Here is a 406,968-nt window from a genome sequence, read left to right as displayed (position 1 = left end):
AGGGGGACACTCCACCTTCCATGCACAGCCACCCCAGGCTGCTGAGTGAAGAGCACAGGAGGAGGGCTGGGACCTGTTCCTGCTGAGCTGAGCTCAGGGACACGGGGCTTGTGTGGCTGTGACTGCCATGCCTGCCACATCACCCCCTCACAGGCATATGCTTGCCTTTGTGCTATGTCAGAATATGCTTTAAAGCCCATTGCAGCAGCAAGCTCACTTAGTTTCCTTGCCAGGAAATGTTAATTACTGTGGTGCAGTCTTCTGTTTTCTGTGGCACAATAACAATTAATTTACACCATTGGAGATACACTTACACTTTTTTTATTAAAAATCAATAAAAACAAATCAATACAGCATAAAGTATACAATATCAAAATGAAAAGCTCTTGTTTTTATACTTAAGCATCCCTAATAAAATTCCACTGTTGATTCAGGCATCTTGTCTATTCTAATCTAATGAGAAGCTGTCAAGTTTCTTTTTAGCATTTTGGAAATGACTAAAAATGGCTGTCCCAGTACTTGGCAAAAGAATGCAATAATTAACCCCTGAGTTGTAAGTCAATATGATGATGCAAATGCTGCTGCATTCATCTCTCTGCATTGCATCACCTATGCACCTGGCAGTCCATGGAATCCATTTTGAATCAGGATGGAGGTTAGCTTTTATTTATAGCTGTAATTAGAAAAACACTAGCACTAATGGAGACTGCTCTGTTGCTTGAACATGTCACACAGAGTAAATTCCACGGCAATTTTTGCGTTTTATCAGGTCAAAGAGTAAAACAAATTAATTGCTTCATCCTGGGACAACCTGTTTATTCTTCAGCATCTGATGATTTACTGGAATATTGATTTCAAAGCTTTTCAGGGAAAATTCCCTCTGTTGTTTTTCTACCAGTGCTCCAACTACACGAGATGCTGCAGAATCTGGCAGGCAGCTCACGCCACTCATGTCATGGTTCCTGTGCTTCCCCGCAGCAAGGGCCAGGCTACACCAGCGTTTCCTGGGGCAGGAGTCCCACCACGGAGGGGACAGAAGCTCTGGGTTTTGCTCAGCAGTGCCCCAGCCCAGAGTGGGACATGCCAGGCACAGCACTGAGGAGCACTCTGCCCTTTGCAGCACAAGCTCCTGCTGTGCTTTGCACATTTCTGAGCACATCCACAACCGTCACAGCTGGTTTTTAGGAGCTAGCCAGAACAGAAAGGAACAAGGTGACTTTAATCCTTGTTGGATGGGCAGATCACCATTTCCTTTCCACAGACAGAACCACCATGGGTTTGAGTTTGATGTGTTTTTTTAACAGTGAATTGATAGATGGTCCTTTTAAATGTGTGAAGTGATCCAGCGATGACAGTAGGTTTTTCAAAGCCATTAGACAACTCAGGTAGCCATGGCAGTGGGCTGGGAGGACAAGTGTCACCGAGATGAAAATGCATTAACTAGACTAATTTAAAAGGGATAGAGAACTCACACAAAACCACCAGAAACTCCTACTTTGTTACAGTGGTAGTGGGAATCTAGATATGATAACTAACGTAACTAACACAAAAAACAAAGAGACTTAAAATCAGAGTTTTGCAGATTGGGATATTTGGCTTGAATTGCCTTTAGAAATTCCTAAGTGTGTCAATATGCTACTGAAATACTGAAAAACACTTCAATCTGTTGTGTGTACCTGGCACCTGTGTGTGCACCAGTGTTCCCTGCTGCAGCAGGAGCTGTGGTGTAAGCACCATTTTGTTACCATGATGAATGAGTTTACTACAAAAATATACATTAGTCCATCCTGGATTCTGTGTGTGGTGTTAAATGTTTTTTAAGTTCTCTGTGTGGTAAAACATAAGTACTCCTGAATGACTTTCTGATGCCTGTTCCAAGCTAAGACAAGCCCTGCAAAGGTAGGGTGATTATTTGCATTATATATCTTTCAGACTTTTGAAATATGGGTCTTAAACATATTATTAACTTCAGACACATTAGTAAGTCCCACCAGAGTAAAAAGGATGTGCTTGAGGGCATTGATGACTATCAGCCAAGAAAAAAGCTGAGAGATCTTGTTTCCTTCCCAAGGATAATTGATTACTTGTGGAATAACTTCTCTCAGAAACTATCACTTGATCTGTATTTGAAATGTATAGGGAGTGTGCTGTATGTTAGTAATCTCCTCCTATGCAGAATTGATGAGTTTCAATAACACTCCAGTATTTTCACATAGAAACAGGTGTTCTGTTGGACATCCCACAACAGAAAATCAATAGTAGGTGAGCCATAGGCAGTCCTTCCCTCTGAGAGGGCTCCATGGTGACAGCAGTGCAGGGATGGACTAGCACAGGCACAGTAGGACTAGAATTTTTTGGGGTAGGCTTATCATAGCCCCACTATTTGGAAATCAAGTAAATGAGATGCTTTGTGTGCCCTCCAGAGGAGCAGTTCTCCACCCAGAGGTGAAGCAGGCTGCCTTTCAGCCATTAGCATGTACCTGCACTGCATTTCTGCATGGATGAACCAGGCAGAAGTGTGGTAGGAGAGGCTCTGAAGGCACACATGATAAGATAGTAACTACACCAAAGATCTGAGTATTTACCTCAGCCTGACAAAGGATGGCTAGGGTAAGAGGCAGAAATAAAGCAGTAATTTTGCTTTTACTCAGAAGTTTATGTAGAATAAGAAGTAGAAATAATGGTTTTTCAAATGTTATAAGCGCATTTAAAAATCTTCTGGAATAGAAGATGCTTTTGAGGCTTTAAGTATTTCACTGGTCCTCTTGTTCAGGTAACATAGCATGGTACCATGTGAATGTGTAAAAGGAATTTTCCAGTGAAACTCCTTACTTTCTTTTAATGGATGTCATGACACAGAGAGAAATATTAGAGGCAAGCAAGCCCTATGGTTTTGATTGTGGTTAGTCTGACGGTTCTGGTTTGCCTTAAGTGGAAGCTGATGAACAATGGTTTAAAAGGAGAAAGGAAAACAGCCTCAGCACTGAGGTCAGCCAGCCACTTCCTACACCCAGCTGTTTCAGTTTATTTTTTTAATTAAGTTTGGCTTAAATTAATGATGACAGTTTAAAAAGAACTCTTTCACCTATTTAGCTTACTTTACATCTGAAACCAAGTCCCTTCTGTCCAATTGCATTTTGTTACAAGATTTGCAGTTAGGTTCCTAAGAGTCCCTGGTTTCTCCCCACTTTATTTTGTCATCTCTCTGCTCAGCCATTGCCCTCTGCCCTTTTGTGCCCTTTCAAAGGAGGGCTAAAGCTATTGCTGCTGCGGTATGGAAACAAAGTGCCTCCTAATTGATCGTTAATACTGCTGGAGTGTGAGGATGTTGGGAATTGCTAGATCAAGCCCATTTACTCCAGCTTCTGGGTCAGCCCTTCAGATGCCATAAATCAGAATCCCTTCCTGCCTCCTTCACAGCTCAGTGTAGGTTTGCACCACGGAGGAGCTGGGTCAGGGGCTCTGCTCTGCACGAGCACCAGATCTCTGCTTCAGAATAGTGGTAGTTTATTTCCAGAAGCCTGAGAATTAGCAACTCTAGTACTGCTATAATTATCAGCAATTTAGGTGATGGGGGAGAGAAACAGAAGGCTTAATTTTTCAGAAAGAATACAGCTTAAAACAAGTTTTCTAATCCTGTGAGATGCCACAGAGTTACATGAGTGGGTACAGTCCCAATGGTTTTTCTAGCCCTTATAGGTCCTGCTTTTTTAACAGAATATCATCTCCTATGGGGGTTTGGGCTTCATTAAGGTGGGGATTACTTAAGCCCCTCACAACTATCACTTTAAACCTTCTCTCCAGGCTTGGCTACTTTTCTTTCACGATTGGAGCAATTTTTTTTTTTTTTGACTGGGAGACCTCGCCCTAGTATTTAAGGTGAGAGCTGATGACTCATAACCAAAATAAGAAATGAAGTGCCACTCCTTATACCTCTCCCCATTTGCTAAGAAAGCAGTAGGAATTGCATCACCACTCATTGCAGAGAGAAGCGTGATCTCTATGGGGGGCAGCCCTCTAAATAGTGAAAACCTTGAGGAGTTCTTAAATTAAAAATAATCCCATGGCCTGAGTGGTACCGGGTTTGGCATTTCATACAGGACTACCCAGGGACCTGCAGCCTTGAGGAGGCTGGCAAAACCAGACAGACTTGTGGTGGTTTGGTCATTCGTGGGTTAGAACCAGATTGTGTCTCATCCACCTCGCCCTTCCCAGTGAAAGTGAGCAGAGGGAGGGCTGCACGTAGGAATCAGATAATGACAGGACAGTCCACACCCAACCCAAATCCCTGACAGAAATCAGCCTGTGCTGGGAAGAATGACAGAGGATGCTCTTTTGGGTGAGTCTTTCACTTTTTTGCAGTATAGTTCCTAAGTTACAACTCGGTAATGGTGACGAATGTTTTGTGATACTTAATTGTAAGAATGTTGTACATCTTTGCCATCACACATGTTCTTCCTGAAATTACTATATGGCAGGTCTGAGATCAAGAGCAGTCTGTAGATATTTGATGAAACCTATAGAAGTTTCTGGGCCGAATTCAGTTAAGATCAATAGCTATGTATTGACATACAAAACTGTCAGAAATTGAGATTAATAGCAAAGAAATCTGGTACTTTATATGCATAAAAGTCATGGGTCTAAAAACAAAAGCAGTTGAGAAAATGTCCCTATCTCTGCTCTCCTCCAAAGTACCTAAACCATCTGGTTTACTTGGGATATCTTTTTCCTCCTTCATTATTAAAATATTTAACTCAAGTTTTAGACAAAAATAGAAGCATGTGAAGAATGTAATCACATGTTGTTTTCTTCCAAGAAAATCTGCAGAACCTATTTCACTGAACTTTGCACAAATTCACAACTAAGTTTGATTGACATTGAACAATTTTTTTTAAATGTTCCTCTGTGAAGAAAGTCTCTTCACTTGAAAAAATTATCCAGCTGTATTTCTGGTCTTTGTCTAAGGTGTTAACAGCCAGACACTAACACCTTGTTTTCAATTTTTCCTGTCTTAGAGACACTACTTACATTTAGGCTTTTCTTCTACTAGTGGTAGGTACAATGGTCTGGGCTTTAATCACCAGCAGCTGTAGAAATGAGAATGGGATTGGAAAAGTAAACGTCCCCTTGAAGATCAGTTCAATTCACATCTGCATGTGCATTTTTTTCCTAGTATTACACGCCAGTTTAGGAAGGTTTTGTATACCTTGGGAGCTCATTCTTGGCTCTCTTCCCACCTTTGAGTTAAAATCATGTGTAAAATACTTATTGTGCAGGGAATGGTGATATGAACTGGGAAGAATACCTTTTGTCTGGCTTATTTCAAAGTAAAATTATACAGAATTTAGCTTATTGTTTTGCAGAGCCATAAACCTCCACAAAACTCCTTCTGAAATTAGCCAGACTAGTTGTGCTAGCCAAGCCAAGCGGATGCAAGAGTCTAACAAAATTCCAGCTTGATGTGATATTTAATATACAGCTTTTCATGCTGTAGCTCAATGGTACAACACAGAGGGGATTTGCAGGCTCTGGACCACGGAAAAATCTATCACTTCCTGATGTCCATCCCACCCTTCTGGCAGAAGTTACTGGAGCAGGGTGACAGAAGGGATGGTTTCCCTGCTCTTGGGCCACCCCAGTTCACAGCACGTGGTGTATTCATTCCAACGTCTATTGATTTCAATTTATGTTAACATGCTGGGCTGTGAGCTGCAGCAGGAGGGATCTCTGGTTCATGACTCCTGTTGGGTTCAGAAGAGCTGAGGTTATCACCTCAGAGGTAACCTCTTTAGCTACCAAAGTTGAAGCTGATTCAATCATGAATCAGTGCCCTTAATTAATTCTCCTTTATAAAAGCCCAAAGCAATCATATTGATGTCAATGAAAAAAGTCCCAGATGAGAATTTGATTGTTTCCTCAATATAAATAAAAAAAAGTAGTTAAAAAGCTAAAAACCAAATGGCTCCTTAGGGGAATGGATTGGGTCATTAGTATATCACACACATATGTCAAAAATCTTGTATTAACAATCTAACCTCACAGCTTCTAAGGACAAAAATAATTACTAGTCTGAAAGAATGACTTACCTTCTCAGTATTCCTTTAAACCAAATTGCATTAGTTGAAATGTAAGAATGCATTTTAAGTAAGAAAAATTGTACCCCCAATGAGTTCAACTACACTCCCATATTTTTATGCATTGGGGTTTCCCTGCTCTAAAATAAAACAGCAAACAACAATTCACCTCACAAGCTGGAGATAAATAACTCATAAACACCGCTGCTACCTACCAACTCTCCCCAGTTTACAACTAAATAAAGAAATCTGTGTTTTCTGTAGGTCTATGTATAGAATAATCTTTCTTACTATCTGCAAGTAGATCTCTCCACTTGACATAGTCTTTTTTTATTCTCAGTCCTGCATACTGAGACCTGTGAAGGGATATGCAAACTCTAAAGGACTGTATAAAGTTTTGGTAGAGACTAAATTCTGAAGCGTGCTGTGGTTAGGTTAATATTGTTTTACTGTTCCGTGCAGCCATATTGAAAGAGGTTGTAAAGGAGAAGTGCTATTCCAGGAAAAAATCTTACTTTGGTCCTTGGATGTCCTTACATCCCCCTGGCCTTGTTAGAATATGTCTGCAAACACAGTTTCAGTGTGCAAGGGCTGCTGGAGGTATGAGCTGGAAGATTGATCACAATGAACAGGAAAAAGCTCTCACCCCAACCCATCCCAAGGGACCAGAGCAGAGAGGGAAGCCAGGACCACAGGTCAGTGGGTTCACACTGAATCGTGTCTACAGTGCTCTGGACTCGAGTCCTTCAAAGGGCATTGGCTTTGTCAAGATACATCATTGTGGGCCTCCCCAGTGTGTCCAGTGACACCAGTGCCCTCACCACACACATATAAACTGGTGTTCAAAGTGCCCACAGGGATAAGGGTGCACAGAGAGCCACCAGCATGGCACAGAAGGCACAGCCTGCTTCCTCAGGGAATGCTGTGGGGCATGAGGAGCTGTGGAGGCACTGGAGAGCACAAACCCCAGTGAGGTTCTGATGCCCAGCCTCAGGTTGGGGAACAAACTTTGATGTAACCCAAGTTCTCTTGTCTCTGCTGTGGTGCCTGGAAGTGAAGCTGTCCACTCTGTATGGGCTTGATGTCCATGAACGAATGCAGTAGCCAGAGTGTCTAAGGCTGGGGGCAACTGGAGAAATCAAGCCCAGGATCACAACAGAGACAAGCAGGTGCATGGATCAGATGCACACTCACTCAGAGAGAGCAGCTTCACTGCTGTGGGTTGATTCCCACAGATATCTATAGGATCCCTGGCACACAGCAAGTGATGGCAAAGCAAATTAACTGCTGTTTGAATTCTGATTTGTAGCTTTTTTTCTTTCTTTCTCTCTTTGTTTAATAACTGGGCTTCACTATGGCACCTGGGAATATTTGTCTTGGTGATGTTAGGGAATAAAACCTCTGGCAGCAGGATTCTGCAAAAGGAGATGAGGGCAACCCAGTTCTCATGCAGCAGCCTCACAAGCCTGGGTTTCATATAGCATAGCTGGATGTTAGAGTGAAAGCAAAATAATTCTTCAAGTTCAAACTAGGGCATATTTAATCTTCTTTGGAAGTAACAACAAAAAATAAGCCAGTGTGCTTTTAAAGAGAAATCTAATAGAAGTAGATGAGCACATGCCAGCCAGCCCTGCTGAACCTGGCCACTGCTGTGCTCCACAAACACATTTTGTCCTGGGAGAGTGGCTGGGAGCACGGCTGTGCCTGTTAGCTGTGAGCAGAGCCCCTGCTGAGACACAGCCAACAGGTTGTGGCAAACAGAGCTAACATGGAAAAGGTTTAACAGTGCTCAGACTGGGAGGGGAAAAGTCTCTTGTGAAACAGCCTCAGCCAGGTCCACCTGTAATAAATGAGTGGGTTCATCAGCAGGGCTGTCCCACAGAGGCAGGGCACTGGGTGCTGTCAGTGCCACTCTCCTGTGCTGGATTTTCACCATTTTATAGAAGCCAAACTGACACATTTTTGGCTGTCAGCCTGGCACAGGGCTGGGAGCTGCCAGGGACAGGGTAACCCCGAGCCTGGGGCAGACCCTGCCCAGTGTACAGCTGTGGGGCAGCGATGGTCTGGGGACACCTACCAGAACACACGGGGAACCAGCAGGGGTGGCATTAGCAATTGGAAAAGCAATGATTGGGGTATTTTCCATTATTTAAATACAAGCTGTTAGAATCTGGCAGGTTTTTTACAGAATGTTGTTGCATGCACTTAGGTGACAACTGCATTTTAAGCCTCTGCTTTCCTTGCAGTAAAGCCACCACTGAAAACCTGAGCCCAGAGCCAGTAGAGAGGGACAGTGCCTTTACCCACCAGTGCTGAGCAGGCACAGGGGAGGTTGGGCTGCCAGGGAGCAGCTGAGAAAATCCCTCTGCAGAACCTCTGCCGTGTCCCCATGTGAGAGGTGGGACACTGGGGAGCAGCCACAGCTTTGGCACAGCTCAGCTGAGATGCTGAGCTTGGAGCAGCCAGTGTCCAGGTCTAGGGATAGGGAATGAAGTGAGAAGCTTGAGAGCAGGATGGTGTCCCAGCCATCCAAAGGGCATCCATGGACTTTGCCAGGGTTCCACCACTTTGCACATGGGGAGCCTAGGCTGTGAGCTGCTTTCCAGGAATAGCAGCCTCTGGCAGCAGCTGCTCCCCAAGGATGTGTGTGTGCACGTTCTGGTGGGTGGGTTTGGGCACCTTGGCTTCCGAGGGCCACTGGTCACATAAGGACAGTCAATAGCAGAGAGCTTTTATTAAACTATTTACAAAAAGGGCAGGTGCAGACTGTGTAAGGCATGGGTGAAATGCTACTCCAGAAAAGCTTCTTTCTCAAGGGAAGAGTAGAGGCAGACATTTGTAAAGTGAGCCCTGCTAAGCTCCATCTAAGAGAGAAATCATCATGCGAGCCAGGCAACGCAGACAGGATGCCAGTTTCCTTTTTTTCATGGGTTAAAATGGAGTCAGTTGCAGCAAACAACGCTGTAGATTTATTCAGCTGCAGATCTGGCACACAGCAAGTGCCTTGGAGGGACAGAGGGAAGGAGCAGAGAAAAAATGAAAAAGGCTGATGAGAGTGAGCAGCCTGGGAGAAACCTCTGGAAGGTTTGGGCATGCAGGCGGCTGCACTCATGCTTTATGTCACTGCAGAACATTAAATGAGCACTTAAAAAGATAATTAGCACCTTTTCATTGGACCAGAAATCAAAGGTGTAATTTACCAGAAGTCAGTGAACAATGTAAGAGATCTAATTTAATCACATTGTGTAGCATAGCCAGGGTGAGGAATCAGAAGCCCATCCTGGCTGAACAGCTGCACGTACAGCAAATGTGCCCCCAACAGGACAGTGCCACCAGCAGCAGAGCCACAGCTGGGGCAGCTGGTGAGGCCGTGCCGGGTATTTGTGCTATTTGAATTCTACTGCATCATTTCCATTATTTCACAGTAAAAGCAGAAGGTATGCATTATATAGAAGAAAATGCTCTTGTCTAGAAGAGGAGGAAATTTGTAGCCGAGGTTGGCATGACAGTTCAGGTGTTCTCTTCCACAGCCTCTACACAGGCTGACAACATCAGCCACTCCAAAGTTCAGGAAGATGAGGAGGAAATTGAGGTTTTGTTTTAGCTTCATAGATGAAAGGTGATCTTTCAATATTCAGATTTCAGTTTAGATCTGGACTGCTCAGTCTTGCCTTAAGGCTTTGGAACGGGTGATTCAGCTTCCTTCTACTTTTGGTATCAAATGAAGTGTTCAAAAGATCAATAAAAGAAAAAAAACACAATTAAATTTTAAGTGCCATATAAAGAAACTCGGCTTTAACTCAGTTATTTTTCAAGCCATAGCTACAGCACAAGGCATATTACCTTTATTGGGATTTCTTAAATAAAAATGTTAACTGTATATGCACGGAGTTGTAAAATCAAGCTGTTAGCTGACTAACAAAGCTGCAGTACAACAAATCATATTCAACATTACACCACTTAATGAGGATTAAACTTTGTCCCCTGAACACTATTGCCTTCCCCAGATTTCTGTCTTTTTTTCTTTCTTTTTTTCTTTTTTTTTTTTTTCCTTCCTTTTTATTTTTTCCCTTGGTAAATCTTTATATGTGTTTCCATGGCAGCATGGAAAACCTGGAAGTCCTGAGCACGGTGGCCAGGACTCTAGATTGAAATGGCTAATCATACTGTCCACCTTTTGATAAACATCATCCTCCCCAGGGTTCACAGATGCATCTGCAAAGGAGCTGCAAGGCAAGGCAGGGTTGTTTGTATCCATGTGCAGTTCCTCTGCCAGTGATCACAGTGAGGCCAGCAGAAGGTAACAAACCTGAAAGGGATGTGGCCTCCACTGAACATGTCAAGAGAGCAGCTTCTGCTGATTTAAATGATAGCCCTGACAGGAAGACCTGACCTCACTTTCTTAGAGATATAACCTCAAAAGAAGCCACATGTGTAACAACCATAACATAACGGGACTACACAACCCAAAATTTCAAATTCTCAACTTCTATTTTATCTATGATTTAGCACCAGTGGAAGTGTAGGTGACTGAGAATAGTCCAGACAAACAGTAATCATTGCAATTCAAGAAAACTGAAAAAGCAGTAATCAAAGTAGTAAGCTGGCAATCCCTAGGAAATATAATTTGCTTAAGGAAAATTCAAGCAAGAAAAGTATGTGTCTTTACTGCAAAACATTCACTCAAGTCAAATAATATATTACCTGGCTCCTAATTATTATATCTAATTATAGATTGGCCTAAGCACATTGGCAAGGGAAATATGTTGTAAAATGTATGTTGAAATATTACGGTGCTATTGTTGAGTCAGCTCCTGGGATATGAGACATTAAATATCAGAATCTCTGGCTGATTTCAGTGTTTTTATGTTGCCTAACCACACTGTTAAGATGTACTGTTGCAAACTTCTCCTTGCTGGTTAAATTTAGCTTCTCTGTTCTCCAGGTGCAACCTGATAACTCCTAGAGAACTCTCTTCCCCCTTCTTGCACTTCTCCTCTACCAGACGTTTGTTTCCCCAACTGGCCTTATATTTTTTTTATTTTTTTTTAATCTATACTATAAACATTGATAGTTTCAAGTTTCACCATAAAACTGCTTATGTTGCTTCTTGCTCTGTACTGCAGCCTGGTATCAGTGTCCTGCAACTCCTACTATTCCTGTGTGTGTTTTGTACTCTTTGTCAGTGCATGTGATGCACTGTCCCCTATATTGTAGATTGTCACTGAACAATATCCTACAAAACACTTGAGAGACATGGACCTTGAAGTTGAGTGAATTAGGATATTGTGCCACAGAGAAAAGATATTTGGATATAAAGTACAGAAAAGAAAGCCCTGGAATGACAGAATTATTTTTGCTGTATCTGTCCATGTGCTGGTAACAGGAGAAAGTCTGACACAGGCACTGTGTTTCAGCAACCACATAAAACATATGATGGCCTTTTTAAAAAAAAGTTAATTAAAAAGTGATTAAATGTTAAAATTAGTGTTTTAGGATTTTGTTAATAAAATGGAGGAAGGGCCCCTAAATCATTGCATTTATTAATTTGTGACCACTATTTTTTAAAGTAATGCACTTAAATCTCCTCTGAAATTAGTAGCCTCAGAGAGAGTTTAAAGTAATTACACAAAAAAATTACTTAAAATAACCATTTTACAGTCATATGGTGACTTGCAATGCAATTTCTGTTTCTTTTTCTCTCAATTATGATCACATACTGCACTTGATGACTGTACCAGAATGTACAGTGGGCTGTTCTCCCAGAAAAGCCTTATACTATGAAGGGTTGGGTAAGGATGAGCCAGCAGGCCACAGATGTGATTGACATGACCAGTTCTTTAATATAAACCTTTTAAAGTAAGTAACAGGCTGAATTTTTACCAAAAAACCATAAGTACACTTTCATATGGAAGAATAGCATAAATGGAACAAGCAGATTACAGTACTATTGACATCCCCAGTCTTGGGACATACACAGAATAGAGGTTTTTTATTATTAAAAATGTAAGAAAACACCTTGATTTTGCTGTTTACACAAACCACACAGATCTGCACAGCATGGCTGCTGGTTTAAGTGAAAAGAGAAAGGAAAGTCTCAATTAAATTCAGGTTGTTTAGTCTGAACCCAGTGCAAAAATCTGAGGGAGTACGTTCTGTCCTTGGAAAGTCTGCTTTTATCTCTTTATGAAAACACTGGATCTCTCCATTATAAAGGACCCTGATGGTGTTTTCTCCTGCCTCAGCTTCATACTAAAATGTCTTGAAGTTCAAATACTCTGTGATGGACTTTAATTGATTTCCAGTCAAGACTTCTTAAATCATGGTTCTGAAAGATCCACTTATTATTGGCAGGCTCTTTCCCCCATTTTGACTAGTCTGTGGTTCTTCAGTTCTACAGAACAGGAAGCAAAATATATTTACATGCCAAAGTTACCTGAGGCAAAAGAAACCAGAGGACAAAGCCAGTTTCAGTGGGGCCAGCACACTATGGCTGTGATCTCTGAAGTGCTGCAGCCAAAGAGGCTGGCAGGTGCCTCTAAATATAGACACAGATATTAAAATGTTAAAATACAATACACAGAAAGCAAAGAGAGGAAAATTACAAGTTTCAAAGAGCGCCTTTCTCTTTTTCCCTTGTACATGCCACAGCCACAGCAGTCTGGCCACAGGCCTATTTGATATTTATAAAGCTCAATTCGGTCACACACCACAGAAACACTGAAGACAAAAACCCCCACACAAAACCTGTTCAAATGGTCTGCTGTGTGGTACTTAAGGCTGATGAGCATTGCATGTAATGATGGCTTTGGGTCTTCTCCTGGGGACCTGGGTCAGACCTCTCCTTACATTAAAGAAGAACATTGTCCCCAAGTTCATGGTCTGTGAATTGGACCCTTAGATGTCAGTGCAGTTAAATTTTTCAAAGGGAAAGGACTCTAGGGAGAAGAGCATTTATTAAACCTCTTCAGTTCTTCATTCTGATAAAGAACAAATCTTCAATGTAATAAAAAATAGTTCAATCTTTTGAAAATATATACCAGCACAATCTCACTCAGAAGTTCAACATATTAGCTGCTAAAATGGATTCCAGCAGCCCTCCATACATTTGTCTAAAATGTCTAAAACTTGCCTGCCCAAGCACCAAGTTAAGCTCTATACTGAGGAAATGTTAATATGCTGTTACACTTTTCTAAGCTGCCAGCAAAAGTTTGTAAACCTAGTTTCCAGAGCAAACCCCTGCACAGAGAATGCTGTGTCCCTTTCAAAAAAGGCACATATTGCCTTCTCCTTAACAGAGAAAATTTGGAAATGGACATGACTTACAGCAAATCTCTTAATCTGTTTAACCATATTTTTCAGGAGGACTTCAAGGTGATAGCACAGCTCCAGCCCTGCCTGAGAGTGAGGACTTGGGCAGTGAGGAAAGCCCTCATTGATCCCAGCTCCTCCAGGCAGTGTGGTCCAGGCAGTGCTGCTGCCTCGGGTGCCCAGCTGTGTGCCCCACAGCACATCACAGTGCTGATACTCAGGCTGTTCAGGAGTCTTTGCACAGCTCCTGGAGCAGTGCAGAGCTAGCAGGGATGTGGGGAAAGCTTCCATGCTGCAACTGTACAGGCAGGAGGAGGAAAGGAACTGCTAGGAATGATGATAAAGTGGGATAAGAATTAGAGGGTGGAGGTGGATGCTGTTCTCAGAGAGCAAGTAGTCCTGAGCTTTGGTTTGTGTGGGGCAGTCGTTTCTGGGAGGTTCTCCCTTGCAAACAGGGAACACTGAGCATTTGGGTATTTCAGAAGTGCTCTACATTAGCTTAAATCTAGCACTGACTCTGCAAGGAGTATAAAACTGACATTGATTTCCAATTGATGTCATTAATATTTTATCAGAACGTGGCCAAGCATCTCCTCACAGCCTGGCTTGCTCATTGCACCTAGGGAGATTTATTTTTTAAAAGCAGGACCCTGCAGAGCAGAGACCACAGCTGCTCTATGAACAGAGATGGCAGCACACATATGGGGAGTGCTCCAGAACACAGCCACTAAATCTCAGGGAAGCTCCCCTTCATGGCAAAGACACTCAGGAGACCTCATGCATGACTGGAGAATACATGGAAGAACACAAACTATCACAGTATAAACCAAGATTTCTTCTGCAATAGTGTCTTAGAGGGAATTACGAGGTCATATTGCACTCACGTTGCTTAGAGAAAACCTTTTGATCCCAGGATAGATACTGATAAAACTGAGGGGCACTGCCTGCAGCAGCTAATGAGTGTACTGTAGTCTCATGATTGTAACACACTTTGGGAGTCCTAGAAATGCTGGTCCAAAATAAACAGAAAATAAAGAAAATGAGAACAGGACCATCTCTGTTAAAGAAAAAGTAGAGCCTTTTCCCAAGCAGGAAATGATGTCCTTACATGAGCCCCAGCCAGAATGAAACTGCAGAATGAAGGTCTTATTTTGCAGATTTTACTTTTTTTTTCTTTTTTTACACCTTTCCAAAGACACCAGATCTTTAAAAAGGCAATCTAAAATTTTCAAAATCTTCTTCCTCGCTATCATTTCTCAGCATCTCAACTAACCTAAAATACAACAGTACTTCTGTGAAAGATGTATTATGTGATTTTTTTCTTTAATTAAATATTTTTCAGTGAAATACAGTGAAAGCTGATTAAATGCAATAGTAAAATGTACATATTAGAGTATTAAGTATTAAGTATATTTCATTTAGGTATCCTAATTTCATTTAAAAATCAGTATTGGTAGTTCTATTTTATTAAAAAAAAAAAGTCAACTGTTTCCTAAACTATGTTTGTTTCCTAAAAGTACAGACAAATGCTGTGCTAGAACTCCTTAACACTGAAATGAAAGCTGTCAGAGGAGACAAACTATCTTGAAATCACAAAATAACTTTTCTTATCTTATCAGACACCACCACACAGAGACTGTTTGAATTTCATAGCGCTGTACTGCTGACAGTTTCCACAACTGTAGATCTTATGAGTGACAAGTGCAGAGTTAGGCCAAAATTACAAAGGTAGCTGGAGACAGACCTTAATGCCTGGTAGCATTTAAAGAAATAAATGGTTTTGGTGTCTAGCTCCCAGTGAGTTGATTTGTCATTTAAAGCAGGGAAGGAGGAAGGGACATGTTAGAAGCTAGCAATCCACTAATCTTTCTGTGATGACAGAATGGACTTGAACAAACCATCATAAAAATGTTACAGGTGAAATACAGGATTTTTCCCAGCAGAATGTCCTGGGCAGCAAGGAGAGAGAGGACCAGATTTCTTTCTTGAATTGGAAAGCACCAGGTCCCAGTGAAAATGAAGTTTTTGCCAGTTTTTCTGCTTGTATTTCAGAGACTTTTGTTATGCAGTCTCTATCTCACACAGGTACTAACCTTGGTGTGAAGACAATGTAAAGATGCACCATAAAATAATTCAGTAGGTTCATCCCAGCACCACAGCTGTTTATGATATGATCAACTTCTCCATGCACAAAAGGTCACGCATAGTGACATGCTAAAAGAAGGTGATTACCCTAAGTGATTTAAAATAAATCATAGGTCAAGTGGACTTAGAGAACACAGCAGAAAAATACCCTGGTTTCATGGTTCATATATATGCAGCTCATTCATGTATTATTTGAGGTTAGATTGGAGTCATTAAGTCAGATCCATACATTTTTGTTTCTGTTCTAAATTTGACCCAAATATATTTAAATACTAAAAATCAAATATTATGATTGCCAATATTTTCAGGAAATGTAACCTTGTAAGCGCAGGTAGAAGACTAAAAGGAGAAGAAATCACTTGAACAATGCCAGCCACTTGATTCCCTCAACAGCTGAAAGAAAAGGTAATGGCAATGAAAACATCTGGAACAATAACTAGGAAGGGAAAAATTATGCATATTTCCTTTGCTCCATTTGGTCAAGATTGGAGTAAACTTGGGAAATGAAAGTGTTGTAATGCCTGGGGACAGTATATACCAGGATGGCTTTGCACATAGCATGCACAAAGCATAATATGCAGAGAACTAACCAGAAGGGCTATTTATTTAAAATGAAATAGAGAAAATTAACCTATCCATTAATCATTGCAAGCACCGTGACTGTACAGGCTAAGTACCATGCTAAATGACTGTTTGCCTGCCTACAAGTGCAACCACCATAATTTTAGCCCTGGTAGGATGCTGGAAGAGTGCATACTTCTTGCTTTCTTCTTGGAAAAGAGCTCTTATAATCTGCATTGGTTGCACTTTCCTACTTTGTAAATAACAGTGGCTCCAAAGGCTTTACAGCAGATGTACTTGAAAGGTATTCAGAGAGAGCTTGAAATTGCAGTTTGCTTTAGAGCAGAAAAAAATTGCCTTCCTTCCTGCCCTTAAACAAGCAGGAGCTTTTTCTACATTTCTGTTCTTCCAACCTCAAAGGTGGGAGACTGACCCTCGTCCCTGCAGACCCTGCTCAGTCACTGTCACGGGGAGCTGGTGACTGCTGCTCCCCAAAAGACTCTGGATCACGGTGCAAGGGAAAAAAACCGCTGAGCTATTGATGTTATTGTTCTGCTTCTGTGTTCTTCTAATGGCTTAGAAAGCAGAACTAGAAGCACGTGTTTATTTTTATCTATCTGTTGTGAAAGGCAGAAGCAGCCATAAGGAGTGATAGGAACTGTGATACACTGGATGAAAGGGCGTATCAGAAATGGGGACTCTCTAACTTCTTTTTTTGATAAGTGAACTGTGTGACTCTCCAAGTAAAGGTATTTTTTGGGGTGTGGGAGGATTGGGAAGTGAAGACTGAGAACTTATACCTTTCTCAAAATGCTCTACAAAACTCACTCTTTCTCCTTTATAAAAGAAAGAGAGAATTAGAACTGATTAGAGCAGGATAAGTTGCGGGGGGAAAATCCCTACAAGTTTTTGGATTAACTTTCTACAGTAACTTCACTCTTCTACTCCTAAAATCACTAAGAGTTTCACAGGGCATTGAAATCCCTCTATATTTTTAATACCTACATTAATTAAATATTTTAAATTAGTATTTTCTGGTAAAAGACAGACAAGATCAGCTAAAAATTACCCACAAAGTTTTAAGTGTCTCCATTCCTCCCTTCAGCTGTTCAAGTCTGCTCTGCATCTTCCTTGGCAAAAGGCTTATTCCCATTTTCCTCACAGCCTGCCTGTGACACAGCAAATGTTCCACCGAGGAAAAATAACCGTGCACAGTGGTGGCTGTTCTGGTGCACAGGGCCAGTGTGCTACAAAAACATTTCTGTTACAGCCTAAGATTTGTCATGTGAGCATAAACCTTTGTGTGGAGAACTTTATCTGTGCTTAGTGTGAGCATGTAAAGCAGACATAAGTAAATTAACCGGCACAAGACAAATGTCAGTGAAGTTAGTTTAAGAAATTTAAGCTGATCCAAAATGAAACAAGCTCCCTTTGGACTTGCCTACTGTAGGATATTTGTGCAGCAGATTTGCATCTTAATTTTAAAACCAAACTTAAATGTTACTTCCTATTTGGTTTTTCCTTTTACCACGGCCTTCAGCAGGCGGCAGGGGAGCCCCAGCAGCCGTGACTGCGCCTTGCCCAGGCAGCTGAAGGGTTTGCCTGTGCCAGGGGCTTTGCCAGGCACTGCCACGGCCACTGAACTCCTCTTGCTGTGTCTTGTACACCGAGTGTTTTATCTGCCAGGAAACAGGGAAGCTGGTCACTCTCAGTGTGGTCCATAATGATAATGACAAAAGATATAAATCAAATGAGCTTCATTTGAGTTGCAGGGAAAGGGTTATAGTTTTGCTATAGAAGTTTATTCATGTTGAGGCGTTCTTGAGGATTACTCTGCCATAAGGGGGTTTACTTTATTTATGGAACTATACCAGGAGGCTAGAAATAAAGATTGGAACTGTGACTTTGCTCCAAAGCCTCAGTATGGGTACTTGACTGCAATAGAGTAGGAGGAAAACAGAACACCTTGGAAAACTCAAAGGAGAAGTATGTGGAAGAAAAAATTTTCTCTACACTTATACCTGTTTAAAAAGTCAGATGCCTCCTTCTCTCTGCTTAATCATCTCAGCTGCTCTGAGCAGGAAATTTGGGAACTACAATGACATGTAAAACCCCTCCCTTTAGCCAACCCGCCTGCCCGAGTCTTACATCCTCATCTGCTTCTCACAAACTCATATTCTGACAAGTAGCAGGGAACATGCCTGCATGCCAGCTGCCCATGCACAGCATCCACCACCACAGAACATCAGAGATGCTCCATGGAGCAGTTAACTTTCTGCAGAGGATACACAGGAGGTTCTTTTCTGCACAAGGCAGCATGTTCCAGCGCTCATGTTTGCTCACTATATCCTGTATATTTCTGCTAGAATAAAGTTCCTCTTCATTCCAGGCAGTGCTATGAAAGGCCTCATGGTCAATAAAGTCCTTCACAACCTGTGGCACGGCCACCACCGTTACAAGGTGCCTGAGGGACTGATCTGTCATAGTTTCAGTTAAAAAGGAAAAAAACATACCCTTCATGTAATGATGTTATAAAAGATCCCCCTTTGATGTACATGGCTTGATGAATTAAGGCTTTTCTTCCCAGAGTTATGCAGTTTAATGAATGTTTTCCTGTGTAGCAATAGCAGCAGTGTTAGGTTAAGTGCTGTTAGCTGCCTTTACAGGCTCAGAAGTAAGAGAATGGCATAAAACTTGATGCACTACACCACAGATTTTCTCCTCTCCCAGCATGCTAACTATTGAATTATTAAAGACATGATGGGATTTATTGTTCACATTCCATTATGAAATGCCATGTGCTGAAATAGGGCTGACCTTGAGGTCCCTTTGCCAGTTCCAGATCCGGTTTCTTCTGGTTGTCCTCTGCCAGAGAAGTTATTAAAGTTGTCAGTGGTGCCTCAGAGGGCAGGTCTGGTCCTTTCCTTCAGAAAGGATGTGTGTTTATGACAGGAGCCTTCTGACTCTGTAGAGCAGCAGTAGGCAAGAGGGGCTTGAAGCCTCCAGAAGCCCTGGCCAGGCACAGGCGACTCTGGGCAATGGGAACAGGAGCACTCTCTGTGCTGGATGGAATTTCCTTTTACAGGAGTTGCAGCTGGCACTCTGGGCCTCCCAAAGATGACTGCAATGAAGTCCTTTTTCCAGACTAAATAATCATGCTAATGTAAGCAGCTCTCTCAGAGGCTTCAATATTTTTAACAAGATTCTCTTCATTTAAATCAAACAGGTCTCTTACCTCTGGCTCTTCCAGAAGCACAAAAAGGCTTGTGGGACTTTCAGGAAAGCAGTAAGAGGAGAGACTGCTATTTCTCTCTCCCCTGTCCTCATTCACAAACGTCTTTACCATTTTCTCTGGGTTTGGATGAACCTTCCTGCAAGCTCATCAGTTTCCAAAAAATCCTCACCTGCTATGTGAAGGCGACTATCCCATAGAATTGAGCAAGTTTTGAATCAAGTCTCATGCATTTTTAAGAGGCCAGTTCCTTACCAACAAGCTTCACAAGCTGTGTTTAACATTTTCCACAGTCTATCAAGGTTTCCTTGCAAAAAATTGACAAGTACAGGAACCTCTTGAGTAAATTCAGGTCTACTTAAAGGAAAGTAACTTGAAATAAACTACACAAGTGGATATTATGATATAGTTTTGTACCTGAATTACATGATTTCAGGATCTTCCTCAAGCTGATAAAGACTCAGAAATGCCTCTTCTAAGCTCTTTCCTGTAGGACCATCTGTGGACACGGCTGTCCTGTTTCAGCACAGGAACCTGTGCACTATGTGAAGAGAGGCACAGAGCAGTTACATATTCCAAATTCTTCAGGTGAGCTGTGAAGCCCTGGCCACTGTGGGCACTAATTAAGCAAACCACCTCTCATTAGCAAAGTACTTTAAAAGTTTTCAAAGTCTGGCAACTGCTGGAGTGCTCAGCATCTTAAGAGGGATTGATATGAACTGCCAGGTTGGGTATAAAAGATGTATGTAACCATCTTGGTAGCTGACGACCTAAATGTTGCACAGAAATAGTCATAGGACTAAAGCTTTTATTCTCAAATGTTAAAAGTATAAACTGGGCTCTTACCATCTCAAATTCCTGAAGCATTCTCCAGCACTGATTTTTTTTCACACCTCTACTGATAATGTGGTTATGTATGTGCTGCACTGCAGTAAAAGGTAAAGCAATTATCATATAGTGTTTATCCTTCTGTTTTGGAGTACTATGAAACTCAATTGAAGGGTAATCTAAATGCATGAAAGACTACTGACATACAAAATCTTGTTATTACTTTCAGGACAGAAGAAGGACAAAAGGCACAGTAGTACATCATTTGCTAAACACTCTGGCTTCCATGAAATCTCATAATCTTATATCTAGAATTTCTGATAAGCCATTCCTTAAATCCAATCCATTTAGCAGTTTTGCTTGCATCCCTGTATGTTTGCTTCTGTAGTTTCTGAAAGAGGCAAGTCTGCACTAACTATGGAAATTTCCTCTTAGCCCTTATCATCAGAACCAAAAAAAATGATAGAGAGCCTTTTCGATTCCCTATCCCCAACAGATGTTAAACAGCATTTCTATGTATTTTGAGTGATGTTAGTGCTGATACTTGGTTTCAGAAGATGAATGCTCACCCAAACACAGGATTCAATTAACATTCTTTTTATGACTGCATCCATATTATTCTTAACGAGCAGACTCCTTGGTGAGAGTGAATATTTACCTCATGGCATTAAATCCACAGTTTTCTACCACAGTCATTAATGGTCATATAGCAAATGATCATCCCAACACCCTGGCTACATTCCAGTTCAAGTAATTATATTCTGCCTCTCTTAATTTCCTTTAGAGAGTAATTGGACATGATAACAGTCTTCACTTGTTATCCTAAACTGCTCTGCAGCCCGACCACATCTCAAAGCTTCAAGGACTTAATCATAGCTCCCAATAGGTGAAATACTGATAGATGATTTCTCTGCTCACCCCATCTTTTTATCACTTACAAATCCATTAATTATTGTAACACCATCTAACAAATTCAGCTCTGCAGGTACTGTAGACTGCACGATCTGTATATTGCTGGCTGCCTGAAGACATAAGTCAGGAGCTTAAATGATCTCAGAAACTTATGAACTCATTGATTTTAGGAATGATGATATAAAACTGCTGTCCCTTTTATGTGCCTCTGACTTTGCCTACATTAGTGAGCCATTAGGCACAGTAAGAGCAGCACAGTAGGACAGTGCAGCTGGCTGTGAGGGCTCACAGTCACGTTTAGAGTGCATGTGACTTGGCATTTTACTTCAGACTGCATTTAGTTTGATTTACTGGACTGGACATCCCAAATCCATGTGGTTTAAGTGTAGGCCATGGATCTCTTTTCTCTCTAAAGGGATTGAAGCACCATTGGCAGGTACCTCAAGTAGAACTTCTGGTTTAGTTCCCCTCACAAGGAATATGATCCATATGCACTAAAACAGCAAATGGAACCAGCCCAGGATAAATGGGAATGATGGAGAGATTTGCTGCAGAGCTGCTCTGCTCTCCTAAATGTCAGCATGGCTGGGGATCCACTGTAGCCTGGAATGGATTGTCATCTGTTCAAGCACTGCTAAAGGACAACAAACGGACTTTGACAGACGACAGTCCTCTGATCAACCATGAGACCAGACAATAATAAGGAAACGTATAACTGACTCTTAATAGTCAAAAGGAAGTTTTTGGGGAGGGGAGAGGAAGAGACAAGCATTCTTCAGGAGCCTGGTGGGGGGTGGTCTTCAGGAAAAAACTCTGGAGCCCTAAGGAAACTGTTCCAGATGGCGAAGAATCTGAGAGACAAAACATGTAGGGTTCATCTGATATGTGCTGGTTTATTTTTGAGTGATTCCAAAGAGACCAAGCAAAGACACAGTGCTTTTGCCCATTTATATTGCAAAGCAGTTAGAACATGGAAGAAATCTCAATATGGTATGAACTGCCACAGCTGTGACAGCGGATGGGGGCTCCAGAGCCACTCTGTGGGGTGACTCAACAACCCAAATTACTGGAGCGTGGTCATATGGAGAATATTTAACATCAGGAGAAGGCAGTGAGAAAAGGTCTTGCATTTCTGATTTAGTTAAATTTCAGATCCAGATTTACTTTAAAGTTATTTAAGCTTAAAATATTTCTGAAAATGTTTAATTTTAGCAAATTTCTACCAGAAAAGAAACAGAAAGCAAAGAGAGGGTGTTGCCATGTTTTTTTTCTTTCTCTTTGTGGAGAAAAAACCCAGAAAAATCATCTGTATCTTCCTTTCCTACTCAGAAAATGAAAAATGTCTATGCAGAGATTGATCCAGTCTGGCTTTTTAGTTGAAATGTACCCAACAGTTCTCTGCATGCCCCATATATCTCAGCAATTTATTACATGATGTGAAAGTCAGTCTCTCAGAAAATAAATACCTTAGAGCCAGCAGTAGCCAGAAGCTGAGATGTCTTAAAATTAATATTAATCTAGAAGGAAAAGGGTGACTAGCTGGAAACTTAAGAGCTGTGTTGCAGAGATGTGTGTGGTTCCTGGGGAAGCTCACACTCAAATTCTTGTGAAGCACACCATTCAGCATTCGCTGCTCTCCAGTCACATTCTTTCACTTCACTGTTTATATTTACTCACCTTTTTCTGCCTTCTGATCTTTGCCATAGCTTTATTTTATTTTCAGTTTGCTTCACTAACATTAAGTGCAAACAATGTGAGACCAAACGTGACATGGTCAGGAAAATGACAAGGAACATGGTGTCCGAGGCCAGGCATTATCCTGAGGAGCCAGGCAAGATTTCGATTTTTTCAATTGCCTTCTCTATGTCCCTGTGGTGTCCCTCACTGAAGATGACGAGGGTGAGGTGAGGCCTTTCTCTGTTACCATGTTACCAGATAGGAAACATCTCCCCTACCTGGGGATATGGGACTGCAAGGGGACACCCAAGTCATCCAAAGTGACTCCTGCAATGGTGTGGGAGATATTTAATAACAGAAGGCTCCTCAGCATGATGACTCCACATCCTCCACCATGGAAATGCTTCCTCATGCTACTCAGGATAAATAAGGCTATAGTTAAAAAAATAAATAAATAAAAGAAGGCCAGGGATATATGAAGACAGACAAGAAAGGCATCAGAGTACTGTGAATACCCTGTTACTGCAGTAACAGAGGACTTACTGAATTAAACTTCTCAGCCATTACAGACACCAACTGTTTTCTGTTCCATGTTACAGAAAAAGCAAAGGAAAATCCAGCTTTAAACAGAACAAAATTTCTTATTAACACTGAGGATATGAGTAGGACACATTGCCCAGAAAACTTGTAGAATGTAATGTCAGCCACATCTTGGACTAAGTAACTTCTCCTCTGATCCACATATATCTGCTACCAGAGAAGAGCAAGGGCAAGCTGTCCCATGTGGTATGAAATACCTGTCCCTTCCCTCAAGAAAGGGAATGTGAAACAGGGTAACCATGTAATGAAATGGTGCTCCATCTGCCTGTCTTTTGTCCTGCAGTGCAAAGATGTCATTACTCCATCAAAATTAGAAAACAAAAGTCTGTGTGGCAGTTGCATTAAAAATACGCTTCTCTCACGAATTATAGGTTGCAGATAACCATGGGAAGTGGCTGCAGTGCTTAATAAGAGTCTTTAGCTCTGTCAAAGACACCTATGATGAAGCAACTGTAGCTGCCCATTATCCTCTAAGAGCTGTTGAAGTCCTGTCTGTATTTACAGGCTCTCAGTAACAAAACTGTGCCCTGTGGATGGGGCTCAGCTGCTCACTCAGGGCACATAAGGCTCTACAGGGTGCTGGGGGTTGTGACTGGTCCTCTCTGTCACCCTTCTGAGCAGGGGTCAAGCTGTTGCCCAATTGCCACATTTCTTCCCAAAACACATGGATGAACAGACAAGGGTGAACGCGGTGTTTTGTAAGTCCCACACTGATTATTTTAACCACCGTGGGCCCTTCTGGAAACCTTGTGGGGGTTACAGAACATCACACATGTGACAGGAGCCCAGCAGCTGACTAAAAGCAGTCCTGGGGGACCCACTTATTCATGGACAGATGCATATGCTAACAAAAGACATCCCATCATCCTTACTGCCATCACCAGTTGTAACTATGAGGACCCAGGTAAACCTCAGCAGTATTTAGCCATAATTCCCAGTCAATGGGAATTGTCCTGATTAAACTAAGAGTGCAGCTCATCGAGTATTTGAAACTCCACTTAAAAGTAAATATTGACACAGTTTAAAGGGATTAACTAAGATGACTGGATTCTTGTTAAAAACTTTTTGCATGTAAAAAGAGCCTTTTACAAAGTCTTCACAGTGTTTTGAGATGTCATTTCCTGTGATAAAATGGAAAAAGGGGAAAACTTGCTTTAAAAGTATATGAAAAGTTCATGTTCCTAAACACTTATCTTTAAATGACCAACTCTTAAAATGATAGCTCTCATAAAACTACACATCAAGTAGCTCTGTGTGTGACTTATTAAAGGATGGTGATGATGCCACACTGGCAGCATAGAGGTAAATAGGTTAAATTTCCCAACTCCGTATTCTTTACTGTATGTAAGCAACATGAAGGGGTCGTTCTGGAATTTTGCCTACTTTTATTTCTCCTAAGTGCAGAACATTTTGCTTCTCTTCATCAGTCACCCTGTGTATACAATTAGAATAATACCTGTAACATCTGCTATGGAAGAGATTTATAGGGATGGATGGAGGGACAGGGGGATGGAGGGACGGAAGGATGGAGGAAGGAAGCAAAGAGTAGGACTTTGCCCCACGTGCCTGCTCTCCAGCAGGAAGACTGAGTGGTCACCCCAGAGCCCATGACTAAACCAAAGCCAGAGAGGGAGCCTTTCCTCCTGCTTTGTGGTGGGATAACCCCCATGGCAGCTCTGTGCCTGACCCCGTGCTTATCTCCCGATGGAACTGGAGCCTGCAGTTTCCCCAGAGGCGCTATCAGCGTCTCCCAGGCGATGTGAGTGAGCCACAGCAGGGGAGAAAGAGCGACCCTTGCACTGCCTCCCCTCAGCAGCAGCCCTGCACAGCCGGGGCCATGCCAGCCCAGCCAGCCCCAGATGTGCACACAATAAACCACAGCATAGGCTGCTGGCTGGAGCCTGGGCTGTTAAAGACAGGAAATAGAGATAGTAGATAGACACCAATATTACAACAGGCTTTGAAATCAAAACAAACCTCAAAAAGATCTCCCAGTTTTCTTTCAGCAAAAATCATTGAATTAAATCTTTGACTTAGTAAATTCTTTCTTTTAGAAAAGCAAATTTAAAAATGCCACAGTGATGAACAATGTAATAAAAAAAGCCATCATATTATTCTTGAATGAGGTTTAATAAAAATCAAATAAAAGCAATTATCTGAATTTTCAAGAGGATCACTTCTTCCTTCCCTGAGGTACAAAAGGGAATGAATTCAGGAAATCATTAGAATCAGAAACTGGTGCTGCACAACAGAGCCAATGTTTGCTGTACAAAGACAAACAGAAATCTCCTCCCAGGCTGACAGGCTCCTTGCTAAAGCTGTTGGAGTGGAAATTCCACCTATAGGTGAAGAAGGGTAATTAGAGGCACAAGAATTTCTTTGTAGTAGGGCTGGCTTTTCTACTCCAGCACAGGCTTCAGCTTTTCAAGTATTCATATTCTTCTTTACTCACACAGAAAGAAATTGGACACATCACAATGTTCAGAGCTGCCCACAGATCCCTCTAAGCAGGTACATGTGAATTAACACCCACCAGCACACACCACACAGCACTTGCCTGCTCTTTCTTACTCCTGTGTAAATCTAGACAGCCCAGTTTATCCTCTCCTTCTGCCTCTTTCACATCTCACCTGATGGAGAATGTACAACATACACTTCTCTTCAGTTGGAAAGGGAAATCCAAATCTTTTGTGAGAATGTGGTGATTTCAATGACATTCTCAAAGGCAGAGAGCAGAAATGCATTATTTCAATATTCTAATTTATTTTGATAAGAGGAAAACATTTCATGCTGACTCATTTCAATTTCTTTGGATTCCAACATTATGGTATACTAAGTATTGCAATATTGATATTACTGTTGAATATTTTGATGACAAGCATGGTTTTTTTAAATATGCATGAGAAATCTTCAATGTGCCAACTGTTTTCTATTCACACTTTGAATGAAAACAAATCCTGAAGAAGAAATCCTACCATCAAACTAAAACGTACAGAACTAGATTAGACATAGACCACTTGGCAGTCAGACTCAAAGGAGCTCCACTGACTTCAGAGGAGCAGCTTTATCTCGCAGTATTGTTCCAGGAGAGCAGAAGTCTGTCCTCTGTGTTACCAAGCACCACTTGTGAATGGTTAAAGACCATTTAAAAGAGGAGATCTTGCCCTGCTTGACTGATATGCATGAATGCTCTGATTTCTGATGAAGGGGGACAGCTGAAGCTGGATGCTACATTTTCCTGTGAATGTCCCTTGGTTTTGCTGTACTTTTAGGTCATTTAGGACTTAACTCAGTCTTGAAGAAATGGGTCCTTACATATCTCATAAACCATTATCACTTTTTCTACAAGCCTGCATCTTGCTGTGAAGTCAAACTCTTGATTGCTGATTTTTGGCAGCCAAACAATTAAAGAAGTCGACACCAATTTAAAATGTACCAAGAAAAACACAACAACAGAAATATAAAATTGAAGGAGAGTGACAGGGAGCAAAGAGCCCCTGATTCTAATCTTGCAACAAATTGTATGTAAATGTCCCTCAGAGAAGGCACTGGGCTGTATGAGTTTCCCTGTTGAGCATTTTGTATAACTTGGGTCTTAACTTCATATCATAAAAGCAGAATAAAACCACTGAAATGGAGGGAAGTTTGACTCTGCTCCCATCAATGCCCGGTGGGATTCATTGTTCAGCTTCCTTGAAAAGAAAGCAACAGCCTTCTTGTTACATATGTTTTATAATACTTGGAATTTAAGTACTGTTGGGCCAGACTGCCAGGTTTTTTCGCATATATTTTCCCCAGAGAAATAACTACCTTCTTCAGTAGTCTCAACAGCAAAAAAGACTGAGAAGCACAGGGTTTTCAAATTAAAACATGAAAAATAATCTCACTACAAATGTCTAAATATTTCATGAATTACATGAATTCAGCTCTGGCAAGATGTGTCTTCCACATTCCTATAAAACAGCAAAAAGATTGTTCATATATTTTAAAAGATCAGTCACTCCTCTCTATCCTTTCCTCCAGCTCAATTTAAAACAAGAGAGAATGGATGTTTCATATCAGGCTAAGGGATTTTTTTATCCCTTTTTAACTGTTTCCCATCTCCATCATTTGTGACAGAGATGAATGGTTGTTCTGCTTGTCTCTTCCCTGCTCCATAGGGCCAGACAAAGTCTCCCTTTAGTCCCCAAGGACTGATTCTAAAATATCACTCAAAGAAGCAACACTGAAGAGAGGATGGGCTGCACTAGAAAGGATTGCCCATAACTGGGATTTCTCTCACCTGTGGAAATGATGAAGCAGTACAGGCAGCATGAGAATTCATGCTGCTTTCTTCTCACTAAGATTTCCTTTAGCAAAGGTGCCTTGTGATTTCAGGACTTTGATGAGGGTACCTTGTACTCACTGATCTCATCTTCAAGTCCTACTAAGCCATTGTAGAACATAAGGCTGGAGGTGCCACTCATAACCTCTGCTGTTCCCATCACATGAAATTATGGAGTGTGAATTGAAATAACTTTGGTTCCTTGTTTCCATCCACAAGTTTGATTCACTAAACAAAACCCATAGTAGCAGCCATACAACGTATGCTATAGGTGCTTCCAAGTTTTGGAAATATTTCAGGTTTTAAAAAATGTAGTAAGAAGTGGTCTTAAAGCCACTCTACACCTTGGAACTATTTTGCTAGGGTATCACTGCTGCATACCAGCTACCAAATGAGAAGAAATACAGAAAAGTAGTATTCACAAATAGAATTTCATCAAAAGTCAGGAAGCCATTAATTTAAGTCAAACTTGCTGCATGAGCCACTGTTTAAGATAAAACACCCACAGAAAATGTAGAATCACTAACAAGAAATCAAATGACTGCTGTTTCAGTGTGTATACCGGAAAATGTGTATGTATAGAGATTAAATGAAATAAAACCCCACAGCTAAACAAATGATTACTTAAATGATTACTCTTCTATTTTCAAATTTTCAAGGGGAAGAGAAAGTGGAACAAGTGTAATTTTGCTTGGAACAGTAGTGTTATTATTCTTCCTTAAAAGAACAAGCACAGCAAACAAAGTAGTGCTAGTACGCTTCCCTTTGTCGCCATATATTGTGATCCAGCAACAAGAAAATAACTGCCCAGCTTTGGCTCACACCAGGAATGGATTTCTGGGGCTGTGCCTGCCCTGCAAGGGAAAAGCTCCACAGCTGTTTGTAGGAGGTTGGTAAGGACGACATACTTAGGTGGTTTGAGTTCCACTTAAATGACGATGACTCAACACAGCGATTTAAAACATGCAGACACTGTTGCCGACTTGTTGGAACAAGGCACTTGACAATGCAGTTTCCCTTTCTGAAACAGGTTCAGCTGCAGGTTCTGGTCAAGCATCTGCCACTGATTTTTTAATAAATCCTGATGCCTGAATTTGTGAGATTATCTTCTGCTGCTGGGTTCTTGGGTTGCAAATATCCTGTGAAGGGCAGCTTGGCTGTGGACAGGTTAGAAACAGAACATGGTTTGTACATTCCAACAGTCCCTGCCAATAACCTGCTGTGTCAGCGTTTCTGGGGGAGGATCTCAGAGCAACCAGTTCATTTCACAACCACCACCTGTGAGGCCCATTGATATGCATATATTTGTATTTACTCGATCTACTTGTATTTAACAATGTTTATTCATATTTTTCAGGCAGGCCAAAAGAATCACACAGATGTTTAATTTCTAAATAAACTGTTTGCTAACTGCAGATATTCTCGTGTCCAAGCTATCAATTTGAGACACTGTGAAAATGATTTTCAGATGAGTAGAGTGTAAGTTTTCTTGCTAAGGAATGTGAATGTCGGTTGTACCATCAAACTGCTTTTGCTAATCTGATTAACCAAAACTGTTTTCATAAATTAGGCACTGACCAGAGAGATGCTTTACAAAAAAAGAAAAAAAGTGCTTGCACCAAAGCAGTAGAGTGAATAGGACTAGCACTAAAATATCTACATTGCCTCCGTCTGTTGGTTTTCTAAGTGACATTTCATTTTTTGAGTCATTTCGCCTTTTGATGATACACCTGTAAAATGGAGATGCTGGTACTGACCTTGATGGTAAAAAGATCTTTGAAACATATTGGAAAAGCAACAGTGACATTTAGGCAATACAAAGAGAAGAGCTCTGTGTTTGCACCAGGCCTGGAATCACCAGTGCTGCAGCTCACAGCTGGAGTATAAGATATCAAAAGGACATATGTGGATAATATTAGCAGATATCATAAATGCCTTCAATTCACTAGGTCTTAAAAAAATCCCTCGAGCCCAGGCAAATTAATTTTTCTCCTTGTGAAATGTAAATCTTCCCCACACAGAGACACGAGGTTTTTCCTGTCTATGCAAATATATTTGGGCAGCATTGGGTCCAGGGGACCTTACTGGATTGCAGGCTTACTCAGCTGGGGTAGTCCTTTTGCTGGAAGCAAGTGTTTATCATACAAATTGCCACTAGACATAAACATCCAAAAGACCTTTGGTCCTGCGTTAGCACAAGTTAAAGCTCTAACCTAACCTGGCAATGGTGCTGTACAACAAAGACAAGCTGAAATAAATTCCCTACAGACACACAGAAAATGTGCTCCAGCTGTAACCCACCTCGTCTGCTTTCCATTCATGCCCTCAAACCCCATATTCCATGGTTTTAGACATCCATCATCCATTATCTGAAGAACAGATGAATTTACTGAAAAATTAAAGCAAATTAATACAGCAGATCACTGTTTTAGCAGTGGTTCTTTTTTTTTCAGAAAGACTGCATTTGTGTGAAATCTTCTGCTCCTGAAAAATTCTCACTTAATTATAAAACATTACTGCAAATTGAAAATTTTAAAATGATACCTTACCATCTTTAATTCCCATCAAGCATAAGTATAGGAATTTTTATTAATATAGGGGAAAAAAACCTCTAAGATATGTCTATTGTTAGAAACAAAGTTGAAATTACTCTGTCCCCAACAGCTTTTCTTGTTGCATTGAACCCCACCAATTAAAATCTGCGTTTAACTTGTTAAAATTAGATTTGACCCAATGTTATCACGTAGCTACATTTATTCTTTAATTTTGGCTTTAAAAATGAAAGAGTATCAGGAAAAGTGTACTATTTTGATTCAAATGTAGTTCTGGTAATTATTTTCTTTTATGCTAAATAAGTGCAGAAACATTTATTAGTCCACTCTCAGAAATATGACTGGGGCATCTGCAGGGAGAAGGGGTTGTTTGAATTAGATTGCTTTTTGTGTTTTTGGCTTTTCTTTTTTTTTTTTTTTTGTTTGTTTGTTTGGTTTTTGTTTGCTTTTTGGTTTTTGTTTTGTTTTTGTTTGTTTGTTTGGTTTTTTTAAGCAGAAAACAATTGACAGATTGACCATTCAAAAATAAGCTTTTTTTAAAAACAAGTGTTCCTGACAACTCCTCCAGCCAGGAAGTATTAAAGAGAGAGCTCATTATTGCCCCAGCTGTGGCTGAGGAGCCAATTTGAAACAGCTGTACTAAAAGCCCTCCTGAAATTAGCAGCTGGGTACACCCCAGGGAGCCTTGGAGGAAGGTTTGGAGTGCAGTTTTACAAGTGTCTCAAGGCTGTAGGCTATGGTTTGGGATCTCCTGTTACCCTAGGGGCCTGTCCTCAGTGCTCCAGGTAAGGAGTGCAGCTTGCATTGTGCTGGGCACAGGAATGGGAGGAGATGTGAACAGAGAGCTTTTTGACCCTTCTGTATGGGGTTAGATTTAAATAAGTAGCAACGCCTGGGTTTGAGTCTGATAAATCTTCTCATAGCTTTGTTGCAAATCCTGAGGAAGCTCTCTTTTGTGCCTTGGCTTAAATTCTCAAGTTTTAGTGGCTTAAAACTCTTGTACTGATTCTCTGTGGAGGTGTCCATGAGTGAAGGTGGGCAGCTGTGTATATGACCCAGTGAGACTGCTGCTGTGCTGTGGGGACCAACATGCACACCCACAATCAAATGGGGGATGATGACATACAGATTATTTCTGCATTAAGTGCAATCAGGTTGATGCTTTATAAGTGGTCTAAGTCTTATGAATGTCGACAATTTTCAGTGGCTAAAAACCCCAGCACTTGACTTAAGTGATTAAGATCTCAACCACTGTGATTTGAAAGGAAAGGCTTTTTAGTGTGAAATGCTTAGTAGTGCTCTGACTTCATAGTACCTTATGTTACCTTGCTGTGTCTCTTGAACAGTCCCTTGTGGTCTTGGCATAAGGATAATGGGATTGTTCTGGGGAGCTGCTCAGGTTTGCTGCAGAGGTGATTAAAAACAGCTAAACAGCTGGAACACGCACATCCCGCTTTGCTGGTTTTGTAGGAGATGTACCCTGTGTGTTTCCACAGCTGCATTTCCTTTGTATGCCTGAAGTCATTAATGCGTAGTTAGCTCTCCCAGAGCCGAAAGATCCGTGGGGCATGGCAGCAAAGGCTCAGCCGGGGGCTGCAGCATGGGCTGGTGGGGACAGACAGGCAGCTCCTGCTGCTGCCCAGGGAAGTGCTTGCAGGAGGGTCTGGGTGCTCCCCAGAGCAAACCTGCAAGTTTGTCTCTGAAGATTTGAGAGTGAGGAGAATGCCTGAAGTCTTAAGGGAGAGCATAAAAGGGGGAAGCCCCAAACCAAAAGCAACTTGAAATTCCAGTGTATGACTCTTGTGCTAAGGCAGCACACCATGCTGGGAAATCGATCCAAAACCAAGCAGTGCCGAGATATTTCCACTGACGTGCTCAGTGGAGTGTGATAAGGCCCGTGGGAGAAGGAGAAAACTGGTAATATTAGGAAGTGATCACAACAACAGCAAAAAGAGCACAAATTCATTTCTGCCTTTCACTGGTTAAATGAAAAGGGTGAGATGTTAGGTGGGTAAAGTGGGGGTGTACTTGATCTTTAGATTTAACCTTCATGTGTTTTGGGGGTTTTTTTCTAGGTTTTATTTTTCAAGTCTGATAAAAGACTCTGTAAAAAACTGTGCCTAGGTGTGACAATTGTGTTTCATGATAGAGTGTTCTCTATCCACTTATGTATAAATAGCTGCATTTTATTTAAGAACTATGTTCTCTTGAACTTCTTCCTCCTCCCTTTTCCCACTAGGTTACATGACTGACACTTTTGCCATGACAAATCCATGAGTGTCTTAAAAATTTACCATGAAAACCCTGGAGCTTTAATTATTGTGCATTTACATAATTAGTGCAAATACATGCAATTACCATGTGTACCTACACAATTACCAGCTACAATGATGTACTAACAATCCTTATTAAACTTTAGTGGGGGAGGGATGCACTGATTGTATGCACAAGCAACATCTGCACTACAGTCTTTCTTTTTCTTACACTTATTCGAAATAGCCCCGAGTGTTTGAGGAAGGGGGGGGTTAATATGCTGAAAGCAGTGATATACAGAAAGTAGGTCAATAAGCTGTCCAAATTAGAGTTCTAGTGAGATGAAAATACAAGACATGCTTCCAGTTTTCAGGATGCCATAGCTTCTGCGGTTGGCGCAACACTGACAATTCTTGATTACCGATAGGTTAATTGTAGCTCTATCTTCTATCAAATCTGGCGTTCACCTGAATAGAATTTCCAAATTTCTCTTGTATCTGCACTCTTCCGCAGTTACAAGTGTCAGCATGACTGGAGTCCTCATGACATGCCCCTTGGCTGCTATGTCAAGCTGAATGTCTACTACCAGAGGAAAAAAAAGTGTTTCCAAATTACCTAATTATATTATTTATCTTAATTAATCTTTGAATTATGATGAGGGGAATTTCAGCTCATGAATGCTTTTTCTTGTAAAACACATGCTTCCTTTATTATAGAAAGTATTTAACATAAATATCCCAAGCATTAAAAAGCCTGCTAATGCCTTAGTTCTCTGGGCTCTTCTGTTCTCTAGGAATTTCAGTGGCCTTCTACTTTTCTTGGCTCGTATACAATAAAATACAGCAAATGATGCATTAGGGACCACACCTCTTCCTGTTGTGTTCAGTTTTGCACTTATTCTCCTATTCAGCTGTAAGGAATTTGTTGCCTGTGGTATTTCAGCGAGAGTGCATTATTACAAAATTCTTCACTGTTCCTTCTGCCCTAAGTAGTCCTGCAGAATAGGAAAGAAAATGATCTGCTGCTTTTTTGTTTTGTTTTGTTTCCTTCACTTCATGAACCACAGATGAAGCCTTCATAGCCTTTTGTGCCACTTGCACATAGCTATGCCTCTGGAGAGTACAGCCACATGAAGAGAGTGGGGTTTGGTTTGGTTTTCCAACTCTTCTTAGACAGTAGAAAACCATACTCTTTGTTAGTGAAAAATTGAGAGGCTAATTGTTGCTGCAAAATGCAGTATAGTAACACTTTGGGCTCTCAGGCATGTTTTATGACCAATATGGCAGTGAGTGAATAAAATCCCATGTTCCAGAACACTTATATATGTAAACAACTTATAGTTACTTATTCATATTTTATGAATTTATGTTTTCTCTTTTGGAAATGGTATTAACTATCCCTTGTGGTAATAAATAGAGCTGGTTAGGGAAAAAATAGATTATGCTGCTTGCTAAGTTGGAGGATCCATTGAGAATCCAGTCCTAAAGTTTTAAGTGTTTAAGGCTACATTTTATTTAGCATGACTAGCTGTGTTACAAAGCATTATAGTGTCCTGGCAAGCTCTGTCTGATAGGAAGCCCTTCTCACTGTCTTGAGAGTAACATCTTATTGTACTGCTGTTTGCTCTCCTTTCACATTGTCAGCCTAGGCAGTTTAGACTAAAATCTCTCACAGACACTCAGACCAGAGCTGAACCCAAGTTCTCTGCTTGGAGTTGGTGGGGTTTTTTGTCATCTCTGTCTGCCTTGACTGCAATACACAAAAACTGAAAACAAGGGGAAAAACAGAAGTCAAACTTCGACTGCAATATTCATGTTTTACACATGGTTTAATTTGTTGTTCTTTAAATCTCATTAACTTTCTGCATTAAAATTTAGTGAGGTTAAAAGAAGACCTGCTTCCTGACAAAATCTGTCAGTAGGTAGTCAGATGATAGAAAGATGGAGTAGTATTTCCTCTGTTTTCTATGAAATGGAGATCCATACCATGGACACCTCAGTTAACACACCAAGGGAAGTGCTCTCAAGGTAGCTACAGGCATGTCTGGGGTTACATAAGGTTATCTGATGGCTTTATGTGGAGCAGATTAAAAATAAGGTCCTGTTGGTTGTGGTCATTCAAAATCCTTGGTTTGGTTTTTTTTGTTATGATGTTGCACATTTTATGCTGGCCATCTTCCAGCTTTGCTAATTATATTCTGCTTGAATACATTCCCCTGAGTTTCAACTTGGATAAGGTTTTGTTTTCCTTTTCACTTTTCCTCCTGAAACTGTAACAGTGTAGTTTGAAAAGCATTTAATAACAACAGAAGTGACTACAGTCCCTACTTACCAATCTAAGCTGGGTTGCCTAGAAATTATTTGCTTTAAGGGCAAGGTTTGGATGAGTCAGCCCAGACCAAATTTTTATTTGAGATTTCTCAAAGTGGAGATGCGCTTGTTTCTTGGATTTGGCTCTAACAGGGCAGAGTCTTTATCTTCGTAAGAAGGTTAGCTTGCATGCTCAGGGGTATCCAATGTTTATATCCCCATAAAAGCATCCTTTTGGCACTATATAAACAGTATGTTTATGATGCTCCATTTCCTCAGCTCACGTACATTAAGTTCTGTTTCAGTATGTTATGCCTTCTTACCTTCTCTTCCTATCCTTTCTTTCCCTTCTTTTTTGTTTTTAAGCTGTGATTTTGCCTCTTGGAGGCATACATCCTGGTGTTCAGTATTATCTTTCTATCCAATTTTTAGTGGCTTTAATCACTTTGTCAAACTAATCAAATCCCCCGTTCAATCCAGCATGGTGTGTGTGTGAGAGCTGAGGAACACACTATAAACTCTACCTCTGATCCTTCTCAGAGTACACCCCATGCATAACTGAGGCATGGGTGCAAAGCTGCTCAGCAGTCAGTTACCTGAGGCTGTGCTTGCAAGACTGGAGGCTTGTTGAGTGTCTGTGTTGCCTAACTGTGGCACCCTATAGAGCTCCTAGTGAGTTTTGGGCTTGGAGTACAGAGAACTGTTTGCAGAAGACTGGTGTGAGGAGTGGCCTGGTTTAGAAAGAATGACTGTAAAGAGACTGTGTCAATGTAAATTCCCATAAAAGACGTGTATCCTTAGTGACCAAAAAATGTCTCACTGATGCTCTTGTCTAGCCTGTTACATGAAAGCTCCTTTGGAGGAATCCTGTCCCTCATCTGAGTCACAAATGACTCTGTGACTTAGGCAGCACAGGTTGACAAGGACTAAAGCATGAAATTTAAGACAATATGCAAATGTTTTCAGGCCTCAAAAGGAAAAAGAGAAGAGAAAAAAGAAAGTCCAAACCTCCAGCTGCTTCCCTCTTCATGTCTTGTAATTGTTTTCAATTTGTTTTTCTCAGTAAAATTGTTTACTTTTTCCTCTAGGAAAAAGTAACTGCAGATTTGTGTAACTGCAAATTTCCTTAATGTCTTTGCATAGTAATTCCATCTCTAATTTATGAATCCAAAAAAACTCTGTTTTCTTTCCCCATACTATTAACGAAAAGACAAAAATGGACATAGTGTCAGTTTCTCATGTGTGCAGAGTCATGTGCACAGCCTGACTGCAGTCTCACTGAAAGCCAATCTCACTTTCACATACGTTTAATTTTACTGCACCCAGTAGTGTTCCTGGCATCCTTTGCTGTTGCTATATCAGGAAAAGACTTGCTAAACTTCAACACAACTATTGATCAGAGTAGGCATTTGCTTAAGCTAAACCCATGGGTTATGCCAGAGGAGCAGATCAGAGACTTGTGCTGATGGATGAGCAGTTCCATGAGGGCTCAGAAGACTTCTAAACGTGTGTACCTGGGGAGCATCAGCTGGTGTGGTGCCAGGGGTGTGAGTGTAGCAAACAGCTGCCAGAAAAGCAATGCTGATGTCAGCTCATTACGACATCAGCACTGATCCCAGGCAGTTTTTTGAGCATACTGTACACCTGCAGTCCCTATTGGGCTTACTTGAGTGAGCCCTTAACCTAGGGAGCCTAGTTACTCGTGGCTGTAGCACCCAATAGCTCAGTGTGGACTTGGGATCAAAGCCTGTACTCTGTACCTTTGGCATCTGTGGTCTGTGCTGAATCCTATTCTCCAAAAAAAGCTGCATTGATAGCAGCTACCTGATAAAATTTGTATACACAAGTAACCTGGGTATGTCTAGACGCAATGTCTACATGCCATCTCAATCAATTCCATTTTCATTATGGTACAGGATGAATTATGACAGCAGCAAAACCTAATTTGAACTGCAGCTGAAGAGAGCTAGGGGGGAGGTGATATTCTGGTTTACCATACAATCCTCTGGAGAAAAGAGTTCAGATCTGTCTTAGGTTATATAACAGAAATGAGGTTAGCAGATTTGGTCTAATCCCTCGTGGACAGGCCCACCACAGAGCATGGAATAATGTGGATAACTGTCTGTCTGCATGCTTGCTGACAGCTTTGCTACTGCAGCAGCAGAATGCTGCTAAGCCAGGATCCCAGATCAGGCACTGAGGCTTGTGCAGCCTCTGTTTTAAAATCTGTTCCAAGGTCTCTTGGTCTCAGAATTGTTGAGAACACGAAGAGCAGCCTGGTCTCTTAGAACAAACAAAAAGGGCCCAATCCTTTGTCATTTTGTGAATACTGTTTTTGCTTTGCTCTGACATTGCAACTGAATTGGATAATTAGGCTGATTGGCCTAATTGAAGACTTTATTTAGAGGGGTGTTCTTGGGGCAACACTGAATACCCTCAGCCAATCTGGCCATACATGTAAACTCCTAACTCTTTTTCTCAGTCCAACTGACCAGTCCACCCTTTATGCCACAGCAGGCAATTGGCAGTGAATTGGAGCAGCTATAAAAGTTCTTTGTTCTTTGTAGTGGATTAGCCTGGTTCCTGGATGGAAAAAAGCACATCAACATGCATTAGTGGCATCTTTCTCAATTCACAAACCATATCAGCACAGGTTGGAGAAAACTAAGAGTGTCCTAATCCTCAAGGTATTAATTTAATTTACAAAGAAACTGATAAATACATTGACTGCTGCAGCCACTTTTGGGGCAAAACTTCACAGATGACCAACACATCCTACCGAGGAAAGAGGAAATGTCTTCTGTGACTGTAGAAGTGAAGGGCTCTGTGTGGGCAGGTGTAGCAGTTGGGATCTGGCTGTGACACCACTTAACACTGCTGTCACTGCAATGCTGCCTGAGCTCGAATGCCTGCAAGTGGCAAAGGCTGCTAGGGTTGCACATCCCCTGTGGACAGGTAGCACTTCCAACCCCTTCGGTGCTTCTGAACAGTGTGTGGCAAAGCCAAATTTAGTAGAAGCAGATTCAGAGGGCACAATGGCACCTGCTAAATCACTACAATGATCTCCTGCAAGACCTTTATTTTCCTAGCCACGTACTCTATTGATCAGGCAACTTGGTTGCTGAAAGAGACAGGGTGATGCAGCTGGTAAATCCTGCATGATGTGCTCATGTGGAACACAGTCCGCAGGAAAACTACAAAAAGCTTGAAAAAGTAAATGTGCTTTTACCAATTTGTTTTCAGCCTGCATGGTATCAGTAGAAGTTGTGCTTAAATACAGTGGACCGGCCTTGTAACTTTGTAATGGGGCTGCTGCACAAAGATCTAATTTTCTAATCTTCTATTTCTGTAAGATAGTTTCAAGCAACAAAGCATCAAAACTGACTGCTTTGACTTTGCCCATGTCTAAGACAGAAGATTTGACACCTTAAAAAATATTAAATTTCATGCCTTAAAAAGATTATTAATTGCAAATTAATTCTTAAGGTATGATTTCCTGACGTCTGTGTGATTATCGGGAGATTACTGTATTGTTACAGTGCCCTTTCTGGTTAACTAAAAGACTGGGCTTTTTCTGTGCCTGCTTCAATCAGACATCTAATGCCGTGCAGGAGTGAAAAGGGCTGCACTGACTGGCCAGTATCCGCTGTTTAAGCCTGCAGTTCACAATCAGGGGGCCGGTGTGGCTCGGGGAGGAGGGCAGCGCGCCGTGACAGGGAAAGGCTCACTGCGGCAGCAGAAGCCGAACTGGCTGGAAGCGCTCGAGTCCCGGCCCCCGAGATGCCGGACCTTTGGCGAGAACCCTCCCTTGGCGGCTCACGGGGCCCTTAGGCCGCGCGGCCCGCCCGGCCCCACAGCGCGGGGAGCTGCGGCCCGGGCCGGCGGGGCCCGAGCGCTCCCGCCCCGGCGGCCGCCGCGTCTTCCGGGCAGCTGAAGGCAGCGATTCGGGCGGCGGAGGCCGCGCGGGGCACGGCGCGGGAGGGACGGAGGGAGCCGTGAGACAGAGTCTCCTCCGCTCCCCGTCCGGGCGGGCAGTGCCAGAAGGCCCCGCCGGCGGCCGGGGGGGGTGCAGGGCGGGGGGCGCAGTGCAGGCACCCCCTCCCTTCCATCCCCGGGCCGACGGCGGGGGCCCCTGGCAGCGCCCCGTGCGCCTTTAAGGGGCGGCGGGCGGGCGGGCTGGCAGCGGCATTGTTCCCTGACGTCACCGCAGCCTGTGCGGCGGCGGCGGCGGCGGCTGCTCTCAAACTTGCCTTTGTTATTCGGCGCTCCCCGGCTGACACCGCGGCCGCTCGCAAAACGCGGAGCCGGAGCGCGCCGGAGCGGCGGGACGCGCCGCCCGCCACCGGCTGGCCACCCCCGCCGGGGCACTGCCCGCCCGGGGCTCCCCCCGCGGCGCTGCCGGGGCGGGCGCCGCCGCTGTCGCCGCGCTGGGGGCGGCCGCCGGCACAGCGTCCGCAGGACCCCCCCGCGCCCCGCGGCGATCGGGGGGCGGCCGGAGGCACAGGGAGAAGGGCAGGAACAGGGGTCTTTTTTCTGGGGAAGCCACGAAGGCGTAAACGAGCGGGGCGGGAGCCGTGCCGGGGGCACTGCCCTCCGGGGGCGGTGTAGCCCCGCTGCCGCCCCGCGCAGATCAGCGCGTCCAGCGGCGGCGGACGGGGACAGCCCTGTGGGGGAGCGGCGGGGACAGCGGCGGTAGCGCTCCGTTCCGCCTGCACGCAGATGAAAAAAATTTAGAAAAAAAAAAAAAAAAATCAGACAATCTTCCCCCTTCCCCGAGCGACCCGACATCCCTTTACAGTCCCGATCGTTCTCCTCCTCCAACAAGAAGACGAATGTGACCAGCGAGAAGCTACACAGTGCTGTTTAAATTGCTTATCTTAATTGCATAATCTAACAAGCCCCGTTGGAGCAGGGATGAATATATTAGGCTTATTAACAACTCATCATAAAATATTGATTGTCCTGGAAATGTTTTATCAAGGGGAAGAGAAGTCGAGGGAGATGTTTTTTAGCAGATTGGTGCTCGTCAGACAAGGACGGTTTCTTCTTATTTTCTCCCTGGAAATCGGGCTGGATTTCCTACGGAGCACAGGGGAAGAGAAAAACAGCACAAAAACACGCCCTATTGTTAGCGCCGGGGGCCGCGCTCCGGGCGGCGGGGGGGCCCCGGCCCCTGGCCGCCCCCCCCCCCGCGGCGGGGCCGCCTCCCGGGCCCGCCCCGCCGGGCACCGCCGCCCGCACGGCTTCCCCGGCTGAGCGGGGACCCCCGGGACAACCCCGCTCCTACCTGGGTGGCGGGAGCTCCGGGCTCTGAAAATAACAGCGGCCCCGAGGGTGGCGGTGGTGGCAATAAATGCAGGGGGGTGGGGGCTAAAGTGCAATAAGGGAGCAGCAGGATGTCTCGGCGTTCCCGAGTAATCCCCCTGCCCGCCCGGTAGTTCCTTCCATGCCCGTAAAAATTCTGTCGTGAAGACGACAGACACGGAGACACCTCATGCTTGAGAGTGTGTTTGGTCCAGGGTGGTTTTCCCCTATTTAATAATACAAAAACACCGAAGGGAGTATACATATTCTCCAGCTTTCAGTTTCCAGAGTGGAAGGGTTTCCGAGTGCTTGGTATTCAGGAAGACTAAAACGAGAATCCCCGCCTTAAAAGAGACTGTAAGACAATATTTGTATTTTAACTCGTATCTAAGATTTTTAACTTCGTGTGATTTTTGGGGGTGTGTGTGTGTGTGTTGCGGGGGGAGAGGGGAAGGGAGAGGGCGAAGGGAAGAACATCCCTGTAGGAGGCAGCTCCCTTTCAGATAGGAATCTGGGACAGATTTTGCCAGCAGCCACAAAGCATGGCCCTTTGGTAATAGAATAGCCAATGTAATTTGACACTTCAACTTGCTGTGCTCTCTGCTAGTTGATTCACTTACTCACCCACTAACATTGAGCTCCTTTTCACTGTCTGTGGGCAAGGGGAAAAAAAAGGGGGGGGAGAAGGAAGAAAAAAGAAAGCAGGGGGAGAAGGAAGAAAGGAAGGGAATAAACAAAATTATATATTTAAAAATACCCGAGTAGAGCTGCAAATCAGTTGGGGAAAGAGGATTTTGCCTGCCTTCTTCCTTATTATTTTGCTGCTGCAAGGCTGCTTTGCAATCCGTAGGTAAGTTTCGCGTCTATTTGCGCTCCCTGCTCGCACCTCCCCGTTCGCGGCCGGGCAGGGGTTGCGTCTCGGCGGAGCAGAAACAATGGAGCGGCCACGCTGGGGAAATAGGTGTACAGGGAGAAAAAAAAAAAAAAAAGAAAACAACAACATATTTATTCTGCAAGGGGAGAAAATGTGTGGAGACTTCTTAAAGGGGCAGCCTGTCCCCGCTGAGGGCGCGGGGCGAGGGCGGGCGAGCAGCCGCGGAGCCGGGCCCGGCGGCGGGGAAGCGGCTCTCCCCGGGCAATGCCCTTCCCGGGCCGGCCGCGGGGTCGCGGAGGGACCCGGCCCGGGGCGAACTTGGAGCAGCCGCGCCGTGAGGCGGGCGGGCGTCGGAGCCGCCGCAAGCACAAAGGGGGCTGCGGGGACCGGGGCGGCGGCTGCCCCCGGCCGGGGCGAGCGCCGTCGGGGCGGGTTGGAGCCCCGCGGCGGGGCCGGGGCTGCGGCTCGGGGCGTGCTTGCCCGGCCGGCCGTGTGTGCGTGCCCGGCCGCCCGTGCGGGGCTCGGGGGACGCGTGGGGAAGCTTGCGCCTGTTTTCGGGGCTCCGGGAAGCTTGCCTGGGTGTACATTCCTTGTGTCTGGGTTTTGAGAGCCAGTTGGGACCTGGGCCTCTCTAGCCAGGCAGGAGGAAGGAGCAGCCCCCCTCCCTCCCCCCGTGCATCTGTCCAGGAAGCCGCCGGGCGGAGGGGAGGGGGCGCGGGGGCAGAGGGCCGGGGGTGCCCTGCCCTGCCCTGCCCGGCCCGACCCGGCCGGAGCTCGGCCGCCTTTGTGCGAGGGGAGCGGGGGAAGCGCTTCCAGGGGCGGCCGGCGGAGCTGCTCGCGGGGAGAGGGGGAATGGCAGCCAGTTAAAAGACACTTCAGGAATGTAAACATAAAAATAGGAGCCATCCAGCCACGCTCTTGTGTCCCCCCCCCCCACCCCCCCGCGGGGCCCGGGATAGCATTCTGGGCTGGCGCGGTAGCGGGGAAGGAGTACGGCAGCCTGAGACGGGGAGGAAGTTGTTACTATAATCGGGGTTTTAGACTGTAAACTTTGTTTTGCACGTGTAAAGTTTAATTTCGGTGCCGCCTCGGAGGCTGCGATGGGAGGCACGGGGCGGCGCCTCGGGGGTGCCCCTTGGAGCGCAGCCCCCATCGCCGACTTTGCCCGAGGTGGAGCTGCCCGGCCGTGGCAGCGGGACCCCCGCATCGCCGCTTTTGTCTGGGGTTGCCGGCGGTCCCGCTCACCAGCCCGGCAGCTGCACGAGTTGGTGCAAATTGCGGCTGCATCGTCAGTTTATCGAGACCGAAGCAAACTTAAGGCATAGCTCTGCTGTGTCGTCCGATGGTGCGCCGTGTGTATTTTTGTGCTTCAGTTAGTAATCTGCAAACGGCTTAATGGCTCTGTAGTGCCAGAGGAATTGGTTTTCTCCATTTACTTCAGCAGGCCTGAGTGAAGCTGGTGTTCTGACTGCTTTTTTCAATGCATTGACAAGAGAGAAGAGGATTTAACTTGGCAGCCTGAACAAATGCTCTATCAAAGGTTTCCTAAGAGACAGTAGGAGTGCTGGGGTGATGAATGACCTGGGGTAGTTTTAGGGTGCTACCTATGCAAGCTTTCTTTTAAATATGAAATGGCCATTTAGGGCTCTGAATAAAACTGCGCGCATAAGAAAGGCGACAGGCTTATAAAATTTAAAAGGGCAAAAGCCCATTAATGCTGTGGCAAAGCTTTGGCTCCCAGCTCTGGTTGAGTAGTTCCAACTGCCGTGAAGTGCCAAAGCTTTTAAGGAATCTTTAGCAACAGCTTCTCTCTAGCTGTGGAACGGACCTTGGCCTTGCACACTGGAAGTTTAATGGTGCAGCCTCTCTTCCCCAGGCAGGGGAGGGAAGGCGAGGGCAGCAGGCAGGTGTGAGGGCACTGGGGATAACCTAGGGGTGAAGCAAAATCAGGAGGGGAATTAAAAAAAAAAAAGCTGTATGCTGGAATGTATGGCTAAAACAACTTACTGGTGGGAATATGTTCAGGTTACGATACTGGGGCAGTAACATGGCACAGTGGGTAACTCAAAAAATATTACTAGGGCCAGCAGAAAAGTTTCACAAAGGAATGTAGCAAAACTAAACACCTTTGGGAAGGGAATTCCTCTGATGAACATACTTGGTCGTGGATTCAGAGCTCCACTTCCTTCTCTTGACTGGGGAAAATGTACTATGGCATCAATCTTCTCTTGGCGGGGCCTGGTGCAGGTTTGTGAATGCCAGAAGACTCGCTCTGACCTTTTTCTGTTCCAAGCTGAGGATGTTGAAACACCAGCCATCAAACAAAAGGGACATTGAAAGCAAGATCTGCAATGGAGCACGTGTGACTTTGAGGCTAGCTGAGTGCATTTGGTGGCCGTTTTCCTCAGTTTGGGGTGGGGAGGAGGAGAAGGAAAAGGTCACTTATTTTTATAATGAGGCTATGGAAAAGCTGACTTGAAATCCCCTAAATATCCCATAGTCAAGTACTTTTAAATCTTTTTAAGTGTTGTCTCAAAGTGCGTTGATTTCTGCTCTTTTTACATATGTATCTGTAATTGCTACGTTACAAGAGGAGGATTATTTTTCCCCATGGTTGCAAGGAGGACTAGGAATTTTGCAGAATCCACTGCATTAAAGAAAGAAAGAAGCTTTTAAAAAATAAAAAGTCTTTAGGGTTATGTTTTAAATCAATGAAGAATTTCCTGGGATTAAATTGACAGATTGCGATTTTTATCTACAAAAGATAACACTACCTCGAAAAGTGGCTGATTTCAAGATTATTCTGTAAATTGTAATTTAAATTTACTTTGGGCTTTCTGAATTTAAGGAGAACGCCTTTGGGACCAGTTGATATAGGTGTCTAACCTGCCAGTTACATTCATGTCAACATGGACAGATGCTTTTATTGTTTGCATTGTTTACAGTTCACAATACCTTAAATAAACGTTGATCATGATTAGAAACAATAATTGAGTCTGTGGCAAAGGATCAATGAAAACTTTGTTTCAGGAAAGAAGTGAGTTGCTGTGTATATGTACAGAGAATGTTTTGTGCTCTCTGAGATGAAATAAATCTGCGACCTTAGTATGGCGTACAATTCTGGTTTTAGAACATTTTAAGAAACCCACAAAAGATAATGGATCAGTTTTTGCAACATCTGAATGATTTCTCCTGTACAAGGAGTGGAAAGGCAAGGCTCTGTAGCATAGATCCATTCATAACTTTTCTTGGGAGTTGCTTGCCCTTTGCCCCAAATCTCTTCCACTTTTATGGGCTCCAAAGGTTTTCTGTTGGAAAAGAAAAAAGCCAAACCAGAACCAAGCCAACACCCCAAACCCTCATGGATGGCAGTTACATCACTGATACTATAGTTGGAGACAATGTTGGCTGGCTTTTAGCAACTTGATGTTTGTACTAGCAGCCTGGAAAGCCTGGTTTCTCTCCTGAAAAGGAAGAAAAATCAGTTTGGGAAAGGAAAAAGAGTTGGAATTCTTTTTGCCTTCCCCAGTGTTGTTGATAGGTTTCAGAACAACAGGGATCCAGCCTTTTTCCAGTCACACAGAAGATAATGTGACTATGAGAAATGGAGGTAGTGGCTGGCCAGGAACTCGTGGTGCCTGCTGTGCTGCTCTAACAACGTGGGTGATCGAATGCTGCGGGAGGCGTGAGCTGGGGTTGTTAGGGCTTTACCTGGGAAGCCTGTTTCTCATAAATAAGTAGGACTGCACTTAATGCCTGTGGTAGCAAATTTGACCACTATGCAATTGGCTAATTTGTTCGCTCCTAGTTAGACCAATTTTTGTGAAATTCTATCCTGTATTACACCAAAGCGGCGAGAATATTGCCAGAGAGTTTATGTTGGTTTATGCTTGTTCCTGTCAACTGCCTGTTGTGGGACAAGCAACACAAGCCCTCTTTATCCATTTAGGTGTGTTTTATGGGAAAACACAGTTAACAACACATCATATAGAACCACCACAGATACACCTCCTGCTCAGATATTGTATGTTTTCCTTACACTCAGTTCACATCTTCACTCCAAGTGTATATAAGCCTTCCACCTGATGACAAGTTGAAGCTGTCAGTAGTATTAGAAATAATTTCTGCTTTAAAATGCTGTCTTTGGCTTGAAAGGTTGTTTTGCTGTATTGATTTCCTCCTCTCCCTTCTTAATATGAAGCAGAAAACTCTTTTGTAGCAATTTTAAATTCTTACCTTCCATTGGGTTTCGTGTGATCATTAACATTCAGCTTGGCTAATGTTAGAATATTTTAAAGAGAATATAGGCTGCTAGGGAAATGTCCAGGCAATGAGTTGTAATGGATCTCCACAGCTAGACTGTTGGAGGCAGTAGTGTATTATGAGAGTAGGAGATGGCCTTACACTTGTTATATGTTATTTTTGGTTCTAATAGTTTAAGATACACTGAAGTCTACATTGCCTGCAAAGATGAAGTTTCCTGGCTTCACTACAGTGCCTCTGCCCTTCCCTTTATGGAGCAGGGCAGATTTCTATGGGTATTAGGTATCCAGTAAAAAAGCAAAGTTGTTCTTAGACAGACAAAATCACTTTCAACCTAATTTCTCCTGTAAGTGTCAATAGAAATTAAGTTACTCCACAGGGAATGACTCATTTTAAAAGAACTTGCCCTTCTGAAGGCTCATATAGGTGATCACTCATTCTAGAATACCTATAGTTCCTTTCAGTTGCTTATACATTTTAGTTCTGTAGCAGAGGACAAGGGAGTAATTTTTACTCCTGTGGTGAATGGTATAACATCCAAGAAATCCTTTCCAGTCGGTGATGGTTGATGCATTTTTAAATAAGGTTTAGGATCGAGGATCTAAGCTTGAAAAGGGACTTCTATCCTTTACACAGATATTTCTATAGATCAAACTTTGTATTTTGTCTAGTGTACTAATATTGGGGTAGTCACATACAGCCGATCACAGTAACATTCTATTAACTTAAATGTGGGAAGCGTATCCTCTGGTTGGTAATCCAGGGTTTGTTTTGACTCTGCAGACCAGCTTTGACTTGATTCCCAAAGTGAAGCTGGAAGGCTCCTGGCTCAATACCAAGCAGGGGGAGGGAGGAAAAGAAATTGCTCAAAACTCATTGATATGCACAGTACTACAAACCTGTGCAGATTTCATAAAAGCGTGAGTTTGTATTGCCTCTACTGCTCATTGTTAGTCTATATAAGAGGTTACTTATTAATTTTTTGTTTGCGTGTTTGTCCTGGCTTATGTCAGTGGATGGTGGAGACCTGATTTATAACTCAGGTCCTCATGCTAAGACATCCATCCTCCTTCAGTCCTATGAAGCCTACCCAGGCGATCATCCAGCTGCCTGATCCATAGCCAGTTGTGTTACTCTCTCCCTGTAGGGCTGTGTGCCAGATTTTTGGTACTCAGTGTTGGCTGCGGGCACAGAGGGACTCTGGTTGCTCTAAGCCTTTTTTATTTCTAGGGAAAAGCAGCAGTGCTGTGGGCCTGACTTCAGAAAGGGGAACAACTGTAACATATAGATAATACATATGTGTTGTCAAAGATAGCAGGAGAATGAAAGCCACAGAAGTGATGCATCTGATAATGTCACGCAAAACTAGTATGGAGATTGTTTGTTGTCTGTATTTGGTGTTCTTCAAATCTTACTTGTTCTCATGTTCTCAACTCTTTGCCTGGTAACTGGTAAACTCTTCTGGTGATTTAGTCTAGTAGTCAGCTTGGTCCAGATAGCCATAACTAGAGAATACTGATTGCTTGACCCAATCCAGAAATGTGGGGAAACTGCCTCGTTCATATGGCAGCTCTTTGTGCTGTGAAATACCGTTTGACATCCTTGCTGATGAGGTAAAAACACGTTTGATGAATAAGAGAAAAAGCAATACCTTGACAACAAGTTTGTGTTGTTTTTTGGATTCACGTAGTTTTTCATTCCTTTGAGACTTCAGGGCTCTGATGACTGACTGGCTGGCACAGTGAACGGTATCTGTCTTAGAGATTTCGAGATAGTCTCAAAACTAATCAGAAGGCATTATTTATTGGGACTGCAGTGACATAGATACATGACAGAATAGTAGGGGCTTCAATTGGCCATTTAGTAGCAAAAACAGTTCCCTTGATGTGTATCTGCTTGTTTCTTGGCTACATTCCTGATTCCCTCTGAGAACAGTGGAGTCTTTTAGGCTGTTCTGAAATAGACACCTCTATATCTCCATCAGTAAATTCTGCACTGCAGGTTTCTCTTCTTGTGTTTTTGAACACCCATTCTGAAAACAGATGAACTGATCTAATACTGGTTTACTGTGTAAATAAGGGCACTATGGGATGAGAAAGAAGTGCTGGACAGTGTCGAGGCTGACACTGCAGGGCAGTTGGTGCTTGAAAAGGTTTGAAATGAGATTTCCCTGGAAATTGTCTGGTCTCACCCCAAGGAGGTTTCAGAGTCTACCTCACCAAAATCAGACATCATCATAACCTTGTAAGGTGTTCTTATGACTTTGATTTTGTGTGAAACTCAGACCCTTCCCTGTGCTCTTCTCTTGGACATGAGTGTTGTCCAACAGCCACCTGCTAAACGGGCATTCTCTAGCTCAAAGGTTACCATCTGCTCTTGGTTATTTTAGAGGTGTGAGAGTGTGATGCATGAAGGGAAAAAATCCACCACAAGAGAGTTCAATGACAGGGAGGAGAGGCTTGAGCCTGAGTTGCAAGACCTCCATCCCTCCAACTACAGCCACTTTCTTGAGGAAATGAGAAATTCATCAATTGCTGTGCTGCTGTGTCTGTGCCCAGTTTGAACAGCACTTCTGTTTGTGCAGCCTGAAGGTGGGATGCCCCCATAGATAATGTGAAAATAAGAAATACCTTACATACCATTGCTTTCACATAAGCCTTAGTTTTCCTTTGTATTGCACATCTCTAAGATATTGGCTGTTCTAAGTGACAAAAAAAAGCCTTATAAACATGAAAATTTTCATAGAAAATGCATTTGTTTAAAATACGTTGCAAAATGCAAGTTCTTGCAGCTAAACTATTTTGACAATAAGCACTTGTATGCTTCAGTTTTAAAACCATGATATATTTTTAAGTGAATGGAAGAGCTATTTGATTATCTTCCCCTGTCCTGCCAAAGTGCACCAATCCTAATTCCCCCTAAAAAAAAAAAAAAAAAAAAAAGGGCAAGAAAATGCTTTAAAAAGCAGATTTAGAGACTACATTGACACTGAATTCTTGGAAGAGCAGTTTGTTTATACATCTACCCACAGATGAAAGAGAAAAGAGTTTATTATCTTGCAGGTTTACAGGAGAAAAGAAGAATGATATGGTTGTCAGGCAGTCTATACAGTCTCTTAGTGTCCTTCTTGTAAATTCTGTGTTTGTTTAATGCTTATAACTCTTTTCCCAGCAGTGGGATCACTTCTTTACAGCTGTTACATACATAGCTTATGCTTAGGTCTCCCGTACAGCAACCCAAGGCTTTCCCCAAGGCTTTTCAAGTAAAGCTTCCCTTCTCCACTTAGCACAGATTGATGCACTTTACAGTTAAACTTTTTCTTTTCTTAAACTGGAATTCTTGTTATAAAGGGTGTCAGGCCAGTGAACTGTCATCCTGTACGTGCTTTCGTGATCCTGACTATCTGCACGCTCAGTTCACTGTCCTTTAGGTGCTTGACAAAACCTTACTTTTCTGTTTCACAGAAAAACAAGATACTGAGTTGCAGTGGGCACTTATGTGCAAATGTGGATGGTAGTTGTGTGACTGAAAAGGTGAATTCAATGTTTGTTGTGCTGTCAAGGCTGTTTCTTTACAAACTAGTGTTCAAATTGACATTCACCAGTCCCTTTTAGATTCTGAGATACCCACTCTGATATGTCTCACCTGGTAAGACTTAGAGCAGCTGTCAGTCCTGCTTTTAGATGTTTGTTTCAGGAACCGTACTTAGGTCTTTGCTTGTTGTCTCAAGTGTGAGATTTCTCCAAAAATCTACATCACTGTTTTAAAAAGGATTGGGTTGCAATCCGGCTGGAGTTAGATACCATTAGAGATGGGAGCCTACCAGCTTTCCAAATGAATGCGTAGCTTTGGCTTTTGGCACTGTGATACTCTGACATCTCTCACATTAAAATCATAACAGTATTATGTAAGGAGAAGTTATTTTGGGTCACTAGCAGAGCCCTCTCAGACTTCGTTAAATCAGCCTTGCAAGTTAAAAAACTTGGGCTCCCATCTTCTTCCTGCAGCTTTTTGGCAATAAAAATGTGTGGGTGCTATGTCCTTTCTCAGTAATTTGCCCTCTGCTCTGCTCGGGCTGCATCCCTGGCTCTGAACCTGCTTCTGCCACAATTCGTGTGGCTGTGGGGAGCCCTCGGAGAGGAAGGGCTTGCTCAGCACTGCCTTTCACTGGCCAGCCCCGGCTGCTCTGAGGTGGGATGGAAGGGAGGAGAAACAGGGGGCTCTGTGATCCTGCTGCTCCAGGCTGGATACCCAGGAGGGCTTCAAACTCCATTAAACAAAATTTCACCTCTGCAGTGGGCACTTGGTTGTTTACGTGTAACTCAGGAGTCACTGTTTCATTTGGCCTTGTTATTCTTTAGCAAAGGACAAGTGAAACACCAGCTGTTGGTGACCAGCAAGAAACAGAGTGCAGAATGAATCCACGGGAACCTTTGCAATGTTTGTTGATAACAAAGACTTAACCCTGGTATTTAGCAAAGGTACAGTTTCGATGTGAAAGATGCCATAGTTGGACTGGTGTGAGCATTACAAATGCTTCCTTTGGAGACCAGTCCTTGCATTCCGAGTGATCCTTGGGTATGAATTACACATAAAGAGATGGCCATTCGGAGATGGTTTACACTTCAGAAGGAATCAGCAACAGGACAGAACATAAATATTTTAAAACATCCACATGAAATTGCTTAGTGTCCCCAAAGTGTGTGTGGCAGAGAGAGCAGAGCTGCTGGATTCTGCTGCCGGTGGCACTGGCTGGAGCTGTGCAGGTTGGGAGAGTGGAAAGGGCCCTTGGGGCACAGAGCAGATGGTGCTCGGTGCTGCACAGGCTTGGGTGAGGCAGTGGTTCTGTCTGCAAAGGGCAGTGCTGTGGATGGTTACTGCTTCAGAGCTTTTTTGATTCAAATGGGTTCTGAAAATATTTGCAATCATTTTTATTCGACCCGTATTCATGGCAGATTGCTCTTTTGTAAAGGAATTGAAAAGCACCTGAGAGGTGTAGGGTCTGCAGGGAAGAGATGGACAAGGTTGAGATGGTGGCAGTGGCTGCTGCTGGAGGGTTCAGAGTGGAACTGGCTGGGGGTGAAACAAATGAGTGCCTTGAATTCAGGATGGTGCTGCTTGTCTTATCCTTAAGCAAGGTTGTTTTATCCCCAAATAAATACAAAAAATACTGAAAATTTAGGATTCATCTGTTGATGTTTCTTTTGTTAACTAACTGGTACTTGGAACATCTATTTTTAAGACTTTGGCGTGTTTCCTCGTAGCTACCCTAGAGCATAGCTGCTCCCACAGAGTGGTGGTTGGTATGCTGCATTTAAGGCAGTGTTTTGTAACCTTTGGATATCTGCCTTTAGCTCTCTGACAGGCTGTGATGGGTCCTTGTAAGCCCCGTGCCACTGGAGTGGTTTACCCAAGACAGCTGAGTGTGTGTGCCCAGAGCTGGGAGCCCCAGGCACACACAGGTAAACACATTAGCGAGCTGAAAGGAGGATAAAGTTGATGATAGTCAGGCTGCTATTGTGTGGTGCCCAGGCTGTGCCATGGTGACTAAGACGCTGTGATAGTTTCCTTATTGGCCACCATCTGTCTGCTCCTGGCTGGAGCTTCTTGGCTGGCACTGTGCCTTCGGAGAGGGCCCAGCGCTGCCTCGGCACAGCACCCAGTGCAGCTAGCCTGGGGTGGGCAGGGAGGGGACCGTGGATGCCCAGCAGGAATCTGGGTATGGCTGTGTGAGACACTTGTTTAATCACTTTGGAAAAAAACCAAACCCAAACTTCTGAGACAGCGTTTTCAGTGTATTCTTAAAGGATTTGCATCCTAAATGCATGTATAAATCACGCAATGCATAAACTTTTTTGAAACACCTTTTGTGAAAGAAAATCTGGTACCGATGCCTAATTTTAGAATATTAGTGTTTTGAAAATTTGAATGAAACTTCACCTGTTTCTAGCAGTTTTATGGTGTCATACAATTTGAAATTCAGATTTAAACATTTGAATTTGGTCACCCAAAAAGAAACAGCATGTCAGTGTGGAGTCTTACTCCTTTTTCTGAAATTGCAGCTATGGCCCTCATATCTCTTTCTCAATAAAGAAAAATGTAAATCAAAAATATTTGCAATGTTGCCAGCATCTTGTCCTAGCAATGTCCCAGGATATTAAATCATAAAATAGAGAAATAATACATATCTCCTGCTGTATGAAAAATAAAAATATATTTTAAAGTATATATTTGCTCTAGTCATGATCCTCCTCAGCATTCATGAATTTATTTTGCTGTAGAAACTGGCAGCCAACATTACCTGTAAAACTGTTTATACAAGAAATGAAATAATGGGGAGTCAAGCTGCGTTTTTACCTGTTGCATCCAGTTCAGGAATATTTTATAGTAAATGAAAGGTGAATACATATACACCAACCTCTCTTTGCTTTCCTTCATTGTTTAATAAGGCTAAACTCCCCAAAAGGAACACTGAAGAGGAAGGGATTCTTTGGCACTTGATCTATTTGTGTTTTTAACGTAGAATATTTTTAGCCTGAGAGGTAAAAATATGTACTTTTGTATTGAAAGAGACTGTTGTTTCCTTTTATTTTAAACCCTGGATGAGAAACAAGATGTCAGACCTATTATAGTGCAGCCCAGTAATTAACATATGTTGGTCTGCCTCTGCCAAGGCTTTCTTATGAGTAATGCAAGTTGCACAAGTAGAGGAGTCAGGTGGTTTGTCAGTGAAGAATCATACACATGCTTGAGTGATCAGATCCTAGAGACACCATCTGAGGATAGGACGTGTATCTGTGTTTGAATCTAAGAACAATTATAGTTTAAATGACCTCTCAGCTGCCTTAAGTTTAAAAATATAGGTAAAGTCAGCTTTTTCATGGTGAAATTTTTTTTTCCCTAATGAGGCATATATGACCATTCTGATCTGTTTTCCTAATAAATGTTATGGGAAACAAATGGTATATTGTGGATTTAAATAACTAAAGAATTCCTGAACTCTGAAATGTGCTACAATTAATGTTCTTTCTACAAGGAGATTTTGTTCCTTAACCTGAAAGGAGACTGTTGCACACCAATTCATGCTTTAATGTGGGCTCACAATTAGAGAGTACATTTTCTGCACAACTCTCTCAATGTGACTCCGTCATCTTGGCTGAAGGGACCTAGAGCATGGGGATGTAATAGGATCAGTCAATATCTGCATGTATTGCAAGTATTAACAACTTAAAAACACCAGAGCTTCTTTGGTAGTTTATCATCATAGTGTAAAACCACTTTTTTCTACTTAGAGTTGTGTTTAATTTGTAGTTTGTATTTTGATATTATCTGTTCAGCTATAAATCAAGTTTGACTGTGACAGTGATGGCCTTCAGGCTACCTTCTGGTTGTAAATTCACAATTGTTTTTGCCTTGAGTGCCATTTTCAAGCTAAGCAGAGTGGATAGTCTTGAATAAAAGAACTTTCAATACAGGAAGTGGATTTTGGTGCTTAAACTAATGATTAGACTAATTTAAGATTGCCAGCCTTAAAATATTCAGCCATTAGAATCCAGACATATCAAATAATTTTAAATAATAATAGACTTGAATTCTTTTGCAAAATCTGCCTTTAGTACCCTCTTTAGGGTTCATATTTTCAGATTTTGTTTTGGCTCACAAGCACTAGAAACTCATTAAATGGACAGAGATGCTGTTATAATTGGTTCACTTAAGGAGTTGGAGCTTTAGAGTGCACATGAAAGTGCTATTAGGCTTAGCTCCAGGATTTGTTTCTCACTTTCTGCTTTGTTTTCAAGCCATGTTAGGTTGTGGTAGGTCCAATTCACCCATGGAGGGTGTTTGCCACCTTTCTCAAAACAGGGTAGTGCAATTGGTAGTTACACAGTAACACTGCTAGCCTGTTTTTCAAATCGTTGAGCAACCTGTGCCTTCCAAAAAAGTTAACTAAGGACTGCAATGGGTCAGAACTTCTCATTTACAAAATTTTAATGTCTAGAAAATGCTGAGACCTCTAAAAGTGAAATTTTTGTATGTAAAATTTTTTTTCTTTCCCCTTCCACTGTCATTATTCTAAACTGGGCAGATTCAGCAGCTTTTGAGGAGATGCTGGAAAACCCAACTACTTTAAGGGGGAAATTCAGCAGCTTTTGAGGAGATGCTGGAAAACCCAACTACTTTAAGGGGGAAATAGCTGGCTGAGAAAAATACATGGTGAGAAAGATGTAGCTGCATTTACTGCCATAGTGACATTTTGGCCATAGAAAGTGAAATTGCTGAACTTGTGTTAATATTTATTGTGCATTCAAATACCTGTCGTAAGGCTTTGTGATCTATGGGTACTATTTTTATCTTCATTTACAAATCAGCAGGTGTTCACAGGCCTGTTGGACATCCATCCTTTTGAGGCATTTATGAGCAAACGTTTCTGGCTGTCATAATTTTGGTTGGTCAAGTTCACATTAATTGCTGCACTCTGTGCAGTTGTTCTAACGTTTAAATACTGCCTGTGAGTAGGTTTGATTAAAATTACGTCTCTAGGTGCACACTAAATACCTTTGATACCTCACCTACAAACAACTGTAGAATTGTTGGTGAGAATGACAGCTGCAGGCAATAAACGAGGACAGTAATAGAAGTCTCAGTGCTGGAGAGAGCATCATAAATCATGAGGTGAGAGCAGCGTGTGTGCTGACAAATCGGTGAGCAGCTGCAAACAGCATTTTCCAGGTAAGAATTATTGCACTCGCTCCTGATAACTGCTCAGAAACCACCTCTTCCTTGTATGTGGGTGACTTTGCCCCTGCACAGGTACTCACAGCAGTGTAAGCTGTTGAGCTCTAGTATTTTGCCTGGGAATGATGTTTTGTGTGGTGTAAGCTACATATTGTACATTGGACCTTGGTTTTCATCCAAGGTGTATTCAAGTGCGAGCTTTCCCTTTCAGGGAGGAAAATCCCCATGCTTATTGCAGCAGATGAGTTATTTGATTTAGTTTCCTCAGAGACTTTGGAGAAGTGTTCTTGACAGGTGGAGAGAAGGAGATGTATTTGGCTGGTTTTAACAAGCTTGCTTTGTTAGCCCATGCTGGGTGGAGTTTGGAGGAGGTGCATACGCCTCTTCAAAAAATAAATGAAAAAAATATTGGAATGAGGCTGTTTAAGGGAGGTGATAATCTAGTCACATGGAAAACAGTCTTGCTCTTCTACTATAAGGGAGATGAAAACTATTTTAATGAAATAATGATGGGAAACAGATGGCAAAGAGCTAGCAACTGAAATATTTTTTGAACACTAGAAAATAAGTGTCAAACACATGTCCTATAATGTAATTATTGCTAAAAGCATAACAAGTCAGAATATGTTTTAAGATGTTCAAATCTTTTTATACATAATTTAACCTTAGTCTCTTGGGTTTTGGTTAATAGACTTTAATCTTGATAAATTAATGGCTTAGAAGTTTTGATGACCAGACGTTAGTGCCACTTTGTTTAGATAAGTGAATGTGACACCAGTGCCCTGCTCAGAAAGGTACACAGCTGGCAGACATTCGTAGCTTTAGTATGCAGTCCTGCCAGACTGCCCTTTTGAGTTCATACACTCTCAGTTTGTTGTCCATGATGGGAGAAGTTGCTAACACACACGGGCATGTTGGGACTGCAGTGTGGGCAGGGCAGCCCCAGCTGTGGGTGCTGGGTGTCTGGCTCAGGTGTGAAGTTCCCCTGGCTTGGGCTTTGGGGAGCACACAGAATGCAGCACACTGGTGACTACCAGGAGCCCTAACAAGCCCTGCCCCAGTGCTGCTGCAGGTGTGACCACGGTGCCTGGCAGTGGTGTCCTGCCCCCACTGTGACAGTAGTACTTGGGTACCTGCAAGGAGCTCTTACAGTTTTGCTGCACTGTGCTTATGGTTAGAACGTAGTTGTTTTTCTGTTGCACTTGAAACTGTTTACATAAATCATACAAATAAAACCTTCATTAGAAATGGTCCTTTGACTAGAATCATTTCAATATGAGATGATTGTGTCCCAATTTGCACCCCACCCCTTCCTCCCTGCTGGGCAGCAGGATTTGATCACTGGATTGAGAGAAGGCTTTTGCGTTTTTTGGAATGTTTTTATTGTGGCTGGTTTTGTTTGTTTGTTTTCTTGTTGAGGTTCATTTTCAGCTGACTTAGCTATGATTGGTGCCATTGTCCATGACTGCCTGGTTTCCACATCAATGAAAGGAACATTAGGAGCACCCCAACTAAGCAGATGGAGGGCCAGGACCTCCCTTTGAGCTCAGCTCAACACAGCCTGTGACACTTTTCTCAAGAGTGTCCGGCACCTTGCAGTTCCTCCAAAAAACAAAGAGTATTTTCATACACCTTAGAACAGTGCAACAACCTGGTTCTCTAGAAACACTTTTTTTTCTTCTATAGGATATTCTTTTGACATTGACAAGTGTACAAGAGAAGCTATTTTTGTGAGTTTTTATATTTATGTAACATAGCCAGTGTGTTCAGACACCTTCATGTGCATTTTTTTTCCCCCCTCTAAGTCCCATTGAACTGAATACCTCTTACCAGGCTCGCCTGATTTCATACTGAGCTTGCTGAAGGGTACCATTCATTGGCTGGTGGCATGGTGACTTTTGGAAAATAAGCTGCAGAATGTGCAAGTGTGCAAGCTTTGCTGCTAGCAACACAGGGCTTTGGTGTCCCTGGCACGGCCACATTCCTTCCCTTTCCCCCATCCTCTGTGCTACCAGGAATAACAGAGGGGAAGGTGTGTAGGTGTGCTGGGTCCCATCTGTGCCTCTTCTCACTGTCTCTCAAAGGAACAGATAAGTTGTGTCCTGGAGGTGGTGCTGACTGTGTGCCACTAACACAGGGCTGATGGCACCAGGAAAGGTAGGGTGGCATGGAAGCAAGGGACCATCACTGCACCAGGGTGGGTGGCTTGTATATGGGTCAACATCTTTTATGGTTTTCTTCATTCACTTCTCCTGGACAGGAATAAGTGATGCCATTAATACTGAGGGGAGCTGTACCATGATGTCCAGTGTGAACATGCTGCTCTGTGAGAAAGGTGGACAGTCCCTCTTTCCATGCTGTAGTTTTGTGCTGTCAGGAATACTTAAGCCTCTCAGTTCCCTGCTGCATGTTATTCCCATCCTTACGCTGTGTTAGCATAAATATTTGTGCAGGTGGACAATGAATCAGACTGCTGAACTGATGGGGATGAAAACAAAAAAACCCCTTTTGTGTTTCTTACACGTTTTTCCCTAGTCTGTTTCCCTGAGTGCCTGCACCAATCCCCATGAGCAGCAGAGGATTCGGAAGCAGAGCTGTGTGGCAGGCATGGAGGCAGGAAAGATTGCTTTAACTGGCCCTCCTGTCTAGGAAAATAAGACAGATCCACAGCCTTACAACTAGCAGAAAATAGTAAGCCCAGCTTGTAAATAGATTGGATCAAGTGATTAAAACCACAATATTTTGATTTGCATAAACTTGTTTTCCTATTAGTACAAGAGCATCTGTTGCTGGGGGCAGGTAGGTTTTCACTAAATTAAATTGCACATAACCTTCCCTACATTGGGCACCACTTGTTGTCTGTTAGAGCAGCCTCTGGAACTAGTCAAGAGTCCTGAAAGCAAGACCCAAAACAAAGGGAGTTTAGTTCTGCAGGACCATGCCCATGCAGGTTCCTGCCTGAAGCCCTTCAACCATGGTATGATCTTGGCAGGCTGGAGGCCTCTCCCATCTCCAGCTACATGGCCTGGAGAAGTGAAAAGATGCTGGAAGGGCTCAGTCTGCTGCTGGTCTGTGGTTGAGGGCACTGGGGAAGTGTGACAGGGCCAGGGCTACCCATCACACCTGTAGTGTCCCTGAAGCCTTGTTCCTCCCCGTGCTGCCTGGTGCTGTCCCGGGGATGGGATGGGTATCTTGGCATCGCTGGAGAACACGAGCCTTTTAAAACACCTTTGTATGTCCTGTGAGGTAGGAGGTAGTGTGTGAACTGCCACCGAAACCAACTGTGCTGCATCCTGCTGGTTAGTTCTTCCATTTAGGACCAAGTACCCCCAGTTCTGAGGCTTCTGTTTTGCACTCTGGTTTCCACAGACTAAAAGCCCGAATTTTTTTTTTTTTTTCTCCCTTTGAACTACCTGTGTTTCAACTGAAATGGATTATTTCCTTTTCTGTCAAACCAGGTCGTGGGAACTTTACACTGTACAATCAGGGAGGAGGTGTCACGGAGCTTGAAGCCCATCCTCCCCTGTGGTTGGTGTGGCAACAGGATACTTCTATCACACTTATCCCTGGCAGAAAAGGCAGCTGTGTATTGTCACAAAGTGTGCAGTAAGATCGAAAGCTAAAACCTGGGAGGGAGAGCCAAGCTCCAGTTTGCAGGCCTAAAGTATTCCTGCTAGCATCTGCTCTTCCCACCCTTCCTGGAGGGAGCCAGTAGCTGGTGGGCGACCTCCTGTTGGTGCCCGCGCGGGGCAGGCGGTCCAGCGCAGGCGGCTCCTTTCCGGGAGCCGTGGCCTCCACCGAGGCCAGCTGGCAGCAGCCCCTGGCTCTGTGCCTCTCCTGCTCCCTGCTCAATTTTTGCAGCTTTAAAGCCTCGTTTGGGGGCTGAAGTGCTGCAGAAGAAGCTGTGCTAAAAGGGTGCCTTTTGCATGGTGTGCAGTCCTGCTGCGGTGGGAGACTTGATTGGTGGCTGGAGCTCCTGGGCACCATGATAATAAAAATAACCCTTATTATTAAACTAAGCCTGTTGTCTAAATGCTAGTTGTGATTTTGAATTTTTTTTTTGTTGTGTTTCCTAAAGCCTATGGCACACTGTGTTCCTTTGATCTGTATTTTTAGAGGTGTTCTGTTACTCCGAGCGCGGGGGCTGGAGCTCATGGATCAGACCACAAGTGGCCGTGTCCCCTTGGGAGTGTGGAATAAGTCACTCTGGCTGGCTTGTGGGTGTAGATGTGTTACATCTGTGGGGTGCCTCCTGCTCCTGTGGAATTAAATGTTCTCTGTTTATTTTGCATGGGTTAGTTATTCAGGGATGCTATCACTTTTCATGCCTTACACAAATGAAGTTCCAGAGCCCCCGTTGAACAGAAATGCATAAACCAGTCATCATCATGTATTGGAGAAAATTCCCTGAACAAAAAAACAAGTCAGAACCTTAAACTGGCCAGTATTTGTGTGTATTTTACTGTGGGCGCTTCAAGCAATCTCAGTGAAGTATTCTACTCGACCATTCATAATACCCGAAATTAACAAGTATATATGTACACAGGTGACCTTGATCTAGACTTTGTCCTGATGTTGTGAACAGTTTTTGAGTAGATGGCTGTTTGGGGTGCCACATAAAGATTTTAATGAAGAAATTCATGTTCAAATCGGAATAGAGCTGATGGCTTCATACACAGATGTTTTGTACATCAACCTTTATTGTAAAAATAGCTTTTAATAGCTCCAGTTAATCTTTAATTTTTTTTTTTACTCAAACTTATTCTCAGATCTCAGGGAAAAAATAAGATGACTTATGGTTGAAAACAGAAATTGTCAATACCTTTATGCCTCATGTTAATTTTTGTTTCCAAATTTTGTTTTTAATAAAAATAGAATTCTTGAAAAATGCTGATTTTTCTTAAGGCAACTGATAAAGTTAAGTGCCTGAAACACGTCCCTGTTCTAGTGCATGCAATTTCTGAAAATTTGGTGTTTTCAAATAACATGAAGTGAGACTTCCGAACATCTCCAAATTCATTGAAGTTTTTCAAGTTTATAGAATATTTCTAGAAATCAAGGGCACAGATTCGTTTTTGCAGGGCTTTTGGTTTTTCTTTTTGTGATTGGTTCTTTTAATTATATTCCAAACAAATTACCATAGTGAAATCTTTGTGTGTCAGAATATCAAGAAGTGTAAGCCTCTGCCATTAATATTCATTGTGATATTTCATAACTGTATCTGTTGAGCAGCACTGATTGAATTTAGAGAAATTGTATTGTTTAAAATCCTTTTCATTAATATATTAAACTCTCAAAGCATATTATTGAAATCAGTTTGTACACAGACATTTGATTTTGCATCTCTAGCCTTACCCAAGTTAAGAGACTGTTTGCATCCATTAATGTCATGTTAGGGAAATTTGCACTCAAATTTGATGGGATGCTGTGTTCTGGCAGCTGTAAGAACTGTACAGGTTTCAGAAATTATTGGTCTTAAGTGCATTACAAATTAATAAAAAGTTACAGACTATATTATTTATACTGAAGTACAAAATAAATACTGGATTTTCTTTTAAAGAGAAAATGGTTTGGGGGTTTTTGACTGTTAATCACTCTGCCAGGCTTAGTGGTTTTAAAGAAAAATGCGTGCACTTGAAGCATTTAATTGTTTTCTGTCCTATTTCACTATCAGAGACTCTACACAAACAGAGGAAACAGGCAGATGAGCTGGTCTTTGGGACGAAATAGTTAGAAGTAGTGAAGCTTAAGTGCTATCAAACACATAAACAAACTTCTAAAAGTAACGTTCATACTAACAACTTACTGGTTTTAAATATTTCTTGTGACTGATGCCAGAGAAGGAAGAGGTGAGTATTCTGTTTAAACTGATTGAGTTGCAATACTGGAAATTAAGTTGCATGCAGCATTTTTTTTTTTCTTTTCTTTCTTTTTTTTCCCATCTGTATGCTATGGGGAAGGTGAAGAGCAGGCTAAACGCTGCTTCCTGGGAGACAAAAGGGAGTGCTGTTGCTCATACCCATAGAACTCCTTTCATATCTTTCCAAATTTTAATCATTGTGAATAAAATCTGGATTCAACTAGTAAAAGTTTTGCGTTTTCATTTTGATGTTTTTGTTTTTAATCCTGAAGCTTCTGAAATGCCCGTCTGTAGAGGTCACAGGCTTATTTGTGTGCACACCACTGAGGCCACATGAGCTGCCTCATTACTGACTCCCATGTGAGTAACTCCAATGTAAGTTTTTGCAGGAAGAGAGCAAAATGGGTTTACAGCATCCCTGTAGTACCCATTCAAATTAATCTGCATGAGGTTTCAGAATATGTATGGTTGAATATTCAAGTTTCAGTCTAGCTCTTTGACAGTGTTTTTGCAGAACACTAACCACTTAAAAGCAGGTTGAGGTTTTAGGTTTTGGATTTCCCCGTTGTTCCTCCTCTGTTAGCAAGCCAGGCAACCCAGGATAGGGATAATGCATGACAGAGAAAGTAGCTCGCTTCTTTGACCCCAGCCACTCAAGAACCAGGTGATGTACTGAGGACAGGGGAGGGAAATCAAAGTCACAATCCTGTAAATATTTACATACATAGCTAAGGTTAGACAAGAAAATGGTTTTTTTTAAACTTAGTCAAACTCCTTGCACATAAAGTTAAGAATGTATGTAAATATTTGTAGTCTGGAACCTATTTTAGGTTTTTAAAATATTTAAAGTCCTTTCAAAAATACTTTATTTTTAATACTGCAGGGCCTTATTCTGCAGTATTAAAGATGCATTCAGAGAACGCAAACCCAGACACATGGGTAACTCCTGGCAGCAGCAGGCAAAGTAAGAGCTCACGGATGTGTGAGATGCTTTTGTCTACATGTTCAGGCTCTCTCTGGCAAGAGTTAAGTGCTCAGTTAGAGGGCAGGAGGCTTGGCTTTGGGTCACTGAACTCCAGGCTGTGGTTGTCTGATTCAGCTAATTCTTCCTCTCCAAACTTCTAGAGTAACTTCGAAAAGATTTCTTAGACTTCAAGTGCCTGGGCGTCCCAGTGATAAAACAGGTGTGCAGGTTTTGCATTAATTGATTTGTGGTGAAGAGGAAAAAGTCAGCACACAGGGTTAATTATGCAATCTTCTATCTCTTGCCTGGACTTCCCTAGTTGGTGTGCAGAAGCTACTTTTACAGTGCTACTGTAAGATAAATAATTTGCAAGGTCCCTAGTAGTACAGAAGTGCAGCTACCTGGAACTGGGAAGGATTGCATTTTCGTAGGCTCCCAAAATCTTAGCATGTATCAGTCTTTGTCTTGAGAGCTGTGTTTTTTAGTTATTTTATTAGCTCTTGGTGTGAAGGAAGTGATGTTATCCTAGCAACCTCCTTGTCTTCATTTGGCCTTCAGCGTTTTTCTCTGTGTGTGTGTGTATACGTATATATTTTCTTAGTAGTGAGTGACTGAAAACATGTGCAAGCCAGCCATGTGCTGATGTTGCACTGACTCCAGCTCTCACCCATCCGCCCACTTTCCTTCCTTCCTTCCTTGGAGAGCTGGCAAACAAATTACAGCCTGAACGTGTGTGCTGCTCAGGCAACGGCCCCGCTGGGGAAATGCATGGGGGAGAACATTTGGATGCCAGATCAGTGTCTCATTAGGCATTTCTTAGTGTATTTTACAAGTCTGCAGACAAACAGTAGTTAAGACTCAGATGGAGAAAAATTTATATGCTCCCTGCAGGAAAGGGGGAAGGCTGTGGAGTCTGCTGGGGATTGCAGGGCAGTTGCTGCTGCACCCAGGCAAGTCCCACATGGCCATGGTAATATTCAGCAATGTGCCCTAAAAGCTGATGGGCGGGAGGAGATTGGTGGCCCTCCTGATGACAGGTTTCGAAACATCACATTAGTTTGTTGCTTTCTGCTTTGAGATAAGGTTCAACAGATCCTGCACAAAATGTTGGGGTACATGTGTGGTACAAGTGTGAAACTGGGCTGAATCCAGCCCAGACCTGCTCAGTGAATGGTAATTTGCAAAGTCATGTGGCTGAATCAGATGACTTCAAGTGTGTTTTTAAGTGAGGGTTAAAGGAAACATTAAGCTTATGTTTCCTTGTTGCTGTCATTGCTGTTTTACTGTATTAGAGTCTTAATGGTAATGTTTTCCTTTCTTTTTCACAAACAAGATGACCTTGGCAGTTAATGACCTGCTTACAGTCTTTGGCATGGCTCTGCCAGGGAGGGGGCATTTGTCATATTTATTCAGTAATTTCACATTACAGAAGATGCTCTGCACTGGCTGTGAGGAGGCAGTGAGTGAAGCGTATAAAGGGACATAGCATTTAGGAGAAGGAGAGTGGCCCCATTTCAGGGGAGAGGTTCCCCTTCAGTATGGATGCAGAAGGATCCAGATTGCAGCAGAAGCTGGAGTTGTGAGCTGGTGTGGGGTGGGTCTGCATGTGGACAGCAACAGCCCAGCTGCCTGGTGCTGTGGAGGCAGGGAGAGCAGCTGGTCCCTCCCCGGCACACTTGGGTGCGTTTGCCGGGCAGCTGGGAGCTGAATGGCTTTGCTTGAGCAGAGGAAAACTTGTCCCGCAGCACCTGCGTAACTGGGCTGTGCAGACCCCAGCACAGCAACGGGGGCCTGATGGTGGGGAGGGCACAGGAGCCATCAGCCCTGCTGCTGCCTCCTCTGCCCTTCAGCAGAGAAATGTGTAAGTGGGGCTGTATGTCATCCATATTTTAAAAGAGCCATAAGGAAATGGTACCAGGACTTCCTGACGCACGTCTCGCTTGCTGCTGGAGAAATGCTGAGTGTGTTTGGTCTCCACATGCTTGGTGCTGTGTTCTGGCCCCCTGTATTACAGCCACACTGCTCTAGTTGGAAACTTAATGAATAAAACTAAAGCTCAAAACTCTTGGGTCTAAGTTTTATGGAGCTGTTTTTTTCTTTGTGAGGAGAGAGGGATAAAAAGTTGTCTTTTTCTTTGTTTTGTTTTTAAATCTAGATTAACCTTACAAAGAAATGTTACCAGTGAACTGCACTGGCAAGAGTAAGCTGCTGGTGCTTTGGAAAGAATTTCTGACTTTGGAGCAAATAATTTGCTTTTCAAGTTGCTCTGTTGTTTTTTTCCTTGGCTTTGCCTGTGAGGGAGGCCTGGGTGGTGAAGGGCTCCTGTTATGGCCCACTGAGGGGGCAGTGGGGAGGCTGCCACCATGGGAGCAGTGATTTTATTTATGTTGGTCTCCTTTCAAACTGTCACAGTAAATCTATTTTCCTTGTCATTTCGTAAATCATTATATAGGATTAGGCCTTTTACCAGCATTTGAGAATTCTGCAGTCATTTTAAGGACTCTCTCCCTCCCTGGCTCAGCCTAGCGATTCCTATTCTTGCTGGTATTCCTCGCTATTTAAATAATGCCGGGCCTGATTAGGAGGAAATGGTCTCTGGAAGGCAACCGACATTTTCAAAAGCGCTGTTCCACAAAGGAGACTTTGAACTGTGCTAAGGCTTTAAAAGTTAAATAATATTTTGAATGTTAGAGTTCTAATGTTTTCCTATTGTCATGGGAGACTTGGATCGAGTCCCAGGATTGTGGTTAACTTTGCCTCCAAGCTTAGGCCTTATTTATTACCACTGAGGAGATGAACTTAAGCTACTTCACCTCTTTTTTTCCTTTTTTTTTTTTTTTTTGTTAACTCTTAAAATTGAGACATCTTTTTATTTTTTTTTTATTATGTTTATTTCAAAAAGGGCTTTAAGTTTGCTTATTTTTTTAATGGAGGCCTGAGGAGGATGAGTGGTATCTTGGGGGCGGTGGCAGGGTTGCTGGTGCCCTGGGCACCCCGTGTCCCCTCTGTGTTCTGTGGACGGAGTGTCAGGCTCCCTGCAGCACCTCTGCAGTGAAAGCAGTGGAGGCGACTAGAAAAAGTCGTGAGGAAGGATCCTGAGGAGGGAGAGCCGTGCGAGGTGCAGGCAGGAGGGCTGAGGCAGGTCCCTGCGGCCTGCGGAATTCCAGGGCGGCCACCCCACCCCGGCCTGCCCCAGCTCCCCCTTGGGCCTGCCCCAGCACCCCCGGGCTTGCCCCAGCCCCCCCAGCCCCCCGGGCCTGCCCCAGCCCCCCGGCTGCCCCAGCCCTGCGTTCCCCTCTGGAAGGGAAGCAGCGGAAAGGCCCCTTCCGACCTAAACTATTCCGCTCGAATGTGAAGCCTCGGCAAGGGCGGCCGAGGGGCCTCCAACGGGATGCAACTCACAAATGAGTTCGTTTTCATACAGCAGCCTGCTGGAGCCACAGTTCAAGGAGTGGTTGTGATGGAACAAGATTGTTTTAGGAAATAAAGTTAATACTTTAAGGACGTTTATGCATTTACTAAGACCACAGAAAGCTGCATGAACTATGGTAATAAAATTTGCTGTACGGGTCAAATCATGGCCTTCATTGTTAGGCATGGGTTTTTCCTGTCGTCATTCTTCCCTGGGGATTTATTTGGCATGAGGTATAATTTATTTGGCATCACGTAATCTGTGCACGGTAGTCATGAACCCTTGCTTTGAGGATGCGGGGTTCAGGGCTGCTGTTGGTCAGTGCAGTCTCTGAGGGCCCATCTTCCATTACTGTGTACTTCCTGCCCATTCCCAGGAGCCTAATTATTAATATAATAATATGTAATAATGGCTTATCAGAACAGATTACGTTAGTGTGACTTGCTTTTACCATAAGTCAGTGTACGCTAAAAGCATTTGTTGGTTTAAGTTGAAAGCTGGGTATGTTTTTCTGCTGAGTAAATGTTCCTTTCCAGCTTCCAAAAGGAAATAAATACCTTTATATTTAGCAACATTCAGTGTCTTCTAAAAGCAAAAGAATGGTGGTTTTGTAGTTGCATATTTTGGCCCAGGTGAAGAATGTAATAAATGAAGCACAAGGCAGAGGAAAGGGAAGAACCTAATCAGATACTAAAGAGACTTCATGAATATTAAGCATTTTCCACTTAAGCAGTCTTTTTAATAATCTGAAACATTAATAGCAGTATGACTGCCTGCATCTACACCAGCTGTATAAGAGAGATAAAAGTCCCAGTTAAACGTGATTTTTATCAGCTTACTCATGCTAGTGTTCAACCACAGAAGTTGTCACTTTGCATGGTGAAAAACAGCTTTCTAACAACAGGAGTGACCGTGTGCACAAATAAACAGTTTAAGTTTGCTTCTTGATCTTGGAAATCGTGGAGTAACTGATGGTAGTTTAAATACTTCAGGGTTTTTGTTCCCTTCCCCCTTCCAAGGTATTCAGCTTTTGTGCCTAGAGTTGTACTTAGTGATTCAAGAATAAACCTGGAAATGCATGCTGAATATTTTCTGGTAACTAATTATAAGAACAGTTTGTTCCCAAGTTAATGAATTCCCTATTAGTTCCCTGTATTCAGTTTGTTACGTGTATTACAAAATAATTGCAATGTTTTGGGGTTTTCTTAATGTTTGTGTTTAAATGTAAGCTGTTCCAGTAAAGTAAAAAGGTTTGCTTTTGACTGTCCTCTAAACTGTCTGTGGATATTTAAACCTGTGCTCATTGCAGTCAGGAAGATACGTGGAAAGTTCTGCTTTCTCAAACAATTCTATCTTCCTGAGTGGTTTGCTTCTTCTTTTGGATACCTCAAAAGGTAGTGCTAAGAAAGTATCTGCTGCACTTGATGCCAGATAAAAGTATGGGTGAAAGTTTATACATATATAAGTGGATAATTAGGTAGCACTTGAAAAAACAAAAGCTAAACAACAAAAAGCCCAACGCACACTAAATCTCCTGCTTTGGACTTGTCTGTTCAATTTCCTGCTCAGAAGGGCTGGTCTGCTCTGCCCCTTCCGACGTTTCATCTTCTGTCTGGGAGCTGCTGAACTGTTTGTGCTGAAGTGAACGAGGACCCATTTCATTTGCCCTTGGCTTTGCAGGCTGTGATCAGTAAGGTGTTAATCACAGCCGAACTCTCCCCTCTGGCTGGTGGCAGGTGGGCAGTGTGGAGCCCATCTAAATTTGTCTAAACTTGTGAATCTGAGCGCAGTTAAGACTGGGATCCGTTTTAGGTGATCCCATAATTAATATAGGTAATGCTTATGTCCGGATATGTTTGCTCTTTGCTTGGGGAGTAGAGCCTGGGAGAAGGATGCAGGCTGACTTTGTGCCTGTTCCTCACAGGTGAATACATTGCATGTCCCTTAAAGAGTGGACTGCAGGAAAACAAGAAAGAAAAACGGAACAAGCGTTTCATACCACTTACTTGTGTAAGGTCTGGGTTGTGTTAAACATCTGGAAGCAGCTTGCTACTCTCTGTGCATTTGCAAGTGATTAGCTTTTTTTTCTGTAGTGCTTCTAATTTGAGATCTTGCTATGGAGTTAGGGAGGAGTTTCTGTAGAAGCAGATACAGTCCTTTCTTTTGTAGCAGGTTTTTTAAAGCACTCGTATTGATCCGTTTGAAGGTCTATCTCCTCTAATAACTCAAATTCATTTCTTAAAAAACTCACCATCACTGAATTGCTGTTGTCAAGTTAAAAAAGGTAAATGTGAAAGGATCTCATTCTACTTCGGCAGCAGTTCTTGTTCCATCTGATGTATTTCTCTTGTCACTATGCTGCAGACCTTGTCTATCCCAGGAAGTGAGTAAACCACTGTTAATACAAGTGCTTAAAAATATTTTGTTCATGACCTTTGGAAAAGTTGAACTTAAGAGATTAAAAATAGAGAAGGAAAACTGTATTTCTCTCTTGCTAACCCCCCCTTCTTCCCCAGAGATATGGAACCTTGAAGCTATGACAGCATTTATGTGTTCTCTTTCAGACTTTAAAAAGTGACAGGAAACATTCTCTGCTAGGTGTTGTAGCCAGGCTTGTAAAAAAACCAAAAAAAACCCAGAAAGACACAGTAACTTTGGGGGCTGCTGGAAACAAATGCTGGGTATTTCACAGAGATCCTTTTCTAACTGATGCTTGGAATTTCAAGTTATGGATATGTTTCAAATATTTGATCATGATTCATAAAAGCCCCTATAAGCTTGATATATTGTGTTGCATCTTTTTAGTATCTGTAATTGTTACTTGTTTAAGTGAAGACAGCTTTCTAGGATGAAAAGGACAGACTAAAGTGAGCTATTTGCTACAAAGAAGATACGTTCTCTTTATGGTACCTGTGGAAACAATTTCAGTCTGCATGGAAATATCTTGAAAGTTATCTCTGGCTGCTGCCCTGCCTGCCAGTGCCCTGAGGAATTTAATTTTTTTTGAGTGTCAAGAGCAGGGATTTAGAAGACTTCGAGAAAACGACTTTTTTTGGGTGCTGATGACATCATGTGTCTGTTTGTAGCTTTCTTGGGCAAATCAGTGAATATTAGTGCTGCACTGTTTATCACCCTATAATGTGTAAGCCCTTTTAGCTATGGACCAATAACTCATGGGTTACACAGTGGTGTCTGAGTGATTTGGAGCTCTCCTGGAGGGAGAATGGAGTGGCATGAAGCTGTGGTAACCATCTTTCGCCCTAGCATTTTGTGCATCAGCTGTGTAGCATTTTTAGTTATTGCTAAAATTTGTGGTAGGAAGCTGCCTGAAATGAAATGTGAGGAACTCTGTATAATAATAAAATCAATTGGACTGTTTCCCCAGTAATTCTGGAGACTGATGCATCATTAATGTTGGTAATACAGTAGCTGTCAGATCACAAACTTCTCAATAAATGTGCAGCTGGCAGGCTTTGATGGAAATTGGAGGCAAGCAGAGAATGAGATTTAGGGCTTTGATATATGGGGTGTCAGCCATGTGATGAAGTTTTTATCAATTTCTGTCACTTCTGTCTCTTATGTTCACTACATATGTGGTCTTCCTTGCAGTTTCTGGTGGTGACTGAAATGATAGCTGCACCTTTTTAATGTTTAGTAATAGAGATAGAGGTTAAAAGAAGAGGCAAGTTCACTTTTAAATACATTGTTCTGGATATGGTGGCATCACATCAGAAATGTAATGCAGTGATCGCCTTTTACACATTTAGTGATTTATTAGTGATTATAATAACTTCAGATGGAAACTGGAAGCAGAACTAATCAAGGAACTTGCCTGAATACAATAGGAAGGCAGTTGTTCAGTATCTTGATTAACTACCTGTACCAGGGAGGTATCAGGGGAACCGGATGAGTGGCTTTTCCAGTCCTTCTTTTTTTTTGTCAGGTTTTTGTTTTAAACTGCTTAGTAAATCAGGAATTCTCTGTATCTTCAGAATAACTAATTTGAAAGACTTCCTAGATCAGTTACTTAAAAAAATCAAATGGGGATGTTGCAAATTGCCATCAGCCCTGATTTAGATCAGGATTACATAAACAGCTGGAAAGTGACACAAATATCTGCAGCAGAAAGGAAAAATAAACTAACTAGTTTGCTAAGAGTAAATACTGATAAGGACATTTGAATCTGAACACTTTGCACTTAGGCATTGTGGGGAACAAGTTTTCATTATGGGCCACTCTGATTTATATGCTCATAAAGTTGGGATATGAGTTTTCCTCTCTTCACGCTCCTAAAACAAAATTAGATCGCTAGAAATACAGAACAAATCCTTGCCCATTTTAAGGATATGTTTCTGACTGCATCACACTTGCAATAGCTTTGGGTGGGCCAAAGTTGGCTGAGAGAGTTGAAGCTGCTTGCAAGTAGTGTAGGACCAGGGTGTACACTTTGGGCTGCTCTTGCAGGAGAGGGCATGATTCCTTGTACAGAGTTGTTGTTAATTTGTGATCTCAGCAAACTTTGAGGGAAACTATTTTTCTTGTTTGGATTTTTGACATGAACAAAGTGAGTGTGCAAATGCTTTATAGATAAACCTTGAAAGCATAATGATTTGTCCCTTGTTGTAACTCCACAGATTCTTACAGGGAGGATGTAATTGGTGCTTCTCCTGTGTGAAATCCCATGGAAATTATTAGTAATGTAACTCTGCATAAAATGTATTACAGGAGTTTAGTTAAAAGAAATGCCCTTTAAAAATTTGATAGGCTGATTCTCTGTGGGCAGATATCAGAGGAATTTTTTTTCAGCATAGCCCAGTGCTTTTTCAGTAGTTTGGATTTGGCTAATGCCTTTTCCACACTCCTGTATTTGCTGCCATTTTAGCTACAATTCTGGGAGTTGCAGTCAACTAACAAAAGTTTGAGCAAAAGTTTTTGGCCCATTTTGCCCCTTGGGATTTTTTGTATCTTTACAAAAACAGTTTTTCATATCGAATACCTGCAGAGAAGTGTCAAGTGCAAAAGAATTGGAGCAAAACGTTTTAATTTTCATCTCTTCTGTATTTTGAAATGTGTAATATGCAGAAAAGAATTCTGAAGCGGTATTTTCAGGGAAGATTTTACTTCCCATTGTAAGTAGTAGTTCAGTCAATGTATCTATGACTTCTCCTGAGGTCCTAAACTTATCTGTTCATCTCTCGTCTGTTCCCACTTTCCTTGAAGCCTTGGAACTGGAAGCTGTGTTTAGAAAGCAAGCTGCAGTGCTTGCAAATACATGCATGTGGCCACTGTGTTGCTACTCTTTCTTACCGTTGCTGGCTCACATGTAGGTGCCTCCCCTTGTCCTACTCATTGGTAACTATCTATTTATTTCCTTAATTAATGATAACTGCACACATGTATAGAGGTGTTGTGTATATAGGATTTCTAGATATTTATATTCTATATACTGTATATTGTTCTATTTATTAGGTACTTGATTTTCTTAAAATGATGCTGTCAGAGGCTTTTTGATATGGTATAATTTTAATTTTTTTTTTTGTGTGTGAGTTTTCAGGAATTAAAATTGAAGGGGTTTTTTTGGTGTTGAAAGCCAAGCTTGCCTTTTATGGGTTAGACAGTGTTGTTTGTATGGATAGACGGTATTCATTTTAGTAAAAAGGCTCTGCATCTGGCTTGTAGTCTCATAGGCAGATGAAATCATGAGGAATAGCTGGTAATGTCAAGTAGAATACATGATAAAATTATTAAATTATGTAGCATTGTCTAATCTGCTCACACAGCTTTGCCTGTTACAAGTGACAAACTAATATGCCATCAGACTTGACAGCCCTCTTAGTTTATTGTAGACACTCGACACAAACTGTCGTTCATGTGCTCTAGAAGTGATGTGTTTCAGATAACAGGAAATACATTCCTCTGGCACCTTATAAAACTGTACAGTTGGCTGAGTGTTATGTGAAAGAAAGCATGGAGTCCAGTTCATAATAGCAAATTCAGCTTAAGACTGAGTGCATGTGCTTGTCCACTTGCTTTCCTTTTGAAGGAATTTGTGAAACCATTCTTTTAAAGTTAATGATTTTGTTAGAAGATATGCAGAAAGACGTTGCATGCAGTCTGCCATAGAGATGTGGAGCCAGAGTATGTGAAGTTATACCTCAGCATGGCATGAAAATTTCAGTGGAATTAAAATATGTCAGTCAAATTTCTGGCCTGAACAATACTTCAGGTGGATGTTTTCATGGGGTTCAGGGCATGCCAGAGCAGCAAACAGGAGCTCAGGTTTCAACCCCCTGTTGGAATGGTTATAGGTTTCAGTTTCTCAGTGCATGGTACCGAGGAAAATTGGCAGATGACACCAAGCTGGTGGGGAAGTGTCGATCTGCTGGAGGGCAGGAGAGATCTGCAGAGGCACCTGAACAGGCTGGAAGGATAGGCTGAATACAATGATACGAGGTTTAACAAGGCTAAGTGCTGGGTCCTGCACTTTGGCCACAACAACCCCCTGCAGTGCTACAGGCTGGGGCAGAGCAGCTGGACAGTGGCCAGGAAGAAAGGGACCTGGGGTACTGATTAATGGCAGGCTGAACGTGAGCCAGCAGTGTGCCGGCTTGACCACTGGCCAGTGGCATCCTGGCCCGGCCCAGCAATAGTGTGGCCAGCAGGACCTGGCAAGGGATCATCCCCCTGTGCTTGGCACTGGTGAGGCCACACCTCGAGTGCCGTGTCCAGTTCTGGGCCCCTCCGTTTAGGAAGGATGTTGAGCTGCTGGGATGTGTCCAGGGGAGGGCAGCAAGGCTGGCCAAGGGTCTGCACTAACACAAGCACTGTGAGGAGCAGCTGAGGCAGCTGGGGCTGGTTAGCCTGGAGACGAGGAGATTCGGAGGAAACCTTTATCAGTCTCCACACCGACCTGAAAGGAGGTTGCAGCCAGCTGGGAATTGGTCTCTATTCCTAATGGCAGGACAAGGGGACACAGTTTTAAAGTGCACCAGGGGAGCTTTAGGTGGGACATCAGGAAAAATTTTTTCACACAAAGGGTGATTAGACATTAGAATGGGCTGCCTCGGGAGGTGGTGGAGTCACCATCCCTGGTGATGTTCAAGAAAAGACTGGGTGTGGCAGTGCCACAGTCTGGGTGACAAGGTGGTGTTCAGTCATAGGTTGGACTTGAAGATCTCAGAGGTCTTTTCCAACCTAACTGATTCTGTGATTCTTTGAATTGACCATCATCCCTTTGAGGTAAGTCTAATGAGGGGTGATGTAGAACATATATCTCTACTGCCTTGGCCTATGTTAATTTGTCTGGTTTCTTCTATCCATATTAATATACATCTGGCTTTTTTCTGAAAATAGTGAATGTTGTGCCAAGCCTTGTGATGGTTTGGACTGATTAACATATGCCTGATCAGCTGGCTTGGACTAGTCACATCTTGGAAAGAAACTTCTCTTGAGAGGCAAAGTGGTTTGAGACTGCACTCACCTACTGCTGCACTGAGATAGTACCAATCAGTTGAGAACATCTTTACATCTTAAAATGTGCCCAAGTCTAATGGCTCAGACTAGAGTAAATTTGAAGCTGTACATGCTGTTGATGGAAGATGAGAGTATATAATGGGAGTATGAAATTTTGCATTTCCTTGGGTTCAGTGTATTCACTATCAGTGAGACAGCCCCAACAAATAGACCCATCGTGTTAAAACCAAACTTGCTCCATCACAACATGTATTTCATTCTCTTTTAATCTACCTGGGCTATTCTGTAGACTGCAATTGACTCGAAGCCAGTTATAAGAATACAGAGGATCTCTCTTCTATTTTACTTGTAGTTGTCAAGTGCAGCATCTAAGAAAAGTGGTTAGAGTGAACAGTTTTGAATTGATATATATTTCTCTCCCTTTCTTAAGGTCAAAGGGCAGCCTGACATAGAATTTTGGAAGGGGATTGTCTTCCCTAATTCTCTTTTGGAAAGAAAACTATATCCCTTGAATCAACTGAGCTGCTTTATTTTCACATTTGCTTTCTGGTGCATTGTTACAAGATCTGATACTTGAAATTTCTCCATAGTACTCTAATCATAGTAAAATTTTGCCAAAAGTGCTGATCCAGATTAGCAAGAACATGACACATCGGTGAAGTATCAGACATTATAAAAATTAGTTTTAACACATAGGATCAGAGCCTTTAAGATTCCAAACTAATTAGAGACTGAATTAGCCTTGAATTACAACTGATTTTCGTATCTTTTTTGAGATGGAAAGACAAAGTTGTAACAAGCAAAGAGATGAAGCTTTTAAAAGTTCAGATTTCTCCAAGAAGGAAAATAGCTGGAGTAAGATGAAGTTGCCTTTGTCTTGTTTCTCTTTGAAAATATATTATGTAATTATTGGTCTTGAAACTTAGCTTTAGTTTTCTCTATGTGTTACAGGAATGAAAAATACCGTTAAATTATCATCATTGATGAGCAGAAGATAACATTTGTCTAAATTGTTTCACTGAGCTTACTGACACTGTACAAAAATGCTGTTGTCCTCAAGCCACTGTGTGCTACCATACACTGTATTAAAAATTAAAAAAAAAAAACGGGTGTGCATACTGTATTTTTAGATGTCTTGAGGCATGAATTCAGGGTGTTTCAGTTACAGGCTTCAGAACTGGGTAAGAGTTTATTAGTTATACCTTTAATTAGATTAACTGTGATATGAAATGAGTAAAGCTTATCCTAAAACTGCCTAGAATAATTTAGTTGGTTGATTAGATTTGTTTCTTGTGGAAGAAACTTGTCACAAATTGCTTCTTTGTTTAGGTGGGAAGACTAAAGTGAGTATTGTCTTAAAGCCATTTACTTTGACTAAATCCTCAATATCACATTTTCGGGGCTAGTGTGTTCTTCTCTTCTAATGTATTTGTGTGTTAAATCAGTAGGGGCACTTGGTGAATGTTGATGGTAACCTCTAAAAAGAGAAGGTAGAGTGTTTTGTACTCTAAAACTAAGGATGTAGAAAGAGCCAGAGTATATTCAGGTCTGTTTTGTGTGGCTGTTAATTCAGCCAATTTTGAGTTAAATTTCAAGTCTGTTTGAGCTCAAGTTCAGTCAAGCACATGTTAAGTTTGTCCTTACTCAGAAAAGTGCTTACATTGACCATATGCTTAAATATCATCAGCTGCTGAATTAAACTGGAAAACCTCAGGTGTTCTGCTGGCTTGCTTTTATCACAGCCTCTGTGCCTCCTAACAGGAAGTGAGTGTAGGAATATCTTTGGTGCCATAAGAATTTTAGGAGTAGAGCAGGAATTCATAAATATATCATGCTGTCTCGTTTTGGGCTTGAGGGAAACCAGTGAACTTGGTCTGTGGCTCTACATTCTTCATGTAGTGACATAACTGCTGGTGAAAATATCAGACCACTGTACAATTTAATATTGAAGTTTTCAGAAGCTCTATAAAAATCTGTTCTTTCTTTCTAAAGGTATCACTTGCTATAGTTTTTCTCAGATATTTACCCAAATGTATTTTTGGAAGATCCAAATGTTTACATTATAATTGAAAGTTCTTTCTGAATTTGTTGCATTTTTAAAAACACCCAGTGCGTTTTACACTGCAAGTGCTTTTTTTTCCTCTGATCTGTGCAAGTTCTACATGTTAGTAATGACTTATTATTCATATTTTTAACTTGACACAGTTTTACCTTGAAGCTTAAGAGAAGAGAAAGGAAGCTAGAATATTAATTTTGTTAACTTAGCCAAATATAAGAAAGCTAAGTGCAAACAGCTGCTGACTATGACAAGGAGTACTTGGTGTATGTTGTATTGCTATTAAAGTTAGAAAATATGTTAATTAATATCTTGAGTAAGATTAATTTATATAACTTGTAACTTGGAAGAGGGCTTGAGATTTATGTCAAATAAATATTGATGGTTTGTAACTGAGTTTGTTGTGCACATAAATGCCATCTGACTATTATTGTCAAGCTTGCTTTAACCTTCAGAGAAGTTTTTTTGAGAGAAGCATACTGCAAAAGCTGTCTGGCAAAAAGTCAAGAATTGAAATCTGATGGTCTACTTACAAATGGTACTTGTAGTGAAAGAGATGGGCAGTGTGGGGTGGAGGGGTTTATTTGTTTGAGTTGGGTTTTTTTGGGTTTTTAAAATTTAATATATATAATTATTTAGCTGTTGTTCCACCCAGCAAAGCATTTCAGAATTAATTGAATGCTTAATTCTTCAGCTACTCCTTAATTTCAGGGTATACCATTGTAGCAGAACACCTTCCTGGATTCTTTATCCAGAGTCATCTGAAATCATACATAGTGATTCTGTTTGAATAAGCTAGCTTTGTTTTGGGACTCACAGTCTGCTCACTGGTGCTTAAGTGCTGTACCATGAGATTCATAGAAGTTTCTGTGAGAGCTTAAAAATATTTTGAAAAGTATTCTTTAATGTTTTACAATGCTGACTTGAATTTAGGCCAGGGACAAAGGCCCATATTAAACAGAGTGCAGGGATCACACAGATGATAAACAAGGGAGTTTATTCTGAAGCACCCTTCTTTGTCCTGCAAGATCTGCTGCTACTGTGTTCTGCCTTCCTTAGCCCTGACTCACTTATGTGATTTCGAGGATCTGCTTGCAGGAAAATCTACAAAGCAGTGGAAGTTAGCCGAGTTATGGGTTCTGTGCATCAGAATGCCCATTATTTACATCCAAGAGACGATTGCATTCCGTGTGGGAGCGAGCAGAAGTAGCACAGGAGTGTGGCACTGCGCTGTGCCATTGACAGCACACACACGAGCAGTGTGAGGGAAGCTCCGAGTGTGTGCTTCCTTTGTCACCGACTGCTGGGGCAGCTTGCAAGGTGTCATCATTTAGTCTCTGCTTCTCTTCCGTGCCTCTCCTTCGAAAGATGGAAATCTCTTCAAGAAAAACATAGCTGCTTGATAGGTTATGGAATACTGTGAATCGAGGTTTTTATAAAATGAGCATGTAACCTGCTTTCATTCAATGGTACCTCACCTTTTCCAGAAAGTGTTTTTAGATTTGACCATTAGATTAACATTTAAGTGTCTGTGTACTCAACTACGTCACCAGAGTTTCCTTATGTGGAAAAGAAAGCTCATTTGCATCACCAGGTACTAAACTGCTTTTAATAAAAACATTTCTCAGGACCATAAAGTTTTTATCATGTGAATGGAAAATGCTTTAGACTAGCAGTGATGAGATATTAGAATTGGGGAAACATGATAAAGGTTCCAAGTACTTATTTATTATTTGGTTTACATTTTCAAAATTATAAATTCTGAAATCAGTGTTTCAGGTTGCTAGTCCAATTACATTTTGATTTTGCTCATTTTTTTGGGTGTGTGGCTATGGAGAAGCTGAGATTTGTTTTTTTACCATTCTTGCAGTAAGATGCTGACAGTGTTATGAGCTTGGTTTTTCTTTGTCATATGTGAGGATCTTAGATTAAAAAGAGTAAATAACTGATCTGCATGTCAATTTTTTAATGTTTTCTTTAAGTGGAAGGGAAGGACCTAGGAGTTGCAAGAAAGAATCCATTTCCTTTATTCTAACTGACCTAATGTTTGCAGAACCTGGTTAGGAACTCTTGATTACTATAATTACATACAAAACTAAAGTCCTTTGGAAAAACCCAAGGCAATTTCCAGTGGTGTTTGTGGATGGATTAATTATTTTAATACATTTGGAGTAATGCCTCCTAGCTCTTTCTTTTTCCCCCCCTTCAGCATTACAGTAAACAGAAAACTTGCCTTGCAAAGGATTTAATTGGCTGTAATTTGTTGGCTAGATAGAAGCTGTCAGGAAATGGACAACACAGCTCTGTTGGATACAAGTTCTGTGTGGTTTTGATTTATTTAGGCTTTTTGGGCTTTCTTCCAGGGTGTTGCTGAAGTTTCAACTTCTGAAAATTTGATCAAGGACCATCTTGTGTCTGACTTCAAAATAATATTAGTAATAAAAAGGGTGGAGCAAGACCACTGCTCCTAGGGGATTGAAAACAGTTTTAGTGATGTGATCCTTCAGAGAGCTCCTGTGCTTCCTCTCCACACAGCTGGAGTTGCAGGGAGGAGAAGCAGTGTATGGGGCCTCAAAACTGATTGATTAATAAATAGCTGTTAGCTTTTGGGGGACCATGAGCTGGCATAAATTAAAAATGTTGTTGACTTTCTATTACTAGGTTATTACTTCTAGAAATTTCAGTTGCAAGTTCCCCTTTTTCTTTTTTCTCCATTCCAGAACAAAAACTTAACTTGCTGATAACTCATTTACTTGATATAGTGGTTTTTCAGGCTGACATTGGTGTTGTTAGAATGAGTGAAAAGACCTCTTTTTTTCATTCTTTTTATTTTAATAATTGGAGACAACATATTGGAATATGCATACACTCAGGGTCACTGTATTCATAATATGATGACACCTGTTACATCTTACTAAATCAATACATTTCTGTGCTTTTCATCACTCTTTGGGTTCTTTGTCCTATAGTCTTTGAACCTTAGATTTTGTGCTTGAAGGCCTTAAGAAATGGCCAAATACAAAGCTAAAACACAAAAAAATAACAGCTGTGTGATTATAAAAATGCTTTGATGGCAATAGGAGGGAGGATGCCAGCTTGAAGCAGTGTGTCGTGTCAGCAGTTTGAATACTCTCCTAAACAAGGTCATTTTAAGGTAAAAGTAACATGTTCTGCTAGAACTGGAGGCTGAGGACCTGTGGGAGATTGAAAAAAAAAAAAAAAAGTTAAAGCCTGGGTATCAGCAAAATTCGTCTTGTGTGTATTAACATAGAAACAAAACTTTTGACTTCATTAGCCATAGAATTAGTGTATTGCCATAAAGCAGATTGGCAATGTCATGGCAGTTTTTGGAAGAAAAAGTTGCCTGAGTTTAGTAGTATCCAGTTTAACCTCCTATCCATTTTAGTTATCTGCAAGTGTACTTGTTTTAACCCCCCCACCCCAAGCAAAACTATATCCACGTTTGCCAGAATGTTCTTGTGCCATTCAGGCAAGTTCATACAACTCTCTGCAACTCTGCTTTTTTGGCAGAGTTGTGGTTGTAGTTCAGGTAATTGCACAGTAAACTCAAAAAAACCTAGAATGTGTGAACCCATTTGTACCTTCAAAAAAAAAAAAAAAAAAAAAAAAAAGCTGGTGTGACCCAAATTTGGCCCAGCTCCAGTCGTTACCTGTTGCTCATCAGCTCTAACCTGTGTGTAGCAGCTCCTTTCCTATCTTCTCATGAGCTTAAACTTGGATCATCGGGGGAATGTGTTCCATTTGAGATCAGAAGGCTTCCAGAGACTTCTTTGGCAGAGCTGCTGGTGTGAAAAGGCTCGTGGTCTGTGTCTAGAGGGCAGCCAGTTTAAATGTGGGTACAGGGACTGCTTTGTTTGCATTCTTTTTCCATCATTGCTGATCCAGAAGTTATTTTATTTAGTGATTTGGGAAGATAAAAGCTGATGGGAGAATGGGCTGTGTGCAGACAAGGGTCATGAAAATGCTGAGGACGTGCATGGATGGCTTTGACAAAAGGGCCAAAGTGTAGACAAGCTGCTGCTGTGAGACAGCAGCAGTTGCACTTGTGGAAGCAAGCACAGCCTTCCCAGCACCTGTGAGTGGTGAATAAAGCTAAAGAGCTGGAGAGTGGGGCTGCCTTCTGAGAAGTGATTGGCAGGGCTGGAAGATAACTCATTACAGAATCAGCAGAAGACTGGGAAACATTCATTTATGCCAATTCAAATTGCTCTGGTCTCTAGAGACTTGGCAGTGTGATTCACCACTATGAAATATTCAGGTTTTAATCATCATTGCCTAGTGCAAAAACTGTAACTTGGTCATTTCTAAAATGTTGAGCTTTTATTCTGCATAAACAAGTGTGAATTTATATAGCGAATGCATGTAAATAGGTACAAAGTATAGCTATATATTAAACTTCTAAAAACATGAATGTATCTATAATGTATACACATTTATATTTACTTGTTTGCAATCTTAAAAGGGCTGTAGAAGAAATGATTTGTCTGCTGGGAGCAATTTGTGTATGTTCTGGTGAATGAAGAGTAGGGCAGAGAACTGAGCATTGGGTGCTGGCAGATTAGCAGTGGCTCAGCACAGAGCATCTGGTCATGTATTTTTCACAGTAACTTAAACACATGTCTGAATTGTTCTTAAAGCTTTACTTAAGATACAAAAATCCAGGTTTTGCTGGTGTGTCAAACTCTGCTGAGTCTGAAGGTGAATTTCTGAGAAAAGCTGGTATTTTTGTTTCAGATTTGCCCAGCTGTTCCTCATTGCCAGACTTATTGCTGCAGAACAGTCCAGCTACAAGTCATTCCTTTTCTTCAGCTGTTTTCTAGGAATCCCAAACCCCCAGTACTTTTCCTTCTGATTCTGACTACTCTTACAGCTTGAAGTCATTATGCTTCCTGTTGTCCAAGCAAGCTGTCCCTGATAAACACAGACAAGCCATTCTGTTCTACCAGATCATTGCATTGTCTGGTTTCTGCCCTATCGTCCAAGTGTGTGGCACTCCTGGAAACAATGTGTTCCCAACTCCCCCCTCCACCTAGTCCACATGGCCTGCCTGCCAATTCATTCTCTTTGAATGTAGGTTCGGTCATTTTCATGCAGCCCTGCCAAGGATTACTGAGTAATTGCAGTGGGATTTGGAGTGACCATATAATGGAGAGGAAAACAGATTTGTGTACTTTCTGCTTTTTAAAGACAGATGAGCAAGGGCTCACAGGTTTTTTAAAACACAACTCAAATACTGGGCCTTAACAGCTGCCAAAGGCCCTCTGGTTTGCTTGATGATCTGAAGGCTTCTGTTTTAATATGCTATCAAAGGAAATAGAAGTGCATGAAACATGGGCTTTAACTGAACAGAAGGGGTATTTGAAAACCTAGTCTAAATCCCTTTTGTGAGGGTTTTTGTTTGGGTGGTTTTTGTTTGTTTTGTTTTCCTAAGGACCCAAAGGTGCTGGGATTTTTTATAAGTTCTTATTAAAGTTTTGACACTCAGCTTTTTCCATGCATACTTTCATCGCTATGTCATTTGTGTCTCTTAATAATTCCTCCTGAAATATATGAATAATATGAAAAAGCAAAATTCCTGATGTTATTAATGCAGAAATGGTGTATGAAGATGGCCTGTGTTTTGCTCAAAAATGTATTCTCTTTTTACCTGGTCCCTTGTGCTCATTTTAAAGTCTTTTCTGCACAGCTGAAGTGCAAAGTAATAAATAGACAATATTAGACCCAAGTTGTATGTATGTATTTTTCTTTTCAGAATTTCATTGAAAAGGTGAGCTTTTGCGTTTTGGCATTTGGAAAGAAGCATGGGGTATATTTTGAACCCCAGGTAAAATTAATTTTTCAAAATTGCAGTGGCTGAGGAGGTGTCTGTGTTGGACCATAAGGCCTCAGAGCCCTGCTTGCTGCAACAGGAAGGATTCAGATTCTGTCTGATTTTTCTTACAAGGCTTTAGCTTGCTGATTAGTATTGATTGCTGAAGGAATTGGCCACTTGACTAGATGCTGAATCAAATAATCCCCTCAGTTCTTGCTTTGCAAATCCATTGTCATGGAACAAGTTGCTGAGAAGCTTTGCATGCGTGCCACAGTATGATGGGAAATTCTCTCACAGTCCGACTGGTAAAAATTGCACCTTTGCTCCACTTCATAATGTCCTATTGACAAGTGATATTTGTGCATGAATTTTAGCGTAAAAGAGAATAACAAGAAAAGGCCAGATGTAGCTTTTCAATACATCTAAGTGATCCACAGTGAGATTGAGCCTTCTAAATCACATAGGTAGTGTTGAAAAATTTCCCCATCTCCTTCTGTCTAAACATTCTCTACTGACTCAGCTCTTGACACACAGCATAAACAAGAGGACTTGTAGCTAATGAAGCTTTTAAATTTTGTGTTCTAAACTGATCTCCAAGATGTTGGTAACAAGCCCATCAACTGTCCCTGTCCCAGCTCTCAAGACCTTTGCGGTAGTGCAGGATGCTGCATGACAGGTACACAGGGATGCTGACTGGGGAAGCAGGGAGCAGGTGGTACCACTGAAAATAGCCAGGGATTGTGTGTGCAAGTTTCAGGGAGATGCAATGGTTCTGGTCCGTGTTACTTGGGATTCCTAGAATATAAACTGCTGCTGTTATTTCTAAGACATTACTGCTGATGTGTGAAAGTAAGGATCAAGCAAAGGGGAGATGCAGGATCAGCCATGTACACCTTGTTTTTGCTAACTGCCTTGTACAAAGCCCAGGAAAGTCAAGTGATTCCTACCATGGTGCTGTTTGCAGCCTTGGAGCCTCTGGCTGAAAGATGATTGATTACCTGTTGGTCATTTTGGTGGCTGGCTGCTGTGTCAGTTGCCTCTTTTCTCAGTCCTGAATGTCCTCTCTTGACTACTGCATTTTTTTTTCACAGAAGTTCAGCTGAAGCCTTCTTATAGGAGTTCTAGTTCTGTATTTCACATTAGCTATAACTACAGTTACTATAAAAATACTTGGCTTTAGTTGATAAATTAGATAACCAATTAATAAATACTTCTTGCTCAACTAACTTCTGTTCTATTTGAAAGTATTTCAGATTATTTGATGAGAGGAGGAAATAATTCACATATGAAATATGAGCTATGGAAAAGCCTCTGATCCTGGAGCATAAGGAATATATAGTTTTAAGTCATGAATTGTATCATACTGTATCAGGCATCCATATACTACAGCTGTACTTTTTTTTAGGAGAATCAGAATTGTCAGTAATAAGAGTTTCATTCAGGAGATTATCCTTGTAAAGAGTCCTTTGGAGACATTTGTTTTGCTCCTCTGCTTTGGTTGCTGATTAAATTCCTGAGGCTGAATTTCTTGTAATGAGAAATTAACTCTTAGATGAATTTCCAGAGGAAAAGTATTGACTAAGGGATATTTGTGACCATCTGAGCTTCAGGACAAGGAAATGTGCTAGAAGTAGAAAATAGAGCCTGCTATATATACATACCCAGATCATGGTTCACTGATTTCTTTTTTTTCCTCCTCTGGGAGGCTAATACTCAGTCTCATTCATTGACCACTGGTAGCAGAAGTCTGTGACAAAGAAAGAAACATCAGAACTTGTGAACAGAGTAAGAGAATTCATTTTATTAAGATGCAAAGAAAATATCAGAAGTTGTTTAAAGGTAGGTTATTGTTACAAAATAATAGGAAGTATTAATGTAATAAATACCTGAAAATGTGTGTAGTGTAGTAATAATGATGTTCTTAGTATTGTCTTTGAACAAGAGACATGAAAAAGTTTCAGTAGCAGAGGAATGTCTTCCTTATTTTGGGTTCATTATCTGAACACTTGGAGTCATTAGCAAATCTTTTGGAAATTTTTGAAATTACTTTCCTAGCAAATGTGGCAAGTTAGTACCTACCACTAATATTCTGTTACCTTGCTCATGTCCACTGTGTGCTGGTTCCAGAAGTAGACAACCAAGCAACTGAAGCAGAACTGGTTATCTTTTGATGATTTTGCAAGCCTAGAGCTAATGCATTTGGTTTAAAGAGCTCTTCTGTCCTGCATTTGCAATGCATTGAAACCATGGTGCCCCTGCACAGGTCTTTACTAGCAGCGATATGGTTGCCAAATGATCTCTGCATATTGATAGTGAATTTTCTCTGTGACGCGTGTAACTTTCCCTGGGGTGGTGTGAAACTAGATCACCAAAATGATTTATGAAATGGAAACCTGTTTGAAGGCTCGTATTAGTGGTAGTTTGACAGTTGTTTGGCTTTGTTATTTTAAATGACTTTTATAATGGAATCAGTTTATTAAAACAAAGAGGGGTGGGTGGTGAGTATGCACAGAGACTGCTGTATCAAACCCAACAATCCAATACAGAAAGGCCCTGTATCTGAAACTGTTGGAACTCGAATAGTTAAGCCTTGAGTGTGGATTTGTGATGGTACAGTTAAACATGTAATTCTGAACTAAAGATGCATCTCTCTTCTCTGATAACGTATTCCTTACAAATCCTAAGGAGATTTTGAAAGGCTTTAACTATTAGTTCAGAGTTGCTTTTCATTTAGACTTAGCTGCAGTTGTCAGGAGACTTCTGTTTGGGGATTTGAGTTTATTTTGTAGCCTTTGCTTATGTTGTCATATACAAGCCTTGCATTGGTTAGGAAGGGGAAATGCTAGGGAATTGTGTGCTTCTACCACATCTCTTAGCTAGAGATCCAGATTGTGGCTTCAAAATAAAACTTCCAGATACTACATTGGAAGACTAATGTGCTTTACCGGGCAGGCAAAACTTAATAGCAGTTGTAGCTGCTTGAAATGAGCATTCTCAGTGGAGTGTAGGAAGGAGATAGGAACTTGAGTGGTCTTAAAAACAAAAAAAAAAAAAAAAAAGAAAAAAAAGAAAAAGGTTTGGCAAGGAGGATGTGTTACAAGCAGTGAATACTTTTGCATGCACACAGACACCCACCTAGACTAGACCCTTTTCCTTGTCTCACCTCAGAGGCCATGGCAGTGGGGAGGGGGCATCAGCCCTGGCAAAGCTGGATGCTCATCCTGTGCTTCCTTCAGCTGCAGCAGCAGCTTCGTGCAGGCAGCTGTGGAACCGGCCCAAGCATCTCCTGTCAATGATTTCCATTTTCCTTATCTTGGCAGGTAGCATGGTGGTACACTGCTTATGGCCTGAAGGATAAGTGGGCATCTCTCTGAGCTTGATCCTGGTTTCTGGACCAGTGTGAAAGCTGCTAGTGGTTGTGTGCTGCATTAATAATACTAATGGGCTATTACTCTTACAGTTCTGTATATAGATAAGGATTAATATTATATTGAAATTTATTGTGAATTACTTAGTTTTTTGATATATGATGAAGTCAATTCTGTGGTGTAATAGCTTTCATAGTATTACTTTAAATACTGTGCTACCTTCCCTGAGACTCAGGGTAATGACATGTGTCTTAATTGACTATTTTTTTTAACATGATGTAGATTTGCGCTAATGATGGTTGGAAATAAATATTTTTGTATTTTATAACGTAGTTGCCTGTAAACAGCCAGGCTAGAAAATGTTTTCCAGTGACTGCAGCTTTTCCTGGCTGCTTTTGTATCAACATTTGGCATTATCTAGTTGCTCGACTCAGTGCATTCTTGAATCGTTTTCAGGAAAAAATACTAACCTCCATAGACTTAGGTTTTGGTTACAGACAATGATTCTTTTTGTACTTTTTCCTTATCTCTAACATCCATTTTTTCTGTGTGGACAGAAATGGTTTTTTGAAGGGATTGAAGCTGTCATTGGGAGTGGAACATTTGGATTATGACAAGTTTTTCCTGCTAGTAGTTTCTAAGTGGGCTCTGGGTGTGGGCACACATTTCTCGAGCAGTCCTCAGCATTGTGTTTAGCTCTTGGATGTGTCTGCACTTTGCTTCAGAGCTATTATTACAGCTCATTTAAACAGACACAAGGTAGTTTAAAACAAATTAATTTGGGTTCCAGTAGCAGGCCTGCTGCAGGGCTAAGGTTTCACTGTCTGAATATCTAGCTAGAGCTGGGGTTTGTGTGTTTTGCATTGATATTTTTATGGTTATGGCTCACCTACAGTTGGTGCTGTAGAGGTACATCAGGTCAGTCCTTGCATGCTGCAATCATACCTGACTTGTCGCCGTGGATTGTGTTCTCTCTGTGTTGCATTTTAAGGTAGTGAATTTCAATAAATTGCCAGGGATGAAAGGTAAGAGAGCAGCTCTTGTAAGGCAGGTTTTCAGTCCATGCATAAGATGGGCAAAAAAATGGGATGTTGATGAAAATCTCTTTGCTGGTACCTGGCCTATTGCTGCCGGGCAAGGTGCCACCAACTGGCATCTCTCTCCAGATTCCCTATATTGACATGAGTCATTCAGACCTGCTGAAAGCATTAAGTCAAGTTATGACTTGCCCCAGTAAAGGTTCAGAACAGCTTCAAGAGACTATCCCAGTCTCTGTCATTTTTCTGAGCTCAGGCAGTCAGTGTGACAAGTTGGGGTTTTCTGTGCATTATCAGTTTTACTGGCTCACGAGCTGGTGAGCAGCTTGGGGTGAAATCTTCATCTTGCTCAAGTTGCTGGATGCTTTACTGTTCACCTCAATGCTCCTTGTTTTCCCCATATGCCATTGAATTAACATGTATTTCAAATAGGAATCAAATTTGTAAACACTGTTGAGCTGGCTGTAACTGCTGCCCAGTGTTGGAGGTGATTGATGTCGTTGTTACTGGCCCTTACAGAAGTGCATGAGCTTTGGTGCCTCAAATTGCTGCTCTCTCCTATTGCTCCCTGTTTACTGCAAAATACAGAAGCCTCCTTTCAACCATTCTGCTTAATGTTTTAGCCTCTCTCCTGCTGCCAAGAATATTTTTACTCTGCATCAAGAGAAAATGAATTCATGCCTTCAGGATTTGTACTCTTTGCTCTGTGCTATACGATAGCAACCCAGTGAGATGTGCAAGTGGAAACTGCATTAATGATTGATAAAAGCTGAGAGCTGTTTAAATTTTTTTTTCCTGTTTAATGACTATCAATAATTTAATGCATTTACTGTATGTTTTTAAGAAGTGACACCCATATTACAGGCTTGGGTTTAATAGGCTAAATGTTTCAAGCTTCAAAAAATACCTATTTCCAACATGAAGTGTGTCTTCTTTTTAATTAAGAATAAGATAGAAAAATACAAAATCAGCCTTGTAAAATAGAGGTAGTTGCTGCAAAAAAAAAAAAAAAATCTTCTGCATGCCTCCTTCCCACCCCCCTTATCCCTGGGGCTGTAGGTAAGTCAGCACTAGCCCACTGACAGCAGCACACAGGCTAGCAGGGAGCAGCAGTGGTTCCCCCCAGCAGGATGCTGCTTTCCCAGATGTGGCCATGCACCTGACTCTCCTGTCCCTTATGCCCTGGGCCCCACTCCACCAGTTATTTTAGCTGCTCTGTCAGCATCCTGTCACCTAATCACTTGGGGGAAGTTGGGGGGCAAGGCTTTTAGACAGATACTGCTTCCTTCTAGATCTGGCTTAAAAGGGAGAAATAAATGTTCGACAAAATTATTCCCACCCTGTTTCTTTGGAAGGGACCAAATTTTTCAAGTGATGAGCATCTTTCATTGTGCTTCAGTGCACCGAGTTTGGTCCTCAAGGTTTGCATATAAAATACAGGGTATCAATCTTACTTGTGCTCTGTATGTACCTTTTTCGGTGATTCAGAGAATTTTTTTCTTTTTTTTCATTCTTGGTGGGGTCATTGCAGTTAGACTGGTAGATAAATGTCATACAGAGGTTGGTATGCTTTAATAGGCATGTTTCCTAAATGCATCCATATGAATAGTGCTTCAGAAAGCTCAGATGTTTCACATGGACAAATGTCATTTTGGGAAGAGCTTTTTTCAGGATCAGGTGGGAAATAACATTAAAGCCATAGAAAACAATTGTGTGAACACCTGTATATAAAGATATAGAAATAAAATACACTTGGCATTTGAATTAAATGTTGTTCAAATTTATAAAATTATACTGCTTGTTTAGAAAATATATTTCATTTAAGTAAAATCTAGTCTTTTATTTAGACATCTGTTGGTGGTGGATCCCATGAGTTCACTAAGGCAAATGAAAGGAAAATTTGTTTAGGAGATCTGTGTTTTCATTGACTCTTAAAATGTTTTTATGCTTTGTCTGTACTTCTGCAACAATGTTTTGGTTCCTTTTTCTTGACTTTTTGTAATAGATATTTGAGAAGAGCTTTGAGAAGAGCTTCCTGTCTTTGTGCAGATACAGTTCTGGGAAAATAGTACTTATTTATTTTTGAAGAAGCTTCTTTCTTCACAAATGTCTCCAGTACAGGTGTTTGTGGTGTTTTACCCTGTTGTATGTATGAGACACGTGCACACACACATATGCATGGATAATAGGGATAAATAAATAAATGAAAATTTGATGGTTTTTAGCTTGTTCTCTTTATGTTGCTGTAGGTAAATGTTATATTGTGTTTTCATGAAATGTTACATGAAACGTGCAAGTTCTATTTCATACTGATTTTGTGCCAGCTGTAGATACTAGAAAATAGCTTGGAGAAAGAACCTGATTCAGAAGCAGCAGAGATTCCTGGCTTCAAAACCCAAGGCTGAGAGGTTTTGTTCAGTTTCATCATGCTATTTAAGAGTAGGTATTTTAGTCTTTTTTTTTTTTCTTAGCTTGTTTGTTTTTTGCAATAAGAAATGGAGATTGCTACTTCCCTCAATACATGTTAAGGAAATAGTTGTTTTATTACCTCTCCTAGATCAAAAGGTTGAAAATCAACAGGAAAAAAAGAAAAGAACTTTTTACTGTGATGTAAACTTGACCTATATCTATTAATACACACTGAATGTACATATAATTCACCTGAAGAAAAGCAACTGCTAGTTAAATGCAGATTGAAGAACCTTGAGAACACTATTTGGTTTTATATGTAAATTTAAAGAGGTGTTGATGATGATGCCCACCTTGGTCTAATCCCTGAGTTGCCTCATGTTATGGACAAGATTTGGGGAGGGTTGTGTTGCATACAGCAGTGCTCTGATCTAATTCCTCAGTGTAATGAAATTAATAGCCATCATAGAGCTAGAAAATGCAATAAACCAGAATATCATCCAGGTTGGTTGTGTACAGTGGGGGCTTCTGTCGACACAGGAGTTCCTCTAAGAGCTGATGGGGGCTCCATGTAGGGTCAGACATTATAAGGTCAGCAGGCTCTTTGCCAGTCAAGCAGTGCAGATTGGAAGTGAGGGGCATTACTTTACCAAAATTTTATTTTCTGAATGTAAAAAGTCTCTGAATCACTTAAGACCTAGAACCTGCAAATGTCCTGCAGGATTTTTGCTTTTTTCTATAGGAAGTGGGCTACATTTGGGTAATGCCTAGAAAAAACACTACCTTTGTTGTGCAGCAGGAAGAATAAATCTGGCATCATAATTCAGAAAAGATTAGTCAAAATCACATTCCACTGTCCCTGCTCCATGTTAAAGTCTCCAGCTCAGATACTGTCCAGAATGAGCATGCATCGTGTGAGATTTAATGAGAACTCAGACCTAGCTGGAATAATTGAGGATTATTTTTATTAAACTTGATGTAGGAAAGCAACTCTGCTAAAATTCATTGCAAGGATTGACTCACACACCATCTTGAGGGTGTTTGACTCAACATATGCCCAGTCATTTATCTAATGTTGATGTCAATGATTTGTTGGGTTTTGATACAGTGTTTCCCAGTTTTCTGTTTGTTTCCTTCCTGTAGTGCCTGTATACCCAAAACATTTTGACATTTTTTTCATATGAATTATCTCTGGCACTGCCAGAAATTTAGTCAAGTCTTTTGGTATTGCAAGTCATTTTACACAGTTTCTCCACTTAGAATTTGACTTTCGGGTAATGCGTTATCTCACTTTTTTTTTTTTTCTTGCCTGAGGATTTGAGAACAGACCAATCTCACCTTCTTTGGAGCAAGTGATGTTGAGTCAAACCTATGTCTCTAAATGGTACTTGAGACAGATTTCTGTCTCCCTGAGAATGTTGTTAAAAAACGTCGGTTTTTTTGCACTCAGACTTCTTTTTTGCCACCTCTTGATTTTATGTTTGATTTTAAAATATGGTTTCTTGAAATCTTCCATGTCTGTTGTAAATGATTTCTCCTACTAGTTATAGGATGGAAGTGCAAAATGTTTAAGCACTTTAAATATAACCAGTATTTCAATTCTTAACAGGCTTTACGAGAGATCTGGGGAAATGGGGGGGTTGTCTTAGCAGGGAGAAAAATGCTGTCAAAAGTATTCTTTTGACTTGATAATGAAAAAGAAAAGCAAATGATTCATTTGATTTAGGAATACAAAACTAGTGTATGTTTGAGGGGGTGATACAGTTTCTTTTTTTCTTGCATTTTGCAACCTGATCTGTGCTGAGCTGCTCACTAAGTATTGATTTGCACATAGCCTCGGGATGTACACGTGTCAGGAGCAATTCACTAAGGGTCATTTCTTCTCCCGTCCCCACAGTGAGAGCTGTAGCACTGTTTTCCCTTTTTTTTTTTTTTTAAAAAAAAAAAAAAAGAGAAAGATTTGAGTTCTCCAGGTTTTGGCTTAAGTTGCTTTGCATCAATTAGTACAAGATGGTGAAAGCCGACAGAAAGCAGAAATGCAACTGATGAGGGGTGTAAGACATTGAGAAAGTGAAATGAAACACTGTGGGATGGTTTGCCTTCAGGCAGAAGGCTGAGGAGGCAGGTTTTTGAGTAGTTACATTTTTGTGTCAGGATCCATTCTTTCGCATTGTCAGATTATTGCTGCTCCTATTTATGGGTGCACATAACAAGGCAGAAGAGGTTTCGAATCACTGAGCTTGTTCTTTCTCTCCTTAGTGCACATTTTCTGCGTGTTGTCTTCTGTGATCTTTATTTAGTTTTTCATTGTTTATTTACACTGCCACTGTTACTTCATGAATTCTTTAAATCATTGCCTATCTAGAGGGGAATCTGGACAGAATTACTCTTGCAGCTTTAAGTCTTGCTGACAGGAGGAGAGAAAAAGAGAGCTTTTGTCCCCTAGAGAAATGCAGGAACTGTGGCCATTTAGAATTGGACAGACATGGTGGCTTTGAGGGAGATGCTGTAATAGAAGTGCTGCCTTTTATGTTGTTTCCTATCTGTTGGGGCCCCTTATTTAAATTCTCTTCCGGGAGACTAGGATCTGTGTGCTGTTAGCACATGGGTTAATTGTTGTTTTGAGAGATGGCAGAAGTGTGTGTGGAAATGTAAGGTAGAGTAGACTTTTTTCCTTATTTTGAGAATTTGTGTTCAGATTTTCCATGGGACAGAAAAGGGTAGAGCTTTTCTGTATGAATATAAGCCAACAAAGTGTGATGGAGAACAGACTGGACGTGTTTCCCTTTGTTCATTCCCCGTGGAAAACCTTGATTGCCATTTCCTCAAAGATGTTAATGTCTTGCATGCACACTTTAAAATAATTTTCCACTTGATTTTCCTGCCTTTCATCAGAGGCAGGTACTGGAGGTAGGGAGGGGCCCATTAAATCTCTGTGTCTGTAAGTTTCTTTAAAGTCATGTTAGGAGTAGGGCAGAGAGAGAGATGGTCTGAGGTGAGGAATTGTGGTTTTATGGGAGTGAAGCTTGATTTCTAAGTGGTACCTTTAGTCAAAAGGTTTTTTAGATCCCTTTCCCTTCATTCTGTTTTAAAAAAACCCCACACAAATACTTACTCTTGCCGTTACTGAAAGATTTTAAATAGCTGGCATAGATAGTCTTAAGAAAAAGAGAAGTCTTAAAAAGAAGCAGAATTTATGATTAGTTGCAAATACCTCATAATTGCAGGTATGATTCTCTCAGAACAGAGTACATAAGCACTTGAATGTCGGTATATACCTGTATGTTCAGTATGCATGTTGGAATTTGCCTTTTGCCAACTATTTTGATAGTAAATGTGGCTCATTTGAATTTTTACAGAAGTGGGTGTGAGCTTGGCTGAAGCATGTTTACTTAATAGAATAAATGCTCGAGAATATTTTTGAATCGGACTTTAACCCATTCTAGTATGGGACTTTATCCCATTCTGACAGGAATCTCTTTGCTTTCCTTAGTAGTGGTTGACTTGACATTCATATTCCCTATTTTGATAAGGTGACAATAGAGAAAATACGGGAAACCCTAAATTGGTATTTTAGAACTGCAGAAATAGTGGCAGTAGCTTTGCCAAGCAAGAGCTGTAATCACAGCCTCTTCGAAAATCATGAAAGCTAATGCTTATTTCCTTTTTTCTACTTTTTTTTTTCTCCTCCCCTCAGGAAATACTGTTGTGCTGAGGAAGAAAACAGCTCCCTCCTCCCCCTTTTTTTTTTTTTTTTTCCCCTTCCCTCCTTTATTCTTCTTGCCTGATTCAGAAGCTTCAGGAATGTGCTAATTGGCGGCGGCCTCTTCAGAAAGGTAAGGGGTAATTGTTATCTGCTTTTCAAGGTGTCTTGCCTGCTCTGCTCCTTCTGGAAGGGCAGGTGATGGCAGAAGAAGTTCGTCTACATGGAGTTTAGCCAATCTTCTGGTTCATGTGGATTGCCCTTTTAATACTGGAATGCCAAGAGAAGCTTTGTGCACTTCTTGCTCTCCTACTAAGTGTAGGATACTGTCCCTTGAGAAAATATAGAAGATGAGATATATTTTAAATGTTTGCAGAGGAAAAAAAGTAAAACTCTTGTATAGCAGACTGATTAACTAAATCTTTGCCTGAATATCAGTTTAGATGGAAAGACAGAGAGTTAAGTCTGGAGAAGAAAAGTTGAAGTGTTTCTTTTATTATTATCACACATGTCCAAAAAATATAGGTTGGTTTGGTTGTTGTTTGGTTAGTTTTTGAAACCTGATGTCTTCTCTGGTGTCTGTCCTGGTTTTGTGGCTGGTTGTATCACTGACGGATAAGGCAGGAGCTATGTGGAAGCCCAACTCCAGGTCTGAATGGTGAAACACATGGCAAGTCTTTAACTCTCTGGACTTTTGCAAGTTTTGGGCAGAAGTACAAAATGTGATGTGTGAGAGGAATTTAATTTTGCAGTTATCTAGTGATGGGAAAATCCATATCCATCTTTCTACTGCAAGACATTCAGTTTATGTGTCAGGGATATATAACCTCAAAAAAAATTAGTGCTGATTCATAGAGCATGGTGAGCTGCACGAGTAGACTCAAGTTTGTTGCTAGACAAATTGCATATGTATTTTAATATAAGAGATTTGTATTTGCTTAGGAGCTGCAGTGCTTTGAGATGTCATTTCCTCTTCCATCTTTGTGATAGATGTTCATGCTCTTTGTAGTGGAGGCAGTATCTTCTGTCTAGACCTCAGCTATTCTGGTTCAGACTTAACAACTTAATTGAGCACTGAGAAGGGCTTTATGCTAACTTGCTAGATTCTGAATTGGAGAGGCCAGTTCATGATACAAGTTTTCCTGCTGGATTGCTTGGTGGTGCTAACATTTGTGATGGGTTTTGAAAGACAGTGAGATTCAATAATGGCTTAAATTGCCCCAGCAAGATTTGTCAGAGTTCATTTGTCAGACCCCTCACACTGACTAGATACACTAACATATCAAGGATAAGCTCCAGACAGGTAATGTGCCTTGGGATGTTCTTTTTCTCATTCTCCATCTCACTCTTGCTGGTGCAGAGGCAAGCTAAGTCTTTATTGAACAGCCACTACCAGCTGTCTGGCTACTTTCTGCAATAAAGCTAATGATCTAATGGGCAAATGTTTCTTGGGGACCTTCAGCTGAAGCGGAGACAAGGAGAAACGTACAGACCAGCTAAAGGGTTCTCAAGGAGTTTGCAATTTCCCCAGGGCTCCTTCTATGTAATTACCTGTCTCTCTCTTTGTCTCCTATCTTTTAATGCAGGAGGAGTGTCAGACTCAAGGCCGCTAATCTTCGTTACTATGGAAAGGCTGGTTACACTCCTCTTCGTGCACTTCAAAAATGGCAATCGCTGGTCCCCAGCTGGTTCCCTGAATCTAACTTAAAATGGATGATAGCTTTCCTCCTTGGTGCCAGACTAAAGAATACAGCTGCCTGTGCTGTAGCAGACAGGCATTGCTTCTGCCACTGATGCTGAGAGGAGCCTGCAGGAGCTGCCTTGGCTTCTGAACCTGTTTTCTTCCAAACAAGCAAAGGCTCTAAAATTCCTTTGAAACACTAAATTTTGGGGCACACTGAGATGAGGCAGGCTTGGCTGAGGTGCACGTGTGGGGAAAAGATTCTGTGAGGATTCGTAGCTCCAGCTGAGTTTTTGTTCTGTTTCTGAATGCCTTCATACTCCCTGGGTTGGGGGCTGAGGGAAGCACAGGCTTCAGAGCTGTTTTGCAGGATTGTGAGCATCGCTTCTCGTCATTGTCTCCCTCCCAGCATATGTCATATGCAGTGATGTGCAGTGGAGCCAAGTGCCACTGCTCAGTTCAATAAGGTCAGCTGAGAGGCTGTGCACAGCCTGCTGCTGTTTCTCTCTGGCTGGATACATCTGTTTGTCCCTCTTGCACAGCACTGGAAATTTGGAGGGGAATCCCTGCCTGCTGCTCCCCTCCTCCTTTTCCTGCACATGCTTCCTGGGTTGCAACATGTGGGACAGATCGTTCCTCTGAAGCCATAGCTTGGGAACGGCTCCAGAACAAAGGCCTTGTCGCTGTGTGCTCCTTTTCATCCGACTGAGGAGAGGGAAACTGTCCCGTGTTGGACAGGGTCCCTTTCCAGGCTGCAGGCTTGCACGCCCAGGAAGTGTGTGTTGCTAAACCCCTTTACGGTACCTTTGTAAAACATGCTTTAACTGTCTGCAAATGTACCGTATGTAAGCAGCAGAGTCTGTATTATCAAATGCAGTCATGCAGACTGTAGTCCTCGGGGTGAAAAGCTCCGGGGGGAGAGGCTGGATGTGACAGTGAAATTTGAGAACCAAAGCAAGAGGAAATTCTTGCCCGTATGTTGGACTAGAGCAAATTCAGTAGAGGTGGAGCATGAGGAACATACACTCCTCAGTTTGGAAGTGTTGAATGAAGGGTCAGAAAGGAGAGGGAGAGGCAGGGTAGGGGCAAGGCAACTAAAGATCAGGCTATCCAGTGAGCCACAGTTTGCTGTGTTTTGGTTTTTTGCCTTTAATGCTGTACTTTTCTCTGCTTGTTCCTCTAAACTAAATTTAAGCAAAGATAATTTTCAGTTTTTTTGTTTGTTGAAAGAAGAACCCTACCTCCATTCACATTTTTTCAGAAGTTAGGTTTTGTATCAGTGCATCTAGAATGACAATTTTTCACTGATTTTTTACAAGAACTTTTATTTTCCTCATCATTTCCCTATTTTCCTTTTTTATTGGTATCAACCTGAGCCCTCTCCAAAGGAAAGGTGATAGTGCTGCTAGCTAACATTTCAGGTGGGTGACACTGTATGTTAAACACCATGTCTGTAATAACTTAGCTGTCAGTCAGAAGTTTGCCCTAATTGTTCATATTTTTCTTTTCATATATAAATCATGTTCACAGCTCTTGAGCGATTGTAAAGCATTTCAACAAGGTATTTGTTTCAGGTCTTGGATTTTTTTCTCCCTCAAATCCTTTGAGATCTTTGGGGTTAGGATTTCTCATTCAATAACTGTATTCAGTAAAATGATGTGCTTGTCAAAGCTGTATTGCACCTTAGGAGAGGATGACAGGTTCTTCCAGAGTTCTCAATTTGCAAAGCCTTAACCATCTCCCACTTTAAATCAGGACTTTGCCACTGCTTAACGTCTTTAAGTACTTCATTAATTTAACAATAAGCCTGCCCTCCCTTGCTTTTTAGTAAAACCTTTGATTTTTTTTCAGTTTCATTTCATGAATGTTACAGGTATTAATTCTTTATTCTGATATGGAGAAGACTTAATCTCATAAACTTGATTGGAGAAGGAAAAATAACTTCTATCCCAGCAGTGCATTTTTCAGGTAATTTTTATGTTTAGAATATGTTTACCATGTAGATTTTAGAAAGCTAAATGCTTGTTTTGTACCTCCAGAAAGATAGTTTAAACATATTTGGTGGTTTTAAGCATACATGAAGTGGAGAGTTCAGAGCTAAAATTAACTTGCTTGTAAATCTCTTTTTCCATAGACAAGGTCTAAATGGCAATAAGCAGAATGAAAATTTAGCATATCTAGGCACAGGAAGATAGGTTAAAGCTGTAGTACGAACCGTAATTCTGATTTTTTACCATTTTCAGTTGTCTGAGTCAGCCCTTCTCTGAGGGCAAACTTGACAGGTCCACAGACATGAGTGAGTAGAGTTTTAGGGAGATGAGGTGAGAATGTTGCCAGGGCTTGTCTTGGGGCATCTCTATGTGTATGGAGGGCTAGAAGGTACTGTCCTGTGGTGTGTGTGTGCCCCTGCCCAGTACTGTGGCTATGCCAATGACCATTTGTTGTCCCTCATTAAAACCTTGCAGTTCTTAGTGTTAGCAGAGTAACTCTGGATTGCTTGGCTTTCCCCAGTTTCAGCAGTTCTGCTCTGCCTGCCTCAGTTGTCCATAATGCAGTGGAGTTTTGGACATTCCTCCTCGTCATTGTGTTCCAGGTATATTTTACAACTGCTGACTACAGAACTGAGTTTGTTATTAGGAATAAGTGCTATATGGAGGAGCATGTTCCCTGGTGCTGAAGCCTCCTCTCATCCCCTCCCCTCTTTACCACTCTGATGAGCTGCAGTTGGGTCATTGGTTGACTCCTCTTTTCATCCACACCCAGGGATTGAAGGGATGTGTTTGGAGGCCAGCTGCCTGCTCACCATTACCCCTGGTGTATAGGTATTGCCCTGAGCATTGAGGTGACTTCCTGTGCTCTCTGGAGCTTTGGAGAGCTCCTAGGAGGAGCTCTCTGGCTTGAGTGGATTGCAGTGACTGCTGCAGAGCCCTGGCACTACCAACTGCCAGTCTACAGAAGGAGTTTCTGAGAGAGCCTGTTCTAATCCATAATGAATGGCTGAGAAGAACAAAATGTAATGCATAGGTATTAGTGTAGGTGGCAGGTTTTGGTATTTTCTTTGGTTTACACTCTCTGTTAATCCTTCAAAAAGAAAGCTGCAAGGCCTGAGTCAGCTATAAAGTCCTTGTTGAAATTAGCAGTGAAAAATGTTACCTTATTTCCTTAAAAGTGATAAACTGTCGTCTTCTGCTAGGAAATGACCCGTCTGGATGCATATTGCTCCCTCTTTCAGGTACACAAAGAAGCATGTGAATTATTTTTAAGTTACAAAAATTTGGTCATACATAAAAAATTAATAACGAACCCAAGCCAGCAGAATTTTTCATTCCTAAACTAAGTATTTAAAGTATGAATCCAAAATCACGAGTTGATATTTCAAAATCATCTTTTCCAGGTTTTTTTGTCTCTTCTACTGTTTTTGGCCTACACATGATTTTATGTGGTATTGCCTGGGGTATTGTCAGGACTGAGTACTGCTTGCAGCCCAGGCTGTGGTAGCAGAAATCATTCATCCTGTCTCATCACTTTTGGGCTTAGCCCACAGGAAGACTCCAGTTAGCCCAGTCATTATAGCAGAGCTGCACTAAATATCTTGCCAACTGCAGGACAGAAGATATTTCATCTTGGAAGCCTTGCCACAAAGAAATTTTGTCTAGAAAATTCTATACAGATTTCAACTGGCCAGGTAAACTTAGGCTGTGAAGTGCTTTGCAAAATGTGTCCTAAAACATTTTTATCTGGTGCTGATGGCCTTAAAAGCCAGCTGAAGTGCATCAGTGACTCATGGTCAGTTACTGCCCATGTGATGTAAACCAGATCCTGCTTTGGTGCCTTCTCACATACAGCCTTGTCTGGCTGGATGGTGAATTTCAAGCTTGTGCTTGTAGTCTGCAGTTCATACCCTAACCAAGCTATTCTCTTGAAAGAGATCTCTTAAATTGCTTGTAGCATAAATAGAAAGTTTCCAGTCACTTCCTTACTATTCTACTTACTATTCTTGATTAAACAGGAAATTAGATCCAAATGTTAGACTGACCCAGGAAGTTTTATTTCCCCTTCTCCTCACCTTCTTTCCTTCCATTCCTCCCTCAAAATACGGATTTGTTGCAGTTTTAGGCCTAATGATTTGTCAGTCTTCTGGTGGGCCTTGTTGTGAAAGAATGGATGCTTAACATTTTAAAGAAGGAAAAGGGAAAGTGTGTAGCTTTGAGTTTTCCTGGTTTATTTTTTAAAGTTTCCCAAATACATTTGGGCATTTCTGACAGTCATAATAAAATCAGTTGATCAGACAAGAAGATTAGGTATATGAAGCAAAGCAATGTTTTCCAGCAAAATGAGCAGCTAGGATGTATTTCAGTCTTCAGATGCTTGGCTAAATAATGGTAACATACGTTTTTTGCTGCTAGAAATTGAGATTTTGGCGGTCATATGCAACTGTGAAATCTGTAGGCATATACTGTAGCAGAAGCTGTCTTTATGCATATACAGCACATGGTATTTGGCTTGGGAGGAAGTTCTTCGCTCTCTAAGAAAGTCAGGTTTTTGATGGAACTGACTGCTGTTTGTGCTTCATGTTAAAATTATTTTATTCTGGAAGGACAAATAAGTTGTATGTATTAAAGGTACTGTTGTTTTGCCCCTGTTCCCAGTAACGCAGTCTATTTCCCTCTTTCTTCTTTCCAAGCTGTTTCTTTCCAAGCTTGTGATCATAATTGCAGTGAGAAGTAGATTACATACATCTGTGTATTCCAGCAGGAAAGCTAAGCCTTGGAAGAATTTTGGACTGTGGGACGTTTCCTTACTGACCTCTGTCTTAAAAGTGTTTTGAAATCCTCAAAGGGTTCTTGGAATGTCAATCTGAATGGCCTAATAAGACACTGGGTGTAGAGAGGATGAAGAGTAAAAGGAGAAGGATGGAAGAAGCATGCAAGTGGTGGTTCACCAGTGTCACATTAATAGAATCCTCGAATCAAGTGCTCATTCATTTTAACTAGAGGCTAATTAATCAGAGCAAGTAGATAAAATGATAAGCTGCTTTTAATGAAGTGAAGCAGCTTTATTAGCAGTAAGCAAAATGCAAAATATTTGGTCTCTGGCACATGTGGTTTTCATGGGGACTGTGGTTTGCCACCAGCTCTGGATTGTGCTAGCCTTTTTCTTGCTGCACTCTGCAGGCTGTGCTGTCTGTGCGTTTCAGCATGTGGCCAATTCAGAATTCAGGAAATAGAATCTAATCAGAAGCAGGTGTAACATTTTAAAACCAGAAGGAATGTTCCTTGCAGATCTTTTTCTATGCCAGAGTAGCATTTGCCAATTTTCAAACTTGGGATGCTGTTATTTTTCTTTGGAGATAGCAGGCTTTATGCTTCCAAGCAGGCAAGCAGACAAACAAAAAACTGTGTGGATTTACCAGAGTGCCACTGTTTGAAAGGCAGCGATATGATACTGCTTGGTAACTGCTAACATAGCCTGAAACCAATAAGTAATTATCTACCCGTTCTCAGCTTAAGAACAGAAACGCACCAGGCTTGTGCTACTTGTGCATATGATTAAGTAGAGGGCCAAAGCCAGCGTGCCACTGTTAAACTGGAGCAGGCTTGCATACTTTAGTTTCAGATGATTTTCTGCAGTGCATCTGTGCCATTGTGGTGTTCCCCAGTGTCTCTCTTGAAAAGCTGTAGAAGCCATTGGATGGACTATGATGTGCATGGTAATGCAAGGCTATAATAGGAGATACATAAATGAGTCATACATTAAGATAATGACGTAATTTACATTGGACCGAATTGCATTAAGTGCCCACATTTAGGCTCGAAATGAACTTCTCTTATGACTATATATATCCTTCTTGAAGTAAGCTAAAATTAGCAACTGATTCATAAAAGTCACCTTACAGTAAACTTATAAACTAGTGGTTCGATAAGGTCCCTGTAGTTATGTGAACTGGAGAAGTTGAGCTGGTAGATGTGTGATTTGCGAATAGGATGCTGGCAAGGAAATTGTCTTCCCCCCACCAGCCTTTCCTTAAAAGACTCTGCTTCCCAGCGCCATTCAAGTGTAAATCCTTGTGCAACAAAGGGGAGGCTGGCAGCTCCACCGGTTCAACAGTATAAGCGATCTCTCATGCTTCAGTTGAAAGGTTGAATCCCTGAAACGCAGAATGCTGCTATAGAGGGGAACTCTCAAAAGGCTGCTGAGAATGGCCGGGTGGGGGGAGCCCAGGGCTGGAAAGCTGTTGAGATCCTTGAAAGCCCAGTGACAATTTTTGTCTTTGCCGTAAAATGACCTGGAGGCAGCTGGACAAAGGGAAAGCTGCTGTTCAGGTGAAGTTGCAATCACCACTCTAGGAGCTAGATTTTACTTGTTCTCCCCCTTATGAACACAGCATGCTGCTCTACTTGCCAGCACTGTATGTGGTGCCAGTATTTTGTCTACATTGTGCATTGAGTCCCTCTTAGTTTTCCTGTTTGGATTATTCTTTCTAACGACTTTGTGTTACAAGTCTCAAAGCTTCAGAATTGTGACTTCTTGCTTTGCACAACAGAATATGAAATCGTGGACGTTGGGTTTTACACTGAAAGGATGAGGTTAATCTTGCACCTTCTGAAACCCTTGTAAATATTTGACTGGCTACTCGGCAACACAGCTGAACTGCCTGAGTTAATGCTTAATGTGAGAGTGGTCCTGAAGTGCATGGCTTTGGTGATGGGCCAAGGGTCACAGAGTGAGCAGTAGTTCCCCATGAAGACATCTGTGCTCCCTGTTCCTTATCTTCCAGGATTCCTCCCTTTCCCCCTCCACCACCCCAGATATGTGGGCAGGAGGAGGTGAGGTAGCTGAGTCCACTCCAGGCAGAGTCAGCCAGGTGTGTTCAGGTGGCAGTAAAATTGGTTTGGGCTGTCCTGCTGACTTTCTGTGCCCTGGTGCTTTTGCTGGTCCAAGCAGCAGTGTGGTAATCCCCAACTTCCAAGTGATTCCAAGGGTGAGGCTCTCCACAAGTACATCTGGGTTTGGAAGAAGGTTCTTATGCACATATAAATGGCACCAGTAGGCAGTTGCTAGTACCTGGTCACTGGGGAGGAGCAGCCTAGAGACCAGTGACAAATCTGAACCTGAGTATGTTAGAATTTAAATTGTAGGTTCTGATACCTGCCATGCCTTGATAATGTAAAAATACCCCCTTGTGTTCTGAATGAAATGCTCTCTGGTGTTGGAATGTCAACACAAAGACTACATGGGAAAATGTTTTCAGCTTTGTGAACCAGATGAATGAAAATCCTCTTTTTGTTTTACAGGAACTAACCTGTACAAGACACTGATTTGCTTTTCTGATGTTAAGATTGATCATTCATAATATTGTACCATATCAGTCCTTCCAAGTGGCAAGAACCTTAAATGTCAGTGCAAATGGGAGAAGATTGTTTCAGTGAACTTCAATATCATAACAGAGCCATAGCATCATGTAAAAAAACTACTTTTTAAAACTGATTGTTTAGGTGTGATGAATACTTGAGGATACCATGCAGCTATCAGGGACTACCCCAGAGACATGTATAGTGTATTCCAGTAAGTGGTGCCCTACCTACTGCACCATGAGACGGAAATGAGCAAAACTTTGATTATTGAAAAACTAAATTGTTACATGGTATTTAAAAAACTGTAGCAATTTCTACAGCTGTGTTTTTTAGCTATTGTTGTAAAAAATGTGTTAATTTCTGGCAGTAGTTTATTGTTTTGATTTATGGGGGGTTGTCTTTTTGTTTGGTTTGTTTTTGGTTGGTGGGTTTTTGTTTGTTTGGTTTGGGTTTTTTTGTTGGTATGCTAAGAAGTTAGTTTATATGCCCACTTGGAGTTTGGTAGTCTCCATTTTCTAGCCTGCATTTCTGTAGCAGAAACTTTTGATTCCTGAAGATCAATTTTGGAAGTAACCTATTTGATAAAAATGTCTCAGGAGAAAATGAGCATCCAAGAAAGAAGGCAATAGTGTGGGAAAAACACTGTTCATGCTGGTAAGGAGTTTTGACCTCAGACCAGGGACTCACTTGGGAAAGGTTCAATACATTTGACTCCAAAGCTCCTAATCCAAACAAGCCATACGGAAGAAGTTAGAAAAGATAAGGTTTGGGAAAACCTTTTGCTATATGATCAGAGCACCTCAAACATAGTTCCTACACCTTCCTCTTTTAAGATCTGCTAGTGGCCAGACACCTGTGTGAGCCCTGAGCATGGCCCCAGCTGGCAGGTGTTTTTATAGTAGAACACAGTGCTGGAAAAGAATATAATTCTTTACAACCTATTATCAGATGGGGAATGGAGATCTAGGCAGTGGTTCTTCTGAAGGACCGCGGCTTATCATGAACTCAGCCTAGATTTGAGTGAAGTCTAGCATGAGCTTCCTGAAAGTGTTCAGCAGGTGCCTCTGTGAAATGAGAGTCTGTTGGGCTGCTACAAACGCCAATCCTGTATTTCTAACTGAACACATGGATGCACAGAAAAGCAAAGTTATTTTCCTTCAGTTCCTTGGCAAGTGTATGACATAGCTGGGAATAGAATGGAGATTTCCTGATGTCCATTTCCCTCTTATAATTACCAAACAGTGCTGCTTTCTTCTTCATTGTAAACATGAATCGAGCCAAATGGCATGCACAATTAGGTTTTTTTCCTGCAAAGCTGGGGGGAAGGAGAGAAGGAGGAGGGGACTGGAGATATAAATGGGGTGGGGAGAGTCATTCAGGGACACTGTACCTGCTGGGGCACAATGTAATAACTGCTGGGGCAGCCTGGGCTGCAGATGCATTGTTATCTGCAGTCCCCAATCTGGGAGAGCTGCAAAAGGTTTAATGCAAATCTGAGACCTCTGCCATTGTGTGAGACAGATTAGGGCTCATTTGCATTCCTTCTCCTATAATAATTACCTAGCAAGGAGTGCCTGTTACCATTAGCTTCATTCTGTTTGCCTGTGATAACGCCATCAGCAATCTCTTCTCCACGGATTGTGGACACTGTGAGGAAGGGCAGTGGGCCAAAAAAATGATAATAAAAGAAATCTGTTGGGAAAGTAGTAGAAAAATTTGAATGCTGAAAAATTAAAATGCAGATAATTTTAGTAATAGCCATTAAATACAGCTGGAGAAATACTATGAGCTGAAGAGCAAAAGTCAATATTAATCCATAGTATTGATGAGTAGTATGGTTTCAAATATCAGTCAAGAAAAGCTAGCACAGGATTTTAACTGAGCTTTACCTATGGTGCTTCAATAGTTTTGTTCAGTTTTCAGAATTGATTCAGATTGTTCTAAAATTAGCACAACTATAGATCAGTATTACCGAGAGATAAATGTTAGCAGTCTAAAACTGATGATGCATCAGAAATTCAGGTAAAATTCTGCAAACTTAGTGCAGCTTTGGGACCTGGAACTGAATCAAAGAAATATTCCTGACTTATAAGTTAGCAGATATTTGGGGTTCTTTTATTGTGGGATTTGTTTGGTTTTGAGATGGGAGGAGTTAAATAGCAGAAAAGGAATGCAACTAAACATGGAAGAGTGAGGGTGCTAAAATCAGCTTGTTCCCTCTACACATTTATTACATATAAAAGGAACACAAAATTCTTTTGAGCAACATTGGCTGTTCTTGCCACTCTCCTTCCCTTGGTTTTTGTCCTTTTGCACTCTGACAAAGAAGCTGCTGGAGTCACCCCACCAGAGGCAGAGAGCCCTGAAATTCCCTGTTCAGCTTTGGCTCCTGTCTTGAATGTCCAGCTCTGTGTGCACACCACAGCAGAGTGCAGCTGCTGGGGATGGAGCCTGGGACCCATCTCAGGGCCTGGTTGTGTGTTGCCACAGAAGGTCTTCTTTGGATGCTCCTAGTGCAGGGTCTGAGGGGAACTCTGGAAGAAGATAGCATGTCAGATATTCTGTGTGCTCATCAGCATCAGGGAGGGAACAGTGTGTGCCTGGACCACCTCTGGTTTGCTACAGATTTCCCTGTTTTGGTGCAAGCTTTCCCCTGCCAGAATTTTCAGTGAATTCCATCTTTCACAGTGGAGGGGTGGTGAAGCAGGAAGACAAATCAAAGCAACCCTGGCTTTAATCTGCCAAGCAGCCACCTTACATGTATTTAAACAGATGTAGGCTGATTTCAGATCTGCAGCAGGCTGTCAGAATGACGAGTCTCATAGGTGGGTTGTTTTGGGTGCTTTTATGTTTTCAAGTGATATTTTGAGGACATGCTGCCACATTCACCTTATCAGTGTGGAAGCAGTAGAATGCCCAGGATGCTGCCTGAAAAGTCGGTGTGGTTCTGAGGGGACAGAGAGGTGGGAGGTTGCAAGGGGCTTTTCTGTAGGTGACCTGCCAGGAGAAAACTTCAGTTCCTGCAACTGGCATCATTTCTGGCTGTTAGGGTACTGTGTTCACATAATTCTGAAGAGTTAAGAGTTTAGAGATCCTCATGTGTGAACATCCTTAGTTTTCCAGAATTTTCCTCTTGCCATTGGTTTCATTTTCTTAAACTGCAGTAGTAAGAAAAGCAATTTGACAACACTTAATATCAAGGTACGTGAATAGGGCTAAGTGCTGCCTTCAATGATACCACTAGATATTTAACATTAACCACAAGTTATATTGCTGTAAAGGATTAGAGGGAATGGCAGAGGACAGGAAATGTTCATATTTCTTAAGTCTTATTTTTTCCCTCTTCATGTTTTTACCGCTATAATAATGTTAAAAATCACAAACCTGACAGTTACACAAATATAAAAGGAAAGTTTAAAAGAGTAATTTTAAAGAATATATTTCTTAAAGCAAATGAGTACTTTTAACTCTTAATACAAACTAAAGGATATAACTGTACTTTATTTAAAAGCAGCAGCATAAACCTTTTGTTCATCTTCAGACCTTTTTCTAGGAGGAGGAAATACAATTTGGTGCATAGCTAGTTCTATATATATCATTTACAAGTTATTCCATCATTACATTGGAATATAACTGCAGTTGATATAATTGGAAAGGTCTAATGTATGTAGTGAGTGGGGAAGGACAAGGAAGTTTTCAAGTGTATGGAGAATAATGATTATGTATATTTAAATGTAAGCTAAAACAGAGCAACATATGTTACTGTGTGAGTAATTGGAGATAATAAAAAAATCTTGACTACTTAGATACTGCAGTATGATATGTGAATCTGTATGTTTATGTGTATATACACACACAATCTGAAACTTTAAAAATCATGTAAAGATAACATAGCTTATTACAAGGCTTGTATTATTCCTGCAAATTATTTTTCTCCTATGGCCTTTCTTTAATAATTATTTTAGTCTAGTCACCATATGTATTTTCAGTCTTTTATTTTGATTCTGTTGCAGTGCATCACAAGTAATAAGTGTACTTAGCAGTATATAGCTTTTCTTCCTTTACCTACCATGTATGTTACTCATCCCAGGGCCTCTGTGATCTGAAAGAGGTGCATCAGAAATGAGTTTTTCAGTCCCCTTCCTTATTATTTGAAAAGCTGAACTTGGGCTTTAAAGCCCCGTGTTAAAGACCGATAAAGGCACTCGAACAGCTGAGGTTTTGTTTGTTGAAGGAAATGTCACCGTAAGTGAAGAGGTGCCAAAAGCTCTCCCCCGGCAGTGGCACTGGGGCTGCTGTTGCTCATCCTCCCTAATGGGAGGCATGGCCCGTCACACCCAGGAGCAAGGAGGTGTTCCTTTGCTCAGGCTTAGCTGCACAACCTAAGCTATACAAGCTGCTTCCAAGTTGTTTCTCAATACTGCTGCACTTGAAGGTAAATTTAAGCTGACCCTTTTGTTTTGTTGAAATGCGTGTCAGGTCCTCTGTCCCTCAACAGAAATTCAAATACTTGTTTGGAGAAAGGCTAAAGTTGTGGGCAGATAAGCCACTCTAGGAAGCAGACATCCCAGCTTGGTAACACACTGTATTTGAGACCAATGCATTTCCAAAAGAGTCACTGAAAAGAGAAAAAAAGTAGGGGGGCTTGTTTGTGCCGTTCACTGCATCAGCAAACGAAGGATTGTCAGTATGTTAAACTGACCTTCACACATAAATGAATCAGAGGAGCAGCTGGTTGTTCTCTGGTACCTTTAGGCTGTCCAAGAATGATCATCAGGCAGTCGTTTCTGTTGTAACCGAGTCAGATACGGGCTGCTTTACAGAAAATGCAAGAGAAGTTACTTCTCTAACACAGCAGTAGCAAGGCCACCCTGCTCCCTGCTCTACTTTCATGTCTCACCATGCCTCCTTCCCCTCTCTCTCTCCAGCCGGTTTCATAGCATGAGGTTACTAGCTGAAGAACTGGCTTTGCTGACTTTTACCTAACAAAAGGGTTTCACAAGCTTTACGCTATGTGGCATAGCGATACTTTTCTTAAATACTGAAAGAAAACATGCCCACAGAGAGGATAGATATCCATGAAAACACACTTAAACATACCTTTATGAAGTAATGCAGATAACTAAACTTTTATATAAGCATAACCATACACCCACACAACTTACAAGACTAGACTTATTTTCAGCTGCCTTATTATCAAAATTACAATTTATATAACATAAATTATGTGAGCCAAAGGAATTTATGAAGCAGAATTCTGGAATTGGTTTAACTCTCTTGATTCTACAGAATATTTCCATCTTAGTAACTGCAATAACTTTTTTTTTAAAATTTGGAGGGTGGAAGGAGGAGGGGAAAGTTGAGATAAAAATATTTTATGAAAACGGCTGAAACTTTGAAGCATTGCAGAAAGATCTGTTTTAACATTTATTGAAAAGCTAACTGCAAAATAATTTCTTTTAGACCCACTCTATTACAGTGTGGGTAGCAGTTGTCTACAAAGCAAACTATGGAGGTAAAACAAAGGATTTGCACACTGTTGTCCAGTGACACCCAAACTACTGTCTAGTGACAAAATCTGGGTACCCAAAGCAAAGCAGCAGTGTCGGAGGCACAGGGCTCTGCCCAAGGTAATCAGCTTTCCTGAGTTAAAAGAAGTCTGTTTTCTGGGTGGAGCACCGTGCAGGTTTGCCCAAAGACTGCCAGCATTAGTCTCTTCATGTGGTTTTGTGAACTTAGGTTTATTTCTTAATTTGTGTACAACTGTGTTGGGTAAAAACATGGTGTTGCTGCAGAGAGCTAATGCACGTGGGTGTACATGTTCTTGGCTCAGCCTCCTTGAGGAGGACTGACATGCAGGAGCTGGGACTTGTGGGATGTTTTTCTCAAACTCTCATCCTCTTTGGACTAACTACAATGGAAGATTTTTCAATTTCTTTTTTTTTATTTCCCCCCTGCTCATACATGACTAAGGAATTTGTGTTCAGTCCTTGTGACTGGAGTGTGGCTTTGGTCACAGGTCATGATCTTAAATTTGGATGGGTTACAATTCCAACTAAATAAAATATGCCATCTTCCCTTGTTCCAGCAGTGTGAAGTTAGCTGGGCATTTGAGTAGAAAGGAGTTCACCATTATAAAAGCAGGCAGTCTGAGGAGAATGAGGAAGCTGAGCACAAGCCTGCAAGCACAGCTTGTGTACATATTTGTTGAAAGCTAATTGGCAACGCAGTTGCCTTTCAGAGTTGTTCTTTCACCTATCAGTAGAGCACAACTCTGGTACTTAATGTACTGTAGATTACGTAAACGCTACCCTGAAATATTTGTACAGGCAATTAACTCTTGTTTTTATACTACTCTTGAGTTACAAATGGAAGCCTGCTGTAGAGCTTGGAATATTTATGCTATGAGAGATATTCCATAATTAGATTAAATAACGCTTTCAGCAAACTGGCTAGCATTAAGATCAGAAAAAAACAGGATATTGGCTATCCTGTGAGGAGCTGACAGTCTTTTAAAATTCGGTATCCAAGAAATACTGACGCTGTGTTTGTACCACATTGTTGAGGAGCAGCATTATTTACAAGGATTTTATCTAGAGCAAATGTATCTGGTTTTGGTTATTATATTTGAAGACTGTAAATACTTGTATCACTAACACTGGTCTGCATTTTTTGTGGCAAAACATGATTACTAGTGGAGTAACTTGAAGCATGTGTTGTTCTAGTGTGGTGTCACAGTTACCAGAACATCATCATCTAATGTGTCTGGGTGGCTCTAAAATACTTATGTAGATACATATTTATTTTTCTTCCTCTTGCTCCTTTCAAACTTATCTTACAAACATTTTGTCCCTGATGAAATTAAGTCACAGCTCTGCAATTTGATCTGGATAATAAATCTATTAAAATGCAACCAATTGGTAACAACGGTCTCAAAGCCAGACCTCCATCCTCTAGAGTTTATTCACAAGCACTTGACCTAATATGACCGTGAATTTGAATAAAATGTTAAGGGATTTTATTGCAATTCATGGTGTGACTTGCTGCTATGATAATAAAAAAACACTTATAACCTCAATGGCTGCAGCATTCTCGTGCTCATCAACATGTGCCTGCACTAACACAGGCGTAATGTGTTCCCCAGTGAAGTCAAGGGACTGCTTAAAGGGGTTCATTAATATTTTACATAGAATCAAACAGGCTAAAAGGAGTGGAAAATAAAACTGATGGAATCGAAGTCCTTCATACATTTCATATAACAAGACATCACAATAAGATCAGATTGTAGTTGATTAAAAAAACAGCTTCTTCAGAAAGAAGAAAGTGTAATTTATTGTACATTAGTGCAAAAATGTTATTAGTAATACTGAAACACACACATTGGCTGGGTATTGAGGCTGGGTTTTTTGTGGATAAGAACAGTTAAACTTGACTGGCACTTCTATTATGAAGTCAGAAGTCCATTTGTGGATTTTGGATTTGTTCTTTAAATGGTCCAAATCTACTGCTTCAGTGGCCAGATATTAATCTGTTTTCTCTTGCATTTCTTTTTCTTCCTCATAACAACCTCTTTCACACAGAGAATTCTTCATGCAGGATATTTCAAGCACTTTAACTGAGACTTGTCTTTTCTCAGTTGCTTGTAAATTGTTACAATAGGTTTTACTTGCCCAGTTCAGTAGCAAAATGTTCTTGCTTAAGAGTTCCTTCAGATTTATCCAACTCTCTCACGTGCATGGAGATGAGCTGTTTGCAGGGAAGAGGTAAATATGTGAAATGGTTCTTGAAATGTCTGATGTCATCCACAACCACTCTTCCCTATGTGACAGAAGATGTGAATGGTAAATATGGGGGAAACCAGAAGGCTGCTGCAATTGTTGATGATTTTCAGTAGTGTCTACAAGTTTGTCTTGGATTCCTTTAAAGTCCCCTGTGGCTATAGGAAATTAAGGATGTTTGAAGCCTTACCTACTTGCCAGATGAAAAGAGAAGGGGCTGTTGTAATGCCTCTATCCAGTTGCTGTCTTCTTTCGGGGACTACAGTTGTTCATTAATCTTAGCAAAAATGAGAAATAAATCACCTTAAGAAACAATTTTGGTTTGATGTTTCTCCACTTTAGAAATTTAAAACTAGTACTTAGTGTAAAAATGGAGAGGCAGAGGGATTTCTGTTTAATTGTCAGGACAAGATTTTTAGGTAGAGGGGTTTTAATTAGGTCTGACAGTGAAGTTAGAAAAATAATTTTTTTGTAGATGTGAACATTTCTTCAGAGTTACATTTAATGTTTTGATGGAGCAATAAAGTGTCATTCATTTCAGGCTGACAATCTAACTGGCCTCAAATTTCTTAATCCAAGGTCAGGAGTCATTGGTTCTTAATGAGTGTTGCAATGTGTGAAAAGACCAGGTAGTTTGTAATCTGATCTTCATGACTAATTAGAAACGAGATGTAACTTTGAAAGAAGTTGAAGCCTATTGAAAGAAATTATTTTTTATTAAACAAATGCAGTTGGACTGCAGCGGGAAATATGACATGTTTTTACATGTGTTTTAATTTGATGTATTATTTAATCATGGCTGCTTCTGAAGCTGATGGCTGTAGCTGCAGCTCTGGTTCTTCCTCTCTGTAGTATGCCTGTCCTTTCCTGGAGAGTGGGCACTGCCTACCCTAGTTTCAGGATTTTTTCCTAGTCTCTTTACTAGTCTGTGTTAGAGGCTTGGTGAACTACCATTATTTGGACTCATAAGACAAATTACATAAATTGATGTGAATGCACTGGAACGTTGGTGGTTTACAGTGGCTGTGGATCTGATCTGTATTTTATTGATTTGTGCTTTCCTTCAGTAGATTATACTGACCCTGAGCCTGAAGCAGCTTTTGCTGGTTTTTGTAATGACTGTAGGTAGGACTTAGTGCAATTTGGTGCAGTATTAATTCGTGCACCAAGGCAAATGACAGTAGCAAACAATCTTGCAAATTTCTCATTGCCTGGCTTCCTCTGTCACCGGTGTCAGTGATTCTCATGCTCTCATTTCCTGTGCTTGTCACAAACCATTTGAGCAAGCAGTGAAGCCTGTGAGGAGTACTGGCTGGGGGAGGAAAAAAAAAGACAAATAATTCTGGGTGGTGGGTTTTGACCCACACTTCTAACAAAGTGGTTGCAATAGTCTAAGCAGTATGCGTGGCAAGACCTGCATGTTTTATGCCCATTTGCTGTGCTATCACTGTGCTGAGGGACTTAGTTGTAATAATTAGCAGACTTTAGGTCAGAGGTGATCTGTTAATTATTCTTCTAGCTCTTCACAGACTATAACTTCCACTAAGCCATAGGAGTTGGATGGATTAATGTTTTTAGAGCTATGAATTCATTGTTGTTGTGCTAGTTTTCTTACTAATAATTTTGTTATACATACCTAGAAGTGAATTGTTAAAAGCTATACCTGAAAAAGATTTTTTTTCTTAATTTTTTCTATGACTACAAAATATCTAAAGCATGTAAATCTGTGTGTCTCACTTCAGGTATGTTGGATTTCAAAATCAGGTACACTGTAGGATTCTGTCACCCTTCCCTTTTCTCCACCCCCACATCCAGAGAAAGGAGTAACCTAGTATCTGAAGAATGCAAGTTATGCAGATGTTCAAAAGGCCAAATAAAACAAATAGATGGGCTGCAGCTGCTAGAGCAGCATAAAGCAAAGAACACTCACTGCTGTGATGAGAATGCTGTATTTCAGCAGGCCTCTAGCTTTTGCTGTGTGAGGAAAACAGCATGGTAAATTATTTTAACCAATTTTTAATCTTATTTTGATTGTAAATTGTGATTGCTTTCATAATTGTTGAGATGTCAAACCTCCAGATTTCTTGTTAATGAGGAAACAGAAGAATAAGAAATGGTAATGTCCTTTCATAGAAGGGAAAAAGGGAGTCCCACAGTAGTACAAGATTTGTTGCTAATCTTTTATTGAGAAATGACAGATTTTCAAGAAAATAAATTCGCCCAGTTGTCCTTCAATACAATGTCAAAATACTGTCAAAATATACCTTCTAATATCCTGAGATTATACAAGGAGACCAGACACTCTGCCGTGCATTAGAAGTTAACTTTCCATCAGAAATTTGGAGTTGAGGAAGCAGAAGGTTCACTGACCATTATACTCTTCCAAACTCAATGTCATCTGGAGATGAAAAAAAGGGTAAAAAACTGATAGTAGTCTTGTATGGGACCAAGACACTTCTCAGACTGAGTAAATCATTGACATTGCAGATTAACAAAACTGTTCAGCAGTTGATCTGCTATTTTAGGGCATTCCTGAGCAACACAATGGCGTGCCATAGAGGGATGCCCAAGCAAATACTACCCTCCTCTGGTATGTTCACATAGCACAACCTTTTTGCAGAAATATTTGTGTTATCCTGGGAATAGCATGGGCATGTCAGAGCAGTGTAACCACACACTGGAGGTCTACAGGAGGAGAACTTGGCTCTTGGCAGCATTTGGTATTGCTACTTCAGCTCTCACAGCGTGGATAAACACACTTGCTAAAGGGGTACCATGCATGAAGCTGGGCAGCTTACTCTTTGTTCATATGTTTTAAGAATGGTATATTGGACAACAAGTAAAGTGTGGTGCCTTTGTCCTCAGCCCTTGTAATCTGGTCCTACTGAACTGTTGGTTTGGACTGTGGAATCACATAGAGTTTGCCAGCTACCTCTCTCTTGGTCTACAGGTCTTGCTCAGGGCTTTCCATTTCCCTTATGCTGCACAATCCATTCTGACGAGTTTGACTTCTGAAATAAAGGCAAGGTCATGATTTCAAGCATTAGAGTTAATATTTTGGGCTTGTTACATACATGTGTAGCTACTACCTCATCCAAAAGAATTCCAGCCACTGTTCATTTGGCAGTTTGGTTCTATGATCAAGCTAGATTGCTATATATTATCTTTTTGGTTGGGAACCAAGAGGACACTGAATTACCCAGAGCTCGGAGTTGGATGTGCCTTGATCTTTTCCAAAGGTGAACTACTCCAAAAAAGCATAAAAGCTTTTAATTTCTGAAAGCAAGATTTTATTTTAATAAGTACTGGAATAATTTACTTTTTAAATAGAAAAAAATTACCAAGCATGTTAAATAAAAGAAGCAAAAATAAGAGTTTATGAGCAACTTGATCTTTTCTGCTCTGTTTCTGCAAGTGGGTCTTAACCTGAGAGCAGATTTTATCCAACTCAGTGAATTTCTGAATTGCCTAAAACTCTTTGCAGTCCTCTCTGTCCCTGAGAAACTCCTTCCATTTTCTCTGAGGCTCAGTTGTGTTTGCACTCTGTTCCTCATTACAGTCTATTCTTGAGCTGTAGACACCAAGCTGCTTGCTATAACTTCTACCTGCTGCACACTATTTAAACCTTCATAAGTTTGCTTAAAAGTTCTCCATGGAAATTAATTGTCTTCTTTCATAGGGGTCCCCTAATCCAGTCACTTCTGAAAGAAATGTAATGTGTAACACAGAAATTAAATACTATATTGCATGTCTGTAGCTTCTTTTGTTCCTGAATTTTGTGACCAAAAATTCTATATGATACATTTTGTGTATTTATAGATACGTTTATGTATTATGTGTTTTTGCTAATGAATATAGTCTGCAGAGACCAGAAATTCCTCTGCTGTTATGAAGAAATGTACCACAGTATGATTGTTTCAACAGGCCACTGATACCTGCTTGCAAATACATAAATCCTCTCACTAGAGTATAATTAATGTTTAAGAAGAAATTAGCAATGGGACATAACAGAACACTTCTGCCCACTTAAAATGGTGTTGAGTCATACCATTAAGGCTTTTAACTTGCTTATTTGCATTGCAAACTTGTTATGAAGTCTATCATTTTCTCTTGTGGAAGTGTCTCTTGGGGAAATTGAACTCCCTCCTTCACTTGATGACATTTGCACAATACATTCCTGATGTTTGAGGAGTGGTGGGCATGATCTTTGAGCTCTACTAGGATGGTAATAGGAGGGAAAGAATTACAGTCCATGTGATAATATCTACTCTTCTGGTTGTATTTTGTGCTTTTTCTCTAGGATTAAGTACAAATTGACCCAGAATGGATGGCAGCTGAGCAGGTTGAAAGCAAAGCAAACCATTTTGGTGGGCTTGGTCACTTTGTTCCTGAAATGTGTTGTGAATCTCCTTAATGGTAGTGGAGACAAAGCTTGTTTGATATGGTCATTTAATCTAATGAAACTGGATGGGTTTTGTATGTTTTGATCCTTTAAAAAAATTTATTTTTTAAGTGATAACAGTCATTATTTAACTGTTACACAGTATCTTAGTGTGTAGTAAAGTTTCTACTGGTTCAGGTTAGGATTTGCAGAGATTTAGTAATACAGTTAGTGGAAGAATAAAATGGATGTGTGATTGTTGTGTGATGTTGTGAGGGTTTTGTACCTGTAATCACACACGTGTCTGCACTTGTATTTGGTTGTTCCTGTGAGTCAGGCAGATGCCATTCAGATGCACATTGTATCTGTCAATCAGGTGCAGCACTGTGATGTGTGTACTGTCCTGCTTCCAAATGCTGGGACATGTCTGTGGTGTTACTTGGTGTCTGGTGTTTGATGTTACTGCAGATACTAAGCTGGAATTCTGGCATGTGTGTGCCATTTCCCTCAAAGAGCTGAGCACTTTCTGTAGGAAGGAGAAGCCACAGCTCCAAGTGCTTTAAATGACAAGATCCTCTTGTAGCTTTTTCATTACCATTGGTATTACAATAGTGATTAATCTTCACTGCACCCCCATCTTGCTCATTCAAAGCAACAGGCATTCTGTGCCCCAAAACTTCAGCATTTGAGTCAGCAGTTGGGAGTGCCTGTTTTTCCTTCCACAAGAGACATAATTTGTCACAAATCATGTTGAAAAGTGAAGTGTCAAGGACAGAAAACAGCTCTCAATTCCTGCTTCAGTTCTTTGTCTATTGTGTGGTGCATCTGCTGAACTGACCAAGGCAGTTAATTCAGGGTGGACTTATTTTGGTGCAAGCTTCTTAACTATTGGTTGTGGGTTAGAATGACAGCCAGCTGTTTGTATCACATTATGGCTTTCTCTTTTCCATATTCATATTAGACTTTCCATATTTAGTGTTTGAGATTTTATGGAAATACAGATAGTCAAGTGCTACACTTGTGAGGAGGTGAAATGAGGACAAAACACAGGGGACAGATCAGAATCTTTAATCTTTGCTGCTGCATGTAATTTATAAAATGTATTAATCTGGTTTCATTCATTTACTGAACTATTTTGCACTCCACATCTCTGCTGTTTTACTTTCATTTGAAAGTAATTCATTTGGTTCAAAGCTAATTTTGTTTAATAAGGAAGACTTAGCTTAGAAAGGAGGTTTAGCCCTCACACCTTTTTGTCTTAGTTCTTGAGTGTCTGCCCCCTAAAATTATGGGGAAGTGTAAGTAGTGGTGTTAGAGTTACACAAATCAATTTCATTGCAGAGCTTTCCCCGTCATAATGAGCAGTTTGCAGCACAAATCTCATTGATTTTTCACAGCCCTGTGGAAAAAATCCAAGCCCCAGAGTTGATGAATACAGCTGAGAGAGAGACTCAGAAGACACTAATTTTGTGATTGTTGGGAGTAGCTGTGGCTGTTCCCACCTTCCTTTCTGGGTTCTTTAAACCTTAAGCCTGGCCCAGGAGAAGCCTGGGAGTTGGGTGTGGTAGCCTGTGAGAGACAGTGACCTCTTGAGAGGACTGAGAAAGAGCAGCACTCACATCCACGAGTGATGGAGGGGATAATCTTGCTGAGGTCAGTGGTGCCCCATCAGCCAGGGTGTGATCCTTGCCAGAGCTGCCAGAGAGCCCTGCTGGCTGGGAAAGCAGGGCTGTCTGCTCTCCTGTCACAGCCTCATCCCACCACTCACCTTCTGTAAACATGCTCTGAATAATTGGTGCATCACATTGCCTTCTCTTTTCTTCTTTTTTCCTTTTCCTCCTTTTTTTCTTTTAATTTTTTAATCTGCTTCCTCTCCAGCTACAGGTTTTTATAACTCTTTACAGAGGCAGAAGGGGGGAAATGAACTAAAGGTTTTTAGAAAAGACAAAAAAATCCACATGGTGCTGGAAAAGTAAGAATTTTCTCCATAGTGGTGTGTAAATTGTACTTCACATTCAAGCTGCCTGCTTTATTTTTATATTCTGAGGCTGGCAGAGTATTGTCCCAGTACTGACCCCTTTTCATCTGCTATTATGCAAGGTATATTTAAATAGCTGGATTGTAAATCTCGTTCTGGAAAACTTCCCACCTCGCCTGCCATTCCCCTTGCTACTGCTATTCTTGTTTAGCCAATGTGGAGAGCTGCTGCAGCAGTGGTGGGGCAGCCATGTGCCTTCTGCCAGCAGCCTGGGCTGCTTTTGGCCATTGCTTTCTGTCTGCTGTCAATTATCCATGTATGTCAAACTTTTATCTGCTCGTGGGTTTTTCATGCACTAGATTTTCTGAGCCTGACTATATTTTTGTACCCATACTGGAAAGGTACAGGCAATCTGTCAGTGGCTACAACACATGTAATATTGTATGTTGTACAAGGAGAAGCTGTAATTGTGGTAGCATAGGAAGATTAACAGTGGACTATTGAAATTGTTCTCAACTAAACAGTTGTTGAAATACCACAGAATTTTCAAAATCATTGGATTGCCTGTTAGAATGCCACTTTTTATTATTTCAAATATTGGATTTTGAAAGAATTGGGTTTTTTCTGAGATTAAATGTGAAGAATTAGAAGAACAAGAATGAAAATGTTTTTCTGATTTTGTTCATTGGGAAGTTCAAATGCAAGAACACAAAAACATAGGAAAGTTTACAGAAAATCTGATATTTTTTTTGTCTGATTTTTGTTAATTTTTTTCTCCTGCCTTTGCTGTCTGCATGGTGTTCCCATGAGTAGGAGCTCGAGTGTACCCAGAGAAATCAGAATCTTGTAAGATTTAACACGAGGATATTGTAGGATATTTTTTTTTTCAGTCCTTCTTTTCAGTCTGTGTATTTAAGACTCTGTGATGATCTGCAAGACATGTGAAAAGCAAGTTTCTGGGCAGTTTGGTTAGGCTGTTATTTGGGAAACAGAAAGCATTGAAGAAGATAAAAGCTGGGATGTCAGCCATTTCAGCAAAGGAAATGGGCAGAACTTGACAGAGTTTAAGAACTCCAGGTCAAGAAATATCAGGTACAAAAAGGCTTTGGCTATTCCAGATGTGTTGTTCTACAGAGAGAGTTGAGAGGTTAACATAACTGCAAAATAATATATTAATGGTGGGAAAAATGTTGTGTGCTTTACTGTCAGTCTTTTTCAGTGACTAAAGATAGGGTACTACTGTGCAAGGAAAATATAAACACATTAGCTGATGTTCTAATAAATGTCTGTGCTTTGAGGAGAGGTGTAGGATGAACTGGATAAGGGAGCAGATCTCTGTAATTTTACTTCTTACTTATATTTTCAGTGGTGAAAGTATCTCAGGTCAGGTTAAAGGAAAGAGCTGTGGGATGGTTGTGATCTAGTATTTATCAGTGAAGTTGTGTAGGATAACTGAAGCCACCAACTAAGGGGAAGATTGATCTCCTGCTCCTGTGTTTGCACTGCGTCCCCTTGAGTAGGTCAGCTCTCCTAGTTGGGCAAGTATGTAACTGCCCACCATTCCATCTTCCTGAGTAGGTATTTAGCTTCATCAGCTCACTAAACTGCCCAAAGACATCCACTCTTCTGAGTCTTTGCTGAGCTCAAGTGAAAAGGTTTCTGGAGTCTGTCGAATGCCAGAGCCAACACAAGGCTGGCAGCAGAAGAGCGTGGCCAGGAGTTGAACCAGCTTTTAGGACAGCAGTGAGCCATTCGATTGTCTCATTAGCAAAAACCTCACTCCTTCAGCTTCATTTTACATGCAGTGTTAAGAACAGGAGCTTCACAGTATGTAGTCTACTTATTTCCCCATATGTGCTTTATGGTCTTCAGAGGAGTGGTTGGCCATAGCACAAAGTGAAGACTGCTTGAGAGTGAAACACAGATGAGGACGTGGAGGAACTTACTTTGCACAGCACTTTTCTTTTTGCATATCACCTTCCCCACAGCCTGCATGTGGCAAGAGTCCTCTAAAAGCTCCCAAATTTCTTCCAGAGGCAGGCAAGTTATTTTGAGCTGCTGGTTGAGTTCAGGTAATTTGTCTGATTTTGCATATCTGGCTCAGTACTTGCATTTTGTGTTCCCAGAGGAGGGTAGGGGGTGAGTGCTGGTCTCTAGATGATGCCTTGGACTGGCTGGGGGCAGCAGCGTGTCCCAGCAGTGGAGCTGAGCACGGCAGCTGAGCCCCGGGGGAGGCACACGCGGGGTTATTGGCACGCACGGTCAGGCCAGAGGCCACTCGGGGACGTTAGATGTCTGCTGAGTGTCTGAAGAGTTCTGGCTTGATTCTTTTGCACCTGCAGACTGGGAGCAGGTTTTGCCATCTGCCTGAGGCATGGAGAGACCTCCAGGAGCAGGATTACCCAGTCCAAACGTTTTGGAAGGCTCTTTCGCTTTCCCCCGGCGCAGTTCAAGGGAGAAGCCAAGTCGCATGCAGTCCGATGTGACACCTCCTCACCCTGTGAAGGAAACCCCCCTGCACGTTCCCAGCTGCCACACGGCTCCCCAGCAATGTGCTGGTGGTGTCTGTAAGAGAAGATGGATGCAGGGATCTAGGGGGGAGTGGTATTCCAGCCTTGCGAGGCTTTGTGTTGGCAGCTTGGAAAGGGCACTGAGCGGCTTCATGCTGAGGCCAGCGGGCAGAATGAAAAGCTGCCCCATGCAGGGACCTTTTCTGTCCATCTGCTCCAAGTCTGTGCTCTTCACTGGCTGTATTTGGGAATGAGCCCCTGTCACTGGAAGGGTCCATGTGCAGCCAGGTCCTAGAACAGCAGCTCCCCGGCCCTTTCTCTGGCACAGGAGTGGAGCTAGCCAGTGGTAAAAGACTATAGGTGTGTGCCCTCTGTGTGCATGCGTGACAGGATATATTTAGAAGTGAACTCGATTTACAAATGGAGGGCTTGGAATACAGTGTCTGGTTTGGCAAGGAGAATGTGAAAATGTGGTATTGATGTCTTAGCCTTTCGTAGGCTGGAACTAATTGCTGTAAAAACCCCTCGCAGGGACTCGGTCCGTTTAAAGAAAGAGCAAACATGTTAATCCGTGTTATTCTCGCATCTCTTTGATTGCTTTCTCCTGCTAAATGTAAAGGATTTGAAATATACCGTGAGGTACAGCTTTTGGAGACCTAAAAATTGTATGCATTTGTGATGGCTCTCTTTTGCAATTCAAGCATGCATTTCAAAGGATTATAAAAATCTAAGTCGATAATGCATTTCAGCAATGTTGCCTTGTCAAAAACCTTTCCAGTTCCTTGGTAATTATTAATTGTTGGATTTCAGATGGCAGGGATGTCTGAGCACCATATGGGATTGCATGTGGTAAGCTCTATTGCTGCTGGGGTGGGAGGATGTCAACCACTTTTGAAAAGCAATTCATACTTGGGAATGACTTTGCCACTTGAAAAGTTAAGAGAAGAGATTATGAATGTTCAGAATCAAATTTCTGGTCTCCCATTAAGTTGCTGTAGGAATTTTGCCACTGGCTTCAGTCCATCAGTGATTTCATTAGCAAATGTAACATCCAAAAGAAGATCCAGCCAGTGCCTCTGAGAAGTTGACAGGAGAGGTGTAAAAAATTGCTTAGTAAATGAGAAGAAGTAGATATTCCAGTTGTGTATGTATTTCACTTTTCTATAGCAAAAAGAAAACTTTGATCTAAATTCAGTCTGTGATTTATTTCTTTTGCAGTTTTCAGATTTTACATGCCTTTTGGGAAACCCTATAGTTTTAACATCATAATGGTAATAAAATGAGGATATTAAGAAATATGCTATGATATGAAATGTTGTTGAAAAAGTTCTTGAAGTTTAAATTATTCTTTTCAGTCTGTTCTAATATCCGGCAACACTGTTGTACAATTTGTAGTTGTAAAATGGTATTAAATAGAAATGATTTCCATTGAGGAATATTCTAATAAAATTTTATTAATATTATTTCTTCTGATCACCTGTGTGCATATTCAGATATCACACGTAATTCTAAAATATAATTCTGACATCATAAATAAGCATGTATCTTTTTACTGATAGATTTGGGTTTCATTAAGTAGCCATTAATGCAACATTTATGATAAAGAGGAACAGCAAAAATATAATAATTTGTCTTAAAACTTGTATTATTCTGGTTCAGGTCATTAACATCATGCTTAATACTGTGATTTGAAATTCAGGTCTGAATTTATGTTTAATTTATATATTAACTATATTACATTAAGTAAAATATGTTTACTTTATACCTTTTCAAATTGCTTCAAGTTAGAAATACACATTTTAGCCAGTCTCTCAGGCATTTTTGATGTAAACAATCCTAGGTTTACCACTGTGGTTTATATTCCAGCAGCTTCAAGATGTCTTTGTCATTTTAGGAGCCATAGTAGTACCCAGGAACAGGCTGCCTTTGCTGGAGTGTTTGCTATCAAAATAAGTTGGGAAAAATATCCAAGAATATCCTTTTTTGTGGGTAAATGCTGCAGGTGCAGAAGTGGACTGCAATTTATGTAGTAATGTATGGCAGAGCTAGACCCTGACATCCCCATTTCCTCCATCCAGACCGTTCATTGACTTAGCTTTAAAATTTAGAAAAACATCATTGAACCCTGAACATTTCAGTTGCATTGATCCACGTACCAAAACTGTTCTTCCTCTGCTTTAGCCCAGCACTTTTACATGGCTCTGCAATCCACAAATCAGCATGAGCCACTTGAGCAAAAATGTATATATCTTATTCCTCAGATAAATCAGTACCTTTAAAATGCAGTGCACAGCTGTAGGATATAAAGTTATGTGTCAGTTGTTGTTTTATGTCCCTAGATTAGAGTTCCAAAAATGCACTGGATTTTTGTAGAAGTTGTGTGGAGAAAATCTAATTTGAAATCTATAAGCAATCTGCTCTTACTTGATGAGAACTGAATCATATTTCTTCAGCCATAAACTTACTAAGACTGTTTCTGTATCCTCTAGTTGATACCTAAGATATTATCTATTACTAAAGTTTTAAAGTAAGATTATAATCTATCCTTAGTTGAGCTAGGCAGTCAGCTCCATGTGCCATGTTTTGTAAATACATATTGTCTGCATTGTTTGTGCCATGTCTTTTCTGTAAATATTGATGAAAACCTCTACTTACTACATCAGCATTTTGTCTTTCTGATCACATTTCAGTATGATGTTAAATAAACGGTAGCTGGCAGTCTTTTATTTTCAGTTAATATTGCTATTTAAATTTGCATCTAAGTGCTTTCTGTGTCAAGTGGAGGCAAAGAAGTTGGCTTTTATTAATAGCATGCTGCTTTTTTCCACATTTTAATCAAGTTCAGAATTAGTGCTTTTCAGTACTCTGAGTATTTGTGTGTAGAAGGGGTGTCAGTTGATTTTAGTCCCTATCCGTGTGAAACTGTTTTCAGCAATGGTATTAACTATGGAACAGTTATTGCTGCTGTAAATAGTGTTCTCTCTGTAGTCCACTAGGATGCATTCATGCTTACACTCAGCTTTATGCACTGTTTGGCAGATCCTCCTCAGAGACTTATGTTGAGTTGCACCTTTTCTGGTGCTTCAAGTCAGAGTTGTGTAATGCATGCAGTTCTTTGTGGGATTCTCTCTTTATAATAAATATTTTTTTCACTCCTCAAATGACACCATCTCCTCAGCTTGGTTATTCACTTAGGAAGAAGTCTACCAAGGTAACTGATTTTTTTTTTTTTTTGTCTCTGTTATATGTCTAAGCCCATAATTTAGTGCATTATAATGAAAATTTTGATTGGGACAGACTCTGTAATGCCTTCAAAAGTAGTACAGGATTGCATGTTGTGAATCAGTGCTGGTCAGAAAAAACAGCAGGGTTACTGTTTGCCTGTAGTCTGGTTTGGCCCTCTATCATGCAATAAATGCATATGGTGATACCATATAACCCTGCTTGGGGAATGGTGCTTATGTGCTGGGTCCAGGATGCACTCTGCTGCTCAGTTGTTGGGAACAGGCTGTACATGCCTTCCCTGGGGTGGGAATTGCTTTCAGTAATAGCAAGAGAAGCACCTCAGGAAATACCCAATTCTCTCTTTTGTCTAGTTCATGAAAAAAGCAGATGACCACGTAGCTCCATAGGTGAAATAGACTCTCCTTCCTACCTGCTCTCCTATTTGGGAGTGTTACTAAGTTTGATCAAAAAAAGAATATTTAAAATTTCCTCACCTGTTATCAAAAGTCAATATGACTATGCTGGCTTTTCCTCTTTTGCTTTTGAAATACGTAGCTACAAAAATCCAAGGTGCCATAATCATCTTAAATGCCTGTCCCTGCCTGTGGAAATAATTTGCCTATCCTGCTGTCACCTGCAGGGAGTGGAGGGTTTGGGAGTGGTAATGTCTCTAATTAATACTCTGATAGAAAATTTATGGAGAGCTGAAGAGCACTTACCTACCAGATTAATGCTGGTGCTGTTACCCTTGTTCATTCTTGCTTTAACAGCTGCTTGTACTGTATGTACCTCTGGAACCAGGACAAGGTTGGCAACAGCTATGCATGGAAATTGGTGAAAATTCATGAAAATTGCACAGGCTAAAGGTACATTTCTCAAGTTATTTGATTTCCCAATTAAACATAATTGGGTTATGAGGGGGAAAAAAAGCTGCTCCTTGTAGGGCTGTTGTGCATCACCTCCCGAGCAGCGCAGTTCACCCTGCAGGTCTGGGCAGCCGGTGGGGATGCGGTTTTGGCTGAGTTCTGCTCTCAGCAGGGCACGTGTGCCTGGAGGGATCAGGTGGTACCTGAAGCAGTTCTTTCTCTGCTTCCAAGTGCTGGCCAGACAGATCTTTAAATGCTGACAGCTGTTTTTGAAAGTGCAAGATTTTGGTGTTAGCAGGGGTCTAAGCAGAGCGAATGTTGCTGCAGTCTGCATTCTATTGGGCTTCAGGCAAAAGGGTGAGGGCAGAGGGAGCACACTGAAGTTAATTCCCAACTTGGTGCTGAGGGTCTTGCAAGGCTGCATAACCACCCTGAACTCTTGTGCTGTGTAGTGCCCCTGACAGATTTTTTATGGCCAGCAGGTTTCTGGTCTCCCACTGGGTCATTTAGTCCCTGTCTGAGCACTCCCAGAAGCTCAGGGAGGTTTTCCACTGAGGATCTGTCCTTTCCAGCCAGCAGGATCAGCAGAGCCTGTGAGCACCGCCCGTGCCAAGGCTGCCACCCTGCTGCTCGTCTCAGACAAGTGTGAGGGACAGCAGGTAAGGGTAGACAGACTTTGCTTGGTTTTTGCTGGTGGCTCTGGGTGCTGGTCTTTACAGAGTGACAGCTATAAAATTAGATAATCAGTTAATCACTGGGAAATTAGACTTGTGTCTTTGTGGAGAGCAAATACAGTATTTATGTAAAAGTTGTTAGGAGTTTTTTTAATTAGCAGAAATAGATCCAGAATGAATTATGATTAGGCAGCTGATGAATTCAGTAGTACAATTATGCCTAAAGCTATGCCCCAGTACTTAATGATGGATGCTTTGAGCAATCAAAGAAGCCTATTTATATAATTTATTTATTTTTAAAAGTTAGACAATAAGCAAGATATCTGTGTATATTACAAGTATATGAACTTCAGCATCTGAGAAAACCTTTCTAAAGTTTGGTAATATAAGTATTTTTAAAATTCTATCTGTAATTATTTATTTTAAATTAACTGTTACTGTAGTTGCTGTTAACTTTTGGGTTTATATGAAAGGCTGTTCTTTAGCCAATAGCTAGTGAAATCCTAAGCATTCCCTGGAAATGAGAACCACACAGGAATTGTACAGATTACTGTATTTTTCTTTCTCCTTTTGAGTAGTCGGAGACCAAGGAGTGGAGGAAATTACAGAGCCCTGGGTGTCTGCTGTGTGAGGCTTTAAGAAAATGCAAGTCATGATGAGCAGCTGCCTTGTATGCAGCCAGTTGGGAAGGCTAAACTGATTACTCTGTAAACACTAGGCGATGCTAAGTGTTGGTGTCAAAGGGACTGTGACAGTCATCAGATTGTGGTTTATCTCAGGCTGTCGTTTGAATGATGGCTCTCCCCCACAGAAGCAGTTTTATGGCTTTGCAGAGGTATAATCTGAGCCCAGCCTGATGGATCCAGAGCTGCCCATAGCAGCTTCCCAGTTCCCTGTTTTGTACTACCAACCCTGGGCTTTTCACAAACAAGACTGTTATTTTCTTTTCACCAACCAGGAATTACAAACATAAAATTTACTAGTCCTGACAGAGTGGAAATTGGCACTTGCCCATTTGCAGAAGAATATTAGACAGCAACAGAGAGTCCCTTGAGGACACAGCATGGGGGCTGCTCACAGCCGTAGCAAGTTTGCATTTTGCACTTTGTGCTCAGAGATGGTCACAGGAAAAGGTATTCCTGTAAATAGATGGACTTCTAACCTGCTGCAGGGCTGGGCAAGAGCATGAGGTGATCCCTTGTGCTGTAGCTCGGTGATGCCCTCGGGAGGGGATGGGAGGTGGGCAGTGAGCATGGCAGAGCTTGGTGGGTACGGTCACCTCTGTGCTGCGTTTGTGGCAGATGTTCTTCAGCAAGGCAGCTGAGGGCACACACAGCCGTGCATGCAGGAACTGCAGCTCATCTCTCATACAGGTTCAGCAGCTGCACTGCCTATGTGAAGTTGTAGATAAAACTCTCTCTTGGTTTGTTTCTTCAGTGCTGCAGACAGGAAAGAAGCTCCTATCTGCACTACATGTGGACTTCGTGGCTATTTTAAGTTTTAGGGTTATTTAGCACCCAGTCATAGGAACTTCTGCTAAAATGTAGTCCATGTCAATGGTAAAAAAAGGGGATTTACTTTCTCACATAGAGCAGAGAACCTCCTGCAGTCTCATGTGTCCCAGTAAAGGCTGCCATTTTTCAAAGAAGATACCCTCTATTCTGGGCGATGAGCAAGCCCTTCTTCCTAAAGATTTTCTGGAAGACCCTGAGGCACCATCACCTGGACAATAAATTTTTACTTCAGTAAGGGTCAGAAGGAGCAGTCTGAAGCTCTGAAAGCCAGCCACAGTGAAGCTCCTCCATACACCCCCCACAGCTACAGAGGAGTCAGGAGGGGGTCAGAAGAGTTGTTTCACAGATGCTGCCTGGTGGGAGATACATAATAGGAGGATAAACAGTAAATGGGGATAAGTAAGAGAAGGTGAAAAGACAGCTATTATCCCCTTTACAGTAGTGAACATTTTTAAACCAAGCAAAAGCAAAATTTGGAAGAATATGGAGGCTAGGGGCATATGCAGATGTTACCTTAAAACATTATTCCTGCTTTGGGAGGTTCTGTAGCAAAGAAGAAAAGAATTACAAAGAAAAACAAACAACAATTCAGAACAAGAATTTCTAGGGAGCTTGCCCTGAACTTTGGAGCAAAGGCTGGAGACTGGAATCTGGTTATTCAACAGAATGCTGATAGTGGAAGAAAGGAATTTGTGGAGATAGCAATGAGATACGTAGTGTATCATGAATCTTTTTTTTTAATGTTTTAATTACATGTATGGGTCTGTTCTGCTTTTCTTTTTACTCATGAAAGTTAAAAATTTGTTGTGTTTAAAACTGTTAGATAAATGTGCAACACCTTTCACATTTGGTAATTTCTGTATTATTTACATTTAGAATAGCAATTGTTGTTACTGTCCTATGAATTGTATGAGAGCATCTTTCCTTCCTTCCAATTCTCTTGAGAGTAAACCATCCCCAGCACATCCTGATGTGGCAATCCAAAATGCTCATATTCCTGGTAGGAACTGTTTCTTTAATGAGGGCCTGTAATGGTACCTCTGTACTTGCTCAATGGAAAAGCGTATTTTAAGACACAGGCTTTGATTTAAAAGCTGTTGGCAGCTGCCTTGCAATAGATGTATTTCTCTGCTTTCCTAGCTGAAGATTTGTATAAGATGTGACAATTAAGAAACCAGGTTTCCTGCTCTGGGTGCAGTGGGCAGCACTAGTTGATCTGCAAGCTGGAAAGACAGTGACATTGGTTACTAGTTTGCAAGGATAAGAGACTATTGATTTCTGGCAAATAGATTATGGTAAGGCAAACATTCATAAAAGCCATGCAGAGAGCATAATGATATTCAGCAGTGGAAATAAAAAATGCAATTGATTTACCATGCTGCTATAAAGCAGCACTCCTCCTCCCTCTACCCCAGTAACAGGCTCTTCCCTGCTGCTGCTGCACCTCTGTCCGGGCACCCACCAGGGAGCCGTGGGTGCCAGTGGCTCTAAATGCCTGGAATTTGGCAGCTGGAGGGGATGCCACTGCCTTGGCCTGCATTTATAGATTGCAGCTGCACTGTCCAGACCTGGCTCAGTGTGGTAAACCCATCTGGCTGGGGAAGGCCAAGGTCTTGCCATTCCTGCATGCCCCCTGCCATCCCAACCTCCCACGTCCGCTTGCCCCCAGCCCCATGCGCGTGTTCTGTGCCCTCCATTGCACAAATGCATCTTCTGCTGGGGCTTCTGTCTAGCTGTTGTGCACTTGATAAACATGAAATCAGGATTATTTGTTTTAGTTTTATTGTCCTGCATGAAAATTAAACCGTTGGTAGTGGTTGTTTGATGTATCATGGCTTTCTTAAAACTCAGTTCCATGACAGCTTCATAAGGCAGAGGTATGGCAGCATTGTGTCAGTGAGATGCTGTTTCAGATTGCTCTTTGTGTATCAGCTAGGTGACTTTCTCTTCTACTTCCAGAATGTTAGGATCAATGTTGCCTGATTTTGTGGATTTTGGATGCATTTTTCAAGTACTTTAAATATTTAAGTGCTAGGCCCAGTGGGAGAGCAGTGATGGGGTTTTTTTCCAGCCTGTCCATGAAAACACTGAAATGAATGGATCTGGGTGTGACTTTCTGAGCTCAGAGAGTCAAAGCTTGAAATGCTTGCACAGGAGAATCAGAAGCAATAGGTTTTTCCCGGTTTTGCTTTGAAGTAATCTTACATCCTTGCATCTCACAGTATTCCCCTACCTTTTAATAGTACAGGCTCTTTTTTTTTTTGGTATAAACAACGATGCCAAGATGTTCTTCCCTTTCTCATAGGCGGCTAGCCACCCTTTTCGGGTCTGTAGTAGTCACCCAATCTGCTTCATCTCGTGTGGCATTTCTGTCAGTTCTGGTTTGTCAGCCTGGCCTGCAGTTTAGAGGTAGGGAAGCCTGGATCATTATGGGATAAATATCCCCTTCTTCTGTCACACCCGTACTGAAACTTGAGGACATCTTACTAGATCATGGCAGTGCACTCTTGAGATACAATTGTTTAGTAGTTAATGCCTCTTAAGAAGTCTTTGGCTCAGCCTTGGTTTTTATGCAAACTGTCTGTTGTGGTACTGCTCTAAGCTGGCTGCATCACTGCTTTTCAACCTCAGTTACAGTTATTACTTCCTCTTCTCTCACAACTGGAAATTATTCAGCTTTTCAACTAAATTGCATTTATTTTGACTTAGAAAGAAGAAATTGTTAGGTTTAGAATTCAAGGGTTGGGTTTTTTTCTCTTTTTTAAATGGTATGGTCTAAAAATGGCTGAAGTGTGTGTGCACTAGCTGAAATACTGTATAGCTTCCAATACACCCTGTTAAAATCTGTGCAGTGTTGCTGTTTGCAGGTAATTAACCTTGTGTATTATTTCTTATGTTCAGGAAATTATTGCTGAAGTTTTAATCTGTTGAAATACAAAACTGTAGGGAATTTAATGCTGACCTTTGTATATGAAATTAAGCATAATTATTAGATTTGTAGAAGTCCTTTTAAATTAGCTAACATGTACTAACTCATGCTTTCACTTGCCATGGACTGCTGAATTGATGCTATTTCCAGTAAACTTGCTGGAAGTGGGAAGAGAGCATTTACCAGAGGTTTCTGTCTTGCCATTAACACATATTTTTATTTTATTTCAAAGTGTTGTGTAAAATAAATCCACACAATATACATGCACCCACGTGCATAGATGCACAAAGAGTATTGGTTTAAAAAATCAGAGCTGATTCATAGTAAGTAAAGAATTAATGGCAGGTCAGAGTATACTTTTGGAGGTGACTATAGACATGAGATGATTGCAAGGCTGGGCCATGGAGCAAGACAGAAATGCATTGTGTTAGTGCAGCACAGTCAGCAGAAAATACTGTTCTTTCTCTTTCCTACAACGTCTAGCAGCTTCAAACATGGCAGATTGCTTTTTGGTTTTCTTGTATAAAATCTGGCAAGTGAGTTTTCCTTCAGTTTGTAAAAAATTCTTACCTGTGCAACACATCAAATGAGTATATCAATTGTCTTTGCAGAAAGATTGTCTTCTGTAGGAGCAGTTTTTAGGTTTTGTCTCTTCTAACCCATAATTGAGGGGGTCTTAATAAAAATGATACCAATTTGCTACACTAGATCAGTTTGCCCTCATCTTGCCAACAGCATCCAGCAAGTGACTCTAAACCAACAACTGGTATATTTCTAAATGCTGTGTCTCTGAAAGCTAAAGCCATCTTCCTCCTCTTATGAAAAAATTACAAAATCTCTTGGTTTGTACTTCATGTATGTTCTGGTTTTTCACCTAAACTGTCTCTGTGGCTGCCGTGGCTGCCATGCCATTGAAGCAGCAGTGCTGAGCTCCTCTTGGATTACAAGGAAGAAGGAAGCATTTGCTCTGTTCCAGCCATGCCATGCTGAGCTGCCCCATGTTTCAGGTTAGTCCCTCTGTCTCATGGTGTAGTTCAGGAGCTTCTTTAGTCTAGATTCCCATTTCTGGTACACTTTTGGAAAGCTTACTTTTGTCTTGACACCTTGCACGTGTAGAGTTAGTTGCAAGTTGCTGTCTGCAGAGAACTTGGGTTGCCCAAAGAGCTGCTGCAGGGATGAGAAGCAGTTGTGTGAGCCATGGACAAGGTAAAGCAGGAACAGATGGGCACTGACACTGCTCAGGCTGGGCTCTGCAGAGGCCTGAGCAGTTCTTCTGAGGTCCTCTGGAGATTGGTGCTGAGAGGACTTTGCATGTGGCTGGAGATGCTCCCTATTTTGAGCTGAACTGAGTAAGAGAACAGCAGCAGTGTTCAGACTCGGGTAGAGCAGATGGCTTGGGCTGAGTTCTTCCCAATCACTGGATGAGCTGTTTGTTCATATTCCTTCCTGTCAATTCTGCTGTTTTCCCTAGAGACTTGCTGTAGTGGCTGTTGCTGTATGAAGGGGCTCTAGCTGCACTGGAGCCTTCTACAGGAGTTGTGCTCTCCCCATTTCAGACAGGACAGATTTAAGAGGAAAAAAAAAAGTATATGCTAGGAGTCTTCTCAGACGTCATAAATTTCCCAGGTCTCTTCTGCCACATGGCTTCCTCATGTGTCATGTGGAGGTTGCAGATATTCCAGGTTGTCAGATGTGCAAGGAGTTGTTAATGGCAGAAGGTAGGTGGAAGTTGTAGGACCTAGCCCAGCTTTTCCTTTTGTTAATTTGCTTCAGCAAGCAATTTTATAATTATTGCCACTTGTTACTCAATTCCACTTGGTGTGGATTTAGGTACCATGTGCTTAGTGTTCGTTGCTCAAATCTGGAAAACAAGATTTTACAATAGGACTGTCTAGAACATTTGATGCATGGGAAGACAGTGTCTGCTTCTGATTTTTTAATATCTTTGCAGATACAGCTGAGCTGGTTTGGTGTGAACAATTTGAGCTTTAGAAATAAAATGTACTGTGGTACAGACACAGCTGACTTGGCTCTCTCCAAGCTCGAGCCAGCAGGCAGTGTTGCTGCACCACAGTATCCTGGTTTCAGATCTGAGCAATGGCTTCACTGCAGTTACCTGCTGGCCAGCACAGCACACCCTTGGGAGAGGGAGCAGAGAATGGAGTTTCATTGTGGATAGGTGGGGGGTACAGCTGTTAGAGGTTTTGGGAGGTTTGCCTGCCCTGTCAGTTACTTACAGTCAGTAATCCTAAGAGCGTGTTGGAATATCCAGTTTCCCTCTCATCATTGGCTCTGTTTTTCCCAATATCCCTTTTCCTAACATATGTGCATAAAGTCACAGCTTTTTCCAGTTTCAAAAGGCAGATAGAAATAATTAATTTGATAGTTTTCATATAAAGAAAAATAAGAAGCTTGCAACAACTTTACAAAAACCCATTTTTTGGTATATTTCTGAGCATTTGTGTTTTTATATGTGGCTTAATAATACTATGGATCTTCTCTATTCATTGAATTACAAGCCTTTTGAAATACCTTTTCACGTTCATGGGTTTGCACAGTGCATAGCACAATGGACTTGCATTCTTGGCTGGATCTGTGGTTTTTACTGTAACACATTTTTTTAATATTTTTCATTCCCACTGCAAGCTCTAGTTAAGTCATTCTGCCCCAAAATCCAGCATCCCCTTTAGACTGCATATTGTCCTCAGGGTACAGAATAAGGCTAGCAGAGAAAAAGCTTTTAGAAACGTGTGCCTTCTCTATGTCCTCTGCGGTGAAAGTGCAGACTTTCCAACCTGGGTCGATACTGCATGTGAGCTGCATTCTCTTGTGTATAAATACACCGTGTTAAAAAAGGAAAAGCACTGAGTGCAGCCTGCTTTCTAGTGTGTCCATGCTCTTCTCGGAACTGATGGGGCAATTCCTTTCTCCTGAGCTCAGTGCTCCTGGGTGAGCCCGGGGACAATGTGCCTCCTCCTGCCCTGCTGGATTTGGAGAAATCCAGCCTTGGCACAAGCTTGGGAGGATCTGCTCTGCCAGGAAAGAGATTCTGGTGAGGTTTGTCATGTTACTCACTGTGCATCTTTCCTGACCTACCATCTCCTTAGAGAGATTTGTAAGTTGGCTGTCTCCTTTCTACTCCAAGAAAACCCATTTGTGGAGATGACATTGATATTCTTATGCTTAGGCAGGAGAGAGTGGTCTGGTTTGTTTTGCTTTTTGTTCTTTTTTTTTTTTTTTAAATCATATATGCATGCTTTAGAGAAAGAAATAATTCTAAAACTTGGGGGGGAGAGTTGGACAGGAAAAGTGAAACTGGCATGATGCACAAGTATTCAGCAAATGTTATCAATGAAACTTTTGACAAATGTCAGGAAATTAATCTCTATGTATATATTTTTAATGCAGTTCAGCAGCCAAAACAGGATGAAGCACCATTTGCTTGTTTTATTTCTTACTGACAAAAAACACAGAACAAATTCAATTTGATAAGAAAACATGTCTCAGGCACTTACAGTGTTTATGATTTATCTGTTTAATGGTATAAAAAACTAAAATATTGATTGCTAAAAGACAGACCCACAAACCTGGGGGTGTGCATGTAGACAGTCTCTCAGTGAGCTCAGTAGTCCAGCAGTAATCAGAAAACCTGTGATCCATTTCCATGTCTCAGAAGAGTTCCTTATTCTGCAGAGCATCTCCCTTGATTCCTGCTCTTAGGGCTTATGTTTGGGGCACTTTGGGAAATAAATCACTTGGCTTTCAGCCATTTCACTTAAGTCCTTTCATTTAGGTGAGAAACACATCAAACAAAGGAATCGAGTCTTATTCTGAATATGCTGGAGTGCATTTGAAGGTAGCATCCATTTCAACATTGTTTCACAGTATCCAGTGCCCCTTTTCACCTGCAGCTCTCTGATGTTTATCATGCCAAGACACAGAACAAATCTTGCTTTTGTAGGTTTTACTTTGTTTTACTAGATACTACTTCATAGTATCAGAGCACACAACAGTTATTTACAGGAAAAGTACAAAAATAGTTGGGTCAGGTCAAAAAGTGCCAGAAGAAGCTTTTATTCTTGTTAACAGCGATATTGATTAATTTTCTTTTCTTGGTTGATTATTTTTCTTTCAGTTACTCTTGCCTTGGTTGGACTTCCCTGAAGTGTTTTCAGTAGAGAAGAGCAGCAAGCTGCCTCTAAGTGTCAAAACCCCAATTCTAGTCAGAAGCTGTCAGTAATATCTACCTGCACCTGAAGGCAGCTTAATCCTTTTTAGAAATTGTAGACTTTGCCACTAGGCTTAAAAAGTAAAGATGTGGAAACAATAGTGATGTGAAGTACCCCACTGGTTTTGTGACATGGGTCTAAGATTGTGGTTGGGTGACCTTAGGAGACAACTGGATTATTTGTAAAAGGTGACAAGCAGGACTGTTGCCACAAGCCTGTTAAACTTTCAACAGAATTTGTGAAGAATCCGTGGCTTGAAAAAGACCAAAACATGTTTGACCGATACAAGCAAGAAGTGAGAAATCCTTAAGGGAATGGGATCTGGGATGAACTGTATTTATGTTCTTCATCATGGGTTGTAGGAAGTTGCCATCTTGGGATTTTACTAGTTCATTTCCTCTGTCTGTGTTTTGTCATTAGCATTTAAAGTGAATGCTACACCTTTGGGTAGTTTCTCTTTAATGTGCTTTTAGTTCTATTTTCAATATTATTATTTTACCAGTAATTTAGTATTATGTGACTTAGTTAATGACTGCAATGTGATTCTTCATTGCTATCACAAATAGTTTGTGTCTCTAAAGGAATGGGAATGAAATGTCATAGCAACAGATGTGTAGTTCTGAAAATGTAATCAATTTTTAAGACGGAAAACTTAAAGAAAAGCAAAAATCCTGGTCCTGCTAAAATTGGGCTGTGCCTCCACACCAAGTCAGGAGGCCCAGTATAAACGGGTAGCCCAGGGCTGTGTGCCAGCGTTTTTAAGGCAGTTAATTTATAACAAGAAGCTGTAAAGCACCAACCTGTGCTGGGTCTCAGGGCTACAATCCACACATGGTGTTGCCAAAGATTGTTTGTTTATGTGCAGAGATCTCCATGATAGCAGTGTCTCTTGGCAGCCATTGGAAACTGCTGATATTAAGAACTCTACATTTCTCATTAGAACAACTCTATTGTACATATTGTTTAAATATAGATTACTAATGAAATGCCTTTTTATTGCTTTCCCAGTGAATACTTTCAGCATAAAGTTAATTTGTAGTGTTATGTAAATTCTGTTTAACTTCAATCAAGTTTTTAATTATGTTTTTACCACAGTAATTCCCATTTGATTTGTCATCTCCTGTTAGGTATTTAACATTGCACAGGGTGGTTTTTTTCTTATTTTCTCTTTTTTTCCCCCTCCTGTTTCAGTCTTTGATGTCACCTGGAATAGAGCCTCACTCTAAAGCTGTGTAAGTTTGATTTCCTTTCATGCAAGTATGGTTTAATGAAGAATTACTACAGAAAACCAATATTGGAAATGCTTTATTGTTTTGGTATTGATTAGGAAAAATAAGATTAGACAGGACTACCACTGAGAAGACATCCAGCTGTTTCATTTGCTCCCTTCCCTTTACCTTTCTCTCAGTTGCTCCAGTTCAGTGAACCTTTGATGCTGACAGCCCCTGGATTCCATTTAAAATGTCAGTTGCTACTTAACACCTGATGACCACTCAGTCTGTGGCTGCCTTGCATAGATACCAATTGTTCTCACAAATGTTTGCTTGCCCACTGAGCAGATAAATGGACCCTCTTTTGGCAAATTGTCAGCACATTAATCACGCCTGAGATAGGACTTGTCAGGCAGCATCTCAGGTCTAGATAGTTATTTTCAGTTGTAGATACGTATTTTTTAATATATTTTTTTAAATTAAATTAAGTGGAAACAGTTGAAGTTAAGTCTGTCTTCAGATCAGAGGTCACAGCAGAAAAACTTCTTCCAAAAAATGTATGTTATTTAATGTATTTATGTAGAAATTTTCTCATACACATGTGGAAGGACAGGGATTATTTTTGTACAACAGTGGGGGGCCTTTTAATTAAAATATGCAGTCTTTTTTTTTTCTGAAATCAGGGCTTCCTTGAACTCAGTAGTGATTTTTGCTCAAAATTGTTCATGCTGTAGTAAAAACCGTGTAAAGGATTTATGACACATTCTGAAGTCAGGTACACTTGAAGTAGCTCAGTTGGATACTCAAAATTAGCAGCGGAATATGAAATATTTGCATTGGGAACATACTATTAGATATGAATTAATTGCTGTCTTAAATTACTTTAAGGACATTTTCATACTTGCAAATTTATTTCTAGAAGATTGAGATTATAAAGACCTTAACAATATGCTAACTGTCCTGCTTGAAAAGCTTATGCTTTATTTAAAAGTGCCTTTTGAGTTGTTTGCAAAATACTCTTCATAGTGTGCTTGTACACTTTACATCCTCAGTGTGTGCTGGTATTCCAGCATTCACTGGTAATACCATCAATTCCAGGTCTCCTGCAGAAATGAAAGATGGAGAAATGATCGACTCTCCCTCTTGAAAAATCACATTTCATATGTAACTATTACAATGTATTTGATTGAGATGGGAATTGTGTTACTGTCTCATGGGAGTTGTTTGAATTTCCACTGTTTAAAAATCAATTCAGTTTGATGAGTGGTGGATTCAAGCAGTGGAACCCATTAGGGTTATTTCATATCACCAGTTGCACCCTATTTAATCTTTCTGTTGGGAGATAATTAAGTTGAACTCATTAATTTGCACAGATGTTGAATGTTTCCATCGAACTTGTCTTTCTCCACCCTCACAGTCCTTCCTGCCCAGGTGCAGGGCACTGCCAGCAGTGGGCAATGCCCCATGGCCCTGACTGGGGCAATGCACAGGTGACTGTGGTACCTTTGCATGGGATATAAACTTTTCCTGCAGCTGAGGCCAAGTAGGAATCGTGGGCTCTGGCTTTTGTATTAGGCTGGCAGGCATAAAGATTGCTTTTCTTTTTCCTCTAAATGCCTGAGATAGAGTGGCTTCATCTTTAAGGGTCTACCTATATATGCAGTTCCCTTTTAAGCCACATACAAGGTAGTTTGGTTTGTTTTTTTTCAAAACAGAATCTGTAAATCCTCAACCTGCTATATTTCTATGGGCTCCAAGTGCATTTGGTGCTTTGTCAATATTCTGGCAAGGAAATGCTTGCTTTTGGGAAGGGATTTTCTGCGTTGCTTATGACATCTAGGTTTAATCTCCTTTGAAAGAATGGTATTTTCTGAAGAGAATTTAGAGCTATTTTAAAGCCCTCATATACAAGGGATGACCATCTCTTTTCTTTCATATCTACAAAAGTTGACTGGAGTCATTCCTCCCCACGCCCAAAATGGTACTGGTTGGGAGCAGATGCTTTCTGTTGGCCATGGTAGGCATTTTAGGACAAGGCACAGCATGGTTTGCTCTTTGGTGACTGATTGCCCTGAGTGTCTGATCACTGGTGCCTGTGGTGGGAGCTCTTCTGTTTATCGTGCACAGCAGAGTCCATCTGGCAGGTGACAGACCCAGAAAAGCCCTGTATTTCACTAGAAATATGCTAGCAAGGTACAGTAACTTCTGGTTTAGTATTCTTGTTGGCTAGTAAAAAAATGGTGTGTATTTTACTGTATTTAGCTGTTTTCTAATACTCTGGTGCCACAATCCAATCACAAATAAGCTTCTATTTTTTCTTGTCTTGGTCTATCTAAAATTTCTCTCCAGTTTAGAATCTGAAATAGAAGTCTAGGTCTAACTTCCTGTGATAGCATCTAGAATTTACAAAACGTGTATGCTCCCAAAACCTCCTAAAATTATGTGATCTGGATTTTTCTGCCGTAATGTCTTTTGTAGGGACACATAATCACTTAGAGAAGACTGACAGTTTTAGCTCCTGATATCTTATAGGTTGCATGGGTGCTTTGAAGAAGAAACTGAAGTTGCAGGGATGCTGCATCCAACATTATGCTGGGATTACAATGCAATTAGAGTATAAATCTCAAAATAAAAAACTGTTGGTTTCTTCCCTTGAAGTCAATGTAAGGTTTTAAAATTAAAGACATGACAGTGCCATGGGCATACATCTGTTGGACTGATGAATTACTGGGGATACTTCTAACTCGTGTTCTTGTGCTTGAAATTGTTCTAAGACATTTCAGACGTAAAAGCACACAAAATTCACACAGTACTTCACCATAAACTAGTTTATCCAATAAAATATGTTCTTAAGGAGATGACAAGTAAACATAAATTCCTCCTCTGATTTTTTCACAATATTGCATTGATTGTTAATGTATAGAAGATATAAATACTTTTATTTCCTACTACTTTTCCTTTGAAGAGGACCTCCATAAAGACGAATAAAAACCAAAAATTTGCCACCATTTCTTTAATACACCTGAAATAAGAGATACTTACGTAAGTTCTTGCCGTGTGATCCAAGCTTTTTTTTCCACTCTTTTCCAAAGGAGTGATATTTTAACCAGTTATGTGGCTATTTTTCCTATTTACTTAAATAAGTAGCTCAGTCTAGGTGGAGCTGGAAGGGCCTGAATTTTTTAATTCTTGCCTAAAGTGGAGAGAGGAGGCCAAGCAGAAGGGAATGCCATTAGCACACAGTGACAGTGGCAGCAGAGCTATTTAGACAGCTGCACGTGTCATATCATGTACTGGGGTCCCAGTCATGCTGCTATTTCTGTCTCGTTAGCACAAATCACAGCATCTCCTTCTGCGAGTCCCTGTTGCACCTTGGCTCATCTAGGGCCACTTCCTAATTTGAGTGAGTTTGAAAGGGATGGTGAAAATTCACAGTCTGGTAACAAGCTGTTCATTTCACTGCAGAGACAAGGCAGTGCCACCAAGGCCATGTCTGGCCAGGAATTGACACCTGGCCCCTCTGTAGACATTGGGAATGGTACTGGAGTGCTCACCTAGACTCAGAGAGGCAGCATTTCCTGCCAGACACTGTCACCATGTAAGATCTTTGTACAGAGCAAGTCAAGCTAATTCAAGGAAGGTATCTAGAGGAAAATCCTCTGTCTACTGCTTGTTACTGCTTTAATGGCCACATATTCGAGACACTGTCTTCTCAGATAGATAACCACCAAGACTCCAGGAGATATAAGCTTTGCTTTCAGTGAAGCTTGTGGTGAAGTCATACATTTGGTATGCTGACTCAAAACCAACTATGAACCAATATTCTCAATTAAGGTATTTTTTTAAAAGATAAAAACAGACTACTGCTTGTTGATACAGTATTTCTTTTTGTTATATTTTGGTGGGGTTTGTTTTTTAGTATTTGCTCATGCTAAGACATCTTGTTTCTTGCACTTTTTTTATTCTCACTGACTTGGACCAGATTTTTCATTGTTTTCTGAAAAGTTTCTGTTTTCCGTACAATAGGCATGTGTTGTATTTCAGAAAATAATGATGTAAAAGCATTAATACAATTTAGCTGTTGTTAACTTGCATTTTAAGAAGGCTTATGATCTGTTTATATGTCAATGTTCCATTTTTTATATGACACATTGGTTTCAAGAATTCCTAAATTCTGACCATTGTTACATTGTAACCACTAGGGCTGTCCTGTGTGTTAGACAGAGCTCTAACTACACCTGCAGTCATGTATGAGTGTACATATGGAGAAATTGGTCTTTTTGAAGTGAAAGTTCATGCTAGATGCTCAGAAATATATCCACAGGATTTCTTTACGCTGTTCACAAATGCAGTCTATTTCTTGGTTTTTAAGTTTGCTACGTTTACTGTTTGAAGAATAATGCACATATTTACTTGCTTCAATAGTAACACTTGATATCAACTTACAAGTTTAACAAAGTATGAGGCTCATAAACTGGCATAAGCCAAACACAGTATACTGATTTAATACTTCTCTTCATATGGACTTTCTCAAAATCTTTCACCTTGTTCAAAATGATGGAAATTAGAGTTAAGTTTGTCTGTCCTTAACTGTTTGTCTTATGTTCTGCAGGGACTTATGTCCTGGCTTTTTGTGGTTTAATTGTTTCAGCAATAAGGATGAGAAACAGAGAAAGAATTTTTTTGGTTTTGGATGAGACAAGATAGAACATGCCAGTGAGTGCCAGGAGAAGCCTTCCCAGGACAGCAGTTGATGTGCTACTGCAGATCTCTGAGCTTCAGCTGTCTGTAACACCGTGTGTGAGCAGTTGACATAAGAGAAGCTCCTATAAGTGCTGCCATGCTTTCAGGCTTTCCAGTTAACTGGTGCTGAAGGCAGCTATCTTGCTTTCTAGAAATATTTAATCATGATTTAATCTAGCAAATAAATATTCAGTAATAATGTTTCTTGGTGACATAGTCAAGTGATAACAGGCACCTTGAACCATGACTTCCTTAATTCAGTATTTGAAATTTTTCTTGCAGTAGCAGTACGAACTGAACCAAAGATGTGTGCAGCATGTGTTGTATTTGCAAAGGGAGCTACAGGGGAAAGATGGTATTGAAGAAATTCAGAATTTTTGATATGAGCTAGGCTGATGTCTTTTGATGTTGCTGCTTTTTGTTCCTTAACAGTGATGCCAGGCTGTAAATGCAAACTTCTCTCGCACAGTCCTGTGCTGATCAGAGGTAGATGAGGGGTGGTGGAGCAACAGTGTGGGAAGAAGCCTCTGAAAAGGAGGTGCAGAAGTCCAGTTATAGTGCATGTTATACAGAGTTGTGTACATGTGTCCTGGCTAGTGAGTCACTGGCAGCTTCAGCAGAAAGGGCAGTGGCCAGACTCGTTGAGCTCTGCTTATACCACTACATGTTTAATGGCACTAAACAGAAATCCAGTTGCTGTCCTCCTGCTCCTTCATCTGCAGATAAGTGGCACTGGTATCCATGCCTCATCCACAGGGAAGGGTAAGGGAAAGCCTCCTCCAAGCCTCCTGTGTAAGGGATGGAGTAGACTAAACCCACTTGATTTAAATAATCTGCAGAAGGACCCTTTCTACGGAAATGGTTGTTTTCACATTTTTGTCTTGGAAACTGCTGAAGCATCCCACAGGGTTTGGGTTTGTGTCTTGGTACTTGCTGTGCACGCAGGCATAAGAGCCAGGCTTAGCTCTAATCAGCTGTGATTCATTGTGCCTTTACCCCACAACATCTAATACTGAATAGATTTGAAACCGTTGATACATCTTCCTTTGTTGGTTTGTTTCCACAGTTCACTTCCATTAATTTCCAGGGCCTTGGGGATGTTTGTTGCTGCGTTGCTGATGCTGGCCATGCACACACAGGCAGACAGGCAGCTGGTTACGCCTCTGCCTGCCAGGCTTCGGGAGCGAATTCCTTCTGCACAAGCGCACAGCTCACTCAGCCCTCTCTCCACTCCCGTCTGGATTATGCTTTCATTAAGGTCTCATACATATGTGATATTTTAACTTAAATGGGATATAATAAATTTCATCTGAATAAGCAGTGCCTTTTATATGTCATAAATTTTGCCTTTTCCTGTCCCCACTAATACGCTTTCCCCCCTAACATTTCAGTTTTACACTGATAAACTCCTCGACATTTAAGCAGTACTGCGGCAGGCTCGAGGTGCAGAAGTGGGTCACGCCGAGCTATCAGGAGAGCCGTGACTTTTATAACTGGCTGAATAGGAAGCTCCCGGCTACTCGGATTTCTGCCAGCTTGACTGCCGTTGCTGAAAGGAGAGAAATAAAGTGTGCTTTCGTTCTAAAAGCACTTTGCACACATGATTCGGTATTTTCAGGGCTCTGGTGTGAGGTGGGTGAATGTTGTTGCTTCAGGTGGAGAAGCTGAGGCAGGAGGTTTGTGTGTGCTCCTCTCCTGAGTAGCTGACTGCAGGCTGTGCTTGGGCTCACACCACACCATGATGAGATACAAGCTTGGCCCTTTCCTGCCCTACTGTGGGTCTGACATCCTAATAGAATGACACTTCCAGTGTTGTTGCACAGTAACTGGAGCTGGAAAATGTCTATCTGCTGTCTCAAGGTACCCTGAGGTGGTTGGTTTGGCTTTTTTGCTTTTCTTCCTTTTCTTCCTCTTCTTCAGTTTTTGGCCCAAAATAGTTCCACTTGCTGAAGAAGAAGAAAAAAACAAAACAAAAACAAGCAAACAATTGATGAATTTTGTTTACAGTCCTACAATGAGAAGTCAGAATTCTTTTTGCCTGAAAAAGCAAATACTTTTATGTTGTAAAAAACAAAAATACTGTATTTTCTGATTTCATCTTAGTAGACTTCTAACTGCCTGTGGTGTATATATATATTTGTATCTGTAACAAGCTTTTAAAACGTGTTTATGTGCTATATAATCCAAGAGTGATCCAAGTGCACTGTAGCTCAGAGATCCCTGCAGTACTGAATAATTATTAGTGGGAGTGGAGAGATCAGCTTAGGAGATTGCTTTTATAATTTCTGGGGACCCTAAAATATGTGGAGATATTTTATGTTTATGCAGTTTGATACAAGATTTTTTGGAGCGTGTCTTCTGATGTCTGTTGAGTGTCTTAGTGGTTTGTGCAAACTCAGCTTCATTTCTTTAAAAAGAAGATATTTTTTCTGAAATAGTGTTACTTTAAAAGCACATATGATTATTAGATGACTTTCTTGCTTAATTTTGCGTGCTAAAGGAAAGCTATAAAGGTCATTTGGTGAGCAATTTTATCTGGGATTTTCTCCTAGTAGTTAAAACCACATGACGTTAATAACTATTTACATAATCCCTAAAAACTGGTAGGCAAATTGTGCATGTGGAAACATGAAAGGTAATGTAAACAGGCGAGTTGCTTTATCCTGAGATGTGTGTTTTGACTGTAAAGCTGTGTAACCAAAGATTGAGAAAAGGTACAATTCTAATTCATTCCTTTTGTCTTAAGGGGTTGGTGAATTGTGAGTCCTATTCTAGGAAATGGATTTTTGTTTTTCTGAGTGAATCTATAAAACCCCTTGAAATCACTGTCTTTGGGCAGTTAGCCAGGTAGTTCAGTAAACAAGCTGGATTGATTATCTGAAAGTTATTTTTTATGTTAATGTTGGACTTCAGATACATAGTGCCCCATAATTCACCTTCATGTCTTCTGAGTACCATGATGTAAGGTTTACTTAATCCTGTATCCACTTCTAAGGCCAAATATTTATTTTTTTTTAATATAGACAGAACAGTGTTACTTTATGGTAATGAATCCTGCTGGCATCCACAAACAGAAAATAAGCCTCGGTGCCTTCCATGAAAACTAAGTTTCCTCCAGCAGAGGTCTCGAAAATAAGCAACCAGCAAGCAAGCATCATGATTTGGGTTTTTTTTGTACAGATGCATGAGATGAGCAGGTACTGAATTGTTTGTTCATTGCTGAAAAGGAAAATGTGCTGTTCTAGCTTGTGCCTCACCAGAGGAAAGCCTGGCTGGAGCATCTGGCTGCTGAGCTTAGTTCTTGAGGTAAATCCTCTCCTTTTACCTCCCACCAAGTCTAAGATGTTTGGAGAGGATTCCTTTAAGGGTGATGAAAAATAACCTTTCTGCTTTTTGTTCAAGCAGAGAATTTAAGAAAAGAACGTTATCAAAGGATGGAAAAAATTCTCAACAGCATAAAGACAGTGGAGGGGGGAAAGTTTATCTAGTTAGCCACTGTGTTGATGTTTCTGTCTGTGGACCTGGCTGGAACTATCAATCTGTGTCTTAAAATGGCTTTGTGAATGTTTCCTGCTAATGAGAAGCAACTTCAATGCAGGGTTGTAATCTGTATAGCTCCTACTTTGATGGGCAGTGTGCACTGAAAATGGACTGAGCAATAGCAGTGGATCTGAAAATAATGCGGCATCAATTCCCCAACCTCGCTCTTGGCCTTGTGTTGATAATTGTATTTAAAATCTTGCTTTTGGAATCTGGTGATTGTTTAAACCAAGCTGATAGGATCTTTTTGCATTCCCAAAATTCCTAGCAGTGCTAAATCCATAAGAGATGGAAAATGTAAATCAAGTATTGCAGGAGAGTTTAAGGAACAAATAGTGTTATTTCATGATTATCATGGAAGTTTGGATGGTTGGTTGGTTATTGTTGATCATATTTGGCTTTCAACACAGAAATAGCTATTTACATTTGCCCAATTTTAATTTTGAGACCTTAAAAATAATAAAAAATGGCTACTGACACTTTCGCCATCTACCAGGGCATTTGTGGCCGCGTAACAACAAAAAAGATGGTGGTACTCTTTCTCATTTTATTATTTCCTGTATATACGTTATGTCATTTGTCTATTGCTGCCCTCTCTTTTCCACACATTTCATTTATAAGTCACTGTCTCTCTTCTGGCAGTAGCTGCCATTTTATTTTCTGGATGCTGCAGACAACAAGTAAGAATTGTACTTATTTTCAGGAATGATAAAACTATGGGTAGTCTCTTCCACTTGAGAAACTGTAGCAAAACTTCTAGTTCCTTTTTAATTAGAATACCTTATGGTTTGGTTTACTAACAAACAAACACCAAAATGATGAGAAAAAACCTTTAGGCCCCCAAACTCCAGGAAAAAAAAATCCCAAACCAACCTGCCAAAGGTGTTTACTGGGTGTGGTTTTTACAGTGACCTGAAAACAATGCACGCTTCAGCGCCGTAAGTTTTCATCCTGTACCTCCCAATTACACCCTACGGCTTTTGACAAATGACTCGACCTCTGCTGGCCAAGTTGGCCATTGGTGAGCATGAGGCTGAATCCTCCCAGGCCTGTGGAAGTGCATCAGGTTATTCCTTTAACTATTATTATTTAATTATTCTTTAACTGATTCCTGTAGGTAATATCTATTTCTCTCCATTTGCAAGATGGAGATGGTAATACTTTCTGCCTGCCTCTCAGTGGAGTCTGGGAGGATTAGTTCTGTCTCTACAGCAATGTGTAAGTGGTAGGGATGATTACAGAGAACAAGATGTGCAATTACACTGGAGGGGCAGCAAGCTGCGAGTGTTTCGTTACACTTACATAGCAGAGCAGCTGGCTGATGGGCTGTCCTGACCTCGCAGTCAAACCAGATTTCAGCACAGTTGGCTCGTTTGTGGGCTACTCTGATTTCTCATGTCAGGACCTCTGTTTTCTAAAGGTGCCATCAGATAGGGAAATACATATGACAGGTACCCACTGGAGCTGTGCATTTGTGTTTGGCTTGCCAGAGCAATTCCAGGCACTGTGGATGTGAGCACCTGCAGGAGACCATCTTTGCTCAGAAGGCTGTTCTCTCAGTAGTGTGATGCTTCTGGCATCACCTTCTGCACATGGGACATGCTTGCTTATAAGATTTTACCTTCCCTGCTTGTTTGGCTCAGATTCCACCTAACAACTCAATACTTCTTCAGTGTCAGCAAGAAGTCAGGCAGTAATAATAGTCCTATTTATTTTCTTTAATGCCCTTCCAGGTACACCCTGTTTATTTGATTTTGATTAGAATGTGAGCTCTTGGGTGGAGCCTTCCTGGGTCTTCTCTCCTGTGGGCTGCTGCTGTGTTGTCACTGTTGTAGAGGGTTAACCCCAGTTGGCACTGTGACAGCTCTATCTTGGGACACTTGGGAATTCATTTTTAGAATTTCCTTAAACTCGTTCAGTGAATTCAATAACAGGTGTATCTGAAAGGCAGGTTCTTTCATTTGTGTTCTGTGTGTGCTTTAAAGCCCTCGGAGCAGTTAAGTTACAGTGACTGCTGAAAGTAATGACAATGAGTGATAAGAAAAAGGATTTACTTGTATTTTCATTAGGATCTATTAAGACTAATGTAATCAAATGGGATCAAAATGTTGTCACCTTCTGAGGGTCACTGTCAGTAATTGTAACAATAAAGTGATTATTCTAGTGTCTTGCCTAAGGGAAAATTAAAATGACTGAAATTTAAAAAATTAGGAGGTGTGATGCAATGCATTTAGGTGTGGAACACTCATTTATTTGGAGTGGATGCTGAATAGTTTTAATCCATCTCTAAAAACTGCATTTGGTTTTCACTTTGATGAATTAACAGGAAACTATGGTGCAAATAAAGGGCTAATATTTCAGATAATAATTAATAGAGCAAGAGAAGATAATAAAAGGAAAAATTTCGATTGAATATACAGAAAAATAGGAACCTTCAGTTTTGGATTTGGGTGCTGATTTTTGAGTTTGCCAGTTTGCAGCTCTTAAAAAGCTTGACTTTCAAACAAGGTGCTGCCGACTTTCTGAAAGACAGACATGAATGGCATTTGAGGTATGTAATCAGTAGAGCCAACATAGTCTTCGGTGTAAATGGCCCTGTGGGATGTTTGTGGAATCAACCCTGCACATGCAAGCAGAGTGAAACAGATGGGAATCTAAACAGGTTACTGTCATGGCACAGTCAAGAGCAGTAGAATAAAGCATTCATTAAAATTACCTACTTCAGTAAAGGATCTCAGGTACGTTTTGTCCTTATTGTTGCTCTGTTTTGCCAGTGGCTCTCATAAACAAAACTATCAGTTAGTGCTGGCAGGATAAATCCCTAAGGATATTAGAACAGCATGATTTTTATCTCAGCTGCGTTCTGTTTGATGGGAGCTACAGCTTGTGCCTAAAATATTCTGCAACATTTCAACTTGATTCATGTTCCTCAAGTTTTGTGCTTAACATCCTGTGCCTAAATATCCCTCAGACTGAACTGGGAATATACCCCATAGTTATGGAAAAATAGCATATTGGAAATAAAGGTGCCAAACATTTATCTCCACTAATAAAGAGTAGACTTATTTAATCCATTTCAAAGCTGTGAATTATGGTATATGTCTGTTAAGGGAGAGTTAAACTATTTGTCCTGCCTTTTTTTTTTTTTTTGTGTACTTTAAATTGTATTTTTCTTTTGTTTTAAGCATTCTGCCGTATTTCAAGTAATACTTTTTAGAGTACAGATGTGCAAACATCTCATTTCACTTTCATGACAATAGGAGATGTTTTGGAATACTCATTCCTACAGAACTTAAGTACCTAAGTATTTTAAATGTGTAAATGACACAATAAAATAAATGCAAGTTCTTAAATTAATGAGCTATTTGGGAATAAACAATAAAAGCATGTGATTTCTGTGGCTTCTTACTTTCAACATGCAATTATGAAAAAAGACTTGAGCATGAAGGGCAGGGGAGGAAGTTTTACTAGTCTGCAAAACTTTGAAAATACGGTAAGATAACTGGTTTGTCATCCAGTGCTGCTCTAGAGATGGCAAAAGTTGTGTGGTAGTCTGCAGTGTATGGTAAAATTGGCTCTGAGTTTGCAAAGTCCTTTCTCGGCCATTAGGAGTGCCGTGCTGTTGTCTGTGCAGAATGTCCAGGCAGACCAAAGGTCGTTCCTTGCTATTTTGGGATCGGCTGAGTGCAAAACTGTCACACAAATAAGCTGAAAGGCACAGGGAAGTTGTAGTGCTGTGACCAGGGTACGACCCAATGCTGGCTAAAGCCAATGGGAATCTCTTTTACAACTTTAATGGCTGCTAAATCAGACTCTGTTTTAGCTCAGACCTTTTCATTTCTTGATCTGCAGCCATTTGAGGATGTGCTGTTATATATGTAATAAATAATGCTTCAGTCTGAAGACTCTCTCTTGCCCATGAGTAATTTTGGAAGCTCTGTGTTGTCACATAATTTTTCTGCTCGAATTTTTCGACTATTGCTTGTGTGGTTTTAGATTTACCTGATATATTAGATACATACATTAGGTATATTTATTGTTCTTTATATATTGTAATGAAAAATTATATTTGGCCTCTGACAGTCCCAAATCAAGATCAAGATAAGGTCTGTAACACTTTATGCTCCAAATCCCATGTGGGTTTTTTGGAACATTCAGTGGCAGTGCTCCTGTGTTTGTCAAGCAAGTTTCTCCATACATAAAATGGAAATTATTTTTTACCTTTTCCTAAAAGCGTTGTGGTATGATTAAAATGCAGGTTGCTTAGGACAGGAGTAGTCTTTGTTTCTATCAGAATAGTGCCAGACGTCTCTGGTGTATCGGAGAGGGAAGGAGCAGTAGCTGCAGCTGTTGTCATTAGGGTCCTTCCTTGTGTGCTGTGTCCACCGCTGCCTTCCGGCACCACGAGTCCTGGGCTGGCAGATCTGCAAGACCTTTCAGGTCTGTCAGGAGCCTAATCTAAAACATGCAAGTCAGTGTCTGATCCTCCCCATTTGCAAGGAGGCATTCCTGAGTTCTGACTGTTTGTTTGTTTGTTTGTTTTTTAATTTAAGCATACTTTGTTTCATGGGAGAGAATCAGGGTAATTCCCAGTCCAGGTTTGAGGCACAGGAAAGAGCATTTGCATCAATATCTCGATTGTGATAAGCATGTGACCCCTGAAAAAAATTGTATGATTATGGAAAAGTCTTCTGTTTACTCCTGGTTTCACTTGGCCCTTGCTGTTTTTCTGTTGATAGCTCAGGATACTACTGTCTCAGCCTCACTAAATGGAGACTGCTACAGGTGTCACAGAAACTGGTTAGTTATTATAAAGCACTTTGTAACTAATAAGCTGTAGTAGAAAAAATAATGAGAATATTGTTGAAGCACAATTAATTCTTCCAGTAAAACTACAAAGAATTAATTCACAAATTAAGAACTTGAAACTGGGGTTTTCTGTCTGTAGGATTCAAAAGAAATTTTTGTGGTCTTTCTTCGTTTTCAGTTTATGAAATAACTTATTTTCATGCTGCAAAATTACCTAGTATGCAAACTCTTGATTGAGTACTTGAAAACAAACATGGCTTTGTAGTAACTTGTTATTTTCCCTGAAGAATATGTGTGCCCTTTATTGCACTCAGCATTGTACTGCTTCATGTGGTTTTGTCTTTGGTATACAACCCACTGTGCTCCAGCTCCACACTTGATTAAATGGCATTATGAACTCTCTAATTATAATACCTTCACTTTATTACGCTCCAAAGGCTTGGCTCTGGTGGATGGTGGTACAGACAATGTGCAATGTGAATGCACTGGTTTGAGTTCCTTATTTGTGTTGTCATTATATGCATTGTGAGCTTGCCTTGTGGTCACTATCATGGAGGTAAATATGATTGTGGCACTGTGCATTACAAAGAGGTGATGTCTTTCACAAATACTTTACTATCCAAATAATAGTTTTTGCTTTCACTACAGTAGCAAATATTGAATATCTCTCACATTAATGCAATCTCCAAAACACAAAGATGTTTTCTTGAGGTGCTTTTGGGGTTTTGGGGTTTTTTTGAATGTGAAGCAAGTGGTAAGACATAACTTTTCAAGCAAGATTTTTCTAGGAAAGAAAAATAGATAATGAGGTGTTGTGTATGGTTTTTGTAGCTAATATGGAGTCTGGAACTATAATGACAAGGAAGTTTGGTATGATGTTGGAAGTCTGGTTTCCTTTCCCTATGACTTAATTAACCTCATGAACAGTAGCAGAGTTGCTGCACAGTCATTTGTATTTGTGGATTTGTCACTTACATACTCTTTCCTCAACAAGAAATTGCTGAGGTCCTCAATAAGGTTTCATTGATGCTAATGTTGAAGTCTGTAAAGCTGTTTACATGGTCTTCAGACAAGAGCTGTGTCATTTTAATAGTAAAATAGGAATGAGGAGAGTTAATGTCCTTATTGACTAAAAACTCGGTACAAAAAGTCCAGGGAATTTGATGGAAGAAGGGACAGAAAAAGGAATCTGCAGGGAGTAGTCTGGGTGTAAGAGTTTAGTTTGCATCTTAATAGTGGGAAATAAAGGAAAAATAACAGAAGGGCAACATTGCTGTGAGGACCTTACAGAAAATGAATTATAGTAATAGATCTTAGATGCAATAGGATGTAGGGGAAAAAAAGAAAGCAAGCATAAGTGGAAATATGAGCATATGCTCAGAGGAGTCATTGGACCTAAAAGCAAGTATCAGGGTGCAGGAGGAGCATGGCCTTGTCCCCCACTTGATGGTGGAGGCTCTCTTCCCCTTCACTCCAGGCTCAGCCCTTGCCTCCCTTTGAACTCTCTCTGTGAGCAGCCCGAGGCCAGGTTATATAATCCCTCCTAACACTGCTTTTAGCAAGTGGCCATGGAGCTAAGCTCTGCCAAGCCCAGTTGCCCTCCCTCCTTGCCAGAGATGCAGTCAGCTGAAATGGGATGTGCATCCCAGGTGTGCTGAGGCTGAGCCAGAGTTCTGGAACAGTCAGCCTGAGGTCACTACCTGCATCCACATACTATGGCATGAATGAAATGCTTTGGATTATCTCAAAATTGGCACAATGTCATTGAGGTACTGTAAAAGAAGCATCAGTAATTATTTCTGAGTGCTGCAATTTTTGTTTTACATATGAATGTTGGGGAGTGGGGGATTTGCAAACAAAAACCTAGTACCCTTAAAAAAAATTTAACCCCCTCTCATAAACAAAACTACAAAAAAAAAAAGACAAAACCCAACCCATTGAATTTATTTAGTGTCTTTCTGGCATGGTCATGGGGACGTTATCTTTACAGATATTTTGTGTCCTGCAAATCAGACCTGTGGGCTGCTGCTTTGTGTGTTTGCACCAGTGATTTTGCAGAAGGCTGACAAAGTCTCTGGGCTCAGCCCAAGTGCTGTGGGCTGGCAGATGTGGTGGGCAGTGTCTGTGCACGGTTGGGAATAAAGAGCCCTTGTGCCTGCTGAAAACGCATGAGATTATAAACGTGAAACTGCTGAAACCGTCCCTTGCATTTGAGTTCAAAGAAATTCAATTTGTTTTAAAAATAGGTCCAGTACGTAGGTTTCCTGCTTTAACACAGCTTCATGTATTTAGGATCTTGTAGAAGATGTGGAGGGGGGAGTTTTGGAGCTAAGCAAATCACTGGCAGATTTAGCATCATGTACGTGTGTGCCAAGTTATTCTTAGCATGAGTGGAGCCCAGTCAAAAGACTTCTGGTTTGTGTGCTATTCTGTTGTATTTTAAACTAATGTTGTGTATAATTGGCATTCATTAAGGGGAAAATGTAGTGCTGTTTGCTTACATCATGCAAAGTAAAATTAGCGACCAAATTAATAATAACTCATTTTTCAGGCATGGACTAGGAGCCGGTTGCATGGCAGTACTGTATGGGAAAGAAGCAGCCAGCTCAGTTTTTATATTGTGCTCATTAATACTGTCCTCCTCCTTCTATCCTTTATGTTGACATTAATGTTAATTACTAACTTGCAGCAACCAAAAAGTATTGATGAAAGCCCATGAACCCAATGTGCTTTTGTAAAATTAGTTTCCTGCTTAAGCAGATATTTCTGTAGTAATTGACACAAACCAGCCTCAGACAGAGAGGCAGAGGCAAGCTGGTTGTATGATTGATTCACCATATTCTGTGGTTATTTCATGTTTATAGTAAGGAGAAGACTGTAAGTACAGGGCTAGATGCTCCACCTGGGTCCTTATCTGAAGATGTGGCCTGAATAATTTATTACGGTGCTGTCCTTTACATTCTCTTCAGCTAGAAATCGTGTCATAAAAATCTCCAAAATTTCAAAACCTTTCTCTTGTTTTGCTTTGCCTTTTTTAAAATAGTGGAACACTATAGGCAATCTCAACAATCCCAATACTCATGCAGAATAAGAAACCGTATGTGCAAGTGCTACAGTGTTTATACTGCAATATGGGGAAAAAACCCCTGCCCATTTGTAACTGAATTCTCTCAAATGCCTAATAATTGTAGGTGTTAGAAAGGACTGGTTTAATGTTTTAATGGCGCATTAAAGTGGTTGATTGGGGTTTTTTCCTTAAAGATTAATAAATAGGCTCTTTTGTTATGCCACATTACCAGGAGATAAGAAAATTGCATCATATAAGATGTGATCCCAAATAACATTTTCTCTTTGTAGGGATGAGTACTTCCAACCTTGTGGCTTTAATGTGATCTCCCAAATAGCACAAAGCTTCTTACTTTAAATACTGACTTTCAAACAAGCAGCATTTTTTTCTGTCTTTCAGGACAGCTAATTGTCATTATTGTCACTTGTTTTGTTCTCTGACTTTCCTTTTTCGGTAGAAAAGTGTAAGTATTATAAAAGGTCAGGTGGTTTCTGTCCAAGTAATGGATTGCTTCAGGCTTTAAAAATGATGCCTGTTTATGGTCCTGCCATCTGCAGGAGCAGCAGCCTATCATAAAGTTACTGTATTGATCTGTCACTAGTACTGTCTTGTCTGCCAAATGAAAAATGGCTTAAACTCATAACCTGGGCCAGCAGTTTTCTTATTGTAAGCCAGACAAAAAATGCTATTGATCTTCTTTGCTGAAGTGTTCTTTTCACAGCTTGCCAGCATCAACATACTGTTGTCCTTAGTCGGGGCTAATTAGCTAATAATTTAATGCAACTGAGACAGCAGTCTCAGTTTGGTTTAGCAGCAAGGGAATATGTTGTAACTTCAGAAGTATGGCAGCTTTTTAAAGCACAGTCATGATTGCAGTGCTTGTCTCAACTTTTATACTCTCACTTCAAGTTTGATTTGCTCCACACTAAAGAATAACAGTCCACTTAGGTTGAGGTGTGCTGTCACTTCAGGATTTATAGGAAGCAAAGCCCAGATGCAGTGTTGGAGTCTGTGTTCTTGTACGGTGCTCTTGGTTATGCAGTTGCACTTCAGTTTTATGATCACTTCTTGAGTGAAACCGAATAGTTCATTGAATTAATCAGGGGATCCTTGTGGTTCAGGAGCTACACACCAGATGGATTCAATCACCTCTGAGAAACAGCCAAATATACCTTTTTTGACTGATTTGCTTGGTTTTGTTGGGGTTTTTTTGGTGAAACACCAACCAAATGAAAAATCCACTGCTGAATTGTTTTAGATCAAAGTTTATAAGATAGATCATTTATTCTAAGAAATATATTTTCTTAATCCTTTTACTGCTATGGAGGCCAGAAGGTTGCAGGGAAACTCAGTTGGGAAGCATGGGGAAGATCTCATCTGCTCACACATGTTGAAAACTCATAGGAATCTTCCACAAGTGTTACTCTTTTTAATTCAAATACTCAATCATGTGTATGAATGGAGTTTGCTTGCTTCCAGTCCTTAGCTGTGTATAGGAAACTTCAGCTGAGAATGGCTCAGTGTCTATCAGTCCGGGTTTAATTTTGTGGGTGGTTCTCCTGGCTTGTCACATGCTCTTGTGGTGGTGAAAGGTACACCTGGAGAATGTTCCTTTTAGAATAAACAGTAATAAAACCTTCTGAAATAGAATTATTAGTGTTCTGCTAAAAAAAGAAACAGGCATCATCTCCCAGTTTTTAGCTGTTAGACATTTTGTACAAGTTCTTGATCCAAAGCAGCTTCTTCTATAGTCTTGGCTCAGACAGTGTAGGCCATGTCTTAGTTTATATTTCAGAATCATGCATGATTCAAGTTGTATTTTTGTTTTCTGTTCCATATTGCTGAGCACAGTGTGAGGCAATGCACAGGAGGCGGAAGAAAACAGATGATCCCTGAGGGAAGTTATTCTTTACATTTCATACATTAGTTTCTCTGGAGTGTGGGTACATATGTTAATTTTGTACATGAAAAAGGAGTTTAATCTGTAAGGACACTTAAAATTTGCTTGAAGTAAGGCAACTTTTAATCTCTGAAAGCATCCCCAAAGTGCAATTAACTATTCTGATGTCCTGATGACTCAACAGATGCTTCTGTAAACTAGAACACATCTGTCAGATTGTAGAACTGATATGCTGCTATATGTGATTTACAAATGACTGCCCATAAATGGTTGTATTGGGATAAATATCAAATAGATGACAGGGGTGTCCAGCTTTGCAGTAGTCCTTTAAAAACATTTGACAATGCACTGTTCATTGTCACTCTCTGAAGCTGGCTACAGTCGCATGAAATGCCTGACTCTTCCTTCATATCCTTAAAACTTGTTTGGGTTTCTCTGTGTAGTGCCAGCTCCTTTCTAATGCATGCAGGCTATTGAGTGGTATTTTTAATAAAACAGTAGAACTAAAGATTTTTCTAAGCCTTTCTGAAGATTACCAGTAGCCAATTCAACTGATTTTAGACTGTGTTCCATCTGTCTAGCAAAGAAAGAAAATACATTAGTAGTCCACACATGAGTAGCTTATTAGTTCATTTGGTGTGGGCTCTACAGTGATTCAAGACTGATCTAAAATATTCATCCACAATTACTGGTGCAGCACAGTTCAAAGTGCTTCAAATCTGTGGGTTTGACTGAGAAATTTAAGGAAAATAGCTGCAAATTGATTCTGTATGTAATTAATGAAACATTTCATTCTTATGTAAATATTAAATGCCTGGCTATTTTTTCCTCTTTTTTTTTCCCCCTTTCCTCTTACTGAGCTCCCCCTCCCTGACCTCCATTATATATTTGTTTGTTTTGTAGGATGGTGGGTGGGCTGGCATGGGGGCATATTCTCTTGAGAGGAAGAATTAATAGCTGAGTCCTGTGACTCATTCACTGAACAAACAGCTGTTCTCCCTCTAATTCACCCTTGCTCGGATGTCCATCCCACCCCCGGAGAGGAGCTGCCAGAAGGCACTGTTTGCTTCTGCCTCAGTTGTTGAAACTTACTTAGTTCCCTTTCTTGTAAAAAAAGCACTTTCCTTGACCGAAGCACCCCACACCCTGTGAAGCAGAGGGGTGGTGGGAGCCTCGTTTCTCTGAGGGACACAGCAGACGGCTGTGACAGCCACATCCCCAAGGGGCTGGGCAAGATTTTCCAGGGCTGCCCTCTCACAGAGTAGTGGCTTTGGCACAGCAATGCCTGTTTGGAGCTGGGGCTGGATGACAGGGGATTCAATATGGGTTAAAAGCTTTTGGTTTGTTGCAGAGAAAGGGCTTTTAAGGACAGCAGAGAAACGAGTGGATATTTGTGCAGATACAAGGAGTGAAGTCAGCGAGGCAGGACTGGGGTTTTGTTTAGGGTCTCTCCCTCCCTCTTTCAATGTCATAGAAAATTAATTCTAGTTTTACAAATGCTATCAGTGGAAGATTTTAAGAACAGCCTGCAGTAAAACATGGAAGATCTTGAGGCAAACTGCATCTTGCTTTGAAATGACTGTCTTTCCAGCTCAGATGTCCGTGCAGAGCATGAATTGTGTAACACGGCCTCTCTGATGTTGTGGATGACCTCGAGTTTTAGCATGGGCAGCCTGGCAGGGCTTGGCATCGGGGAAGGCCCCTGCAGCCCTCCAGGGGACCAGAAAACCAGGATCCAGGGCTACCAGTTCGAGAGTACTTGTGTAATAGCTTGTGTGATGGACAGCAAGGAGCACTATCTGTTGAAACCAAATGACCTGAAGAGAAGATGTGGGGAAACTGCTCCTAAGCTGTTAAATCACAAGATACGACTCCTCCTCTGAGACATCTGTGCAATTATTCCTTTTGGGGCTTTTATTGCTGTGACATTAATTTGCATTACAGGCTTGGATATCTAAAATTGTGTTTGCCTGCATCTTATTTGGGTCATAGTGTTGCAGCTTTCCTGCCCTTCACTTCTCTGCCATGACAATACCACTCAGGCAGGCAAAGCAGGAATACCCCCCTGCTGCACCCTGTGCAGACATGGGGTTGGATATACATGGTGTTTGGTATTACAGAAGAGGCTGGTTAGGGTATTCACTGAGCTGATGTGAAGGCACTCAAGAAAATGGACTTGGCAGAGGATAGGTTTAAACTTCTGTGAAATGCCTACCTTTGCATTTAGAGAAATGGAATTTCACCCATAAGTCTTGGCACACCTGCTAGGGACAGTGGCTAAACCCCACAAAATAGATGTTCATCATTGAGTTGACTGGCAGCAGTATAGAATGTTAGATTACTTTTTTTTTCCTTCCACATACATGAGATTGTTTCCCTTAATATGGGTCTTCACATCACTTGAACTGTTTTCTGTTCAAATTGCTGTTCACTGGCGAGTTCCATTCTGATGTAACTAAAAATAGGGAAATAGCCTTCTCATCTCCACTCCCATGAGTAGGAGGTAAGGGCAGGAAAGGAAATTTGTATGTTGATCGAGTTTAAGAGATTATTAGGCAGAGATGGTAAAAAAAAACAACAAAACTGCTCCTGATTTTACGTTGCTGACCTTTTAACTTTCAAATTGGAGAATGTGGGAGAATGAAATGGTTTATATGTTTTCTTTAGATACTTTAGTAAGAGCTCTCAGATATTGTTCTTTGGTGTTGAAAACACTTAATTTTTAACTTTGTCTGTTTTAAGAAGGTTGAACTGGAGGGGTTTTCACTTTGATCTGCTAAGGTCAGAGCCCTCTTATCACTGTTGTTTGAGGTAAGTGGGCAAAAGAAAATTTTGGGGGTTTCAGCTAAGTTCTATAAAAGGCTTTTAGTAAATGGGGGATCCAGCTCAAAAATGCAGAAGTTGGGGTGTACCTTCTACAGGAAAACACCTGTTTAAGAAGAAATTTTTAGCTAAGAAAAAAAAAGAAGAGCTTTTCCTTGTAAAACCTAGGCACAAAGCTCTAGAAGTAGTCTAAAGCTTTGTGGGTTTCTGTTTGTTTTATTTTAAAGTTTTCTTAAAAACCAGCTTTCCTCACTTTGGTGCTCCATTTTTTGCATAGATGTTGCTGTTTAAACAACTCTGTTCCATACCTCATAGGGAGGAACATCTTCAGACCAAAACAAACCAAAACTTGTTTATTAACAGAAGATGTTCAGTGTAGTGAAACAAAGTGAAAAAGATAAAACACTACATTTTTATTGGTAGTGGTCTAAGTTTCCTTCACTCCAGTATTTTTTCACTATATGCAGGTTTTGGGTTCTTCCTCCCAGTAAAAATAATGCACACATGTTGCCTGTAGTTCTAAGACCTTTGCTCTGCTACTGTCCTTAAGTAGTAATGCTGTAAAGATTTGGAAATTATTCTACTGCCAAATATAAGACATTTGTTACTCTCAGAGATGATGGCTTAATTTTTAGTATTCCTTGGTGGTTTATATCTTGACATTTCTTATGACCTACAATTAAAATTACTTCAGCGAAGTTTCAACTTATATCCAGATTTCTGAGTGTGGTTGAGTGTCTCCAGGGAGAGCCTTGAACAGCTCACTAAATCAATTTGTTCTTTTCTCAAAACAGATTAAATATGTTATACCACTTTATATTAAAAAATAAATAACCCCAGATGACATAACTGCTGCATGTTAAATTAAAAAATGTGCTCTGCACATTTTGAAGGGTAGTAATTTTGATGCCAATGCTGTGCTGGTAGTATTGCACCAGAGAGAGCAAAGAACGGTTAAAAACAAGCATGTCTAATCCTGTCTGGCTGTTCTGCTAGTCTCGTTTGAGAATTAACTTGATGGCACTCTACTTGGGTGGGTGCTAACTGCTAGATGTGGCAGTAATCTTCTTTAGCAGAGCCTGAGACACTTTGCTTCCACTGCCTTGTCTCCCTGGAGTTAGATTTTTCTTCTTTTTTTTTTAATTTTACTCATGCCTATTGCTTAATTTTAAGGTCAGTCTTCTCCTTATTCCTTTAGCAAGATAGGCTGCAGATCTTGCTTGTGACTCACCTGCACCCTTACCTGATGCTGCAAGTATAATTTGGGTATAATTTGGGTAGACTCCTCATGTTTACTGTTTATTTTGTGTCCAGCACACGGGAGGAGCAGAGGGAAATCGGTAGCTGCTGGTGCTCTGCAGAGGCTATAGAGGCAGCTGTATGCAGGGAGAGTCAGATGCACTGGCTATGCCAGAAGCAGCTTTTGTTCCTTCAAGCCATTTCCATGGTTGTGCTTGAGTGGATTATTGTTTAAGGCTCTGTAAGTACAATGGGACTTAAGGAAAAGGAAAGGGGAAATTTTTTTCCAAAATAGAACAAAACACCTCAGAAAAGTTTCTACGGAAATAGATGGCAAATGGTGTCTAATAATGGGATTTTACAAGAGATGTCCAATCTCCAGAACAATGGTTCAGTTTAAGCCAAGATTAATGGTGCTTGTTATCCTAGGCCTGTGAGTTGGCAACTCAGTGCTCTGCTACAGACAGATGCAGTCTAATGTGCTGCTGCCTGCTGTGGCCTGGGGAGGAGCCCTGGCTGCCACGGTCACTTGTGAAATGATAAGGAATTGCAAACCTCGGTTGGTTTGGGTCCATCAGCCCCAGGCTGGCTCTGACTGTAGCTGGCTGGGTGCTGTTGATGTGGAGGAGGAGCTGCCTGGACTGCCTTGCACAGGGCAGCCACACCAAATCTTTCTTATTTCAGCTCGGGCCAAAGCCACCTCCATCAGATTATAGTTTTGCAAAGAAATGCTGAAATGCCTGTCCTCCTAGTCTTATTTCCCTGTTCCTGCTTAAAGCCCTGCTCTGTTCTACTGACTCACATGTAGCCCCTTACATCTGGGATGTGAGGCTGGAAGGGAGATGGAGTGCAGCACTGCCCCAGGGACTTCAGGGTTTTCAAGGCTGTGACTTGAGAGAGCAGAGACATGGACTACAGCAATCTTGGCTACTCATGCCCGTGTTTTTGGATGCACTGGACCCATCTTAGATACAGCCTGAAAAAGAGAACAGGATTGGAAAAGTGGTTCTTTCAGTAATTAGATTTTTGTGGAACAACTTGTGAGAAGAAAAGGATTTTGTTATTGTTGTTCTAAACTGGAGATCATGATGCTGCAAACAGCTGCTGTTAAGCCTTAAATGCGTAGGGTATGAAAACAAACTGGACCTTTCCTTTCCATCTCAAAATAAGGAAGTTGCAAATTCCTGGTTTTCTGCAGCTGAGAAAATGTGTACTTCAGTTATGTTTTATTTTTTTTGAAATAATGTGAAATAGAAGTTTGAGAAGGCTTTCATTTATGTTTATGCAGAGAAAAAAAAACTAAAGGTATTTGTTTTTTTTTGGTTTTTTGGTTTTTTAAATTGGGAAAACTAATTGAGAAAATGGTGACTAAATAAACAAAACTTGCTTCTACACACTGGTGAGAAAGACGATGGGAGAAAACACAAGCAAAATGTGCATACTTATTACAGTGATTCTTTCTTACTTTGCTGTCCCCCTGCAGCATTCTGTCTCACAGGGTGAGCTGGGGGAATCTCCTGGAAGCACTGGCTGCAGTAACGATGTGATACCGGAGCCACCGGTTTGACAGAGTGTCTGAGTGGCTGTGCTGTTCAATGCAGCAGTCCCCTACGAGAACCTGCTCCTTCTGTTTTGGGAACAATTGGTGTCAGAAGGAAATGGGGAAGTGCAGGAGTGCTGGCCCAGGCTTCTCCTGGGACTCTGCAGGGCATGAGGAGCCCTGCTGGGATGAAGGCGGGAGGCTGACTCCAGCGTTCTCTGAGACATGTGTTCGGTGCTGCCAGCTGAGGCACATGGCAGGTTCCACTGCAGCCTGGCCACTTTCTGTGGCTTTCTGCTACTTGTGTTTGGAAGGAGTGTGCATCCTGTCTGTTCCATCGAATAAATGTCTGTATTTTGCAGCCATGTGGCTGCTACGTTTTGGTGTGATGTGTTCCTGTGGTTTTTGGTCCTTGTTTTAATAAGGAGGACCAAGTCTAGATGTAGGCAAAGTTGAAAGTTGTCAGAAGCTGCAGTCCTGTTTCCCTCCACACAGATCTTCCCAGCTTTACTTTTCTCCCTTGTTCTGTCTCTGAGGGAACACACCAACCTACACTGGCATTAGTCTCTCTCTGTCTCTCTTCTTTCCTCTCCAAAACCCTCACCTATTTTGCATTACTTAGTTTAACAACATTTTTTGCTTTTCTCTTATTAAACTAGCAGGTTGTTTCTTTGTCAGTGTGAATGGCTTCTGATGCTTGTCAGACATACACTCACTGTTGATTTTGAGTTGCTTTAGAATTTCAAGGAACCCTAAGTTTCTAAAAAGTCCTGATAGAGGGCTATTGTACCGAATAAGGACTGCATATAATAGTTAAACTCCCTGTAGAAGTTTGTTAATGTTTTTGCATAGCAGAAGTATGCTTGCTGACCAGTAAGCTTATTTAGGAAGAGCAGCACTTCTTGTTCTTCACTTATGACCCAGTTACAGCTGTGGATAAATGAGAAGTTGGGATTGCTGACATGCTGTGGTTTTACAGGAATTTTGAGTTTGAACATGTTCTGCAGTTCAAGGAGAATAATGCTGGAACTTCAAAATAATTTGTGAAAGTAGGAAAATACCCTAAAATGCACCTGCCTTATGCATTTCCATAGAAAGATTGTACAAGATTCTTTAACTGTCTGTTCTAGCAGTATTTTTGTTTTTCAAGAATTTCCATCTGGGCGTTTTCTATTTGGTATCGCTTCATTTTTGTTTGGGTATGTGGAGTCCAAGTGATACTTTGTGTATGGAAACTGAAGGGTTTACTCTTGGTTACTTTTAGAGATTGATTTATTTACAGTTATTTAAGTCCAGCACAGGCTAAGTGCTGAGGTATAGACAGTGAGATACCCTGGGGCCACTCTTGTTTTCCGCAGAGGGTAAGGCTGAGGATGAGAAGCAGGATTCCAGGACTATCTGTGATAGTCCAGCCAGATCTATTATAACTTGTCTCTAAAATCTGGCAGCCACCAGGTGGGACCAGGATATGATGAAAAAGCAGGGAAAGTTCTTTGTGCTTGACCTGAGTCCATTGCAGTGATAGAGTTGGGATTGGGAGGTTTAAAGATGAACTCCTGGTTACTTCCCTATTGGATTTCCTCCAGTTCCCCCATAAAGTATTTTTTATATGCTTTAATTTTACGACTTGTAATGCACAGCTTGCTCTGGGTGTTTCCCTTATATATATATGTAGACCATTTCCATTAATTTTGGCAAAATCACTAAGAAACAGAGTACCATGTTAAAAGAAAAATGTTGAAACTATGTAGTATATTGGGCTAAAACTGGTGGGTTTGGGAGCAGGGGCTGCAGGGGTGAGGAGCAGTGCCTGGGCTGCCCTTCAGGAGTGCTCCAGGGTGCAGTGAGGGTCTGTGGCCACCAAAGCGAGGGCATCCTTGGGGGCGACCGGGCTGGGGAAGAGGAGTCCAGCCTGGGACAGGGGACATGGAGCCAAGGAACCAGGAGCAGCCTAAGGGTACATGAGGAGCGAGGAGGAGCAGACTGAGAGGCTGCACTGGGTGTGCTGGCCCGAGGGTCAGGCGTGGCACAGACCAGGGGACTTAGGCAGGAAAAGTGTCTGAGTGAAGCTGACCCTTGCGAAGCTGAAGGAACAGAATCCCCCTCAGTGGCTGCTGAACTGCTTAGTCTCCTTTTCTTTCCTCCTCAGTTTCTGAAACAATAATTAACTGTGTGTTAATTGTCAGTAAATAAAGTAAAATTACGTGAAATTCCCGGAGTTGCAATTCCTTTCGCCGTGATGTACTGACAACAGATTTGGGGGAGTGTTATATTGCTTTTGCTCTTTTTTAAATCTTTGGGGTTTATTTATACAGCTTTGGTTTTGAACTTTGGAAGCATAGAGATAAATACATACCCTAAAAAAAACAGAAAACAAAAAAAAAACCAACCAAAAAAAAAAAAAAAAAAAAAAAAAACACACAACCAACAAAAACCCCCAAAAACAACAACGACAAAAAAAACCAAGCAAAGAGCTGAAAGCTGGAATTTTTCTGTGATGATGAGACTTTGGAGAGCTGGCTTTAGGAAAAATTCCTAGTGCTGCAGGGGACACGATAAAATCGCTGGCGTTGCAGCCCTGCTGTGTAGCCTCTCCTTCCTCCCCCCGGCTCCTGCAGCTTTCCTGGCCTGTCCTGGTCGGCTCCTTACACTGAGTTGATTTTTACGGTGTGATCTACTCGGAGCAAGAGTTCTGCCGGTGCTGCACTCGTAACGCACCACATCCACATGACAGTAGGAGCAACAGCGTGTCCAGCACTGCGTGTCCAGCACTGCGTGTCCAGCACTGCGTGTCCAGCATTGCACTGCGTGTCCAGCACTGCGTGTCCAGCATTGCGTGTCCAGCATTGCACTGCGTGTCCAGCATTGCACTGCGTGTCCAGCATTGCGTGTCCAGCATTGCGTGTCCAGCACCGCGTGTCCAGCACTGCGTGTCCAGCATTGCATTGCGTGTCCAGCACTGCGTGTCCAGCACTGCGTGTCCAGCGGCTCGCAGCCAGGAAAGCGTTGGTGGCCAGGAGGGCCGCGCGTGTTTGTGCTCCCCCTGCTGGACGTGGAGGGGAGGCGCCCTCCCGGCCGGAGCGCCGCTGCCTCCCGTCCTTGCCCCGTTCCCACCCCGCGGCTCCCGGCCGGGCACCGGCGGCGTTTGCGGAGAGGACTCGGTGCTTCCCGGAGTCCGCTCCTGCAGCTGCCGTGACCCAGGCGTGAGCGGGGAAGGGCTGGGAGCTGTACAGCATCCACAATAACCACAGTCATTGTGCCACAGTAAGGCTTAGAACACACCTGGGAAGGGTGGCTGCGGCAAGCCAGGTGTAAGCGCTTTCCAGCTGACACTTCTCTACCTAATCTGTGCTCATTTTCAGCTGTAGCCCACCACCCCTGAACTTTTCCACAGATTCTCTTTCGGGGATCTTGCTAGAAACAGGATGGAAGGGACCAGACTTGAAGAAGCTAATTTTATTTTTAGAAGCTGATTGCTGTTCCCAGCAGGAGCCCGTGGAGTGTGTTGGCAGAGCTGGGGCTGGCAGGGGGCATGGAACAGGCTGGGCTGGTGAGGGGGACATTGTACGAGCCATGAGGAGGCTGTGAGGGGAAACCAGGGAGCAGATGCCTGTGGGGACACTGCCAGTGTCCTTAGAATCCGCTTGGACCTGCTTTATGAAAGGGGTGGGTGGCCACTAATGTGAATTCACAGAAACGTTAATGGATAGCCCTTTTATTTTAAGAGGTGCTTTATAAAAGAAAGTAGGAGCCGTGGTGCCAGTCTTACAGATGGGCAGAATAAAGCACAAAGGAGGAGGACAAAGCTTTGGGTTTGTGTGCTGCAGCAGTGCTGTTCAGGCTGGTTTAAGCAGCCTCTGATCCTGTCCTCTGCCGTGATGGCTGATCACTCCTGTCTTGGGCCTGCTCCCTGTGTTGTGTTGGCACAGCTGTTTATGAGACAACATGCTGAAGGAAATTAGTTCCCCCATTCCAGCTAACCGTGCAGCTGCACAAATGCAGTGTTAGAGTCCAGGAGAGAGGAGTGAGAGGCAAAATTCAAGTGTCCAGGTAAGTGCTATAGCCTGATCTGACAAAAGCCCAATCCGGTTACACCTGGAATGGTAACCAGATCTTGGGGCAGGCAGAAAAAAAGCTTTTCCTTTGGAGAAACAAACTAAAATAACTAATTGCAACTTCATTAAAGACCAGTCTACATTAGCTGAGAAAGTCATGTTAACACATACTAAATTTGAATCAATTAACATGTTTTTCCTGCCTTGCATAAGCAGAAGAAAAGCACTGGGGAAAACTTCTGGATGAGAATAAATCCGTTCTGGGCAAAAACATTCACAGTTCAATGAGGCCTTTAAGCCAACCATTCACACAGGGTCCTTGTCAATATGTAACTTCTCTATAATTGCCTTTTGTGAGACAAGAAAACCAGCAGCATCCCTGTATGAAGCAGACCGTCCCTTGGTGACAATGGGTGTGTTGGGGTGGGACGATTGTTTCTAAGAAGGTTTTCAATCATGTTTTTATTCTTTGTGAATTGCCAGTGAAAATGATAAATACAGCTGCAGAACAAACATTGAATGCAACTTACAAGTTGTTTGTAATAACTTGAGGCTTTTCTTCGGCATTTTTTAAAGTCACCTGTGACTTTTGCTTCATTTGAGTTGTCATGAAAGTGTCTACTCCCACAGCTGGTCGTTGGGGAGGAACCTGGACAGGTTGCAAATTGTGTGGGGTTTACTGTGTTGTTTTTTGGGTTTTTTTTATTTTTTCATGTTTAATGGAAACTTTTTTTTGTATGGAAGTTATTTGGAAGTCAGTCAAAAGAGAGGCAAAATGTAGTCACTGTGTTACTTTTCTCAATATTTGCTGAGTTTTGGAGCCTGGTAGTATAATGCTGTAAGGACACCTTGTCTGCCTGCTGAAACAGCATGTAACAAAATACAGACTACCCGTAAACATTCCCCCATCTCCCTTTGCAATCTTTCTTTATAATTAAAAAAACATTTCCTAGAAGTTGCTGTTCCGTGCCAGTGTAATCCATAAACTTGTTTTGTTTTGCCACAGAGAGGATGGTGGTTCTGAGGTATTTTGGTGTATTTTCTTAAGCGGTGTTTGGGGGTTAGTTTATCTTTTTTAATGGCACTTAGCTCACAACAGTCAGTGAGTACCCTTTATAAAGAGAATAAAAGAGACTTCAGTGTGACCTTTAACTGAAAAAAAATTACCATTTGGCTCAGGAAATTTTGATATAAACCTCAACAGAATTCTCATTATCTTTTCCTCATTTCATTGTTATAGGTATGCAAACCTGTAATACTTAAACTGCTGAATGAGTCTCAAAAGCTTGGGGGTGGCAAGAGCTGGGCTGGACCCCCAGCCCAGCCTCAGATCTGGTCCTCTGGCTTGGTTGATGGACTCCTAAATGCTCTTAATTCATTTCAGGTCTTTTCACTGAGCTGATTCAAATGCTGCTGTGTTCTGCAGGAGAATGGAAGCATGATGTGTCTGTATTTTTATTGCAGGAAAATGGATCTTGTTGTGTGAGGGCATTGAGGAAAGTGTCCCTAGCTACTGAGAGGAAGAAGGGCCAGTGGGAAATACTCAGGTAGGAAAGCTGTGTGTATCATCAAGCAGTAAAAACACTTGTGGGCCTTCATTCTTTTGCCAGACACTGTGTCGTGTTTGATGCTTGAATGGCTGATCTGGTCACTATCATAGTTTATTTGTTGTTTTAAGAAGCAGCACTGTTTGGTCAATTGATTGCAACAACAAAACACTGCAAGCAAAGCCCTGAGCATAAACATTCCTCAGGCTATCCCTGGTACACTATTGATCCTGATACAGAATACAAACAAATTGCTCTTTGCATGAGCCATTCGAGCTATAAAACACAGCAATAATATGTTCTACTTGCTGCCAATAAATGTGCATTTATAATAAACTAAGCAGAAATCCCTGAGTAGAAGTGAACAGCAGTTTCAATAATGTGTTCAATATCTTATGTCTAGCTGTTTTACAGAATTTTTAAAAAAGCACAGTGGGCACTCCAGGATTTCTGTTTCCTCCTTCACTTAAGAAAAATAATCTTTGAAGATTTGTTCTGTTGCTGCTTTTCCTTTGCTTTGGGTTCTTTTTTAGATATTTTTAAGTACTTCATAAAGCCATAGGTAACCTCATCTCTGCCTTATTTTCAGTGTAGTTCAGTGCTCCTCAAGAATTTGGCCTACATCATAATTTTCTTGTGGACCAGCTGCCTCTCCTTACACTCATGTGTGGGTCATTTCCATTTGTGCTCGTTGTCATATCCCAGTGGCATTTCCATATATTGGGAAACAGCACTAAAGACATTTCTATGCATCTATAGTTGTTTTGAATGTACCTGAAATTAGGAGGGGAGTCAGTACCTTGTGACTGTCACCACTGGGGGTGCATAACTGAACCCATTTCCAAAAAGAAGAAATTTTACTGATCATCAGAACATAGATTTTTTTTTTTTAATCTGCTTTGCCATGCTCTTATAATCCACCTCATCCATATTTTCAGTGCTCTACTTTGATGAGTTACATACAGTGAACCTCAAGGCATTTCTGGATGAACATTTCTGTCTGCTCTCAGCCTTGAAAAACTCAACCTTTTCAAGAGCTGTATGGGAAAAAAATGTGTAAGACTAATATTTATAGCTGAAAGAGAAGGGAGAGGAAAGACTAAAGTGTAAAACTTGCTTCCAGTAGAAATGCCATCCCTCTTTTACCTCTGATAATTAGAAGCATTTCTGACATGGTTACAAAGCAAGTTAGTGGTAAGAGCCTGCCGTTTGCTGTGCATTTCTACTGCAGGACTATTTTCCTTCCCAATGCTTTCTTCTATGTTGTTTTCAGACAACCACAAATTTCTGATACTCACCTGTTACATTATGGTTCATCAATACTCCTAAATTTCAGTTACTTCCAAGTTTGTACATGATTGTAAAAGTGCAAGGTTGTGATTCAGGTTCAGATTTTAAATATTTTTAATTCATGATGTTTAGCAAAGCTCATTTGCATAAATCCTTTCATTAATAGTGCTAGCTGAAATAATCCTGAAAGACATGAAGGGGGAGAGGTTGTAAGTGCAATAATTTTTGCCAGGAAAAGATCATGGCTGTAGTAAGAAATACGGCAGTACTGATTTTAACTCTAGTAGAAGATATAGAGGACATTACAAGATAGTTTTTAGAGGTAACTTAAATGGTGCAATGTATCTAATGCTCCCTGAATATAGGTTTAAGATGCTGGTCTTAGATAATAAAAATAGTATGTGCAGGCATAAAAATGCAGCAAATAAATAACAAAAGGAAACACAGCACCAGACCCCACTACATAAAGAAACACTCTGTTTCTAGAACCATACTCTTGAAAATTTCCTGGAGATTTCCCTAGACTTGGATCTTAATTTTCAAAAATAAAAAAAAAAAAAAAAAACAAAACAACCAAATCACTTTTCTGTACCATAAGGAAACTTGGGAAAGAAGTTCCTTGCTGTGCCTTTGGGTCATGTGGCCTCGCTGCTGTAGAGCTGGAATGTTTGCCATGGTATTTCCGGAGGCTTCATAAACACACAGAAAAAACAGTGGGGGTTAGGAGGATTTTTTAAAAATTGCTGTGTTTTTGCCCCCAACCCTTTTTTTTTTCCTTTCTGACAGCCTAAATGCGTTGCACGTTAAATGTAGGGTTCTTTTAGGAATTCAGAAGAGTTTTTATTTGATTAGTCCAGTGAATTTTAAGAACTGAGTTAGAATATTTAATAATTTTTTAATTGCTGAACTTGTCTAGAATTATTTCTTACTAGATATAATACCTGGCAACCTACATATTAAGCATAGCTCGTATTTAGATAGTCTTAATGGTTTACTTTTGGCATGTGTCACTGTGAGTGGCATTCAGTAATCTGACTTGATAGCTGTCATCTTGCAAGGCAGAGTAATGCAAACAAAAGATGAGCACTCAGACAAGGTTACAGTGAAGAGCCATTTCCTAAGTCCTGCTGTGGTGGCGTAGAATCCCCAAGTCAAATCAGAAAAGCACAGAATTAGTTCTGGCTCCTGGGATATGAGGGATAAGATTATGCAAACCTCTTCCATCTAACTGTGGGAATAGTACGTGCTCCTTTTCAGACTTTGCAAACACCATCTTAAACTGGGATTACGAGGACCTCTGTGTGTCTCTAATGCCACGGATATGCTATGTCTTAGTGGCAAGGTGGGCTGAAGGGACCCTGCAGTCTCTCTTACAGCCTGAGCTGCCAGAGCTGCATCTTCTCCTCTTCCCTTCCCCTTCCAGCCGAGCTGCCTGTTGAACAAGGGCAGAGAACCTATCTGTTTAAAAATAACCTGGTGAAAACAGGGCGGGAGGGGCAGGATGAATGGACTGGTTTTGGCTTAACCAAGTCCGTTCTCTGCACAGCACGGTGGAGCTGTGCTGGCTCTCCCAGGAGGGGTGGGGCGAGGGCAGTGCAAGGGGAGCTGGTCACCAGTGGCCACAGATGGGAACGGCGTGTTCTGGATTGCCTTTGGGAAAAATCCCCGGCAGTGAGCCGGTGTCCTCCATGAGGATGTCAGGATGTGCTCAGGGGGAGGTGTATAGCCATATCGAGACAGGCTTGTTGCTGAATCTGACTATTTATTGCATCAGAAGTTACAAAAAGGCAGCATAGTTTGTCCTTCAGCTTCCCTTTTAAGTATGAGGCAGCAGACTTGGTTTTTTTCCCCAACTTCAGGCCCCAAACTGGCACTCTGAGGAGGAGCATGGGTAGATCTGGAATTGAGCAAGGTCTTGGATTCTGCACTTTGACAGGGCTTCTTCACTCCTTTCTCCTGTCCTCTACTGAACTTTCTGAATTCTCTCTCTGAAGTGTGACTAATTATTGAATTATATTCTCCTAGTGTTGAAATGGATGAAGCCTAGAATCATTCACGTTAGTAAAGTACGTCTTGTGTTTTGTTCCAATTAAATTTGTGATGTCTGATTGTCAGATTGTCACATTGTCTGACTCCTACTCTACTGGTCTTTCAGTTAGAGCAGTTGATTGAGAAGGGAATAGGATGAAGCTAAGAAGTTCTTCTGAAGTTACTGTAATTTGTAGGGAAAAACATAGTTTCAAATATTGACTTAAATGCTCTGGCATATATAAATCCTCTTTTGTAAAAGTAAGCCATTATTCCAAAGGCAAACTGGGTTTTAATTGGAGCTTATCTTCTTGTATAGGTGGGGATTTTTCCAGATGGACACATAGAAATGTGTATAGCTGAGTAAAATGTTGGTAACTTCTTGCTTGAGTTGTCTTCAGTGTTGTACTTTTAAGTAAACTGCTGTAGCACTCCCAAGTTTCAGGCGAAAAAGTCCACCTATTTAGGTAGCAGAAATAGTGTACAAGAGCTTACTTTTTTTTTCCCCTCTGAGATGTTGCAAAGTTCTGTCTCATTATATAGAATATTCCACTGGTTTGTCACTTAGTGCCTGTATGAGCCAGTGCAAAGATTTTTTTTGTTGTTTGTCATGATACTATGTATATCCAAATAATATTTTTCATGCCCTTTGGCTTTGCCCCTTCCCATCTAAGGATTCCCAAGCCTTCCTAAGGAAACTTTTGTTTAGGCAGGCCAACGGGAGTCATGGTTGAAACTTGATCTCAAAAGCTCTGTGTTCCTAATGGCCTTTGACAGTGGTTGGGAAAGCTGTCACTTCAACATAGTGGAAAGCAACCAAAGTAAATTATATTTTTAATGAAGGATTTTCTATCTGGATGAATTGATACTGGCAGGACAGTATTAGTTAAAAATAGAAGAACCTTCTGCAGGCACATTGCAATCTATCCTGGTTTTACTTTGTCTAAACAAAAAGCAATGTACACATAGTGAGTGTAGACAGGTCTTTTAGTCTGAGGTACTTCCTTTGGCAGATGGCTTCTGATTCTTTTCTCTTTTTTTTTTTTTTTTTTTTTAAGTATTGCTTTGAAGAGAGACCAAGTAAAATCAGTATTCAAGGATTCTGTTTATCATGTCACTGCATGGGAGATTGCTGTATCCTGTACTAGACCTACTTTGTGGTGGCATGTCCAAGATTGTTATGGCCTTATAAAGGATGCTAACTTGCATTCCTCTCTGCAAAGAAGTATTTCCAAAAGAAATAAGACGCAGATTGAGTATTTATTTTTGTTCAATACAAAAGTATTCGGAGTTAACTGGCAAATATTTTACTTCTCTACCCTCCCTTTCTCCCTTAATCGTGTTTATCTCCTCAGTGTTTTCTTCTGACTGTGAGAAATGTGTTCTTTTAAGGTATTTTAGTTCAGATTTTGAAGCCAAGATTTTTTATCTTTTCACTGAAGGTATGTGTAAGTAAAGGGTCTGAATGGTTATTTGACTTTTATATCCTGCACATATGTATACTGTATATTTTAGATTCATCAGATGTGTAAATTAAGATCCTGTTTCAGAACAGTTTTTGCTGTCTTAACAATGGTTGACGATTATATATGTATTTTTAAATGACTAAAAAATCTAAATAAGGTTAAATTAACCTGCAATAATCATACAGTTGTGTATTTTTAAATGTTTCATACCGAATAGTATTTAATTACATTTCTTTATTTCACCTTCTTGAAGTTAGTAAGTTCAAGGTACAGCTGATTTTTCACACATTTTATTAGGCCTTGATATTTCTGACAGCATAGCTTTCTTTTTCGGGCCTTCAAGTGGGAAAAGAGAGATAAAATTATTTCCTTCTCAAGACAAAAGATCAGCACAAGTGTAATCTCAGCTCTCAGTTTTTCTTTTGTCTATGTTTCTTAACCTGGTGTGATTAATTTGGTTTGATTTGGTCATGTTTTTAGAAGTTTATGAAAGAATAGGGAAAAGGGAAAAAACCCACTCCTTTGAAGCAAGTATCAGTGATTCGAATGCTGCCTTGAATCACGAAGATATATATGGCTGAGATCTGTGTTACTAGAGTGTGAGAAATCCTGTGTGAAATGCCAGCAGGTGTATAGCCCAAACTGATGATCAGGTAAGGGACAGGGACAGGTATATAAACTGCTTGTACTCTGCTGAAAATTTGCAGTCTTCACCACAGATCAAACTAAGCCTTCTCAAAGAAAATATTTTAAGCTAGCAAATCATGCAAAACCTCCATATACACAATGTAATCTAAAAATCTCAGAAGTCAAAATAAACCTAGTTAATCTGCAGAATCTGAATGTGTGGAGGAGTGTGTCTGCCACACCTTGTGGGGTCCCTTCTCCCTCTTGCTTATACCTGTCCCATACATCAGAAAGCTCAAACTGAAAGCTAAAAATACTCCTTTACAGTAGAGGGGGCGGAAAAAGAAAACAGCTATGAGCACCACCTTCCAAAGATACTGTTTGCTACAGAACAGTCTGTTGACAGAGAATGCAACAAAATAATTATGTGTTGAATAAGGTGTTTTCTTTGTTGCCTTTGATTGGGGCCCTTCAGTAGAATTTCCTCTTGCCCATGTGTTCTCTTACTGGGTGGGCAGAAGCTCACTGACTTGTATAGGTTGGTTTCTGCTAAATATAGTTTAGCAATGACCATTGTATTACTGTCCTTTTAAATGTAAACATTCCCAGTCTCTTCATGCACTCTTCTTAAAATATGCCTTTTCTTTCCCCTGGTGATTTCATTGCTACCCTTTGATTTTTGTCTCATTTTGCTCTGAATTTATAAGTTTCTCATACTACTGTTGCCAACCACTAGACTGTCACTGCTCATTTAATAAAAACTATGGCACCAGGGGAGCATTGGTTTCTTGGGTCCCAGTTTGATAACAAATTTCCTTCTCTGAGCACATTCTTCTTTTGGACTGTTCAAATGTCCACTAAAAATAGTGAATTCTTTGTTGGTGGGAGCGCCTGTGTAGAGCCATTTTAACATCTACAGTATGGTAATGGTTTTTGGTCATTATTTCTCTGGACCTGGTAGAAGCCAGAAGTGGAGTGTTCTTTATCAGTTTGTAGAGTCTTGCAGTGCTTTGCTCTGCCTTTCCCTCACCTTTCCCTTTGGCCTTTTTGGTGCCTGGTGCCTTTTTTCTTATACTGCCTCAGAAGTTCTCACCTGGAGTCCCCTGTTCCCTCCATCTGCTCACAGTGCTCAGTCAGGGTATTTTGGGAGCTCATGCAGAGGGAAAGCATAGTGCTTGCAGCAGAGGATACCCCAAGAGAAGATGTGCTTACACCATGTCTTGTGGGCAGATATGAGCTTGATGTGCTTGTGTTCAGCTGCCCACATTCTGCGTGGAGCCAAAGCAGAAGCCCCATTTCCATCGTCTGCATTGTGTTGAGCTCGAGCTAATAAGCTCGGTCTCTTGGCAGGATGTGTTAGATCAGGCTTACTGCTGTGCTAATTGTGCTTACACAGCTTCCAGTTTAGAGCTGGCTCATTTACAGCTGGCTTGGATGGTGGCCAAGAAGGCTCGCCTCTGCCTGCAGTATGCCATGTAGACATACACACATCCAGCACTTGAACATGTCTGTCAATAGCAGGAAATTATATTTGGAGGGAGGGGAAAATCTTTGGCCTGGCTGCAAGTGTAAACAAGGACAGTATTAATGAGTGAGGAAGTAGGTAACAGTTTTAATAAGGAGAAAGTTTGACTATTCCTAATTTAGACTCACTGCCACAAGTTGTTTTCAGCCTGTGTGTTTGGCCCTATCTTGTTCCTCATTTACCACCGTTTTTGATGGGGTTTTGGTGTGGGAGTTTTTTTCAATATATGTTGGGAATGCTTCCCAGATTTAAGAAACCTCATTGTAGAAGTGAGCAGCCTGGTATTTTAACTGAGAAACAGAAACTAATCTAAACACAATGTTAAAAAATGGGCAAACATTCAGAGGATAGAAACTTGCTTTTATGATTAGCCCATCCACTGTTTTTTGTCTTCCCTTACTTCATATGTTAGCTAGTTATTGTGTACACTGGCTCTAATGCAGTGTCAAGGATTGGCCCATCTTAGTGTTGAAGTTCTGTAGTTACCTAAAAGTACAGGATACTCACTAGTAACAGGAATTATTCAGGAAGAAGAAAGCCAGAGCTGTAAAAAGTTCAAGTTTGTTTATTTAGGTTTGAAAAGCTAGAGCTCAGAATGACTTGAAAGCCACATCCTCAGCTGGCAAAGATCATTTCCATCAGTTACCAGCAGTTGCATCATTCACTTCATCAAGAATATGTCCCCTCAATTATTATGAAATCTTCTGCCTGTGGAGGAGGGTGGTGGTGGATGGGAACATAGGAGTGTGTATGTATATAAATACAGAGAAAACTGAGCTAGTCTCTTATTTTATTGTTGAATAATAAAATGATTCATCAGCCACATTGCTATGAGCTCTCTTAATACTTGACCCCATTTTTTTCAAACTATTTTTTTAGTCGCAAACATCCATGCATCACTGCATTAACTTGCTTGACAGTTTAGAGGCCACTTCTCCTTTTGAGCAAGCCTTGAAGAGACAGTAACAACCTTCTAGTTCTAAAATCAGTGTTATTAAAACAACCAGGGGAATGTATCTCTGCAAAGACAGAGTTGAATAATGATTTAGCTCCCAGAATTAATTTGAAATTTCAGCAGCACAAAGTAGTATTTTAGTGGCAGTATAATCCTGTACATTACATATTTAAGTCTGCAGACTGCCCTGCCAGAGGAAGAACCCTGCAGTATTTAAGTGACACTGTAACACCATGGTATTATATTCAGGTCATTAGGGGGCATTTTACAGGATTGAAGTTATCTGGTGGAATGTCAAGGGTGAATCATATATTCTCCGTTTCTTTGCCACTCCAAATATGTAGATTAGGGGTTTAAAAAAAATAAATGGCATGTTGGTCACCAGTGTTCCTCCCCTGTCTCAGCCCAGTGTATCACCTGTGCACCACTTGCATAGTCAACAAACCGTGAGAGGGGAAGGGAAGTAATAGATAGAGATGGCTCAAATGGCTGGTGGGAGAGCACTGTACTGAGGGTTAGGGGAGTTTCTGTATGAATCACAGCAACTGATAGATAAGCATAAAGTCCAAGTATTTAGCTTTTGTGTAAGGTGTCAGCAGGTGTCCAGAATGATGGAAAGTTCTGAGCTCTAAAGTGGGTGTTTCCAGAGCAGATCCCTAACACTAAGAGGCAGGGGCACTCTTGTGGTTGAATATACTAAGGGAGATGAATGCCTCTCTCCCCTTTGTGCTTTAGAAATTCCTGCTAAATTCATGTGTGTGGCCCATCATAATGATTTTGATACCTCTTTTCAAATGTAGTCATCATTCAGACAGCTCTGGTTGAATTTAGAGAGTGTATTAGGCTGTGAAAAGCAATGTGTTCTCATTGCTGCCTCTGGCAGAAGTTGCTGCCATTCAGATCTGCTAGCTAGATAGTTCACATGATTATTTTGTGCACCATTAGAGACAAACTGGGCTGGGTTAGTTTAAACATGTAAATAGTAGCTTTGGATCATTCTTTCTGCAAGAAACAGATAATCATCACACAAGTAGCCTGGCTGTCTAATAGCAAATTTCACCACATCAGTCTTCCCTCAGCTTTCCTTCGCTTTGTTTAAACTACAGCTTTTGGGGTGATGGGAACATTTGTTAAAAATAAAAACAATTATAAAAAAGGATTACCGACAGCAAGTGAAGTTGAAATGATGTTTAACTTTTAATGGTGGGAATGTCAATGGTAACATGCTGATTCGTAAAGGGTTCATAACCTTTTTAGATAACAGAGTGGCCATCAAATGGGGTGCATGGCTGTGATCTTTCTGTGCTCCAAGTGGTTGAGGGGGGGATCTCCAACAACAGTTTGCTTATTTGAAGAGTTTTGTTTTCTCTAATTTAGAAGATGGGCCAATTTGTTATAAGGTAATACCTGTTTTCTTCTTGCTGCACTCCATGTGATGGGAAATCCTTAGCAAAAGTCTCATGGAAGAGGTGTGCCTGGCTGCTGCAAAAGGAGTGGTGAGGATACTGGACAAGTGGACATTATTTTTACAGGTCTTTCCTGTAAAAGATAAGTAAGATAGCATTGAAATCTTACTAGGGAGTGGTAGCAAGACTGGTATTTGTAGAGAAATGCTGGCTGTGCCAGTGGGAGAATTGCCTTCCGTGGCAGACCTGCTGCCGTGGGAGGTGGTGAAGGCAGAAGAGCAGGTTAAACTCGGCTGTGGGCCACGGCTCCATGGGCAGACATGAAGGGAGACACGGGCTCCCACTGCTGCCTCTCTGGGGGTGCTGGAGAGTAAAGGCAGTAAGCCAGACAATAGCTAGGCTCGTGTACCCTGCCTGCATAAGTATCTTGTGCTCAGAATACCCACTTAGAGGAAAGACTGGATTAACCCACAACAGAATGTTTTCTGTTCCTACTGCTTTCGTGTATGTAAAAATACTTCAAATATTCGCTGTAGTTTAGATTACTTCAATACGCTCTGCCTCTGCTTCCTTTTTTTTTTTTAATGAGAAAAGGTTAAACTTTTATTTCCAGATATATATATATATATATAGGCTATTTTCACAGAGGATAAAGTTTCGGTTTTGATTTTGAGGACTGTTCTCCCTTGATCTTGATTTTGCTTTGGTTGTCACCAGCTTTTGTTTTAAAATGTGTATTAGGAAGCCGGTTCTGTCCAACCATTTCTACTGGGTATTTTTTCAAGTTAAAGGCTATGGGCTTTCCTGAAAAATGTCCATAGACAAATCTTCCCAGGATGTGTCTCTAGTGATCTGTGCAGTTAGCAGTTAGTCCTGTGAGCTGTCATTTTACAGTAAAAATAGAAAATGTTAAATATTGATTACACATGCAAGTACAAGAAATGTACATCTGTATACTAGCTCTCCAGAAGCTTGTAGATAAAAATTGATTTCAGTCACCTTTTTCCTTTTAATATGCCACAAGAAGTGAATTTTGGTGTTGAGGAGGAAGTATGGGTGAAGCCATAAGGCTATAAGCTTGTGTAGAGAACTTTGTTCCAGCTATTTAGTTAAATGAATTAACATGGAAATATTCTGGGACTTCTTTTCCTAAGAAAGGAATATTATGGTTACCATGGTGGAGCAGTGAGCAATACCATAAAGTTTGGAACAGAAGAGATCTCTGTTGTTTATCAAATGCATGCTGTGTAGCAGGTATTGTAGTTTATGCATACTAGAAATACACAGTGGCCTGATGCTTGTGTTACTGTTCCACTTGTACTGCTTTTTCCATGTATTTGCTAATGCTGCAACACTTCTTGCACTAAGTTTTAGATAATTCAACATCTGCTTTTCTCAACTGAAATAATCCTGCTGCTCTCACTGGTGGTACATAGCTAAAGCCTGTTTTCCTGCCATCTCACTGGAGGCAAACATCTGGAAGACAGGCTTCAATGTCCTTGGCCCTTGAATCTGTTGTGACTTCTGTTGATTGCTATCAGTTTGAAGCATTGCCAGATACTGTTCTGATCCAGAAACTTGCCAAACCAACCTGTGCCTCTAGCTTCTTGTAAGGGCTGGTCATGGAAATAGGAAGATTGTAGAATAAGCCACATTATCTTATGAGATGATGTGTATACGATAAGTTCTAAATAATTACACATAGAGTAATCAGCTGGCAACCTGTTATGTTCTTCAGTAGGGAACCTCAATAATAAGGTCTGGAAAAAATAGAACTTTCCTTTTAGAAGCCTTGTCAAAGTGTTTTTAAGTATTGTCAAGGTTTATTTAAAGTTGAACTGATATCAGGTTCACTTTACAGTTCTTTGTAGAATGAAAATTCTTTGTTCCAAATGAATCCTAATTATGAATTGAAGGTATTTTAGAAATAGGGTTTGTGGTGAAGTTTCACCTCAGTGTTTATTCCCTTCATCCACAGTGTGGTGCAGGACTGTAGATATTAATCTCAAATTATATCTTATTAAAAAATTTGAGTAATAACCGCCTAGTTCTTTGATATTTTGGGTTTATACGTGAAACCAGGGAATCAACTACATTTGCTCATTTTGTTGCCAGAATGTAGCTTGACTTCTGCAAACAGTTTAATGGAGTGGATTCAGTTTTAATAGTGATATAAGAATATACACGTGATAACATCCAGAATTTTTGGGGAAGTTTTGCCTTTGTTCAGTAGCTGGAAATATTATTTTGGATATGAATACATCCAAACCCAATTTACTACTTGTAACATGAATATACAATACAAGCTACCAGAATATTTGTAGCTGTAATGCTCTCTGATAGAGAGGCTGTACTTTGCAGTATGCCTGCTTTCTTCCTTTTGTAAGCTTGCAGTTGATTCTTTTTTGGACAATGTGCATTCACACATACACACACAAAGTGCATTATCAGCCTGGAGCTTCAGACTAAATGTGTGAGCCCAGGTGTCATATTTCTAATGCCCTTTGCATAAAATGTGAAGTAATTGCCCAAGTGTAGAAGCTGTATGTATGTTTATGAAATGTGAAGTACAGGCACAGTCTGCGATTTCAAGTGTCTTACGGAAATGTGTGTGTGGTAAGGCCACGCTGTCTTCAAAACAAACTTCTTATGTTCTTGAACTTCAGACTTCTCAGTCTTGAAAAGTGAAGTGAATGACAGAATACCTTAAATACCTCCATATGTGTTTATATTTAGTAGGTCTAAAACCACTTATACTAAGGTAACTTACTGCCAAGGAGAAACATCTACTGACTTAATTTTCATGAAGTAGATGGCTGTCTTCAGTTTTTGTCTTGTGAGGCCTCCCAGCCAAGAGGGGAAGAAAGAAACAGGTATGGTGATCTGTTAAATAAATGAGACAAGTGGATTATGGGTAAATAAATATGAGTGACAAAGAGATGATGTAAGGAGAGCAAAAGGCATTCTTACACAAAGAACAGTGGATAGTGCCTACTCTCCATCATGATCCCAAATGCGAGAAAAATGAAAGGCTTTTTTCTTACTGGAGAGACTGAAAGAAGGTCAAGTTCAAAAATAGCTTTGGGTCAAAAAGGAGGGAGGAGAAAGAGACAGTATAGGCACTGAAATGAGTAACTTCAGATAACATTTGAGTGTCTGGATGTCATTGAGAGAACTGCTGCTGAGGAAGAAGCCTGCTGTAGCTAATATTTTCAGTATAGACACATATGATATCAGTACCAGAAATGGGCTGCTTCGGGTGCAGGTTGTCACTGTACCCTATTCTTGGTCTCTATTGATCCTCTATTTCCATGTGTGATGCTGGGACTTCTGAGGCCACATGCCCTGGTTGTCTTATGGCAATATTCCAAGCCATTCTATAAATCCTTCCTCATGAATTATGGAGGAAAATAACTGCCCTGTTCCTTAACTGGTTAAGACTTCTGGGAAAACAGTGAGGGCTTTTGTGTAGTTTAGCCCTTCTTGTCCTCAGCTGTTTACTCACTTACACAGCTATAAATTAAAATAAATGCTGGATGCATGTTCTAATCCTTATCATCACTGTTAAGACCTGGAAGTCGTGACTTCTGAAGCATTTGTAGCAGCAGAAACAGTTTAACATTGCTGAAACTTCTTTCCTATATGCATTAAAAATTCATATGGTGGCAGATTTAATCTGAGACTTGTGTACAAGTACTTTGACTAAATACTCTATATTTAGAAACAATGTAGGATCTAATATGCCAAGGAGGAAGGATTTATTTAATTTTATTCAAAAACTTCTAAACAGATTGAGTCCCTCATAATCTTAGCAGCTGATACCTGTAGTTAGATTTTGAGGAAGTAAGCGTCTTCTACTGGCATCTCAATATTTTAACTATAGTTTAAAAAAAAAAATTTTTTAAAAAGTAAGGCATAATACTATCGAATGAGATAAGAGTTTGAAAACCCCCGCTCAATAAGCTGATATGTTCTTCAGGAAATTGATGATATATCAAAAGCTGTTTCTTCAGATAGCAATCACTAGCTTAGCTTCCCAAAATGAATGTGAAATACAAACATTGAGAGAAGGCTGTGTCTGCTTATAGTGGTGCTGGTTTTATATACAGCGTTCTTGGCTTATCTTGAGAGGGGTTCTGACACACAACAAAACCAACACAAACTGTTTCAGCCACCAGGACTTTCCTCTGACCTTAAGTATTTCTTGGCTTATGTGTATGAGATCAATTGGAAGAAGTTATATTTTCTTTTCTCCTGTTTGTTTTCTATATTTTTCTCTTTGTTTTAATGACCAAATATACTGGATGAAAAGAGGTCCTCCAATTAAAATATAAGTTATATATTTGAAATTAAGCATGTTCTCCCATACAGAAATTAAACTATGAATATATGTCTGTTGAATCAGTCTTTCTAAACAGGGCAGAGAAAGCTACATCTATTGTGGTGGCAGTCGTGTTTGTTTCCTTTTGTCTTTTGGAACAGCTGAGTGTTTTCTTCAAATAATACCTTTTATGGCTGATATGGAAGTCTACCAGTGCTGTGAAAATGAAGTGGTGTCCACTGGACCAAGTAGTATCTTGCATTGAAGTCCCTCAGTAGAAGGAGAAGTTAGACACACAGGCCTGACCCATGTGTGGTTTGTGTGTAACAGATTATCTCTCTTGAAAAGGAGCATTCACAGGTCTCTTCTGTTTAAACTGGAGGTCACTGTTGTAAAGAGTGCTCTTCATTCTCAGGGAGTGAGGCGTGTTACTGTCCCACTCAGTGGGACCCCAGAGGTCAGCCTGAACCCAAGAGATCCACTGGGAAACATGAAAGGTTTGGGGTGCACTTCAGGTTTTCAGATGTGGGTGGATGTGGTTTGGTCAGTCAGTGTATTTGTGTTTTTCAACCCTGTTGAGATGAGCTTTATATTTAGTGTGCTGAGTAGCATAGATGGGCATTGCTTGCTCACACTGCTTAGGTGACCAAATATATAAGCAAGCAGATTTTTGCACTGAGGAGTTTAGGGTTTTTTTAATGGGCATAATTCCCACTAGTTCCACTTTGGAATCTGTCTAAAAATGAGTGATTGTTAGTGTTTTCACACTGATGATGTCTTGGAGTCATTAATTATTTATCTTCATGACTACGTGTGTGTGAGAAAGGATTTGGTTCCCCCTGTTTTCCGGGAGACAGGCAGGGCATGAATTGACTTGTAGACTGCCTGTGCTAATGTGGAGTGCTCCATGGAATGACTCCATTGCAAAACTACATGGAAGGGGTGTTGCTCATTGTACTGTGCTTTATTTTTAGAGGATTCAAGAGCAAACTGCTGCAAGCATCAGACTGGAAGGAATATTGCCTTTTCTCACTCTCTCTTAATTCTCTTCAAGTCCTTATCAAAAACTGGTAGTGTTTTCAAGTCTCATAATGGCTTAAGAGTCTTGTGTCTACTGAAGGAAGCCCAAACCAGTTCAGTTGTTTCTTCGAGGGCAAGGTGCACTGTGTTGTTTGTGCTGCCAGCCTTGGCAATGCCTTCCCTTCCCCAACTTCTTTGTCCCCCTTCTTCCCTTCCCCCGCCTCCCCAATTATTTTTCCAGAGACCTTGGCTTGCTGCTTCTGGGGCAGCAGCAGCAGCTGCTTGTGCTGTCCTGTAATTCTTCCATCTCAGTCACAGGGGACTGGAAGGGAAAAGACGGTCTGTCTCAGCAGCAGTCCACCAGCTGCCACTGCAATCTATAATGCGTAAATTTGCAAAATATAGCTTTTAATTTTGCTTTGCAGTCAGAATGAAAAACTAGAGTGCACCACCACTGCCATCATTGATTGATTAATAGAAATAAATGCTCCCCGCTCCCTGGTTCAGACTTGGACGAAAAGAACTTAGAAGTGGCTAAAAATAAAAGGTAAGAAACCTGACAGACTCTCCCACCAACACAGTAATTAAGAACACATTGTGTATGTGTGCTTGAGAACATGCTCTGGCTAGGTGAAAGCTGTTGAGTAATGCAAAAATATTAACTAAATCAGAGTATAAAATTTGGCTTAGGGTCATGATACTTTCTGAAGTAGGTGGATAAGCAGGGCTTCTTTGTTACAACGTTAATGACTGAGGGAATCCCACAGATTCTAGCCTAAGAGGTTTTTCTGGAATTGTGCATTGAGATGTATTTTTGGTTTTGAGGTTTTTCTTAAAGGAGAGAGAAGGGGAATTAAAGAAGAATAGGCAGTGTTCTTTCTCTGCCAGCAATGTAGTTGGAGTAGCAATAGTAAGTGCTTGTTTTGTGTCTAGTCATACACTTTGAGTAAGTAAATGGCCCATAGAAAAGGTAAGCACTCCCCAAATTTCCATTAGAAATGGATTTGTAATCTCTTCAGTGTGCATTTATGAATGGTGAATCTTTTAGTTGGACCACTCAAGAAGAACCAGCCATAACACGACCAAAATTTGTGAAATAACTTGTTTGAACTGAATAGTTAAACTGAGTGGTTTGTTCAGAAGACTTGAACTATAAAACATCATTCATAAAAAGAATTCATGTTGTTGTGGCACACATGATTGACAAAAGAAAAACTGTTATGTGTATAGCTGAGAGAAGTAATTTTATCACAAGTCAGTTTTGCAGTTGATTTGTCAGTATTTGGGAGAGAGCAGATCTAAACCTTACCTTTGCAGACACCCTAACTCTGTCAATAAATTACATTGTAACCTAGTACCTATCCCCAGAATTACCAGTCCTGATTTCTGTACATCTTACATGATACTGACATCAGCAGTTTTAAGTAAAAGCATAAGCAGCCCCTAATCTCGCAAGACATACTGCTTTGAATAGATATATTGTACAGGCATGTTGGCAGAAGTAAAGTAAATCTAGATGTGTCTTTGTGACTCCAAAGAAAACCAATTAAAGTAGTTGAAGGAATTAAAAAGAAAAACCTACTTCGTGCATGTGTGCGCACATATTATCTAAAATTTGTTGGAGTTTTTTAGCATGTAAAAAATACAGTCCCGAGTGTATACCATGCCTTCCATCTCCCGGGAAAACAGAGTAAGAAGAAATTATGTAGTTGACCCACTATTCAGGCACCTAGGAATTAAGAGAATGGAAGAGCAGTTTGTTTCTCTGAAGCTCTTCCTGATTATATATATATATATATATTTAAATAAACATGGTGTGCTCAAATATTTATATAAAAGCAGTGTTCAGTGGTATCACTTATCTGGGCAAAGAAGTAAAATTTAGTGAAGTGCAAACACTTCGTGTCAGGTGCAGTGTTTTGGGTGGCTACCTGCTCACTTTCAGGGAGAGGATAGAAATTAAATGACAGAAGCTTTTCATAGGTAAAAACCAGTAGAACTCTTGGAAATGCTGCTTTAGCCAGACTTTACAATATTGCATATTACTAGTCTTGTCAAAGTGTCAGAAATTACCTATTGAAAATTGTTTGTGTTTGACCTTTAAAGAAAGACTGCTGGAGTATGTTTTAAAACTGAAGTGATAGCAAGCTGGATTGAAGCTTGCAAACTTCTGACTAGGTGGCTACAAAGGCCTCCAGAACTCACAGTGAAGTTTCCAAGAAAGCAAGTTCCCCTTTCCAATACGTCTTTTCATTTGTCCTCCTGTAGTGGTAAAGGCATCTGTCTTCTGCCATTGTTTTCTGAGCCATGTACTGAAGTCTTTTGAAGATGATTGAATTTGCTTTTTATTGACTTTTCCTTCCCTTCAAAATTAATACCTTTATTTTAACATTCAAACTCTCGAGCACAGCTTCTTTCATACGGAGATTGTTACCTTGGCACTGCAGAAAAGGCCCTTACTAAATACTGATATGTACAGCACGGGCTGTTTTCCATCCGTTCTGCAAGGCCTGATTCCTAATGCAAGGAACAGCATTAAAGTGTCAGTGAGAACCAGCCTTTCCTCATTTCTGCCCCTGTGGGGATTCGAGCAGTCTCTGCAGCCTCCTGCATAGACACTGCATGCAGGGGACACCACTAGGGCATCCTGGGGCAGTGCTAGCCTGGGAATAGTTGAAGGCTGGAGTTTTGAAGGAGTACTCTGAACAGTAGCTGCATTCTCACTGGGTACTTCCTATCTAACTCTTTACATGGAAGTGGGAAGGTGGCTCTTACTGTTGTATCTTGCCTATTAAACTTGGGCTGTGGGCAGGAAGCCTGCAGTCTAATCAGTAGATCCATTCTGGTTCTTAGAATAAAGCATTTTGAGACAAGAATAGTCAGAAATAAATGTTAAAAGAAGACATTCCAGAGAAGGGACCTGAAAGTACACTGCAGTCTCCTTGAAAAAAATATGGTATCTAGACAATGGGCCACTTGATTTCTAAGTTCCTCAGCCACAAAATTTCTTGGTAGTCTTAAAAATCCATGTTCCCCAAAACCTTTTCGAGGGAGTGAAAAAGAAAGAGGGAGAGCAAAATGTAAGTTCTAAACTTGGCTAACATGTCACTTGGGATAACGTCACTTCTGTATGTTATAGTAAATACAATGCCAGATCAGGAGCCAGAGGATAACCTTGTGCTCTAAATTGTTTTCCTATAATATCTGGAGCTGCACACTGTAAAATCAGGAGTGGAGAAAAGCTGTCCCGAGTCTCTCTCTTTGCCTGCTGATACAAGCATGATTTCATTATACAAACATTTGCTCCATTAATTGTCATTATTCCTAATCCTCCATTTTGCTTAATGGCAAAACATTTCACTGCAGGGGAAAAAAAAATTAGATTAAAGTAAAGACTTTCAGACACTAAAGACTGCTAATTGAAACCTGCAAGGGATACCCCCATCATGGAAATTCAAAATTACAAAAGTTATTACTGATGTAACTGGAAAAGTGATACTTGAAAATCCTCAGGCGTACACTTTGCATTAAGTTTTTGTATGTTTTAAGTCAGGGTCGGATATTTTTCTTCCTCTGTAAATGTAAGAACATAGCTTTAGTAAATGGGTGCATTTACATGTGTGTTTGTACAACGTGCATTTTGTCTTCTGCTGGAAAGCAGAGGTTTTGATTATGCATGTGTGTCCATGTGGACCTCTAAAAGGAGATATATTGCAGACGGGGATGCTAGAATGTTCTGGTTCTGTTTCTCTCTGCTCCTTCCATGTGGTTTGTTTGGTTTTTTTTAGCACCTGTCTTCCCCTGCAGTAGAATTGTATTGAGGTCTTGGAATAAAATACTTTTGCCTGTGTAAAGCTCACATGTGTGTTTCTGTTTTTTCCTTTGCAGTCTGTGGTTTACAGCAATGCAGAAGTCTTATTTCTATTCTCTAGAGGCTGCTAATACTTTACCCAAAGGAAGACTGAGGCATAGGAAGGTTTCCCTACTCCTCCTCCCTCCTGCAGGAGGTGGAGAACAGGGAGCTGCTCCTGGAGCTCCTTTCCCATATGACAAACCCCCAGCTTGCAGGCACACAGATGGGGATTGTGTTGAATGCATAAAAATACAAATGCTGATACTTATCTGAGAAACACTGTGTGCCTTCACTGAGTGTACAGTGGTAGGACAGCACTTCATAAATGGATTTTAAGGTGGCACAGCATTTGTTAAGGAAAGGAATAAAAAGTATTTACTTTTGAAAGGAAGAAAGTAATATTCTAAAAGACATCTCTCAAATATTTCTTAAAATTTTTTGTTATTTTGAAGAACTACATAGTTCTGGGTTTTTGGGTTATTTTTTGGTTTCTTGATTTGGCACATTTTTGGATGCATAGTACAGTATGCTGGTTGTGCGTGTGTCGTGAAGGAACCTTAGTAAAATGTAAATTCATGGTTTGAAAATTACTTTTCCTGAGGTGATCTGTTCTCTGTGTGTTTTGTGTTCTGCATCTCCCTCCATTCCCCCATCTTCAGGTCCATTAGGTGTAAGTCGGATTAGCTCAGTGACTCTTATCAGGCATCTTTTTCCTGTTACCTCTAGATAAATTTATGTGACTTAAAGAGTGAACTCCAGGCACAACCTTATTCCTGCTGGGGACAGGAGCTGCATTTGCTGGAGCTCTGTCGTGGTGAATAGTACCCCACTGTGCTCTATATGGGAAAGTGTGTGGGTGGCAATTTACATGGTAAACAAAGGCAGGCAGGGAAGGAAGATAGTTATGCTTATGTTTTTAATGCTTCTCTTTAAAAAGTATCTGTTGAAAATTAGCAGCAACAAATATCACAAATATCAAAAGAAAATTGGTGTCGATTTTTCCATTTTTAAGAATCAATCTTTTAATAAAACGATTTTTACATACTTTTGCAGATGAATTTATTGATATGACTTGTACTGATTTTGTGGTAAAGGCAAATAAATACTGTGTACCTGCAACTATTCCATTTAAGGATAAATGGGAACCTTTTATTTAATCAGCAAAATAGGCTCAATACTCTTCTGAAGGATCACACACATCCCCTTCCTGCTACCCTAAATAGGTTGTTTGCTTGTTTGTCATAAAAGGTGTAGGAAGGCAATGTGAATTAAATGGCAAAAGCTGGAGAGAGTGTCAGGAAGCATTGACATTCTTATTTGTGGCATGTATCTACTATGTGACCTTGGACAAGTCCCTTCACCTATGCCATATCCTGTTATTAGATTATAAATCTCTGCTGGGAGAATGTTGTCGCAGTTTGCTTCTGTATCTGGCAGAGGGTCTTTTAGATATTCTTGTAAAACAAATAATAGAAATAAGGATAAAAGGTTTTTTTCTGGAACACTTGCCTTCGATGGAGATAGGGATTTCTTTTTAAGCTTGCTCTGGTGCCCACTCATCTACAAAAAAGTTTATTCACTGTGTCGCCTTCCAAGCAGCAAAAGCCTTCTAACATGAGATTTGTTATTTATTCGACTAAATAAATGTTGTGAGCGACTATGCCGTCCTTGGAAAGTTTTGCAAAGGCATTCTAAAACGCAAAAAACCTAACACATGGATATTTGCAGTATTTTCTTTTCGATTAAAGCAGAGGGCTTTCTGCGGCATTATTGTATAAACTGTGTGTTTTAATTGCGGTCGCAGCGTGTTTCCTTGGGGGAAGGCTTGTCACTCAGAGGCGGCTGATCAATGTGACCGCTGCTAACCCATGGACGCGCTAACGAGCACGGCTCACGCTGCTGCGGGAGCGGAGCTGCCCTATTCCATGTGATGAAACTCTTGTTCCAGTTCACCTCTCATTTTGCTCGGATACCCTTCATGCTGGCGCTGGCGCTGGGAAGGCAGCTCTCCTGGGAGGCTCTCCCTTCCAGATCGCTGACTCGCAGATGCTGCCGTGCGGAGCGGCTGCTGGTCCGGCGGCGGGAGAGCTGCGGGCACAGGGGCTTCGTGCCTCGCACCGAGCCCCTCCCGCCTGCCTCTGATCAGCTGAGCTCCGCCAATACAGCTCTGCCTTTTGCGGCCTTTACTGGTTGGAATTCCACGGGTTTGCATGTTAGTGGGAGAAAAGCTTTACCTGCTTCCGCTTGCAATGTAGAGGAGCAATTTTTTTTCCGCAGGTTTTTGGGTGTTTTTGCTTTTGGATTGTTTTGTTGTTTTTGAGGTTATCTCTTCTATGCCATTCAGGACAGAGCAAGTCTATTTTCCAAGTACTTTGCTACTAACACACTACCAAATTTTTAAAAGGTAGAGAAATTAAGATTTACAGGTGATAGTCTCTCAATTCTAGGACTTGACTCCTTAATTACAAAATAACACTTTCATTCAAAGTAACATAAGAAAGATTGCTTTTAAATTGTTTTATAATGTCAGAAAGGATAAATATGTAAGTCTAATCTGTGCTCCTGCATACAGCCAAGAGTCTCCTCTCCAATAATATTTCTGTCAAGCTGTTTAATTTGTTGTAGCTTTTGAAAGATGTCATATGATGTAGTAATTTAAAAAGTAAAAAATGAAGACAGTAAAAAGAGAACATACCTGACATGAATACAATATAATGTGCATGTGGTTCAACTTACTCTGGATAATATTCCTATGCTGTTCCTGTTTGTTCCTTGGGCGTGACTTTGCTAATAGCAGAGAGGCTATTGACTGAGGTCTTTGCTGATAATTACGTCCTAAATATAATTAAATAGGAAGGTGGTGCTAGCAAGATGCTAATTGGCTTACAAACAGTTTTGAAATTTTTCGCTTCTCCAGTGAATTTCACTAAATTAGAGCATGTGGTGCAGCAGTTCTGTCACAGAGAGGACAGCTGATGGAGTTGCTGAAGCAAGCAAAGCAGGGTGTCCTGGGGTGTCACATTGGGCATGGGGTCCAGCAAAGCAGGGTGTCCTGGGGTGTCACACTGGGGAATGGGGTCCAGCAAAGCAGGGTGTCCTGAGGTGTCACGTTGGGAATGGGTCCTTTGTGCTTAAGACACAGACAAAATACTTCTTGGATAGCTGTGGGACTTCAGGGAAGCCATTTAGTCCTTCTGTCTTAAAGAGAGCAATACTTTGCTTCTTGTCTTTCTAGAATTTAAGCTTGGGGGGTGGTATACATTTATAGATAAGAGTTTTGTCATTAGCTTACAACATCACTGGAATTCAGGCAGGTTTAAAATGTGTTTGTCGTCATGGAACAAAACCATTGTGGGTTTTCTGCATTAGTGTGGATATGCCATATTGCAACTACACTGACTTTCAGCTGTCATCAGCTGTTTGGAAAGGCCCCAAATGTTGCTTAGACAACACACCTTATTCTTCCAAAAGCCGAGGCTTTCGCGGAAGCGCTGAGTGCAGTTTCCAAAGGCAGGCAGGCACGGGAGCGCTGGGATGTGGGAGACAAAAGGAGCCGGGGGCTGTAATGAGCGCCTTGGTGGCCGCGGGCCCGCAGCCGTGCCGTGCCGTGTGAGAGTGACTAATGGCCAGGAGTCACCGGCAGCCTGCCCGGGCTGCTGTCACCTCGAGCTGCCCGCTCCCTCTCTCGGAAGCTTGCTCCGCTCCAGTGCGGTTGGCAGAGCTGCTCACCAGGCAGCTGCTGGGCTGTGAATGATAGCCTGACACATGAAGGTAAACCAGAAGCAGGGCTGCTGGCAGCGTGGACCTTGTGGTAGTGGTCTGTCTGTGATACCTCTTATGTAAAGCCTCGAATGATGAGGCACTGGTGGTTTTCAGCAGAAACATATTTCAGCAAATGCTGAAACAAGTACAGCCTGATATGAAGTTTTTGTGGGCAGTTAAGGAAAAAAACAATACTGTGAGTCACTGGCAGCAAAAGCCTCTGTGTTGTTTTTGGTTGGTTGGAGGTTTCTTTTGTTTTTCTTTTTAAAGGAAGCTTATTTCTTGTTGAAATTTCATTTCTGTGAAATAGAGTTCTTGCATTATTGCTGTTTTTTTTGGAGGTCAGCAAAAGTTTAGGTTATCCTCAAATTTCTCAAATATGATGGATCTGTAGTTGAGGCCAAGCATGGAAACATGCATCTACTGAAATTAGTCATGATACAGTGATATTTTTTGACCTTGGAAGGTATTGTATCAAACATGATTCTAAATCTATTTAGAATTGCCTCACTTAGACCTTTGGGTTTATCCTGTGACTGCTCTAAAGAGCTGATTTTTATCCAAGTTTCATTATATAAATCTTTTTCAGTCTTGGAAGATAATGCATCCTTGTGTAAAACCTGCTTCTTGCTGGAATCGATGACAAGTAAGGCTCAGTTCCTTGCAGGGCAGTGTCACTGTTACAAGGTCATCAGAAGGTTAAAGGTACAAATCATCTGTTGGCTCCAGTAACTCTATGAGGGAAATATGGAAAAAGATAGATCTTTTTTTGTAAATGAGATAGAATAGTGTGTGATTCTGATCTTTGCTGTAAGAGGTACAAGCGCGACAACATTTAGATGTTCCCATTTGGGCTGTAAAAGAAGGTGAAGTTGCAGAGAGCATTCATAATGCTTGTCATGGATTACTGTTGTGTATCCTGCTTCAAAAAGCAAACCTTTATCCAAAACTTTGATCCTTTTTAGGTGATTAAGGAAAGCACAAGAGGCATTTTATAGCATTTACGTGCCTCTGAACTGATGTTTGGGGTTTTTTTGGAAGAGGAAAGAGAAATACCACAGCAAAAGGCTATTCTTTAAATATTTGTGACCGGTTTAAAACTGGGACGAATTGAAACTTTCCTGGGATTTCAAAGAGGTGCTGGTAAGTGTGTCAACTTCTTGAAGCTGGCCCGAAACTTCTGGAAGTTTGGAGGTTTGCACAATGCTAGTGGCAATTAGTGATGCCTGAAAAAAGATGCACGATTCAGGTTTTGAAAAAGGAGAACTTGCTGTGATAGATAAAGCATAATATATTTGAAATAATTTTGAGAGTTGAATAATGATTTTGGTGTCTTCTACCCTGACTTCCTCCCCCTCCCCATTTATATTTTTCAATAAATCTGCAGCACTGGAGTTATGAAAGTGATTTAGGAAGAGAAGACTAGGTGACAAGCTTCATAGGCAATGGCAGACATATTAAGCATTTGAAACAGTATTCTACTCTCTTATTTGAAGAAGCATTTCTTTTTACATTTAACCCCATTAGAACTTCAACATTGTAAATGATGGTAACATGTTTAAAACACGTTTTGGTTTTTCTCTTATGTGTTATCATCCCGTGTTTACAATGGAACACACTGTGAGTTTAAGACTTTGGAAATTCTTCATTTTGGAATTGAGAAATGTATGAGAAATAGGATTTTTCAGTCAGTCTGAATTTCCATCTCAAATTAATTGGAAATTCCATGTCTTCCACATTTTCTATTAAAAAAAAAAAAGAGCTTTAAAAAAAATTGCTTTACTTTGAAATTACTATCTCTTAAATGATGCAGGATGTTGTCATCTTCCAGTTTCTCTCATTAGCTTTGTGTACATCACCATTCTCATTCTGTAAACAAAAATATTAATGTACCTGCATTATAGCTTGAGCTGGGAGGGGATGCAGTGGGAGGGCAGTCCTGACTGAGACACTGGCTTATCTTAATCACTGACTCAAGAGCAAGTCCCAGTGCTAATAATTATTGGGCCTGTGACATTCTCAGTGTCTAAGACAGGAAGCCATAGTATTTAAAAACATTTCATGTTTAACCAGCATTTTGTAAAGAAATTTTTATTTCATCACGAAAGCCAGTGCAGTTCATTAATCCTGGGTCTGTATCCAACAAGGAGCTGCATGCAAGCAGGAACCTCTCTGTGTGGAATTTTCATGAAGGCTTGGTGCCTCTGATGAGTTTCTCAAAAGTATCTTCACAAGGTTAGAGCTAAAGCCATTCAGTTAAGGGTCCCTTAGGACTTTTCTAGCCATTCTGGAAACATCAGCATTGCTTGACACAACCTTGCTGTGAAAAGGCTTTCCATACAGGGGTGCTGCAGATCCCAGCAGGCAGGAGGAAAACAGGAACTCCCAAGAGTGTCATCCCTTACCACACTTTTCCTCTGAGGGGTTTCAAAGACAGGCAAGCTTGTTTGCTTTGGCAAAACTGATGAGCAATTGTTAATAAAAGTTTTGCTAGTAATTTACCGAAAGAAATGTTCTCAGTGTTATGTCGGGTTTTACTGTCACTTTTTGTTTGTTTATATTTAAACTCAAACTATTGAGAAAGGTATGTTTCTGCAAATTAGGTTGTTCTTCTGTGCGGTTTGCATTTGAAAACAGGCAATTCCCCAAAACATTACAACACAGGGAGAACAGGTGTATCTTCCCTTTTGTTCTGTCAGCATTTTTTCTGGTTTTAAGAGAGAGAATAAATGCAATTTTAGAAAATGCTGTTGTATCATACTCTGTGATAAAATGTGTGCAAGTTCTGGTCCCTTGTGCATTACCTACAGTTATGAAAATGGAAACATGCTCATATTTTTATAACAATAGCAAAATCAGTATCCTCTGTTTTTATATAAAAAAATAAAATTTTGCATTTAAATAATAGCACCTAAAACAGTAGGGATTAAAAGAGCCGTAAAGGTGTTGAGATTTTTGAGCTATAAAAATACTTACTTTTATATCAGTGTTGAGACCAGAGCTTAGTAAAGAACATGAACACATGTTTAACTTGAGTGTGATGTTATTTTGTGGAGTATTAAGTGTGATTTTGATTATTTATGGTAGTGCAGTCCTGACTTGGAGCTGTAATGTCGATCACGTCACCAAAAAAGAGCTAGTCATGACATGGAGATTAATCCATTTTCAGAACTCCAGGTTTTAGAGGCTCACAAGTCAGAGAATCTTGGCAAAACACTCTTTTATGACAAGAGTTAGAAGTAGGTATTTTTGTGATTGATTGGTCTGTTCTGACCAGGATGTGTTAGGTTCAGTTTTGGCTCAGTCAGACTCTCCTGTGTAGTTTTGGGGGAATAAGTGGAACTTTCTGTGATGTATTGTTTTTCCTGCCAACAAGAGGTAAAACTGTTTTACTTCTGCCACTTGACAATCTTGAAAATAAAGCTGGGGCCTGTAAAGACTTCAGGAGCAGATGGACTTGGATCTTTTACATATAAATCGGAGCATTATTCATGTGTGGTCTTCCAGCATTGTGTAATATAAGGAAGACTGTGTTAAATCTTTCTTGTATTTCAAAAAATGTTAGTTGCACTTGAAATATTCAGAAACGGGATTGATTCCCCTGATACCACCTATCATGTTGTTGGTTCTGGTGCTGTTTTGTCACAGCAGAAGAGCTGCCTGTGTAAGTGCTGGTCCCACAGGCTAGTGCTACACACCTTTTCTCTTCTAGCAGAAGATATTTCCTAACCATTGGTGTATTTTTAATTAAAAGGTTTCTTGATGTTTCCTTAAAAATGAAAACAAAACCACTGGGATATCCGAGTTGGAAAAGCTGCAATTTGTGGCACTGTTTTGTGTGCTTCTTAATCACACTGGGCAACATCCCAGGGGTGCCACTTTACTATTGCAGCCAGCCACTGACTTAATCTTAAGTAGGATTTTAATGAAGATCCTGGTGAGGATGTAGTAAAACATCCAATAGGGCTACTAAGTTTTACATCACTTTCAGTTCTTGTAAGGTAGGCAGTCCTTTTCCCAAATGGCAGTTTGGACAGCTAAGAATCACAGCTCCTGAGGTTTTTTCTTTCCATTTGTCCCTACTATTTTTTCTTAGGCTTAAGCTGAGTCTTGTTTTTGTTCTGCTGCTAGTCCAGACTCCCTGCTCACTCTGAGAACAGTTGCAGATGCTATCCATTAAGGTCAACTTCATTCATTTAGCCTTGGAAATGAAAAACTCCTACCCTTCCTCCCTGCAACGGTGATTACCTTCTGTAAATGTGCTTCAAAACTTCCTTGTGGTGAAGAACGTTGTGTGGGATGGAGGAGGGATGGGAGAAAATGCACTGGGGAGTGTAGCAGGGGAAAAGAGTCTGCTTATAGATACATTTCTCTAGATACTTACGAAGCTTTAGGTCTTTACAAGATTCCGCCCAACTGCCTTTGTTCTTTGTATAGCTCACTTGCAAACCTGGCATGTGGAATTGTTTTATTCAAACTTTACTGAATGACAGGATGTACCTTAGAATTAGAAATATGATGGGCTGTCTGCTGCTTGCCCAAATTCCATCAGATCTCTATAGTTCTTAATAAATGAACTGACAGCTTATTAACAAGGCGGTGCAACAGGAGCTTCATTCTGTTGTAAAATTTTAAATCATGTTGTTCTAACAGGCATGCAGTTTATCACCACCTCTTTTTCTTTGGAAATGAGAAATAAATAAGAAGTCAATCTCCCCCTACCACTCTGGTTACTGGCAATATTAATAAAGATTTTGAGCTAACTGTGAAGTTAAGAGTGGGTATCTGTTGGATCTCAAGAATCTGAAGTTTTTGAGCTTTCTGTGCTTCCTGGCACAGACCCCCTTGAAAACGCTGCACTGGACCTGAAACCTTGGAGAAGACTTGTAAATATGAATAATAAGTTAGAAATCACAAATGTGTAGTGGGTTAGATGTGTGTGTTTCCACTGGATGATGGGTTTTAAATTGGAGGTTTTTACAGTATAGTGGTAGTTAGGGGACCAGATGGAGAATTTTGGGTGGTGTCTTTTCTTCTTGTTCATCTTCTTCTGTTCCTTCTTCTTCATGGAACTTAGGTAGTTACTTTTAGATTGGTCAGTTGAAAGTCATTCTAAGGGTCATGGGAATCTATTATTGGGTCAAAAGTATAAATAATATAGGTGTTAAACTTTTATGGTCTGTTTAGCTTTAAAAGGCCTTGAAGCAGTCTCAGCTGTAGCCATTTTTCCTACTTCTAACAAGCAGCTAGAGGTAATGTTGTACTTTCTGTAAATTTTGATAAGATATAATAAACATCCAAGTCTGAACACGAGAAACTCGATCACCTTTCTAATAATCCTGGCTCTGAACAGAAACAGACGAGATTGATGACAAGCCACTAATTAGTGGTGCAAAGCCCAGTGCTCTCCCACAGGTATCCTGCAGAAATACTATCAGGCACTGAGAAATTAAGTTAATTTGGTGCCTAATTTGGGTTAAGTGAAAACTTGGAGCGTTATAGAAGTTTAACGCTTTTTTTGTTTAGTTTTGTGATTCCTGGTAAATAAACATTTTATCTAGCAGCAAAAAGAAAAATCTTAGAATTTAGTTAGGTAAGCTACTGGATCTTAGTTAAATAGAGGTCTTAGACTTCTTCATTGTTAGAGGATTCACTTGGTAAAATCAGTCTAAGTCAGTCACAAGTGAATGCTGTTGTTGCACAGTTATGCAAGATCATGGCTTTCTTCCTCAAGTTGTGCAATACTGTTAACATCATGGAAATACCACCAAGAATGATTCCTTTATTTAGTTTTTCACTTGGAAGGCCAGATACAAGTCAAGAGAATTAGGGACTGCAGTGGTTTATCAGGTCTGTAACCAGCTCCTGTACAGTAATTAAATAACACAGTGCAAGAAATGGTGCTTACAGCTGAAAACTCTCCACGTGATTTTCTGAGAATCAGATTGGAACAAACTGAGCTGGACTGAAAAGTGTATTAACTGCAACATTTCACTGAAGGTACTAATCTGTGCGACAGTCTGGGCACATCAAGGGGGAAATGAATCTCCTAAATACTGTTATTATTCTCTGTGAGAAGCCATGGAATACTTCATGAGTGAGATTGGAGCTCTGTTATGCCTGGTGGCCGCCAAACAAGGTTTCTGTTAGTAGGAGATAAGGAGTGCAGCCTGGTCAGAGCTGCTGTGCCCAGGCTGCTCTGGGCACTGCTGGGGGGGTCAGGGCTGGGCGCTCCCTCCCCTGGGCACCCTGGGGTCCAGCCAGGCCAGGGAGGTTCCCCAGCTCCCTGGCAGCCTTGCTGTGTGTGCCCTGTGCTGAGCTGCCGTGTGCTCCCTGTGCTGGCCCTCTGCAGAGGCCGTGCTGAGCTTCAGTACTCACAGTCACCAGCACAGTCTGAGTGAGTGCCTGTCATCTCAGACTCCGCTGAATCTTATGCTAAACTGTTCTTCAGGTGTTGGCAATATGTATTCCAAAATCTTCCCTGGCTGGTATACATGTGGCAAATTTTCTACCTTGCTGCTTTTTAAATAAGAACATTCTTTTCCTCAGTACTGCCTTTATCACAGGCTGGCTACTACTGAGAGCGAAGGTAACTTGCTTTGCTCTTTGATGCATGAGAAGCTGTCAGCTCCCTTCCAGCAAGAGCTGGCTCTAGCTGAGAAGGAAGCCATGCAGGAGCTGAAGTGCTGTAAGAGTATGTGTGAGTTTTGGTCTGGCTTTATTCTCTGGAGGTGTGTGCTGTAGTGCTGCTGTTTATTCCAAAAAGCGAGAGATAGGAAAAACTGTGTGTACTTCCATCAAGTAATTTTACAAATCGGGGTTAGTTTCTCTTACCTTGGTGTTTTAACCTCACAATTAGATTTATATTAGCATGAAGATGTTTTTAGGCACTTGCACTTTTTGAATGCTGAAATCTCATGCACACACTTAGGTGTTGTGTCCACGAGTTTCCTTTCAGGTGAGTGAGATGACTGTATTGGCATTTATCATTCCACCGTCCTGCCTTGGGGAAGCCTGCTGAGCCCCTGGTTGTCCATAGTGGCCATGCTGCCAACCAACTACCAAATGCACTTTGATATAGGGAGTGTGAGTTGGCTCAGAGAGACCCAGAAAGCTGCAAAATCGGATGTGATGCCTTCCTTGAAATTTGCTTGTTTTTCCTTTGTAGGGAACTGTTCAGTATGTGTCAGTTTCCTTGTAGATGCCACACTGGAGAATAATTAGAACTGACCTTGGGCAAATAATAGTGAACTAGATTAGTGATTTTTTAAATTTGACATATTTTTTACTTCCTTTTTTAAAGTAGTTGACTCCTTGTACAGTTGTTGATAAAGCTGAGTGTTAAGCAGATTACTTTAGGGTTGGGAGTTGCAACTGGTGGGAATCTCTGGATGCTGAGATGGAGGGGTTTTTGCTGTGGAGGAGTGCAAGTTAAGAATTTAAGACAGAGGAAGAACAAGACTTGTTTACCAGAATTAACTGATCCAGAATATTTTAGATTTCCTCTGCACAAAAATATTGCTTTCAAGAGAAATGTTGAGACTGTTTTGCCTTTAGAAAGTGAGGTTTTTAGCCTAAGCTCTCTCCCCTTACTCCCTTCAGAAATTTGTCATCAAGATATTAATTATTTCAGCATGTCAGTTAATAAATAGTTCTTGAGCCTGAGCTTGTGCTAATTTTGTGTCTCACTGAACATGGTAGTATGCTTTGCTATTTGATCCTTAGGAAGTTTCCTGTTGAAGTGCTGGTCACTTCAAGTAATGAATTCCGTGCATATAAATGTCTTCAAGAATCTTTGTAATGTTCTAATGAAATGCAAAATCCTAATTAAACAACCTTTCTTTCTAAAACTGCAATGTTTTATTTTTAATATGGTTGTAGAAATACCATTTTTAAAAGCAATTTCTGCAATCAGATCTTTGGGCTGTGTCTAACATCCTGGTCCTTTCATATGGTTCATGCATTTCTCAGAAAAAGCAGAGAAATTCAGTGTTGTTTTTTTCGCCCCCCCCCCCCTTTGTTAAGTTAGTGATTTCATTTATTATATATGGACACTCACAGATACCAAAATTTATATTTATGATGTAGATTCAGGGTAAAGGGTGGTTGGAGTAGGCAAATGGGGAGCACAAGAGAGAACACACAGTAGTCATTGTGTGTGGTGGGAAAAATTATTACAAATTTAAATATTTCATAAGCATACCTTTGAAAATGGAAATTAAAAGCTAATATAACTTTACCTTTTTAACCAGAGGGCAGTTGTTTTCTGTGTGTAATAAGTATGTCTTAATTGTGTGTAATAAGAATTTGCTGCCCTGGAAATTTTTTGGAAATTCTTCCTACGATAAAATTTTTTTTGTCCTTCTCCCCCTCATCATGTTGAGAAAGATAAATCCTGCACATGAAGTATAACTGTAGGCTGGTGGTTTTAATCAACACATACTTTCCTGATGGATTCTGCCAATGCTAAAAGATAAATGGTGCAACAGTTAGAGAAACATCCAACCTTCCTTTGAATTAGTCTTTTGTAACATAAGTAAATTATCTGGAAGGTACTCAACCACAGCACTTTGATAATACAGGTGTTTAAATGGTAATAGCTATTGGAATTGGAATGGGAGTGAAACAATAAAGTCATTAGGGTGTTACAACATGAAATTAAGCTATCGCTATTACTGAGCAATATTATTATCCTAAAGTCTGCAACTCACAGAGCAAATGAAAACAATGTAATACCCCTCTAACAGTAGTTTACATTAGGATTTAGTTTAGCCATGATGTTTGCTCATGTTATAATACCTTTATTAGACAGAAGTCGTGAGCTGGTGCACAGTATTGTAACCCAGAAGGAATAATACAGAGCTGCTGACCATCTACCCAAGTAAATCCCTCTCCCTACAAAAAAAATTATCTTTTGTTCAGAATTCTCATAGTGGTGACTCACATGTTAGGATTTTCAAGAATGTAGAATATTAATAACTTTAATATTTAAATTGCTTAATTACCTAATGAAGACTTAGATCCTGTTGACTTCTGTATGTATCTGTGTAATTTTAATGGAAATTTTTGTTTGGTTGAAAATCTCAGCTTTCAGTTTGGTCAGTAATTATTCCTGAGATAAGGAAAGATTTGCGAGTGAGAATGACATCTGTGTTTATGCGTATGATGGAAAAAAAAAAGTACTTCTAATGAATTTTACTGGAACATGTTCTATTCTGAGTGGATATTCAGTAGGACAGCGTTCTGTATTCATTGAGCAATCCATTCTAACAAAACCAGTGCTGGGTGAGCCCAGTCATTGAGGTGCTGAGCAGCTTGCCTACGGACAGTTGAAACATTCTAAATTAAAGCATTTTTCTTTGTCTGAATTTAAAAGTTTCCTGGAAATTTTTGCAAACAACATATTTTATAAACACTGAATCATCAAATTGCTGCTGCTTCTGTTCTTATTGTTGTTGCTATTTATTAGTGCATCAGTGAAAGGAACAAGTTTATTTCCCCTGTTCAAACTGGTTTTGCTGAAACAATTCTTTCAGTTGTTTATAACATTGCTAGGAAGTTCCTCCCCTATGACCTGACTGAAGTTTGCTAGGTAGTATGCATACCTAGATGATAAAAGGAAGAAAAATTTTTAAAATATAAAGGAAATGTTTTCTTTTTCAAGAACCTGCAGTATTTCAGTGCAGATTAAAAACCTTTGCTAATACCTTGGGAAAGATCCTAAACTGATATACATAAATCACGTTTTCATAGAAGTAGATGAAATGAGGGCAATCAACATTAGCTAGTACATTACTTCCTTTTGTTTCAATAAATAAGATTTTTCCAGTTTTAGTTTCGTTTGCATCACGAATTCCTAGAGTACCTTTGAGGTGATTACTGCCACTTTTCCTTCTAAGCAGCCTCCCATCTTCCCATGTTTTGCTCTGTGCTGGCCTCTGCTGTTGCCCTTGGCCTTGTGCTTGTTCCCATTGCGTTTCTGTCTCTTGGTCTCCCGCAGCCAGCCCGGGGCCGGCGCTTCCCCTCCGCGCTCCCGCCGTACGTGCACCCGTGCTGGGCCTTTTACAGAAACACCTTACTGCACAGAAACGCGCAAGCTTATGAGTTAGAAGGGGTAAAAAGAGTAAGGGATCTGAAATACCTCATAGAGCAGCTACCCTACTGTGCCCCATCTTCCAGTGATTCCCCTTCCTGTGCAGGTCATAAGCTAATGAGCCCAGAAGATGTTGCTGGCATTTGTTTCTCCTCCGCTCATCTGCTGACAGCGCGGCACGGGGAGCTGTGGCTGCTGCAGAAGCCTGACCTGCTGACTTTGGCTCGGCAGCTGTGCTGCACACCACGGGGTCCTTGGCTGCCAGAGGGAGGGGGGCTCTGCACACAGGGGCGTGTGCATTCATTTCGGCAGCTGACACCTACAGCAGCTCCTTTAGGGAATACAGTCCTGGCTGGAGGCTGGTGTCATCCCTGTGTTGTGAGGCTGGATGTGTACACGCTGCGTTACAGGCTGCAGAGCCACTCTATCCTCTCCCCCACCTTGCGTGCAAAGACTGAGATGGCTGAACCGTGGAGAATAATCCCTTGATGCCTGTGGGATTATTCACATTTACAGTCAGGCCCCTGCAGCACCTCCTGTGCTGGTGTGCTGGTCTGTGCCAAGAGCCTTGAGACGCCCGCGTGGTACAAACACTGACAAGTGATACTGAAGTACGCGGATTCGTTGCTGAATCTTGTTGAAATTGTGTTTGTTTCTGAGGAAGTATTGCTTACTGCTGCTGTCTTGTCTGTTTGGGTTAATCAGGACATTTGGATCTAGGAAAACCAGCAAAATTTTCCCTTCTGAACCCTCTGCTGTTGCACACTCTGCTATCCTGGTTTGTGTTGGGCACTTTTACAGCTCTGCCCTACTCACCACTGTTTCTGCAGTATTTTTGTCTACAGAAGAGAGATGAGGAAAGGAAACAAATTTATCTTTTAGTGAAAAGTTTGACCTGAATGTTGTTGTGTTTAATGCTTTAAAAGCTTCAATGTAACTTCATTTGCCAGTACAGGTACTCTGAAAGCTCTGCACTACAGTTCTTCAGTCAGACTTTGTGCCTGTTAAAAAGCTGGTTGTAGTTTTATATCTTACAGGTAATAGAGAAATTTCTGTAAGAACTGATGTTATTTCTTACAACATTGTTAGGAAACTTGGTGTTACTGAATTTAAACAAAACTACCCTTTGGTTGGACTGACACTACAAAATGGGTTTGTTTCATCTGGGGAATCATAGCCTTGAATCTTGACTTAGCTGACAGGAGCCAAAGAGCTATGTCTCAAGGTCTGAAGTGACAATTAATCTACATTCAAGTACCCTGGGTTTGTCTTGATTTATATTGCTGTCTTCCTTGCATAAATGATGGCTGTTTTTTGGTATGCTGGCAATAAGTGAGATCAGTGCAATAGCTGGTCTTCAGAAGTCAGGGTTAGTTGTTTGAAATCAAAAGAGGAAAGCGTGAGTGCATATACAACATGTTTGTAGCTATGCCTTAAAATCTGGTCTCTCCATGGAGCCTGGTCAGCTTTGGTGACTATATGCTTTTGATCAAGACCCAAAAAGTTAGCAATAACGATGGGGGTGTGAATGGGGGGAGACAAGGGGTGGAGGGGAGGAATGAGAAAGGGCATGCCAGCTAGTGCAGCTGCAGGTTTTGAGCTTTGTAGGAACTGAAGCAAGGCTGTAAGCTGTCAGCACAAGTGAAGAGCCAGAAAAGATCTGACAGACATAAACATGACTGCTTTCTTCAGCTGTAGAAGTGCAGAGGAACAAACACAGATCTTGACATATATCATCCACCTCCTTAGATAGTGTTACAAAATGTACGAGTAGTCACCAAGTTTTATAACCCATCAAAGCCCAGCACACCTGGATAACAGAGAAATATTAGTTGGCTCCACCTTACATAAGGGCAATATAAGGGGAAACCTTATATTTGACAGAAAATTAGAAGTCTCAGAAACTTACTGTGGGTATCAATATGGAAAAAACAGTTTTGTTTCAGGAATTAAAGCAATCTGGTGGCATAGATATTTGAAATTCTGGGGTGCTGTGCATGTTGCAGTGAGTGTGTGTGATTTCACAGATTGCTGTTATGCAAAGGCTGAAATCACCAAGAACACCCAAGATTTCTTGACTTTGATTCCACAGCCCTTCCGTGTATGAAAACATAATGTTTCCTATTTGAAGAATTTTAAAACATTGGATTTCATTTGAGTATGGAAAACTGGCTTTTCCTTCAGGAAGTGTTAGCTCCCTGCTGCTCTGCAAAAAACAGTGGAAAAGAGAAATCTTTTCAAGTCAATGTTTCCACTGTAAATAGAAAAAGAACCAGTTTCCATTTTCTTCTTTGTTGTTATTGCTGGGGATCTTAAGAACCCCTATTTTCTTTCCCTGAGTGAAGCCCACAAGGTAACCAGATAAAAATTTAGAAAAGGCTTGTGAGGAGAGCAAGAGAAACGGAAGGAGGAGGGGGAGAGAGAGAAAATGTCCGGACTTCATTAATCAAAAGAGTAAATAAGTTTCTGTGGTACGTTTTTTGGAAATGTTAGTATTTGTAAGAATCTCTTTAAAACACCCTCTTCAGTACCAATACATGGGGCATGGTGAGCCCCAGAGGGTGGGAGGAGCAGCCCTTCCCTGTGATCAGGAGCCCTTTCTGCTTCCTCCCTGCTAACACACACTTAATTACACCTGTTTTTAACATAACTGAGGTAGGTAGAAAAATGTGGGGCATAGATGTGAAAAGTGAATGCTATCTGTATTTAAAGAGCCATTTCTTTGATAACTGTGCTCCTTGTTTCTGTTTCTCTGTAGCCTGTGTGGCCAGGAGCTGGCAGATGAGAGGAGGCAGAGAAAGTTGTTGCATTAGTAATTCTGCCTGTCAGTGTTCATGAAAACTTGTTCTGAAAACAAGCACATAGCCACACATCTTGTGCTTGAAAAGTGCCCCTTTGGTTAAGGAGGCAAGGGGGGAGAGAGAAGGTTTTCAGTGTCTTATTAGCAGGGCAGTAGTGTCCAAATTGCCACTTTGCTAGGAAAAAGTATGAGCAAAACATCTATTTCTGAATTATTCTCAGTGGAGAAGGTCTTAAAGAGTAAAGAAGTGCAGTCACACTGTTGATTAATTTGCTCAGCACTGTAATTATTGTGAAATAGCAATGTAACTTTCTTTCTTTCTTTCCTTCCCTCTTTTAGTTGCACATGGTGGTTTTACTGGTACTACAGAAACCCTGATTATATTACCCTGGCATTCTCGGGGACTGTTAAGCAGGAGTCTTCTCTCTTTTGCTCTAAAACTCATCTAAATGGAAAACACATTGTCTTCATTATATGCCAGTGTTGAATGAACAGAGTTGCCATAGCAACAGCCATCTGAGGCCTTGCTGATTTCAGGCCAGTGAATGGGGTAGACAAACAAAGTACCTTCAAAACCAGAAGGGAACAATTGCTATTCATTCAAGCCAGGTTTAAGATCAGCAAATGTCTTTAGCAAAAGAAATGCAGATAAGAAAGTATCAGACATGGCCAGAGAAGAATAACAGAAAATTATCATAATCTTAAACTTTCCTGCCTGGTGGTATAGCATGAAAGATGATTCTTAAGGAAAAAAAAAATAATTAGAGCTGAAGAGCTGAACCACAGTCTGTCCTCAACCTGGGGTAGCAGTGTCAGTCTTAGGAGCGATGTGTGCTGTGTTTGCAGCACCAGCAGTCGTGGGAGCACCTGAAGGATGGGGCAGGACAGGGCAGGTTTGGCCAGAGTGGCCATGGGCCAGGGTGGCCATGCTCCCACTCAGGGACATGGAGTCTGGAGTGTCCGAGCTCAGTATCAAAGAGCCAAGTGACTTTGGTCACAGCCTCCACAGATTGTTCAGCAGCGCCTGGAGGTACTCAGGAGCCTCAGTCTGTTTGTTTCACCATTTTGTTGCTCCTGAAAGTCTGTGATAGACAGCTTTATGTATGACATGGTTGACATATTCAACATAAAGCTGGGTTTGACTTAATATATATTCACATAAAATGCCAAGAAACTGACTGTGAAATGTTTGCCTTGAATTAGAGATGAGGCGTGTGTATGTGTGTGTCTGGTATGTGTAATTGTATTTTCTTTCTCCTTAGTCCTACACAAAAATGTAAGTAATAATTTTCTGACTAAAGTGCCATTTCTGATCTCAGTGTTGTCTAACGTGTAGAGACATAAAGAGGCAGAGGCAAGAAAAGGAGCACACACAGATTGTATGTTGTGTTGGCAGTGGGCTTAGAAAGGTGTCTTTTGAGAGCAGTGGTGTGACAAAAACCTCTCTCCTGGCCCCCATGTTGGATTTGACAGGAGCCATCACAAGCAGGGGCCGTGTGGCAAAAAGCCCATGAAGCAATGGGAGGAAAAGGGCAGGAGTGGGTTTAGGACTGGGATTGCTTGTGGGAGGCTGTGTTGTCCTTTACTTCGGTGAGCACTCTGGGTTGGAGGCTCAAGTCATCAGCTGGATTGCTGAATCCTTCTCTGGAAGGTCCTGGAGACTGGAGAAATTATGTGTGTTTGGTTTTGTATGGTAGGTAGCTTAAAAAAAAAAAAAAAAGTAAGAATTTAGTTACAACGTAAGACCCACAGCATGCAACTGTCTGGGCACATTAATGGTGTGATAATGTAAACTGTGTGCTGTACCAGCTGGGGAGTGAGAGCCACGGTGCCCTTGTGAGAGAGAAAGCAAACTCCTCTCTCATAATAGGAAAATTGTTATCATGGGAAGCTGGTCGTGAAGATGGGAGTCTGTCAAACTTCACCTGTTTTCACTACTATGTTTTATATATCCTGTGTATGTAAGGAAGGTAGGGTTATAATAGTTAGTGATCAGTTGCAAATGTCAAGCAAACTCTTCACCAGCGGTATAATATTGGCAATATATATCACTGATAATATAGTGTATTTTCAGGCTGTTCACACAGGCATATTCTTATGTTAATCATTCTTACAAAACGAGAATGGTGTGACAAGGTGAGTTTCTCACCAATAAAGTTCTGTGAATAGGATGAATTTAAGGGTTATTTTTTATTTTCAAAGTGGAGAAAAGTACAAGGCTGTTTCATATAGAACTTCTGCGAATTTGGAGGAAATATTTGAAGTATAGTACTGAAATACCCAAAGATGAAACACAGGTCACCTCACCTTGAATAAAAACTTATTTTCTCTCTGATTATGAATAGACAGGATAGACAAGATTTAAATCCTGGCAGCAAAAGTCTTATTCGGGAGGAGGAAGAAAATTAAAGATTGACATACTGAGTTTAGAAGACAACTAAATGGGGAGAGGGGGGAGTAAGAAGTAGAGAATAGTATGGAGGTCAGTCATACATCTTTTAGTCTCTTTTCATAGTATAATAACAAAGATGCATTTGTTGAAACCGAAAGGCAAAAGGCGAACACATCTAACACATATAATGAACATAAAGAATGCTGTCTTTGCAAGGCCAAGATGGTAGGCAGACTCAGAAAACAGCAATTAGTTTTCTTTGTATGTGTATATGTGTGCTTATGTATTTTACATATACTCACCAGTTTAAGCTTTCACATTAGTTCTGTTAGATTTGTCTCCTTATTAATAAAATATGTGACATAATGAAGTTGTGTCTAAAGTAGATGACAAAAACTTCTGTAGATAGCAAAAAATCACTTTTACAATGGAGGCTATTGCCAGATTGTCAGCTGTAGCCTTTGATAGCTGTGGCTCTAATTGCTCTGAAGACAGAATGCTGTGAGACCTTCCTTTCTGAATTTGTTTATGAAAGTTTCCAAGAGACACACATAAATGAAGGGTTTTGTTTTCTTGTTGGTGTTATTGTTATTATTCTGTGAAAGCACAATGTGTTCTAGGGCTTTGGATCCCCTTTTATCTAATGTCACAGAGAGCAATCTGCAGCTATCTGTGCAGCTTTACAAACAGACCAGGATTTGCCCTCTTTCTACAATGTTATCAATTAGCAGTCGGCTGAGCACTGGGCCTTGTGACACTTCTGAAGGACTATCAGTGGGCTGTTCACATGTACTTCCACTTACATTTTCTCAGAATTTTAAATGGATTTGATGTGTTTATCAAAAACCATAGGTGTGAAACAGATGTTTGTACATTTATCTTAAACTGTGATTAATAACATGTTTCTCTTCTATTTTCATGGAATTAAAAATTATTCTGAAAGAGCTGATTTTGTGTGTTACTAGCAGATTCTAGAGGCGAGGTATGTAATATAAATTGGTGCATACAGGATTATGGCCCAGTCTGTTTCGATTACTGGATTGGGGTTGTAGCTTTCAGATATTTCGGCATAACTGTGGGGTTTGTCTTGGGCCTCTCACCACACCATTTATACAAGTATTTATTTATACAAGTATTTATTTATACAAGTATTACTCTTATCACAAGGCTGTACTCAGATCCAGCCACACCTAATCCCTTTGACCATCATTTGCACATTCTGGAAGGAGTTACACATTTAGTCATGGAAGATAGGTGAGACCTGTGGATGGCTGTCCTGTGTTCTAGACCACACCATTGCTTGTGACGAGAACTTGCAAACTGGAAACATTTAAGGTACCTCAGCAGTGGTGCTTCCACAGCACAGTTAGAACCTGCTTTTCCCAAAACTTTTCTCTCTCTTCTGTACAACTGGTTAACAGGGTTGAGGTTGTGCTTCCTGTGTCTTCAGCAGTTCATGCTCCCTACTTGTATTTTGTGGTGTTAGTACATCAGTGAGATTAAGCATCATCTAATACAAAGGCAGAGTGCAAAGAAATAGTGTTGTAGGTTGAGCAGCTGGATAAGATGATGGATGTGTGCCTTGGAAGCAGTCGTTAGACAGATATTTCATTTTCCTGTGAGGCATCTTAGATGTGGAGCATATAATTCAGTAGCTTCACTGAAAAATTACTTCACTAAATATTAGTTATGGGCAGCTTTTGAATACTCTCCTTTTTTCAGTTTTTAACTGGTATTAGTTACCAGATTTTAGAATGTTTCAAATATTTTAATGCTGTAGGTAATGATCAGCAAGAATAGCAAAAAGAATAGTTCACTTGGAGCAGTTATAAATGGTAGAAGTCTCTCCTTTTGTTAAATATGACCTGGAGAATGAATTCAATTATTCTTTTTAGCAAAGTATGCAGAGGCATTTCAAGAGGCACAGCAGGGGAAACGATCCCAAGCATGGCAGTAAGATCAGTTCTATTTCCTTACTGCAGTAGCATCATCTCGTTCAGTTGCTTTACTGCCTCAGTAGGTTTCTGTAGTTTCCATGTTGCATTCCAGTGCACTCAACCCTGCAGGCACTCAGGAGGAGTGTCCAGAGAGAAACCCTTTCCCTCTGGAGACAGAGACACAAGGGGGGCCCTGCCTGAAGCATCGTCATCAAACTTCTTTCGTTGAAATGGGAGAAAGTTGCTCCTAACTCTTGAAAACAGGCTGCTGTATCCAGTTCCCAGGAACCTTGTAATAGGTAGGCATAATCAGGAATATTCAACCTAACCTAAAGGTTAGGTAGATGCAGAATTTATTTTCCAATATAGCAATTAGTAGAGAACTTCAGGATAAATTTTCTGTGTAGAGCATAAAATTTTGTGACCAGATTGTGTCTGATAGTCTTGAAAGACTGGATTGTTCTCCTCCCAAAGGGGCAGTCTGAATAAATGTATAGGAGTAACAGGAAAGAATTTTGCCAGGATTATATTGTAGCCAGGAGAAGAAGCTAAAAGTTTAATATATCCATTCTGCCATGGTGAATGGGAATAATTTGGAGGCCATTATTTGTTAAGAGGCTACTAGACACATGGATTGTATGAGAGACATGAAGGTAAAAGGATGGGACTTCTGCTCTCCTGGAAAAGAAGCCTTCCAGTAAGGAAAAACAATACTTGTGGTGGCCTAGGCGTAAATGACCACATGCAGTCATTCTGCTGTTGAATTGGTAGCTATCTGGACAAGCAATGAATAGAGGAATTAACCATTTTCTGGAATGGCCCTTTTCATGCTGGGGACTGTTTCACACTCTCACAGTAAAGATATTGCCCATTGCTGCTGTTTCTGAGTCTTTGGAATGTAAATAGTACTTGGAGATAAATACTTTATGAAATTATTTTATTTACTGAGACTTCTTCTAGCTTATTATACTGAGTCATACCTTCACCCTTGCAATGCATTTATGCAGGTTAGTGCCTTGCCAAGCCCAGGTATAATCTATGAGAGACAGTTACTTCCTACCAATTGTGTTGCTGCCTTCAAGTCTGAGGAAAGAAAGTAATTGGAGTAGGAATTGTTTTATTTCTATCTTAAGAAAATATAGTTCACTGGGGGGGGTGTCAGTGGAGAGTGAGAACTACATAAACTGCAATTTTATTGTGACTTTGTACAGATACTAACAGCAAGTTCCTGTGTCCTTTTCTTGGTTTTTTGTTTTTTTTCTTTTTCAAACAATGTTGTGAATAAGAATTTTTGCTTTGTTTCCTTGCTTTAAGTATTCATGTTAAATAATATTCATATTTATGATTTATGGAAAGCATCCAAAAAGTATGCTCTAAGTAAGATACCAGTGAGAAACAGTGGGAGTTGCAAGGTAGAAAAGAGCACTCCTGTGTTTCCCAAAGTGATGTTGAAAGTTGTTGTTGTGTACAATGGCAAGGAAAAAATATCTGATTTGAGAAAATATCTGATTCATGATAATTGTAATATAGGAATTGTTGGGCAAGTCAGACTTAGCTCCTCCTCCTTGGACAAACCTCATACTTCTGTTAATGTTCCCAAAGACACATATGCATATACATGCTTTAAATTGCATAGAGCCCTGATTATCTCTCCTGGCAGGGAGGAGAACAGAGTTACTATCTGTACAGAATTTTTCAAAGCTGATGCTTCAAGCTATCTTCTCTGCACATCTGACATATTCCTGCTTCGTTGTTGACTCTAGCACAACACTTACTGTGAGAATCAAAACAAAGTAATTATCATCAGATTTCAGTGGATCTAAGTAGAAGGGAAAAATATATATATGTGTACAGGGAAGAAAAACATTTCGAACTGAGTCTATAAAGCCTTAGCATTTTGAGACGCTGTTAGAACTACAGTTGTACATCAAGGAATTAAAAATAAGCAGCAGAGTTAAAACTAACACGAGTTTCTTAGTAGTATCAATATAAAGAGTTAAGGTAGTAGCTCTACTATCACTCTTTATTTGCAAACACCAAATTCTGCAAGAGAAAAAAATAGTTTTGTTTGTGTGTGATCTTATCAGTAAAACCCAGTGCATCCTTCCAGTGCTGTCACTACAGATCTCAGCACTTAAAAGCCCAGATGGGTTTTCAAGCCTGCTGCATGAAACCCACTCACACTATGTGAAATAGCCATGGTGTGGCTGTAGCCGTGTCTGCTACCTGTCAAGCTGGAGGACGTGAAATCCTTGGAACGTTCAGGATACTGATATTTAGCAGGGCTGTTGCATAAGCCTCAGATGTGCTTATGCTTCTGTGTAGCTCCAGCTGATACTAAAGAAAATGGAAACCAGTCTAATAGCTAAATTTAAATCAAATTATGAATCGTTTTATTCAATTCAATTTCCATTTAAAAATAATTTGGTTCCATGATAGGCATGTGACTGCAAGCCCTGAAGACTGAAATGCTCTTTATCTAGACACACAACTGCCTTGACCCTTATCTAGAGGGACTCTTTAATCTGCTAATTTAGTTTTTATGCCCATTCAGTTCTTGACCTCTCTGACTCAACTTCCAGTTAGTAACACTGGTGATGGTTGTTGCTGTGGTGGAGACACCTGCCCATTAACAATGGGACTGAGATGAACAACCTTTCTCTTCTTGTCTAGGCCTCTAAGCAGGCAGATGGTAACAACATTTGGTCACCACTGATTGGGCTTGCATTTGAACTCTTGACCTGAAGGTGAAGGCCACTGTATCCTATTAGGAATATGAGCCATCAAATTTCGTTTTGATACCTAGCCTGGGCTGTGTGTGAAGTCAAACATCTCACCAATATGTGAAGGAAAAGAAGACGTTTCTCCTCCATCTGTTCTTTCTTTTATTTTTCTGTGTTATAGTTAACTGTCAACTCTTTGTGTTAGCAGCCTCTTCTTTGAAGATCCTCATGTTAATAAAAAATAATTAACGAAACGACACTACAAGATCATATCTCAGGGATAGTTCTTGTTATTTTCTGTTGTAAAATGCAATCTTTCCCCTTCCCTATCTCTATTACATGCCCTTCATACTTGTTGCTGTCATTTTTTTCTTAGAGAATTAGCAAACAGTTTTTCTGGGAGACCTTTTTCCGATTAAACAGGGATTCCTGTGATTCTCTTGCTATGTACTATCTGACTTGCACACCTACAGTTTTCTTTGGTGGTGTTATACCTATTGATCTCTTCAAATTTAGTGTGTGTGTGTGTATCAATATACAGTACTGTGCCACTGCCTTCATTAATCTGTGGCCTCCTAATGCATAATTTTCTCTGTCCCTTTTCTCTTTGTAAAAGTCTCTATTTTTTGAGGGCAAAAAGTTAATGGTTTTACACTTCTTTCTTGAAAACCTCAGTCAGACAGGTTAGGGGGAAGTGGAAAGTGGTAGTGCTTCTGATTCATGACTTCTAAAGCATGACTGCATTTCTATTTAGATGTAGCAAAGATGGATATGCAAGTTATTTATCCCTACAAAGAACTGCCATCATGAGCTGACAAAAAGAGGTCTTAATAAGTTAGAAGATATCCTGAGGCTTACACTGCAAGCACTGCTGCCAGGCACACTGCAAGATTCACAGTTGCTTTGAGTTGCTGATGGATCAGCAGTTCTAGAGTATGAAACAACAGAGTTTCTCAGACTGCCTGTTTGATCACGTATACTTCATTTTATCTGCTTCGGTGGTGTCTGGATCTCTTCATTTAGGTATCACTTCCAGTTTAGTAATTTTAATATTCTAAAGGTGAACAACAGAACAAAGTAGGTTGTAAGATGAGAGGCAAGCATTTCAAAGCATATAATAAGAGGGCAGATACTGTTAGATGAGTTAGTGTTTGATGTGTGTTTATTAAACTCCTGCTTGTGTTAACTAAGGCTGTGTCTGAGGTGAGCAGAGCCTCCAGCTGGGTCTTTCAGCATTTCCCCAGCCAGCCATGCCAGCTCCATGCCAGCTCTGCACAAACCCACACAGTCTGCTCCTGCTTTCCCACACCTGATGTGCCATGATGGGAGGTAGGTTGCAGTAGTTACGCTCCCAGCTGAGTACACCACTGTGAAATGAAGTGCTTCCTGACAAATGTCTCACTAGGGGGGCACTCTTGGTTTCTAGCATTAAAAACTTCTCTTACTAACTTAATTTTCTTTGTTGGTACTGGGGCAAGTTACTTGAGGGGCTTTGGAGGCTCCACCATGAGTATGGAGACTGGTAAACCGTTGAAAGAAAATTGTCTCACAAACAAGGAGGTCTTGGGAGATGCTTTCATAGGAAGAAGAGAATTGATCCTTAAAAGATTGTAAGTATAGAGACATCTTGAACTGGAGGACTGAGATATGTTATTTTGCAGTCCATTTAAAAAAAAAATTGAGATCTAAAATTATTAGCTGTATTTGTGATAGAGAAGCCTATAGCAGAAGTGGTAAGGAAATTTTTGATGACTTTTCACACTGAGCATGCTATCTGAACTGTCACATTTGCACTGAGCAAGGACTCGGCATTCTTACTTCCTTGATAATTATTGCAGTTGGATGATAACAAGAGTAACCAAAACTTGGTCTTAGTGGGCAGAAATTCCATTTCATAAGGAATTTAATGCAATAATGAGAACAAGTTGGTGAATTCTGGGGGGAACAGACTCAGTTTTGTAGCTCATCTTAAAACATGACTAAGGAAAACCAGAAGACTTAGAGTGCCATTAGTGGATATTTGCATTTTGGGGGGGGCTTTCAGACTCACCAGGAACTGCTGTACAATGGAGTCTTTTTTGTTTAATAACACAGCTGGTGCAGATGTCAGCAATGAGGTAAAACAGTATCGTCCTGATGGCTGGCTGGTGGGTGATGGGTGCAGAGGCTTTGGGAGCAGCCGTTCCGGGCTGCAGCCGCCTGTGTGCGAGCGTCGGAACAGCCAAGGCGCACAAGGACAGCAGCAAATGAGAAATGCGAGCCTTGTGTTAGCAAAGGTGAGACAAGGTGGCGGCCTGTGCTGTTCCTGGGAATTCATTACATGCCTGCACGTCCTGAGAAGAGTGATAAGGAAGATATGTGCAAGACATTTGCAGTTCTGTTTACTTTCAAAGTTGTAAATCAGTAGCATTCTCTTCTTTTAGGGCTGTACCAGGGCAAACAAGAATGTGCTAATGGTCTTGCCTAAAGTGTCATGGTTTTGGGCTCTATTTAAAAATTTGCTCTAGAATAAATTCACTGATAAAGGCAAAGAGCCTAAGTAATCTCAGAGTTTTGTAATTTTTATATTTTTTTTAAATAATTAAAGGTGGTAATACATACTGGACTCCAGGCTTGTTTTCTTTCAGGCTATTTGTCTTAGGGAGCTTTTGTAATTTAACTTCATTGCATGACTGAGAGAGACGTATTTAATTTAAAGAAAACACTTGTATTGCAATATACTTCATCTAAATACTTTAATGTTACTTGTGTGATTGGGCTAATTGAGTAGTTGATAATTTTTATGGATCTATTCCCATAACACCCTGGGAAAGTGTATTGTTCCATAGCTGTTAAACAGCTGCATAGATCAACCTATGACTTTCCCAGACTTCCATGGGAGGAGTGACTGAGAAGTTGAATACACCTTCCCAGATCCCTTGTCTAGGATTCCAAACAATGGAAAATATTCTCCCTTTTTATTATGTATGAAACGTATGTGCAGTTGGGCATGTTAGTGTGTAGTGAATGAGACTTATATAAATTACTGACGATTTTACATAAATTATCTATGTTCTACAAAACTCAAACCTCTAGTAAGGTCTCTTCATATTTATTTTTAACGATTTTTGGAAGAGAGTGTACTTATATTTTACAAATGGGCAAGTAGACTATGCAGTACCATATTTACATACAATTTGCAATTAGATACACGTCTTATTAATTATGTAAGAAACACTTGCCATATTTCTGTAATGAGAAGCCAAGGATCATGTAACAATTAAGGATTCTGATTTCAGATATTTTTAGTTCTGCCCAAATTAAAATTAATGCATTTTGTAACATTGGCACGCAATTTCAGAAATGTCAAGGAAATAAGTTTTGTTTTCAAAAATGAGGCTGGGATTAAACTGCATCATCCTCAAAATCAGTGAAGACTCAGGCTTCTTAAGATATTACCTAGACTTGCTCTATAATCACTATAATCAGAAATAGGCATTTCCAGAGAGCAATTTGTGCCGCCCATTTTTGACATTTGTCTTAGCAAAGTACAAAGTGCCCTCAGAAAGTGCCCTGCTCTCTGTTGATGGAACCTGGATGGTTAGCCAGGGCTAAAAGCTCTCTTTGAGATGGCTACTGTTGAGAATGCAGACCAAAGTTATTGGTCCTTTTGCTAAAGTAGTAGAAAACCACTAACCAAAAGTTTGGGTTGCTTGGTTGGCTTGTTTGTTTTCTGTGCAGAAATCTCCAAGAAACCTAAAAGGATGAGTCAACCATATAACCATATTATATTGAAATTAAATAAAATTAATTGTCGTAATATTTTTGAAAGCTTTACGTGCTCTTAAAAGCTTTTTTTTACGCCACCATATAAAACAAGAAGGCTAATACTTCCTACCATGAGCTAACATGTTGAAGAGAATTTGAGCTGTGTTTGGGGTTTATTTTTATAATTGTTGTTGGATTTTGGATGTATCATCATACTTCAAGAAAAAAGGTGTTCTGGATCTGTCTGTACCCTTCACATTTTAACAACATGTGTTAGATACCTGCTCCGAAATAGAAGCCAAAGCTGATCATAGATCTGTGCATTCTGTAACCCAGTCCCTACAGACCCAAATTAATTACACAGCTCAGCAGGTCCAAGCTTTACTGACCGAGTGAGGTGTCTTGTGACTGATTCTTTTGGGTTGTTTTTTTAGCTGTGGTACTTGTGTGCAAGTTTGCAAATAAAATTGCTTTTTCCACTGATTAGGAATCCTAAAAATTCCTTTTGTATTAGACAGAATATTTATGGTTTATTCTAGTAATGCTTGACATTAATTTTTCAACTCCATTTCGTAGGAAATACAGAACCATACTGCTCAAAAAAAGAGAACTATTTATTTTTATCTGAGATGACAAAGTACATAGAGATTTTACTCAGATTTCAGATTTGTTTTTACAAAGGCACTGACACATGTGCATTCTCTCTCACTGATGTTTAAAAAAGTTTAAGTAACCAACTCCAGCCACATGTAATTATATATGTAGTATAAAAATTGCAGTAGCATGAAACGGTATGCTCTTTTGCTGTATTTAAATTTTCAGTAGCACTGTATTATTAATTCCATTTTTTTCCACTGGAACTTCAGTTACTCTTTGTGTATTTTGTTTATATTTTGAGGTCCCTATGATGTTTTCTGAACAACGGTTTTAGAATTTTAAGGAGTGAAAAGCTCTTAGTAATTTCACTGTCATAATCTGTCTGTAAAAATATGGATTCTGTATTTTTCCCAAGTGACTTCAAAGGGAAACTTGTTCAGCCGATGAGACAGAATTGTGGAGATGCTGCAAAGTCAGTCATGGATTTGGTAATCTTGATGTTTGGATAGTTAGGGCTTCTTTTCATTGATGCATTCCTGCCTGATAATAAAGATTGTGCAGTCAAAACACTGCCCAGAAATTGACTACTCTGTTCGTGCCATGTCTCGATTTTCTACAGACGTACCAATAGCTAAAGTAGCTTTTGCTTTTGTTTTAGTAAGTGAATATAGCTGCAATGTAGAGATGAAGTGTATGTGCTGAAAAACATAAACCCTTTGCATTGTAATCTTTCTATGTCTAATTTTAAGTGATTGAACTGCTTTTTATCATGGGTTTTATGGTGTTAGTTTTAGGAGGAGAAACTCCTTCTTCTGTTGATTTTTAAATATCAGACAAAGAGCATCATTTTGCATCACAGTGATAGCTATTAGAAGGAAAAAGGACTACAACTTCTCAAGAACTGGTGTTGGTTGAGGAAGAACAGTAATTGCTGGAATACTTTTGGAGGGGTGGGGGGGTGCCCTTGGGAGCAGAAGAGGAATTCTTCATGACTAAGAGCATCTTTGTGAAAATTAGGTCTTGTAGTTCTATTGATCAGAGTAAGCTGAATAGTTCCAGGGATAATTAAACCTGGGACAGAGACACAGCTTTGTGGTATTGTGCCCAGTTCATTTTCACCGAAAATCATTATATTAAAAATAAATACTTACATTTGTGTTCAGTACTTCTGTTAGGAAACATAGATGTGTAGTAACAGAGTTATTTTGAGACCTGTGCAACCAAGAATTGCATTTCCCTGCAGATTTTGAGCAGAAACCAGTAGTAAATTACCTGGTTAGAAGTACTTCATGCAAAGGGTCGGTAATGAAGCATCATAAAAGCCTGTAGCCAATACCTTCAACTGTGATTTATACTACTGGATGCATCATGGTTTAGGTTTTCAAGCTGAAACATCTTTAAAACACTGATTTGAGAAAGCAGAGAGCATGTCTTTTAAGGATGAGTCATGTTAAGTATCAAATTTGGATGCTTGAACTTGTCCAATATTTCTGATTTTTTACCCTCGTCTTAGCAACTGTGTACTTGGTTTTAGAGAAGATACTTCACCCTGCTTAGATTTCTGCAACTGTTTTAAGGAGGAAAAGTTCTAGCACAGTTGCTACTAGAATCACGATGAGCTGTTTTATCGGCTTCTTTAAGTGCAGACAATGTTTTCTGGTTAATATTTTGAATATTTGATGCAAAAAATGTAAATTACTAAAATACTCTGCATCAGGTCTTCCATTTAGCATTATCCTTTCGCACTGCAGAGTAAACTAATGAATTACAGCATGATTACATAGCACATAATTAACTTTGTAATTAATATGCAACTGCCACTTAAACTAAAGTACTGCTTATAAAGATGTACGGCAACAGTAAATCACAGGTCAGAAGTAGCACTTTGGAATTTTCAAAAGAATGAGAGTAAATGCAGAATCACTTACAGCAGCAAAGTAAGTTAATTAAAAAGCAGATTAATTGCGAATGTCCTGTTTAATTTTAAATACCTTTGCTATTTCTTTTCCCTGAAGAAAGAACAAATTTAAAGCCTAACTCATTCATTGTTTTCTTAGATGACATATTTAAAAATGAGCATTAACTGTCCTGGTTGAGATTAGAATTTGGTTAGTATTCCTTTCTCATCTTGCTGTATGAAAGGGTAGCGTGAAACCATTCTTGATTTATTTCCAGCTTTCTTTTTGGATTGTTTTTCTACATCAAGTCGGTGAAACAATGTTAGTCAAACCAACTAGATCCTTTGTTTTGCTGATTGTTTTGGTTTTTTGCAGGGAGGATGAGGGTTTGTACTGTGCTGTCGAAACCAGTGAAGATGAGGAACAGTCTAAGTTCATTTACTTCAGACAAACTGGTTTTTTGCAGCAGCTGTCCCCAGTTGCTGGTACCCCCAGCAGTGGTGCCATACTGGATGCCCTCATGCAGACACATCACATGCTTCACAGGCATGCAGAATGACACAGCAGTAAAATTGCATGTCTTGCTGCAGGTTACCAAAGTATTAGCTGTCCTTTCCTTTTCCTTTCCATCCATCTCCATGTGAAATGCTGTTGATAATGGCAGGGAAATTAAATCCCTGATGTAGATGTGCCGGTTCAGACTGTGCTTGATCAATGGAAAACACTATTGAAAATGGCACCAGAGTATGCCAAAGGTTTAGCGTTTTTTTCAGGTAGAAAAACATCACATTTTGGAGAGCTCTGTACCCAGAGGCCATGGGAAACTAAGTGTTACAGCTCTTTAACACCTTTCTGACCTTCTGAAGGTGATGCAGTAATGGGAACCAAACCCTGCAAGGGTATGGGATGCTGTTGATGTTATTCAGTACTTCGGAATGGGTTCCTTGATCTATAGGCTGTACTTGATGTCCTGTTGGATATATCCTGCTTAGTGTCTGGTTAAAAGAAATGGACACGATAGACGTCCCAATCAGTAGAAAATGGCTACTGTAAGCATGCAGTGCATCTTTTAAAGGAATTCGTATTTTTTGTTAATGTCTCTGCTGTAAACCAAACTAATTTTTCGTGTTGAGCAATACATGACAAACAGCTCTAACTTCAGAGCTTCAGCATTTCTGAAACCCTTTGATTTCTGTATTCAGTATTCATGGTGCTCACTATATTGTTGGTTACTTCATCCCATCCACGTGATGCTATTTTTTTCTTTCTAAATGGCTATCTGAAACTTCTGACCTGGAACAAAGAGTGATAGATACTTCACATTTGCTCTTCATTCTAGATAAATAATCATTCAGGCATAATTACGTGCATCTCTCAGTACTCATTAATATCTACTGCCTGCTTGAATAGCTGGGAGGGAATATACATTGCCCTTACAAATCCTTCAGAATAGGCTTCTGCTTGTATTGTATTTGGGAGGAAAAACAGGAAACAAGCAACACCACACACACACACACAAAAAAAAGGGAAAAAACCCTAAAAACCAACCAGAATACCACCCAGACAAAAAAATCAGAAACCAGGAATTTTTCATTTTCTGTTTGCTGGCTTTGTTTTACTTCAGTGATCGACACACTCAACAGGCTGATTACTGTGAAAATTGACATGTAAGAATAATCCTGAGATGTAAGAGTAACCCTGACTTGCTCTTCAAAAATAAAAAAAAAAATAAATACTGGAAGCAGGATGTGCACCGTAAGTAGAATCTAACCTAAAGGAACTTGGAAGGAGGTTTGTCATTTGAGTTTCATGTCACATAGTGGGTCATAATGTGAGAAACAGGTCAGTTTTATAATCATCAGATTTTTGCCTTAGTGGCTCAAAAGGGAAATGAAGTTTTTGGGAGGTGTCTTTTTCTGAAAATGATGTGTGCTATATTCTTGGAGGTTCAGTTCTAGGCATTATGAACAGATGCTTCTGAAATAATCTCAAATGTCACATTTCATGCATAAACCCTGGGGGATTAACAATATCAGGATTCCCTGAGAGTATTCTTGGAGGTTTAATTTAATACTCTCTCCCAGGGAAGTGTCCCACCTACTAACTTGATGAATGCTTCCAAGCCTTCCCAAAGGCCTTCTCTCTAACTCTGATCCAAATAATGCCGGGGAGAGGGGGCACATGCAAGATACTGCAAAGTAGTGGGGCTTTGAGGCAGCTAGTAAAAATCATGTGGTGTAGAAAAGTCACAGAGATCTCATCTCATCATACCATGACTCGATTTTACATTAAAATGGAGAGTCATCAACATCTAGATAGAGGAAAAATCACAGCTCCATAATTATGATTGAATTAGTTGTAATAGTTGGGAGAAATGCAGACAATTTAAAATATGAAAAAGCTAATCTCCTGTGTAGCAAATGCCCACTTTTCTATTTTAAATAGTGACTGTTCAGAAAAGCTTTTATTTTAAAGTACTAATAAGTAAAAAACTCACTGTTGTCTGGAAATAGAGGTGCTTGGGATGGATGCTTTGATAAACTCTTAAACTGTAGAGGAATTGACAACTATGATTTTAGCATATTAGCCAGCTTTTTTTCCCCTTGTAATATATATGTGGTATGCTAGTTTTGGATGAAAAAAAACCCCAAAACCCAGAGAAAATACTTCCTTAAGCCTCTGTTAGAATGAGTTCCTGTCTAAACAGAAGATAAGAGAGGGACTTTAGCTGCAGTTCTCTTCCATCTACGTGGATGTTTTTGTGATGAGCTTATAATATATGTTAACATTATGCTGACACGGACAGCTCTAGCCAATAGGTTAAAATTGTTAGGTAGTTTGTCTTTTTGACAGATCTCGTCTCCATGTCTAGCAATTCATATGACCTTCCAACTCTGATATTTTCCTTGCCAGTGTGTGTCCTAATCGGCTCCCTTCTACCTCTCGGTCCTGCCTCGTTCTCAGAGACTGACAAGGCAGTCTGTGCTTCACTGAACCTGTGAGGAGGCTGCTGGGTCACCCTCAGGGTTAAATGCTGCTTTATTCTGTTGAGTGTTAAATTGCTTGTTCAATTCTTGGACATGTTTTCTTAAATGAATGTTTTAAACTGATTTAGAAATTCAATTTCTTGCAGGTAGAACCATGGCAATATGATGTATCAAACAAAATGTACCACGTTTCCCTGTGTTTTCCCCTTACAATTTAGTACATGGGATGATTATAAAAACCTATGCTGAAGCTAGGCATGTTTTGCATCATAGATGAATTAAGCTGCAAAATAAAATCCCTGTTTCTGGGACAGATTTGCTGAGTATCACTTATGTGAGCTTTTCTCCCATGTTCTGTAACACTTAGGACTTGTTTGATCTTGCAAGAAAGTATTTACCTGAGTTTGTAATATAAATTCTTTCTTCCCCAGCATTTCATCCCATTCGGTGTGCACATGTATGCCTATGTCTGTATTTGCATGTGTTAGCTTAATCAAAGCCCTATAAATAGCAGATCAGTTGGCTTTCAAAAGGAAGGAGGCTTAGTAAAAAATTCTGTGCTGGTGAGGTGCTTTTCACAGGCCAGTCAGAAAGCTCTTGAGAACTTTGCTGCCAGCACCCATCAGAGGTTTTCTTCCCATAGCTGCATAATAGCACTGCAGTTGCTATGCAGTTCATTAGTAAGTCTTGACTCTATGACAGGTGTGATGTATTAAAAGCACTTGTATTACATAGCAATGTTTAAAAAGACTGGAATTACAGGTAATATAAACCAATCTTTTCTAAAGATTTGAGCAAGTCCTGAAGCAGAATCCAAGGCAAGAGGGGCAGCGAAGATGGCAACTCTGATAGCCTGAAGAGGTGGCAGCAATAGTCTAACTTTGGTCCTTAGCAGTGCTTAAGAGACTTGAATTAATCAGAGTCATCCCTTGAAACAGATATCTTAATTGGTTTTAACCATTTCAGAGAATGAATCTGTATTCCTAATGTCAGCCAGAAGTAAAATGGGGCAATCTATTAACATACTGAGCTTCTTGTGATAGGGAAGGAAGGATTTAGGACACTGTCTGGGGCTTAAGTGAAAGGTTCAAAATTGCCTGTGTTGACACTTTGGACAAATCACCTAGAGAACATGCAACTGAGTTCCTGCAATGTACTTCTGCTGTAGAAGAGACCAGAGTAAAAACTAGTAAAGCACAAGTTTGGCTCCCTAAAATAAGGCCAACCTTTGAGCAAAATACGTTTCCACTTATCATTTTTGAAAAGTGTATGATTTTGTTGCTCAGCAGTAGCAGTAAGTCACAATGTTGCTATATAATGTCATATGTATCCCTCTAAATTTTTTCAGGCTTATTGAAGGCAATAAAAAAAGAAATTCATGTGGAAACTTTCCCTTCTCATGGAAAGTAAAATGGGAAGAAGCTTGAAAGTGGACAAGCTTGGCAGTTTGTCCAATGGATTTATAACACTTGCAGGTGGCAGCATGTCATTCTGTAGAACCAAGGTCCACTGACTTTTGACTGTTATCATGGGATATTTTCAGGGACTGAATTGACCTTACAAGGAACTAATGCATAATATTTTTACAGTCATAGAACGGACATTTTAGGGTGTCCATTTGTTTCTTTCTCTTTTATTGTTAATGAGTGTATGATTGAATTCATGTAGGTGCTTAATAAACACTGATATTTTATTGCAAATCTTAGAAACATCATTGTAATGCTTTAATGATTGCAAAGGAAAGTGATTAATGTTGCTTAACTTAACACTCTGCAGACTTTGTGACAGAGTTGTTTGGTTTAGGGGGTTCTTTCATTGGTTGTTAATACAAATTGCTTTCAATCCATGTATTTTTATGTCTTCCTAGGCAGGCAGAGATCTCCAGTTCTTCAGGTTAGGGTTCTGTTTACACATAGCATAGCTTTCTTCTTCTTTGGCTTACAGCTTCCTTTCTGAACAACAATCTTGTGCAGTCCATAAGGGGTTCGTACTCTTGATTTTGTCCTGCCATGCAGGTGGTCATAATGCCTGGTATTATAGTAATAACTCTGCATTTGAGCTGGTAAGAGAAAGTTGTCAAATAATTCTTATTTTTCTAAAGAGAAGTAGTTGTTAAAAAGAGCTGGGAAGTCATACTTTGTTCTGTGGTGTTTCATAAAAATATTTTGTCATATCTTCTATTATAGCGATCTTATTTGCCTTCTATTAGAGCAATACCTCTCAAGTATTTGTGCTAACCTGTAAAAAGGTTGGTGTATTTTGTTCTGTTAGACTTTTATTTTAAAATTATTATTTCCTGCGTCTGACTTAAGGACTTGTTTTATTGTTGCAGCTTTGCTGTTTGCCAGTAGCCCAGAAGTCTGCCATAGGAGGAAGACAGTGTTTAGGCCAGTGTTGTCTGGCTTCTTATGCTTTGTACAGTCTAAACAGTGAAATGGCAAGCTGAGAAATGGATAGACAGAAGGTAGAGCTCTGCATTGTTTAGTCATTTGCTGTCTGCCATTTTGAATACTACCATCACCTTAGGAGGAAAACCTGCAAGTGCCTAGGTCTTAGCCAGCTGATAGACAGCATAGAAAGGTAAGAGAGTAGAAATTTCCTTATTCAGGACTGGTTAGTGTCTAAATGTATTATAAGGGACAGTGAAGCCAGGCTCAATACCTGACCTATGAGAAAGGTAGGAAAGTGTGGGTCGAAGAAGTCCTTAATCTGAAATAATTTAAGTTTGTGACATGGCTTTTTGATTGTGAAGGAAGAACTGCTGTTTGCTAAATAACTCCTTCTTCATGAACTGGGGTGTGTCAAGTGAAACAAAATCAGAAAAAATAAAAACTCTCACTTCTGGTATTGTTTGAATTGCTTCCCTTGTCTCAAATGGGACAGGAGCAAATGGGCTGCTCCTGGAACTTGACTTATTTCATGCCAACGTGCCCTTTTCTTTTCTATCCCTGCCTGGATCAGTCATGCAATAAGCAGGAACCTTTTTAATCCTGTAATATTAGGCAGCTAGGCTTTTCAAGCAATGAACCATCTTTCAAAATATATCCCTCCAAATTTCAGATCTAATGCACCTCAGTTACTCAGAAAAAAAAAAAAGTGCCAAAATGTAGCCACTCAATGATCACAAAAATCAAGGGCAAAAGACAAGGAGACATAGAAGAGAGAGTTTTATTCTCGGCAAGAGTTTGATATTGTCACAATAACATGTCTCTCCTTGAGTTCATCAGAACCTTTTCAGAGGGGATAGTTGTTTCCTTTTCAGGGGAGCCAAGTGTTGTTTGGAATGAGTCCTTACACCGACTCCTGCCTGCTAAAGGCTTTGCAGTGTGGCTGCTCTGCCAGCTTTGTATGCGTGTCACCAGCACATCACGTTTGATCGCAATGAAAGTCACTCCATAGTACATCTAATCAGGCAGGGCTTCAGAAAAACTTGAAGGCTCTAAAGCTGACCTCTGGAGTCTGTAGTGTTGCTGTTGGAAGCAAAGAAGAAAAGTGTGTAGCTTTCTGAGGTCTGTTCCACTGTGTTATAATAACCATTGAAACAAAGGAAAAATAAGAAAGGAAGCGTATCAGTAGAAGAAAATACTGTCTGGACTTGAACAGCTTTTATCCAGCTGTCACCTGGATGTACAGTCAAAGCTTATCAAGTTAATTCTGTATATGGAAGTCTGGCTGAATACTGGAAATTTTGTCTTGAAATTGCAGGAAGGGTAATATTAGATGTTTTATCCTTAACTTCTAGTAATACACTCATTAAATATTTTACACTATCACTTCATTGTTCATATTAAACTAGCATGTGGTAGCCCTAGTCAGAATTGTGATTTATGTTAGGCACTGTGTGTTTGGTAGAGATAGCATCTACCCAGAGCAGCATGGGATGAAATGGGAAAGCCAGAGGAGCTGAAGAAGTGAAGCCTTTGGTGGTGGAGAAGAGCTCAGGTCTCTGTTCACAAGGCTGGCTTTGTCTTGCAGTTATGGGAAAAAGCTTCTGGGCATATACTTTGTAGTAATGATGGTGGTATGAAAAATGCAAGACAGTCTAAGTGTCTTAATTTATGGACCACACTATAAATAATTCATTAGCAATAGTATTCCTGTTTACATTGTCTGTAATAAAAATGGGAAGTCTGTCTGCTTCAGTTTGTGAGGCAGTTGTCACTCATAACTCGTTAGGCTCGGTCCTGGCCTGTTCGAGTTGAAAGAGCAGTGAGGATGATGGGAACTGGGCTCTCCTCTTCTTTACAGTAGATACCACACTGGTTCCTGGTCTTTGCAGTCGAGGTAGCTCTTGTTCCAGCCAAATTCAGCATTTGTATAGTTGCTGCTTTCAAATACTTGAGAGGATTTTTAAAAACCTGCTTGAGATCTCTGTTGTGTTCTGCCAAATGTCATTTCAGCTTTGGTTGTGCTATCACCTGAGGGTGAGAGACCTAGTGGAGGTACAGCTAACAGAGATCTGTGCTCTCAGAAGGAATTCTACTGAAATCTGCTCCTGATTATCCCAAGAGGTTTGTTTGTGAACTGAGAGCACATGACAGATCTTTAACCATGGAATTCATAAACCTTTGAAAACGAAATTGTCTGTTATAAGATTCTTGGTAAAAAAGAAACTTGTTTCATGGTAAGTGTAAAATTCTCTTTATTTGCCTCTAAAGAAGGTTTGGGACACTGGTAATTCTCAGAGACCAGTTTCTAGATAAGAAGTTCCTCTCAAATGAAAGGTAGTGAGAAAACCAAATGGGGCAGAGGATCATGGATGTTTCAGTTAAAATCTTTCTTGAAGGCAGCAGGCTTTGTTGTGTAAAGCTCCTGCAGTATTTTGTCATTTAGGTCTGTAGAAGAATTTCTACCTTACTGGAATTATGGACACTTGGAAAGTGTGAATAGCAATGACTACAGATAGGCAAGTAGCAGGGATGTGTGCAAATTTGACTTTTTTTGTATTGAAGACATTGCAGCTGGAACTAGTAATAAAATATTTTTCAAAATATTTTTGTTGTTTTCAAAATCAACTCTAGGGTGTACACAGTATTTCTGGGCTTCTTGATAAAGTTTCAGTAGCAATGAATATGTCCCTTTGGTTGTGTTTCAGGTCCTTGAATACTAGCTGTTGGGACTAACATAAACAGCAGTCACATTTCAAGTCTTCCAGGATATTGTGTTCACACAATGTTTTATTATGTATGTACAGAAGAGTTTTCTATGAGGGATACCCAGTTGTTTGATTGGCTTGCCCAGTCCTGGCTCATTTTACCCACATTCTCAGTATGGTTTCTTAAAATTTAGGATTTGGTGGTGACTTAAAATACTGAATGTTTTTCCAGTTGTAGTGACAATTCAGTAAAACCAAATCCTTTGGGTTTTAGTGTATATTCTGCAGGTCCAGAAGTGTTAATATAGATGGCTGTCCAGTCAGCTGCCTTAAAATGAGGATGATAAAATAGATTATAGACATTACCAAAACTGTAGTCTTGTCTAGATTCCAAATATCTCTAGTTTAAGTTATTTAAAAGAAAGTAACCCCCTAGCACTAAATTGTCATAACTCAGAGCAAGTGGAGAGTTTGTGACAAGCCCCATTTGGATAGCACCTGAAAGCAGTGCAGGCAATGTAATTTGGCTGCCAGCAACTGCTCTGTTTCTCCAGATATAAAAGTTCACAGCCATCCAACATCAACTTTACTTGTGCAGGTATATTTAGTTTTTACAGGTTTTGCTGGTCCTCCTGTAATTTATATTGCTTCTTTTCTGGAGAGCTTGGTAAATATTTAAATTTCATCAGAATAGGCCAGAATAATGGCTGATGTCAAAACTGTTGGAGCTTGTGTCTAAAAGCAGCTATTCAGTTGCTCTGTAATCCAGAGACTTTGCTGATTGAGCTAATGTTTTTTCCATTCCTTCCCTCTCTCTGAGTGGTCTTCTCCAATGTAGTGATGCTTTCCCTGGTGGCTTATCAGAAATCATTGGTCTTAGGAGGACTTTCTTATCTCATAAAATGAAAGAAAAGATGAATAGATGTTACATTTATAGACAATAAAGAGAAATTACCATCTACTTGACTAGATGCCTTCTTCATGATGCTAAATAAACTTAGTGGGGAAAAAAAGGAGTCCAAATCTATCATCATTCCTTTACTTGGTGCAATATAGTTTGGGGATGGGGGATTGCTATATTCTTTGTGTTGCCACTCAGTAATGAGGAATAAAAGTTGTGATGGTACAGTATCATGAGAAGAAATCAGCAATTTCCTTCAAATGCTACAGTTCAACTTCCAAAACATGCCTGGTTTCATCAGATAAGTAAGAGGGCCTTCAGTGTCAGAATGCAAATCCTTCTCGTTTCTAATTCACAGTGGGCTTGAGATAGTTCTTGCTAAGAGCATTTCTTTGGGTTGACCCAAGAGATTTTGACCTCTCTTTATTATATAGCAGGCTATCTGCTGCAAGAGAGATGTTATCAGAGCATAGCAAACGCAGAGTAGCATCTTCACTTTTTGACAGGTAATTGTTAAAAATATTTGCTGCTAGTGCCATCTCTCCTCTGTCCTTTCCTCAGTCTTCTGAGACCATCTTTGACAGTTTGGTTAGGTCATTACTGTTTCCTCTAGACCTTTAGAAAATCCTTATATTAGGTTGTCTTCTGTAGCTCATCTTTCAGGTTTAAGTAAATAACTTAGGTGCTTATGTCCAAACCAGCTGGTTTTCTTTAGTAGCTGATAAATATCTAGCAAAAGCAGGAAAAAGTTTCCAGTTCATAGATGTTCTTTGTTGCAGCTGTATAGACTCAGCCCCCAGAAGTCGTGTAAGCCAGGTGATGTTAGCAATTCTGCATGCCTGTTTGCAAGATTTGGTAGGCAGACACAAAGAATTCTCAGCAAATACTTTGCATCTTAGCACAGAACCTCTGAAAGAACCAAACTTTCATTAGGCAAATGAGCAAGCGTTGCATGCCATAATGTAAACCTTTTTCTGTTCTTATGCTCACCTGACTTGTGCATTCCTCCTATCGAGCCCAGAAGGTGGGAAGAGGTGCTTGATTCTGTTTCAACTTAGAGACTGGCAATTTATCAGGAGAGATTTTTTACGGCATTGTTGTGTGAGTGATCAGGGACACTGGTTATTAAATTATTTGAGCACAACCCAGGGATGGCTCATTTGCTTGTAGCTGTCCCAGTGAGGATTACTATTTCTTACCTGCAAGCTACAGTACATATAGTAAAGCACTGGATCAGTGGGTTCTGCTGTGGAACTGTCAATGTTTGTTCTAGCAGAACTGTCTATATGGGAGTGTGCAATGCCTCTGAGAGCACTATAGCAGGGCTCTCAGCCCTGGCTCCCCAGTAGCACACTTCTACACACTTTTGCCTTTAATATTGTGTTATTATCTCTTGCTGTTTTGAACTGCAGTGTCCTTTTACCTCCTTGCTCTCCCTAAAGATAACAAGCTGACAGAGCTGATGACACTAGGAGCTGGGTGGAATGCAGGGAAACCAACCTTATAATACAAGCATGCAGCAGGGCAATTACCTGTGATCTGCAGATGCTGCTCTCGGTCTGAGGAAACCACTCATTTCAGCCAGCGGGCTGGAGGTGAAGACTGCCGGTGCAAAAGGCAGTTCATGTGCTTAATGGTTAGTGCTGGCTGGTGACCGACTTGTCCAGGCTCAAGGGAGCTCTCTCCTTAGCTCTCTCTTGTACAGTGTCTGAGTTTTTTTATATTTCTATGTCTGTACTTTAAGTATAGGTCATATCTCGGTGTTGTGTATGTGCTTCCAGCTAGCCTGACCACTTTTGCTTTTCTAATCAGGGTGCAGATGTGCTTCATGATTGAACAACAACTGCGCACCGCCGCTCCTCCTCCCAGAGGAGTCCAGCAGGCTTGCTTATGCAAGCTGTCATGCTGTCTTTTTTTTCAGAAGCATGTGTGGATTTGCTTTTGTGTGCAGCCGGCTGGCTGTTGGTGCCTGCATATAATGGGCTCTGTATATAAAAACGTTCCCAAGCACACGGCTGCGGAAACAGCTTCCTTAAACCCGACAAAATTGCCAGCCCTTGCAGCTCAAGCCACCATAAATTACAAAAACCTGCTCCCACCTCCCCGAAGCTGTGCCTGCCGGGCGCTGTGTGCGCACACACACTCGCTTTCCCTCTCTCGCAGTCAAAGATGATAGAAAGTCTTCTGGGGATTACTGCACATTTGTAGAGCAACAATGGAAAGCAGCACAGCACAAATATCTATTCTTCCTCACCCGGCATAACAAACGCTGCTTTGTCTCACATCTGGCCCTTTTTAATAGCTCAAAGCCAGCAGCAGTAACTATTTAACAGCTTATGGTAAATAAAGCTTTATTAAAACAACTTCCTTTTTCAAGTGTTTAATGATGAAAACAGCCTTTCACCTGACATTTTATACTATTTGTACCGTATCTAGTAGAAGAAATAAATTAGTTGTCATGGCTAGATATTAAACTTTTTCCAGCAGACGATCTTTGAAAACATCTTTCAAAATCCTCGCACTGAAAAGCGGGCTTAGAGCCTTTGAATGCAGCGTGAGCCATGTGCAGAGTGCAGACGTGCCGAGCTGCATTGTGCCCGCGCTGTGCGGGCTGCGCCGCGGGGCTGGGCTGTGCCGGGGCGGGCACTGGCCGGGGCTGAGCCGGAGAATCCGTGCAATTACACGCAATTAGCAGCGTTAACCTGTGTGTACACACGGAGGTGCGTTCTGATAGTTCAAGAAACAGCTTCTTACAATGTGTTTAATGGCAAGGGAAATGTCAAGTGGAATTAGATGGTTTTGCCTCCGGACCGTCACATTTTACCACCAGGACAGGGCGCTGAGAGAAGCGATGTTTCTTAAATCCATCACTGGAGGTGACAGACTCCCGCGAGGTGCTGGGCTGGTTCAGACCCGGCTCCTCGGGGGTCCGTGCTTCAGGCGACGGAACGCGGCTGTTCCGCCTCGGGCCTCCCCAGGGCCTCTCCCCCGGCCTGTCCTGGTCCCTTCTAGTCACTCCCGAGCTGTCCCTGGTCCCCTCATGTCCCCTCGGGCTGTTCCGGTCCCCGCCATGTCCCCCCTGGTCCCCCTCATGTCCCCCTGGGCTGTCCCGGTCCCCCGATGTCCCCCCAGGCTGTTCCGGTCCCCCTCATGTCCCCTCATGTCCCCTCATGTCCCCCTGTCTCCCCGCGGCGGGCGGTGGCGCGGCCCGGCGGCGCCCCCTGGCGGGCCGCGGTGGCACCCGCCCTTGCCCGGCCCCGGCCCCGGCCCCGGCCCCGGCCCCGGCCCCGGCCCCGCTCCGCCGTAGCCGCTGCCGCCCTCGCTCCCGCCTGGCTTGTTGCTTCGTCAAAGTCACTTCGTAGATACAGATTGTCTGACCTCTCGTAGGACCCTCAGCATGCTGAGACTTGAAGGAAATTATTAGTTTTTAGCTGATTGAATAAACAGCATTAACCAACTTGTGTGCTGTGGCGGCAGGGGGCAGGGATGTTTAGAGCTGCTGTGCTGAATCCCTACTTAAGGAACTGATGTTCATTTCCCCTTCTCACCTACTGTTACAATTTCTTAACCGATGTGTCTTTTTATTTATGGCCTTCTTAACCTGAGCGGTCCGAAGTGCCTCCAAATTAGATCTTGTGTGGTGCAGCCACCGCAGGGTGGCTGTTCCCTGTGGGAATGAATGGAGACCTGGCGTAGCGCGGTGCTCCTGGCCTGGAGCACCGCTCACAGCAGCCTCCCCTGCCTCCTGCGAAGGGCTGCCCTTCCTCCTCTGCCCTCACAAGGGATTTCTGGCGGAAAGATTCTTTGCTAAAAACTTGGTTTCTGGAGGATTGGCGCCCTGTTGCTGCGGCAAGGGGGAAGGTGGCAGTGCTCGGTCAGCAGCTGATGTTCTGGTGAGCTCTGCTCCAGCTCCATCTCTGCCCCGCAGTGAGGGAGGGAAGCCTGTGGGAACAAGAGCAGAAGGCGCCATGTGAAGTCTCCCTAAACTCAGGGAGAAGCTGGGCCTGTTTCCATGATGATTCAGATCCCCCTTGGCCACGGGGAGCAGATTTCCCAGATCCATTGGTCCTGCGGGGGCAGAGCTCTCGCTGTGGATGGCACTTGTGGCCATGAGGAGAGCTCACCCCAGAGCAGAATCCACCCCAGAACTGAATCCGCACCAACTTTCAAAACATTAAATGGTTTTAGACACGTTTGAGGCAGTGGTGAAATGTGTGGCTTAATTTTTTTTCCCTGTCTAGGTGGCTGCTCAGGCTGCCTTAGGAGCTGGTGGGGACCACACTTTACTAAGTTGTTTTCTTAATTGTGTTACTTGGAAGTTCAGTTTCTGATATAATTGCAGTCTCCTAATCTGAACTGTTACTCAACACAGAGTGCAGCAGAATCTCGTGAAATCCTCTTTTATAGAGCCAGTGAAAAATTTAATTCGTTTTTCAATATGGAAGAGAGGTTTGTAGTAATGGTTTAAAAGATTCAGCATGGTTAGGGTTAAAAAAAAAGGCTAACAGGTCGATACATCTGTTCCTTTAAAAAAAAAAATTCTCCATTTTTGAGACATCATAAATATGTAAATGAGGCCTCTTTAATTATTGCCTAGGGCTATAAACTCTCAATGCTAGAGGGGAGGGAAGAAGGAAGAATAATTCACATAATTTTAATTTTTTTTTTTAAGAGAGGGAAACTGGATCTTTGCCTCAGAAAATAAAGAAGAATGGGGCTTTTTATTGTTGAATTACCAGAAGGTGCTGGGAACACTTCTTCTTCTTTTGTTTATCCTTTTGGATGGAGTTAGCATATAAAGCAGTAGTGTACAACCTTTCTGGCTAATGTGTGCACCAAACAGAGGGGATTTGTTACAAAGCACCGGGAAAAATTCCCTTCTCTATCCTCCTCTGCCAGTACCCTTAATCCTGATCAGCAACATCCCCTGCTGTCTCTTGAGCTGCTCGCAGCCTGAATCTTAGCGTGCTGTCTAATGCAGGGACACCGCAGGCCAGCCAGGGACCCTGCAAAGTCGTTTTCACTTGTGACCTGATAAGTGCACAGCACTTAACCAAATAGAAGTCTGTTCGTATTCAGCCCTGACGGCCTTTCTGTGTCTTAAGTACTGTTATTTTCGACTAAGGTGATCTTGCTGCTACTTTTAAAATAGGATGAGATCGACAGAAAGGGCATTTTTTTAAATTTCAGGATGTGGATGTGCTTGTGGGGAATGAGGCCAGAGTACAGCAATACCCATGTAGTATGTATAGCTACTGGAAATTTAATTCTGCTGTTATTTTTCTTCCAGACAGAATGGTCTGGTGTCAAAATGCTTATTCTGCCATGGTGAAATTTCTGATCTCTATGATAATTTTCACTTTCTGTGTTTAATCTTTTAATTCTTGCTGAGGCCCATGAATGAGTAATTTCCAGATAATAATGGTTTCCCACTAATAAGCACTGCGTTTTTTATAGCAGAAATTACTTAGAGACAGTATGCTCACTGAAAAAAAATTACTCTATTTGATGCTCTTATGATGTGTCTGAGAGAAAGAGAAAGATGAGTCTCGTGGCAGTGAGGCAGGGCATTTCAAATACAAAGCCTTGTGTCATTGTATGTGATGAGGCTTCATGTGTACAATTTTGGCTGTTTGGTTCGTGCAACAAATGTTTACAGCCCTCTAACTGGGAGTGAGTGGGCTGAGGGCCTTCTCTTGACCACGAGAGAATAGATGAGATTGGGCTGTGAAAGTGTCAGCAGTAGAGGCTGGTGAGTGATCGATCCATGCCATGAGGGGAAGAGGGAGAGGGAGCCTGGCAGGGCAAAGACTCAGCCATAGCACTAATGGTGTGAGAGCCAGTGGAACTGAGCATGGAAATGAAAATTCTTCTAGCCACTAGGAGAAGGGTGAGAGTTAGAGAGTGCTTTTCTTTGACAGTCATTGGGCTTTAAAACCCAATTTAAAATTTTAACATTTTGGAGACTGAATTTGATCCTTTTATTACAGAATTTGTATACCCTGTCTGTGTAGGAGAGTAAGGGATTGCACTCCCAGTCCTGCCTCAAGAGCCTTGTCAGGTTCCTGCTCAGTTAGGTGAGTTACTTTTGTGTATTCTGCCCCTCTCCTTTTCCAGATGGGCTTTGAGAAGCTGTGCCATGTGGGAGAAATGGCAATTTGGACAAGTACTATAGTAAGCTGTGGGTCAGGTAGCTGATAGCAACCTTTAATTTTGTTTATGGTTAACTGTAGGGCAGCGAACTGGGGTGGTATTACATGTGTACCTATGAAATTGTATAGTTCAAAAATGTCATGACTTTCTTGGAAAAAAAATGGTGCTTCAGTTTGCATGTCTTAAAATTTTTCTAGCAACATCTATGTGCTTGTGTATGTATTTGTTTTCAATATGCCCTTCTCCATCTGTGCTGATGTTCAATTAAAATGCAGATAATGTGTCCTAGCTTGTAAGATGGATCACTGCTGAAGTAGTGTCATGTCTAGGCTAGCTTATCTCTTGATAAATACCTCTGCTGTCCACTGAGAGATTAAACTTCATGACTACTGAGATCCGTTTGGGGGTCCTACAGGCAGATAAGAATATGTAACTGGATTTTAATAAAATATATCAATTCACATTTTCTAAAGGACTTATGGATGGCATTTGCTATTGAGAAGGTGGCAGTGGCATAATCAAAAGATAATACTTGCCTGTGAAACTGGCTCTTCTGTTTCCTAAGTATTATAATTTATTGACAGGAATGCTTTATTGAACCCTCTTGTGTCTAGAGCATGGAGGTGAGGAGCTTGAGCTGCTGTTCTAAGACCTCATTTAGTTGTCTAGCAGAAAAGATTTCTGGCCCCAAGTGTAATGCAGCAGGAGCCATGAAAGAGCATTATCAGCTCGGTACAGAAATCTCCGGCGGTTTGGGTGTGTGGGATGTGCGCGGATCTGTGGTTTGGGGTCTGTCACATTGTGAGGGCTGTGTAATCAAGGCTCCCACCACAGGAAACACTCTTCCCCTCAAGGGGGTTGAGTATGGACAGTGCTGGAATTGTTTACCTGAAGAGATGTTGAGTCATGTACTAGATGTGGTGAATAGCCAGCTTCTCTAACCAAGCATGTATCTGAAAAAATTTCTCTCTCTTACATGTATGGAGGGAGTGGAAAACAGTTTTGTCATGAACAGTACTCTGAAAAATAAACCACTCAGTGCCACTGAAGAAGTTCATGAGGGAGATGTTTCTGTGCAAGACTGGGACCTTGCTTGTGCTACTATAAAGTTTGATGTAAATAGGGCATTTGAGTATATATCTCTGTGCCCACTCATTGTTCATGAACTCCAAACACTACTCTGGGCCTTAATTTTTATTTTCTTTTTTTTTTTTAAGTTGCAGGAAGGTTTTGCCTTCAATTACACCATTTGTTAAGAGATGGACCTAAAGACCTCAGGCCGTGTTTTTCCAGAAGTAACAAGTCGTTTGTTCAGCTATAGATACCTGAATGAACACAAATTTTCTAGAAGGCAGGAACTATGCAGCCATTTGTTCTGGAGATTAGGCCTGTTCCCTGTGTGCTAGGTTGTGCATCTGGACATTTGCCATTTGAGTTGTGGATCTCAGTCCTTCCTGCCCTGTCATCTTGGCCATTTCCAGGGCTCATGAAATAGATGTGCTAGTTGGAGGAGAGTCTAAAATGTACCTGTTGCTTTTATTTTCAATCTAGAAATCCACATTCTTCAGGACGCACATTTTATGCTATTTTTGGCCATGTAATACTCCGCTGTATCTGGTTCATTTAATATTTATGGGAGGCATTTTCTCTCAGAGGAAGATTAGGAAGAATCTCCATGCCCTTGTCCTTGCAAAAGCCAGGCTGTCATTGTTATTGGGATTATTATTATTTTATCTCACAGTGTGCTCAGGGGTTTCTTGCAAGCAGCTCTATTCAAGTTCAAGTGGTGGAAGTGTATGGACCATGTTCAGTGATCATTATTTGTCCTTTTTGCCTTGCAGATCGAGGGATTTTAATGGCTTTCAGGTAGAAGAAAGTGGAGACAATCAAAATGAATTCTATGGACAGGCACATACAGCAGACCAATGACCGGCTGCAGTGCATAAAACAGGTAAGCTGAAGGTGGAGGTCACTGCTGCTAAGTGAGGGTTGGGTGTTGTGTGGCAGGTCTTGCATATTTCATTTACCTGTTGCTTAATGAGTGTCCTTGCCCTTCAGAGGGAAGGAATGAGACACTCTAATCTCATTGAAGAGAGTATCTGCTGTGAGACCTGGTGTATTAACCTCAAAAGCCAAACTTCTGCTTACACCTTTCTAAGAAATCTTCAGCCTGGAGACTGAACCAATCTGTCTCAGCTGGAAGCAGAGTGGTGCTTGTCCTGCCAGCTCAGCCCCAGAGGGTCACAGCAGGCGGCCGTCATTCTAGTGCTCTGAGCACAGTAATCCACAATTCCAATGGGCCAGTTTTGATTTTAATCCAGTAGCTGACCTGAGACCTGCACTGCCTGGAGACTCAGAACTTGGATGGTTGGCATGCCTCCAAGTGCTCAGAGAGCTGCTTAATCAGTTTGCATGGAGATTGTAAAAACTTCTGATTGCGAGGTAAAATTTTCAGAAGCATCTGTTTGTGAAGATGAAGGGCTCTTCACATGCCACTGCCTTTCAGTGAATTATGTCTCATTTACAGATTTCCCCACTGTAACTGTGCTTGCAAATGCTTTTATAACCAAGTGAAAGGCTGGTTATAAAAGCATTTATACATAAATAACTACAACAGCAAGAGACCGTGTTTCCCTGCTTTACCCTTGTCAGTGAACTTTGTTCTCTAGGGTTGCAGGCAGTGTGTATTCTCCGCTCATGTATGTTCTTAGCCACATGCAACAATCCTAACAGAATTTTAATAGCAATGGTCCTTTTAGAGGAGATGAGCAAGAGAATGGTTTTTCGTGTTGATATTTCCTGTGTTTATCTTTAAATCAATGCATGCATGCACAAACAGGTGCATAAATGCAAGTTGCACACAGATATTTTGAAGATCCCATCTGGATGCAGGAGATGAGCTCCAAAGTTTCTCTTCAGACTGGTTGAAATTTTCTGAATTACATTGGAAAAACAGACATACGTTATTCCATGAAATAATGTTCCCAAATAATTTTTCACTGTTATCTGAACAGTTTTCTTTGCCAGATTGGGTCACAGCAGAGTCCTGCTGCTTTAGATTTTTATTTGTATTAGCTAAGTTAAAAACTTGCCTGCCTACTTGTGCCCTAGGACATATGCATATTGCTTCTTGAGGCAGCTCAGCATTTCTCTGTTCATAGATTTGTGTTGTAGACACAAGCACCCTAAATCAAAGGAACTGATAACAGATAAGCATGGGGGTGGTACTGGATGAGTAGCTCTGAATTTTTAAGTTTATTTCTTTAACTACAACTTCCTCAAGAGAAGCAGCCAAGGAGAAGTGCTGATCTCTCTCTGGTGAGCAGAAATAGGAAAATGCAGGAAAATGCAATGGCGCTGTTTCAGGGGAGGTTCAGACTGGGCATTAGGAAAAGGCTCTTCACTGAGAGGATGCTCAGTCACTGGAACAGGCTGCCTATGGAAGTGGTCACAGCACCAAGCCTGTCAGAGTACAAGGAACACCCAGCTTACAGTCATATGATTTTACTTTAGGTAGTCCTGTGAGGAGCAGGAAGTTGGACTTAATAATTGTTGAAGTTGGACTTAGAGGTCCCTTCCAACTTGATATATTCTTTTATTCTATAAGAATATGTTTCTCTTCTCTTAGTTTCATCAGTCTCCATCATAAGGTCATAGCTTTGCCTAGATATTAGTGGAAGTTAATATTTTCTAGAATGTGTTGTAATGCAGGAATATGTGGGTTTTTGCAAGTCTGGCCATGCTTTGGGTGATACAGAAAAGGATTGCAGCTCACACCTAAACCAGATGATTTTTCTCTCCATATTTCCTTTATAAGAGAGGGTTTCAGAATGAATCAAACAAAGCTAGTTCATAGGTCGAGGAGCAGAAATAGGAATCTTTTCCTGCAGAATTGCTGGTCGTAATCCAGCCTCACTCTGTGGTGACTCTCTCTTTCATCACTCTGCAGTGAAAGTTAACGCTTCTAATGGCCCTTCAGAGGCGTGAGGAAAATATGATTTTGAGAATTTCACCCCAGTTTCTTATGAGCAACTATCTGGTTCAGAAAAAATATGCCCTTTACTGGTACAAATTAGTGTCCTTTCTGGCCATCCTAGCCCATAGGATGAAGAATGAAGGTTAAATTGCAGAACAATTTAACCTTCTAGCTGTAAGAACAGACCTTTACATCAAGTGGAGACAAATGGAGGATGCTGCTCAGCTCCTTTTTCTAGAGCTGTCAGTTTCTGTACATAATTTATATTATTTTAATTAGATAAGAGAATATAAAATTACACTTCTTAAAGTTTTAAAGAGATAATTTTGCCTATGTAGTGGGTACTCTGTCAGTAAAACTACTAACTTCATTTATACATAGTGCTGTTTTACATATGTATCTTGGATATTTCTTCAGTGATGAAGGCCAGGGGGAAGGGAGGAAGGTCAGGCTGCCCAGAGTTTGTGTAGCACTCTCGGTTTTCTTTGATCCTGGAAAAAGCTTGGGATTTTCTGGTAGACCAGGAGCACGCTTGTGTCAGAGCTCAAAAGATGCCTGAAAAGGAGCTATCCTGCTTGGGGAGGCTTATGAGTTCATGGTTCCCCCATTCTGTTTAGGCCCAAAAAAAAGAAGAAAATAAGAAAACTTGTTTTCAACTCATGACAAATTGTAGTTAACTAAGACAGTGGCTGAACACCAAAAACATGTCTCAGAAAGCTTTTTTGGTGTGTGTGTGTGACTGGCACTACTTGTAGTTTTGTTGGAGAATAATGATGGACTTTTAAAATTTGTTTTGTTGAAGAAAGTAGCATCAAAACAGCTGTTTGTTTTTCCATAGTTCCAAAATCTTGTGCTGTTATCTTTGCCATAGTGGAGAAAGAGCCAGAAACTAGCTGCCTTTTTGGAAGACACTCAACTCTCTGTCACAGGGTCATAAATTTCCAGCCTTTACCTTGTTCTTTGAGACAGGTCGTTAGCTGGTTTATACTAGAAGGAGTGGTTTCCAGTTCACCCATTGAGAACTGGGCCACACACTGCTCTGTGCACGTTGAGTTTGGGAGCAAAGGACTACCTTGCATGACAATAGAAATGTATCTTCACCTGTTCTGGGGATTAACTGCAGGGTCAGCCAAAAATCTGTCTGCCTTTTCTCCCTGGTCTCGACTTATCCTCTTTTCCCAGACTGAACACACAGTGCTGCTGTTCTCCTGCTTTTGGGGTGGTTAACACAGCAGTGGTGTGGAAGGTGCGCTGCAGCAGGGGGAGGGAAACCATCCTTCCTTGGCGCCCAGCATCTGCAAGTTTTATAACCCTGCTGGCAGCCCGTGGCTCCTGCAGCCAGACTGAGAGCAGTCTGCCGCCCTCCTTGCCCCTCACTCCAGCCCCTGAGAAATGCTATAAATGGTAATCCATGTGCCTCTTTAACTAGATCAGGTTTCAGCACAGGGTCAGGACAGGCTTCTTTCTTCCCAGCTCTGTGACTTGTGAGACACCCACAGTATCCTTGCTGACTTCTGTTCCAGGATCAAGGTTATGTTTTACCTTCATCTTTTTTGGTGCTTTAAAGCTACAAACCCAAAACTTGTATATGATCAGCTAGTTAGGAAATGAAGTGTGTGTTAAGAAGTGTTTCAGAATAGATGAAAGGGCAAACTGAAGAGGTGGCTGTGTATTTATGTTTAAAAAAAACCCCAGACTTCTGTGGAAGGCTGGAACAGCTTGTGTGGTCTCTTTGTAGCTGATTCCCTCAGTATTTGTAAGTGTGTGTGCTTTAAAATCAAACACAGCTTTTTTGATGTACAGTGGAAAAAGCCAAAGTAACAGGCTTTCCTTAACACGTGCAATTAGTTTGTCATGACACAGGAGGCTCTTCAGGGTACACTGAAGGGAGCTGGATGTTCAGGGTGCAGGCTTTTTTCTTGAAGTCTTTGTCCATACAAACAAAACCACGAAATTACTTTTGTACAGAGCAGAGGTCTGATAGCCCCTGAGAATTCCCTGCCATATTTGAGGCTGCAGTAATAATCTGTTTATCTGCTGGGGCTCGTGGCTCAGGTGGCTCTGACACAATGTCCACGAAGCTGTGGGGCAGCAGGAGCTGGCTCAGGCAGGCATGGAGCTGAATTTGAGAGCTTCCTTGCTGCCTCCTGCCCGGGCACAGCCTTCTAGCGGAGCCAGCTTGGCTCCTGCTGCATAGAAAATCCCAGTAAAGAATTGACTGTGTGACTTAAAGCATTCTTCATGACAGTCCAGAGGTGTGGCTTTAACCAGACACTGCCCATTGCTTTTTTTAGGCGATAGAAACAAATGCCAGAGAAAAACAGTGGGCTAGGTAGCATCTCTCTACTCTTACTCTAATAGGTCTACTTGAAAAATTTGGAGCTATTTTAAATCTAGGGACTTCTACCTTTTGTGGCTCTGTTTCCTTTCAGTCAGTTTTGTAAGGTTTCTGTATGTTTCTTCTGAAATTCTTGCAAAGAAGTAGATGGAAAAATCCGTTTCTATATTTAAATTATGAGGAAGCTGTCCCTTTCAGCAAGGGTGTGTGATATCTTCCCACTGTGCTGAGTACAGTTGTTAGGCTCTGTACTAAAGCTGTGCTGAAATGTTAGTAACAGGTTAAGGAGAAGTGTGAAAAGGCACTCTGGTGACAAAAGTTTTAGATCATGGTGGGAACAGAGAGGGTTGTTTCTGCTGCTTGTGTCATGGTAGGTCAGAGCACATTGAGCAGTATCATCAAATGATGCTGGATCACCACGAAATTGGAGACACACGTCACACATCTGATTGCCAGAAACCGATTAGCATTTCTCCCCTCTTTCCTTCCAGAAGGCATGCTGAATTGCTGCCTAGCAATGCTTTTTAGTGCCTACCCAGCCATTCAGAGGGATATGCTGAAAGTTGTAATTGCTGTGTGTTTGTGTTGATATTTTCTTACTCAAATTGGAAACAAGCAAGCCCATTTCTTTCGTCATTCAGCAGCTAGGTTTTTGGTAGCTTGCAATTCAGGGGAAAATAGAATTCTTTGTATATTTACATAACTGTTTTTAAGTGCTGAAGTGTTTGAACTAATTCTTCTGCTCTTCAGTGTTATTGTTGCAGACTCATGTAAATGCTAAGCAGTCCTAAACATGTCATTTTTAGTATATTTTGGACTGGTTACCAAGGACTGGTATGAAATCACAGCTGAAAAGATTTTAATAAAAGGAAAAATGCTTCCCATACATTTTTTCATTTGCACGTGCTCACAAAACTGCCCACAGTAGTTTCATGAAAATTTCGTTTTTGAAGAACTTTGAAAATTAGAAATATTCTTATGGAGAGTGCATTTATTTAGATTATACTTTTTTGGTATTCTATGTAAGTGTTACAGGGGTTTTAGCAGCTAAATATGAAATAACAAGGCTAAAGGGGAAAAAAAGACTTTTTCCTTAAAAAGACATTTGATGGGCCTCAAGTGTTACAGTTTATTGGTTGAATGGTCCATCAATGTTGTGTTAGTAGCTACATTTTTTTCATATCTTTTTCCTGAGGCCTATAGCCACAAGTTCTTTATCTGCTTTTGTGCAAAGTCTGTTGGAATATTCCTCTGCTAGACTTAAGTATGTTTAGGAAAAGCTGACAGCAGACCAGCTTTCCTGGCTCCTCTAGTCCATTTAGAGACTTGTCAGTCAACATTCCTGCTCTGTTAGATCCTGCATCCTGGTAGGGAAGCTGCAAGGGAAAGAGCAGAGAGGCAATTTGCTAGAAGCACTTCTGGTGGGGAGGGGGAAGAGAGCACCTTCTTGTTTGCAGTATTTGGGTGTTTGCTTATCTAACAAGATCCCAGTGGGTGGAATATAACCCATCATGTTGTGAGGTGGACTGGTAAAATTGTGGCAGCTTCACTTTGCCCATTCCCAGTTCTGCTTTACTGCAGCACCTGTCCTCGAGGGCTGGGGTGTGATTGCTCTTAATATCATGTTAGTATCCTTAGTATTTCCATTTCAAAGTGGAAAATGCACGTTTTAAAATCACACAGAAAACCTCCAGTACCCATAGGATTTAGTATAATTTTATTCTTTTCTGTGCAACAAATCAATCTGGCCTGTCGTTTAAAATTGTCTTTGGTAAATAAGGATGCATATTTGAAAATTCTAGAAATCTGTAAGTTGAGTCCATAATATCACCTTGGTGTCAGATGAGCATAGGAAGTCCTTTTTGTCAGCAGCTGGGTCAAGCTCCACAGTGAAAATGTGACACAGCTGGTGACATCTCTGACTTGTGTCCTGCCATTTCTGGATCTTCCTTCTTACATATGCTCTTGATACTCGAGTTACTGCTATTGTGTGCAGCAGCAAATCCATGGAGGTATGGCTTAGAGTTTGCACATAAGGAGCATGTACCATTTTTACCATTTGTAAAAGCAGGTGTTTTCAAAACAGTTGTGGTGGCAAAAGTACTGTTAATACCAAGAGCCTTCAGCTGTTCAGACCTCTGCCATCATCTCCTGAAGGAAAAATCTCTTCACTGGTGGTGTTCACTCCTTCTTGCCTCTGTGCAGTAGCACATTGTACATGGGTAGGTCACACAGCAGGTGCTGTGGGCAGTTTTGTAATTGAAAAACTGTCTAGGGAAGCATTTTTCCTTTTGATTTTCAAATATCTAGTAATGCCTTGCTGTGAGAATAGGTCATGTGAATTTTACATCTTCCACAGTGGTATCAGTTTGTGTAGTCATCATTTTAAGTAGTCACCTTGAGATTTTACCTCTGCATAGATTAAGAGATTAAAATAATAAAGATTAAATCAGTTGATTAAAAATGCTATAAAAAGCTCAATAAGTAAGTTACTCAAATGAGTCAAAAAATTAATTGCAAAACAAAATATGTCCAACAAATGTACTGCTGTTCAACAGGATATACTGAAGACTATTGATTATTTTCATAATCAGTGGATTTGTTCTCCTGAAGTTTAGAAAATTAGTTTTAAAATTATATTTTAAGTTGATTCAGTACATATATCGAAGGAGTTGGTGCTTTTTTTTTCCCCCCTTGCTATCAACTCACTTTATACTCTTAGGTGGTGTTACTTCTTGTTAAAGAATACAGTATTGACAATAATCCTCCAGTAAGGGGATGATGTAATACTTCTTTAATGTCTTTGAAACACTTTGATATAGTAAGAACTGCATGAAGGAAAACCACTGACCCCAAACTTCTCATAATGCTATGATAGATACCTCAAGTTATGAAATACTTCACAACACAGAAATAGTTACGTAGACACCCCACTTTGCCTGAGTCCTTCACTTTATCTTCTACTAAAACACATTATGAAAGTAGATTTTTTAAAAATCAAGACAGCAGGTAAGCAAATCTAGAACAAATAAGCCTATTTTTATCAATAAAATCCATTATCAATGTATGTAAATATTATTGTAATAATGAAACAATATTCTGATAGTGCAGTGGTACTCTAACAGAAAGAGTATGGCCACTGCTTTAAGAAAATTAACTCCTTGATCTGTTGAGATATTTAGGACTGAAACTATTGACAGAAAATCACAAGGGCATTTGAGAAGAAAGCTGTATCACTGCAGAGCCTGTTGGAATGTTACAGCTGAAGAAGCCTCTCAGCATTGCTGCTGTGGTCACATAGAGAGACATCTCATGCTAGCATGATATAATAGGGAGATACTAATGGAAAATGGGTTGTTTCACTTGCCAAGAAGAGCAAGTGAACTGGTTAGGCAAACTGATTTCATAATTCTTTTGAGCTGTAATTGCAAATTTAGAGACTGGAGCCTTGCATGACTGAGCATGGCCCTGGAGAAAGAGCAAACAGTTGTACCTTTGTCTTTTGACTTTTATCCCATAAAATCAGTTTATGAGGGCTTAAGGAAAAATAATTCAGATCCTTCTGATTATGAGGAGTCTTTGTAAACCATACTGTTTCCACTGCTCTTAGCTCTTAGACATAATAGCAGTGCAGGTGCTGGGGCTTAAGGAAGGTACAAAGACTGCACCAACAATCAAGAGATGAACATAAAGACATACTGCCATTAGTCTGCCTCATTTCCATCTTCAGTCAGATCTGATCACAGTCTTTAGACCCCTAAGTCACAGTTTCCTCCTGGGCAGGGGTGGGTGGGGTGGAACAGCAGGTTATGGCTAAAGAGGTTTAATTTGCTGCATGTTCCCTTACTTAACATAAAAGTTTTATCAAAGGTATGATAAATACACTGCAGTTATAATCAGAGTTATGTAGATCAAAAGGAATGGAGCAGGAAGACAATGTTGCAGTTCTGATCAGCAGAGTTAAGGAATGATTCTTAGCTCTTCTGGCTTCTGTGTATAGTTCTTGATGATCAGATGTTAAATCAATTTCTTCCACTTTTGTAAAACTAATGGACAAGCCAAGGTTGCAGTATCTTTCCCTTTCTCCAGTACGTGCATATAGGTGTGCAGTCATCCTCACAAAACTCATGGTGTAGGAGATCCAGGCAGCAGAACAAGGCTGCTCAATTACCGGCATTCACCTTTTCTGAAATCAGTACTGAATTATACACACACTTTATACTAAAAGTGTATGAGCGAAACATCTCTGAAAATCTGCATTAATATAGATTTTGTTCCCTTACAGCTCGGGCTTTTTTCAGTTCAGGGATGCTCATATTTTTTATTTGTCCTTTTTTCTAATTTGTTTAGCATGTGATCTTGCCCAGTATCTTGATGTTAAAACACTTGATAAAGAGGTGCTGGTCATTGCTCAGTATTTGTTTTCTTTTGAAAAAGAAGCTGCAGTGGACAAAGGGGGCAAAGGTGACTCAGTTTACTCTGTTTTTCATAAGTAGAAATAGCTAACATGGTCTTAATCTCTCTTTTAGTATAACTAGTGCCTCTCAAAATGTGAGCCTAATAAATTATTTATAAAGCCTCCGATGGAATGAGCCATGTAAGTGCAAGATAATTCTATTAATTAGAGATCTCTCAATCTCACAAACACTAAATTGGGAGGGGGGATTATCTGAATACAAAGTGCACAGCTTGAGCCTTTTAATTTTTTGCTAAATAAAACAATCTTTGATATTGAAAGGGACTGTAGAGAATTGAACTATCTATACCTATATCCAGATAAACAAAAATCACACTCCCAAAAGACAGAAAAGAGCTCAATAATCTCCTCTATCCTCATGAAAAATACAATTTGTTTTGAATATTGATTGCAGATGAGTTTTTAATATACTGAGTATGGCTACTTGTGGATAGGGCAAGGTGTGCATAATCACAGTTGATTGTAAAAAAAAATGTAGAGAAACCACCTATTTCAGGTTATGTCATCTTCTATGTTTAAAGTGTATTCTTGGGTAGTGTTGTGATTTCTGTACCTGAGCTTTCTGGCAGCCAGTGGTGGATGGGAATCTGAAGCAGAGGCCTTTGCATGGGGGGAGGGAGACAGGCTCATGGTTGGGCTCACTCACAGAGCTTGCTCAGGGTTTAGAGTAATAAAGGCTCCATCAATGTATTAAAGCAAATGGCTCTTGCTGGTTTGCAGGTCTTATGGCACTGAGTGAGCTATCAAATTCAAGGTCTAGCAGCAGAGTACCTGTGCACTGACTAACACACAGAGACCAGCTTTGTCTCCCCTTGGTTATGCTCTGTCAAGGGTGTCTGACCAGGGATCCTATTTACATTCTTAAGAGAGGTGATTAGTTTGCATTTGGGAGCTGGCCGCCCTTTGCCCCACAGGAGCACAGTAATTCTGCTCCCAGGTTGTTTAAATTGAAGGGTTTGTAATGTCTGTCAGCTCTCTCTGCCCTTTCTCTGTCCAGGTTCCATTCTTCCCTACTCCCCTCTTTGCCCCCCTTCAGCACAGTAGTGCATTTTTGTTACATGTGACTGCAGGCATGTCTGGGTGAGCATTAAGATGGACAAAAAATAGTCTGAATTGCCTGGCAGAATCTGCCAAAGCACCTGGCCACCAAATCCCATCTCAAGAGTCAAAGTGAGATACACACCAGAGTTAGAAAAGTCCTGTAGGCATGGAGAATTGAGTCAGCTCCTTCACCAGCCATTATCAATCGGTTTAGCTCCAAAGGAATTATGGTTTCTGCATTTATAGTTTTGAGTATACTTACTTTTTTATATAAATTTTGATAGCTGCTTTTTGGTTTTTGTTATTAAATTCATAGATTTTACAAGCATATGAGAATTTTAATTTCCATTGCTGTCAAGAAAGGCTTGACAACCCGCATGCTTGCAGCTGAAAAAAGCAAGCAGATCATGTGAACCTAAGGGTTGTACACAGACATTTCAAATGCCACCACCTGTACACAAAGTTTGTGTCATGCAGACTATCTGGCTCATCATTTGGAAGAGAAAGGCTTTGTGGTGGGTTTTATAAACCTTGAAATTCTGGACCTCTTGGAAGGTCTTGAGATCATACAGATGAACCTGTTGTCTAAAATCAGCTGAAGTCTGAAGACTACCTCAAGAGTAAATATATACAGAATATATATACGTATATAAATATATACGTATCAGAACACTAAAAATCCGTGTATTTTCCTTTTGGCACCTTTCTTTGTATGCATTATGTTTTATGTAGACCAATAAGGGATGTTAATAAAACTATTTATCTGGCTTGAAATAATTGAAAGTACAGTTAGTTTCTAAAAAGGGAGGGTGTTGTGAGGCAGGAGGAGTATTTATGCTGTGAACTGAACTTTGTCATCCCTTTAAATTGATGATACAGCTCCACCTTTGGGAGAAGTTTTGCCATGCGTTTAATCCAAAGCCACTGCTGAGAGCAGAGTCCTGGTGCCTTCCCAGCCCTACCTTTTGTTTGCTGCCACTTTCTTTGAGTCAGGTCTGATGGTTGTGTGGTCACATGAGAGATCTGACTGTGAGCGGTGACAGTGAGACAGCGATGACAGGAAAGTCAGCATTTGGAAAGTTAGATCACAGTCAGAACAGAAAGTGTGGTCTGAGGCACTCAAAGTGCTGGAAGTACACGTTTGGGCAAAGATGGTCACAGAGATAACCTGCCTAAGACTAAGCATTACCAACAAAATGTATCTTAAGATTTAGGTCAGCTTTACACTAGTGTTGGAGTGGCTCACACTGCTGCGGTCTCCCCTGCTAGTGCTAAGGTTCAAGGACCTGCCCTGCCTGCCATCCTGGAGGGTCAGTGCACTCAAATTGTTAGTGTAGAATGGGCTAATTCAGCATGCAGGCAGGCATGTGTCCTCTTGTGCTGTGCAGGGGAGCAGGCAGGAGAAGGCAGAGGGAGGCAGGAGCCTTCTAGGGCTGGCAACCCCCAGTGCTTGTGCAACAGCAGCCCAGACTTTCTATCCTGCAGGAGAACAGCTATCTCCTGGATTCACTTTCCCCAACTGCTGGACCAGAATGTTTGCCAAGCATGCAGCCTTGCCACATGGTGTGTAGGAAGGGGTTAATTTCAGAGCAAAGAAAAGGCTACCTACATCTCTCTGTGTTTTCTTTTTCTGTGCACTGAAAAGCTCCCTGTGTTGCCAGTGTTTTGTGTCGCTGATGTAAAATTCCCAGACTCGTTGATTAGTGAAGCTAGACAGTAGACAGGGTCCAAGTGGCTAACCATGTGAGAAATTCAGTGACTGTAGGCTACTGTTAATTAACCTAGAATCTACAACATGGCATAATGTCTGCGTGATAAGTTATATTATCTTCAGCAGTTCAATTAAATCAAGGAGTGAGACACAGAGCAGACGTAACTCGGCAAAACAAACAGACAACTTGAGTCAGCCTTCATAATTTGCTGCGACATCACGTAAATAAATGCAATAACTTGTTTAGCATAGTTAAGCAGTTTGCTGCTCAAAAACTTATTTGCATGACATCTCATTTTGAATAGGTTAAGTTGTAGCAAATTAGGTATCTGCCTTCAGTCTGATGTATTCCACAGCAAAGAGGGGGAAAAAACCCTCCACCAGGGATGCAATTTGTAAATTGAATTTCAACATTTGCTTTCTATAGGAGCAAACTGGAGCATACAGATTCCATGTTTAAATGATTCACTTTCCATACCATTGCTGTCACGTTAGCATTTCTTGATGAGTGTGAGATAATATTAAGCCTCTGTAATTGTTCTTAATTTTAACTGATATTCTTGCATTGCTTACTAGACTGTTCTAAGGTAGATAAGTGTAGAAATGTGTTGCAGATTAATATATTTAGAGGAGATAAGGCCATTGTCCTTGCCGTGTTTCAGTGTGGATAATTGGTTTCAGTCTCCAAAATCATATTGAATCTTGGGTTGCAGGAAGTGGTTTTCATCCACTTTGGTGTTGGTGAGATGACGGAGAGTACTCAGCTGTGCTTCAGTATCCTTCTGAGTAATAAGATCTTTATTGTATATCCCTATTTAACTCATAGAGGCCTGAATTCATATGTGCAAAGAAGCTTATATTTTTGTGCCCATTGCAGAGTTTTTATTGTATATCAAGACTTTCTGACCACTGTTTGATTGGAAAGGAGTAACAATTTCAAGTGGTGGCTGTATTTTGAAATATTGGGACCAAAAATTGCCACATATCAGCTGTTGTGTGTAACTCTCATTAAGATTGTTGTTGCCCTTGCTCCAGGAAATGACAGAACAGTAAACCATGGACTAGGCACACACTTGTTACTGTGGAATCTGATGAACTTAGGTCCTAGTGTACCTGCATCCTCTGCCTGTATGCCCATGCAAATTTACAAAGATGGTCTGTTGTTTAGGTAAACAGTGTTTAAGCCAGACGTGGTCATGAGCAGCAGTAGATGTTCCCATCTTCTCTGGAATCCAGCCCAAATGTCAGCAGTCCTCAGAAAAGGGCTTTGCTGGTACAGTTCACTCTTCTTGGAGATAGTAAAATGGAGAGAAAAGTATTTTGCTGTTCTCTCTATTCCCCTACACCAGACTGTTAACTGAGTAGCTACAAAGAACAAGAGATTCTTTCCAAGACTAAATATAAGTGACTCAGACTCAGACTGTCTTTAGAGCATCACCTGATGATCCCTGCAGTAATGATATGCTCACATGCTTCAAGTATTTCTGTGATTTCTGTTCCATTCAGGCTAAGGGAATATTAGATTTGGGGAGTTATTAATGATTAGACTAAAAATTTTCTAAATTTTTTCAGCTGTAGAAATTGTCATGTTTCACTAATAGTCTTCTGAAATGCAAATGATAATGAAAGCAATCTGGTAAATAACTGCTTCATTCAGTTCATTGGCTTTGTTCATTTTTGCTTCAGATTTTATTCATACAAATCCTCTCCACTTGTTGAAAACATGCTTGCAAGCATGGTGTTGTTAGGTGTCCCTTCACTAACAGCGTTGAAGATACACCAAGATGTGTCATAATCAGATATGGTTCATTGTCACTTTTTTCTAAACCAGCTACTAATGAGGTGGATTTTTTCCCCATGTTTACAAGAAGCACAGTTTCAGACAAGACTCTTCAGGCACATGCCTTGCTTCTTCAAAATGCTGCCAGTAATTTCAGTTGAAGAGAATAGAGCCATGCATGGAAAATGCTTCACAACAAAGCTGATGGATGGATCTGGCATAAGCTTTGTTTTGTACTTCTGTTCTTGGATCGAGAACTGAGAATATCTCTTTAATTTCCTGTTCGATGAATATAGTAGATGTAATATTCTTCTCAGACATGCTTTTTGTTGTGAAGATGTGAATGACATTGGGGCTTTTTGCTTCATGTACAGTGTTCAAGTTGTTAATAAATAAAAATCACAGTAGACATTTGGAATGTTTTCTTATGTAACTGAGGGAAGGAGTTGCACCTGCCTTCATGCTTTGGTTCATGCTGGATCTTCTGTTTGTTTTCTACAAAAGTAGCATTGGCCTTTGTAATGTGAAAAAGAAAAACTGGAGGAGAACCTGAATTTAAAATTATTTAGGAAGTCAGAAAGCTGTGAGAAATATGTCCCAGAAAGAACTGTGTGTGACATTTGAAGAAGTGTCCTCTCGGAACTAGGTTTTATCTCACCCTGTAAACTACTCAAATCCACTCCACAGAGGCAGAACCCACTGGTATTCTGACTTTTTCCTGTGTTTTGTTGGGAGTTTTTTAGTCTATGATGCAACTAATAGAATTTCTTATCTTGCCCAGTGAGTTTCTAAGTAAGTTTCAGTCAGGCAGCTGCATTTAAGAAGTCGGGATTTCAGTGTCCCCTCTGTATTTAAGTGGGTTCTGATAGTGTCCTTCAGGGGTCAGTCCTGATGCAGTGAAATAACTTGCTGGAGGGTTACAGAACAAACAGTTAAAACCAAGTCATTGAGGTCACTCCTGCTTTGGCACAGGCAAGCAGAAGGAGCCTTTTCTTCCACAGGAAAGTGCCAGTTTAATGCGTGTTGAAACTTTAGAGAAAAATAATACTGTTTTTCGGTGGTGTTATGGTAAGTAGAAATTACCCTTACGTGGTGCTAAATTTAAAATTAAGCATATGGATAAGGGCATGCCTTGCTTTTTCTCTGTTAGCCTATATCTGTAGAAATTGTTCTCATTCAGGTATAGTGTCTGTTTCTCAATGGGGAAGTTTCATTGTAAGCTTTAGTAGATGATGTGTGTAGAGCTGGCAAGCAGCAACACTGGTGAGAATAAATATTATGTAGATCTTACTTAGGGCTTTTGATTTATGGATCTCAATTCATTTCCCTTTCCACAAAGAGGGAAGAGTTACTAAAATCTGTTTCACGTACAGAATTGCATAGCTTTCAGTGAATTTTTCCTTCTGTTGTTTCTGTGTGGAAGGGGTTTTTGGTTTGGGCTGGTTTTTTTTCCCTTCTGAGAGATCTGTGCCCTAAGTCCTATCAGTACAGTGGGTATTCAGTATGGTGCCATTTGTTCACCAGCTCATGTGCCTCTCTTGCCTTCTGAAAATAGTGTATTTGATATTAGCAGAGCTTACACATGCTGTTATAGAGGGGTTTGAAGCAACTTCTGTTTCTCCTGCAGATCAAAGTGGCCTGTGGAAGGAGCAGTATTCACTGAGAGATTTCGTGTCAGGCAGTCACTTCTCTGGAGGTTTAAGTGAAGAGTTCAAAAAGGCATCCTTTTCCCTTTTACTTGGAAGATTCATAACCCAAACTTCTGGCTCTCTTCATTGGATGTTTTTTTTTACATGAAGCCTTCAAATATGGCTCCTCACATGTACTTACTTAGATTCTTGCCTTTAATCTGGATACACATTCACTTGACATCTCCACCAATAATTATACAATGAGCCAGAGATGTAATTTTGATATGCAGCCTAGGAAAGCTCTCACTGGTTGGTAGTGGGAGCTGTACCCATGTTGGTAGAGCAGAGGTAGAAACCCACTTTGCACAATGCCCGTCTGCTTTTTCAAATTCTGCTATTGTTTTAAAAATCCATGCCCTGCATGTCAGTCATCTCTTGTTAAAACAAGGCCTCTGACCAAGAGCATTCATTGAATATGAATTATTTAATGTAACGTGATCCAAAAGCTCACAGACTGGGAACTCCTGAGAACCTGGCATGGGAGGAATTTTTTTTCTCTTCATTTGTCGTGAAGTTAATATATGCAGCTACTCAGGCATGAGGGGATGAAGGGAGAAAAAAATAGGTTGTGAACATTATAGTTCATCCAGATGCTTAGAAATGAGCAGTCACATTTTCCCAAATTATGCAACTGATTTAAAAGTAATTATATATTTTTAAAATTATGCCCCTGAGATTTGTGCCTCCCAGATAAAACACTCATATAATTTTCATATTTTTCTCAGCAATTCCAAGAATTATAAAACCACTTCTTTAAAAAGCCCAACAATTCCTAAGTATTCTATTTTCTTGCTGGTTTCTGGAGTTTTCACTGAAACATCTACCATCACCAGAACTGGAGAATTTAGTAGCAATATTACTTATATATATATATATATTTCTCACGTTTGCCTCATTGGCCAGCAGCAAAGATTGATCTTAGTTATTGGAAGGTGCTGTGCTGGCATGGCCCAACAGTGGGGCATAAGCACACTTCAAAGACATTGAACCCGAGACTAAAATTTCTCTTAACTTGGGCTCAGACAATTTTGATTTCCAAGTAGAATCCATTATGATTTGCAGGTGGGAGAGGTGATGTTGTGAAGGAAAGAGTTTGGGGAGCTCTGGTATTTCAGCTACAGCTTGTCTCTAACTAATGAAGTCATGTCAGAAAGCGGTGTAAGTATTAATAAGAATGAAGTAGCATTTTCTGCAGTCACTGTGCAATTTAAAGTCTTGCTTTTGAATTATATGATGTTCCTAGTTTCCAGAGTTTGCAATAATGTGATGTAGAAAGGAGTATGTCAGCCCTTGTGTACGTTATTTACCATGTTGCTTTGCCTTCCCTTTGCAGCACTTACAGAACCCAGCAAACTTCCATAATGCAGCAACAGAGCTCCTGGACTGGTGTGGAGACCCCAGAGCCTTCCAGAGACCATTTGAGCAGAGCCTGATGGGTTGTTTGACGGTATGTCCATCCTACTGTGACAGTGGCTCCAGTTCTCTTTTATACTGTGTTCACTCTCTTGTGGCCAAGGGAACTTGATTTTCAGAATCTGCATTTTAAGGGAATTTTTGTGATTTTACCTTAAATACATACAGCCAGATCTTAGGACCTGTTTATTTGACTCCATTGCTTAACAGGAAGCAAAGTGCAATTACAAGAAGTTAGAGCGTAAGAGGGCTAAATATTTTTAGTTAGATTACTTAAAAATGCACAGGCTAGATTATTTGTTACACATACAGTATTATTTCATGGTTTGAAATTGCTAAGCGAGCCATGTTCTTACAGACTAATGAACTTTCCAGGTATTTGTTTTCCTCTGGCATTTTTTGTAGGGCTGAAGGACTGCTTGCCTTTTATTCTAAGTATGCTTTGCTTCCAGCTAAACAGTGTTTCTGACATGCCTGTTCAGCTTTGTTACATGTATTGACTGCAGGTCTAATCCCAACATACTAATTCCAACAGTTTCATTGATTTCAGTGCTTTTCTTTTCATTCACTTTTCATTAAGACCACTGTAGTTCCTAAAATGACTTCATTATAACGCATTAAAATACATGTTTGTCTGTGCCTTTTTTGTTTTGAAAATTTTGTTTTCCAGCAGCAGTCCAGAACTGTTATGTGGAGTCAAGACTTTAGATAAATTAAAATCTGACTGAGCAGGAGGGTTAAAAGCCGCACTGCAATTTAGTTGATCTAAATAAATAGTCAAAAAAGAAACAGAAGTTCTGAAATTATTAATGAGGAGACTGTAATTTGTAATTTTATTTGTTGTGTAGCAGAAGTGCATGGATTATTTTCATGCACTGTGTATATTAAATGAGGCATTGAGACTGAGATTTAGTTGCCAGAAATCCAAATGTTAAGGAATGGCTCCATCTTAATGTGCTCCAGTGTATAACATCCCTCAGATTTGTATGTCAAAAAGTTAGAATAAATCCAATTATAATAGGAGATGCATATAATTCTTCCAGTCAGAGAAAAAAATAAAATAAAGGGAGTTAAAAATAGTAAAGTCCAAAGATAGAATATTTAATAATTCTGTTTGAAGTAAAAGTTATCGGTAGCATCAATTATGAGAAAATGCACATGGTGTCCAATGTGACCATAACTATATTTTATTTATACTTTTTTAAAACTTTGCTAGCATTTTTCAGGGTAGCTTTTGGGAAAGGAAACATTCACCTCAAGTATAATTGGACAGTCTGTGCACAGTATTTCTCTGCAGCCCCTGCTAGAACATTGTGGGTCTGACCTGCAACTTCCTTGCTGTTTAAATCTTTTCTTTCTACACGAGCAGATCTTCAGCCCTGCCCAAGTGGAGGGTCAAAATAAGGTCTGACTGCCAGTGAGTCATTCTCCTCACAAAGTGTACAGAAAGTGGGCAGGAAATGTTCCATGAAAACTGGTGAGGTAAAACACAATACATGTTTTTCAGTGTGTTGAAATGAAAATACTGTTTTTCTTCTGACAAGAATGAAAGAAAAAAAAAACAGTCTTGCTATCTAAGTACTGTTAATATTTCAGCCACATGTATTCCTTTGCTTCATACTTCTCCCTGAAATGTGAATGGGGTGTCATGTCCCCCCTTCCCAAGCTTGTTGTTGGAGAGAGCTGTCTGCACTGTAGGACTGACAGGCAGCAGCATCTTTATCACATGTTGTAATCTCATTATATTCCTGACAAGGAAATAACACAGGAACTTAACCAGGTGGCTTGTTCCGTGTTTGATAAATACACAGGATTTGCAGAATGTCTATAAACTGCAATGAATATGTTTCTTGGTTGTAATTTTAAAATCCCTCTAAGAAAGATATTCTTTAATTTCTCATTGTGTACATCCCTCTTCCTCTTCCTGCTTCCCATTAAACAGACTTAACAGCATGGTTGTATCCCAAGAGGTTTGTACTTCCTGTATCTTCTTAATACATTAGCACAGTTTAATAATTCTTAATACATTATACAGTGAACATGGTCTCTTTTTTTTTAATTTAAAAAAAATATTTTTCTCCTTGTATGTATTTTTTCCTATTTGAGCTTACCCATACATAATTTCTTTCTAATTAATGTCTTCTGATTCATAATTTAGCAAACATGGATTTTGAGGCTTGTCATTTCCTTACAGGAAAAGAGGTTTATCAACTTTTATTTAACAAACATGATAGAAAGTCAGTCTGTTTACAGAGAAACTATTCAGAACGTTACAAATAAGTGAAAAGTAGCTGAAATACTGAATATCATGAGTAAATTTAACCTCAGTTTGCATACCTGCATGTTCTGTACTATCAGGAGTCTATTTTTCTTAATGCTGACAAGGTTTACTAGTTGCCTTCTTTGTGAGGATTATGCTAAAAGAAAAATGAAAAATCAGTATGAAAGTCTGTTCAACCACTGAAACAGGATTACTGTTTTATTTTGCTAGCCTTTAAAATGACCTTCAAAATCAAATTCCCTTAAAAATCTCCATATTTTTGGATATTCTTTTTAAAGCAAGTAATCTCTACCATCATTGCAACATTTGAGCTGCATGATTCTTTAAGGCATTTAATTTGGAAATTCTACAAATACTAAAAATGCTCACTTGCTCATAAAGCTTCCCCTCTGTAGTATTGAGAATGATTTTTTTTATTTTTATGTCGTTCTGTTCTGTTAACTCTCTGACCAGGGAAAAAGTGGTATGCTAAACTGTTCAGGAGCCATCAAGGGATATGAAATGATCATGTCCTGTGAGTGGTAACACGATATATACTAACCCAAATTGAAATTTCTTAGGATGTCATGAATGCAGAAGGGCAGGCTCACTCAGGAATGTGCAAACCATTCATTGACACACTGCAAAGTTGAAAAGCATCAGATGTAATGACAAATGTAATGCTGTGGTATGAATAGCCAGCCTAATAGATTATCAGAGATGGGCATAACATAGGTAGAGTAGGTATAACATTCTTTGCATCATTTAAGTCTTATGTATCGTTTTTTGCAAAAATCAGCTTTCACAGTCTTGAAATAAGGCGTTAATTTAAGATGTGGTTCTTAGGAGGAGTTCTGTTTACCCCACACACCATCTTTGTGTTGGGACTGTCAGTAATGTCTTGGAACTTTACAACCACCTGTATCTTTTTATTCCTGCTGCCCCTCTTAGAAAGGACACAGAAGAATGATCTTAGAAATATTCTGCCTGGGCAATAGCAGAAGAGCTTCCAGCTTCCCTTATGGAATTTGATAATAATGGAATATATATATATAGAATAATATATAGGATAAACTGTTGTAAAGGGGTTTTTTAAATTGTAATACCAGCACTTAGAGAAATCTCGGTGGCTTGAAAATTTCATGAGTTTGCTAGACAACAGTTGTTGAGCAACAACATGTGTAACACATGTCTAGTATTTGTCTTTCCTTGGTGATTTTTTTTTAAGAATAATCTGTGCACAGTATACATACTGGCTATTATCAGTAGACAATTTTTCCATATCAGCAGTACTTTATAACCCTGGAGTTATATTTGCTACTGTGGGCTCCAGTGACATTGTATGCAACATAATAGGAATGGTTTTCTTATCTCAAGAAGAAGCTCAGGATTTGATACAACAGTAATTTTTGCCAGAGAGGTACCTAATAAGGTGTGTAAACTTCATTTCAGTAGTCAAATACTTTGCATTTGTTAAGTAAGGATACGTTAAATGATTACTCATTTAAATAATTTCCTTTTGTGATAAAGAAATTAGACTAATGCAGTCAAGGCCTATGAATAAAATTGGGGTATTTCTGTGCAGTGCAAACAGTTGAAGAGAAAAGGATACATGGGTAAACCAATGGTTTGTGCTGTAAATAGAAAATATTTTTTCATTAACTGAGCCCCAAAAGCTGTGCATCTTCTGACCAAAATGTGATGCATGTGCATCATGTTATGTTCAAACAGTTCTGGCAGACACTAATTCTAGGGCTTAACTTTTTGTGCTTGCCCATTACAGAAAATCACTAAAGTGAGTGGGTAATAAAAATATATAAAGATTACTCTTCAACAGATGAATAGCAAGTCAGGGATAAAGGGGTAAGCTTTTGTTTTATTTCTGTTTTAGATTGTAAGATTCTGTTTTATTTCTTGCAAGGTACAGGCTGTGGAAAGGTTCCCTTAAACAGCTTTTATGGAACTCATGCAAGCAAATTATGATCTCTCTCAGAGACAATAAAATTTCTTCTAACTTGCCAAGACAAGCTAGGCGTTATTTTTCAGCAGTAGTTATTTTCAAATTAAATAGACAGTCTGTAGGCCAGAAACTGAATTATAATTGAAATCATTGATTCTATTAATTATTGAAATGGCAATGGATATAGTTTTCTTTTGTATATAATACTACTTCTTCCATAGTGTTACGGGGAGCTGATGAAAACAGCCTCCACTTTCCACAAACCAGACATAGCTGTGTTTTTATTAGGATTGAAAAATTTCTTACTCTAACACTGGATTATATTATGGCAAGGCTGATAGTCTTGATAAATTTCAGAATGTAGTTCTCTAAAAGTGTACTGTATATGGCATTACCTTACAGTCTTCTGAAATAAACAGCTTCAGTTGCTACACAGCAGTTTCAAAAAATAACCCGGGTTTGGCCAAATCAGATACTAGTCCAAGCAAAGAAATCAAAGTACTTGAATCACTCACAGGTTAACTTTTCTCCTAACCATTTCCCAATCCATGTGGATACTAAAAGTCATGTTTAACAGTAATGTTGAGCAAAAGGCTACAAAGTAATTGAATAATATCTCTGTGTAGGGGAGGCAAAAGCAAAATATTGGTCAAAAGTTTTTCAGGAAAGAATGCTTCAAAGTAGACTGCAATGCAAATTACTTTCAGTCAGCATTTGGCCCAGGTTGTTTCATTCATTTCTGCCTCTTCTCAGGTCCAGTGTAGTCTCATCCCATGGGTCTGCTCTTGCCAAGCAGTTTAACATGTAAATGATCTTACTGAAGGCTTTAGCTAACGTTTGTGTTGGTGCTGCAGCAAAAATGGAAATGAGGAGACAGCTGAGAGCAAAATGGACAGATTTACAGACTTGTCTGCAGCAAAGGACCATAAAGGCACTGCCTTGTTCTCTTGCTGTGCTTCAGCTTTACAAGGCACCAAGTTTATCATTCTTTAGGGCTCTTCAGTGTGTTTGATCAAGAAATAAAAGAGTGAGAGAAGCAAAGCTTTGTGCAGTTACTCTCTAGCTGTACCTAGGGCGTTTAATTTAAGAAATTAAAATCCATCACTACAGTGGTTTTGGACAGTAGGAAGAATTTTGGTAAGTGAGCTGTGCTTACCTGAACTGCTGGTCAAATCACTGAATGCAAGAGAGCTTCTGTCGTGTGAAAGCTGTTGTCTCTAACCACTGGGGGTGGGATCTGAGTCTCTCTTTGCATCCAAAAGATACGAAGACTTCCTACCCCAGATCATCCACAAAAACTATGCTGAAATAGTCATTGAAATAGTAATTTAAAATGCCTTCCCCCTAAATCTTAATGTCCTAGATTGTCCTCTCCAAATACTGGGTCTGTCTCAGTCATCAGATATGGGAAACTTACCCATGTTTGTGAAAGAAATATTTCTCTTTAAATTAAAACAAGCAAACAAACAAAACACAAATCTCTAGTCCTAGCTGTACTTCGTGTAAAAGTTATTAATTTAAGTTTTCTGCTCTGCTTGTACTTCTTACTACATCTCTGTACTGCTGATGAGAGTTGCTGAAATAACAAGCATCAGTGATAAACTGATGGAAGTATCTGCTAAAAGTTCATGTTTCAATGATACTGATACAATAGTACAGTAATCTCCTGAATTGCATTTCTCTTCAGAAAATTCTGGAATTGAGACTGTTGAGATGATTTTAGATCATTTTGATGAGAAAAAACCTCTAACTGCTCTCAGTTTCATAATACAGGACTCTATTTTAGCTTGTCTGATATGTTATGAAGAGCATAATTGGTTAAAAAAACGACATACATGTTAAAAAAGAAAAAATACAAGAATGACATATCTGAATAATGTGGAGTTTCCATAACAGGATGCCTCAGACTGCAATGCAGCTGCTGCTGCATTGACTTCATGCTTGCCTGGATTCATTCTGCTTAATGCAGAAAAGTACATAATCAAAAATCAGCCTGTGACATTCCAAAAATCAGATTTCTAATCAGATTAGGATTTGAATGTTCTTAATTAGATGGAAGGGTTGGTTCAGCATATCTATACCCAGAAAATGGGAGGTTGCAGCTGCCCGTGAGAGCCCTAGAAATGTTACATTCACTGCTTGTATCCAAGACTTGCAGGGCAAAAAGTTCACGTGGAAGAAATTGTGCTCCCATCATCCTCTCCAGGCATGTGTTAAACACACAGCTTTGTGTTTGCAGAGCAGCACAGCACTCCGGGGCTGTGTACGTGCTGTACTGCCAGGGTACAGCCGGCAGGCACAGAACACTCTGCTCCAGAGCAGCTCTGAGCGCTACCAAATAACTCCGTGTCACTGCTTGTCCTTCCGCTTCCTGGTCTCCTAAAGCCCTTTCTACCGAAACTTTGTCAGTCCTGTCATGGCTTATTTAAAACTCTTCGAGATCTGCTGCTCTCCGAAGTGAAGTGCTTTTGGAATTCCCTTGTCACTTTCTTCGTATGACCCGTGTATGTTTGACGCAAATCACTGTTCAAAGTGTGCCAGGACTCAGGTGGCAACAATGTGGCAGTGACCCGGTGATCAGCTGGTTTAATTACAGCACAATCCCTGCCTCTTTTCCTCTGGGACAATCTTCAGTGGAGAGGGTTGAGTACGGTGACCTTCTGTTCGATGTTTGTGGTTGTTAGAGACATGCAGAGAGGAAGAGGATGTAAAGGAGGAGACACCCTTCTTCTGCATGATTTACGTCACCTTTGCAGGAAGCGTCAAGAACTACGTGGCAGGCATATTGGCTTGTTTTACTTTGAAAATATGGCCCTTGTCCGCCTTATAGAGTGGGAAATTATTTTTAAGAAAACTCTAATTTGAATGCTAGGATTCTGTAAAATCTCTTACCTTTGCAGAACCTACTTAATATCTGTTTTCAAGCATCAAAGGCAAGAAACTACTTAATGATATATATAACTTCCCTGACTTGCTTTGATTGTCTCTATTGTTGGGGCAGCCCTTCTGCAACTGGAGTGTAAGAGTCTCATCAGATCAGGACTTCAGATCACAGATTTCTTCCTCCTTTTCCTACCTTTTTTTTTCTTCTGTTTGAGGCAGATCACTATTCATGTTGCAAAATTCCTCAATTTGCTTCCTGTTTATCTGATCTTTGTGTGTTACTGAGGGGGAAAAATTACCATCTACATTGCAGAATTCTAATTACAAAATTTCTGCTGTAGTCTTCAAACTGCATTCAGATAATTTCAAGTATGCACAAGTGGCTGAACACGGAGCCGTCTGAACTAGCAATCAGCTGGCATTTTTAGTTTTGAGCAACCAGCAAATTGAATTGGTAAAATTCATTCTGATGCCAGCAGGGGGGAGTGCTCTTGACTGCTGCTAGTTAAGAGTTTCATTGAAAGTGCAACATAATGGGAAGGGAGTTTAGAAATAAGCAGTCATGTAGCTCTCTTGATTAACAGGGCTGTTAGGTTGAGAGCTGCATTGTTCCAGTACTTCGTGGGGTGATGACAAGCAGGGCAGGGAGTGAAGCTCCGTGGAGAAGCTCCTTAGCTTTGCAAAAGGAGAAAGGAGGTTGTGGGGAAGTACTGCAGGTAAATTCAGCAGAGAAAAGATGCTGGTAGCCATATTTGTCTGCTTTTCATGTAATTAAAACCTCACTCTCATCATTTTCTCCTCACTGTCAATGACCCTGAGAGTTCAGACATCTGGAACTCTGCAGAGCTGAGTCACAGACAGTGAATTCAATGTCTCCTTTTTGAATGCTGTTTATCTGAATTACTCAGATTAAAGATTTCAGAGGTTTAGAGTGATCAGATTTTCTTACTGGCAGGCAGTTGATGTTATAATAATATTTGTTTGCAGATAGGGTATATGCTCCTTTAAAGACAGCTTAAAATAGCTTTTAGTGCCATATCTAAATTTAAATAAAAGCTAGGTGTTGCACGTGTGTGTGGGAAGTGGGCTAGCTTTTATAAAGTCTAGGTGTCTGGAATGTTACTGTAAAATAACGTAGAGAAATACTAGGTGTTGAACCTTGAGCTGGTCAAGCACCTCTCACCAATGATATAAAGCATGATGATCTCAGTTTATGATTGTGGGACTGGCAACTATGTCTGTTTGGCTTTTTTTTTTTAATGCATTACTTTTCAATGGAATGCTATGTTATGTATGGTTAGGTCAAGTAAGGTAAGTTCTTACAGTATTGCAGAATGAAATCATGATTGGGCACATGGTGCCATCTACACGTTGTCTGAATTTTTGCTGATATGCTGGATTTGGATTTGTAGTTAGAGAAAGAGAATGTTTGCAAATGGTATCATACTCACTTAGCCATAACATTTAATGGATTGTTGAAATTGTTGCCTTGATCCCATCTGATCTACACTGGTACCTGAATAAGACTGAAATCACAGGAGGTTTCCAATGTGGTAGAATTCCTGGGACAGGGTTCAGACTGAGCTGGATGGCTCCAGTTGGCAGCAGGTGTCTGGAATTACTGAGGTTTGGCTTGGGACACACCTAAGGGACCATGCTGTCTACTCTTTTTCTCCAAGCCAGGATGTGATACAGATAAGATCTGGTCTACTATAAATCCCCTTACCCTCCAAAATCCAGAGAATGATAGGTAGGCCAGTGCCTGATGATTTTTAATACCTCAAACATTTTCCCAGTGAGTCACATATACACTGAAAACATGAATTTCTGTTCCTGATTTTTTATTTAGTAATTTAATTTTTCTTTCCAATCTGTAGTATTTCATGTGTGTCTTTGGTCTCATTTTTGCAACATTTTTCCCGGTTATGATGATAATTTTGAACTCTTCCCCTGTCCTGTTAAGTGTTTGCAGACTTTCTTGCCTGCAAGACCACCTAGAGGTTTTGCAGTTTACTCTGTCGTTGTCCAAGTCAGGACTAAATACATAGAAATTACCTATAACAAGCACAAGTTTTTATTTGACAAAGGACTAGTAATTAATAATTTGAGTAAAATTTATACTTCTGTCATCTGGGCTATATTCCTTTGTTACAATAGTGTTATATAAGGCAATGTCAAAAGACGTATTAAAGTTTGGATATGGTAACTTGTCAAAGAAGGAAATTGCTTGCTGCTGATGGATTCATGATGATGTTCTGTACTGCTCACCTAATATTTCTTTAATACTTTGTTTTGCTGTCTGTCTGGATATCTGTACTTTCTGAGAGTCACCTTTTACAGTCTTAAAATCAGATTTGGTATATCTCCAAGCTCTCTGTCTTGAATGAATTTCTGAAGATAATATTAGCAGTTACACTGTTTGTCCAGGCAAGTTCCTTTGAGACACTCAAAGGTAAATTTCATCAGGGTCTGCTGACCTGAATATATTAAACTTACCAAATGTCTTGTAGCTATTTCTTTGTGGTTTGTGGATCATGCTCCTATGATGCGTTTGTCATCTTGTTTCTGAGAATTCTCAGTGTCTATTTAAAAAGCCAGGGGGTCCCTTGCATACAGAGCAAAGTTTGACAAGTACCAAGTGAGCAATGTCTGACTTGAATTGTAGACAACCTGAAACAGGGTCTTGGGAGGAGGATGTATGATCTGTTCCATTGACCTTAATTTTGAAATAAGTCTTCAACCTGTCCCAGGTGAAAGGAAAACTTGAAATACTGTCAATACAAATACTTGTAAGCCTTGTTAAAAAATTCAGACAACATGCAGCTGGCACCATGTGTTCAACTATGAGTTCTTTCTGCAATGCTGTAAGCACTTATCATAGTTGACCTAGCTGTTCCTTGTAAAGGAAATAGATGTGCACTGCCCTATTCATGTTGACCAAGCTGAGGCAGAAGGGACCAGAGAAAGTCCTCTTGAGCACAAGCCCACCAGTTTGTTTAATAGACCCTCTTTCTGCATTTAATGGACGGCATACAAGAAGACTGTAGGTGGAAAATTACTCTCAGCAAAACAGAAATTTTATTAGGAATATCTGCTTTCTATTAAGTCTCTGTGGTTTTTATTGGTCTTTTGAGAGGAAGAAGGGACTTTTTGTGCAGTTTGTCCATGGAAGCACTTTCTTTGAAATTTAGATTTTTATTTTTTTTTTTCTAAAACAATTTTCCGTTTTGTTTTCCTTCACACTTTGCTTGAAGAAGTAAGTAATAGTTTGACTGGCTGACTTCTGCACACTATCAAGTTCAGATTCTGCCTTCTCGTGCTCAGTCCTCGGGTGATGTTTGCTGGGCACTGCCTCAGCCTCTGCCTGTGAGGTGGGTGCTGCCAGGCAGTGCTGTGCCCATCGGGGTGTGGTGTGGTGTGCTCAGCCTTGGGCTGCACACTCTGGCACCTGGAAAGCTCTGCTTTCCTCCCCTCTGAGCTTCATGGCACTGCTCCTCCGGCAGGGGAAATTAGGAAAAGGAAACTGGTGTGATGTGGGAGTGTAGAAAGTTAGGTGTCAGCCTGTGGTTAGGACTGCACTGACCAAGGCTTTGCAGTGTACTCAGTGAAGATAGTGCAAGCAGAACTTGGCTTTTGTGGGTTTTACAGTTCTCTCTGTTTCCTGAGTTACTTAGTAGAATTTTTCCATAATTAGCAAAATGTCAGTTGAGTGTAGTGATTTGGTCTCTTGCTAGGAGAGTCTCAGGATTTGTAGTTTCATGTTTTAAAATGAATTGAGCATATAAGCAGCCAGTGCAATTCCTGAGTTACCGTGTGCTCACTGATGAGCAGGTGTATCTGCAGTTCCACAATAAATGCTTTAATGATTATATGCTTTTTCAAAACAGAGAATGGGAGGGCCCTTTCTCCATTGTTTTACAGACCAGATTGTCACTCTGAAATGTGTTCCTCTGTAATGGTGGAATAGATGGCTAAAGGAGGTTAAATAATGTTTGTACATTAATGAGATGTTGTCCTCAGGAGCCTTTTGCAAGGTGTTTTGTGTTTCTTAGAATAGCTTTTGTCTGTTTTCTTCTCATCCTCCCCCAATACCTACTTTTGGGTAGCTGAAGCACAGTGATACTGGAAGTAGAAAAAGGAGACAGATTTCCAAGTGTTTAAGTATTTTCCAGATCTCATGGCAGCCTACCAGTCCTCACTCCTATTGCTAATTTAGCATGAAACATGACGTATCATATTCTGCTCTTGTTTTTCTGTTTTTGAATGGTTTCGTGGGTGGGTTTTTATTAATTTTATTATTATTAGTTTAATTTTTTTCTTATTTTTGCAAGTTTGGACCCAGAGTCTTAGCCAGGATACAACTGGACTTCTAAGTGTAAAGGATTAAAGGCTGGAAATGTTTTTTTGTTTATCAAAGATAATTGCATTATTTATTTTACTTTATTCCTTTTTAGTTTTCTATCTAAAAGTTGTAATTGTAAATAAATGTGGTAAAGCAGTAGGTATGTATTACTGTACTGATTATCCTCAATTTTTGTTTCTTTTCCCTGAAGGTCTCTTCTCAGTTTTGAGGTTGGAAGGGTTAAATTTTGGGAGGGAACACTCCCACTAATTAAGCCTTATGAATGTCTAATTTTTAAATTAATAGGAGCAACAGAACAAAAAAAATCTACCTGGGAACTTCGTTCGTGTTAATTCTTTTTTAAGAGATAAATTTGGTTTTTAATTGTTAATTAGGAAAAGTGGATATATTGCAAAAAGTATAGAATGCTGTTTGTAAGTTATCACATGTGTTAGTTCTTCACTCTGTTCTGTACTGTTGCATTTTGCAGTCCTGGACACAGATAATTGCAGTCTCATTCATTAAGAAAGAAGCTTTCAGATGAAGAAAGGGTGGGAAAATGATATTTTCTTGTACTGTAGCTATTAAAGATAGGGACTTTCTTTTGCCTCAGGAAGTGGTGTTCTGTTTCTTGTGCAATTCCTTCACCATTGTTTTAATGCAAAGAAGTAATGGCACTGTTAAGAATAATCTGTTTTATCTGTGCCTCTGAGTCTGAAGTCATCATGTGCCACTGGAAGGCAATTGAAAAGCTGTGCTGTGTATAACTTTAGCATCGTTTGGCAGAATGACTGTGGTATTGTGTTTGTACTATGCAGATTTTAAAGAGGATATGTTCTTGGCTGATAGCTGAATTGCTGGCTAGGAGAAACAGTTGACTGCTTATCGTCCTTAACTCCAGTCTTCAATTTGCCTGGTTTTGCTACTTCTTCTAGATCAGTCAACAACAACAACAGTCTTTCCCTGATTTAATGTTAGGCAAATGCTTCTTGCACAGGCCTGTTTATTCTAAAACGGCAGCTAATGTGCTTCCCAATACAGTATTGTTGAAATCCAGGAACTGTGACACTGAGCACAGTGTAGGACAACCCTGCCCAGCAGTGAGGAGCAGGCATTTTAACCTAAAGGACCCGGGCACTGCCCTTGGGAGCAGGGCCAGGAGCTGTACAACAGAGAGAGAGACGGAGGATTTGTCATCCTCACATCTCTAATACAGTAAGGTGTGTTCTGTACAATCTTTACATACATTGCTCTTAATCTTTACATACATTGCTCTTCCATTATTTCTTCTGGCTTTTGTCTCTCCAATTTTCATGGAACTACCAGGCCTTTCTTCTGACAGGTGGTCAAATCATTGGATCACTGGAATACTCCTATGTTCACTTTGCTGTGCTTGAGTTGGAAACTACTGGGGAGCACTGCCTCATACCATGTTTGCACCGTGCTGTTGCAGCAAATTCAGATGTCTAACATTAGTGCTGATAAGTAGGTTAATGTCACTTTGTCAAGAGCTCAAGTAACCCCTAATGAAGCTTTCTCTCTTTCCCTCTGCAGGTGGTTAGTCGAGTGGCAGCTCAGCAAGGATTTGACTTGGATCTTGGATACAGGCTACTGGCAGTATGTGCAGCCAACAGGGACAAATTTACTCCAAAATCAGCTGGTAGGAAAAGCCTTCTTTTGATGTATTGTTGATTCTCAGATGATCATATTCTGTAAAAAATGCTACCTAGGACTGTCTTTTGCATTCTGTAAAAAAACAAAACCAAAAGCAAACATGTATTTGGTGTTTCTAGTTCTGTTGCTTTTAGCATTTCAATAGCATGCTCTTCTGAGGATACATGACTTTGGAAATTTGTATTTTCCCCAGCTAGTGCTGTTTTTTGCCATGTTTTATCTCATGGATGAAATGCTGCTTCCAGAAGCGCAGATGTGTAGTAATTTCATGGTGGGAATGAACATGCTCAGACTTCTCTGTCTTGGTAAACCATTGATTTTCTGTCATGTGTCAACCTCTAAATCTTTCACATCCATTCTGCACTCCCTGGTATATCTATTGCAAAAGTTGTACTCCTTGACTTCATATGCCTGTACAAATAAGTACTATAGTTTCTTGTATATATAGTCCTTAGCATTAGAATTTTGGGCCAAGAGTAGGTACTAATTCTATTGCTGGAGTATGAAGTAGCCGTTTTTCCAGTATTTTATAGCAATAATCCGTTACAGGTCCCTGATCAAGTGGCAATATTTGATCATGATGTATTGCCATTGCTCCTTTTAGAGATGTAGAAAATGCACTTAAGGGTCTTCCTGTTTCTCACATGTTCGATTTAACTGGAGCATTTAATTCTGGTTCTCCTTTCTTAGCTGATGAATGTCAACATAATGTGCACTGGCTTGGAAAACAGGAAGATAATTGTTCCATTCCAGACTGAGTGTGGATAACTTTTCTGCTTAGTACTAAACTGGTATGCAGTCCCCATTTTGGAAACATCAGAAAAGGTTACCTTCTTCTAAAACAGTGACTTTTAGCCAACTGTGACTACGTGTTAATGTTTCTTTTCATGTTCCTTTTCAGTTTTTATCAGCCCCAAACTTTACTCATGGCTACTTTTTGTCCTAAGTGTTCTAAGCAGTTCCTCATGCAAGTGGCTTTCACATCAAAGCATGTTCACTGGACTTACTGTTTTATTTTTTTTGTATGGGAAGGGACCATTAATCTTACTAAATGTTGAATAAACTGTCTGATTTTTATCCAGGAAAACTGTGTGGAGGATAAAATGTTCCGTTGACCAAGCACAATGTCTCTTTTTTCTGACTTCCTATTAAGTTTATCCATTAGTTAGCTATCACATCTCTTCTTGGTTGTTTGTTTTATTTTTTTTAAAAAAGCTTATCAAGGGAGGCTTTCCAGCTATGACAGCATTACATTTTCTTCTAAAATATAGTTATTCCCCCTCTCTTACTAATTCTTCCTGATGTGACTCTCTATCAGTGTGTTACTAGAGGTGAGGTTGAGAGTCAGATATTACAGCCCTTTTCCTTTAGGGCTCACTGAGGGATGATGACTGGTCAGTCATCATGGTCTAGAAAAGCCCAATGTCGGTGTTTTATTTCTACCAGTAATTAGTTTTCTGAGGTATATATGTGAGGGTTTTTTTTTAATTTTAGCACTCAGTGCAGCGTTCAGTCTTTCCCCTTTTAATTGATAGAATACTGGGAAAGCTGGTAAATCACGTACTCTTCTCTCAGTATATTCTAAAACCTTCTCAGTCCTTTGCTTTGCTTCTTATTTCTCAGTTGTATATACAGATAATTTATTTTCAGTGATCTAATATATTTGGTTTCACAACTCCTTTAGCTTTACTATGTGTATAGTTGTTTCACCAGGTCTTCCCAGGGTTTCATCATGCCCATCTACACTGTTCTTTTTGTAGTCTTACTATCTATGTTAAATACTCATATTTTGGGGCATACCTTAATATATTTTGTGAAATGTCACATATAGCCCCTACTCTAAGGATGTCACATTCACATATGAGCTCTGAGAGCTACATCACTGAATAGGCAGTTTGAAAGACTGACAGACTGGGATTACAAATGTGAGGTCATTTCAGAACATACAGACTTTTTTTAAAGGATTATTTTCCACATCAGAGTGCATTAACATTTGCTGATTTCTAATACAGCAGTGTCTCTGCTCCTTCATTCAGTTTTTGTAAAAACGTTGAGATTGTCCTTTGCTTTTCTTGTAGAGAGTGTGCATCCTTAAAAGCTGCCTTTTGTGATTTGTTGAACTTGTTGTCAGGGATTCTTGCAGGTTGTTTTGAGAAACTCCTTCTGTTTTCTTTCACATCTATTGAAAGACACCTTCAACGCTTCTTCCAGTCACATTCCTGCAGAAATCCCCTGATGTAGATATCAAATGGCATTAATTTTAATGAATAAGAATTTGTTTTTCCCTCCCTCCAGGCTTAAGGGGAATTTACAATGGTTTGCATTCATTCCTCCAAGTATGAATTTAATGCTGCCAATGGGATTGCTCAGGAAACATTTTTAATCCATGTTGTTTAGTGTCTGACGTTCTTAAATGCTAGGAGAAATAAAGACTTTCTAATTAAAGCATATTTGAGTAGGTGAACATTGAGGAAAATAATTGCACCAAATGCTTTCAAAGGCCATCCGCTGTCAGTACGTCCTTACAGCTTGGGACAAGGCTTGTTGACTGATATCCTGCAGGCTGGGAGCTGGAGTGGCCTGGCACTGGTGGCTGGCAGGCTTTGCTGCTCTGCTCTGTGGAGCAGGTGGACCCCTCCAGCCCAGTGTCCCTCAGGTCTGCTGGTTTGCAGAGATGGCTGAACCCGTGCAATCAGTACTCCTGCTCCTGTTCTCCAGCAATTTCCACCCTAAGCTTGTTCAGGGATCTCTGTGGCAGAAGAGCTTTTGCTGGTATGGCTTCTTTTGTGTTTGACTGCTCCCTGAGCTGTGTCTCTGCGGGGCCCCAGGAGAGCCAGGGTCCCCATGGCAGAGCCTGGGCTGGAGCCTGAGGCCAGAGGCCAGAGCAGCCAGCTGCCAGATTGGCTCAACTCTATGGGAAAACCACCCCTTGGTTCTTGGAAATGGCCCCACGATGTTTCCCAGCTGGTTTAAGCTGTTGTGGTGGGGGCTCCCTGCTAAGCTGGAAAGGAGGTGCAGATGGCAGATCAGATTCCAGGCAGGGGGAAGCAGGGAGGGATAGGAGGCTGCAGCTTTTCAGGTGGCAAAGCCTCAGTTGGGGAAAGGCAGGGCACCCGACCAAGAGCTGTCAGTTCCTGGCTTCTCCATCCAGGATTGTTTGGTGTTGCCCAGACAGTGTTTGATGTGCTTTTTGGTGTTGTTTTACTTGGTCATTGAGATAGTTAGCAATTAGCTAATACAAATTGTTTTGGAGAATGCCTAGGGGGGAGGTTCATGCAGCATGAAAAGTATTAATAAGTTGCCATGTGTGTTTTTAAATAGAAATGACGATTTAATGACTGTGCCTTTTGTCTCTGCTTTCTGGTGTTTGTACCTGAAATAATAGCTGCTGCCTTCTATTCTTCTAGCCCATGCTGCTGCAACAGGGGAGCTGCCTCAGCAGGAGGTCAAACACAGCATTTCCCACCCTGAAGACAAATGACAAAACCTTTAAAAATATATGTGTCTCTTTTGGTGACAGCTGCTCCCCAGACCTTCCACTGCAAATTCCTTTGCCTTGTTGTGACACCTATAGGGAATGGCCCAGCAGGTTGGCTGCCTGCTCATTTGCTTCCAGACTGCAGTAACCTGAGTTGCTCTTAGTGAGTGCATAGGTGTTTATGCATTCCTTAAACCTGAAGCCTTTCTCGCTGAATAGTGTTTGCGTGGATTTTTTTCTGAACATATCTGATGCTTTTGTCCTTCCTGTAGAAGATTTTAAGTAATTTGGTAGCTTTATTTTAGCTGTTCAAATAAAGCAGAGCTCATCAATTAAAGTGTTTATTAAAAAAGAAAAAAAAAAGAGGGGGGTGGAGAGAAAGAGAAGGTCAATTTTCTGTTCTGAAATATTTTTTTAAGAAGATACTTTATCGAGCTACTGAACTTCATTGCTCTTGTAGCTACTTTTCTACTTTTGCTTTTGTCAGGAGGCCAAGCTGAGGCCAGACAAGGGGACGACAGGATGAGATCATACAGGGAGCTTTGTCAGAAAAGGACAGTGTTCAGTATCTCTGTAAAGAGAGAGAGGAAGAAAGAAGCCTGAGGGCAGAACTGTGCAGAAAAGGTACTTTAGCAGTCACTGAGCAGCTAGAGCAAACAAATGCTGTGATAGCTTGGATGAGGAGCTAAGTGTTGGCTGTTTGATAGCAGAAATGGCAACCTTTATTTGATATCACTTTGCTTTCAATCCCTTAGGCTGTGCTTGGTGTGCTTCTGATTTTACTTTTCAAGAGCAGTATTACTTAGTAAACTTAGTAATCTTATATGAACTATGGATTAAAACTTCATAGTATTTGAGAACTCCATATTGTGGGTTTTTTTTATTTCTTTAGCTTCAGTCATTGTGTTCAAACTGTGATATAATAGGGCTGTTCTTGTGAATAGGATGCCGAAGCTGTAAATAAATTGCGCCCTGGGTTAACAAAGGTATTTGCAGTGAGAGTGCTGGCAAATGGAGGTGTTAAAACGTTACTGGACAAGATACTGAGACCTAAGGTATGTCCTGAGCAGGAAACATTTTCAAAGCAATAGTAGAGATTGGGCAAAGAGTATTTTGGTGTATTATGAAATCAAACTTCCAGAAATTATATAAAAGGAGAGAAGAAATGATGCCACAATGTGAATTAATAAAAAGGTAGAAAGTAAGGATAACCTCTAGGTTATGGGGGACCATAGGGGTAGATTAACACTTCTACTAAGTTTCCAGTAATAATGCTCACATTATCTGTGGAGACAAGGCAAAACGAGGTGGCTAAAAGGATTACAAGCAGAGAATCGAAATTACTCCAGCCAAGGCTGATGGCATCCCTCCAGATTGAAGGGACCAAATGATTGACAGGCCTGTGTTAGGAAAGAAACAGCATATAAATTGTCACTCTCATGCCTCACACCAAAGATTTCAGCAAGTAAGTCAAAATAGTCTTATATGACAGGAGAAGAAATACAAGTGCTGCATCTGCACTTAGGAAAGTGGCTGATAAGAATAAGTAAGCAGCTTTATGAGAGCAGAGTAAAAGCTTGGGTTGTTTGTGAAATGAAAGCTGAGCAGAGTTATGAAATGTATGTAAATACTAACAAATGAAGAACTCAGAACAAGAAGAGCTATGGTGCTACAGTACAGTATTGATACAAAAACATATTTCTGTAAATTGAATAAAACACTGAAATAAGTGGGGAATTCAGAATTATTAGGGCAGTTGCATTTTAAAAATATTTTCAGCTAGAATGACAATGGAGAGGGATGGAGCAGAGTAAAGGAAAATGGAAAAGTGAAAGAGCCTTTTTAAAGATAAAATTCGGTGTATGAAATTGTGTAATGTGGTTCTTGATGTAGCTGGAAGCTGGTTAAGAACCTTTTATCTGTGTAGTCCCAAATTTCTACTACATTTCCATGCAGATATCTAATCCATTGGTAGTTAAAGTTGGTGTCCTAAAACTTGACAATCCTCATTAAAATAAAGATATTATTTTCTTTTAGCTGTTACGTTCTGAAACAGCTTTTGGTGCTGAGTACATTTTGGGTGATCTCTAACTTCATTTCCCTGCTCTTAGCACAGACTCTCATTGTGTGCCCTTGTGTGCTTTGCTCTCAGTTTTGTAGTTCTATATTTTTGAAGCAAGGATAATAGTATGCCTTCCATCTCACTTTTATTTATGTCATTTAATTAAATTCAGTATCACGCAGTACAGCATCTGCCTCTTCCCCTGTAGGTAGGTATAGAGTGCAGGAGAGCCATGGTTTCAGCTGGGACACTTTGTTTTCATACAGATAAAATAATTCTGCTCTAGTACATTTATTGGCATATAGATACACTTTTGTTGCAACTAAGTCTTTCTTTCCTAATGATTTATAGTATGGATGCTACAAATAAATGAGTAATTAATTCTTAATTAATTTAGATTATGAAGTTAGTTTTATTAGTTTCTCTTAATGAAGTTGGCAACTTCCCAGAAGGAAGCAGTCAGTAGTGCTGCATTAATTCATGTCTATAGTCTTTGACAGCCGTGTTTACATTGGCTGCAGAAGAGGCACAGTGGACTTCACCCATTTGTCTCACCCATGAGTTCATGCAGAACAAAACTCTGTAAGACCTGCAGTTTTGCAATTATATCCTATATCTTGAGCCTCTGTCGGGTTGGCTTGGCATATGGCAGACATGTCAGTAGTCTGCTCTCAAACATCTTGAGGTTAAGAAGAGCCTGCAGAATGAGAAGCTTTTCCCCACTGGGCCTTATTTGTTTGGGTTGTTCCTGTTCCCTTCCTCTGAGAGGTCTGCTCCTCATGCATTTGATCTGCCATCTGCTCGTAGGAAACACGATCATACTTGTGTCAGATTTTCATTATCCTCAGCTAGGCAACTCCTCTTCATTTTTACTGGGAGCTTGAGGACCTCATGGCATATCAATGTAGATAGATATTATTTTGGTGAAAATTCACTTCCTTTTTGGCATTCACTGTTCTGCTATACTCTTGAACACCTATGTTTATAAAGGAGGTTGTTGCTGCTTTATTCTGACTAGCCAAAATACCAGGTGGTGTATCTGGCCTGGTTTTTTTGACATTTCACTGGTCCTTGTTACCATGGTACCAATTCTGACTTTGAGAGATGTCACAGTAAAACTGTTGCCAGGTTGGAACATTTTTGCTCTAATGCCTTTACTATAGCACTTAAAGAAATTGTGGACACTCAACTACAGCAACAAGCTTGCTCTGCTGTTTTCTTAGTCTGTGCCTTGGATTTTCGTGAGGCTGGTACTGACGTGAATGCTCTCTCTGCAGCAGATTTGAATGTGTAGTGCATTAACTTACCATGCAGTTCCTGGGAAGAATCTTTTCCTAAAGCATGCAACACACTTTCACTTGGACTGGAACTGGCATTCCCCAGTGAAGATTTCTGTTGATCTCTATCAGTGTTTTCTGTCTTCTGCTTCAGGGATTCCATATGTTCTGAGAACAGCTGAAGATTTGGTGGTAGAGACAGCTTAGATCTTGTTCTAGGTGTGAATTTTGATTTTTCATTTTATGTTGTTTTGAGTAACTTCCCTGTGAAGATGAGGTAAGTCACAAAAGGCAAGTAAGAGGGGAGGCAGCTGTGAAAGCCTGCATATATTCATGGGAGAGAAGAAAGCAACCTCTTAGAATGGTATTTGCCCTTTACAAGTTACCTTTTCTCAGCTTTGCAGCAAGCAGTCCTGAACTTGTTCCCTTTTGAGCTGCAGTGCATCCAAATGTACCTCACTGCCAGTGCTCTCTTATTAGCCTGTGTATCTTGGAGGCATTCAGAGAAGTTCGGGAGGAGTCCAGCTAAGAGAACAGTAACATAGCAACTTCCATGGGGATTGGGAGCTTTTGTGCTGCTGGAGGGCTGAACCACGAAAGCATGAACTATGTGAACAGATCAGCTCATCAAGCACCAAGAACAGCAAGTTCATTTTCTAAATACAACTGAGATTCCACAGCTCACATTTTCAGATCCATCCCTAATTCCTCCAGGCTTGTCTGTAGCATGAAGTCAGCCTGTGAAAAAAAGTTCTTGCTCTGAGTACTCTAGACATGACACTCTGAGAAACACAATGATTAGTAGATAAGCTGTTATATGTAGTATTTCTCTTTAAAAAGAGACGTTTCCATACTGAGAAGTTTTGAAAAAATGCTTTTATTTCATCTTTTCTAATGCTCATATTTAAGCACACCTATTAAAGTGTGCTGATAGCACGGTATTTGCAAAGGTTCTGTGTGATACAATAAATTCATTTAAATATCGGTGAAGAATAAACAAAAAATCGTAAGGATTCATCATCACAGATAGTTCTAATTTGCATTAGTCTTTGTGCAACTTCATGTGAGGGAATTCAAGGAGAAAGACCACAGAATAAAGGAAAATTGTTTGGAAGAGAATCTTAAGCAATATGTTCCCAAAAAAAAGCATATTGTTTCTTACAATATGTACTGTTTTTCTGAGAAGTTCAGTCGAAGTCAATATGTTCATGTTTGATGAGGCTTTTGGATTGTTTCCTTTTTATAGATTGTTTTTGCCTATACCTACTTTTACTTCCAGTAAAACATATAAAGAAAACCATCAGATTTGCTTTCATCTGTGGGTTTTCTGGAAGCCAAGGTAAATAACTTCCTTTTTATTTTTTGGTATTCTGATGAAAATGCAACAATACATTCATTGTGAGACACTTCTGTGAGTATCCTGATAAATCCAGACTTTATTCCTGACACTTGCATGTAAGGTAAATCCTGCTTTGTAGGAGATATCAGTAACACCTGACTTGAGGAATAAATGGAAGAAATAAGATCTTCCTCTTTAAGTTTAGTAGCTTAACAATAATAAACTCTGAAAGGTGTGACTCTAACTAGAAAATTAAGTTGGTTTAAATCTCATTTCTATGACCTAAACCAGGCTTTTAGGAAAGTCTGGATGTCAAGCCCAACGAACAAATACATGATGATGAGTGTCTCTCTACTAAAAGACTTCCCTGTAGATGCAGTTGTTTTGGGGGCTGAAGCTCATATATAAGATTTCCTAATGTGCTGGAAGGATAAAATGATCAAGCATGGAAATGCCTGGATATTGTGCAGTCCTAAGGAAATCTCTTTGACTCTTATCTATCTGTCTAGTAGGTATCTCAGTTGTATCTGTGCTTTGCTGCTGTATTTCTTATGTGCACTGTTACAAAGAGCCGTTGTTTCTTTGCATTTTGTATCAACTGAATATTACTCAACTTCTGAAATTCCCTCTGAGCAAAACATAAAGCAGTAGCATTTCTTGCAGAACGTTGTCTCCTATGAAATATGTGATCAAACTAATTCAACCCTCTTCAATAATTCCTTGCTTCTTTGAGAAGTGCCTGCACTTAAGGTGTGCTGGAGCTACTAATTTCAGTGGATAGCAGAAGTTACAGATTTTTAGATCCTACCTGCCTGTGCTGTTGTTTCCCAAAGCCCTGCTTATGGCTCTGTAGATTCAAACCTGCAGACACAGACATCGATCCTTGGTTTCAGGTTCACAGAATGGTTTAAAATGTGCATCTTCTAAAGCAAGTTCTCTAGGGAAACATAAATTTAAACATTTTTAAAGGCAAGTATGACTGACTTGGCTCTGAACTCAATAATAGAAGGCTGAACAGGAGCTGCTCCTGAGGAAATAAATTGGACAGTGAACATCTGTGTACAAAGCAGGGTATTTGTTTCACGTGTGATAGTTTCCCTTATGACTGCCTAGTCAGACCCAAAAGACATTAATCTTGCTCACTCTGGAAGATACTGTCTTTCCATCACTGAAAAAACCAAAATGAAATTATTTAGTGTATTTACTACAGAAGCAATTTCAATTAAGGCAAAGAACCAGAGAGACCTCTAAGTTTTCAGTGTGAAAAATGAAGCACTGCTGGTCTAAAATAAGATTGTGAGAGGTTAATTGCCAGAAATTTATAACAGTTGCTGTCTCCCAGTAGGAATGTTGTAGTGGACCTAGTGGTCCTTGAAAAGCTACATACCACTGCAGGCTGTAAGGGAATTTTGCTTTGGAGGTTTTCTAGCATTACAATCAAATGTGTTTGAAATAGTAAGCAGTAGCTACAGTAACTGTTTTGACCAAAGCAAAAGCAGCAAGGTACTAAAATTGTGTCAATGTTGTGCTGTCTTGAGAGCAAAAGCAAAGACTTGGCTAGATATTTGTTAGAGCCAAAATTGTGCAAGCCTCCTTTCTCTGTTCTGTAGCAAAATCTAGCTTGCCTTACAGGATAGCAAATTGATTTAAATTCTGATTTAAAATTTTATGCAGTTTAGCTAATTACACATTCAATACCTAAGATGAGCTGGAGAAGAGCTAGACTGACATTTTGGTCTAGCAACTGTCAAAATGAAAGAAAAAAAATGTTCCAAAAGAGAGAGATACTTTTTACTTCTTTCAGAGTGTGGAAAACTTAATAGGTAAAGACAGAGTCTTTGATTGGAGGAAATTCTGTGTTCATTTGATCCTTTGCAGGCAATTATTGCTCCCAGCTTGCAGTGATCAAGAAGGCAGAAGCTCCTCAGCCAGGGCAGTGGCAGCACAGTGTCACAGCTGTCACTCAAAGAGCTCCTGCCTCTGAGCCACTGGCTTACAGCAGGACCATTGTGTGAAGCTGTGTGCTTGGTATGGGGTCTGGGCACTGATCTGCCATCTAGAGAATCTTGATAGAAGGGTGGAAGGAAGTGTTGTGTTCCTGTTCTGTGTAAGCAAGGTCAGCCCCATGCAGAATCATTCAGTGCCTGTAAAGGGACAGAAAGCTGGGATTAGAAACAAGAGTAATGTCTGAGAGCAAAGCTCTCAGGCCAGTAACACAAAGCTGGTGGATCATCACACCACTGCTGGAGGCTCAGTGGGATCCTTTGGTGATTAATTACTAATGATATTGTGAAGATATCTCTGACACACCAAAATTCAAAGTTTGTGACTTTACTGCTAATATGAGAACTCAAGCCATGTGTCAGGGCAGAGAAGTCAGCTGAGCAGACTTCAGGAGCCAGTCTTCCTGTGGAGTCCTTGCTGGGAGCTATGCTTCAAACAGACCTCAGTCCTTTTGAAGGACAGCAGAGTGATTTTCAGCATCCCTTTGGAACAGCTATGTCTGCAGAAGCATTTCAGCAATTTTTCCTTTCCTTTGATTACAATGTGTGTTGTAGCAAACACTGAAGGCAATGTTAGAAAAGCAGAGGGGAAATCCTAACTGCCATGTCTGCCTTGGCACAGTCCCTTTGGTTCAGTCAGCACTACAGACTGCTGTAGTGCTGTTACAGGCTTCTGCAGTTGAAAGCATCTTCTGTGTTCCTCATATTTTCTTGTTCTGGTGGAATTCACGTCTCCATGCATCAGTGACAAATGTAAGCTTTCACTCTGAGTGGAAGGGCCAGAATTTCCAACCCTGGGATGGGTTATGTTTTCAAATCTAGGAAGGAGGGGAAATGTATTTGCCTTACATTTAATTAAATCTTAAACTTTAATCACTCATATAATCCTAAACTCTCTAGAAGGATGGTGACCTCTAAGGTCTTCAAAAAGCTAACATTGATACATGGCTGACAAGTCTCAGTGTGATACCAATCATTCTGGAGGGGAGTTTTGTAGAGAAAAGCAGAAAACAAAACTAACTGAGGAAGTGGAAGGAATATGAGCATATATGTGTATCTGTTGTGAAGTAAGTATATTTGGACTGTGGTTTGAAAACATACTGGAAACTTGGATTAGTCAGATATGAATTAGATACATTTCCCCATGAAAGGAAACTATTCTGCAGGTGCCATTTAGTCTACAGAGGTGAAAACAAAAGTCTATACTGGATCGTTGTTCTGTTACTATGTTTATTTGCAATGGGTGACGTTTTTATCTGGCTTTCATCTTTCTGTCCAAAAACTCTACTTATCATGACGTCAATAAAGCTAAAAAGGTTGCAGAGAGATTGAAAAAATAAAACTATGCTTGTGTGCAAAAATAGCTGTCTTACATAGCAATGTTGGAGTTACTTTTTAAGGTTCCATGCTTAGAAAACTATTTGTTAGTGATGAACTCTAAGCCTGTTCCTGAGAAAAAGCCTGGATTGCTGTGTACAGGATGGTGAGACACCGTAGAGTCTGTTTTCAGTGTGCCCAGACCAAACATCATCTGTCCCACACAATAAATCGTGCCCATTATTTTGGCAGCTGTTTTTAAAGCAGTAGAAGAGTAGAGATGACAGAGCTGAAATAGTTTTATTGGTTTTACTGATGCAGCAAAAAGAAACAGAGCAAAGAAGGGTGAGGTCACACTTTAGGAGCAGAGGAAATGGACAGCAAATGCCTGTTCTGCCTGTAAATTAGAAGATTCTAGACAAATGAGTTACTGTGGGGGAGGCTGAACCTTAGGATAAAAATATAAATTATAGAATGAAAAAATCTAGTTGTATCCAGGGAAACCCAATCGTGCTAATTAAAAATCCAAAGTAATGGGATGGGATAGTGAAGTTTTATGATATCTGCAGGTTCTCCTTATAGCATGTGCAAATTAATAAGCAAATAATATCCCCAAAATTAAAACAACTAGAAGGAGTTTTTCTACTTCTCATTTAATCCCAATGTGTCACCCCATCTTAACAAACTAAAGAAATTGATAGTAGGTTTTAAAAGAACCTATAGTTGTCACTTAGCACATATTGCTTTAATAATCCAACTGGGACATTCTTTTCTATTCTCCAAATACACTCATGAAGTAAATACATAGTTGATTTATTTATATTGTCAGCTTTCTCTTCAGTTTTACTTTAAGGCTGGACCTTTTTAAACTGTCTTACAGTACTCTTTTGGCAGCAGAAATTTAGGTATGTGACAACAGATTTTGTGTAAATGAAGGATGAGCCATCTTGCTGCATGCATGTATTTGTGGGTAGTGTTTCTGAAAAATCATGAAATCAATGGGATTTCAAATAGATATTTTTCAAAGATTCATTGTTGTTTTAGCTGTGTAATTAATGCAAACAGCATAACAAATCCTTTGCCCTTGCAGTTTGGTGGCACAGTTCAGTGGCACAGGCACCTGCAGTGGTTCTGTTGGTGGTGTAGCGCAGTCATCCCACGCTGTGTTGTGGTACAGAGGATCAGGGAACCCTGCAGGGAGCTGTGTGGATCAGGACTGTGATGGACAGCAGTGTCTTCAGCACAACTACTCTTTGGGATTCCTTGTTTCAGTAACTCTTCCTGCAGTGTTTTTCATACTGAACTCAGTTCTTGGTTTTCCTTCTGTTTTGCTCTTCCCCCTGCGCTGCTGTATCCTTCTAAATCCACCTTTAATTGTAGAATCTGCAGTTAATAATGGCTGTCATGTATTCCAGCTTTTAAAAGGCCATAAACACAGAAGAATGGGCCGAAATAGCTAAGTTAAAAGGCTTGTTAAAGATGCTATCTGTGTGCTGTATCCAATTCATGGGCATGCTAAAAGACATCAGATTCTCCTCTAGAGGTGTTTAGCAGAAATGCCTGGCAGGAGCTGAAGCTTTTGATCTTGCGGTTTTGCTCTAGTGTGTGCTGTGGAGGTCCCTCATTGTCTTTTTACCTCAGAGTCTTGAAGTGTTATTTCTGATGACTTGGATCCCTGAGGTTCATGCTCTCTTCATTCTCCATGCAGTTTTGGTATTGGGTTTTTTTGTTTACTTTGATTTGGTTTTGTTTGTTTGTTTTGTTTTTAAAATTAATTGAATGCTTTACTGTTTTGTGACTGTTTTTACATGACCTTAAAATATCCCAGATTTTGGGACCTAAAGGCCATCATTCAAATGAACAAATAAGATATTTACAGCAGGCTCTTCCGTACTGCAAGAACTAACAGCATTGTGAAAGGATACCTATAAAGTTTAATTTCTCTGTGAAGTAGCTGCTTACTTGTAAATTTTCATTTATAGCGTGTGGAACACTACTTTTAGCTCTTAATGGAAATGGAAAAAAAAAATTCTATCTTGTAAAAAAAATCTGACTAACATAAGGTACCACATGTGGACCATCATGTGTTCTTCAACCATTAAACTATCATTATTTTGGAAAGCACTTAGGTCTATGCTTATTTTTTGAGATATGCTTAGCTTCTTTTTGTATGTTATGAGTGAAGATGAGTTGTTCAAGTGCATTCCTGAACCAGAACCTTAGCACTAATCCTTCAGTCACTGCAAAGAATAAATGAGGGGCAAAGACAAAAGGGCCAAATTAAAATCAACGAGATTCTATTCAGATGGGCTCTGCTTCAGCAAGCACATATCTAATTATAAGCACAGAAGTAGGCTCACTGACGTCAAAGTTAATTAAACTGCTTAAATTTAGGCACTTGCTTAAATTCTTTGCTGAGTCAGTATTTTTGAGCCGATGAATAATAGGGACAGCATTGCTGGTCCAAAGCATGATTTCTGTGGGTGGGAAGGAGTTTAAACTTCCCCTTTCCTCCATCGGTTCTTCTGAGGTCTGTCTGCTGGCATTTTATTTGAGTCCCAGTAGTGAAGGAATGTGCCAACATGCTGAAGTTTCTTAGAGTGTTTGCTCACATTACCCAAACCTGACAGTTAGATCTCTGGTATTTTTAAGGCATCTTTCCTCCATGTAGAGCATTCTGCAGTATGGCAGGACTGTGCCCAACACAGTAATCTTTCCAGCCTTTTTTGTGATGTCACTGCTATGAAATTAATCCCTTTGTCAAGTTTCTGAAAGGCAAATTACTAACTCATTTTCATAACAAAAAAAAATGAAGAAAACCTGTGGAAGTGTTAAGAGCGCCTGTCATACAGGAGCAGTTTTGATTTCATGGATTATTGTAGTTTATGATGTCATAAATAAATAAACTATTATTTGTTGGCCTTGGATCATTAATGGCCTAATAAGAATTTCCCCCGTAGGAATAAGAAGAACAACATGATACTTCTTACACATATGGGATTTTCAGCCACGTTGTGCAAATGAGCTGGGGCTGGTTGTGAGCTTTTAACTAAGGTCCCTGCCTAAGTAACACAGTAGAGTTGCCCTGATGTAGTAGCAAGGGATTAATCAAGGAGGTGCACTGCAGAAGATCAGATTTCTTCTACTTGGTAAAACTCACACCATGGGGACTTAGGGTCTGCAAAGGAAGCTAATTGAGTCATCAACAGGAATAAGTTTAAAAGAGAAAAGCAGGTAAGAGGGCTAAATAGACTGGTGTTTTAAAAGGTATTCAACATCTTGTTCATGTGTACATTATCTATTAATCACTTTTACCTGGTGCATGAGTCTAAAGCTTATATTTTATCATCTTTATTTAGATACCAGAAAATTACATGTATTCATTTACATATTCATATTTTTGTGGTTTAAAAAATAATTAAAAATCACCTTCCCTCCTAGTGACACTTGCATCAATTTTGCCAATAGTGACTGAAAGCCATTGCATTTGGAAAAGTGTTCTGTTAACTGTGGAGACAGCTCTGATGGAGAATGGGTGACTGTGTAGTCAGTATTTGTCTGTATGGTGTAACTCACTTCATGCCAGTTGGCAGCTGTATTCACAGTCTAGAGCACTGGGCTCACAGCTGTCTTGAGTCAAGTCAAAGCTTCAGTTTGACTTGGTTCCCCTTGCTAGGTGAGGTAGAGTCAGGAGAGAGGGAGCAGCTGTGAATGAGAGAGATGGGCTATTGTGAGTGACAAAGAATCAGCATTCCTCTATTGGTTCTCCCACATTATCCTTTTTTCCCCCCTAGCAGCTCATCATCCTGCCACAGGCCAGAGTATACAAACTGTAAAGAGCTGGAGCAGCTACTGCTCCTGCTGCTGATGTGTGTGTGGAGTTAGAGGAAGGAAGCAGCCCATCAAGCAAGCAGCCTTCTCACTGATGTAGTATAAATTGTCTTTCTTGCTGGACATCATCTCAGCCAGCAAAGTAGAAGGAAGGCTCAAGCCTGAATGGTGGATTTTTTGGACTATCTTTTTATGTACATTGTTAATTGATTACGTACAATGTGTCTCTCTAAGATGATGATATAATTAATTTAAACCAGTATATTTATTCACCAGTTTTCTTCGTTTTTTTCCCCATATCTTCATATTTTGGATACTAGCATGATGGAAGTGTCAAACTATATCTATTTATCATGCTAACAAGGATCAAAGTGGGGAAATGGTAATTTTATACATAGAAGTTACCTAAATGCATAACAGGTTACAGTAGAACATGTAAGAAAATCACCTAAGTGGGCAGATTTAATTATGATTAGATCATGTTACTGGAGGTCTTGAGTCACAGCTGGGGTTTCACTGAAGACTTGTTTTCTCTCTCCTACACAGCCCTCTATCTGGATTCCCATTCTCAGTTTCCCTAGGTGCTGTAGCAGGAGGCTGTTAGAGCCACGCTGCAGACTCTTGAAACACGAGGGATTTGAAACCTTTGTTTGGAAGCGTCTCAAATATCAGCATTGGAGATAGTTTAAAAACAATTTGTTGAAGAGAGAAAGCACTCATTTGCCAGCCACATGGAAGAGTTCCTTGAGGAGCAGTTGCCATGCTTCATTCTTTTCCTTCTATCTTTCTGTTTCTGGGTGGCATTAGGGGACAGTTCAATCTGTCTTTCATACTTGCATTGCAGAGAACAAGAGCAGAAAGCATCCTATGGACTCTAAGAAAGACTCCTGTCGTAAGGGGAAACAATTGTCCAAAGTGCACATATGTGCAGGGTGTGAGCAGTTTGAAGTCTTACCACTCTGGGTAAATAACTTTCAGATTCAAAAGGCAAATCACACATTCTTATTGGAGAAGCTGGAGTGGGGTATCTCCAGAAAGCATTGCTTTCTGACCTTTAAAGCTGTTACCTCCAGGGCAGAGTGAAGCAGGATATGTGCCTCACTATTGACTGTGACATTTCTGTCCTAAAAATAGAACACTACAATCCCTTTCTGGTTCAGACCGGCACTCTCTGTGGGTATATGATATTCACACAGGTCTTGATTTTTACAGGGTTTTACTAGCTGGATATCCAGATGGAATAAATGCTGAAGGCCTCAAATTGGGAAAACAAGGTGAAAAAAGAGGAAGGAAAGTACCTCACTGTGTTTTTGTTTGCTGTAGTATAGAACATGTTTCCTGTGGAAACCTACAGCTTAATCTGAGATCAGAGATGACTAATCCACCTAGAGGATCCTTCAGCAATGGAAAGTGGCTGCACAAATCTATGTAAACCAGGGGATCTTTTCTATCTCCCTGATTTATATAGTTAAGAGTTATTATAGTCTTAATTACAAGCATAGGGGTGTATTCTGCACCATAATAAATGCTTTATCATTTATACTCAAGGTAAACTTTTTTTTATTTTTGGGCATGTTTTGTCTATATGCAGAAATCAAGCATTTTTATTAATACATTCAGTTTCTTGCTAGTTTTGATGACTGTAAAAAGCAGTAAATGCGAATTTACACTGCACTGGTTGAAAGCTGATAAGGGAAATAAAAAATTGTGTAATGCATTTATTTTCCAGCCAACACTGTCAGTCATCCAAGGCCATGCAAAACAAATGTACCAGTCCTGTTTAGCTGATCTTATGCTGACCTTCATGTAGTTGAGTTGCTCTTTTAATATCAGTATAAGATGGTAGCATATGGGAGTTACTGATCATGGGAATACTAAGAATTAATTTTTACAACCCAAGAAACTTTTTCAATGGGAGGTTGACCTTGGGCAAGCTGACATGTTTAGGTGGGAGTTCAAGTTCCCTCTTAATAAGTCTGTTTGGCTACCTACATCTTAATCAAATCACAGGCTAAATCATTTTGGGTCTGGGTAAGTCTTACGGATGTTTTCAAGAAGACCACATTAGCTTTGCATGTTGGGAAGGACCCCTTCAGTGCCCTGAGAAGGAACTGACACTTCATTTCAACTGCAGCACAAAGAGCTGTGTCAGATCCCCTTCAAAACTACTAAGACAACACAGTGGAAGCAGAAACTGGAACATTACAGTTCCTTGGGGAAGATGCAAATGGTATAGGGCAATAGTCATTTGTGTAATTTGGGCAGGTAAACACAAATGCTCGTGTTAATCCACCAGTCACCTGCACAGAGGAGACTTTGAGCTGAAGATCTGTTCGAGTGTACTGTGAGACCAGACCTCTGTGTTTGCTTGTCACCTTGGAGAACCGCTTGCTCTTCTTTCAGGGATGGGGAGAGGGGACAAGAAATCCGTGTTACAGAGAAGACAGGCTCATCCCTTCTAACCCACCTACTGCTTCTACCCTGCTGACTTCTAGTGTTACAAGGAGGTCATTGTAAGTTTGGAACTTCTGAGCTGAGGAAACACATCCTTCACATTAACAAGCAGTTTCCCACAACAGATAGCAATGGGAACTTTTGGATTCTTCATTGGAAAGAATGATACTAATTGTTTTGCCATAATAAAGTGGCTAATGGGAGCTCCTTCCCCACATCCCTCTTTTTTCAGGTCAGTGTGGCACATTCCAATTTGCGTTTGCTTCGAGGCACAGGAGGAATCCCACATGGAGGGGGAGGGTGGTTTTATCACCCTCCAGCGTGCAACCCAGTAAACCTTTTACTTTCTTCATATACCCCAGTTTCAGGGTACTTGGGAGGATTCTGGATTTCTCCCCACATGCTGAAAAAATGCAGCATTCTTTGTTTTTCCATCACAAATGAACTGAAACCTGTAATCTCTGTACTGAGCAGAAGTGATTAAAATAGTGTGGAACAGATGGTTTAAAAGCTGCCAAAGACTGAATCTTTTGCTATTTTGTTTCTTGAAACTAGTAGATTAATTCCTGAGTCAGCTTTGAAAGTACCATCATAATTCATCTGAGACAAGAGAGCATGCTTGTTTCTCTGTCTTTGACTGCTAATTAATAGCAACTAATTAATTTCTTTTTTTAATAAAAAGATATACACCAAAAGTTAAGGTAGCATATTTTCATGTGGGACAAAAATGGAAGTTTTTCATGGAGCTTTTAACAATTCTTTTCTTGAAAATTTTGCTACTTGTATTAGGGTTCATTCCGTGGAGGGCAAAACCATGTTCCAGTTCTACTGGAATGAAGACACTGCACTGCTTCAAAATGGTATTTAGTTTTGCTACTCTGGGTGTGTGAGTTTGGTAATTTGAATACACTGATTTGTACAAAGAAATTTCCAGACAATCTTGTGATCCAGAAACCCCTCATAAAGCTGTCAGTGTCAGGTGTGCATTCCCTGCTGTACCCTCCCCAATGCATGTTGTGAAACAGCATCTTGCTCTTTTGAGCTGCCATTTTTTTTCCCATAAAGCCATAGTCTGTAGCTTAAGTAAAAGGAAGATTTTTTTACTGTCAAGCCGAAGCATGTCAGCTATATGAGTGAATGTGTGATGGCACAACACGCCATACTGGCCTCTTCCAAGTCTTTCACTTCTGCCATGGAGCTACTCCAGCAGTTTTATGAGCTGAGAATTGTGACAAGGTCTTTCAATATTCCTAGACACCATTGGTTTACTAATGCTACTTAGAGTGATTTTTATGTAGCAGTTCTCTTCTCCCAGGTCTGGCATCCACTTGAGGAAGATTTTTAGAGACTGATTTTGTCAATTTAGGCAAATACTTACTGGTCATATAATTTTTGTGAAACTTTGTGATTTTCCCCATGTTTTATAAACTGTGCTTGAGCTGAACCATTACCATTTTGTTGACTTGATCCTAATTAAATTTAAAGTTTTCAATCAGTAATCTTCCTAGCAAAGTAACATTTATTTTTACATAATTGATAGTGCAAAATCTCAACCTGTGTTCAGTACAATAGTAAATGACTTCTAGAAAGGAGAGGTAGCAAAACCAGGCTGAATTTATATTTTTATTTAAACATGTTTTTAATTTTGTTAAGGTTTGTGGTTTTAAATTAGAATTTCAGAAATGTAGTAACTGTCTGATTTCTGTAGATGATGCTGTGTTTAAGCAAAGCAGTTTTGAAAAACGGAAGTCCTGCTGAATGTTTGCTGAAACTGAATTTCATGGCCACCTCCACTCACAGTGATGGGAGCTGATGTTTGCTTCCCTCATTTTTTCCCAGTGTATCATCTTGCCAAGCAGAAAAACCTTAGCTGGATATTCTTTTTTTATCTAAGCTCTTCTTTGAAGAACCCAGCTTCTGAAAGATGTAACTAGAAATCAGGAGGCAGGCATTTGCTCAGGTCTGGCGGTGATCACCAGCAATGCCATTGCAAGCTGGAGAGTTGAATTGTGGTGTGTCTGTCCCCTGGCTCTTCTCTGTGGAAGATTTTGCTGTTGTATATGCTGCAGTGTAGTTCTAAACCTGAGTTGTTGCAGTACACCTGAGACCCATTAGAATGAGTAATCTTTTACATTTTAAATATTTACTCTGCTTTGCTTTGTTTCTCTAAGGGTTTAAAAGCTTGGTACTAAATTGGTGGGGTTTTCCCTGTTCTTTTTCCTTGAAGGAATGCAGTATCTCTTGTTGGTCAAACCTTGTTTAATGGACTTGATATCTCCTCAGGTACCAATTATTTTCTAAGGCACAAGGTAGGCAAGTGAGAGGAGAGGAAGGTTTTTGAAGGTTCTCTATTGAAGCTCCTTGTTTATTTGTTAAATTCTCCTAAATACTCATACTAGGAAATGACATAATTACATAGACTTTTAATTTCCTCAAGGCTCTGTGTGGTCTTCATCCATGTTCTCAGATGTTGGCTACAGATGTTCAAAATCACTTCCTCCCAATTAAACATCTGCTCCAAAGTGACAAAATGTAAGACCACATATGTCTGAAAGGCCAATGTATACACCAACAGTTTTTGTTAGTAGATATGATGGAAACATTTTCCCTTGCCTCAGCTTTTAATGCACAGACAGTGTGAAATCACTCTGCTTATTGAACTCCATGGGGGAGACTGCGTGCTGGTTTTAAGGACACATTTTAAAATACCCTACATCTTCTGTGTAAGTATTTTAGATGTCTTGTTCAAGGTTGTCACTTGCTCTACAAACCAAGGGTTATTTGCTGTCCACTTAGAGCCTTTTGAGATCAAAAGTAGTCATAAGAGCTGGTACGGTGACTTTACTATTTAATTAGAGGGAATATTTTAAAAAAGCTCTATTTTCATGTTATCTTATCTACTTGGTATAGTATGTGTGTGGTACGAAATGAGGATTAATACAGCCAGTCTCATTCTTTGATCAGTGCCTAGTAGTCTTTTCCTGGACTGGCTGCAGGGTAGATGTATGCCAGAGAAAAAGTGATTGTGAATAAATGATAATAACAGTACTGTAACTGGGAGATGAATGGAGAAAATAGTAGATTTTTTTTAATTGGTTTTCAGAGGTAGGATATTGAATATTGATGACATTAGGTAAAGGTAACAAAAGATTAAAAGAAGTTAATTTCTGATGATGTCAGAGAAAAATAATGGGTTTATGCCATGGGGGAGAAACCAATAAAAAGGCAGCAGTGGCAAAAAAATCCTTTGCTGATAGAAATTCAATTTACGGCTAAATTAAAACTTACATGGAAAATGAACTTAAAATACATGTAAAAGTTTGTATGGGCATGTTTTTGACCTACTCTGCAGTTAGGTAGTATCATTCTCTAGGTTGTTGCTCCTTTTGTTACATCTTACTCTGCAGACATGCAAGCAGGTGGTGGAAGAATGATGTGCTTTGCTGTGTCAGCATTGTGAAGTAGGTGTTTTCAAGGATTTTTTTTTTTTGAGAGGGGAGGGGGGCAGTGGAAAGTAAGTGAGAAACAACCCAAATTCCACATATGGGATAATGTTTCAGGAACGCAGCCTACTGACTAAGCATTAAATGACAAATATAAAGTGCAACATTCTCAAAAAATGTAACATTTTACAAAACAGAATCCCTACGCATGAAATTCTCTGAGTTCAAGTTGCCAAGTTTGGCCATGTGGGCATGAGAGCTGAGCTGTGACCAGTGTGCTCATTGTGTATGTGCTGCTGAGCAGCTCCTGATGGTGATGAGATGACCCAGGCCTTATCACAACCCAAACCATAGCAAAAGGTCACTGTGAACCAAGTGAACAGAGTTTGAAACTCAGCTGTTATAGTCACATCCTTGATTATAATGTCTTTTTAAAAGAAAGAAGTATATCTCTCAAAGCCTTCTTAAATGTATAATGTTACCTTCTTAAACAGCTTATTGAAAAACTTAGTTCTTGCCTTAATCTGTTTATTAGTGAGCTTAACATTTGTTACACTGACTACTGGCTGTAGTCAATGTACTCTCTGTCCTAAGGAGGTGACAACATCTGCTGCAGTCACCAAAGAAGAAAGTGCAGAGTTTTCAAAGGATGTAATCTGTGTTTTTTCTGGTGCCCTGATGCAGCACTGTTTGTTTGTAGTGCTGATGTTACTCACCGGTGCTCTCATATGTCCCATATGAGATCAGTGCCATTTGTGCTAAGAAACTCTGCAGACATTTTGAAGGTCCTTCCTATGAATAACTTTTACTGAGATAGATGGGAAAGAGAGTAAAGGAAGGCAAGGGTTGGAAAAGAAGAGGTGGGAACTGAGTTAACCCTGTCAGAGAATTGGGAACTGCTGTCTTGAATCTCTCCATGCCTTTCTGTTGGTGCCTTTTTTGAGAGAGAAGATAAAGAACTTACAGAGTTTACAGTCATGAAGCTTCCTCCTGGATGAGATTGTGTTCTTAAAAGTGAGGAACCTCCTGTGCAAATGGACAGTGTTAACTCGGTGTCCTGGGGTACAATGCAAAAATGTGTATTTTATCACCATCTGTTGAAATGTGGGAGGGGTGGTGATCCTTATCTCTGTGGGAGATATCCTCTGCTGATGTGCCATCTGATAAGATCGGGGGGGGGGGGGGGGGGGGGGGGGGGATGATCATCGTTATCTATTCACAACCCATCCTTCCTCCAGAAGATATATTCCGTTAATGGGCCATTAAGTCCTATTGTGTGACTGATAAGATTACATCATCCCATTGGGAGATGCCCCAGCCAGGGGCAGGAGCCAAGCCTTTCCTACCTAGATGAAAAAACTGGGGTTTGGGACGTGAAGGCAGACCTTTCTACTGGATCCCAGAGGAAAGTCGGACCTTTTCCACATCATCGCTGGATCTTTGGAGGAAAACTGCACCTTCTACAGGAGCACTGCTTCAACGGAGCCACATCTGTCATCCAGGAGGACTGCAGCCACCATTCATAGGGACTGCTACCAACACCCTGACTGACAGGGTGTCAGGTTGTATTTCTGACTGTGTTGGTGGTTGTTTCTTTTATATTATTGCATGTATTTTATTTTTTCTCTTTTCTCCTATTAAATTGTATTACTGACTTGGAGTCTTGCACTGGTTTTACTTTCAAACCAATACATTTATTGGCGCCCAACGTGGGGCACAAAGGGTACTGAGAAAAAGTATTACAATTTTGTTTTCACCATGATTCTCAACATACTTACATGGGTTTTATATCTTGCTCTCTATAGTTTTCCACACATGGGGAACTATCTGCCAGCTGTAATGCTCCTGTGTAGACCAGGGTATGGTATAAAAATTGCTTTATTGGCCTATTATGTCTACTGCATGATAACCTCTGAGGCAATGAACATAATCCAGAATATATACTCGACTTTGTTTGCTTGTCCTAGTCTAGGTTGCTACATCCGGGGTTTTAACAATCACACCCAGCCCTTGGCGAGAGGGGTAAAGGATGATTTTTTCCAATCTTTCCGGCCTGATAACAGTAGTTTTTGGAAATGTTGAGTTCCCGCTGGATGCTAAGGACAGCATAATATTGTTGTTAGTTCTGCTTTGTCTCCTCTGCACAGCCTTTACAGCCTACAACATGCTTAGAAACAAAACACTACATGGTGTATTGCTGCGTATTCTTGAGGAAGAGGAAAAAAGAAACAAATCAACTTCATCCACGTCTGCACAGAATGTCACAAAGAGGAGAAGAACCAAACAAAAAGCAACAGTGTCCGTGTCTATGCAGACTGCCACAAAGGAGGAAAAAGCCAAAAGCAAAGCAACAGTGTCCGTGTCTATGCAGACTGCCACAGAGGAGAAAAAAGCCAGAAGTACCATCAGCATCTCCACACAAACCATCACTGAGCCAGAACAGCCTAGACCAGTAGCAGTTGCCCCCGTTCAGAAGAAGAAATCAAAGAGCAAATCAGTTCGCATAGTGACTGATGAGGACGTGGCAGGACCTTCGCACCCAGCAGAAGTGACAGAGCCAGAAATCATCACTCGCTCTCTATCCCTGGGTGAGCTGCGTGACCTGCGGAGGGAATTCACCCGCCAGACAAATGAGTCCATCTTGACCTGGCTGCTCCGCATCTGGGACGCTGCAGCCAATGACACCATTCTGGATGGATGTGAGGCCAGGCAACTGGGATCTCTGTCCCGGGATGTGGTCATTGACCAGGGGATTGGGAGAACCCAAGAAGCTCTCAGCCTCTGGCGGCTACTGCTGACAAGTGTGAAGGACAGATACCTTTGTAAAGAAGATCTTCAGGTGCACCAAGGAAAATGGAGCACAATAGAACAAGGTATCCGATGCCTGAGGGAATTGGCTGTGCTGGAGATCATTTTCTCAGAAGATGAGAGATTTCCTAAGAGCCCAGACTGTGTCCGGTGCACGTCACAGATGTGGTTGAGATTCGCACGGCTTGGACCAGAGATGTATTCTCTGTTACTTGGCAACGCTGCAGTGGAGGGAAGGTGAGGACATGGTAGGCGTCTTGGCCAATAAACTAGGAATTTATGAGGACACTGTCACATCCCCATTTCATACCCATGTCTCATCCGTGGAAACAAGGCTGGTGGAGCAAGTCCGAAGCTTGATTGAAGAGGGCCATCAGAAACTAAAAAAAGAACTTAAGGAAAACAACTACCAGATCTCTCCCGAACCAACAAGAGTTTCTGCCATTAGGAGCTGGCGTTCCTCAGGCAGGGAGAGAGGACACACTCCACGAGGTAACCTCTGGTTTTTCCTTCAGGAGCATGGAGAAGACATGAGGAAGTGGGATGGAAAACCCACCTCCTCCTTAGCAGCCCGGGTACGTGAGCTGAAAAGAGGGACACCTACCCCAAGAAGCTCATCTAGAGTCAATGCTGCTCCAGTCTCTCGTGTACAGAACTCCAGACAGTATCAGAATGATGATATGACTGATCCTCTTGAAGGAACCTCAAGAACCTATTTACAGGGAGAGAGCAACGTGTACCAGGATCAGGAATAGAGGAGCCCTGCCTCTAGCCAGGTAGAGGAGAGGGATAATCGGATCTATTGGACTGTGTGGATTCGATGGCCTGGCACATCCGACCCACAAAAACAAGGCTTTGGTTGACACCGGCGCCCAGTGTACTCTGATGCCATCAAAGTATGTAGGAGAAGAATCCATCTCTATTTCTGGGGTAACAGGAGGATCCCAGCAGCTGACTGTAGTGGAGGCCGAAGTGAGTTTAACTGGGAACAGGTGGCAGAAACACCCCATCGTGACTGGCCCAGAGGCCCCATGCATCCTTGGCATAGACTATCTTAGAAATGGATACTTCAAAGACCCAAAAGGATATCGCTGGGCTTTCGGGATAGCTGCTGTAGAGACAGACGACATTAGAAAACTGAACACCTTGCCTGGTCTTGCAGATGACCCCTCTGCTGTGGGAATACCGAGAGTTGAAGAGCAACAGGTACCAATCGCCAGAACAACAGTACACCGTCAGCAATACCGTACTGACAGAGACTCAGTGATTCCCATCCATGAAATGATCCGTAAACTGGAGAGCCAAGGGGTGGTCAGCAAAACCCACTCACCCTTCAACAGCCCCATCTGGCCTGTGTGTAAATCAGAAGGAGAATGGAGATTGACCGTAGACTATCATGCACTGAATGAGGTGACTCCACCACTGAGCGCTGCTGTGCCAGACATGCTGGAACTCCAGTACAAGCTGGAGTCCAAGGCAGCAAAGTGGTACGCCACTATCGATATCACCAATGCATTTTTCTCCATTTCTCTGGCAGCAGAATGCAGGCCTAAGTTTGCTTTCACCTGGAGGGGCGTGCAGTACACCTGGAATCGTCTGCCCCAGGGGTGGAAACACAGTCCCACCATCTGTCATAGGCTGATCCAGGCTGCACTGGAAAAGGGTGAGGCCCCCGAACATCTACAGTATATCGATGACATCATTGTATGGGGCAGCACAGCAGGGGAAGTCTTCGAGAAAGGAGAGAAGATTATCCAAATTCTGCTGAAAGCTGGTTTTGCCATTAAGCAAAGTAAAGGGACCAGCTCAGGAAATTCAGTTTCTAGGAGTCAAGTGGCAAGATGGACATTGTCAGATCCCAACAGAAGTAATTAATAAGATCACAGCTATGTCTCCACCTACCAACAAGAAGGAAACACAAGCCTTCCTAGGTGCCATAGGCTTTTGGAGAATGCACATTCCTGAGTACAGCCAGATTGTGAGCCCTCTCTACCTGGTTACCCGCAAGAAGAACGATTTCCACTGGGGCCCTGAGCAGCAGCAAGCCTTCACCCAGATCAAGCAAGAGATCGCTCATGCAGTAGCCCTTGGCCCAATCAGGACGGGACCAGATGTGAAGAACGTGCTCTACTCTGCAGCCGGGAACCATGGTTTGTCTTGGAGCCTGTGGCAGAAGGTGCCTGGTGAGACTCGGGGTCGACCACTGGGATTCTGGAGCAGAAGCTACAAAGGATCTGAAGCCAACTACACTCCCACAGAGAAGGAGATCTTGGCCGCCTATGAAGGAGTTCAAGCTGCCTCAGAGGTGATTGGCACAGAAACACAACTCCTCCTGGCACCCCGACTACCAGTGCTGGGCTGGATGTTCAAGGGAAAGGTGCCTTCCACACATCACGCCACTGACACCACATGGAGCAAGTGGATTGCTCTCATCACTCAGCGCGCCCATATTGGGAATCCAAATCGCCCTGGGATTCTGGAAATAATTACAAACTGGCCTGAAGGTGAGACTTTTGGATTGTCTTCTGAAGAAGAAGAGAAGCAAGTGGCACGTGCTGAGATATAATGAGCTACCGGAGACTGAAAGACGATATGCCCTCTTCACTGACGGTTCCTGCCGAATTGTAGGCACTAACCGGAAATGGAAAGCTGCAGTATAGAGCCCCACACGACAAGTTGCACAAGCTACTGAGGGACAAGGTGGATCGAGTCAGGTCGCAGAGGTAAAAGCCGTCCAGTTGGCTTTGGATATTGCTGAACGAGAGAAGTGGCCAAGGCTCTATCTATACACTGACTCATGGATGGCAGCTAATGCTTTGTGGGGATGGCTGGATCGCTGGAAAAAGGCCAACTGGCAACGCAGAGGGAAACCCATATGGGCAGCTGAGATTTGGCAGGACATTGCTGCCCAAGTAGAGAAATTGACCATAAAGGTTCGACACGTGGATGCACATGTACCCAAAAGCCGGGCTAATGAAGAACATCACAACAACGAGCAGGTGGACCGAGCTGCCAAAGTGAAAGTATCACAGGTGGATCTAGACTGGCAGCACAAGGGAGAATCATTCCTAGCTCGTTGGGCCCATGATGCCTCTGGTCATCAGGAGAGAGATGCGACGTACCGATGGGCCCATGACCGAGGGGTGGACCTTACCATGGACAGCATCTCACTAGTCATCCACGACTGCGAGACCTGTGCTGCAATCAAACAGGCCAAGCGGGTGAAGCCTCTGTTGTATGGTGGACGATGGTCAAAGTAGAGGTATGGGGAAGCCTGGCAAATTGACTACATCACCCTTCCCCAAACCCGCCAGGGCAAACGCTATGTACTGACCATGGTGGAAGCAACCACAGGATGGTTAGAGACCTACCCTGTGCCTCATGCCACTGCCCGGAACACCATCTTGGGCCTAGAAAAACAAGTCCTTTGGAGGCATGGTACCCCTGAGAGAATTGAATCAGACAACGGAACCCATTTCAAGAACGGCCTTATCAACACCTGGGCCAAAGAACATGGTATTGAATGGATATATCATATTCCTTACCATGCGCCAGCTGCCGGGAAAGTTGAACGGTGTAATGGACTCCTTAAGACTACTTTGAAAGCACTTGGTGGTGGAACCTTCAGAAATTGGGAAATTAACTTGGCCAAAGCCACCTGGATGGTTAACACCCGAGGGTCCATCAATCGAGCCGGTCCTGCCCACTCTGAACCCCTGCACACAGTGGATGGGGACAAGGTCCCTGTGGTACCCATGAAAGGTATTTTAGGAAAGACTGTTTGGATTAATCCCACCACAGGCAAAGGCAAACCAATCCGTGGGATTGTTTTTGCTCAAGGACCTGGTTGAACCTGGTGGGTAATGCAGAAAGATGGGGAAACCCATTGTGTACCGCAAGGAGACCTAATTTTTAGTGAGAACTGTATGTAAGGTTTCATTTTGTATTATATATCTGTAAGAGGGTATTGGTTTGGGTGTGATGTAGATGGTAATAGAATAAGGGGTGGATTGTGTCCTGGGGTACAATGCAAAAATGTATATTCTATCACCATCTGTTAAAATGTGGGAGGGGTGGTGATCCTTATCTCTGTGGGAGATATCCTCTGCTGATGTGCCATCTGATAAGATCAGGGGGATGATCATCGTTATCTATTCACAACCCATCCCTCCTCCAGAAGATATATTCTGTTAATGGGCCATTAAGTCCTATTGTGTGACTGATAAGATTACATCATCCCATTGGGAGATGCCCCAGCCAGGGGCAGGAGCCAAGCCTTTCCTACCTAGATAAAAAAACTGGGGTTTGGGACGTGAAGGCAGACCTTTCTACTGGATCCCAGAGGAAAGTCGGACCTTTTCCACATCATCGCTGGATCTTTGGAGGAAAACTGCACCTTCTACAGGAGCACTGCTTCAACAGAACCACATCTGTCATCCAGGAGGACTGCAGCCACCATTCATAGGGACTGCTACCAACACCCTGACTGACAGGGTGTCAGGTTGTATTTCTGACTGTGTTGGTGGTTGTTTCTTTTATATTATTGCATGTATTTTATTTTTTCTCTTTTCTCCTATTAAATTGTATTACTGACTTGGAGTCTTGCACTGGTTTTACTTTCAAACCAATACACTCGGTTACAGGAGCTTTTAGACTAATTACAATTTGCCACTGTGAGGTCTTGTCTAAGAGAAGTCAGAAACCCAGTTTAACCAAGCATCTCAGTTTAGGGATCATGTTTTTATGAGACTGTTCAGGGCAATGCAGTCAGTGACAGAAGGGAGCCAGTCTTGCCACAGGGGACTGAGTGCTCTGTATCAGTACCTGACTCAGTGCCCCCCAGAGCACGGTGACCTCCTCACCCTCTGCCTATGGGATATACCAACAGTCCTCATCACTCAGCTATTCCCTGGACTGAGGGTAGCAGGCAGGCAGTGGATTTGCTGTTAAGCACTGCTGTAATCGATTATATTAATGTGTTGAATTCCTCCCAAGCAGGGCTCAAGTGGCGACACAGTGACTTCTTTCCTTTTTCACCTCTCTCTTTTTTTTGTAAATAAAACCAGTTGTACTTGGGGTTGGGTACTGCTTTTATTTTGTAAGATGCCGGGCAAAAATGCCTTCTTTTCTATGTCTCTGTCTTTTTTTTTTCATTTATAAATGCAGAAAGGAAAATGTGCCAGGTTGCTTGGGAGAATTTGGTCTAATTTGGAGGAATCCCCAGTGTGTGACTGCCTCCCCAAAGCACACATCGGTGTTGAAAGCTGTTCCTTGTCCTTGCTGCTGCCTCCCAGAAGGCAGTAACTGGGGTGGCTGCTCTCCCTTGTCTTGGCTGCTTCTCCCAAGGGCACCACTTGCTGCTCTGGTAGTTAAAAGAATGTATGGATTTTCCTTCAGATTTACACTCCATGTTTGAGCTTCCTTACTAGCTGGCATTGCAGCTGATTGGCACAGTCATCCTGAGTACTGTTGTGCACACTACAGAAGTGTTGTTTTCCCACAAATTTGTTTTCTTACCTTTGAATTTCTCTGTCTGCAGGATGAGTACCCTGAAAGAGCATTGTTGCTTAAATATCAGCTCTTTAAGCTGATGTAATTATTTAGAGAATGTTTTCATGTTTTCAAAGAAATAAGATATCTCAGTCGATACTTTGTCTGAAAGCAATATAAATATTTGATCAGAATCATGTAAATTATGTTACACATTTTAGTAGGTTTAAGGTGGTTACCTGCTTTCCTGTGGCATTCTGTAGGGATTCAGGCCCTTTTTTTTAATGCCCATGAAGTTTTCTTGCAGTTGTATAAGGCACTGTCAGAGTCTTAAGAATTTAGTTTTACTTTTAAAGCTAAAAGTTAGCAAACAGTCCTAATCATTTCTGTTATGATGCTATTCTAATCCTCTTTGTGTCTCTGGGCAGTAGTGTAACTCCAGTGATAAGTCATAAGAAAATTACTTGTATTGGACCCATACATTTTCAGTTTAGTTCATCTCTTCCTGTAGCACTGGTGATACTTAAAGCAAAATGTTGATTTGATCCATCGTTTGGTTTTCTTTATTTTTCATCATAAATTGACAGAATTTGCTTTTTTTTTCCCAGAGTATAGAAACTACTTGCATGGGTCTGCTACTTTTGCTTTTAAATACCTCCAGATTTAAAGATACATAGTTTGTTTGTTTTTTTTCCTAATGGCTCTATTACTTTCCTATAGAGGAATTGCTAGCAAAAGTGAAGTGAATCCTTGTTGTTTTCATACAGAACCCAAGAAAGAGTCTGTTTTCCTTGTGTGGAAAAATAAAATTTTACTGTAGACTTGAAATAGTTTGCTTATCATGTAGCAGGAGATGGTTTGCAGTCAGTGGCATGTATCTGAAATGGGAGTAGGAGCACAGAAGTGACATATTGAGGGTTATTGAGAAACTAGGGTTCTCGCTCTCCCATCTGCCCCTTTGCACCAGTGTAAAAAGGAAAAAAAAAAAAAGACAAAATTATTTTATCTTTACTTCTTTCTCCTGTCTAGTCTCAGGAGCATGACAAGATTTCCAAGAGTGTTAGAAGGCATATAAGTCTTTTCATCTTGCTGAAATAGTAATTTCTCTCTACTAAATGAGGAAGCTGTTGAGGAGTGGTATTGAAAGTTACTCGTTAACTTCTCCACTCTGGCTTTGTAAAACTGACTTCCATTTCCCCCTCTCTGACTTTGATACAGGAGTGTAAGGCAGACCCCCATGATTCTGATCTGATTGAAGTGAGGAGACTCAGGTCACTAAACTTGGCTCTTTCAGTAGAGATAAGAGCTACCATTAAATCCTAGAAAGATGTAGCTGATGAGAGTGCAGATAGTACTAGAACATAAACTCTAATTTTGTCAGGGCTGCAAATATTAAAATCATAGGCCTTCACCCAGAAGAATGTCTTCAGAGAGGTAAAGGTGATTCAAAGCAAGAGAAAGGCAATTTGAAGAGGACATCCTCTACATGAGAAAATAGAAATGGTTTTGATGAGATGTGAGGCATTGTAGAAGTTTCATCTTTCCTTCTGGAAAGTCCCTGCTCATGAAGGTTTGTAATTTCTAATACCTCATCACAGAAATCATGTTTAAGCAAAAGCAGAATCTTTTTTCCTATTAATGCTGACTTCTGAAAATATGTCTAAATATTGCCTTGACTAAAGTAAAGAGCAATGTAACTTTGATAACTTTATTTATCTTAACTTTGGTAAAAACAATTTGCTTTCACTCTACTAGCTTTTCTTTCTAGGTATGAAAGTCTCCTTTAAGAAAAAAATTTAATATGAGTTTAAATTGTAAAACCCATACAGCATTTTTCCAACAGCAAGTCCTCCAGGCCCATATAAGTGGCCTACAGAGTAACACTAAAGTGTGTTAAGCCTCACTTAAATAACCTGCCAAAGTGTTGATTATAAAGGTACAGTAGTCAGTAAATCGTTTGGAGAGTTGATATTGACTGTTTGGCCAAAAAGTTAAAAGCTGTGGTAATGACATGTGGTTTCTCAGTTCTTGAATGTGCTGAACTGAAAATCTATTAAAGATGCTTAACTTGTAGCAGCAGGAGATTTAGCACTTTTAGAAAAATCAGACCCAATTATGCTTTCTGAAGTTGAAGTACCCAAAATTTCATTTTCTCATCTTCTCGAGATTATACTCTCTCTTTTAAACTGGTCTCACTGCACCTGAACTTTCACTTCAGTTTTTGTAGTTAGAGGAGATACTTGAGTGTGTGTTCTCAAAGTACTTTAAGTAATTAAAAGAAATTAAGTGATTAAAATACAGTTGTCTGGTTAAGCTTCCAAAGAATATGTAAAAACTCTACTGTTTACTTAACAGTGGTTTAAATAGGAGAAAAAAAGTAAGCCACATTTATGGCCTAAGAAAACATGCAAAATTTTCCTGATTTTACTTTGAAGGCTTCATTAAAAATAGCTCACCATCAAACTTCCCATTTGAAAGCTTCTGCTGTGAAATATTTAATCCTTAACACTCAGTCTCTTGACTGTGGACAGAGAGGCTCAACTGATGCATATTGATTAAAAAGAGGGTAGTTCCTGTCATTCACAGGGGAAGGATTCTAGACTAGATCAGGCTATTTCAGAGCATCTCTTGGGACAAGATTCTGTTCTGGTGCCTGTACATCACAAAAGCACAACTTTTGTGAAACTTTCCATGTGATGTTGCAGGAGAGAAGTAAGAAACAGTGTTGAATACTGTTGGAAATTTTCCAGATTATGTATATTTTCATTGCTGTATTATTGCTTCATATTCTTTCAGAATGTAAATTATTTAACAGATGGATGTAGTTATTAGAAAATTTGAAGTGTGAACATTCCAAGGTGTAGATTTGCTCTTACACTCAAAGTAGGCTAAATCTATGCTAGAAATCCTCTAGTAAAATAGGATATGTTTATATGCATGCCAGAAGCCCTCTTTCAGTGGTATCACATAAACCCTCAACTGTAAATTTAATTTCAGTGAGAGCCCAGTAAGGGCAATGTAAGGCATAGCCTCTTGCCAGTATGAACTGTGTCTGTGCTTGGTAGGAGCTGGCAGCAGAGCTGTCTTCTGTGGTTGTACTGCTAAATATTTCTCAGGCCTAGAAGACTTTCAGCCTCCTTTAAAGAAATACATAGACTGCTTTAAAGAGAAATATACAGAAGATGGTAAGAAGAAAAATGAAAAATGTGAGTGTAGCTCTTTGGTAGGAATGTGCCAGGTATATATTGGTGATCTCAAAGTGAGTGGTGCTTTGGGTGGTAATAATATGTTTTGGGAACTTCATGTTCTACTGTACTCAGCTTATTTAACCCACAAGCTATGATGCTTTAAAATGAATCACAGTTTAAGAAGGATTGAATGTTCTTATTGGAATTCCTCTATATCTATATGTACGTATGTGGTTATTTATCTTACATGCCCTTGTATTTTGTTCTTAACTACTGTATTTTCATTCTTTTACTTGAGAAGATGCCATTATACCATCTATAGAATAAGGCACGTTCTTAAATCTAAGTAATAGGTAGTGAAGGGTTAAAAATCTAAGGTCCTAATAATGTAGAGAAATGCTGACACAAGTTCTTTGGTCCTTTTCCTGACAGAACACCCATCTTTAATTTGCTCCTCTCTTTACCCGTATAACATTGTACATCTGTCCTTGAAAACAGCTCCTGCAGCATGAGCCAGTGGAGTCAATTTAGCAAAGGTTGCTGTCTGTGTCCTAGCAGTGCAGGCAGACAGCCTGGAGCTATGACTTATAATCAGCTGAACAGGTATATGAATAATTACTAAAGATAGAAACCTGTGTTAATTGCTGGGTTTAATCCTGTTCTCATAAATTGTTACAGAATCACCCCCTCCATCAGTAACCATCACCCTCCTCCTAGCATTAACATGTCAAAATGAGTATTTTTCTCAGATAGTAAGTAATCTAGTAATCTATTTGAGAACTTTTTTAGTTCTAAGATTCTTGCTACTATTTAAGCATACCAATACTTTCTGAGTTTGAAAGTCTTTTATATCTGCTTTGAAGCTTTGAGGCCTTGAAGTATTTGGAGAAACTGAGAGCTGAGTTTGCCAGTTTCTGAAAGCAAAAACTGGTGTTAAGCTGCTGTTTCTCTTAAAATGATTGTCTACTAAGAGGTTTCTTTAACTCAGAGCAAAGCCACTTTCTTTTCAGACCATTCCATTTTTTCTTCAATCACTCTACGTTTTGATTATCAAAACTGAGAAAATGATCAAGAATTTTTCTCTGCCTCTAGTTCAATCCTGTTGCTAATACAGTAATCCTCAGTAAGTGGGAAAAATTAGGGATGCTCTTAGAAATTGATTAGAGTATGAGGGAAAGAGTGACAGTGACTGCATTTGGTCTTCACCAAGAGCATTTTGCCTTATTAGGCTACTTAGCAAGCTAAACTGTACTTCATCTCACAGTCCTCTAAAAATAACTCTGTATGGCTTTCTGGCAGATTGATATAAAAAGTGTATGATGATGGTACATGGGGTTGTTTAAATACAAAGCTAGAAGCATGAGCTGGCCTCCAAATGATGAATGTCTTTGTATTCCAGAATGGAAGCTTTCCAAGACAGTGATGCATAGCCACCAATTTGTAACTTTTCTTTTAATTTGTAACTTTGGACTTTTATCTCTTTGATTATTATATAACCCTTCATATGTTTGATATGGCATCCTGAAACATTTGAAAGCACTTTTGATGGTTTTCTACACTCCACAATTGATTTGAAGAAAGTGACATTCTGTGTTGTTTTCATAGAGTTTTTTTTCATTAAAAAAAAAACAAAACAGCACACTGGATCTCAGCTTTCTCATTTTAATGCTCTCACAGCTCACTCATAGCCTCACAGCACAGAGAATAAGTTCTATCATAAACTTTCCTGTGTGTAGAATGTAAGTCGTGAGGGTAATGAAGGACATATCTTCTCTTTACTTTTTTTCTTACTGCATTTATGTCCCACTCAGGATGTTGGTATTCACATATTCCTTCTCACAACTGACACCTTGTCCACAATATTAGTGGATAGGTTTTAAAAAGTAGTAATGGAAAAGATATAAACAAATAGCCTAGATTTCCTCTCAAACCCATTTGTGGAGTAGAGGCAACCCAGTGAAATGCAACCAAGAGGGGACTGCATGCAGAGGGGAAGACAACTCCAGTTGAGCCAGAAAACCAGAGCAGCAGCTCCTCACACTGCTGTGATGGGACTGGGATATGAAGTGTCAACCAGATATGAAGGCTTAGATGAAAAAGATAAAAGAAAATAGTCCCTGGGATTGACTAGTCATGGAGGGCTTATTCTTTTGAGATCTTAATGAGGAATATTCATGCAATTTATATTTCTGGAAAATAACTGGGAAGGATCAAAACAGTTCAGACTGGATTTACAATGCCAAGAAGTCTTCAGAAGCCCTAGCAGGGCTTCTACTTTTCAAGCTTCAGCTTCATTTACTGTTTTGCATGCCATTAGTTCTACATTGTCTCACAAGCTGCTGTTGTAATAGTTTTCTATCTTCTTTCAGTGAGACCTGATTAAGTTGCTGTCTTCAGAGATGCCTCCTTATCCCCTTGAACAATTAATCAGGGAGAGAGAAAGCTACCTCTAATTAACACATAGCTTACCAGATGTGGGGCTTCTGCTATATGCTCAATAAAACCTAATATTTTTAGGGAGAATATATTCTTAACCATCCTGAAAAGCAGCAGAGAAAATGTTTTATTGAAGTGCATACTAAAACTTTCTTAGAGAGGTAGTAGTCCTCATTGCATTTGAAAGTCTTGCTTTGTTTTAGCTAAGTTTTTAGTACTTTGCAGAACATAAGAATGCTGAAAGATTTGTTTTAAATCTAAAGAATGGTTCATTAGCTATTCCCCAAAGTGGTGCAAGGCTAAAAATGTCTAAGCTACATGAGGACAATCAAGCAGTTTGCAAGATGTAGTATAGCAATATTTTATCAAAACTTTGTGAGAAATATGGATGCTTTAGAAATCCACTTGATCATGCTGAAAAATTTGATGTTGAATGGAAGGGGCTTCAGTCAATTTTGATTTCTTTCTGATCTGCTAGAGATGTCATGAGCTCTAGCTTCAGGTGCCAAAAGAGGCACTGAAAGCCATTTGTGCTATGCTCCAGTTTACCAAGGAATTCCACTAGAAGCACCCAAAAGTTAGAAAAACAAAGCTCCCATATCATGAAAAGCAGATTTTAAAACATACATTAGCATTTGTAGCAAAATAGATACATTAAAATAAGGGCAGAGCTTCACAGGTGGGGTATGTTGCATCTGTCTTTAAATTTGCCTGATGAACAAGCTGGGCTGTGAGAGGGCAGCTGCAGGTGACATAGTGTTGGGGACAGCTCTGAGCTGATGCCATCCAGTACAGTGACACCTTAGGTCTGTAAAGCCTCTCTTCTGACTGCCACGCTACATTACGGGTGTAATTTTTCCTTGGTGTACTTTGTTCTTTATTTCTGCATGCTTTGGTTACTTTTGCTTCACGGTTTTCTGTAAAAGTGTAGCTGTGAAGAGAGCCAAAGGTACAAACAGAATGAACGACTTCACTGTGTATTTCTGAGTGGTTTTTTGCATTGTAATTTTATAGATAATCTTGTTTTTCTGCACATGGTAAAGACATTAAATCTAAAGAAAGAATGAAGGAAATATAGATTCGAAAATTGCAACATTATTTAGATAGACTTAAAGTAGATCTCCTTTTCCAAATATTTTGTGAATTGACAGAGGTGTTCATCAGAGTGCCTAAGGGTCTATCCTGAGTCTTTGCAGAGGCTTGAAGGAGTATTGTTTTGTAATGGGGTAACATGAGCATTTCCACAGTCTTGAAAGTTAAATAGGGCAGAAGTGTCTTTCAGAAGATTTTGAGTGTTTTGGTCCAATTTCTGTGTGCATCCAAAACAGCATTTGGTGTTTTCAGGTTCAGATCAGAGGGTTCATCAAAACACTTAGTTACCAAGGGCTACAAGCAGTGGTCATGGGCAACAGGAAAAAAAGCAGATGCTTTGTTATTACCTTTTGTAACTTCCCTACCTTTGTTTTATACAGCCTAATGCAGAAGGTGACCAAACGGTATGTACCTTAGTCATAGAATTATTTGCAATACAGTAATCTCTTACTTAAACAGGATAAGACTTAATCATGTGAAAGGATCTTTTTTTACTGTGTTTTTAAATACTGGGTTTTCCTTCCACACCTCTTTTTGGAAGGAGTTTATTTGATTATGTAAAAATGGGTTATGCATGAAAGACACTTGATGCAGAGGCAAAGGATTTTCATTTCTGTTTTTTCAAGTACATGGCTGTTTTTTCACTGGGATGCAGCCCTTAGATTTATAGCAGCTTCAACTGATTCAACCTACTGTGAAACATTAGGAAAAATCGACAAGGCCACTGATCCATGTATTCTGTGTATTTCAACTATGTAATTGTAAGTCTTCTAAAGAGTTTTCTGAATCCTTTGAATCAATAGTAAAATATATACATATCCAGGGAACTAATTCTTGGGCAAATAACCTGCTCTAGACAAATATTGTAAGGAACTACCCTGCTGTGTTCAGCAGTGCAGCAAAACTCAGATGAATAAAGATTGGCCCCTGAGATAAACCTTTAAATCTTTGGTCATAGAAAATTTGCATTGCTAAAGGATTATATTATGACTCAGTGGGCAATAACTGCTATTACAGCTACTTGAAGAGATTTTCTTACCCATTTATGCTTTCTTTCTCTGCTCTTTTCTCAGCATACATCTCACAATGATATTACAGTAGAACATGATGCTGTCCCTCCTCATACGGTCTGCTTGATACTGAAGTATCCAAACGGGTGATTTGTTCTCCACCCCTCTGCAGCCTCTCCTTTTTTTGCTGTTGGTGGTCTTCACCTTATTACAGGTGTGATCTATTTGATATAAGTTTTTGCAGTATCACCAAAGAGGGGCAAGGAAAGAGAGAAGAGAGAATTACCCCCAAAGGCTACCTCACTTGAAGTAGTTGAAGATAAGCATCATGCTGTTTGTGTTGAGCCATCAAAGGCACCTGAACATATGAATGTGTTCATATCGTTATCTTGTTTCACCATAGAAAGATTGGTGTTCCATGGGCATGTCTGTTGTGTCATGGCAACTTAAGGACGGGCTTCTGACTTCTTAAAAATGCAGTCCTTCAGAGAGGTGTCTTGGCTTGGAGAGCAAAGAGCAGTACCATAAGAACGTGGAAAGTTTGTCAGTAATATTGTTTTGCATTGGCAGTGTGCTAAACAGACAAACGTTGCCTCCTGCTTTGAGAAAAATAGGACTTCTCTGAAAATCTTGCAGCTCTTCTCCATAATCAGCTAGAGGTGGTCCAAGTAAGCATCTCCTCTTTTCCCCCCGCCCGTAGAACTCAAAGATGTCCTGACCCCTGTCTCCCCTCCCCTGTGGGGCTGAGCTGGGACAACAGCCAGCAGCAGGCACACTCCCAGACACTGGGATCCCTGGGGCCTCAACAGAGCCAAACAAAGCACAGCCAAAGAGCCTGCTCTCCCACCCCTGCATAAAAAAGGTGCTTCCCAGTACAGACCTGCTTCTCCCAGAAGTATGTGCCTTCAGTGAGTTGTGTTAATAGTTATCATTGCCTGAGATAACCTTCCTTGTGATGTAATTTGACATACTGCTGTCAGAGGGGCTTAAACATAGTAATCTTTAAAAATGATTGGGAATTTGCCCTAGAGAAAAAACTGTTATGATTAATTTCTACAAATGATAAACCACTCCTTCTTCAAAATACTGCATGCTATGAAGTGTGATTTAATCCATTTGACTACAGAGCCTGATGCTTCTGACAACTGTGACTCAAATGTCATCACAGAAAGTGATATTTCAAGTGGCAGGGTGGGATTAGAAACCTGCTGAAGATTTGTCAAAGGAGAAGTAAGTACATAATTTTTAGATAAGTGATTTGTCTACTCTAAACCACTTCCTCTGAAAAGACAGGCAGCTCTAAAAGAGAAACTTACACTGTTACACTAGAAAGAGCAATTTAATTGCAGAGAGATACTACTTATGATGGTAGGTAGAGAAAAAAAAACATAGGATATTGGGTAATGTGTTTTCTATACAGAAAAAATAAAATTACTTTTCACCTTCAGAAAATAACTTAATCAAAGCTTGTATGAGGAAGGAGCCAGTCTCAGTACCTGGGACCTTGCAACCACCTGATATGTTCTTGTTGCTGCTTTGTGTGGTTTTTCAAAATATGAAAAAACACCATGACAGCTTATGAATTGTGTGAAAACTCTGTAAATGCAGTAAAACCTGAAACAAGCACAGGAATGTTCATTCTATCAAGAATTTATGTAGCATTAGAGCAATGATCGATTTCATTCACATCCACCGAGTCTGAACTCAGTGCACTTACATTAGTAGGGCAATTTGGTACTTGTTTTGGATTATTGACATACTTCTTATTGCTTTGACAGTACCCTAAAACTTGTGCTTCCTATATCTATTCTGCCAGTCTAGCTGTATAATTTACACCTCCTTAAAGCATCTACCTACTCTGAAAGGCAATGAAAAAAATGTGCAAGGTTCTGTACTTTTCGTCCATGTGACTGAATCTGAAATTTGACCAACTGGAATGGAAACTACATTTAGTGTAAGAGTTTGTTACAGCAGCCCCATGTGTCCACGTGCATCTGTGAGGACCTAGCTGAAGGCTTGCCCAGGCTGTGCAGACTGTCTGCTAGGGATGCTGGCCCAGTGCTGAGTCCTGGACCACCTGTAGCAGCCGTGCTGTTGTGAAGTGTTCCTTCAGCCACACTTGTGCAGCTCTGAGATTGGACAAAGTGTGGAGGGTTTGGTTTGCAGTTCTGCTTGGTCTGATGGCTGTGGAGAGAAAGCAATAACCCTGACAGGCTGACCTTGAGATCCTACATCAGGAGGGGAAGTTAAGTGAGAGCGCACATAATTCTTACCTGTTCGTAGTGGATTCCCTAGGGGGAAAAAAAGAAAAAAAGAACATGAAATCTGACAATGCTTTTTTATGGAATCATTTTTCAGAGAAGAGCTGCTCTTTGATATCTGTGATAGTTTGCTGCTCCGATCTGTCATGTTGCCGACTCTGCTAAGGTGTTTGGGAAGCACATTTAAGTGACTGTAAGCATGGCAAGGGAAGCTAGGGCCATTTTTTCACTGAAAGGAATTTTTCTGGAGAGACAGTATTTTTTTATTGTTTGTATTTTGTGTGTTTGTCGCTGGAATCTGCCGGCTGCTTCACTGCGAGAGGGCCGGGTGCGCCTTTAAGAGGTGGAGGTGCCTTTGTGCAGGTTGTACGGGGAAGGAAGTGGCTCTGCACCGCGGAGGGTGGCAGGAAAAGGCTGGTGCTCGGCTGGCCACAACTTAAACTGCCAGTTTTCCCTTTGAGAGGCAGCACAGAATTGTCACATTAGCTTCCTGGGGGTCGATTGTTTGTTGCTTTTGTTTGTTTTTTTCCCCTTCCCAGCTGTCAGTTGAAACGCTGACCACCGCAGGCGCAGCTGGACATGTTTAAAACTCTTCCACGGGCAGCCCTGAACTGGCAGTGGCGTGGGAACGGGTGATGTGTTGGGAGCAGCGTGGGGCCGGCAAAGGCGAGGATCTGAACTGGCAAACACAGCCCAGGGAAGCTGCCCGAGCCAGGCTGTCCCGCAGGTGACAGCGGTTCCGGTGGCAGCCCGCAGCCCTCTCCCGCCTGCCTCAGTTTCCCCTGGCGAGGAGGGACGGCGCCCATGGCTCCGCCGAGCGGCAGCGCTGGGCCGCCCTGGGGCCCGCAGCCGGCGCCGCCGCTCCAGCGACCTCCCCCGCCGGCGCTCCCGGGCCCGGCCCGGCCCGGCCCGGCCCGGCCCGCCGGTACCTCCTGCCCGGCGCGGGGCGGCGGCCGGTCCGGAAGGAAACTCCCGGCCGCGGGGGCCGCCCGCCCCGGGCGCTGCTCCGCCGCCGAGGCTGCTCTGGACGCTAATTAGCATGACTAGTTTGATGGATTTAGTCAACAGCATTCAGCAAACAGGGTAGGGGGGAAGCAAGGGTACAAGATTTCCCAAATCTCAAGACTTTTCAGCCCCCGTGCCCTTAATGGTTTGTTACGCGGGCTCGAACAAGTGTTGCTTCCAATTAATTGATCGAGGGGATTTATTTTAGTATTTTGGCTGGGTGCCAGAGACAGAGGCTTTGTCCTAGCGTTTTAAGCACCACCCCTCCTTGCAAGTTTGAAATGTGAGCTGCCTGGGTGGTTTTTTTTTCCCTCCTCTCTTTCTCTCTCTTCCTTCTGGCAAAGTGGCTGTGGCTGCGCGTGTGTGTGTGCGTGTGCGTGCACGAGAATGAGAGAAGGACATACCTCTCTGTGTAATGGGAAAGCAAGACATGGATCACTAGAGACAGAAAAGAGAACCATCAATATCAGTAACATGCAGCTGAGGTGAGATTTTTCTGAGTGTTTGATTTTCTTAAAACCCTTTCGCAAGATTTACAGCAGCCTTCTGCCATGCTGTATGCCGAAGACGTACTCCTAAGCAATGTCATAGGGATGCTTACATGTCTATCGCCGTTTTAGGTCTTCGCGTACGTGTGAAGTTTTAAAGCTTAACCTGATTCTCTTTATTGTCTCTAGAGGGTTGTAGCTTGAGCACAAATAGCCTGTTGGCAAGTACGGCATGAGCCCATTAGCAAGACTCCATCTGTGATTGGTTTTGCCTGGAAACCGGGAGACAAGCAATGAATAATTGATGCGTGTTGTGCAGTAGCTGGACAGGCAAAGAGGAGAGAGAGAGGGAGAAACAGAGCAGGGTGCCCTCAGAGAGGGAGAGCGAACAAGCTTGAAAATAGCTACTGGCTGCCTTGTGCTGAGATGAAGGCAACCCCGGCTGTCTTTGTTCTGCACTGGCTGGTTTCTGCCTAGAAGTGTTTGCAGACATATGTGGCCTCTCTGCAGCAGCAGAGGCAGGCGCGCAGAGGAGGGGCGGCAGAGGAAGCCCAGCTTGTGAATGGGATGTAACTCGGGGGTGAGTTGGTTCCGGGGGCGGGGGCCGTGCGTGCGGGAGCGGGGCCGTGTGTCGGAGCGTGTTGGCCCCAGGAGAGCTGTGCCCGTGTGCATGCCCGTGTGTGAGTGTCTCGGCTGTGTGTGTGGGTGCGTTGTGGGAGCGGCCGCGGGGCCGGCAGGCAGCGATGGCAGCGGGCTCTGCCCTGCCCTGCCCGGCCCCGCGCCTCCCACCGCCCGCAGCCCGGGGCTCAGCCCGCGGCGTTCGCCAGCAAGCTCGCCGGCTGCATCTGCAGTCATAAAACCAAAAGGCAACACCAATTATCAGTGGCCTTTCCCGCAACTTTAGCCTGTCTGGCGCTGTCAGAACGTGACAAGCTGTTCTGCAAACAGCAGTGACAATACTGCTGCCACCATTTCATTTTTGCTGTCTTTATAAAGACCTTGCCATGCAGAACTCACATCTGTGGCAAGTGCTTTCATAGAAGATCTCAAAGTAGTGCTGGTATCAATGACAGTCTCGGGTATTCCAGCTGACAAGTTTTTTGCCCCTTATGTTGAGTAGTAACAAGTGTCTTGTTTAATCTTTTCCTGTGTAAAAACTAAAAAGGTTATTTAATTTGCATATGATTTAAGGAGTTTTCGGAAAGTTTCAAACTAGCGATACCCAACTGAAATTTGGGACTTTGATTTTATTGTTTTGTTTAGTTAGTTGGCTTAATGCAAATAGTATCTAAAAACGGAATAAAATAGCATGTATCAATGTATGCCAAAAACCAAATGCAAAGGATTTATACAGCCTCAGTGTTTGCAATTCAGATGTTGACAGCACGGTCTTCTGGGGGAAGAGAGGTTGCTGTTTTAGATAACAGCTCTTTGAATCAGCAAAATCGCTGTGTAAGGTAAAATAGACTTTGCATCAAGTAGCATGAGTGATTCTGGGTCCACTAAAGCCACTAAAGTTGTGACTTCAGTCATATAAGCTGCTTGTCCTAATTCAGGTGAGCCCATTATAAGATCTGGTTAAAAATCCCTTACTATCTGTCATCTTTTGATGAAATAAATGCTCTCTGTAGACATCTCATGGGGTGAACTGGTTAAATGGAACCCACATTTATGACAGCTTACCCTGGCTCATAATACTCTAGAAGATAATGTTCATTCTGCAAATCTGTTGATTTTAGAATGAAAAGTTACTGCGGAGGCATTCTCTTTCAAGAAGTTGTGTCTCAGGTTAAGCTAACCAGGTCATTAGGCTGGGGTGACCTAAGAAAAGCAATTAGCATGACTGAAACACTTCTTGGAAATGGAACTACATAAAACTAAGATCCAGCTAAAATTGCTCCACGTTGCCTAATACTTCCTGTAGTTTTTGTTCAAGTTAAAAGTTTATTACAGTTATATCAGTAATAAAGTAATTATCAGCATCTAATCATGCATAAAAGTGGAAGTCCTCTGAGTTGAGCAGAAGCATATCTCTCCATGCTGTCACCAATCTGCTTAGCAGTATTTTGTTCCTCTTTTTGTTTAGCATTTAAATTGACATGGCAGCTAAAGTGCAATAGAACATGTGAACAAAAGTTTGGGTTTATGTCAGTTTATTTCAGAACTCACTCAGAATGCTCCAGTTTCAGTGAACAGAAGAGTGAACCAAAGGCTCAGTATCAAATTTATGATCAAAATTTGATTTTAAAAATTACTTAACATAGATTCGATTCCCACCCACCCCACCTTTACCCCTTTCTGGAGGAGCCATCAGAAAATCCCTGGGGAAATAGGTCTGTAAATGCAGTGAAATTTCAGTAGTAAAGAAGTCATCTGAACGAGCAAGGTACAGTTTTATGTTAGCAATTGAAAATACTGATCATAAGAGAGGTTTGAAATGTAGTCATAAGCCTTTAATCTTGTGTAGATTGTAGTAGAATGGGTACAAATGTCAAAGCTGTGCGTGTCAATGTCTCTGTGATCCTGGCTGAAATGTTGCCGTGTTCATATTTCAGTGAAACACGTGCACTCTCTTGGTATTACTTGTGCTGAAAGTAGCGTTTAGTCCTGGGACCCTTATGATGGATGCACTCCAGGAACATCTAAGAAAGCTTGTCCATATATAGTGGACAGGCGACAGCTATTGAAGAAGCAGAACATGCAAACCAACAATGACAGAAAAATAGAGAATACTTAGGCTCAATGAATAAACAATCTGTTGTTGTAGTAACAGGTGCTGTATTAGTTACAATGGGATAGTTTAGAGAGAATAGTCTGGCAAAACAGGCTTGCTGTTGCCGTAAGAGTTAGTGCAGCAATTAGTTCAAGAGAGTCTCTGGATCCAATGCCCCCGCAATTACAAGATGTGTAACTAAGACAAGAGAATAGTGTTTTTCTATGTCATGAGGTAAGCTGAGGACACAGAAGTTCCCACGTTATCCTCAGTTGTCACTGGGACTGTGACAATGCAAGGCTGCTTTCTCATGACCATTACACCAGCAAAAGGGGTATTGTTGATCAACAGTGACCAAAAAAATCATTAGAGTGAAGCCATCAGGAAAGTGTCACTCTGTGGGATGGCATGATTGTAACTTTTTATTCTCATAACAAAATAATAGACTGTAGATTATATTAAAAATATCAAAAGAGCCAATTAGGAAAGGAGCTAACCAGCAGAAAACGAATAACCCAAAAACCTTATCATGTGAAAAACATTAATAAAATGACGTTCCAGAGATCTCAGTGAAGATGCTCTCTGGTTTGGTTCCTCTCAGTTGGAGAACAGAGAGTGCCACAGGAAATACCTTTCTCTGAGGCTGCTCTGGCAAGGGGAACTTCTGTTTTCTCTTGCATGGAACAAACAGAAGAAGCTGCTCCTAACAGACTGCCATGAAACTGCTTGTAAGCAGCTGGACAGCAAGGTTTTTGCTCAAGGAAAAAAAAAAAAATATGGGGAAAAGTGGTTTCCTCCCAGCTGCTCAGCTACTGCTGCATTGTAGTTCAGAGCTATGCAAGCTAGAGCTGGGTGATCTAATTGAAGTCTCAGAAGCCTTGCTGGGCATGTGGAGAGCTGTGCAGGCTGAGCTCACTGCTTCTCGTACCTTCCAGGATACAGCAGAGACATAGCCAGAGGGTTTTTTTTTTAAAATCATGTTACAAATGACCCCACTGCCTGTCCGCTAAATTTCCTAGAGTTTGTTTTCCTTCTACTGCCTTTCCAGAAGAAACCAGAAAGTTCTGTGAAAAAAACCAGTAGACATGACATCTGTTTCACTGTAGTGTGGTATTGCTGGTTGTTTCTTTGAAGTAAGCAAAACAAAAATAAAGTAATTGAAAATAACTTAAAGTTAACACACTTGAAAGAATATATTAAGTTAATATCATTTGGCTCTTCTAACAGCAAGATAGGAACCAAAATTCCACAGGGTATGCCTTCTTCTGAAATGCTGAAGCAAAGCAATGTTTTGGTATATAAAACAGTTGTTTCAGAAGTATCTAAAAACAATTTGAAGTTAGTGAACAAAGTCCTTTAAACCAGCATGTAAAATGATGAGCTAGCCTTCGAATGAAATGGCTGTTTCATAATTGTGAGAGATACACCAGTGTGGAGTAAAGCAAAGCAGTAATGGGGAAGAGTGTGCATCCATTCATCATCGGGGGAAAGCAGCCAGCCAGTCTGGCTTTCACTGACAATTCAGTAAGGAAACAAGAGAAACCCAGAAAGAACACAGACTGGTTTTTTATTTCTATTTTTAATTGGAAGTTGCTTGAAGAATTTTCTCCTTAAAATCAAGACAAAGTATAGTCATAAAGAAAAATGAGTGACATTAGGACAGTAATTACTTCAGTAGTGTGGAAGGCTGCCACTCAGCCCACCTCTAATAAATACTATACATTTCTTCTGTTCTTGACCTGGATCATTCTTAAATATTCTCTGGAGTGTGTTACTAATCCTGAGTCTTAGCTTGTTTGAGATCATTCTTTTGACAGTAATCCAGTGCAACCAATGACAGATTTACCTATTTAGTAAAAAAAAAAAAAAAAACAAAAAAAACAAACAACAAAAAAGTAAGTTAATTTTGTTCTCAATTGTCTTTATTAGTACCAATAAAATGTTTTGACAGCCAGCTAAGCTCCTAATTCTTTTTGTTTATTGTAACTGAAGTACAGCGCTCAACATTTTGATGAGTAACCTGTAATGTTTGTTTATAAACTTCTAATCCTCAAATTAAATTTTGTTGTTAATACGTGTTTGTTATATCTCCTCAGTGCCTCTTGCGCCTATTAAATGAAGTTTCAGGAGGTAGGCAAGCTGGACTCTCTGTTGACATCCTGGAAACAGACAAAATCCCACAATTGTTGTGGGATATACAATACAAGCTTGTTAGAATGCTATTTAGGTATAGTGTTATTATACCTGGAGAGGGTCATTCCTTCACGATCTTACCGTTAAAACTATGTACTGGATTTTCAAAATCGTTCTGACCTAACTTAGTTACAAATAAACTGAGTAGAAGCAGAACTAGGGCAGATAGGACGAACTGGGATTCTCATAAAAAGCACTCTTTTACTTATTCTTGACTACTTTTTTGTGGTCAACCCAAGAAGGTAACAGGGAGAACTAACAGGAGTTTGTCACAGGACTCCCTTCAGTTCTCAGTTAGCAATGTTAACCAGTTTTACTGACCTGTTGTTTGCTTTTGTGGTTTAATATATTTAACATTTATTAACAACCTTATTCCTGCATTAGAATGTAGTAGGAAAAGAAAAAATACTGGGGAGGGGATGTTGTGCCACAGTGCCACTTACTTATCTATACACCAGGCCAGACTTGAAAGAAGGGTGTTAACAGCACTTTTACTGTCTTATCTGCTGACACTATCCAACTGTTTTAGGGAGTTAAGGTTTTCAAGCATCAGCCTAACAGCATGGCTTTCAGAGGAGCCTGTCATGATTTACTTATTCATACAGATTGCAGTGGCTTATGTAGTCTTGATCCTGCTTGATCTGCCAGCAGTATTTGCTTCTATTGATCACAGGCTGTTATTTGACTGCCTTGAGCAGCTTGTAGGTCTCCCTGGTTCTGTTAACAGGGTCTGCTACGGATACTTCTCAGCCTTCTCATTTTACTGCTGTCAGTAGTTTTAACTACAGATTTCCTGCTCAGACAGATACTCTGCAGAATTGTGTCATGCTGGTTGTGTTTTTCAGTAAGTTTGGGAGCACCTTAGTGAGCTATGGTGCTGAACTGAGGTTCTGTCCTGATTTGGCTGTTAGCTCTGGTTTATAATGCATGTTTGGCAATATGCCTGGCTGTCACGTGAAGTCGTGTGTAAAAGCTCCTCCTATGCTAGGTGTAATAAAATACCATATGCTGGAAATAACCAGCAGTTCTTCATGTTCCTATAGACCTTTGCATTCCTACTGTATTTCTAGCAACAGGGCAATTGAGAGGTTACTCTGGAAGAAACCTAGAAACCGGTTGTCTTGCACATAGACAAGTACTGTTAAATTGTCCTGTTTCAGCCCACTTTCCAAATGGTTATATATGTTTTCTAACTATTCCTTGGAGTGGAAGTACTGTAATTTCTTAATTGGCTGATTTACCTGAAGGTCCTTGAAGTAATTTATGTCTGTCAAGAAGTACGCCTCATAGACCAAAGTTGCAGTAGAATGAGGTTAGAAACAAATGTTCATGTAAGTTTATACATGGTCTTAGTCCATTAGTAATGGAAGATTTTTTGTTTGTTTAATGACTTTACAATTTGTAGATATACTTTTAAGATCTTTGCAAAATAGAAGCATAGATGGTCCTTGTGTATTTTGTGTTTCTGGTTTTAGTACAAGACTGACCTTCTTTAGAACATGCAGTTAAGCTTCTGTCTGTTACTGTTTGTGACACCCTGTATAATTTTGATAGAAACACAGCCCTGCAGATGGCCTTTGAGCAGACAGAACAGTTATTCGCCTGCTAGCTTTTTGAAGAAGTACTTGAGGTGGAAAATTATGAGGACCAAGTGATTTTTATTTGTAAGGAATACATTTAATATATGCTGGCCCACTCTTTCCATCCTTCTACGTAGACTCATCTAGTAAAACTAGGATGTTGGCTGTCTGGCTTGCCTGACATTCAGCAAACTTCCTCTTTGCCTCTACATCTACAAAAGATACCAGGGAAATTAATTCTCTCACAGAGAGAGTCTGAGACTTTGGAGAGTTGATCATTAGTGTGCAATACCCCACAATCTTGGATTTTTTATTTTGTGATAAGCAGAACAGAATATATAGTTTACAATATTTGCTAAGTTAAGAGGAGGTTATAGGAGATGAAAAAAATGTAAGTTTTAAAGTCCCATCTTAAGTGCTGACTTTAAATTACTCACTTGAAGCACTCATGAATCATGTTGCAAAGGCAAAAATGTCCTTCGTGTTAAATGACTGTAATCTAAAATGTTATAGAGAGCTAAATGATTTATTGATGTCTATTTCTGAGGCGTTTACCTGCACCTGTAGCCAGCCCATTCAATTTATTTTGGCTTGCTGACAAATTAGCAGGCTATTTGTATGTCAGATTTGGTCAGTAGTCAGCTCCCGCCCCCTTACATATTGAACTACTTCTAATTTAATTGTTTGTGGTATTGATAATTTATTATCCAGATAGATGTCATTCAGGGGAGCTCTTTTGCATAGAGGAGAGAAAAAGCAGAAGATCTATTTGTGTATATTCTCACAGTGCCTTGTAGAAGGCAGAATGCAGAAGAGAGCAGCTTTTAAGCCTCTTGCATGCACACAGGCAATGATCTATGCATTACCTTCCTTTCCGCTCGTTTGGAATGTCAAATATTAGGTTTCATATTTAGTGGCTGAAATAAGATTAACTGTGTGATTATGGCCATTGTTGCTGTATCTAGGCACCCCTCAAGAGTGAGCAATCCAAATTATATATTGGAGTTTTAACTGCATGTATAAGTTGCATAAATACTCTCAGGAGGAGTTGAAGTGAGCGTTGCCACCTGCAGTGGTTACATTGCAGTGCTTGAGTAAGTTTTGTGAGGTATTGAAGGCAAAATTACTGTTTCTTGCTAAATTGTTTAAACTGCTGGCTTAGATCTTCATCGCGGTAAGAATCCGAGCTCTGCTTTACGAAGTCAGAGTGCTCCACTGTTACACAGAGGCAATTGCAGGTTGCCTGACCTTGGCTGCCAGGATGCCTCCAGCCCTGCTGCTCCTCTGTGGCATGGCAGCTGCTGCCAGCTGCAGCTGCTCACTGTGTTTGCCAGATGAAGAGGACTAGTGAAATCTGTTGTGTGGCTATGTTTTCTTCAGCTTTATTAATCTGATCTTGCACTTTGAGTTTTAAGTAAGATAGGAAATTTGGGCTTTGACACAGCCAAAAAATTTTTCATGTCATGGGAGCATGGCCTGTGCTGGCCATCCTGGCCATCTGATTCTGCTAGGGTTCCCTGGAACTGCAGGTGGGGGCAATCGTTGTTTTCTCCTCTCTAACAGCTCCATGGCTGCTAGTTAACATCACTGGCACTGTGCAGCTTGAAATGTTTTATGGTCTTACATCTACTTAACCTGTATTGTTTTCTGTCAACATCTATTATGACCTGGTGGCCTATGGTTAGTAAAATGTGCCCTTGCAGGCTGCCAGATACTGTAATGGAATTAAGCCTTTAAAATTATCAGACCTGTCAAAGGGGCTTATAATCCTTTGAGAGCTTTAAGTGGTTTCTTACCTTCGCTTCAACACACATTTGACCTGGTTGAAGTGGTTTTGCTTGATTGTTTTGTTTTTACTTCCTATTAATACTTCTAAAACTGGGGGAGGGCAAGTGGAGGAAAAAAATTCATTTCCTTGGCATCTTTATAAGGAGTCTCTTCAGTTCTGTCCCACATATAGTTTCTTTTTTATTATTTTCAATCTCTTGCACTTGTAGATTAAAGTCTGCAGATATTTCTGTGGGAACTTGTTCCTTTAAGTAAGGGGATAAGGATGCTTCATTATGTGCCTTAGTCAGTCAGTGTGCACTGAGGGCTGGCACAAGTTAGGAGGGAATGTCAAGCTTGCTTTGAGGGAAGTTGGACTCAATGAAGTGCTCACAGAAGGTGCTGAACCGACACCTCTGGAAATGAGTGTCCTCTGCAGAGAGTGTAGGAAGGACAGTAACACTGCAGTTCCTCTTATTTACCACCTTTGTGCTTTAATCTGAGCAGAGGATAGTAGGAGATTTTGAGGTGGCATACCTTTTGCTGGTTAGTTTTCAGTTGCCTGTGGAAATGCTGAAGGTAATTTTGTAGCATTTTAGTGGTGGCCCTGTAATTATAACACAGTGCCTAGTGGTCCTTAACATCACAAGTTAATTAGCAGAGAGATACTACATGTATCATGTCCAAAAATTGAAATATGCTGTAGAGGAAGCAGTTTGACCATGTCTCATGCAGCCTGTAGCCAAGTTTGGCAGGTCACCTTATCTGAGCCAGATTCCTGATCCTCATTTCATAGCAGTTTCCTGCCTTTGTGAAGTACTTGTATGTGAGCCATTTCTTTAAGTTACTGCACATTTTTAACACTGTTTTGTTTTTGAGGAGTGATGCAGCTTTGGCTTCTGAAGTAGTGCCATGCTAACTCAGTTTCTTACAACCAGCAGGGTGATGCAAGGTGAGGAAAGAGAATAAAGCTAATAAAATGCTATTCCAAAATAAAGAAAATAAAATGCTGACTTGTTTGAGACTTATCACGTAAGTGATAGAGGGAAACACACAGCAGCCATTTCTTTTGCAAGGAAAAGCCCTTTTATTGCAGCAGTTTTGGGGTTTTTTTGCATTTTTACTCCTCCCATATAGCATAATCAAGCAAGGTAAAAAAAAACGTGGTTCCTGCTGCTAAACTGCATGCAGGTATTAGCCCCATAAATAAAATTAATTTAAAAGAATAGTTTAGGTTTTTTTGAGGTGCCTTTAATTGGGATAGATGCTGGAATAAATTGGCCTCTTGGGTAAGGAGAACAAATAGACAAATACTCATCCCTCTCAAAAAGTAACTCCTGTTACAGTTCTTAGAGCAACTGCACTCAGTACTAAATCCTGAGATAGAATGATCTGAAATCCTGACCTTCCTACAGGTGTATTTCTCTTTTTCCTTTGTTTTTTGTACACTAATCTCAAGAACCTCCCAGGGCAGTCGATACTAAGCAGAAGAAATGGAGATGTAGGAATGAAACCTTTCATCAGGCAGCCCTAGTGAGTGTCATGAGATGGGCTGTCTGTTCTGATCCAAGAACTTCAGTATATTGATGGCTAATATTTTTACTTTGTTACAGTCCAGTGAATGATCTCATCAGTTGTTGCTAGCAGATGCAAAAATGATGCACTTGTGCTAGCAAGACAGGTATTTTTTCTGTGCTTGTCTTGGGATATGAGTGTCAGACATGAATGACTTTTCTTTCTGTATGTTATTGTCCCGCAGCATTTTGGAAAGGTGCAAAGTAGATTTCAATTGTTTCTTAGGGGAGGAAGGGGAGAAGAACCCATCTCAGACAGCAAATGCCTGTTCATGAAAATTTGGGATTCTTTCTGCCTCCTGGGAAATTAATGTTTTAAGGGTTGTCTAGCTGTTTTAAGAGGAAGTACCTCAACTGTTGCTATTTCTACTGTCTCGGCAAAGATGTGATAATAGTGTGAAAAGAATGAGGAGCAATGAATGTCTTCTTTCAGTACTTACTGTGGTTTATTTAGCTGGATTGCAAAGACATCAGGTGCCTATTTTAAAATAAATTTTTAGCAAACAACAAGGAAAACAGTTTGTGCGGTCAGACAAGCAGCTTTCCACAGTGGCCAGATTCACCAGTCCTGATTCTTGGCTGTGTTCTTGTTAGTGTCAAGTGAAGGAAAGCTGATGCACTGAAAAATAGGGGCTCTGTCGGTGTTTAGCTTATTTAATCCTCAGTTTGATTGCCAGTTGCAATGGTTTCTGTTACTGGTTTGTTTACTTTGAGCATCCGACTTCACAGTTGTGTGTCTCCTGTAGTCAGAGCACATGTGCCTGTGAACACTCAGACTTTGGCCAAGTCATCCAAAATAATGGGTAACAGACACTTCACTTGAAATAGGCATTTGGTTTTCCAGCCATCACATCAGTTTCAAGGGTGTACAGATTGCACAAGCCATCAGGGTGACCCAAGGCAGATTGAAATGAGGGAATTTGTTTGAATTAAGCAGAGGCTGATCATAAAACAGTAGCATAAGAGTTCAACATTTTTTGTTTCCTAAGTCCCAAGTAGTAGCCTGAGTATTCCCTCTGCAGCTCAGTTCTGCCTTCTTTCTTCTCTGTGTTTACATAATGGCACTTTGCCCTAACATTTTGCTTCTGTGCCTGTATTTGTGCAGTACTTTGACTGTCAAAATGTCTGTCTGACTGCAATATGGAAGTTAATGTCTTAGTGTGAAAGTAGTATTTATTATTCATTGTCTTTACGCTGAAATGTCTCTGTATTGTTGATCTTCACAAAGCATGTCAAACAGCTGATAATTTTTCAAAAATCTCACTCTAGATAGTGCTTGTTACCTTTAAACTGAAGGGTGATTGTGGCTCTCAGTTTTCTATTAATGGAACCACCATGAACCACCCTTCTAATTAATGCCATTTCAAGCTGTTGTACAGTTTCACTCATAGCATTTGGCAAATTTTTCAAAGTCTTCTTCAGAGGGCTTTAGATTGTTAACAGACTGAGGCATTTTAAAGAAATGTTACCAGTTGTCACCATCTAAAACTGGAGTCTACAGCTGAGTTTTCCCATATGTATTTTCATTGTTTTTGTAATCTGTTTTGAGATCGGTTTTGCATGAATCAAAGGATCCAAGGGAGGGAAAAAATATCTAAGTGGCTCTTTCCAGAAGCTTCTCTTGCAGATTTCATTGATGATCAAGATGTTTGTGGTCTGTCCTTAAGTCTCCTTTTTCTTCATAATTACACTAGAGATTAAAGATTGTGTTTCATACTGCATGAGTAGTAACATCTACATACAAGTAGTGACTCAAGCAGTGAAATCCATAATCAGATTTCCTCTAGTAATGGTAATTTCTCTCTTAAAAGCAGGAAGAAAACTATCTGTGTAGGAAATAGAACAGACTTGTGTTCTGATTTAACACACCTGTAAATAAGCAGGGAAAAGGGGAAAAAGCAGGGGAAGAAAAGGCTACCACATCAACAATTCTCTGATAGTTACAGAATTACATCATAAATTCAAGTTAAACTTTGACTGCTAGAAGTTAGCTATCAGACTGCTAACTTCTGCCTGTCTTACACTACTCCACCTTTTTCCACAGAACTGTGTACGCTTCCCTTTTATAGACTGAGCTCTGAAAATTTATCTGCTCTCCACTGAATTTCCGTTTTACATGATGTGAAAGGCACGTAGCTTTTGGGAGATAGTTTATTTATTGATTTCAGTGAATTCTCTGGAACCTGGAAGAAAGCCATTATGGTATAAATGATGGGGAGTTTTGTGGAGTGAGGATGAAATCACCTGGAGCAAGATCTTGTGTGTAAAACTTGCGTGTGCATGGAAATGCCATTAAGGACTGTGCTTATTTACAACACTCAATACAGGCAAAAATGCTAGAATAGCTATCCTTCTACAATAAAAATGGTGTTTTGCTGATGCTGCTTGTTCCACTCAAGAAATCAGTATAAGCTATAAACTAGCAAGATCACTTTTCTTTGCTGATACAAACCATATTTGCAATAGGCACATGCATCAAACTTTTTGAGGGGTCTTGTGCTGGCAGAATATCTATTGAAATGGTCCCAAGGAATGGAAGAGGCAAGAACTATACTCCTGGAAGTAACTCTCTTACTGCTTATTTGAACTTTCCAACATTTTCACTAGATGCTGTTTTCTGGACAATGCTCTGTTGCTATCTGGTACTGTGCATACCGACTGAGATTGTGTATTCTGTTAGTCATTGTAGTTACCATGAAAATAGAAACTTACAAGGTTTGTTAGGGTGTATGTTCTAATGAATTTACTTTCAAAGAGTTTCTCCTGGATGTCCTTCAGTGTACCTCTCTGAAACAGTCCCCTTGCCCATAGCATCATTTCTCTTTGTCATGGATCATCCATGAGTAATGGTAAATCTGCTTAGTCTACAAATTCTGTAGGGAGAAAGAAAGGCTGCTGTTAAAAGAACTGGTAATCATTTGAATTACACCAAAATGTTATTCACTCACTCAAGAGAGTCTTCTTAGCATTGTGGAAATACGTAAATACATCTTTACTCCTTGAGAGGGTTTTTTGGATCAGTCTGATGCAGACCTGTACGTAATTCACAGGCTTCAGTCCAGGAGGACTTGATCCTATCCTCAGTTTCATCTTGAGTTTCATGTTCAAGGGACTACCAAATAAATGATTAACTCAAATTTAAGTCGATTTGACTTTACTGGTAGCAACATCTTCCATATTCCCAGAATTTGTAGTTGCCCAAAACTGTTGACCAAAATGCATCCAACCCCTCTTGTTCTTTCAGCAACCTCAGCTGTGTTGCCTTTGATAATTTCCTGAAGAAGCAGTTTAGCCTGGTTTCAGTACAAAAATATTCAATTTTAGCTCTGAGTGAAAAGTGTTTTTCATGTATTCCCAAGGCTGCTTGGTTGGGGTTTTTTTTGTCCTTCTGTACAGTGACCTACCCTCTGGGAAAAAAAAGAAACTTGCCAGAGCAAGGCATATTTGCAACTTGAGCAACTCCTGTCTAAACCACATCTGTAAGCTTTTTTGTAAATGAATTAAAATACAGTTATGCCTTTGACACTAAAATTGATGTGGTCCATTTTCCCATCCAAATAGTCTTTAACTGTGTTTGAAAGATCTGTTCAAAGATGATATTGCTGCTGGTCTTCTTCTGTGTTGATTTGCTTCTGTAGAAATGTGTATGGTTTTTTGGTTGTTTTTCCTTTTCTTTATCTTTTAGGTTTTGACAAATAGTCCAGTATTTGGATCAAATGACAATAACATGAGACATCTCTCCATATTCTAGCACTTTAGGTGTGATAATTATTTCTTTCTAGCATTTGGTAATCACTTGTCTGGAGTTTCATGTTTAGCCTCTCTAAAAATCTTGTTAATCCAGCAGGAATTGACTGATGATGATACAGTTCAGTGAAACCTACGTGTTAGCCAAGGTGGGGCTAAAACTGGTTCCCATGTGGAGGCTGTTTGCAGAGCAGTGTCCTTTCCCTACCTGAGGAAGCCTGTGCTGAACTCAGAACTGTAACATGTCAGTTCTCACCTGTTCCTGTGTCCTGTGTGCATGCAGGCAGGAGGCCATATTACTCTGAGTACAGATTACTGTGATTATATTGCTGTAGGTAGTTTCTCCATTTGAAAATGAATCGTGTTTTCATCTGCATGCTGGTTTATTGAAATAACAATTTAGAGTAAAAACAATTCAGTAATTTGATTTGGTTTCAGTAATTGTAGAATTCAGCTGTTAATCACAAACTGAATTCTTTAATTTCTATTAATGACTATTAAAAGTTTCTATTTTCATGGGAACAGAGAAAGTGGGAGAATTTAAGTTCAGGCAAAACTTCAACAGCTGCAATCCTACAAAAAGCTCAGCTTGGATGAAGTACACTCAGGACTGGGACATGCTATTGCAAGTAACCAGCATAGTGATCCTGCTCCCTGCACACTACTTTACTGACACAACTCTCCCTGTACTCCTTCCCCCATAAATAGTGTGTTTTCCCTCTGCAGAAAGCAAGAAATATGATGTCTGCTCCTTCTGGGCTGCATAACTAAAGCTGCTGCTTGTAATCCAATTTCAGAATAAAGACAGCTGAATGAAGAATCATAACATCCAAAACATAATCAGGATAGCTGTAGTCCATCAGCATAGGAATAACAAAATGCCAGTAACCAACAGTGGCAGGCAACACACCTGAATCTGATGTTAGTCAAGCTGAGGAAGAACTCCTTAAGTTATAGAAGATATATGGTACAAGTGAGGGGAAAATTCAGTGTCTAGTAGTTCAGATGTGCTTTTTGCTTTACAATCTTATACTTGCCAAGAGTGTTTATGACTTACTTTGAAAAGTTCAGCTAACAAAACCTATGAAGTATTGATATACAAAGAGACACCAGCATTTTGTCTCAATTTTCAGAGCAGGTTTTCAAGATTTCTCTCCTGCTCAAGGAGGGGGTGGCCAATGTTCTGGTCGCTGTGTGTGCAAAGGCAGATGGGCGAATGTACCTGCCTGACTTTCCCGTGTGACAGCTGTACCCATTAGTCTGCATTTGCTATCTCAGTGTCTCTACTGCCATATGTTCTTTGTCTTTAAATAAACAGGTGTATAATAGTTAAGACAGATGTGAATAGCAAAAGGGCATAAGCAGAAGAATGATTTGGAACAAGACTCAAATGATTGATCCTGACATCAGTAGTCTTAACCAGTTTATGGTAGAACTGGATTAGTACGTGCCTTACAGTTGCTTTCACTGTTCCTGTCATTGGAAGGGTATCTTTAATCAACTTAAAATTTTAGTTTCTATCTGTCTTCTTATGACTCACTAGTGTTTGTAATTACATCCTTTTTGAGCTTAGCAGCTTGCCTGTTGCTTACTAATATACTTGAAGGGTGTTGCAGATTAGTTTTGTAGACAGCCTAGTCAGTGTCGACAGCAGAGAGTTTCATGCAACTGTTTTTGTTTTGTTTAATTTAATTTCATCGGTACAGACTCATTGAGGTAAATACTTTCTTGAAATGCCTTAGAAAACAATAGTATTAAAAGCATTAAATATAAACATGAAGGAATTAGCATTAAATTACAGAGAAATGGCAGGTGGAAATGTAATCATGTAGACAGATAGTTTATAGCAAGGTGTATTGTTGGTTGCGCATACTTCCTTCAAAAAGATATCAGGAGTATGTCAGTGGATGCAGTGGACAGATGTAGTTTCCCCTGTCAGGGAGGGGTTCTTTGTTTTCAATTTTTTCCTGAATTGTGAGGTCTAGAAAGTTATTGTTTTTTTAGAGAAGAGCATCTTTGAAAACAATGCCTGCTGTTATGTCTGATCATCTTCTTCCTTTTCCTTGGCACCAATCTACCACGTCTAGTTATGAACAAACATAGCTCTTAAACATGAATGAGATTCTCATTGTTTGCTACCTGCACCTGATTTCTTTCTTCCCCAGCCCTTGGTGTTAATGAACATTAGTTCACAATAGTTTCCTGTTCCCCTAATGTGTTTTAGAACAGTCAGTCTTAAGATTAAAGAGGATAAATGAGAAACCTTAAAAAAGCCTTTTTAGAGTTGCTTATCAGAGTTTGATTCCAACATTGATAGCATAAGCTAAGGATTTATGAATCAAACACCGTTCTGAACTGCATTCTCCAATACTGTTTTTAATCTGATTTGTTGCTGCTACTTGTGTATTTATATTTCTTCTTAAGGTATCAGGAGGAAGTAGTGTATCCTAAATAAGACATCAGAACCCAATTTAGCCTAAGCAAACCTTAGCATTTGTTGCTAGGAAGACAGAAAATACTAGTCCAATTCAACTTGATTTTGAAAGAGCAACCCCATGTAAGTTTGCTGGGAGAATACAGAGAAATCCCAGGTGAGCTGAGAAGACTCTATAGCAAATTTACTGCAGGATTCTCTCCTTTATAACCCATTCAGTTTTTCAGGGAAAAACACTGGAATGAGCTCTGCACTGGTATATCCTCCTTGATGATCTGCCGTGGTTGAGTGGCCCACTGGAGTTCTAATGCCCACCATGGGAAGTGTTTGCATGTGGGGCTGAAAGCCTGACACAAGTCTGGAACTTCCACTCTCCCCAGGAACCAAAGGGTTGTTGTTTTGTGATGGAGAGGGCAAGGTCAACATCCATGGCCCTAGAAAAGTAAACAGAATTTTTAACAGATAAAATCCTATCCTTACAGCAATTGATGTCTGTTTTGCCATTCTTCTGAGCACACTCAAGATTTCACCAGGGAATTTATTTTCTTGTACTTGTTTCTCCCATTCCCTAGAATATAGAAACTTGACTACACTCACTGCAATTCATGTGCCTTTTGGACATGGTAGCTGACAGCTCCTGGATATGCATTCTATAATTCAGCCTTTAGGTTTCAAATGCTGCCTTAGATGCAAATGTAAGGTAAGCATATTATCAATGTGACCTGCACATACTTGTTGTCTTTTCGCCATACGATCTCTATGCATCATCATGTTTCCTTCTTCACATTCTATTAATTTTTTATGAGCTTCATTAGAACTGTGAAGCACAAGCTGTTTTCATGTAGAGGGTTTTTATGGTGACTAAACATTGGAGAAAAGAAAACAAATAATTGTCCCACTATACATATTGCCTAGAATGAACAGATTGATTTAAAATGCACTGCTCCAGTGCTTTGTATAGGCACCAGGCTTGTATGATTCAGTTCTTACTTTCTGGCCTTCAGTTTGCTAATACTGATTTTCCAGTTTGTCACTTTTTTTAGCTGTTTCCTTTTTAACTAATAGATGATGTTTATGTGTGTTGCTTTCATTGGAGGAGTAAACATTGAATAAAATCATTAGGTAAGAATAAATGCTAGGTCTTTTTTGAAGTTAGTAACCTACATTTCAAAAAATTACTTCTTTTTCTTGCACTTTTGATCTTAGATGTCACATGTAACAAATGTATGAAACTTGCTGTACTTCTAAGAACAAAGCTAATGTTTAAGGTCCATTTATGTCATTTATATTTTCCAATGTCAGTGAGCATGTGTAAATATAAATGCTTTATTTTACTTTGAGTTCCACTCTATTCTTGGCTTCATAAATACTTTGTAATAGGGATTTCAATGCACTTGACTGTGTGAATGAAAAAACCGAGCAGTAATAAAAAAAATGTATTCTTTTCTGAATACTAGTAACATAATTTTGAAACCCTCCTGTCATATGTAACTTTTCCATGATGCCTGGTGTTTATCAATAATGCAATTTTTTACTCTTTACTCCATCAGGTGTCTTTGTGTTTCTTCAGTTGTGTTTGCTGATCTCTGAATCTTTTAGTTGTTTGCTTAGCTTTTTGAGACAGAGAAACCAAAACAATACTATTATTTCATTGAACAATGAGCCTTTGACTTAAGTAGCAGTAAAGTACTATTGTTGTTTTCTTCTTATGTCCCATATTTCTATTATATATTTCTATATATATGATAATAAAAATATATATTTCTATATATTTCTGTATATTTCTATTATCATAAATTGATGATTTTGTATAATTTTTACAGTGCTGTGCCCTTATCCTGAAAGACTGTACAGATTTAAAACCCAGTCACATTTTAACCTGACCACAAATGGTCATTTTCATCAAAACAAAATGTAGTATGGCATCTACTTGTCCATACCCTTTTATTTTTGTTCCCTATATTGTCTTTTTTTAAACCCAAAAATGTGCCATCTGCAACTCTGTCATGTTACTTTTAAATTCTTTCCAGAGACTGGATGAATGCATTAAACACCTTTCATTTTCGATGTGGTTTTGATCCCCCATGGCCTGGTAGTTGTTTGCTATATTCAGGGCTGCTGGTTCAGTTTGTGCTGAGCAGTTCTGAGGGGGTGACACTGCAGTTTGCTGCAGATCCCATCACCTCCAGGCTGCTGGAGTCTGTGGCCAGGGGGTTTGTCCAAGGCTCTTCACAAGGGCAGCTGAGTTACATGAACAAGTTTCACTTCAGGCCTGTCTTCACTGACACCTCCAAAGATCTGTGCTGGTTTGCTCTCGTATCAGTTCAATGTTTTCAGTGAACTGATCTGAAACCCTTTAAAGTGGGACTCTGCACACCTCAGGTGTTTCACTGTTCAAGAAAGCAATGGACTAAGCTCTGCACTAGAAGGACAGTACTTCTTGTTTCTGTTGCCAGTGCAGAGTGCAATTAACCCACATCCTCTTTAATTGCAAGGCACACGGTAAATAAAACTCATGGAGCTTCGGTCTGGTGCTGTAACTGCCGAAATTAACAGATATTAATTGGTCCACCTCTCCCTGAGCAAGCTTTTCAAATACCTTGTTCATAAGACTCAAATTTCATGTCAGCAATAAAAGCAGGGGTTTTGCTGACATTCTAGTGCAAGTCAGCTGTCTGCCCCTGCACTCTGTTTTTGTAAAGATGGTACTGAGGCTTCACAGCCAAGAAGGTCAGTTTGAGACAGCAGCTGAAGGAGACAGTATTTTCTGCCTGCTGGTTGCACTGGGCTGGATAGATGGACTCTGGTCATGTTGCCTGCGTGGATTTTTTTTTCTTTTTTTCTTCCTTATTTTGATTCATCATGCTCTACTGTAGTCATTTGCACAAAGGATGCTTTTAAAAGAGTAATGAGTGCTTTCCTGTTTGCCAGTTGGTTAAACTGAACTTTGTGTCCCAGTTCTTTACGATTCACTCACACAAGACCTAAAATATTCAAGACTGGTAGGGGGGCAAAAAGCTCTGTCTGGCTCATGCTGTTTCGAGAAAAAGGGAGCCTTGGGGTGGAGCGGGGGGAACCCTGCAAATACCTACAAATTATGCAGTGTTCTTGCTGTCCATGAATAGTTTCTCTTATGAGTGAGTGAAGCTGTATTTTTGGACTCACAGACCAAGCAACTTTGGTACAGCTGGCTTTTCTCCAAAGTTTTTGTGCTTAATCTATTTATTTTTATTATTTTAAAAATATATTGATCAATTGCTTGAAAGTAATCTGAGGGTTTGAGTCAAACATCCAGTGTCCAATTTGCCTTGTCTGTGATAGTACTGCAGATCATCTTCCTGGGCAGCAAGGCTCTATTGAGCATTCTAGCAGTGTGTCTGTGTTTTAGGAGAAATTTTATTCTCTGGTATTTCATCTTTCTACTGAGAACTGCCTCATGCTTGCAGAAGAAGTCAGAAGGTGAATCAAATTCAGATTTCAGACTGTTATTATTTACCTTTTGCTGCACCTTGTAAATAATGCCATGAAATTACAGTTTTATCCTTAAATAAGAGCATAAATATAATACACATGCACACTTCTGAGTATAGGGGCCTCTGTGACCTCAGGACCTATCCTTCAATTGGAAATATGGTAACTTCTACTTCTGAACCCAGTGGAGATGGAGTTTAGGTTACCTTGATCGGCTTCAATTGTGTTTCATCTTAGAACTTATTTCAGATGAGTTGGTACTTTTGTGGTTTAGCCTACCTGCCTTTCAGGCAGGTGAGAATAATCCAATTTTGTTGCAGGTTTTGAGAGAATTAGTAATTTTTTTACTTTAAAAACACATGTGCAGTAATGAGATGACAAAATTTATTGGCCATTATAAAAACCTTCTGATGTATTCTATTTTTAACTACAGGGTGTTCCAGTGGCTATTAGAACAAATGCATGTTACCAGCTTTCCTGATTGTTTCTCAAAACATCTGCATTGCAAAGATCAGTCTTCAGAGCTGTAAAAATGAAAAGATGTCTCATGAAAAACTATAGTATCTAGTTAAAAGTGAAAATTGCAGTTCAATAAGTTGAGGTGACTTTAAAAAAATGTGCTAAAATGAACAGATTCCTATTGCACTTGGTTTAAGGATTATCTCTTTGGTTTAAGAAGTGTCTCTTTGGTGGTATCACCAGCAAAAGTAAAGTAAAAAATCTCCTTTATGTCATACACTCTAACCAGTATTGTAGCACTAAACTTGTTTCAGCAGTTACAAAGATAATTTTACCACTAAGTCTTTGTGGAATTAAAGTGCTTGTCAGAGCATTTTTTAATTAATCCTACATGGATAGGTACATTGGAGCTGAATTTTAGGTATATTTCTAATAAAGGCAAGATTGTTAGGGCTCATGATTCTAATAATGAGACTGGTTTTGGGACTTAGCCTCTTGTTGGGTTTTAACAATTCAGGCTGAAATGTAGCAAAGTAGGCATCTAAAACTGAAGGGGAAAAAAAGAGGGAGGAAAGAAGGAATATGTGTATGTGTGTATTTAAAACTATATATGTACTTCAGAGGGCAGATTAGGACATAATTTATGAAGAGGAAAAACTATTGATCTTCTTCTTCTGGAGTAGAGTGTTTCCCAGTTGGGAAGATGGTGGCCTTTGAGTAGCAGTCATCAAGAAGATTCTTTTGTCATTTAAAAAAAAAATCTACCCAGTGTTGGCTAAGCTGATACACAGCTGAATAACTGTGGTTTGTAAGTACTCACAAGGGACCTCCTTGGCTTAAGAAGAGAAAATCTCAGAAGATCTCCTCATGTCTGCCCATGTTTGAACTGCTCCCAGCTTTGACTGCTAACCAGCGTGTTCAGGCGCCGGCTGGATTTACCAGCTGAGCAGGCAAAACCGGGCAGCAGCAGTGAGGCCAGACCTCTCTGGCAGCTGGTGAGAGTCACACAGACACAGAAATTGGTCATTTCATCAGTGTCTAGTCATAGAGCTTTAGATTTCAGCTGCATACTCTGTCTATCAGAAAAATCACAGCATTTACTCTGTTACATCCCTTGTCCTGTGCTTGTCGGGACGTTTGTGTGTTCTGCTATCAAAAGTATGTGATATTTCCCACCTGAAAACATATGGAAGCTGAGAGATTGTTAAAGTGGATAATTTTGAATATGTTACTGTTGAACTGATCTAATTTAAATTGACTGCAACTTATTTTACTGTATCTGTTCAAAATGGAATATTAATTTACAAATAGTGGAGTAATACACAGTTTAAATGTTCAGTTACATTATTTTTTTAAATTACTCTTCACAGTTCGTTTTTCTAGTAGGAGCAAGCTGTAAAACCTGAAATCATACTGTGAGCAATAGAAATGTTGGAATTCACTTGAATAACATGAAACATCATCTCAATTTTCTCTCTAAAGGTTAAATATTTGTAGTGTCATTTATTCCATCACCTCCCTGTCTGCTCCTTGAGCTACCTGGTTAGAGGTGTGCACACAGAGGGATGCACCCCCTCACATCCCTGCCTGAGGCTCTGGCTCCTGTGGTTACACAGGCAGTCAGGGTTAGCTCAGGTACACCTGTTCTGGCTTGACTTGCAGTTACTGAAGTGTCAATTAAATCTAAATGTGGTCCATCTGCTTTCTGAACTGCAGTGACTGCTTAGAGTAAGGGGAAGTGAGGCTTGTGCATCATTGCTTTTGGTCAAATATCCAAAGTGTTTTCATACATAAATTTTCTCAAGTTCAGTCATCTCAAGTTAGACTTGAATTTTTTTGGAACTGAACATTTGGGTTCATTATAAATCGTCTAAAAATCCCAATGTAATCACTCTTTGTACGAAGAAATCACCATGGTTAACTTCTGTGCATGTAAAAGTATCATGGGCTAATTAAAATAAAATCTTATGAGTTGGGCAGTTAGTGTTCTGAATTGTTTTCACTGCTGAGTCGACCCACATCTTTCTTCAGCCTGCAGCCTGCTGCAGGGGTTAGCAGGTCTGGGAATTTAGCATTAGCCAGTGCCTGTTGGGAGCTTATTTTTACCTGGTCCTTGGTAAACAGTTGTTCTTAAACTGGGACATGGCAGGTGTGCAAGGGAATAATGGGAGAGCTCATGAAACATGAGATTTGTTTCACTTCTCACTGCCCACACAAACTTCCCCCCCACCCCCAGTTTTCCTTCCCTTTTCTCCCGTTCTTTCCTGAGCTGTCTGCAGATCTCTCTTGTGTACTGTTTCCAAGCACAAGTTAAGCAGTGACCTCCTGCTTCTTGGGTCCATTCCTGTCGGGTCTTACTGCTTGGGAACTGCGCCCTCACATACTGAGTCCATCCTTTCTTCTGTTACTCTTTTGTTTCTTGCACATTGTTTTTTGTTAAGTCTTTGGGTTATCCACTTGTGTTTACCCTGTTTTAAGCAAGGTAACAAGCAGCTAATCTTTTTCTTGTAGCCATTGTCAGTAGTTGCTTATGCCTTGTACTGAGTGTACTATACTGTTACTAACCAAAACATTCCTTAATGTGGAGTTTTAAACTGAGCAAGGTAAACTCAAAACAGACAAGTCCCCATGGTGCAAGTCATGAGCCAGCACATGATAATATAATACTTTGATGGTTTTGATAATAATTTAGAATGCTAAATTATTTCACCAGATATAGATCTATGACTCTGTATTTCATTGGACCGTCTCTTGTATGATCCTCATTCTTTCCACCATTACTTTAATGCCAGGTACAGAAGAACTGTTTTATTGAGGTTAAAGTATTTGCTGTTATTGGTTATTACTATTTGGTTAGTGTTCATATCTAAATCAGAGTGCCTGTTGTGCTAAGCACTCTGCAAACATCTTTGAAGAGACAGTCTCTGCTCCAAAGAGTGGAGCAGATTAATACTTTAGTTTTTTCACCTTACTACTTAATGCTGCTTTTTTTGCACATTGGTTACATTTATCTAAGGGATATCTATGCCACTTGTTCATCTCTGTGGTAATAGTCATGATAATTAAGTAGCAAATTTTTGTCTGGATTAAATGGAGCTTCCTAAAGAATTGGAAAAAAAAGCCCAGTGTATCATCATATGTTGAAAGACTCATGTTCAGTGAGATGCTGCTGGGAGCTTGTGTCTTAAAAAGGAGTGTTTCCTGCTTTTTAAAGGTTTGGTTAGAATCAGGAGTTAATTATAACTTTCCTGCATGTGTCTTAGGATTCAGACTGCTGTGTTTTGAGTTCTACAAGTGTGCAAGATTATTATTTAAAATTTCTGAGCTGATGTTGACTGTCCAAACACTGGGGGGGGTCTTCTCTGACCCCTGTAAGGTGCATCTGATGAAGTAAGCATGTTGGAAATACTTTTTCTGTTGCCTTGGACAGGTGAAAATACACTGTGAACTCAAGAGATCATTGGTTTCATCCACTGTAGTTTCTCTTCTTTACTAGAAGAGGTCTTTAGTAAAGACCTTACAAATTCTGGTCATACAAGTCTGGAACACAGCAGTATCGGTTGTAAGAGATTACAGCTGTCTTTGTTAATTACTCTTTTGTTACTGCTCATTAGTGCAGTGCCCGCACTTCTCTCTACTCTTTCTCCCTCACCTTAGTCCACAGGGGTCCAGATTGTGGATTTTGCTGGTCGTTTTTTAATCAGTGTCTATCTGCAGAAACTTGTTAGTCAGGAACCTGTCTGACAGAAAGTTGTCATTTGTTTCATCATTGATACCTATAGTAATGTTTGCTGTAAATCGTGTAACATTCTTCCAGTCTTCTCTTAGGAAGTTTTTATGCCTTTTTTAACACATCCCTTTTATCTTACAAAGCTGTTCATTTTGGCTCACCCATGTTGTGTTCTGCTATCCTTTTTGATTCTAAGATTTTTCCAGGATGAAATACATTTTTGCTTTACAAGGCTTTCTTAAATGTACCTTCTCTACTAGTTTATTCCAGTCTGTAATAGCAGGGGCTTAGTCTGTACTCCATGAAAGCTTTGAGATACTACCTTTTATAAATACTGCAGTGAACTAGACTATTTCACTTTAAAGCTTTGATTGCTTGATGGTAGGTTTCAGCTTTGAATCCTCTTTCTCTATTTAATGATCTGGCTCGGGTTGTTGGACTGGTGCTGGAGCTGTCTCTGGTCATTGCTCTGGGTGTCAAATAGGCTGCAGAGTCGAACACTTTCCCAGAACATGCATGTGCATGGAAGGCCTCTTAAAAAGAAAGATTTTTAGCCTTTGCCATTTTGTTGTTATTTATTCTCCAGCGTTCAGTGGTGCATTTGCTTGGTCAAGAATTTGCAGTGAGTTTTTAGAATCTCTGTTTTATTTTATGCAACATGAATCTGTGCTTTTTTTCAGCTGCCTTGCAGGAACTCCTCCTGTCAGATTAGCATGGTCTAGTGGTCTGCATCCAGGCTAGGAAAAGAGCCTTTAATCCCTCATCTGATGTTGAGTGCATTGATCCTCTCCTTTTCAGTATGCTGTGAATGACTGTGAATGTATGTCCTTATTGACTGGCATTATCCTCCTCCAGGCAAGTTCCTCTCTCCATTCAAGACACACTGGTGTATAGATGTGAAAATCCTATTTCTATGTTGATGTCCAAACTCATACTCTCCTTCCTGGTCTTTTTGTCAACATTTGCCCCGAGAGGCTCCTTAGGGAGTGGGGATAGTCTTGGCAGCAGAAATGGGTCAGAAGGGGCAGAAATTTTCACATAGCCCTACCAGTCAGTACCTCAGTGTCCCTCACCAGTAACTAGTTTCCCTGGCATTCTAACCTGAGTATTTTCCCCAAAGGATTAGTTCACTGCCTTAGATTGTCCCTTAGTGAAGCTAGGATGATGTTCTCTTCACAGGATTAGGTGAGGATTAGCTAGTGTTTATCAGCGACTTGGAGATAAAAGAAGTGCTTTGTTTACATGCATCTTTCAGAATGCCTGGTCTGGATCACTTGGTAGTGCTCAACTCTGCATTAGAGAAACATCTGATTTAGGATACTGTTATACGATAGTTGCCAACATGTGCATATATATTTAGAAGTGAATCCTGCTTCTCGAAAACTGAAGCATTTTACGATTTGAAAATATTCAGTCCTGTTCTCTTTTTGTGTTGACACATAGAATTTTGTGGACATTCTGGAAATATCAACAGTATTTCTGGCCTAATGACTGTAAGTACTTCTAAAGGTAGAAAGAAACACATTGCCATCTTTCAAAAGTTACCTTCCTAGACAGACAGATAATGTCTGCTGTTACCTTTCCATACCAAATATCCCTAGTTCATGAATTATAGTAGCTGGAAGCTGAAATTCAGAGTGTTTCTTCTGCTTCTTTTATAATTTCTGAAAATAAAGGTTTTGCAGCAACTGGAATCAGCTAACAGTCTTGTTGAAAATACATCTTGTTCTTCTGTAGCGATGTTGGCTCTGTGGGGCTTTCTTAGTAACATGAACAGATATGACTCAGAAGACAGAGAGAGAACAACTATGTTGTGTAGGAAGTTAAGAAATGGGCCTTTTTACCATTTTGTTTTGGCCAACACCACAGTTAAGCTGCAATGCCTATCTTTTTTATTTTGCTTTTTTTTTGCTTCTTGACAGCCAGTAGAACTGGAGCTGGTATCCTGAATTGATCTTTACAATCCATGAGAAATCCAAGAGAGAACAAACGAGATGTTCTCAACAGTATGTGGTGTTTTGAAATGCTAAATTTCTAGTTTTCATAGCATCAAACTGCACATTGCTAATGCAGATTGTTTTATATTGCAATAGGAAAGATTAGAGATGGGTATTGCATAAAAATATTATTTTAATTGGGCCAAATTTAAATTATTTGGCTTTTGGAGGCCTTTCTTATATGGAAAACCTCTAATCAGGAAGAAAATGTAGTAGAAACTTTTCTGTAAGTAAAATACAGGGTGAAAAGTATGCAGCAAGAGGGGGGAAGGTGGGGGTACATGATAAAATTCCACCTTCTTGGATCCCATCTAATTATCTTCTCTCATTAAGTAGACACCACCCTCAGGTCTGGTCCTTGTTCCCTGAGTTTCTGTTATTCCCAAGGGTTCTCCTCATCTCTTCCTCCACCCTTATGTTTTCAAAATTACCACAGTCTATTCCCCTCAGAGAAAATGTTGTAATACTTGACTGCAAATTTGTTCTTTCATTCAACCAGCTCCTTTCAGAAAACGTTCCTGTGTTAATTTCCCTGAGAAATTTTTGCCCATGACATCTTGGTTTTGAAATTTTATTGCGTTTCTTTCAAGTTCCTTATGGAAGGAGTCAGTCCTTACGTGTTTGTGAAAGGCCATTTGTTTAGTCCCCAGACATTAAGTAGCCAGGCACAGTCTGTATATAGTAACATATCTATAACCTTTCAGAAACCTTATCTATAACATACTATCTTATCTTTTGCTCTAATTTATCTTGGGTTTTATCCTCTGTTCTATCCACTTTCCCACATTTCTTAGTTTACATCAGTAAAATTTAAAATATCATGTGCTGGACTAGCATGGAAGTACTTCTTAATGTATGAAGGAGAAGTTACACTTTGTATTGTACACTTGAAATTGTGTATTGAAGGAGAAACGATCATACTGGTAGTAAATGTAAGAGATTGAGCTTCAGACCACTAAAATTACTTAAAATATTTTCCACAAACTTCAGAAGCAGGAGCTAATCCAAAATTATTCTGGCCAAGAAGGTAGAATTTTATTTACCATCTGCTTGGATAGCATCTTAGTGTGTTTTACATTAATATTTGATGTCCTGATGTCCATTCTGATTTTGATTCTTCTTTCCAGATGTGCTGGGAACATGAAATATGGTTGCTGTTTCGATAGGGTGTTTGCTCAGTGCTTTTTTTACAGACTGCTGCTTTCCTACAGGCAGTGAAAATGAATCTCTGTCCCTGGGAAAAGCTCTGCAGAATTAACGGTGCTTGAAGTCTTGGGAAATACTCCGTGTCCCTTGCTGCCCTCTCTCTTCCTTTATCTTCTCTTCCTCAGTACATGCTCTCCTCAGTTTTAGCTTCCAAAGATGAAAATCTTACCCTGATAATGTCTTGTGGGTATTACAGCCTTGCTTAAACTGCAGGCTCTGTTGGTCATGTCAGGTTGTATTCCAGTCATTTTCCCAGAAAATGCCCCAAGGAGCTGCATACAACTCATTTGAAATGGTTTCCTATTTGTGTTTGTTACTACTGCCGTGGGATTGTTTAAGCATCCAAAAAACTTGGTTTGTTTTATTTTTAAAATCATACTTTTGCACTGTTCTGACAGATTTGCTGTAGAAAATCAGTGCTGAAATCTGGTTCCGAGTGTGATTAGGGGATGTGTTACTTCCTCTGCCTCCTCACCCCGGTCCGTTCCCAGGAGGGCAGGGCAGGCTCACGCTGCAGACGGGCTCAGCATCAGGAGCAGCTCCAGCGTGTGACATTCCTGCTGGGCTGGACCAGGAGCCTCTCCAGAGTGTGACATCCCTGCTGGGCTGGACCAGGAGCCTCTCCAGAGTGTGACATCCCTGCTGGGCTGGACCAGGAGCCTCTCCAGAGTGTGACATCCCTGCTGGGCTGGACTGGGAGCTTCTCCAGAGTATGGCATCCATGCTGGGCTGGATCAGGAGCTTCTCCAGCGTGTGACATCCCTGCTGGGCTGGACCAGGAGCCTCTCCAGAGTGTGGCATCCATGCTGGGCTGGACCAGGAGCCTCTCCAGAGTGTGGCATCCATGCTGGGCTGGACCAGGAGCTTCTCCAGAGTGTGACATCCATGCTGGGCTGGACAAAGAGCCTCTCCAGAGTGTGACATCCATGCTGGGCTGGACCAGGAGCCTCTCCAGCGTGTGACATCCCTGTTGGGCTGGATCAGGAGCTGCTCCAGTATGTGGCATCTCTGCTGGACTGGACCAGAAGCCTCTCCAGAGTGTGAGATCCATGCTGGGCTGGACCAGGAGCATCCCCAGCGTGTGGCATCCCTGCTGGGCTGGACCAGGAGCCTCTCCAGAGTGTGACATCCCTGCTGGGCTGGACCAGGAGCCTCTCCAGAGTGTGACATCCCTGCTGGGCTGGACCGGGAGCTTCTCCAGAGTATGGCATCCATGCTGGGCTGGATCAGGAGCTTCTCCAGCGTGTGACATCCCTGCTGGGCTGGACCAGAAGCCTCTCCAGAGTGTGAGATCCATGCTGGGCTGGACCAGGAGCGTCCCCAGCGTGTGGCATCCATGCTGGGCTGGACCAGGAGCCTCCCCAGCGTGTGACATCCCTGCTGGGCTGTCTGGCTGCCGTTCGCACCCGCCCACCCCTCCTGGCCGCCGCGCTCTGGCCCATGCGCCTTTTCAGGGGCTGAGAGAAGATGTCAATGAGAGGGGCGGGCGGGTTCGCTGAGCTGCCGGAGCAATTGATTGTTGTCTGCCTCTCTGAGCAGTCTGTCTGCGCAGCAGCACACGAGCCACTTTTGCACAATACCCTGCTAATGCCCTAGTCAGCAGCTTCCAAAGGAAGAACAGTATTTAAAAAAGAAATAATAGCAGTCCTCTGTGAGCCGCAGTGAGTGCATGGACCTGAGCTAAATTGGGAAAGCTAAAGCTTATTTCATGCAATATTATTAGAATTATTTGGGTTTCCAAAGGCACGATCACATATATGTATGTGTTGCTGGCCAGCTTTTCCACGTGACTCGGCTAGATCCAAATGCAGTTATTTATAGATGGCAGGAGCAGTGATGCCATTATCTTACAGCACTCCAGTCCTGGAATTACAGCACTTGTGTGCAGGGAGAGGCATCCAGGTGTCCTCTGTGAGAATTTAGGCAGGCTACTTTTCTGCAAATATCCATTATAAGAGGTAGTCACAAATTACCCTTTCCCTCTCCCCCAATTCTTTTTTATTTTCAGACAGAGAAAGGAAGAGTATTGAAAAATCAGTTTGGGCTGTGATTTCTACCGGCTTCTTCCCTAGATGCTTGTAAAAACAATTAGCCACGTTCATTTTTATACCTCTCCCCTCTTCCATAGATAACCTCTTTCTACCTATGTAAAATGATAAACATGCCCCTGAAGACAAGGAAACAGCAATTTCTAATCTGTCTAAAACTAATGTTCGTACTTAGGCTTTTAAATAAAAGTCTCTTGCTGCAGCCCTGTGTGTGCTTGTAGCTCGGCTAATTGCACTGAGGCTGCTCCGTGTGCACTCGAGCCCTGTCGGGGTAGCAGCTGCCTGGTCCCGCCTCTGCGGAGCGCTGGGGCCACACTCTGAGCCACGGCCGGGATTTCATGTGGCTCGGGGAAAGCCAAATTCATGTCCAGGAGAAAAAAAAAAAAAAAAAACATTTTAAGAAAGAGAAACAAGGAAAAAGAATATTTAAAAAAAATTTATTTTTAAAAAGCTGGTCGGGTTCACGGGGTGGTCACACAAAGAAATGCTGAAATGCTTCAGCACAGCTGGGAGTGTGCAGGCTACAGCAGAGCATGGGCACAGACGGCAGAAGATGATGGGGCTACCTCAAGGCAGTACTGCTGCTGAACACTTTGTATGGTGAAGCTACAACTAAAATAATCTGAAGGTCGGGGTAGGGTTGTTTAGTTGCTTCTTATTTTATGCCAGCTTGAGTTTTCTTTGTGGCCCTAATTGTAACACAGCATAGATGATTTGCTTCTTCTGATTTATTGGCAATAATTAAAATAAACATAGTGTATGTGGGGTCTTTTGGGGTATCAAAATGCATTTACACGAGCATCCATGGCTCACAAAGTCTGCTGCTGTAATACAACCATGCTTCAGGTGGGAGACGTCCATTAGCCCAGACGACACAGCTAGTAGACATGGAATTTTAAGGACACAGAAGCCCTTCTCTTGCTCGGATTAGTTACCAAGTTCCCAGTGCAGCTTGGGAACAATTATTTGGTATTTGACTTTGGTATATTAATTGAATGTTAATTAATTAGGCAGTTCTCAAGAAAAGGTGATTGGTACCAGAGGAGCAGAGCAGGTTGCTAGTAAAGGAAGATGACAAGGTTTGTGGGGTTGGTGGGACCAGAGGGAAAAAAGAGAAGTAATGACTCTGTTAGAAAACTACCTCATCAACTAGGCAGTGAGTTGGGAAGCACTGCTACCTTGAAACTGCAGTGCATGCACACGTCTGTCTGCCCTGTATTGTTCGAGCACAAATCAGGCTAAAAACTGCTGTAGGCTGAGTTTCTCTTTCCTGATGTCCTTAACTATTTTCATATTCAGCACTTAGAGATTATTTTACATAGTTGTAGTATTTCTTTCAGAATGAAGAGTGAGTGGAAGGATAGTGTTAGAGTACTTCTAGCTTAGTTCTGTTCAAGTACAAAGTTTGGATAGTATGAAAAACGGTCCTGCAACCCCCAACCTTGAAAGCAAGCATTTTTTTTCCTTCTGCAATTATAGAGAAGTTGGCAAAGTTTGTATTACACTAATCATACAAATAAAAAAAAATCTGAGGACACCTGATAAAACATTCTTTTCCTGTAAAAATATAAAATAATGTAAAGTTAAAGCAAAGAGCAAGACGGCAGAACCAAAAAGCAAAAGTTCCTAAAATAGCTTTTCTGAGTTCTGGCTGTGCAGTGTTAACTTTGGAAACACGTTTCTGCTATAAATTTTGGTAGTGTGGTTTTTGTAATTTTTTTCCCCTCCTTGAAAGCCTCTCCAGATGTTTTACAGTTGTTGTTTGAAAATGTTCCATGGCAGGCACAGAGACTGCGGGCACAGAGCAGTAACCCCTTGATGTGGTGGTTGTGGTTTTTCCTTGCGAAGAGAGGAAGGTGTACGATCCTCTCTGTTCTGTCACAAATGGTGTGACCTTCAGCACATCACCTGCTCTCAGTTTCTTTCATCTTTAAAACTTAGTCAGTAAGCCATGTGGCTGGATGGCCACTTCAGCAGTCTCTGCAGGAGCTCTCCACACTGTAGCTGAGATGTCTTTTTGGGATAATTGTGAATACAAGCCAGATTTAAATGTTTTCCCAATGCAGACTGATTGAATTTCCTCTGTTCACAAACATAGATTTCATTTGATTCTAGAAGACTTCAAAAAGTCATCTATGCCTTGCCTCTTTGGCTGAAGAATCCATTCTCCCTAGATCTATATCTGACCTTTCCTCTGCATCTCCATTTATGGAAATTCCTCATCTTACCCCTTAGGGTATTAAAGAGCATCCTAATATCTAACCTGTGTCTTTATCTCTATATATTGGTGTTTCTGTGGGTATAGTTAATGCTTTGTTACTCAGTAAATCAGAATACTGCTGTCAATCTTCCTTCTTGTAAAAAAAAAAAAAAAAAAGCTCAATCCAAACCCACCAAAAACACTTATCTATGTAGTAGTTTCCTGCGGGGTATATTGATAAGGCTTTTTTCTAATAATTCTGATTACTTTTCTCCCCCTACTGTGGCTGTACATTGTGGTGGGGTAGAGAGAAAGGAGAACTGTGCATCTCCCAGACTTGGGTCCCACTCATGCATCCGAGGAGGCTGGTTGGGTGTGCTTTGGCAGCATAGCACAGCTACTGCCTTCATTGGCCCTCTGAAGAATCTGATAATGCTCATTTCTGTTAGTGACTATTGGTTTAGTAGTTTGGTAAGCCTTAAGTTTCCTGCCATTTTGTGTTGGGTTCAGCTAGACCTAATTTCCCTTGCTTATTTATGAGAATGTCATGTTAAGCATGTTTAGCATGACTAAAATCAAACTAATCTACGGTCGAGGTGTCTGCTAGTGTAAAGAAAATACAGAGGGTAAAGCATGATTTGTTTCTGAAAAGTCAATTTTGGTTGTTATTAATTTTTACTTTCCCTTGGTCCTTTTGAATAATTTGGGTTTGGTTTCCATGATAGGAAGCTGAACCTCCAATTCTGTGGTTATTCCTTCCTTTCTTTTAATGACAGACACCAGATTCTCCCTCTTCCAGACTTCCATTGTTTTACTGATTGTGTATGGCTTCCTTGTGTACCAACTCTTCTTAAATTAATCTGTTGGGTTTTTTCCTAGCACTTTTAGATGTTAGTGGTGGTGTTAGCTCAGGAGTTGTTTACAGTAGTAATTGGAGGGCTGAGGATGGATTAAATGAAACTGAGCCTCTCACCTGTAGGTCACAGTTTTGTCTGTAGCCAAAGATGGGTTCAAGTGTGTCAGTCTCATTTTTCAGATGTCTGGATTATATGTGAAATCTGTTGATGACTAGAACTGGCATTACAAAACAAAAGTGTACAGCAGCAATGAAAGATGCTGTTGTTTGAAATCTAAGCAGTGAAACCAACAATTGGATGAGTAAGAAAACAAGCAGCCTAATGCTATTGGAGTGCATTTCCTTGGAAAGCCTTATCCAAGATTCACTTGCTGGTAGCCTATTCACCAGTATTGTCTTCTCTTTATATAATGGGCTGTGTTTTCAGATGTAGCAGCTTGGGTAGAGCTAAGCCTAAATGAGATGCTTACATATTTTATCTGGGTCTGTACAGAGTGTTTAGTGCTTGCCAAATTGAGCCATTGTTGCAATGTTTTGTAATGTATTACTTCAAAGTTAATGTAGTGAATCTGGTAAGATCCTATGCCAAGTTTTGGCAAGTGTAGAAGGAAATTAGGGAATCCCAGTTCCACTGAAGGCATGGGGTGAGGATAGCAGTATTCAAATCTGTGTCTCCAGCATGTACTACTCCATTTGGCAAGAGCCTTTGGGGAAGCTGACATATATATGTGTCTTGAGAGGTATTTGTGAAGAATTGAAGATATGCCAAGGCAAGCGGAACCCATATTCAAGACCAGATTTTGCACATGGTGTCAGTCTCGTTCAGCAGTCCTGCAACCACACGCTGAATAACTCTCAGGTTTGCAGTAAGGATTTTATTGAATAAAACCTCTGTTAATTAATGTGATACTACATTCAGTTTAATTAGGTGTTCCCTTCATTATCTGTTTTCCTACGAACCTGCATGATTTTTTGTATTTTAATTGTAATACATAATTGCATTACAGATCCTACTGGGGCAAAGCTGGATATTTCTGCAGGACACAGCTGTAGCTATAGTAATGAAGGAGGCATTCTTGATAAAGGACATTACTTAGATATTAGGGGTAGAAATGTGTGTCATGCCCTGTTCCACAACGTTGAACTGTGGCTGTCAACTTTGTGTTCTGTTGTCACTAACAGGGAAGTTCATGCCTCCCAAATGAGGGAGCCAGCTGCCCCCTTGCTCTGCTGGGGAATTCAGTTCCATGCAGTTTGCCATGCAGTTGCTGGGATGAGGACTTTTTAAATCTGTGTGCCTTTGGAGGGGGTTTTCTTCACTACAGTGGCCAGGTTTGTGTTGGTACTTTCTAGATAAAATCAGTCAGTTATGTGGACTCGTAAGCTAACATCACTGATTTTGCCTGATGGAGAAAAGCAGTCACAATCCTCGGGTGCTCCAGAAAAGCAGCCAGCTGGGGTGCAAGCAGACACCTGGGAATAAGCACTGGCTCTGTGCCTTGGGCTGCTGTGTACCAAGTGGGCATCTGCTAGCAGCCAGCGAGATAGGCCTGGGAGGAGGGATGGACTCCCTGGGAACTGCTTTTGGGTCCATGTTGAACAGCCAGACTGCTGAGAAATTAATACTTTTGCTCTGTAATTGGCTTTGCATGTACTCCTTTTGTGCTGTCAGAGTTGAGGCAGACACCGAGCAGAAGCTCGTGTAATGGCACAGTAGGGATAGGGCTGATCTGTCACAGGGTTAGGTCATGGGGCAGTGCCTTGAGAGAACTGCAGAGGGACAAACACAAATCTCTGCTAATGGGCTGTTACATCCTGGGTTTGTGGCCTTGCTTTGCTGCCCTGACCCACTGTCCGACAGGTGAGCCAGCCACTGCCAGGCTCTGCTGGAGTATGCAAGGAGGAGAGCTGAAGGAAAATCAATCCTTGAAATAGTTTGGCATGACTGGTTTCTCCCTCTCTCCTTTTCCTAGCTCTTTAAAAGCAAAATGGCTTTTAAAACACAAGGAAAACATCTGATTTTCAGTTTCACGAAATTTCAAAGATTCCATCCTTTTAATGCAATTGACCTTATTTTTCTAATACTGTCAGCACATTGAGATTTAGGTAGTTAACATTTTCAATGTATTTTTCCAAACGTGATACAGTCTCCATTTTTCTTTGTAGAAAGAATAATTCCTCTAAATAACCAAGACAATAGTTATTTCTACTCCTCTCATTCTCTCCTCATTGCTGCTCCCCTTCCCTCCCCACCAAATTACCTCACTGGATGTTTTATAAAAACTGTATTTAGATTGCAGTCTGTAGAGGAATGAGTAGAAAGCACTCAGTACCTCTGTATTCTACTTATCTGGAATTCTCCATGTGAAAAAAATACAAACTTGTTTCTAAAAGCAATATAAAATCAATGGATATGATTGGTGAAAAATGATGTATTTTCTTACTTATGCAGTGAATATCTTTTCAGCCAAATGCATTTCCTTCTGAGGCATGAAACCAATCTAGCAAGATGGTGCTGAGCAGATAGTTCTCCAAATCAAACTCCTCCTTTTTTCCTAATATTTTCATTGCAGCGAGGAAGAAATACGGGTCTGCCAGTCTGCCTATTGAACTATCTACTGCAGCTTAACTGCAGCAAGGAAGCAGTAATCCTATTGTGCTCTTCCAGCAGTCTCCCGGGAAGCAGAAGGCATTGAAATTACTGAGCTGTTGTCCTATCCCCTCCTCACCTGTCTTTGTGGCTGTAAATATAGTGTCTGCCTGTAAATAACAGTTTGCTGCACCTTTAAGCATGTTCCCTAACAAGAGGCAGCGATTTACTGAGGTGATAAGCTGTAACTAATACTAGGGTATCATAATAGGTAAATAGATTAGCGCTGTGCTTCTCTGTATTTTGCTTTCTAGGGAGCCGCGGGCTCATGCACTCGGAGGTGCTTACTGTGGCACTTGGCACGGTGCTGAGTACAAGCAGGCAGTGCAGGATTGCAGCTCCCCGTGCTGGGTGGGTGCAGCTGGTGAAATGCAGCAGTGCCTCTGGGGGTACCATTGACTGCCTGGTTTCTTTACTTTTTCTGTTCCCTGGCCCAAAAAGAGTTGTAATGGGCCGTACCAGTCTTCTGTGCTGTGGCTATAAATTGCTATCACATTTGAGCTGCGTCCATCACATAATATTTGCAGGTATGCCAGCATCGTTTGTTGTTAAGAAGTATTAAGTGGTACAAGCAGCCTGGGCATGGTCTGTGGCTTCACCCAGCTCAAGCTCCTTGATTTTCCTGATGGAAGGGCCCCAGCACTTATCAAGCAGTTGTGATGCTGCTGCTGGGTGATGAGCACTCATGACTATGAGGGATGGAAAGGTGCCACGGAGCAAGCAGTGGAGGCCTTTCTTTCTGTACTGCCTGGCAGGTTTTCGGCACAAAAGGGCCCTTACAGGAAAGGAACAGTACCAGGGGATGTGGCCGGTCCTAATAATTGTGTTGCAAATCTTGTGATATTTGGCATGTTCTTAAAGACTTGGCTCCTAGAGGCAGGGGATTAAATAACAATTGCTTCCTTTCTCTTTCAAGTAAGGCTTAGCTCTGTGGTTGCAGAGAAATGCTTAAAATGTGACTTGGGCTGACTGGGAAAAAAAAATTGCCTTCCAGCTTTCTTTCCCCTCCTTGTCCCCAGGATGCCAACACGGATGCATTGCCATGCCTTATGATTTTTTTCAATGAAAGAATTTAAAAGTAGTATGTTATGGACATAAAGTGTTGCCAGCTTTGGGTGTGTGGGAGTATTTATGAGTATTTTAAGTAGAGGTCCGTCACATTCTGTGCTGAGACACTTGCCATGTCTGGTCCTCTTCAAAGAATAGAAAAACAAAAATGGGACTGGGTAGCAGCAAGCTGAATATCTCTGAATTGATTTTTTTCTCTTGCTTCCTTAGGGAAACCCCTTGAGCTAGTTGTAATTGAAATCTCTCTTATTTTTAAATCTGTATTTCTGCTTTTCACAAATGTGAAAGCTGAGGCTGCTCATGTCTGTGTTGGTTTCTTAGCGCAGTCGTCATTAGCAAATCAGTATTGATTTATTCCTATGGAAATAGATCAGTGCTAAAAGTAAAATGCAATCCCATTAAGAATGATACAGATTTTGCAGATGGAGAAAAGTAGGTCAAATATTACACCAATCATCCCAGAGAGTGTCCCTTTAAGCCAAATAAATGTGTGAATACACTTTAACTGTCAGTACGTTATTTGATTGCCATTATTCTGCATCTTTTTGCATGAGCTAGCAGAGGCCTCTAGGACTGAATAGGGTTTGAAAGAAAATGTCAATTTTGGTGTATTAACCAGGTTGTATTTTACACCTGGGCTATGTGCAGGGCTTCTCGGGGGGATGTGTGCACATTCAAGGATTCTTCCTTTCCTCTCATTGCAACAGTTGAGTTCAAGTTAAGCAGGAAAGGCACATCATTGTATGCAAGGGACATTGTAGCAATGCAGCAGAGGAACACGATTTAAATCTGATCATTAAACTGCCGCAGCAAGGGGCTGCGAGAGACGGTGTGGATGGTCCATCTGCAAAATCTGTGCTCCTGTTGTACAAGGAGGAGGGGCGGAGGGGGAGAAAAAGCAGCTGCTTGGCTGTGCTAGGAGAGGGTGAGACTGACTGTTGGCACCATCTGTAGCTGTCCTTTGTGCTTGCTGCTTTATCTGTTCATTATAGTATGATACTGAAATTCTCGTGCTTTGAGTGTAAATGAGTTGAGATACGCCTAATACTGTCAGCATAAAAAGCAGTAACTAAGTACACTAAAGATGAATAGTGTAATCTGTAAATTCATTTTGAGTTTGTTTTATCTTGCTTGAATAGCCCAGGAAGTGATGTTCTCCAGAAGCCAGCTGTACCAGATGTGTGTTGGCAGGGTATATATTCGTCTTACCGAGCAAAGAGCAGAGCAGTGGAGGTGGATGGGGCTGGAGAGATGGGAGGCTGCCCTGTGTTTTCCTGCAGAAGAGAGCAGACTCCTTTAGAGGGAGGATAGAGCAGGTCGGAGGGGAGCTGGTAACTCCTAAGGTGGCTACACACAGCTTTGTTTTCATTCCATGCATAAGTACCAACACAGGGAAGAGAGTGATTATTATACACGGTACATGAGTTGAAATGTCCCGGGGGAGGAAAGGTTGAACCTCTCCATAATGAGTGCTGTGATAGGGATGAGTAAATTTGCTAGGTTTTTTACCTGCAGTCTCTTCGTTTCTAAAAACATGAATCCTTTCCAGATAACTTGTAGAATAAAACCATCCAGCTTATCTTGAGGACCTCTTTGTGCTTTGATGGTTTACATTTTCCCTTTATAAATCTGCGTACTGGATATTGGCAATAGTAATAATTCATTAAGATGTTTTCTTATGTTCACCTCACCAAAACAATGCTCTCATTGGCATATTCTTTTTCCACACTGCCTTTTTTTTTTTCCCCGAGCAGGTTTGGCTTTTGTTTGCAGATTCATGCCCTCAGATCCATTGGGCTGTTGCTTTTTATCTTACTTGTCAAGTGCACATAGGTGTGCAGAAGGAGCAACTCCCTTCTCCCATCATAGCCTCGTCTAAGATGGATGATTCTGTAGTAATTACACTGGGCTGTGAAAGTGCTCAGCATCCACTATTACTCATCCACTATTACTGTGTGATGGCTGCGTTAAGTGTTCGCAGAACACTCTGTTCGTGTTTCCCGAGCTCCAGCGGCTGTGGCGCAAGGGAAGGAACCCTGCGAGGCAGGAATTTGTGTCTCCAGGCGGCTGGAAAGGGGGAGGGGGGCCTTTGTCACTGGCACATTAGTAATGATATGCCAGGGATAAAAGGTGAGTATAATTTGATCAAATGCTTGTTGACAGATTCCTTGGCTAATAGAGAAGCAGCTTAGACTGACACTCGTTGCTGGAACATTTCACAGAGCTGGAGGGGATGCTTTTTGTAGGCTACATGTGAGGCTGACAATTTCCGAGTGACCATATTTAGTTACATAAAGAAACGATGTCCCTTTTTTGTCACAGCAGAGCTCTAAAATGCCTCCCTAAACACCGCTCTTGACCTGCTTGATAAATGCAATAAAATTACTACCTCTTCTTTGTCCAAATGTGTGATTAATTCACAGCAATGGCCCAGGCTATAGATATTTTTCTTGGGTGGTCATTTAACTTGAGAAAATCCAATTGTTTCTTGTACTGAAAAACCATACTTGTGTGTGTTTTTGGTAAAGCAGGTTCCTTATTTTCCCTCACAAATATTACTTTACAGTTAGTTTCTTTGGAATTTGTTCTGTGTTAACAGTACATGTGAGTAGCTACTGTGAAGAGAAGGTGGTGTAACCTGTAATGATAGTTAGCTACTGCTTGTGATTATTTTATTTGGTATTAAAAAAAAAATTACAAAATTAAGATATGAAAGCAGAAGCCTCAATTTTAGAGGATTCTGCACTTGTGTCTTTTAAACGAGCAAGCCTGAAATTACATCTAGAGCTCTTACTACTCTGAACCACTGCAGCAGCTTGGGTTTTCAGTAGTCTTCTGGTTCTCACTCACCCATATAATCTGTTGATTTGTGTTCAGTTTGCAACACCTCAGGAAAGCACTTAGTTAAAAATTAAACATGAAGCATTTTTTTGTTCTGAGGGTTTTGTAAAGCATCCTTTAAAGAAGAAAAAACCCCAAGCACTTCCACTTTAGAAGCTGATTTCTTTCCACTGCAGGATTTTCCAATTAGTCTGCACTTTGTTCCAGTGAAACTCCTCACTGTGTCCTCATACCTGGCTGGCTTTTTACCAGAGCCACTTGTGATGTTGGAATTAAATAGGCAGCTTTGAGGCTCAGGTGGATGTTGCTGGAGGCTTTGTGGGGTGTCTTGGCTGGGTGCACTCATAGGAGCCAGATTTCACTTGCAGTCACTCTCGAGGGCTCTGCTTACTGCAGAGTAGGTGGTTTCTGTAACAGGGCCTGATATTCTCTGAGTGTGAGTGCATAAGGGAGAAGCCACATTTTCAGGAATAATGACCCCTTTCATGTCTTTAGGAGGAGTTGCATGCTCTTTTTCCCTCTAAGAAATCTCTGCATCTTCATAGTTCGTAAGCGTGATTTTCCTGTAAGCACAGAATTACCCTCATTGACTACAAGATTAGGCACATAATGGAAATACACATTTAGGGGTTGTGCTGGGTCAGATATAGATTTAAGTGCCTAACTTTGTATCCATACATCATTCTCCTGTTTATCTATTCAAGAATAGTAGCTCATAGCAGTTTTGGAAATTAATTCATGCATATGAGTTTCTCTCCAATTAATATTTTGAAAAAAAACAGCTTCTCCCCTCTGTAAATGATGTCTTTTCTATGTTTTTGTTTCTATTAGTGTGAAATTAATTATTCTGCATTTTACTTCACTTGTAACGGCTATCCCATGTCCTTTTGCTTCATCCGTTCTTCATCTCTGTGCTGCTCAGACAAGTTCTCTTGTGCCTTCTGGGCTGTGCAGAATGTTTGTAACTTGGGTGAAAATGTTCTAATGATAGTGTAGGGCAATTGCAGACTCAGTTTGATAGGATAATAGTGTGAGTGGTGGTTCATGGACAAGCTTTGCCCTCCTGGTGTTTGTCTGTTTGGCTCGTGACTCCTGTTACAGTGGCTTGCACCTGCACTGGGCTGTGCTGGTTCCTAGATTGTGCTCACTGTCCTTTGTTCTGTTTGCACAGCACTGCTTTCCTCGTGGTGTGAGGAGCTGGGACGGCTCTTGCTGCTTCGCCACCAGAAAAGCCGGCAGAACGATCCTCCCGGGAAGCTCCCCATGCAACCCCCCATGAACTCTATGAGCTCCATGAAACCCACCCTCTCTCACAGGTGAGTCTGGGCCCAGCCTGCAGCAGTGCAGCCTGGACAGCGTGTTGGGTGACACATCTGTCACCTGAAATGCTTGTTACCACTGATGGGGGGAGCGACACTGTTTCATGCACTGCTCAGCACTATGGACAACAGGGTATCTGTAATTACAGCAAACACTAAGCAAACTCAGATTTTCTCTTTGCTATTGCCCTATGCATAGTGAAGTGACACTTCCGTCTTCAAATCTGTGCTCAGATCAAGTGGGCTTGCTTTCAAATTTCATGTTATGCCCTAGAGATAAACTTGTACATCATGTCTCTCATCAGACTCTTGCCTGATGTTTATTTAAATACAACTGGCTTTTCTTGACGTTGCAAACATTTCGCTGATGTTCTGTGTTTTAACCGTCATTGGAAATCTATTGCATGCAAAGCAATTGTACCGTGGGTGTAGCCACAGATCAGAGGATGTCCTGTACAGTCTGGTATCAGGTGAGGATCACACAGCACTTGTGTTCATTTAGAGAAAACATGAACATTGAAGGACACTGTAAGAAGATGATGTGAAGCCTTTGATTACCAAATTATATAGAGGAGCACTATTTGTATTCCTTGTCTGCACAACCTAGGTCAAAAGCAAAAGCTGGAGATTAACTGTAGACAAGATGGAACATTCATTGCATGCTGTATGTTTCTGGGAGTTCTTTTCCCAAGGCTTTCTTTACCTCAGCATCACATTAAAGAAATCACAAATAGTATAAATTTGTTTTAGTGTAGAGTTTTTTTGTTAGTAAAGGACTACGAGAGTTTAATGAGTCTAAATTCCTTGTGCCTAAGTTCCATGATAGCCTAACTAACTTGAACTTTTGTGTTAGAATGGAGCTTAGGGACATCTTTGTACCAGTGCATTTGCATATGCAAATCTGTCTGAAAACAACTTTTGGGGTTTGGGTTGGATATGTTTTCACTATTTTTGTTGCATTTATATGGCAAAATCATGCAATCACTATGCCTTTTATTTTAGCCCTTGAGAATAAAGTCAGTCCTTTTTTTGAAGTATAATTATATCATCGCTGGCTTTTCAGAGTACCTGGATTTCCTCTTTTGTAGTTGCTTATGAAATGACTGATTGTAAACACACTTAACAAAAAAAAACACAGAAAATTTAATGTTTTAAAATAATATTACATTTGGGAGAAGCTTTTCAGAAGACAGAGTGGAATTAGTGGCCAGTCTGCAGAGAATGTGGTGCAGTGTATGTTCTCTTAGGTGTAATTTTGTAGTTTTTAGATGCCTGATTCTCATGTTGACCTTTTAGCTTCTGTTCCTCTAGAGTCTATAAAGTAAGACTATCTCACAGGGGTTGTGTGCTACATTACTAGATAATAGATAAGATAGGCACAACTCACTTCTTTCGTGGCAATTTTCCACTGAAACTGTCACATGTCAAAAAAGAAATACTTTCTTCCACTAAACCTAAATACCAGCATTTCCGTCAGTACCAGGCCATCCAATATTCTGCTTTAGCAGAGCATCCTGCCCAGTATTGGGCAGTTCCTGCATATTTCTCTCTAGTATTACCCCTGAAATGCTCTACTGGGGAGGACACTGGGAGTAATTTCTAAATTACTACTCTTTACCTATGAGATGCCCCTCTAGAAACAGAATTTCTGTGGCATAACTTCTTCTATGCAATAGCTGCACCAGCTGCTTTGGGATTTGGAATACTTGCGTCACTGCTTTGGTGTGTGCTGTTGTCTGTAATTTAACCATAACTGTTCGGAATCTCTCAGGTGGTACATTAGAATGAGACATCCTGTGTCTCTCAACTTATTTTTCCACCTGGAACTGTTTATTTTCATGGATGTTTTGTAATCAGTCTGTAAGACAGTAGTGAAGTATAGGGTGAAGAAGAATTGAGTTTTCTATTTGTTTTAATTAAACAAAAGATGAAAAGCCGTTAAGTACAGTATTAACTACAATAAGTAGTGAAGCTGTTGATGAAGCACCATTTGTATTTGCATTAGATTACATTTGGGTCAAAAGCTTAGTATTAAAGTTCACAGTATCTTATCTCTAATCCACAAGACTTTTCTGTTAATTCAAACAAAAAAAAAAGTACTTCCTGAAACAATTAATGTAGCCAGCTACTTCAAGTTTTGTAAAAGAACTAGATATTAAATTAGAACAACCAAGAGCATATGCAAGAACCTTACTTCACAAAGGCAATGCAGATATATGTGAGCTGCTGATTATCATTAGACACACAATTCAAACCTTCCCCATCAGATGATGATCTTGAGTACTCCACACAGACCTTTTTCTGCTGTTCCTTTTACTAGCAACAAAATTATCCAGAACTCTAGTCAGGGACTAGAATCCTGATGTAGCTAGCACTACAGAAACACAGCTGCTTAGTCTCAAAGTTGAAACAGGGCTCAGCTATTTAAAATAAATAGTGACTCAATAATGTATCACAAGAATCTAAATCTAAGGATTCATATTTAATAAACTATGGGCACTTACACTAGAAGTAATTCAGGTCTGGGCTGTTTTTAAAGACAATCTTTGATTTTTAAAAGTTAATTGAGCTATGAGAGAAAACTGAAGTAGATAGGTCAAGGAGGGCTTTCATAGTGTTACTGTTGGTTAAATGCACTTACAGAGAGCAGAACGTAAGCCATATGTGGATGTGCACACATGCAACAAATGCTTTCAGAGTAAGGACTGTATTGTGCTAATTTCTTTCTAAATTTAGTTTTTCATTAACAGAATGATCAAGTGTTGCATATAGAAAAAAAATCAGCTAAATACCTACTGTCTAATGTAGGGCAGTTGGTTGGATTGCAAACTCCTGTGTTTTGTGAACAGAATGAGCACTGGGTTGTCAAAAGGAACATCCCAATGTTAGGGGTTTTTAAAGTTTTTGCAGTCTAATTGTCTACTCAAACTTGAATGTGAGATTTTTATTTATTTTCGCCTTAGACCTTTTTATTGATTCATGTGAATAAACTTTACTCCTGTATTGAAGGACCAGTGTAGGACCTATCCACCTCCTTAATCCTGTATAACTTCTAATTAAAGTCCTACTTAATGGATTTACAGGGAACTTAAGGAGAGCTGTTAGTCTGCAGGCTAGCCCTTCTGCACAGGAGTGAAATTTCATGCTTTCTAACTTGCAGGGCATAATGTAATTATTTGTGTTGTAGTTTTCCAGTCTGACAAACTGTCTGTAATAACACATACTACTCAAGGTGGCTGATTTTTGAATTAATTTAAGATATTTAGCAAATGCTGTTATGTAAGAACAAATTATTGTCATTATACACCTTCCAATGCTTTGGTGAAATTCCTATGTAACGCTTGATTGCATTAAGTGGTGGTCCTGTACATGTGTATCAAATTGAACCTTGCTTGAAATGGGTACAGTTCCAATCAATCCCTGCAGAAATTGCACCCTAGTTCATTTTCATGTCAGTCTGACTCAGGCAAGCTCTGGGGGCTTCTCATTTCTTGCACAGCTTGTAATAAAGTTTATTTGTCAACAAAACCACCTAGAAATAGACAGCTGTTAGTTGCACTTTAGTGTGTTGTCATGAGCATCTGTAGGGTTCTTACTGTCATCACTCTTGCTCCAAATTTTGGTCTTACACATTAATTGCCACCTGTTTCACAGCTAGAGACCAAAGGGTGGCAATGCCTGTATTGGGCAGTCATGATTAATGAAAAATATGAAGATAAAGTAATTTTTATCACAAATTACTTAGTGCCAAAGGTTTAGAGAAAATTGAACAGTAGATGAAATGAAGCAATAATTCAATCTTACAGTAGATGTGTTACTAGTTACCATTAATGTTTTATGTTCAGGCAATCATAAATAACTTTTAGTGGTAAGACTTGCTTTAAGAGTGCTTGTTTTTAGTGCTTGTTTTGTCCTTTTTTTCTTCCACTTTAAACTTGACTAAGCTGAACTTTCAAACATTCGTAGGCGCTCTTGGAAAAGAATGGTAATTCTGTCTAAATTTTTACTGTATGGTGAGGACTGGCTCTTGCATTATTAACAGTCAGGAGTGTACTGGTTATAACATACTAGAACAAACAGTGTTAGAAGTTCTGTAAAGGCTGCTGCCTTTTCAATTTTGTGTCATAGGCTGTTTTGACCAACAGTGATAGCCACTTTAAAAATGTCTGGATGAGGTCAGGTGCAGCATATACACACTTATGAAAACAAGCACACTGTGCATGTTTTATACATCAGTTTGAAGTAGGGGGTTGCTCCATTATGTCATGTGGCTCTGGCATGCAGGGAAAATCTTTGCAAAAGAATTCATAACTCTTGAGGTAAAACATAAAATTGTTTCAAAGTCTTTTCATCTTTGTGGTTGTGGAGTTGTGAAATAAATATAATTAGGGACTGAACAGATGGTAAATCCTAATATAAAAGAATATACCCAGTAAAGAAACCTGTATTACTTCTGATTCTGCAAGTGTAGCTTTGCTGTTTTTTCTGGTTTCCTTTCTGTCAAGAAATGTTAAAAATTTACCATCAGGAGAGAATAGGGAAGAGATCAGAATCAAGAAATGTTTCTGTAAAAGTGTCATTTCTTAAAGAAAAAAACCTAGAAAATTTCTTCAGAATAGTACGCTTCTGCTCTAAGCATTGCAAAGACAAAACTAATTACTAATTGTTCCAAAGTATTGTCCCAATAGTTGTTTGTCCATCTCATCCTCTAAGTGAAACTACTGATAATAATTTTACCACATACATTTATGGGGAGGAGGTGGAAGAAAACCTTGAGCCTCTTGAAGCTAAAAGCAAATGATGAGTATCATCTCCTTGATAACTGATAAGTGTAACCATTAGCTGTTAATAATTAAATATGGAATATTTTCATGTGAAAAATCTGCATTTCATTTTAGATAAGTTTGTGGTCAGTTCTTGTGGTAACAGGAAACAATAATGGGTAACTTGTTTTCAAATATGTGTTCTTTACATGCTTGGTAAATGGTATAGGATAAGGATCATCTTTTCTTGTGTATACAGAGCCTTGCACAGATGTGAAACAGGTCTTCTGTATTGATTGATGAGTCAAAGTGAGTGCTGTTGTAGTAAAACTAATATGTAGCAGGACTACTATAATTTTGTGGGGGTTTTTTTCTGTTAAGTACATATAAGTGGCTATATACTCTATATTTTTCCTGTAGATGTTGTAGTCTTATGGTTTTAGTTTGTGATTTTTTTTTAATTAAAAATCGTCAGCTGATATTTTTATAAGCAAACGCTAGGCAAATATTATTTAAGGTATGTCTGCTGACTGAGGCAAAATCTGATCATCTCAGGCTTTGTGCAGTCTATGTTGGTTTTTAAAATACGGCAACAACTTTGAATAGGCAGGTACCATTCTCATGTTCGGGCCATATTGAACAACTAATTCCTGAAAAAGTCTGGTCAATAGTGATTTATGTTCAGTGATTATCACAGGGGTATCATGGCTCTTTGCATGAGGTCTGCTCTCAAAAGCAGGTGTTATGTGCTGAGTCTACATGATTTTCCTCTTCAAGCATATTTGGAAGGTACCTTCTGTCACGTATTCTCAATGAAACCAACTGATTTCTGGTGGCAGTAGGGTTAAAAATCGTTAAACTGTGGCAGTACCCCTGGTTTTTTAACCATTTTGACTGTCAGCACGACAAGCCTGTGGTGACACTGAAACCTATCCTTTGCCTAGCCCTTTGTTGCAAAACTCATTAAAATCACTTGGGAGTCTTTTAACTGGATTGAGCACCTTTGGACAGGGAACGTCAGGACTAAGGCAGTGCCCTTCAACCTGCGCCGCATCAGGTCCAGCCGTGAGGCTCAGCAGTCGTGTCCAGGCACGGGAGGGCTGGGGGAGGCCAGCCCGGGGCTCAGCACAGGCTGATTTCAGTGTGAGTGGCTGTTTTCTGCTAGCCACGCTGTGAGCATCGCGCTCCAGCCTGCCTGCCAGGAGGTGACATGGCTTCTAAGCAGGGAGGGAGCTTACGGTCTGGCACGTGAAGATTACTGACTTCAATTACGGCAAATACCTTGTGTTTTTAAACGATTTTTGGGTATTTTTGGTAATTTGGCATCAGGATCACAGATGTGTATTTTATCTAAGATTTGATATTTTCTTTGATGCCTTTTCTTTACGTGTCTCTGTTACTCATTCACTTACATGAAAATGTCACCCTCCACAGGATTTCTCTGTAAATAGATTACAAAAGGAGTGAATTCCCAGTGCTCAGTTTTGTCAATTGTTGTATTCCTGCTACTCCCGTACACTTGGCTTCTCAGAATCGCAGTGAGAAGAAAAGAAAATAGTCATTACTATTTGCAGTGGTGGAGGGCTTTTCTAATGGTTTCCCAAAAAAAAAAAAAAAAAAAAAAAAAAAAAGAGGTTAGCAATTCTAGCTAAGACTCTCCTCTCCTGGCTCGTTTTCGCTAGAAATGACAACAAAGCCTGCTCGGCAGAGAGAGCGCATCAGCAACCTGGGCAGATGGGTCGGTGACATTAATTAGATACTGGCAGTGCCTTTAGCAGGAATCGCTGGTTTCTTCCCATGAAAGGGCTGTTCCGGGGATAAGGAGCAGCGCACCAACCGGGGCAGCGTCTTGAATTCCTCGTCTCCACCAGGCTGGGAATGCGGGGAAGGTACCACAGCCTGTTCGTGCTCTCAGTTCCCACTTAACGCGTCAGGGGAGATGCGATGTGACGGTTTGTTTGCCCGTGTCCCTGTGTCACCAACAGCATTTCCAAACTGCTCTGACAGGCAGGCGGACACGGCTCGGGCAGACGTTTCCCAGACCTTCCCCTCCGCCGTCCCTCCCCGGCCAGGTCACTCTGCCGGGCTGCCCCTGCCCTGCCCTGCCCTGCCCTGCCCTGCCCTGCCCTGCCCCGCTCCGGCCGCTCCCGCCGGACCCAGCCCAGCCGCTGTCCCCGAGGCTCGGCAGGGCTGTCCCTGCTGTCCCTGCTCCCCGGCCAGCCCCGAACCCCCGGCCCGGCCGCTGCCCCCGAGGCTCGGCAGGGCTGTCCCTGCTGTCCCTGCTCCCCGGCCAGCCCCGAGCCCCCAGCCCGGCTCGCTTCCCGCAAGTTGCGGCGGTGCTGTGCTGCCCCCTCCTCCCTCTCTCCCTCCCTTCCCGCCGTGCCTCTCGAAGAAAGCGGTTTTTTTCTGTTGTCGGGGAGCGTAAATCAGCTTCATCTAAAATCTCGGAAGTGCAAGTCCATCACATCTTCCTCCGAGCCGCCTGCTACACCTTGCGTGAGTCAGACTGCAGCGCTCCCGGTGCCCTTCTCGCTGTGCGGGGCTGCTCGTGTTTCCCCCTGTCTCAGAGGCAAAAGCAGAAGTGGAATCTGCTCACGCTCTCAGCGGTTCCTTCCCCGGTTGTTGTAGCAGTCGCTGACCTCCAGGCACTATGAATAAACAGCAAAGCTGGGAACAAAAGGAGTCTTCTGGCTGCCATTATCTCACATTAACATAGCAGACGCGCTGCGGTGTGAACAATGCGAGTCTCATTCGCCGATAATCAGCGAGTACCCAGGCATTTGGATTACCAAGGCAACAGGCAATGGTAGAATACTGGGTGGGTGTGTTTTTTATTGTAAAGGAGCAGTCGGATATGGAAACCCAGGTATATTGATAAAGCAGAGCAGAAGGAATGCCTGGTGGCAGGGGGGGACTGAGGGCTCGGGGTTGCATTCCGACACACATGAGATAAATAAGACATGGATGAAGCAGGTCTGTGCTGTGAGATGCAATAAAGATTAAACTGCATTTGTCAAGCTGAAAACGATTATAAGATAATTTCAGCATTTTGAAAAAGGTAACAGGTGGCATGTTAATAGCAGGGCTGTTACCGGTGGATTTTGTAACTGTAATCTGGGCTATAGTAATGCATTGCATGGTCTACTGTGTGACAATAGAACTGGGTGTGATGGTTTAATCTTTTTTCCTTTTCTCAGATGGATGCTGTAGTCCCCATGTCAGAAGATGTAACCCCTTCTGCTTCTTAGAGCCAGGAGTGGGTCTCAGTAGCATTTTTGTTTCTTACCTGCATAGCTGTGATCGTTTATTCCACATGGACAGAAATAAGTTGCATTATCTCTGTATCTTTGCGTGTGCACACACGTGTGTGTGGACATATGTGAAATCTATGAAGCAGGACTGTGTGCATGCAGGGGAGATGTGGATTTTTGCAGGTTCACAAACTTATGAATTAATCTAATTATTTGGCCTAATGCATTTTTCTAATTTCAGGGGTTAAAATCAAATGCAGTAACTCTTGCTGAGCAGCATGAGACTTGCAGGCATGGCTCTAAGTAATGACACTGGGTGTAGAGAGTAAGGCGCCAGGAAGCACAGCAGCAAGCATGTCACAGCCTGATCTGTAGCAACCCAATGTGAAATGGAAGGCAGCATTCCCGCCTTGTGCAGTCATAAGTCATGCAGGCCTCACAGGCCTTGTCACAAATATAAAGAAAAAGTTCAGGGCTTTCAGCTTCCAGAGGTACTTTGTATCACCTGCTGAACTGCCAGCTCGATTTTGCTGCCTCGGTCTCCACACAAACGCCTGTATTGTGCTTATGTGTGTTGGCTGCATGAATGGTTATTATAAATGTGTGTATGGATATTTAAAAGAGCAGAGGCAGGGGGTGATAGCCACCTGCTAGCAGCAGGTGCCATCCAAACCACTGAGCTGATAAATGGCTTGTTGCCTTCACCTTTTGCCTGCTTCACCTGCATCTGCTCACCTGCAAGGGGTTCAGAGTGCTTCTGTGTTCTCATACAGTTTGCCAGAAAACAACCTGCTTCTTTTTACAGCGAATTATGGAATTTCTAACTGCTTTCAGTCTTCCTTTTCATGATACAGGCAACATCCAGTACTGAAACAACACTTGAGGTAATTCTTCATTGATAGGCAAGGTCTAGGTACAGATCTGCTGAGCATTTGGAGTTGGGAAAATCAAAGCTTTCCAAAGGGTACGAGAACATATTCATCTAGTTGGAAAGAGTGGAGGGAATCAACAGACTTGAGAAATCATGATGGGGGTATTTTTTGAAACTGTGTATTTTCTTTGTAAAATCTGGGTGTTTGTAGTCACATCATTAAGAAGTAGAGGGAAATATATCTTGTAGAATACTTCCAAATTGTCTTTTTTCATTTTAACATTACATGAAAACACCCAGTGATTTGGATGTGATTGCGTTCTAGGTGTTTGTTTAGTGAAATGCAGGATGGTGCCTTAATTTATGCCGATACAAATCTTCAGATAATAATGTGAAATGGAGGAATGTATTTGAGGAAGGTGTGAATCACAGAGATGGCATCAATCAAAAGCCAATACTTGCTAGCCATGCAAAGTTAGTTATTAGTATCCAAACTGACTACACCACCCTCTCACTTTCCTCATCTTGAATGTAAAAAGTTTAGGGTACCTGTACACAACATCAGCTTTTAGTTTGGTTCTGTACATCATGTGTGATGTACTTGCTCTTTGTTTTCTTTACACTATGCCATTGTATATCCTTGCTGACTGTGAGTGGCCTTCATGTTCTTTCCACTTCAGTGTCTCCTGGCTCTGCCATGTTCCTCTGCGTGAACAGAGGACAAATTGCAGAGAGTGGTTTACAGAGCCTATGGAAAACATGGCACAAAGGGTCAGGGGATAACTCAGTTAAATGTTGTGGTTTTTTCTTTTTAATAGTAATGTGTTTATAGTAACTGATGTTAGGTGTTCAATTAAAACACATTGGCCAAGAGCACTGTAGGTGTATGAAGATGGTGCATATATCTCAGGTGGGGAAGTGCTGACTTTGTTTCTTTAAAAAAGAATCTCAATGGAAAAGGACAAGTCAGTTGTTTCCTTCTAATTGTCTAGTGGTTTTCACAAAGAAAATAAAAGCAGATCTCCAAAATGTTTTTGATTGGCAGTAAGCGAAAACAAATTCTGGCTTTCAGTTGACACAGTGGGGTTTTCTTGAATTAATACTCAAGGCCGGGAATATTTTCAGTGGAACTTTCACCAGAAGGCAAAAAATCCATTTGATCTGTAATTTCTGAATAGGTTTCAGGGATTCCTAGCTTATTGGGTTGTTAGGTTTGCATGGTGCAGTGCAAATACCGCATTTGAACTATGTTTTTGGTATGAAATACTAAAATGCTCCAGTAAGGACTTAAGCTACTTTTTTTCCAGTTTCTAGTATTAGGTTCATGGTGGTGCCCTAATCAAGAAGGCTTGCAGACTGAATCCATATTCAAGTGTGAGTGGTGTTCTCTCAAGAAATCCAAGTAAAACAAAAACTAAACCTGAATGAAAGAAGCTGAGCTGCCTAACTTGTGAGAGAGACAATTCAGACATGAAACTCATGTCTTGGTGCTTCAGTTATTCAGGGCTCTCTTTCCTGTTTTGATTGTGGGATTTGTGATGTTTTTCCACTGCAGATGCATCAGGTTGTAGGGGGGAAAGAGGGGAGCAAGAAGCCTTGCATGGAAATTGTTATGCTTTCGTTTGTATTAAAGTAGTGTCACCTAGAGGCTCCTACCAAGAATACAGGCAAGGGGTGCTGAGCACCTGAGCACACATCTGCCCAGAGGCAGAGCAAGGTGCAGACACAGAGAGGTGCCATCAGGCAGGAACAGATCAACAGCCCCAGTTTGGGGTTGTATTTCACCTATTCTGATTTTTGGCCATGTGTTATTGCAAAACATGTTCGGCCTGTGTTGTTCTCTGACACCTTGCACCTTGTCATGAGATGCTCTTTTCTTGAGGTGTCCATGGGTGACAAAAGCAGATGTAGGAGAAATGACAGTCAGTGTTCCAGTGGCAATTACCTGCTCATCTGGGTGTCAACTGAGAAAGTTAGGATAGAGTTGGTAGATTTAAAGGTTTATGTGAATTCTGTGTGTGTCAGCTACCCTTCAGGTGGGATGACAGTGCTTCAGAGATGTTAAAGACCCTGCAAAACTGCAAAGCTGGCTTGAAGGTAAGCAACAGAAAGTAGTCATTGAAGGCCCAGTTGTGGGAAACTTGATTGTCACTGGTTGGACTGAAAAGGCTTTTTTGGAAAGTCAGCATCTGGTGCAGTAGCTGGTAGATTTACAGTGTTTCAAACAGAGGTAGATGCTTTATGAAGGTAGTATTTTAGACACTTGGCCCTCTCAAAAAGTGATGTAGAAAATCACCAGGAATGTGTAATTCCAGTTTTCACCCTCCCCCACAATATGTAAAGTGGCAATGCTCTAGGGAAGAATACTTCACTAAACCATCTGAATCTTTCCTTCCTCAAGGAATGAAGACATGTAAACAGAGTATTAGATACATATACAATTGCTTTAGTGACAACATAAACATATTTAAAACACAGCAAATAATGCCACAAATCATGTATAAACTACAGTATTGCACTTGTATTAATTTGTTCTACAAAGGTCACTTGTTATTAAGCAATTTTTATTAGAATTAGCTTTCAGTCTCTATCTGACATGAAGTCTGTGCATTTTCCTAGAGACTGGGTATCTGCCTAGTACTGAGATTAAGAGAAGTTTTTTAGACCTAACTACCAATGTACTTCTTCAACATGAGTGTTATATTACTGGTGGGTTCAGTACATTTGCCAGTAGCTAAGAAATCCTTCCTCATTGCTTGAGTGCAGTTTTGGTACATCACAGTAGCGAAACATTACTTTGAGAAGTAATTTCCCTCAATCTCTTCCTCTTTGCTCTGTGACTTCCTCTGCTGTTTGGCCTTTAATGCTGACCAGTAGTATGTATAGGTTCATTAGCACTATTGTAAATTTAGTCAATACTCTTTTAGTGGGCTCCAGCTGAGCCCAAACTGACTCACTGCCCTCCAGGGTGCAGTGAGAGACTTAATTACCCTTGTACAGTTCAACAGGAACAATGTCATGGGCAGCATTTCGCTTTGGCTGAAGAGGTTGAAGCTTCTTTCTTTATTGGCTGCCATTTTCAAGTTTAAAGAAAGGGATTTCAGGATAATTCACAGCTCTCTATAATAACAGGGGAAAACCACTGCTCTTTGCAAATGAGAATTGGATTGGTCACGTTTCATTACAGTACTTACACGGATTTTCCTTTGATGGTGGGAATATTCCTTTGGGTAGTTTTAAGGACAGAAATAGAAGTTGAAAGAGCAGAGTGGAGGGACAAGTAATCCTTTAGTTAAGTGGCACAAGTTTCAGCATCTCCTACGGCTTGAAACCAAGGAGGTCTTCCCGTGGTGAAGAAAGGGTGGGTATTGTATCCAGTATGGCAAAAGTCACACTCAGACATGCATGTAATTGGTGGTGGGCCAGAGTAAATGCTGGGGAATGCAAACCATGAGATTGCCTTGGATTTCTCATGGGGTAACTAAGGTGAAACTGGAGGGATTAGGTTTAGGATAGTAAGTGGATATTAGGCTATTTAAGTTCATGTTCTGCAAGGCACATCTATCACTATTTCAGTGTTGCTATAATTTCTGTTCTTAATAATGTTTGAAATTTAACACTAGGTCCTGTGTTGGATAATGTGGTAGTTACGTGGTTCAATGTGCACAATGAGTATTTCTCAACCAATCTGTAGCTGGCCTCTTTTTCTGGCTTTCTTGTGTGGTGCTGGAGGCTTTATTATTTGTCAACAGTATGGTTTCTTGAGGTGTCACCCATTTTAACTGTAATACAGTAAAAATTTAGTGATTTACTCTGTATTTGTAATTAGGATGAAGTGATTATATGGTCTTTGAGAACCTAGTGTAGCCTTCTTCTGAACAAATGATCTGGCTACCACTGAAAACTATGGAGGAAGGCTATATGAAATCCCTTCTGCATACTGTAAAGGAGAGAAACATGCTTAGGAGGCAAAGAAAGTGAAGTAATAATTATAACTTCTTAACAGCAGGCTGAAGCATTGCTTGCTCAAAGTTGGAGTGTGTTTACAAACTGTACGGCATATTTGCTTTAGAAGAATCTTTAGTGACTCTGTGGTTTGATTCCTGCCTGTCATTACCCTTCTTATTTACTCATACTTGCAAAATATTTGCCTTGCTCCTCAGGTTTTATTACCTGTCCACAGCACATCAGTGGGGAATAGAGTGGAATGTCTGCAGTGAGTCCTTTCACTGCTTATGTCATGGAGAGAGCTTCTTTGTAGTCACTGAAGTACATGAGCACTCATATGTGCCATAAATATCCAAACAAATCACAGAGCAGACATCATCAGAAACAGTCAGAGAAGGAAGTAAAGTAGGAGGCATCATTCAGAGCAGGATAAAAGAGGAAATCTTAATAGCAGTCACAAATTCTGGGTTAGTCATCATTTGTCTCCATGCTGGTGGAGGGACTTGCATTGCGTCACTTGCAAATATTAGTCACTGAAGCCATTGTCTGAGCCTCTGAGTGAGAGGGGCAAGATTCTAAGAGAAAATATTTTGAAGAAACGTGGGATAGCAGGACTTATGATTGCAAGGTGTTCAGTATACCCTTACTCACACGCTGGTTTATATGGATGCTGTCAATGTACAGATGACTTGTCATCTTATAGAGAATTACCCTTTTCCATTAATTTTCTCTAATTATTTGTTAGGAGAAATTATTCTTTTCTCTAATCTAAATTTTTGTGTGATTTTATTGCTTGATAGAATATGGGTATTTTGAAGCAGATAGGTCAGTTCAAATTCACGGTTATGTTCTAATACATTGCTGCTGTGCTGGCAGAGCATTGTGGAATTTGTTTGAAATTTTCTAGTTTGTGAAATGTATTCACTTCTTCATTTACACAGTTGCTGCTGCTGTTATTACATTATTATTGGGACAGAGGCAGTTTTTATCACACACATGCACTCTTTGTGCAGAGCAATTCCTGTTCTTAAAGGATTCACACTTGGCATTATAAACAGGCTAAAGAATGAACATTGAGATAGTCCTTGATTTTGGCTCACAGCACAAAAGGAAGGAGTGGTCCAAGCCTGGAGCACTGTCTGGGTTCACGGGAGAGTGAGCAGGCTTTGAAGCACGTTGATAGAGTGCATGTAGAGCCTGTATAGATTTTTAGGCAAGTTAGGCCAGGATAGAATTTTGGTAATAGCTAGGAGTCAGGATGAAAATGCAGTCCTTGATATAAAATACAGATCATGAGTGGTTGAAAATGAAAGAACAATATGTGTCTGTTAAATGGTATTTATATATACGTATCTAGACAAGGAAAGATCACCTGAATGTATGTGTATATATATGCAAATTGAAATCTAATTTACGAGTTAATAGTACAAGAATGAGCAAGTTTCAAGTGGAGTATATTTTATGGTCATAGGATTGATAGTTACTTTCACAGGATTTCAGATATTTCATTAATTACACTAAGTGCGTACCTATCCTGGGCTCATTCTGAAACCACCAATGCTTTTGTATGTAAAGAACTGTAAGAAATGTTTGCTTGTGTCTGTGGACAAACCTAATGGAAAAACCCAATCCTCTCATCCACATATTTATCTGAAAGATGTGTTGTATATCTGCAGTTGATTTTCTAGAATGCTGATTAGCTAATACCGTTTTTGGCATGCAGCTTATCCATCGTGTGGGAGAACACTATCTGAATTTCAATTTACTTTTCAAAATTATGTTGAACTGCTATTGCTTTAAAGGCTTTTCTGGCCATTTGGGGACCCACTGCAGACAGTGGAGCTGCAGTCTGGTCTCAAAATCTAATTGAATTGATATAAGGCATCTGAAGCAGTGATTGTTGAAGAGTTAGAGATGAATTGCAAAAAAAATACGTGCTTCTGAGTAACTCAGTGTCCTTGTTTGAAACTCTGCCTCTGAGTTTACGTGGACTTTCACTGCTAACAGACAGTTTTATGGTAAAAGCCCTGTGCTTCAATATAGTTAAGGAATTCATTCGTTCTGTGTGGTTTGATATGATCACATTGCTGTTAAAGAAACTTCATGCCTCTGAGAATACTAAGCTAATAGTGGAGAGTTAAGGTAATGTCAAATGTTAATTCCTTTGTCACCACCAGCAATTTGCCACAGCTTAAACTTCCAAAATCTCACCCTCCTGACTGTTTGTTTTTGCAGTGATGGGTCTTTCCCTTATGATTCTGTTCCCTGGCAACAAAATACCAACCAGCCTCCAGGCTCTTTATCAGTGGTCACCACAGTATGGGGTGTGACTAACACCTCTCAAAGCCAGGTAAGCTTCATTTTTATGCCTTCTTCCCTCTAGATATGCATTTCTGCTAGTGTTTGTTAAATGGAAGGTATTTTGGAAAAGCCTCTTGGGATCAGTAGCAGTGTCTGTCTTCTTTTTTGTATATGACGCATTATTTTCCCAGTCATGTCCTCTTTGGTGGCATTGAACAAGAGGTGTCTGAGAGCTTGAATAAGTCATTCCTTTGGCTGCATGCAAATGTCAGGCTTGGATTTACCTCATATTTTGCACTGTGTGGTTTCAACACTAAAAACATGAGTTTGGGGTAATCCCAGACCTCTTGGCAATTCATATTGACTGTGAACAGTTCTATTAAAAGTTTTAGCTAGATTCACCAAATGATAATTATTGATTTTACCTGGGGTTGTGTTGTACTTGTGGGCTGGTGAAATTCAGTACCAAGTGTACCCCCACACTGAGTTGCTAAGTACCAATTTCAGGCTGTGTTCTTTCCAGTCTTTCCTATTAGCGCTGTCTAACTTTGCAAAATATTTCAATATGCATTGGAGCAGAAGCATGGGCTCTTGGCTCCCAGGTGAGAGCCATGCTTCCTGGATTTTCATTTGGTTCTATCCACTCTTAACTCTCTTCTTCTTCTGTGTTGTATATTGAATTATACTATACAAAAAGAAACTTTTATGAAGAAGCTTTTATGAAGAAGTTACCAATTATTTGTGATGGTGTGCACTCCCTGGGATGTGGCACAAATTAAGCGTGCAGACAGTCTGGCCTTTGCTTACACCATAGATGAAGAGCTCAAAGCACATCAACGTCTTTAATGAGTGCAAATGCTACATAAATCTAACCTGTCTTTTCTACTTCTTTCAAACCAAGTGGTGTTAGATACCATACAAAATTTTCTGAGGATGTTTTTGTTATTATTTTAATTTTGGTGAGAAAATTGAAAATGAAATTGTAATGGAATGAGCCATTTGAAAAAGAAATTATTCAGAGGCCAAGTCATATAGGTACTTACAGGGCACTTATGTAAGCACTGGTTATGGCAAAATCTTTCTTCAATAAAACAAGAAGAGGAAACAGTTACAGGATCTATAACATGTTTTATTATTGTTTATTTCTTTAACACCTTAAAAGAAAAGGTATCCCATCTGGGAGAGAAATACCTGAGTAGACATGTTGGTCTGTATATTGGCCAAAAAATGAAAATATAATTTCTTGTACACTTAAAAAGGCAAAAGGAAAGATAAAAAAATACTCAAGAGTTTTGCTCTATCATAAGAGTACTGTAATGTTACTTGAAGTCTTCATGGTACTTCAGAGGAATGTGCAATAGAAGGAAATGAAGAAAGAAAATGCTTCTTTAGAGTCACTGCAAGGGAGCAGTGAAACTCTGGAACATGAAGCTTGGTTATAGCTATTTGGAGCAGATAGAAATGAATGTCAGGATTTCATGTAAGTCTTCATGCTCTTCGAGGGAAAGGAATGAGCTGGGCTCACCAATTCCTTTTCTCAAATGCCTGAAGCTGTTGAGTTAGTCTTCTGCAAAAATCATGACCACTGAGTTTTATCCCGAGTAGGAGACTTTTCGGGAAATCTTATGCAGGTGATCCATGAACAGCCACACTTGCATCTCCATGGAAATCACAGCAATTTGGGGAAAAAAATCCTTTAAACAAGCAAAGTAAGTCCTTTTATACAGAGAACAGAGGACTATTATAAGAAGCAATAAAAACAATCAATAGACTTTTGTACACTGTTTAGAGAGTCAAGAATAGTGAAATATGTTCTTTCACTGTTTTTCCATCTGTAATACCCTTTGCATTGCACCGGTGGGACCGACTATTGCCAGGTTACTTCAAAGTCCTGCATCAAACCAACCAACTAAACAAACGAGAAAGCTCTCACCCCCTCACACCCCCCTCCCCAAAGTAAAAAGCTGTGTCCTTTCTTGTGGTCAGATGAATGGTCATGGCATGGTTGTAGCAGGTCTTTCTCATAAACTTTTTTTATAAGCGTATTAATTTGGGTTCCATCTAGTTGAAAATCTGTTTGTTTGGAAATGGCAAAAAGAGAAATCACCAGGAATGTGCACCAAGACATCAATGAGGTCTATGCTCATTAGAGTTCAGAGTATAGGTGGTTATGTTTTAATTTAACGACTGCAGCAAATCAACTTAATTTGCTTGAAGTAGTTCAAGGTACAGTCCCTTACTCTCATGTTTCTTCTTGCAGGTGCTGGGAAATCCAATGGCAAATGCTAACAACCCTATGAACCCAGCAGGAAATCCCATGGCTTCTGGGATGACAACTAGCAACCCTGGGATCAATTCCCCTCAGTTTGCTGGACAGCAGCAGCAATTTTCAGCCAAGGCAGGCTCCACTCAGCCATACATACAGCAGGGCATGTATGGGCGACCCAATTATCCTGGAAGTGGAGGTTTTGGTGGCAGGTAAGATTTACTTCTCTGAGGTGGAAAATGGATGTAAATACTTGATGAAGCTTGTTTTAGTGACCTGGCAGAAGCTTATTTTAATTATATAAAGTCTCAGTAGCTATTTTTTGCTGGTTAACTGAAGCACATACTGCTTTTATAGCTTTGGAAATCGGGTACCCAAACTGCAAAGAAATTCATCACAGTAAATGGAAATGGCTTAGGTCAATCAATTAGCTCTAATAAACCCCCAAAATAAAGTTTTAATTAAGAGAGATTGTTAAACAGACCACAGGCTTAGGAATGATTAACATTTAATAAGGCCAGGATGTGAAAGGTATTGATGGTATAATTTCTACATGCATATGCAGGAGTAAGCGAGTATTGGGGAAAGTAGTTTCCTATGCAACAGAATATTTCTGCCCAAAGACTTGCTCCACAGCAGTAATTTGAAAAGAATTGGGAATGAAGATGTTTGTTTAAAAAAGATGGTTGTGTTGTGTATTTATTTTGGGGAAATAAATGCTGCATTAGTCATATAATCCAAAGCGAATAGCCGAGCATTAGTTACATGTTGACTTTCTGTGTCTATACTTTATAAACAGGGCTGGTGAGGACACTTAACTGAAACCACTATTTATGGTCCCAGTGCAAAGGCTGCTGAAGAGGCTGCTGCTGTTAGCATAGGCAGTCTAGTGTGAAGAATATAAGCTTGAGACTCAGAAAGAGAGAGTTTTATCTTTTCCTTCATCTCTGCCATTGATCTACTGAGTGACCTTGAAGAAGCCAAAAAGTTTCTTCAGCTTGGTATTAACATCTCTAAAATGGGCACAGTGTATTTGCTCGTATTTATAAAGATATTTGATAATTTGAAGTGGGAAAGGCGTGGTTTGGCTTAGCTTGGTTTATCTTAAGATCAATACAAGAGATGGATAGGAGCTGCAGAACGCCCTGTGTGGAGTTGATTGCTTTGGGTCTCTCCTGGCCTTTCTGCTAAGGTTCGGGGAGAAATGTTTTTATGATATCTTGAACATTTGCCATAATTCACCACTGAGGCAGATTAATGTGCTGTCTTGGAGGAAGTTTGCTGTTCCTGCTCCTGTGCATTTGCCCCTACACTACTGAGGAAAACAGCATTTACTTTCAGGAGTTCAGTTCTACTTTGCAGGAAACTACAGAGCTGCAGAGAAGTTCACTGCCCCCAAAATGACTGCTGGCAATGCCTTGCAATCCCAGTGGCAGCCCTGTGACTGTTGCACCTGGGCAGCAGGTGTAACCTGGAGATGCAACCCTTATCTCCTGTACACACCTAATTACCTGGCCTGCTGGCTTTCATTAGTCATTGATACATGCTTTTGGAACAGTTCCAGGTGAGGATCACACCAACATTCAAAACAAAGTCCACCAGGCACATCTTAATTCTCTCCTCCTTTCTCTTCTTTCCTGTTAGTTACCCTGGAGGCCCAAATACCCCGGCAGGAATGGGGATTCCCCCCCACACCAGGCCACCAGCTGATTTCACCCAGCCAGCTGCAGCTGCTGCTGCTGCTGCAGTTGCAGCTGCAGCTGCTACAGCAACAGCTACAGCTACAGCCACTGTGGCAGCCCTCCAGGAAACACAGAATAAGGACATGAACCAGTATGGACCGGTAAGAGAGTAACCCTTATGTCTTCCTACCTGCCTGATCTGGATCATTACAGGGAATTGGCTGTCCTTCCCACTGTTGTGTTTGTTAGGATGCCTACTGTATTTTATTTTATTTTATTTTATTTTATTTTGGTGCATGAGCATGGTTAGAAATGCTTATGAGAAACTGCTGGAATGTGTATATGTAGGTATGAGTCAGTCCCCATGTTTTTCCCAATAAAACTTGCCTAACTGTATTTTTGTAGTTTAGGGGTTGCCTCTTAAAAAACAGAAGGTTTCTCAGTTACAGCTGCATCTGACATGTTACATTTTTGCTGCCTTTTCCAGCCCTCTCAATTTGAGTACCTAGTGAAATGTTCCAGAATGTTGCAATAGGTTTTGTAGTTTTTGGACAATTGTTTCTTTTGCTAACTGCAGTTGGTTGTTTGGGTTATTTCCCTCCAAACAGGGAAACAACATAGAAGAGAGATTCGGTTTTTAATAATGTTGTCTATATGGGCAGCTATGAGGGACATGCATTTCTAGTGATCCGTAACTTCTAGCGTGTCATGACGTCATGGAATATTTTTTTTTCTTAAAATAAACAAGGGCTTGATCAATTCAGGTTTTTCCTCCTTACCTTTTTTACTTCTCTGAACTCTGAAGTATTAGAGTCCATATGCCAGGTGATGAAAAGTATGGGGTCTTAGAAACTGTAGTGTTGTGCTCTATTTGCACAGCCAACATCCTAACCTTACAGTACCAGCCAACTGAAACCATTTAATTTCTCACCTTACAGTTATATCCGTCTACCATTCTTACAATTCCAATTGGATTTTTATTATAAATAACTTCACTGCCCATCAAATGTTAGAGAACATTGAAGGAAAATGCGACATAAATCTTGCCCTTCTTCCCTTCCCCAAAAGCATGTTCAGCTCCCTCTTCCCATTTTATAAATGCATGTCGCATTTTATTCTTTTTTTTTTTTTCTTCTTCTTCCGTTGAAGGTTTGTTCCTCTTTCCAGATGGGTCCAACTCAGGCTTACAACAACCAGTTTATGAACCAGCCTGGTCCTCGTGGTCCTGCTTCTATGCCAGGCAACATGAACCCAGCAAGCATGGGAGCAGGAATGACACCTTCCAGCATGAGCGGGCCACCCATGGGCATGAACCAGCCTCGGCCTCCTGGGATGAGCCCCTTCAGCACCCACGGGCAGAGGATGCCCCAGCAGGCCTATCCAGGCCCACGGCCACAGTCTTTGCCTATACAGGGCATAAAGAGACCATACCCAGGAGAGGTAATGAAATAAACTGTTCCTTTGACTGCAAGCTGCAACATACTGGGTAATGTGTGGTGCAGTCCCTTTAAGATAGGTGCATCTTTGTTCCAGCCTTGGTAGGAACTGCAGCTGTTAAAATATTAGCAGGAGCAGCTTTTCCTTTTTAGCTTCTAAAATATTCAGGTTGACCTTTGTTCTGTTAGTCCATATGATGGTCATTAAGTCCAAGAAAGGCTCCAAACCAGAATATCATTCTAAGATTCTCATGGTGATTTCTTAGATCTTAAGCAGGCCTCCATCACAGGAGTGGAGTCTTTACATGTAGCAGCTTACAAGAGGCACTGAGGGTGAAATACTTCATTTTAGCCCAATAGATATCTGATCTGTTTTCTTGGACAGTTCTATTTTTGTAATAAAATACAGGACAGACATTGTATTGTAACATCAGTAGTTATAGCAGTCATTTTTTAGAGAGCAGTTGCTTTCCAAACTTTGAGTGTTAATTTTCATAGTCATTAAGATGAATATAAATAATGTTGAACTCAAATCCCTCTCTGTCAGCATTTATCTAATTCCAGTTTATGTGGAGTTGATAAGGTCCCATGCTGCTATAGGAGAATCTGAATGGCTTTATAGGCAAAATTACATTGCCATTGACTTGTATTATGACAGGGCAAAACACTTAGGGCCAAATTTTTAGAGAAATTTAGACCACCAATGATGCAGACAAATGAGATTTTGGAATTAAAAAGCACCAATCTGTTTTACTTTTCAAGTTAGTATGAATTGGGCAGTAGAGGCTTTTTAGAATTCCAGCAATTCCCAGCACCTACGTACACTTAAATGTTTTTACGAATCTATAGCCATCACTTAGTAGAGGTCATTTCCTGGTGAAATTCTGTATTTAACTGACACTTCAACAAAAGGTATAGAGCTCTGAATATTATATACTGCCCTGACAATAGTTATGGTACTAAGAATTTATAGTAAATGCACAGCAAAGAGCACCTTGGCATGCAGAAAATACAGAAAACTTTTCTGCCTGAACTATATTTCTTTTCTGCTTTGCAAACTATTTTTTTTTCTAAATAAAAAACTAATCAGAAATACAAAAGGGATGTGCTTTTGCAGGAATTGCTTCTCTTAGGAGGCTTTTCATTCTGTAAATACTGACACTTACAAGTAAGTTAAGAAAACACAAAATGTAGCTTGTCCACATAATTTTTCAGATTTCATATTTTAAGGATGACTTTAAATCTCTTTTTGCTGCTTCAGAATCAGGTTTTTCATTGTGAGTGAGTATGTTCATGTTTACAGCAAGTCAGTTCTGAACAGAGCCACAAATGTTGCATGCTTGTTGGGCTGGAATTTTGCAGATGATATTTGCCTATTGTTTATTGAAGGGTTCGTTTATGGAAACATCAATAAGTTGATTTTTCAGATTGACATTCAGCTACCTTTAGAATTTCAATTTTCATTTCTTCAATTCCAAAACCATAGCACAGTCTTAGCTAGCACTAGCTAAGTGCTTATGACTAGTAAGAACTTTAATTGTTGAAGTATTGCTGAACACTCTAGCAGGAGTCCAGCAGAGCAGTCGGGTTGAAAAGGCAGGCGTGGACAGCACAGCTTCTATGCTCTTGCAGCTTCCAGGGTTTTGTCTTTATTTATTTATTTTTTTAACTTTTTCTTTTTGTACTTCCATTCTACATCTGAAAAAGGAGCCCCAGGCTCGGGTGTGGCAGCACTTGCAAAAACGCAGCAATTTTGTGAACGTTGCATCTGGTTGTAATTCTGTAATTCTTCAAGCGCAGTGCCCTTTGACAGTGTTACAAGGCTGAGTGCGTGTCTTACCCCACTTTGGTTTGCAAGATTTTTATACTTTTAAGAAGTATTCATCTGAAGGGGTTTTGTGCGTTTTGATTGTGCTACTGAATGTATCCTAATAATCCATACGAGAAAGCTATTTGCATAAAACGTGGCTTTGTCTTCTTGTATCCCTGTCTGGAAACAGCCGAATTATGGAAACCAGCAGTATGGACCAAATAGCCAGTTTCCAAACCAGCCTGGTCAGTACCCCACTCCCAACCCTCCAAGACCCCTTACATCTCCCAACTATCCTGGACAGAGGATGCCAAGCCAGCAAAACACAGGGCAGTACCCTCCTCCTGCAGTCAACATGGGACAGTATTACAAGGTAGGAATTCGGAGATTATAATTTTCTCTTCTGGTGGCCATTTATCAATGAAGTCACATTAATGGTTTCAGAGATACTGCTTTTATGTAGTAAAAGGAAAGAGAGAAAAAAAAAACACTGAGTTTTTACTGGTGTTTTGGGTATCACAGAATCAAGTCAATCAGCCAAGTTGCATTGCAGCTTCAGAGCAGTTCATAAGGAAAATCGAATATTGCTGCAGCTCATTAGAGTAAATGTTGAGTTTGCTTTAAAAATACCTTGCAAAAAGAAGTACATAATGGGATTCAAGTGTACTGTTTTCACCTATTCATGGTCCCCTGCAAGAATGCAACTATGGAAATTTGTAATAAACAAGTTCCACGTTGCAGCATTCCAGTTGTGGACCTACAGTCGTCACTGTTGGATTAAGCCAGGCCAAATTTAAAAGGTGTTCCAGCTGTAGGTTTCATCTCTGAACTGAAGTTCCTGTGACTTTTTCCAACTGCTTACTCCTTACTTCTGAGTCTTTTCTCTCTGTGCTGCTTGTTTTGGGCAAGAGCTAGGGTTGTTAAAATGTTGCCTAAAACCTGTTTATGGATACATCGTGAGCACTTTGTATTCTCCAAACTGAGGTTGCACTGAGGGCCTGCTGAGGTTTACCACATTTGAAATGCACACAAAAGTGATCTATTGCACACAGGTACTCCAGTGAGTATAGAAATGGGGAGGACCATTGATCTTCTGACTTGCTTAAAGCATTAGCTGTTGAAGTGTCTGGACTATATGCTGAATTTGAATGTAGGCTGAAAGAATCTAACTTGCACATTGTTGTTGAATTGGAATAATTTGGTGTGATTCACACAGAAAACACCACTAAAAAAAAGGGAAAAGCAAAATCTTTTTCTTTAGACCATCTGTTCTGTGTTCAACTACACTGTCCACTGTGGCACCCAAAGGAATGCCTGTTGGATAATGGCAGCTTCTGCAGTTCACTGTCAGGAAGAACATGAGGAACAGACAGATCCTCTACATAATAATTCCAGTGCAGTAATTCATGCTAAAGTAACTGCAGAAGATCTCTGTCTAAGTGACAGATTTTTGAATACATTTTATGTACATTTATTTTAGATGGGGTTTAAGCTTTTTGTTTACCAGATACTTCTGAAAGGGAATTTGTTTCTTTGCAGTGTATCCCCAATATTGTATTCAAATATTGCTCTGGAAACAGTTAGGAAAAAAGAGATCTTGTTAAAAAGGCAGATTATCCTGGTTAGGGGGAAAATTCCACAGACAAAACCTGAGCCTTTGAATTGTGATGATTATGCAGATAGTAACTGTGTGTATTGAAGATAAAAACCAAAGATGGCTGGCAACTTGAATGTTTAAGATTTGAGAAGACACCCCTCTTCTTGTGCACTCTCAAGTATCTTAGGCTAGCAGAGCAGCATGTAGATACAGAATCAGATTTGAAGTCACAGTGCTTGGGCTGTCTGTAAAGATTTTCATCTTCTGACACTCTCCTGTGTTTCTGCTTATGGTACATGAGCCATGCAGTTGCAGTTTTGTTTAATGTCAGCTTCCTTCACATCAGGCTTATTAGTTTATTCCATTGACTGCAACCACTCCCTTAATTATAAGAAACTAGACCAAAGGTGTTTAAATACATAGCTACTGTTCATACTTAACTGTCCTTTTTCTATCAATTCATCTTAGCTAGCAGCAAACTAGGAACAGAATCAAATTGTAGGTGCACAGAATAGAAAACGTCCCCTGACCTCCAGAGCTTTAATTCTGAGTAAAGGAGTTGAACAAGGGTGGAAGAAAGGATAGATGGAAGTAAAAAGGACACAGACTGCTAATTGTGTGTCTTTGGATTTTGTTTTTTGTGTAGGCTTCTGTGCACTGGGGCTATTTTGGGAGGAAGGCAGAGAGATACAAAGTGGGCTATGGTGCAGTGGAAAAACTGAAGCTAATGGCTTGGTTGGTTTTGGAAAGAGAGCATTCAGAGGAACACAGTAAACCTTTTAGCAGCCTTGCTTGTATCTGGTCATTGCCTGAGTTAAGCTGGCTGCTCTGCTGGTTTCAGTTCCTACTTTGCTTTCCTAGTGTGCCTCTTCCCTGAAGGCCTCATGGGACATCCTGTGGTTACTTCTCCAGAAACAGAGGGGCCTCCCTCCCTTGTCTGTTGTCTTTGGTATTTGATAACAGTGCTGTTCACAAGGCTTATTGTTCTTATTTCAAGACTACAATAACAATGTAATGTTATTTATTTTCTAGCCATCAAGGCCTGTACCTGTGGCAAATTACCCTCATTCACCTGTTCCAGGAAACCCTACGCCACCCATGACACCAGGGAGCAATATTCCTCCATACCTGTCACCTAACCAGGATGTCAAACCACCATTCCCACCTGACATTAAACCAAATATCAATGCTTTACCACCGCCTCCAAGTGAGTAGCAAACAGAATGCCCCCACAGTCATTTATTGTTCCTCTGTTCTCTGCCACATACATTTCAGAGTCTGGAAAGTAACTCTGATTGCTGCTGTGGGAGAAGCTGGAGTTGTTAAGTTGTAATAGGTGACATGCACAGTGTAGGATCACTTGAGCCAGTGGATAGAAAAGAGAAAGACTGTTATGCTCTTCTAAAATAGAATATCAGGCAAGTTCTTCCAGGTTAAACTTGTAAGGATTTTACTCCAGAATTACTCCTTTGATATGCTTCCTGAGGAGAAAACACTCAATTTTGGGTTGTTGTTTTGGGCTGTTTTGTTCAAGGGCAAAGCCATTCATTGAACAACACTGCAGAGTAGGATAAAATGTGAATATTTATAGCAGTGTCTGTATTGTGATCCATACAGGCTTCTTAGGAATATTCAGTACTGTGCCAGAAATTGATATATGTTCCTTTCAAAGCCACTCAGCATCACAGCTACACTTGGCTGGGAACAGGGCAGGAATAACAAGATCTCTCTGACTGGGTACTAGCATAAGATGTTAGAGGTTTTGAAGTGACTGATGAACAATAGGAGCTATCATTTACTAGGGAGCTGGAAGAACCTTATGTTTTCTGTAAAATAACTGCTGCTGCATTAGCACTTTGCAGCCCTGTTTGGAGTTCAGGATAGCAGAAAAATCAAGTAGAAGAAGATGGGCTGCAGTATTATTTGGGCAAGAACACAGGATTTAAAGCCATTTGGACTTCATAGATCAGCTGTAAGTTACCTCAAAATCTCATCTTATGGGCTCAGACAGTAATTGAATACCAGTGTCTTTGGTCATCACATAGTTTCAACTGATGAAACTCTTGAAACTAATTGGGTAATGTTGATCCCTGTTCAAAGCAGGGAAAACAAACATTATCACAGTTTGGACATTATTAAGAGATTCGTTTTCAGTCTTCTGCCAACAGAGTAAGCTTGGACACAGAGCCTATCCTGTAATAAAAACCAAGAATTCTTGCCATGCCTGGTTGCTGTTGATGGCTGGAATGCTATGGCCCTAGTGTGAAGTGTGTGACAAGAGAAGACCGCTGTGCCCCTGCTATCAGTTAGAGCCTTGTCACTTGTATCAGTCAGATGATAGAGTTACTTTTGATTGTATGTTTTTGTGTGTGTGAGCCTAAGTTAGACCCAGTAGCAGATCACTGTGCAATTTGTTACTATTCTGTATAAATATAAACATTGTTATTGCACTGCAGATGCTAAAGGGAAAGTTCACACTTTCTCTCCCTCTTCGATCCCAGCCAACCACAACGACGAGCTGCGCCTGACGTTCCCTGTGAGAGACGGGGTTGTCCTGGAGCCCTTCCGGCTGGAGCACAACCTGGCCGTCAGCAACCACGTCTTTCACCTACGGCCAACTGTGCACCAGACGCTCATGTGGAGGTAAGCTCAGCCTTGCTGCAAGGGAGGGCATGCACCCCGTGAGGGAGGAGTGGCAGGACAGAGACACTGCATTTAGATTTGCCAGGAATTTCACTTCAGAAATTGTAACCTGGATAGGAAGAATGTCCTTTCAACTCGCAGGTACATTCACCTTTTTCCACAGACAACACGTTCTAAAATGCTTCACAATATGTATTGCATGTCCTTGCTGCTAGCTCATACCATGGAGTGTCTGAAAAACCACTGCAATCATTTCATCCTTTCTAGTCTGGGTGGAACAGGAGTGGGGTTTTCCCTAACCTACACCACTACAAACTTCCATCTGGGAATCTGAAGTCCCAGGTGTTATGTGACCTCTGAAATGTTAGATGCAAGTGTAGCTCTGCAGAGGTCTTAGAGTTTATGCTTAAATTAAATAGTGCAGAGTCATCTGATAATGAAGAATAACCAACTAAGAGTAAGGACCCAATTTAGAGGCTTGGTAAAATCATTTGGAAAGACAAGTGCTTAAATCTTCCGAACTATAGAAGCTAATTTCCTAAATTCCCCTGTTCTCTGACTCCACAAGTAAGCACAGCTCAGAAATGTAAGAGTATAGCTTTCCTCATGCAAAAGCTTCTGGTTTTCACTTACAGTGAATCCTTAATTCCAGCACAGAGGAATATTTTTCCTTGGTGGTACTTTGCTGTATTTAATGTCGATCTGTATAAGTGATTCCAGGGTATGTTTTGATTGCACCATGTTCATGGAAGGGCCTTAGATCAAATGACAATCAGAGCCTTAATTTTTATTTTTTTTTAATTTATTTCAAATACCACAGAATTATTTTGTCTCCTTTTTTGGTTTCTCTCGGAAAGTATCTCTGTGTTTATCCTGGCTGAGCCAGGATAAAGTTGCATTGTCTTTGCCTTTCTCTGTGCTTGGGATCTTGCATGGAGGTTGCTTACAGATGTAGCTTCAGGGTTATTTTTTTCCTGTGAAGGTCTTCTTCCCATTCACTAGAATCCACTGGAGATTTGTGTTTTCCTGGTGTGGAGAGTGTGAGGTGGGCAGAGAGATGTGCTCACTTCCCTGGCCCAGGATGGACTGTGGCTCTAAAGCTGAGGTTTGATGCAGGATGCAGGAGTCCTTGCTACCACAGTGCCCCTGTGCCCTCAGGGAGCCTGGGGGTTGGGAGGGAGGGAGGGAGATTGCAGGCAGACCACATCCAATAATTAACACCCAACTTTGAGGTCAGTTATTGCTTACTTGCATTTCATTATCGTGGAGTACTCGCAGCAGAGGGAGTTTTGGCAGTTATTTGCCAGTTCTTATTAATAAGTAATCACTGCTGGGGATTGTGCTGGCTCATTCAGTAGATTTATAGTGCTGCACTGAGGCATGAGGCTGTTTCTTAATATCTGTTCTTTCTTTCTTCCTTCGCTCACCAAACACATAGCCTTTATTTAAACTTATTTTAATGAAGACTCATAGGTAAACTGTGCTCAGGTCTGCTGTTTTGAAAAGCCTGTTAATAGTGGGGAGAACGGATAGCCCTGTAATGAAGTCATTTCACATTTCACTCGGGGCTGGATGGATGCCAGAAAAATGAATTAGTCACACGTGTGGATGGATTTTGGTTTTATAGAGAATGGTGGAACCGAGCCAATTCTCAATATTTTTCTGCCAGTTAAAATATTCGGCAAAACCTCTCACATGTACACACATAATGAATGCAATGCAAGTATTTTTCTCCCCATGGGAACTTTTCATGGTTACGAGAAACAGAAAGGTTGAAGGCAGGGAAAATGTCTCCTTGAAACTGGTTCAGTCTTCACACTGCTGTGTTATTAATAACATCCCGTGGTGGAGACACTGTGTGCTGGGAACACGAGGCTCTCCTGAGGTCTGTCAGCACCGTGACACTCAGCAGGCCTGCTCACCTCGTCTGCCTGGGCTTTATAGCAGAGGGACCAAGCCTTGCTTCCCTCCAGGTTTGGATCACTGTGCTGCGCTCTCTTGAGGTGAGAAACTGAGTGGAACTTGCAGAGTGAGCTTTCAGAAAATGGTTACTAAAATATAGAAAAAAAGCCTGAAAAGACTTCATGTTAGGTGGATTATGTTGAAAGGTTGGGTAATTGTATTCTGTAACTTTCTTTTTAAAAAACCCACGTCTGTGTCCTCTGCTAAATCTTGATGTTTTGAAATCCAGAAAAGATGATGTTGAGTCAGATTGAAATCTTTGTAAGGAAAATGGCAGTTAGGGTGTTATTCTCCTGAATGAGCTGCTCCTTGGATCTTACAAAGATACCTTCTTTCAGACAACATAGGAACGTAGATTTTAAAGTTTGAACAATAAACTTTGAACTGTCTTTTGCTATCATGAACAGCAAAATTCTGACATTTCAGTTCAGTTCTCTGTGTTCTTTTAAATTTCTTCTTGAAATTACTCATTCCTAACACAAGGTTAACATACATTTATGAAACTAAAGTCATAGTCTCTATCCACTTAATTTTTGTTTAACTTAAAGCCAGCCTTTTCATTTCTTGAGGATATGATAGAACTAATTTCTGAGGAGCTAGGTAGTGAGTGGAAATTATTATAGGGGAGGTGGGAGGAATTCATACCCTGAAAGAAGGTCTAAATTGGTTCATTTAGTCCACAGCCATGTTAATATAGAATCACAGAAGCTGATTTTGGTGGGGGGTGAGATATAGGAGTCATTTTATCTTAGTTGATTTACTTGTTCTAAGGCAGGATAAGCTGTACTTGTATTTTGTCTGACAGGCCTTCATTCAAATGCTTCTTTAAGTGCTCTGAGGTAGTGAAAAATCCAGACTTCCAGCACAACCCACTGCAGCATACTGCTTTCTTATTCTTAACTCCTAACACAGGAAGGACCTACCTGATACTGACATTCTTCTTTCTGTAGGATCACTTCATGGCCTGGGTTTGCAAAGAGGTTTGAAATGCTTCCTTGAAAAGTCCTCTATAAGTGTAAAATATGAACAACTTTGGGGCATGCTTGCATCATTAATTCATCATGACTTGCTTCTGTTCAGGGTTTTTATGAAAGAAGTATATTATCTCCTTAGTGGCAATAATTCAAGAAAAATATTCTGATCAAGAATAAGAGAATAGTATAAAAACCATCTTCCTCTGCAGTGTGAAAGCAAAGTTAAAGGAAGATTTATTGGTTGTTGTGCAGGTCTGACTTGGAATTGCAGTTTAAGTGCTATCACCATGAAGACAGACAAATGAACACAAACTGGCCAGCTTCAGTCCAGGTCAGCGTTAATGCAACCCCACTTACCATCGAACGTGGTGACAACAAGACATCTCATAAACCTCTGCACCTAAAGCACGTGTGCCAGCCAGGGAGAAACACCATTCAGATCACAGTCACAGCGTGTTGTTGTGTAAGTACACCGAGCTCACTGGGGCTGCAGCTGCTGATGCTGAGTCTGCTGGTTTTTAGAGCAGTTTGCAAATGTTGCCTTAGCTGAAAGAGCCTTATTCTCATTTTTTTCCATGCCTTTTTCTTATAAGGTTTTTACTTAATGATATTGATACAGTCAGAGCGCTAATATGGAAATTTTTGCTGCTTAATTGTTACAGAATGTAGTGGTGTCCTTCCAATGTCTCTGATAAGGTTCATGGTCTAGGGGAGGGAGTTTTATCTCCTACCTTGCCATGTGTGCCTGTGTAACAAGGTGGCTGAAGTCTGGTGGTACTAATTTCATTTAGTTGATGGTACTAATTTCATTCACACAGTATATTAAACGGTCTTTGGTTTGTCATGAAAACATCAACATTGTAATAGTTGGTGCTGGTGATGATTTTTCAAATACCTTTTCAGATTAAAAACTCGTATTCAAGGATGCAATCTAGACCATTCAGCTTTCCCCTTTCTCCTTTTCCATGGGTTAGTTACTCTTGGGGATGTGTTTTTAATGCAGACTGCTCTGCAAATGCAGTCCAAGCTTCTGACTGTTCTCTTGTCACTGACAATAAAGCAAGCTGCTAGCTCGCACAAGGTCACAGTGTGAGGCACTTTGACAAGAAACCATCCACCCATTTTGCTTTACTTCACATGGATGTTTCCCTGCATAATGTAATTTATCTGGTGGCTAAGAGCAGGGGGCAGCATCCTGTGAATCCACAACGAGCTCTGTGTTGGGTAAGATTCACTGATTCCAGGCACATCAGTTGCAATTTTTTTCACAGCTTCCAACATAGTCTGAGGGCAGGCAGGTAGGCTAGACCGTGTCAGACAGTCCAGGGTTTTAAAACTAACCCCTGATGTCAGAGATTAATATGTCAGCTATACGTATACTGAATATTAAGGACGGAGCAAATGCAGAAAATCCTTGCTTTTTTTAAAGCCCTTGTATACATTAAGCATGGAGCAACTGCATCGTGTGCAGAATATCCATAAGGGAGCGTGTGTGCTCAGCAGAGCAGAACCAGCTTTAATGTTAAAGCCTCAGGCTCTCAAGAAACCCAAGTGCCCAAGGGAAGAATGGAGCACAGTTTGGGAGTGCATGTGTGTGTTTGGTTCTCTTCCTAACAAAATGTGTTTCCTTGCAGTCACACTTGTTCGTGTTGCAGTTGGTGCACCGGCCATCAGTTCGCTCTGTGCTTCAAGGTCTACTAAAGAAACGCCTCCTCCCAGCAGAACATTGTATCACTAAGAGTGAGTTTGCATTTTGTGTGGGTGATGACTTGCCAGAACGCCTATGTTCAGTTATGATAAGCTATCTCTACACCAGATTGATAACCTTAAGCTGTACTTAAGAAATTTGCAGACCATGATGTGGGTAGATGAATCCCTGGTATCCTGAAATGTTAACAGCTATTTGGGTGGAGGTAACAAAGTTTCAAGGACACAAGCTTAGTTCCTAAAGAGGACTGTCCTGTTCCAGGCGAATCTCTCTGGCTTTTCCCCTGTATTTGTTTTTGACTCACCAATAAAGAAAGATTAATTCTTTATCTAGGGCTATTTTCAGTACTTGTATGACACTTAATTTGATTAAGAATATAGTTGATATGCATGTGTGATGGTTTTTCTATTCAGGAGAATGTTCTGAATTACACAGAAGACACCTATGTGGGTATATTGTTCATTCAATTGTCCCCTAAATGTTGAAGTCATTTTTTAAATGTTCCTAAAAGTTGAAGAAATTTCTCACATCTATACCCACCTTCTTCCTAAACAGTCAAGAGGAACTTCAGCAGTGTAGCAGCTTCCTCTGGCAATGCAACACTAAATGGGGAAGATGGAGTGGAGCAGACTGCAATCAAAGTGTCTCTGAAGTGTCCCATCACATTCCGGCGGATCCAGCTCCCGGCGAGGGGCCACGACTGCAAGCATGTACAAGTGAGTAGATGCCAGTGCCTGGCAGGGCTCCTCAGCCATGTGTAGTTACAGTCCCTTCAGCTTGGTTATCATGTGAGAGCACCGAATACATGGCCTTTATGTCTGTAAGCTCAGTAGTTAACTGTATATCTGTTTAATGTAGAGGGGAAAAGTAAGCTGTTTGGTTTAGTTTTCAGTGCTAGGAGGCTTTTTTCATGTCAGTTTTACTTTTGTCTAACTGCTTCATTTAATACAGAATTTTTCTTTTGTTTCTTTTTTTTTTTGTCTGGTTTGTTTTTTTCCTTTTTTTTTTTCTTTCTGATACCTAGTGCTTTGATCTGGAATCTTACTTGCAACTGAACTGTGAAAGAGGAACTTGGCGGTGTCCAGTATGCAAGTAAGTGCAACCATACTACATAAAATGCAGTTGTACACAATTTGACCAAATTCAGATCATATTTAAGATCATGAAGGGGAGAAGAAAGCTCTAGGAAATAAATAAATATCACATTTACTTCAAGAGCATAAAGCCCAATGAGAATTCCTGGATTATTAGATTCCGGATTATTAGAAATTTAAAAACATATAACAAGATATTTTCTCACAAGATTTCAGTACAGATCATCAGTGGGCTGTGTAGGGTTCAAAAGAGGCTCAAACATTTACATTGATAAGGTAGATATCTACAGTCCGGAATAAGGTTAATTTTTTAAAAAGTAAAAAATTTCCAAGGAGCAAAAGCTGGAGCTGTTGCTTAGAAGAAAAGAGGGATGGGCACCTTGGCATAATTTCGGGCTAATGTTTTGACCAAAGAGTTAGTGTACTGCAGAAAAAAAATGGAAGAAAAACTTGGTAGTGGTTACAGACTGTCCATCCTTGTGTTTAACTGGGCAGAAAAGACAGCAGAACACCTGCAGGCCAGTTCAGTGTCTGTACCCTCCTGTGCTCAGTGCACAGGGTTGGGAGCCTGTTCCAGCCTCAGCTGAGGAGCCAGGGCTCTTCAGCTCCAGCAGCTGTGGCTGTAACAGCTGGCCCTGGGTCTGCACAAGTCTCCACTTGTGTCCTTGCTCTGCCAGGCAGTGTTAGGTACAAACAGCAGTGGGGATTGTCCATTCTGGCTGTTCTGTGGACATGGCAGCCTGGAGCTCGTTTCCATTACTGTCCATGGTTCATCCATGTTCTAACACACAAGGGCTTTCTCCAAACTGCCCAAATCTTTTCTGTCCTCTATGTTTGCCTAAAAATAGCACAAGAGTTGGATATTTTGCTTTCTTAATTCATGTATTCATGCATCTAGGCTAAATTTTTGTCATATGTCTCTGAGCATGAGCACCTGCATTCAGATCTAAGTGCCCACATAGTTAAATCATTTCTGGTTTTGTTTTGTTCTGTCCCCATCTGTGCTGATCTCAAGTAGAATAGCTGTAGTAGAATTGCTTTGAAGCCATAGTACTGTGGAGCTCAAAAAATCAGAAAGATATAATTTTAAAAAAAAATAGTGCTAACTGATGTTCACAGGAGAGATCTGCTATGTTTGAAAATACTTTAAATTTGCAATGTATTTCACTAACAAAAATTACTTAAAGAATATGAACAGCTTGTGGACACACACAAGTAGATGTATCCTTATCTCATCTTTTTGATGTAAATATCCTGGTAATATTGATGTAGAACTAAAACTGTTTGCCCCAAATCATTCTTTCCCTAGCAATATTCTAACATGAAATTTCTTTTTTTTTTTTTTTTTACTTTTTAGTAAAACTGCTCTCTTGGAGGGCTTGGAGGTTGACCAGTATATGTGGGGTATTCTGAACGCTATACAAAAGTAAGTTATCTCCCACCTGCTATCCCAGACTAAGCACCTAGGAGATATGGTAATGAGTACTGAGATAGTGACACCAAAATAGTGATGGAACTTGAATATTCTATTGCATGGTGCCTTGGTGGAGCAGGTGACAGAGTGAATCAGTTTCCATCTTCTTTGTAGGTATTGTTTGGGTTATCTCTTAATGGCAGCTTCACCAATGAAGCAGAGGGAAGAGCCCGAATGGAGGATTAAATGCTTTCTTGTATTTACAAGCAGTCCCTCTCATTCAGAGGCGGCAAACCACATTGATATGTTTGGATTTTATTGTGTGGATAAACACAGAAATGTGCTCTCATGGTTGCCTTTTTTCAAATTTGCTTTCAGCACACTCTCGAGGAGTAAAAGATATTAATATTGTATTACACCAGAGCATTTCAGAACATTGGTTACCATGCAGATTCTTATGGAAACTGCAGCAGAATTGATTTTTAAAATTCTGATAAAATAACTGATACGCTAAATTTTCACATTGTTTTACAGCTCCGAGTTTGAAGAAGTTACCATTGATCCAACTTGCAGTTGGAGGCCGGTCCCTATAAAGTCAGATATTCACATCAAAGATGACCCAGATGGCATTCCCTCAAAAAGATTTAAGACCATGAGTCCAAGCCAGATGATCATGCCAAATGTAATGGAGATGATTGCAGCTTTGGGTCCTGGCCCGTCACCTTACCCATCCCTACCCCCTCCTCCAGGAGGCAACAACTCCAACGAATATGGTAACCAAGGTTAGTTCTACAGCTCTGTGCACCCAGCTGCTCACTCGAGCACTCAGTGGTTCAGTCAGCCTTGTGAATCAGGTGTGTCAGTGCATCTTCTCAGGGTGATGCATGAGGAAACCAAATTATATGGCTGCAATTCTGAAATTTCTGCATAAGCCTTTTCAGTTAGGATTCATCTGTTCAGCGGAGTGTATATTTTAGTAAGTATTATATTTTAGTAATATATTGTAATATTTAGTTCTTTTATTTAATATTCTAAGTATTTGGTGCTTGTCATATTCATAGTCATCATTCCTCCCTGAATAAAGGAACATTGTATGTTACCTTCTATATTCATGGCCTGCCACAATAGACATATTTCTACATTTTCTGTCTGCATTTTCCTTCTGTTCCACTCTCAATGAAAACATCTAGTAATATATGAGTAGAACACCTGACCCATTAACCCTGCTACTTGGGCCACTAGGTGACCTTGTGGCCCATGAGTGACATTCCATAGGCCACCAGAAAAGGGACGATTTTTAAAGAGCTTTTAGCTGCTTTGCAAACACCTTTGCAGTAGATGAGTTTTGAGTTCCTCTGCCCATGTGCTGCCACTTTGAGGAACAGGGCATTAAATACAGGCAATGGAGATAGATTTTCAAATTACTGGTATGTTGTGAATAACTCAATTACAGTGACAATTCTGAAAACATGAAACCAGAGACTGTTTCTTTTGCAAGTAACATGATATGAATCAGTTCAGCTCTGGGAAAAGACCAACTGTTCACACTATCAGAATCCTCAAATTGATTACAAGGTGATACATGTGCTTTTTGCAGGCGTTGAAGAAAAATATAGATGGCGTGCAAAATACGGTTAATTTGCTCCAGTGACTGCAAAACTGATGACAGATGATAAAAGTTATGAGGTTTTCAAACAGATGAATGATTACTATAACAAAGCCAAGAGCACCAAATCACATTTTTTCCCTCATTTAGTAGGAGTGAAGTGCAGTCAGAGCCTGAGAACAGAGCTGTCTATTCTTCACCACACTTCCAGCTCATACTCAGGAGTGGACAGGATAGCCACGTCACGTGTGGGGTTTAGGCTTTGTGTGAGCATTGCTGCCTAGGCTGTTATTTTGCTGCCTTCCCCTGTGGGTCCTGTAGCAGAGGTTGTCACTGCTCCTTGGAGCCCTGAGTCAGCACTGGCAGGTGAAACCCATGCTCTCCTGTTTGCCCTGCAATAGGGATGTCAGCACAGTGCACCAGGTTATCCTAAATGTCTGACAGGTCTCTCCCTCAGCACATGGCACTGCTCTTGCTGCAGAGAGGGGCTTGCTGCTGCATGGCTGTAACTCCCTGGGCCTGCTGCCTTGTATCTTTATTCTCCATCAATACATGCACTGCATCACAACTTAGTGATTGCAATTACATAATGTCCTTTGATTAACAGTTCTTTAGAGCAATGTAGTAGTAGTATTACTACTGTGGTTTATGTTTATTTGGGTTTGACAGGAAGTGTACTGAAGTTTAATTTGTAAACATAACAAATATTCGGTCCTACAAGACCAGATTCCAGCTGCCTGCTAATTAATTATTCCTGATGCAAGGCAAGACCAGCTATGTTCCGTGAGACTCATCCAGTTTGCAGATTAACAAAATGAGAATTAGTAAGGCTCTGCAGTATTTACATGATACATCAAAGTCCTGACATTTTTGAGAAGTACTCTTACATGGCTAATGACTACTGTTCCTTCAAGATTAAACTTCTGCTTGTGAAGCTATGCTAAAGAGTAAATGATGCAACTACTTCAGTTTGTCAAACTCCCTTCTTGAGTTGAATATTTAAAACTGCTGTACTTCAGCTGACAAACTGCAGGCTCTCTGTGCAAGCTCCAAAGCTGTTCTGTTACTTTGGAGCTCAGTATCATCCAGTTCAGTTACATGTATGAAGTAGGTGAATAGTTTTAGTTCATTTTTTTGCTGTTCATAGCAAATAAGCCACTAAAGCTGATAGCCAAGTTGGAAGTATTAAGAGAGGAATCTTGACAAAAAATATGAAGAGTAAAATCCCTTTATTGGGATACCTGCTTGCTTTAGAATTCACATGAAGATCCTTGGGCTGAGGTGGGCTGGATCCATATGAACAGTGGTCATACAGTACTTGTCCTGCAGAGCAGCAGGGGACTCCAGACCTGCTTCAAGATGTGTGTGTAAATCCAGTCAGCCAAGTGAATTTTAGAAGTTTTGTGGGAGCCCCAGTTAGATATGAGCACGTCTTCTATGCTTTTTATGAAGGGGCAGAGGAGATGCTGTGCTATGAACTGGTATTGTGGCATCTTCCAGATTCACTTCTGTCAATTACTTTCATCAGAAGCTGAAGCAATGCTACAATCTTACTGAGTGTGTAGAAGCAGAGACATAAATAACACAGGTGTCCTATAAATAATCTGGGACTTGAGCAGTCAGTCTCAGTTACCCTGAGATGCTTCCAGATACCAATATCCCTTAGAATTTAATGTTTACTTCTCGGTATGGTTAAGTTTATGTAGTGACTTGGCAGTAGTTTTTCAAAATGTCAGCAGTTTTCAATTAGTTCCAACACATAAATGAATTATTTATGTGTTTGGAAGCCAAGTGCCCTGTCCCCACTTTCTCAGCACTGGGCCCACAGTGTTGTCAAGTTCAGTGTCACAGCTCCCTGTGCTGTGCTGGGAGGGTGTCACGTCAACCCAGCTCCTGCAAGATACTCGGAGAGATCAACATTGGAAACAAATCACATCTGTTTCTCTTTCAGGCAACAGTTACCAAGGTCATGGCAATTTTGACTTCCCACATGGGAATCCTGGTGGCACATCTATGAATGACTTCATGCATGGGCCACAGCTGTCACATCCCCCAGACATGCCGAGCAGCATGGCAGCTCTCGACAAACCTCTCAGTCACCCCATGCAGGAATCTGTAAGTAATGGTGCTGGGCACGTAGGTTCTCGTTTATGGGGGTAAGGAGCTCTTCTCCACCTGATGGATTTACCTTATGAACTGCTTTTACTTTTTGTGGATTCCTCACTTGGGAAGTTGATAAAATAGAGTAGTCTTGAGAAATGCCAGAAATGCCATTTTTAGTTTCTGGCCATTTTGAGTTTTTGGAGAAGCATTTCTGCACTTTTTGAATTGTCGTTTAAGCTTGTTTATCTGAAAGAAAGAACCTGGCTCAGTGTGCTTGTATTAATCATTGTGCTTTGCTCTGACACATTAAAAAAAATGTACTTCATTCCCTAGGCCAGCAGGACTGTGAATATCCATCTCCAAGAGACAGCTTGTTAAAGCAAGATATTGGATGACTTAAGAGCAGGGACAATATCTTCCCTGGCTTTTTCTCTGAGGGCAAAATTTGCATCAAAGCATTTTGAGGGGGAATTCTAGTCAAGTAGCATGAAAGGCACTTTTAAACTTTTGGTAATAGGACAAGCCTGCAGATTTCAAGGAGAGACACTGCCACTGGTCTGAAAATATCAATGTAAGAGACTGAAAAATAGAGGTTCCTCAGGTCTCAGATGGTGAGGCAGAGCTGTGCATTGGAAAAGCAGCTTGCTCAGAGCAGAGTTTTCTGTACAGAACTTTATATATCTTCAGAAAATGCAGTACTGCAGCAACTAAGTGATAGAAAAGCTACCAGCAGCTCTTAGGCATGGTTAGTCATCTATTTTAACTCTGTGTGTGGGGTGTGTATACATCCTTTTATGTTCATTTAAGTTGCAGGGCAGGGGGTTTAAACTGTGCTGTTACTGCACAGGAAGGATGTTTAACTTGACAAGTCATATGTGCTGTGTCTTTAATGAATCCTAGAAAGTACCATTTCAGAATGTAATGAGGAAACGTGGTAGCAGATGCTCAGCAAAAGCCTACTCAGTCAATGTCTGCTCTAGCTGGCAATAGGTTTTCCAAGGAGGGTTGTGAGAAATAGAAGAGAGTGGAGAAAGTTCTTTGCATGGTTTGGAAAGAGTCCAAGTACCAAGACTGTCTGCAAAGGAAGAGTCCAGAAACTGTAATGACTTTACCACTTTACAGGCTGATAAATGAGGACAAACATGCTCTAAACATCATTTCACATTGGCAGATTCTGCATACACAGCTTAGAGTGTGTATGTGTCTTATTGTCTGCATAAGAATCAGCCATACAGTGTTAGAATACAGTAGTGAGAGGAAATACCAGCCTGAACCACTCACAGCTGCTTCCCTTTGAATCAAAGTCACAGGAAATTATTCTTTGCTTCCCATTACCTGACACCTACCCTCTTGACTTCATCAGTTAACAGCCATACCTTTGCTGTAGTAGTTGCCTTGGTGAAATCTCTGAAGTGGTAGGATATGAAGTAGTTGAATATAAAAGTGAAGAATTTGTAGCTTTCTGAAAATGGGACTGTTTACATATAGCAGAGGTGAAAGTTTCTCAAGGCTGTGCATGTTCCAGAGCTGTGGGAGTGTATCTAGGCAAATGTTAATGGACTTCCAGTTCTGTGGGCCAATCTGTAGCAAATCTAGTACTTGCTTATGATAGTTGGCAATTAAAGTAAACCTTTGCCTCAATTCTCCCTCATCTATCATGATACTCAGGTAACACCATTTGGGAACAGGAGACAGTGTTAAAGCAGATTCCTACATTATGTCAAAGGCTGGTTTTCTGTAATGGGGATCAGTTTTCAGGTCTTTTAACAGAGGAGAATTAGATTAACCTTGTCAATGTGGCTGTGCAGTCTTCAGTCCACATTTGAGGACTCTAGTGTTCCCACACAGCCTTTTCAGTGTTATGAAATCTCTGCTTTCCTCTTTCTCTCTTACCCTCTCTCTTTTGTTCTTTTCTCTCAAAACGAACTGTTTGTCTGTAGCAGACACTCAAGAAAGGCATCTTTAAAATCGCAGCTTTTAGAGAAATACATGCCTTTAACACATTCCTAAATTGTGTAGTTTCATGTCTTTGAAGAGACACTTCATACAAAAACAACTATAAACAAATTGTGTGACTGAACCAAGGTTTTAAGATGTTGTCTGTGCTCTTCTCTTGCTTTGTCTTTCCTTTTTACAGTTAGCAGGTTTTTGTAGTTTGTGCTTACTATTCACTTTGGCCATTTACAGGGTGAGTTGGGATTGGATGTTCAGTCCTTTAAGACCTGAGGTCTCTCTTACTGGAGCTGAATGCTGCTGAGGAAGTTCTTGGCGGTCTTGTTTTGAAGATTTATGTGGTGGCCTTTCCACAGTGGTAGGCAGAGAAAGCTGATCCCTGCAGACACACTCTATAGGTCACTCCAGGAAATGCAGATATTTACCCAGTGTAGGTAGGGCTGGGTAACCAGGGATGAATCAATCAGTATTTCCTTCCCACAACACTGCAGTTCCACTCCTATGGAAGAAGAAAAAAATCAGAACCTGAAACATGACCAGAAGTAACACCTCTTCCCCAGCACAGAGTATTGTGAGAGCTATGAAACAGATGCTACATTGCAGCAGTGCAAGATTGCCACAGAGCAGCTGCCACAATCATATCATGTTTGTTTTCAGAAATTGTAAACAAATTTTAGACAAAGGAGAATTCAGTTAGCTCTAGTTTAGTGCTTCTTGGTGGCATTGTAAGGAGTGACTGAGCAATGGGTGATGACACCATAGGTTCATATGTACAGAGAGGTGATATGAGCTGGTACTACTGTAAAACGTCATTGCTTTTGTTTCTATTTTCACTTTTCCTCCCTCTCACACCAGCAAAAGTGTTACTGCTGCCTTGAAGTGATCTGGACCCAGGAACTGATGTGATTGGAAACTAAGTCAGAGGCAGGGTGGGGAAATGCAGTGCATGTCTACAAGGTTTCACCTTGCAGACATGGCAAAGGGGATGGGAAAAGCAGCCAAGAACATCAGCAGGGTAGGCAAGATGGCATCTTTTAATGATTTTGGTAGCTAATACTGCAAAAGAGTTGGTAAAACTGTGACCCTGGTAATGGAGAGAGCTATAAACCATTGGTTTAACCTGGTGATTTTTTTTTTTCCCCCACTAATAATTTTCTTCAGAGACAGAAGGAATATTGCTGTGCAGCTAGCAGGCCCTGTTGCTCCACAGCTGTACATCTCAGCATTCCTAGAGGTCACTGTTGGGCTGTAGAGTTGTGTTGTTCTGTGCTATTAAGCTGAAGATGTTTGCTATGAGCTTTTCTTTTATAGACTGTAAATGCTTTAAGAGTGCCAAAGCTTATGCCTCTAAAAACAACTCTGGAATTATCTTGGAAAATATGCAAGAAATTATGCAAGCAAAGGCAACTTTGTTAGATTCTGCATTCATATGTGGGTCAGTGCCTTCAGAATAAAATCATGGGACTTACAGGTGCAAGCTAAACAGACCCAAAGTGTGTTGCTTACAATGTGTTTGCACCATAGCAAACTTACCATTAGTTAGCTGAATGCAAATAGAAAATGTTCCCATCCTGAGCATTTTCATTCTCACTGGGAGGCTGATGGAGTCAGTGGCCTAAGTTGGGTGGATTTGGAATCTGCGATGATTCTTCAAAGAATATGGTGGTGCTCAGTCTTATAAACAATTAGTCCCTGTCTAAGGGACACCCATTGTCTAAGGAGCCAAGTGACTGTGTTTCCAGCTAAATATATATTTAAATCCTTGCCTGTATAAACACAATGTAGAATTTCTAACCTGCTTCTTTGTTTTGAAGTCTGAGAGCATACAAATACCTCTCCTGGTTAAAATAATTATATATATAAATGTGCCAGCATGACCCGTGCTTTATGCATTCAGGGATAAATTTAAGAGATTCTTCAATATAATCCTGTTTGGTTTTGGTTTTAGTTTTTTTCCGGAAACTGATTTCCCACATTAACAAAACTGCCATAAATTGCTTTTTACTTTTTGTTGTTATTATTAAGCTTTCTAATATCCACACTTTCTGTTGCACATGTCGTCAATGAGTGAGGAAGGAAACAGTACTATTAAGACAGACATCTACTTGTACTTTCACAAAGTTTTTGGGCTGCAAATGCTTTTACATTGGAGTGTGATCTGTGGGTATATTTTGTACAAACATAAGGTAACAACAATGTTGGAGAATAGTTTTCAAGTAGTCAAACTGTGACCCCAATGGCAAGATGTATATCAGTACTTTTTACCAGTTAATTTAAACTCTCATGTGGAATAAAGAGCCAAATACCATGCAGGTAGAATCATTTCCAGAAACTTTCATAATACCAAAGTATTGAAAAGGACCTCCACGCAGCTGAGTGTGACTGTCCCAATGGATCTGTATTCAAGTTTCAGTTTTCCTAGGAGTGGTGAAAAGTATTTTTTTAAATACTTGTTTCTCTAATTTTTTTTATGGGAACATTTAAATTAAGTTTTGTAATAACCTCCCTTTTGCTTTCCGAGGCTGAAGGCTGAGGTTAAGAGAACTTTGGAGTTTATATTATATGAAAGGGTGAATACTGACATAGCATTTTGCTGGTTTCTGTTGGCTTTGGCTGGATGAATTTCATGCTGTTGTTGTATGTATTTGTTCTTTTATTTCAGCTTCACTTTGTCCAATACGTAGCATTCCTCAAAAAATGTTTACATTTTTTGTCTCTCCATATACCCAATTAACATGATTCTGATTCTGAGGCATTCAGACACTTCTTCCTCATAGCACCAAGGTCAAGCCCCAGAGAATCCACTAGCATTAAATGTGACATGCAGCAGAAGGAAGAATTGGACTTGTGCATTTTTATTGCTTCTCTGTCATGTGAGAAAGACTTTTCCTCCATTCAGTAATAGGGTTAGGAAGACACACGTGAATTGGTAGTTTATTCCCCACAGAAGACATAAAAAACCCACTAAGCTCTTGCTAGACAACTCATCCACAGCATGAATACAAAGTAGAGTGTGATTGTTGGCTCAGTTTAGGCTAAGGCAGTGTACTTTGCAGTCAGCAGGTGTGCAGCCACCCACAGCAGCTCTGCTCATGGTGGGCAATGTGCTGCCTGAGCCGCCTTGGTTCTGTCAGCCATCAGCACCCGGGAAAATCAGCGAGGAAAACCTTCAGCCTTTAACAGGGATGTTGCATTCTGAGAAGATAAAGAGGGAAGGAGTGAGGAAGAGCTGGTGTTTGCAAGATGTTTATAATGAGCTGAAACAGGAATAGGCTGTGGTGTCAGGAGGCTACCGAATAGGGGAGCTGAGCAGAAATTATGCATTTTCTCAGTTAATGAGTTTTCTGGCATAGGGATCATTCAACAAATTCTCCATTCATTCATAGCATTTTTTAGGGGCAAAAGCATCTGCCTTGCTAATGCTGAGCAGCACCCATAAGCGTCCTTCCCTCCTCTTTGTGGTGCATTTTTTTGCATCTTCATACACACTTTTCCACATTACAAGGAAGCAAACCAACAGCACAAGTCCAACGTGTTTTTTCCCCTTGCAGACAACCTCCAAAAAGCTGAAACACTTCCTCCAGCATTGGGATATGGAGTTTTCTTTTTCGATGGCGCTTTTTCATTTCTTTCTTTTTGTTGTTTGTTGATTGGTTTTGTTGGGGTTTTTTGTTGTGTGTGTCGTTTTTTAATTTATTTCGTTTTATAACATGCAGTTACAGAGTCAGGCACCGCGAGCACTGTACCTTGTGGCCTCACTTTCTTTTCCTGCTTTTTTCCTCCTCCGCAGATCCCTCATCCCGGCAGCACTGATCAGTCCCATACTTCCATGCAGCAAGGTTTGCACGTCCCTCACCCCAGCAGCCAGTCAGGGCAGCCATTACATCACAGCGGGCCTCCTACCCAGCAGTCCCGGCAGCCACCCCCGGCCGCTTCTAGCAACCATCCACACAGTGACCTGACCTTTAACCCCTCCTCAGCCTTAGAGGGTCAGGCTGGTGGACAGGGAGCACCCGACATGCCGGAGCCCTCGCTGGATGTAAGTCTGTGTCATACTCTCATCTGCCTGCCATAGCGTGTGCTTCGCATCGCGCGGGAGGGCGGGGAGGGCAGGGGACGGGCCCCGCTTCCACAGCACATGCCATCCTTTCATGCTTTGGTACATGGGCACAGGTGCTGCAGCCAAGGTGACAGGGCACTCCTGACCTGCTGGGAGGATGGATGGTTCCAGTTGGAGCAGCTGCGTGGTGTGCGAGCCATAAGCCTCTTCCTAGCACCAAGGCAGGCATTTCTTTAGGCAGCAGCTCAGGCACCAGGCTGGGAGCCATCTCCTCCTTTCCCACCTCGGCGCTGGCTGGGCTGTGCTCTCCTAGACCCTGCAGCTGTGGCAGTGCCTGCACAGGAGGAGGGACACAGCTGTGTGTGGCTCTGACTGTGGCATTGTGTGCCAAGCAAGCTGTGCACTGAGCCTGCACCGTGTCCTGGCCAGCGGGAGGGGTATCTGTGTTGGCCCACCCTGTGACACTGTCCCTGCTCCCTGCAGCCAGAAACAGTCTGTGCCCTTCCATACCTGCTCTTGTGCGTGGCTCAACAGCACAAGTTCCTCCTCCCAGTACACCACACAGGGAAGTAAACAACAAGGACGTTTTCTGCCTCCTTAGCTACCATGGGAGGCAGCTCACAACTAAATGAAGTCTAGTTTTAAGGCCAAAAGTAGTCTTCCATTTCTTAATATTGATTCAGCAGAATACTTACCTGAGGTATATCTCTCTGGTTAGCCATCTCCCTCCCAAAATATAAATCCTCAGCACTAGGATTGGATTTTTGTTTGAGTCATGCATTCCTGTATGTGTATCTTCTGTCTGTTCCAAAGTCTGCTGCTGCAGTTATTTTTCTTAGAGATACGTTCGCTTCTGTGCCTTGGATTTATATCTGTATTCGCTGTTGCTGCATACTTGCATCTCCCCTGTCACACAGGAGCACTGGGCTGGCAGGTAGCCTCACAAGGGAGGGAAGGGGTTAGGGGACAGATAGTGGCTCCAGAATGCTGCAGGAACAGTGATCAGTGAGGCAACTTCTGCTGTTTCACACGATATGGTTGTGTGCACATCCTTTGGGAACAATAGTTCATGTGGCAGTTGGAGTTCTGAACCCTTAAGGACCCTGTCTGAGCAATACTAAAAGGTGAAATAAAAATGTCTTCTTCTAATACTTAAGAAACATAGAGTATTTTCTTATGGGTGAGAAGAAAAGTACAAAAATCTGTGCACTTACCACAGTACTGAGGGTTATCACTGATGAAGGATTGCTCATTTCTTAATGGGAGGAAAGTGCTGTACAGTGTGGGAAATAAACTTACTGGAAATACCTGTGATCCTGATCAAATGGATTATTTTAATGGGTGTGTTGTGGAACCTGGCTGATAAAGTCCCATGCAGCAAAGCAAACAGGGCACGGTACCGTGGGCAGCTTGGCCCACTCCCTACAGACACAGTCACGGTCATTCTGCAGGAATTCAGTGAGATGCAGACTAAGGTTTAACCTGGGTTTAAAAATCCACATCATACAGATGCAGACACAGACGGGGAGATCTGCACAGGTACTACAGACATCAGAGGCTCAAGACTAAAATCACTGGTTAGACCTCTGAATTTGCACTTCAGGAGCAGGGTACACTTCTCCAAACTCTACCCTAAATCTAAATCTGGCACATTCCTGTAGCTTCTGTCCCCATGACCCCTGGCAGGCCCTGGCACTCCTCTCTCTTTTGTCTCTGCTGCAGCACGGCACTCTCAGCTCCCAGCAAGTCCTTCCTGAGGTCTCTGGTTTTCACACCAGAGGAGGAGGCTGGCTGTGCTGCCTGACCCCTCTGACTGAGGGAAGCTGAGGTCACCCTCACATCTCAGACGACTTCAACTTCACACATTCTGAGCATATTGTTTAAAACTGTCAATTCTCTTAAAAAAACTTTTTAAAAAATCCCCTGTATACAAGAATGAGTCTCAGATATTATTTATATTTTTAAGAATGAGTTGTAAAATTGTAGGACAAATTAAATATTTTTATTTCTCCACACTTGGTGGGGCTGCCATTTTCTTTTGGACTTTTTTTTCTTTTTGGATTTCTTATGATGTACTCATAAAAAATTATAATAGAAGGTGAAGTACATTTAAAAGTCTCATCTCCAGTACTATGACAATAGGATTTTTACTATGTATAAAAAGAGGTGGTAGTTTTAGAAAAAGATTCCTTCTGGGAGATTCTGTTTATGTGAACTTGACACTGCATTTTTTCAAAATGCTTAGAAAGCAATAAACCGTTTTCTGCATGTCATGTTTAGCTTATTGAAAAATTTGTTCATCCATATAATGTTAGAAGATGAAGTTTCATTTGCACAAGAGCAATAGAAGCATATAAATACAGTATTTGTTAAATGTGAGGCGGTCAAGCTTTTGGTTTTATAATATTTGAAAACAAAGAATAACTTAAAATTAATTTCTTGTACCTACTATTAAGTTTGTTAAACCAGTCCATGTTTTTCTGTCTTTAACACAATACAGAACATAAAAGGGCGTTATTACAAACTATTCCCTGCAATTTTCTATTTGCCTAGGAAAGAGTGAGGTGCATTATAGAGCAGGAAGCATTACCTGGTGCACAACCCAGGAGTTACAATGTGCTTGTCACCTGTCAGATCAAAAAGAGTGTGTTGTGATGGTTTGGAAAACAAAATTTTATACTTGGAATACGGTATTAATGGAAATACAAATTGAAGCCCCTCAGCTATTCATTCTGATACTTTAAAGCACTGTGCAGATTAGGGCATCTTCTGTTGGATGGAGTGTTACACCTGTGACCCTTTAAAATGTCTGGAATTGCATGTAATGCTGTAGTCAAGTAAGTACTTCCAACCACTGTAAATTCCTGCCACAGGAAGGAGAAGGACTTGTCCAGCTGCCTTGCCACTCCTCTCTCTGTACTCCTCCTCAGTTGTTTCTTTTTCCACTTCCCTGATTTGTTGGTTGCTTTAATCCTGGGTGAGTTCCTTGCTCCAGGTCACTGTCCCAGATCAGTGCACTGAGGAGTTACTGAGGGTGAGGAAAGGACAGGGCTGCCTCCTTCTGTAGAGGTGCAGGCTTTGGGTGGCTATCAAACTGAGGTGTGACAGCCAGAACAAGCCTTTGCTTATATCCCTTAAAATTCAAATATGGATTACTCAAACTGTGTGTTTCAAGTGTTTATGCAGTGTTTTACAGGAAACATCCATGATAAGCATTTATCCAGAAGTTTTTGTCAGCATCACGAGCCAGGCATTATGATAGGGAGGTGGACTGAGAAACCCTGAGATGATAATGTAATTCACAGGTGAAAACTGAGTCACAGAGACTTTCACAAGCAAGTGGATACTGCATCATCTGAGGGTGTTAGGCTTGTGATGCTGCCTTCTGTTTTATTTGGATATATTGTCATGAAAACCACATTCCAGGAATGTGTGGTGTTTAACCCCTTTTTTCCCCCTCAGTTGTTTTTCTGTTATCTGTAATTTTTCTTTTATCTTTGTATTTTATAGCTACTTCCAGAACTCACAAATCCAGATGAGCTGCTTTCATACCTGGATCCTCCTGATTTGCCAAGCAATAGCAATGATGACCTTCTGTCTCTCTTTGAGAACAACTGAAACCATATGTATTCTCCCATCCTTTTCACTTGTTCACACGTGTGTGGCTGCACAGCGAGGAATCTTGACACTCCTTTTCCACAAGAGAAGAAAAAAAACCTCACAACTTGATCCAATGGTGCACTCCCTGCTTTCTTCATCTCAGAACTGCTTTTGTTAGCTTCAAAGACTGCGAAAGTGACGGGAGAAAATAATACAAAAGTTAAATACATGCAGTAATCTCCAAGTCTGCCATGCTACATGTGACAAAGAAGCGTAGACAGTTGTGCAGCTATTGGAAACCCCATTTGGTGTTCATCCTCTAGAGAGAGAGTTCTGTGATAAACATAGTGTGAAGTATCTTGGCAAAACCGAATCTTGGCAAGGGAAGAAAAATCAACAGAATGGAACTGTCTTTAATTGACCCGTCTCAGAGTGTCTTTACAATGCTTGTTCTTCCATTTTTTTGAAACTGTATCTCCCTCTACCCCACCTCTCCTCTGCCCCCCTCCAGCCATGGGTTTGCCTTGGAATGATTGTCCTGGCCACACAAAAAATGAAAAAAAAACACCTACAAAGTTCAAAAAAGCACAAATCCTACAGTCAAGTGGCAAAGTTAGGGAAGACACACAGGCCTGTCAGAGGGAGCCAGCAGTTTAGCTAACGTGACTTCAGTAACAGAGTCCTGAGATCTTCAGGCTGCAGCCATGGGTGTCGGGATTTCTGCAAGTGCAGGGATCTTAACCACCTCTTTGCAGAGGATTCCTCTGGCCCAGCACACAGATTGGAAGCACCCAGAAAAAAATTTTTGGAAGTTTGCAGTGTTTAGGAATTTTTGTGATTTGGTTTCAGATCAGTACCGTTTCTGGCTGCGTTAACATCCAGATGTAGAGATTGCTGTAATAGGTCTTCTTGCCATGTATGCCCATGCATAATGGAAAAGAGAGGGAGGGGGGATGCAAACCAAACTGTTCCTGATTATTACCTACAGCCTTCAGAGCCCCAAGAGTTTGTGTCACTGTACTGCACAATGCATAGTAAGACAAGCTGGGTTGAAGGCAGCAAGGAAATCATTGCAGGATGGAGGGAGAGTAACATCATTATCTACATAATTATATTTAATAATCAGCTTGAGAAGGGGCACTGACATTGGACAGACGTCTTACAGCTTAATTTTAGTTTTGCTTTGCATTCTGTTGTCGTGACTGTTACAGATACTTCAGCCTTTTCCTTTTCTCCTCCTTCAGTTTCATTTTTTAAACTTTGGCTGCTGGGATGAGCTCTTTCTCCCGGAGGACCGAGCGTGGGGAGAACAAGTACCTGTCAGTAGATGGCTACTGCCCTCAAGAGACCCTGCTGCCACAATTACTGTCTTGCCCCTGTGATCTTTGCTTCTCGTGTGGTTGCTGCTCCTGCATGAGCTTCCTATTGCTTCTGTGCCCATTTCTGTGCTCTTTGTCTCTCTCTCTCTCTCTTATAAATGATGTACAGTAGCTGTGTAAGAAGTGCATGTGTGCCAACTTTGCCCTCGTGGTGCAACATTTCAGCTTTTGCCCACTGTACAGTTATTGGTTTTGTTTCTTTTGATACTAAAGCATATTTGACCCTACTCCTTTTCCTCTTCCCAAATCCAATCAGACACCCTTCGTTTGCTCACCACAATGCGTTTTAAACTGAAGTGCCAGGCAAAATTTTGTTTGTCCCTGTCAGTTTGACTAGATAGCTTCCTAGCCCTCTGTTTAGTTTGCAGTGCTGTAAATGGCATGCTCTGTGCTTACGACTCTGGATTTGCTTTCCTCACCAAAGTCATATTTGTAAATTCTCTGCATTTTTTGTTTTATTTTGCTCGTTTTGTTAACATTTCCCACTACTGCTGTACATGCGTTGTGGTATATATATGCTAGTCAGCAGCACCTTGCTGTAGATATTAAAGGAAATGGCGGTTTAGTTCTTTTATTTCCCAGTAGGAGTATTGAATCTGTCAAACGTATTATGTAGAAATGGTCCCACACTTATATTTTTCCTCTTTCAAGTTTTTTTAAGAAAGGCGCTGTTCATTATGCAAAATCAATTATTTTAAGAATTGCTATTGTAAATATCTTTGTGAATATTTTAGTATCGTCTTTGATAATATTCAACATTTTCATGATCTGGTTATACTTTTGCTGGTGTTTTTAAATACCTTGTCTGAAGAAAAATATGGGTCCTTTTTTAAAAAAGAAAATTGAGGGTTCTTTAACAGAATAAGGGAGTTGGATTTTGGTTTTTTCCCCCCCTATTTTCTTTTGGTAAGTTAGCCCAAATTTCATACCCATTTATGCGATGAGTGAATTGATACATCAGGCAGTACCTGGATAATCAGGGCCCAGCTCTGTCATGGAAACATAATTGTGTTTGCCTAGGGAAAAAGAAACCCCAACTGATCGACCGGTGTTCATTGACTGTGGGTGATCGTGAGCTGGTAATGGCAGAGCTTTTCGTTTGCTCAAGTGAGCAGAACACGTAGGACCAGCTGTGAGACCACCAGGTAAAGATGCACTAAGGCAAGCAGCAAATCTGTATGGTACCATATTTATATCACTGTACTGGTGCTCCGGTCTCCGAAACTGGGGCAAAGACACTTAGGGATGTTGGTGGGTGGGGGAGGGAAACAGTATAGTATATTTTATTCTGCTTAGAAGTGTCTTTTTTCTTATGTAGGCTTGACAACCTGTAGAGGATCTCTGCAGAATATTAAAGATACCTTGGTGTAATACATGGTAATATGGTTGTGGTGTGGTGCTGCTATCACACAACTCCTAGGAAAGACCGTTGTTCAGTTATGGATACAGATGTGTTTTGTAGCCATTTTACTGTAGTAGTTTCCCCCTGGTTTTTTGCTGCATTTTTTATATAGGTCTGGAAGTCATGTGCAGAGGTGGCTAATATAAACTGACTTTATGCCCTTAGAGCTACTTTTTTTCTGTTTGGGGGGTAAGTTCCTTAAGCCATAGGTTTGGGAAGAAGATTTCTCAATAATAGTTGGAACTGGTTGCTCTGATTTTTTTAATTGATTCTATTTCATGTTCCATTCTCCACTGATTCCTGAGCAGCTAAGTTAGTCACCTAAAATTAATTTTCACTTAAACACAATATTAGTATTTTAAGCCAGGTATGTTTGCTAACTGGTAGTATTTAAAATGTGTCATTTAAAAGTACCTGTTGGAAAGCATAAAGGGAAAAAAAGCCCCATAGATATTAGCAATATGTTTGGAGCAGTGTTGGCATCTGCTTTGTACAGTAATAGATTATTAAGAATGGACAGCTGACATCTTTAAACTTACAGAAACATTTGGTTTCTAAGCAGAACTTAAAAAAGAAAGTACAATTTTTACCCATCACCCAAATGTTGGACATTTGAGACAGTTTTAAAATTTATCAGCTAAAATCAGGTACTGTATAGTGAAGTCAGTATGAAAAAGCTTCTGAAAATTTAGTTATTTTTTTATCTGTTCACTGCCGTATTAAAGTTTAGAGAAAAAAACCTAGCAAATAGGGTAATCACAGTCATTTCTTTTAAAGCTTAATTATTATATGAGATTCCAGTAGTATTTTTCTTCTTTTTTTTTTGTTTGTTTACCTTTTAATCGTTTCCCTATGGAAGTTCATCTGGGAAAGAACCCACAGAGATCTACAGTTCTGCTGCCAAGACATTATTATAGGACTGACAGTACACGCCAGTGTCTGCAGCAGAGACTCAAGGGACAGCTGTACATATGTAAATGACAAATAGAGACATGTTAACAGAAATGAATTCATTTTCCTTGGAATGTGCATTGTTTTTATTTCGCAGGAAAAGAAAAAGCTTGAAGCTCCATCTTATGTGGAAAATGAATCCTGTTTGTTAGCGTTTGTGGAGTCTCAGCATTTGTTCCACTTTCACTTCTGTAATATACTCTGATCCTTTGTTTTGTTTTGTTTTATCTACATGTAATATTTAGCTTACGTGTACTAGTCTATCACCTGTGTATTTTTAGGGTGCTACAGAAATAATGAAGAAAAATACGGGGATTAAAAAAAAAAAAAAAATTGTAACCAAATTCATACTTTGTACAATTTTTGATATCACGATCAGAGGAGAATTAAAAAAAAAAAAGTACAATCTGAGGTAACATGCAAAAATGGCCATTGTCTTTGTTTGTACATTGTATGTACAGTACAATGCAATCATTTCATACTTTAAACTGGTCAGAAAAAATAATTGTGATTTTTAGTCTTGCAAAACTGTATGTAGTTAGATGATGTGACAACCTAATATTTATCTAATAAATATGTATTCAGATGAAACCTGTATATTAGGTGTTCATGTGGTTATTTTGTATTTAAAGATCAAATTATTTGACTATTGCTAGACATTTATATACTCTGTTGTAACACTGAAGTATTCTCATTTGCTCATGTTAATTTTTTTTTTCCTAAATAAATTTGCAAAATTAAGGTCTGACTAATTGGCAGCTGCTTTGTAAATTTTGAGTTTCTCTTTGAAACCATGAACTTCCCCTTTGCTCTCCCTGGTTTGAGTTAATGTGGAAGTCATTTGCACAAGGTATACCTTTTTCAGAGAGCAGGACTTGGTGCAGGAAGGGAAAGGTGGGAACCACCCTGGAGACAGAAGATAAAAAAAAGATTATGAATGCAAACACAGAAAAAAGTCTCTGCCAAGCAAGGTATTGGTAACTTGCTGTTCAGTATGCAGGGCACTGCTTCTCTCCCAAATAAGTAATAATTACTTTGAAATTAAATGTTTGTGTGATTTAGGAATAACAGGAAAGGATGGCTTCTCTCTGGGATTGGCACATGTGGAGATACTAAACATCTAGCACCTTTGTTAAATTCTTCCAAGTTTCATGCTTTTCTTTCAATTGGAACCTGTCATTAAAGTGAAATTAGACAATTTTTTTTTCTTAATGCATCTCCATCTTAAAAGTTGAAGCATTTGGTTTCTAAATGCAACCTTTGAGTTACTAATCTGCCTAATTTATCTACCTGTTGAGCTGTAAGCACCTGAATGGTGACACAAGGAATATACACACAACAACAACATCAACACAGTTGTTGAGTATCAACAACACACACAGGTCCTGTCCCACTGGAGTTCTGCACCAAACGGAGCCACAGCCACCACTCACTGTATCTGAGAACTTGGTTTAACAGACTTACTGAGTATCTGTATTTACAGATGGCGTTTCTGAAGGTGTTTAGGTGGAACCCACCCTTGAAATACATTCAAATACCTGGGAACAAACAACCATTTCACAATATGAGTATCTATGCAAGCACATACAGCAATTATTCCACACCTCCACAAGGGCACTAGTCTTTGTTGTTGATTGAGATATACACAAATGTGTGTATGTATATGTATATGTATATGTATATGTATATGTATATGTATACGTATACGTATACGTATACGTATACGTATAAATCTAGACCAGGGATTTGTCAAAATTGGGAAAAATAATTTGTTTCTGACTCTGAATTTCTGCCTTCCTTGGTGGCACTACCCATTCCAGTGGAGTTTTTAGGATAACATAATAAAACTGAGGTACAGTGTACACAGTAATGAAACAAAAAGTATTTATCCATTCCAGCCCATAATTAATAACTATTTTGGTTTTGGTATTCTGTTTTTCTGGAAGCTCCCCAGAAGTGTCAGCAAGACATAGTGCAAACTGACTTTGGCACTGTACAGCTGGAGGAAAGCACAAAGAGCTTGAGTGATGTCCCTAAGCATTGTACATTTTTCAAGCTTACTTTGAAGTCTGCAGAGGCTGCAACAATCCTCAAAGTGGTATTTCTCCCAGATGTCACCTGAGGAACCCAGGATAGGTAAGATGTGTGTATACAGTTGCTGCTGGTGTCTCCTGTCCCATGTCCTGGCAGTGTGTTCTGTGTGCCATGCACTCTGCATGTGCTTCCAGAGAGCCACCTACATGAGTGTCTGTCTGTGACTTCTCTGTTCATCCATGTGTTAATTAATTGTTTAACAACTTCAGAACAAGCTTATTTCCCTGCAGTTCTTCTCTGCTCTTCCTCATCACTATGGATCTCTGATTCATGTTATTTTCTTTGTGCACATTGTATTTTGTTGCCATGCACTTGATCGTGCTTTTTACATTGAAAACAATTAGAAACATGGAAGGCAGACAGACCCCTTGTCTTTTCTGCTTGGACAATGAGGATGGGAATCCTGTGCATAGAGCTGTTTGCTTTCATTTAAATTAACCTAGTCAGCACATAAAACAGCTATACAACTCTCTCTCTCTCTCTGATATTCTGTATATAATTCTTTGTTACCCTTCTCTGTTTCCCTTTAAAATTAAAGAATGTGTTTTTCATTTGTGCACCTAGTCTTATATTTGTATATGTATTTAAGCAGAACTCACTTCTCTTTTATCTGCTTAAATTCCGCATCTGTACAAATCTCACTGCATTATGAACTTCCAGTCATGAGCCTTTCTTTTATACATTTTGAATTATTACCAATGTGTCACCTTATTACAGTTTTCCACTTTGTGTCACCAAAATCTTACTGACTCTTACGTAGAGTATTGCTCCTAATGTCTCTCATTGCATCAATGCACTATTCAAATTTGCTCTGTCTAGAAAGAACACAAGATTTTTCTTGTATCAGAAAGCTGAAAGCTTCTGCTGAGATATCTTGTTTCCGTCAGTCCACAGAATTTTCCAGGGGAGTATAAAAGTGGCCCCCAAGGAACCTAATCAATGATGCAATTTTGTTTGTAAAGCAAGCAGACAGCAATTAGGTCACAACTCCTGCAGGCGTTAGCACTCGGCGTGGCACAGGTGGGCTGACAGGTTGGTTTGCCAGACAGTTCATCCACATTTCCAGATACTCATTGCCTAAACCATAATTGGTTTCCTACAGTTTAAGTACAGCCTTCTGTTAAAATCCTTCCCTTTCGTTGACTAGATGAGATAAGGCTCTTTCCCCTGCCTGTTGAATATGTGTGATTGGTTTGTCCAGTGTCTTTCCAAATACTGAACTCACTGTACTTTTTGATAGCTCCAGTTGCACACAGCAAAGTTAACGCTGGTGTTTACCACTCCTAAATACATCAGCTTCTCTGCACCTTTTTGGATCTATTAGACATCCTGAGAGGTAGATTGAGGATTATCAATTAGGGTTTTCTCCTAGGTCAGAGTTATTTTTAATTGAATTTTACAGTTTAGACTTTCCAGTTTATCCATAGCTGTTTCATGATGGTGGTTGTTTTAGATTTTGTTAAGAATACTCTGGAATGTTTAATTTGTCACCCTTGTCTCGTATGAACACATTGATTATTGTGAACACAGAGACAGAACACTAATCTTAAGAAATTTTAACTAGTTAAACACTAGAAAAATACCATTTTTAAATATATTGGTTTGCAAAAGAAATTGAAATTCCCCATATTTATTTAATAAATACTGGAGTTGAACTCCGAGAGTGTTTTAATGCATATTTAAATTTATTCAATTTTTTTATATTTCAAAATTATAATCAGTGCTCCCTTTCCTTACTTCTGTGTTTCTCAGAATGTACGTTTTTAAGACATGGAAAATCAGTGAATTTTACCCATTTACCCATCTGGTGAGCTTCCTAGTGAGTGACTGGCTGTAACACCCAGATCATAAAGTCATTCAGAATAAGTTCCTTCACAAGAACTCCTAGCAGTTTTCCTTTCCAAGTTATGAATGATGGTCCCTCTGGGAAGAAGCATGGCTTCCATATTGCCACTATCAGACTGGGGCAAAATTTGCTGAAGTGCCACTGAGTCAGAGAAGGGGATTTCTTACCCTTAGCTTCGAAATAATTCACCAAGTGCTTCATTATCCAGAGATGATGTCGACTGTAGATGTGACACACGTTAATTTGCATCTGACAACTTGAGAGCTCGGTTGGTGGCACATTGTGTATTCAGGTGATGGTCACATGCAGTTATGTCATGTAAGTATGTCATAAGGTTCCATGCTAACTCATGTAGTACTGCTGTTACATGCTGAAAGTAAGCAGTGCTTTCTGTAGGGAAATGGCAAAAAAAGCAGAGGAATCTGAGATTCTGTGTGGTGAGGTTGCTTCCAGCATATTTGTTCATCACAGAATAACCAGTGGAATTTTTTTAGACTTGTTACATCTGTAAAGCTTTTAATTTCTAGGTGATTCTTGTTCAAACTGATGTTATCTGACCATTTTTAGCTTCCAACTGTGAATTTCCACAACTAAAAAATATATCCCAAAATTATGATTATTGTTATAGTTTAGAGCAGACAGGATAATTCATCTTGTACAAGGTACAGAGGCAGCTGTTACCTCAAAGATATGCTATATAAATATATATTATGCCTATATGATGTATATAAATACAGGTATAGATCTGTATTTTATATATATATATATATATAAATCTATCTAAGATATGTATTTATAGATTTGCACACAAGACAAACTCAAGGAAAACCCAAGTCTTTACCAGGCAGCTGATTGAAAGCTCCAGTCTCATCTTACTCATACAAGATGAAGTATCATGACTAACCAATTCTAAAAGCATTTCTGATACTATTCCCTAATTATTTGTTCCTCAGACCAGAGGTGGTAAATTAACTGAAGTGATCCCTGTAAATTTCAAGTCGTGTTACAATTGAAATTTCTGATGTTTTAAAGGTAGAAGGGCTCCTGTAACTCAGTACTGTTTTTTAAGTATGCAGTGCTTCTCCCACCCACAGGCAAACCACCTATTGATGTCCTGAAGATCTGTGAGGCTGCTAGGAGTAGTAGCTGCATTTTTCCTGGAACCTAAAACCAGGCATTTTAAATGTCCTAATGCCAGGCTGTTGTGGTCTATCTGTTGTCAGCTGTTGCAGTGAATGGACAAACTCCAAGGCTGCAGGCCTTGGGCACTGCATAGAGGCACTGTGACACATCAGCAGCGGGGTGCCATGCATTATGCAGGGAGATTGAGTAATGAATTCCAGGCAAGCAATGTCACTCAGAAGTTCTGAGATGAAAATGCTAATCACAGCTGTAAAGAGCATGAGTGGATTGAGGTTTTTCTTGTATGACTATTTGTAGGTAATTAGTATGAAGTCATGTGGGGAAACTGCTCCTTTATGTACAATGTGTGCTGGAGAAAATGATCACGTAGTGAGCTCAGTTACTACAAGTTCCTAAGAGGAAACCTGGATCGGGGGAAATATTTATTAGCATTTTTTCTTTTTATCCCTAAGTGTACCTGTGTGGCCACTCTGTGCCTGTTGAGCTCTTGTATATTTTAATTTCACACTGCAATCACTTACTGTAATGGAAAGGTCTTTCACCATCTCCCCCACTCCAATCCCCATTCATAAATAAATGTATATGACAGACACAGATCACAGAGTTCCTTTCCAGCTCTTCACTCATCTTCTAGCTTAGCCAAAACCTTGAAGAAAAAATTAGGTTGAGTCTTTTGAAGTGCAACACATCCAGGCTTTGCAGGTGGAGAGTGGGAATGCCCACTGCAAATTCCTGCTCTCCTCACTTAAAATCAAGCTGAGTACACGTATGGCCTCTCGTTATTCTAACAGTCCTGATTAGCAGGGTCCTTGAGATAACCATGTCCCATATGTGCAAGGGTTCTTGTAATGAATGTCAGAATCAGTATCATGGGAATTCCCTGTATCACAGTATCAAGTGGTGTTCCTGTGCAATGCACTTAATGGTAGACTGCTGCAGCCTGTGTTTGCATTTTTATTTGCATGGTCCAAGCACACAGCCAATGAAGAGCATATCAAAATGGGCCACAGACCATTCTGAGTTTCATGTATTTGCATTCTTGCAAAGAGTAGTAGTAGATTGCAAAATGCAATGGTAGATTGCAAAATATTATATCTGTCAACAGCATCAGTCCAAGATTAACAATTAACCTACATTCCTGTGTCACAAATGAGTAGGCATGCAGTTTGATAGTAAGAATCAGAAATGCATATCACATTTTTACTGGTGAACTGTCTATCTGCTGGGGCAACACCATTTCAAGACCCTAGAAATCAAAATTCCTAAATTTTAGGTCATCTTTCAAGAATTTATTCCTTCTGTTTCTTTGGAAGAGCCACTTGACCACTCTTGTTTCCTGGCTGTCTTGGCACAGTGGTTGTAATATTTAATCAGTTACTGAATAGTATTTATGAAGAATTTTAAGTTGTAAATAATGTATCAGCATGAAATTCTGAAATTATTGTATCATTCAAGGTTCTTTTTCCTGTGCAGGGATTTCTCTGCTACAACATAAGATGGGTCCTTTAGTAGGTGGTTTTTAGAGTTACCTATTTCAAAAGGGCTCTCCTTGTTTATCCATCTCTAACTTCTGTGTAATTGTGGGGGAAGGGAGAGGATGATGAGATGGTAAGGGTGGGCAGCACCTACATCCATGGTAGCTCTGCTGAAGCACCTCTTTTGACCTTTGTCTGCACCCGTGCTCTGTTGCCTATCTAGTGGCAACTATTTAGTGTGGGGTGCACTCATTTTCCAGCTAAATGTACTTATCTCCCTGCCACAGGTTGCAGATTCAACAACGAACATGTCTACAAATGGATGTGTTCAGAGCCCCCCTAAAATCGTATCAGTTTGCAGAGCTAGCTCTAAGCTTCATTTGGCAGTGATATAGCGGCCTTTGACAGTTTTTGGAGACCTTTTTCTGTCCTTCTTGGAAAGTGACCTCTGTAATTCACAAGTTCCTAGTCAAGCTGTCTGCATGAGTTGTAATTCATCTGACTCTGCAGGAGTAGACCATAACAAGTGATTTAATAGCTCTGTTGCATAAACCTAGAGATAATAATTCATAATAATTCCATATCCTCAAATAAAACAATCACTGCTGTTTTGTCTTCTTACCAAGGCCTGCAAATGAGGAAAACTGCATTGTTTGCTTACCAAAGATGTCTGTGAACTCTTCTGAGCAAAATAGTTCAAAGCTGTTTCACCTGTGTTTCCTAGGTATGAAACTAGATGGTATTTTCTCTTGATCATCTTTTGTCTTGTTTATTAAAAAATAAATCCATCAGAGCAAGAGCTGTCCATTGTTACAGGTATAAACAGAACATCTAATTCTGATTAGGGCTTCTAGTGGCTACTGCAATTAAAACATTATTAAAAAGGAGCGTGAGCTTTTTTTATGGTCACTAGAAAATTAGTTGATGATTAGATTAACAGAAGTCAAAATTTAACAAAAGTGGACTTGAAGCTGAGAAGATATGACAAGCTAGGTAGAAGTGCTGATTTAGCTCTTATTTTTTTTAAATCACCTTTAGATTATTGGTAAAGAAATAGAAAATAGCAGCATGTCACTCTATGCACATAGTAATTGTTCATCCTTACGTTGAATACTGTGCACAGATCCTCTTATCCCAAAAATCTGTAAAAGTGGAACAGCTTGTAGAAGGATAATAAAGATGATCTAAAGACATGGAAGAGCTTTGTTATAAATAATCCTTGAGTTGGCTGTGACTCTTCAGTCTTGAAATGAGAGAAAAGCTGTAAGTCTGTATGACAAAGATAGATACCAAGCAATTTGTCTCCTCCAGATGTAAGGCACATTGATGAAGGCAACTGGAGCAATATTAAAACAGATTCTTGATGCTCTGGACAGCAGGCCTGTGGAAGGGCAGCTTCTAGTTCTTCACCAAGGAAGGTGCTAATTTAAAACCAGCCCAATAAGTGGATAAGTACATGGGAGGGAAAAAAAAAAAAAAAAGAAGATAGCTACATACCAAAGTCGCATCCAGCCCAGGAAGTTCTCTGGAGTGAAAGCACAGCAGGTGGCCTTAGGCATTTCTTTGGTCCTTCAGGACTTTTTGACATAGCTTTATATGGTTCTGTAGTTACAGAGCATGGTACCTGCTATAGTCATCCCTACAGCAACAGCAGTTAAGGGTCTCTCTGGAGTGTATGCCTGAAAAATGGTGTTCATCCAGGATTTCTCAGTTGTTTGTAATTGCACATTATAGTTCTGCCTTGATCTTTGTGGTCATGGTAGTGCCTTGATTAACAGCTTTCTGTTGATTCAGTGAATGTCACCGATGAGGCTCTTGTAGCTGCTTGACACAAACAACTTAGGTGGGATCGAAAGTTTACTATTCCTCACATAAGGGCTTGTCTTTTTAAGATACTGTTATACTGTATTACATGGTTGTATTATTGTAACCTTCATTAGAATAACTCTAATTTATAAGACAAGAAATGAGAAAACTATTAGAATCATGCTTGATTCTATTTTTTTTTTAAGACATCTTACAGCATTAAGAATTTGAAGAACTTCTGGAAGTACTTATATATGGAATCAGGATGGAAACTGGAGAACTCAAAGTAATACCTAAATATGACTGACGTACGTACTTTCATCTAAGTTGCTGGGTTAGGGAAACTTTAAATTATATGTGTTATTTTCATATAAAACACGAACGATATTTCACTATATTGAGCCTGGGCTGCTGTTACCCTCTTTTGTGATGGCTCGGGTGTGCTCGGGAGCGATGCTGAGGGCACGGCCGGGGCTGCGCTGGGGGCTGACTCAGGCACCCCCGCCCGTCTCCAGACGCGGCAGGGCCGAAACTCCCGGGGTGCTGCCGCTGAGTGCCGGGCAGCCCGTGCGTGACTCCCGTGTCCCCGCTCATCCCAATTATCCCAATTGGCCCGCACCTGTGACAGCGCCGCCGCCTTCCCCGCCAAGGTGCTCTCCGGAGGCGTTGTGTGGAATGATGCAATTTTAGGAACTTCCCCGTCTCTCTTGGTCCCTGGCGTAAGGGGGCTGTGAGGAAATGTGCAAAAAACCCTAAAAAAAGCCCCCCAAGCAAACGGACAAATGAGGCTCCCCGCCAACAAGCCCTAACAATCGCTGTGCAATGGTGGGCGGGGAGGGGGCAGCGCTGCGGGCAGTCCGGCTCCTGAGGGGAGCACGGGCTGAACACGGGCTGTCCCCAGCGCTGGCCGCCGGCTGCCCGCCTTCAGCCCGCCCTGTTCAGCCCCAGAGCTGGGCACCGCCTGGGCCCCGCGTTCAGCCCCAGGGCCCCGCGTTCAGCCCCGGAGCTGGACAGCCCCAAGGCGCCTCAGCCCGCGCCGCCATCTCGGCCTGCGCTGCTGCTGCTGCCGCCGCCGCTAGCGGGCGCTGCTGCGGCGGCGCGGCGGAGCCCATAAAGGCCGTGGGGCAGCAGCGGCGTGTCCTTGTGTGCCTGTCCGTGTGTCCGTGATTACCGCAGCATCCGCTCTGCCCGCCCGCGGGATGCTGGCGCTGAGCGCCGCCCGCCGCCTGCTTCGCCCGCCCGGGGACCTGCTGCCGCCGCCGGGGCTCGCCTGCATGTGGGCGGCCGGTGCCCGCGGCTGCAGCGGGGCCGGGACCGGCTCGCCGAACCCGGTGGTGTACTTGGATGTGGGCGCCGACAACCAGCCGCTGGGACGCGTCGTGCTGGAGGTAGGGGCTCGGGGGTGCGGGCATCTCACCCCAGGTAGGGGCGCGGGGCCCAAGGGACGGTGCTGCGGAGTCGAGGGCGGCCTGGCCCCGGGCATGGCGGCCGGGGAGCGGGCAAGGTCAGGGCGGGCAGACAGCGCCGGCTCCAGGGCACGCGGCGAGGGCACACACACACCGGAGCGGGCAGGAGAGCGGCCCGGGGATGGCGGGGCTCGCCCGCCTGCAGGAGCCGCTGCCTGGCTGCCCTCGGTGCTTCTCTCCCGGGGCGGGAGGGCGGTGGTACGGCCGCTCCAGGAGGGATGGGCCGGGCTCGCACCGGGGCTGCTCTGGCTGAGCAGAGAGCGCTCACCTGTGCCGGCAGCCGGTCACTCAAGCCGTCCCAAGGAAGGGCACGGCCCTAGTGTGGCTGGGAGCCTCGAAGGAAGGTCACTTGTATAGTGTGTAAGCAGGAATACTGAGCGAGATTAAACTTACTGTTGTAGTGCACCGCTGGGCTGAGAGGGGCGAGCGGTGTCCCAGCGGCGCTGGGGTCCCTCCCCTTCCCGTGGAGCTTGGGGCAGCCGGCCCGCGCAGCCCTTCAGCCCTCAGCGCCTCCAGCTTCATCCTGGGTTTGCTGGGCGCTCGTTTTGTGGTTCTTTTGAATCTTGAGGCGCTGCCTCCTCCTCCTCCAGCCTCCCTCTCCACGTGCGTGAAGGGCACCGCGCTGCTGGGACGGCAGCAAGCTCAGGAGCCCGGTGCTAGCTGGCTCCATCCTGAAACATCCCATCTCTGAAATAGCCGGCCGTGTAAAGAAGGCCTGAAGAGGAAAACTTCTGTAAACTCCGCTCTTTTAGAAAAAGCGCCGTGAGCACTGTGTGCCTCGTTGTGTACATGCGACCTTAGGGCCGGCGTGTGCCTCAGGTGTGGGCAGGAGTGAGGGCTGTGCTCCAGAAGCGTGCACTGGAGAGGGAATGGAGCTCTTAGCAATGCTGCCTGCTGAGGGAAGTCAGCGTGGCCTTCTGCCTCCAGCACCCACCTGGGGTCTGTATTTGTAGAACTTTCTTTTAAGTGCAGTTCATAAGAGTTGTCTCTAAAAGAGGTTCCTTTGAGACTAGAGCCCAGTGTATTTTAATTTATTGAAAGTGTTAGCATATGAATCAATTGGACTCTTCAGCTCTTGTGCTCTCAGGAGGTAGCATTTCAGAGAGTCATAGGTAAAAATATTACTCTTCAAGTTTCTTATTCATTAATTAAAAATCTGGATGGTATAATTTAAAAATAGCATTATTATTCCTATATTACTTGTGGTAGCATTTAATTTCTATGCTAAAGTGTTTTAGTGTGCCCAGTTTACAGAAAATCTGCATGCATTGCAGCATCACCTCGAATCTTTGGCTAAGCTGTGGTGATCTTCACTTGCACATTATAGCTTTCTGAGAAGAGTAGCCTAGGAAAGGAATATTAAATTCTTGCTCCAGCCATGATGTTTCTATGTGTCTGCTGCTGGTCACTGTCAGAATGTCCAGCTAGGTAAACTTTGGTCTGGCTGGTATGGCTACTTTTATGTCTCTTTTTAAGATTTGTAAAAAGATGTACAGTAATCAAAATCAGAAGTTTCCATTGCTTGCAAATGTGTATGTAACATTATAAGTTGGTTTTGATATACAGTTTCTGCTTTTCTGTTGCCTTTGCCTTTTCTTTTTTCAACAGCTGATTCTGTGTGGGAGGTAAGGGAGGACTTTGGTCTCTCTAGTTGTATCCAAACTCTGATCCTTGGGGTCCATAGTGAAGATTCTTCTTAGTTACTGCTCAATTATGTATTGGTCAATGAAATCATTAGACACTGTTCAAGTGGCTCTTCATGAACTGGCTAAAAGTTGCATTGGGGGGATATTTTTCATTTCTGGCCAAATGCTTGGAAAGTTTTGAGGTATTCATGGAATTTTGGAAGGCTTGTGATTTCAGATAAGTCACCACTTTGGGAAGAGAGTTCAGTTGTACCAGTCTCCCATGTAAATGTTCTTCTATGTACATTTGAAAAGGCTGACTTATTATTTGTCTGTTTATTTTTCTTTAACAGCTGAAAGCTGATGTGGTCCCAAAGACAGCAGGTGAGGCAGCATCTTCAGAATTTCATACTTAAATACTTAAGTTATAGATTGTGATTTGCAGGAATGAGAAGGTTCTTTTACCCTTTACAACTATTTTTTCATGTTCCATCCCCATTTGTTATATGGAAAATATGACAGAAAGTGTTGATGAGGAGATGGAATTTTGTTTTTTTTTCCAAATAGTTTCATTTTGCAATTTGCACCAAGATGGTACAGCTCATATATTGAGTTAACAGCGGTGAATAAATATATTTAAAACCACACTAGCTGGCATTAAAATGAAACACCAGAGCAAATGGGGAAGGACAAATCAAAGGGGTGGTCTTTCTTAGAGTTTCCAGAGAGCATATGGGGTTTTATTTTACTGGTCTGATTTTACTAGCTGATTAGTGCATTCATTTTAGAAAGTTCTTGTGGTTTATCATTTGTGTCCTTCCTCATCTGACTATTTGGTAGTTCTGAGAAAAACTTGTAGTTTTTAGTTCCTAGACAAATATTCTTTAAAAAAAAGACATAATCCTCACTACTGCTATAAAGAACAAAGACATAACAGTCAGAAGAGGAAACCTGTGACTTCAGGCAAAGGTGGGGGAAGTCAGGGAATCAGAGTCACAGCAAAATGAAAGGGAGATGAGATGGAAAAGGTTTATGTTTGTACCCTGTCCTGAGGCTAAGTAAGCTTGGTCTTCTTGGTTTTGCAACAGTTTTTTTTAAAGTATGAAAATAACTAATAGATTGATAATACTTTAAGATACAATAGCTTTTGAAGTGTATAATCGTGGAACATGTTAATCTAGTTGTGTTTGTATTGCCACATGTGATGTAGAATATAATACTTTATGATTTGTTTCCACAGAAAACTTTAGAGCTCTTTGTACTGGTGAGAAAGGATTTGGGTATAAAGGATCCACTTTTCACAGAGTGATTCCTTCGTTTATGTGCCAGGTAATGTTGGTGGGTTTTTGAAATTTTTAAATTAAGTTTATTTTTATATTATTTACAAATTTGTAGAAACAGACTGGTAGTAACATTTGAAATGGCTCTGCTCTAACCTTTGCTCACAAAATAACAAAGAAGTGACAGCATGACTTGCATTTCTGATCTTTTTGCAATGGCTGTTGCTTAGCTCATCTTTTGTACAGATAAATATAAGTTATGTGTAGATGGTCAAAAAAAGCCTGTCTGAAGGCTTTCTGCTGTAGTATAGCAGTGTACTTTAGTGTGGAGCAGAGTTGACAAAATGGTACTTGCCTGGGAGAAGCATTTGTGGGTAGAATGACAATCACCTTACTGTTCTAAATGAGCTAAGCAAACAACATGTCCATTACTTACTCCCAGTAGAATAATCTGCTCACAATAGACAATGTGTTTTAGTTTTGGTTTTTTTTTTTAATGTCTGTAATGTGGAGGGAACAAGAAAACCAAAAGGGTTGGTTGGGGTTGATTTGTGGGGTCATGCACCTGAGATGGATTTTGGTTTTGGTTTAAAGAATAGATCTTTTGAAATTCTGGGTGAGAGCCCATGCATATTAACATTTTTTTTTCTTAAACAGCAGCAACTAAAATAACAACAACAAACCTTTTTGAAAGCCTCTTTTTCTACTGTGCTTGGCAGATGAGCAGAATGGAGCTGCTGTAGTGCATTGGATTCCTGGTGGTCCTCTCTTACCTTAAAAAGGCTGCATTTCAACAACATTGCATTTGTTGAATGGCTTTGTAAAAAAATCTGAGAAAGTTTGAAGGTTATAAGTAAGCTTGCTTTATTTATTAACTGATGACTGTGATGGTCTCCCATCCTCAATTACATTTTAAGCAAAAAACGCATCTATTGGAACAAGAGGCCCTAGTTGTGTGACCTGTTTCTAGGAAGAAAAAAGGGGACAGGTGTGCTGTAAAGGACCTATTTTCCTGCCTTTCAAATGCAAACTAAGGTTTTGTGATACTGACAGAGGGATAGAGTTTAGAAGTCTTTTAGGGATCAGAAATACATAAATATAAAAAAATTACAGACCCTACTTTGAATTCTGTCATGAATTTGTGAAGTTCCATGTAGGTCTGTTCTGCTTGCCTGCCTTGCTTTGTCCCCCCAGATGGACTGGAATCAGGAAATCAGGATGCAAGGTGGTTGCCTCTGTGGTATGGTGAGATAATGAATTGGTGTTTAGGAATTACTCAGAGGTCATTGTGAAGTGGAAATACTGTCATACGTTTCAGCAATTTTCAAGTGAGAGAAAACAGCAGTGACTGTTTTCCACTTGTTGGGATGGATTGTTAATGTGATTCAGGCGACTGGCATGGCCTAATTGAAGGCCATCATATCCGGGACTCGGCAATTCCACATCTCCACACGCGTGCAGCACATAGCTCTGGGACTGCGTAGGAGGAGCTGTGACACCACCTGTAGGAGGTTACTCAGGGTGGCAGGGGGAAGCTGAAGGTCACCTGCAGTACCTGTTGGGTATGAGTTCTCTCTGGCATGGTGGTGTCACTCCTGCAGAGGACATGGCATGTGGCTGGGAGCAGTGGTTAGGAGCCACCTTGGCGAGTCACGGTGGCTGCGTTTTTTGTTTGAACCAGTTTTTTGTGTTTAACCTGAGACAGGTGGTCACATCTCTTCTGGCAAGCAGCATGGAGTCAGCTAACATAAGCTTAACATACCTCTGGTGTAACAAACAACAACACCTTGAAATAGCAAAGGGTAATATTGGAGATCCTTACCAGTGCTGATACATGTTGGAAGAAAGAAGGGGGAAAAGGAGTTGGGAGATCTTGCCTATGGGAATGAACTTAGATTATTTGGTTTTGAGGCCTTTGAGGTGTTTCTTAAAATTACTGCTGCTTGTTGCATCACATCTGAGAGAGGCTGGTAACACGGGAGATGGTTGTTGGAGTTAGGTGACATTGGAGAATATCAGCAATATCTGGAGCAGAAATGTACTTTTAGCCTGACTGTACCTTCATCTAGTTACACAGTTCTAAATTGGCCGTGCTTATCCTTAACCTGAAGAAAATTTGTCAATGTTGTCACTTTTAAATGAGAGCAAGTGAGTGTATTTGCAATAGCATCACTTTTGATATGAAATAGCCCGTGTGTGCTAGTAGAGTTAATACCTGTTTCTGTTTCAGGGTGGTGACTTTACAAATCATAATGGAACTGGTGGAAAATCCATTTATGGCAGTAGATTTCCAGATGAAAATTTCATACTTAAGCATGTAGGACCTGGTAAATAAACACGTTCTTTTTACCTTCTCATGACTATAACCTATAATGAAGCATTGTTTATGAAGATGTGGTTTTGAAAAAATAATTTTTTTTTAGATTTGCTGGTAACTTGGTAATTACAGAAGTATCGAAGGAATTTAACAATGTGTTGTCCCTGGCATGTGCTTATTTGTATGGACTGCTCTACAAGTATATGTCAACCCATAAGGGGCTTAAAAATTCTCCAAAGGTGAAATTACTGCTTTCATAGGTCAGAGACTTCAATTTTTACTTGGAAGATTACTGCAGAAGTAAAACAAAGCAATCTGGGATTTCTTACTTAGTAGGTAACATAGGTATGTCCATTTAAGTTCAAATTAAAGCCAGAAAAAGCAAAGGAAAGGCCATTCAGAGAATATCTGATTGAATTCTGTAGTTTCTCTCTTTTGAATTGTTACTTCCTTGTCCCAAGGGACTGTGGCTGTTGAACCACAGGAGAGGTTGGCTGGTGTTAATTGCTTTCAGGGCGTGTACAGCAAATTACATTACTAACACTGTTGCTATGGAACCAAGGGAGGCTGGGCAGGAGGGAATAGTCTAAGACAAGAAATTGGCATTAAAAATAATTTGGAAATTACTGGTCTCACAAGAGTCAGACCATCACATCTTCTGTCAATCTTTAGTCTAAATATGCAGAGGAAAATTGTCTTTTCTGCTGCATACTTGTTACACCAGTCTAACGAGCTGCTGCTGCTGTTCCAGGTGTTCTTTCAATGGCCAATGCAGGACCCAACACAAACGGATCCCAGTTCTTCATTTGCACTGCAAAAACGGACTGGTAGGTTCTCAGCCCTGCAGATTAGCCTCATTAATTGATGCCTGAATCTGGAGGGTTTGGTGCTTTTTTTGTGTTGCTTGTGGGTTGATGTTCTTTTTGTTTGATTGGTTGCTTCTTTGTTTTGTTGTTATTTCCAAATTACTTGATTCCAATGGAAAATAACTTAGTTTTGTTACTTGAGGGAGGAAGGGCTGTGACAGCAACAAGGCTGCTGTCGCTCAGATTGTTTCTAAGGTCCAGAGCTAAAGTCATGTTCTAAAGCTTCATGTCACTTGAAGGGCAATTGAGCCTTTGCCACAGAGTTGGTCAGCAGGTGAGAGCTATGAAGATCTGCTAACAGTGTCTTCATGGTTTTTTAAGTAAAACTGCCTTTGTGTATTTGTTTTACAGGCTAGATGGAAAGCACGTTGTGTTTGGGCATGTAAAGGAAGGAATGGATGTAGTGAAAAAAATCGAGAGCTTTGGTTCCAAGAGTGGAAAGCCCTCCAAAAAGATTGTCATTACTGACTGTGGCCAGCTGTCCTGACCTTTTGCCCTACCCTTCATGACAACTTGGATGCTGTGAAAAATTAATCATAAGAACACCCAAACATTTCTTATCTCATGACTAGCACCTATGGAACCATGTTTTTTATTTAACTTTGTCCAACTTTTATACTTACACTGAATAATATTGATTAAAACCATAAAATAATAACTGAAGCGTGTTGTAACTGCACCACTGTGGTAGTCACACTGGTTTGGTAGAGTCCCCTTGTGTTTTGCAAGAAGTGCTAAAGTCACTCAGAAGGTGTGGTGTGTACCTGACTGCAGTGTTGATACTGTCCTTAGTACTTGGATGTTTCAGGTGTCAAAATCAATGGTGGGGTTGAGAGCAAGGGTTCTGCAGTTGGGGGTTAGGTATAAATTGAGAAAAAGCTGTGTTGCCTTTGGTGCTAATAAATGCTTACTCTGTTGTTTGTCTCATCATATTGAAGCAGTACTACTGACCAGTGCTCTCAAGGCTGTCTGCAACAACACTGGCATTTTCTTTGTGTCTAAGTTAAATTCTATCCAGTAGATTTAATGAGCAACTGTGGATTTCTTAAAAATCAATTCTGGTTTAGTCTTTTTTATAGTGTCAGACTACTTTTTAAAAATAAACTCTAGTGTACCTGCTTCAGTGGAGCAATTTGACTTTTGGATTAAGTAAATTGCATTAGGTTGAGTTAGGCTACTACTGAAGCTCTGCCTGGCAATAAGACCTCACCTCCATCCAGCCAAAGGATCTCAGGTCTTTTTTTTATTATGGAACTGTGAAATTGAAGTGTGCTTCTGCTCTGGGATCTAGTTCTGTGAAGAATACAGCTCAGTTCTCAATATATGGCCTATTTTTGTACTTTGAGAATATGATCAGTATAGTGAACTTGCTTGAGTGAGAAAGAGGCTTGATTGTCTTTTAGTCATGTTGATCCTGTGAAGTCAGCCCAATTTGGGTATTGCTTGGATTATGATTTATTCTTCTTCATCATCATCAGTCAGAATTGGTCACCACGGAATCACAAGGCCTAATCAGTACAGCAGAATCGTTGTTGTTGGGGTTTATGCTTGAGAACGAAAGAATTCAGCTGATCAGCTAAAGACATTTCATTTGCATAAAGCAAGATGTATATTCTATGTGGCATGCTTGAGCAGACACAAATGTTGGAACCTCACACCATTGCCTTTGGAATCACTAAGGCTGTAAAGCATTGTGATTGTGGGGAAAAGCACATGATTGTTTTGTGCAATAATCTTATTCCTGAAGAGAAAAAATGTGATGGCTTTCTTTAAATGTGAATTTATTTTCATAAATGAAATGATGATAAAATGTGTTTAAACTATTTTGTACTGGACTTTTTTGCACTGGGGGCTGCACCGTGTGTGCAAGGTAGTATTTAGAACGTAATTTTGCAAAAAATGAAATTGAAAAGCTTTTTATTCTTTCCACTGTAGCTGTTCAGTCTCTATAGGATTTTTAAATATTGTGTTAGTTTGCCTTATTTCACTTGAATACAATAACGATTTTTTGATGCATTCTCTTAATTTGTATATGAAAATTATTAAATATACTTCTGCCACAAAAAAAATAGTCTGTCCCTTTCTTGAAAGTAGGAATAAGAGAAGCTGAAACCTCTTGGGCTTACCTGGGCTGTTCTATGCTGTTGGCTTTGTGTGATGGGTCTGATCAGGGGGTATTGAGACACCATGGTGTCATTCAGGTACAGCCAGCAAGAGAGGGGGTCATGGTGCATTGCTTTGCCTCTCACTGCTGGGCTCAAATACCTGTCCTACCTGGGCACAGTGTCCTGCTCAGTCCCTGGCTGTCCCTGTCCTACCTGGGCACAGCACTCGGTGTCCCGCTCCGTCCCTGTCCTGCCCGGTGACTGCGCTCGGTGTCCGTGCGCGCTGCCCGCCAGGTGGCGCCCCGCGCCCGCGGCAGGGCCGGGCCCGTCCCGAGGGTCACGGGTTCGAGCCCGGGGTCGGGGCCGGGCGCTGCAGCTCCTTGTGCCGCTCGGGGTGCGCTGGGCTGCCTGCCCGCCTTCCTGAAGCCTCCAACGCTGCCTTTGTGTGTCTTGCACCCCACTGTCCCTGAGGGGCCGCCGCAGCTCCTGAGAGATGAGAAGACAAATGAGTAAAGTAGTGCCTTTCCCGACCGCAGCTGTACATTGCCGGAAGCAGTGGCTTGCTGAGGTGTGATGGAAGATGCTGAAGCTGAGTACATCGTCCAGAACAGTTCTTTGGGGAACTAGTGTTTAGAAATCCTGCATAACTCTAATAGGTCACAGAAGAGAGAGGTACTTCTTATGGAGCTGTGGCGCAAAGAAAATCTGAGGGCTGGCAGGTGTGCTATGGCCATTTTTCATCTGGATGTTTAGAATAAAAGTTTGTACACTGGCAGAGAGGTTGGCTCATCCAGACTGCCTCTGGAATGAGGCTGGGGCACTCCAGGAAAAGAGCCTGCTGAGAGCTTCACGTGGCTACCACTGATGTTCTTCCAGATGCAACACAAGTAAGAAAGCACACCCTTAGGTAAAGTGCAAGTAAATATACACAGAAAAAATGAGTTTATATTTCAAAGTTGTTTCAACAAACTCACAAATGTTTTTGTTTAGTCTTGTGTTTTAATTATTTGTTCCAGACTTTTTGCTTACATAAATTGCTTTCTTTGGTGCTAGACTGAGGCTATGTCTCTTTGTTTATAAAGTTTAAATGCTTTGAAGTCAAGACATTTGAGGTACAAAGTGTTGTTCTCTTTTGTAATGCTGTATACTCTGCTAGTAGTAATATATCAACAATCAGAACCTCAAAGAAGTGAATTACTGAGAGTACAAATCATTTTATGTGACATTTCAAGGCCAATCTGTATGTCCTGCTGCTAGCTGAGAAACTGTAGTTGGACAAACACATTCTATCTGATTTAGAAGTAACCAGGCTAAAAAGTCATTGACCTTCAAGTGAAAAACTTTTAAATATTGAACTGCAGATTTCTTAATTGGGTCTGACTGTTAAAAACATTGTATGGACCAGCTGGTCACAGGTGAATTTTTGTCCTGGATCTTCACAACCCAAAGCATCAATTCGTTGTACTTTTGAATTGAAAACTGCACCTTGGCAACAATGGTCTGGAGCCTTGACGTTCCTTCTCCAGTACCACCTCTGATTTTCTCAGTACAGCTCTGGATATGTCTTTTCCTTGCTCTCCTGCCTCCATGTGGTCCCTACATCTGTCTGGGGCACTGTGGCCACCCACAGCCTGCACCGTGCATGAGCTGTGGGTGAGCTGCCAGACATGAGAGAGAAAGGAGCCGCAGCATTGGGAAGGCACAAGTGCCTCTCCCACGTAACTTCTTCCCCTTGCCCTGGCTGAGGTGTGGAGCCCCACATCAGGGGTGTGCTGTGCTGTGCTGTGCCTCAGGCTGGCTGAGCCCCTGCCTTGCTCCCCAGTTCCTGGTTTCCATCCTCGTAGGAGAGGACTGAGGACAATTTGCTTCTTGTGAGCAAAACAGGTCTCCCAGCAGTAGCCATCTGGGTGAGGGCAGACAGAGGCACGTGGATATCAGCAGTGGTTTTTACTTCTCCCCAAATGCGCTGAGAAAAGGAGCTGCAGCTCCAGTACAGTCACTCATGGTGCCCTGGCACGGTGGAGAGGAAGGCTTGGGGAGCTGTAGGACAGAAAGGCTGTTCCTGGAGAGGCAGGTAGTTCACTGCTTTGGGAGGTGAAAAAAAATCACCACTCAAAAGCGATGTTTTTTTGACTTTCATTAGAGCTGAGGCGAAGGGTGTCAGGAGCTGGCGAGGGTGTGATTTAAGAGCTGTGGTGTGCAGGAGGACCTGCACTGTGAGCTATAAATGGAGGAAGAGGAAGGGAGGTAACTGAGGTAGGAGAGGGATCAAGTTCTGTTACACTGGATCTGAATGTGGACAAGCTTGTTTGTCTGCAGATGCCATGTCTAAATGAGAAAGCTTTGAGGGACCTTGCTGCAGAAGGTTGTCAGTACCTGTTGCTTGCTCTGTCAGTAGTGAAGTTGTCCTGCAGCATAGCTGGAAATAAAACTGCTGGTGGTTTTGGCTTGAGTTCAGTGCAATCATATCAGAGGATAATGCTGACTCAATGTGTTATTTATTAGCTGGTTAAGGGAACAAACCCCTAAAATTCAATCGTTGTTGGGATT

General features: G+C 40.8%; 2 protein-coding genes and 2 long non-coding RNA genes across 17 annotated transcripts; 2 read left to right on the top strand and 2 right to left on the bottom strand.

Annotated features, from left to right (window-relative positions):
• Positions 1-39,635: 39,635 nt before the first annotated feature.
• LOC148223002 (uncharacterized) lies at positions 39,636-40,203 on the bottom strand. The gene is made up of 2 exons (XR_015805128.1): positions 40,066-40,203; positions 39,636-39,857 (listed from the first exon to the last, which is right to left on the bottom strand). It is a non-coding gene; the product is annotated as an uncharacterized LOC148223002 (long non-coding RNA).
• A 96-nt stretch (positions 40,204-40,299) lies between these two features.
• On the top strand, positions 40,300-386,992 carry ZMIZ1 (zinc finger MIZ-type containing 1). 13 transcript variants are annotated; one of them, XR_015805125.1, is made up of 24 exons: positions 40,300-40,439; positions 90,065-90,203; positions 159,582-159,664; positions 225,082-225,191; positions 241,588-241,701; positions 254,667-254,772; positions 335,474-335,618; positions 350,690-350,804; positions 353,016-353,233; positions 354,666-354,864; positions 355,853-356,143; positions 358,140-358,322; positions 360,579-360,753; positions 362,003-362,189; positions 365,378-365,588; positions 366,760-366,865; positions 367,389-367,549; positions 367,858-367,925; positions 369,285-369,353; positions 369,876-370,123; positions 372,899-373,062; positions 378,794-379,042; positions 382,574-385,187; positions 386,304-386,992. XR_015805125.1 is itself a non-coding variant. In XM_088168900.1 (24 exons), exons 5-24 carry the CDS (start codon positions 225,132-225,134, stop codon positions 382,679-382,681), a joined length of 3,177 nt encoding a protein of 1,058 aa, XP_088025026.1. In that variant the 5' UTR covers positions 40,588-40,932; positions 90,065-90,203; positions 159,582-159,664; positions 223,078-223,164; positions 225,082-225,131; the 3' UTR covers positions 382,682-386,992. The 13 variants fall into 13 exon arrangements, 12 of the variants coding, with proteins under 12 accessions (XP_014744962.1, XP_014744964.1, XP_014744959.1 ...); XM_088168900.1 differs by lacking the exon at positions 40,300-40,439 and adding exons at positions 40,588-40,932; positions 223,078-223,164 and having other exon boundaries at positions 382,574-386,992; XM_014889476.2 differs by having other exon boundaries at positions 355,871-356,143; positions 382,574-386,992.
• LOC148223001 (uncharacterized) lies at positions 386,251-397,095 on the bottom strand. Of its 2 annotated transcripts, none has more exons than XR_015805127.1 (4): positions 396,619-397,095; positions 395,379-395,511; positions 390,503-394,632; positions 386,251-387,301 (listed from the first exon to the last, which is right to left on the bottom strand). It is a non-coding gene; the product is annotated as an uncharacterized LOC148223001 (long non-coding RNA). The 2 variants fall into 2 exon arrangements; XR_015805126.1 differs by having other exon boundaries at positions 395,379-395,473.
• PPIF (peptidylprolyl isomerase F) lies at positions 395,395-404,382 on the top strand. The gene is made up of 6 exons (XM_014889488.2): positions 395,395-396,147; positions 398,204-398,234; positions 399,091-399,179; positions 401,361-401,457; positions 402,199-402,274; positions 402,665-404,382. The coding sequence occupies exons 1-6, from the start codon at positions 395,959-395,961 to the stop codon at positions 402,798-402,800; spliced, it is 618 nt and encodes a 205-aa protein (XP_014744974.1). The 5' UTR covers positions 395,395-395,958; the 3' UTR covers positions 402,801-404,382.
• Positions 404,383-406,968: the final 2,586 nt, after the last annotated feature.

The sequence above is a fragment of the Sturnus vulgaris genome, chromosome 8, assembly GCF_052056855.1.
Source record: "Sturnus vulgaris isolate bStuVul1 chromosome 8, bStuVul1.hap1, whole genome shotgun sequence".
Classification (NCBI taxonomy): Eukaryota; Metazoa; Chordata; class Aves; order Passeriformes; family Sturnidae; genus Sturnus; species Sturnus vulgaris.
The sequence above is the reverse complement of the archived record's forward strand: the minus strand, read 5'-3'. Positions and strand labels throughout refer to the sequence as shown.

Bases quoted from the DNA above. Each gene is read 5' to 3' on its own strand.
- ZMIZ1 (XM_014889473.2), top strand. From the start codon at position 225,132: ATGAATTCTATGGACAGGCACATACAGCAGACCAATGACCGGCTGCAG. The intron at 241,702-254,666 runs GTATGTCCATCC...TTCCCTCTGCAG, and splicing joins GCCTGATGGGTTGTTTGACG to GTGGTTAGTCGAGTGGCAGC. The intron at 362,190-365,377 runs GTAAGCTCAGCC...GTTGTTGTGCAG, and splicing joins CACCAGACGCTCATGTGGAG to GTCTGACTTGGAATTGCAGT.
- PPIF (XM_014889488.2), top strand. From the start codon at position 395,959: ATGCTGGCGCTGAGCGCCGCCCGCCGCCTGCTTCGCCCGCCCGGGGAC. The intron at 396,148-398,203 runs GTAGGGGCTCGG...TTTCTTTAACAG, and splicing joins TGGGACGCGTCGTGCTGGAG to CTGAAAGCTGATGTGGTCCC. The intron at 402,275-402,664 runs GTAGGTTCTCAG...TTTGTTTTACAG, and splicing joins TGCACTGCAAAAACGGACTG to GCTAGATGGAAAGCACGTTG.